Source organism: Salarias fasciatus, chromosome 5 (assembly GCF_902148845.1).
Source record: "Salarias fasciatus chromosome 5, fSalaFa1.1, whole genome shotgun sequence".
Taxonomy (NCBI): domain Eukaryota; kingdom Metazoa; phylum Chordata; class Actinopteri; order Blenniiformes; family Blenniidae; genus Salarias; species Salarias fasciatus.
Genome location: NC_043749.1, coordinates 12,333,185 through 12,894,256, shown reverse-complemented (window position 1 = coordinate 12,894,256; position 561,072 = coordinate 12,333,185). Strand labels below are relative to the sequence as shown.

Below are 561,072 nucleotides of genomic sequence, written 5' to 3'. Positions count from 1 at the left end.
ATCAGAGAACGCCCACTCTGCCTGAGAGCATGAGCTCTGAAATGAGAAATGGAGACTGAATGACTAATCCCTTCCCTCCACAGACCAAAAAAAAAAAAAAAAACTGACAAGCTGAAGTGGCCCAACAAACAGCAGAAGAGTCAACATTTTTATTTGTCCTGAAAAATATGGCATTGAAGTTATTTTTGTGATGAGAGTCATTGATTAGTTGCTCGACATTTTTCAGTCTGAGTCACTGACTTGAAGTTTTGTGAGAATATAGTACAGTATATGGCCACTGTGGTGTAGTGATTAACACAACTCATGGCAATAAAGGTTTCACACAGTCCACAGCATGCACTTCCGTGTGTTTGCTGTGTTTGACTTGGTGACCTGTCCATGGTGTACTCTGCCTGTGGCCCCTGGTCAGCTGGAATCAGCTCCTGAGTTTCACAAGATGAATGGATGGATAGACCAATGAATCTGACATTTTACAGCCTTGTTGTGGAGTCGTGAAAAAACAAAAAACAAATGATCGAACCATTTGATGTAAATGTCTAATAGAATTAATCAATATATATGTTCCTGAATGACTCAGCATGGTTTTGGTTACCCAAAACACCATGTGATGAGGCAGAATTGGACGGTTCTGAACTGATCTGAAGCCCTGATTTTATTCCACTTCAGTGAACTTTGAAGGATCCTAAAAGTGCGATTCTGCAAAATGGACTCCTGCATACTTTTGCAAGACTATGCATTAATGGAGGAGTGTCAGAAACTTCTTGCAGGCAGGTGCTTAAAGTTTCCAGAGAGATACGCAAGAATTATTTGCTGTCAAACATTTGACATTGTTGAAGAACGTGTATCCAATTTTTTGTTTTTCCCCAGCCTGGTTTATTTATAGAAATGCTCTGAACTTGAACCTCAATTTTCAGGCATGCTAATCGATTGGGCCGGACTGTATCTGAGCTTCAGCACACAACAAGCTCAAACTCGGTAATTGCACAGGGGCGATTGGTGTGACTGTGACTCACAACTGGTGACGCTCACGTTAAAGATGCGAAGACTCTGGAGACAGAGAGCCTGAACAGTTAATGAAAACCACAGCTGTGCCATTAATTGCAAGCTTCCATCAACACATCCTGACAGCTTTTGATTGGACTCAAAGGGCTTGTTTCCATCTGCGCGCTGGGCGTCACTGACACCAATTCCTGCTGTCGACGCTGATGATCGACGGCTGCTGCGCCAGGTTCACCGCTAGTTTGTGGATGACACGACAGTAGTGGGCCTCATCAAAAACAACCACGTCCAGGCCAACAGTGAGGAGGTGAAACATCTGGTGGACGGCCGAGACTTCACCCTGAACATGAGCGCAGACCCTTCCCACCCCCATCGTGGACTCTTCTCACTGCAGGCCTCTGGGAGGAGGATCTGCAGCCTACGGAGAGGAACAGCTGGGTTCAACAAAGGTTTCTTCCCACATGCCATCACACTGTTGAATCCATTATGATGTTCAGCCACTCCTCTCTCTCTCTCTCTCTCTCTCTCTCTCTCACACACACACACACACACACACACACACACACACACATACACATCATACACTTACTCAGGACTGCTCCACTAAGCACCTCCGTATCGCAGGGAAGCAGCATCCCAAAGTTGACAGTGCAATATTTTTTTTTTATTTTATGCATCTTTTACTCAAACATTTTTTATATTTATATTTTTCCATTTTTCAGTGTACTGTTTTTAGTATTTCTGCTCTCCCCGAGCCAAACCCTAAATAATGAGGCTGTGTCTGAGTGTGAATTGTGCTCTGTTCCCTGCAGAAACAATGACTTACGCAGTAGAATAATCAAACATCAGCGGGCTGTCTGATCCATCATGTTTTTAACATTATGTTCTGTTTTGCTATGCCTTTGCCCTTCTGAATCAGAGAAGAAACTGGAAAAGAAAACAAAATGAACGCCACGTTGTGCTTACTACTGTAAAAGAGACGGGATCCACCGTGACAGGAATTCAACAGCTTTTTGCAGTAGACGGGGTGATTGCTGATCAAACTGCCAAAGTTAGGATGGGAAGACAGTTAACACACCAGCTAAGCCACAATTCACCCTGGTCTCGTTCTGTATGATGTAATGTCCTTTTGCTGTCTCCCGTTTCTGAACTAAACCCCAAACAAGTCGTTGTAACTTTTAGATGATGTGCTGCTTAAATGTTTATTTTCTCTTTGAAACATTTTACAACTGAAATTCACAAGGCAGCTTGTATAACTTTGCATAATGTAGACGCAGGATGGATGGCAGGATGTAAACACCATCTGGACTTGTTGCGATGACAGATAATTTAATGCTGGTTGTCGACCTTCTTATATCCATCATCGGTACGCTGGGGAACACTCTATTAACTCATTAAAAAGCAAAACAGCAAACCAGCATTCTAATTTAACGTTTTCCAACATCCATGAAGGATATCAGGGAGTAGAAATGTGTTCTGTAGAGGACAACAGGGACAATGGTGGCACAGCTTAAAATGAATCATTAGAATGAAAACAGTTAAAACCATAAAATAAAACCTTCACTAAAAGAAATTAAATCTTTGCTTTGATACTTCTTTTTACTTATCCAGTGATCCAGTGTTGCCGCTGGGGCTCTCTGGACTACTCTCAATTGAGTGAAGCCATTTTTGTGTGAGTGTATAAAATGTGTAAAAGAGCAGAAAGGAAGCAAAAAGGAGAGTGGTATAGTAGAAGTGGGGGGGGGGGGGGGGGGGGGGGATGAACAGGGCGAAGTTCTTTGAGTTTGAACAAAGTGAGAGTGGCCTTTTGTGTGAGATGTTGGTCACAGACCAAGTACTACAAAGATCTTATACATTACAATAAAAATTTGCATATTCAGATCTCCTTATTTATGTCAACGTTTGCTTGTATAGTTGATTTGTCGAGTTCCACAAAATAAAATTCCTATCAATCTTATTTACACCAATAAAATGCAATCTAATCAAAGAAACTGGACTTTCTTTTTTCTGATTAAATTGCTTCCCAGAGGACAAAAGAAGTCTCTTCTCTGGACTTAAAATGAATTACACAGCAAGGGAAGACAGACCGTAAGAAATAACAACATGCAGAATATTTTATGTTGACCGTGTTTCATTTTGTGAGTTTACAAAGCCCTTACCTCAAGCAGCCCTGTTTTCTTCACTTCACTTCTTGGCTGTATAAGAGATAAATTTGCTCACGGCATGAGTGGAGGATTCTTTCAAGTATTTGGGTCAAAAACAAAACCTACCAACTGTGTGAGACGGAACAAAAGGAGTAGGGGGGATGAGAGGATAACAGGGCATACAAACAAAACTGCTTTAGAACACATGGACTTTCCCCACGTGAATCAATATTCAAGCCCTGATCTCCCCTGTTGAGCAATGAGGCCAAAGAGAAGAGGGAGCTGAAAGACGGATGATACAGAGGGAGGAGGGAGGGCTGTGAGATGTCGTGTGTAAAGAGGGAGATTCTCATTGGAGGCAGAGGGAGAGAGGATCGCTATGCACGTTTGGAAAAGTGGGGGGAAAAGGACACAAACAAAACAGCATCCTACACGCTGAAATCTTTGCCGTCCTGGTACACTTTGGACTGCAGGACTGCATATCAGATCTTTATTAAGGTAAGGCCGGCGCCAATAGGTGTGACAGTTTTCCTTTTCAGGGTGTTTAAAATGTAAAGACATGGGTGGAGCGTGTTTTCTATTTTTAGTTGTCGTCAGCAGGAAAACAGGTCTTATGCAAATAGTTTCCACTCCAAACTCCACTTCAGGATCAGGATGGTGCTGTCTATCTATCTATCTATCTATCTATCTATCTATCTATCTATCTATCTGTCTGTCTGTACTTGTTTGCAAATGCTTTCCAATTCCTTAATGCAAAAACCATTTTCAAAGAAGTTAAAGAACGATACACTTTTCTCATTTATCAGTTTGCCAGCGTCCTTTCACTGGATTGAAAATGCTCTGTGCACCGTGGTATTTTTTTTTTTTAATTTTTTTTTTTAGGTTAACATATAATGAAACAACGATCTGCTCCACAGCAGTGAATTTCTGCTGGAGACACACAGATAACTTGACAAAATGCACTTCTTTTATTGAAACAGCAAATAAGTCCTTTGCAGTCAGAAACAGAAGATACAGAGCAGTAGATCAGTGCCTACAATTCTGTTAGTGTTGAATTCAATATTCATTATTGTTGCTATTCCTTATTCAGAAAGAACGGATGAATAAACTCATGTTGTCTCTAATTGTTTTCACTGTCCTGTTTTTGTGCAGCCTCATTGGGAGGACAGCTCTGTCTCAGGCGGGATGATGTCCTCCAGGCTGAAGTGGCTGATTGTGATTCAGCTCCTGCTGAATGAGGGGGTCCTGTGTCAGGTCCCACCTCCTCCAGTGCCAGGGGAGCCTCTGCCTCCAGGAGCTCAAGTCTCTCAAGAGGATGAGGAGATGGCTCAACTGGATCATTCCTCAATTCCAGCATCCCAATTCCAGCCCCGTCTCTCACCCGAAGAAAAGTCCACTCAGCAGTCAGTGCTTGCACAAAATGATGAGAGAGTGGTATCCGCTCAAGTCATAACATCAGTTCTTTGGGCGAACCTTCAGGGGAAGATTCAGGATCGTCTCCAAATTCATGGAAATATCAGCTGTGAGGAGCTGCTGTCTGCCAGCACCGTGGACGACCCGCTGTCTTCTGCGTTCCCCCAGGAGCTGCTGGGTCTCTCTTTAGTGCCTGTGTTGGTGGCGATGGGCTGCCCAAAGGAGGCACAGACCCTGACCATGAAACTGTACGACCTCCTGGGAGTGGCGGACACAAATGAGCTACTGATGCAAGTGGAAGCTCTGATAGAGGGGAGGATGAGCAACTCTAATACAGAACCTCCGTCAACAGCTTCATTTTCAGAGAAAGATCAAGCGAGACAACACATGGAGGCAGTGATGTATAACATTCAGCAACTGGCAGGGATGGATGACAGCACGTCGAAGCAGGATGATCCCCACTGTGAGGGCTGGAGCAGGATGAATGGGACCATACTGATAGGAAGGGCTGTGGAAGGAGGCACAGGTGGACTGGAGGATGCAGTGAGTAGCTGTGAGAGGCTGGGAGTCCTGTGTGCCGGAGTGACCAGCACCGGGGCTCTAACTCCTGGGCTGTACGAGGCCGTGCTGAAGAAAGGCAGCCGCATCCTGCCGTCCGTCGCCACCGAGTCCGAGTGCTGGATCCGTCAATGCAGCGACGACGCTTGGACCGCCGCCACTTCGGGTGGACGGATGAAGCGCAGCGCCCAGCAGAGCTGCATTAATCAGAGCGAGCAGCGTGTGTACAACGTGGTGGAGTGGATCCCTGCAGTCAGCACTCTCTACAACCTCGGCACAGCTGTGTATTACGCCTCGGTCAACTGCTCAGAAACGGCCAAGGAGAGGGCCATTCTTAGCGCCGTCGACCTCGGAACAGACGCCCTCATGGTGGCTACAGGCGGGACGGCGGGAGTGGCAGGCTATGCTCTGGGGGCTGGGGTGAAGACAGGCGTCAAAGCTGGAGTCAGGTATCTGCTCAACTCCATGAAGGAGGAAGATGATGTGATGGTGAACCAAACCAGCTGGGAGCAAGGCATCCTCACCATCCAGTAGACTGACAAACCAACACACACCCTCTGAAGCTGTGACACCTAACTTACAGTAACCACTATTAAGTTAATATTGTTCTAACTGAAGTGCAAATTACAGGATGCATATTTCTCAGAGGACTATCACGCTCATGTTCTGAGATGAAAAAGGTTTTGGTCTATGGGACTTTGATTGATCAATTTCTTTGAGATGAATCCAATTCAGACAAATGAGAAAATATGACTTGGAATATTGTGACACCACATTTATGAGGACTTCTTTTTTTTAAATCTATAATCAATCTATCTGTAAATACTCGTAAAGATGGGTTTTTAATTCATGAAAGAGAATCTAAAAATTTGAGACGATTTAATGTTTATTATTTAATGTGGAAACAATCTCAATAATCCATAAGTTCAAACGGTGAGCTTCAAGTATTTGTTTAGCGATTATGTCTTTGTGTATATAATGCAGATGAACGACTCATCACACTGGGCAGCGCTGAAGAACTGGTCTCAGGAAAGTAAACATTCACTAAACATTTTGCTGCATCTCTTCCTACAATCAAACCTTTTGTCAGGTCAGAGTCTCATTCACAGCTCTGGTGCAATTGCAGGGAAAGTAGAGTGATGACTAACTGTAGCTGTTTTATCTATTTTTTCTCTTTAAATGGTAGTAAACTTTATATTAAAATTGTGTGCATGTAGCATTTGTCAGTGTGTTAGTTTTATTATCAAATCATGTCATTCAGAGGCAACTGCAGAGATCTCATGTCAAAATATGTTTTAATCTAATGTTCTATCCAGATTATAGAGGAAAGTCATGATGGGCACATTTTTAGGAGTCTACAACCAGCGTGTTATCAGCCAGTAAGAAACTGTCTCAATACAAAGACTTCAAGTAAAAACCAAATCGTTTCTGATGTTGCAGAATTGCTTACGTACATTACTGGTTGTTACAGTACTTCTTGGCAGTAAATCTTAAACCACTTCTTCTTCTCTGCTGATGTTCATACTGAAACGCAGTGTGTTGACCATCAGATGTCTGAAGACGTCTCCTTGAAGACGTCAGATCTCTCCTTTATCTGCAGACATATGTAGTATATTAAGATGAGTTTCTGTAAAACAGCAGTGGTTCAAAATCCCCAGAGTCAGGGACCAAACTATCCTCCTGGTTGATGATGAGGACGCTGTCAGTGTGGGAGTTCGCTCCAGATCCTGATCCTACAAATGCATCTTCCTTACAAATGAAGCACAAATTAAAAGGGAAATGAACAGACCTCCCCAATACATAAGATTTATTTTTGCCAAGAAGCACTGTTACATCTACCAAACGTAAATTTGCTTTTGTGCATAGATGTTATATGAAGCATCGTGAGCACCAATAAAACTGGAACATAGTCTATTTTCTGATGGAATCCAGACAGAAAGATTGTTGATGATTACCAGTGAAAAGTCATACTAAATCTTTCTCATCACAGTCCTTATAAACAAATAATATCAGGTTCATGGATGAATTGTTGCTTACTGACTGTTGGTCAAAAACTTTGTGAGTCAATTTTAAATAAAATGTTGACATTTTTCACCACCTTCAATTTCAGCATTGGTGTCCTTGCTCAAAGAGTTTGATTGATTCAACTTCATTCAGACTAAATAGTTAGTGTTCTACCACATTACTGTAATAACAAGGGCACATAAATACAAAATACAAATCCCACAGACAGCTTACATAATCAGCGAGTACTTGTTTTCTTTCTTGTTTTCGAGCATTTTTATCTGGAGATAAAGTAAAATTTAAAGTTTAAAGACAATATTCATTTATCACATCATCTGCAATTTTAGCATTTCAAATCTTCTGTTTATTAGGTATATCAGTATACCACTGAATTCATAATGAGACATTACTAAAAAAACTATGCTTGAGTGAAGGTTGACATCAGTGAACTGGCACACCGTGTATTTCAATTTAAAGGATTAAAGCATATATAAATGGTAGTATTTCCAGCATGTAGGAGAAAGCCTTTGATTTTGTTCCTGCTCGAGGCCCTGTGTGTCACCTCAACAACTCCTGGTATGACCCTATTATATGATAACCACACAATACAAGAATGTTTGTTAACCCTGAGATAGACCGGTGACTGGAGATTTGCCAGTTTCAAGTTTGTGAGTCCAATGACATTATGGTAATACATTTTACAGAGCAAGATATCTGCTGATTGTTGTGTTGGAAGCTGAGACCAACACTTTCAACAGAGCTGAGTGATTCATATCATGAAGATTAGAGAGCAGAAATACAATTCAGTCCAAGAACCTTGATCTCTACTGATGTTTACCAAACAGATACATTTGTACTTTTCTTTCTGAAGCCACAATCAGAGAACTTGTTTGTTTTGGCAAATGAACAACTGATAACATGTACTGCATCACCAAGCAGTCAGGCAAACTTCCACAAAAAAAATGAGTTGCAGTTTTTTTCAGTCACTTTGGTGCATTTCTTACATCACTATTAACATTTGCACAACAGTTAGTTCAACCTCCACCACATTTAGTCTCGCATCAGAGCAGGTGTTTTTCATTCCTTATAACAATTTGTAAATGCTTTTGGACATGCATCAGTTGCTTTCGTACGACTCTTGGCTGTTTTATGACATTATCATTTGCTTATGTCCTGACTTGTGAACAGTGATGGGAGTAACTGTACTAAAACAAATGTACTATTTTTAATAACAAGTAATCTAACTAATTAATTTTCCCAGTGTTAACGCCTTTACCGTTACTGACATTAACATGAGGCGCGGTTCCATTACCGTTTATTCACTGCGTTCAGCTTTGTTTTTCCTCCTCTGGAGTCCAGCTGAGCCCGGAGCATGAAGTTGTTGCTCGCTAAGCATCTGGCAGAGTAATGGCGGACAAAACGAAACCTAAGGATATCAGGCCAGCAGGCACGCGCATCATCTCAAAATTCTGGTGCCAGACCGGCACTGCAAGTTTGAAGTGACAATTTAGCGCTGTTAGAGGTACTTACAATGAATATATCAGGGCACACTGTACACCTCATTGAATATTTGTAACATATTTATGGTGGAAAATAAGTATTTCTAAAGTTGAAAAACTCCTTAATGCACCTTTAAAGTAATGAAATAGTTACTTTGCCTAGTAATTAGCTACTTTTGAAATATTTCAACTCAGTTACTAACTTGGTTACTTTTATTGAAGAAGTAAGCTAAATAGTCATGCAATGTGTCTGAAAGTCATTTCATTTTTTGAGTCATACAAAATGTTGAACTAGGTGTCAAACTCTGTCAAGCAGAGACCTGCAGAGGGTGTATTTACATTTCGAGGAGATACTCGAGTAAATATGTTCCAATATTTACGGCAACATTGTTTACTTGTTTACTGTCATAATGGGAACATAACAAAGCCATTTGACTATCTTGTTCATACCAGTGGTTTATACACAATGGTGTAAAGACATTTTACTCTGATGACATTGACACTTTCATTGACATGAAAACTTGTTTTGAGGAATGTGTTGTTTTCAGCAAGTGACATGCTTGGAATACATTTGATAAAGCCACTTCAAATTACACATGCACATTTAAATTTTAAAAAATGAATTTCAAAAATCTGCAGGGGTTTACGCCAAGATCATGCCTACTACCATTTGGCCAAGCATTGTGTGTAGAAGAGATGATAAGATTTCAAACAACCGTCTTGAAGGTCAAGATGACACCAAAGCTCAGGTGTCCAATTGTTCCAAAGTCAAAAAGAGCACTAATGTTTCTGACGTTGGTGAAGCGAGACATCTACTGGTGGAAGTAAAAAGTGACGGACCCAGTACTAAATATCTACTAACTGGGTGCAAAAATAAAGACATATCTGCTATAATAAAATCCATTTAATAAAATAATCAAATAAGATTTGCAATCAATTTTTTTTCTGAAAGACCAAGATAAGAAATTTCAAAAAATATTCACTGAAATAATTTGTCAAGTTCAGACTTCTTTATACTTTAATTAACGACAACATGTCATATTTTGCCCTCCTTCAAATCTCCTTTTGGATTTGTGACAAATGCATCAGCATTTCATAAACCTTAACACATACATCTCATATTTAACTCATACAGTCACGTGACTCATGTTAAATGTCTGTATGGGCGGCTGAATATCTTGACAGAATATTTTACAGACTACGCAATTTATCATAATACTTTCCGCGCCTGCATGGGTGATTTTCGGGGAGATACAACCTGTTTTGCGGTTTATAAATGCGTCACATGCATCCTTTGCCTCCATAACTTTCACAACGTCATTTCTTGGAAATTTTCGCAGTAACTGAGCCTTAAGTTTCGATTCTGCTCTGCACGCCCCGCAGTGATAATTGACAAAAACTTTAACCAATAGAAACCACGGCTCAGTCCTAAACTACACCAATCAGTCGCGCTCTGAAGAAACTGTGAGCCCTCTGTTGACATTTCGGTGCTACATCTGCCTTGACACGAGCGACTCTAGAGCCAAAATGGCGCCACGAAAGAAGCTGCTAAGATCGACTTGGGCGGGATAAATTGGGAGCCAATGAGTGAGACGTGGAACCGTAAAAAGGAGGAAATAACATGTACACGCCTGATTCTGCAGAAGGTTGTTTTGTTTCATCTCTGCGTAACACCGGTGGTCCTTAACAAGAGACGAAAGCTAGTTATGCACGGATAATTATTTGTTTGTCAGCTGACAGGATATTTCTGAAAACTTGGACGAAGGTCAGTAAATAATTTTAATTCTGCAACGAGCTCCGCCTGTCGTGTTTACTGTTATCAAAAAGGATAAAGTAGTGCATAGGTCGTGCGTTTGATCACAGTTTGTGGTATATTAGCAAGTCGTAAATATCTTATTATAAGTTCGTAGTTTGTAAGCAAATCGTTTCTCGTTTGTATCATTCAGGAGTTTGCACTTTGTTCCCCTCAGCCACATACGTGGACACATTTTATCTCAGTGCCAGCACTTTAGCGGAGTTCACTGATATTCATGGAAGATGTTTTAGCTCTCTGCACACATGTGATCAGTCACCCTGTTTTGGGCTGAAGCTTGGAAAATAAACCTGATAATATGAGCTTGTTTACACTTCCTGGGTGCTTTGCGCGATCTACCGCTGCGCAAATAATGGATATGTTCTTTGTGTAAAAGATCCGTCGATGGCTCTGCGCGTTTCAGCTGTACAAATAAGCGTGCGATGTTCCCTAAAAGGGATCAAGCTGATTTATACTCACGCAGCCTTACGCATGAAGGGACTGTCCCCCAACTATAGGAAGGAGTCATAATTGTACATTCATACTTGATGTTGTTATGTTTTTTACCCCATTCTAAATGGAATAATCATCAAAACAACACTGTCTATCTTTGATTTTCCAGCTGCAGGATGGCTCAGTGGGAAAGACTAAGGAATCTGTGTGATGGCAAACAGCAGCTCCATGAGCTCTATGACAGTGATGCTTTTCCCATGGATGTACGGCACTATTTATCAGCTTGGATAGAGAAGCAGGAGTGGTAAGAGACAGCAGTATTCCTATTACCTGATTCCACTGTATGTGACTATGCTCATTACTCACACTGCCTGGACCTTACTTGTGTTCTTCAGGCAGCGAGCAGCACGGGACCATGCCCTGGCAATGGTGCTGTTTCAGATCCTGCTGGAGAATCTGGATATTCAACACAGTCGCTTCGTCCAGGAGGAGTCTTTTTTGCTGCAACACAACATAAGACGTTATAAACAAAACTTTCAGGTTTGCTAAATACATTTTTTTTTTTTTGCTGTTGACTGAAAATGGTTATTGTCACTTTGTTAGGACTTTTTAATAACCGATCGTAACGCTTATGTGATCTGTTTTGTAGGAGAAGTATCAGGATGACCCCTGTGCATTGGCAAGCACAATCCAGTGTTATTTGAACAAAGAGAAAGAAATTCTGGATGATGAAGAAATGAGTGGAAAGGTTGGGACAACACATCATTAACTTATTGTGTGTAGCAAAACACACTGGGGTCAATATGAATAATATGATCATGTTGTTATGTTACATATATTTTTCCTGTTTTTGCGATTTAGTTATAAGTTCAATATTTTCAAAATCTGTATGTATGGTTTTGGGTATGATAACTTTGATAACGTTCATCTTTTTTTCTGTTTTGTTCTTCAGTCTTTCAGTGACAGTAGAGTTAAAGCACTGAGTGTGTGGACTAGAAAGTAAAGATGTCCCCACATGCAGACCCATTGTTTTTAACTGTATCTGTCATTCGGTTATTTCCTTTCTACAACGACAACACAAAGTATTCCATCTGAAAAAAATTGGATTTAATATCTTCTTGTGTTTCCTTTTCAGGTCCAACATCTGCGAGTGGAACAGGAACCCATGGACATGAGCAGTCAACAGGATCTCGATCGTAAAATAACAAGCCTCAGGAATGAAATGCAGGTACACGTAGTTTTGCTGTGTTATCACCCTGTTGTTTATAGATGAAAGATTTGAAGGTTCACTTATTTGTTTCCTCTTCGTCCTTTGGTGTGTAGCGTATGGAGCACACAATGATCTGTCTGGAGGAGCAGCAGGATGAGTTTGATTTTAAATATCAAATTCACAAGTTGGAGGGTGAGCGCACTGAAATCTTCTTGTTCTTTTTTTGCATGTCCTAACAGTTGTGGCTGATGACTAATAAATGGTCTGAGTCACAGCTACATGGTTCTTATGCTTTGTTATTTTTTTCATCGATGGAAACTGACATCTCACTGTGGAAACTGTCGTGCAGCTGTGGCTGACGAGGCCCTGAAGAAAGATCAAGTCAAAGTCCTCCAACAGCTTCTCACCAAACTAAACAACAACAAAAAAGTGTGACATCTTCATTAGTCTGAAATAACACATTGTTCACTAGAATTTGTGTTTTAAAAGCTTTTAATCTAACATTTGTCTTGTCACACTGCCTTTCAGAGCACATTGTCAGAGCTGAAGAAGCTTCTGGATCGCATTGAGGAGCTGATCAGCCTGCTGGTGAACCGGGAGTTGACAGATTGGCAGAGGAGGCAGCAGAAATCCTGCATCGGCGCTCCAGACAGCATCTGCCTGGACCAGCTGGAGAAATGGTATGCTGTGAAGAGATTTTTAGTGATCCCTCTCTGAATGAAATGCAAAGCTGGTGACGCAGAATGCATCCCGACAACACCTTAACTTCCTGAATCCTTTAAGTCAGGAATGTAAAACTGCCACAAATCAAGTTTGACCTCACCCAGCCTTTACCTCCATCTAATCTTTGAGTTCTTCCTCTTGCTTTACAGGTTCACCTGTGTGGCAGTGTGTCTGTTTCAGGTGCGAGAGTTTTTCAGTAAGCTGGAGGAGCTGGTAGAAAAAGTGTCCTATGACAACGAGCCTGTGAAAGTGCAAAAGCCCGCTCTGGAGAGGAGGGCTGACCAGCTTTTAAAAGACTTGCTCCAAAGGTCTTGATTTTATCACTCACGTTTCTCACTGGGACTGATTTCTTTTTTGAATTCACTGACATGGTTGTTTTTCCATATTCCGTCCAATAAAGCTCCTTTGTGGTTGAAAGTCAACCCTCGATGCCTCCGGCCAAAGGGCCGTTGGTTCTCCGGACAAATCTCCAGTTTTCTGTCAAGACCAGGTTGGTGTCTCAACTTTTTTGTCAAATATAAAGATATTTTACCGCTGTTTGTAAATTTTATTAAGTACTCTAAACTTTCAGTGAGTCTCAGTGTAGTTGTGTGTATCAGGCATTTAAGAGTTAAAAGAAAGAAGGAATCATTTGCTTCCAATTCCACAAAATTTCCTGATTTTTCAAATATTTCCACATCTTACTCTGTGCTTAATTTTCTTAGACTTCTGGTGAAGTTTCCCGAGCTCAATCACTCCATGAAAGTGGATGTATCGATGGACAGGTGAGAAAAAATAGTTTCCTTCATCTCAAAGCAAACCCATCTGCCTTCAGATACTCATTTTCAACAATCAGCAGATGAAGCTTTACACTCTTGTTATGGTTACTGACCTGCTTTTCTTATCTTTGAAATTAGGGAGGCTCCACGAGTCAAAGGGTTAGTATTGTTTCTGCTTTCATAACAAACTGTGTTTCAAGGACAGCTGTGCTGAACCTTTCAGATTTTTCACATACTTTTTGTAGATATCGGCGCTTTAATGTCCTGGGATCTACATCCAAAGCCTTGAACATGGCAGAGAGCCACAGCGGAGGCATGGTGGCAGACTTCAGACATCTGGTGAGTTAAAGTGGTTTGAAAGAGAGGAGTTATTGTGAAGACAACTCACACAATTAAAGCAGTACTTCACAGCTTTAGAGCAATTGTAATGGTCAATCCTGTCACATGTTGTTTAAGCACGTAAAACGGCCTTCAGAAGATATCTCGGGATAGCTAGATTTTAAAATAGCAATGAGTGTGACAAGTGACGCTGTCGTGCTTTGATAGTAATTCAATGATCTGTTTTTGCGTCCGCAGACTCTAAAGGAGCAGAAATCCGGAGTTAGTGGGAAAGTCATCAGTGACGTAAGTTCACTTTGGAAAGTGTTCATGCAAGTGATTTAACCTAGTCCCTCCAGGGCATAAAGATGTTAACCTCCGATCAATAATCTTTGTTCTGTTGGGTGTCAATAGATTTCTCTCAGTGTAACTGAGGAGCTCCACCTCATCTACTTCAACACCGTTTTTGAGCTGAAGGGCTTTTCGGTTGAGCTGCAGGTAGATTTATTGGCTCACTTCTTTATGAGTTCAGTCCAAGAGTACATCTATGTGAAAACACTTACTGCCTTATTAAAAGTTGTCTTTCTTGATGTAGGCCTCGTCTCTCCCAGTGGTCATCATTTCAAACTCCAGCCAGCAGCAAAGTGCCGGGGCATCTGTGCTCTGGTTCAACATGCTGAGTCAGAACCCCAAGGTGATACATTGCATTTGCTAACACACATACAATTTTGGACGTTGCACTAAAATTGCATTTTAGCAGAGTTATTCACCACCTAGTTAAATCTCATACATGTTTGATCATGTGTGTTATTTATTACAGGATGTTTTGTTCTTCGCAAACACTCCCGCCGCCCCATGGCCTCAGTTTGGAGAAATGTTAAGCTGGCAGTTTCTATCGGCCACTAAACGTGGCCTCGATGCTGCTCACCTGGAGATGATCGCACACAGGCTCTTTGGTAAATTTCTTCACCGCGGTCGTTCAGCTGCCTTTCAGGCTGTTTTTCATGCTGTCTGAAAGCTGAGTTGAATTGGGGTTTGTTTTTCTCAAATTTAAGGATAGTAGCACTAACTAGTACATCCAGACACGTCTTACTGGTTAATTATAGTAATTCCTATATTATAATTGCACATTTATTATTCAGTTTTTCATAATACATTTTATTTATAGGTGCCTATGGGGGTGGGGTGTTAACTAGACGGATGTTGATATTGATTCATCAGATTATGTTATAATTTCTCAACATACTGCAGTCTTATTCATTACTGATAAACACGTCCAGGCGCAGTGATTTAGACTGTTTTGTATTTTCACCTTGCCAGGGAAGCAGTCCAACTATGACACCTGCAAAGTGTCATGGTCAAAATTCAACAAGGTAAGAATCCTCATAAAACTGAATTCAAACAAAGCAGCTATAATAAAGGAAAATCATCATGTACCTTAAGTTTTATGTAGTTTATATTCCTTTCAGTTTTAATTGTATTTTTACTCTTAGAGGCTACAGCATAGCAGTAGATGTTTGCTTTGATGTTTCTTGATTCAAAATACAATAGGTTTGCATGAGTTAATCATGTGCATTGCAGGAAAGTGCTCCAGACACTTTCTATGTGTGGTTCGACGGCATCTTAGTTTTGGTGAAAACGTTCCTGGAAGACCTGTGGAGGGAAGGGTAAGTTTGTACAAACTTGAAGTCAAGGGCTCACACAGGGTGAAGAGTTGTCTAATTTTGTGCCACTGAATGTAGAAGTGACGCAGTGTGGCGTAATACTTAGTGGATGCATGATCCCAACAGGTTGAAAATGAACGCGCAGGACTGTTTTCAGTAATAATCGCGGCCGCTGTGAAACTGAATACTTCCTAAAATCTTCTGCAGAGCATTTTTAAATGCATCAATCGCAAATTTTATTATACAAATCAGTCACACTTTCGCCCTTTTCTCACACTAAGAATGACTTTCAGTCTACAGATGGCTATTTTAAGTGAAAATGTGCATCTATTCCAAATGAATAGTGATGATGAATTTTGATCGCCTATTTTAAATGTGCAACTGTATCAATGCTCACTGAAGGTTTGAACTGGATGCCATGTTTGTTCGTGGTTCTAGATTGAAAAGAAGTAAAAAGAATAATGATGCATACTCATCTCAACCAATCAGCACTTGTTCTTCAGAGTATGTTTATAAAAATGTTGTTTTCTTCACCTTTATAGCCTCATCATGGGTTTCGTGAGCAAAGGCAAAGAAAAGTCCCTCCTGAAGAAACAACAAAGAGGAACATTTTTGTTGCGCTTCAGTGAGAGTGTCATTGGAGGAATCACCTTTTCATGGGTGGAAATCACCATCACTGGTGGGATGTTTTTTTTATTGTGCAATGATTTAAAAATACACAAATATTGGTTTGACTTTGGTCAAATTAACCATTCTTATTCAACACCCCTGCTCTTTTTTAGGTGAGCCAGACGTGAAGACAGTCCAGCCCTTCACCAAAGTCGATCTCTCACAAATTCCCTTCCACGAAATCATCAGGAACTTCCAGATCTTAGAAGCTGATAATGTCCCGGAAAACCCTCTGCTTTACCTGTACCCAAACACTCCTAAAGATGAGGCTTTTGGAAAATACTACACAGAAAAGACTGGAGGTAATGTCAATGTGCTGTTACTGTTGGTCGAAAGGTAGAGCTGGATGTCATCTGCATAGCAGTGGAAGTGAATATTATATTTGACAAAAATATGACAAAGGGAAAGGAGGTAGATAACGGAGAGGATGGGGCCGAGGACAGAGCCCTGGGGGACGCCGGAGGAGGGGCGAGATGGCTGCGATCTGAAAGATTTCACTTGAACAAACAGTGGTACCAGCCTACGTGTGCGTTTAATAATTAAATGTGTGCCAGTCTATGGAGGAGAATGGAGTGGAAGATGGTGTCAAATGCTGCACTCAGATGGAGGAGTAGGAGGATGAGTCAGCTGCAACCAGGAGGTCAGCGGTGACTTTAATGAGGGCTGTTTCAGTGCTATGGTGAGGTCAGAAAACAAACTGAAAGAATTCATTTAGGTTGTTGGAGAGGCGAGAATGAATATGGGATGCGACCGTTTTGTTTTTTGTTTTTGTTTTCCAGAAGCGTAGACAGAAATGGTGCATTAGAAATGGAATGGAGGTTATTGAAGTTGTTGGGGTCTGAGCCAGGTTTATTTAGAACCAGAGTAACAAGAACAGACCTGAGAGATGGAGGAAGAAAAAGCAGAGGTGAGGGAGGAATAGATGATGGTGCTTATCAGAGGTGAGAGGGAGGAGGCACACCATTGAACCAAGGCTGTTGGTCGTGGGTCAAGCTGGCAGGGAGATGATTTACAATTCTGGGTGGGAGTGGAGAGAGAAATAGTTGCCAGTTGAGTAAAAATGGGGAGGAAAAGAATCTGATTGTCACAGGTTACAAGTGAGAATAAAGCGTGTGTGTTCCCATTGCAGCATTGGGTTTTACTGTGATTTAGCTGGAGATATAAGCTGCTGTGAATGTTGTCACAGCGCTTCCACACCTTTATTTAATACATGCAGTTTGTACCATTCTGGTTCACTCCTGCTTTTGTCTGTCTGGTCCAAAGGCCAAAGTCGTGTTTCCATGCCTGCTCAGCATAAAGACATGATGTGCACTATGTGTATCATGTTCTTTCACATAGATGTTTATGCATTATCCCACAGACTGACTGAAGCCCATTTCAATGAGATGTTTACTGTACACAGTTCCTGTCAGTTCCTGTGAGTTGTTGATATTTGAGCGTTTCTGAAGTTCCCTCACACACCACACCAGAGTGCGAGCGAAGCCGCACCGAGACCAGCCCTTCGTCAGGTCTCGGTGCAGCTGTTTTGATGTGCACTGGAGTGGGAGTGTTGTGTTCACACATATCCTGCACACCACAGAGGTGTGAAAGCACCAAACATCATGTTGTTTCTTTCAGACATTTGAAGTTAGTTGGATTTGTAGAGCAGGAATTGGCTATGAAAAGCCAACATTTAACGCCGTTCAATGTCTCCTCTCTTTCAGCTGACAGTCCTTACTTAAAATACATCAAAACCAAGCTGATGTTTGTTTCAAAGGAGTAAGTATGCTAATCATAAACGGCTTTCTCACCCGTGAAACAAAGTCTGCTATTGTAATACTACCAGACCTCAAATATACTCTCTCTTAAAGGTAGTGCACCCAAAAACCCCTTTTTATGAGCCACTGGTTTTAATTACTGCTTGTGATTGGTCATGTAGGAACACATTGGAGGCTTGGTCACCCATGTCCACTGACATGACACAGGGTGAAGGCCTGGAGCCAGAGAATGGCCCGTGTGGAGAGGCAGCTGGTGAGTCATGGCTCTCCTCGCTGTCCAATCCATCTAAAGACAGTGTCAAGCAAATTGTTCACCCCTAATCAAACAGCTCTGTCACTGTCTCAGCTGAAGCCTTATGGTGTGACAAATATAGTCGAAATTATGGTCGAATTACTAACTTGAATCTTGTGGGTTGGCTGCATGCTGCATGGCTTACCGAATATAAAATATGAAGGGTGTGATTGTTGCTTGGGTGAGACTCATCTGTTACTAACACATGTAACATTTTCATAGCATTTTGATTCAACTTGTTAACCCTTTCATAATTGCTCGGTGTAGCTCCTGAAAATCAGTCTGTGAATGAAAGAAAGGTCAAATGAATCAAGGTCATTGATTCAGTTTCTGATCATTTTGAAAAGGAGGGGGGGTTCTTTCAATTAAGACTATTTTGAGATTCCCCTTAATGATCAGAACATAATACGAGCCTCCAGTGTTCCACTGAGCTGTTCTCAGATGTCAGGAAAATGGAGGAGTTCAGATGTTTGACAGATGTGCTGTTTTGGATATAAACTAAACGTTTGAGGCTTTGGGAAATACGCTTAATCAAAGCATCACCTCTAAAATCTAACGGATTCTTATTTATAGTTTGCTATATCTATATCAAAATCTGTCATCAGTCTCTTGTTTGAGGTTGCATTAAAGTCTTGAGATGTGTTTAATAGAGAAACAGAGAAATATTTTCAACTATGAAGTGTGAAAGCATGAAGAAATTCCAAAATGAAACATTGAACTATACATTTAAGAAATACACTTCTCAAAAAAAATTAGAGGAACACTTCAAAAACACATCAGATCTAACCGGGGGTGAAAAATCATCTTGAATATCTTTCCTGATAATAAGTAGGTGATGTATTAGTAACAAAATGTTGCCACATAATTTGATAGAAATGAAAATGATCACCATAGGAGCAGGAGCAACCTGGCGGCATCGTATGGACCTAAACATAATGTCCCAGAGGTGTTCTGTTGGGTTCAGGTCAGGTGAACGTCGGGGCCAGTCGATGGTATCAATAGTAGGTTCTGACAAAGGGTCCAAGGACGTCATCCCCATGCCTAATCGCAGTCAGGGTGCCATCATCTAACCTGTAGAGGTCTGTGCGTCCTTCCAGGGATGTGCCTCCCCAGACCGTCACTGACCCACCACCAAACCGGTCATGCTGAATGATGTTGCAGGCAGCATAACGTTCTCCACGGCATCTCCAGACCCTTACACGTCTACATGTGCTCAGGTGGAACCTGCTCTCATCGGTGAAGAGCACAGGGCGCCAGTGGCATAGTTGCCAGTTCTGGTGGTCTACGGCAAAAGCCAATCGAGCTCTACGGTGTTGGGCAGTGAGCACAGGGCCCAATACAGGATGTCGGGCCCTCAGGCCACCCTCATGGAGCCTGTTTCTGATTGTTTGGTCAGAAACATTCACACCAGTGGCCTGCTGGAGGTCATTTTGTATGGCTCTGGCAGTGCTCATCCTGTTCCTCCTTGCACAAGGGAGCAGATATCGATCCTGCTGAGGGTTTAAGGACCTTCTACGGCCCTGTCCAGCTCTCCTGGAGTAACTACCTGTCTCCTGGAATCTCCTCCATGCTCTTGAGACTGTGCTGGGAGACACAGCACACCTTCTTGCAGCGTCACGTATTGATGTGGCATCCTGGAGGAGCTGGACTACTTGTGCAACTTCTGTCGCGTCCAGGTTTCGCACCATGGTATTCACAGAGATGTTGATTCAAGCCGAATGAAAAACTACAGCAGTAGAAAGTCAGTCAGTAAAAAATCAGCCAAAGGAGATAAGGAGGGAACCTGGAAACCCACTCCTGTTTTGGGGGCCGTCTCATTGTTGAACCTGTTGTTGATTTCATTAACAACAAAGCAGCTGAAACTGATTACAGTATCAACCCCCTCTGCTACTTAACCGACCAAATAGATATCCCAGAAGTTTCACTGATAGGTTGCTATACTCTGATTAAAAAGTGTTCCTCCAATGTTTTTGAGCAGCGTACAAATGTCTGGCCTTTCCTTCAGAGACAGTTTTATCAGAGCTCCAAATTGACTTTGTCAAGAGTTTGACAGAACTCTAATTTCATTTCTGCATGTTTTCTACAGCATCATGCTGTCCTTTGGGTGTTGGGGTGGCTGCAGGCCCATCACGGTTCTCACTTTCACGTCTTCAGTGAAATTGTTACCACCCATGACTGCAACAACATCAACTGTCCCTTTTTTTCTTTCTGCACTTTTAGATCAAAATGGACTTCCCGATCCTCTGGAAGCACCAGCGGAGACTTATCTCCTTGACCCCATGCTGAGCGGCTCCCCCCAAGAAGACGAGTTACTGGCGTTCATAGAGAACCCTCTCCTCTTCGATGGCACTGACATATTGCAAGATTTCAACAATGGAACAGGATGGAACTTCCTGCAGCAGCCACCCTGTGGGACTCATTTCCCATCTGAATATTCTGTGAATATATGACCAAACCACAGTACAGCATAGCTTCATTCTGAGCGACTTTACTTCATCAAAGTAGATGTTACTATTGTGTACATAGCAAATTTAGTACTACCACGATACTTGGCTTTTAATTCTGTTGTCCTCTGCAGTAGAGTAGTAGAAAAAAATGATCAAACATATTGTCACAACATTCATCAGTTCACATATGTGTTTTCATCTTTCAGTCACGAGATTTTTCATTCATATTGACACAAATAAGTAGTTTAGACTTTCGGATATATGTCGTTTTTGTTGTTTTATTGCAGTTTCAGACCTTAGTTTAACATCACACACGTGGTACAATGATGTCAGATTTGTTCAGCACATTACATAGACTGAACATAAATGCATAAGACTCCGTCATTACTTTCCCCAGCTATTCAGTTGTACAGAACTTCTGCTGTCTTCATCGTGTACTTTTGTACTCATGGAATCAAACTTAAATGGGGACATAACAGATTGTACATTTTGCCCATTGACAATAAAGTTTTTGATGTTGGTAATATAAATGCAGGTAATATTAGGTCATTAACTTTACACAGTGTCAATGTGTTTCACTTTACTGTATATAACTTGATTGGTGTGCTTTAGTTGAATTAAAAAAATGGAATAATTTGATTATTTTTGGTTTCCTGGTGAAGTGACAGTAACCATGATGCAAATCCTGGCTGGACTAAAGGAAATCTAAAGGATTTCAAACAGGACATGAGGAAACAAATAGATCATTCCAGACACAGTCAAGAGACAAAGAAATCAAAATCTTCCAATAAATCATAAATGCTCTGCTTTTGATATTCAACATCGATGTGATCAATAAGAATTTAATCATATTATCCTAATTATCCTGGAAATATTTAGTGTGGCAGCACAAGCGTTAAAAATCTTTATAACCCCATAATGGGTTTTTCAGAAAAGGCCTTCGCATACAGTGTGTGTCATCAGTCGAATCAGAGTCTTGGCTGTTAAGAAATATTGATCTAGACTAGCAAACAGTACGTTTTTTGGAATGTGCTTTCGTGAGATGCTCAAGGGAACAGTGGCATTCATGTAAAAAAACTCAGGATCTGTATTAATAGGTTTTCGTATATGGGCAATAAAGAAACCTCAGACCCCATCCACACACAGCAATAGTGTAATTTGAAAATATGCATCACAAAATGTAAATTGTTACATGACATAAACATATAGTAGCTTACCTACAAAGAATTCATGGCCAACAATGGAGAGAAAAATCATAAATCTACGTCATCACACGTGAAAACAACTTCGTCATCAATGATTTGAAGGTACTGTGGGCAGGATTCGGCGTCTCCGCCATCTTGCTTAGGGTTACCTAAGCAAGATGGCAATTTGACCCCTCGAAGATGGCGATTTGAAACCCAGCACAGCCAATCCTGTCCTGTTTTCTCTGACATTACGCCCTTACGCAAGTTAGGCCCCTCCCACCAGACCGTGTGATGAACGCCCCTCGACCAATCACGGTTAGAGCCTCATGGGCTCTTCTGATTGGCCAAAGATACCGGGAGCTGTCAAGATTCCTTTTCAGCTCAAAACAGAGACAGATGGAAACGCTGCGCCCACACGGTAGTGCAATTATGCTCCACTCCTAAATGATTATCAATGGATACTCTAACATTTAATCCAAAGAAAACACAGAAAAATTAGCATTGACTAGCAAAATCCTGCCTACAGCACCTTTAAGTGACTGGATACAAACAATAGTACATGTGCCATCTAGTGAGTCACAACTAGAAGAAACATCACACAGGATTAGTTTCCACGAATCAGAAAAGTCTGCAGCTAAAAGCGGGCCCAGCGGCAGGTGAAGGGTGAAGCGACCCTGCTGAGCAGCACAAAGTAGGCCTGTCGAAACTGTCGGTTCATGACGGCGTAGAGCACGGGGTTGATGCAGCTATTGAGCCAGGTGAGGTTTGCGCAGAACATGTGCAGTATTTGCGGAGCCCGGTTGTGTTTGTCGGCGATGTTGAGCAGCAGGAACGGCACGAAACAGAAAACAAAACACAGAAAAACAGCGAAGCACATGTGCGTCACATGCTTAATTTCACTGTCGTCTCTTTTACTGTCGGAGTGGGAGGAGGAAACTACAACGGGGGCCGGCGCGACTGAAACTACAGTATGAACAATATCAGCGGTCGGCGTGTTGACGGTTGATGAATGATGAATGGAAGCCGTATTGGCGCTACGGGTGGACTGGGGCATGTTCTCACAGGTACTCTCTTCATGCTGAGAGATTTCGGCCTGGCTGCTCAGCTCAGAGCTACTTGTCTTTGCCACGCCGCTGTCGTTGGCGCCTTCGGCTGAGCATGTCGGCTTCCTCCTGGACGACCGGCGACTGAGTCTATATCGGAGCAGAGCCTTCGAGGCAATGAGCACATGTCTGTAAATGAGCAGGTAGAACACGCCCACGCAGCTCAGACCAACAAAAAAGTAGAGAAACAGCACAATGGTGGAGTAAGGGCGGCCCTCGGTGCGGTGGAAGCTGCACGTGCACACCTGTGGCACAAACACGTAGACGGACCAGAGAGGAGCGAAACTGATCAGGCCCAGCGTCCACGAGGAAATCAAGAGTAAAATCAAACCGAGTTTAGAGAAGACCCTGACAAACACAGCCCTTCTGGCAACCAGGAGATACCTGCTCACCGCCACCAGACAGAGAGTGATAATAGAAACCGAGTTCGACAGGAAGAGGAGCAGACCAAAGACGGAGCACCAGAGCTGTCCGCCACGCCACCGGAGGTGCAGGTAGGCGTCGACGGAGGCGGGCTGCAGCACGGTGCAGTACAGGAGGTCGGCTACAGCCAGGTTGACGATGAGCGCATTGAAGCGGCTCCTCAAATGTGAGTCGAAGACGAAGGCCAGCACCGTCATGATGTTCCCCACCGTGCCGGTCACGGTGACGACGCACCCCCACAGCACGGCGAAGTACCGGTAGCTCTCGGCTGAAGGGCTGTAGCAGGAGAAGAGGTCCTCCTCTGTGTGGTTCGTTTGGTTCATCAGCATCCTGGCCCGATGGCGCGCTGCAGGTTTTACCTCTTTTTTTCTGTGAGACACACAGAAAGATCAGACCCACAGCTGAGCAGGTGAAAAGGGAAGTTAGAGACAGACTTCATAGTTCACCACTTCCTCATGAACACGATTCTTTCACTGCCTGAAACCTCAGTCTGTGGACTGAGGAGCTATTTAAATCATTTTTTTATTGTTTGTTTGTAAGATCGTTTCCTGTAGGATTAGAGTAGATTAATATATTTGTTTTGAGAGCTGATAAAATTTGAATATAATAGTCCAACAAGGTCTTTACTTATCATGATAGAGAGTAGCAGTTGGTTGAGGAAAAAACTGTAAAATTGTCTGTAAGTTTCTCCAGTATTCTCATATTTCACATTTTTGATTCAGTTTCAAAACCTTATCTTTCTGATTATGGCTATCTGTCAGGGAAGCATTATGCTACAGAACAAAAAGAAAAGATTTGCTCAGAAACACAATAACTAGTAAGTTAATATCCATATTTTCTCCCAGTTTAAAATGTAGGGTGATTTAAAGATCCTCTTATAAAGCAGAAATGTAATAAATATCTCACCTTCACAGATTTCTTCCAGCCTTTCTAGTTGAAGCGCTCCTGTGTCACCCTGTGTGGTTGTCTGGTTTTACTGACTGTTTCTCTTCCTGCTGATGTTACCAATATTAGCGTCCTCTTGGTTACCCAAGTGCTTTTTGCACAACACAGTTTTTTTCCCAAATATGTATGAACTCTTTTTTTTTCTCTCCAATATCAGAAATAGAAAGCCAGTCCTGTAGCCTTGGTGAAGCATATTTTAGTCTCATGTTTATACTGATATCTACTTTATGATAATCACTTCGAAGCAGAACTCTGATGTTCCTCAGCAGATGATTTTTAATGCTGTCGCCACATTTCTACAGTAATACCAAATATGCACAACAGATAAAATGCAGTAAAAATTCATCAGTGTGCGTTCATGTTTTCCAGGCTGTAAGTGTACAGACAGCTTTTCTTTGTTCCCCAGGCCCTGTGCTTCAGCTCCAGATGAGATAAATCACATTTTGCCTGGAATAATGCACTACATTTTAATAATTTCCCCCTAAAAGGGAGTACATAAAATCACTGGCTTCTCTGAGGGCATTCTTCTCCCTCATAATCCCTTTTTTGATTATCTATCATTGCTCCTATATTTGTATGATTGAGGAAATTAGTCTATTAAGTTGTAAATTTGTAAATTTTCATTACTTACTATATTTTCCCGTGCAACCGCATACTACCAATGTATCTTCCTTCCAGCAGGGACAACTAAAACAGCAATGCAGAAAACTTCAACGTGAAGCACATCTGTCTCAGTTTGAGACTTCCTGTTTCCATCACAAGAGTGAATATAGATCATTTTCTTATGCAAAGAAGCAAACCAACCACAAGCAAATATCCAGCAAGCACTGATTTAGCCTTTCATTTGGGGAAAAACATGAAGTTTAATGGCTAATTTATATGTCTAGTTGATACTGTTGATATTTTGATATTCCTGTTAATATAAGAGTTTCCACAGCTGGTTCTGTAGAGAGAGCTCTGCATGTTGGAACTGCAGCCTCGGTTAAAAAATAAAATCTTGGTCATTTTCAAGCCTGTTAATGTGATGTACATTTGAATGAAGAGTGCTAAAGTAGGACATTATTAAAACAAAGGGAAATGTATGAGGCTGTTGGAGTAACAGAAATGACTCCTCTGGGATAGTGTTCGATTAAATATGACATTGACTTATGATTTCAAAAAGTTTCTTATTAATCGGGCTGCATAAACTAGAAGGACATCAACAATTGAGCTCGGGTAGTTTTGGGGTTTTCATTAGTTTTTAAACAGTTTGAAATCTTTCCTCCCTAAAGTGAATCAAGCTGAAAAGTAAATTTGAAAAAATATGATTTGAATAAGTGTGAGTCAGCAAATATTAATAAATCTATAAATAATTTCACATTTAAAAAAAAAACGGTATGTTCATTTGAATTTCTCTGTCTCTCTTCTCTCTCTCTCTCTCACACACACACACACACACACACACACACACACACACACACACACACACACACACACACACACACACACACAGTGTCTGTCCAACCCCGACAGCACGTCTGACACTAAAAACAAGGTGACAGGGGAGCGCTCGCTGTCTGAATGCATCTTGTTGACCTAAATACCTCTTTTTCTTTGCTGACAGGATTAAAACAAAGAAACCAAACGTGGTCGAACGTTTTTTTCCTGCCACGGTCCTCCAGTTTCATGGTGTGAACATTATTTACTGAAACATCATATGAAGATAAATTAATAAACGTTTTTTGTTTTTTTTTTAACTTTGATGAACCAACAATTGGCTAAAAACAGCAAATGCAATATACGCATCACAAATATTGGTATTTCTGCATCGATCTGCTTTTCACTACTGCAGGCTACTTTAGGATCAAATCAATCAGACGCACGTTTTCAAATGCAGGATGCAATCCATCAGGAATCAGCTAGATAAGAACTAATTGGTTGTTGTGCTGCTTTAGTTTCATTCCTTGCTTTCATATGATCCTAAAGACTCCTTCCTTCTTTACTTACCTGTAATATCAGATCCTGATTGAAAAAAAACCCAAACAAACAAACAATACAAATTACAATTTTTTTACAACCATAAATTCACTTTAATGGTTTCATATATAATTAGGAAGCCCGAACATTTTCTCCAGTTTTAATAATCTACATTTACAATAAATTTTCAATACACTTCTCCTACATAACATTTAGTACATTTGTAGACATTTTCTTTTTTATTGCAGTCAACAAGTAAAGTTTTCAGAAGTGCTTAAAGTATTGCTACAGTTTCTGTTTCCTAAAGCTTCCCTCTAAGGTTTCACAAGTCGTTGTGACGGGTTTCACTGGTTTACTCTGGGTGATGTTGTAGGGTCGGAGTACACAAGGCAGAGCAGACAAACTAAACATTTTTTTTTAAATTCCACAACAGACCTAAAACACTATCAAAAATGTTTTTTTTTTTTTTATTTATTATTTTTTTTGTTTTGCATTGCATACAACTACTCATCTGTGTATGTGGTCCTTTTGTTTCCCCTCGATAGCGTGATGCTGGTGTCTTTCATCCCACGGTTTCCACGGTCTCTTACCGGACTGTGGAGAAATGTGGTCGTCTTCATGTGGAAATATTACCTGCAACTAAAGCCATGAGTTGGTTGCTGTCCTGCTGTGCTCACAGTGTTGAAATGCTTCCATTAAGACGCTGAGATATCTTTATTTAGCGCAGTGTGGTGCGAATGAAACAAAACCAGAGAGCGGTATTTTAAAAATGCAACAAGGATGCTTACATCGAGATTCTCATCAGAGAATTAAAGTTCTGTGCTTTGACTTTCTTCCCACTTGACTGCTGTTGTTGGTAATTCGGGTTCGATCCAGGCATTCAACAGGGAAACACCTTGATTGGTTTGCATCATAAAACATAGACTTATTTTCCACTTAAGAGTTTTCTCAAACCTTATTGTACTGTACACAGACGATGAGAACAAACACTGATAGCTGCATAGTGCACCAGTTCCCTCCTAGCTTTTCTTTTTCCCCCCACAACAACTCAGCATTTGACAGACCGTAAATGCGGTTGACGTGCACATCGCTTCAGCTTTAAGACGTAGAGTATTTTGCACACCATTTCCTTTTCCTCTTTGACTCCCTGTGTCTGAGTTAAATATTGACCGTATCTGCCTGCACTGAAAAAACCTGGACAGTCGTTCGGCGCTATGGTACCTACAAATTGCAGAAGTGATACGGACATGGGCGTCTTGGGTATTATTTCACTTCACAGGCCACAAATGCAGAACTTTTAGTGGTCCTCTCCACTAAACAGCAGCTAACACCAGAGGTAACTACGATATTTAACCCCCGTGGGCGTAGCTGATACGAGTGACGCCGTCATGAATCCTTGCAGAGATGAACATTGAGAACATAAAAGAGGTAGGGTTTTGAGATGAAGACACCGAGTCCGTTTCAGACTGATGCTCAAAGAAATCCGCGCTTTACGGAAACTTGTTTTTGCAAGTTCCTCTTCAAACAGACCTGCGAAGTCAGTCCACACAGAGTAAAGTGATGACGGGAAAACTGGAGAGGAAGGAAACATAACATTTCAACACAATGCACCATGAAGAGTCATACTTATGTTCAGTGTTTTCTACGATGACGAAACACCAGCTGGAGCCAGACCAGCTGATTTGGCTCTTGATGGCACATGGTTGCCAATCTCCAATTCACAGTGTGCTTCTTCCTGATTCGGCCTCGTTCTGTCACCATTAGTAAGGAGTGAAGAGGATTGGCCCGTGTGTGGTGCGGATGGGGCCCGGGGCCGGCCTCAGCAGGCTCAGGGGTGTTCCCTGTAGGAGGTGGTGGTGGTGGGGGTGCGGGTGGGAGGTCGGGCCCGGGGGACGGAGTGACAGCTGATTTGAGGAGGCCGCCGCCGCCATCGCGGCTGCAACAGCCAGAGGACTCGGTAAAAGTCCAGCCCCCAGAGTTTTTGGAAGTTCCTTTCGAGGAGACACGGAAAATCTTAGTGAATAACAAAGCTTCTTAATTCAACAGTAAACATGAATCATCTTCATTTTATGAAGCAGGATGTGAGAAAAACAAGCTGAAAATATACCATGAAGTCTGTGCGCTTCTTGTGCCGACTGAGCAGAGGGTTCGGTTTTCCTGCAACTCCATCCCGATGCCTCCGACTAGATATATGCTGCAATGAGAAAAATGGGAAAAGACAGATATTGGATGCTGAGGGAGCTTGAAAATGAATTCCCTTTGCTTATTTCTGTTTTTAGAGGTGTTGTTTTTTTTTTTCCACCTGTTTGAGTTGCAGCTCAGAGTTGACTCTGACATTGCAGATCTCACAGTGGAAGGTGCGTTCCTGAGTGTTGGGGTCAGAGGACATCTCCCCTCCCTGCTCAGAGCTGGGCTTCGGGACCAGGCGTGGATAAGCCTTGATCGGTCCCAGACCACTTCGAGCCTCGAGAATAGTTTTGTGTTTGGTACCTAAAAAACAAAGAGAAGATCCATGTTACAGTGGACGCCCTTAATAATGACTCTGACACATTATGAAGAACATTTTGGTGAAAAAAAATCAAAATACAGCAGTTTTCTCAAATATTTGTCCTCCTGTAGCTTATAATGTTTGGGGATGACAATGATGGAGTTGAGAAATCATTTAGTCAAGTGTGATCAATATTTTCTATTGATAGCAACAAAACAAGTTGACTTGATTTCCCCTTGTAAAGACATAAAATTCCTACTGAAACTAAGTTATCTTGATGCATCTAATAAAGATCTAATCTGAATCTTTTCTCGAGCATCTTACAGAGTTGAGTTTTTCAGGAATCCTGTCTAATCAGCTGAGCACAGTTCAACCAATTCAACCTATTTCTAATGCATTTAGCTTTTTTTGAAGTGGCCTGTTTGGAAAATTGAATTGAACTGATCTAAATCCCTCAAACAATTCTGAGAGGAAAGTGATTGACAAAAACAAAAATAAAACAAAAAAACAAAAAAACAAAAAACAACCCAACCACAACCACCAATTCAAGAGTTTATCTCGAAGGTGGTATCACTGCCTGTTCTCACACAGACTGTTTTCAGCTTTCAGTCATTTTTACCACTAAGGGGCAGTAAAACACCTGTTTCAGCTTTTCAAACTGTATTTGCAGAGCAACTGAAACATCCACTTCCACTGAGCCTTTGTGTTTTCTGAAGTTGCTTTAGAAAGTGTGCGCTGCATAATCTGAACACATCTTTGTCGCGGCAAAGCCGTGCAGCACTAACCTTTGTTATGTGCCTCCAGTTGAGAGAGGGAATTAACAGCTACTTTGCACAGAGAGCAGTACAGCAGTTTCTTGGCTTTCTCCTCCTCTGACTCTCCGGACGACGGGCTGGGCGCCGGGGACGGGGTGTCGGGGAGAGCGGCCGCCGACGGGTCCGCCGGCGGGGCGCCGAGGACGGCGGCGGGGGAGGGAGAGGACGGCAGAGGCGTGCTGCCGGAAGGCAAGAGCGGACACTCGGTGTCCGCTGAGCTCATCGAGGGGGTCGGAAGGCAGCTGGGGGTCAAAGGTAACTCTTTAGAGTTGGAGCAGGATTGAGCATCATCTGCGAATGGGAGAGATAGCGGAAAATCAACTTTTATTTTTCTAATCACAGAATTAACCCTGATCATTCAGATACAAAATGAAATAAAAATCATTGTTTGCATCCAGGATCTTTAAGGTGGTTGTTATAGATGATGATACTGTCAGAGCATTAAGAATGGTTTATTCGCTGCACATTTCAGTTACACAAACAGACTCACGGTTCAGTGTTTTGGAGACAACTTAGTACTCATGCATTTATGGATTAAGATGGATTAATCTTGTGTTTAGACCCAGATTATGATTTAAATTACGGTTAGGGTCAGGGTGAGAATAACACACTCTGTTGTGATGAATAAAGCTGGAGTTTAGGCCACAGGAATGACAAACAGAGACAGAGCCGAGAGCCTTCAGGAGACAGGTGATGCTCACCCTGGTAGTTATGATTGGGATCAGGCTCGGGGCTGGACGCCACGGGCCCCGGCGGGGAGGCGGGAGGCACGGGCTGCTGCTTGTCGCCATCTTGGAGACGGGTCGTCTTGGACGTCTCAATTCCCTTCACCCTTCGAGCGTGGCGGTTCCCCTTATAGTGGGCCTCTGCCTGGCTCTGGCAAGAGAACAGGAAGCATAACGTCATTTTCATTAATTCAGGTTATGGTTTGACTGTTTTGTTCATCACACTAACTCTCTTTGTTTTAACCTCTCAAAAAGATTCCTGGACCTCCGCTTCGGGAGCACTAACTCCATGAAAAACAGCTTTGGGTATTATGCAAAATCTCATCACTGAAGTCACAGCAAGTTAATTTTACTGTGCTGATATCACTAAAAAAAATCATCGATTTAATTTCTTCTACTCTTTCGCTTCGATAGTTTACAGCAGTTTAAGTTCATGGCCATTTATGACTGCTATTAAAAAAAAGAGCGCCACTGAATATGATGTGGTTAATCCGAGCTATATGTGCAGTTTTATTGACTGTAATATAGATTAATTATTAAGGAATTATGCATGAAATTCTCTGAAACACCTTATAATATTCAAGATACCGCTCAAGGCAACAGTACTGCAGTGTCAGAAATGAGACCGCTCAATAAAGCGTACTCATATGCGACGAGTTCAGTTCTATCCTCTTATCATTTTTGAGTTGTTACCATTATTTTTTTCCTCTGCAAATGAAACACCTGTGAAGAACATCCCTGCCTTCACATGAGTTGCAACATTATTCTTTCATTAAACTTTATGATCTTTCATTGTATTTATTAAGAATGACATTGGATAGAATGAAATATAGGATAAACTATATGTTGGAAGAAGCTCTGCTTGTGACCAGAAAGTTTTTTTTTTTTTTTTTTTTTGTGAAATATGGATCAGTGAGAGAAAATAAGAGATTAGAAATTGAATGAGGATTTTTTTTTTTTTGCTCTTCCTTTTTTCTTCCGAAATAAAAATCAAAATAAATGAATGTTTAATGGACACATTTCAGAAAATTGATCTGTTTGCATCAACTAGTTTAAGGTTTGTCTCTCGCTCACAGGTTCAGGTCGATCAGCTGTGCAAAGCTGCACTGTAAATAAATCATCAACAATGATAAAAATGCCATCAGCTGACAGCTTCGGACTGAAACACTAAAAAATTATTTGATTCTGTTTGATTTTCCCTGTTGAACAATCCAGCTTAAGACTGATCTCAGAACCACCGACACACACACACACACACACATCAGATACACTCAAGCAACAAATGTAAAAACGCATAAATGAGCAAATACATGTAAGAATACAGACTGTCCTTTCTTTCAAATTAAAGCACTTATAAAAAATGGCTTAAAATTTGAGAGTTTTTCCTGCACGCTGTGTTGTTATTGAATTACAGCAGTGTTCAGTAGATGGTCTGAGGGGACGGTGTGCTGATCAGGCTGTCGGGGAAGATTAGCCTCCAGAATATCGTCGTCTTCCTTCACCACTGGCGTGGTCACCGAAGCGGGTCGCTGAGCTGATGACGGTTATTGAGTGGTGGGATTAACGGAGAGCGAGGCGGCGGGCGGCGCGGCCACCACTGACAGTTGACAGTCAGCTGCTGAGAGCAAAGAAAGTTTCTGTCCGTCCGTGGGTGGGCACTTAAGAGGATCAGCTTGAAATTCAAGATATAGGAAACATGATGACATATGGAAATTTGAATAGGATCTTACTGTGGAGTGCATACAGTTTGGGCTTCTTATGTTTTTATTTTTTTATAATGTTACAGTTTATTTAGAGTAAAGCAAACAATGGAGGCATTCGTGAAATCAGGCTCATAGTTCTCCAGCTGTATTTTCAGCAATATCCAGTGGGTGGATTTACACTCAGTAATTAATAAGTCATTATTCCCCCCAACACATCTTGCATGCCTGCTTACGGAGGATTACCAGGACACAATGAATTAATTTATTCCAAAAATAACTTATCAAGTTAATGGCTGCACTTACCTGATTCTCACAGTTTGCATTTTTTCAGTCATATTAGAGATGTGCTGGTGTATAAACTGAACACATTACGCTTTTATATTCATATTAAAAAATTAAATCCTGCTAAAAGATTGTGAAGGACTCGGAAAAGTCAGTTTCATGAGATCAGTAATTGTTCCAGAACAACATGCTGATGGTTAAGCAGAGATATTTCTCAAGTTGAATAAGGTGGGGCTCAGAAACCATTAGCTTTAGATAATCACAAGCGAGCCTAATGTCTGGGAACGATTGTGGTCATGATTAGAAAGGTGTGCACTTGACACCAGCTCCATTCTAGCGCAGGAAAGTCTGTCACGCCGCACGATGCTATAAACCACCACGCGAACCTGCTCGCCCTTGCTTTCTGCCCCGCTACTCAAACGGCTCACTGCACTGGTATTTAACATTGGCACCGAGCGTAAATTATGAGATGCAGAGGTACCGGTCAGGGGGAATCAGTCACTCCACAAAATTATACGAGGCCATGTAAGCTCCTATTAATGCAGTAATACAAGCTGGTGTGTGTGACTCTATGTGCTCGGGCGAACGCCTTCTGGAACCAGATATGTTTGATTATGTCAATAATAAGGCCGCATGGGAGGCTTCCAAAGCACGTGACAGGTACATGTCGAGGGGTCTCTCAGGCAAAGGGACGGCCCGGACTAGTCCGGGATGCTTCTGTAAGCCGGAGGTATTAACTGCCAATGATAGTTACCCATATAGCCCTCATCCTGATTGGTGATGACAGAAAGGCAGATATAGCTCTGCCTGTGTAACTCTACTCTTCTGGCTGCGATACTCAAAGAGTACAAGTCGAGAAACAAATGACAGCAGAGAGATCAAATGGCTGAGGAATATCCAGCACTTTATCTTCCTCGTGTGCTGTCCCCATTTTTTCTTTTTTTTTTCACTTTTTGTATCCCAGTGATTTTTTTGGTTGCAAACGCTTTGATACATTCACTGTGTTAATGACCTTCAGTGTCAGGACTTAGGAAATCGATAGAGGGCATCATCAATTCAAAAAAAAAAAAAAAAAAAAAGCTTGGCAATGATCAGAGGTGGGGGTTTGACGCAGAAGTGAGAAAAGGTCAGAATTGATTTGGCCATCTCATCTTTAACGCTAAATGTAAATAACAGAAAATGAACTGTAATGAAATGTAAATTATGCTCAGCGAGGCAGGAGAAACAGACAGAGGAAAGCTACTAAAGAGCACATGGAGAGCAAGATTTGGATGAATGCAGAAGCAGAAATGGGATTTAAGGAGAAAATGAGAGCAAGTGAACATCCCTAAAATCCTTTCTCTCTCTAAGCAGGATGTGCTTTGATGTTTTATCTATAAGGCGACAAAGGCACAGAAAGCAGATAGAGCCGGTTCTCGCAGCCAAATCTACATTACGGGCGGCAGACAGGAAGAGGGGGTGGGAAGAGGCTGGAGAAGGGAGAAGAAGAAGAAGACATACAGTGCACCCCACCGAGGGAGAGGCAGAAACACGAAGACTGATGGGGGAAAATGAAAAGTTTCCAGAGAGCAGAGAGAGTAATGAAACACGGGTTTTTGTGGACCTCAGGAGAAGGAAAACAGAAAGAGAGAGAGAGAGAGAGAGAGAGAGAGAGAGAGAGAGAGAGAGAGAGAGCGAGAGCAAGAGAGAGAGAGAGAGAGCAAGCGAGAGAGAAGTGGCCACTGTGGTACAGCAGTGGTGACGATGGCTAATGCAGCATGGTGTGACGTCAACCTTGCAGCAGAGCAGAGCTGAACGGCGGCAGGCTAATCTGTCCTCTGTGGCTGGAAATGAATTGCGGTGTTATGGTTACAACATGTGGGACTTACAACGAAGTACCAGTGAGAAACGACTGCTGCTCGACGAACGCTATCGACCAATCTGCCTCCTCCGCCTTGTAAACGGGGAATCCCATTCAGCACCAAGGCATCTCTCAGACATCTACTTAGAGAAAATGTATTATTGATATACTTTTATTTACAATTACCATGAAAGGACCTCATTAAAAATAACATTTGTCTGCTTTTTCGCTGCAGCACAGTGCAGAGAGCGCCAGTAAGAGAAGTCCTGCACTGTAAGCAGAGTATTCCTTCATTATTAAAGAATGTCCGCCGCGCTTTAAGCTCGCCGTCTCTCAGGTTACTGTGGAAAGTGCCGTAGAGCTGCAGCAGAGCAGATGCACGCCGCCGCCGCTCACGAGAGGAACAGCAGGCCAGGGCAAACAGGTGGCTCGAGATTGGACATCTCGCCGCATAACGCGGACGTGCGAGCGCGGAGCCAAAAGGCATTTTCATTTGACGGCCCGCAGATGTTCAAAACGTTTATACGAAGAGGCAAAAGTAAATAAAAGTGCTTCCCACACGTGTGCCCCACGCTAATGTAGACGATGTGAGAACACGCAGGTCTGAGCAGGGGGAGATATAATTAAGCGGCCCCTTGCAGAGCGAACAGGGCAGTATTACACACGTTTCAGATGACTCCCCCTCGCTGACTGCCCCTCACACACCACTGCTTTTAGAGCGCAGATATTTCACACTTCTTCACTGGAATGCAGTCATATTTTTAGAAAGGTTTGTTTGATTTCTGCTCATGTTCAGAGGAGAGGTTGTGGTGGCAGGTCAGAAACAGCAGAACTGAAGAATCATTCAAATTCAATTTTTGCCACAGCTTTAGTTTTTTTTTGTGCTTGGAATTGAATACAAGAACTGGCAAAAAGTGTTCTTATAATTTACAAAAAAAAAAAGAATTCATTCATTTTCTGGAGTTGAAAGAAATCTAAAAAAAAATGTGTTTTCTGCACACACTTTGCATTTTTCTGCCTTTCAGTAACGCTGTCTTGACTTATGTTCGTCTCCTGCAATTTGAAAACACAGTCGTAACTGCTGCCTGCATTACTCTAACCCTTGCTCTGACCTTAACCCTCCCCTACCCCTAATTTGACCTTAAAATACCTTTTCTCAGTGAAGACTTGCTTTTCGCTCCCACTAATATGACAGGCCTCCGTTATATGGATGTATAAACAGATTTAAAACCACACAACAGCAATAAAAACACATCCACACACACACACTGTAAAAGGTCCAGTGCTAGACTCGTAACGTGTCAATCATGTCATCCAATAACGGCGTCTGGGATGCCCACATTATGAGTTATTTGCCTTTCGACTTCAGTTAATACTACTGGCTCTTTAACGGGGAACCCTCCAGTCATTCCTCTAAAGTTTCATCACTTCTCGCCTTTTTTATTTTGGTCCCTCCGCCTCACGCTGGCACCGCTGCGATCGAAATGCGCAAAATGTGTTTGATCAGCGTTATGGTAGCTTTGAGGACAAGCTGTGGTTGAGGCTTGCGCTTCGCACTAACCCTGTCACATATTACAACAGTCCATCAAACTCTAATCGGAGCGATTTAAAAACCGGCCTTGTTACCATTCCTCAGGTTCAGCTTCCCTGTCTGACACACAGTTTACGGTAACTGAAAAGAAACGGACAACTTTCAGACTGTTTCTTGCTGCGTATTCCTCTTCGTCTCGATGGAAACTCGTCCCACTCAGCGGTTTTTCAAAGCTTAGCAGGAACGTGTGAGTGAAACGGGCGGGAGCCGCTCCGCTCCCTTCGCCGCACTCTTCCATGTTGACAGGCTAAAATTGGAGCCGAGAAACTGTGAACCGAGTTTTCACCTGCTCCGGCTGTGCAGTCAGTCAGACAACCAGCGGACACCAAACTTTTCTGGCCCTGATTTAAGGGTATGCCGAAAACAGGTGCAGTTCTCTCGGCCTCTGGGAAATATCAGAACAATCTCAAAGCTACATCATGCAAGTTATCTTATGAGCAGCGGCCGTCTTAATTATTAACATGAACTGCTTAGCGGCGTCGCAGTAATTTGCGCTGGCAGCACTGCTAGCAAACTTCCTAAAATCAAATTAGGATTTTGTATGAGAGGTTAAAAAAAAAAATTCACAGTAGACGTGTGGATTATGATTGATTGTTTCTCCCTTCAGACCACATGGGCTTTTTAGTAGTTTTCTCTGTAAATGTAAACACAGAACCTTGCTTCAGGGCTGTGGTAAACATGCCAGAAGCACCTGTGAAATGTAAAAAAAAAAAAACTACAAAGCCATTCAGATGTTATCTGTCGGTCCTTTCACAACATATCACATTCTATAAAGGCGAACTGAAAATGACTTTTTTTTTTTTTTGCTTTCATACCTCTGAGTTGAAGCGTATCTGGCAAACATTGCAGGAGATGATCGGCCGCTTTGTCTTCACTATAGGTGGCCCGAAGGTGTGCGTCATCACAGCTTTCTGGACGGGGTCCATCTGAGGAGAGATAACCCAGAGGTCACATCAAAGATTCAGCTACACGGCGGGAATTCAGAAGGCCCTGTTCCCTTTGACTGCTGAGCACGGAAAGGTTCGGCAGAGCAAATGTGGCTTAGGGCTTAAGTGTTGGAGAAAAAGTGCAAGTGAATGGCAGAGGGAGTAGCTGAAGGGGGAAAGAGCTGAAAGATTAGAAAAAAAAAAGAGTGGAGGAGAGTGAATTGGAGAGGGAACGGTGATTGATGTGGACAGGAAGGTGTGTGTTTTTCTCAGCAGCAGCTGGTGCGCTGTCTGTGCCTGCTGCTGTTCAAATGCTTCAGCGCAGGCTTGGGTTAGAAGAGCCTAATTACAGAGGGTCTTTCTACAGGAGCATTGAGGCTGCGTGCTGCAAAACCACCGTTTTCATATCCTGATACACAGTGTTTCATGAAACAATGACACCTCTGTGCAATAATGAAATAGTCAGAAAATATGGAATGCATGAGAGCTTTGGTCTCTTTTCTCAAGATAATTTTTCAAACATTTGTCATTCATCCAAAATTACAGTGTGTTTCTGACAACACAGAGAAGCTCATGTTCCAAATATGAAGTGTGCCTGAGCCACTCTTGTCTGACTGGACGGCTGTACTACAAAAGTCCTTGGGGATTTCTGCTATGACTAGTATGTGGAAGCAAAAAGCTCTATTGTTCTGCTCCCTGGCAGGTTGAAAAAAAAAAAAAAAACAGTAAAACAGCATTGGTATAAGACTAATTTGTAAAAAAGACAATAACTGTTAATGAAATCAAAACCAGTGCAAAAAGATGCAGAATTAAATTTCATGACATTGCCAAAAAACATTGGCTTATATTTCGAGCAAATAAAGTTCCAAGTTGTACATTGTGTCGTCTGCTTATGAAATGTTTACTGCGTTCTTTTCAGACACCGCCACTCACACGCGCTCGCCGACCCTCGGCAGGGCTGAGGAGCCACGGCGCCGGGTGTTGCCCTCATTAGGCAGCCAGAATCACGATGTGGTTTTACTCAGCCTCTCATCTCCTGCTCAGGCCGGATAGACTTTGCCAAATGAGAGAGTGTTTACACTGTGTAGCTCCGAGCACCATGGGGAAATGGTATAATTGGTCTGAAAACTTAAACTCTGTGTGAATCCATTGTTAGATTTATTTATAGACTTTAACCTCATTTCTCCTCTATTTTTAAAGGTTTTTTTTCTTCCACCTCTAATTCGCCTCTCCGATCCACCGCTGTCTTGTTTGGCGGTATTCACGCGGGGACCTGCAACACCTCCACATTTGTTTACCTGTCTGTACGACTGTCTGTGTGCCAACACTATGTGAAGAAACTCAATCTGAGTAGAAACCCACCACTGCTTGTGTTCTGCATGTGATTATCTGTAATGTCTTCGTGTGAATGGGTGTTTCCAAACAGAGGAAAGCAAACCGAAGAGCTCTGTCTCATTGTCCTGTCGGTCACTGTTGGCTGCATATCACCACGTTGACGCCTTTTCTATCTTCATATTTATTCTCGTGCATTAGTCTCTGCTGTTCTGACCGTATTAATCTTTCAGTCAACTCTGATTACTGAAACTCTTCCCATGATCAGAGTTGACATTTCAGATGTTGCAACTAATGGAATAATTCCAAGACCGAACAGAATCTATTGAAACTGTTTTGTTGCAAGAAGAGAAGTTTCTGCATTTTGTAGGAATAATAACACTTCATCTGCGAACAGGCGTATCTTGTTGTTTGTATCGCTTTTATATTGCTGTTCTATCTGTAAAATGAAGACTGCAAAAAAGGGAGGGAGAGCACGGACACCCCTGCCTGGAGAGATCTGACTATTTGTTTTCACACAGGCACACAGTCACACAGGTGAGCGGAACAACGATCTGATCCAGGAGAGGTAATTATCCCTGAATTCAAATTTCTGTAGTGTAGTGAATATAAATTTCCAAAATACCCCGTTGAAAACTTTTTCAGCATCTAATGAGATAATAATGGACTTCTATTCATTACAGTTGCAGTGGTTTATCAGGTTACTCAATCGGCGTGTACTATTAATGGCGTGTTGGCCTTCAATGAATCTGCTTTGGCCAGCATGTACAGTATGGGGCGTTATTTTTTTACTGTTCAGTTCACTGGGGCTTCAAAGATTATTTCAAGGTCTGCATTAAAAAGGGTATTGTGTGACAGCTAGAGATGTTGAGATTAGTTTTAGGCTTGTTCCTGGAGTACAAAAGTGTATTAAACTCTGCTGAAAGAAATGCATCATGAAGCTTTCAGCCTTGAAAAGTGGCTCCTGTTTGTCGACTTTTCTGTTACGCTGTTTTATTGAAGAAGTCTTTACAAGATCCAATATTTAAGGCTTTCTGTCAGTCAGGTAGGGCTACTGTTGTGTTTAGATGGTGTTGAAAAAAATCAATGCAGCTATTCTGGCTTTTATTGGTCAAATTGAAGTACCAATAACTGTTCAATCAGTAGATTCCTCTGAGTCGATATGAAAAGAGTTAAATCATCTGCTCAACAGCAATCACAATTTCAGTGCCGGATGAAACTGGAGTTGGCGAGGCAGAGATGTCAGTCTCTATTGACTTGCGCAGCTTAAATTCACAACCTTTCAACAACAACAGTGTTTGACTGAATAATGAAAGCACATAAAACAGCAATTTATAGATTACTGTCAGTCTAGAAGGCAGCCATCATTATCTCTGGTAGTGTTAAACTGAAATGTGATTTAATTTCTTCTAAAAGCGGTTTATTACGTAGGTTTCACTTGGCTTCCCTCTGTGTTAAACAGGCATTTTGAAAAATGCTTTATGAAAAACACCATTACCAATAAAAAACAGATTGGCAGCCTTTTGCTGTCAAACCACACGTATAGTTTTTTCAGAAAGACAAGCTTGCTCAATTATAGATTTTACCAAAAGTCTCTTTAGACAGCTTAATGTGTTTAATGCATAGAGCTGGAAAGGTTCTGACAATCTTTGACAGGGCTAATATCCTTTCAAATGAGAATAAATTAAGGCTTTTCACAAACAAAGGCAATCTGTTTGGTTGATTTAAACCACAGGTGTCAAACTGGATTCCCGGAGGTCTGCAGCCCTGCGTGTTTTCCATGTCTCCTGCTTCAACACAGCTGATTGCAATGAGGCTCGTTATCAGGCTTTCTGCTGGACGCAGAGATGAATCTTCATGAGATTCAGGTGTGTCGAAGCAGGAGACATGGAAAACATGCAGGACGTCGGCCCTTCAGGACCACGTTTTCACTTTCGGTGTGAAACTGCAAATTGAACCTCGGAGATGCAACATGGCAGCTCAGTGGTGAGAATCGGTAACAGCAGACTATCTGTATATTCATATTAAACTTCTTTCTTCTAAGGTCAGTGTTAGGATGCTGTTTATTTTAACATTTACAAGCAACACCTGAAATCAGGGGAGCCATTGAAGTGACTCCTGCTTTGCAATGAGATATGTGACATGATACTTAAACACTGTCTCAACGTTGGGCCACTTGATGCAACAACCCAATTATCCTTTTTAATTAATTAATTTGTTTTTAAGGGATGTCTTTAAACTTGATGCTTGTGCACTCTCACTTCTCGCTCTTGAAGAGGAACAGTGAAGCCAAGTTCCTTGCTTATCGGTCAGTCTACACCCCCCCACTCAACGAGACTATGGAGAATTTGCGGATGCAGACAGCTCAAGTGAGCTTTCTCTATCACAAAGATTGATGAGCTCCACCATCCGAGGAAGGCCCCGAGCCCAGCTGCTCCTCCTTCACATTAAGAGGGCATCTGGTTTTCACTATGCACCATGAAGGAAGGACCCTCTGAGTTCAGTGCAGGATCTGCTGGAGAGATTTTATGTCCTGTTGGCCTGGAACTGTGTCCATCAGTGTTCATATGAAGCAGAGAATTTGATCTGTTTCTCAGAAAGAATTCAATCATTGACAAAAACAGCAACCTTATGAATGCAGTAACTTTGTTTTACTTTTGACCGTAAATTCAGAGCTAATTTGGTGGGATTTGCTTTGTACTGTGAATTGTTGAGATTTTAAACTTCACCTGAACAACGGGAGCAGAAGCTCTGTTTCTGAAAGTCCTCCACGGAGAAACAAACAGGATCATGACTGTATTTGAAACCGTAATCACAGTAATCAAGTGTTTTTGTCTGTTTGCCCTTCCCGACGTCCTCTGAGCCCCTGCAGCCTTCAAAAACAAATATTAGAAATAATGACTCGCACGGCGCAGCAATCTTCTATCGCCAGCTGACAGAGGAGTTTTAGACCTGTATAAATTTTTACTACGTGCGCTGACAGTGATTTAAGCTGAGGTGCTGTGGCATTAGTGGCAGCGCTTGTCCTCCGTGAAGGATGAATCATTAATATGCAGGGAGGTCATGTGGTTCGAGTACATGCTCATGAGCTGACCGACTGCGCGTGTGTATGTGTGTGTGCACGTGTGTGTGTGCGTTGCATGTGCTTTGTCACCGTATGCCCTTTACATGAAACCCAATCTAGAAATGAGAAAGGGGTTGAGAAAATGCTGACTCCAGAGAACGCGGCCTATGGCTCTTATACGATTGATTAGCTGTAATTCTATTTATTGCAGTAAACCGCTCGACCGGGCATTTTCTCAATTATGCTGAAACTCACAGTGGTGAATAAAAAGCAAACAGCTGTCACCTTATCATGCTGGATTATACCGGGTAAATCTCCATCAGTTCATTGCCTGTCTGCTTTCATGAGGCAAGTCTTCACGGCCACGACTGAATAGCGACTCGGTCTCCCATTGAAGAAAAAAAAACTAAATGATAAGAGGTCCCAGACAATTTGTGCACGGACATAAACTCATGCATATGGAGCGAACACTCACTGTGTTAAAGTTGTGGAAGAGGCCGATGCTGGCCGGGTGAGGCGACTCCAGAGGAAACTGGAGGAAAGGTTTCATGTCCAGCGGAGACGGGATGACAGGTGGGCTTCTGAGGAAGGCAGGGACCGGCCCTGGTCGGTTTACACTTCCTGTGGCGGGCGCACAAACAGGGAAATTAGAGCGTTAAACCTCCATAAATAATAACAACTCACACAGCTCATCTGTTGCCACAGCAGAAATAGAAACTTAGTTTATATAGAAACAAGTTCATGAAGGAATAATAAACAGGAATCTGCTGTTATGCTTTTGGTCAATTAAAAGATCAACGCTGTTGGGAGTAACTGCTCATTTTTTATTGAAAATTGTCAAATTAGTTCCAAATTTCATCTTGTTTCGGCAAAACTGAAATTAAAATTGATTCACAGAACACATGCTGCAATGCTAAACACTGAGATCAGTTTTGCTTTTGTACTGATTTGATTTCACAATTAAAATGAGATTCCATAAAATTTTTCACAGTAAACTTCTCAAAATCACATAAACACAGTAAAATTTGACCGTTTTGATCTGATTCCCATGCTACTTGTCAGCGCACTGACACGCCTGACTACACAGGGCAAATGAAACGAGAAAGTCATCTTCAAAGTACCTTCTGGAAAATTATTTATGTTTTATCAGAATAAAACTTGATAGTGTAAATATGAACTTTCACATAAACTCTATCCCAGTTAGATTTTTTTTACTGTGTGATTTCAGGCAGTTTTGTCTTGTTTATTATCTTCAAATTTTGTTTGAAAGTGTTAAAGATGTAAACTGTTATCTTTTTTTCATCAAAACATTTGCAATGTAATAAGAATTTTTGTTGCTGTTTATTTGTTCTTTACAGACTAAAATGACACCTTCCTATTGTAAAACCCCATCATAACAGTGTTTTTTTGTTTCTTTCCCCTGGCTCTAACTGTCTGTTTGCCCAGATAAAATTCAAACCTTTACTTTTTCAAATTGCAGATCCATTTAATGAAATATTCCATGACAGCATGTGAGTATTACACATGTGATAATGTTTTTTATTTTTATTATTCAGATCTGGGTGATCAAAATTTTCTCTTTTTCTTTTCATTTTCATTCACTACACTTAACTGAGGCAGTTGTGTATTTTCTAGGACTCTACTCAGCACAGTGAATAACAGAAAACACCTGAAAAGCGTGGCATCATTTTTTCATGCGACTGTAACCAATAGGAGCGTTTTCCAAGAAAATCACAAGTGGTATTTTCAAAATAAGCATCATATAAGAACAGACGCTCGCAACAAAAACAGGCTGTATTTCATGGAGGTCTTTTTTTTTTTCTTTAGTGTTTGCAAAAAAACGCAACTCTCTCCTTTCTCTAAATCCACACCTTCATCCCCTGCGTCATTCTCCAGCGCTGAGCCCAGCTCCCCACCCGCAGCCCAGCTCTCTCCGCTTTCCTTGCTCACTTTTCTCTCAGTAGTGGCTCAGCGGCGGTGAATGTCTGCACTTGAGGAGTATTCTGTGATGGGCAGGAGGGCTAAGCTCCTTAAGCCTTGCAGCTGGGGTGCTGCAGATATCTGTCTTTTCTCCATTTCTCCCTCTTGTCTCTCTCTCTCTCTCCAAGCAGTTCTTTTTTTTCATCCCCATTTCATGGTCCCTTATTTTGTCTGTCTGCCTCATCTGTACTTCCTCTCGCTCCAGCACCAGTCCTCTGAGCTGTTTTCTTCATCCTCACCGTCACCCGCTTTCTCTTTCCCTCTCGGTCTCTCCATTCCACTTCTGCTTTCCCACAGTCGTTCTCCTCTTCAGTGTAAAACCAGCAGGGTGCTCTTGGCTCAATCGGGCTATGCACAGAAAATTTGTATAATCTTTTATTCTGAGATTATATGCAGTCACCGTCCTTTATTGTGGCTGCTTTGTGACGTAACAGTTTTGTTCGATTTGAAAAGAAAAACCGGTCACTTGTCAGAATCGGAAGAAGAAAAGGCTATTTTGGTCACAGCAGAGGAGGATCCTTTCACTGACAGAAGGAGAGATGCAAAGAATGTGCTGTCAGGATCACAAATAGACGAGAGGAAAGTCTTTCCTCCTGGCATTCCTCTTCCTACTGCTTCTGTCCTTGGGAGGCTGAGCCAGCTGCAGCTCGGCTGCAGCCGCTGTCGGTTCTGCATGTGCACCTTAACATGAATGAGGAGCACTGAGAACACACACAGGCCAACTCAAGACACAGATCAACTGAACAATCCTTCAAAACATGGCTCTCATGGTGTGTGTATGCATGTGTGAGGGCAAACACATCTTGTTTAAGATCTGCAAGGTGCAAATGTTTTCATCCTCTTCTTGTGAATTCAGAGCATCAACTTTTGTTTTGTAACTATTACAATAAAATGATTCGGTCAGATTGAGGCTGTAATATTACAAAAGGAAAACTGAACTTGGGAATAAAACACTGTCAGCAGCTTAGCCTGTCCTGGCTGCTGGCCATGGCAGAGAAACATCGTCAGCAATGACTGCAACACTCTGGTGGAGGTTACAATGGAGTAGACGACAGTTTGATTTCTTACTGTATAACTTTTCCTCAAATGTATTTACCTGAAATGATCTCAGTCAGAATTTAGAGTCATGCAAAAACACCTTATGGTGGTTCTCAGGGTTATTTCTTTTGCGTTTCTCCTGGTACTGTTTCACGGTGACTTCCACTCAAGCATTCTCACCTCCAACTTGCCAATCACTAACTTTACTTACTGACTTGCTGCAGTGATAACAGAATTTTTGAGGGGAAAACATTAAATCTGGGCTTCCCATTTTAAAATGAAGACACATCTTGACTTCGTAATAGTAAACTTTAAATGTTCATGGCTCTCGCAATAGACACAGATTGTGCTTGGATGTGTAAACTGTCGATAAATCTAATTAATTGCTTTTTTTGGCACAAGAACCAGCAGCTCTTTTGTATATTTAGTTTGATGTTGATTTTTATGTACTGTCATTGAATTTGTTTTTAAAAACTGAGTTTTTAAAATCAACCTTTAACCCTCTGATATTTCATATTATTGCTCAAATAAAATGTTCATGTCTTCCTCCATCCAATATTTTGATGACAATAGTGGACACGCATCCTAGATGCAATTAAACATGGTTAATAACAACACAAATAGCGGGATAATATTGTCTTAGCTGTGTGGGTCTGCTGAGAGGCATCATCATTGTGTTTCCTCTTCATCTACTGAAGTGTATTCCTGACACGCTTCTGGTAAATCCGCAGCTCATTTTACGCTACATTACAATTTAAAGGTCAGCGCTCGTCTGCTATTATAAATCTCTATTTACAGTGCAGATAGTCGCAGCAGAGCGATGAATCCAAAGCTTCCACACGCTGTTTTCACTGTCATATCCGCCACCGTCCCACTGGATGTGGTGTGAGTGTTGCAGCATCATCCCCTGACCTCCCCTCCTCCGGACTGATTTACAATGACATCAGATAAGTGAATGCTACGACTCCTCAGCAGCAACCGCGCAGGGAGGGAGGGCATTGATCGGACACATTCTGAGGAGCGTTAAAGTGTTAAAGAGCTGCCAAAGTCCATAAATCCAGGCAGCACCATATACAGCATTTTACTGCCCCCTGCTTCTCTTTTTTTTTCAAATGCAAATGTTTGGGTGAGAAAAAGATCAATGTCTGTGTAATAGCTTATTGAATTTTTTGTGTAGATTGTGAGAGAGAGGTAGTTGGACAGAAATAAAGAGATGCACACAGGAGGCCGAGGGGGGAAAAAAAGGAGAAAGAAAACAGACAACCAGAAAGAGGCAGAATCTTATTGTCACACCACATTTCACAAACCCAGTCATGTGCACGCTCGCAGGCCTGCACACACCAATATGCTGTGACTAAGGCCTCGCAAATTGGCAATTCATTTAGCCAATTTAGGTTTAATGATCATAGAGGTAATGTCAATGTCAGGGACGACGCCAAAGCCGCTCTGTATTCCCGCCTGCCCCCTTTTTCGGGTTCGTTGATGGAACCGGGAGAAAGAAAAGGGACGGGAGACTGTGTGACATGCTGTCTCCCAGAATGAAATCTGATGCGGAGGCAGAGGAACACTGCAGGACCCCACGAGCGAGAGGGAGAGAAATGATAAAAGAAAGGCGGCCACCTTTAGTTCCAGGCCCATCAGGGACACATGCGAGAGGACGAGTTTGGCACACGATACGAGCCACAGCACATCTGCATCTAAATAGCCTGCTGTGCATTGATGAGTCCAAAATGAGCATCAATGGTGAATTAGCCAGCCTTTCCCGGCAGAAATCAGCTGATTGTCACCACTGCAGGGAGAAGCAGCGATGGTGGCAGCGCTTCTGTTCGCGAGAAAACCTCTGGATACACGGCGCTTTGGTTAGTCGCAATCAAATCAACGTGAGAGAGAGTTAAATCAAACATCTGGTGGCAGAAGGCAACATTATAAGTCAATGATTTAGCAGTGTGGGTCACAGTTTAGCACCTTATCTGTTAATTGCCACATTTTGGAAGAGATGACATTTTAATTTGTCTTTCTGCGAAATAAAACGCTTTAATGATTTGTTACATCAGCTCCCTCATGTGTGGTGCAAATGTAATGCAACCATGTTTGAGGCGCTTAATCTTCAAAGAACCATAGCGCAAACTTTGTGATGATTGCAGGGGGAAGATGGCTCTGTCTTAGTGTCGCATACTGCTACTGTGAAGGACCGAGCATGAAATCCAATTTACTGCAGCTCGGCTTACCCTCAAGTCAAAGGCAGCTATTTCAACCTATGCAGGGGACAGACGACGGTGCGCGCGCACACACACACGCACGCACGCAGATATTCACACACACACGTCTTTTTTTTGTATCAGTGAATGATGCTCTAAAAAGAGTAACTTGTAGGCTCGACCCTGATTAATGTCGCGTTGGTCTGTGTGAGATCCAGACAGAGAGGAAAGGACGCGAGAGGAGGGGAGCAGAGTGCTGCTGAAGGAGAACACATTTGATTTCTAGTCCGCACTTTGTTTTAATGATAGATGCTTTGCGCCCCAGTGGCCAGGCTTAAATGCCGCCTCCCCGAGAACTCTCAGAAGTCCTCTTTCACTGCAAACGTCTGGTGTATGTGTGTGTATGTGTGTGTGTGTGTGTGTGTGTGTGTGTGTGTGTGTCTGTTTTCAGCTGCTCTTGAGATTAGCCTGTCCTTCTGTAGCTCCACTCTCTGTTTTCATGCAGTATTTGTAATTAATTAAGACTTTAGTTTTCCCCTTCGTATTTTTCACTGCCATCAGCAATACTGAAATCATGATGTAACGATTCAGCAGGACTCTGTTTTGTTTGGAGTTTTTCTTACTGGAAATAATTCAATAAGAAAAAAAAAAATTCCACACTTTGACATTATCTGATTCAGCAAAACCAAAAAGAACAAGCAAAAAAGAAACAGGAATCCCTGATTAGCAGGGCAGTGCAGACGACATGTGAGAAGGAGCAGGGTAAGAATTAAAGACAGTGGCCTGAGTGGATGGAGTCGATTGAGCGAGGAAAAGAGGTCTGGATGAGGAGTGGGAGATGAGGTGGAAAGAGAGGGAGCGTCGGGGGAGGGGGAGGGAGCCGCATGTTTTGAGGTGAGTCCAAGGTGACCAGAGGAGGTAGAGAGCTGTTAACCTGCAGGTTAATGTACAGAACAAAGGCCATCTGCTTGCGGAGGCGGGCCGCTCCGAGCAGCTGGACCACAACACAACACACGCCTGGTGAAAGCGTGATGGCGGTCGGGTCAGCGCGGCCGCTTTAAGGGGTTAAACTTTGGCTGTCGCATGCAGAATGTTGTGCATGCATGAACAGTTTTGTGTTATTTTTCTGCTTTGCTTGTGGGTTCGCTTCATGCCACGTCTCGTACTTAGCAAAGCGACTGTCAGGTAGAGTTGCGTCACACTGCAACATATTTACTATTTGCTGTTTTCTGAGGTCAGCAGCACGTTAGGTGAGATAAAGCTTTGTGTTCAAAACGTTTGAGCAAATTAACAGCTTAAAGACCCGGGGACATGTCCACAAACATCTTCTTTGGGGTGACAGTAAATCCTAAAGGAACTATATTTCAGTGTCATGGGGATTTTTAGATTTAGGTTTTTGGTTTGCATTACAGCTGGCTTATTAAATGATTATTTACACTCATTAACATTTCAATCTATTTGAATATGACATATAAAGTGTCCAAATCAAGACATTTTCTTGCTCATGTTGCAATATTTGGATATAAAATTAGGTTTTTATACAAACACCCCCAAAATATAATATGTTAATGTTAAAAAGAATCCCCACAGAATTATGTAAGTTGATACTATTATGATATTACACAGCTTTGCCTTTATTAAAATGTAAATAATGCTGGTCATCTGTGCCAGCCAGCCTGTCCTTTAGCTCTGTACTTCTCCACCTCATGTTCTTAGGCTTGCCTGTCCATGTGTGACAGCTGGACTTCAGAGGCATTACATTTTTTTGACTGTTCATTTGTTCCTGGTCTCATTCTCTCAGACTATAATCCCTCAAAGCAAGTTCTTTGATGATGATAAAGAACTGAGCTGATTAGAGATTTGGTGGCCAGAGGTCAAAGATCAAGGTCACTGCATGCAGACATGGTGGGAATGTGGGTGGTATTCCTGGCTTGTATCTGTGCAGAAACCCCCATAACTTTGATTTTTTTTTTTTTTTTTTTTTTATGCTGTGGGAAGAAAACTCTCCAGTTAAAAAGCTGCTGTACTTTTTCTTGGTGAATATTAAAAAAGCAATAAATCCCAGAAGTTGCACTGAGCTACAGCAGAGCAGTTCACTTGGCTTAATAAATTCTAAAGTTTACCTTGAAGCTACATAAAAGGTGGTAAGGGGGGGGAGATTTTTAACATACAGTATACAGCCAATTAGCTGTTTTTTCAAATCCTGTGTTGTTGTGCGAATGCTAAAACTCTGCATCGTGAATCGTTTTGTTTCATGAGGAGATCTGTGAACATCTGCCCCTTTACAGCTCCTCGCTGGGGAGGTGTTGGAACATCCGGAATCGGCTGCCAACTTTCTACTGTCATCATGCTGCAGACATGATGTTGCACAGTTTGAGGCAGACAGAGGGCTCTGCGGCACACGGAGCAAAGTGACGGCCATTAGGAGATCCAGCATGTCAACATGACCCGCCGCCCAGCCCCCGTTATTATTCTTTCTTTCTTTTTCTTTTTTTTTTTTCAAACCATTTACACACCTGCTGGGAGGTGGAATAACACATGACCTGCAGAAACCTGAGAGTGTAAAGCACACAGGACACACAAAAGTACACAAAAGCTACCGCGTGCAGAAGATTGAGCACACACACATATTACAATAGAACCAAATATTCAGCCGGCAGACGCGTCATCCTTTTAAACAATAGAGGAAGCACAAAGGCAATGACTATTTGATTTTCACTGGAGAGGAAAATTGACAAAAGAACAAAAGGAGAATCGGGCATCTGTGTATGCATTCTTTTTTGCCCTAGACACTGAAATTACAGGCTATATTTTGGGAGCTCTTTGGAGTCCAAAGCACGGGCTGCGGCTTCATTCTATAGCTGCGGACTTGAAGCAACACGCAAGGGTTAGACAAGGTTAAGAGAGCTGAGTGGTTCAGCTGTGGTCTGCATAACCCCAGAACGATAAACAACAAACAACAAAGAGACTTCATGCTCAACCCGTGCGGCCTCCGGCCCCGTCTGGCATCATGGAAACCAGTAAATAACAGACACCAGTAAGAAAGGCCTTTCACGCTGATCGTCATGTTTCCTTCCAAAACTAAGAGGTTCCTTGATGTGGCACTGGCATCTCCAGGACACAGCAGCCCAGAAATATGATGTAAAAGTTGAACTGCGATATAAAATCAATATTGTGATCACTTACTGCCCTGTCAACACACCAACTGGAACCTTTCAGACTATTAGTCAGAAAAATACACAAAACTATTTCCGAAATCAATGGGACAGTATTGACTTCTGTCGCTGGAGGTGAACAAATAAAACTACCAATCATATTTTCAAAAATCCATTGGATTAATGATGGTTGATATTCTGCAGAATCGACCAATTAATAATTCCACCAACCCATGCCTCACACTTCACTCTTACAGGTATGTCAATATCCCACCATGCGTGCAGAGAGGAGCGACGAGTGATTCGCAGCGACGTCAGTAGACATTCCAGTCGATGTTATTTTCCGCCTTGACGCCCGACACAGCATGAGTTGCAACTGCTGAACCTCGCATACATTTTGATTTCTGTGATGCATGTAAAGTCGTTTTTCCCCCCCCCCCGTCTGTTTGTAGTTCACAAATAAATGTTGATAAATGTGGTTACATGAGTTCTCTATGAATAAAAAACATTGTTTTAAACATTTGATCAAATATTATACCGGTACAGTCTCTCTGCTGTACACAGCACGTATGTCGTTTACATTGAAATTAGTGTTGGTCTTCTCTCCTCTGCTTCCCAGGCTCAAGCTTGCCATGCAAACGAAATGTGTGTTAGTTTGTCCAACATACAGAGTGATGGGCGCATTTCTTCATTTTAAATGTCAATACTTTTCATCCTTCATTGCACTGCCTGAATTTAAAGGTCATGTTGTTTATCGGGGACAAAATGCACCTGTGATTCTTTTGGAGGACATTGATGAGTGGGGAAATTTGGCCTGTGTGTGTGTGTGTGTGTGTGTGTGTGTGTGTGTGTGAGATGGCTGCATGCCCACAAGACGAGAGATATGTGGTGTGTGCGTGTGTGTGTGCGTGTGTGTGTGACTGGTTGAGTGAACCGTTATATAGTGCTGAGTGAGGTCTTTGCGTCAGACTGGAGGAAGCCTTGGCTCACTTTTAAATAAATAAAAACCTCTAGGTCTGAAATATTCATCATAAAAAAAAAAATCACACAAGAGTTGCTAAACTGTGTTCCGCTCTGCTCTGCTTCAAGGAAAAGGAACCAGCGTTCATTGCTTTATTGCTTTTAGCCTCCTTATAATCTTTTGGTTTGTGTTTCACCTCCATTGAAATACATCAGATCTTGAGATGGAAATTGAGGATTTTCCCGGCAGTAAACAACAGGAAATGGGAGTCCTTCTTTACATGTCCCTTCATTTTTGTTGACACTGTCACCTTTCACAGATGATATTTCAGTATCAGGATTTATGCCTCTGTCCAAAAGTGAAACCAATACAGTTTATAAAATCCCACCGGCTCATGCGGTTGTGATCATGTGTCTGTGCGTTTGGTGTGTGAAGCATGCGGGGTCAAAGCCTCCCCACCAGGAAAGAGATTACCACGAGCTCACGCTCAAACCCAGATCACAGGAAGACTCGAGCGGGGCTAAGAGCAAGCAAACAAGAATAAAGTGGTCAGATATTCAGGTGGTGCACGCGCACGCTGAACAAGGTCATTGTGGTTTATCAGATTTGCTGGAAGAATTGAAGTTGGCATTCATTTTCAGTGAGCTGGCAGGATAAATTAGAGAAACAGAAAATAAAATGATCCAGGCTACGCAGGCATGACAATGTGAGGAGGATCAAATGCTTCAAAAAAAATTAAAAATATAATTGTTTTTTAAATGAAATTTTGAAAAATGTTGGATACTGGTGTTGATATCAAGATACTGAAACTCATTTTACACTACATGTTCTACATATTAATAAATCCCAGCTCAGATGATCAAAATATAAAATTTTATACATTTTCATAGAAAGGACAAAGAACATTGTCTGGCAAATGTTTCTGACATTATGTTCGACCAAAAAGAGCATCTAAGGGTTGGTCCTTCAGAATATTTTTATTTGACCTCTTTCGTCTTTGAAAATTTTGCCAACATTCAATTTCTCCTGGTATCTCGATAGACCTACAGCCCTTCTCTTTCAAGTGTATGTATAAAGAAAGGTGAACGTAAGACACTTATTTATCAGCAGGTTTCCGTAAAGCCATGGATTTCAGGAACAAACAAGAAACACTGAATTACAATTCTAAATTCCTGATTCAGCCTCATCATGTCGGAGTTTGTTAGTGAGGTCAAGGATTATATTCCATCCTGAAAGGTGAGCACATTAATATCTTAAACTGTGAGAAACTGAATATGAAAGATCTGACAAAGCCTCCAAGTCAGACTCCAATGGAGGAGTGGACTGACTGAGGGTATCGGGTTAGACTGGTCAAAATGAAACAGGCCTCATCAGGATAGATTGAGAATTTGGAGAAATGTATAAACTGCTTGAATAATAGAACGTGAAGGTTTTTTTTTTTTTTTTAATGTGTGTGTGTTACTGTGTGTGCAATCCTCACTCGATCATTCAGCGGCGATAAAAGGCAGTTAATCTCCTCTGCCTCTGTCCTTTTGTCCTCGCGTGAGTGTGTATGTGTGTGTGTGTGTTGCAGTTGGACTTCACTACGCAATGTTGACAATGTTCAATGCCACTGCCTCATATTTCCTACACAGCTCCTACAGAGTGGAGTACGAACGTCTACTACAAGCGTTGACCGTGAGACTAAAGTTCTCTCAGACACGCCGCACGGACTCGAACGAAAAGAGCCGCACCGTCCAGCAGATTTTCCAGGGAACCCCTTCGATCACGCATTTCAAAGCAGAGAGATCCTCTCCAATACAAATAAGTTGGCAACGGCAGCACATGCCTAAGAAAGTTTCTGCCACACATGGGTGCTATTCCTGGCAGAAGAGGGGGGATGAATGATGAAAGAAAGCAAATCATTGAAATCAATAACAGCAAAGAGGGCCCCTCTAACGCTGTCTTACCCAAGATCATCATGTATCCTTCCACTTCTTATTTCCCACGTTGTCTTCCCGCTTGACTCGTCTTCTCCTCGGTCGGCTATTGGTGCGAATCAGATCTTGAGTGCACACCTCTCAGGCTCGCCGGTGTCAGTGTGAAAAACACATCCAACATCACAGCCCTGACTTTGTGCCCCTAGGCTGTGCCTCCTCTCGCGCTCCGCTCCTCTCGTCCACCGCGCAAGACGCCGGTCCTCCCTCGGCTCGGCCAGCTGTTGCCGGTGGAAGACGCAACAGCAGCTCAGACTGCAACACAATATGCAGTCAGTCTGCTGCAATGGAGCCTGTAATTTATTCACGGTTATGTGTGCACTCCAGCAGGAGGAACACCAGAGAGATGGAGGCTTGCCTCACAGGAGGAACCTCTGCACTACAGTATGCGTCTCTCCCCCACTCCCTCCGTCTCTCGCTCATATTTTGGGGTTGGGTATAACCTAAAGGCACCTTGCATTTCCGAGCCGTGATTGGCCGGAGGTTGAGCCAATGAGGGCTGTCAGAGCCGAGCGTTCTCTCAGTGTGTTTGAATCAGGAGGCAGAGTGATAATGCCGCTGTCGATTCTGTTCTCCCTTTCTCTCCGTCACCCGCGCTCTGCTGTTTGCTATTGACCCTTTTTTTCCCCCAAGCCCATGTCCGTCCTTGTCTCCCTTTGTACAACATCTAATTTTTCTCTCTGACAACACCAGAAATATGTCTTCGGTACGCCGACGCCTGCCCTGACAATAACCTCATTCTGACTGATTTTTCTCATTCCTCCTCTTTCCTTCCGCTGTTCTCTCTGTGTGGCTTCGGGTGCATGAATAAGGCGACATGTGTGAAAAGTGCTGATCGGGGTCACACTGTTTTCCACCACAGACGACTGTGCGATGCGTAACAACACGACAGAGCGCCGCAGCGGAGACTGACAGCTCGGGAGACTCGACGAAGCATGGTGAGGAGGAGAGGCTCGACTGAGGTTAATGCAGACTGACTCGGGGATGAAAGAGTAAGGTGAGGAAATGTGGAGGATGTGGTGAAGCAGCAGGGTGAGGGATGATGATGACAGCTGTTTGACGGGCAGAGTCAAAGACTGCTGAATGAGCTCAAACACGACGCTTAACTGCATCCCCGCCTGCGCCAACATTTACCAGGATAATGTAGTCAAAGTTCAGCACGGTGCTAATGGACCCAAGAGGCTTCATCAAACGATTTCCCACAAGATCAGACAGTCCCACGACCTTTAGGCAATGTGAACTCGTTCAATTCTGCATAATTTCACCATCCTAACAAAAAAATAAATACTTACAGTGAATCTAATAAAGCCCGTGTGTGCGTTTGAGATTCTGTGAACTCTTGATAGGGTTTGTGTGTGCCTGTGTGTGAGTGTGTGTGATAAGGTTTCCTCATTAGCGGAGTCAGCCTGAATAATGCAGGCAGGTGTATTGTTGTGGCCAATGGGCCAGGTGCTAATGTGGCTGTCTGAGGGTGGAGGGTCAGACGCAGCATGACTTTAATGGATGTCACCATGGGAAAATGAAACTGGACCGCTGGGCTCATGTGACAAACCACCTTGTGTTTGTGTGTGTGTGTGTGTGTGTGTGTGTGTGTGTGTGAGTGTGTGTGCGCCCGTACACCTGGAGAGATTAATGGTGAGGTTTTAAACTCTTCATTTATCAAAAAGCTGATTGTCAAAACAAATGTGTTTGCAGGGCTGATACATGATACGGTTTGTTTCATCACGTTTTAAATAACTATTGCTTCTAATTATACCGATCATAATCTGGCAACATCCAGTAATTTAGGAGGAATTTGCAAGCTGAGAAGCGTTTAAAGGTTTTATTTTTTTTTCTGTTTGTGTTAGCAGTGTTAAGTAGTGGTCTACCACATTAGCTGACATTGGATTTCCATGGTATTTTTGAGCCACATATCTACCACATGATGTGACCCCCTGACTTTGGGGATCTCCTCACTCCCGCTCCGCAGCCAGGATGCTGTCAGCACCCCAAATGTAGGGTGTTGAATGTCTCATTTCTAAACTGCTGTGTGGATGGAGATGAAATGTAGCACTCAGGTCCATGTTCCGCAGCAGAATGAACTGTGGGAACTTTCAATGCTCAGACACTGAACTGAGATGGGCAGCATTACGCCTCTTTAACAGGAGCACTGTCATTTTACACATATCAACATGCTAATATTTGAGTTTTACTCATTGTCCACAGCCTCAAGGACCTCTGGCATCACAAAAAGTGGGATTGTTACACCTTAAAGGGATACTTCAACATTTTGGCAAATTGGCCCATTTAGCGCAATTCCTTAGTCATTTCGAACTGCATACTTACTCTTTTTGTGAGGGCGATCATTTATTCAGAGGTGAGTCGGGGAAGGTTTTCAGGACGGACACAATGGAAGTGGATGGTATTTTTGGTTCCCCTCGTCAAACTCATCAAATACACAATTCAACAACCCCAAAACACGTTATAATCCGCACATTCACTACGCTGTGAAACACCAACAAATAATATTGTAGCGTTACGACACTGAAGCAAATACTGGGAACTACTTTTTCTTTTGAAATCACTACGCCCAGACGCCATGTTTAGTAAGTAGTTCCGTCTTAGCAATCTTCGCATAAACAACTCAGTCTGGTAATTTTGCATTAATATTTCACATCGTAGTGAATGTGCGGATTATAACGTGTCCACCAAAGTGTTTTGGGGTTGTTGGATTTTGTATTTGATGAGTTTGACAAGGGGAACCAAAAATACCATTCACTTCCATTGTGTCCGTCCCGAAAACCTTCCCCGACTCACCTCTGGATAAACAACAGCTCGCCCTCACAAAAAAAGTAAGTATGCTGTTTGAAATTACTAAGGAATTGCGCTAAATGGGCCAATTTGCCAAAATGTTGAAGTATCCCTTTAATATGAATTCTGAATTGGGTAAGTGTGTATAAAAACACCCGAGTTTCAATCAAAATTCGCACAGGTTTTCCAGCTAAGATACACAGTGATGTGCTTCTCTATTGGATTTTAAAGGGGCTGTATCATGCTTTTTTAGCTACTCCAAGCCCTTGTATAGGCATTAACATGGTAATAGTTTATTTTTGGCGCTAAGGAAAAGTCATTTTGTGTGAAATAAAAGATTTTCTGGGGCCAATTCTAAAACCCGGATGAGAAGACGCTCTGTTTCACTGAAAATCTCACCTCTCCTCTCGTGGACTTTGACTGACAGCGTACTTCAGTCAATAAGCGCTTCAAAACAAATACGTCATCAAAATGTGTTAACTTCTCTGAGGGTTAGCTTTAGCTCTTTAGCTCTAGCTTCTCTACATGCAAAGACACGCGAAAACGTCTTTTCCTGTTAGAAACTCACCAAGCGCAGACTCTTGCTCTTGTTGTATTACTTGGTATTTTAGCTATAACTTTATTTATTGCAGCTTTCAGACGATGGTTAAAGTTTATCTCCGTAATCTCCGCTCCGCGCAGTGATGGCGTCACTTCTAGTTTAGCCACTGGAATTTGCCCCAAAAAAATTGAAAACAAAAAGCGGCAACGATGACTGGCTCGGACGTTTCACAACGAGGAGCATGCTGCTCCCAGTGACGTCACTAGAACAGACAGACGTTTTCACGGGTGTTGGGAGGGGCTGCCTCTCTGAGCAGGAGAAAAACAAGGAAAGCTCAAATACACACAGGCACGAAGGAAAAAAAAAACACTTTGGGGGTGTTTTTGATGAGTAAATAACTATATAACAAGGTTAAAACATACAAAAAGTGAATTTTACATGATACAGCCCCTTTAAAGTTGCACGTTAAGATTTTACGCCAAAGCTTTGTTACATTTTGCAAGACATGTAACTTTGTATCTGGTTGTAATTGTTATAAAGTTAGGACCTTACAGCTGGTCAAATCTCTCTGTATAATGAAATGCATTAAAAAGTCATCTAGATTTGTTTTTGAAAAATTTCTTATGGCAGGACATGAAAACTTTGAAGTTTTTTGCATTCAGAGCTTTACTGTGATCAATTTGTAATATGAAACCCCTGCAGCCTCCCCTTCATTCTGTCTACGTTCCTCCACAGGTAGTGAAATATCAACTTTTTCTGCCGCTCCTTTTGTCTTCCCCTTCGTTCCTGTCAGTCAGTCACTCATCTCCTTTGTGTTTTCATCCTCCCATCAGCCCTCAGTCCTTCTGGTCCGTTAGCAGTCCTCTACAGTATTTCCATTTGCCACTCTGCTACAGCAGCACCTGTGTCCAGACTCCAGGGTCCTGTCCGGCTCTCGTGTCCACGTGGATCATTTCATGATGCCGCTTCCCATCGCCAGAGTCTAATTGCTAATTCTCATATTCCTTCATGCAGCAATTTAATCTAAATGAGAATTAACTTCCTTCTTGTTGAGATGTTTTTAGATCGATGCAGATTTCAGTCCTGAACCGGACGCTTTGTATAAAGGATATTTTTTATTTGTAGAAGTGGGCTGCACATAAAAAAAAAAAAAAAAAAAATGTCAGTTTGAATCTGGAACTGGGGGCCTTTTTGTGTGAGGTTTGCATCTTCAAAAGAGGTTTTCTCTGAGTACTCTGTTTTCCTCCCACGATCCAAAAATATACATAATCGGTGTTTTGGTGCCTCTAAATTGCACATCGAAGTGAATGTAACGGTTAGTGGTTGTTTCTCTCTCTGTGTGTTTTGCTCTGCAGTGGAACGACGACCTGAACTAAAATCAGCTGAGGCTCCCGCATCAGTTGAATAAAACAGTATAGAAGAAGATGGACGGATGAGTCTGAATTCTCATGCCTTCACTTGTACCTGTATTTTTATGTTTATGTGTTTATCCATTAAAAAAAAAAAAAAAAAAAAGCTTTCAGTGATTTGCTAATAGACCAGATTGCTCATTTCTGCTTTACAGCTCTGTTGTGGCTTCATCCTTAGACGTCTAACAAACCTCATAACCAGGGTTTGGGCTGATACCTTACACTAACAAACACCATGTCCGCTATAAAGTTTGACATATCTCAAAAACAAACACAGCTATTGAGAATCCAATATATGACCATTTTGATCTTATTTCAAAACTGAACTAAACTTAAGTACTTCAAAAGTGCATGTAATAACTTTTATTGAGGAAATGTTAGAATGATAGTGGTGCAGCGAGCGTATGTATGTGTGTGCGTGTGTGTGTGTGGGTGTGTGTGTGTGTGTGAGAGACATTATGTGCGCGTGCCCTCTACCATTTTATCGTTCTCTCATACCGCCCCGGGAGGCCATAACTGTGTCGACAGGCTTGTTAAAGTCTAATTTTAGCCTTGATCGTTAGCGATGAGTCCTGAAGAGTCCTGCCGATGCTTAATGAAGTCTTCATTTGATGTGTGAGACTAATGAAATGACCCGGAGCATATGTTCAGTCAGCTGCGTACAGGTTAAAGCAGCAAACAGGCGGAGATGAAAAGGTGAAAGGCACTTCTATCATCCTAAACTTTTCTCTCATGGCTCCAGGATCATCTTCTTCAATGAAGCGATGCCTGCAGTCGTTAAATCAACCACTCTCTCATCAGAGTTTTCTCTGTACTGAATGGCCAGGTGCACTAAACTTATACCAAGTGGCAGTGTGTTTTTCAGCTGCAGTAGGATAAAGAAGCTGGAGCATGCAGCCAGGCGCATGTTTCCCGCTCCGCAGAGGTTAAAATAGTTGTTGCTAGAATGAAGGCGGAGAATGTCCAGCATTCATGTACATAAATACTCACACAATCACATACGCATGCAGAGAGTGCCTCGCCGCTTCACTGCAAGTGCAGAATTGTTAAAGAAATGCTATTAAAATCATTTTTATTACACAGGACTATTAAATAACATTCCCCAGTATCAAAACAAAAACACCAAACACTTTTCCAATGTTACTGGGACCTTTTCATGAATGTGGATTTGGTAAATGAGTCAAATTAAATAACACATAAAATTTTACTTACATCACTTGACAAAATTTACAACTGAGTGATGATTTTATGGTTTGGAAAAAAAAAAGTCTTTGGAAGTCAGTTGGCTTCTTTTCTGATCTCTGACGTTCCAAGACATAACAGTGAAGACAAATATTGGCTCTCACTTCCTCTCAGCAATAAGCAGTTTATCGGGTCTATTATAGAGCCTAGAAATGGTCTTTTTATGGTTTTCTTTGATTTCCAAATCTAATTTTGACCACTTCAGAACAGAAAAAGCCTCGTCTGATGGAGTCTATTGCTACTTGAAGGAGAAGTTGTGTCTATCCCCGAGCACACAGAGAAATAATTACACATGCATGTCTAATTATGGAATGACTTAAGAGTCCTGTACTGTTTCTTTAGACAGTGGGAGGAAGCTGGAACACCCAAAGAAAAGTAATGTGTAGTGAGAACATGCAAACTCCAGATGGAAAGGCCCAACAACCAGCCTTTCTGCGGGGAAGTAACAAACTATATGTTGAGCTGTCTGAAGCCACAACTGATGTTTTCCAGTGTTTTAATAGATAGGACACATTCTGTCTCTGATAGTGTCTTAAGGACAGAAGATATTGTAAGATATTATATTTCATTTCATTTCTCAATGTCAGCATTTGTCTATCATGTGAGAGCACCTTTTTTCCTGCTTTTTAATAACTTTGTTCATTTAACCCTAAAATTAAATTTTTGGAATGTAATAATTTCTTGTTATTTAAAATATAAACTCTCTTCTTAAAGGTCAATGAATCTTTCTGGGGTCATTTATTTATCTAAAGCTGGACACACCTTTCATTTCAAATTGAACAGAGCATCATCTCAATTTAAATGACTTGGTTGTTTTTGCTCATTCTGGAAACACATTTCAGGGGTTACACACGACTTGGCGACTTATGCTTTATTCAATGAGCATATTATTTAAATGTAAATACTTGTGAATATTTGTGTATTTATTACTACTTTATCAGTTTTGTTGATGTACACAATGTTTTCTGTTTTTTTTTGTTTTTTTTTTGTCAAAATGTTTCAATGCAGAGTGTTTCTTTTCCTCCCGTTCTCCAGCACCATGTCCCCACATCAGGCCACTGATACACGAGGAAAGCTGAGGGTCAGACCAGGTCTGAATGCAAAAGTCTCGTCTCTCACTGAGTGCTGATGTTTGCAAGAATCTGCCCCAACTTTCATCAAAGAGAGAAAGCTTCAAAGCACCATGTAACACTGTCACTCGCTCTTTAATTTCTGCTCGGGATATTGCAGTAATGAGGGGATCCCGGCTCATGCCGCGTCTCACTTCTCTTTAAAGTGATCAAAGGAGGAGAACTCAAAGTTGCGGTTGGTTTTTTGCGTTTGCTCGGGAGTTGACTGTGATCTTACCTGCGCCCCACATCGATCGCCTCTGTTCTTCACAGGTGCTCAAAGCGGCCCCGGGTCCTTTTGTTCAGCGCATAGAGTCCAGAGGTCAGTGTGCCATAAATTCACTGAGAGGTAAGAGCTGGACGGAGGAGTGCTCCTCCCGTTATGGCGGAGAAACAGGATAGAGCACGGAAACACCGGGTGCAGGCAGCCACGTGCCCAGTGGGAGGCTGCATCAGGCGGCAAGCATCTCTCCAGCAGCACCGGCTTCCACCTCTTTTACTCTCCTCTTTCCAGCGCGCCTTTAATCCCTCTGCGCCTTTCTGCAGTTTGTCCGTGTTTTCCCTTCATGCCGTCTCCTCTTTCCCGGGAGTGAAGGAAACAAGTGCGCAAGATTCCAGAGGCTAATTCTGCTTCTTAGGAGGGGGGAACCTAATATGTGAGGACAACTGTGGGAGAGCGAGAGAGAGAGAGAGAGAGAGAGAGAGAGAGAGAGAGAGAGAGAGAGAGAGAGAGAGAGAGAGAGAGAGAGAGAGAGGAGGGGAGACCCAGCGACGGATGGCAGATCAGAAGGATCTGAGTGTGCTGGCTGGTGGAGGAGGAGGAGGAAGAGGAGGAAGAGGAGGAGGAGGAGGAAGAGGAGGAGGGCAGCAAGTCACTGGAACTTGAAAGAAACTGTAAACATGGTGAAGCACAGGGAAATGCTACTGGTGACCTAAACAGATGGCTTGCTTGCAGATATGCTGTGCATTTTGATTTGTTTGATCTGCAAAATAACTTCCCACCATAACCCTGCAGGTTTCCCCCCCCTTCTCATTTGTTAAATGAAGGGTGACACTAGAACTGCATTAGAAAAAATATTCAGTCTTTCAAACAGCAGAGTTGTTGTTCAGGTAAGTATTTTGTTTAAAGAGTTGGGTAGTGTGTTGTTTGTTTATGGTGTGATCAGTTCTAAAAGAAGGTCGTGTGAGCCTCCATCTTTTAAATCAACTGTGTAATTTTGTTTTTTTTACAGATCGTGGTCTTGTGGTCAGTCTGGTCCAGGCACTGACTCTCTCTGAGGCCGAAAAGGTATTTATCAGTTTCATACATCTAATTTAATTATAAATGTTTCTAATAGAGTTAATATTCAATTTTGTTTTCCTCAAAACATTTTTAAAAAAGTGTAAACTTGATCCTTTAGTTAAAAGCCTACCTTGTTTACTTGTGAATAAGGACAAAGCATGTGAGCTCAACACTGCTTCCTACAGTGACCCAGAGGTACTGATCCTCTCCTTCGTGTTTTTTTTTTCATTAATGTCAAATCAAAAAGCTGAATTATGTTGTTGAAATCTATGAATTATTCTTTTCTTTGGAACGTAAGACTAGATTGTTTGAAAAACAATGAGAAGAGAAAATATCTCACTCAGTCAAAGGCTGAAAACTGCATCTCTTCACTATTAGATCAGAGAAAAGATTAAACTTGTGTGATATTTAAACAGCATAAATTAAAAAGAAGCAAAGACAAAATCCATGCAGATCAGGAATTGTCATATTGTACCTTTGTTCACTGTCCTGATGACCGCCTCGGCCCTGACCACACAACCCTGAATGATTTCATGGGAAACCATTTATTGTGCACCTGCATTAACAAGCGTCACCAAAGGCATTCCTGACGATGCCTGCCAGCTTAAACCGATGCTTTGAAGAGGAATTTGCTCTATTTTGCTCATGTGTAGAAGAAACTGATCTACCTGTGTGGATCAGACAGATCAGGGACTACTGACCTGACCACACTGCCTATCAGTATCATTAGAGGTATCTGATATACTTGCCTTTGACAGTCAGATGCAACTGTTTGTTTAAGAATAACAATAAAGTGAAGCAATAAAAAAAGAAACACCTGTGATGATCCACATTGTGCAGCTGGTCCACTTACCTGCTGCTATCTCATGTCCCTTTTCTATTAGATTAGTAAAAATCATATCTGACTGAAACATTTCTTCTTTTCGACCACATCCACTCCTGAGTTTAACATTTGTTCTCTGGCTATTAAACGGCTCGCTGTGTTTAGATGCTGATTGGGGTTGTCAGACTGCGTGTTTATCCATGAATTTCAGGAGAAAACATCTGTGTGCTGCTGGAAACAGTTCTGTTGAGAGCAAACCAACATAAACCGCAAGTTTGTGAGGCAGAAAATCACAGACTTTAGGCTAAAAAAACTAATGAGAGCTGAGAGAAACCACAGAGCTGAGCATTTTTTTCCCTCTATGCTTTTATTGTCAGTTTCTTTTTTTCCTTTGTGTTACAATTGCTGCAGAATGACGGACGATGACCTGTGATGAAACGTATGTCTGCTTTTTGATAAGAAGTTCTGCTCTCTTTTAGCTGTAGTTACTGGCTAACTGGGGCAGCGTCTAAATGAGAACGGACAGTTTTGCTTCTTTAACAGTATGCTCCTCACATCCCACTGTGGACAGCATCAAACACCAGAGTGTACATTTTGCAGTAGGTGGCCTGCTATAAAATGCTGATCCAGTGCAAATCCAAAACCCTCCCAGTCTCCCCAGTCACCCATCACCCCGTTCAATCTGTCACCAGGAAAAACACCCACAGTGACGAGCTGCAATAGCTGAGATGATGAAATTAAATGTGGATGACTGCGAGGTGAACACACCAGTACCAGTTTTATGAACATGATACTGCAGGACCCCCGAGTGGTACCACGTCGACTCCTCCATGCTGCCAGTTAAGGTGTAGAATCAGCTCAGATGACCTCGATGTGCTTGCAAGTGTCATTTCGAAAGAGGTAGGAGAGTATTAGGTGGAGGAGCAGGAGTCGGGGGCTGAGGTGAGACTGACGCATGGTGCAATGTCGAGTAAATGTCAGCCTAATTCTGATATGCTAAACGGTCAACCCTGCTCGGCTTCGTGCTCTGCGAGGCCTTCACACAATATGGAGAATAAACGTCGGGTGAAGTGCACTCTGTGAAAACAATATGAGGAGTTTAATGACATTCAGTGTGTGGAGTGCTCTTGTGTAAATGAGACAGGCTGTGTGAAAAACTCCAAGTGTTTAATGTGCGCTGTAAAAACAGTAATGGCACCATCCTGGCAGGCCTGGCAGGGTCCCACTGTGGCACTTGTGCAGAGATGCCTGTGTAAACTCACGTCCCGTCTTTAATTTAAAGCTGACGCCTTCACTTTTATTTCATTTGCATAAAGTGAGCACGGAAAAACAGATACGCCAACACCTTCTGGCCACATGCCACAGAGGGGTTAGGCTGAGGGACAGTGAGGAAGGACAGCGAACTGGAGCAGTAAGCACATTTCATCAGGGGATACAGTTACACACACACACACACACACACACACGCATACACATACGCACACTCCTCCTGGAACCATTCTCCGTCTACCATAAAATTTTTACAGGAACGCTCACCATTACATCCTGCAGAGTAATGCAGGATGTTGCGCTCGCCTCCCTGCCTGATCTATATATGGCTCATCAGTGTTTATGTACTTCTCCATTTCCCTCGATATGTGGAGCAGTTTATACTGACATAACAAATCCTTCAAATGGTAAACCAACGCACCGCCGGCCATAAAGGCGCAGTTACATATTTGAGACTCTCTGTTTTCATTCCTGCAAGTTGGCATTTATGTCTGAGAGTTGATTTATATTTATATTTCCGTCTTCAGAAAGTAGACCAGCAGCTTTACACTTGACTATTTAAACTGCAGGTGTTTATTATTAAAAAAGGTATTTTCTCCACATGCTCTAGTTTCCTTCTACAGTTCAGAAGCATATCCTTCAAGGTCAGTTGATAACTCTAAATTGGTTGTAGTTGTGGATGTGAGTGTGTCTGGCTGTCAGTAATCTAAATAATACAATTTTACATGTTGAGGTACAACTGTACTGCCACAGCTAGTTGGTATCAATACCTCCCATTTTTGTATGCTTTGGTGTTTCAAGAACCCTTTTTCATAAACAACTAGAGAATTTTATCACAAAATGAACAATATTTCAATCTCATTTTTAAAAACCTTATGTGACAAAAGTCTGTTCAGAAATGGAAAATGATATCATATCGCACAACTTAGTTATCAAAAATTTCTAAATAGAAAAAAATGTCTTCAAAAAGCTGCCACAATTCTGTTGCCCCATGCTACTTAACTCATGGATTTGCTTTTGACTCTAAGAACTTATCCATAAATCCTTGTTCAGCACTGCTTGATCCAATTCAGGAACAAACAAACAAAAACAAAGTTGGAATCAGTCACATCTGCGTAATTGTCCCATGAAGGGTAAACTTATTCATGAACTATTCCTTTCCTTTCTTACTTTTCAATGTGCTATATTATACGAGGTACCCATTCTTCTATCGTAGTACTTTAAGGCAACATCCCTTTAACTGGCAAGTAAATCTTTACAATTATTCTATTTCACGGAGATGCATGAAGTGGGAGAAATTATTAAAAATGTTATCTATTTTTTTCTGGCACCGTCGAAAATAAATGCCTTGAAGCAAACTTTGCTGTTTTAAGAAGTTCCCTCCTACATCTGAAGTACATCATTCACCCCATGATCTCTGAAGGGATCGACACATTAAATCAAAGTGCAGTTAATCAAACAGTCACATTCCGCTTTTTGTCCAATCAATTGATCCAGTTTTATTGTGTGTGTGTGTGTGTGTGTGTGTGTGTGTGTGTGTGTGTGTGTGTGTGTGTGTGTGTGTGTGTGTAATGTTTTTCTCTTCTTTCTTCCCACTCCTGTATGCCAGCGGTCCTGAAGTGCTCTGTCTGTTTTCATTCTTTCATTTTTCCACCTCAAGGATGAAAGCGTGGACCACATCTTTCCCATTAGCCTCTTGCACTCCAGTGCTGCCTTTGAAGATTTAATCAGTCAGATTTCCTTGATTAATCCTTTTTCATGTCCTTTCACGGTAAATAATTACAGACTCTGATAGGATCGCTGGCTGGATAAGGACAGCATGCAGATTTCTGATAGAGAGGAGTCCCCAGGTATCTTCATTAGCCTGATTATTCTGATTCAAACACACTCCATCAACCAGTTTACATGTAAATAGGTTAAGTCTATTCCCACTCCTCTCTCACTCTGTTGGCACGCTGTGTTTAACAGATGAGTGTCTGTTTCGTTTTGTCTGTTCCGTCACAGCCTGCATGCTGGAAGATGTGACAGACTTTTAGCAGAAGCACCGCAAAAAGCTCTGCTTGAACTAAAAAGCTTTGAGGCTTCCCAGCACATCATGTTTAACAACAGAGGGCCGAATCTCTTTGCGTCGTTCTCTGCAGACACAGCAAGCAGTGAGGGATCATGTCCTTCTGTTCCAGGCCTCAGTCAGACTCACACTGACTGCAGCTTGGTCAACATTGACACCTTGTGGCCAAATGTTCATCTCTAACTCGCCTGAAAAAAATCACTTCAACCACTAGGTGGCAGTATAAATATACTCCTCTGGGTTATTGTTTTAGTCTTTACTAATCTATCGCATGCCATTTAAAAATCGTACACAGGAAAGGATATCGTTTCTTTTCCTTAATCTGTTATGAATCTCAGATTATTTTTTTAAACGTGAGTGCTCTGTTGCTGCTGCGTAGCTGCTGACTGAAGTGTGGAGATGAAGAGCTGTTGCACTGACTGCCCCTCTCCCTCCAGGATTAGTGAATTAATTCAACCATTCAGACACTGAGCTCTGATCAGCTGCTTAATACTGTTTTATCCCAAATAACACAGCCTCCGTGTGCATATGATGTGTACGCCCTTGCAGAAGTACAAACTGTATCCACACACACACACACATACACACACACACACACACACACACACACACACACACACACACGTCAACATGAATATACAATAAACATCAATATATTTACTCTCTTGGAAGCTGCTTTAAAATAAATTTCCAATGTTTGTCTGTCTGTGATCCATCGGCCTTTAGAAATTTTTCTCAAAAAATGTAAAAACATATATAAAAATATTGAAGTTGCTTCAAAGAGAGATGCATAAAGTAAAAAAATAAACACCCATTTATTAACCAATCATATAAATGGTAACATTATTTGATTACGCTTGTGAAGTTTTACCCACAAATATGTGCCATTGAGATTAAAAGTCACAGGGGTCAAGGGTCAAAAAGGGTAAGGGTGAATGCAGTCTTTCTTTGTGTTGGGAGTAAAAGTGTCCTTTTCACAAGAAAAAATGTTTTCTCTGCTCCGCGGCCCTCGGTCTATCAGCTGTCCACCATCTATCATGCGGAGGAACATCCTCCATGTTCAGTGTCCGGTGTTCCACCCCGTGAAAGTCTGGATCTCCGACAAACAGAGAGGCGTCCTGCTTTTGATGTTTGTCCTGCTCCTCTAAAGTTAGTATCTCATGTTCTCTGTCAGTAGTGCAAATGCATTACAAGCGCACACACACAGGCTTATGCTAATCCCTGTGCAAACAAAGCGATATATTTCTGCCGGCACAGGTCAAGCGTGGGATGTTCATCGGCATGTTTATCAGGATTATGAGCGTTTCATCCATAATATAACCTCAGACATCATACTTACCACTCTCTGTTTGGCGAAGGAAGACAGTCAGAGAAAGGCAGGCAGATGATCAGCAAAGTGACGGTGCGACTAGTGACCATGATTCTCTCGGGCCATTCCCACCACTGACCCGTGACCCGCTGAGACCTTGTGACCTCTCCAGCTGACCTCTCAGTGGGTGGCCTTTGCACTGGCCAGCACGGGCACTGGATGAACAGAAGTGGCTGTTCAGACCACATCTCTCTTACTTTTTTGTTGTCATCTTCATCATTTTCTCACTTTGACAGTGCATTTCTGCTCTGGTCTTTTCTCTTGTTTTATTTCATCTTTTATTGTGTGGTATGTGGATTTAGAGACCACAAACAACAGAAGCGAACACATGAGTCTGAATGTGTGAGTGCTACGTTGTGACGGGAGTGGATGTCAGGACGGGATTATGCTGCCCGAGTGTCAGTGAGGAGGAAAGTCTGCACAGGGGGGACAGCCGAGTTAATCATAAATCTTTATCTTGCAATCCCGCCTCACTCAGTCGTCCTTCATTAAAAGATGGTCCGGGGATTAGTGTGGCTAAACCACGGGAATCTGGGGGAGAAAAATGAGGAACAAAGTACGAAGTAAACAAGGGCCGCTGCTGATGGCTATCTATCTATCTATCTATCTATCTATCTATCTATCTATCAACATGGATATTAAACATGGAGTCCAGTGACTTCACTGATTTTTTAAATATTTTATTGATATCTATTTTCCAAGAAAAAAAAAGCAAATAAAAAAATGACATCATGTACAAAATGTTTTCCTGAGAATCTTTGTTTTGGAGTCTTTGATCCTTCATCAAATGTTTTCCTTATCTATAAATTGCAACATTTTTCTTTATTCCTTTAAAACCTCCCCTGAAAATTTCAGCTACATCATGCTCAGACGTTCTTCTTTTACATAATGTGTTCCAAGTGCAAAACATGGACTATATAATGTAACAAAGGAAAACGGACAACAAGAAATGAACAACTATTCCAAGAAGGAAACGGATGTGATTTACTACAAATATATACAAATGACATGCCAGACACATGAGACCAAATACACTGAATTAAATAAAAGAATAAATAAAAATACTTTATGTACAACATCTGATGTTACCAAAGCTACAGTAGAAGTGCTTATCTTGTAGAACCAGGAGGATTGGTAAAAACGGCCAACACAGTTCTTCATCAGACCTGTCAGGACTTTACATTATTTGGTAAATAGTTTCAGAGAAAATGCAGATGAAGTTAAGTATTTTCTAAAATCCATTTTGAGCAGTGCTATTCTAGTGTGCAAATGCACCACACAAGTTTAAAACGAAAAACAACTCTAAAGCTCCTCTCCTAACCGTCTGAAAACTGACCCGCAAGCTTCATGCGACTCCAGCGTCACTCGGTGTTCGTGAGGGATCAAAGTCTAGACTGGATCCATCGGGCTGCATTGACAGCCGAGGCAGAATCGACTCTTCTGATCCTTCTTAGTCTCTGTAGACGGAGGTTATCTGCCGGGTCATGTGTGGGGGGTGATAGGAGTCATACGATCCCTCTAAGTGAACATCGTAGCTGGTGGGAGTCTGATACAGGACCGGGTTTGAGGGAGAGGAGGAGTAGTGGTGTGGAGGTGGGTAGTGGGGCGAAGGCTCCTGTTTAGGCACCAGGTTGCTGCTGATGCTCAGGGGGGGTGTCGGGGGGCTGTCGTACGGGGGGGTCCCAACGCCGCCAGCGTTGTACTCATTTGGCGAGTGATTCTCGTACGGCCCTCCTTTCATCGCTCTCAGGTGAAGCAGGTGAGCCGAGTCAAACGTGCCGTACGGCGGGCTGGGCAGGCCCGGGGAGGGGTAGCTCACCATCCCGCCCAGCGGGGTCGGAGGCAGCCGGGCTCCGTGTCGGTCTTCGGGCCTCATCCCCGCACAAGGAGCCGGTCCCAGCTGAAGGCAGCCGCTGACGAGGTTGGTCGTGGGCTGTGAGAGACCTTTGCACAGCGTCTCCATGAAAGCCCTGCTCTCTGTGGACAGGCCCCCCTCCAGAGCCTCGGACAGAGCGCAGATGTAGTTGCGGGCCAGTCGTAGTGTCTCAATCTTGGACAATTTCTGTGTTTTGGAGTGACATGGCATGATGCTGCGCAGGTTCTCCAGGGCATCGTTTAGACCGTGCATTCGTGAGCGCTCCCTTGCATTGGCCTTTATTCGCCTTGCACGGAAGCGCTCCTGCCGGGCCTTGGTCATCCGCTTTTTTTTGGGACCCCGTCGCTTGGATTCATTTTCATCCTCCTGATCCTCCTCGGCGTCGTCCTCGTCCTCCTCTGCATCCTCACTGCCCATCTCTCTGGCCTGCTGGCTCACTGTGCCTGCTCTGTAGCAGTGTGATGACCCCGATGCCTCCCCATCAGGCGAGCTCATGTCTCCATCCATCCACTGCAGGGGGCTGACGACCTCCTCACCTTCACCTTGTCTCACGTAGGGCTTAATCATCATAGTAATCTGTGAACAAAAGGATGTCTCTGTCACGACTCGGCTCCAACAAATGAGAAAAACTGTGTGCGCACACAGCGAGATCATGCAGTCATCGTCCTGTGATCTATGTGAGTGACCTTTGCATTTTGTTATTACTGGGGACAACAGGAAATAAACCTTGGTTTAACTCCCACTCTGGCTTGCTTTCAAATTGCAGAGAAATATTTTTGCAGTTCTAATCTGTACAATATTACATTACTGTAAATGAAAGATTTCCAGTTTCTTTCCACTGAGCCAGGAAGGTCAAAGAACATTTATTCAGACAGTTCCAGAGAATTGTACTTTAATATTTAAATGTTAAAGTTCAGCTTTATTTTTCTGTATTTGCTTGTATTTTTTCCCCCGAGTCTACTCACCAAACTAATCACTTAAAAATGCATATATTGTTTTGATAAAACGGTGTCACAACCTGACCAACTTAACCACCCATTCTTCTATTGACCCATCAAACATCAATTTTCTAGGCTCACTGTTCCAAAAAATGCAAACTTGGCAGAAAAATGCCTTGGCTCAGATTTGAGCCTGAGCCTTCTTCCTAAACAAACTACACCAACTTTGTTTAAAATAGTCACTTTTAGACTGCAACACAAAAGTCTTCTCATACTCTTACTTGGACAATTTTACTCTATTTATATATATTTCTGCACCACATTTTTTAATGGAAGGCTAATTGAATTCTACCCTTCAAACAGGAGATTTCACACAATCACTTGTGTAAAATTTTGTACTACATACGTTTTGCATTTCGTGACACATTTTGAACACGATGAAGTAAATGAAAGCCAGACGACAGCGGCCTCGGTAGTGAGCCGTCCTGGTTTCAGCACCGGACAGCTCCCACCTGCCCTCCGCAGCCACAGGTGCCAAAACTTCACATGAACACAATGGACGTTTTCTAACGTCCCTATGTGCGTTTCTTCATCTGTGTTACCCGTCCCCCCCCCCCCCCCCCCCCCCCCCCCCCCCCCCCCCCCCCCGCCCCGCGTTCTGTCGGGGTAATCCCAGTCGACTTGTGAACTGGTAATGCCCCGGCAAGATAAAGTCACTGACAGGACTTCAATCTGGGGCATCGCAGGATTTACTCCGTGGATGAAGCGACGACCATGGGATTAAATGAAAGATCAGTAGCCCAACAGAGGGCTGAGATTGAATTGAAATAGACATTTTCAGAGGCAGGAAATATTAAAAGTCTTGCCATGAATTGCGTGCTTGATGAAGTATAGTCGGATAAGCCATTTATACATATTTTTCATTAGATAAATTAATTTCCCGACGACTGCATAGTTGTTGAACATTATTAATTGCACCGACAAAATGTGTGTTTTCAATGCAGCAGCAGTGTGTTAATATTGGTCATGACTGATCACTGTGAATACACTGCAAACTAATTAACTAAGTAATTTCGAGTAGTAATTTGCTCTCCTTACTAAGTGTGAGTGCAGTCACTGCAGTACTTTGTAAAACATCTGTGAAGCACAGCAGACAATGCAAGAGTTTGTAAAAACATACCGAAGCGGATTCCTTTCCCCTGGAACTTGGATAGTATTTCTCTCTCTGTCTCTCTCAGCTGATCTCAGTCCGTCCACGCAGCGTGAAGCCCCGTGCCGTGTGCGTGTCCGTGCAGAGTCTCGGTGCCGGTCACTCCGCGGGGGCTCCCGGGTTTTAACCTCCACGCTCAGGCTCCGCCCACTCCCACCCACCTCCTATCGACGCGCGTGGCTGGCCCGTGGCTCAAGCTCCCAGTGTGTGTGTGTGTGTGTGTGTGTGTGTGTGTGTGTGTGTGTGTGTGTGTGTGTGTGTGTGTGTGTGTGTGTGTGTGTGTGTGTGTGTCACTGAAAACAGCCCAGACTAACAGCGGAGGCCCAGGCCTTTGTTGGCCGCCAAATCCGCGGCACGTTTGCATTGAGCGGTGGGGAGACGCGCTCAGCCGCCTGAGCCTAACTGTATGTGACAGCTTGAAGTTGCATGTGAGCAGGTGTTTGCTCCCCATCTCTTCTTCCAGCAATCCATCCCTTCGCGGTGGTGATGGACTGTTGAACAAGTTCATCTCTCCCGGGAGGCCGCTCTGACCAGAAGGGGTAAATTTGCCCTCATGAGGTGAGCACAGCTCTACTCTTCCTCCCCCCTGGTCTCTGCAGGATTCAGCCCAGGTCAGGGGTCTGCCACCCTCAGGACCGAAAGAGATGTTTTTGAAACGTTCCAACAATTAGTCTGTAGCTGCAAATGGGCAACCTTCAATAATGAAGATAAGACGGGTTGCATTTACGCCATTTCAGAACTTTAAGGAAAATACATTTTGTTGGTAGATTTTTGCTGTTTTGCTTATTTTCTTTTCTTTTAATCAGTCAGTCATTCAACTTTTATTTATAGAGCACCCTTCATCCAATAAAACTAGCGCAAAGTGCTTTATATACTTTGAAGGGAGCCCCTCCCATCCCCCACAGACATGCAGACCTCCTCTCAAACCTTTTTGGATTTTGTTTTTTTAAATGTTTCAGTGGTCTGAGCCATTTTAACCATTCCTCCAACTTTGCTACTTTAGCCATCACACATATTTATTTTAAAATCATTACCCTTTCAACATTCTTTAGCCTGGAGACAAGAGTCCTGTTGAAAAATAGTATGATGTGCGAAAAATAATAAAAACAACAAGCAAACTGGTTTATTTTGACATAATGTTTCATAAGTGAGTCACTCAAGAAGAGGAGCTTTTAGAGACAAATATGACTCCTGAGCTATGGGTTGAGCTCGTCTCAGTGCTGTGGCACCATAAACCCGTAGGAGATATTCAAATGTGACTTTATTAATTAGTTTCTTTTTCATCAGTTTTCCTCAAAAGGTGTTTGTTATTAATATTCATCTATTTTTTCAATTGCAGTATCAGGTTAGTCTTTATTAGCATATATAGTTTTCAACCATCATAACTGTTCCACTTTTGTGTTCGAACAAATTTTTTTCTTCTTTAAATCTGTTAAATCTTACTAAAAAAAGAAAAAGTGTAGAAAAAGAGCAGGATTACTATTGCAACAACACATCATCAGTAGGGTAAAACATAAATGAGATATTTCACAGTTTCATCCTCCACATTCTTCCATCCATTTCTTATGCTCTTTTTATCCCGTTCAGGGTTGTGGGGTGCTGAAGGCAGGATGCACCATGGACAGGTCTGCAGTCCATCACAGGGCAAACAGAGAGACTGATGACCACACACTCTCACTAACATCTAATGTAAACTTTGAGTCACTTTTAAAACCTCCAAACAGAGAGGCTGAATATTGAAATGGTTGAAAATCATATTCTTCACCCTCCTGCTTTTCTTGCAACTGTGTCCCTCTTTAAGCTCACTGGAGACCCCCAAGGCAGCTGCATAAAAAAAAAAAAACATATTGTTCTATTGAATGGTAAGGAATTACAATTTAGTAAATTGATTTTAATTTTCTAAATGTTTTATGCTGAATAAATTTACTTTGTTTATCCATTTCAAACAATAAAAAAAAAACATAAATGTTGGCCTATTCTAGGTTAAACTTAATTCAAACTTGACCCAGACAGACAAGGAGCTTCAATCCCACTACAAACTCATTTTAAATGTTAAGGAGAGAAACTAAAATAACTTGAAGAATTTCTTACATCTATTGATCATCTATACTGAAAACAGTGTACACTCTAGATGTTGTAACTATCACACATCAAAAACAAAGACAAGACACTTTCATACTCACAATCAACTCTTAGCCTCAGAATTACCTGGAGAAAATGCACAAACATGCAAACTCCACATCGAAAAGTCGTCAAAACATGCTCTGACTAACCAGAGATTTTTGGTAACGGTCCAAACTGCAGCACCTTTATGGATACCTGGAAAGTTTCAATGAAACACATTTACAATTTAAGCATCAAAAGATGTTCAAAATCTGTCCAGGCAAAATAACCGGATAAATAAATGAGTGAATAAACGTATTAGGTTTCCAAACGTCTCAATACGTGAGCGATTATGTCCTCATGACAACACACTGAGGTTATGGACCATCTTGGGAACAGAGGGGAAAAGCATGTATATGTGAGTGAGAAACAGGGAAACTGAAGGTAGGGCAGGCGACAGGGTAATAATCCTCAACAATGTGCTTCTCTCTTCTTCTTCATTCCCAAGCTGACCACCTAGGCCACTGCTCCTCCCCCTGCATCTTTTCCTGTCCTATTCCACACCTGCAGCCTGAGATGGGAATAGTGGAGCCTGGCCTCTCACATCCCCAGAGTGGAGCCAGCAGGGGAATACGGTGCTGCGGCCTCGTGTCCCCGTTGAGCTGATAATCACAACAGTGTTTGTGACAACAAAATAGAAAGCTGTTAATTCATTATGTAGAAGTGGAAATAATGATTTCATCAAAAAAAAGAAAAAAAAGCTACATTTGTAAACTAATGTATAGTTTCATTTTCAGTTTGACCTACTTAAAGCTTTTCCTCCAATCTTTATATTCCACAAGTGGTGCTCGAGTGTAATGCTGTATGTATGCCATGATGTCCCCTGATTCCTCTGTGCTGGCCTCGCATGACGAAGTCCTGCTGCAGATGGTCTTTGCTTAAATGCATCTCTTATTTTAACAGTCTGAGGCTCAGATGCTCGTCTATTCTCCACTGGGCGCTCGGCTCGCTCAGCATGTTCAGGTGCTCAGTCCCTTCCTCACCTTTTCTGGGTCTGTTTGAGAGGCAGCAAATTCGCTTGTTCTATGAAAATAAACGAAGGACAGATAAAACTTCACTCCAGTACACACACAAACATGACCTTCCTCTGAATCCCCAGTGTTTGTGTGTGTGACAGTGGGGGGAATGAGATGCAGTCCATCTGTCATACTGGAAGTCCTCTGAGAGATGCCGACACCGCAGAACGAGGAAGAGTGCGTATGTCAGTGTGAGTTCACTCTCCTGGGTGAGGATAGATCGTATGTACAGTGATCACAAAGTTTTCAAACATGTGCAGCGGATGAGGATCTACTGCGGCGATTGTCTGAGGTCACTTTATCAAGATTGCTTCTCTCGCTCTGTATCCACCTCAAAATGCAGACCGCTGGTAACGGCGATGACAATACGGTCATCAAATTGTTGGAAAAGCGTAGAAAAAGACGGCAGAGAATGAACGTTGCTCTGTATTTCATGGTCCCCCATCAACTTTAGAAAGGGCCGGCTTTTAAGCCAAACTTGAACCTCCCTCCAGCCCAGCTTCGACCCTGGGGAGACACGGGTGAAGTTGACCATGTGTCCCCCTGCTAACCATCTCATTGATGGACCCCGATACTGGGCGCAATTCAGGCCCCCCTTCTGCCTGAACCCCTAAACCCCCTTAACCCTTTCCTAAACCCTCAGTCGGCCCCCCGTTGTGCGTGCTCATTGGCTGACCGCCTTCAGGCGTCCCTTTTCCACGGGTCCATTGTCTGGCCCTATAAGCAGCTTTGTTTCTGCATGTGCAGCTGGGCTAGCTCGCTCAGCCATTAGCCGCAACACGCTAAAGGGAGAGCGGGATAATATAATTACAAAACAAAAGTCAGGTGGCTCACGAGATCTGCCAGGAGAAGCCCATTTGGGGGAGATGCGAGGACACGCTGGCGGGTGGCCAGCTATAATTTGATTATGAAGTTGTGTGAGTGACAAAAGAAACAATTGAATCTTTTTTTTTTCCCTTTTATTTGCCCCACTGTGATTTAATTTGATTCCACTGGGGCTTTTAAAAAAGAGGGCAGGGTGAAAAGAGAGAAGATTTACTCTTCTAATTTTTAGAGTCACCAGCTCAGAAAATGAAATGTGGTTGGACAAAAAAAGAAAAAAAAAAAAAAAAAAGCAAGAGAAATTCTTCCTTAGGCTAACTTTATTGTCGGCCTCATGTGAGGCCTAAATCAGACGAATTGCTGAAGGCTGGAGGTTTTTTTTTTCCCGTGAACTGACTGGTCTTGTGCTCTTATTTTGCATGAATGCACACAGCGCGGTGGACAATGGGATCAGTGGCAGATCCATCTCCTGTAATACTTTCTTTAAACAGGGCAGCAAGTGTGTCCCCCTGTTCTGTCGGCAGACCAGAATTTATCCTGTTAGTCACCCTAGATGAGTGAAAGAGTAAAATCAACCCCCATCCCAGCTGGACACACACACACACACACACACACGCACGCACACACACAGAGGGATGCACCCATTCACACAGGGGCACACACTTAACCCCACACTGGGGAGCTGCACACACACACGCAGCTTTATGGACAGCTGATAAGAACAGGTTTAGCTGGTGGCTACTGTTCAGAGCAGGTCAAGCAGAACAAGATCTGTTAATGTCTTTTTGTTTCCATAGTCCGTGCTGCAAAAGACGGCATTTTGTTTTGTTTTTATGTTTTTCATGTTTTGTTTTGCTGTTATATAAGACAATAAGCGATTGTGTCAAACGCGCACATGCTCTTACCACTGGAGGGTTAGTGTCAGTATTGTGCCCACTCGGGGTGTGTAAACGCCCATTTTTTTGCCCCATTAGGCACCGCTTGATGGTGCCCCTGGGAGAGCACATTCTCATGCTCTGTGAGACTGCTCAAGAAAGTTTTTGGAGGATTAATTAACAGCCTGACTCTCTATTTCAGTTTATACAATTAGAAGGTCAGAGTAAGCCTTTTCTATGCTGCGTCAAATAAAATAAATTGTCCATGTTGGGAAGTGTTATTACAGCAAGTAAGAATGAAAGGGAGAGCCGCGTTGTATTCATCATCTTTTTATTGTCATTTTTCCGATAAAAGCCTGACAATTTTAATCGTATCCGTGACTGAGATAGGTGTTTAAACTGAAGATCATTTCAGACACCCATGTCACTGGCAGACTGCTCATCGATTTGCTGATTATTTAGCAAACGGTTTCAGGGAGTTGCAGGATAAGCAGAGGCAATGTATTTCTTTCCATTACCATAGCTGGAATTATTCCAGGTGTAGGTTTGGATGGAGAGCGCCTGTCCTCCGATGCTCAGACGACACCTAAACAAAGTGCAGCGAAATTAGAAAGGGCAGGAGAAGACATTGAAAATCAAGAGCGCTCACTTACAGTTTTCCGGGCCGAGTGATGTAGCAGAGACTGTAGAGGGCGAAGTCAAACTCGGGGCTGCAGCCAATGATCGCAGAGCCGACCTGCTTGAAGTAACCGTCCCACATGAACTGCATGCCCAGGACGTCAGGGTACGAGGTCCACTGGAAACAGCAGAAAGCGATGAGACAAGAAAAATTAAGGAATTGCAGCTGCTGCTGCAAAATAGCTGGGTGCATTGAGATTTACTGGGTGTGCTTACGGGTCCATTAAAGCTGTGGCTGTAGTAGTTCAACTGTCCGCTCTTTTCAAGAAGATAGAACTGGATCCAGTTGTGGAAACCAGACACCTTTCCTGACTTGATCTCTCCTGTTTACAGAGAGTGGTTTCCCATAGTTAGCACAGAGAATGTTTGCAGGCGTACACGTGTGTTTAGAAGCTGCACAAACCTGCAAAGATGTGTTCGAAGCCGCTGGAGTCCTGCTTGCCGTTGTAGCGGGAATACAGTCCGAACCACATCATTTTCAGGTCATAAATGAAGTCACTTTCCGTTGAATAAACACCTTAAAATAAAGAATCTCCAGCAAATCAGCGTGAAATCAAACATGCTCTACTTGGCAGTGCTGAGTATAAGAACCTACTTACCCTTGGACTGGAGGAAAGAAAACAGCTCTCTGCCCACCTGAGTGTTGGACATGGTTTCCGTGAGGAACTTGTCCTGCTCAGAGAGCTGCTGAGAGCTGAAGTTCTCCGTCTGCCCGGTCATTCTGTTGTAGTTGTCCAGCACGGCCAGGAAAGCAGCATAGGTAGGCTTGGAAAAGAGCACGTTCTCATTCACGTAGGTGAACAAGCTGGAAGGATCAGAGAAAGCACACTCATTCAGATGAAGAAGAGGAGGAGAGTGTGAGAGAGAACTGTGGTCATGAAACAACTGTCTTCTCACGGTTGGGAAGAAAGATCCTTCTGGGAGCTGGTTTGAGAGTCAGACACCAAGGTCTGAGAGTTGATGGTCAGCTGTGAGGATGAAGCTTTGTTGTAGTCCAGAGAGTACAGTTTCTCAGAGACGGTCTTGATCTCAGCATCTGTGATGGTGGTGCTGCCTCCGCTGCTGCCTCCGCTGCTGCCTGTGGAAGATCAAACACATCCGCTCACAGACTTTCACTCTGCCTGTCTCTGACTGTGAGTCATTTACTCCTGGAAAGGTGAAATTACCACAGAGCAAAAAACTTAACAAGCACACTGAACATCTATCTTTTTCTATCTCACGCTCACTTTTAAAGATTATTGCTGAAGGAGCTTTTTTTTGTTTGTTTGTTTGTTTGTTTGTTTTTTTTGTTTAGTCCAGGGGAGAAAAGCCTGGACGGGTCATTGATCCATCACAGGATTAACACAAGCATGAACTGGTCAGTGGTCACACCTACTGCAAACTCAGCCATCATTAACCGAGCGCTCGTCTTTGGATTCAACCAGTTAGATGGAGTGCACAGGGAAAACATGCAGATGTCTTCCTCTGCCCCCTCCTAAGTTGCCATAATGTGTATGAAATAGGTACGATCGGTTTTTGAACTGTTCACTTTTTGTACTCTGTTAACAGTTTTCATTGGTAACACCAGCTTCTTGAAAGTTATTTTCATAAGTAAATAAATAACAAGAAAAGGCTCCATGAAATGAGGGTCGGTGGATGATAATATAATAGTGATGATGGAGGTTGGAGGCAGCAGGTGAAATTCAGCAAAGAGCAAACTCTTCCTCATGGTCCCTCTAGAACAGCACGATAGTGACCCCTGCTGGCCATACGGAGAAACAAAGCTTGTTGTTGAATAAGCTTTGAGCCAGTTAATCTTTGATCAATTCTTTAGTCATTCATAAATGTAATAATTCTTATAATTGTAAATTCTTACTTTTAAACGTATTATCGATTAAAAAAAAATTAAGTGCAGTTTTGCCTGAGGTGTTCCTGTATTACAGAGCAACACCTCATGTCTTTGTGTAATGGGTTAGATTGAACAGTGGCTGGTCAGCGACAGGCCACACGTCGTTAGACTTACTGTCGCACAGGGATGAATAGTCACTGCAGCAGTTGTTGTACTGAGAGCACAGGGAGTTACAGTGGCACTCGTTCTGAGAGTCGTACTGCTCGCCACACCTGCCCTGACAAGACGCTGAAGGTGATGGCGCTGGGAGAAACAAAAAAACAAAACTACATTTGTATGTTAAAATCTAGCTAATCTTTGTGTGGGGGGATTAATAAAGTATGCTATCAGTTTTGTTTTCGTTTTTGGAAATTGTTGGGTGGCTCTGAGTATCATTAGATACGTTTTCGTTAATTCTTGTAGTCCTTTTTTATTTCTTTTGCTGGTTCTTAAGTTTTTCGTCATGTTTTTTTATACTATTTTGTATTCCCTGTCTCCAAAATAATCTAAAATAGAACGCATGACAGTGGTGATGGAGGTTGGAGGCAGCAGGTGAAATTCTGTCAAGAGCAAACTCTTCCTCAAGGTCCCTCTAGAACAGCACGGTAGTGACCCCTGCTGGCCATACGGAGAAGCAAAGCTTGTTGTTCAATCGGCTTTTTCTTACAAATGGAGCCAGTTAATCTTTAATCTATTTTTTAGTAATTCATGCATTTAATAATTAATATGATTGCAAATTCTTACTTTTAAATGTATGAATGATAAATATATTTGAAGTGCACTTTTGCCTGATGTTTGGCTGTATTACATGGCAACGCCTCATCTTTGCATAAATGTGTAAAATGGGTTAGTTGGAACAATGGTCGAATTACAACTGCACTTGCTTGAATGTTTTCAGATCCCAAAAAAAAAACATTCAAACTCATTCTTTCAATATAGCCACAGGAACAGCAAAACAATTTGTTTGACTGCTCGGAGTGTTCAGCATGTGAAAGTGAACAGGTGCCATCGTGGGAAAAGCAGTTTAGAGAAATAACAACAAAGATAATATGGCTGATAGGGGTGAGAAACAGGGACAGGGTCAGCGACAGGGCACACATCGTTAGACTTACCGTCGCACAGGGATGAATAGTCACTGCAGCAGTTGTTGTACTGGGGACACAGGGAGTTACAATGGCACTCGTTCTGATTGTTGTACTGCTCGCCACACCTGCCCTGGCAAGATGTCGATGCTGGGAGAAACACAAGAACAAAACAAAGAAAACATACTTGTGATGACAGGAAAACACACATTTTTATTGAAATCTGTCTAATTTTTGTGTGGGGCTCAATAAAGTCAGGTTTGGGTTTTCTTGGAATTGTTGGGTGGCTCTATGTATTATTTGGCAGATGAGAAGCCTGGAATATATTGGAAAAACGAGGTGCAAATAGGATTTGGCTGTAGCCAGATACCTTTACATAATTATTGCAGTCCTTATTTATGTCTTCTGCTGGTTCTTAAGTTTTTCTTTGTTTTCTTAAAAAAAATGTTAACTATTTTATATTTTCTGTCTCCAAAATAATCTAAAATATAACTGAACACTGGAAGTAACATACAGTAAGTCTGACTACACACAACTGGCTATTGAAAAATTTGGATATTGTCTCATCATGAGATACAAATTGTCAGTTCAATAACTTAATAGTGATAATATGATAAAGAAATGCTTCAATAATCCAATAACATTAAATGCTGTTAACAGACTGATGTGACATTATGGAAACATTTTTTTTGACAAAGGTAACAAAATTCACACATTTGAATTCTACAAAGACTGATTGCAATATTAACAGTGATATAGAAAATATGAGTTTTAATCTTGTTGATGTCAAATCTTCCTTGAAGCAGTCATCACTGTTGGTGGGGTCAAGCTGTCCTGACATTACAGGAGTTCACAGGACATCATCAGACTCTGATAAGCAGACGTCTCCCAGAGGCCAGGAGCAGCGGAAGACGACAGAAGTCAAACAGCAAACATCATGTTTCACCTATCTGCTGTACATTTACGGTATATCTTATCCATCCAAAACAATCAAAATATGTGGGCTTTATTTCATTCATGTACATGTTCTTTGGTGTTATATATTTAATGTTAAGCTAAAGATTTGACTTTTTTACCTGTGCAAACTAAAACTGAGAGGAAATTATGGCACTTTTGAATTTGTATTTCCGTCACCTGTTTCCAATAGTCACAGAAACATGGGCGTGTGTGTGAATGAGAATGCAAGAAGAAAATGGTTTTACAGAGATTACTCAGTTCTGCTTCACAGAACACAAGTTCTTTCTGTTTTTGGAGATTAAACAATGTTGTTGTGACTTACCTTTACATTCAACAGCGTAGTCTGAGCAGCAGTCTCCGTAGCGCTCACACGCCGGGTTACACTGACAGCTGTAGCTGCTGTCTGTTCCATAACCACAGCGACCCCGACATGACTGCCCGTCTGCAAACCAACCCGACAGTTTTGTGTCTCAAACATGCATCAGTGTCTCAACATCTTGGCTGTACTTGGTTACTGTGAAATGAGTTGGTGTAAAGCAGAAAAAGGTTTCTTACTACTGGATCCCGGGAAGAAAAGGGCCACAGAAAGTGCTAGAAAAACAATGGTCTTCATCTTGATCCAGCAGCAACCTGAAAACAAGGAGAACAGACGGTTGCTGTGCTCCTCCTTTTATAGGAACCTTCACCGAACGCAAACTCCTCATGAACCCAACCCATAAGGCAGCGTGTCAGTCATTTAATCACAGTCCTATCTTTTGGCTCTTGAATATCAGACGTGAGAGGGTTCTGTCTCTGGTTGTGTTTGTTCACTTACCAAACAGCTATATTTAAAGTTCTCAAACACATGAGTTTCTACCACACTGAAACAAAGCGGGATACTTTTCTCTGTGAAATTGCACACCTGCTTCTCACACACACTTCTCACTTCAGCTTTTACAGCCCACACTGCTGCACTCCGGCCTCCATTGAGAGGCATCAGGATATTTATACAAACTTTTACAGACCTACTGCGTTTGAATGCACCATCTTTAACCACATCATGTCAGGTGGAGACATTGGAGTGTTCTTTATTTATATACCATGGTTTAAAAAGAATAATATATATTCTATTTGTTTAAATCTAAACATCACTCTTGAAGCCTGATGGTTTCTAAAGTGAACAGACTTCACACTAAGCTATTCAATATCTTTTTTTTCACCCTTTCTCATTCCCAGATGCTACATTTCACACTGTTTGGGAGATAACCCAGAGAGCCTCACATGCTTCGGTTTGTGTTGAGGTCACATGCTTGAAGGGACTGATAAATGTGATTAGGCAAAACTACAAAGCTATCTGAGGTTGGTACGAGAACGAACAAACATTTACTCTATTTTCAGGGGTCGAGCAGTAATTGGCACATTAGAAATATATCCAGGATTCTCTTGTTGAACTGGAGTTCTCTCTCAAACAGAAAGCATTATAAACTATCTTTGCTTTTTTCCGTGACATTTGTTGACTTGCTTCAGAAATTTTTATGGCTTTCAACAACAAATTACTGAATAAAGTCTTGTAATCATGAGATATTTTGGCTATGTACCTCACATGTATTGTTAACTCAGTGCTTTTTAATTGGTAAAGACTTCAAAGAATTTCCCTCTGAGAATAATAAAGTATTTATTTTCTATTCTACAGCATCTAAGCACCAGGTAGTACTGAACTATTTAAGAAATGGATGGAAGCATCTTTTTCAAAAATGAATCGGAAAACAGTTTTCATCTGTGGAAATATGAGCATTAATCTTTTAAATCCAAATATGCACAAATCAACAGGCGAATATACAGTATGAGCCTCTATCCAAAAATCACCAGATCAAACAGCGTTCCTCTTCACTGTTCCATATTAATCGGCAACATATTCACTAAGGACATGGATAACAATACTGTGAGTGTAATACTCATTCCCATCTGTCATTTTTTACAGTTTACAACAGCAGTTTCAACACTGAGATTTTTTTGTGAATTGTTATTATTGTTATTTCAAAGAAAAGCATAAAGCTGAAAAACCAACTTACTGAGTACTGAGGAAGCTATAAACACGTTTAAAGAGGACTTATCAGCACAAATAGTGAGATATAGATTAGAAAGAAAGTAATACTTATAAGGCTTATGGAGCATTTTTAAACATATTTATGTGACTATATGACAAAATATGACAAAACAATACACCTAAAAACATAGATACACTGAAAATACACAATGGATCACAAAGGAGTTTCAAAATGCTTGTAAAAAGGAACATATTTTCTAGAGACAATTTATAGAAAAACAAAATACGGAAGCAGAAACTAAATACAATAAAATATAAACATTAAAATAGGCAATGAGGGTTAGCATGTAAGAATGCTATTGTGGAATAATTAACAAATTTAATATGAAGAGAGTATGAGCTCGATCAAATAACAATATTATAATAGCACCTGCTTTGTTATTGTATCAGGCATATAGCAGAACACCCCTGTGGTCCTGGCCTCAGTGTCTGCTCCAACATGGGATGATGATCAATTTGTTGTAATGTTTTTATCTTCTCTAGCCAATCTTGATCAAAACTTAACTTATTGGGGGTAATTTTGGTTCATACAACATTTGATAGAACATCTAGGAGGCATACCATAATAATAAAATCTGCTGCTACCCTGAAATTTCCCACAGAACTACTGGGGTTGGTAGACCCTTGAAGAACCTGATTCAGGTAAAAAGAGTTTTCCTTGTTTGAGGCATCATAAAAAAAATATATATATATATATATATATATATATATATATATATATATATATATATATATATATATATATATATATATATATATATATATATATATATATATATATATTCTTTTTTTTTTTTTTTTTTTTCCCTATTGGATAACAAACTAAGAGGCAGCATTGCTACTTGTAAATGTAAATATCACTGAATAGTAATTTCATCACTTACAAACTCTGGAATTTGAACTCACAGTTGTTCTCTGAAATTAAATTTATAGATTTTTCCAGCAGAACTCCAAATTACCAGAAATGTCAGATGAAATCTGCATTTTAGATGCTACGTTACAAACACAAACCCTTCAGCTGAGTTATATAAAAATAGATTACAGTTACAGTCTCAATATGATTTGTTATCAGCAAGCAAATTTGAGATCCAGCTTTTACAAACAAAATAACGCTTCTTGGAACAAGGTGATAAACCTAGCAAATTATTAGCATACCAGACCCGAGCCGCAAGTGTGTCCAAACCTATACCTAAAATAACATCTAGGCTGGGTTTGTTACAACAGACCCCAGGGCAATTTGAAATACCTTTTCGATACTGTTTAACACTTAATTCATCTGAAATCTCCCACTGCAACTGGTCAGAACCTCATACCCATAACTTCAAGTAATCAGTGTCGTCTTTTATAATCTAAGAGCCTCAATAACAGTTAGCAAGGTCCAGGAAGATATTAATTCTTTAGAGAGCTCTGAATCTCCTGGGCAAGATGGATATATAACAGAGGTTTTCAAAACCTTTTTCAACATTGGTATTTAATGATGTGTTCACACACTGGTGACCACCTTCTACATTTTCAGAAGCATTAATTACTCTGTAGCTTAAGTTTAGAGGAATGAGGATCCCCTCATTGTAGCAGTTATGAACCCACTTCCCTCCTGAACATTGACTGGAGTGCTATCCACTCAGCTCCTGAAGGTCACACCAATGTTAATAAACCCCGACCAGACCGGCTGTCGTTTCTGCATCTCAGTCTTTCCACAATGCTAGAGGATTGTTAAACATCATCTGCACCTCTTCAGACTTTAACCCAGTTGAAATCATCCTACCTTTAGACGCCAAGAAGACATTTCTCTATGTGGAGTGGGGCTACCTGTTGTTGATTTGAGGAAAATCTGGTTTTAACTCCATGTTCTTATCATGGATCAAGATTGTTTACACTTCCCCCCTCATTAGTATACATATTAATGGCATAAAATCTAAGTCATTCTCGTTCGCCATGGCACCCATCAGGGACGCCCTCTCACCTTCTCTATTTCTTGATTTGGCCTCTTTCACAAATGATCTCTTTGTACAGTACCTTCTCCTGCACATCACTCTGTCATCTTCGCTTTATTCCTACCTGTCAGTTTGGATATTTTAGAACAATCCAGAAAGTTAATTAACCTACTCAAAAGTGAGTATCTTCAAGTGAACTTTTCTGCAGAGAGCCTCTATCCAGCCCTCTTCTCCTGTAAGAAAACGATCCAAGAATTAAAATACCTCGGTATTACTGTAACCAAATCACTCCACAAATGATTTGCACAAACATTTCCAAGCACTACACTAACACTGTAAATCGGATTGAGTATCGTCTACTATCCCTTTGTTAACCTCCTCACATGTTGTGTCATTGTCTATCTCTATCATCTGAGAGAGTAGCAGAGAACTCTATTCTTTGAGAATTGAATTTACTTCCTTCACTCCCGACCTAAACTGTCAACAGTTTATTGAAGCCTTTCATCTCTCCCATTCTGACCTAGCCCTTGACTCCTGGTCAAATAATTGTCTTAACATCCCTCATGACTCATATATTGATGGTATTTTATGGGGGGGGGGGGGGGGGGGGGGGAACCAACAACTTGGGATCACACCCTCTGATGTCCACCAATGGGAATGCAAATTTAATTCTACTGAGTCCAGACAGAACTGCAATAATAGATTTGAACTCTCACGGCTAATCGTAATTTGGTCCTTCTGCATGATATTTTTGATACATTTCCAACATTTTAAAATTGGTTTTGTTTGCTGGTGATGACAACAGTCATTTTTGTTAAGGGAGGGGTTTATCAGGAATAAATTATCTAAACAAAACTAAAATGTATCATATTTGGGAACTGTCTTATGGATGTTAAAGCAAAAATACACATATTACATTTCAATAGTCAGAAAGGCAAAATGCTTTCTGGACCACAGTTCACCCCACATTCTCTACTGGCCAACCAGATCACCATATTTGAAATTACTGTGCAGCAATCTGGGGCAATACTTACACAGTTACACTACACCACACTGTAACAACAACAACAGCTACAGAGATCACACAAATCCACTATTGTTACAGTAAAAAACATAAGAATGAACTGATCAGGTTCATTTTGTATGGTCATCTATAAAGCATCAGTAACTTATTGCAGGGAACATCCAGAAACTGTTTAAAAGGGTGGGGGGCATGAATTCAGGGAAGATGGAAATTTTAAACATAAATGTTCAGCACAGCTTTAAAAACCTTTGCTATCTTTATTTGTGAAGGGAAACAGTGGAACTGACAGTCAGAGGAGCTCAAGCAGAGTCCAACCATGAAGCAGTTCAAACAGAAGCAGGTTCGAGGAAGAAGGGTGGAATATTCTGTTCTGTTCTATTCTATTCTATTCTATTCTATTCTATTCTATTCTATTCTATTCTATACTATTCTATTCTATTCCATCCTTTCTAATCAGTAAAATTGATGATTTAAATCATCCAATAGCAAGAAAGAACGTGTAGAATTTCAAATTCTGTCAGAAAAACTACACAGGATTTTGTAATGAAGCTGGTTGAATCCCACGGTATCTGAGGCATGGGGAAATCGTCCTCCTGTCCTGCAGGGGGCGCTGCGCTTAACATGTAACCTTCCACAAACATTTTTGCCCCTGCTCGCCTTCCGTCCGCAGTGTGGATGTCAATGACATTCTGAACTTTCGTAAGTAAATTTTCCAGCAGCGTGCAGAGATGTCGCTAACATTTCTATTTAGAACTATTGGGAAGGATGTCGCAAAGGTGAGAATAATAAACTCAAGTTTTTGTCTGCGTTTAATCGAGGGTTGTAGTTTGTCTGATCGACATTTCTGATGTATTATCCAACCTTCCTCGAGTTTACTTCATTCATTCTTTCTCATTGTTTTCCTGAATTAATATGAATACGGGGTCACATTTGTCACGTTTTGTTGTCGTGTTAATTAGCATTAGCTTGTGCCGTGACAACGTTTTGACACGTCTGAAGCCAAGCTGACATTTCAAACGTGACTGATTGCGACCTGTCGTCTTCAGGTCAGCCTCAGCCAGCACGTACAGTCCTTCCACTCAGGATGCCAGCTCCTGGCAGCAGAGAAGTCCCTCTTGATGAAACTAAGGAAGAGCACCGGCTACACTTTCATCAACTGCAAGAAAGCCCTGGAGAAGTTTGACAATGACATAGCAAAGGTATCCTGCCCTCACAACAACGATATATAGGACTGCATTCCCACACCATGAGGTTTGACTTGAGAAAAAGTTATATACATCAATTAGAATTTTTTATTCCAATAATGATAATTCAGCATACACTAGAACATTGCAATGATCCAACCAGTGATGAGACCACCATGTTCATTTCTACCTGAAGAATATTGTCCCTTTACTCCATCAGAGCCTCTCAGAGCTTTGACAGATTTTGTATTGAATGTAGAACTGCCTTCTGTTTTTCACATCACAAGTTATTAGTTAACCTCTGTTGGTGATCCATAGGCAACAAAGGCGTTTTCCATACTGGTTGTTTGTTTTTAAATCAGCATAGCTGGTGACTCTTTTAAAGGTTTTGTACTAAATTTCAATTTGTTATTTACAATTTCCATATTCCACTTGCTGAAATTTATTTTTCAACAATGTGTGCTTTTGGAAATGTTTTTTTTAATGTACCACTGATTTAATCTTAGAGTGATTTCTTTTTCCATCTGCTGTTTCATTTCCAAAGCTCTTTGGTGCCCCCTGGGGAAGTCCCACACATTTTAAAACCAATGCTCTATTAGGTTCATAAGGTCCAGTCTAAGGTTTAGCACCATGTCAGCTCATGAACTTCACACAGACTCATTGCTGTCATTCATAAACAGCACTTCTAAATGTTCTACCCAACAGCAAAAGTTGTGCATTTAAAGTACTTTAGTATATAATTCTGTAGCTTTGCTGATGTAAGTTTGTCTTCACTAACAGGCAGAGAGCTGGCTCCACGAGCAGGCCCAGAAGGAGGGCTGGAACAAAGCAAACAAGCTGGAGGGTCGGAAAGCCAGAGAGGGTCTGATCGGCTTGTTTGTAGGAGATAGTGCTGCAGTCATGGTGGAGGTAAAGCCGTCTAAATTCATCTGCAGCATCATCATGTCATCTTTCATGCAGTTTACACTCAGTTGATCTGAGTTTCTTCATTGCCATCTGTTTTGTTGCAGGTGAACTGTGAGACAGACTTCGTCGCTCGGAATGAGAAGTTCCAAGAGCTGGTGAAGGACGTGACGTTCGCTGCATTGACTCACCATCGGAGTAAAACTCAGAGCAAGGCCGGATATGTGAAGGTGAAGACGCACACTGGGGATATCCGAGCATACTGTTATTATTTTCTTTGCTTTACTTTTCTCACTTGTTTCCATGTATGAAATACATGAATAAAGTATTTCTGATATGAGAAACATCAGAAGTTTTGCGCTCTGTGCTGGAGAGCAACAGATCAGTCACTGGGAGTTGATAGAAGCTGTTTTCGTGTCGGTGACAGGGAGTGCTTTTTCCTCGTTGCTGTCTTGAAGGTTTTTCTGCTTTTGTGTTTTAGAGTGTCCTCTCAGCAGATGACATGAACAAGCTTGAAATTGGGGAAGGAACTTCACTGGCTGATCGGGTGGCTCTGACAATAGGTGAGTACAGAAGGTTTCTTATTTTTCCTAATAAAAATTCTGTTACTTTGAAACCCTCACTTTTGGGTAGCAATTAGGTAAGTTACATATATTTCTTCTCCTAAACCACAGGTTTTTATGAATTTAACCATCTGTTGTTTAATTTAAGTCTTCATCTGAACTGCATTTCAGAGACATGCAGAGGATGTGAGCTGGTGATAAATGTAGAATGCAGAATCAGTGTTAATGACTCTTGTTCTTCATTGGATAGAATAACATTATGCTGGACCAATTAGATTATTGGTCCAGTTGACTTGACGTCAACATTTTGTGATGATTGATATTTTCTTACCTTATTAACTACGGTTCACAGGTCGCCTTGGTGAGAACATGTCAGTGAAGCGGGCCGTCATGGTGGGCATTCCTGCTGACTGGCGCATCGGTTCTTACGTGCACGGAGGCGTGGACGGCCAGGCGGACGTGGCCATGGGCCGGTACGGAGCCCTGGTCGTGTTTCAGGGTGGAAAGGAGGGAGAACAGGAAACCTTAGGTCGCAAACTGGGACAGCACATCGTGGGAGAGGCTCCCCTGTCTCTGGGTAACATGGACGACCTGCCCTGCGGTGAAAGTGAGACTCGTCTGCTGCCTCAGAGCTTCCTGGTTGACCCCAGCAGGACTGTGGCTGAGTTCCTCAGAGGCCAACAAGCCCGAGTGCTGGACTTTGTCCGATTCCAGTGCGGTGAGACTGTTCGTGATGAAGCTGAATGAAGACGTGAAACAATTGAGTCCAAATAGTTAGGATCTTTATTCAATGAGAAGCAATCGCAAATATTTGTTCATTATTTAAGATTAAGTCCCACTTTACCATCATGAATTTGAAAAGGATAAGTGGATGTAATAGAACTGGTGCCCGATTAAATTACAAAGCTCACAATTAAATGTTTTTTCTGAAACTATTTTTTTTCTTCAAGGTTGTCTTGATCTGTGTATTTGTCTGTCAATTACAAGTGTCACCTTTTCACCTGACGATACATTTACACAAGACACTTGAGGCCTTTCTAATTTATTTTCCTTTTTCAAATGCTGGGCGTACCATATGTAAAAAATGTTGCTTTTTTTTTCTCAACAATATAAGTCAGTCCAAAACAACAACACTTGTTAAATTAATTCACTTTACATTCTAATAAAGTCACCTAATATACTATGCAGGCAGGCTGTTGTTGGTTTGAAAGCACCTGTGGTGAAAAACCTAGCAGAGCTTCGCTATTGCTCAATGTGTGGTACATTTTTCAAAGATCCAAAGCACATTCTCTCACTAAATGACAAACTCCAAATGTGTATTAACTGATATATAAAGTTGGTCTTATATATTTTATTTCAAATGCAATTAATGTATGCAATTTCAAGAAACAAGAGGAAGAGGTAATCTTCAGCAAGTGGAACAGCGGACAAAAATACAAACAATAGCAACAGATTCTAAGATCATCATTACAGAGCATACACTAGCTGATTTGGTCTCTTACCATCTATTAATGGAGTATTCTGGATCCCAAACCTGATCTTCGAAATGTCTGTACTCTATCCTGTGCAGAACAAGTTTTATTTTTAATCTCTTTCATTGCTGAAAATTACATTTAAATTACATTAAACATTAACAGTTGTCCTTTAATCCCTGATATAAATTATCCGATGGTTTGACCAACTTCACATGTTAAAGAACAGTGAGCAGCAGAGAAGTGGCTGCTTCAGCTTTCATGCTTTTGATCCTGAACACTGAGTAGACGTTTTCAAGGGAGAGTTGAATGTGCGCAGTCTGACAATTGAGCTGCACAAATAATAGATCCTTCTCGAGTTTGGAGACATTCCATCTGTACAAAACTCTTACCGCTACATGCAAATTGGTATTATTAAAATGCACAGCACAATCTCAGAATCTTTGTGCAAATGGTGAATCCATTATTTGCATCATTATTACAATATATTGACAGGCTGCCCCATATTCTGGCCTGGAGTCAATAAACAAAAAGATCACAAGTTTCCCATCTTTCCTGTGGAGCAACGATTTAGGACTAGAATCGAGGCTTCTGATTGGTTCAGCTAGAAAACATGTCGGGAGTAATTTGGGGCTTCTCATTGGCTGTCGGTGCAGCGGTGTGGTGACATCAGGAATGTACCACACTGTCAATGGAATGTACCAAGTCGCGTGAGTGAGCCGCTGTCATCTCTGCACCGACATCCTCCGACGCCTTCAGCCGTCTGTCAAAAATGTCAAAAGTAAGCATGGTGAGTCATTAAATAACTCCACGGGGATGTGTTAAATATACTAATCTTGTAGGTTTTAAATTAAATTATTTATCTGCGTTATTTAAATGTCGTTTGGAATCGGTGAAATCCACTTAGCGCCTTGCTAGCGGTAGCTGCCTGCTGGCCTGCTTCACTCACTGCTGCAGCTTTGAGCTTTTCTCTGACCACTGTGCACCGAACCAGGATTAACTTCATGCTCTTCGTTTCTGTGCTTCGCCTCTCTTTTCCTGCTCTGTCTCGGCCAGTCGGACTTCTCGGAGGATCAGATCATGGGTGAGTTGGCTGTGATTTTGCAGGATGTCGGTGGCGACATTTAATATTAGTCACAAGCAGACATCCACGCTCCTCTAAGCAGTGTTTGTATGAAATAGCCTGATGGATTTTGACTCTGTAGCTCCAGAGTTTTCTCTGCAAACCGCTGGATTCCTGCAGGTAAATGAGTTTGAAGATGTGTGAAGTTCAGTGTGTTGGTTGAAGGCTTAATGCTTTAGATTCCAACATAAGTGACAGAGACCCTCACACTAACAGTGATAAGGTGATGGTGTGTTTGCATGCTGAACAAAACATGTACCACGTGACACTGTCTTGGATACACCTTGGTAGTACGTGGTTAGATCTAATTTTGTCTTTGGAACTGGCTTATTTCTTAGGAATATATATTCAATAAGGTGCTGGAAGTGTTAATCACTGTTTTTTGTCCGTCCTGTCATCACAGAGCGATGGTTAGTCAGCAGCACATTCATTGTGTCTCATGTCTCATTCCAGCATTTCCAAATGTGCTCTGTTGCTTTGAGATCCGGTGAGGTGGAGCCCTTTGGAGTACAATGAAGTCTTTGTCAAAAAAAACACGTCACATGGTGTGTTATCCTGCTGGGATTAGCGCTCAGAGGATAGGGACATTGTGCTGATGAAAAGATGCACATGGTCATAATTAATAGTCAGCTGGATCTTACATGAAAGGTACACCATTTGTAAAACTATGTCCAAACCTTTATCTCCACATTCCTTCAATCCACTACAGAGAAGTAGTTTTCACCTTATAGCACAAGATAATCTTGAGTCGTTGCTGGAGTTGTGCCTCAGTGTCAAAACACTACAGACCTGACTGCATGTGTTTTGATTGCTTTTCCCCACTTTGTAACCTCTAACATTAAAATCTTTTTTTGCTCTGTGCATGTTGTGTCGTAAGGAGAATTTCTTTTCTGTGAGCTGAATGTACTCCACAGCTGAACCGGATGTTTAATCTCCTGTCTTCACCTTTAGAGTTTAAAGAAGCCTTCCTCCTGTTCGACCGGACAGGCGAGGGAAAGATCACCTACAACCAGTGTGGCGACGTGATGCGCGCTCTGGGACAAAACCCAGTCAACGCCGAAGTGCTCAAAGTCCTCGGAAACCCAAAGTTAGAAGGTGCTCTCACGCTCACAAGTGACTGCAACAAAAAAATTTAACCCATATTATAAGTTTATTCATTTATTTTTATTAAAGATGTTGTGTTGTGGTCGGTTACCCCGCAGAAATGAACCACAAGATGCTGGACTTCGAGCAGTTCCTGCCCATGCTGCAGGCCATCGCTAAGAACAAGGACCAGGGCTCCTTCGAAGACATTGTCGAAGGCCTGCGTGTCTTCGACAAGGAGGGGAACGGCACGGTGATGGGAGCCGAGCTGCGTCACGTCCTCACCACTCTAGGCAAGGCTGCAGCATATGTTCCGTCAGAATTGACATTTTCTGAAATCCACACCACCGTGCCGCCCACCTGCCCCACGTCGTCTTCATCACCTCTCTTTTCCTTTTCCAGGTGAAAAGATGACAGAAGAGGAGGTGGAGACTCTTCTAGCTGGACACGAAGATGCCAACGGCTGCATCAACTATGAAGGCGAGTCAGTTTGCAGAAAAGAAACGGAACAGAATCAGGAGATCAAAGGCATTAAAATAAATGCTGCTGCTGTCAGAACAGATGCTTCTTTTCATGAAGATATAATTGAATTTGTCACAGAAGCAGCTCGGTGAATCAGCTGAATCCTGATCGTCTCTTTTTTTCCCTCTCTAGAACTCGTCCGGATGGTGATGAGCGGCTGAGAACATCAGAAACTACACTTCCCACTTTTCATTCCTAAATGTTTTTTTTCTATGTTTTCTTTCCTTTTCCTTCCATCCATGTCATCCTACCTCCGAAATGTATGTTTTGTCGCTGTAGATTTTTTTTTTTTAAGTGCCTTTTCTATCTAATGTGAAACCTGTCCGTCTCATCTTTCCCACATTATTTATCCTCACAGGCACAAGCAGCAGTATTATTCCACCGGTTATTTATCCTTCATCAAACCTGTTGACAATAGGCTTTTTTTTTTCTCTCTTCGAGGTAAAGAAGATAATGTGAAATGTTACATGAAAAAAGTACTGAATAAAAACCCGGGTTTACAAACTGTCAGCTGACTCTCAAATGTGTTTAATCATGCAGAACTGAACGTCGTCACTTTCCATGTTGTAAATGATTTCAAACTCATCAGATATTAGATAATAAAAAAAATGCATTACATGTGGAATTAAAATTTTGAAAATGAGAGCGTATTGTATTCACAATATGTCCATAAAATTCTGTGCGGACTAGAAAACATTTCCCATTTGTGAAAGTAAACTTTACAGTGGTATGAAACAGTTTGGGCACCTCTGATCATTTTCAGGATTTTCCTTTATTGATTGATTGTTTGGATCAGCAGTTTCAGTTAAATACATCATATAGCAGACAAACACAGTGATGTTTGAGAAGTGAAATGAAGTTTATAGGATTAACAGAAAGTGTGCAACAATTACTTAAATGTAGACAGGTGCATACATTTGGGCATCCTTGTTGTTTTATTGATTTGAGTACAGAGAGAATATAGGATATACTTTCTGTCAAAATGGTATGACGTCATATAAATTTAATCATCAAAAAAAAATACCTGAAAAATAAAAGTCCCGCCCCCAGCACCCCCCGCCCGCCCCCGCCCCCGCCCCCGCCATTCTTCCGGAATGAGGTCATGTCTGAGTAAAAGGCGGGAAATTTAAAAAAGGGGTTCTGTCTTTCCATAGGCGTAAGAGTGAGTCAAGATTTGCATTTGCTATATTGTAGATGTGTACTGGCTGCTCTGTAGTCTGCATGAATGTGTTGAACTTCCATCCAGAGAGCAGGGTTCTCTTTGAGTGGGAGTTCAGGGAGGTAAGAATCGCGGGCTTTTTTTTTTTTTTTGGAGGGAAAGTTTCATATGTCAGGCTGAGGGATGATGATGAGAACCAGATGTAGTAATGTAAATATCACGTGTCAGTGTCAGCAGAAAAAGAGCGGGAAAGTTAGCCTGTCACAAGGTTGCCATTGTATGTTGCGGGCTGAGGGATGATGATGAGAACCAGATGTAGTAATGTAAATATCACGTGTCAGTGTCAGCAGAAAAAGAGCGGGAAATTTAGTAAAACACAAGGTTGCCATTGTATGTTGCGGGCTGAGGGATGATGATGAGAACCAGATGTAGTAATGTAAATATCACGTGTCAGTGTCAGCAGAAAAAGAGCGGGAAATTTAGTAAAACACAAGGTTGCCATTGTATGTTGCGGGCTGAGGGATGATGAGAACCAGATGTAGTAATATGAGAAACAGATGTGAGACGGGGAAAGTGGGCGTGCATTGTACTGTACCGTATATAAAATGTTTCACATAAGTGTGATCATAGCAGTGGAATCGTTACTCGGCAGGGAAAAAACATGGAGAAAGATCTGTTGATGAAAAAGACGTGGCGTCTTGATGGTGGCCGGGCGTTGTTAGTCAAATTTAAGAGTGGTGGAGTATCGCCACACGTCGATCTATACAGCTATGAAACCACGCCTGAGGTCTATCATCTGAAAATCTACCCTAAAGAATTTAACGGTCTGAAGGATGCTATTGAAGAATATATTGATTATATTGAACGTGTTCACAGCGATGGGCGTGTACAACTGAGCTCTATGCGTGCAAGTATACCGACATGGACTGATCGTAAAGTTCGTCCTCTAGCCGGTACTTTCATGGTGGACTGTTCCAGATCTCACATCTGGTTACTGGTCCGATTTCGACATGATTTCCACCCTGAAGAAAGACCAAAGACGGTGATGGAGAAAGAGCGCTACTACCCAATTCAGCTGGCATTCAAGGTGACAGACTTCCCACAGCTGCGCGACCTCTTACAAGAAATGAAGAGTTTTTTCAACGAGGAAGAAAGGAAGCAAAAACAAATGCTGTTGGAAAAGAGATTGACAAGACAGTCTGGTGATCGCATTTCAGAGCTAACTTTCACTCGGCGCATCATGCTCAATTCGTGTATCGAATGCGATGGAGGCCCCGGGGAGGAGGCTGAAAATTGGGGTGGCTCTGTAGACCAGATTGATATGTTGGAGTAGAGAGAGCCCTTCTCTCTGACCTGCCCTCGCCCCTCCCCATGCCCCGCCCGCTTCCTGTACGAGTGAAATATATACTTGAACGCTTGAAGGGCAAATAGTCGGAGTGCTATACTCATACGCTGCACCATGTCAGATTTTTCAGTCAACGCAACGGACTCACCTGGACAAGATCTTCTCGATGAAGAACTTCTCAGCCTGCTGCCGGACCTTTCTCAAGAGTCTTCAGGAGATACTCGGGTGTATCAACCGATTTTCCGAGGATGTCGGGGGGTTGATTCGCCCCCTTACACGGAGTGTAAAACCGAAGAAGAAGAAGCGGAGATGCCGAACGATCGTGCTGAAGGATTCATAAGCTCGGCGTATGGTGGCACGTGTTCTGCAGACTCTCTCCACAAGGCGGGCGTTGCGGGGGATGTACCATGCGGTCCTCCACCGTACTGCTCATACTGGGGCGAGGAGTATAAGAGCTTTGAAGACCCACCTCCGGCTGGAGTCTACACCGGGCCCACTCTCTTCGCCCTCCCGCCGGGGACACCTCTCCCTCGCCCTGGTAAAGTCTACACTCCACCCACTCTCTTCAACTCGCTGCCAGGGACATCTCTGCCTCGGCCTGCTAGAGTGTACACCGGGCCCACTCTCTTCAACGGCATGCCTGGGTCACCTCTGCCACAGTCTCGATTGTCAACGAGTGGGGATTTCCTGGATATTGTAAAAGCTTGTGTGGCTACAGCGGTGAAAGCAGTTGTGGTACGCCATATGAAAAAAAACTGCTATGGCTGTCAAATACATCACCCGAGTCAAATTCAACACGCCTGTCTGTACCCTCCAGGTCGCGGATATTTTTATGCTCACTTTGAAGAGTTAGTAGTGGACTTGCTGTCCTGGGAATTTCTTCCGGCTCTCAAGCACACCCTGGAGAAAATCGGGTTGGATATCGTGGAGGCTAGAGTGGAAGGCGCAGCTGACGCTTTCCTTTATGATCTGAGGGAAGAAGATCACATTCTGGAAAAGGTTGAAGAGATCACTGCAGCTTACATCGCGGGAGATAAGAAGAGGGAAGATTTGTTGGAAGATTTCTACGATTTCTGGAAGCCTTAATCACCTGTGAAAAGAAACAAAGAAAAAATGGGCGGGTATTTTTTTAAACCGACTCCCAAAATTGTTGACGTTTCAGTTTTGAAGCATGCAATTGCTTATCGTGTCAATTGTGATAAAGTATACCAGGCAGAGGACCATGTCAATCCGGAAGATTTGTGGAGTTTTGAATGTGCGATGGCAATTGTGAGAGAGACAACGCTTTCAGTGGACTGGAAAAAACTGGTGTATGACGGCTCAAACTCAGATGGTTTTGAACAAACAATGTGTGGAATCATTCATGATGTTTGTATTGATCATTTCAACACTTGTCATTTATATGCCTTGTATGCCTTTGTAGTTGATGTAACAGCCTATAAACTGAGAAAGGGTGATATAATCGATGTGAATCATGTACTGAATGTAATACAGGCTTTAATTGTCAATGCCATACATAAGAATTGATGTCTTCTTTTAATCTGAATTACGTAAGCATGTAACCAATGAATAAACTCCAAACTCATAAAAATCAGACCGCTCTGACTTCTTCTGTTCACTAACAGATATGTCTTCAAGAAAGACAGACCAGGTATTCAAGAGAATATATTATGACCCTCGAAAAGCAGGATCATATGGTGGAGCCGAGAGCCTTCAAAAGGCTGTAGAAGAGCAGACGGGTAAAAAGCACGCAATTGCCAAAGTCGAGGATTGGCTGGCCGGGCAGGACGCTTACACATTGCACAAACCCTCTCGAAAAAAGTATGCTAGAAACCGTGTTTTCGCACCTCGTCCCCTGTATCAATTTCAGGCTGATCTTTGCGATATGACTGCGCTGTCTAAAGACAATGACAAGTTTAAATTTCTGCTTACCGTAATAGACATATTTTCAAAAAAAGCATACGCACGCCCGTTGAAGAACAAAACGGCGACTGAAGTTGCAACGGCTTTTGCTTCCATATTAGACGAGAGCGGTATACCGTCTAAAATTCAAACTGATGCGGGAAAAGAATTTTTTAACCGCGTCTTTGAAAAGCTGATGAAGAAACACAACATACGACACTTTGCAACCGGGAGTGAACTCAAAGCCTCCGTAGTAGAACGGTTTAACAAAACTTTGAAATCCAAAATGTGGCGGTATTTCACGGCAAAAAACACCCGGCGGTATATAGACGTACTCAGGGATTTGCTGGATAGCTATAATGACTCTTATCACACCAGCATAAAAATGAAACCGTCTGAAGTAACTCCGGCCAAGACAGCTGAGGTGTTTGAAAATTTATACGGGACGATGCCGCTGAACGTCAAGCCCACAGTGTTTAAATTCAAAGAGGGGGACATTGTGAGGATATCAAAATACCGCGGCGTATTCGATAAATCATATGAACAATCATTCTCCGATGAATATTTTATCGTGAATGAATGTATCCCTAGAGTACCACCGGTCTATAAATTAAGAGATATAAGAGGAGAAATTTTGAATGGGGCATTTTATGAGCCTGAACTGCAGAAAGTCAGAATCACGTCGGACACTCTTTTCCGTATAGAAAAAATTTTAGATAAGAAAATTAAAAATGGTCAGAAAATGGTTTTAGTCCGCTGGCATGGATGGCCCCGTCAGTTTGACTCGTGGCTGCCTGCTAAAGAGGTCGTTGAGCTTGGGAAGAGGAAAAAGGGGAAAGAGACGCAATCAAAATAATGGGCGAGTCTTTTTATGTGACACTCCCCTCCAACGCCTGTCACGATATTTTTCCGGACAACAACAGTTCGAATTTCACCATAACTTTATCACAACCCATAGAATTACAAGGATCTTATGAGGTGGCGCTAGCTGAGATAATGTACTGCAACACATGGAATAATGTTGACACTTCAGAAAACGGTTTCGAGATCATTGATCATCACCACCCGGAACAGCCTCCGCTTTATCTTAAGATTGTGACGGGGTCGTATGACTCTATCGAACTTGTAGTGAGGGAGCTGAATGCTATGTTAAAGACTACTAAAATTGATCTGGTGGTTTATTACAGTTCAATAAACAAAAGGATTTCTATATTGGCGACTGAGAGGTATTCTATAAAATTTTCACCACGGTTGTGCTACATACTTGGTTTCGAAGAAGGTGTATGGGTTCGACTGAGTGGAAAAACAAAGGGTAAATACCCCTGCGATATTAATGCAGGCCAGTATAATTTTTACGTCTACACAAATATCGTGGAAGCGCAGCATGTTGGAGACTACGCCGTCCCCCTTCTCAGAATCGTTAAAAAAGAAGGATCATACGGAGATGTTGTCATTCTTTCTTACAGCCACCCTCATTACATATCGGTGAACAAACAACGGATACAGGATATACAGATTGAATTGAAAACTGATTTGAACACTCCAATTCGATTCACCTACGGCAAGACCATATGCAAGCTACACTTTAGACCTGCATCAAAGTCTTTCATCTGAATTAGAAAGAAAATAAGTCAAAAAATGAATTCACAAAGATTTGTGAATTATTATGTGAACCAGGCTGGCGCAGGCTCATTGAGCGGGTTTGTCGGAGCTCCAGTCATCTATGGGCGTGGCCTAGGATCAGTGCTGAGCAGAGCCTTCAGATTTGTCCTACCCTTTCTTAAACAAGGAGTTAATATCGCTAAACCGCACTTGAAATCGGCTGCGAAGGGGATAGCAGCAGACGTCGTCGGGACCGTAACCAACCGCTTAATTAACCAAAACACTCAGAGTCAGGAAGGATCAGGACTGCCACGATTAGCACGTAGAAAAGGAAAAAGACCTGTGCGTGCATTATCGGACCTCGTACCTACAAAAAAGCGTAAAACCGTGCGCAAATTACAGAGAAAAGTTAAAAGTCAGCTGCGGCGTGGTGATATATTTTAAACATGTCTCTTACACACCGTCTCTCGACCGAGTGCACCAAATCGGAGCTCGACCTCTTTGCCCCACCGATGACTCAACTTTCTGTGGAACAAAACAATTATGTTGAGATTTTTCCCCTCAATTCAATAGCGGATCAAGAAGTGCTGGATTTCCTGATACCTGGAAGCGGGAATTTTTATTTAGACCTAAATTCAACACTGATCTACCTTCGACTGAAAATTACCAAAGCAGATGGAACGAATCTAGCTGATGGCGACGCCTGCGGAATAATCCAATACCCACTAAATACTATCTTCTCTCAGGTTGATGTGAGTCTGAACGACGTGCTCATTAGCTCGTCCTCTGCCACTCATCCTTACAGAGCCATGATTGAAACGCTTCTTAATTTTTCACAAGAAACGCTGGAGAGCCAGTTTTCTGGAGGACTTTGGTATAAAGACACTGGCGCCGACCTTGATTCAATTGCCATGACCCCCGACGCCCCTAACAAAGGGTTAGTTAAGCGTGCAAGCTTTATACATCGTTCACGCCCATTTGAACTAATTGGCCCGTTGCATACAGACATTTTTTTCTCCGAAAGACTCTTGCTAAACAATGTCGATGTGCGATTAAAACTTGTGAAAGCAAAAAGTGCTTTTACACTGATGTCTGCGGCAGGAGACGAGTTCAAGTTAAATATTTTAGGGGCAAGCCTTTTTGTGAAAAAGATTCAAGTCTCACCAGATGTCATGCTAGGCCATTCTGCCGCTCTCATGAAATCAAATGCCATTTACCCTATAAGCCGTGTAGTGGTGAAAAATTATAGCATTCCGGCACAGACTCGTGTATGCTCGCAAGATAATTTATACCTCGGCAGACTTCCGAAGTACCTGGTGGTGGGGCTAGTGGATCATCGGGCTTATGTCGGGGCAAGAGAGTTGAATCCTTTCAAGTTCCAACACGCTGATCTTGAATACCTAGCTTTAAGTGTAAATTCACGTTTTATCCCATCAAAGCCCTACCAACCGCGTTTTGATACACATCAGACTGTTCGAGAGTTTTACAATCTTTATCTGGGAAATAACAGACACATTAGAGACTCTCCATTGTGTATAGACCGCGAGAATTTTGAAAACGGATACAGCTTGTTTCTCTTCAATCTGACAAAGGATGGTGAAATAGACAGCGAAGCTCTATCACCGTCAGAACACGGTACCTGCCGCCTGGATTTACGCTTCCGAGTCGCTTTGCCCCGGACCATGACCTTGATCGTCTATGCGTGTTACGACGGTGTTATAGAAATAAACTCAAAGAGACAAGTTCTAATTGACTATTGAAACGAGTAAAATGAACAACCTGCAAATAGAATCTATTCTGAGACCTATCTTGGGCGAGTCGTTTGGAGGTGTTTTTGCGAGCGATTTATTACCGACCAAGATCGAGAAACGACCATGCTATCTGGTCGTTAACACCCACGATCACACCCGTGAGGGTGAACATTGGGTGGGTATGATCTTTGAAGACGGCGAAGAAGGAAGATCAAACTTCTTTGACAGCTACGGACATGAACCAGACTTTTTATTTTATCCGGAATTTTTTATAAATTTCCTATCCGCTAATTCTAGGGAGATACGCTACAACAAACTGCAAGTTCAAGATGATGATTCAGCCGCATGTGGAGCCCATGTGATATTTTTCCTCTGCCAGCGGTTTAAAGGACTTTCTTTTCAAGAAGTAATGAGACTGTATTCTGATCATTTGAAAAAGAATGATGTCTACGTGACAAAGTTTGTTAAGAAATGTGCTAAATGTGTGTCGGATGTGAAGACGGGTAAAACGTCTAATCAGAAAGCCTGTACTTTAAAACTATTTAAAGACTGTTATGAATGTTCGAAATGAATACTTTTCCTCACATATATTTCAATAAAGCATTTTATTGATTAAAAAAACCACTGTTGTGGCATACATTTTTTTAATGACTGAATTCCAACCATTCAGAAGGGATCGGGGTAGACAGTCGCCATTCAGACACTGTCGGGGAATAAAATTGTTTTACATTGCTTGACAATTTAGAAGTAGGCGTGCTGAAATCCATATCTAAAAGAGATGTTGACAACGTTGATTTTTTCCCCCGCTTTCTTTTACTCCGACGTATTTGCGGATCCGGCTCGCTCGAGGGCTCGAGCGGTCTTAGCCGCAATTGCTCACGCGCCTGCGTATTTGCAATCGTGGTTAAGGGTATATTTAACCTGGAAATAGTTTTTAAGAATTCATCCCATCCGCGGGGTATGGTTCGGGCGTGGAAGCGTCTGTTTGACAGAGTCTTCATTAAATCAAAAATGTGCGATCCTTTAATAGTCTTATCCTGGACAACGATCTCGCCTGAACGGTTCCATCTCAAAAGGTCTGAATTGCGGAGCTTCTCAAGGATAAATGTCGCATTCCTCCGATTGCGGGCTCCGATATTCTGTAAAATATCATCTTCAATACTATCACGAGGATTTTCCTCCTCTTCAACTCTTACATGACCTTCATCATTTCCACCTCCTTTCTCAGCGGACTCAGTAGGTAACTTCAAAACTATTTCAGAGTCTTGACTCGATCTTTTTTTGAGCAGGGAAAGATATTTTTCAAGTAGATTATTATAGTGTAGGCTTTTGCTGTAAGCGGTCCCCGGTTGCTCCAAAACTTGTTCCATTTTCTCTTCCAATTCATGCTGTGCCTTCTCTGCGATGTTTTCTGTACCTGTTTTTTTCTTGGTTAAACTCTCCAGTTGTTGCGGCGAAATCATGTACATTTTATTAAACGATGCCATGATGCGGCTGCGTCGTGTGCGGCTATATCTCTATCTTTGCCTATCTCCGTCCGGCAAGCAAACTGGTCAAGAATGGGACAGCGGCCCCTAATAATGGGAGGAGAAAACCACCAGTCTGAGTCAGCACCTTGCGCTTATGCTTCACTCCTGTTTTGCGGTTAGCAAAAAGCTTGATATACCTCTTCTGTTTATTCAATTTGCTGTATTGATCAGAGGTCAACGGGACGTTACCTTTCAACACGTTAAGTGCTATTTCACAGAGGGCCAGTATGAGATCATCCGGTCCCTGGCATAGAAAGATCCTTCTCTCTGAGGGTTTCAGAGCAAGCAAGGCTTTAAAAACAGGTAGATTTCTTTTAATCCGTTTAGACATTTTCGAATCACTTTTTATACTGGTAAACTACAGGCCACTGGTGAGGTAGTATCCCGCTTCTCAGCCGGTAATGTTCTGGACAGTCAGGTCTCAGATCGACGATTAAATACGAAAACGGCTCTTTTGTGGCGTCGTTAAAACTCTGGAGAAAATATTCTCTCTGCCCCGGGAACATCTGCTGAGCCAAAATTCTTATCTGTAACTTATCACGCGGAGATTTGAAGAGAATGATGTAATTTGTGTTCAAGCTAATCGTTCGGCTGTGCTTCCCCTGCTGAAATAAGTTTTGAACTAGAAAAATGACTGATAATTTTCTATGGTGTCTATACATGGTAAAAGCCTTCATTAATTCATCATGATTCACCCCGATATCCATACAGTCGTCAATCACCAACAGATTATGCTGGTTTGATGGAAAAATATTTTCATCCGTCAAAGAATCAGGAATTCCTTCAATAAATGTAATCTTTACATTTTTTGCCAATTCCTCATACATAGGTTGATAGGAGGAATATGACCAAATGACTCGATCAGGGAGTCTAGACAAAGTATGATCCATATTTTCAAGAAGCCGTTTGACAAAGAATGATTTACCACTCCCGCTTGCTCCTACAAGTAGAGCTGTAAAGGGCAGTTTGAAACGTGGGTCAAAATACACCTCTTCAGCCATGATCAACGTTCAGTCTTTTGATGAACTGAATACTTAAGTAATCCTGCTCGCTTATTTATCAGTGCAAATTAGTGGGAGGAAAAATGACGGGGTGTGAATAAAGAAGAAGAAGAAATATGATTTATTGATATACAAAATACATGTGGATAAACAATACAGGTGTTACAACATTCATGTGAATAAACCATACAGATATTTCATAATACATCGGATACAAAATATATGATGCAAGATACAAAATACATGTGAAAATACAGTGCTTACTAAGCATTATATGGGATAATAATACTTTCTCAAAAGAACTGTATAGAGAAGCCTCAGGTCATCCCATCATAAATCTATGCAGTTCTTTTGAGACAGAACACTGGGGGAGATGTTTTTAATAGCCAAACGGTAACGATTTTCCTGAAGGAAAAAGGCGTCTCTTGTCCCAGTCAATGCCAAAATTGATCACCCTCTCTTTATTAGTGAGCTCAAAGGTTTTCAGATTTCGTGTAATTTTATTGTAACGTGCAGAAATTTCACGACGAGACTCGCGGTCTTTGAGATATGGTTCTACCAGGGCTGTGAGACTGTCAAAGTTGAATTTTTTACAGTTTTCATAATTCTGTGTAATCCCCTTAGCACGTAAAGTCGCTTTACCGCGCTCTGTTACATAGGCGTAGGATTTCGGACCCGCTGCAGTCCATGATTTAATAGAGTCGCCGGGGTCTAATTCAGATGTCAAATCTCCTAGATAATTTCCAACTGGAGGGTGATACTGATCGCAAGGTCTCGAGACAAACACTATTGAATCGGTATCGCAATAAAAAACCCTTTCTTGGAGTAAATCTAGCTGCTTATACAACTCAAGACGTGCATAAGCAGTTGTGAAGGCGGCAATAAAAACATTCACATCGCCAGGGGGTGTGATACAGTTAGAAGTATACCGCCACTGGACCACTGCAACACTGTCATTAATGAACTGAAACTGTGAAATCACATATTTGCTGGAAAAGAGGAATTCAAAAAAGCGTTCGGATTTGTTCACCAGAGTTGTTGTAAGCTGATTGGATCTTTGTGCCAACTTTCCCCATAGTGAATTTAGTAACAGTTTTGCAATTTGTCTTTTAGCCGGGTTATGGGCAATTTTCTGAGGGTCAAGTGTAATACCCTGGTGCTCTTGGTATTCCTCGATGTAGGCACGTTGGCTTGCAGGGTCATCAGCCCCCGGAGGATAACCCGAGGCTTCCTGTTTTTGTTTAAGGAAGGTGTAAATGTAGTCTTTAAAGAGTTTGTTGGATTTTTCTTCAAAATGCCACACTTCATAAATTTCGCCCAGAACGTATCCTTTTTCCAGTGCCTCCATTAGCTCAACAGTCACCCATACACCACGTAATGATCTTTCTTCTTTGTCATGTTTGCATTCCGCAGTTTGATTGTTGGTGAGAGCACATAAACGGCATAATGTGAAAATAAGCTTCCCTTTATCGTTTCTGGTAGGAAGTACTGGGAAAAACAGTTTACGCGGTGGATAGACTTTAGCATGGATCAAGCCAAAGTAATTTTCAACTGCATCAAAATTGTTTCTGATTATTTTTGGATGTGAAAGCGGAAATGATCGACACGACATAATGTAGGGATAAAGTGAAGTGAAATCAAAATAGTTGATCACCTCATCACCCTCAGCAACATGACGCATCCGGACAGCGACGGTCCGCCCTCCGTATAAAGCTTCTCTAGGGTCTAGAGGAATTGGTTCTTGAAACCTCTCCAAGAAAGATTTAACACCAGGGTCTGTTTTTTTAATGAACTTCCAGTCGTGTTCCCACATTGTCACCACTGAACGAACATTGTATTCAGTTTTTAAACGCTCAGTTCTTTTTATTGTGTCTGAGTATAACTCGCTAAAACAATCACCTGTGAGGGGAGATTTATCGTGCGGGTTATAACAGGATCTACAGCCGTGGTAAAAGCATCCAAAAAAACTAAAGACATGTGTCTCGCCGTTTACCATCGCATGGCCGTCCACAAAATAGCGTCCGATTTTAACTTCTCCCCCATTCAATGCATGTTGAATTGAAATTCCACGTGAGAAAGCCTCATACTCCAACCACTGGATTGAAGCATGTGAGAAAGCCTTGAATGATGATTGGTAATTATCAGGAGAAGGTATCGCGACAGATTCAGGTTGTAAGAATAAGGTTTGAAAAACAGTCAATGCGGCTGAAGCAATTGTAACGTTCTCAAACGGATCACACTTTGTTGTTTGTATGAATTCGTCACGAAATTTCATTGCACCCTCTGCTAGGATTTGAACATCATTTTTACAATAATCTACTAACTCACGATCATAGTCAAATTCCTGATCTTTTATTGTCTCATACCAATGAAAGAAACTTTCTCGCTGTGTAGGATTCATTTCATCAACCCCATACATCGCAGGAGCAGGATATCTCCCCTTATACCCGACTTTTGAAAAATCTGTAAATTTGTGTGGAAAGTAACCTTTTTTGAGCTTAGTTTTACAGCCTAATGCCTTAGGGAAATCCCTGAGTGGAATGGGTATGAAGGAAAATGAATCAATAAATTTAAGGTGAAAGTCAGTATCCACAATCAGAATTATTTTACTCCCTTGAGCCACAACGAATGGTGATATACCCTGTTTCACAAATACATTTAAAATAATGTGGTGGTCAAAACCCTTCCCATAATGCGATATAAATGTTGTGTTTTGATATTGTTTTTTTCGATAATGCATGAGAAACATTAAAGCACAGTCAGACCCTTCCCAGATCCATTCCTCACCGTCTGACGATTGAGCTACAACAAGCACAGGGAGATGAGTACCGGTGGTTTGAGCGGTCTCAAAATCAAAAAATACCAGCTTCTTTTCATAAATCTTCTCCACAGGCGTCAGCTCTTTTACCCGCATATAGCAAATATGTGTTTCTTCAGCTTCTGCAGTAGAATTGGAGTTTTGATTCCCCGAGTCAACAGCTGATGCTCTTTCGTCACTCAATGACGGTAAAGTGGTTTTACTCTGTTTACAGATCGGACAGCGTTTAACAATGCATCTGTGGGGCTGAGGATTTTTAATCGAAACGTAGTAGACTAATTTACATTTTGGGCATTTTTTATTTATTTCACAATTGGAGACTGCTTTTTTAGCCTCTGGATACCATTTTAACTCGCGATGGCTCTCGAAACACTGAATATTCATGCAGAACCTATTACAACGCTCGCAGTAAGTTTTTTGAATTAAGCTTTCTTTGCAGTCGGTGTTGCAGATATTACAACTCCTTGCACATGAGTGTCTGTACCGCATATGATAGCCGGTGTGACAATGTTCGCAGAAAAAATTTACGCCTAAAAAGGCTCTCACGTTCTTGATTCCATAATAGTGGTTATTGTGTAGGAGGAGATAATATGTTTTTGGACGCGAAGGTGTTTGTGTTTGAAATGTAGACAAGTTTTTCACCCGGTTATTCTCAATATCATTCGCACGATAAAAAATAACAATTTTACAATTCAGCAACTGTTCAAATTGCTCTACATTGCTGAATGTCACGTCGTCATCAAGAGTCAGACCGGCCCTAATGTGAATGTCGCGCCCGACTGCCATAGCGTCATCATATGATAGCTCCGGGTTTTTCAGCCAAGCTAAATTTACAGCAAAGCATGTCTGATCGGGATTCAAAAGTACATATAAATGTTTAGCTTTTTTTCTGATAATTTCAGCCTCAAAGCACGATTCTATTTTCCTTTTACCACTCCCGCGTGGTGCTCTAACAAGGTTAACAGTTAGCTCCAAGGACCCATCAGTGAACACGGACATATTGCTCTGCACTAATCTATCTAAAAGATCTTGGAATTCAGAGAGCTCACCGACCCCATAGCGTACAATTGCACTAACATCATCTTGCAGACGATCGGCTCGTAAAGTTACTTGAATGATATCGTTTGGCTCTGCTTGAAGTCTTTGGATAATTTCTGAAATTCGACCATGTACTCCATTAGTCACATTCACATAAAAATCGTGAAAATTAGGAGTTGTAGATGGAGGTGGAAAGCGGAGCATGCAGCGAATCTCGAGGTTGTTAAAGCGCTCTCGCTGAGTGACATTGATGTTATCATTACTTGCAGTGCCTGTGTTTGACCAATTACTGCAGCCTGCAGCATCTCCAGAGAGTGAATCAACGTGTGCCTCAGTTTCCCTGTCCCCAATCTCTTCACCTCTCCCTTGTTGAAGAGCGCTCTCTGTAGCCAACGCTGATTCCACGCACAACCAGTCTGCAGGACTCCAAGCTTCACTCATTTGCGAATTTCCTTGTCTCTCAAAGCAGGTGAGTGCATCGCAGCATGAGCTGTCAGCAGGACTCCATATACTGTCTGACGTGGTGTCATCTACCCCTGCTGACTCACTATATCTGTAGGTCTCCAGAAGCTCCACGAGCTCATCTTCGCTTGGGAGAAAAACTCTACTACTTTGAGACGGATGGTGGGGGTGCGGTGTTGGCGAGCCGGGATGAGACGGACGATTAACACTTTCAATTACTGTTTCACCATTCAACTCGGAGATCGTGCGGAGGAGGTGTTGAGGGATTTCTAAGAGATTGTCACTTTCTGATTGATCCATTGTTTTTTTCCAATATTTTTAAAAGCTTCAGTTATTGATTTCAGCAAATGGTGATTTAGAGAAGTGGGGGCAGTCTCGGTAGCGGGGATCTCTGCCCGCGGGTGATAGCACGGCTGATAGCACTGACACCCAGCCCACGTGTTTGAGCACGATTGAGATTTTGTCTAAGACGCTGGTATATCTGTACGAGCATGCGTTCCTTTAACAGGAATGAATCATTTATGAATGTCTCAAACGCTTGTTCAATCACCGGCACTACATGGTTGAAGAAATCTGATTCAGCGTCTTCAAGGCGGGGGATTGTAAGGCTGCGGGTGGTGTGCCCTGTCATATCTTCATAGTCATTCTCTTGATTGAGGAAATAATTTCTCACTTCATCATCTTCCTCATTCCTCTCACCGCGCACATCTTCGCTCCGGTCTTCTGCAGAGGCTTGCTGTCCTCCTTCCTCTTCGCGGTCAACCCCAGATGCAACTCCTGAAGCCTCTTCCTCTCTTTCAGGATCGTTCAATCTTGATGGTGGAACAACCGCAATTCCTGGAACACGTAAAATTGGTGTTAATCAGTCGAACCATATCCACACAATTCACTGACTGCTGAAAAAAAAAAACATACTAAAATAGCTTACGATCAGCGCCAACAGTGTGTGGAGTCCAAAGAGAGCTGAATGCATGAGATGGCCCAGTACTCGGTGATGGTGGAGGGGCAGCTGGAGTCCAAAGAGAGCTGAATGCATGAGATGGCCCAGTACTCGGTGATGGTGGAGGGGCAGCTGGAGTCCAGAGAGAGCCGAATGCATGAGATGGCCCAGTACTCGGTGATGGTGGAGGGGTGGTGAGGTCAATGATGAGTTGGTCTAAAAATGGACAGAAAAAATGACAAGATATATTGATTTCAAACAGACTGTAAAGACAGTTATTTTAAAATATTATAAGAGACAGACAAAGGAAACGTCAACTCACCCTGATTTGAAGGCGATCTTTCCACTGTCAGACCCTCACTGTCTCCCAGTGTTACCCCTGATCTATAATGCCCAGAAAATAATTATTCCAACCCCATTATTCTAATATTACAAAAATTTAAGCTTCCAGTAGAAAATAATACATACATGCAGGTGCTCCCCATGATGTAGAGAAGTCAGTCTTCCTCGGAGGTTGGATGTGGTTCCCTGCTGGACGAAGATGCAGCAGTCTGAAGCTCCACAACCCAAGACTCTGATACCCCAAGCTCCAACAATGTGGTGCTCAGGTTCAAACCCCCAGAAATATATAGGCACGCTTGGCGGGGAAAATGGGAGGGGGTGCGGGATGTACCCCCACGGTCCCCACACACACACACACACACACACACACACACACACACACACACACACACACACACTCACACACACACACCAAATTCATATTTTTACTACATATGGTACTCATCAGGCTTCAGCCAGCAACACTGACAGACCATATTTGTCTCTCTGCAAAGGGATGGATGGATGGAGCCCCCAGGGGTCCACCCCAAGGGCGCCAGTCCCCTCATGGAATCTGTCTTACTATTAATCACGTTACACTCATGTGACATTGCATCCACGGACTCTCCATAAGTCAGGAGATAATATAAACATTACCACATCTGGTTGTCATTATCTCACACTCAGCAAACATTCAATAGGGGACTCTCACGCACTTTTTACTAAATTTCCCGCTCTTTTCCTCATGATCACACCCGTAGGGTACGAGCCCACTCAGAAAGGGGGCCTTAATGTAAACAGACATTGGTATGCATATTATTATTACTACATCTGGTTCTCATCAGCCTTCAGCCCGCAACATACAATGGCAACCTTGTGTTTTACTAAATTTCCCGCTCTTTTTCTGCTGACACTGACACGTGATATTTACATTACTACATCTGGTTCTCATCATCATCCCTCAGCCCGCAACATACAATGGCAACCTTGTGTTTTACTAAATTTCCCGCTCTTTTTCTGCTGACACTGACACGTGATATTTACATTACTACATCTGGTTCTCATCATCATCCCTCAGCCCGCAACATACAATGGCAACCTTGTGACAGGCTAACTTTCCCGCTCTTTTTCTGCTGACACTGACACGTGATATTTACATTACTACATCTGGTTCTCATCATCATCCCTCAGCCTGACATATGAAACTTTCCCTCCAAAAAAAAAAAAAAAGCCCGCGATTCTTACCTCCCTGAACTCCCACTCAAAGAGAACCCTGCTCTCTGGATGGAAGTTCAACACATTCATGCAGACTACAGAGCAGCCAGTACACATCTACAATATAGCAAATGCAAATCTTGACTCACTCTTACGCCTATGGAAAGACAGAACCCCTTTTTTAAATTTCCCGCCTTTTACTCAGACATGACCTCATTCCGGAAGAATGGCGGGGGCGGGGGCGGGGGCGGGCGGGGGGTGCTGGGGGCGGGACTTTTATTTTTCAGGTATTTTTTTTTGATGATTAAATTTATATGACGTCATACCATTTTGACAGAAAGTATATCCTATATTCTCTGAGTACCTTTAGCACTAATTATTGGAACACAAAGTTTGGTCAGCTCGTTGACCCTCGACCTACATACACAGGTGAAGCCAATCATGAGAGGGTATTTCAGGTGGCCAGTTGGAAGTTGTTCTCCTTTTTGCATCTCCTTTGAAGAGCAGCACCATGGGAGCCTCAAAACAACTCTCAAATGAGCTGAAGCTCGATACTTCAACACAACAACGAGCCGAAACACTGCTCAAACTCTACTAAGGCGTTCATGCAGAGGAACAACTACAACGTTCTGGAATGGCCATGTCAGTCCCCACGCCTGAATGTTATTGAAAATCTGTGGTGTGATTTAAAGCGGGCTGTCCCTGCTCAGAAAGCATCAAACCTGACTGAACTGGAGAGGTTCTGTAAAGAAGAAAGGTCAAAAATACCGTCAACCAGATGTATTTAACTGAAACTGCTGATCCGAACAACCAATGATTTCTAAAGGAAAATCTTGAAAATGATCGGGGTGCCCAAAGTTTTTCATACTTCTGTATATGTTCAATTGAACACAGAATGCCAATAGTCCACAAATTTAACTGATGTTGGTGACTATCAGCTCAATAAAAATGAATAAACCTATACATTAAGTTCAGCATGAGTTCAGTTGTTGAGTTTTCATGGATTTTCAGCATCGAAATGCCCAAAATTTTTAAAAAACATTTTGATATTGCTTTGCTCCATTTTGCAAATAGAAAAACATTTGATATATTCAAAAATACAATGTCGATCCTTCTTAATCAACTTTCATGATGAAGTCAATTTACAGCACTGAAACACTAAAAGATATTGCAGAATACCGTGTGCACATGCATATGAATTTAAATTAATGGATTGTGTTTTGAATGAACATTTTTAAATGAGAAGCTCTGAAGGAATTTCACTGTGTAAAAGCAGCTCTCAAGAGGACAAAGTTTAGAGACTCCTGGTCTGGAGGATGTAGGAACACCGAAAAAGGATTTAACAGTTGAATGAAAGCGATGTTTGATCCCCAGTCTTAATTGATGATGGATCCTCTGCGTAGATTCACCTTTCAAGAAATCACTCACTCCACACTCGCACTCCTCTTCACATCTTTTTTATTTTTTTCCCCCAAACATTTTGTAATTAAAACCTGTGTCGCGTCGATGTTCTCGTCTGTTTTAATACAAACTGCCGGAGTAGTTGTCTGCGCTAAAGTGATGATTTACTGAGGAAAAAATTGACGTCTACTGTATAATAACCAACTGCTGCTACCTTCAGCATAGTGAAAAACATACAGAAACTGAACGGACACTTATTTCATAGCACAAAATCCACACAATGTCATAATAACACAGATAAAAGAAGTCCATTTAGGCTCACTGCTGTGGTGAGGACTGCAATACTGGCTTGACAGACATTAAACTGTAAAGTTTCACCATCTGACTGGATTATATTTCATGACCTGCGGATGTGTCGTGTGCAGAACCAAGCTTTTTTTTTTCCTTTTTTTTTTTTTTTCTTTTAAGAGTTCTTCATACTCTTTGAGCACACAATAGATGGCACTGGGAAAAGAAAAGAAAAAAAAAACTGAACGGAAACATGGTTTTCAGCTGTGAGTGGCATGCGCTGATTTACACACACACACACACACACACACTCAGTCCCACGTGGGATGGATGCAGCACGGCTGGCCGAGTCATACACGACGGTGGAGAGGGTAAATACAGGCTACAAAGGTAAGAATATACAGTTACAATGTTTGACATATCAAAGAAAGGAGATGGAGAAATTCAAAGATAAAAATATAAAAATTGATAGGATAAAAATTGAGGATATTGTTGCAGATATTAAGGACACGATTCTTCATTTTGAGCTGTCTTTAAGGTGCTCCCTTGTCATTTCTTTAAGGTGAAATGCTCCGACCCGACACAAGCTGCTGAAAATCCTCTTCATTTCCCAAAGTAACCATAATAACAAAAACTCACGGAACAAACGTGAGATAAACATGATTATATAATAATAAAAAACATTTTGGTTTAGCATTTAACACATTTCAGAAAAAAAAACACATATGCGGTTGCAAACACTTAACACTTCTTTTTTTTTTTTTTTCCTCCCCCAGACTTTTTCACTGGCTGAATTTACATTCCTCACAAAACCTGCAGCCTGGACACTTTGAGTTCATCCACACTTTTTTTTAAAACACGAAGCTGCACGAAAAAAGGTGGGAAGTGAACCTAAAAGGAAAGCGAGGGTGAGGTCTTTTCAAGACTTCAAGCCGTCGGTACTTTCAAATAGTTTCCGTACTCTTTGAAGAGCGCAACAAGACGCGTTTGTAACAGAAAATCCAGTTTACAGTACATCTTCACAAACTGCATCCAAACTACTGATGGTTGTAATTTCAAACTGGCGTCCTTGGTTCCGACCGTTAACACATTAATTAACATTAACACTCTTTTCATTCATTGACTTTTAGACATGCGACCTTCGGGCCCGACCCTGTAGAGCGACCGTTTGTCCATGTTACACAAAACAATAACTCCAAAGCAGAATTCCCAATCAAGTTTCAAAAACCTTGAGGACCAAAAGTATTTAAGACAACAAAATGACAATATAAGTGCTCATGTTCAATTCTATGGATGCTTCAAGTCTTTCATAGAGACCTTGGGAAACATACTGAAAGTGCTTTTTCTTACATATATTTTCATTAGTACCTACAGAACGAGGGCGGAGGAGGAGGGGGAGGAGGAGGAGGGGCGGGGGGGGGGGGGGGGGGGTCATGAAGCACAACACTTCACAAGCTGCTGACTGACTGACTGCTGCAGGAAAATAAATGCAACAATTTCCAAAAACACTGAAAGAAAAAAAAACAACATAAAGATGAGTCTTTTCTCTTCCTCTCCCGGAGAGCCAGCATGTGGACGAGACCGTGGAAACCTTCTGGGTCTCCAACGTCAAGCTTTAGAACCATGGAGTGAGATGATGCTGTCCAGCCCACCACACGAAATCACTTCCAGTCTGTCTTCTGTCAAATTTAAAAAGGACTTCTTTTTCAACAGATAGTTGAGGTGAACGGATTCATGTGTTTTTGTTTTTTTTTCTCTTTCTCAATAGTCTTGTTGGAAAAAAAAAAAATTAAAACATTAAAAAAAAAATCTGTAAAATGTAAATGTAAAACGTGTTCTCTTCCTTCGGTTGATGACTTCTGGATGACACAGGCAGGATTCAAAGTGGTCGAGAGTCATTCAGGTTGTCAGGCAATTCATGTTTCTCTCACTGTGGAGGAGGGACCGGAGCGGAGGGGTGGAGCGTTTCCCCGGGCAACGGGGCGTTGGGCTCTGCCAGCGGGCGACACGAGAGAAGAGAGGGGTGAGAAAAAATCAAAGCGGAGCAGCTAAAACACTGACATCAGCCTGCAGGATCCGGCCTCCTGCTGGTTGAGCTCACCGTGAAGTGCGGGCGTGGCGCTGGAGCTGGAGTGAGTGGCGGGGGCCTGGCCGGCGGGGCAGGGGGGCGAGCTGTGAGCGCCGGCGGGCGGCTGGGTCTCCGGCGCCAGGGCCGAGGAGGCCGGCGGCGCGGGGCTCGGGGCCGGCTGCGGCGCCGGCGTGCTGGGAGCCTGCTGACTGGCGGCCGCCGCCTGGGCGGGCGGGCCCGACGCCGCCGGGTTGGAGTGGGGACCCCCCCCGGCCTGGCTGTGCTGCTGGTGCTGGATCTGCTGGAAGTGCTGCTGGCGGGCGCGCATCTCGGCGTACTTCAGCTGCTCCATGTGGAACGACTGGCGGTCGGCCAGCAGCTGCTGCCGCTGGTATTCCAGCTGCATGGACACAGGACGCATCGTGATTCATAACGCTTCAAACAGAAGACCTATCCGTTCCTATAAATCACAACATTTCCCATAATCCCTCACTCACAGCCTCTCGCTCTCTGTCCATGATGGTTTCCAGTTCCTCAAAGTGTCGCAGTTTAATCTCAAGCTTCTTCATTTGGGTCTCCACCAGCAGAGCCACCAGAGATTTGATCTTCCTCTCCTCGACAGCGGCCAGATGCTGCGGAGATATCAGGTGAGACAAATCTAAAAAAAACTGTCCCGGTGCTGAAAGACGGGCTGATCTGACGGGCTTCACCTTGGCTTTGACAGCAGCAGCCGCCAGAGCGGAGGCGGCGGCGGTGGCCAGGTTCCCCTCGCCCACATCACGCTCCACCTTCGCTTTCCTCTCTCCCTCGCTGTCTCCGTCTCTCTGTCCTTCTTCTGCCCCCTCCTTTCCATCCTTCTCTTTTTCCGCGTCACCTAAGAGAAGAAAAGGTTTGATTTGGTTTCCCCCCCCACCTTGGCTGAGTCTTTCTATTGCAAACATCGTATAAACAAGCCTTTCACACCCATCTCCGACTCTGTTTTGTCCGCCTCTCTCTCTCCTTCGGCTTCTCTTCCTCGTTCTTCCTCCTTCTTCCCGTTCTCTGTCTGCTTCTCCTCTTCCTCGACTGCTCCCTCTTTACTGTCCTGCTTGGTAAACGGATTTCATTCATTAATCTCACAACTCCAAACTCTAATCGTGACGATCAGATCAACGTACCTTGGTCTCTCTCTTGTCCTCCGTCGACTGGCTGTCACTCTTACTTTCATCACTGCTTTCATCTAAAGAGAAAAACCGTTCAGCGTCTTTAATCGACCTCCTGGAGCCACGTGTTGAGGGTGTATCCGTCATACCGGGCCTCTCGCCCTCCTCCAGGCCGGTGCCTGCGATGCCGCTGCCCTCCAGGCCGTACAGGGGGTCCTGGCGCCCGCTGACTCTCGCCGCCTCCTCCACACGGCGAACGTGAGCCTCCACGAGCGCCGCAGGAACCTCCTCCTTCATGCGGGAAAATTCCTCTGAGGGCAGAAACGAGTATTACCATCATCAATCTGCAAGCAACTCGGAAAACACAGATAAATCAAAACTGCAGCTCACCCAGAGCCGACTTTGCGGCGGCCGACGCCACTCGGGGGTCCACCACGGAGGCCAGGAAGGCCACGGTGCTCATGACGGGGTTCCCCGCCTGGCTGAACGGGATGGGCTGGTAGGCCAGGGGCCCGAGGGTGGAGGAGCCCTCCTCCAGGTACGGATCTTCGATGGGCAGCCGCAGGAAGTGCAGGATGCATTCGTCCTGCGTGCGGCTGCCCACGTGCTCAGACACCTTGTTCCAGTCGTCTTTGTACATCTCCAAACCCTGGAATGAACGAAAGCTGCGTTTTGTTTCTGCGTTTTGTAAATTATATTTTAATTCCATAAAGACGGACGGTACCTCGAGTAGTAGTAGTGTTTCTTGTTCTGTCCACTCCCGCATGGAGCTGGCTCCACTTTTGCTCTGCACAAACATGAATCAGCGTTTTGTTCATGAGATAAACAGCCGCCGTTACAGATTCCACACATCAAGAAATCATTGCTGGACTCCTGACCTTTGCAGAGCCGGTCTTCTTGTTGTACATGTCGGTCCGCAGGCCAAAGTTTTGCAGATCTGCCGGCTTGTCCTTCACTTTATCGGGGAACGACATCATCTGCTGAGTGGCCGGGGTCTGCGGGACCACACGGAGAGAGAGGGGCGCCGATTAAAAAAAACCACCTGCGAGGCCGGTTGGCGTGTCTGCGTCTGTGCGCGCGAGTTCGGCCGAGCGTACGGACCTGAGAGGCCTTGGGCTGCAGGGGCACGAGGCTGGACGGAGTGTCTGCCAGGACGTGGAAGTGGGAGGTGGGCGGGGGGCCCATCGGGGTGGGCCGGCTCTCCGAGTCCACCTGGTAGTTGATGAGTCCCCACTGCTCCAGAAACGCGTGAACTCTGCACGAGGAAACACGACAAGCATTCAAACAGAAACTCTGCTTCCGCTGGAAGAACCGGGAGAGCGCTGCTGCTACCTCATGATGGCGCACACGTCTCCTGCCAGGTTCCTGCGGCAGGCGGTGGAGGTCAGGTACTCCTGGGGGTTCAGGCGGTAGGTGTCAATCATGAAGTTCCTGTATGCTAGATAACTGGCAGGAAGAGGTGAATAAACACAGGAAGTATTAAAAACACTTCTATGTGATCGTTTTACGCGTTGCATCGACGTCGATCCGACACTCACATCTCTGGGGTTTTGGATTTGTTCTTCCCGTTGAAAAACTCTGGCAGAGCTCTGCGCTCGATGGCATGAACACTGCAGAGGAAACAGACAGCAGAGAAAATCTGCACTCATACGCTCACAAAAAAGCTTTTCTGCTCTTGAAGTCTCTACAAATTACACCGATTCCTGGAGGAGGACAAAAAAAAACAAAAAAACAAACAACCTTGACCTTGTCTTTCTGTTACCTGTTATAGTCGAACCAGGCGGCGTAACTGGGGATGATGATGTGGTGGGTTTGCTCCGTCACGTTGTCCTCATGAAGGTCTGAGCCTTTAACAGGCTCCCCCTTCACACTCGGAGAGCCTTCCTCCTCTTCCTGTTCAAACACACACACACACACACACACACACACACTGGAGTTCACACTCGCTTTCTCGCTGTCGCAATTCTGCTCCAGAGGCGTCTTGTGAACAACACAATACCTTTCCTGTGGTTTCCATGGACTCATCCTCTTGTTCGTCTGTGCAAAACACAGAAAATAACACATTTTACTAAATAAAATACATCCTTTATTAGAGAAACGCCTTTTAATATACTGCTCTCAAAGTAAACGATATATTTGTACATGCTGTTTATATGTCAGCGTGACGGTGCAGACACAGCTCGATAAACATTTTACGAAGCTCACCCATATCTGTGCCTCCCTTGACTGGGGTTGAATCAGCGTCCTTTTTGGTGTTATCTGTAGAAACATTTCAGAATGAAGTCAGCCAGTCATGTAAATAACACGACACATTGCTATAGAGTTCACATCGTCCAGGTTTATGCTGCTCTGCATACTTGTCTTGGCCGGGTTTCCCTCCTCAGACGCTGGAACAGGTGACGATTCATCCAGGTCCTTCGACGCGTCCTCCTGCTCCTCCTCCCTCTGGCCCCGTTTAGACTTGGTATACGGGGTCGTTGGCCTGTCAGCACACACACACACGTGTACACACACACACACATTAGTAACACAACCGTTGGGTTGAAAATGAGCAGCAGCATCATGAACTCAGCTCTTCCTGTACCCTTTCTTAGTGTTCTTCTTCTTGCTCTCCTGAGGAGGGGGGGTGGGGGATGGCGATGGGGAGCGCTTCCTCTTCTTGGCACTGCCGGGCTTTTTGTCCCGGCGCTCGTCGGGTGTGGTCACCTCGTCTGTCAGGGTCTTGGCAGAGATTCTCTTCCTCTTAGGACAGCCCTCTCCCACCTCGTAGTCCTCCTCATTCATCCACTCATTGTACTGATCCAGGTCTAAAATCCACTTTGCATGAACCTGACAAAGACAAGCATTTTTATAGATACTGCCAACAATTTAATTTGACCACCAGCAGAGTGATGTTCATTCTCTTATTTCACACGAACATCCTTCTTATCTGCATCCCTGAGAGGAAAATATAAAAGAAGCAATGATATCTAAATATAGAGCAACCGGCTAAGTTTAGTGGAAAACAGGAATGTTTGCTGTGAATTTGACGATCGATGTTCGAGACACTATGCTGCACAGACCACACAAAGAAACGGCCAGCAAAAAAGAACTAACAAGTACCTTCCTGGGCTTTTCGGGGCTCGGAGGATCCTCCACTGCAGCCTCAATTTCACTGGCTGGGATCCAGGTGTCATAACTACAGAGGTGAAAGGTCAAATCAGAGGGGGGAGGGAAGCAGGTTTTTGATTTTTTTTTAAATCAACAACAAGACAAAAGTGAGTCTGAATGAATGGATTCTCAACAAACTGTGAAAGACCCGTCAAGGAAGCAACAACATCAAATAAATTCAACTTTCACAACATGAAAGATGAAGTTTCCGTTTTCACTCCAGCGTAAAATGCCTCACGTGTTTCATTTTCCTTCAATTTGCTTCTTTTGTGTGTTTGAATGAAAACGCAGAACAGACCTGTCAGGAAAATATCCCCAGTGAAGCAGCACTTGTTTATCTCTCTTCATCACAGGACGGACCCACTCCTCTGGAGATGAACACACACACACACACACACACACAAAAGGTTTATATCAGCTGGAGTCTTGCTCACACAGCTGATTTTTCTGTGGACAGAACCTCACCTTCCTCCAGACTGGTGGGAATAGGCACAACGACATGAGAGCTGGCAGCTTTGTCCTCAGTCACGGAGCCCTGCAAGGTCAGCAGATGATTTAACAACGATGCAGCGGAGTTGAATAAGCAAGCAAGGCCGAGTAAGAGCGCTTGTAGTATTTATCTATTTATTGTTTAAAAATGAACACACCTGATGTCTTTTGATGATGTCTTTCAGTTTGCTGAGCAGTTTGGGCTCGATGTCGGAGCTCAGATAGATGACCGGCCTCGTCAGGCAGTTGTTCTAGAAGGAACGAAGTCCAGAGTGTCACGACACACATCTGGATAGAAATCTCAGCACTGAGGTTACGCCCACCTGCACTAAGGACTTCTCGATGGTCATGAACATTTCCACATTTCGGTCCATCCTCGACGGATTCTGGAAGTCAAACCTGCGCCTACCAGGAAATTAGACTGGAGTTACACACGAAACGGAAATATAGCCAAAGTCCAGCGGAGCCCTCAAACGTCCGGCCACAGGGTTTCATTATCACCAGTAAACAACCGAGAACCTACGGTCCGCCAGAAAGAAAGTCTTACCATCCTTGGTCACTCTTGAACTTGTAGGCAGCGGCCAGGATGTGGCAGAGCGCCCCTCCTGACTTGAAGTCCAGGAAACACTTCATCTGCAGGAGGAAAAGCACAACCGCCTTAGGAGAAATCACCGCTGTTACAAATGTCTGATCACTTCAAGTGGAGTTTCAGTGGAGGCAGTGCAACCTCAGTCCTCTTCAAATAACCTGGGAACCCGTTCATGCACACACACTCACACACCGGCGGCTACTATATAAGGTCAAGACAGGCCAAGATGGGAGTCTGAATACCAGTACTGAGTTTGGTATGTGTGTGTGTGATTCATGAAACGTGAACAACAAGGCAAGATCAGAAACTGACTAAAAATAAAGGAGATCATGTGTGATGTTTCAGATAGTTGGATGAATCTGAAATATTCCCAAAAATGTAACAAAATATTTTACAGGTCAGATTAAGTTAGTACCAAAAACACCAAATAGCACAATTCTGTTCTTTTTTAATAAAAGGAAACAGCTTAAAACTTTTTAAGCCATATTTCATTACTGTACTGTCCCACTACACTTATTCTTGTTGGGAAATGATAAATTCTAAGTTATTTAGAGCTCTTAATAAAACATTATGATCTTCAATATCAAAATGAAGAAATTAGATTAAATTATAATTATATTACAGGGAGACATTAAAATCTTCTCAGTCATTTAGTCTCAGTTATAAAACTGCCTGAATCACATCCACAAATGTCAGTCATGCAGCTTCATGGTTTTATTACAGTGGAATTCACTCCAACATGATCTACAACAGGGTCTTCCAATTTAAGCTCTAAATACAATCAAGATGGTGGCAAGAAAAGGTCAAAACATCCTCAATGGTGTTTGATTGAGATGTGCAGACAAATGCACTATATGTATAGTTTGATACCATATAGCTACAACCTCTTCTTCCACTTATCCCAGTAAATTGATCTACCTCTGCATGTACGCCCCATGCTGAGCTGCATGTTGTCTGTAAAATATTTGTGAAATAAGTTCAATAAGTAATTTCATGGTTGTTCTTTGGGAAAAACAAGCTTTTTAATTGACTTTTCTCAACAAATTGAGCTTTTATACAATGTTTCATATACATATCAGCAACATAAGTTTGGATTTCATTTAGTGCAGGCCTAGAATGGATATAAGTTGTACCACACAATACTTGTGTTTGATTGTTTGATTGTAAGTCATTTTTAACAGTATTGGTATCAAGAAGCCATTCCTCATGCTCATTGCTCCTCTGGGGAGATTTCTGGAACATAATAAACAGATATCAAATAAATTGTTGGTCCAAAAAGTCATTATTTTCAAAGGAAATACAATAAAAAAATGTTTAATTCAATTTAAACTGAACATTTCTCTCAAACACATTTTAAAATGTAATACATAATGAAAATGAATATCCGTTGTTAAATTAGCTCTTGTAGAAAAAGCATAAATGCAACAGATCCATTGATGAAGGGGTTTAATAAAAAGACATTTCACAGGCTCTCCAAGGACCCTCCAGAATTTAAAAGCCTGTTTTTAATGTTTTATGTCTGTTAATCTTATGAAGTAATATTAAAAATTATGATAGGGAGATAAAGTCCGTCCTCACTACACGTTAAAACGTTAATTAAGAGAGGTTTCTTTTTTCTTTTTTCAATTTCCAAGTACACACCAGGTGCTTAATGTACACTGAACCAATCAGACATAACATCTGTCCACATGTGCAGAGACTGAGTGGAGATCTACATACTGGCAGCTTGGTGAGTGGAGGGTTGCTGACATGCCGGCCGAACACCTCCTCCTGGAACTGCAGCAGCTGGACCACCAGGCTGGACAGGGACTTGTTGGTGGGGGGCTCGGCCTGGATGTACTGAGGAGACAGAGAGAGGAGCTGAATGAACTGACCGGCGCTGATGTGTTGTGGCTGCTGGAAAAGGCTGAAAGTTGAATTGCGTTGATTACTACAGAGAGAAAAGGACGCCGTGATCCATTAAGTGGAAATGGGATGGAATTTCTACTTATTAATTTAATTATTTTTTTATTTAATTAATTATCAAATCAAAGAGGGGAATGTGTATTTAGTGTGACTGAAGTGTGTAAACCCCCCGCACGCTGCTCCGTGTTATTTCGCCCCGGCCGAGGCATCAGTGAGCGCCGCGCGCCACAGAGTCAACATCTGGATCCGAGCTGCTGTGCCGCGAGCCCGTTAGCTAAGCGGCTAGCTAGCTGGCTGCGCCGCTCAGTCGCCCTTAAAACAACATTACACCCCCGCGTGTCACACTGGATGCTGCTTTGGGTTCGGTCTAGCTGCGGTGAGGTGCGGGGACACCGCGGGGAGCGGCCGCATCTGTTGCAGCTGTTGGCTCAGCATCCTTTTGTATCCCGGCTGAAGTGAATCAAACAGCTGGACGCGGAGCAGCGCCCTCCCTCCTCTCTTTGTCACTGCCTCTGCCCAAAGAGGCAGGAGCGGGGAACGCTCAGTGGGGTATGATTAGAAAACATGCGCTCGGTACCTTTTTGTAATTCTTTCCCAGCCAGACGCGGACATTATCAAACTGAGAAACGGTATCAGACGCTTCGAAATATTTTACATTCGGGCCGCCGTCTTTCTTCCGCACCGCCATCTTTGCCTGCAGACAACTAGTCGACGTTGGCTGCCACCCAGTGGCCGCAGTGCGCTACTGCAGCTGCAGGAGCTGTAATGACCGCTGGTGTCCAGCAGGGGGCGGAGTAGTGCAGCTCATGTTTTCTCTGCTTCCTTCAGCGTTATTTCATTACAGGACTGGATCAATCACTTCGAATACATGGACTCGTAAGTAGCATGTGAAAGATGGAGTGGTTAGAAGAAAGGCTTGTTTTAACTAATTAATGTACAACTGACTGATTTTAGAACTAAAACCTTGTCTTGGAAGATGACTTTTGTAAGATTAAATAGTGAATGTAAAATTTAGTGGAGTTTGAAGCCGACTAAAATGAGTAATGAAGCATAAACATGTCAAACTGCACTTTAACCCGTTTTGCCCCACTGGCAACAATTGTTGCCAAAGTTTATCACTGTTGTTTTTGACTCACAATAAAAAATCTCAAAGGTACTAATGCAACTTTTCCCACTTAAATGCTAGTAGACCACTTAGACAAAGGTTTTCATTTTTAAAAAATCATTTCCAAGTGCTTCCTGTCACATGACATCATCTGCTTCCTGCTCCTTCCGGCTGAAGACATGGCCGACGCAAATCTTCCTGGAAAGAGGTAATTTTCAAACATTTCTAATGATTTTCCAACAGCCATATTTATAATTATTTAATCATTGGAGTCTCTAGAGTAACCCTGAACCCAAAAATTGTACCTAGGATAAATATTTTTTTGTTCATGGGCTTATTTTTATGAGCGGCAACAAAAGTTGCCAATGGGCACATAGCTTGTCACTAACTACAGGAAAACACTGTCTGCAGGATTGCTCCTAATTTACTTATTTAAATTTGTAGAATGATGTACAGTGTCTCATTTTAGTCCTCTTAGAATACTCTTTCAAGCTAAATAAGTTCACAGGTGTTCAAGGCCTGTGTGTTTAGGATTTTTATATGTTATCATATATAATTTTGTTGCTAGCTAACATTAGCTTGTGTTTCACTGAAGTAAAAAATGTTGCTGTTGGATGATGTTGGAGGTGCACTTCTCTTGGCACACAAATACTTTTCATAGCCAATGCCCCCCCACCCCCACCCCTGGGGTAGGATGGATGTTATTTAGCAATATCACAGTCGAGTCTGTGATCTTTGACTAGAGGTCATCATCGCTACTGCTCTTCAGTCAACAAGAGCAACAGTGATGATATCCAGACCAACATCAAAAACTAAACTGTGATATTGCTTTTCCAGAATATTCTACATATGATGCTTTAGAAAGAATGATATTGATGATTCATCAATAAAATCAAATGTGAACTAAAACATGGCGCATTCTTACATCTGTCATGCTTGCTTTGTCATTTATTTAGGTCCTGGAAAAGCGGGCAGAAGGATCTCCTCTGCTTCCAGAGGCTGACAGCCCAGACCCTCCTCCATGGAACAAAACCAATTAGGCAGGGTAGAAGATCTTCAAAGGCATTGCTGATAACTGGTTTGATAGTTTCAACCACTGGGCCTTCAACAGCAGCAGGTGCAACTAGTGAGAGGCAAACGAGGCCTCATGAACCACTGTCCGTACTGTCTGAAGCCACTAGATAGTGCTGTATGTTCAAGAATTGTGTGAAAGCACACTTCATTATCAGTCCTTCAGCCTCCACTTTAAAACCAAGAGACTCGTGACCACAGAAAATGGAAACCACGGAAAGTGGTTCAGGAGGCCTGATTTACCCATCACTAGAAACGATGCAAGAACTGTGGCGGCGCACATCATTAGCATGTGGAAAGTGTGATGTTCCACGACATGTGGTGTGCTTCAAGAAGTACCACAATGAGTAGAACATGTATGAAAGATGATGGAATGTATGGCAAGAAATTTTATGTAGTATGTGTTTTTAGACGTTCTAAGAAAAAACTGTTTGCTGAGGTGTTGAGTGTAAAAAAATGAGAATAAAAAAAAACATTCCAAATTGTTTGTTGTTTGGAATTTTAGGCAGGGAGAACCTGAGGCTCCATCTTATTGTTATTGTTTATTCTGACTATATTATTATTTTGTTGTCATTGTCATTCCTGTATTATAGGTGACATTTGACATAGTGACAAGGTATGTGCCCACTGGCAACAATTGTTGCCAGTCATAAAAATGCAATTTTTAAAAAAAAAAAGAACAAAATGGAAATAATAAATACATAACTTGATTCAACTGGACTCAACTGATAAAATGATATGCCTTACAACTCTGAAAAAATTTTGGGCACAAATGGGTTAACTGCAATACAGGGTGTAATTCTGGCTACTCTTAGTAAAAGAGGGCAAATAGTGAAGACATACTTTTCAGCTCATTTAAACTTTTGGGTTGGGCTCCATTTTTGATTCTAATTATATACATATTACTGAAAGACATAAAATGAGTTTTGCCAGACAATTTTCAGAAGTAACAGCTGGATTGATGCAGCACATATTGCTGCTTGTGCATAGTGCTTGTTGCAAGGACAAATTATAAACTTGGAGGCAATATTCCTAATTATTCAGATGTCTTTCCGGAGCACAGGGATGTTCAGTATATTGCCAACATTGATGCCCCAACTGTTGATGTCCTCTCCTTCTTTCACAACTTATTGGTAGACAGCAGTCTACCAATCCTTTTTATGCTTAGATTACTTTTTGTTGAGTAACTCAGTGCTTCAGGACACCTCCGACACACAGATTCAGCCCATCACAATCAGTGACCACACACCTGTCACTCTGACAGTCACTAGTAAAACAGCCCCCCCACCAATCAGACACAGGACATTTAATGCATCACTGCTCAAGGGTCCGGTTTTCATCACATTCTTTAAAAAAAAAAAAACAGTGGACAATCGTAGAAACAAATGACCTGCCTGGCGTCTCTCCATTTGTCCTCTGGGAGACAGAGAAAGTAGAAAGTAGTGATGGGAGGCAAAGAAGGAAAAAAAAATGGAAACACAATTAGAAGCAAAAATCAAAGCCCCGGAGAAAGCTCATGCCGCCTCCCAGGAGGAGCACTTATTGATTAAGTTAAGAAAATTAAAAATGGACTTAGCTAAAATAATTGAGGGGAAAAAATGAATTTTAAGTGCAGAAATTATGCTTGGAAAACTTTGAAGATCAGAATAACTCGAGCAAATTCCTAGCCAATCAGTTGAAACAAAATAAAGAAAAATGTTCCTCAGTTAAAACTCTAAACAGTGAAGGCGTGTTTTGGAGCCTGGGGCCCCGTGTCCTTTCTCCTCCTGCAGGCTCCTCCTGGGCCGGGGCTGTGACCTTCTCCAGAATGATTCTCTGAAGCCTCTTCTGGGGTGCTGGGTGGGCACCCTGGTGGCGTGGTGCAGGTCCCCTGCTGTGAGCCTCCTTGCATCAAGTCCCAGTCATAGTCTGCAGACCTCTCTCTCTCTCTCTCTCTCTCTCTCTCTCTCTCTCTCTCTCTCTCTCTCTCTCTCTCTCTCTCTCTCTCTCTCTCTCTCTCTCTCAGAATACCTGAGGTGTGTTGATATGGCCTCTGGGTTCTTGGGCTCAGAGGAGGCGAAATGGAGAACCTTCCGATGAATTTTTTGAGGAAAGTAGGATGAAAAAAATTAATAGCAATTTAATTTTTAATCTGCTGTGAATGACCTCCTCCTCAATTAAATGGCCTTTTGCAACAGGGCAGAGTTAGTGTGCTGGAGAAATGACAAATATGAGATGACCAGTTTCTGATTCAGTGACAATAAGCGGTGATGCTGTATTTACCAAACACTCAGTTTTAATCATTTATGAGATTGTCCTGAGATCTCAGTGCTGCAGATCACCTCCTTCTCTTTTTGGGCAATGTGTCTCTACACAGTTTATCTCCTCCCCTCAAAGCAAAGTCATCCTCATCCTGATTGTGCACATGAGGGACTTTCTGTGTGGAGTTTGCACATTCTTGCTGTGCACACTTCAGTTTCCTTCCCCGGCCAACAACCATCCCTCTGTTGTGAACTGGTGGCTCTAAGGTGCCAGTATGTGAGCGTGTGTGACTGTCTGTCTCATGATCAACCAACACTCATTGTAGACTGTGAAGAAGATGGGTGGATTATTAGTTTTCTAGAGTAGGTCATTTTTTTCTGTTTGTTAATATTTTATTCATATTTTAATCTTCTTCCAATGCATTCAAACTCTGACTATAACTTCATAATCATACCCTGCCCGAGCCCGTAGTTAGCTATCTTTCAAATGATTTCCAAGTTATCAACCAAGAAAAAGACCATTTAAGTGAATTGTTCTTAATTTGTTTGCAATGATTTTAGTATTTTCAGGGCTGCCGTGAGGAGATTCCTGGCATTATCAAATGATCTGTATGTCTGTACAGTTTTGGGAGGAAAACAAGCTGGAGTCCTTCAATAAATGCAACAGCTGTGGCCCTGAAAACAAATTTAGAAGTTTCTCTATGGTTATGTGTGCATAGTTTATTCTCCTGCCGCCTTGAACTTTGAAATAAAAAAATGAGACACAAGATCCCATGATATGTACAAAATGAGGAGTGGCAGCTCATTTAAAAATGTACCTGCTCTAATGTTCTCTGTTAGAATTACAATATATTTGACATATGTCATCTCTTCATTGATTAAGTTTGAAATACTGCAATTAACTTGTATTCACTTGATCACAGATCTAACTGATCCACATTCCGCTCAAGATTCATTATTATATGAAAAAGCTCCAAAATAGCTCTGTTCCTGCAAAATTATTCAGTTTATGTCATAAATTTTTTTTTTTTTTTTTTATATAAAACATCCTGGATATGAATAAAATGACTTATATAACCTCAAACAATTCATCATATATTGGAGTTTCAGTGCATGAATATTAGCATTAGAGAGCTGCAGCATAGTTTTATTATCACGTACCTCATAAAAAGTGGATTCTGGAAAATACTTTGAATAAACAGACTTCTGTGGCAAAGGCACACGAAACTCAACAGACAAGAAAGTCCAGGAATAACCAAGTAAAATATAGATACTTTTCTATGTCTTCGACCTTTACCACTTGTCATGTAGTGAGAGACTTAAATTAGCCTTCATTATTAGAAAATCAGTGTTTCACTGCATGCGGAGTGCAGTATGGGGGTGTGTGTCTAACTGGAATTTCTTTGAAATAATTTTTTTTTAAAATCTTTTTCTTGTAGATATCATCCTTGTTACAGTAGAACCCTGATTTTCATTAGCTACTTTATGATCAGTGTTAACAGATTTAGTGTGTGTGTGTGTGTGTGTGTGTGTGTGTGTGTGTGTGTGTGTGTGTGTGTGTGGTGTGAATCTTACATGACCCGGACTAATTTGCGAAAATCCAGAGACAACATTGGGAAGAGTAGTGCTCCTTGAACTGGTATTCCTGTGGCTCTTGGTGTGTTTGTATTTGCTCATGAGCGTGTGTCTGCATATCTGTGTGTGTGTGTGTGTGTGTGTGTGTGTGTGTGTGTGTGTGTGTGTGTGTGTGTGTGTGTATGTGTGTGCGGTGCACCCGTCTGTGCTGAAGGGGAGAGAGTGAAGCCTATTGATTATTTTAATCCTCCTATTTGTGAGTCTGTGATCCTCTCGGTTCAAGTCTTCCACAGGGGGATTGCTAATGGGCCTGAACGCTCCTCTCCTCAGCCCTCTCTCCCTGTCCAATTAACTTAACGCTGGAATGTGCGAGCAGGGAGCAGTGGGACCCCCACACCCCCCCACCAAGTCCAGCATCTCCAAACCTCATGTCTGCACTACATTCAGCAAGAAAGTCCTCTTCCAGTATTATCTCTCACCTTTAATTAAAGAACCGACTTCTTGTTTTTATTCTTGGGAAGTGAGAACTCCTTCATGTTTCAGTGTTTCATTTTCCCCAAGGTGGCTTCGCTGTCGGTGGAAGAAGCAGCAGGTGAAGAGACATACCGTATAATCAGAGGAGCGTCTTCCAAACGGCTTGCTGTTGCTAAAATTCTGACACATCTCCAACATTTCAGTATTTTCCCATTAATATGTAAGCTCTCTCAAGTTGAATTTAAAAAAGAAAAAAAAAACATTTATTTAATCCCAAATCAAAGAGATGGAGCGAGTGTGAGCAAAGCCACTCTGTGCAATTGAACATTACACACATGTACAAGCTGTCCAGTGATACACACGTCACACACTTTCTGGGATGTGTGGGAAATGAAAACACAAACGGTCCTATAAATATCTGAGACAAGGATGCAGCGTAAAGCACAATAGTATGTTTAGGATAGAATTTCCTTATGATGATGATGATGATGATGATGATATGATATTAATGGTAACTCTAACACTGACACTGAACTCCACAGAGCTCCTGGCTGAGTGTCTCATTGCTGCTAAAAAAGAAAAAACAGGACTGAGCCTGTTGACGATGTGGAAAGTGAAGGAACAGGATGAGACGATGCGGCCCTTCAGATAGAATCAGCACCCCAGCGGCTGAGGACATTAATTTCAGGCTTTGTCACGAAGATGCCAAAAATCGTTTTCTACAGACCTGATTCCTTCACAAACCAGGGACAAACTGTATTTTAGCCAGTGATTCGTTTTTCAATTTGACTTCATCCTACTTCAGCTGAATCTCTGAATCTGACATAAAACAGACAAAGTTACCAGCAGGGAATAAAAACACTTCATGTTCTGTTTTCCTCTCACTCATTCACTTTTTTGTAGACTGTCAAAGTTTTCATGTTATTACAGTGTATTCAACTAAGCAGTCAGGTGGATTTTTTTTTTTGGAAACAGTGAAACGGTCTAGTGAGCTTATCTATTTTACACTGTAATCCATCAATCACGCAGGACAGACATGCTGCTGATATTTCAGGGCACAAATCTCAATAAAGAAAAAGGGATGAATGAGTCAGGGAGGCATGAAGGAGATTTATCTGAACACTTCTTCAGTTCCAGAGCTGGTGGAGTTCACTCTGCAGGATCAGGCCGAGGTGCTGCAGGTTAACAGTCAACACATTTAAGCCATTTTGCAAACAAGGGAGTGAATCGCTCCCTCTCAATCTCAGACAAATCTCCCAAGTGTATTTTTGACAGTGCTGAGAAGTAAATTGGTTCCAGCTAATGTCTTTTTTGACGCTTAATTCACTTTTCACTTTGTGCTCATTTGAATTTTTTGATGTATCTGCTACACAGGCCAATCAATATGTGTAATCTTAGTGCAAAGCTCACTATATTTGTTTGCTGACATTCTTCAAAAGCTGCATAACCTTAAGTGTTTTCATTGAGGAAGCTATAATTCATTTTCTTGCTTTGTCCATTTCAGAAATATCAGAGAATATCAGAGCCTGATTCTCCCTCCTCAGTAATGATGATTTTATTTTTTGATTTGATTGATTGATTTTATTTGATTTGATTTTTTTTTTAATTGCCTTTACTTGTAAAATTTGGGGATGATTGTGCATTTCAACTTGGCCAAGACAGTGTGGAGAAAAACAGCTGAAAGCTATAAGTATGACAGGGTAATCAAACAAAGAGCTGAATAAATCACCATGTAAACCATGTTCAATTAAAAAAAGATATGATTTCATTTGACTCAGCGACAGCAAAACAGTGATCCTCATTTCTTTTTTTTATTGTATTTTCCGATCTTCAAGGGCAGAGAAAAATCTATGTAGATTTCATACATAAAATACACACAACTCAGCTTGCAAAGTACAGTGACAGCGATGAGTCCATACTGCTCGCCAACGAGGTAACAGCGCCAGAAAACACACACAGTAGGACGCAGCGTGGCACACTCGAGGGAGGGATGTCTGTGTACAATATACAGCATCAAAAATGGAGTTTCAATCACGGCACATAAATGAAGAGTCGGTCAGAATAATTCACATCCAAACGACCGTCCGGGCACAGTCATGCTACCCAGCATTAAAGTCTCTGTCACACACTTCAACTGCATCAGAAGGCCAATATAAAGCTCTCTCTTAGCATGACACTAAATCTACAATAGATAGGAATCTCATATTGTGCCCTTTTTTTGGTAAAATAATAAGGAAACATTGCTAAATGCAATAATTTAGTTACATCGACATAGCTTTTAATTTTTGTGGATATAGAATTTGAATTACACAGTGTCATGCTTATGCTGTTTTGCTCCCACCAGACAGGATTAATCTTACTCTTAATTTCTGGGTCTTTTATTTACATAAGCGAGTTACATCTCATTAAATAGAAAGATTCACAGTCACTGTCTGCAGTTCGCTCCTGCATTTCATTAGATGAATATGCATTTACATTTAAAAGCGCTGCCCGTGTCGGGAAAGGAAAATCCCCGTTGGACTGCTTGCGAGTATCACATGGATCAGCTTCTTCGTGTCGCCTGGATTTCAACAAGAGAAATCATTTCATGCATAAAAAAAATCAAAATGTATCGATAGAATAAGGCACAGAGAACCTAATAGGTGTGGCACATGGCAGTAAAACGTCAACAGTCACCTGCATTTCAGAAACATGTTCGCACGGATACATTCACAGTAAAGTTGGCGAAATAATTGCACATTTTTGGAAATAGACTCAAAAGTTTCTGAGCAGCAACACCCTGCTCACATTGTCGCTGCTCTGCTGTGTGGAGGTAAGGAAATTGGTTGTGAACCTTGTTCTGACTCCTATTTTTAATTCATTAGAGAGAAACTAGTCAGTGCATCACGAGAAAACCTTCCAAGTGAGACTTCATGAAAATTGCAGAATATCCAGTTTAAATCAGTTCAACACCGTCCGGCATGCGAACCCTTTCCCGGCTGAAACAGATCCACAGCTCAAGCTTGCCGTCTCTTCATCTTCAGCAGGAGCGTAATTGAACATATTTCCTAAAGTGCTGCAATCATTTTAGAAAGACAGCACACCGCAGACGCGCTGTTTGTGTGTGAACAGGTGAAGCTGTAGCGGGACGCCTCGGCATAAATCTCAGTATTGATACACTGTGTGTGTTAAGGAACTGTTACCAACAACTCGACACACTTCTCACTGCTCTGCAGGAGTCAGAAACTGTGGGAGTCAAACAAACAGAGGTGAAACGCTTTCACAGGGCAAACACACACACACACACACACACACATACACATATACGCTCGCACACGGGCGTGGACGCAGGCGCACGGATTATGATCATGAAGTCGGCTGTATTATCGGCCGTGATCAATACACTCATGACTTTTCTTGTTTGGTGTCTTCGGCCGAATTGGAAATCCATCTCAGTGAATGCGAGAGCCTGCAGTCCGATACACAAGCATACATACACCCACGCACGCACGGATGCACACACACGCACACACGCACTTTGATTGAATGTCAACGTTCAGATATTATTTGAGTCGATTTGTGACTCGTGGCTGAAAACGGTCATCCCGTCTCAGAGCAACAACTGGAGAGCAATTACTGTGTGCACACCTGGTAGACTGTGTGTGAGTGTGTGTGTGTGTGTGTGTGTGTGTATCGACAGTGTGTGCGTGAAACGGGTGTGAATCGTGTTTTAGCCATGCTTGCGCATACTGTACATGGCACAGAGTAATGATTCACGAGTGTGTATATCAGAAGAGAATGTCTGATTCTATTTACAATATTATATTCATTTTTACACAAATTCTCAAACTCTATTGATTTAACTGTGTCAAGTTATGACGCGTCTGATTTACCGAACAACACTGGAGTAACAAACGCCATAAAGGAGCAGGAGTTAGATGAATAACGGAGAGGAGACTTTTTGCTTTTTGTGTGGAGAGGGAGTGAAAGGACGTGAGTATATTGTTAGTCGGGGTAGATGAGGAAGCCAGAAAAGGTGCTGTATTTGTTTGTGTTCCCGCCGTGTACTTTGCCCCCGTCGAGCTGGACACACACTTCGTCCCCGACGTCCAGGTGGAGGATGACGCTGTTGGAGGCGTAGTCATAGTTCTGATCTGCGTCCTGAGCGATGGCGCTGGCCCTCACCTGAGACGGGCAAGGAGAAAAGCATCAAGAAAAACATTACAGTGAAGGAGAAACATTCTGGAAGGTGACGAAGCAGACATCTTACACGTTTATACATGCTGGACAGTGAAGGAAGGGAAATCCCTAAATCCATATGAACAGCAGCTGCAGATAAACATCCGTCCCTTCATGGTGACACACTGCAGCAACTACTTCAGAAAATCATTTCAAACATTCTCTTTAAATCAATAATTTTAAGTAATGATTCCATCTGAGTAATAAATTAATTTGGCATAGTCAGACATTATTATCATAATTATTATTTAGAATAAATTTTCATCAAAGACAAAATGAGTATTATGAAAACTGGATACAAAAAAAACTAGTCAATAATGACATTTAAAAAGTCTATTAAAAGTATAAGAATCAACAGAGAAAGAATAAACTGTATTATTTCATTTTTCTTTTTTTTTTTCCTCGACTATTTTCTGCCAGAGCCCTGATGTCAACGCAAACAGAAAATGCAAGAATCTTATTAGAACTTTTCAAACAGCTTCAATGTACGAATGTGCTCATGGATTGACCGTGACCTTTAATGTTTACTGAAGACGATCAATTTTCACTGGTTACTTTTCAATATTAAATCATGAGGAACCAATTAATTTGTCTCACCTGCGCTTTTCTACAAATCACCGATCCCACAATCCTCTCTGCTTTTGAATCACCGCTCTGCTCTTACATCCCCAAAACACTCATCATCATCTGCAGCCGAGGCATGTTCACCAGCACCGCCATCTAAATGTTAATTACCAAGAAAATGATGAAAATATGGATTTGTGGTCCACCTGAAGAACGCTAATGGTGCTCAACTGTGTGTGCAAAAAGATTTTAGAGGAAAATAATTTTTTTAGATTAGAAAAAGGACAAAAAAAGATAATCTAAAACTGTATGGATTTAAAGATGGATGTGTATCTCACACAAAACCTCTATGTTCAGTTTATCTGGGCGTTCCTCGTTGCCATTTTTTTAAGTTGAGATCTTGGTGTAATGTTATCAGCAGTGATGCCTTCCTGCCCACTGGGTAGATAAATGAGATGTGCAGTGATCTTTGGCCTCGAGCCGCCGTCTGAGAGGACAACCTTTCTTCCAGTCGCTATCAATTTTTACCAGAAGATTGTTGTGCTGCCACACCTGATCCACCTGTTGCAAGGGGAAGTCTAATCCAGATTACAAGGACGGTTCAATATGTCACATGTTGTACACGCACAAACACAACCATAAACACACAACAGCTGGTTGTCAGTCAGTTTTTTGGGATGCTTCACTGTTTTGTCTACTTTGACAGGTCGAACATGTTGTGCATTTTTTTGGGTCGAAATGTTTTCAAAAGATGAACTTTGGCTGTCACTTTATGAAACACTATTTGATCACCTTATGCTATTCAACATTTTACAGAAGGCACCTGAACATTTCAAGAAACGGCAGAAAAAAAAAAAGGTTTTATTTTATGAGTAATGAGTAAGTGCTGCAACGTCCACGTATCTATTTTATTATTAACAAAGTGCACGGAAAGAAACAGCTGTATTTTGAATTCTAATTAGAGCACAACTCTAATATTAAGATCACTCCCATGATGCACTTTAAGTAAGACGTTGAACATTATTAAGATTATTTCAACCCCAAGTAATTGTTTTTTATTTATTTTTTTATTTTTTTTTATTTAAAACCAACACAGTCATATACAGGTGTCATTAAACAAGAGCTTTAAATATTTTATATGTAATATGGACTAATGAAACATCCGTCACACTTCTATCTGGACCCAGACAGTTTGATGTCTGGCGAGCAGAATGCCATCCACACAGCATTGGGTCTGTAATTGTATGAAAAGCAATTTAGAAGCAAATCACTACATGTGATGGCCGCTGCACACGTTTACGTAGCAAATAGCACTAATGCAGAACCACTTAGAGGAGATTCTGTGACATCTCTGCGCTTCACGATGATGATGAGCCCATATATGTTGCTAAATAAACTCAGCAGCAGTGTCATTAGCGCCAGAATGAAGTCCACCCCCCCTCCTGCAGCAGCCAGCATAATTACTACATGTAATGTAATGCATCTCCTTCCAGAAGATCAGTCCAGCGTCCTGGGATTTAGTTAAACACATTTCAATGTTGTAAAACAGCTTCCACGATGACAAAGAGGCATCTTTATTCATTAAGCTGCTAAATGTTTCTGTTATTTCATCCATGCTCAGTAAAATCCGACTCGTTTTCTCACTAAGTAACCAAATCCCCTCATAATAAATTGCGCCATCAGCAGGCAAGTAACAAACTACTCAAGCAGATAATCCATTTTATGTTGGAAAATAAAGTACACATGTGCATACATATTAATGAATGCAAATATCCTCACTCTATTCATGTCTACCCTTTGAGTCTGACTGAGGAGATGTTCCATCATCTTCCCTAATCAAACTTCTCTGATCCCTTGTGATCACAACGACAAATCACGTACGACAAAACTACTAATTTCTCCTCATCCTTCAACCAGTAAGGGCTTTTTTCCCCCCTATTCATAAATTAAACAATACATTTTCCTCTGAACCGGCATTTGGTTCATGTCGAGAAGGTGGACATTTTTATTCCCCACCTGAAGACAGAAATGAATCAATACATTTTCTTTGTTTTAATTCAACTCACATCACTCCATTAATTGTTGTCTCTCTCCACACCTCACGCCCCTTCCATCATCCCTCTTCCATTCGCAACGCCGTCCCATTCCTATCTCTTCATTCTGGACCCATCTATCCATCTTTTTTTGTCCGCACACCGGAATAAGATGCAGGTCACGCACACGTTTTCTCTCCCCCGCCATGGCAGAGTTGGCGGGAGCAAAGACTAAGTGTGTCCCTGTCCGGTCTAAATCGGATTGATTAACGACGTGCTGCTGTGGCAGGTCTCCTGAGAACCCCCCCCCGCCACCACCCGATCCCCAAACCCCCATCCCTCCCCACCCTCGCTGCTTTCTCCCAGCCCCGTGTAACGTCCCACACCCCACCCTACCTCCTGATGCATCAGGCCAGGCTACACATGGCTGTGGGCTACAGTAATTGGTAGTCAGACAGCCATGGCAGCACCCCACCTAATAGGTCCAACTCCCCAATAACTCCATACAATCACAATAAATGGGGGCACAGGATAGGCTACAGTGGTCAAATGGGCCCATGAAATACTAGCGGGAGGTCAGAATTAGATGCTCGCCCCCCCCCCCCCCACACACACACAGACACGTATTGTCCCGCTCTCGCTATACATCTCGATGAGAACAGCTCTCCTTCCCGTTACTTTTTATGAATCTCAAGTGAACACCTGAGGAAGGGGGAAAAAAATGCGGCATGTGAGGCAGTTTGTTACTTTATAGTGTTGGACTGCTTTTCTCTGAAGGGACTCAACAGCTCCCCTGAGGAGACCTAATAGGTTTCAGGAAAAATACAACAGTAAAGAGATTCTGACATCTTGTACATCCAACATCTGTCTACATGGTTAAACGGCAGAATTCCCCGGACGCTTCCCTCAGCTGAGCTGCAGGCTGACAGGCCGCTGTAACCAGCGATGGGTACTTCACACTGATGAGCACAGAAATCATCACGACCAGCCTCCGATGAAGAGAAAAACACTGATTATATCATGACAACTGTGCATGTTAAATTCTGCGGTATATTAGCGGGTATGGTGCTGCACAGCGGAGGAGTTGGAGCATCCCCACCTCCACCCAGGTCGGGGGTCTTTCTGTGTGGCGTTTTCTCCAGTCTAATTTAATGTACTGCTATAGAAGATGGGTTGATGAATGGAGTAGAGGAGATATGAACACTCATTTCTCTTTGATTCAAACTGTAATTAGCTAAGTAATTTGGGCAGTATGAATTCAAAACATTTGATCAGTATCTATACAGGTGAAAGGACTGTTGAGGTTTATCTTATTGAATATCGTTTAGACGAGAGACAATCTATGGCCTAGCACCTGGTTTATAAAGATCATCCCAGAATAATCCCCCTCCAGGCAAATCGTCGTAACACACACGTCCCACCCAAAAACAAAAAGGAGCGTGACACTCCAGTCACCCTTCAGTGTTGCTTATCTTTGGATTTCTTGGATTTTTAATGGAAAGGTGTCTAATAACAGGCCAGATTACTGAGATTGCAGCGTGAACTGCGGCTTACTTTCCCTGTTTGTAGATAAACTTCAGAGTAAGATTTTTTTTAGACTGCAAATTCCCTGAAGATACTGTGTGATTTTGGTTGAACTCACTTGCAATATCTTTGAACGACTTATAAAATCTGAGTTCCTACAGTGGGAGGGGTTTTACACTGTCAGTGCACAATCTGACTGCTGTTACAAACTCCAGCCATAATAAACTAATAGTAAAGAAGCAGAACACGAGGAAATACAGTGATGATCAAGGTGACTCTGGCCTCGCAGCAAAGCAACAGGATGTAGATTCCTGTTGGAGTAAAATCCTAGCTCACATCCACATGCTGTCTCCTTTTATACTTTCAAGTGTAAACCCTACCTGCACAACTGCTCAATTATTGTCACATACAGATGAAGAATATGAGTACTGATGTACATAATTAACTCCAATAAAGTGGAGAGTTATTATTGTGTTGTGTCACTTGCGATAAAAGACTCAGGCTTTCAAAATCACACGATTCTGTAGCAACTTTACTCCACTACCAGGCTTCCTTTAGCATGAACCCCAGGAACTGTGTGACCCAGGTGCAGCGCTGTATGCGGTTGATATGAAAACATACCACTTTTTCAAAAGCATTACCTTGAGTCAAGATTCAGTTCTGCAATGACCTTGGAAATGATTTTAAAAGCCCTCACATCACAGGCCACTCTTGAGGGAGCTGTACTTACATTCTGCACCAGGTCTTCAAGGGTTAAAGGATGTGCAGCGACAGTCTGGGTCCCTGATCCCTTCAGACATGTTCAGAAATGTCAATGTGTAACAGCCCCACTATTCTTGATAAATACAAAGAATAAATGAGCGTACCCTTGACACCCCTTCTCTCTGCCTGCAGTGCACCCTGGTACCCTGGGAGCGGTTCCAGTTGAGGCACGCTGAAAGAAAATACTATATAATTTGCTTTGGGTCAATCCTTAGTTTCAGTATTTTTTTTTTCTGCTAAGAAAGACACGTTTTATAGGACAGAACTGGACTAATAATCAGTCTAATAGCCAGAATAGTTTATAGTATTCAGACAGATCAGTTAAAAAACACACAAAATGCAAGTATAAGCAGTATTCTTTTCTATTTATCCAGTATAATCATCCCTCTCTAAACACTCCCAAGATAAAATTGTGCTTACTTGAATTACCCCCATTTAGTGAGTTCCAATAAAAGTTTGAGCAATTATATTCACACCACCTCATTGAAATGGCCTTTATAAACATGAGCGCCGGCTAATTATATTTGCCAGCCAATAGGACACAAGTTATTTATGGGTATTTTTATGGTTGACTTCCTCATGAGGCACGGAGGTTTACTTGGCCCCGACACACACAGTGAATATTGTGACATTTACTGTGTTTATGATTAATTCATTTTAAGACTGTCTCTCTATATATACAGTAGCCCAGTGGACACGTTTTATACATTTTATGCACATATTTACAAGAGTGTGGCATTTAACGTCTTATCGCAATCATCATTAATATTACTGACCTAATAAAATGCTATTAAAACCACGAATAAATGCCATCTGAGTCATACTCAGTGAAACCAAATAAGAAGGATGCATTAAAGTTAGGTGTGTATTGTTGATGAGATTAAGTAGTTTGTTTTTTGGAAATTTTAGAAGCGTTAAGTAACACACTGAAAATGTTTCCTTAAAACCAAAAACTGGAAACACCTAACTCCAATATTTAAAGCGCTGGAATCAAACTGTTCTTCATATCACGTTACTGGTGTTCCTTATGCGCCCCAGTGAAATGCTGAAAACATTGGTACGTCTCAACAGCGGGATTTTCACCAGCTCCAATTTGACTTATTTAGATGTTTTATTGTCTCCTTAAATGCAGTTTGCAACTGCAGCCGTGCTGTCCTCCTTCTGTGAGTCCACAAATGTGACGTTTCCTTGAAAAAAATAAGGCTGCAGGACTATAAACAATGGTGCAGCTAGCCAGACTCACGTCCAGATGGAGATCTGGAAGAGCCTATAAAACACTGTCAAATGAGGAATAAATGAAAATGAAACAAAATGGGGTTTTTTTTGGTTTTTTTTCAAGAAACGCAACATGACCAGTGTTCACACTGCTGCTTCAAGCTAAGCATCAAACAGTGTCAAACTCAGGTCACCACAATTCAGGACATCGAGGCTTCTCCTCAGTCTAGGCACAGTGCCAACAGTTCACCGAAACTCAGACGTAACTCAGCATTTTGATGTTGTGCTTTTCTTTCGCTCATGAGTAAAGTTCCTCCACAATACTTATGGAAACCTGATGTTACAGCAAGGAATATATGAGGTATCAGAAGCTAAATTGAGAATCTATCACAAAAATGAAGATTAATAGATATCCTCAGTCTGAACTTAGGAGTATTTTCACCCATTCATTACACTTGTCTTTTGTACATATGTGCTGTACAGTGTCAAACATGAGGCTAGGTGGCAGCTAAAAGGAATATGATCAGTGTTCCCAAATATTAATGAATGGCTATTAGCTATTATCAGTCCTAAAAGTCGCTTCAAGTTGCTAAATGATATCATCTTTACATAATTAGCATAACTAACTGTTGGTATGAAATTATAATGGACGATGTCAGAGACCAAAAAGTGAGAAGAAAGCTGGACAAAAAAAAGCTGGACATGTTTAAATTTATCTTCTTCAGTTAATTATGGCTTTGTTTTTTCATCTTGTGTCATTAAATGTTGCAATACTGAATTTAATCTCAACCTTGGAAGTAAATTCTTTTAGTATGACAATGAAGAAACATAAACATTTACATGTCCTGCCCTGTAGGCCACAGCTTAAAACACGTGCTATTCATTTGCAGTGTCGGTCTCCTCTCTATTGACAGCAGCTTCCACGGCTAAGAGAGCCACTGTCAGACCACTTCCTACCTCCAGAACACCACACAAGTCTCTAAAACACCACAAAAGTACCAAAATAAACAAATAAATAAATAAATAAGAAAGTACACTGAAAACAGTATCTAGATTTGTGGTGAGGGAATAAAGAATCTTGCCAGGTTTATCATGAAATTTACCAGTTTGACAACACTCATCAGCTATGCTACAGTTCCCTTTCTGTAACGTTAGCTTTATGTTAGCGATTAGAATGAGAATATTTACTGATGAGCAAACATCGATACGTATGCAATCCTTTTCTCTTACTGCTGCGGTATTTCCATCATAAATTAGATTAATTCAGGCTTTTTGCCAGAAGCTGATAGACTGAGTAAAGTCACTCGTGGGTCTGAAAATCCCAAAACTATAGATGTGGTTTGTTTCTTGATTTCTTCTTAATAAGCTTATCTAAAAAACAAATCAGTTTAACAATGAGATATTGGATTTTTCAAATATTTATTAGTTTCACTTGCTACTAAGCCATTAATACATACCTATATTTACAAAGATAAAGGTGTACATATCATATTATTATAGGTACTGCTTAAAAATGGTGTGTAATATTTATAATTTGGATTTCACAATTTGAATCAAATAAAAATGTGCGTAATCATAATGTGTTAAGTGCAACCTTCCACAAACAGCAGGGCTCACGCCTCCTCAAACACACACCAAACACACCAGAAAAAGCTTCCTAAAGTGACAGGATCGTGTGATGTGTTTTCCTGTAAAGACAATATTACTGTAGTACTAATTGCTGAAATAAAAAAATTCTCTGGATTTAATATCTAATTTATTTCAGATTATTTGAAGGTATCCATCGTTGTTTTACATATTACCCATAATCCCTTGCTTTTGAATCTGAATAGTGAGGTGTTTGACCACTGTAAGAGATATTTTAATTCCCAGAACCACGCTCACAGTGATCAGATGGGACAGTGTAATGAGTCTGCAGGTTCAGCTGTCAGTAACAATAAGAGTGAAACCTTGTTTTCTTAAAGTGAGCAGGAGGAACTGGGGCTTTGGGAGTGAAAACAAGAGGGAAAGGCAAATCAGGATTATTGTCAACAGTGGCGGAGATTGATAGCGACAAGGGAGTGAATTTCTGTCTGTTGGCCCAGCGCTGTTCTGACTTGATCTGCTGCTGTGGGGAAGAAGGGAGACCCAGAGGAGAATAGAGAAGATTACACTGCCTCCACTTGTCATTAGGAGGGTAACATTAAATGGGGAAGGAGATGATGGGAGTGGTGGTCAGATTAGAGCAAGAGAGAGAGAGAGTGAAATTATTCAATATCAGGGCAAAGTGTACAAGAAAGTCTACATTTCAGCCATGTGTCACTGATTTGTGTGACACATTTAATTGCTGAAAAACTGTGTATCATACATAAGACATTTGCCGCGTCTTTGTTTTGTTTGGATGTTCGTGTGTTGTTTTAGTGAAAACTGATGGGAGGAGTGCACGAGGTGAAGAGAAACTAAATTTGGATGAGGTCGCACAGGCGAGCGAGCAGCTGCGTGCACTTTAACAGTCTGAGCACAGAATCCAAGTGAAGGAAGCCAAAGTTGAGAGAGGCCTTGAGTGATGGCGGGAGGGAGGCTGTTGGATAACAAACTGATCAAGCATGCCGGTTTCAGAGGAGGAGGGGGGCATGAATGAGGTTGGGGAGGTGGTCTGCCCATGTAGTCTGTTATTTTTTTTCAGTTTTGTTTTGTTTCGCCGTGGCGCCTTGATCCTCTGGTAATAAAAGTGACAGGATTCATTCACTGTGATGTACAGACCTCTCAGAGCGGAGCGAGCGATTGAGACAGGGTCTCTTAAACTTACCTGAGGGACCTCTGAGGGTGAACTGGGAGGGAGGGGAAGGGCAAATGAAATGGCTTTTTTTTTTTTCTGTATAAGCAGCTGTGTTCTCGCAGGCTCTGTGCATGCGCCGTCAGTGGTATCCTGTTTCCATTATGCAGGTTGAGATGTAACCCTTCTCCTGCACTGCAGAGTCACACACTAATTGGCATACTAAATGCTAATATTTTGCCATGACACTCAAGACCCAAGGTGTCAAGATGTTGATTAGAAAGTCTCTAATTGGCTCTACACTGAAACCTTTGAGGGTAAGGAGAATGGTTTAATTGGGTATAAATGGGTCCTCTGTATGTTCTGTACAGAACAGTTTCAACAAAGCTTCAATTCTGAAGTTAAATTATATTATTTCTTCACAACATACTGTTTACTGTCTTGTTTCAGAGATGTTCAAAGGTAAACACATGAAAAAGAACACAGTGAGCGACTAATTATCCAACACTTGAGTCATGCAAAACCTGTCTGGCAGTACTGAAGACCAAATCCATCAAGTCCTCCAAACAATCAAACTCTGCTCTGTGAAGAGTTAATCACCTGGTTAACATTAGCTAAAACAAAAAACACCACTATCAAACACTGTGGCTCACCGCTGTTCATGAACAAAACTAAATACTGTTTTCTTGATGAGGAGGAATAATAATATAATAGGGAAGCAAAAGCGAGGGACAACAAAGGGCTGGCAAAACCCAGTAACAACCAGCCGTCTCCTTTTAGTCCTCAGGATATAATGGCCTCAGCCATTATAACAGAAACATATAGTCAAATAATGGCTGTGTGCACGAACATGCGCATAAATGTGCAAGGTTTCAGAGAAAAAACAAACAGGGCAAGCTGCAGGGTGTATGAGAGGATTCCTTGTGTTTGCACTACAAGAACTGCTGTCTGAAGGGACAGACTTTCATCCTTTACCACGAAATGTTTCCCATTATAATGTTCAGCCAGTGTGACACCGAAGCAATGCAACACACGGGAAATTAGTTTATGAATTATTCCGTCAAGACAGGCGCAACTGTCGGGGAGGGAAACAGCTCCAAATGTGCCAAAATAAAATACATTTAAAAGTGTCTAATGAAGCGCCACACAGGGCCCATATTGACACCTTGTCTGACTTTCTGTAATTAGGAGCTTCCTCCTCTCACACCTTCCGACTGGAGGCGAGCTGTTCTCTTCTTCTAATTGAATCCCGGCTTGTCATCATCATAACTTTTAAGTGGTTTAATTAATTATCAGATTAGCCTGTATATGTCAGTGGCTATCTAATGCATCTGTTGGGAGATGAATTCACAAAAAAAGCATGTTAAGCTGAACATTAATTTGATGCTTGAGCACCAAACTTAGTTTTGATTCATAGGTGAGTAAATCACTTAGATTTAAAAACGCCTTATGAAACAAGAATCAACAGTTCCAACCTTTTTGAGCCCCTATATGTATATTTTATGGCTTGCACACCTTTATTATGCCTTTAACCTGGAGATTAAATGTCGACTCTTAATTAATCTTTTGTCCAACCTTTACACCTTACATTGTGAAGGCTGAGCCACATGTGGGGGCTTTTTGACGGGCCTCGGTTTCACCACCATCCTCCAGCAAGGTCCCAGCAATCCCACTCCTATAACAAGGATACCGCGTGGAAAAAAAACCCCAAGATGCTGAAATGTTACTTTCACTCATCAAAACTACGAACTGACCAACTGACCAGACCAGACCCCCCCCCCCCCCACTGTTTCAGACCAGCTATAAATATTCATACTCCCACTCGGTGCTCATCACTGTAAAGGGCAAAGTACATATTGGTGGTGAATTATATATCCATTGAAAAGGTCATCTACCTCAACACCAATCCTTTGATGAGTTATGGGACACAGCGAAGGAGGAAGATTCCGTCCACTGAGTGCTTAATCTCTGCTGTAAACTCGCACGTCAGCCACACATTTTTATCAGCGAGCGTTCGAGACGATCTGCTGGGATAAAGCTTGACATGTCTAGTTTTTTTTTTTTTAAATCATCAGTCTGAATCCATGACTTTCTTTCTTATTTTGAACGGCTGTATTAACTTGATAACCTCTTTAGATCCTCCAGCGAGTCCTTGCCGCATACACACTCTCCTCTCTGTCCGCCTGTCTGTCCGTCAGCCTCCTCGTCCGTGTGCCGCCTGTCTCCGCTGTGATCTCTCCCCAGGATGCGGCTTGTTCTCAGCTGCCTTTGACAAGACATTGATCAACGCTGTGCATATCGGTCTGACAATCGTCGGAGACCTCTGCACACTCCTGCACGTACCTCTGCTCGTGCTGTGAAGCTCGCTTTAGACGGACTCGGCAGGCTGCGAGCAAAAACTTTTCAACGCTCTTTTCTCTCAGTTTAGGTGTATATGTAGTCTCGTTAATTTTTCCTCTTTACCCACGCTTGATTTTCCATTAGCTGTTAGATTTTTGATTCACATCTGATTCAAACAATAATGTGGGCTATAATCTAGAAACTACAATAAAGTGCATTTTCAGGTGTTCTCTAAAAATTAACAAGTATTATTTACTCGGCTTTTTACCAGATGTCCCTGCTGTCCCAACTGTGATTCAAACCCAGGACCCAAACTCAAAGTCAAAGCTTAACTTAGTGTGCCACTAAAGAATAATCCAATATATCTAAATGAGTTCAAAAGGCTTTTTTTTATTTACCTGTGGCATTTTAGCCTAGATTTTTTTTCCATTTATAGTCCCTAGCTCTTAACGTATCTACAATAATAATCAAATAGACTGACTTGCAGCATCAAAACTATTCAATATTTATTTAGCAATGTGTAAGTGTTTTCTGACCTGTTATTTTCAAGCAGGCATTACATTAATGTAGCATTATATAGTTGCTGTAACCTGAACAACAACAGTGCATGACGCTATAAAAGACATTTCGATTCATAGGAAAATGTCTTGGAATCGTATTGGTAAATGTAGGGAACTCTGTAATAATATAATGGATCTAACGGTTAATATTGTTTATCAACTCTGAATTAAGTCAATTTAAAGTGACGTAAACCTGACAGCGATTTAGGCCTTGATAGAACTTACACTGTTGTAAAGTGAAATCTAAAATATTTAACATCAGTGTCATTTAACAACACTTAGAAAGTTTTAGGTCACACTCACTGGCATATGCTACAGCTACACTTGTACCTCTGCCATAAATTCTGCCTGAACAGAGGTCATGAAAATATCTCTGACAGTTTGAGGCTAAGCGGAACATCATCGCCTTCAAAAATGGCAGGTTTATAGCAGACCTATTACTAGACAACATTAGGTTGGACATATATGCCTCATGGGGTGATTGATGAGTTTATGTTCGCCACATACTTTACAAACAGCCACATCTGATACAACTGAATGGAAATAGAAATTTCTAAATGCTAGTTTTTACTAAGAAACTACATTTTTAGTTAGAACAAGGTTGAAATGACCGACCCACTTCTTCCCTTCAAATTATCCAGGAATATTTAATAATTTCTAAGCTGAACGATTCAGGAGTGTGCAATTAATTTTCTGAAGGGGTAATATGAAAAACTAACATTACTGAGGAGGGCTAAGCCATGACTTCTACTAAGTTCAGCTCAATATGTGTATCTCCAACTGAGAAGCAAGTCGTTTTCCTGCTCTGCATCAGTCGAGCTTTGCATGTTTTTGAGTGAACTAAATGCAGTACAGTGGAAATAATAGATCAAAACTGGAGAAAAGCAGTTGCATTGCATCATATGCCCGCATTTCCATTCCTACTGGCAGAAGAATATCATTCTGTGGTGAACAAAATTAACTTCACACAAGGATAAAACCTGAGTGGAGGAACAACTAACTAAAGTGCTACTCAGCGTCTTTGCAGTCTCTCAGTCGGTAATGTCTGTACTAAAGTTTCCCCGTTGACCTGAGTGCTTCAGCTTGTCTATTCACACAAAACAGCAGCAAGTGCAATGAAACTGTGAGGGCAAGATCAGCACTGAATTGGGTTAAATAATTTAGTTGATGGAAAAGATAATTAATGGGGAAGGAGTCAATAGCCAGTGTGGATGGGAAATGTGTTTGCGCGAGCGTGTGTGTGAGTGTGTGTGTGTGTGTAAAGGAGGGGCACAGGTGAAGGGGAGAAGATCTCATCTAAAGGCTATGAAAGATTTAACAGCAGGAGAGGACAGGAATGACAATGTCTGTGAAGCCACGCAACAAGCCAGGTCCCCCAATTATATCTGGCATTTAACTGTCTGTCCTCTTTACTCTGCACCTTATGCGCATCCTGTCAAATCGATAAAATGAGAAATAACTGTCTTTATAGACTCGATCAGTCACATAAAACATGCACTACATAAAGGTGTATGTATTCAGGAGGTCTGTTAAATATATAGAAAGCTGAGCTACTGAGCGCGGTTTCATGTTACTTTACAATTGTTTCCACATGTGTATCAATAGTACAACTGCAAATATTTAATCCCGAATGTGATCATAGGACAAGTAACATATCTAACTTCTTCTATCACAACAAACAGGAAGTTTCATTTAGTTTCAGAAATGTCTAATACAATCTGTGTTATTGGATGCGCACAAAATAATTTCTACTTGTAATTTGTGATAATGACCTTTGAATTCATGCTCATTCCAAATGTGATGTGATAATGAATCACTGTTCTCCTAAATTCATATAAAATAAAACATTATTGCTGCCATTGTCTAAAGCAAAGAATTTTTTGCATGGTTGCAATATCTTGTGGTAATGCACTATTTGTCAGAAACTGAAATTATAAATTCATCACAAAAAGCACTCAGCTGAATAATCAATATTTACCATTATCATTAGTTGTTGGCTTAATGTCTAATTTGCCAGCCTGCAGAGAATACACTATGTATCATGTATTGAGGGAATGTAATCATTTACAAGCTCAATAAGAAAAAAAGATGTGTAATAATTACCAAACAAAAACCATTACTGCAATCTCTGTTTACACACACACAAAAAAAATTAAACATGCTTATGTATCCTAAATTACTGAGTTGTTTTAAGTTCATCTTTCATTGAATTTCACCAACTTTCAAAATGCATCACGTGACCTGGAACAGACCTGAGGAACACTGGAACTGATGTTTCAGGGCAGGTCCTGCACCAGAGAGGTCAAACTCAACTTCGTTCAGAGGCCACATGTACCCCAGGTTGATATTCATTAGGCAAAGCAATATTAAAATAACAAACAGCCAGATAATCAATGAATATTAATAAAAGCAGCAAAACAATAATCGAATAACCTAGAAGCAATTATATTATTTACCTTTGTTTTAGTGGAAAAAAACAGTTGAAATATGTTTTCATTCATTTCATTCATCATCAATTATGAACTTAAAAATTTAAAACAAAATACAAAAGCACTTCATTCTCACCTCATTGAACACAGTTCAGTTTGCAGCACAAACATTTTCAAAAACATTGCATTCCTTGTATTGAGTCCATGCGAATGACTTGTTGCTGCATGACTGCTGCTCATTTAGTCTCATGTTCTGTTATAACAGTGCACCCAAATTAGAAACAGTAGTCACTCTTTCAGGAAGCTTGGAGTTGACATCTTCGTTTAGCATGTTTAGGTTGCACACTGTGGATGAATCAGGCCCTCTGTTCTGGCCCACAGGCCATATCTGGGGTTTCCCTGTTGATGTTGATCACATTACAACAAACTGCAGAAAAATTAAAGCCAAAAAGATAAAATATACTGTATGTTCTTGTTGCTGCAATGGTAATTCCTACAGGTTTGCCTGAGGGCAGGCTCAGCCTCCCTGTGAAGCACAGACAAGTAATTAGAAGTAAAAGGTAACACAATAATCCTCACGTCTTTGTGCTGGACTCCACACACACCAACAGCACTGGTGTGGGGAGGGCTGGAGGTGCAGCCCATTGTACACAATCAAAATTTGACTCATGTTGGTAATTTGTCGTGTATTTCCATCTCTGAAAGGCGACTATCAAAAAAAAAGAAAAAAACAACAACAAACTATCCCTTTTCCTTTTCCTCAAACTGCCCATCTCAGTTACTTAACACGTTTTTGGGATGTAGATTCTGCTGATCATGTTTAAAACCAGCATCCTGAACACAGTGCTGGTCTGCTCAGTCGTACACAGCCGTCCGTTCATCTTCTGTGTAAATTATGTGAAACGAAGCTGTGATGCCATCAAATGCGCAGTCTGTAACAACACAAAGCATGTTTTTCTTCGTGTTCTTTTTCCTTCCTCTTTCCCTGTAATCCCCAGGACATCACTCTTCTGTTCTGCAGCACACGTCAGAATCGGAGCTCCTCAGCAGAGTGAGGGCTTAGTGCTTCAAGCTCGTCACGCTTCTCCAGATGGAAGCATCCAAGGCTTTTGCCAGGCGTTTGTACTTGTTTATTTATTAGTGTTAAAGTCAGAGTTCCTCGGAGGACAGTAGCCAGCTGTTGCATTTTGGCTTTGTTCCACTGAGACAAGGACAACTGTTATCTTCTTGATCGCTCAGCTCTCTCTCTCTCTCTGATTTCCAAGTAGCATACACAATTACAGGTTCTACTATGGAGTCGTTACAAATCCCACGACCGTTTGCATCAAGATTCCTTTCTTCATTAAGCCTTACAGTATGTCACAGACTTCTTTACTGAACAAAACTTAACATCATAGAAAACAGAACTAGAGCCACTTTACTGTAATTCTCCTCTCATCTTGACGCGTTTGTTCAGATGTTACTTTGTTTGAATCTTGACAACACTGTAAAGTTAGATGTGTGTTTTGCAAGAAATACTGTACGACCTTTGCAACTTTGCGAAAAAAACGTTTTTAAAAAACTCTTTAAAACTAAGTTAGAAGTGGACACATTTCATCAACGCTTGGTGCTTCATTCAAGTCCCCTGATAAAACCTTCACCTCATGTTTCAGTTCGGCTTTATGTTGAGTTTCAAAAGTTTTTTTTTTTTTTTTCCCTCCCAATGTTTGCAGACTGTAGTTAAGCCAAGTGTGTCGTTCTCACATGGAAGTGTATCATTTAATTTTGTTGGAGCTGGTGTTTGCTGTGATTGTTGCCTGCTGGAGTCGGCGGTGCTGGATTACCCGACTCCATTAGAAAACTTTCAGATGGGTTTTGTCGGTTTCGTGTTGCTGACAAGTTCAGTAAGACACTTCAGAATGGATCCGCATCAGAGCGCACTCACCTGTCCGTTCTTCTTCAGGTCTGCCCACATGCTCGTCCCGTCGCCTCCTCTCATCAGGACGTGGTAGGTGAAGTAGTAGATGCCGGGCAGAGGGCAGGTGAACTTGCCGGTGCTGGGCTCGTAGTAGTTTCCTACGTTGGTCACCACGTCATCAAACTTCAGTATCTCACTCCCTTCGTGCTGTTTCCGGAGGCCGGCGTAGAAGGCGATTTTGGGACTATAGAAGGAGGGGCCATAGCCGCCGGGTCCAGGCCCTGGTGGACCAGGGGGACCGGGCTTTCCAGGCTCTCCTGGGGGCCCTTTGGGACCTGGAGGACCAGGAAGTCCGGGGCTCCCTCTGAACCCCTGCTTGCCCCTGCGGTTTGAGAAGTCTGGGGGCTGCGGGGAGACGGACGTCAGCTCTCCCTGAGGGGGGGCGAAAGTGTCACACACCATCTTGCAGCTCCCGAGCATTTCGTAATGCGTGCCCCCTCCTCCCGACCCTCCCCCCTTGGTCGTGTGGACCAATAGGGGAATGGCCACGAGCAGGACCAGAACCATGGCCACGCCAACTCCAGCCCCGATCACACGCTTCTTGCGGCTGAGCCGAGACGCGGCCAGCGTGAGGAAGTCCTCCTCCCCCTTAGCTGGGATGGTTGTTCCGGCCAGGCTGAAGTCTGGGTGGGGAGTCGCTACAGAATCAAGGTGGAGGTAGAAAAGGTGTGGTTTTGTGGGACAGAGGAAATAAGCGGTGGGCTCTTCAAGGAAGTGAAAACTCTCTCACAGGCACAGGAATAAAAAAAAAATCTGACGTCAAGGGGAGAATGACAAGCATGTTTTAGCCATGTCTTGGTGTTCGGTGCGTTTGATTTATATCCTTTTATTTGTCGTCGTCCTTGTTTTATTTTGTTTTTTCAGAGTTCTCTCCCTATTTAAAGATAATGCACCATCTCAAATATTTCAAATGCGTTTACTGAGCGCGGACACAAAGATGTTGGATTTGAGGTCGAGTGCTTTGACTGTTAATCCAGCTCCAGTTTGCGGAAGCCCCAGTGAAATCCTTCAGGTGTTCAGGCCGAGAGCTGTCAGGTGGGGTCTACAGTATTCCCACTGGAGTTCATCTCACCCACCACATACGGGGAAGGGCGCTTTGCTTGTCTGTTCAGGAATGAAGAAAAGAAAAGAAAGAAACAGCTAAATCTCTGCTCTCTTCCTCCCCCCTCCTGCCCGCTTCAGCTTGGTTTTGAGATTCTCGCTTTTATTAGATTTATCTCAGAAATCTATTCTTCCTCTCAGCCGACAGATTTGCTGCAGCTCATGAAAGAAGGCGGACTCTTATGAGATGAGGAAACTTGTTTTAAAGGCAGCATGGGTACATTTGATCAGTGATTCACTTGTGATCTAGAACAAAATGCAGAAACACACACACACACACACACACACACACACACACACACAATAATAAATAAACAGCAAAAGCTAAATATGCCATAATATTCTTAAAAAGTTAAATATAGTAGACATTTTGGAAATTTAGCTGCTGGTGTTAAATTGTGGATTCAGTTCATAATACATACAAAATAGATTTTATTGTTAATTCTATACAATCCCCTGAATCAATTAAGAAGCTTTTTCAGCCTGCAAAAACTACAGACGATTAAAAAATAACAGGTTTAATGACTCCTTGTTAGTATTCTCACAGGCCAATGATTTACTAGTTAGTTTAAAAAAAAAAAAAAAAGTGGGTACGTGAATTAAAACCTGAATTAATTTTATTTGATAATTTAATTGAAACTGATTTAAAAAAAACGCACAGATTTGACCAATACAAACGAAAACTTTTAACAGGTAAATTGAGGAAAATGAAAAGCAGTCTTACCAATGCTTTTTTCCTCTCCCTGTCCTTCTTCTCGGAGTGTTTGTCACACACCGCCGCGGGCGAAGCGCCGCGGGGAAAGTGTGTCCAGGACCGGGCTGACGGAGCTCCTCCACCGGGCCGAGCCGAGCGTCTCTCCCCGGGAGTCACTCCAACTTCCGGCTCCGCATCCAGCGGCTCGACGAGGCGCCAGACCGCGGTCCGAGAAATGCTCCGGGCAGTCCGGACGGAGGAGGAAGAAAAAACAAAAAAAAAACAAAAAACAAAAAAACTTCGGAAAGCACTCTGATGGAAATAGAATTCAGGGTATCGGTCCTCAGAAAACACTCTCACGTGGCGCGTGGAGTTACTTTTACGGACTTCCGCGGCGGTAGAGATCCCGGTGAGCGGCCACTTTCCTCCCGGAGCAACAGTTCACTCACTTGTTGTTTTTTCTGCCTTCTCTCTCCTCAGCATCTTCCTACTACTCCTGCTCCCCCCGCCCTCCTGCTACACACACACACACACACACACACACACACACGCAGACACGCACACACACACGCACGCACGGTGACCTTTCTGAATAGTTTAATCGGAGGCTTTCTTTTCAAATATTGACAATTTATTTGGAGTCTACAACAGAAATAATATTCATTAGGATCTCTGATGGATTCAGACCTTCACACGTGTCAGTTACTGCTGTTGGAATCATCTGAGGTTGTTTTTTCTTTCTTTTGGTCATTATTCTGTAGAAATGAAGAGCATTTCGGGCAGTCCGGACAGCAGATCATTTGGGCTGCTCTGCTTATCCAAATAAAGATCTTCGAGTGGCGTAAGCTGCGGCTACTTGTTTGGGAGAGCAGCAGAGACTGAAGTGTGAGAACAAAACGTGGGTTACAGATGTGAGACTGAATCACATCATGCAGACAGGCGAAGTGAAAAGATAAAATGAAAGGGGGAGTGTGGTGTTCTCGGGGTTTGTTGTCAATGTCTGTGTTTTTGTAGCTTTCAGACCTCGTTAGAGATGAAAGATGTATCCCTGCTGACAACTGCCCTCCTCCACCTCCTCCTCTCCCTCCTCTTTCTCCTCATGGTCTCTCCTTGTTTTTTTTTTTTTTTTATTCCAGCTCCCTGATTTTACAGTTTTATCATTCATGAATTAATTATTTCTTAAATTGCTCATCTTTTCTGGGGGATTGTTGCTGCTAGTAAGAGAGGGTGGGTGATAACTTGAAAAGATCTGTTTCCGTCAGTCTGCGCTCATCGGTATCAGAGATGCACACCTCGAATTTAATGTGTTGTTCTTCATCCTACAGCAGATTTCAACGCTGGCCTGTGGGCATCCCCACACAAAAAGACGAGTGAAACCATTTAGCTATTCCCAGTCCTCGTGCACTTGTATGCACTGTCAGTTCTGCTCCTTATTTATTCATCTCCCAACTTTACTGAGCTGGAGAGTGTAGCAGATATTGAATATGGATCAATAGATCACTCCCCAGGATGCATACTGTCAGCCGACTGAGCCCTCAGGCAGATGCCAAGCCTCTGGTCACATTTGCATTTGGAGATAGAAAATAACTACTGCTTGTCAGACAGTGGGAAACCGAGAGGTCTCCACATTTTTTTTTCCTCCTAAATTGGGAAAGCGAGGGTATAGAAACCAGAGAACTTTGTCCATTTTTTTAATGTGAGATTTTACAATATGCTGTCTGCCCTTACTCACATCTTTGTGAGCGTGCCTTGGCGGGCTTCTTTATGTGCCTTTATGGCAGGTGCGGGAGCTACTATATGCATACATATGTGCACAGATACACATAGAATTTACATTTTGACTCTGACACACTCAGAGGCTCTCTGCATTTAAATTATTATTGCCAAGAAGGCAGGACAATTTAGAGAGAATGAGCTTTTTAGAGCCCCATAAAATATTAACTAAGCCGATGAATGTATAAGCTGTGGAGCGATAATATCTGTCCTGCCTCTTCTTTCCTGTGATGTATGGCATCGCGTTCTGGTCTGCTCAAGACCATCCTCTCCTGTGTTTAATTAACCTCCGACTGCATCGAGTTGAAAATATTTTTCAGTTGTTAATTGTCTAGCAGTGGAAATCAGTAGACCAAATCTCACTTTTTGATTTTTTTTTTTTCATTTTCCATCAAATACATGCTTCATCTTTTCTCTTTTACCGTTGACTCTCCTCCTGGCTTCTGACCTTCAAGTGTTGGAGGAGCAGAAATATGATTAATATAGGGGCTCCCCATAAGACTGTAAGCTCTGAAGACCAGGGGGTTACAGGATTAAGTTTAAGTTGGACATGGCCGTTGTTTGCTAACATATAGGTTCACTGACCCAAACTCAATAAGTCAGAGTGAATCCGGGAAGAAAAAAATTGAAGTCAAGCAGGAAGACATTACCTGTGTGTAATTACAGCTGTCCTGCTAAATGACTTGTACATTTTTCAATTTCTTTGAGAAAAACTAAAAACTGCTTAAATAAAATGATATAAATCTCTCTTTAAAAAAAAAATGCAACTATTAGAAGATATACTCTGTCCTCATTCTCAACAAAGAAAGACCTTTCACACAGGCAGGAAGAGAAAGTGACAGATGAAAGCTCTTCCTTTCAGGACGGACAGATCAGAGAGAAACATGCAACAGATGCCGTGCTGAGTGGACAGAAATAACTACACAACACATGAGGCAAAACCCAAGGACACCATCTGCACTCCAGTAAGGCGACAAGATAAGTCATTTCATTTGAAAACAAATTTCCAAAAGTTGAAGCCAAAGTTACACGAGAATGATCCAATAAGACACTGGTGCATTAAAAAAGAAATCAACTTTTTAGCTGCAAGGAAATGTCTCCTTAAAGCCAGCGACACAAAATCTGTTAAACTTGTTTCACATAATGACAGTTGGATATGTAATGGTGATCACCAATCTACAGTTATTTGAAAAATTATCTTTGTCATATTCTGCTCTCCAACAGTACTTCAGCAGCTTTGGGGGGGAAAAAAAACCCAGTTTGAATCTAGTTCTGTGGAGACAAATAGACTTTTCCTCGGGATTAATAAAAAAAAACTAGGCTGTGCATCTTGGAAGGACTCATTCCAGCTGATCCACTCTGGCCTCCCAGAGAGCAGCGCAGCCAGATAGATAAGGCTGGACACAGGTAATTTACCAGCAGGACGGTCACCCTGTCTGTTTAGAACAATCAGTAAAACCAATCAGGCCATGAGCAGAGAGTCAGCATGTGATCAGAGAGGATACCATGGTATTAACCAGCTCATTCAAGGTGGAGGTGCTATCAATACAGCGAGACACACGCGCACGCCAAGTAAGTGGCTTTGGAAAGGGCTTAACCTGACCTGCAATCTCACAGGTCAGATAGCGAGCGAGAAGAAGAGACCAAGAGGCAGAGCACGATGGGAAATGGCAAGTCGGTGAGGGTAATGGAAATGTTGGGGTCATAGCGTCACATCGGGAGCAGTTACATGTCGCTGTTGAGCGTGCATCTTGTATTTCTACACCGAGAAATCTGTAATTACAGTAAAAAAATAAATACTTTTTTTTTCTAACCTAATAGACCCTTAACAAAACCTGTTACACAAACCAAGAAGAACATGGAGATTGGTTTCGAGGTGGTGAAGATCCTGGTAATGTTATCTTACAAAACTAGCAAGCATCTTTTCTTTTTCAGTAATATAAAGAACAGCAAAATGAAAATGTCACTAATGCATACGTTGTGTTTCGATGGTGTTTGGCTGTGAGCTTTCTATATAAATGTATACTAGTCAGATTTAATTGGTCAAGAGTTAGCCTTTGGACAAATTTTTTCTTTTTTAAAAAAATGGTCTGCTGATTTTTTTCTTGTTAACACGTTGCACCATCACTTGGTTGGTGTTTGGCTTTTTGGATGAAAATGCTATTTAATTTAGGTTAATACTATTATGTACAGAGTTTATGAGAGCTTTGTTGAAATGTAAATTAGAGGTATTCTTTTATTGTTTTGAGGGGAAAACCATAATCTCTATACTGTGGACAGCAGAGCACAACCAGTGTTCTCCATAAATAAAATCTGATCAATTATTGACGTGCACTTTCACCAAAAACTCACACACAGACTTTATTAGTGTGTAACACCTGTTTCCTTCCTTTGTTTACCACTTGAGATGAAAAAAATCAATTGCTTATATATCAGCAATATCATCATTCCATTGATATAATTCATCACAGCTGGGATTGCAGAGTTTTTATTAATTCCAAACTCAATTACAAAACTGGTTATTGAAAATTACTTCTTGAAATTTACTTCTTGTCGCCCATCTTCAGCGATCAAGGCCCCAGCAATGGGCCGCAGACCACACTTTGATAATCGAAGAGTTTTGTCAGGTGGTTCCATGATGTTTACCTCTTTTATCACCTCATTTTATCCATGCTGTAACATTTATGTATAAATTCAACAACTAGACATCATTGCATTTTTTTTTCCAAAATCAATATGATGGCAACGTGCAGTTTTTTTGTAGTTTAAGTGATTCTTTGTGGACATTTCTGCGAAATGAGACCGTCTGTGTGAATCCCCGTGTCTTTAAAGCAGTAGTTTAATGGGGGCAGTTCAGGGGGAGGTTAAGAGCAGAATAATAAAAAGGTTGTGATCCAGGTTAAATGTTCAGCGTAGTGACAGTGGACACAGCGAACATTCCTCATAAGTGCACAAAAACATGGACCCCACTCTTCCCGTACATCCACCTCTGTCTGTGTGCAGATCTGATTATGGTCCTTGATTGCGAGTGACAGTGTGCAGATTGAGTTGCACAGCCGCTCTAATTCTCTCTATTAATGAGTTGCGCTCCACACTGCTGCCCCGGACCCCATCTATTAATCACAATTTGTCATCTGTCTAGCTCTCCACACCCGCTCCCATCCCTTCCCCCTCTCTCCCTCCTCCTCCTCCTCCTCCTCTTCCATCCAAACCACATTATCCATATTCCACCTGTCCCATTCTTCCCAAGTCCTGATTGAATCTCATACCTTTATCTTCTCCTCACTTACTTCCTCATAGATTACCAGTGCGGCACCGGCCTCTCAATCTACTATATTTCCATGCATTCACTCTCTTCTGTTTTCCGCCCCTCCTTTTCCCCTCTTCCCTCCATTCCTGCAGTTTCTACTTGCATCTCCATCTTTTGCTTTTGCCATCCTTTTCTCCCTCTTGCACTCGTGTCTTACTCTCCTTCCACAGCATGGTCAAGCATACTGAGTGGCTTTCCCCCCTGAAACCCACATTTTAATTCTGCCAGCACTCCAAGGTTAAGTAAGCCCTCTTACATTGGTAAATAAAGATTTATCACTCCAATTCATATCTGTATTGCTGCTTTTTTTTGTCACAGACACAATTAGCAAGGAGCCAAAAACTACTGAACAGCTTCTTCAAACAGTGATGTTATTTTGAGAAAAGTTTGTGGCTTTGGTAGATTTGAAAATTTGCCAAATGCATTGTGATGTTAGTGTCACTAACGATACAGCAGGATAGTCGTAGGGAGCTGAATGACGACCTGTTAGGACATACAGCAGGGACTAAGCGTGCTGTAGGAGTTCATTACTTGCGGCGCCGATGTGGATCCCCGCTGAGCAACTTGTGTCAGAAATCCTCCACCCAACGCTGAACATTAATTAAAGCTCTTGTCTGTCCCAACAACCTGCCGTTCCCACCAGGAAATCCATGTTCTGAACCTCTCCAGCATGAGAAACACACAGGGAGGCCACGCCAGGTGAGCAAAGCACACACACACACACACACACACACACATACGTGCAAACATTTTGAGTTAGTAATATTCTTCTAGATTTGTACATGCACAGAGTTTGGTTGGCGATCTCACCTCTTACAGGAGCAACAATGGGATTTTAGAGCCTTGCAGCCTAAAAAGATTTTTAATAGGCGGGGTACCTGTTCCTTGTGATTGCCATTCTGTTGAAAGTTAAATCAAGATGTAGCACTTGGTGGTAGAGTAGTAATCACTCCCTGCCCACAGCAAAAAAATTCTGTTTCTCACTTGGTGCTTTTTTAGAATGGAGTTTGAATTTTGTGAGATTTGCTAATCTGAATACACAACAGACAAGACAGGAGGTGGTGTCTCTGGTCTGTCTCTGTGTTAACACTGTGCAGACTGCCCTTAGCGCACACCACCTTTCATCCAGGCTCCACTGGGTTTGGTGACCCTGATTTGGATGAAGCAGTAAAAGCCTTCAATGAATGTAGTTATCCTCAATCTCTTACTTTATGCTGCATATTAAAAACATTATAAGATCAGTGTTGGTTTTTATTAGTCAGAATGATAATGTATAATTACCAGCTTGTAATGCTTTATGTGTTCCATGGCCTTAACTTAACCTTTCAGCAATTATTTATCATCTTTAATAAAATACTTTGGCTATGTAATAAAATCCCCAAAAGATAACCAAAGTTTGACCTTTTGGGGGAATCATAACTATTTCTACACAGGACCAGCTCACCCATCAGGAGCTGACTCAACATTCAACAGACCACAAAATCAAAGTGTATCTTCTAAAATTGCTCTAGAAGTCTTTACTCAGCACAGGCTCCTTTTTGCCTATTGAATATTTCGGAGTTTAAAAAAAAGAAAACGTTGAGAGGTTTGATTACTTTGTGTGATAGCAGACTCACTAAATCTGTTACGACTGTCACTGTTCTTCACCGAGTAATGACAGAAACCGTGGACTGATACGTCACATACTCTTGACTTATATAGCACATTTTCCCCGTCCCTGACTTAACATTCTTAAACCGCTTTACATAATTGGTCATTTTTACCTATTCACACGCTCACACTATTCATGAAGCAGCTGCCGTTCATGACAGCCACCCTCCAGTGGGGCGAATGGAATGTAACTTATAGTTTATGGTCTTTCAAAAGATCTTGATCTATCAAAGATTTGCATATCGGCACACATTTGTGGACTTTGCTGTCCTGAAGGGACACACAGAGCCTTTCAACCAGACGAAGGAAATATAGCATGCATTAAAAATGTTGTTCTTCTGCCTTTGTTTGCAGATAATGCATGTGTAGATCAGTTGACGTACAAAGTCTGAAAACTGTACGTTTATGATTGAGCTTGTTTGTATCTTTTTTGAAAAGGAACTGCAGATCTGCTTCACCTTCAGCAGGTGTTTCAGTAAAGTTCTACATCTCACACGATCATGACAAGCAACAGAAGAAGCTCAATCAAGCACACAAATCTGAAAACATGTAGCAAAGCGATGAAGAGGATATCACATGATTATTATATATCAGACATTGTGATCACACTAGTTGTGATATTATGTCCAATATTTAGTGCAGGGTGACTTTGGCTTATAGCATCCTGACCTCCCAGGTTATTTCAGATAAGCCGACTGCACACACAGTCCTGCACGCCTTCACTTCCAGGGTTATAGATTAACATTTGGACCAAGATTTCCTGAGCTGATAATATGGAATTTAATCTGATATTGGTTTATCAGAAACTGTGAGAAAAACCAGCCTACAGTCAGACATGTTCATCTAAACCCCCCCCCACCCCACTCGAATCAGTGTGTGTCTGTGTGTGCGCGCACTTGTATTTGTGTGTCACAATGAAATTAAAAATGGAATAATAATTGAAATAATAACAAAATAAAACAATTAGTGAAAAAATAAAATTAATATCTAAACAATCCACAATATGGGAGATAGGATGTCACAATGTCGACGTCTGTCAGCTGTCTTGGTACACTTTTTTTCTGTTTTTCATATTCTTTCTCTTCAGTGTGACCCACTGCCAAGTTTTCCCCCCCTACTTATTTTGCAAGCTTGGTTTTGCTGACATTGAACAAAAAAGTTGTAATATATTCTTAATGAATGATAGACTTTCTATGAAAATGCTTTAAATGAATAGTTTTGTGACATACATGAATTAAATGCTGACTCATTTATTTCTAAAGCAAAAAAAGTTATAATCTTTCAAATCAAGAGGGCATCGTGAGTGTGTAAAGCACTTTCAGGCAGCTGAAGATATGAAACTGTGCTGTATAAATAAAATCTCCAATTTATTTATAGGTTAAAGTCTGATGTTCCAATTTGAGTGCTTCCCAGTTGCTTTTAGTTAATAATAACCAATATTAAAGTAATCGGCACTATTTTAGGGGAAATTTCTGGATAATTTTTTGCTGTTAAAAACTAAAACACATGTTACACTATGTGATATATTGACAACACGATTTCTCACTGATGATGCCTTCGAGTTCAAAGAGGTTTTCTTTGCGTCATCATGGAAGCTCTGCCCTTGTCAACACCATATATACAGTATATATATATTGCAGTATATTACTGCAATATACTGATCATCGAGCAGCAGATCACAGTCTGTTGAAATGATGTGAGTGTGTGGTTACTTCCACAGCCTCATTTGAAAGCTCCGAGCACTAAATACCCAGCCTGGCCTGGGGCCTTTGTCTTTAACTTCTCACACTTCCTACTTCTAGTAGTTTACAAATACTTTTTTTATTTTTTTTCCTGTGGACCGTGAATCCAGCAAAATAAATCAGCTTGGTGGAGTTTAGTTCAGCACGGAGCAGGATGCGAGGCGAGGAAAAAAGAAAAAGGAATGGAACACAGCAACCCGTGACGAAGGACAGAAAGACAGCCGGGTTGGAAGAGTGCGCGAGGGATCATCCAGTAGGGATGACAGGGGCAACAGAGAGAGGAGAGAAAAGGAGGGAGAGATAGTGAAGCGAGACATCGATGACCTTCTTTTAGCTCTTAAACCATGCTGTTCATGCCATCGCATCACTCAGAGACAAGAACACCTCCTATACCCTGCTGCTGCGACATGAACATGACAGGGCTGTCTGATATACTGGACAATGCTCTGCTATGCACACAGCCGCTCACACACCCACACACACAATCTTCTCTCTGAGACTTTGTGTGATTATGTGTACAGTAAAATGTCAGATATTGTTATATTTCTAATTTAATCTCGCTTTATTAGAATGGTTCATGTAGATGCATCATATGACAGAGGACTCCCCAAACCGTTTTGAACCCTTATTCTCACTTTAATTGGCCTCTACGTACTATATATGCTTCACAGCAGCTAAACTATCAAATAAAACATGAATTGTTTAATTCCACATATGTCAGCGTATGAATAATCTTGTATTGCAATAATTGTCCACTTAATCAGAAATGTAATAAGCCTCACATCTTTTAGTTTCATGATTTAATGGTAAAAGCAACAACAGCAGTTGAAGAGTGCAAAAACAAACTGCTCTTATGTGTATTTACTGCTGCTTCAAATGGTGTCAATCATGACAACAAGTGTAACGAAGCAAGTGATGAACTGTGAAGGCTGCTGCATCAGGTAGATCACCACTAGTTGGATGGATCAATCACAGGACGTCCTCTTCATCTCTTCATCTCTAGAGTACAAAAGTGAAACTGATGTGACATATGGGTGCTGCCATGTTTGAATCGATGCAGAGTTTCTTCGGGAGAAGTGGTAAAACTACTGGAGCCATTCGAGAAGGGACAGAACATAAGCGCAGGAAAAACAACTCATGAAGATAGAGACAACCACACATGAAGCCACAGCTACGACAGAGACGCTATTTAATCAACATTAACTGAAAGAGAATCGCTGTGATCTTTCTGCTTCTACCACACTCTTTGGTAAGAAGCGTTAGATTGCTCAATAAAACATTAGAAAAACACAGGAAACCTATATGGGAAAATGAATATTATCAGTTTGATGATCTTCATCTGAAATGACAAAAACAGAAAATATGTCAGAAAATATGTTGAATAACGCAAACAGACGGACTGGTTTGCTTCATGTTCCAGCAAAAAGAAGACAACATGGAGCAAACCGTTATAAAAGAGCAAATATATAACTGGAAAATAAAATACAGAACTGGTCAGACATAGCAACAGTAACTAAGGAAGACAGGTCCTGAAAGATCTTTCATAAAAAAAGACGCAAGCTTTTAAAAAAAAAATGTTACCTCACCTCTTTTGTCTCTCTCTCTCACACACACACACACACCAAAATACACAAAAGATTATGACTCAGCAAAGTGTAAAACAGAGTGGATCACTCTATCAATTGATCCTGCTGTAATTATGATTAAACTGGACAGAGCCTCATTCAGACAAGCGCTTCGATAAGGTCTCGATCAGGATCGGCCCCACATGCCGGGTCTACCTGTTCATCCATCTTCCCTCGTTCGGTGTGAATGTGCAGTCGAACAGTGAAAAACCATCCATCTCATAATCTGCCTCCCTCACACTGATCTGTCCATCCGTGTCCTTAATCTGAACCCTCTACCTGTCTTTACTGCTGGGTAAACAAGGGCTCTGGACACAATTATTGTAACAAATCTCCCCCCTCCTGCACCCTCTCTGTTTTCTTCCCACACAGCCTCGCCCGTTCCCCCTCTTTTCAGGCTTTACCTCCAGCTCCTCTGTGCTGCTCTTGATCTGTCCACAAACCGCAAGTGCAGAGGCCTCATTTGTTTTTACGCCGTGGTTAACAACAGTTCATTTACCCGGCTGGATTCTTATGCAGGGCGCAGGAAATGTTTGCAGCCGCAGCTCTCACTAGTGAAGTTGTCTTGGACAGGAAAATGAACCATGTGTGTATAATTGCCCTGAAACGCAGAGAGGGAAGCGTTCAATTCAGAAAGGCTTTTTGGTCTCTGCAGCTGACAAACGCATTGCATCGCTGGTGAATTCTGAATATTGTCTGATGAGAGAGTTTACAGGATTTTAGCTGAGGCCTGGCGGTGTATTTGACTGATTGACTGATCATCCAAGTTTGAGAAATAGACACAACGGCTTAAAACCTCAGTAATAGAAGGATGGCCTTATTTCACAGGAGGAGAAGCACAATGTGTGGACACTTGAAGATAAAACAAAAAACAAAAAAAAAAAAAAAAAAAAAAAAAAAAAGCAAGAATCAAGATGTCTTATTTTCCTGTACCAGAACTTAACAGATACCTCTTCTCGTCTGGTCTCATCCTCACTTTATATCTAAGATGCAAAGTCCTGAAAAAAAGCTTTCCTTTGTCTTCCCAGTTTTAAAATGTTGCACCTCACCTCTCTAATAATCACTCGCACTGTTTTCCGTTCATACCTGACACCTAATTAGTAACCTTCTTGTACCCCTCCGCAGTCTCTGTCATTAACCCGGTTGGATATACACGTAATGCCGAACGGCAGCTTCATTTCTCCCATTTCATCTGCGTTTGTGTTTTATCTCGGCTTTTCCTGATACCCTGTGAGTAAATGCCTCCGGGGCATAGCTGACTGCTTGTTAAATCACAATGTGTTGTTTTCCATCTCTGCACAAATTAAACACTGAAGATGCAACATGTGGTTTTGGGGTTGTTTAAGGGGAAATTTGAAGGAGCTGAGTGGAATAACAAACCTGAAGTGAGTGAAGTAACTTTAATGTGAAACTCTAGACTCGACTTCAGCGGTGAACCCAAAAATGTCATGTGACTATATACATAGATTTTTGGTATAATCAGTACATGCTATATTGATTCTTATGACTTTTTCTAATTTTTGCAGAATGGTTGTAGATTTGATTTTGATCAATTAAGATAAGAAAGAACAGATTCGTAGTAAAAGTTTGTGCATTTCACCCATCAGGATGGTTTCCTTGCAGTCCAGTGTCCGTTACTACTTTAGGATTTTCATGTTTTATATTGGTTTTTCAAGAGTTGTTATTTGACAATAGCATGCCCAGAAGTGTATTTTCATTCTTTTACTCACTTTATTGTTTATAATGTTTTTATTGATTTATTCTGTGTGTTCGCTCTGTGTGGACCAATGCTATAAAGAATTTCCTGATTAATAAAGTATTTAAGAAGGGATCAAATTCAGGGCACAATATTACCTCAAAAAAAAAAAAAACAATGGAGAAGTGAATCAACAGCAGCTAGAACAAAAAGGCCCAAACAACACAGTTAGCAGTTTAATCCGTCATCCCCCCCTCCCATATTCAGCAATGGGTCCAATAATATACGTCTGGGATTTTCTCCCAAAAACACTTCTTTCCACTTCTAAAGGTTTTTCTTGAATATGAACATTGAGGGAGACGATAATCTATGAGGAAACGGTATGTTAAACTATCCCAGCATGTTTTGTGGAGGAAGAGAATCGACTGTTCGTCACATTTGGTCATTACAAAGTTCCTCCTTCTCAAAGATGAAAATATTTGATTGGTTTTCTCTTGTTTTTTTCTTGTCGATGGCACGTCTCCAATATTTTCAGGGCTTTGTGTTTACTCGATCAGCAAATTAATATAAAGAATAGTTGCTCTAAGCACTGAAATAGCAGTGAAACGCTGTCATTACCCTTGGAATTGAACATTTTGTTATTCTTTTCTTTAAGTGAAATGGTTGATTCACCTCATTTTTTCAATTTAATTTCTGATATTAACTTGCACTATCAAGGGTGAGTGTGAATCACCTAAAGTGTTTTAATAAAGAGGAAAATGATTAATATTAGCTTTGAAAATTGTAACTATCAATCCAGAAAAGTTTGTGTATTTCCATTAATTCACACGCCTGGTGTCTGGCTCAGCTCCAGACTTCTCCGTCACTGTTGTTCCTGGTGAGGCCCAGATAAAAAGCCTCTCATATGAAGGCCTTTACCGTCCCGAGGCTCGCTTTATCTAAGGCATGATCAGGAGCTGAATGATATGTGGAAAAAGCAAAGACAAGACAGCCATGGATTTTTAGAATATATTGGCGCTGCTTTGCTGGTGACTTATCATTGGCTGCATTCACAGCAAAGACAGTAAATCTCAGTTCACCAAACTCACTGCCTCTCTCCTTCTCTGTCCATTTATCTTCCCCTGTAACAGCCTTACAACGTTTCTTCTTGTCTCTTCTCTTCTCTTTTTGCCAGATTATGACTCTTCATGACAGCAGTCTAATTTAGGGAAATTGCCATATCATTAAGTCTTTAACCCTTCGTTTCTCTGACAGTCCGCCGCAGTATTTCAAAAATATTAATGGTGTATTATTTATCAACATGCTAGCGACATGCTCGCAGGCTGGAATTCAAATCGGTCTTTGCTCTGTGTGAGTGAAACGTGGTGCTGGGCGCAGTCAGACCTGAATAATTCATGGCAGCCCTGCCTTTGTCCATGTGTTTTAAATACTGGTTATAGACCAGGAAGCTATGAATCATTCATCAGAGACGATTAAAGTCTGCTGTTAATTAACCCTTATCCTCTTGCAGTAGTGCGGAGGGGGTCAGTGACTGATCCCTGCCCCGACCTCTCAGACCACCTGCTCACTCCCTCCATCCCTCACTCCTCAATTCAGCCATTTGTTCTGTTGATCGCTGAGGCAATCTGCCATTTCTTGCCTTTCCCTGCATAGGAACGGTTGATCCAACTGAGATGCCAGCAGTTTTTCCACCCTCATTTTGTATCGTCGGTAATATTGTCTCTTTTTCTTCGTACATAAGTGATATGACTTTCAAGAAAAGTGCTACATTGTTCGATATAAAAGATTCCGACTGTACTCAGTATGTTAAATCTGTGTATGTGTGTGCGCGCGTGTGAGTGTGTGTGTAATTGCCGTGACGAGACAAGATGTTGAGAGCTCAGCGGTGCATGTCGTCAGAGCGCTTGAACGCTCCACGGACGGCCCACAGAGAGGAGAATGAAGGAGAGACAGACGGGGAAGGAGGATGAGACAGAAAGTGGGGAGGAACAGCTATAAATGAATAAACAATGTTTATTGTTCCAATAACAAAGTCCCGCTCAGATTTATCACAGTGACTCCATGTCCGTCAGATGATGATTTTACACTGAGGCTGTTATAGTTTATTAGTTAATCATAGAGTAAAAACAGGACATGTTTGATCAGTGTGTTGATACCTGGAATGCATTTTGAAGCTATATTGGTGAATTCTTCCTAAATGTGTAAATGTGTATGATCGGTACGCCAGTGGCTCAAACTCTTTATATTCTTAAGACCTTATCAACAGTAGCTGTCAGATGTGCTGTAACTACATTGAACTAAAAGATTATTGAGATTAAACAATACATACCTTAAGTTCTAGTTATCATTTTTCAGGACTGATCCAGTGACAGAATTAAAGGCCTAAATGTGCAAGAGTTGCATTTCTAGTGGCTGAAAACAGACAAGCAGCATTCCATGAAACTAGGGTCAGATTTGAAGGTGCTGGAGGCAGGATTCAGCATCTCGGCCATCTTGCTTAGGGTTACCGAAGCAAGATGGCGATTTGACCCATCTAAGATGGTGATTTGAAACCCAGCACAGCCAATCCTATCCTGTTTTCTCTGACATCATGCCCTTACGCAAGTTAAGCCCCTCCCACAAGAACATGTGACGAATGCCCCTTGACCAATCATGGTTAGAGCCTCGGGGGCTCTTCTGATTGGTCAAAGATACCTGGAGCTGTCAAGATTCCTTTTCAGCTCAGAACACAGACAGATGGAAATGCTGCGCCCTTGTGGTACTGCAGTTATGCTACACTCCTAAAGGATTATCAATGGATACTCTAACATTTAATCCAAAGAAAACACAGAAAAATTAGCATTGACTAGCAAAATCCTGCCTACAGCACCTTTAACTGAAGAAAGCAGGTCTTCACTTGTATCTATAATATTTATGTCACAAATATGGGCGGCTAATAGCCGATTAGTCAACTTACTACTTAGAAATGGTAACAAGAGCGTCCCAACAGAGAATCAGGAAGCCAGAGAGAGAGAAGAAGCCCACCCAGTGTGGATGGTTTGATAAGCAGACTTAGGTTCAGGCAAGTGATGTAAATTTGAAGTTAAATATAAAACAATGTTATTCCATCTTCTTTGATTTCCTGTCAGAACATATTGAATCCAAAAAATTAGAGCCATAATCAATGACTGATGTATAGGATAATACCACAGCATATCTATCTATCTATCTATCTATCTATCTATCTATCCTTTATTTTGCATGCACCCTCTAACTTGTTTAGCATTTCTGTTTCATTTTAGCTGCCTTCATGTTTTCACCAAGCCAGAGATCTTCATAGGTCAAACGTCTTGTTTCCACAGGATCAGGAACTCCACCTTCAGGTTCAGGCACATCTTTAATAACAGACAAGAAAGGTTGTCTTATGGATGGTTGTAGTCAAAGACAGGTTTTAGAGATTTCATTAGATTCAATTAGATTAGAGGAGATACATCTTTATTGATCTCTTTTGGCAAAAAAAAAAAAAAAAAAAAAAAAAAAAAACCTCAAGGAAATTAAAACCAATTCATTACAACTGTGCAATTTGTTTCTGTTTTGTTTGTTTATATACCAAGGCCAAAATTGTCACACAAGAAGCTTCAGTCCAGCCTGCTGGATGACCCTGAAAAATATCAAAATACCAAACTAAGTATCGACGAGACGACTGGTCATTGCTTGGAATCTTGAAGACTCTTCATGTCTGAAGAGAAACACAGTGGCAGGAAGGATTCCAGATTTAAGCTGTTTCTTTCCTTTTTTTGGTTTTTCATTTTTTAATTCTTATTTTAAAATTCCATTAATATGATCTTTTTCAAAATGTACATCTATTTAAATTAGAAGGAAACAAATCAGAGGTGCTGGGCACAAACACATGCTGAATAGGATTTTACATTCAGCCGAATGTCATGTCACTGACCACAATAATCAGATTCAGGATTACTGTAATGGAGTCTCCGACGGTTGTATAATAGTGCACCAACATTCAAAGATGTTAAAAATAAGTCTCGTCATAAAGCCCACAACTGAAAGCATCAGTCACACTGATCCATATCACTGCTGTAATGTGACAATCCCCCGCTCATCTTAGACACTCCCGTCAGCTCATTTTGCGGCGGATTCATCTTTGAGAGAGACAGGGAGGGAGTAATGTCGAATGAGGGAGGAGAGAAGGGGAGGAGGCCTCTGAGGACCCTGTTGATTTCCGTCAAGTGAGCAGCATTTTAATTCCATGTGCCGGACCCAGCAGACTGCAAATGAACACACAGCCACACTCATATTTCTCTGTGCGCGTTCGTTCCGTCTCCCCGTGTCTTTTTTTTTGCACATTTTCCACGCGTTAGAAATGACACTACCTCCATCAGCGGGGCTGTTAGCCGAGCTTTCAGACTCCGCTCGACGCAACATCCTCTTTACAAAGACAAACCCTAGATGCGTTGGTGATTTTACAGACAGTATTTGGTTGACAGGGCCTGGCACTGACGGAGTGTGTGCGCCCGTGTGTTTGTGGGCGTGTGTTTGTGTGTGTGTGTGAGGCTGGTTGTGGTGGTGGAGTGACAGGCAGTGACGGTGGGTACACAGCGTAACCTTTAGAGTGGAGCCACAGGAGCATGACGGCCAGACTCCGAGGTAACAGGGAGGGAGACAGGGAGAGGTGTTGTGGGGGTTGCTGGGAGGAGAAGGAGAAAGTCGACAGGTAGGGGAGATAGAAACTTCAATGTATCGGTGTCATCTGCTCTTCTATCTGCTTGCTTTGCAGTGTCCCGGTGAAAGACTCCTCTGCAGCGTGTAACAAAAAGTTTGACCATTTCAGAGCTACTCCTATTAGATGTTTTTTTTTCTTTCTCACAGAGGTCTAACACACCTCTGAAACCCGCATTAAAGATGGATTGGTATTCTGTTTGAACACATTTATTCCCACGGTAGGCTTGTAGTCTGCTGTGTTGTACACTATAATGGCCTGTTGCACTGCTTGCAGTAGTTTATGCTGTTATCTATATGTCGCACAGGAGGAGGATTGCAGAGTTTGCACCGTTTTTATTCAAAAAAGAGAGGATCTCTTCGTGTCATTTTTACCTGTAGTACTGACAGTACAGGACAGGAACGGTTTCTGCTTATCAGGATAAGATCCATTGTGAGAACGCTGAGGTGAGCTGAACGTCACACTACCAAACCTTTCTCACCCTTTTTCTCACTGGTTATGCCTGTTTAGGTGGGAAAGTTTGCACTTCATCAATCTTATTGGCGTGTTGAGACTGGTGACCTTGAGTAATTTTTCTTGGAGTTGTTTGGCTCAGACGAGCCCTTGTTCATTCCAAAAAGCCGGTGTGGGCGTGCAGTTCTTTCAACAGAAATGTTGAAGTTGATTTTTATTCTTTTCATTCTCAGAAGGAGCTTTGATCATTTAGTGGTCAACATTTCGACTGTTGGCCGTCAAGATCAGTATTGACGAACGCTGAAAATGTATTCTTGGTCAGTGTAATGAAAATCTACACATTATTAAATGGCGGCGTGGCCAGTGGAATGAATTTTTCAATTATTAAGCTTCGTTGATATTTGTTGGTATTCAGTTGGTGGTGCACACACGTTTTGGTCTGCTGGAGTGTTGCAGCAGTTAATGAAGTCTGGTATTTTCTAATGCCAATGCTCCTGGTGGAGATTCACTTCTTTGGAGTCATGCAGATCGTGTCATAACACCAGTTCCCGAGACAAACAATTCATCAACTTGGAGAAGCAATATAGAATTAGTGAAAACCTTCAAGTGTCATTAATTTAACATGATGTTTTGTGCTCTTCACTTGGAAGAATACAAATGTCTCAGCTTGTTTTGCACACTGACTAATGCAGGCCTAGTTTTGGTACTTTAGAGGCACTGCTGAACCTGATTCTCTTTCTACACTCCACTGTTTTCTTATTTCAAGAGACCTCACAATATGAGAATTGCAGGACCTCTTTATGCATCTCTAAAATACATATTCGTGTACATTTTCACTTATGGCTGTGAGTTTGTTATTTGCTCATTCTCAACCTGAACATTGCCTTGGGACGGACTGCTTCCAAAAGATGCACTAATAAATGTTAGCATGCACTTTCATTCTCAGAACCTCCGGATTAACACAATCTCTGCATGCCGAAGCAACAGAACGAGAAAGACTGTGCTGTCATGTATCAGTGCACTCTACATAAATGTCTGCGAGCGCTAAAGATCTGTTGGAATTTCTTCTTTGCCGCCATGACTTAATTACGCAGAGAGACTTAATCACTCCTCTTGTCCAGCAGCACTGATGCTAATTAATTTCACTATACATACACTGCACTCAAAGACATTTGAGCTCACTCCATCTACATATGCAAGAGCATGGGGCCTATTTACACTTTACACATGCTCACGTGCACGCAATGATACGGCTGAGTGTCTCCCCTGCAACATTTTTCTCATTAGGATCTCAGCCCTGTCAATCGGGGCTTGGTGAATAATTTATAGATATTGGAGAGGAGATAGTTGATGCAAGATGTGCCTGTGCTCGTTTGTGTGTGTGTGTGTGTGTGTGTGTGTGTGTGTGTGTGTGTGTGTGTGTGTGTGTGTGTGTGTGTGTGTGTGTGTGCTCGTGTGTGTGTCCCTTGTGCGAGTTCCTAAGCTTTCTCAAGTCACAAGAGTTTTCCTGTCAATAGTTTCTCCATGCTCCCATTTATTCATCACACTGGCCTCATATAGGGACACACTCTCTGGCTCTCACATATATGTACACAGACACATGGCATGAAGCCATTAGTCATGCCATTTATATTTCTATTCTACTATTTTTTTTTTATTAGATGTTGTTTTTATAGGAAAGAGTTCACTGTTATTTAAGGATGACAAATACTGACTTATGGCATTGTTACAAATGGGTCTTGTGAACATTATATTAACCTAGATGTGTCATACACACCCTGTCCTCATGCAAATAATGTGAGAAATATTTAATTGTGTATGTATGTGTGATAAAAAATTACCAGTAGTTGCATTTTTTGCAAACTTTCATGATATTATTACGATATTATTAGTATGACATGCACCATTGTACCTATTGAGGACCTTAGAAAAACCTTGGCAAAACACAAAAACCAGCAATTAAATAAGGATTAAAGTCTTACTAATGGCAACTGAAAGTACTTAAGCAATATAAAAAGACCGCTACTTAAATAAGGATTAAATCCAGTATCTTCAGCACCAAAGTCCTGCAGTAAAACTGGCAGTGTGTTGGGATGACAGTCAAGTTAACAAAACAAATCTGACAATGAAGCAAATACTGACAAATTGTGTTTGATTAAATCAAATTTAAATCCCCTTCTCTCCCAGGTGACCTCCTACAATTTACCTGAGTCAGGGTGGTGGTCTGTGTGTGTCTGCAGGTGTGTGTTAATCTCGCAACAAAGCAAAAAGTCTGCAACAATGCTTTTAGAACAAAGTATCATACTGCAGGGTGAAAAGATAAACTGGAGGATGACACGACCTTGAAAGGTCAGGCTATAAGGATCCGATGGGGACTGTCAGAACAAACCGACCGGCATGCTGGGACAGTTGGGGACAATGGAAAAGTCAACGTGGATCAGTGACTATTGTGAGTCCACTGAAGTTAATCCTTGGGTTCCAGAGTCTTTACAAAGAAAGCTGAAGATTAAAAAGGACCTCATGTAAACTGGAAACCGGTTTTAACTTGATTGATTGAACTAGATCGGCATTCTTTTTTCACAATTTAAAAATTGAAAACAGTTCTATCAAGCGATAAATACATTTGTTTAGGTTAATAAACTTAATTATTTTAATCAATTTGCTCAAATGGTTTAAGTTATTGTAATTCGGGTGTTACAGTGAATTCATGCACATCGTCATACAGTACAGATTCCTGTGGACTCACAAAAAAAAGGCACAAACACAGACAAACCCAGCAACGCTCTCAGCTCGGACGTCGTCCTGTGACTATGACAAGCCCTGCTGTCTGCTTCGGTCCTCTCAGGCTTTGGGAGAGGATGAGGAGGAATGCTAAAGAAAGCAGGAGAAGCCAAGCATACAGTTCCTCTGTGGGGGGAGAGGGAGGTGGAGACTCGGAGCGAGGGAGGAGGGGTGGAGGCTGCTCACTACACCACACAACTCTCTTTCTCTCTTTCCCTTCCTCTCCGAGCATCTTCTCAGTCTACAGAGACCGCATGTGTGTCAGCCAAGCAGTGGAGCATCCCTTCTGTCTATTTTACCTATTTTTTTGTTGTTTACCCTGCTGCAGTCTCCTGTTTTCTCCGTTTTGTCGGTCTTATTTCGTATTTATTCGCAGCCAAATAAGGTTTTTCAATTATGAGGAGAGAAACCCATCCAGAAAGCAGAGAACTCAGTGTCATCAATAAATATATAAGAACATGCATTCTATTGAAGGAGGCCTTTGTTTTAAACTGCAAACCTTTTTTTTAGAAAGATGTATAGTAAAGTGTTATACAGACTGAGTGGTTCTAGTGAGGCAGCTTTACCCTGAGTGTGTTTCCTGTTAAACTTTGCCACAGCAGGTGTCAGCTGAAGAAGGAGGCTTGGGGGCGGAGACATAGGGGAAGAAGGCAATTACTGTTGTGGAGCGTTTTGTTTTGTTTGTGGAAGCTGCATTGTGTGGCCTTCAGCTAATGAGGCCCAGCAAGCTCGTTAATAATGAATTGGGGGGGAAAAAGGTGACACGCGGGACTGTGTGTGTGTGTGTGTGTGTGTGTGTGTGTGGGGGGGGGGGGGGGGGGGGGGGGGGGGGTCATCTCACCAGAGGGTGTTGACATGCTCTCTGATAGGCCTCGAGGCTGAATTTGCTGGTTGTCACTACGCTGTTTGATATTGATCACACACACACACACACACACACACACACACACACACACACACACACACACACACACACACACACACACTCAACAGTAATTTTCACTGTGGTCGAAATGAAAAGTAAATGAAAGGAAAGGTAACACAGTTGATTGTACCACATTGTTTCACTTTTCTCCCTCATATAAACGCGTCCTCTCTCTGTAACATGTCAGCGTTTTCAATGAATCACTATTCTCCTCCTGGTTTGAGCTGACCTGTAATTGTGTCCTTTTTTTAGAGGCTTTGTGTGCTTTTCCTCCTCGGGGTGGTGGTGTTCGTCTATTCCAGGCTGCAGTGAAGAGCAGAGGGATTTGAGCTGGATCTCATAGAGCCGACCACCGTGATAACACCCTTCACTGTTACACACTCACCAGCGCTGTGTTGACAATTCTGCCTGTGGGGGGGGGGGGGGCTTTGTGTGTGTGTGTGTGTGTGTGTGTGTGTGTGTGTGTGTGTGTGTGTGTGTGTCAGTAGGATACAAGAAGAGAGAGAGAGGAAGAGAGAATTATTACTCCCCTCACTTTGGTGTCCAAACGAAGCCCCTTAGATTGCTCCAGACTAACACCTCCCTGAGGAGCGAGGATCAGACAGTCTGCAAGAGGAATGAATTTCACTGTGTGTGCGCACGTGCGTGCGGGCGCGCGCGCGTGTGTGCTGGGATGGGGGTTGCGGGGCACAGCCCGTGTTAGGTTTAGACTACCGTGGACCAAAGGACCAAAGTCCACTGACAGCTTCTCCTCCATTACGTTTCCTCGCCTGTCTTTGCACTTTGCTCTTCTGTGTCGCTTTCCATCTTCATTGTGAATACAGTCTGATCCTTCCATTTCTCCTTTTAGTCTTTCAGCGCACCATCTGACTGTTAATAGCCTCTGTCAACGCCAGCAGTCTTTTCTCTGACTGTCCGCTATTTTCCCCCCCTCACCTTTTAAAGGTGAATACTTTAAGCATCCTGCTTTTGTCTATGCAGCTGTCTGTTTTTGACACTTTCTCCCAGTTTTCTTCGCAAGCCCTTTCTCCCGCCGTGTTTCTCTTCCGCTCACGGCAGCAGAGAGGGTGACCAAAATACACTCTTATTTTAAAAAAGCACACTTGTATGCTTCCCTCAAGCCATTCAGCTTTTCTCTCGTCTCATGTCTCCTTTCATTTCTCTCTCTTTCTTTCACTCGTTTGTATCCAGCAGTCGAGAGCAAGGACGTGAGCTGCATTCTCCCCCTAACTTAATTCATAAGTCTCTTCCCATCATCTTCATTCCTCGTCTCCGTCGCCTATGGATCGCACCGATACACGTCTCTGAGATCTTTTACACTTAAGATTGAGAATGTTTCTCATGCCGGGCTCTCGAGTCTCATGTATATCTCGTGTGTCTTGTCTTTGGTCACCTCGGTCGCTGCTGGGACCCCAACAGGATTATGTCATGTCAAACAGCTTTCACAGCCAAGAGGCTTCTTTCTCTCTCTCTCTCTCTCTCACTCTCTCTCTCTCTCTCTCTCTCTCTCTCTCTCTCTCTCTCTCTCTCTCTCCCTCAGGTGGGGTCGAAGTCGAGCCCACAATGCAGACCAGAAGCAGACCTTGTCTGTTCCCGTCCCCTCCTCCACTGGTCCCCTCTTGTGACGACTCAGGCAGCCCCCCCTGGTAACAAGACTGACCCCTTCAGTCAGCTCCCATCAGCCGGGTTGACAGCTGCCGATCAAGCGTCTGAGCGACGCTGACAGGGGGAAACATTGATGGACAGTCTGCGCGTGTATGTGTGTGTGTGTTTAAGGTCATCATTAATGTGTTCCAATATCTTAGCTTTCCGTTCTTTAATATCTTAGCTGCTCAAACTGAAATTTGTTCAGTGATTAAAGTGATGCTGTGCTGAATATAGCAGGGATTTAATAAAGGTTATAAATTTATTTGAATAAAATAACTTGTTTTCTATTTTCACACGGCCAAAATGCATTCTTAACCAAAACAGCTTTTATTTCATTAGTATAAAGTCACCGCCTGCAATTAAAGCATGATTGATTCACCCTGCCATTTAGCCCGGCATCAATAATGATAAAGAGAACACGAGCACAAGTGTTGTCTCTGGCCGGAATACTTTATCATCAATTTCTTTTAATTGTTAGTTCTTTGAAAACTTTGACTCCATATTTTACACCAAGGAAAAAGATATTTACACACAATCTGTGGGTTGTTTTTTTTTTTTTTTTTTTGTGCTTCTTTAACATTAAAGCGGGCATACCATGTGCCAGTCATTTCTCCGATTTCAGCCGTGGCGCCTATGCCGTGTTCAGCACAGCAAACATTTCCAGACCTTCAAATGTTTTGTAACTGGTGGTAAAAGCAGTGAAGATTTCTCATCTTGTGCTTTGTGTGGGTGCAAAAGGCACATCCATTGTTTACATTATTGTTCTCCGCTGGCACCAAACAGCTAATGACATTCAGATCAAACCCTCTATTTATGGCAGCCAGGATGGATTCCAAGCCAAGCTACGCAACTGTGTGGACAAAGTAATGACTGAACTATGTGACCCTGTAGTGTGAGGAAACGGTGGAAAATCAACAGTTTAAGAGAGATATTGGTTATACACTGTATTTAAACACACTGGGGTGGTTTAAATCCATTTAGTGCTCAATTTAGTGTTTGAGTTTATTTTTGCTATCTGATGTGATCACAATGAAAGTAATTCTAACAACAATGTTTCCTACCTTTGTCTGCAGCGATGCTTGTTTTACAAACTGATCAGACGTTTGCCATCCAGAATCTGAAATTTAACTAGCAAGAAGTACATTTTCAAATCCTGATCGTCTTGAAGTCAAATTAATCCTGTTTCCTCAATAACCGAAAGCGTGAATACAGTATAAAAACATGGAAATGAATTGTGGGTATTTAATAAAGGTTTTGAATTAGTTGTATCCTCAAAACAAAGCCAATAAAAATCCTATCCATGGACTGTTAGTTACACTAAACCATTTATTTTCCTTGAATGTTTTGTCACACTGTGAGGACTATTAGTAGTTGCATAATTTGCAAATTCATTCAATGAAATGAATTTTAAACGAACTGTTAGCTTTCCTGGATTGAAAAAAAAAACTTTATCACTGTTTTTTTAACACAAGCAACATTTCTTGGTCCTGTAAGCTGAACAATTCATCATGATGTGTAATGAAAATCTTATTATCTGATAGCAGTACAATTAAGACTGTGATTTATATGACTGCAAATTAACATATCAATAAGCTTTATAGGAAATGTCTCATTAATTAGTCATCCCTTAATTGGCCCTGAATGCCATTAGCACTCGTGTGCGCTAACCATGCGTTCATTAATAAGATTACTGTGCGACCGGAGCATGTCGGTCGAGATAAGATTAGTTTAACTGTCGTCTTTTCAGCTATCGCATGCCGCTACATGAGAGAGTGTGCATGCTGGATGTGTGTGTGTGTGTGTACATGTATTTATCACTGAGACATGTAGGACCTGAATTTATTTACTCTGTTACATTATGCACATAATAGCAAATTGATTTAAAGTAAGTCTGCCGGAAATGAAGGCAGGTAAATGCAATGTCCCTGTAACTTCTGAAAACAGAAGTGTGTGTGTGTGTGTGTGTGTGTGTGTGTGTGTGTGTGTGTGTGTGTGTGCGTGTGCAAGAAAAATATATGACATTCTTGCCCGTGCTGATGCACAGCTGATTCTGCTTTGACCAATGGCGCCTGGCATTGGGAGGTGGGGGAGCCTCTGGAGGTGCGGTGGGGGTTGAGGATGGGGTTTGAACCTCCCACTGGTGTTGATGAAGACGAATGAGCTAACAAGACATGACGGAATTGCTTTTGCAAAGAGGGGGGCCGAATGCCGCTCGGTGATATTGTGTTGAGGGCGGCTGAAGGGGCAGGTTGATTTATTGTCCCAGCAGCCGGATAGCCACCGTTTTACCTCCCCTCTCTACTTATTCAGCAAGACCCTTCAGTCTTTAATTAAAGCCCCCAGCCTCCTCCATTCTCCCCATCCATGTCCTTATTAGAACATACCACACATCATACATCCGTGCACGCAGAGGGCAACAATATATATGAGACAGAGCCCGAAGGAGGGGGGTGCTGGTCCCCAAAATGTCACGGCCATGTTGATTTTGCATTCAATTACCATCTTATGGTCAGGAAAACAAGGATGAGAGAGAGTAACAAAACAGGAGAAGTGAAGGTCAATAGAAGAACCTACCAAACAGGGAATAGGTGAAACGTATAGGAGACGGGGAGATGAACTGATTAAGATATGTACATAAAGGCAGTGTGGATAACAAATGCAGAAATGGAGCAATCCTCAGAGAGGGGAGGAGGGGTAAAGACATGTTAAATGGTGTGGGAGGTCTGAAGGTAAGGTGGGGCCCGGCGGCCAGACCTGATGAATTCCTAAAGCTCCTTTGGGGACTGGAAGAAAAACATAATGAGAAAATGCAGAAAAGGGAGGAAAAGTTATGCAGGGATGCTAGGAGAAAAAAAAAAAACGCCTAAGTTTAACCATCAACAAAATACCCTGATTGCATGACTGGTCATGAACAAATTGATATTTTGTCAAATTAATATATAAGTACATAACAAAAGACTCTCCTGCACCAACAAGTGGATGTATGGCGGTGGAGGTCTGCATTAGTGATTCTCCGCAGCAGAGAGGAGAGAGAGGAGAGGAAAGCGGTATGGAGGACTGAGGGGGGCAGATCACCCCGCACAATTTATCACTGCATTGCTATTCGCTTTCTGAAATATCAGCCTATTAAAACATTCATTGAGCTGATTAAACAGCAATAAAATCTAACAAAATTTCCACTGACACTTTCAGTGCATGATTTATTAGGCAAGGGCTTTGCATGTGCCTCTCCAATAAACACGGCAATGGGAAACATCAGATGCTGCTGCCACCTCTTGGCTGCTTGTGAACGAGGAGAAAGATCAGCTTGTTTTATTGGGGGCCAAGCAGCAACGGCAAATCTGTACCTGTCTGTGCGAGTGGATGTTCATTCACATCATTCTGACCATCGGTAAACACATATTTAACAACAGTTTAGTTTGTTATAAACGATCTGATGATAGATCACTGTCATCACCAGCGTGTTTTCATTTACTTGCAGCTGGCTGTATGAGACCAAAATGTTACGATCACAGTCACAAATGCGATGCTGTGAAAATAAAACAAAAAGCAGGATCACTTTGACAACAAATACACACATAAAGTCCCTTATCATGGTGCTTTTCTTTTAAGAGGAATCAATATTTTGTACTTATTCATGTTCATGAATTTTTACTAAAAGATATAAAATTCGGCCCTGTGAAATTGCATTAAAAGTAGAGCGGTTTGTCCCTCAATCGGAATGTCAAACATTCAATCCCTCAGATGTTGCCAAGCAGTGGACTAAAGTGACAAATATAACAGATCTGCAACAGACAATGATCCAAAACATCATCCATAACTAAAAAATGATCATTACATATCATTAACTATACCGGGACCCCAGATTGCCTCCAAAATAGGCCATGGACCCTCCATGTGATCTCTGAAAAAACACAGGAGGTTTCAATATAAAAGCAATAGATCCGGAGATAAGCGCGTTCGACATGGATGGATCACTACGATGGTGCACTCAAAAACATTTTTGTAAAGTTGAATGCCTCATCAGTTATTCAACTATGGCAGATTTTCTCATTGTTTCCCATTATTGATTTTTCTTTCCGTTTCTCAATACCTCAGCATGAAAATCCAGTTGCATATAACCATGTTGCTGTGTTTTTCAGTCCTGTCCTCTTTAACACGGGATGATTTAATCACATACAGTATATTGCAGACATTACCAGAATGTGAGGGTTAAGGTTGGAGCAATATCCAGTTCAGATTTCACTGCATTAGCTGAAGTGGAAGTGTTTTGTGTTGAACTGGTGCCGTATTGATCCATATGGTTTATTACAGACAGTGCGAGTGCTAACAGTGTCCGGCAAGACAGGGGAGGGGATTACCTGGAAATGGTCGTATTGATCGGGGCCCGCCTCAGGAGAGAGCTACATGTCACTCAACCCACCTGGGGCGCACAATTTTCCAAAGATAGTGCACATCCGACCAGAGCGCAACCCGCCACCCGGGACGTCTGTTTATGACAAGCGAGCTTTTGTCCTCAGTGATGGAGTGTGTGATTGTAGAGGTCAGTTTGATTGGGAATGGGAGGTTTTTAAAGACAGTCGAGACCTTCACGGGCGACACTAGCCGATTAATAACAATAAGGAGAGGATCGCTAATTAAGTGGTTTTTTTTAACTATCGTGAAGCGTGTGTGTGTGTGTGTGTGTGTGTGTGTGTGTGTGTGTGTGTGTGTGTGTGTGTGTGTCTGTGCGTGTGTGTGTGTGTGTGTCACAGTGTCCACGAGGGCCAAATTCCTGTTTAAACCCTCCTCGTTTCTGAAATGTGAAACTCAAGCCAACACACTGTGATGCTCATGAGACTTGGTGGACGATCAGGACGCACGACGCCGGCATGTTGTGAAGATTAGAGCTTGAGTTTTTTTATTGTGTCAGTGGACTACTCAAAATACATGCACTTGTGAATGTTGGCATGATCCGTGCGTGTGCCCGTGTGCTATCACATTGTTCGGCTGACTGCGTTTCACTTGTGTAATCTCAATTTGTTCCGGCATGAAAGTCATGCGAGTGTCACAGTCACGTTGCTGCATAGCTCGCTGTCTGCTGGCTGCAAACTGACCCACGTTGCCAGACCCCAGAGCACCAGCAAGGCTGGGTTTTGAGTCCCTTTTGAATACTCAGAAAGTTTAATAATTTATACTAAATTCAAGAAGGTTGGATAATAGAGAGAAATTATGTGGCCCTCCAAACACTTTGGCTCTGCCAAAAACACCACTATTACTACTTTCTGCTTTAAAACAAAATAATAATGAAGTGACTTTGCTCGCTCTTTCCTCGCTCTGTGGCACATCAGCCGAGCCTTCTCTGGTTTCAAACCCTCCTTTTGTCGCCACCTCCTCACCTGAACCAGTGTATGCTCTGAAAACTGACTGGTCAGATTAAGCAGATTGTTGACAGTGAATCATTATCCCATCATGGTCTGCTTCGATATGACAGGCATCCTTCTGCACTGACTTGCTTCGTGAGCAACCTTTTGGGGCGTTGCAACGTGCCGGACACTCTCTAGCACTCATAATTGCATTACTTGAATGTCAATGTCAAATGAGGCCCCCGGTGCAACGTGAGGCCCGACGCGGTGCCTGTGCTCTGTGTGGAGGAGCAGAAATGTCACTAAGGGTAAAGAAAAATACTGCGAATTTTTCTCCAACTTAGTTTTGTTTATATTGTCCAAATCGTCCAACGTAATGAATTTATATATAATCATCTTCTTATTGATCATTATGACTTATTTGTGTTCACTGAGAGTTCCTGTCTAATAATAACATTTAAACATATTTCTATAATTTTTCTATCACTATGAACATGCAGAATCTGCACATATTCTTGCTCCTGCTAAAAGCCACAATTGCAACAATCCACCTCTCAGTCAATCAGCCAGCTTTTCCTTGCAGCTATTGGTTGATGGAGGAATTGGGGGGGAGGGAGCTGATAGCTTCAAGGACACAGACTGGAGGCCTACAATACAGAGCAGGCTTAACATACTCTGGATATCTCTCCGTTGCCTGAGTTGACTTATCCAGACATTCGCAATTCTAATAAGAGGAACTGCGAAGCAGGCTATCAGCTCTGCAATTCAACACTTATTTTCTTATCTTGATCCGTGTAAGTTTAAACACAGTTTGCAGCATCTGACCAATAAAAAACCCTGCAGAGCAGGAGCAGACAATTACTCTCCACAAATATGAAGAATTCAAACATCATCTGGCTAAGAGCAGCACTGTTGATCTATGCAGATTGATCTCTGGTCCAGAACATAGCCTGCTCCGGAGCGATGTGTGGTGATCTACCTCAGTAAGAAGTTAGCCCTCTCCATAGTAAAGAACATCCAGAGTTAACCCTGAAGTTCCCCTGAATATCCTGCTTTGTAATCTAGGCCTCAGGTATTTTACTGTTTCACATTTATGGGCCTGTAGATGCTGAGTTCATGTCATTTTTTTCACTTGACAGAATTTTGTGAAGTTACATAACTATTAGGAGTTTTTTCTTCAAAATACAATCCCTAGACAAAAGTTTTCACATTTTAACTTTCACTCTGTGCGGGTGACATTAAAAATTAAAAATGTAATCTCGTGTCCTCGGCCCATCAGTGCTGCATTCACATTGTTGCATCTGATTACCCAGCATGCTTTAGCGATGAAGGCTTCTACTCCACAATGAAGACGTGATATCGAAGCTATTAATACCGATCAGAAGCGGAATGGTTCCTGAGGAGGAGAGGAGCTGCGGGGATGTTGGACCTGGACGTCCTCTCAGTCCAGTGGCTTCTCTGGGTCACGCTCGGGGTTAGTCTGCTGCTCTGGCTCAGGAGGAAGAGTCCAGGTGTGTATATGATGCAGGCATTTTTTTTTTATTTGCTATATTTGGCTCCATACTGTGCTGTTTTTAGGTTTTTACAGAGGATAATTTCGATATGATTCTCTTTGTCTTGTAATTTAGCATTTTTTCAAGTGTCACGTGTTCACAAGGTTGTAAATATTAAGGTGTAACACTTTCATTTTGTGAGGATGACTGTGCAGTTTCTCAGCAATGGCGGCACAAAGGGGGAGGGACCGAGTTTCACAGATAGCAGCTACAGTATCTATTTAAAGAGAGCCTCTTTGAGTTGCCTGTGACAGAAGAGATTCTGTTGTCGCTTTGAGTTTTTCCTTTTTCATTCTAGATCAAATTAATTACACTTCATTTTAATGACTGAGATCTACATTGTGCATTTATTTATTTTTTTTAAATCTTGTTTAAATTTGGTCACGCTTCAGTTGTTGCAGCTTCATTGACTGACTGAACAAACACAGGAAACCCCCAGACACATGAAAGCCTATACCCACATCCACTTGCAGTAGTTTGCTGCATTAATTACTCATCTGATTCATAATTCTGGACATGAATAACAGACTAACAAGACATAATGACTCTGGGAGTGGAAAAAGGCATTTATTAGAAATGGAAAATCTCTAGCAGTTTTGTCAAGGGGGGGTGTTGGAGGTTAACACTTCTGCACACAGCAAAGAAGCACAAATTGTTATGAGAATTATTGGATTTATGAGCAAGAGCCATCAATTTAGAAAAACCCAGTGGTCTTGTTGGTGTTGTATTGAGCTGGATAGGTCTGACCGACTAGACCCAGAGGATACCTTCTTCCTGATTAAAAAAAAAACAACAAAGCACAACACTTTTTCTCCCTTCTGCTTGAATTCACCTTCTACTAATCAGCCTGTATCAACCACTGATAGTTCCAGTGAAAGAGGGGATAAGGCCAGAGGGAGTAAAATAATCTGTCATGAACAGACAGAGGGTGTTACAACATGATCACAGACACTTTAAATAACAGTAAAGGAGTGACAACAACATTTTGAGGAATAAGAGCTGGAGCAGCTTGTCTATCGTGTGAGTAAAATGCCACCTTGCACTAAAAAGTGAGTTATGGAGGGTGCTGCTTTTTTTATGGTAACAACTGATGGTGTGGCTGTCCGGTTAAGTCCCATAGCTGAGGGTGGATCACGGTTTAACGTGGTGTCACTCTCCCTCCTCAGGCGCTGATGAACTCTCAGCATCTGAATGTCAGAGAGAGACTTCCTCCAGTTTGGCTTCAGCAGGACATGCTGGTAAGACGGACGCCAGTTTCAAAAGAGAAGGGGTGTGGCTGCAGTTGTGACTTTTATTGTTAAGCAGAACAGTTAAATAACCTGTTCCTGGTTTACTCGTTCCAAAACATTACTGACGTCCCCTCTCAAAGCGTAGAAAATAGCTCATTATCCTCCACCAAACGTTCTCTCAATGAAAATGTACGATTTTCTGTTGAGTTCATAATCTCACCAAAACTTCCTACAAAATCCAACAACAAAAAGTCTGGATAAATGACGAATTACAAGTGTTTTTAAGATACTGAATCTCCTTTCCCAACCAAAAATGTGAGCAAAAAAGTTTTTCTGACTTTAAGTAGCACTTTAAGTGATAGATAAAAGAGAGCATTTGAAAATGTGACTAAACACAGAGTAATCAGGTAGAACCAGCTGCTGTGCTAATAAAAGTCTTTCTAGTAATAATTTTCCTCTAGACTGATTAAAGTTCATAATTCATTCCAGTGCAGGAAACTCTTGAAATGAAGAAAAAAGTAAATAAAACGTGGTTTGTAAATAGCATTTTTTTTTTTTTAATCTTATGTTAGACAACTTGACTTATTACAATAAATTATTCCTACACTTGTTTGTATGTTATCCAACAATAAAATACAAAGGCAGATCTTATAAATGGGTTTGGGAATCGGAGGCGAGAGGGACTGAATTCTTTTAATAGGAACTTTGTGTGTGTGTGCGTGCATGTGAGCGTGCGTGCATGTGTGTGTGTGTGTGTGTTTCTAAAAATGTTAGCCCAGCTATGTGTGTCCACATGTCTGCCAAAAGGATAGTTAAGCTGTGCTCTTTTGCCACTGCTGCTACTTTCCCTTGCTGGCAGCCTGAGGTAGAGGTGAGCGGCTCCTTCTGCTCCTCGCAGTACAGTCAGTACTGTAGCAAGAATTCCCACATTCAAAACCTTTTTCTTTTTTTTCTCTTAGCCAACTTCAGCTCCAGGACCATGGCACAACCTCATCCTACTGACCCCACCAAGATGGGTGTGGGTCGGGCGATCGCCGTGCTGACGTCCGGCGGCGATGCCCAGGGTGAGTGGACCGTTTCCAGGAGGCACTGGAAGTGTGGCGTCGCCACAGGACTGTTTGTTTACTGGAGCGACTGGTATGATGAGTGTGTGTGTGAGGCTGATGCTTATGAAAAATAAGAAATTAAAAGTGTATTTTAAAATGTAAGGTGTAAAAAAAGTCTCAAGTCAAAATATTAGTATTTTAAAATACATATAGAATTAAAATATTTGAATTTTTATTACTTGTTTTTAAAAGAACAGACACATTTCAAAACTGGATGAACTTTTTAAAGATCTGAGAATTTGTGATCACTATATTTGTTTATAGGTTCATCTGCTTTGTATATTTGTTCTTCCAGTATGTGATTTATTTCTTCAAATCAGCGACAACTTTTGTTAGTTTTATCTAAAGAACAATTTTCTTCGCTATCTACTCATTAAAACAAGTTAAGTAAAGGAGTGGCATTAAGTACTTCAACCAGAATTGCTAGAAATGCAGTCTGAGACGCATGTCCCCCTGACCTTTAATTTGATGAGGAAGCTCTCCGCTGTGACCTTTGGAAGCAGTGGCATTGACCCCTCGTCCCCTGATGTGTGAGCTCCTGAGAAAGCGAGCCGGCTGCCAGGTGCTTTTTTCTGTCTGCTTGAACTTTTCAAAACTTCATGAAAAACATAAAAGAAAATTTTGAAATCAATTATACAGTTAAAATTAAAAAATTATTTTCACAACTTCATCATGCTTTAGTGCAGGTAATTTCCACATTTCTTTTTTTTTTTTTTTTTCGTATAAGTGTATCTGTTTTGGAGGCTAATTTTAGAAACATGACCTTTCCGTCATGTGTTTGTAAAGTGGTGGTGCAGAGTGAGAGGGCAGCCCGACTCTTCTTTTTTCTCCCCAGCTCCTTTACAGTGTAAGCTGAGATGCTTTTGGCACCCCTAAAGTTGCTCTTCCCGCATCTTGTCCTTTAAGTGACCCGCTGCAAGAAGAGCAGGCCGACACCCCGTCCTGCAAACCGAGCTTACCGCCTCACAGACAATCTCACTTGAATTACGAATGGAATTTTAATCATGTAAAATGTTTTTTGCACCATTGTATGTTGTTGTCATATGTCTTGTACCCGCGTTTGTCACCTCATCACTGTCTCAAAAAAAAAATAGCTCTTGTAATTTTAGCACTATGTGGTGTAACAACCGTGCAGTTCATGAATGCTGCTTGATGGTGCAGCCTCTCAAATTACCCCACTCCTGACGCCATGCTGCAATGGTTAATAATTATACACACGTTATCACCATGTGTACATTTGAAAAATATTACAAGGTGAAGAAAAAAGTCACAATGTTTCGTAATGACGCACACATGTACCCCCTTCAATGCAGGTATGAATGCGGCTGTGAGGGCCACAGTTCGAGTGGGTCTTTACACTGGAGCCAAAGTCTATTTTGTCCATGAGGTACGTCTTCCCGTGTTTGCTGAAGTTCTTTTTTTTTTTTTTTCCTAAAGAACAAGACTAAAACAGAAATATGCTTGTTGTCTTCCATAGTACATTTAGTTAACAAGTTAAGAAATGCAATTTATGCTCAAATAACAATAGAACCTGAAAGAAACACGCCACTTGATAAAATGAAAATGATTCAAAGCATGGGAGGGTGAGCCTTCCTCAATACGTAGATTTATTAAAAAAAAAAAAAAAAAGAAAAGAAAATCATATTTTGGAGCATTACAATCAGTCCCTGAATTAAATGTTTACCAAACCTGCAGTATAGCCACAAGATTCTCAAAATTTCTTCAGGTTTTTTTTTTCTTCACTTTCTCAAGTATTTTCTCCCAAACAAGCAATTGTTTTTGAACTGTGACTTTATCTAACCTACTGCCATGGTAAAAATATGCTTATATCCTTCAGTGCAAAGACGTTTTTAAGCAATGACCCTCTTTCAACGGGGTGATTGGAGTTGTTTTTGTTTGTTGACAGGGTTACCAGGGTCTGGTGGATGGAGGGGACAATATCCGCCCTGCCACTTGGGAAAGTGTATCTATGATGCTGCAGCTGGTGAGCACGAAAACACCAAAAGCAACAACATGTTTGTTTTCCTTCTTGTTTTCACCTGGCAATCACACCATCAAACTGTAATGCTGCAGTCCCCTCGGTCGGTGGTCATTCAAATGGCAAAGATCATAAATAGCTAAACCAAGAGAACCTCAGACACGGACGCTGAGGTTTCAGATAACCATAACCCCCCGCTTCATGTTTGATTTCCTCTGGCTCTTGTTTGGAAGTGAAACTTCCCCTCCTTGCCTGACAACAGGGCGGCACTGTGATTGGGAGCGCCCGCTGTCAGGACTTCCGGACCAAGGAAGGCCGCACTAAAGCCGCCTGCAACCTGGTCAAGCTGGGCATCACCAACCTGTGTGTGATCGGGGGTGACGGTAGCCTGACAGGTGCCAACCAGTTCAGAACGGAGTGGAGTGAACTGCTGGCAGATCTGGTGAAAGCTGGTGAGAGACAACCTCACTGATTCAAGCAGAATTCGAATACACGTGCTCTACTGAATCGGCAGGCCGGTGATGCTGTTTCCTTTAAATTGTTGTGTTTTTCATCTGTGCACAGGGAAGATCACCGCCGATGAAGCAAAAGCCTCCTCTCACCTAAATATTGTTGGCATGGTGGGCTCCATCGACAATGACTTCTGCGGCACCGATATGACCATCGGCACTGACTCAGCACTCCATCGCATCATAGAGATAGTTGACGCCATCACCACCACTGCTCAGAGGTACGCATATTGACACTCTGACCGTCATCTGTATGACTGATGGGCTGAGCAGGTGATGGATGACAAAGGGCTTGATATTGGGACTCTTAAGTGAACATGTTCTGTTTTGCAGCCACCAGAGGACTTTCATCCTGGAGGTGATGGGCAGGCACTGCGGGTGAGTGCAGCTTCTGTGAGAGTCTGCGGGAATAACAGTGCAGTTGTTTGTAAACTGAAAATAAATCAAATAAAGTCTTCTGGCACATTTTAGCTACCCACTTCCCACATGATGTCTATTGATACATATCAAATATCCATCCATGAGACTATTCCATCAAGCTGTTAATTTATTTCAATTCAAATGTAATGTTTAGGATATAAAATCTCACTATCAGACAAACTGTATTGTTCTACAGCTACCTGGCTCTGGTGACCGCTCTGGCCTGCGGTGCTGACTGGGTCTTCATCCCAGAGATGCCCCCAGATGAGGGATGGGAGGACCATCTCTGCAGACGCCTGACAGATGTAAGCATCCCACTCTACCTCACCACACTCATGTTTAGTTTGGCTTCATCTCATTCCATTGAAGACATGATTACTGGTCTTAAAGCTTCACTCTGTTGCTTGTAGCAAAGAGGCCGTGGCTCCCGTTTGAACATCATCATCGTGGCGGAGGGAGCTATGGACCGCAGTGGTAAACCTATCACTTGTGACACAGTAAAACAGGTCAGTGCTGTCCGGTATACGGGCTCATCAAGATTCACCTCGTTGTCCTGCAGACTGCTTAATATCTCTCTATCTGTCCAGCTGGTATCTAAGAGGCTGGGCTTCGACACTCGTACCACCATCTTGGGCCATGTTCAGAGAGGAGGAACACCCTCTGCCTTTGACAGAATTCTGGTAGTATCCTTTATGTAGTAACTTTTTTATTCATTGTACATAATCATCATCAGTTTCTTACTGTTATGGAAGTCATTGCTGGTGTAAAAAGCATCTCTCCTGCTGTAATTCAGGCCAGCAGGATGGGCGTGGAGGCTGTTATGGCTCTGCTGGAGGCCACACCAGACACTCCTGCCTGTGTGGTCAGCCTGTCTGGAAACATGGCCGTCAGGCTGCCGCTCATGGAGTGTGTACAAGTGGTGAGTCATCTCACAGCCACACACACACACACACACACACACACACACACACACATCTAGGTTCTTCATTATACACAGTTTGAATTAAGATGCCATTATTGATAGCAGTGTAAGCAAAACAAATGATACAAACATTTCCTCACACGTTGTGTTTTGTGTGTGTGTGTGTGTGTGTTTGTGTTTTTTTTTTTCATTTATCAGACTAAGGATGTAACGGTAGCCATGGCTGAGGGCCGTTATGAGGACGCAGTGAAGCTCAGGGGAAAGTGAGTTATCCATATTGGTCTTCATCATTTAAAATGGTTCATGTGCTGTGAGTAGTGTGATAGAACCTGAATGCCTGTACCGTGTTTCTGTTTGACATCAGGAGCTTCGAGAACAACTGGAACACTTACAAAATGCTGGCTCATGTGCATCCCCCAGACACCAAGGTCAGGAGCCACATTTCTGCCACTTTAATTCCATTAACTGCATCACAGTTATTTTACAACCTATTGAAAATGTTCATTTTTGATGCTTTTCTTCTTCATCAGAGTAACATCAACATTGCCATCCTGAACGTCGGAGCTCCATGCGCTGGAATGAATGCTGCTGTGCGTTCAGCTGTCAGGGCTGGACTCCTCCAGGGGCACCAAATGCTGGCCGTTCATGACGGCTTTGATGGCTTGGCCCATGGAATGGTAATCTGTTTACATGCATTTAACCAAACTTTTTTGGGGGTGGTTATTACCAGTATGTCTTTGCATTTATCAGCTTTAGCATGACACTGCATCGTCTATAGAATGTAACAGATACTGTGTTTCTGCACAGATTGAACCGATTGGATGGTCCGGAGTGGCAGGATGGACTGGAAAGGGTGGATCTATACTGGGAACAAAGAGGTGGGGCGTTAAATTAATTTAAAGAGGAGCAGTGATAAGGCTACATGTTGTGCATTGTCCAGTGTGTATAAACACTCATTAACATGTGTGTCCTTCCGATATGTTAGTTTGAGTTCTTCACACAAACTCCCACTATTTATACTTGCTTTGCAAATCATTCCAATATCAAAAGTTAGAGATCGCCAGAAAGACTCACACAAAGACAAATGATATAAACAGTATTTTTTGACAGCAGAGCGCATGAGTTCTGTCCATGTAAGACACAAGTAAATGTTTGATTATTCTTTTTGTTGAATTATATATTGATATTAAACTGTTTCAGATTACATTTTAGATGGTTATTTTGTCAAGTGTTGTCATGCATCTTAAAATGTAATAAAAGATGCTTTTACCTATTCTGAAGTTACTCCGAGGAGCAAAAAATGCCTCCCGTTAGAATTATTATAATGCTGACGATTCAAATGCTAAACATTGAAATCTATTGTTTTTTTTTTTTCTTTTTTCTTTTACGAAGAACCCTGCCAAAGGAGTTTATGGAGGAGATTAGTCTGAACATTGCCAAGTTCAATATTCATGCTCTGATCATTATCGGAGGCTTTGAGGTGAGGAAACGAACTTTTTTTTTTTTGGTTTTTTTTTCATATTCACAGCCTCATGATAATTGCTATAAGAGTCAGTCATTGCATGCTGCTTTGCTCCCACCAGGCATTCACAGGTGGTTTGCAGTTGGTGCAAGCAAGGGAGAAGTACGAGGAACTGTGTGTTCCACTCGTCGTTATCCCCGCCACTGTGTCCAACAATGTTCCGGGATCTGACTTTAGTGTTGGTACTGACACTGCCCTCAACACCATCACCATGGTAAAGTTATACTCTCAACCACTCAGACACACAAGACGATCCTGAAACTACCATACCTGATGCACATTTCACTATCGCATGTTTACCGTTTGCAGACATGTGACAGGATCAAGCAGTCTGCAGCTGGAACCAAGAGAAGAGTTTTCATTGTTGAGACTATGGGGGGATACTGCGGTTACCTGGCAACCATGGCCGGCCTGGCGTCCGGGGCTGATGCAGCCTACGTTTATGAAGACCCTTTCAACATTCATGATCTGGAGGTCTGTATGTCTTCTCATGAATGTGCAGTAAGGAGGAACTTATGGGATGTCAGACTTTAATAAGGGACGGCTGAATATTCGTATGTAATAGGCCGTGTCTTGCAGGTGAATGTGGAGCATCTGGTGGAAAAGATGAAGACTACAGTGAAGAGAGGACTCATTCTGAGGTTTGAAGGGATTATTTATTCAATCAATATCGCCAGTGTACCGTTCACAAAGACTTCATGTGTTTTTTGTATTATGTGTTTTTTCTTAAGGAATGAAAAATGCAATCCAAACTACACTACCGACTTCATCTTCAACCTCTACTCAGAAGAGGGCAAGGGTGTGTTTGACTGCAGGAAGAATGTCCTTGGACATATGCAGCAGGTGTGCTACCCATTTAGGCATTTATTGTTGGAGTTTTGCTTCGTTTTGTGCACTGAATCCTTAATTTGCCGCGCTTTTCAAGATCATAAAAGCATTATCAACTATTCTGCATTATCAGGGCGGAACACCCAGTCCTTTTGACAGGAATTTTGGTACAAAGATGGGGATAAAGTCTGTTCTTTGGTTGACTGACAAGCTGAAGGAGTGCTACAGGCATGGTGGGTATTTGCTTTTGAATTGTTAACTTGTGCGTTCCCGACCACCAATGCTTCCTGTGCTCATATGATCTTCTTTCTGCGTTAAAACTTCTAGGTCGCATCTTTGCCAACTCTCCGGATTCGGCCTGCGTGTTGGGCATGAGGAAAAGAGCTCTGGTGTTCCAGCCTCTTGCAGAACTTAAAGAAGTCACTGACTTTGAGTGAGACCCCATTACAGCTTTTCACTGCATTTATTTTTCATTAACTCTCATGAACAATATTCACAAAATCTGAAGGTTTTTATTGTACATTCATTTAAGCACTAAACCCTAAAGCTATACAAGATATCATTGTATTGAATTGTAAATGAAAAGTCTCACAAATTTAAGTTGTGTTGACGCAACTGTTTCATTGATACAATCAAAACAAAACCCAGTTGTAATATTTTTAGAACAATAATAATTATAACATTAATAATTGTATTGGATATTAGGCATATGTTTTTCTAAAACAGGAAATTTAGGTTTGAATCCAGTTTCACGCCACACAAAAAATATATATATTTCAAAAATAACCTGGCCTGTGCCACATGATGTTATCTCCTGTAATGTGAAGACTGTAGGTTCTTGAAACTATGGAGCCTGTTTGCCCCCTAGTGGTCTGTGAAATGACCAAATGCAGCTTCAATGCCAATATTTACATAAATCATTTTCCTGCATTGACTTTTAAAATTTGACCTTGTTGTCTGTACTTTCTTCTTCTCCCCTTTTACAGACATCGTCTTCCAAAGTCACAGTGGTGGATAAAGCTGAGAGACATTCTGAAAATCCTGGCCAAGTACAAGATCAGCCTGGATACCTCTGAAATGGCTTCGATGGAACATGTCATCAAGAAGAGAGGCGTCGTTTAACAGCCTTTGCTGTGATTATTCAGAACTGGGCATGGCCTGACTGTCTTAATTTGAAGCACTTTATAATATTTGCTTGAGGACAGTGCAATATGAATAAAGTAACTACTGGAGAAAAGAATTACAGTTCCTGACTGATTGCTCATGAAACAGACGTGTGTTATCCTTGACAATGTTTCCACTGGGATTTCAAATAAAAGCATATAATACGTTTTTCCATTACAGCTGCTGTACAACATTTAAAAATGATTTTGGCCTTTTGTATCACTCAAAGTGTCACTTTTTATTTCCATATTCAACTTTCAGGACCAGCTTCAAGCAGAGGGTTTAATTTTTAAATACAGATTAATGAAACTGATTTAAAAAGTAAAAAGTTTCATTACTTCATAATAACTGATTGCACTGCCGGCCAGTTTAATTTACAACAATAAATCTGCAGAATAATTTGACCCATTTGTTGACCCAAGAAAGAAAAAAGGTGGAAACATTTTTTTTTTAATATTCTGCAAATTCTCATGAGAAAACATTGCTGGCCATTTCTTAGTGTCATGTGGAACAGAGGAAATGTATTTTTCCAGATGGTAACTTTTTACAAGGGTCACCAGCTCCAGTCCTGGTGAACACCAGTCCTATATGATTTAACTCACTTCCTGCAGTTGCACACCTGATGACAATGAAGCTCAATACATCAATACATGGATTTATTAGGAGCTTGGTGAAGATGATAAGATTAGATTTAGGCGTGTTGAAGCAGGGAAAGAGCTCAAACATGCAGGAAAGGGCTCTTCAGGAGTTAGGTGACCCCTGCCAGCAGCACACTCCAAAAAACTCAAAATGTTGCCAGTCTTGTTTTTGAAAACAGAAATGTGTTATCCCACTTCAGTAATTCAGGAAAGATTTATTTCTATATTTAAAATTGATATTTCAAGGTCTCTTATCGAGTGAAATTTATTTGCTGAATGGACAGGCAATTTTACTAGTTTTAGCAGTAATTTTCCTAAATAGACTGTTAAATCCGATATTATATTTGGGCTACCCCTTTTTACAGTGCATGAAATCCGTGTATCATTCGTTCAATTGATATTCAATTTAGAATCAAAAAACAAAATATTGAAAAATGAGTCGTTTGTCCTTTTTTCGTTTTTAAAATGAAAACAAATAAATGAAAATTGGTTCGTTTTTCAATATCCTGTTTGTTAAGACAGATCAAATAAAGGAAAGTTGAAATACGGCCACAGAGCAGACTTTAATGTGATTTTTCAATTTCTTCGATCTCCGTGACCCGGAAGTTCTATCGTCTGTGTTTTGGTTTTTGCCGGCGGGAAACGTGGGCGGGTCACGTCAACCTGTAGTCCAGCACACACTACAGAAGGATCGGGCCGAATTTTGCCCCAATTTTCTCCTCCCTACCGAAGACAAGGTCTGGGAGTATACTAATGAGTTCGGGTCCGATCTTTTTGTAGTGTTCGGGGGGTTCAGAGAGATGTTTTCCGGTCGGAGCCTCTCGGGAGGCGTCGGAAGGGGAGATCGTAGATAATGAACATGTTTAATATTTCTGATCGCAAATCCTGTGGAGCGTGGAGCTCTGAGAGGCGCTGATCAGCTCCGAGTAGAGCTGTCCACTCCCTCGAAATAAAGCTCCCTGATTGGCTGGTGCTGCTGCTTAAAAAAATCCCCTCTCAGCTGTCAGAGATGGAGACATATGTGAAATATATTCACTATATGACAGTGAAAGAGAAAAGTCAGAACTCCTAAACTCAGCAGTGAAGAAAGTGAGGGGTTAATCCTCAATAACTGGATCGCTCCTGGATCAACTGGATTTCCTCCATTCAGACCCAAACTCAGATCTGCATCGCAAGTCCTACATTAACCATCACGGAAGAATGAGGAAAAAAATAAATGAAAAAAAAAAAACAACAACAACTTTAATATCCGTGCCTTCAGAGAGACGAGCGACGCATAATGAAATTTACCTAATCAAAGCTCAACGAGATTTTATTCTGGTGTAAACTATCCAATCTGGGGACAAAAAGAATGATTTAAGATATTTGGTGATTTAAAAAAGTAGCTTTGTCAGAGTCTGCTACTGCTCTTAAGCGATTAGGTAAATTTCATTATGCGTCGCTCGTCTCTCTGAAGGCAGGGAAAGTTGTTTTTTTTTTTCCATGATGGTTAATAGTGGACATGAATTCAAACATTGGGATTATTGCAGGACTGGCGATGCAGATGAATGAGCAGATCGGAGTTTGGGTCTGAATGGAGGAAATCCAGTTTATCCAGGAGCGATCCAGGTATTGAGGATTAACCCCTCACTTTCTTCACTGCTGAGTTTAGGAGTTCTGACTTTTCTCTTTCACTGTCATAATATGTCTCCATCTCTGACGGCTGAGAGGGGATTTTTTTTAAGCAGCAGCACCAGCCAATCAGGGAGCTTTATTTCGAGGGAGTGGACAGCTCTACTCGGAGCTGATCAGCGCCTCTCAGAGCTCCACACGCCACAGGATTTGCGATCAGAAATATTAAACATGTTCATTATTTACGATCTCCCCTTCCGACGCCTCCCGAGAGGCTCCGACCGGAAAACATCTCTCTGAACCCCCCGAACACTACACGAAGTTCAGACCCGAGATCATTATCATACTCCCGACAGTCGGACCTTGTCGGCTTCGGTCGGGAGGAGAAGATCGGGGCAAAATTCGGCCTGATCCTTCTGTAGTAGTGTATAGTAGTGTGTGCTGGCCTTAAACTGACCGACAGGGTCCCGTGACCCGCCCACCTTCCCGCCGACAAAAACCAAAACACAGACGATAGAACTTCCGGGTCACGGAGATCGAAGAAATTGAAAAATCACATTAAAGTCTGCTCTGTGGCCGTATTTCAACTTTCCTTTATTTGATCTGTCTTAACAAACGGGATATTGAAAAACGAACCAATTTTCATTTATTTGTTTTCATTTTAAAAACGAAAAAAGGAAAAACGACTCATTTTTCAATATTTTGTTTGTTGATTCTAAATTGAATATCAATTGAACGAATGATACACGGATTGCATGAACTCACCATTGGCCACTGAAACCTGTAAAGTAACAAAATTAAGAAAGAATTTGATTTCTTGTATAGATTATTTCAAAAAGCCATTGAAGATATTGTTTATCTTTTTTTTAATGAAATTCAATGTTTTCAGTATGAGTGATAAAGCTTTATTTTAGGTAAAATTCTTTTACAACACTGTGAAATAATTAACCTCTGGGATTAATGATGTATTTCTATTCTATTCTATTCTATTCTATTCTATTCTATTCTATTCTATTCTATTCTAGACCTGATAATAAAACTACAGCACCCATAAGCCTTTGCGTTTCCTTCCCCTCTGTGATTGGTCAACGGATATGTTTTAAAAAAACTGCGCGCGGCGTTTCGCTGTACGACTGAACACAAACGTGTCGATGTTTGTTCTTAAAGACGAAAGATTTCCCGTTCGTGTCCTGCAGCTCGCCTGGTTGTTCGTTAGATGAGGGTCGTTTGAGGTAAGTCGCAGTTTTAATGTCCGCTGACATGATGTGTTTCGTCGTCGCGAGGCTAACTGACAACAACACGAGTCAACCTCCGTGGTTCGTCCTCCTCAGCTGCCGACATGAAGTGTTTGAAAGTGGAGGAATACATCCAGCGGACTGCCTCTGTCAACGAAGCAGCGGCTTTGTTGCAGGAGCTGGAGGTGAGCGCAACCACATAGAGTAACTTTACACGTGAGGAGCTCAGCGGATGCAGACCGCGGTTACTAACCGCGCGTCCGTGTTGATAATATTCGATTGTTTGTGTTTTCTAGACATATGTGAGGAGTCGCCCCGGGTTTCAGTGTCGGACGCTGTGTGACAGAGTCATCAGAGCCTGTAACCACCAGCTCGGAGTTGCTTCCCTCCACTTCGACCACGTCAGTCAGCTGGTGAAGCTGGTTGAGATCTCCCTCCATGGCTTTGATCTGTGTGCAGCGCTGGCCGCCCAGAGCACTCCGCTGTACATGGAGAAGATCGTTTTTCATATCTTGAAGAAGCTCAGCTCCCTGGAGGTTCATGCTCTCTGCAGCCGTGTGGCAGAGCTTCTCTACAGCAGGCTCTCCGCAGGACAGCAGGTAAGGCCTCATTCCTCCACAAGATCTGGTTTCCATTTTCTGTCTGTCCAACACCCACGATGCAGAATTAACTTTAATGAGGTTTCTGTGGTCTGTAGGTTGAGGAGGACTACCATGTTCTTGTGCGGAACTGCTTTTCTGTGCTATGGAACAGACTAAACCCTGCCAAAGATGGGACGGTCCTGAACCTGCGGGACAAGCTCCACTATCAAATGCAAGCTTTGGGCTTCCTCTTGTTGTTGGACACAGACGGAGCATCTCAGCCTTCCCTTAAATCTCCTAAATATGCCGTTGATGCCATCACTGAATTTGAGAAAAACTGTGGAGAGGTGACAAAGGATGATGGCCACTTTCTCCTGCAGGAAATGCGCACAAGTTTTAATAGATGTTGGCCCAGCAGTCAGCGTGGGGAGGTGGATGAGTCCAAGCAGTTCAGACAGACATCAAATGTCTATGCTCTTTCTGAAATGGCTTTGACTGTTGTGAAGTTACTTTGTAAAGCAGGCCTCTACACTATGGCCTCCGCCTTCCTGAAGGAAATCCAGAGCAAGATCTCGGACTGCGATCGCTGCCGTTGTACGGCGTTGGTTCTCGGCAAATGGGGGGTAAAAATTCATTCAGCGGCAAAAGCTGGCAAAGAAGAAGGCCAGGCTTTGACTGAATGTGCCAGAGCCTTGAGGTCACTCCCAACTACACTAGAAGACAGAGAATCACATGCAGTCCTGGAAGGATGCAGTCTAGTGGTATGGGCTGTTGAAAGCGGCAACAACAAGGGCCAAAGTGGACCGGCGCTTCTGGCCCTGTTTTCTTTTCAGGAGGAACACCAGGAGTTAATACTGAAGATTTCAAACCAGGTTAGTTTGGCTGTTATTAAAGAATTAGACCTCTTCTTTGTTTTTAATTTCCACTTGACACTGAATTGTTTTTCAGAATTCAACATGCCAAGTTGAGGCCAGCAGGCTGCAGAAGATCCTCTGCTTCAGTGTTTACCAAGGCCTGGTATTTGCTTACGAGAGCATGATGGCTTCACAGGTTGGCACTACTGCGCAAGTCTCACAGTTGAAACCTGTTTCTGCATCTCTGATTGTTCCTTTTATCACGGAATGTCTTTTCTTGCACAAAGCTTGAGAACAGCGACACACTGGACCGAGTGCTGCTGTACTGCCAAGCCACGGCTGGACTGATGATGACCGAACTCCACAAGCTGCAGAGTGAAAATCTTTTGGTCAAAGCAGGTGAATACAACCTGCATCACTGCAGTCGTTCATTTGAGAGGTTTTCAGATATTTTTGCTTGCGTTTCAACCTGTGTAAAAATGTGCCTTTTAGTGGTCGCTGTGAGCAACTTGGCCTGCTGGTTGTACAACAATCGTCTCTATGACCAAGCATTCAGTCTGGTTGAGATCCTCTGCAGGGATCTAGTGAAGAATCGCCCAGGTTTTCTTTCTGTGGATCGGGTGAGTAAAGTTATTGTAAATTAATTCGATTTTTACAAACAGTTCAAGACATTCTTTATGAAAATAGTGCGAGGAAGCATTTTTCCACATTTCTGTTTGTGTAATAGTTAAATACACGTATTAGCAGAACACAGCTGCTGGTGTTTGCTGAAATTGTGAACCCAGATTATATTTGCACTGTTGTTCATATTGTGACCATCCAGCTGAGTCGACCCTTCATGCTGGCTGTGCAAACTTCCCGACGGGCTGGGAAGCTGGAGCAAGCTCTGGACTGGGTGATGCTGTGGCTGAGAGCTCTTGGGGACAAAGTCACAAGTCACATGGCCGAACCCGTCTCTTTCTGGGTGAAAACGAAAACTGATGCAGCCCGAAACCTGGAGGACATCCGACTCAGGTACAGATTAATTCAAACATTTGTTGTTCATGGTTATGCTGACATTTAAAGTTGAAACTGATCTGTGTTTGTCTTGTGCTGTCATGACTGCTGCAACAGGACGTTACGGGATGGCTTTGGTTCCAACGTCCCCGATGAGCAAGTGATGCTCTGTCTTCTGGAGGAGGAGTTGCACGCCTATAAGGAGGTGGCAGGTGACACTGCCCAAGAGCGCTACAACACCCTGTGTGACCTGTTGGACATTTGCCATGTGGAGAGTCCCCACACCCATCGGCGAGCGGTCTACCTCTGTGAAATGGCCCAAGTGGTCTGCTTCCAGGATTTCAGTGAACAGACGGATTGGTGAGAACTTTGATCCACATCAGCTTTAATTCATAATGAGCCTTGAATGACAGCCAGTGTTTTTAGTGTAATCGGATGTTTTCTTGAAAATATCACAACCTCTGTGGTTCTGCTGGTCTGACAGAAGAAAAAAAAAGCAGCTTGTGCACCGTGTGTTCATTATGTTGACTTGTGCCTACACACACAGCATGGCAGTCGATTTCACTCACGAAGCTTTACGGCTTCTTGATGAAGAAACGGAGACACCAGAGAACGCTGATCAGCTGACGGACGACAAAGCCCATGCGTCCCTGTGGCTTTATATCTGCTCCCTGGAGAAGAACCTACAGGAAGTAAGCTCTGTTTGATCAGCCAGCATGTCGTGTTCGTATACAGTGTCTGAGCTGCGGAGTTTCATCAGTTTGTTCATCACAGCCTTAGTTTTTAGAATTGAATTTTCCATTGCACGCTGGAAAATGTAAGGGCGATTAAATGGATGTAAAATGATGCCGTTTCAGTGTTGGAATTATTTATTTATTTTTCTCATCTTTCTTTTGTCAGACCATAGAGAAGGATCAGAAATGGAAAGAACTCCAGGAGCAGACGCAGTCTGTGGCTCACCTCGGGCAAAACAGTGATTTAGATTATGAGGATAAGCACAAGAACCAAGACAGCATGGCGATCTACGACGGCCTCAAATTCAACCTGGCTGCAGAGAACAGTAGGAAAAATCTATTTTCCTACTTAGCAATTTGAAAAGTGACCTTTTTTGGACTAGTTAAGATTATAGCATGTTTGAGACATCTTTCTGAAACTCTCCGTTTAAGAACTGTGTCAGCCTTTGGAGCGAGCCCTGGATGCTTGGGCCACTCTGTTTGAGAGATCAGCCAAGCCTTCGGTGAGGAATGCCAAGCAGACGTGTACCTCCATCTCTGTGACTGCTGCTCTGTTCAAACTCTTGGGAAAGGTAAGTTATTCATTACTTGGATAAAATTAGAAGAAAAAAAATGTAACGTTTGAACAATTGAAATAACTGAGTTACAGTGTTTTACCTTTTTTCAATCATTTTTGGCTCTCGGATGAGATTCAGCATATAATTCCAAATTGTACTTCCACAATTTACAGGCCGTTTTACAGTTCATTCCAGGATTGTGGCGCTCAGAACATTTCTATTCATCTAACAATGTTTTTCAAATCACTTCTCTTATTTAGCCTCTGAAGGCTTTGGAGGCTTACCGGCTTGTGATTGGATTTTCACGCCAGCTGGACGACGCTCAGACTTGCGCTCGTTCCCTGTGTCAATCAGCCAGCCTCCTCCTGGATTTGGGGTCCCCTGAAATGGCTCTGGTAATGCCGTTTTGTTAGGATAAAGGTTTCTGTCAGTAGTCTGTCTTGTTTGAGGAACTTGGTAAACGAACACAAGTCATCTTGCGATCTGCTGTTTCTAGGCCCAACTCGAAGAAGCAGATAAAGTTCTGTCCTCGGCCGAGGGACCGTCTTCCCTCTCGACGCTGATCGTCCTGCTGAAAGCTCAGTACTATTACAGCGTGGGACAGGTCTGGAACTCGTCTGCAGCGCTCTCCTGTTTTATTTAGGCCAGAACAGGTTTTTACGCGATCTGCCCTCTTCTGTTTGCCGACAGGTGCACCGTGGGGTGCCTCATCTGTGTGAGGTGCTGAGGAGTTTGAAGGAGCACAAACAGTCAAAGAGCTTGTACATGCTCCGTGCGAAGGCCCTCCAGACTTGCAGCGCCTTTCTCAATCTGGATACATCTCAGCTTCCTCCAGACCAGCGGAGCTGTATCACGGAGCACGGTAAGCATCAGCGTTTGGCCTCATGTAGCAACTCGCCTTATATTTTATTCTTCTTTTCACAATTGCGATTTTGCATGTCTCAGGTATACACACTCCAGACAGCGCCCTGCACGAGAGTTTGAAGCTTCTTTGCAGCCTGCTCGTCACCTTAGTGGGAAGGGGCCTGTATGGGACCGGTGGCAGTCCCTCAGACGTGCGCTTCGTCGATCAGGGTACGTTTGCTTCGGTAGTTTGCGGTGATGCTTTTTATGTTTCATAACCGTGGCTCACCTGCTGGCAGGGGACAACCTGGTGATGAAGTGGCAGCTGCTCTCAGAGCTGCTGAGCTGCTCTGTGAAGATGGTGGCCATGAGGAGCGCCTGTGGGGCCGTTCATGACGCACGGCTCCAGTGTCTGGAAGCCCTGAAACTGGCCATCAAGCTGCAGGCACTCAGCCAGTACGTACATTTTAACTGTATTGAGTATGATCGTAATGATCGGCTTTCTGGATGTACTTTATTGCAGTTAAATATGTAGCAGTGATCACATGACTGAATGCTTGCTAAGATAAGAAAGTTCATTTTGTGTGTTGGTTGTTTCAGGTGTGCAGAACTGCTGGTCATGAAAGCTGAGTTGGAGCTGATGCAAGGGGAGAAGGAAGAATGTCGGGCGGATTTAGAAACAGTCAGAAACCTCCTGGATATCAGTATAGGTCTGTTGATGTTCAGCTCCAAGTTGTCTTTTTGTTGTTTTTTGTGTAGTTTTTTTTCCATAGGTACAATAATCAAAATTTTAGGCCTGTGGTGAAGATGTTTCTCAAATTGGTGCTTAAATTTTTTGTTTATGGACCTGTAACGTGGGTTTTTATGGTACTCCAATTGGCTTGCACTTGTGTGTTTACTGGGGGGAAAAAAATGTCTTCTTGTCTTTTCCGTTTCCTTAGATTTTTCTGATCGTGTCGAAAAAGCAGATGTGAAAATCAAACCAAGGAAAGGTCGTCCAGCACGGAGACCTCAGTCGCCCCTTCCGACCACGGAGGATAATTTGAAGGACATCTTGAACGTCAGATGGCCTGCCATGGCGCCTGTCGTGAACGAGCAGGGCTGCTCTCCGCCTCTCAAAGCCCGGCCCCTCCGCTGGCTCTCCTCCCTTCGGCATAAAGCAGACTGTCCGTGCCCCTGCTGCTCTGAGCCGTCCCTGGGCCGCGCCACCGCTCGCTGGGCCGCCGCAGCGGCCGACCTCGTCCTTCAGCTGGATCCTAATCAAGCCAGCGTCGGTTCAGATCTTCACTGGGCGGCGTTATCCCGCTGCAAGAGCATTGCTACCAAACTTGGTGCGAATTTGTTGAAAGCTGATCCTCTCAGAAGCCTGGGAAAACTGGGCTTCACGCAGGACCTGGTGGGCAGTGTCTACCTCCGTATGGCCCTGGTTGGGCTGCAGCCAAGACGAGACAAATCGTGTGGTGTCTGGAAAATACTGGAAGCCGGCCTCGCGTTTGTTGATTCTTCACCCTCTCCTGCGCTCAGACCCGTGAAGGCGGGCCTGATGGCGACCAAAGCCATCGCCTCGCTGATGACCCTGGCTGCGAGACGGGGATGCGCCCCAGAGGAGGTCTTCTCAAACGCCTGGACCTGGAACGCACCGAAAGCATTGAAAGAACTGAACCCAAACCAGAAAACGGTACCAGCGGTGAAGAAATCAAAATATGCCAGTAAAAAGTCTGACCTGATGGACCAAAGCAAGGAGGTGAAGAAAACCAAGGCAGTGAAAACTTCCTCAACCAAAGAAACGGGTCTACTCCCTAAAACCCCCGTCGCATCTCGGACCACTCGTAAAGGGCGCGACTGCTTTGACTTCAACACCGCGGTTCCTACTCTGTTTTGCACGCCGGTGCAGAAGGTGAAAGGATCGTCCTCCGTGCAGAAAGTTCCAAAAACTGCCTCCAAGCTGCAGATTCACGTGGATGAAGAGCTGTCGCCACTTCAAGAGAAAATCAAACCTGTGCCCGCTGCCCCCAGAGCCATCAAGAAATCCCGTTTCAAAGTAAGTTTTGAAACTTTTTTTTGTTGCTTTTAACATAATGTTTGTATTTTAATGGAAAATGGCATTTTGATGCAGGTGGAATTCAGCGACGAAAGTGATTCCGAGGCTAAAACTCCATCAGTCTCCAAAGGAAAAGCAGACGCCCCCAAAAAGCGAGCGACTACTCGACGAGCTGTGAGCAACGTCAAGAAAAGCCTCGACCCGCCTCCAGAGAAGGCTCCGGCCAAGAGGCAGGCGAAGGCCAAAAAGACATCGGCGGCGCTTTTGGTGAACTCTTCAGAGGACGACGAGACTCTGGTTCTTCAGTCCACCTCATCAAGAAGAGGACGGAGCAGGAAGGCAAATGTCATGACAGACACAGACTCACAGGAGGAGCCGGACAAAATGAGAACTATTGAGGAGGAGACTGTTGAGGTCTTCGAGATGAGCATCGAGGAACTCAGGAATTCTGACACAGAGGAGACGGACAACCCGGCTTCTATTCATGATATGGGTATGCGTCTTAAAGCACACAGAACTTAAGGAAACCTACAGCTCAGTAGATGTGGTTAGACGTCTATGAAGAAATCACAGCAACAATTTATCACTTTTTAAAAAAAAAATTCTTGCTTTGCTGTCAGATTTCGAGGTGCTGCGCCGGGACATGTGTTGTGACCTGGAGAGAGACGGAGTGTGTGAACTGAAGAGCAGAGACCATCTCGGAGGAGAACCACAAACTCACCTCTCTCATTCAGACACCCTATCAGGTACGCCTGATGAGAGGATGTGTCGTAGTTGTTGACTGTAGAAGAGCAGCAGTGCTTTATCATCTACTTCCTTGATATCGACTAATAAAATATCACCAACATTGACCATTATTTATAGCATTGATATATGGATTTTGAAAGTCTGTATATTATCCTACGATTGTTTTGTGCTGATAACATATTACACCAGTTCTTGTTCTCCCTTTCCCAGACCTTCAGTTGCTGGACGACGTCCGGTCTCTGCTCCGCTCAGCCTGGCTGACACTGCAGCACTTTCCCTCTCCCGCTCTCTACCCGACCATCTGTGGGCTTCTGGCCTTGACCACGGGGCAGCAAGACCCCATGACCACGGCCATGCTGCATTCCCAGTCCCTGGGAGTCACGGGCCGACATCGCACGCTCAGGCATTTAGCCAGCAGTTTGAAGTAAGAGCACAAGCCTTTTTTTCTTTTCAAGTAAACTTCATCCACATCCTACAATACAAATCCATTTTTTGTTTGTTTCTCAACTTGTTTAACGGTTACATTTTCATCGTTTCAACAGAAAGCTGAAAAAGTCTCCCTCCGAGCTGGCAGAAAAAATGGACGCCTTGAGCCTGGACGAGCTCAAAACCGTGCCCGGGGCTTCAGCTGAACAAATGCTGTCTCAGATGGAGAGCATCTTTTCATTCTCAACTGCAGAGTCCGAGTCTTTCCCTCAGAAACACTGCCAAGACTTCGCTCAATCGATTCAGCGTCTGTCTCCAGGTGAACAGAGAGTCTGACTTGTGCTTGAGAAAAGCATGATCAGAAATCTTTCTGCATTTTGCTTATGTGATATAAGTCAATTTTTTTCCTTTTGTTTCTCTTTAACATCGCCGATGCAGGGTTGACAGTGTGTCTGATTTCTGTGGTCGGCGTGAAACCTGGAGAAATGGGTGACAGCATCATGCTGTCACGTCTTGAGAAGGGCTCTGCCCCCGTCACCGTCCACATCCCTACAGCTAAGGAGCAGGTGATCGTCCATACAGTGACACCAGGCCATTTGTAGCTTCAAAAATATGTGATGCGGCCCCCTTAAAATTTAGTGCGGCTTGTTCTTGGGCAGGGATCAATTTACCAGTAATGATACTGCAATTTGAAAAGAGAATGGATTTCAACACTGTTTATTTCTAAACGTGGGTGACTTAAAGCACCTCTGTAGCTGCAAAAGTGCACTTCATGGCTCAGTCACTTCATGGGTTAACTATACATGTAAGAACCTTTACTTTTTCTTTATGTAGCACCCCGTCACCTGGCTGGTGCAGGAGCTGGACTGTATCCTGGTGGAGCAAAAGGTCGTGAGCTGCATCTCTGAGAAGGCCAAGTGGTGGGACGGCCGCAGGGCTCTGGACTCCAGAGTCGAGGTGAGCAGAAGCGTTTCTTTGTGGCATCACAATACCTGCTTATTTGATTTAAATCAGGAAAAAGACAATTTGATTTTTAAAAGCAGGCAGCAGGAGATGAGGTTTTTTTGTCTCTCTCTCTCTCTCTCTTTCAGTACCTGTTGAAGTGGATGGAGAACATCCTTGGATGCTGGAAGAGCCTACTCCTTCCAGTGTCGTCAGATCCTGAGCTCTCCAAACAATCCCAGGGCCTTGGTAAAGCCCTGTCTGCCCGGGGAGTGACAGTCAGTGAGGACATGCTGAAGGTGAGTACTTGTTTGCATTAGCGACCTCGCTCAGTCAAAGTTATTTTTTGTTTGTTTGTTTCCATGTCATGGGAAGAAAGTGGGAAAAATCAGCCACACAACCATTAACAAGTAGCATCTGAATTATGTCTTCAGGCTGTGCTTTCTGCGTCTCCGGTGCTCAGTGAAGATGATCTTCAGAGATTTGCTCTTGGAGTTCATCCAGCGTGGGACAATGAGTGCAATCAGCTTCTTCACACAGCCGTTTCCAAACTGTCCGATCGAGAAGAGCCGAGGGGTCACGTGGTTCTCATCCTGGACAAGGTACGTGTGTCTCTGTCAGAAACGGCTGAAAATGATCACAAGTTTCTTAGTTTCTGTCCCGTGCTCATTGCAGTACCTTCAGAAGTTGCCGTGGGAGAGCACGTCTATCTTGAGGAGTTGCTCTGTGAGCCGAATGCCTTCTTTCAACTCGCTGCTTGGACTGAGAATCCAGGAGGTAAGAATCGGATTCATATCTGTTTGGACTTTCTTTAGTTCCCATGCTGTGCTCTAACGGCAATCTGTCTATGAATCTTCTGTTTCAGGCCGATTCTCAGTCTGTCCTGGAGAAAGGTGTCGATACAAGCAAGGTCTTTTACGTGTTGGACCCTGATGCCAATTTAGTTCACTCTCAGGACCGATTCAAGGAGTGGTTCTGCAGGTGAGGCCAGTTGCCATAAGTTTCGCTAAAGCTGCCCACGAGCCACTTCTGGCCTGTTTACCAAAAAACCTCTGCTCTCCTCACAGTCAACCCGGCTGGCAAGGTGTGTGTGGAGTTCCTCCTGATGCCAGTCAACTGGAAGAAGCTGTTGCAACCAAGGACCTCTACATGTGAGTCCTACAAGTGCTTGAGAACTCTGAACGCTTGGGAGTTAAATGGCCAAATCAAGTGATTCGTAAACTATGGTCTTTTCAACGTGAATTTTCAACTGAGCTACAACTTCCTCATAGAGGAAGTTAACGTTTAGAATTGAGCACATTTATTTACTGAGGTTGTCAGAATTGAGAGGTTCTTCATCCAGTCTGGTTCAGCCCTGGGATGACTCCAGGATGAGAAACTGATCAATGTGAAGAGCACAATTTGGAAAAAGTTTTCAGCTGTCTGAAGCGCTGAACAGTCTTTACTAGTGTAGTATAATTTCTCCATAAAATTATTGTCCAAGCTGGCAAAATCAAGCAAATAAAGTTTGTGTATATCCGCCAAACTTATAGTACTTTATATTCAACTGCAAGTCAACGAAGCTGGGGAACACATTTGCTGTCAAACTCAAAACCAACCAATATTTTCCATGAAATGATGATAAACTTTTTCAGGAATGACGGTTGTAAACAAGAAAAATATTATTTTGGGTTTTTTTTTTTTTTCCCCGACTTGATTATCTTATCTGGGTATATCAAATGTTGTAGGAAATAAACTCGGGCTCTGTGTCTGTCCATGCTGTAGTTATGTGGGCCACGGCGCCGGGGCTCGCTTCCTGGACAGCCAGACGATCCTGAAGCGGCGGATGAGAGCCGCTTCTCTGCTGTTCGGCTGCAGCAGCGCCGCTCTGGCAGTGCGTGGCAGCCAGGAAGGACAAGGCATCATCCTCAACTACCTGATAGCAGGCTGGTGAGAGATCAGACTTTATTCATTCATTCATCTGAAGCCAAATGACAGTCAATGCTGGAGTGAAAACATTTCTGTGTAGGAATTTTTTCCTTCTTACCGTGTTGATGTTGCAGATACACAGGTTTTATAGCTTCACATCTGAAATATATGTAATAAAAGAATTGTTTCGGCAGCCTTTGCTGTGTTTAGGATAAATGTTTGGACTGCATGTTTAATTGTGCCGTCCCTTAATCCGTCTTTTTTCTTCTTCTATTTTAGCCCCTTTGTTTTGGGAAACCTGTGGGATGTGACTGACCGGGACATTGATCGCTTCACTAAAGCCTTGCTGGACTCCTGGTTATCAGCCGGGTCTGGAGCGACGCTCCTGGAGCACATGGGTCCATCACGACAGGCGACGCACCTGAAGAACCTCATCGGCGCTGCGCCGGTGGTCTACGGCTTACCCATCCACCTGCAGTAGGACATGAAGACAAGAACTTTATGAAATGGACTGGATGCAGTCTTTTTAGAGTTTGAAGGTGAAAGAATCCAAATAAAATCTTTAATTTGTTGTATTTTTTTTTTTAATTTAAACCAGCATTTTAGGGTTTTGATGTTTCTAATGTTATGAATTTTAAACTTTTGAAGTCATTACTTTGGATTGAACAATCTTCAATAAAGTGTTTCTCAAATGAAATTGTGGATATAAGCTCACTGCCTAAATACGAACAGGATTATTATGTAGGTATAAAGTTAGCAAGTTTTTTTTAAGCAATGTAGTGTAGTATAGCTCCTCCTGTTAGGAATCAGCACAGCAGATCTTTTTGGTATGTTTATATTCAATGCAATTTTTTGTTCTGATTTCTAATTTTGATATTTAATTTTGCTGTTTGTCATAATCTACTTCTGTTCCCGAAGGGTAAGCTTCTCAGTTTGCCTGGAAATGAATGCTGCTGCTGCCTTAGACACATTAAACCCTAATAAATTGCATATAGAACTTGTAAATGGTAAATTGTTTCAAGCATTTACACCTCATGCTCACTTTTCTGCCCTTAATCCTACCAATTCTCTCCTAGAATTTAAAATGCTACCTGACTTTTCAAATTTTGCTAACAGAAAATTATTACCGTTAAAATTAAAAATAATGCTCATCTTTTCTGCAACAAATCTGGCTACAAGCTTTTTTTTCCCCCTTGCTGTTTTGTTGGCACTTTTTCTCCAAGTAATTTAGTAATAGGTGGTTTTGTAGTGTGGAAAATAGATAATTTATCACTTGGAAAAATTTTGTTCATAAATACTGATATTTTACAAAACGTTTAACTCATGACCAGTTTGTCTGGTTGGAAAAGTCATCAGGCAGAATAAAGTTGCCAATCACCCTAAACACATAGATCTGCTTTCACCACCGGAGATGAGGACGTCTTTCTAACTCCCACCAAAAAATGATCCTTGGTCTTCACCTCACTCCTGGCAAGATGCTGCCCCACCCAGCAACAGCCCAAGGCTCAAAGACAAACTGAAAAATCAGTTTTGTCATTTCATAAATCTTTCACGCAGATTGAGAAATTTTTCTGTATTTCAAGATTGCTAGGCAAAACTTGAGAGTCCTAACTCAAATCACAGCATAAAAAATATTTTCCAACTCGCCCTCTGTCACTGACTTCATTTATGGTACCATCTGCACTCTACAAACTTGATGCATTACTATGGTAAAAATCAGTGAGAACACCCTGGATAGTTGTCCTTGTCAAAGTTTATTTTTCTGTGTTCCGGTGATCTTTATAAGATGTAAAAGCAGCTTACTTCACTTTTACACTTCATACTATAGTAATGATTCATTGTAGCGATTATTGTTGTGCCATATGTGGCACCATGTATCATATTCTGCTACTGTTTGTGGCCATTAGTAAGAGGAAGTGGCAGTGTTTAGTGCTAATAACTAACGGACAATGTTATCTTCCTTTCTGTTGACCAAATCTGGTTGTCCTGTCCCTGTAGCACTGCTATATCTAATCATACACAGTAGTGTTTTGTGTTTCTTTTTTTTTTTTCAGATTTTGCTGAAAGTAATTTAAAAAAAAAATCTGAAATAAAAAAAAAAATGCATGATTGTAAGGAAGTGCAGGGAGAACATGCAGAGTCAATCAATTCTCCCAGGCCAGACTGCCTCACGTGGTTCCATTGTGACTGTAGTTCCCGGTTAGACCAGGCGGGGGCGCGCTTCTGGATAAAACCGCTCCGTGTGTTTGACCCGGAAGCGGCTCCACAGACGCTCTCTGCGGCCGATCACGCTTCCATCATGGCGGTGAACCTGACAGACCTCTCCCTGCCTCAGCTGGAAGGGCTGAAAACCCAACTGGACCAGGTAACCGGGGGTTTCACGGCTCCTCCGCTGTCAGGGCGGCTTCGGTCTGGCTGCAGATAATGCGGGAGGAAGCTGGAGGGTGGAGCGGGATGCAGCCGTCCTATCTGACGCTAACGGCGTAACTGCTGGCCTTTCTGTGGAGGCGCCACCCTCCTCCTGCCTCTCATGATAGGGTTAGTTGTCTCTGATTGACGAAGCTGCGGTTGTTTAATTGTGATTTAGGAACATCTCTGTGTGTGTGTGTGTGTGTGTGTGTGTGTGTGTGTGTGTGTGTGTGTGTGTGTGTGTGTGTGTGTGTGTGTGTGTTTTGTTTTCCCAGGAGGTTGAGTTCTTGACGTCTTCTATTGGTCAGCTCAAAGTTGCGCAGACCAAGTATGTGGAAGCAAAGGATAGTCTGAATGTCCTCAATAAAAACAACAAAGGTGTGTCGCATCTCATCTTATCCTAGTTTGTAAATTGATAATATCTATTTAGAGCTGTTCATTCTTTAGTGTACTTCATTTAGGACTGTATTCAAGCCTGTTTTACTGTAGCTTTTAGAATTTTATCTTGAAGCTGTTCAAGGCTTTGATATCTGTATTAAACAGTTATTTATACGCTCTGATGTGAATTTCAAGACGAGTGTGTTTTTCTCTGTGTCATTGTCTTACAATGTCCTCCTCTCTGTCCTCCATGCAGGGAAAGAATTGCTTGTGCCCCTTACCAGTTCTGTATCCTTTTTCTGCTGTCTATGACAAACAGGGTTGCAAATTATGGGAATGGTTTTAACTGGAAGCTAAATATAGTCAGGGATCATGAAGCTGACTAAAATAACCAGATTTCATGCAAGTACAGTAGATTATCTGTCAGCTTACTGTCAGACTATTGAAACCACGCCTCCTACATGCAATGTGCATTCCTCCATCACATGCATGGATAATTTCTAGAATCCTGGATCAAACATTTGAGCACAAGACTGTTGAAGCCACACATTTGAGTTTGTGGACTACACAAAGTGAAACAAGTTTTGATATTATGTGGTAATCAACAAATTTGGTGTGTTACTAATGCTTGGCTTACAAATATCCCATATAACTGTTAAGGGTGTTGAATTTAGTTGTTGCTGCGACGTGGACATGGACTAATCATCAATGTAGGGACAAATCATAACGTAGGAAGAATGTTTCTTGATTTCTACGGCAGCGGAACAATAAAGTTCCACGAGTATTATGTGACGTCGTGCAACGGCACCTGCAGGTATGAAAGAGAGCACGAGCGACATATTGAGTCTTCAGTATTGAAGGAAATGAAATAAGTAAGACACTGTACACTGTTCTGCCAAAATATCAAGAGGAAGTGAAAGCTGGTTCGGACACCGTGTTGAGGTGGACGTGGACGAGGCCCGGGAAAAGCACTTTGCCTTAAAGGGTTTAGCAAACAGTCCAGCAGCTTTGAGTAGCTTGAAGTGAAGATGTTTTTTTTATTTGCATGTTGGCTGGGACTTTTTTCACGTAATGTTTAGAATGGGATTTTGCTGGGATTTTTGGAGAATTTTCGAATGGGTTGGGATGAGTGATATTTAACTCAGCAGTCATGTTTTTTATGATGCCTTACTGTTAAATTACCCTCAATTCCCAGTTAGTTCCCATAAACCCCCAAGTGAAATTTCCAATTTGGAATATTTAAAAAATTCCCCAGCTTGACTTTTCCCATGGAAATTTACCAGGAATTTCCACCTTTTTGTGATCCTAATGACAAAGCTGTGCTGAGTGAAGCACTTCATGTGAAGCGATCTGTAGTTCTGTACGTCTGTCCTTAACAGTGCTCCTCCTCAGATGTATGTTCCCGGAACATTAAACGACGTGGAACATGTTTTGGTGGACGTGGGGACAGGTTACTATGTTGAAAAGGTAAATATATTTGATTCTGAAATGAGATGAGATCAAACAAACCTGTTTTTTTTTCTCTCTCTCCAGGTTTATGCTGACTTTTCTTGTGTTCTTGTTTGCTTTTGTGTTTGTCTCTATAGAACTTAGACGACTCAAAGGCGTTCTTCAAGCGTAAGATAGACTTTCTCACAAAGCAGATAGAAAAGATTCAGCCGGCGCTCCAGGAAAAACATGCTATGAAACAGGGTAAGTCTGCAGTTTCTTACTCCACTTTCAATTCCCTCTTTTCAGTTTTTGATCATATCAAGGAATTCCCCTCCCTTTTCTTCTTTTTTTTTTTGGTTTTTGTTTTTGTTTCAGGTTTCCTAGCAGTTAAGAATGTGTTTAATTGAAAGTAGCTGAGGCCTTGCAGGGTCTTGGTGAAAGAACCACATCAACACATTGGTTTGATAAACAAAGAGCTGCTTAAGCACTGTGAAATATTGACATTCAATACTGTAATCTATCCTTCATGCTCTTTGTCAAATTCATTCATCAGTATTTTGATTTTTAAACATTGTGGGAGTTTGAGAAAAAGTCATGTTCTGCTGATAAATCCTGCAGTACAGCCTACATGACTCGTGGTTATATTCCGATGCCAGCATGTCTAAATGGTTCATGTTTTATATATTTTAAAAATGTGGTCACTACGATGAGTTTATTTTCAATGTGGTACTCATTCAATCCATCTTCTGTCTTCCAGCTGTGGTTGAAGTAATGATCATGAAGAGCCAGCAGTTGCAACAGAGCCAACAGGGATCACAGACTGCTGCAGCCACAAAGGCTTAATGATTGGATCTTCACGATAAGATTTTAAATGTGTGTGTGTCAGAAAAACATCCATCAACTATTGTAGAGAAGTAATCTTAATGTGAAACTTTTGGTCTAAATTTGTGCTTCGACAAGAGAACAAATGAATTGTGTACTTGATTGTTCTAAGAGCATTTAATTTGACAAATAAAAACATCACTTTGGATTTTGAGATTATTTTGTTTGTGTGCGTATGGTTCAATGACTTCTTTTCAAATGCTGAAAACAGTATCACAATTTATTATTATTTTTTTAAATGACTTAAGTTAATTAAGTTGTCTGACCTGTTCTGTCTCTTCTGAGGTTAGTTACTAGGAGGAACAGGACCAGCTGGAACTGGAAGTTTTTCAAAGCCCAGCTGTGTATCGTACATCGTGCTCCAGAATTGAGTGCAGGTTTCTCTCTGCCAACATTTAAGTCATGAGACGCCTCACCTGAGTGCCGTCAGACAAGCTGGGAGTGGGTGTGTCTAAAAGCTCAGCAGCTCATAGTGTGAGCATGTAGTCATTCGTGTGCTCTCACAGTGTCAATAACGAGCTATTGTTCACATCCAACGTGTCAGTGAAAACATGAGTTCCCTTGTAAACAAACACGGTTCAACCAAAATGATTGGATCTTTCTTCATCTTTTGAGATTGAAATCCTTTCTTGATCAATGAGTTTAGCCTTTGTCTCATGACGGAGTTACTCCAAAAAGATAAACACAGTGCCTGAGCCTCTTTAACCTTTAACCACACTGACTCGCTTCTAATTATGGTCAGAGGTCATGTCCTCCTCGCTGTCAGTGAAGAGGTCATGAACTAAGGGTTGACTGGCTTGTCTAAATATACACAGCTGTACGTAAACATTTTAATAGATGTCATTTTGTCTGGGACGGTATAATCTATTTAAGGATGCATGATAGATTCAGTTTAACTCATAGTTTCACTGCTGATTAGCTCATTGTTTAGAGAACGTCACTTTAAAGATGATTAATAATGATCTTACAGAGCATCACCCATGGGCCGTGCAATTTTCTTTTCTTTGGTGGAAAACAGTACAGAACACAGGAAGGCCATGACAAACTTCACAGAACCCAGTGTTATTTAATTGATTTAAAGACAGCAAGCCTTCATTTTTTACTGTTTTACAATTACAGTCAGATGTATGTTGACCATTTCAATTTTTTATTCTTAGTTGGATTTTTGTACAGGTTTTTTTTCAATACATTTATACATGAAGTATCACAGTATGTGATCAGAGTAAGGTTGTCAAATATTTTTCGAGCAAGAAAATGTGAAATGAAAATTTTGCTGTATAGATCATAAAAACTTGTTTTTCACATATTTTAGAGGGCATTTCTTTAAATTAAAAAAAATACTTAAGGAGAAAGCATTGACGATTTTTTTTGACATTTTTTTCAACTGCATGACATCAACCACCACCACATGCTGCAAGACATGAGAGTCACTGAAAAAAAACTCCCACATATTTTCATTGGTGAGATGAATAATTTCTTATAAATACAGCAGTTTGATTTGGCAATTTTTAAATTCTGCTTGAGGCAACAATCTGTATTTTGAGTACTGCTCCATATTCAGGAACATAAAGAAAAATCAGTGAATAAAATTGTTTTCTAAGCTATTTCCAAGCTTGTGAACGACTGAACTTGACACGACACAAAAATCTTTTTGCAATAGTCATTACCACAGCCTGGCTAAAACATACAGCAAAGGAACATTTCATTTAATGAAACATTCTAATAAGTTTAGATTGTGCATTTTTATTGGGATAACCCATGGTTTAAAATTTCACAGTTTCCATATAAAGACATGGTACATCCAGAACAGATCACCAGTTCATCTTAAGCCAAACACTCACGTTTCCACCAAAGAGCAATTTAAGGTCAGTTGACCTCACATATATGAGGACATATATATGTGTGTATATGTATATATATATATATATATATATATATATATATATATATATATATATATATATATATATATATATATATATATATATATATGAGGACACACAAGGGGGAATTTTCTTGATTTTTTTTTTTATTGCTTAAATATATTACATGCACAGCTCAAAGAAAAAAAAGAAAAAAGTTCATTTGGTGTTTATTTGTCATTAAAAATGATGCTAATCTAGATATATCGTCAGTATGTCGTACAATAACTTCTTTCAGCGTCTTCCCTGCTTCCTCAGTCATGTCACTTCTTTTCCCTGGGGGAGAAAAAAAAAGGGCAAGTCATAGTTTTTTGATCTGAAAAGGTCGATTACAAGATCAAGGTGGATCTCAGGAGGGCACGGAGCGCACGTCCCCTCCTCCCCCTCCTCCTCCTCGGGGAGGTCAAACACACACACGTCGCTGTTGCCGGGGAGGCTGGGCGGGGGCGGAGTGCAGCCTGTCTGGACGGACAACGTTAACGCGGCGGCAGAAAGAGGACGCAGCTGTCACGCGCTGAGCGACCGCCGCGAGGAGGACCTTCGGCATGAAGAACTGAGCCGGGAACCCATTTCTTTCGAAAGCTACTTGTGTTCCAGAAAAAAACAGACAACTCGTCGTCAGTTGTCCAAGTTGGGTAAAGTTGTGCTCCGCCGGTTGGACGGGAGCACGCGGACGCTGTGTGTTGGGAGTAATCGTTCACGAGTTGCTGGGAGACGGTCGCCAAGCGCCGAGACCGAGGACGGACGGACGACCCTCAATAAGTTTTTTTGTTTTTAATAGTTGAGGCGTTTGCTTGAGTATACGGTCATCTCATAAAGTACTTCTCCCGAAGCAGAAGAGGACACGGATTTAACCAGCATGGTGAGTTCAGGGCCTGGGAGCGGGCACGCTAGCTAACAACCTGTTTGCGTCCTTGCACGGGCTCCACGCTCGCGCTATCCGAGGCTCGTCCACGCTGCCGCTGGTGTAACTTTACACTGTAACGTGCAATAGTACTCCGCGAGACTGGTTTTTATTACCCGCTCGTGTGTTCGTTGTTAGTTACATCAGACTGTCAGTCAAACTAGCTCACGTTAGCGGTGTGAAGTGAGACTGGTTCCAACTAGTCTGCTAGTAGGAAAACAAGCTAGTTAGCTCCAAGGTGGTGCTGCTAGTGAACATATGGTAGCGTTTGAACTAAAGCGAACCCCGCTGAACGCTGTGATTCTCAGTGTGTCTTATTTTTTGGACAGAGTCTCTTTCTCTCAAGTTACACACTATCTCAAATGTGTATTTTTACTGATAAATTTCACGTGTAGTTTCTGCGGCACGTGACGTGTGTTATATGGTCGCGGTTATACAACTGCAGCTAAATAGCTACCGAGGAGTTCCGTGATAAAGGTCACGCAACAGTGCCGCGAAGCGGCTGAGATCAGGGGTCGGCATGGGACTGATTTAATAATCGATTAGAAAACCCTCCGTGTTGTTTGGACTCAGTCGAAGTGAGCTATCGGAGAAGCCAGCGTTTGAGTCATCGATGCGTGTTTAAATTTCCAAGGCACAAAGTCGCCATGTGCTCGGTGTCCCCGCGCTCCAGAGAAGCTGCTCTGTAAACCCGCTGCTGCTGCTGTACGACCGAGATTTGTTGTTTTTTTTGACTGAGATGTTCAAGGACACCGTTTAACTGTGTGGTCACCATCATCGACCTTAATACAGTGTTACTTTAGCAAGGATGACGGGTCGAGAAGGCTCGCTGGAGTCACGCTGAAGCTCTGGTGGACCTGCGCCATGTAAGGTTACACGTGACTCATTTGAGAGGCGGGGAAACTGTGATGACCAAGCCAATGAGCACTCAGGTTGAGTGTGTTGCAAAAACACAAAGCTGGATTAGAGGATCATGTCCGTTATGCCTTCATTCATTGGATTGGCTGTAGTATATTTAGTCGGTGTTGGAACTGTGGCTTGTATTGTTATGTCTCGCTGCGTGTCGAAACTAGGAAAGTCGTGAATTTTCTATTGGCCTTGTCAAGGGTTCAAGGCTGAATTGTATAATTCTGTATGAAGGCCACACTGAGAAGTACTTTCCTGAGCAGCCAGATTGATAACCCCAGTTTGAACAATGCATCACTTGTTTTTTTTTTAATCTTGTCTTGACTTTGCTAACCTAAATAAATTTGTCCTTGTGACTCAGGTTTAACCCGTTTGCAATTCAATGCATTGCAACGCAACTCAATGTTGGTGAAATATTTTCAGAATGCTGCTATCCTTCTAAAGCTGCTCTGTTGAAGGTGACACAGTGGGTGTAGTATGCACCCAAAAGTAGTTTCCGCTAACAAATTCTGTGTGGGTTTTTTGTCTTTCTTTTTGAAGGTCACCACAAAGGGAGCAGGCCTGAACCCCAATGCCAAAGTGTGGCAGGAAATTCCTGCTCAACAGAATGACATCCCAGAGGGAACAGTGGATTCTCCGTGGTTGCAGACCTATCCCTCTTCTCCTGAGATGACTGAAGGTATGCACTAAAATGCATACAATGTTTACTTTGTGGTGTCGGAAACCTCCACAATTTAAGATTATTTAAAAAGAGGGTTTTAATCTCTTGTGTGGGTATCTCGCCAAAGAATGAGCAGATGGGGAGGGTTGTGACAAAAATGTATGTGTGACCCATTGTGCCACTCAGTACTGCCAGACATGGTAGATAACATTATTGAAAGTCATACCTCTGGGAGAGTGTCTACAATAAATACAAACGTGACAAAGCTTTCTTAAGCTGTTATGTAATTTTGCAGACATGACAGTTATTTCACAATCCATTCGTTATTGCTTTCCTTCTCTCTCCTAGGTTACACAGACCTTTCCCCATCAGGAGGGAAAGGATTTGACACGGAGTATCTGGATAGCACACTGGATTGCACGCCTGTAACTACAGGAATCGTGAATGGCATTGAACAGCCTGACTTGGGCTATTTGGTCTATGACTCTCAATGTGAATCCAGCATGGATGATGTGGCGAAGGAACAAACCGTGTCTGAAGAAACTTTGAGAGAGTCATTAAAGAAACAACTGGAGTTCTGCTTTTCAAGGTGATTTTTTTTTTTTTTTTTACACCGACACTGTTAAATGCAAAGTTACTCTATCTTATGCATTGGTATGTGAATGTGCAGCCACAAAAGCAGAGTAATAAATGACTCTGTGGTTTTATTTAATCTTTATGGACTGATTTGATTACAGATTGAACAGTATAGCTTAGATTGTGTCAAATATAAATATAATTTTCCATCAAGGTGTAGTTTTGGCATTAGAGTTCTATTTTTGGTTTTTACCAAAAATACCAATTGATTAAATTGACAGAATCCGGAAACGGACTGACCCAGTTAACCCTGTGACATTACCTTGACTCACTCTGGAGCATCTTTATTTTTGGCCTCAACTCATGTGTCACCATACAGCTGTCCAGTTATTTGTATTTGCAAAGATTTTTTATTTCAATTCAATGGGCCAATGTAATTAATGGAGCAATGCAATATATTCCAACGTTTCAGGCTGCAAATTTCATGCTATGGTTTTTATTGTTTTGCCTGTTGTGTCTGCTCAGCTTCTTTGTCAGAGAATTGCAAGCAAACATTTGAACGTTTGAAGTGTATAATCTTTCTAAATTAACTGGGATATGCTGAAGCACACTGCGCCCGGTTCTGGATGTAGTAGTATTGAAGACGAATGAGTGTGATCTTCAAAATACGTAAACACTGTGTTTTAAACGTTTGCAGAGAGAACCTATCAAAGGACCTCTACCTGATATCTCAGATGGATAGTGATCAGTTTGTTCCCATCTGGACCGTTGCCTGCATGGAGGACATCAAAGCTCTCACTACAGATATGGATCTCATTCTGGATGTAATGCGAGGTACCTGAATTCTTTTAATCAGAAATTACTGCAGAAGTGCATGAAGAGACAAGCACTTTATTTTCCTTCAGTGAAATCAGTTTGTCTCTGAAAATATTTATTGAAATGCATTAGCAGGATTTGATAATGTCCTTATTTCTGATTAAAGTAATTAAATGTTTAGAAATCTTCATTTTTTTCCCTTTTAACAGCCTCTCCAGTGTTTCAAGTTGATGAAGCTGGTGAGAAAGTTCGGCCAAACCACAGTCGCTGCATCATTATTCTCAGAGAAGTGCCTGAGACTACGCCGGTTGAGGTAAAGGCAACGTCATACTGCAGATTAAACACAGCCCTATGCCGCATCCACCTGTTTATCTCGGCAGTAAATCTGCCAAACAAGATACTGCTGTTTGGTTACACTAATAGGAACCTACTGACAAGTTGACAGTTGCTGAAATAAACTCATGTTGCTTTGAGTAAATTTGAGCTTTGTGCCGGCTCTTCCTTTAAACAGTGGCTTATTGTAGCTCTTTTACAACTTACTTTGAACCTGCATTGCTGTTCTCAAGCTGACATTTTGTCCGGAACAAATGTTACTTGTTGCTTGTTCCTCTTCTGACTGAGAAAAGTTCTTGAGGACACAGTGCCACACTTCAATGCTTATGGCTGTTAACAGACATTACAGCTCTTGTAGAGGTAGAAAAGAAGAGTACAGTGCTTTAAAGTGCATGCCCAAAAGCGTTTACATGTAAAGTAACAGTCTATGTACAGTTTTTGTTTGCTGTTCACCGACGCAGGAGTTTAATTCTTTGTTTTGCAAGCATCATAGAGTTTAGCCTTTAAGGCGGTGTTGCTATCTGCCTTCTCCTGAAGTCCTACTGCTATGTCTTCTCCATGTTCAAGACACGTTTAACTTTGGCTTATGTTTTACATTGCTATACTTTTAATTTTGCTAAAACTGAAACTGTGCAGTTTCTTCTGCCACTTGTGACTTTGAGCTCTGGTGCAGCCACACATGGTCAGTTCCATGCAAACAAGTTAGGCAAGGGTGCACAGCCAGTTTTTAAAAGTGGCATGCTGCTTTTACAATAGCATTTTTCCTCGTCATATGTCTGCACAACACTCGCCTAAATAATGGCATCCTTTTCTGTGTTCCTACTGAAAATTCTCAACAGAATAGCCCAGTTTGGTATCGCCGGTTCTGGCCTCTTTTTCCACTATGGAACAGCAGGCAGAGCAACAGATTAATGAGTAACAGTTCCCTGGAAGTTTAGCCTCAGGTCGGCCGCCTCTCTTCATAATGTGATATGCTCTGCAGTTCAGAAGAAGTTAGGCTGACATGACTTCAATTTCAACTATGAGATTTTTTTTTGGTGGGGGGGAGCGCAATTAGAAACTTATTTTAGAGAAAAAAAGCCTTAGCATATTCAAGTCTACAAGTTTGTATCACCTTATTGAATTTGTTCATTGCAAAAATGTATTAAAATTTTGTTTTTACTTTTACAGGAGGTAGAAGCTCTTTTCAAGAGTGACAACTGTCCCAAGGTTTTAAGTGCTGAATTTGCTCACAACAGCAACTGGTACATTACGTTTCAGTCGGATATGGATGCACTACAGGTACAGTCTTTCACGATTCATCAATTCCTGTTTAAGATGCCTTCAAAGGAGCAGCACTGAGTTTACACAAGTGTGAGCATGATTGATTTCTGTTTTTCACCCTCAGGCTTACCGGTACCTGAGAGAGGAAGTTAAGGTGTTCCAGGGGAAACCAATCATGGTGTGTATGCTTTATTTTACATTATTCAGCATACATCCAAGGTTTCCTTTTGTTTTGTTTTGTTCCCCCCGCCCCATTTGCCCCTGCAAAGCGCACTTATGTTTGTTGGTTTTGAGTTAGATCATAATCTAGAGCGTCGGTAAGCTCTGTCAACTTTAGATACACTTTCACCTGTTATGTCATTATTTAGGCCTGTCTGTTGGGTGAAGCCTTCACCTCAAGCAGTGACCTTTACGTTTGTGTGCAGAGACTCCACATCAATGTGAAACCCTAATTCTCTTTACTTTGAGTGTTTGTCCATTCAGTTTTAAATCCGAGCTGCTCAGCGTCGTCATTGCCTTTCTTGTCCCTATGTGGTATTTCACCTTTTGCAAGTTCCACATCGTATAAATCTTCTGTCAGCTGGACTTTGGTTTGACATTGCGCTCCTGATAAGCTCACAAGGCTGACGTGATAATGGTCCCATATAAGCCCCAGTGATGATCAGTATCGCGCTTGGAAGGACCCATATGCACTGTGCCTAGCTGGGAGGAACTTTTCACAATCTCTCTGTACAATTATCTCTGTTTCATTGCTGTATTCCTACTTTTCCCTCGTCCTCTTCTCCTCTCAACCCTCCCCCCCTCTCTCCTAGTTAGTGCAGTGTTTTATGGCCTAATGACCGTGAGATTATGAGATCTGAGGGGACATAAGGACAGAAGAGCTTCATTGCTGTTCACTGTTGACATGGTGGAAGCGTTGTATCACATATTCATGGTGGTTCTTTGTCATTTCTCCTTCAGGCCCGCATTAAGGCAATCAACACTTTCTTTGGAAAGAATGGCTTCCGCAGCGTGGACTCGGGCGTGTACAGTCAGCATAGCCAACCGCAGTCCCAGTATGGCTCTCCAGTCTACATGCAGCAGGTGTACAGTCCACAGCAGCAGTACCCCGTTTACCCAGTTGTGTCGCCCACCTGGAACCCTTCTGTCGTCCCTTACTTTGAAACGCCACTGGTGAGCACCCAAGTCAGTCACAGCCAACGCTGTCACAGCTGTGCTGTTCTTTGCCTCTGTTGTCTTCGGTCATCAGAGATGGACTTTTCTGCGGTGCACTGTGTAATTGTGTTTTTTTTTTTTTTGTTGTTTTTTTTTTGAAGGCACCTTTCCCCAACAGCGGATTCATGAATGGCTTTAACAGTCCTGGAAACTACAAAGCAAACTCCAGCTCAGTCGATATCCATCATCCTGCCAGCAGGAACCGGTAGGCGCGAGTTGTTTCATGAAATACAAAGCATGACTTAACTGATAAGTTTGATTGTCTTTTTAATTGAGAACGATACGAGTGTGTCAGGCATCTTCGTCATTGATACAGCTTTACTCCCCATATATAAGAAATATCAACCTCTCTGGTTTTTGTGGTGGAGTTGACCTTTAAGGTTGCCGTGTTTTCTTTTTTCACGCAGAAGCCTTATGAAGGGTTCCCCCCGGTCTGGAACTGCGGTTTCTTCTTCACCTCCAAGTGTCCTGATGAACGGCACGTCTGGCCCCATGAGTCCACAGACCATCCAGGCACGAGCAACGACGGGATCCACACCACAGCCACTGTGTCTGGCCTCCTTCGGCCTGAAAGACCCCCCTCCACTGATGGTCCTACCCAGTGGAGATTTGAGCGCTGCTGGGCGGGGCAGGTCGGTTAAATTGCATGGAGATGGATTTCATACAAAATGTTGAGTCAGTGCAATGTTGGTCTGAAACCGCTTGTGCTGTAAAAGCTAGAAATTCTTATTGTATAGATTTTGCTCAGTTGCTGTAAGTAATGAAATTTCATGTTTTGATGTGAGACTTTTTTGATATGGGTTTTGTGAATATAATCTAAATACAAATTTGTCTTTTTGAAGGAGAGGCAGCCATCGAGGAATGAGGAGGAGAAGAGAAGATGAGCGTATGACGGTCAGCACATTTCCTTTATTTTTCAATGTGAAGACTATTTTCTTCATCCAAGTTGTCTTTGGGGGGATAAAAGGTCTTTTCTCTTGCCATTTTTTTTTTTTTTAAGTGGGTGTCTGAAAATGTTTCCCCCAGAAACCTGCTGTAATGGAAGAAAAGGAACCAACGCCAAAGTTTGATCTGGCAGCATCCAATTTCCCTCCTCTGCCCGGCTCCGTTGTCAGCACGCCGGGTGAGACCACCCTGGAGGTGCGTCTCTCTGATGTTGTGCGAGGCTTAAAAGTGACGACCAAGGTGAGCATTTAGTCTCTTCAGGCCTCCGACGAAGGACAGTTGAAATCACCATGCAAGTCGATCTGTGTTTTTAGTATTTTAATGCAGTGACTTTTGTTTTTCCTCCCAGCCCGTGAGCCAAGAAGTTAACAGAAACATCTCAGTCAGTCCTGTAAACACACCTGATTCTGTCTCCCCACCTGCTACTGCGGCTCCACAAACAGCAGCTCCACCAGTATCAAGGTAACTCTCACCTCAAGCTGATTGAATCAGCGATGACAATAGAAATGTGCACCCAGAAAAAATGGACTTCACGCTTTCTTTTTCAGTGCGCCAGCAATAACAAAGGCGGAGGAGAAAACAGAACCTCCCTCTGTGCTGGCAGTCTCCAAGCCAGTAGAAGTTTCAACAGCTCCGGAACTGCCCTCCACTGAATGCAGCCAGGCCGTCGCTACAGAAGTAACTTCACCCTCGTCCCTGACTCCAACAACAGAATCGGTAAGCCCTGTCCTTTCCTTCAGCGCCACATCCGTTTATGTTGCTTTAAAGACACTATAAAGTCTGTAGATCCGTCATTTGTCTCCTGTACTAAAGCTGATACCAGGATGTCCATGTTTGACAAATTGTGTTCTTGATCCAGCATCTAATTTTTTATTTTTGCCTCATTTTGTCACCAGGGGCCAAGAAAGCTCAGCTATGCAGAGGTGTGCCAGAGGATGGCAAAAGACCCACTGCCAGCACAAGCCCCTCCCTCCTCCTCCTCCTCCTCCTCTCCCACTCCCTCAGCCAGCCAACCCCTGCAAGAACTCAAGGTCAACCGGGTCGACGACCCTCAACCCAACTCCAGAAAAAGTCTGGAGAAGCCCGGGGACAAACGCCCCCCTCGGCAGCCGCTGCGCCCCTTCAAAGGGGCCGCCGGCCAGGCCAGAGCCGCCGGAGCCGGGAACAAAATTCGGGAGCATCAGAGAGGACTGAACACAGGCAAACGCTTTTCCCCACAGCGGGGAGCCCGACGCACTGGCAAGGAACAAAACATTCCCCCAAGCTCACCAAATAACTAAAAACACAAACACATGAAGTGAAAGACAACTGTGAACTGTACATTGTAAATATATAAGATATGTGAATAAGAGATGAATTTATTTCCTTTGGCTAACTTTGTCAAAGAATCTTGTTGCAGACCTGAAATTATTCAGAAAGACTGTATATAGGTGATAATTAAAAAGAAAATGCATATAGTCTGGAAGTTAACAGGCTTTATAGTGAAAATATATTTTCCCTAAAGACATGTCACAATGACTTGCTCATGTAGTGACACCCCCCCCCCCCCCCCCTTCACAACGCGCTTAATATCAATGGTTTATACACGAGTGTTTGAGAGAAAGAAGGGAAAAGGAAGTCGTGCATCTCTATATCTAATCAAACTAGTAAACATGCAAAACGGCGAGTTACATTTGATTTCTTTAGAAAGCTTGTTTGCATGTGACCCTTCCTGGGTTTGTTTTTTTTTTTTTTTGTAGTTTATGAAAATCAAGTATATGAATTTATTTATAACGTGAAAAATGTTGACTTCATTGCAGAGTAATGAGTGGTTGCTAGTGGTGGTTTATAAAGAGGATATTTTTGACTATTTCTTTTGTGATTTTGAGACTCTTCTACAGATGATACTGCTGAAGTGTTTTTGTTTTTTGACATTTGCCAATACTTATTTGGTATTAGTTGTGTTGGGCTGTAGCTGTCTTTAGTTTAAGTCTGGATCAGCACTGCTAATATTTAAACAGGCACTGTAATTAAACTGTAGCCCATGTGCTTATGTGTCTTGTGTGATACTGAATGACTGACGATAGACAAATAACCAGATAAGGATTATCTTATGTTTGTCTGGTGTTTAACTTACTAAAACTCGGTTTTTAGTGTGGACTTTGTCCAAGTGATCCAGTTAACCATTTCACAGCAGCCTCCGGTGCACAGCTCACCTGCTTAGCCTAGATTAGCTTCAGGGACTTTATTACCAGGCAAGGTGACCTAAGAGTCATAGTCGTCTCGCTTCAGTGTTTAAATGTTGACGAGCAGTGCGGTTTCACTGGCAATCTAATCCTGCACATGTACTGCTAGTGGATGCTCTGAAGAACATGAGTTTTTGTTTTTGTTATTCCCCCAGCAAATGGGCCAACACTTGTGAAGACTAGTGTTTTGTTTAACTTGGTGACATTGGTTGCTAAAATTTATTTTGGTGGGAAGAAAAACTTCAGATGAATGTAGTATATTGATCTCAACCCACATTTTAGCTTAGTTTTTTTTTTTAAATTTTATTTTGTGTATATATACTGTTCTTTGTGTATATACTGATTTAGTTTGGAATCGTTTTTGACATTGTGGATTGTGTAGAGCAGCGCAACCATTTTCATTTTCTGCATCAATTATTTTCTTTGCATCAGTGTTTGTGATATTTCTTCAAATGCTCAAATGATTTCAGACATTCTTTTTTCTTACAAAAAAATGTGGATATGGATCTGTACTGTTCTCCCTCTAGAGTGAGAACAACACTTTGTTGGTGTGAATTGAAATGCACTATCCTTAAAATATCAAGGCTTTCAATTTTTGTAAAGTTTTTTTTCTCCCTCAACCAAGTTGTTAAAGATGTTGCATATGATGATTAGCTAAATGTAACGATGAATGAGCAGATGTTCCTTAGTTGGTTATTCTTTGTGTTTCCAGTCCTGTGCTTGTGCCCATTTACTGCACTGTACAGTATTTTCCGTTCTGTCATCACTAGTTCAGTTTTTAGTGTAAACTGTATGAAGGAGTATGATTCTGCTCGGACTGCATGGAATTACTGTCTCAGCCCAGGAATCCAGTGCCTTAACAGTGTTCAGTTTCAGAATTGAAAAGAAAAAAAAATGTCCAGGAGTACATAAATGTGTTGCAATCAAAAAGGCTTTCTGGGTTGTCAATTCTTAATCAGTTCACGACACATGGAGACACTAAATCCGCTCAGTGTCTGTGTTGTGATGGCCGCTGGGGCTGGACGGGGTGTAATACATGTGTGCATGCCTGTTGGCAATGTCTTCATTTTGTTAGCTTGCTGATACACTTCATTACAACCCTGTTAACAGAAGGTTCAACTTAACACACTGGTTTATTTTAATACTGGCTCAATGTATGAAAATAAAGGGGTATTTTTAACTGGTTGGTCTGATTGTTCTTTGTTTTAAAGTTTGTTTTTCTGTATATCTTCCTCTTTCCAACCCTCACTTCATTGTCATTTGCACAGCCAACAGGACAGTGTGAGTGCTGTGCCTTCATCATAAGAGAGGATTTATTGGGGATTTTCTTTCTTGACATCTGCTCAGTAAACATCCTGAAATAACCTTAAAGTGTTACATAACTGCTGGTGGTACACATTAACATTCGAACAATGAAGTGACTTCTTTAAAAAATAGAAAGATGAGACACTGAGATTATGATGGAGCTTTAGTAGTGGACCGTGTATTAAACTGTCAATACACACGACGAAGGTTCAAATTTTATCAATGAATTGCGCGTCGTGTTTACATTTACGCCCTTATCAATCCTGTTACGTAATACTTCACCAAGTCCCAAGTCTCGCGATGTTTGGTTAATGGAAGTGTCAAGAGTGTCAACAACGACCAGCAGAAGCAGCAGCAGCAGCAGCGTCCGGAGAAGGGAGGGGGGTCCAGAGGTAGTCGCTACGCCAGGTCAGGTTACTCATATTTGACTCATTGTGTGTGAGCCGTGCTGGAATTTGACGAACGTCCCGACAGTGTTGGTGAAGCGCGCGCTGCGCTCCGGCAGTCGGAGCTGACTGTGGTAGCCCGGCGGTTAGCATTAGCGCGCTAACGTCTGGGCTAACTTGGCGGTGCTGCTGCCAGTGTAAACTCACAAGGTTTGCTAACCGAGCCGATTAGCAGTTAGCATCGGCTGAGCTAGCTCAGCTGTGTGAAGCAGCCACTGGAATAAAATCGCTTTCCGAGGCGTGTCCGACTCTCCGAATTTCGACACGACTTTCTGTGGAGTGGGCCAGAAAATGTTCCGTGTAATGACACGTCTGCGGGGGTTTTGAATTCAATATTATGGTGAGAATTGTGGGGTGGTTGTCTCACATTAAGGCCCACCAGTGCCCAGTCAATGCTAGCCATTAAAGAACTGGTGCTCCAGGTAACCTGCCCGCAGTCTGTAACCCGAGATATGGATATATGCGCCGCGGCTCGACCTCCGCAGGGCTGGCTGGCAGCTAGCGCCAGACACAGGCTGGCATGTCTGCTGGGTGCAGGGTAGCTGGCTCTGGATCTGGCTCTGCTGCCTTCATTGTTGAACGATAGATAGTCAGCGATGTTTCCCGAAGGATTCCAGTTTATTCCTCCTCTCAGACCGTCGGCCTGTGTTCCTCCCAGTCATCTGTCACAGTCCCTGCATCCCCGGACATTTTTATGAATTGTGTACATTCCTGTGGCAGCATGTTCTCAACAGGTGCATGTTATTCCTGACATACTGTGTGTAGACTAATGATCCAAGTCTAACATCCCCACAAACGATAATATTATTAAGCAGCATAATTCTGTGGACTCTTGATGTACTAATGCTTGTCAGTATTTCTGAACTATAGACTGAATTTGCCAGCTTGTTATCATTTTCAATACACAGATGCTGAGGTGTGCTCATGGTTATTACATTACATTTTATGTGCCAAAGTTTCTCACGTTTTGTATTTTTGTGTGTATTCAATATAACTTCAGTTAAATTAACTCTTTTCTCTAAATGCTTCATAGTTTCTAAATTGACAAAGTTCCTCATACATTTTGACTGAAATCAGTTCATCATGGACAGTGTGTGATGTCTTATTGAATACATTTATCACTCCTGCCTACGCTTGCCTCATTCTTTGAATATTACTAGTTTACACTCAGTAACAAGATGATACTTTCAAGGATTATTTGTAAAGTCTCTGACTGTTGAAACTAGACGCCTCCAGGTTAGAGAAGGAATCGGGAATTCTCAGGTTCGAATCCCACAGTGCGTAGGTCACCACCATAGGTCACTGAGCAAAACCCTTGACCCCATCAGCTCCCCGGCGTGCCGTAATTTTTGCTGACCACTGCATCCTAGAAATAGGATGTATGAATGAGGGTGTGGAAAGAGAAACTCCCCAAGGGGATCAATAAAACATGGTTAGTTTAGTATTGAGCAATAGAAAACTGATACAATTGAATAAATCGTATGCTCTTCATTAATATTGTTTGTTTAGATTTCTATAGAAATTAGTAAAGTCAATAACAGTTTGACGTTGCTCTCCTTTGCAGAACATTTGTCGGACATGGGGGATGATCGACCCTTCGTATGCACTGCCCCTGGATGTGGGCAGGTATGCTTTCTTTACATCATTCAACATATTTTTACCAGCTTGCCACATTTGGACCAAATTCCTGGATCACTTTATAGATAAGCACAGTGAGATTACAAACAATACTGAAGCACAAACAGGACTACTATTAACTGCATATGATCTGTAAAGAAAGAAAACAGATGTATATCCCATCAGTAGTGTTTTTGTACCACGGGGATTCTGCTGATTCTCAGTCGTTTAACATGCACTACTTTTTTTTTGCTGTGTCATTTCTTTCAGAGATTCACAAATGAAGACCATCTGTCAGTCCACAAACACAAGCATGAAATGACATTAAAATTTGGTCCTGCCAGAACAGACTCTGTTATCATCGCAGGTAATTCCATTATTGTACATTGGTATTTGTTGGATGAGCAAAGTAATGAAATTGTCAGTAATCTAAAGATCTGTGCTGCCATGCATTATCTATTCCTGTTAGAGAGGCAGTGTTTCTGTCCTCCAACACTGATGACTAATGTAATATTATCTTCTTCTTTTTTTTTTCGGCTGCAGACCAGACACCCACACCCACACGTTTCCTGAAGAACTGTGAGGAGGTCGGTCTGTTTAATGAATTGGCCACTTCCTTTGAGCAGGAGTTTTGTAAAGCACAGGAAGAAGAGCAAAGGACGAAACACCCGGTGAGAAACGGGATAAATACTGAACGCGCATCCAGTGTTGAATAAAATTGCGTCTGAAAATAAAACCCATTTCACTGATGATTATCTGACAGTCCTTTTCATCTAACTTGTACTTTTGGTGTTGAAGGCCGTCCCTTTGCAAACACCTTCGGAAGTAAAAGATGAAGATGAGGGTCCTTTACAGGTGGATTCGTCCCCTCCGAACAGCCCCGATTCATCGTCCAGCATGTCGGACGACAGTGGAGACTCGAGGGTGAGAGGCAAGGTACGGCGATATGCCCCAAACTCTCAGCACAGACTAAATGTATTATTCCAGCATAAATTATTGACTTGTTGAATCTGTTCTCAGGAGATTCCCACAAAGCCTTTGGCCAGCTCGGCTCCCACTCCAACTATAGTCCGTCCAGGGTCTCTCCCCCTCCACCTGAGCAACGATGCACTACACCCGACTTTACCATCTCCAACGTCTGTCATCACACAAGCTCCGCCCTCCAACAGACAGCTGGGGTGAACAACAACCTTCTCCCGCTGCTCTCTGTCTTTAGCGTGTGTTGGCCTCCTGATAGCAGAACACAGTAAAAGCCAAGTAACCCCAAGTCATATGCTTTTAAACAATTGTATTTTTAAATGTTTATGAATCTCTATACATACTTAAGATTTTGAAAAATATTCATGGGAAACAAAATAACTTTGTCAGCGAGGTCGTCAGTTCATGAGTTTTGTTCGTAGGAATTTGATCGAGGAAAATGTTTTGTTAAACGTCTGTGTGAAACTTGTCAGCAGCTCGCCCAGCAGCCCGTACCCTCTGGTGAGACACCTCCCGAACGGACAGACGGTCCCGCTCCTGCCCAGTCCTGTGCAAATGACTTCAGTTATATCTGTGAGTCCTCCAACAAACTTCAATTCAGCTGTTTTTCAGCGTCTGTTTCTCATACGCTCGCGTTCTCCTTTCTCATTTTGCGTTTATTTATTTCAATCTGCAGCTTGCGAGGACGGTAAACACAGTGCCTAACATCCCTGGAATTCCAGGACCCCCTGTCGGAGGGGCAAGCAGTGGCTCATCCTCCCCGTCGGGGTATAGTCTTCACTCCGAGACGAAGATGGTGAGAAAACCCTCCTGCCAGTCAGCCTGTGGGGAATGTAACGCTGTAAGAGAGCCTTTAGTGATCAAAGCTGATCGGTTGGAAAAGGGCAAAGCCTGAGGATTGAACCAAGCCTGACTCCACCTGCATTTTGATTGATCGAGGACTGGATCAGAACATATATTTTTCCCATAAGGGGAATAATTACAGCGCATAGTCACCTGTGAACATCTTGGTAACAAATACACAGATTTCCTGAAGCTTATCTTGTCATGTTTGTGCACACACTTAGCAACTTTTGATATTATCAATTGATCGTTTTAGATTCCATTTGATCAAAGTTACCCATGCCAAATTTTGGATCAGTTGGTTCTGTGAAGGTTACTCTATTAGCACTGAGGAGTGTTGTTTGTGTGTCTCTGCATAGCGGCTGAAGGCAGCTCTAACTCATCAGGGGCCCGGAGCACAAGATGGAGCTGGCGGGGGTTCAGGATCCAACCCTGCTGTCCCCCAGCGGCAGGAACAGAGCCAGCAGCCCACTCAGAACTCTGACGCACCGTCACCTGCACAGCCACAGGTACGGCAACACACACCACACAGAACGGTGCAGAGGAACTGGAAAATAAACACAAAATCTGAGGGCTGCTTTAGATGAATTTGTTTTGATATATTATTATATTATTGAATCAGGTCCAATCTGTCTTTAAAATTTGTATTGTATTTTAAATTTTTAGAGGAAAAAAAAAAACCGAGACAGTCCTCCCTTCTGTCTGCAAGTCGCCCACTTCTGCTCCCTCCTCCTCCTCCTCCTCCAGGTGTCCCCCGCACAGCCGACGGGCGGCCGGAGGCGGCGGGCGTCAGAGATGGACCCCGACGAGAGGAGGCAGCGTTTCCTCGAGAGGAACCGGGCGGCTGCTTCCCGCTGCAGGCAGAAACGGAAGCTGTGGGTGAACTCTTTGGAAAAGAAGGCAGAAGATCTCGCCAGCATGAATGTCTCCCTGACGGTGAGTCGCCTCCAGGGACTGTAGAAGTGCTTCCCAAACAGAAGGGAATTCCTTTGAAAGGTTATTAGGTATGTCTTATGATGGGTGAAAGAAATAATGAAGTATTAATTTTTTGTGCTGCCGTCAGAATGAAGTGACCCTCCTGAGGAACGAGGTGGCGCAGCTGAAGCAGCTGCTCCTGGCCCATAAAGACTGTCCCGTCACCGTCATGCAGAAGAAGGCAGCTTTCTTAGGTAACGGCGTAACGTCACGAGCTGGCTGAACTCAATCATCTCCATCACCTCATCCATCTAATGTGTCGTTTTTCACTCGCTCACCTCTCTTAAGGGTGAATGTTTCTCTCTCTGTCTGTAGCTGCAGGAGGAGAGGAGGCCTCCAGGGACGCGCCCGCCGAGTCGATCGGCTCCCCGGCGGCGGTCATCCAGCACGGCCCGTCAACCCCGAACTCGGCCCCGAGCCCGGCGGCCACCATCAACGGGATGAGCGTCCGCGCCGCAGAGGTGGTGGCGATGTCGGTGTTGGCCGGCATGGGATCGGGCCAGCCTGGAGGGGTTGTCATGGCGACGCAGCCACAGTCAGCCCCAAGATGATGTGCGGACACAGGTAGACCGAATGAACTCGAGTGGAATTAGGAGGCCGGACTGGTGCAAAGTGTTTGATTTTTTGTTTGTTTTTTTTTGTTGTTGTTGTTTTTTTTGTTTTTGAGAAGAGGGAGTCGCCCTCAATCCCTCAGACGCCCTTCACCCTCACAGACACGGCACAGTGCCTCCGTCATCCCTCAACCCCCAACAGGCTCTCCTTCCCCAGAGGCTCTGTCACTCTGTCTGTAAATATGAAAAAAAAAAAAAAAATCCCGTTGTGGAACCGTGCTCTGCAGGGTTTGGCTCACTTCCTGTTCAATTCTAACGTCTGAGAGAAGTTTTAAATTTTAAGACAAAAATGATGATTAAAGAAAAGCTACCGTCAAAGTTTCAGCTCACGAAGCAGCTTCAGTCCAGCCTGTTCCCACTCACACGGGGCTCCTTTTGTTTTGTATCCAGGTTGACAATTTCACTGTTTGACATCCTGTGTTTTTTACGTGAGAAGACGTTTTTATTCCCGAACAAGTTGCAGATGTAATGTTTGACCGACACAGTGAAAGTCTTTGTGGGAGAGGAGTGTTTTTTTTTTTTTTTTTGCTAGCTGGTTGCAGAGCGAGGCCGCTGGGGGGGGGGGGAAGTTTTATCGCTTCTTTTGTTTACTTTCCAATGTTTTCTTTACCTTCACTGTGTGTCTTCTGTTTCTCTTTGAGTTAATTTTCCCTAAACACACCCGACGCTTTCCTCGTCACCACGAACCAAATTGTAGAATTGTGCACTGTTCAGCTTGTGATGGTGTGCCTGACGTTCCTTTTTCCCCACCATCTCTTCTCACCCATTCGGAATAGACGTCACTGCATAAATCTTATGTATCAAACCCTGTTGACTGCATGGATTATTTAAGAATACCACTGTTTGTGATGAACCATACTATTTCTCTCTTTTTTTTTTTTTATGTTCCTCTTCTGTTCTGTAACATCAAATTATTGATGCAAAACAAAAAAAAAAAAGTCCTTCTTATGTAAGGATTCTATCCTCAGTCCTAACGTAACACACTTGAGGTTAGTCGTTTAGAGGGTTAGCGGTTTAGAAGGCCTTGAAATGATAATCAAGCATAGACTTTAAATCCTGTACCCAGGCATTTCAGTTGAGGAAAAGAGTAGTGCAATATATTTTTCTAATAAGTATCAATGTTCTTGCATTTAGCTGACGTGTGTAGCCCAGCTGCTCGGAGGGGGTTTGGTCTATTTCATTTGAAAGCTAAAATTGTGAGGTGACCAAAGCAAATGTGAAGATGAGTATTGGTGAATGAATGGGGTCGACGATTGGTGAGCATTCGTAGCGAGTTACAGACGTCCTGGTCCTGGGTGCTTTCTGACGGTCGGCAGTCTTGTTATCATGAAGTATCCCTGATGCCTGTGTGAGGTGCTTGTTTTGAAAGCAGATTGTTTTATACAGCGTTGTACTTCCAAGACTATCAAGTTGTTTTTGCCCTTTTTGTCACTCAGTGTTTTTTTTTAATATATATATATATGACATGTTGTTTCAAGATGTTTTATTTTTCTCTGTGGGAATTTTAAATTTTTTTTTCTCCCCCCTTCATGATGATATGTCCCCTTAATTTGTCAAAGAGGATAGATGTCTTTAATGTGCTTATAAAGCTTGAACCACATGAAAAAATGTCTTGGAGATATCTGTAAGGAGGGAGTTCATCCAACACTCAGGCCTCAAGATGGGAGAAAAATTACTTGTGTATAGTCTAAACTAATAAATAAGTCGTCTCGGGCAAATAATGAAATAAATTAATAAAAATGTTCCTCAGTATGTGTGGCTGTGGTCTCATTTCATCCCCCACTCTTTATCATATGTTTATATTACTACTACTGGACTGGCTTCATCGCCTAATTGTCGTTTCTGGAACAAATGTCATATTAAAAAGACTTTGCTGAGCGACCTCTGGGGACGTTTTTACCGCATGGGCCAAGAAACAATCTGCACCCTGCAGCTGCAAATCGTCTCCACGCCTCGCCGGGTTAAAGAAGCCGCTCCAGTAACACCTGACTGCAGACTCTGGCTTTATTTTGAAGCTCTTTTGTCTTTTTTTTCCTTCTGCAATCCTACACTTGCATCGTTTGCTCCACCCATCCATCTTCTTCATCCTTCAGCCATCTCAGAGCCACGTTTCATTGGAGCTGATCTTGTGGGTGAAAGACCAGGGAGTCCCTCGCTCGGGTGAGAATGTTAACCCCTACACCCATGAGAATAAACAAAATAAATAGTTACAGTCTCAGCTTGATTTGCTTAATAGTGTGTCCAGAATTGCCTGCATATCGAAGTCATGCTGAAAAACTTCCAGAAGACAGTTTGCCGTGCTGATGATCCATAACACCTCCTCGACTTTGACTCCAGTTATTTGATCAAAGGGAAATACTGTCAAACACTGTCTTCAGGGACAAATACATCACTGTGTGATTATGATCTGAAAAGCATTAAAGTATCCCTGAGTGTTTAAATAAGTCATGGATGAAATCAGCCTCAAACTGAGCTGTAGGAAATCTCAACAGGACACAGAAAGAAATCAGCATAATAACCATGTTCATCATCAAATTTATGTTTTTATTCCACAGAATAATGTCTGATTATGTTTATTTTTCGATAAAATCTACATAGTTGTACCGAAGTAATTTGTGTTGGTAAAATGCGCAAATAGAAGATCCATTATTTGCGCAAATTGGTAGATCGCGCTGACGGGACCCTGCAGGGAGCTGATCCGGACAGCAGAGGGCGCAGAGAGCCCGCCTCGTTCCTCCATCCCTCCATCCCTCCATCCCTCCGTCCTGGTCACGTGACCGGCGGACTCCTCCGGCGGGTCGCTCACATCTCCCACAGTCATGGCGATGTCGGGGAGTCGTGAAGATGGAGTAAACACCGCCGCCGCCGCCGCCGCATCCTGATCCCGCCGCCGCCCCTTCGCCGAGCTTCATGCTGGGCCGCACCCGGCGCCGCTCACAGATATCTCGAGGATCCCGCAGGCTGCCGCGCTCGCCGCCATGGCCGACCGCGGCGTCGATCTGTCGGCTCTGCCGAAAGAGGTCAGGGACCAGCTGGCGGAGCTGGATCTGGAGCTGTCCGAAGGTAGGCTGCGGATGCGGGCCGCTTTTAGTGTCTGTTTATGGAGGTAAACATCCTCCGTGTGCAAAGTGTCGGGACTGCTGCAGTCCATCGGGACGCGACTGCCAGCGATCATATATCAACACACACTCAACACACACACACACACACACACACACACAAACACACACACTGACCTCTTTTCTGAGCTCCTAATTCTCCATCAGAACCCTGCTGACTTTATAAAAGCACACTGGGATTGTTCCATGTTAAAGGTAACATCACAAGCTTTAAAGCCAGCTAACAAGGTTTTCTATCAATCTTAATATACTTGTTTTGAATCACATTTCATATATATATATATATATATATATATATATATATATATATATATATATATATATATATATATATATATATGGCTTGTCACCACAGTAATGTCAGCATATACACTCCTGTCACAGAAAGTGGGTCAACTTTGCCATCCTGGAGGCCCTGTGTATGTGTATGTGTGTGTGTGTGTGTGTGTGTGTGTGTGTGTGTGTGTGTGTGTGTGTGTGTGTGCGTGTGTGTGTTCACTGAGTGATGCTGTGGTCCCTCCATCACTCTCTCGGAGCTCCAAACTGCAGCAGATCTCCATGAGGCTTGCTGTTTATGCGAATGAGGGGATCTGGAGCTGGCTGTTATGCAAGTCTCCTCCTCGTGCTGTGAATCACTGTGCAGAGACTTGATTGGTGCTGTGGGTTTCTCAGGTGCCCCGGGGGTGGATGAGTAATATTCTGTTTTCGTGCAGGGAGCCCAAAGTATGGGGAAAGTATCGGCTGCCGCACACAGATACTGGGATGTCTTTGTGTTGGAGGGCAGGTGAAACTCCACATCAGGACAGAAACTCTCCCAGGATTCCTCCCTAAACATTTTAGTGCCACTTTGGTAATAAACTGAATGAACTTCAACTTTTAGTTCAACAAAGCTACACCACTTGATGTTTGACGGTGTAGTTTCTGCCCCGACAGTAGGCATGCTGTTTGCGTGGTAATAGAGAGTGTGTTGTGGTTAATAATAGACTCTAACCAGCTGTGTGATAATGAGAGTGGTTAATGCACGATTGCATGTATGTTCAGCACAGTTGATGTTGGTTAGAGACATGAATTATGGGCAATGCTTGTGTGATCAAGGCTTTGTTTTTGCTACGGCGCAGTGATTGTGGCTGTTATTCTGTAGTTGAGCTTAGTAACAAAGGAACTAACTTTATATGAGGTGAAAACGCTGTAATAATAGTGACAATCTGAAATGAGTCCGGCCTTTGTGTCCAACCTTGTGTCGAAGGAGCCAAAACTGGTAGTTTGTTTTCATTTCACATTCAGTGGCTTCCATCGTACAACACAGGCATTGTGATTTGATGCATGGATAGAAAGTCTTTATATTGGGAAATCTATTTTCACAATCTGTCACAACATGGTATATTTAAGATAAATCATGTAATAATAAATCACCACAAATTCAGTAGGAAACACTTGATTCAATTCCACGGTGCATCACTGTGTCTTACAGCCCCGTATCTCTTCAGTACTGCACATGGCTACTTTTTCCATTAATGAATACAAGCAGTCATATGAATATGAACTGTTTTTAATTTAGAAAACAAAAAAAACAACAAAAAAACAGTTGTATTTATACCAGTAAAAATGCTAAAATGGAATCAATAAAGTGCGGTGAAAGAACTGCCAAAAATCAAGAAACGATGTTCACGATCATTCATACTGTGTAAATAGTCAGTAGCTCATGAAATAGATTATATGTAAATTGTCTTGTAAACATGAGTAAAATTAGAATAAAAAAATACTCAAAGTGCCCCAAGATACTACTTTACTAAAATAGTTTGTCACTTATTACATTCACTCCTATTACACAGCTCTCTCACTTTCTGTTAACAACTGTTTCAAAAAAGAAAAATCAAGTTTCATCACTTTTTATTTCCTTTGATCTATTTTAACTATTTTGCAGAAAGTAAACATCTTGTTTGTCAGCGGTCGGTGCTGCAGGCCTCGCCCTGCCTCTGGGGAACTTTCGTCTTGTCGTCGCTGCCAGACCGGAGTGATAAGAGACGGAGGGATGAACAAACTTTCAAGTTTAGCAAACCACTGAATTCATATTGTCGGCTGAATATCGACTCTTTGAATCATTTGATTATATTGGAAAATGTCACAGGCTCACAAGCAGCATTGTTTTTATCTAACACACAGATAAGAATGTATTTGTTAGAGTGATTAGTAAACAAAAAACAGCAACAAGTTGAGGAAGCAGCGAGCAGTCAACACATGCAGTGATCTGAACCCTGTTTTGTGCACATTTTGACTTTGTTTGCAGAGATGAAACAGCAGAAGGAACCGTTGATCCTCTGATACGCCCGCGTGCCAGGTTAGGATCAGGTGTGCAACAAAAGGCAAAGAGTCTGTGTGTGTGTGTGTGTGTGTGTGTGTGGGTGGGTTAACCAACACTTGGAGACCACACACATGCTAGTTATGCACTGCGCCTCTTGTCGTGTCTCTGTTACAGAATCACACAGACAACTTCAGCATAGTTGTGTGTAAACTGCTTCAAAGAAGGAACATTTTCCACACTCTTGTTCCAGATTCATGAAAAAAATACCCACATGATTCAAATGCTGCCATTTATCGTAAATATATTATGCTTTTATCTTTTATAGCTTCAGCATTTAAAGCTTAGAAAAGGAAAAATATCTTTCAAATTCAATTTCTATTCATCCGGGGACCTGGAGAGAACCCATGCATGCACAGGGAGAACATTCAAACTCATAATCCAGAGCTGTCCTCGCTGTGAAGCCACAGAGGGAACCACTACACCACCGCGCCGCCCCGCTGAAGTATCACGTTTTGCTTAATGGCACGGTGTCAGAGTTTTAGATTTGGGTCTGGTGAAAGGTTATAATTTGCTTTTCTGCGGTCGAACTCTCCGCTCAGCAGCTGAGGGGGACTTTTCCCGTTACCTGTGGCGGTTTGTGTGAGGTGACACCCCCTCCCTCCGAGGACCTCAGCATCATTTGGTAATTTTACCCCCGCTCGCAGTTATTGTCTGGATGAAACGGCGAGGAGCTGTCCAGATGCCCCGCGTCTGTCTCCAGTACTTCCAGTGGGATAAAGTGCATTCGCCGTCTGCTCGGCCACCGCCAGGCTGACGGTGCGGGGCGAGAGGCAGCTGGGCGCCCGGCGAGTCTCAAGCTTTCTCATGGATATCTTTTACATGGCAACAATCCTCCTATTGTCGTCCCCGAAGATGGGACTCCCCCTAGCAACCAGCAGAGAGAAACATGCATCAGCATTTCTGCTTCGCTCACAGAAATAGTCTTGAACTGCAGTGCGACTGTGTATTTGTGTGCAACTTTAGTCTGTATATGCGTGTGTGTGTGTGTGTGTGTGTGTGTGTGTGTGTGTGTGTGTGTGTGTGTGTGTGTGTGTGTGTGTGTGTGCTGGGGAATAAATGAGCTGCACAAACCCACATTAACCTCTGTGACTGTCCGGATACAAAGAAAACCTTTCAGGGGGTCCAAGACATGGTGACTGAGCCCAACTGGAATTCAGGACATTAAACCACTGCGGTTTAAGCTGGTCTGCTTTAGTGTGTGTGTGTGTGTGTGTTTGTGTGAATCATAATCTCTCCAGTATTGACATTGTTTGTATGAGCATGTGAGAGTGAGAGTGAAGAATGACCGCAGAAAGTTTGTGCAGATGTTTTTCACTCACGTGTTTCCACCAGAAACTTTAATCTGACATTTGCAGGGAGACTTTCTCAAATAAAATAATGTTTGATTGACTAAAGTTTTGGACACAGGTTGTTCACAGGTTTACATGCTCTTTTTTTCACCCCCTCATCTTTATTTTTGCACTCCTGTATTGGTTTCCTGTCTCAAACTTTCCAACTAAAACGCATTTATGACGACATAATCCTTCAGTGGCTCCAGAGTGTTGTAACTTTATTGTAACCGTTTGCTTCTTCAGCATTGTAATAATGATCCATTCGAAATGATACGTGACCATTAATGCATACCATCTGTGCGGCGTCTCTGCGTGCGCGCTTGTGACCGCAGATGCATCACTTGTCCATTAAGCGGATGGCGGCGGCGGCTCGGTGCACGGACTCATCCCTCTCCGCTCTGGAGTTTGCTTCCTGTCTCGGTTTCTGCTGTTTTATCTGATGAGTGGACGACGCGGGGATTTTTTTTTTTCTTCTTCTTCTTTTCGGAGCAGCATCCGCGGCCTGCTGTCGGTGCTGCAGAGGAAGGGCAGGTTTTCATGTCGACAGCCTGCTCGGCACTGAGAGAGCGAGGGAGGAGAAGCAGAGATTATAGTCGTGCCCGCGCCTTTCAATCTAGGTCACAGAGCATCAGGGGGCAACACGCCGGGCTCATTTAGCCCGTGAGTCACACTAGGCCAGCGCTGCTACTGGGGCTCTCTCTCTCTCTCTCTCTCTCTCTGCCAGCCTGACACCACCTCTGACTCCGTCAGTTTTTTTCTCACTGTTTTTTTTTTTTTTTTTTTCTCCTCCTCAAAGATAAATAAGATGCATTATTGAAGGATCCGGCTGGTGCTTGTCAGGGACGTTGTTCAGCTGTAGTAGGAGTGAATGATGCTCATGTTCGAGCATCGAGGTTTGAAGAAGAGAGTATAAAAGGCCAAAAAAAAAGGAAGATTCCACCATTTTTCTGGGGAAATGTTTATCTGACTCAATCATAATGATAGTATCTGGTTACTATAATAATTTCATCTTGTCTCGTTGTGCGTCCATCAGGGATTCCTCCTCAGGAAAATAGGAAGCTATGACCCTTTTGACTGGACAGGCTCATAGTGTGTGTGTGTGTGTGTGTGTGTGTGTGTGTGTGTGTGTGTGTGTGTGTGTGTGTGTGTGTGTGTGTGTGTGTGTGTGTGTGTGTGTGTGTGTGTGTGTGTGTGTGTGTGTGTGTGTGTATACACAGTATTAAGAGGGACAGGAAGGAAGCTGATTTAGCCTCTCTGTTTAAAAGCTCATCAGCTGCTGCAGAGGAGCTCTCCTCTGATCTTCGGCCCTCCAGGCGTCAGACTCGGCCTCACAGCCTGAACCGAGAGGCTGCTGCACTCCTGTCCAAAAAAAAAAACACATCAACAACAGGATTCATCTTTTTTTAGATATATGAATCAAGACTATTACATAAACCCTTATGCGTCTAATTTTACCGTGAACACAGACCCACACATGAGAAACACACACACACAAACCAGTGGATTAAAGCTTTATGCACAACATAAACTGAATAATTTAGATGAGAGTTGAGCGCACACACACACACACACTCACCTCCGCTGGCTCACTCTCAGGTTCGCGGTGGATCTCAGGTGACCGCGCCTCACGTCGCCGTCTCACAATCATCATCAAACTTGCCGCAGTCCTTTTTTTTTTTCCGGCTTCTGCAGATTGCGGCTGAAAGCGACGCGGCTCGCGGAGAAGCCGGAGTCGGGATGACGGCGGCCTGTAGCGGTCAGGTCACTGTGCTGTTCGCTGAATTATTAAAAAGTGCCAAGTGGAAGCAGCCTGCAGCACGTGCGCCGGACCGCTGAGCGCAGGGCCATTTAAACCCAGTTTGTCTCCAGTTCACATGGCGCTCTCTGCTTCGTGCTGAACTTTCCGTGCTACAACCTTTTCAGATTTTTAGATTTTAGCTGTGGGCGATGAATGAATGACATCCCTTCATGTTTCAGCTGCTTCCTGGTGATTCCACTGTGTCAGCAGCGGCTCTCGGCGGACGGCGCCGGCCTGGAACGTCTCCGTTTTGTTACAGATCACGTTCCTGGTTGCTATGGACACGGCCCATGTGGTGCCCCCACAGCCTGCCCCCAAACCACTGTTCACACACACACACACACGCACACATTTGTGCATTTTCCATAAACCCTCTCCAGATTAACAGCCATATGTTGAAGCTACACTTACAGCAACACAATCGAGCGCTGCGCTAAGCTGCTGAAGCCATTATGGAGAAAACACGAGGTCCGTGGAGTCCCGCTTGAAACCTCAGCGGCGGGCCGTCACAGGCTGAGAGTGAAGCGGTGGAGAAAGCGTCAGCGTTTTGGTTGGCCAGCCAAAGCAGTCCAGTGAGGGTGTGACAGACACGAGCATCAACCGGCGAAGTCAGGAAATATGTGAGCAGGACGTGTGTGTGTGATATGATTTTAAACTCACATGGCCTCGGTTTGAACATGAAAATCCCAAACAGATGTGCAGATATCACAGCCCTCGTCTCTCTACCAAAACCTGGTCCAGTGGAAATGTGCCTGAGCTTTGATCTCTGTTAGGATGGACAGGCTACATTTGGAATCTGTTGGAAATGCTATTTATTTCCATTGGCAGCTGTCCTCATAGTCTGTGTTTTGATATTATTTAAATGTGAAAATACAAAGTTGAGTTCTGTTAATGTTATGAAGGCTTCCTCAGGCTGACAGCTTGCTGCCCTTTAGCAGGTGACTGTCCGATCCATTGTGAGTGGAGAGCAGCTGGACTGTTACAAACACAAACTGTATTATGAACTGAATGCAGTTCAGTACACATGAAACACGCACATTTGCTGCCTTAATTGAGTGTTGATCAACTATCAGCTGTTGTAAACCTTTTCAACATGTTCGGTATGAAGAACTTTGGATAGCTTTTTGAGTATTTATGTACTATAATTGACTTCAGGATTGCTTTTCTGTCGTGTTTCTTGCAAATATTGGGAGTTGCATGTTTTGTTTAGAAAACGTGTTCTCTTATATGACTTTGTTTTCATGTCTAGGGTTTGTGATTTTCAGATTTTCAGTATATAATGATGAATGATGTGCCAGTAGTTCCCATACTGGATCCTGCTTCTGATTGGATCTGATTTTAATAGAAATGACGACCAGAGAATTGGTTGATTTATTTTCTTATTAGGAAGCGACTGAGCTGGTTTCAGGTAAACATTTGAGGATAGAGGACTGTTTGTTCTTAGTTTTTAATGAGAGATACCAGGGGCAAATGGACAGAATATTTAAAAATAATTTCTACACCATTTCAGTTTTATCATAGATAGATAGATACTTTATTAATCAAGTGTTCAGTAGCTACAATATTTCCACATTTGAAGACACACAGGGTTTACAGTGACTGAGGTGTGTAACACTGAACAATCACATTGCTCCTGTTGGTCTTTCACCCTTTGTTGATTGTAATCTGTACGAAGCAGGTACAGAGGATGAATGGCTCATTGAGGTTATATGACGAGGCTGGAACCAGGAGATCAGATAGGCCGCTCACAAATCCCCGGGTTCAATCCAATTATTTAAACCTAACTAATTAGGTTTCCTTAAGACGGCTCATTGAAAGAACACTGGAGAAGACAATGCATTCGTAGCCAGTAATGGTAGAAGTCTGTGAAATGAAGAGCAGGTTAGCCACAGCATGGAATTGTCTATTTATTTACAAATCAATTGTTTGATCATTACACCATTTTAAGGTTGAAATTTCACTTGAAAACATTTCAGGAGGTTTTCCTGCGGCTGTTGCGCAATACAGTGAGGGCTGCATGTGGAAGAGGGTTGTACACATGAGCATAACATGTCTTGATTTGACCTGATTTGTCTTGACTGGGGCATCTGCTCACCCCGCAGTTCACTGACAGGGACGTATAGGAGCCTTCAGCGTTACGGGCACGGTTTTCTACCATTTCGCCAACAAGTACGAGTCGAACCTGCCGTCAAACCTATTCTGTCCTGATCTGACTCGTTTTCCTCAGCGTGACGCCGCCATGGGATGTGTGGTCATTTTATCAACAGCCTGGTCTCAGAGTGTTGGAGTGTGGCGTGCCAGGTGTGTCTGCCGCGCCGCCGCGCCCTCCTCTTTCAGGCTGTTCGTTGCAGGTCGACCGAAACAGGAGGTGGGAAGGAGCCGCTGGCTGAGTCAGCTTCAGTTCAGTTACTCCACTTTGTAAGGCCCCATTATTCCTGGTATTGGTCTTTGTGTGTGTGTGTTGCGTGTGTGTGTGTGCGCTCAGAGAAACGTGATCCTCCATGTTAGCTGTTACCTGAGTTGGTCACACCCTACTTGTCAACAGGGAATTCTTGAAGATCTACAGTGTGTGTGTGTGTGTGCGTGCGTGTGTGTGTACACACGTGTTTTAGATTTTTATAGCATACCTTTCACTCACCAGTGAGTGACTGAAACTCCATTTCACTGTTAAAAAATGTTCACTAAAGGTGTCAAATGTAGTTTCATTTTAAGGAATGTGATCTTTAGTGAGAAAATTCTTTCTGATTTGACGTCTTCCTTCTCTATGTTGACACTTTTTTGACAATTTGATTGACAAAATTTACAAAAACATTTCATGAGAATCTGGGAAATATGTACAAACTGATGTAGAACACACTGCGCGTTCAGTAACATGAGCAGTCGCTAAACAGATTACCGTGTGTGCACGGCACGCATGTGTTTGCGGTGAGATTAGTTTACCAGGGAAAGTGAGTAACTCTATAATGCTGAATGTAGGTCACGTGGGCGCACCATCCTGCTCTTACATTAGAGGTCCTGTGTCGACACGCACTGTCAACGGTTGACTCCTTCAGGAGTTTTGCGGTTGTTCACAAACACAGTGTCAGGGCTGGAAAATACTCTGTTTATGTCTTAGTTGTATATCATCGGTAAAATCTCACTTTTCATACAGGATACAGTCATTAAAGTTACTTTGAAGAGCAAATTTAAGAGGATGATTCCTTTAGAATTTAAGACAGAGACCAGGTTTGCTTTTCATTTTTAATTTAATAACAGACTATTTGCAGCTTTGTCGTTTCAAAAGCACATCTCGTCTCGAGTGAGAGCAAAAGAACAAAGTCCGATAGATTGATAATAAGAATCATAAAATCCTTATCCGCTATTTGATCCTGACAACTTTTATGTGTATGACAGATTTGACCCTTGTAATCCACACATGAGGTGTAAAAAGCACCGCTGGTACACAGAGACAGAGACAAATGATGGTCCTCAGAAATTCAAAACGATATGCTTCACTTCAGGATAATGATGCCAATAAAACAACTGTAGTCAGGAGTTGGCAAACCTGTAGTTGGAGTGAAGGTGTGGCTTAAAGAAACTGACATATATATTAAAAGGGCCTACTTTTTTTTATGTTTCTGCACCTGCTTCTACACACCGTACTTCAAAATAAAAGGTGGTTAAACATACAAACCAAGCCAAACTGGAACATTTTGGAAAATAATCTGATTGTAGTTTTGTTTGTGTGAATGTAGTTTTGCAGCTAAAGTTTCGGGGCACCCTGGTGATCTCTGGCGTTCAGAATGAGTATTATTTACCGATCAATAATGGAATCAGCGGTGTGTTTGAGTGACACAGACAGCGAGGGATCTGTGAGCTGAGTGAGACGTTCAGCGGTCAGAGGAAGTTTGGGTGAAATGGCTGTTTATCATATCAAACTGTGCCAAACTCTTTCAGGCCTCAGGAATGTTCGCTCAGTAAATAAACAGCAAGCTCTCAATGAGAAAAAAAAAAACAAAAAACACTCCGATTTAATGGGCACAGGCAGAGGTGGCGCTGGGCCACATGTCCTTTTTAATTCCAGATCTTCCTTCTGTTTCAGTGTCATGGAAAAACGGACTTGTTTGGTTTTAATTGGCATTTTCTCCCCAGACCTTGTTGCGCTGGTCTGTCTTCTGGCAGATAACAGCTGGAAGCTTCCTGTTTTCAGTCATATTTTAACAAGTGTTGGTGTAATTTCTCGCGGTGAGCAGGTGTCGACACGAGTTTGAATCGTTTTTTGCCTGGTGAAAGCGGCGAGCGAGGAAGAGGCAGAGAAAAGAGAATAGAGGTCGCCGGCTAATTACCATTCTGACTGAGTCGCCTGTGGGGTGAGCGGTTTTAGTGAAATTCAAATAATCCCAGGCTGGAAAAGTGTGAGAGCGTTACAGGGCGGGGAGAAGGAGCCGCTTTGATGTTTCTGTCTGCACAGTGAGGAGAAAAGAGGCTGAAAGACGTGCTCAAACGGGACGGTTTACTGGTGACCTCCGCTCCGCCATTGGGGCGGATGTGACTGGGTCACTGTGGGAAAGTGGGTTATCCAGCGAGGCCCTCGCCTCTCAGCCGGGCTGTGCTTCGCCTCCCAAGCAGATTTCTCCGTGTGTTTGTGTGGTAATTTGGAAAGGAAGGATAATTATTTAACTCTCATCCCTTCTACCTTTTCTCCCCCCATCCATCCGTGTTGGATCTAACTGTCCATCGCCGTATTGTCTCCCTGGTTTCACTGACGCTCCTCTTAGAGGTTTAACCCTTCAGCTCCGGCAGCTGGACTCCGATAACAGACATAAAAACAGACGAATGTGAAATCATCCAGATGGAACAGTGATTACTTTGAGATTCATTTAATGCCACGGCGGACGGCCCCTCCCCCACCACCAACTCCATTCCCCTCTCTCTCTCTCTCTCTCTCTCTCTCTCTCTCTCTCTCTCTCTCTCTCTCTCTCTCTCTCTCTCTCTCTCTCTCTCTCTCTCTCTCTCTCTCTCTCTCCCCGAGTCTCTGTTTTTCTGCAGAGAAACTGCCTGTTCACATAAGCTAAAAATAAATCATGTGACTGAGCGCGGCCAACTGTACTGTTCATGCATTACTTATGGAAGTGTTTGCTTTTCTTCCATTTTCCCTCAGAAAAAAAAAAGAAAAGAAAAGAAAAGAGCCCCGGTCCCTGAGTAGATCCGGTGGCGGAGTGGACGCTCGGGCCATGGCGTCCGAACGCGCCTGTCGTTTATCTGTGTTGTTCTGGAGACTTCTGAGGCGCCGACGTCGTCGTGCTCATCGTGCTGAAGAACTGCGACAGATGTCAAAGATGTCACGATTCGCATTAAGATGACGAGCCAGCGTTTAAAAATGTAGGAGTTCAATCTGCCGCTTCAGCGTCGGCGTGACCAAGTTAATAAGTGAAACACTCACATCGAGCTGTTTGTTTACAGTTCTGTTCAACGGCGATGTGGCGGCGCCTCTCGTTCTGCTCATACAGGGTGAAACACAAGCAGCCCAGATGATTCTGTGTTATACATATCCAGATTAAGCCTTTCATTATTATTTTTTTTTTTTAGATAAAGAAGCCATTCTTTTTTAAGTCCATCACAGACCTCATACTAAAATCCCGCTTCTGCTTTGACCTACTCTCTAAACATTGTTGCTGTGCCAGAGAGGACAGATAGTAACATTTGTTGGTGTTCACAAACCTGCTTTTTCCAAGGTCTGTTTGAAGCCTTTCACTTTCCACTTTTACTCACAGCCTTACATTCCTCTGCAGATGAAATCAGCCTGAAGTTCAAGGCGTTGGACGTTGTATGTCCTGATGAGACATTGATCGCCTCGTGCGCCCCCCTGAACGCTCTGCAGCACGCTGCTCGGGTCAGAAACTGCGTGGAGGTTTTCAGCGGTTTGTGCCGCAGCAGCTTTTCTGTGAAACCACAACAGCAAGTTTTCTGTCTCCTCACGCGTCACTGGGTCCTGGACGCTCAGCCCAGTCGCTGGTTCACCGTTTGTCCTTCTTTGAACCATTTTTGTGGGGAACTAACTCGGTATTCGAATCATTTTTATCATGCTCACATTCCTGCTTGGTCTTTTCATTATTAATCAGTGTTTGAGTAAAACGCAGAAATTCAAACAGGAGTGAACTCAGCACAGGTTGATCATTTTTAACAGCTCATTTTATCTCTGCAGTGCTCTGCCTCCTTCCACCTGAGGCAGGTTGGTTCAGTCAGACACTGAGTTTAATTGAATTTCACAAAACGTGAGGAGGCCTCGTTCAGTTTGTCTTTTACCTTCAGCGAATATACCATGGCGTGCCGCGCTGGATTAAAACACAGCAATGGTGGATGAGTGATCACAGAGAAGGTCAACTGAAGTGTCACATGTTAACAGCTTCGTTGATTCAGAGAAGACATCTGACTCACACAGGTTCAATGAATTAAATAGCGGTTATCACAGCTGCTTATGGATGTGCTCAGTGACGGTTGTATGTAATAATTGCAAAAAATACTTAGTTTTTCAGTTTTTTTTTTGTAATTTCTTTCCAGAAAAGACACAAAAAAACTCTACCTTTTGAGTCACATGAGCATCTCATAGCTTCCTTAGTTCTACGTATCTGTCACAATGCCTGAAAGTCTCACTTGAAAACAGCCCCTTCCTCCCGGCTGTGTGTGTCAGCGGTCTCATTTGTAATCATGGATTAAAGCTCAGATTTTGAGGCGACGGTAGAGGAGTGACTGCTGCTCTTGGTGAGGTCCCAGGTGAAGTGAGTGTCGGCTCTCCTCGTGGATTTAAAATCGTGTCTTGAAACCTGCCAGATTTGCCCACAGAGGAGTTTGGCCTCGGGGCCGGCAGAGAGCTCGGCCGGCCTGTGTTTTCCTTGGTGGGGCGCAGGGAGATGCAGATGGACGAGCAGCGGGAGATTTAGAAAGGGGTGTCATTGCTCGACTCCGGTTTGATGGGAAACATGACTCGGGCCTCCGCCTCTTCTGTCACTTGAACGCAGCATCACTCACCTCGCAGCCTTGATCTTCATCTTTACTCTTGTCCTCTCCGTTTTATCTCCTCGTCTCCCACCTTCCTTGTTGCTCAGCGTTTGCAGATCTTTCTTTTTTTTTTTCCCTCCGTGTTTGAATCATCTCATCTCATGCCCACGCTTCCGTATGTTTCCACATTCAGCGTTGTTTTGTTTTTTTCCCCATCGCTGAGGCTGGAGCTGAGCCATATCTTTGATGCCCTCAGCCATCTCTGGAGAGTTCTGCCACACTGCATGCATCCATCTGTGTTTTTATTTTGATTCTTATTTTCTCCACTTGTCTCACTTCCTCTCTGTTGCTGTCTCTTCCTGTATCGCCCATCATGTTGTTAATTAGGTGACCACTGACTGCTCAGATAGAAATGTTTATTCACCAGGAGTGACTTTACTGGAGTGTTGTTGCAGTTTTAATGTTAACATTGAGATTTAATGTTTCTTTCGTTTGGCTTTCGTATTGAGTGTATTAGAAATACACAGCACTTTGTGTGTCATAAAATAACTATATTGCTCCTTTGGATCCATCTATGTGATAATGAATGGAGATAGAGATTAATGAGTTGCTCAATCTGTTGACTTTTTGTTCTCTTTTGGGAGTTCTTGAGAAAATGAATGATTTGATCTTACTTTACTTACTTGAATCTCGACAGATGTGTTACTCTTTACATGTTGTGAGCTGCTTTGTGCGTTCATGGTCTGTGCTGTAATAGATGACGTTGTGTTTTGTGTGTTATTTTTCCAGGAGACATCACACAGAAGGGCTATGAGAAGAAAAGGACCAAACTCCTGGCTCCTTACATAATCCAGGCTCCCGGTAAGGATTCGTCTCCTCCGATTTGCCGTGGGCGAAGGAGACCGTGCACTCCCCGTGTTTTCAAGAAAATGTCGCCTCATGTTTGAACACTCTCGTAACAGATGTACCATCTGTTTTCTCTGTTGCATTTCGAGGTCTGTGTCATGGAAATGATTAGGTTCATGGCGGTGCTCTGCTCACCACACACATTCTATCTTCATGCCTTTTAAATAAATTCATGAACACATTTCAAAATAAAAGTTTCCCTATGTTAACAAAAACAGTATTTATTAAAACATGTACATGCATGTGGTGTAAACTACATATCCAGTGCAGTCCAGGGCAGCAGACTGTTCAGTGCTCACTGCTGCCCCCTAGTGGCATCTCAACTAAACTCTTTTGTTTATTTGTTTTTTTCCCTTAGATAAATAAAATTAATACATATCTATGTGTAAACGTGAGCTACAAATATTACATATTATTACCACTAAATTAGAAACGAATGTTATTCGCAATAATTAAGAATATGCAATGTTGTGCTTTTTTGAATTTTCCCAGAATGCTGCAGTAACAAAATCAACAGACCTTGAGTGTGTGTTGAAAACATTGTGTTTCTGAAAGACAGTCACACACATCGATAAACTGTGTATTTGTGGATCCCAGAAACACATGCTGATGGTTGCGTTTCCCTGACAGCGCCGCCTCCTCAGAATGACGTCCGGCCTCCAGCCCCCAGCTCCTCCAGCCACGCCGCCCCTCCGTCCAGCTCGTCCCGGTACCGGGAGCGCCGCTCCCGCAGGACGCACCGCAGTGGAGGGACCAGAGACGACCGCTACCGATCGGGTCAGTGAAAGCGTCAGCCCTGCCTCACATGGAAGCAGCGCAGGGATTAACCCTCCATCAGCTTCACCTGTTGAGACAGCCTGGTGTTAAGCACTGGGATGTTTCAGAGGGACCAATTAGGAGGGTTTGTGGTGCGTGTGTGTGTGTGTGTATGTGTGTGTGTGTGCATTCATATGTGCATGCATCTCTGTGTGGGAAAAGCTTACGTGAGAAGAAAGGAGTGTTTAAGTTCATGCAGTGAATGAGTTTCGAACACAGAAAAACACACTTCTGTAAAAACATCCATATTTCCATTAAAATACACACAGTTGTGTGAGGGTGTCTGATTTATGTATGTAACTCAGGACAAGCAAAACCAAAAATACAAGTGTTATATATAAAACATTAAAAAAAATTCACTCAAATCTGAACTGCGTTTCATAAAAACATGATTATTCTTAAAGAAAAACACGCATTACCCTGATATGTAAAGCAGGTATTTGCATTCAGGCTGCTCCAAAGGTAGGCTTGAAACTCTTCAGTGAACATTCCTGGCAATGCACTCAATAATTTCAGACAAACACAAACAGAAAATACATTATTAATGAGAAGATACAACACTGCAATGAAAAACTGAAAACAAGAGGCTGGTTCATTGGCTTTTATGTCGAGTTAGCTGTTAGTTCCTTTGCCATTCAATCTGATTTACTTGTATGAATATATTGCAATATTCCTCATGATAATATTTATGTAATTATTTTATATTCAGCATCTTTCTAAATATTATAAGTATTTTGCAACATCAATGAAATCAAAATACAAACACAGATGAGAATTATGTTACAATATCACAGCAGGATAGGTAATACAAGAATTGAAAGGACTCAAAATAAATACGACTAAATTAAATTGACCAAAACTCACAAAAAAAACCCCAAAATCCAATCTAAACATCACACAGTTCCAAAACCTTCAAAAAATAAAAAAACTATTGAGGTTCCATTTAAATGCAGTAGAACATGTCAGGTACGTGAATCTGATGCAAGGCCTTGACAGTGATCAGTGAAACTATAATTAACTTCATATATTATGAACAGCCTTTTAGATTTGTAACTAATGATTATTTCAACAATTTAAATTATTTCATGCATTAAATCTGATTTTCAATAAGCGGGGTTATGGATTTGATCACATTTTTTTCTTTTAGTATGTAAGTTAAGTGAGTTCATTTGGAGTCAAACGCTGCTCGATCCTCCTCCCACCCCGCCGCAGCGCCGATCACCGTGGATCAACCCCCTCGTCCTCCCCAGACGTGTGTGAGGAGCCGGGCTCTCCTGCCGCTGCCGTGTGAGGGCGGACGGCGGCGCATTGTGAGCGAGGATGATTTATCTCCGAGCAGTCTGTTCAGCAGAATGCCGGTTATGTAATTGTGGTCCCTGCTGCTGCCGCCGCTGTGTAGCGAGCTGTGCTTAATGATTTATTTAAATGTGTTGATGTTTGAGCAGAAATTATGTCCCCATGAGTTAATAGATGTTATTTTCTAAGCGCTCGGTCGTTTGTCGAGCGTGTGTTTTGTTCCGCCGTCCACGTGGTGCTTCTTAATGCGCCTGTGGGTGTCGTCAAGTGAAAGTATCTGTAGGTCCGCGAGTGGGCTCACACGCAGCTTTGTTCTCTTCCCGTGGCTCCTTGTCTTAGTGGTGAAAACACTGTCATCTCCCGAGGATTTCATTTTGACTTTTCAACCTGTAAATTTGTCTTTAGATGTCGGATCCTAATGAAACAAAATAATGTTTTCACTTCGTGAACATTGAGGCAGCATCTTGGGGATGTTTTTTTATTGTGGGATATTTCTCTCGAACAATTCCGCAAACGGAAATGATCGTGTTTGTTTTTTCTTCTCATTTTTCCAATTAAACCTCCTACGGTCTGCCTCCTATTGTGTGACAAGACAAATTAGCTTAACTCGTGTTTCCAGATTATCCAACCCTAAAAATAGACATGATGATTTTAAAAGTGTTTTTTTATACACATGTTATTTATCCAACTCTTTCTATCGTGAACGTATAAAGTGGAGATCTCAATTCAGAGACGCTCTAATGTAGATAAACAGCAAATTTATTTGAAAAAAAACAAACCCCAAACTTTTAAATGGAATCAAATTGTGTGTTCTGTGTTGTCATTCTAATAAAACCCAGTGATGGGACAACTGACCATAGTCAACCTTACACTGAAGTCTCTTCAGAAATGCTTCCAAATTAAAATGATTTTATTCATGAAATGACGAATTGTGTATAATTTTGCTCATTCAACCCGACTTGCTCCCACCTTCCTTGTGATTGAGTGTGTGTGTGACAGTGTGAATGTGACTGCTGGTGAGTTGCTGCTGCTCTGTGACGGATGTTTCATCCTCACTCGCTGTGTGTTCGATGTGCCTGACTCATCGTGTTTCCTGCTCTGTGTTTGTGTAGACATCCACACCGAGGCCGTGCAAGCTGCCCTGGCTAAACACAAACAGGAGAAGATGGCGCTTCCCATGCCGACCAAGAGACGGTCGACCTACGTGCAGTCACCCATCAACACCCGGACACCGCCAGGTAGGGCAGGGAGACGTCAAACGACAATCCCGAAATTGGAAAGTCATCCTGAAGTATGCGGCGGCCTGTCCTCCTCAGACTCCTCGTCGGGCTCTGAAGACGAGTCCTCGGCGCGCAGGCAGTCGTCCGTCGCTGCCCCCCCGCCTTCTCACCTTCAGAGCCCTGAAACCTGGGCGAACCGCTCCGCCCAGGGCTCCTCCACCTCGTCCTCGGCCTCCTCCACCCTGTCCCACGGCGAGGCCAAACCCGGCCAGGGCCAGCCGCAGCCGCAGCCGCAGTACAAGCCGCAGTACCAGCCTCTGTATCAGCCTCACCACCAACCGCAGTACCAGCCTCAGCACCCGCCCCAGAATCCGCCCCAGCATCCGCCGCAGCACCCGAACCAGCACCCGCCTCAGCAGAGCCGCGCTGCGGCCGTGACCGACATGCTGGCTCAGAGTCGCATTGGTGAGAAAACTTGTTGATACCACATGTGATACTTGTTGCATGTGCCAGCTGCTGTAAGGAGTTTTGATTTTAATGAAATAAACTGTAAGAGCGGCACTGAAGCAGCCGTTCTTCATGTTACTGATGCTGATAAGCTTCCATTACCGCCGTCAGAGCCTTTATTCTGAAATAACGAAACATTACAAGGCTGATAAATCACCTTCTCATCTTGTTCTCCAACTCCTCAAAATACTCTCACATTACTCCGGTCCTTCAAGCTCTCCACTGGCTTCCGGTGCGGTTCCGAGTCCAGTACAAGATTCTGGTGTTTGTGTTTATGGCTACTAATGGGTATGCCCCCCCTTACATCTCAGAGCTGTTGCAAATTTATCAACCTGCCAGGACTCTACGCTCGTCAAGCCACACCTCCTTGGTTGTCCCCAGGGCGAGATATAGAAAGTTTGGTGACCGCTCTTTTGCTGTTCTTGGCCCGAAGCTCTGGAACTCTCTTCCTCTGGATTTAAAGTCTATCACTGCACTTAATGTTTTTAAATGTCATCTGAACACCCACCTTTTTCATTTAGCGTTTGATGTTTAGCCCCTTTTAGTACTTTGTGTCTTAAAGTGTTTTTACTTATTTATTTTGTTTTACTCTGTTAAGCGCCTTGTGCTCCGTTTGGTAGTTGGAAGGCGCTTTAGAAATAAAATTTGATTGATTGATTGATTGATTGTTCTCGCAGTTTGAAAGGTTTTAGATCCAACAGAACCAAAGTTCCAAGGTTTTTATGTATACTGTATTTCATCTGTTTTGTCCATTTTAGTCTGTGTTGCATTTCTCGTTTGCTTCAGCGGAATTGATATGCGTCTCGACTGAAATCCTCGTCTCAAGAGGTCTTTAGTCAGCTTGTTTTGCTGCAGAAGCTGTGACAGGCTTTTACCACCGTCAGCCTGAAGAGAAGCACAGGAACAAGTGTATTTTCTGATCTCGTTGCAGATTTGAAAAGCCAAATAATGCACAAATTCATGAATCTAAATTGAAATAAAAAAACACGAACTCATCTAAAATGACATGAAACGGCACTTATTTCACTTTAGAAATGTAAATTTGTTGAGGTTTTTGTGAAAAGATTGTTGTGTCTTCATCTCACTGGGGCTCAGTTTGGGCTGCGTGTGGCTCAGCTGAATTTTAAGGAGTTTGACACGTTTGACTCAAACGGACATAAATTATCACACCAGTCTGATCGGGCCTGCCAGGCTGCGAGCACACTGAAAACATTTGGCCCGCTGTTTCCTCCGCAGCCCCCTCGGAGAACAGCGCCCCCCCTCCAGACGTGACGGCCGTGGCTCCCCCGTCCAGAGGCCCGCGCGTCGACCTGCCCTCCAACGCCGTGGTGCGAGGGATGAGCCGCGGCCAGAGCCGCTCCAGTATGATGGAGACGGCGGACGGTAAAGTTTTCACACCGCGCACGTGTGTGTGTGTGTGTGTGTGTGTGTGCGTGTGTGTGTTTGCAAGGATCTGTGCCTGATTGTCATGTTTTCAATCAAGTGTGTGTTTCTCCACTCGTGAATTATTTCATTAACAAGACTTTGCTGCTTTCTTTTCTTCTCGATCTTTTCCCACTTTTTTTTGTTCCACACTCTTTATTTGACTGGCTGATAGCAAGAGGTAATTTGCAGAGTAAGGAAACTCTTTAATGTATAACGTCCCACAGCTTTTCTGTGTTTCCTGGTGTCCCCTTTCTCTCCCTACTGTCTCCAATGAATGATCACGGCCCAAAAAAAAAAAAAAAACCAAAACCCAGAACAACGTGCACACGCAAAGCGAATCCTCATGTGTGTCCCTGAACCGAAACAAATCCTTTCTCCCGGTTCTCACATTTTCCCTGTGTCGACGCCACCTGCCTATGCTGCTGCTTTTCATCCCTCAAACACTTCTGCAGTCAGATCAATCTGAGTCGTTACAGCCGATTTAGGTCATGATAGGATGAAAAACAGCAGACTATGAGATGGTAAGATGTTCGAAGAGGTCCAGTTCTGTCCCTGTGTGTCGGAGTCGCGGTGTTTGCGGCGGCGTTTTCATCCCCCCCCCCCCGGCTGCTCCTCTGCAGGAGTTCCTGTGAACAGCCGAGTGTCCACAAAGATCCAGCAGCTGCTCAACACCCTGAAGAGGCCCAAGAGGCCGCCGCTCAGCGAGTTCTTCACCGACGACTCGGAGGAGATCGTAGAAGGTACGCCGGCCCGTGCGGCGTTTCGTCCTGTGAAGCCCTTCAATCTGGCATTGGCAGTGAAAAAAACAGGATCCTGTTTAATCCTGTGAGATGAATTCATACATCGTTACGTTTTTCCGCAGTGCCTGAGCCAGACCCCAACACGCCCAAGCCGGAGGGCCGTCAGATCATCCCCGTGAAGGGAGAGCCTCTGGGCGTGGTCAGCAACTGGCCCCCGGCCCTGCAGGCAGCTCTGGCTCGCTGGGGGGCCACTCAGGGGAAGAGCCCCGCCCTCACGGCGCTCGACATCACGGGCAAGCCGCTCTACACGCTGACCTACGGTGAGGCGCAAGCGTAGAGGATTGAACTCACAATTCAGACCATAGAAATGAAAACTGGATGGTTTCATGTATTTCCTCCCGACACTGTTTTGTCTCAGGGAAGCTTTGGAGCCGCAGTGTCAAGCTGGCCTACACACTGCTCAACAAGCTGGGCACCAAGAACGAGCAGATCCTCAAACCTGGGGACAGGGTGAGAGAGAGCAAAACTCACATTTCTAAATATTGGTTTCCAGTTTATTATCAGCTTTCTGCCAATATAGAGAACTCATCAGCCTCAGCTCAACTTTGCTTTCAGTAGTAATCAGATGTTAGAGTGTAAACAACAGTAATTCTGCGCTGCTAGGTGGCGCTGGTGTACCCCAACAGTGACCCCGGGATGTTCTGGGTGGCGTTTTACGGCTGCCTCCTGGCTGAAGTCATCCCTGTACCCATCGAGGTCCCTCTGTCTCGGAAGGTATGAAACCCTTTCCAGGAACACACACACACTCTCTGATCATTCTATTGTACGAAGTGTGTTTTCCTGATGCATGTGTGTGTGGGATTTGTTCAGGATGCCGGCATCAGCCAGGTGGGCTTCCTGCTCGGCAGCTGTGGCGTCGGTCTGGCTCTGACCAGTGAGATCTGCTTAAAAGGTTTACCCAAGACCCCCACCGGGGAGATAATGCAGTACAAAGGTCAGCGAGTCTCTGTTGAGGGTGGAGAAGTTCAATTATCTTTTGTATGAGGTTGTATGATAACATTACCCCTCTGTCAGGCTGGCCTCGGCTAAAGTGGGTGATAACAGACTCCAAATACCTGACCAAGCCTTCCAAGGACTGGCAGCCTCACATCCCCACGGCGAACACCGATCCGGCGTACATAGAGGTAACACTGCGGCGCTCGCGGCTAATATCATATTACTTCACAGGTTTGGATGAAGCAGGGTTGAATTTGAGGGCATTTTTCACTTGAACTCGTATTCACACCCTCTTCTCCGTCCAGTATAAGGCGAGCAAAGAGGGCACAGTGGTGGGCGTGGCCGTGTCTAAAGTCGCCATGCTGACCCACTGCCAGGCTCTGACCCAGGCGTGCAACTACTGCGAGGGTGAGCGAGGCCGTTTACCCTGTTTACCGTCGCCTGGAGGTTCCTGCAGGAACACAGCTGAGGCCACTTCTCTCTGATTCTCTCTGATGCAGGAGAAACTTTGGTGAACGTCCTGGACTTTAAGAAGGAGATGGGTTTGTGGCACGGAGTTCTCACAGTGAGTCTTGAAACGTTAGGATAACTTGCTTTTATCCTATAATTTCTCAAGCCTGATATTGAACATTTGTGGTTGTTTTGCAGGCCGTCATGAACAGGATACACACCATCAGCGTTCCCTATGCCGTCATGAAGGCCTGTCCTCTCTCCTGGGTTCAGAGGGTTCACATCCATAAAGGTGGTTCTTGCTGACCTTTCGACTTGGCTTCTATTGACACATTTAAAGTACTTCAGTGTTTGATACATGATGGGTTCCTTCCTTGTGTTGCAGCTCGTGTGGCTCTGGTAAAGTGCCGCGATCTGCACTGGGCCATGATGGCCCATCGAGACCAGAGAGACACCAGCCTGGCTTCACTTCGGATGCTCATTGTAGCAGATGGTGCTAACCCCTGTGAGTACTGCGTGGTCCTCCAGCATGATGTGTCTTTAAAGATTACACGTATTCAACCGCCGGTGTCTGGCTGTCCAGGGTCGGTGTCCTCCTGCGATGCCTTCCTGAACGTCTTTCAGTCTCACGGGCTGAAGCCCGAGGTCATCTGTCCCTGCGCCACCTCTCCCGAGGCCATGACCGTCGCTATTCGCAGGTATTTTACTGAAAAGTTCCACCGAACTCCTTCACAAATGACTGAGAAGGGAAAAAAAAAAAAAAAAACATGGCGGTGCTGGTGCAGTTGGGTTGATGGAGGAGGCAAATGGCTCACACACGCCTGACGTCTGTGTGCAGGCCGGGAGTCCCGGGGGCGCCCCTCCCCGCCCGAGCCATCCTCTCCATGGGGGGTCTGAGTCACGGCGTCATCAGGGTCAACACGGAGGACAAGAACTCGGCCCTGACTGTGCAAGATGTGGGACACGTCATGCCTGGAGGTGAGACACATGGGTTGAAAAAAGAAAACATCAGAAACAAAATGGCATCAATTTGCTGCCGGGAAAGAATCGAGACTTTGACGCTTTGGTGCCAAAAAGCATGCAAGTCTCAGCTCTTTTAATACTATATTCAAAGTGGACCAACATGTTAAATGCAACTTCAGTGTCACTTTCCTCATTTTGTACGTTGCTGTTGTGTTTTTTCCAGCTCTGATGTGCATCGTTCGGCCTGACGGTCCGCCACAGCTGTGCAAAACAGACGAGATAGGAGAGATAATCATCAACTCCCGTGCTGGAGGCACCATGTACTACGGCCTCCCCGGACTCACCAAGAACACCTTCGAGGTGTGGAAGCAGAGGGAAACCCCTCGTATACGACACACACTACCTTCTTCCTCTAACCTCTTCTGTCTTTTGCCCGTGTCTGTGTTCAGGTCATCCCTGTCAACGCTAACGGAGTCCCCATCGGAGAGATCCCCTTCGTACGGTCGGGACTCCTGGGGTTCGTTGGCCCGGTGAGTCGGACCGTCTCTTCAGAGCGAGATCGACTCGCTCTCCTCTCACCTCCAGCATGGTGACCTTTCTGCATTGTGCCCCCTCCCCCTCCCTTACAGGGCAGTTTGATCTTTGTGGTGGGGAAGATCGAGGGTCTGCTGATGGTGAGCGGGCGGAGGCACAACGCCGACGACCTGGTGGCCACCGCCCTGGCCGTGGAGCCGGTCAAGACCGTGTACCGTGGAAGGTGAGGCCACTTCCTCTTTAAGCGTGAATCCTGATTTAATCACAGCAAATGTTCCAACAAACACGCAGCAGGCATGAAGCTGAACGTGAAGCTAGAAGCAGATGAGCGATTAACAAAAGAATAATGTGTGTTTGCTTGTGCTGGTCAGGATCGCTGTGTTTTCAGTCACCGTGTTCTACGATGAGAGGGTGGTGATCGTGGCAGAGCAGAGGCCCGACGCCAGCGAGGAAGACAGCTTCCAGTGGATGAGCCGAGTGCTGCAGGTAAATCACCTCCTCGTCCTCCTTCGTGTGTTTTTCATGCTTCCTATTAAAAGAATCTTTTATGCACTCATAAATATCATTAAATCTCAAATGAAATGTTTGTTTTCTCCTGCAGGCCATCGACAGCATCCACCAGGTGGGCCTCTACTGCCTGGCTCTGGTCCCGGCCAACACTCTACCCAAGACGCCGCTGGGGGGCATCCACATCTCCGACACCAAGCAGTTCTTCCTGGACGGCAGCCTGCACCCCTGTAACATCCTGATGTGCCCCCACACCTGTGTCACCAACCTGCCCAAGCCCCGCCAGAAGCAGCCAGGTGAGTCTGACACACACACACACACGCACACACGCTCGAAAGCGTTGACCAAACTATAACTCTGCGTTTCAGTCAGATAACTGTCATTATTAATATTTATATAAAATTTTACAACCAAATCGTGGTTTATTTTTATGGCTACAACATGTTGGTCAGGAGTGACTGAACTGAGTGTTTCCTCTGGCAGTCGGCGTGGGCCCTGCGTCGGTCATGGTGGGCAACCTGGTGGCAGGGAAGAGGATCGCCCAGGCGGCTGGGAGGGACCTCGGCATGATCGAGGACCAGGACCTCGTCCGAAAGGTAGTCAACGTTTCTGATAATCGGTTTGCAACTTTCGAGCCACTAACTGAACCTGATACCTTTTAAAGTGTATTCTCGGCGTGTGTGTTACGATGGTAGATAGTGAGATGTGATGATTGTCCCCTGCCGCTGTGGTCACAGCGGTAGAAGCTCAACTGGAGCTCAGTTTCATAGAAACCTGTGGACTCTCCTCTCTCTGTGCTCTCGTCTGTCCCTGGATTTAGCTCTGTATGTGGCCCACTGTGATGGTAAGAGCGACGGCCTGGCTGGCATGTTCCCCACACCCGTGTTGACTGTGATCATGCTGTAATCGCTGTATTGTGGTTTTAATTTATGTGCTTGTGCTACATTTCTATATAAGCAACATAAGTGCATGTTTTCAAGTTTAATTTTGTTAGTGATGCACTTCCTGCCTCCCTTGTTTATCTGCGGATGGACCTTTCACATTTTAAGTTATTGTCCATTACTTTAAGAGCTGGATTGGCTCATAGTGTGTTCCATCAGTTGCTTGCTTATTGGCAAACGGTAATTTATTCAAGACGGCTATTTATGAAAGTGCGCATCTCTAAGCAGAGCTTTTTTTTTATTATTCAGGTTTATTAGAGTTAAGATGTTCCATCAGCGTAACACATCTTCCTGTATTTGCCCCCCGTGGATGTGTTTGTAATAATGTTCGCTTCTTGGTGTTTTTAGTTCATGCTTCTACTTTTTTTTTTTTTGTCTATTTTAATAAACAGCATCAGTATTTGACAGAAGCTCTCCAGTGGAGGGCACAGACCGACCCCGACCACGTCCTCTACGTTCTCCTCAACGCAAAGGTACCTTCTGTTCTATTCTCTATTCTCTCACGCATTTCTAAAAGCAGTGAACGAGTGTCCAGATGTGCTTATCGGCGTTCTGTTCCTCCGTCTCGTCCGTCAGGGGGTAACAGTCGGCACGGCGACCTGCGTCCAGCTTCACAAGCGAGCAGAGAAGATAGCGGCGGCGCTCATGGAGAAAGGAAGCATCAACACCGGAGAGAACGTGGTGCTGCTCTACCCTCCGGGTGGGTTCACCGCCGCAAACACAGAAATCCACCCTGATGCTTCTCCTTCTCCTCTCATGCCGATCTCTGCCGCTCCGTGTTTTCTCAGGCATTGATTTGATCGCTGCCTTCTACGGATGTCTCTACGCTGGGTGTGTGCCCGTGAACGTCAGGCCTCCGCACCCTCAGAACCTGGCAGCCACGCTGCCCACTGTCCGCATGATCATTGATGTAAGCAGGAGCTCGTTTTTTCACAATATTGTCTGTTTGAATCTTTTTTTAAGAGGTTTTTCTGCAGGTTCTCATTCGGTCTTTGATTTATTCTTTGCAGCACATTTGATATTAATACTTTGACATGAAAATTTGCCGATATTACCTTGATATACTTTATAGCCGGCCCTCATATTCACATGATTGATGCTCGTGGTTCGTCACCAGGTCAGTAAAGCTGCTTGTATCCTGACGACGCAAAACCTCATGAGGACCCTGCGCTCCAAAGAGGCTGCTGCCTCTGTGAACATCAAAACCTGGCCGACCATCATCGACACAGGTAAGAATCCTGACCATATGTGACAGTGGTACTAACTTGTATTCACTGGCCAAATGTTTTCTGTCTGAAAATGTAAATGGTAGAATAAAAATCCTCTGTGCAGTTGCAGTTTTTTATATATTATTATGGAATTATTTAATGATCCAGACCTTTTCAGATCAAACTGTGCTGTGTAAAATGAACACTCCATGATATATGTTGAGGTCCAGTGCTGCACAGATACATTTTATTCCTCATCCTTTTTTTCAATACACCCTCTTGTGGTGCAAACATGTATTGCTGGATTAAACAGGCTGGGGCAGGTTGTAGTTAAAACCAGCAGCACATCGCAAACCAGGACTATGTCCTGATTTCAGGACTTTTTTGTCTAATTTTTCAGGTTATATTAAACATAAATAATATGTTTTGTACCTTTGAAATTCAAAGAAAACTGTCCTCTGAACTAAGTTCACTTTGTTTCCAGTTACTGAATTTATCAGGAGGCAAATTCAGAACAGTCCAAAAGGCTCATTAGCACTGAGGGGCAGTCAGCACAGTGTGTGTGTGTGTGTGTGTGTGTGTGTGTGTGTGTGTGTGTGTGTGTGTGTGTGTGTGTGTGTGTGTGTGTGTGTGTGTGTGTGTGTGTGTGTGTGTGTGTGTGTGTGTGTGTGTGTGTTTGTGTGTGTAATGATGCTGTATAAAGTGGACAGTTCTGTCGGAAACGCTCGTGTCATTTATTGTGAACTGTTTGGAAGAAGAAGTCCGCTATTTATTAGAACTGCCCAACAGTAAATTTGTCAGTGCTTTGGAAACTTGTCTCAACATGAGATAATGAGCAAAAAAAAAACCCATAAATTTATTTTTTGTGCAGTATTGTTGGTTATAATTCTGTAATGCTCTTGTTTCCTGTAAAACCTGCTCTGCTCTCATTTTCAGACGACCTTCCTCGCCGCCGACCTCCACAGATCTACAAGCCGCCCACAGCAGAGATGATCGCCTATCTGGACTTCAGTGTGTCCACTACAGGCATGCTGACCGGTGTCAAGGTGACACCCGCCAAGCTTTCCTGTTCCCAAAAAGCTCAAATCAGACATTAATTATAGAGAACTTAAACACTAACCTTAATTAAGCAATAATGAGGTTTTGGAAAACTTCGACTGGCAGCCATTTATGGCGAACTTGCCAGAAAATACATTCTGAATGTTTTCATTTTTTATCCAGATCTCTCACGCAGCGGTCAGCGCACTGTGTCGCTCCATAAAGCTTCAGTGCGAGCTGTACTCCTCCCGCCAAATCGCCATCTGCCTGGATCCATACTGCGGCCTGGGCTTCGTGCTGTGGTGCCTCGCAAGGTGCAGTAAACCGCCTGAAGTCTGCGTCTCCGGCCTTCTCCTGCTCTGCTGCACTGACCCCTTCTCCTCATCTCTGTGGCCTCGCAGTGTTTACTCAGGTCACCAGTCCATCCTGATTCCCCCCTTCGAGCTGGAGAGCTGCTTGTCTCTGTGGCTCAGCACGCTCAGCCAGTACCGCATCAGAGACACCTTCTGCTCCTACTCCGTCATGGAGCTCTGCACCAAAGGCCTGGGCACACAGACCGAGCTTCTTAAGGTGAGAACTCCGCGTACCGACAGAGAAGCATGAATCAGTGAGCCACGCGTTTGATCGCCGCTGTGTGTGTGTGTGTGTGTTGTGTGTGTGTGTGTGGGCGCGTTGCAGGCCCGCGGTGTGAACCTGTCGTGCGTGCGAAGCTGTGTGGTGATCGCGGAGGAACGCCCTCGCCTCGCCCTCTCACACTCCTTCTCCAAGCTGTTTAAGGACTTGGGGCTTTCGTCCAGAGCCGTCAGCACCGCGTTTGGCTCCAGGGTGAACCTGGCCGTGTGCCTGCAGGTACTCCCACTCGGCCTCTCTGAGAAACACTCTTGGGTTTATTCCTGCAGTGGGAGCCAGTAACGGCCGTTCTGTGTGTTGTAGGGCACCACCGGCCCGGACCCGTGCACTGTGTACGTGGACATGAAGTCTCTGCGTCACGACAGGTGAGAACACATCAGTCTTTGAACTCTGTGAGGTCTGATGAAGTCTAAACAAAACAGCCATCGATACCAGGCAGATGTATCACATCATAAACAGAACCAACATGTTGTATATATGCAGTAATTTGAGCGTTCATTTGGAATATTTTCACAAATTTTTTTTATCTGTGGTTTTGTTCGTTCAGAGTGAGGCTGGTGGAGAGAGGAGCCCCGCAGAGTCTTCCTCTAATGGAGTCAGGAAAGGTGGGAAACCTCAGACGTATTCACATCCAGTGTCTGAATTGTGTAGTTAAATATATTTTACTAGTTTATCCCGCAGTGTCTCTGGATTCAGGTTATTTGTGTGTTTCAGATCCTGCCAGGTGTTCGGGTGATCATCGTCAATCCAGAGACCAGAGGCCCACTCGGAGATTCTCACCTTGGAGAGGTGAAAGAGAGAACACAACAACAACACACACTCCTCCTCACAGTGGGACTCCAGCAAAACAAAAGCGTGTGTGTGTGTTCCTCTGTCTGTCAGATCTGGGTCAACAGCCCCCATAATGCCAGTGGCTACTACACCATCTACGGAGAGGAGAGTCTTCAGGCGGATCACTTCAACACCAAGCTCAGCTTCGGGGACCCGCAGACCTTATGGGCCAGAACCGGATACCTGGGCTTCGTGAAGAGGACCGAGCTGTTAGACGCTAGTGGAGGTGAATAAGCTCTTAAATCTATTGCGTCTCTTTTATCATTTGTTGTCCGACAGGAGGCCGATTAACTTTTCCCTTGACTTAATTTACATCCCCTGTGCTCCTGTGCCCAGACCGCCACGACGCTCTCTTTGTGGTGGGCTCGCTGGACGAGACTTTGGAGCTGCGAGGTTTGCGCTACCATCCCACCGACATCGAAACGTCGGTGTCACGAGCTCACCGAAGTATTGCTGAGAGGTGGGGGATGTTTCTAATATCTGAAGCAAATTACCTGACTCACCCAACACTTGTTCTTTGTAATATTCCACTTTTGACATCTCAGCTTACAGCAGATTATCAGCGGCCATTTTTTTTTTTAAAAAAAAAAGGATATAATTCAGATAAAGTGAGTGAATTTGTGGATATATACAGTTTTATAAAGTCAAAACTAACTACTCTTAACTACTCAGCTTCCACCTGTGTGACCCCTGACCTTTCACTCTGCCACCGCTAACCGGGTCTCTCTGTGGGACTCTGCGTCTCTCTCCTCTCCTCGCAGTGCTGTGTTTACATGGACCAACCTGCTGGTGGTGGTGTCGGAGCTGTGCGGCTCGGAGCAGGACGCGCTGGACCTGGTGCCTCTGATAACCAACGTGGTCCTGGAGGAGCACCACCTCATCGTGGGTGTGGTGGTGATCGTGGACCCGGGGGTGATACCCATCAACTCCAGGGGGGAGAAGCAGCGCATGCATCTGCGCGACTCCTTCCTGGCCGACCAGCTGGATCCCATCTATGTCGCTTACAACATGTGAGCGGCGCGAGGTTCTGTGGGCTTCGTGACATCGCCGTCCGCAGTCTTCTGCACATTCATCCAGCCTTGACTGAGGGAGTGAAGTTAAAAAGCATGAGCCACATGTACTAACACCGAGCCCTGTGTGACACCAGCATATCTTCGCCACTGCATGTCTGTGATTGGATCTGCCATGTTCGGAGTTGTTCACTGTGTTTTTATAGATAAGATGTTTAAAATGGGACAGATGTGAAATGCAATACCGCATATTGGAGAGAAAAGCAAAATCCCTGCTGCACTTTTTTGATAAAAGGGCAAAATAGCACCTATAACTGGACGACTTTGTAATAAATAGGATAATAAGGTCTTTGTGAAGGCCCCTGCTATTACACTATAACGACCACAAACACGTCACCTTGTCTGTCTGCACAGTTACAAACCTTAAATCAACAACTTGAAATATTTTTTATGAGCAGCTTTCAAACAAACGCACACAGATGCTTGTGCCCTGGTCTTTTTTTTTTTTTTTTTTTTTTTTTTACAACTTAGGGATGAACAGATGGCCTCAGTCGGCATGTCTTGCTTCGAAAGATAGTTTTTTTTCCCTTGATAATGACGCCAAAAAGATTTTCCTACCCTAATATAACATTTCCTGCCTTATAAAACTTCAGCCATACATTCCTATCTTATAATTTGTAATATATTTCCTAATTATGGCTGGTTATTCTGCATTGGGTTTGACTAGTGGTGGAAATCCTAACAGATACCCAAAGGGATCATAGTACTAAAGGAAAGAGGCCATATTCTGTACTGTACCTATGAGGGCCTCCTTGTATTTTCGATACTGTAACGTTAATGTATAGATGTTTTTATTTGTATAAATGTATAAAGGCTTGTCTCACCTTCTCCCAGTTGTTGGTTTCTGGATAGTGAACTGAGCTGGGAGATGATAACAGTAGCAGAGAGGAGATTGTAAATACGAATTTAACAGTTCTGAAAGTACTTTTGTGTTTGGGATAATATCTACATAGCGATGAATAAAGATAACTAATAAAAGCATTGTTAGTCAGGTTAGATGTAACGTTGCACTTTCTCAAAAAAAAAAATTCTATTTTATTATAACAATGAGGCATTATAACTAATGGTTCAGGAGCATATATGACGCTAAGTTTGATGAGCTTTGAGAGTTTATTTGGAGGGCTATCACTGTTAATACCAGAAACCTTTTCTATTGGCCACTATTAAAAAAAAAGTGTCGGTGGAGAAGGTTAAAACCAATACAACGACTGTTTTCAGGGGAGGTTATTTTGTTAAAAAATAAAAAGGAGGTCCACAGCTGTTCATCTATTCCATCACCACTGTACGTATGTCGTCTCGCGGAGCGATCATGACCCTCTCAGTTTTGTGTTATGTAACAGAGCAAGCGATGAAGAGTCTGGCCCTTTTTTCCTCTCGGCACTCAAAGTCTCAACTGTGTTTTTGTCTTTGTGCAACTCTGTAAATAATTCCTTTGAGCTCCAAAAGCTTTGTTGTTGGTATTGTAGTTAGTAGAGGCGAGGCATTGTGTATCTGGATTACTTTCTGTATTCAATCACTGGACTTCGACGCACTTGTGAATGCAAAGCTGAGCCACATTTGAAACATCTTCGACCGGCAAAGACAAATAATGTGTGAAAAAGAAAAGGGTAAAAACATTAGATTTGCATCAAGATGTATTTGTAGACTGTATTTGATTTCCTGAGATCTTGTGCTTTCCCTGTGCTCCTTGCCATAATGATTTGCTTCTTTGTACTGGATAATACTGTATTTCAGTGATGAACCCCTAATGTTCAACATGTAAATAGTTTATTGTTGTATTTAGACTTTTACAGTTCTCCCATTATAACATTCAGTCATGCCAAACACAGTTCCAGAAAGATCTTTTAACCATCCATGGTATGCAGGAATTATCATTGTTGAATTAATGCACTTTGCACTACTGGTACTTACAGTAGATAACTGCTGTGTGGACTTAAAATTCTCACTTTTAATGTTACATTAGAAGTGGGATTAATTTGACAGATCACTCAGATTGATATTTGGGTTTTTTCCCAGTGTCTATTCCACACTGAAAGAATACCAATAGCTCTTCATCTTAGCTTTAACATTGCATCCTACATTTGCAGCAGAATGTTTGCATGACTCAGCCGAGCACAGGAGGAAATTGGCTTGTGACACAGCTCATCTCAAGGCAGAAGCAGGTGAGATAAATATGTAAGAAACTGTATATTCAGGGAACAAAACTCATAACACAGGGAAGGACCGGGCGGTCCCTTGGTGCAATCTGTGAATAGTACCCGTAAAATGTAGGCACTTGTCAGAATGAATCTCCTTGTATTTACTGCAAAGCGAACAAGCATAAAGACGGGGGGACTGGCAACCGGTGTCCATCTGCCATCTGCCTGCTTTGCTTGGAAGTCTACAAGGGCTTCCTCTGGTTTCCACTCTTTTTCTCTGTCAAAACTCTTACACACTATGCAATCCCAACGACAGTGCAATTTAATTTCAAAGCTTGCACAGTCTGGACAAATAAACACGAGGCGTATACATTTTTGTAACAATTAAAACAGGACTGATCAAATTTAACCAGTAGTGTTCTTACAACTATTCATTTCTCTTGAGTTCTGTCATTATTTTGCGTATGCACTTTTAGTATGTTGTGTTTTAATTATTTGTTGAAAAGTAATCTAACTCTGAGAGGGTGTGGCCCACTGATAAATATCTGATGCTCAGAAGGCATTTTAACTCACATGGTTAAAAATAAATAAAAATCTAGGTGGTACACCCAGTCCAATTTTTTTTTTCACTTATTTTCTATTTTTGTTTGTTGTACTTTGTTTTATACTTTATGTATGAGTAATACAGAATAAACAAAGGCATTTAATCATTTCAGGTCTCTGCATATTTATTGACTTACTGTTAACACAGAACAGTGCACTGTACACAACACAGACCACAGGAACAGCAAATGATTCCAAACAATCAAGGTTTGGAAATAAACAGTCCAGGAAAGTGAAGTTCTTTTTTCTTTTATCAAACTTTTCCCACCAATCAGAACGCGTAATAGCCCGGTTGCGTCATGAGCTGTTCAATATAAGCTCCGCCCATTTCCTTTGGAGAAAAAGCGGTCAGCTCTTTTTTTTTTTAAACTGACATCTTTGTGTTTTTAGCTGTTAGCCACTGCTGCTAAGTAACTTTTCTCTGGCCGCTCCCCGACTGAAAGTTCATACACGAGTTGCACGAAGTCCACGCTGTGAACGGGAGCACTTGCGCGGCGTTTGGAAAGGTAAATAATGGCTGAGGCCAGCGTTAATTTTGCGCCCGTCCGCCCGTCCGCTCCGCTGTGGCGGTAATGGCGGCGGCAGCTCCTGCTCCGTCAACTCCTCGCCGCTTTACGAAAAGGGAAGGTGTAGTTAGCTTAATGGCTCCCCGTATCGCTGACGTCTATTGACGCGGTAACTTGCGTGCCAGTGACAGAGTTGCACATATTTGCTCATTGAGACAAAAGCTCGTCCGTCCCGTGAATCGGTGAAACGAAACTTGTCTCGCGCGCGGCTCAGAAACGGAGGGTTTTTTCGCGTTTTAAACGGGGTTTCGCCTCCAGTTTTACTGAACCTTTAACCAGCGTTCGAATTCGAACGGAGCGTTTTTCGTTCCAACTTCTGATCGACTCGTTTTGCAACAAGTAGCCGCGCACTGTTTAAATGTCGCACTTAAAACGATAACCGACAGAAATGAAACAGAATTCACTGTTTGCCGAGCAGTGTTTCGTAATTACACGTTAACGTTAGTTGTGTTGGCTAATGCGGCTGAACCAAAGAGGAAGTTGCCTCTTCGTTGCCATGTCCGTTTTAGACTTTTGAAGAAACAGTTGTTCGCTTGAATAATCTGTGATTTAATGGCGTTCATGTTTGACAGTGATCGCCATCAGTGGTTATTGATAATAAATAATCGGGAGGCCACAGCGGAGTTGATAATGCGGCCACAGGTTGTTAAACGCTGTGAAAAAATAAAAGATGGAGTTGAATTGTTTCTTCTGTTACTATGGAAAAAAAAACAGGCCACTGAGTCACCGGCTGTTTCTACTACCATGCACTCTGTTCTCAGATAGCCCAACAGAAACCCTGATTTCTCAGTACCACGAAAATCTTTATCAGAGTAGTGCTTACATAATTACATACTAAAAAACACAAGTCTCCAGTTGACCTGTCAGTACAGCTACATAATGTTATATGCAATCCTCAGACAAAAAATGTTCTTGTTGATTTTGTTCAAGTACCAGTTAACTTACAATTTTATTTAATTTGTATTTTCGGTATATGTCACTAGGTGACCTGACATTCCAGGACAAAGCATCTGAGTAGGCCACTGCTTTCACCTCGTATGAACTCAAAACGACACACGTCATTGCACATTGCAGTATGAATGAAATCACATGTACATTACTATGATCCTAATTATGTTCAATCTGATTAAGTATAATATTGTACAATTGAAAATGAAATATCAGTGTTGGTTTTCCAAAGTAACCAGAGCATGAGGAGCAGTGATAAAATGGCTTTGATGTCAACGTTTCAGGAATAAATGAAACATGAATTTAATTTTTATTCAATTTTTTGTTCACAAGGAACACTGAACACTACATAGTATTCTTTTAAATACACAAGACAGGGACAGTCTAAATGTGTATAAGTGTATTTCTTGTTCTTGTTGTATCAATTTGCTTTCAATAATATCAGAATTTTGTTGTTCTTTTCATGTTGACAGAACCTGAATTGTGTTTTAATGCTTAATAAACAGTACTTTGTCAATTTAATATTGATTTTTAACTTTTTAGATGTCACTTGGAGGTTCTTCTGTTGCGGTTGTACAACTGCCGGGGGGTCAGTTTCAGGTTCAAGGGGTGATCCAGTCTGCACAGTCATCAGTCATTCAGTCCCCACAAGTGCAGAGTGCCCAGGTGAGACCAGCTAGTTTTATTGGCACTATAGTTCTGACTGTTTAGCTATATATAACTGCTGAGAAAATTTAAAAAGTTGACTATTTTATAGTGCTGTCAATTTTAATCGCGATTAATCCATTGAGGTCTGCCAATTGGGTCAAAGAAAAGAACTAGAGGATAATAATAGTGTTTTTTCCTGACATTGGGACTGATTTATGAGGATTAGATTCTTCATTGCAATTAATCTCAACTTTAAAAAAGTTAATTGCTGACAGTTCTCCATGAATTAATCACGATTAATTGCGATCAGTGCGATTAAATTGCGATCAATGCGATTAAAACTGAAAGCACTACTATTTTATGATTTACTTGGTTTAATCTGTTCACTTTGTAAATTATAGCACCAGGGTAGCGACAGTGAAGATTCCCAGGACTCATCAGACAGTGGAACAACTACTCAAAAGACCAGAGAGATATTGGCAAGACGGCCTTCATACAGGTAACGGGAAATAAAACAAAAACAACACTGAAACCACAGAACAGTTTGTATTTCATTGACATGGCTGTAATAAATCATTTTTCACTCTGCAGGAAAATCCTAAATGAACTTTCATCTGAGGAAGTAACACACATTGAGGGAAAAGATAACAGCCCGTCATCCACAGGAGTGACGGGCGTCACAACCCCGATCTACCAGACCAGCACTGGCCAGTACAGTAAGAACAATTCATTCAATTGAAACTAAATAGAAACAGAACCAGTTGACTCTCGAAACTGAGAATGTGTTTGTAATAAATTCTTCGAACTTCTCCCTGCTCCTTTTTGAGCACAGTTCAAATAACACTGTACTACTACAACTATAAATGGACAATTGATGCTATTATTGTTGCTCAAATAAAGAGATTGATTGATTGATTGAATTCAAAAAGGGCAGCTATAATTGTTTTCTGCATGTGGATTATCATAGATAATATATGACTGTGTCCAGCACGTTTCAGTGTGTTAGTTTGTTGAGCCTATAGATATGCTCTAAATTATTAGCTTACATATTTAATGATTGATGGTGAAGAACATTTTTTGTTGTTTTTTTCTTGCATATCTAAAAATGTGTGTTCCGTCTCTGTGTTTGCTTTAGTTGCCATCTCTCCTTCTGGCGCATTCCAGCTGGCGACTCAAGGTTCTGAAGGCATTCAGGGTCTTCAGGCTGTCACCATGGCCAACTCTGGCGCAGGCCAACAAGGCGCCACTATCGTTCAGTATGCTCAGATGGCCGATGGCCAGCAGATACTGGTGCCCAGCAATCAGGTCGTAGTACAAGGTGAGTCGATTCATTTGACATGTTTTTTGTTGTTTTGTCTTATTTTTCTTCTTTGATAACAATTCAGCCACCGGTCTGCAATCGTGTACAGATGTGATCAGCTGCGATCAGCTGCATTACTGTCAGTAGCAATTATGATTAAGTTGCAAAGAGCAAAAACTGCACCACTTGGAGGTTTAATGGTTTGTATAAATACCCCGGATTTGATTCCAGGCTGTGGGCCTTTCTGTGTGGAGTTTGCATGTTTGGCCAAAGCGCTCCAGCTTCCTCACACAATCCAAAATCGTGTGTTAGCTCAGGGTAATTGGTGATTGATTGCGTGTAGCTGTTAATCTGACTCAGGTTCAAAAACAATAGTTGGTGTTGTATGTATCAGAAAGTTGTCCTTTGAAGTGATGTTAGTTACCTGCAGGTCTCATGACGCTTTTTTTTTTTTTTTTTTTTTTTTTTTGCCCATTACGCAGGTTCAGGAGGGGAGGTACAAACTTACCAGATCCGCACGGCGCCCACATCCGCCTCCCTGCCTCAGGCTGTACTGATGGCCTCTTCAGTGGGACTCAATCAGGGAAAGAGTGATGACCCGACACTCAAGAGAGAAATCAGGCTTGCAAAAAACAGGTATGATGAACACACTTCATTACTGAGCAAATTTTAATCTCCTAGTCCTTCTGGATGCCTATTTATCATATTCAGGTGGACCATCATACCGTCTGCATTGCTTGGTAAATATTTGCAGGGGATTCTGTGTATTGCATTTGAATGTTGTAGCTTTGAACATGTGTTTTGGGGAAAATGAGTGCATGTGAGTTTATATCAAAACACTGCCTGCATGGCTGGCGCTCTTCTTACATAATCACTGAGACAAAGTGCATGCTTTATGTGTCTTTCAGAGAGGCAGCCCGTGAGTGTCGAAGGAAGAAAAAGGAATACGTTAAATGCCTGGAAAACCGCGTAGCCGTCCTCGAGAACCAAAATAAAACTCTGATTGAAGAACTGAAGACATTGAAGGATCTGTACTGTGTTAAAACGGGATAGCCTGGCTGAATTAAGGCGGACGCTCGAGACATGTTGGCACAGTTCGGCCCTTTGGACATGACAGGGTTTCTGGGAACACTTCAATTCAGGCTGAATGTCTCCAGTTGTTGTTTATTTTTTAAACTCTGTTTGATAAACGTGACTTTTGGCAGACAGGTTTTCCTGTGTGCTCAATCAAAAACAAGAACCTTCAATTTGGCCATTTTCACCTGCTGTTTTTTAAATGCTAATACTATAACATTTATAGTTGTGTACATTTTTAATACTGGGAGGTTTGAAATTGTGAGCTTTAACACTGAGTCTCAGTTTATACATGTATTCCTTTCCTCCTTTTTTCCTTGTGTTTTTAAAGATGTTGCTGTTGGACTTGGTTAAAAACAAACTATTGCATTTGCAGAACTTTGCCTGTGTACCACACAGACACAATTTCTGTTGATTTTGCGAACCAGCAATTCCCTTCATTTCCCCACGAGGAGATGTTACATTTGTCATTCCTTATTTTTGTGCAATGGAACATAAAGGGTAAAAGAAATGATGAACTTGGGTTGTGGTTTGTTTCTCGGCAGTTACTTAGACAATCAGGGAAAAAAGCACAGTGTCCAGGTAATATTTATTGTGTACATCTTGGGAGGGGCGGGAGAGAAGAACAAACCGTGTTTGAAATGTTGCTGATTCTGTAAGTAAATAAATATATTTTCACGTGTATGTTTTTTTTCCTTTCTTTTTCTCGGGCATACCAATAATATTAAGACTTTTTGGTTTGGATATAGTTTGAAAATGTTGCCTCATGACATTTGTAACTGAAAAACAGAACTATATTACTGTTTATCCACAAAAAAATGTATCATCTTAGTGATGTTCAACCTCATCTGTAGCCATTACAATATGTCTGGGACAAAATATATACTTGCTGTCTAATATCTAACGGGTGCCATGATAAAGAGGTAATCAGTCTTTTATTTCAAGTGTTGATGACCGTAATGCTCATCATTACATATTAGTCATTTGATGGAGTAACCCATGATGTGTGGTCGTATCATCAAAGTGACTCCAGGAGCTTCGACGTGTCTCAGGTGCAGCTCCCTGAAGCCAGCCGCCTCGAGGTCCCTCCATGTTGCTCTGGTGATGGTGCATCCATCCCCGAGGTAGTACCACAGAGGCTCGAACACATACTGACAGAAGTATGTCCATGAGGAGGGGTCAGAAACAACGTGTTCCAGAAAGTAAAAGGCTCCACCCTGGAAGAGAGTGCCCAAGAAAAAAAAAAGTCATTAAATCTGTTTGAAATGGAACAACTGCAAGCTACTTCTCACAGCACTGATTTGACTCCACCAATAAGCCTGTATGTATGTGAAAAACCAATATCGGCTGTCCTGTATGTAAACAGTTATCTAATTTAAACACTCACATGGAAAACTCTTCTTCTTGAAAAACATGACCTCGCTTATATCCAGGTTAGTGAATTGCAGGCAGGGTGCAGCTTCAGACTGTCATGATGATTTGATATTTGTGTTCAGAAAGGCCCCTGTTTAGTTTGCTTCATTGGTGGATGGCACAGTCACTGACTGGTTAGCAATATCTCCTCACAGCGAGGTTCTACACCAGACCTGAAATGAGTTTGCATGTTTTTCCTGAGCTTGCATGAGATTCTTCTGAGGCCTTAGAAGACCTATATTGTTATTATGGCTAATAATTAACTTGGAAAGTGCCACAAACGGATTTGTGTGTCAGGGAAATAGCCTCGCTTTTATAGGAGTTTATTGCATTAATAATTCACTCTTCCTTCCTTTCCTTGAACATTATCAAGAGTGATAAGAGTTCCTGGTTCCCATGAAGCTAGTCTGGATAAAGAGAGCAAAACGATACGACAAGGCCTTCAATGCTGTGGCCCACTGGCCTCTGATGTGATGTCAAAAAATATGAACTAATTAAAACAAACAATTTAAAGGTGCTTTGTTGGTGTATATTGCAGGCTGGACCCACAATGAACAAGAATATAGTACCAGGACAGAGAAGCTGCGCCAAGCTGCCGCAAGGCTCACTGTCACCAACTTTAATATTTCCTACTGCACCTGAAGGCAGCAGGCGGAGACTCACGCACGCACCGTCTTGAGGACGCGCCGGGCCTCCTGCAGGACCTGCTGCACGCTGCGCACCGAGCACAGCACCAAGGTGCACACCACCACGTCCACGGACTCGTCCCGCAGCTGCCTCAGGTCCTCCCCGGACGCCTCCAGGAAGGCGTCGTAGGTCAGGTGCTTGTTGGCGGCCATGCTCCTCCGCAGGTACGGCTCGAAGTGCGGGTTGGGGTCGCTGCAGACCACCGTGCAGCCGTAGGGATAAAAGTTGAAGTTTGCCCCGCTCCCACAGCCGATCTCCAGGAGGCGAAGCGTGCCGTCGCTGTCTGCAAACCTGGCCACGTTTCGGAAGAGCTCTCTCTTCATTTTGTGCATTTTGTCGTTGTATGAAAACGTAATATTGTAGGCGAGCAAAGGAAAGAGGCGTTTATACATCCTGTACAAACCGACTCTCTCCAGCAGATATAAAGGCAAACTAACAGCCGAACTAATCAGTCTGCATATCATCATGAGGCCTCTCATCGTCCCTCCTCGCCTGTCTTCTTTGGCAAAACAACAAAAAAAGATATATATCCCAAGTCAGCCAGCGCGTCTTCAGAAGATCAAAAGATTACAGTCTGAGCTCCTGCCGTCAATGGCACACTGTGACCACACGGTGGCGCAAACACACTACTAATCCTGATGAAACCGGGCCCAAAGCAGCAGGATGAACCGTTTTAATGACATTAATCACAGCAATATGTCAGTTTGGACATCATACATGGCAAAAGTTAGTCCAACACAGAAAAGCACTGATCAACCCCAAGAGTTTAGTTCATTACAGTTTCTCAGTAAACAGGCTGGGGATGAAGCATGACCAGCAAACCAACAAAAATAATGTTTTTACCATATCAATATGTAAATTAGCTTTTTTTTTATACTAAAGGTTTTCTTGCAATTAAAACACAAAAAAACTTGTATTTAAGTGAGTGGTTCTCCATCTGTCACTGATGACTGTCACATGAAATAGATTTAATCCATTCTTCACATATCCACACACTGGTTGTGATGGAGGACTATTTCACAGCATAGCCCATGATGTGCGGCTTGATAAGTTGGATAAATGGTGCTTCGATGTGGCTCAGTTTGAGACTCGAGAATCCGGCTTCCTCCAGATATGTCCATGTCTCCCGGGTGATCATACACCCATCGCCAAAGTAGAACCATAGGGGCTGGAGAACATGCTGGAAGAAGTGCAACCAAGTGGAGGGGTCCGCAGTCACGTGCTCCATGAAAAAGAAGCCTCCACCCTGAAAGACAAGGATGAACAAAAATCAAGATGCGTCTCCAGTTAAAGCTAATGCACATTGTTTCCAATAAATGTACTGTCATCCCTGCTACACGCAGAATAGCTGAGTGAAAGTATTTCATGCTGTTTTGATCTCTGTCAAATGTATTATTAAAAATTCCTATGTATATCTGCTGTCATGTGGCAGACATATATACACACACACACACACACACACACACACACACACATATATATATATATAGACTGATGTTTTTGCATGTTTTGCAAGCACAAACGAAAAGTGATTTCTGTAGAGAAACACATCTGTGCACATCTGTGACAGAATGTAAATCCATTTCTATATATCTCATATACATTTAAAATGAAGTATGCAATCTGCAGTTGGATTTGACTTTTGTGACAGTCTAAACACTGTGGATTCAGGATTTCCAGTAGGTGACAGGCTGATTGTCTGTCAGTAGGCACTGAAATGGCGATCTTTGAGCTTAACTATTCTTAGAAAATAAACTTTTAGAACTATAGCGTGATAATAATTGTCTGAGAGGAACAATGTCCCCAATGTTTGATGCCCAGCTGCTGTAAACTTGTTTGTGCCTGTTATCAGACTTCCTGCTGGACTTGATGTTGACACAATGGACTGAGGGCACTGAGATATCTAGAACTTTATAACATTATCTCATATAACTCTGGCCTTACACATCCATCTAACCGACTGCGAACTTCTGCAAAAAAAAAAAAAAAGATCATGTTTGATTTTCACTTCATTTCGAGCTGAGGTGTATTAAAGACGAATACATAGTGATTGTGAAGGTTATTATTCTTCAGTGGCAAATCATTAATCCAGGAGTGTAGCACAGGGAACAGTGGCCTGGGTGACATGATGGTGTTGTTTTCTGCCTGGGGGAGACTCACTGGTCGCAGTATCCGGTGTGCCTCGCGCAGGGTCTGCTGCACGTCGTTCACCGTGCACAGCACCAGGGTGCAGACCACCGTGTCTACCGACTCGTCCTCAATCGCCCCCATGTCCTCCCCCGATGCCACGGCAAACTTCGCATACGTCAGGTGGCCGTTCTCCTCCATGCTTTTCTTCAGGTATTTCTGGAAGTGCGGGTTGGGGTCAGTGCAGATCACCCTGCTGCCCGCCGGGTAATACTGGAAATTAGTCCCGGAGCCGCAGCCGAACTCTAAGACTGAGAGTCGGCCGCCAGGTTTCTTGAACTCGGAGAGACTACGAAACAGCTCCTGCTTCTTCTCGTGCATTTTCTCGTTGTACTTCACTGACATCCGATATTGGCACACCGGGAAGATGCGTTTGTAAATTCCATACAGGCCGACAGCGTCCATCAAATGAAGCGGGATACATAATATGTTGGTGACTAAAGTCCAAAATTTGATGAAAACTGTCATTCTGGCAGCTCTGACAGATGCGTCTCAAAGTGCGTATTGACGCGGGTCAAGCTGTTTTTAAAGGAGGCGGAAACCGGACGTCGGACCCGGGCTTCAAAATAAAAGTCAGTAAGGATACTCACACCTGTCAGAGAGCAGCGTTCTGCTTCCTACGGCTCGTCGCGACCTTGAAGGAAAATAACATGCACTTTCTTTTTATTTCCCTTGTTTTTCCCAGGGTATTGTGTTTGAAATCCTGTTTCGTCCTGTAGTGTACTGCAGCGCGTGCGACATATATGAAAGGATACGTGACTAGTTGTTTACAAATGACGTCACTTCCTTCTGAAGCACTTGCGCGCTTCTTCAACAAGTGATGAAGTAGTTTCAGTCTGCGGTAAGCCGATGATCAGTATTTTTTAAAAAAGGGAGTTTACTTCATCGTGGGTATGCCTGTTTGTTCTCTTTCCTAATGGTGTCGGTTTGCGTTCATGCCTGATATGTTTTTGCCAAAAACAAAAAATAAGTTGAAAAACATAAAAACAAACAGCAAAAAAAAAAAAAATCCACTGTTTTATCCAATTTAGGCTTGTAGTGTACTGCAGTTTTCAAAAAATATTTTTAAGATAAATGTAATACCTCACCACACATACAGTAAAATTCAACAAAAAAAAAAAAAAAAAAAAAACAGGTTAGAGCAGTTTCATGGCTAGTTTCCCCACCTGGAATCACATTGCATGTGGTGGGTAGTAAAACCTGAACTTTGACATGCTTTAGTATTTTATTGTTTAACTTTGTCTTCAATAAATTAGTAAGGAGTGGTTTGCTTTTACTGGCTTTTGCAAATTAAGATTATTACCACAGAAAGTAACTTTGTGTTCATTTAAATGATCTGTTGTCAGTTCATATTTCATGTATTTGTGTTGTTGCTAAGCTGTCATAATTTGGGATTCATGGTTTCGCAACGAGAAAGCACAGCAACAATGCAGCTGATATAAACTGCTTTGTTAATAGTTCAGCCTAAAACTGAGCCAGAGCATCATGAAATGTTAAAAACCAACTAAAAAATTGCCATTTAGATGATGTTTCTGTTGAATTTATTGCTTCAATCTCTGCACTGGCTGACTGTGTGTCAAAGGATGAACTTCAAAATCTCACTTGTGGTCTTGGGCCTAAATGCATCTCAGATTTACTTATAGAACATGAACCATCCAGTCCCCTGAGGTCCTCAGGAAGTCAGAAGGAAACCAGGTGAAGCTGCTTTTAGTTCCATCTCCCTTCACCTGTGGATCAAACTTCCTGAACCCCTTTGTACCGCTAACACTCATTTTTTCTAAGTCGTGACTTAAAACATTTATTTTTTGCACAGGCATTAGAATAAACAATCGACTTTACTTATTTTGAAAACTGATTCTTGACATGGGTCTTGGAATCTCTTTTGTAGCTATGCAGTGATGCAGCTTTTGCCGCCCATGTAGAAACACATTATTTCTATGTTGGATTGTAGAGTGAGTCCGCTGTTAGGAAGGGCGCCCGGAGCCCACTATGATGTGTGAATTTCTCTGATGTAGCATTTGTGGGTGATTTGGGATGCCAAATCAATAGCAACATCAGAACAGCACAAAGTACACTATTCCAAATGAGTTTTCATTAGCTTTATAAAGATTTCTTCAGTATTTACTCTCCTGCTTTAATTGCCTTTGGTCTTTTAAATGCTCTTGTGTTTTATGATACAGTGGTGGTTTTGGAAGCCAAAATGTTCCCCAATATGGGATGGTGGTGGTTGTGAGAGTCCACGTGTTTCTTATTGTGGGCCTCTCGTTTGTTTAGTGGTCAGGGGCATTGGGAATCTGGAAATATCCACAATTAAATCTGGCTTAAGTGTGACAAGAGAAGACCATATAATACATCCCAACCCCATTCTGTTTTTTAGAACTGTAAGAGGGGTCTGACAAATGCTGATGAAAACTGATTAGCAACTGATGGAAAATTCCTAAAAGGTCACGAAAGTGTCACCTGAAAACAGATTTCAGAAACGAAGACAAAAAAACCTCTTATATAAAAGCAAACAAGACACAAGTGGTTAAACTTACATTCAATGAATGTGTTAATAAAACAGCTACACCTTACTCTGTAGTTGAATTTTCGCTAAACCGACATGAGTTCCACCTCACCTTGTGTGCTTTTATTCCCTTCTACGTTCTGTTACTCAGTCAGTAAAGAAGGAAGTATTGCAGGAGGCTTAGAGATTGACAGTTAACCTTTGTCCAGATTTTGGTTTCCTCGGGCTTCTGTGAAAACAGAAATAGACCATCAGCTCATTTAATTTTGAATGAATCTGGAGGAGTCCCCCTCATATGCTGTAAAGGTTGATTTAAAATCTAATGCCACCAGCAAACACCAAAGCTGTTGTTTTCCTCCAGCACAGAGTCATACTTTTTTATGCGCATGGTTTAGACAAGGTGGCCTAATAATTTGCTTTTCACGTAAAGCTGTAATTCCAAAGTATCCCACTAGATGGAGACATTGTTGAGTCTCAATCAAAACACATCACAAAAGTCTAAATCACTGTTCATAAATACAGTAGCAATGATAGTTGTTGTTTTTTTTCGGTTATTACATACAGCCCATGATCTTTAGCTACACACGTGATTCTTATTTGTCTGCTCATTGATTATTTTGTACACACTTCCTTACGTCAGCAGCATGCAGCAGTGTGCAGGTGGAGGAAAAGTTTGGATTTGGGAAAGATGTGGGCGTCCAGGATGTGTGATACCGCAGATTTTCTTTCTCATGTGATATATTGTAAAATACCCACACTCCCACAATACTTTGCGCAAGTCTTCAGTGATTGAAGTCCATGTGTGCACCTGCATCGAAATATAAACCAGTCAAAAAAACGCATGGCAATCTGTAGTTTTTGGCTGCAAGGTAGAGGGTAAAGTTGTGGGACCACTGCCTCCAGGTGGACAGCAGGAGGAGAGACACACCAGGAAAGTGTCAGACTTGTGATGAACTTATAACTTAGTGTGGAACTTGAATGCTTTGGTAAGTAATAGTACAAAAAGGCCTGAGGCATAGCCTGCATCTTACTGTAACATGTGAATGTAATTTTGCTAAATCCTCATAGTAATCTTAGAATGTCATGCAGGGTAGTCTGGAGCTGGGGTAGGTGTACAAGAGTGCTACTCAAGTCAACATAGGGATATTTTAATGACCATAATTAATGAGTTGTAAATACATAACCTTTTTGGGGATAAGTCACAATCAGGCTTTAATCAACTCTGATCAGGTAATTACCTAAGTTTCCAACTAAAACGTTGCACCAAGGGAAAATGTTGAGTTACTTTTAGAAAGTCTCTTGCCACAGTGGCTAGTAACAAGAAGTGTGTGTGTGTGTGTGTGTGTGTGTGTGTGTGTGTGTGTGTGTGTGTGTGTGTGTGCGCGCGCATGCGTGCATGCATTCTAATAATACATCCTATACATACAGCCTGATCATTTCCCTTTAGGTTATTACTGATTTGGAAGGAATGTGCATTTGTGGGATGAGCAGTAGAGCGGGGTATTTGCCAAACTTTCTCTGACACTGATAAGCAGTTTCCTTTGCTCTGTTATTTGGCATTTTAAAAATTGGATTTCATGATTTAAATATGAAAAAAATAAGACATTTTAACACACAAGCATTTTATGCATTGAACAAACAGAACCTCATGAAGTAAAGTATGCACAGTTACAGTGCTGTTACACTTTACTGCCTCATGATTTTGTGGGATGGCAATGCTACTTCTTAAGCAGGATTCGCCTCAAGTAAGTGAATATGGTTGTGTTGGTCACTCTGGTGCAAACAGTGCTCAATGGAATTGAGGTCAGGATTGCTGATCTGAATATGGGGGCACCAGATACTCAAAACAAGAGTCAAATGCAACAGAAAAGAAAATGTTTTTGGCATATTCAGTGAAAATTTGGCAAATCTTTCATTGGTATAGCCTACAAACTCAGCTCTGCTGCTCATCCTTTGGATGCATGCTCCTTACACATGTGACAAATGGTCTACAAGCAAAGGACTAACACACCAAACACAAGTTATTACTTTTAGGACTTAGTTTGGTCAGGTGTCTTTGGTCAAGAACAAACAATACATTTAAACAACTTGTCGGCATTATGTGATAAAAAGTATTCAAAAATTTAGAATTTAACTTTGTTATATGTTAAATGCATTTATCTTATAGTATAAAATAGGGTCAAAAGTGAGTTATTGGCTACAATACACTGTGTTTTCAAGGTTATACAAACTGTCGTTATGAAACTCACTGTCTTAAATATCTCTTGTAGAAATAATACCAGTTACATTCCTGTTTTCGTTCAACCAAAAAAAAAAAAAAATCAGGAATAAAAAATATAAATGTGGTGCCAATTGCAATACCAGCCCCGATCAGAATATAATTGATTCTTGCTACGTAAACAGTTTTTTTTTTAATGTTTGCAATGCTGCGGCGTCTCTTCTCCGCTACTGAAACTGAAGGCATTTTCCGACACTCCCTAACAATTTGCTGAGAGTCATCAATTATGCAGGGTAGCCGCACGCACTGGGAAGGAAGATAGCAGCAACAATATGGCGACAGCCGCAGTTACTCCCGACTCTTTTCTACATCTGCAGTTCCGTGACAGCGGCCCGGATTCCCGTTAATGCGAGAAAAAGTGAGTAGACAGCGTGTTTTGTGCTTTGTCCGCCGCGCTGGGCGGTGAGACGCAGCCCGGTCCCACTTTGTCGACTGACTGCATCCCAGTGCCGCAGAGCGGTCCCTCTCTCAGCATCTTTTCCTGGCGGCCGGTTGCATGGACGGATGTGTGCATGCGGGCCGCCGGGCAGAAGTCAGGGGGGTGGGGGAGAGAGAAATGCGCATTTTGACAGAGGGGGGTACAAGGAGGGATGTTTTTGCGATGCGCGGCGGTGGGAAGCGGGCAGACGGCGGGTTATTTGGGGAGTTGGCCTTGCTGCTGCTGCTGCTGCTGCTGCTGGCTGGGAGGAATGACATTTCCCTGTGTCAGAATGTGAAACGTACGCAGAAGTGAGATCACGTCAAACTTCTCGGAGTCGGAACTCGTCCGTGTGCCCCAAGCGCGTGAATAATGCGACGCTTGCAGGAAAGAAAAAAAAAAATTGGGAGCAATTTTTCTCTCAGCCATTTTTTTTTTTTTGTAATTGTGATAGTTTTATCTCTCCCCCCCCCCCCCCCCCCCCACTATCCCCACCCTCTACCTCTGTGCGCCCCCCCCCATGTAATCTCTTTGGAGACTGTATTGCGTGAGGCAGTAGGTGCGCCTTCAGTTTGTTAAACCTCAAAAAGGGATCGCAGCAGCAGCACCCCCCCCCTCCACCACCCTCCACCTCCCCCACCCCACAATGCAGTGTCCTTCATAAGAAACATAATTTCCTTTTATGTAAAGCGCCGGGCTCTCCGCTCAGCCTCCGGATCTGTGGCGTTCAGACATTATCTTCACGGGTGTGGTGTTGCATCAAGGCCATTTCACTTTCTCCCCTCTTGCTGTTAACACGTTCCCTTTTGCTTCGATGTGAAATCGGGCTGTGCTGACCTGACTGCTGTGTGTGTTGCTGTGAGTTCAGGCCAGGGATGAGTTGTCATGACTTGTGCATTCAACTGACCTACTAGGATTTGGAGCCTGTAGCAGCAATAAACCACACTGCAGTATTTTAGGCTCTGGTCCGGTGGAGGAGCGGCGCGCCTCCGTATCAAACAGAGGACTTTCCCGAACGCTGCACAGCTTTCCTCCCGGCCTGACACACAGATGTGGCACAAATAACGCACTCTGAGGCTTTAGGAGGTTTCATCTAAGGAACAAAGTTCTGCTGTGCAGTGGCCCATGTTTATATATATATATATATATATATATATATATATATATATATATATATATATATATATATATATATATATATATATATATATAAACCTGTTTTTTTTTTTTATCATCCTTCGTCTTGTCGTTTGAGTAAACACATACTAAGCTGCAGAATTATAACCCATCAAAATGTCCAGTGAGATCGCCTTAACTTTCCCTACAGTCGACTCATTTCAGCTTTCGGCTTCCGCATAAACGGGACAGCGGGAGGTTATTCGAGGCCCCCTTTCATGTTTTGGCAGCCTGCTTATTTCCCCACTCGTCCTGGACCCGGGCCCTGCGAGGGTGAACTGGGATGACACATTTTAATGACGGGCGGCGTGAAGACCTGGCTGCAGGAGATGAAGGCTGAAGTTCTGTGGAGACCCATGTGACTCTGATGACAGTGCCCCATACCCCCCCCCCCCCCCCCCCCCCCCCCTCCCCACCGGCACGGTGTTTCCGCGGTGTCCACGCAGCTCAGGCAGATGTCAGGTCATCGCCGGAGCGCACTGAGGAGGACTGTCTGAGGCTCACGGGAGTGCGCGCCCGCGGTGCGTTTGGATGCTCCGTTGCGCGCAGAGGACGCAGCGTCTCGGCAGTTGGTTACGTGCTGCTGGACGGGACAGAGGAAAGGCTTTCCTGCACAGCCTCTTCACTGTGTCGGCGTTGTTAGTTCTCCGTCTTCTTCATATTTTTATTTTTCTATTTTTTTCCTTTTTTCTTTTTTTTTTTTTTTTTTTAGTCAAAAGGGATGTAATTGAATCATGGAAACCGGAGACGCGCGCTTCTCGTGCCGGACTGTGTGCGCCAGGATGTATCTCCAGTGATCGTCTTTTATCAAGCTTAAAACGCCCGATTGTTGCATTTTATTTATTTTTTTCCTCACATGACTCAGAGGGCCAGTACTTTCTGGGAGCTCAAAGCCGCACAGATGTGCACGTCCTAGGCAGTTTTCTGTGATCGCTGCTGGTTTCCGGGCTCGCGCCGGCGCTATGGGCATGGTGTGAAGTGGTCATGCTATTGCATTCTCGTTTGAATCACCTTGACGGATCAATTGATGTAGCATTGGTGGAAGGAGACTTGGAGGTTGTGCCGAGGCTCGGTTACTTGGATCGGACTTTATTCACCTTCCTTTTTTTTTCTTCTGGAAGCGTCTGGGTTGTTGGATCTCTTTGAGTCAGTGGATTCCTCCTTCTGACTTTCTGATTTATTCACAGGTTTGTACTCTCGCCATTATTTCCCTGAATGTTGCGCATGCTGTCTTGAGGGAGCTGTGATCTGACTGTCCAATATGGTATATTAAACAGGACGACCAGAACCAGCTGAGGTGTGCAGTTTGTCTGTTAAGCCTGGACAGATGCAGCTGATAATAATTTTATAACCTTCCTCTTTAAGGAATGACTCAGATTCCCCAAGGGGCGAAGAATTTCTGCCAAGTCCAGCAAGATTACTGTGTGGCACATTTCAGCAGTTTAAAGCCTTATTTATTTAACAATGATTCATAGGTGGTGGATGACTTTTTGTTCACAGCAATCAAAAATATAATTATTGTCATCACAGAGTTACAAAATTCAAAACAAATATTTTTCTATCATCAACAGTTCTTATGTTTTCCTTCTGTATTCTCAAGCTTTTAATAAATGCCAAATCTTTTAAGCAATTTTTGTGACCAGAGGTCCATGGCTGTTCCCATGGGTGCAGATAGGCAGAGGTCCTGTTGCCCCCTTCCTTTTTTTTTTTGTTTTTGTTTTTTTTTCCTGGGGGTTGCCCCCTCAATATATAATTTCTGAAGCCTCACACACCCCAAATGATGCTGCTCTTGCTGGTTAAGCTCACTGTTGGACCCCAATGTAATCTGTAACCCCAAAAATAACAAAATGTACCAAACACCTGAAAAGATAAGCAGCAAGTGATGCATGTTGTGCAGCTTTGTCCAGTTTTATTCTGCAGCATCACCGCTGAATGTCTTCAAAATGTTTGGCTTTTTTTGTACACATTTAATGGAGACTATATATTATACCAAATATCCCAGTGCTGCAAATATAAACAAAGTAAGAGTTTTGTATGAGCTAATGTACAGGGAGTACTTGGGATTTCTGAGAGCTCAACCCTAGCTCATTGTTTCCATATCAAAACAATTAGCTGAAAGCTGCATAGTGCTGCAGACCTGGATGTTTATCGTGGTGGGATCAGCAGTGCTACCAAACACACTCACACCACAGGTTGTTGTTTTCTGCTCGGTAATAAACAACATGGAACTTGAAGGAAATGTCTGCTGATAGATCCGCGTGACAGAAGCACAAGTACACAGAATAGGTGTTGATACATATAGGAATAAATAAAGACTGGCGGTTATTAAAGAAGAATGTCATCTGTCGGCATCATTCCAAGAGGGGAGCGCTTGACGTGTGATGGCTGGGTTTCAGAGCTAAAGGGAATTTCTCCTCGTGTGTGCCGGGGGCCTGGGTTTCGATTTTAAGCAGAGAAGTCATTAATGTTCAGAGAGAAAGCAGAAATTATCCCTGCTGTTCTATGTTCCAAATGTTGCTTTGCTTGCAGAAGTAGTGAATTTCATCCCAGCGATGTTCACTAACTTTAAAGCAGAATGACATCAGAAAGTGTAGAATATCTATGTTTAGGATGACTGAGAAATGTAAACAGCCTTTCTGTCTTTGTTATTTAAGCTGGCACTCTCTTTGCTCTCGTGTCTTTTCTCACCCTTTCTTGCTTTATCACTCTGTATCTGTCTCTTTCGCTCAGAGCTGGATGTCTGGGATGGAAAACAAATAAGGAGGAAATAGCTGCAGGATGAAAACATGGCCGCACCCCTTCTTGCACCCCCAGGACCTGACAGCTTTAAGAAATTCACCCCAGAGTCGCTCGCTAATATCGAGAAGCGCATCAAGGAGGAGAAGAACAAGAAACCACCCAAGCCCAGATCGGACAGTAGTCACCGCGACACATCTGACGACAATGAACCCAAGCCCAACAGCGACCTGGAGGCTGGGAAGAGCCTGCCGTTCATCTACGGCGATATTCCTAACGGCATGGTGGCCACGCCGCTGGAGGATCTGGATCCTTTCTATCTGAACAAGAAAGTGAGTTGAACAAACACAGTGTTTTTGTCGTTAAGAAAGAAGAGAAAACTCGTCTGGTTTTTCACATATCACTCAGCTGTTGTGCAGGACTCTCCGATCATGGAGCCACTGCTCACTCTGTAAACACCCCACACGGTACAGATGGGTAATTTAATTATCACTGTTATGAGCAGGTTCAGATTTCAGCGTTGTTCCTGCAAAAATGAATCTTCATCAATTCAAAACTGATGTAAAGATTTCATAATAGTGTTTGACCTTGAGCCATTCAGCAGCTTTTTACCATTTTTATTGTCACAAATATCAGGCCTTGAAAAAGCCGTCCCTACAGAGAGATTATGAAAGTCCTGTGAGGTTTTTTTTTTTTTTTTTTTTTTTAAATATGATTACACCTGTAAAATGAAAGCACAGCTGAAGAAAGAAAGACACAGCTCTGCTCCTGCAACACTACAGGGCTGCTGTGGAAGCACTTCTCGGGCGTGATTAGTCTAATATGGGCTTCTGCAGTGTTGATTAATTCTTTATTTTAATGTATGATGTGGCAGATGGAGGTGGTGATGAATTTACCTTTTGTGTTTAAAGTCTCTCTGTGCAGCTGATAATTTACTTCTTTCATGACAAAACACTTTCACATGACGAACAGCACGGCAGGAGGGGGCAGAGTGTTTCAGTGGTGAGCTTCTGCCTTTAGTAAAGCAGCTGAGATTTAATTGACTGTAATTGTGCGACACTGGGCAGTCTGATGGGCCGGGAGAATTATTTCTGTCCACTCTGGCTTGTCGACTTTGACGACTGTGTCACTGCAGTGGTCGATGGGTCCCAAATGGCTTTCAGAACGGTTTTATTCAGCTGTTTTCTGAGGAGCACAAAACGTTTGTGGTTAATATGACGCTAAATCAAGACCTCAAATCAGACCAGGCCAGCAGTGTTTCATGTTAATCCGCCTCGCAGCACTTTTAATCACCTTGCAACCTCTCGAAAAGTTACTAATGCAGTGTAATGAAACCAATTGTGGAGTCAATTTGTGAAGTTTTAATGATAATTTGCTGAGTTTTAGTTGAGAAGTGCATTTTTTTTCAACTTACTGAATACAGAGTAAATGTGTCTAACCTACATACACTTTTTGTCAGCAGTAAGATTCCAGTAAGTATTACATGAAGCTTGACTAATATTTCAAGACTTCACCTTCACAGAAGTCTCATGTATACCCTGCAGTCCTCCAAGGTACCACTAGGGGCACTAATAGCTACATCACAGAAACACTGCATCACAGTACAGCATGATAACTCACTCTCTGAATATTGGTGAAGTGATATTTTGTACTTTAGGAGAAATAAGCACTTGCATGTTTGTAAAAGGAACAGCCACACTGTATATTCATCATAAAGGCCATAGATTAAATACATCTTCATTAAGCATTACCAATAAACCAAATTTGTCTCACAGTTGAAGAATCCATTCCAGAAATCTAAAATATCAAGACTTTTATTGTAAAAAAAAAAAAAGAAAATTGCAGCCCTGTAATAAATAAAAATAAAAAATAAAAAAAAGAGAGGAGGTGAATGGGGGCATAAGGTGGCAGGAGAGGACAGGAAGTGAAGAGTAAAGGGCAGGAGTGTGTGTGTGTAGTCCACTCAGCTGTGTAAAGGTGTGGAGTAGCCAGTCTCCGCTGTGGTCACTGTGATAATGTGTAACAGAATCTGTGGCCTCTGCACAAGCAAGAAGTCCAGTAAGCAAGACCGGCAATCTCAGCAAGCAGCACTCTCTGGCAGGGCGGATGGAACGATCAAGTGCATGTGCCTTTTGTGATCTATTGATCCACAGCCCTGGTTCAGCGGTGGCCACAGGAAAGCTTCCATTGTCTTCTTATCATCCTTTCCAACTTTACTTATGGCCCAAAGCCTGCTGCCCTCCCTCTCCCGAATAAAGGAAAATTTACTGTATTCAGGATATTGGATTCAAATATTTACCTTTTTAAAATATTATCTCTTATAGATCACAAATGACTGACTGACTTTAGGACAAAACTCAAAAACGACATAAACAACTTCATACACCTGAACGTAGAAATTAGATGAATACTGACTGGCACTTTTTTTTTAACTCAACAGTCCATGTTGGAGTATGAGTTAGATAATATTTGACATCTTCTGTCCATTGTTTGCTCAAAGAATCCAGCTGTCGCTGATTTCTGATAAATTCAAACAGACTAACTTTGAAAATGTTTTCAAAATGTTCAATAAGCGTGTTGGATGGTCATAATTTCGGCTGAAATAAGTGGAGATGTTGAGGAAACACACTTCTGTTGGACTGGAGAGGTGTTGAGAGTCGCTTCACTGGCATCACGCAGACGTTTTCCTTCATTTTTAACTCCATTGCTACAACCGTGACTGTGGTTCCTGGCTTCAACAAAAGGCGTTTTGAGGTTATCACGAGAAAAAGTAGAGGAGTGTAAGGCTGTTGTCCTGTGAGAGACGTATCATCTTCACTGTCTGTCCTCCACCTGCTCCGTGTGTGTTTTACAATCCACCGGTACAGATTATTGTTGCATTTCATTCGGCTCAGATCTGACTCCATCGCCGTTTCCGGTGTGGTGCGTCAGCTGTTGCACGCTTCTTTCTGTCGTCGGTGTGGGCGCTTCTCCCAAATCCATTAATGCATTTGTCCTTCTAGCACACCTGAGGAAGTGCTTCTGAAGACATTCACAGTTAGCGCCGGTTCCCCCTCCTCTGTCTGCGCCCTCACCTTCCCAGGCTGCTCGTCTCCTCTACTCGACCGACAGTCATCCAATCGCTCACCATTACACTGTATGTCGATGAGTGTGTTTCAGTCCGTGTCTGTGTGTGTGTGTGTGTGTGTTACCGTCAGCTCCAGGAAACCTGATCACAGCACTCATGCATAAAAGAGAGGAAGAGGGGCAGTGGTGAGGAAGAGAAATGCAGCGTTGCAGTTCTTGTTTTCCCCTGTGATGGGGAGAGGACTGCCTGGGCTTTTCAGATGTCTGATGTGATTAGGCAATGTTAAAGCTGCTGTAGTCATACAGGAACAGCAGGACTGGAAGCACAGAGGGCACACTCGTGTTTTCAGGCCTGATGAGTACAGGTTTGATAAATCACATTCAAATACAATGCTTTATGCTCTAATTAAAGTTATGATTCCACTCAAACGGGCAAAATGGAGAGGAAGGATTTACAAGCAAAACCCTCAGCTCCCTGAACGTGGCGTCCCTGTGAGTGTATCCGAACAGCAGTGTGTCACACACCAGTTGTTTCAACACACAAGTGGAGGTCACAGCTAAAACAGCAAAGGCTTCCGAAACGCAGCGTGCCGCTCTGCACACACCAAACACTGGTCTCTGCCCCTCCGCCTCTGTTCACTGCGCTCCTCTCTCCTCCGCTGCCTCCTCTTTGACGTCCTTCCTTTCAGGGTGTAGTAAATTAGAACGAGGGCCAGGCTTTAGTGCTCCGTCTGAGTCCTCAGTCTCTGATGACACAGCATCCTCTGGTACTGAAAGGAAGGGATGGGGTGTGTGTGTGTGTGTGTGTGTGTGTGTGTGTGTGTGTACAGACTCATCATTGTAGGAACAAGTTTAGGGTTCGACATGCAGTAATTATATCTGAATTTAGAGTTATTGCGATGTCTTTAGCGAGGTCAAAGTAATGAAAATACAGTTTCAGGGTGTGTGAGGGTGGAGTGTGCCATCACGTCTATCTAGTTTGATTTTAGGAATGAAATTAATTTGAAGAGTTGAAGGTCACGCTTTTTGTAACATAAGTTGAGTTAAACATCTTTTAATGTGACATCAATAGTAGGTACACAGGTTTATATGCATTTAATTTTGACTTTATTGCCTGTGAGTCTACTAAACTAAAACAGTAATTAAGTTGCTGATATTGAAATATGATGGTGAAGGTGTTTGAGAGGTTTGCGATGCCTTGTACAAAATGTCTGCATTTGTTGGCAAACAATACTGAAGATGTTTTTTTATAACTTGGACACTTTCAGTGCCAAGCACTGATTATATAACTGCCTGTAGTCCATGCTGGGACATGTATGTTTGCTACGTTACGCTACTGCCACTGAACAAACTGCTGTTTACCTGACAGCTTGGAGAAATGTAGGGTGTTTGATACACAGTGATGCAATTGAAGAAGGAGAATGTGAAAACTACATTTAGTCTTCTTTATTGATTCTTGTTTCTTACATAAACGATGTGGGCGAATGTGGCTCAGTTGTTAGAATAACTTATCTTTCAGCCTCATAGTTGGTGGTTTGTCAAAGTGTCCTTGGAAAAAAACAAAAAACCAAGTTGATACGATGGAAGATGAGCGCCTGGAATGGCAACCGTCGCCTTTGGTGTGTGTGAAAGTGACAAACAGTGAAATTGTGTAAATCAGGTCATCGAGTCACTTTTCACCAGCACTTTAACTACAATGTGATGATAAAATATAAATATACAGTTTTTGTTGTGAAGCAGTTAGCTGGTCTTTGTCTGATGGAGTGGTTAAGAAAAATACAACCCCCCATTCCTGTGATTTACCATATTTCCCTGCTTCCATCTTGGCCCTCTTTCTTCTGCTGTCCTCCTCTACACATCTCTCTCTCCGTTTCTCCCACTGCTGCATACCTACCCGCTCCCACTCCTCCTCCCTCCTCTGTCTACCCGTCCATCCCAGGTTTGGCTCTTTCCTCTCTGCAGCTCTTTGGCTTTCTGTTCTGCATCACTTGCTCTCCATCGCCTCATTTTTGTCTCTGTCTGGACCTCTCTCTCTCTCTCTCTCTCTCCCTCTCTCTCTCTCTCTCTCTCTCTCTCTCTCTCTCTCTCTCTCTCTCTCTCTCTCTCTCTCTCTCTTTCTCCTGTACCCCTGCAAGCCCCTCTTTATAAACCTGCTTCTCTATTCGCCCTCTTTTCACACTCACACACACACACACACACACACACACACACACACACACACACGCAGTCCTTGCAGCTGCATTCTGACTCCAGATTCTTGCATATGGCCCTTTTTTTTTTCCGACGCCTTGTGGACATTCAGGAACATTTCTGCAGCATTTGCTGCGATATGAAGGCCACTCTGCTGACTGTATAGATATGCATTTAGCAATGTAATTAAGATGTTAGGACAATATGTGTGTGTAGTCTGCCTTGAAGGACTGCACTTTAATTTGGTGACTCATACAGAGATTTTTTTTTTTTTTTTTTAAACTTGGCACCTTGTTTCATGGAAGCTAATTTAGGGGACACGTGTTTCTATGTTTACCAGTCATCCCATCAACCCAGTGTGTTATATGTTTGAGACTGTGCTCCCACTGGAGGGCTTTGTAATGAGCCAAATGATGGATGCAGTTCAGAGTCTGTGAATTGAGAAGTGTTCCTGATATTGTGGTCAGGCCCATTAACATACATGAGAGAGGCACAGTGTTAAAAACGGTGCAGTCCACCGCTAAACGAGCCACAGTCCAAAAATGCAATTGAGGTAAAACCTCAAAGGAAATCTCCAATAAAACTGATATTATTACCTTGATAAAGGCAGATTTTATATCACAGCTGCTGTACTGCATCGCAGTGGTTTGAACATGTGGCACTGGTCTTCATTCTTTTTGGCTCGTGAGCTAATTTCACATGTCAGGAGTGGTTGTTTTCATAGATGAACAGACGGACAGTTCCCCACCGAGTGTAGTTTGGTCTTCAAAATCTCAAAATAAGACCTTTGCTCTGTGCTCTCTGTAACTCATCCATGTTATGTGAGACAGTAAAACACAGTGAAGTCAGTAATTAGCTCATATATATCGGGCTCTGTTACATTTTTATTGCTTTGATACAAGACATTTGCACAGGGTTTTGCAGTTTGATATAAATTCTGTTGTGAAATCAGCCCTTGAGAATGAAGCTTCCATTGAGAAAAATCCTTCATTTAGCATTTCCAGTTTTGGTGATTCATTGATTATTGATTAATGTGGCAGATGATCAATTAAGGGAATTGCCTGACATTTGGATCCCTTGTTGCAATTATGCCAAGTTGCCAAGGATGCATCAGCAGCACATTTTCTGTCTCCGAGTCAACACGGTTTGTTGAGTTGCCAAAAGTCTTTTCTTACAACTTTGCGGGTGTTCATGGAAATCTGATTATTTTGTGTCTGGTGTTCAAAAAAATGAAGCAGTGTTTCTGAGGGAAGTTCTCAGAATCACAGTCAAATCTATAGGGCTTTTCTGTGGCAACATACTTTACATCGATTGGCCTCTGAAGCACAGCTATGCATGCGGGGCATAAGTAAACTGCTAATGAGATATTACTCACTTTACAACCTTTCCCTCCATCTCGGTGCCCTTTTCGCCTGCTCAGCACAACACTTCGTTTGACCTTTGAGGCAGATTTACCCAGACGGCATGACGGTAGATCCCATGACTCCCTGTTTTTTTTTTTTTTTTCTTTTCTTTTTTGTGCTCATATAACATTTTTTTTGTTGGTTTGTTTGTCATGTGACAGGGAAAATTAGGAGAGGATATTTTAGTTGGCATAGATGCTTTATATGCACAAAAGAGAAATAATGACGGTGGGGGGGGGGCTTGAAGGGAGAGGGGAGAGTCTTCTGATGCAGAGAATACATTTGTTAATGTTATTTTTTAGATTTCAGGGCACCATTCGTCTCTGGACATTTTGGGTCTTACCTGTGTGTGTGTGTGTGTGTGTGTGTGTGTGTGTGTGTGTTCACGTAGCTGCTGGTGTTGCTGGTGGGACACGCATACTAAAGACCAAATGTGTCATTTTTATTGTAGAATAAATTGCAGCCATTGGAAGTTCACTGAGGACATTGTGACTGTGATTCCATGTCTCAAATGTAATGCCATGGGGGTTTTTTTGGAGTCAGAGGTGATGTTTCTGTCAACAGTGATGGTTTAGTGCATATTTCATCAAGCCTTCTGTGAACATTGACGACAGAAAATGGTTTAATAAATGCACAATATGTGGTAAAGACAAAAAAACAACCCTTTGCAATGTGCCAATGTGCACGTTCACATCATTGCCCACAGACATCAGATAAGGCCCAACCAATACAGGTTCATCCAAAAAAAAAAAAAAAAAAAAGATTTTGGCATTTGTTTTACAGTAATAACATCTAAACTGAAAATCAAGCATTTTCTTAAATTTCTAGTGCTCTAGGTAAAAAAAATATTAAGCTAGTAAACTAGGATTATTTGACACTTTTATCCATAAAAAAATCCAAAATATATGAAAGTTTCACTTGAATATTTTTCTCATTAATATTCAGACTTTTCAGGATTCAGTACTTCATGTCTTGTCGTATTGTAAGATATCGAAACAGAAACTAATCTATGAGCAGGGCTCCAATAAGAGAAAAGCACAGACACAACCCGAAGACACATTAAATCTTTGAAGTCAAGTTAAGAACTAAAACTACAAAATAGATTAATCCATAAATATGAGCAGACGTGATTGAAAAAGTCACTTTACAGGGTTTTTGCACATCAGTGATGTTTACACAGTTACAAGCTTGAACACTGCATTGCGTTGTTTATTGAGATGCATTTTATTCGTCAGAGCATCCGGACACTAACATGGAGCGACCACACACAGGTACGCACAAACAACAAACACACTGCTGCTGCTGCTGCTGCTGCTGCTGCTGCTGCCTCACCCTGTGGCCCAGCCCCACTTGGCCCGGCGCTGTTTATGGGTGGGGAGTGGTTGTTGAGAGCCGAGAGTCAGCAGAAATGCCTCTGATCGATGACAGCATTTGCGGTTCCCTTCCAGTAAGAGCTTTAAACTTGGGAAAGAAGAGAGTCATTTAGCCACAGAGAGGGGCCGAGCTTCCCATGCGCCCGTCTGCCGCTCCGGGAGGCGGCTTCACGCTTTCTGCCAGGAGGAGCCGGGGACAGAGGCGCACCCTCAACCCACTTCCTGGGTGACGGCAGCGTGTCGTCTGTCGCTCTTCTGCACCCTCCTTCACACGTTTTATACGTTCCCCCCTTTTTTCAGATCCCGAGACAAAACCCTGCGAAGCTCCCTGTTCGCAGTGTGAAATGTTCTAAAAGGGTGAAGTGATAATAACACAGTGAACAGTCTTATCAGGATCTGTGCTGTGGCTCCAGGGAAAACCAATGCAGTAGTTTAGCCATAATTCAGAGGTGAACTCAGTCAGCACTTCCTTTTTTCTTTAAAAAAAAAAAAAAAAAGAAGACAATAACAACGTTGCGTCAATGTTTTTGGAGTGATACACTGAGTGATATGTGCCTCGCAGTGAATAGTTTGTCTAACCATCTTGCTATCTCTGTCTCTCTCCACAGACATTTATAGTCCTAAACAAAGGGAAAACAATCTTCCGCTTCAGTGCCACACCCTCCTTGTACATCTTAAGTCCTTTTAATCTACTTAGGCGAATAGCTATTAAGATTTTGATACATTCATATCCTTTCAAGTGATTCGTTTTCAGTGTTTTACTGTGACAGAAAAGCAGATGCAGTATGTTATTATATATCAGTGGTTTTCACAGCGTGGATGACTCTCCCCAACACGAGCTTGATGGTTTTTCATATAATAACATATTATTTTAGGGATCCAGGCAAGAAAAAAAAAAAACCTCTCAATTCTTCCTGCTTCTCCGCGCTTTGAAAACCACAAAAATAAATTGTAATTGACTTAAAGTTTTTCCTCCATATTGAATTTTCAGTTTATGTGTGTGGTGGTGTGGGTCAGCCATGTTGGATCTTTCCTTAACCTTTGAGTTCTCACGTTATTCAGCATGATCATCATGTGTACCATTTTGACCAACTGTATATTCATGACATTTAGTGACCCTCCGGAGTGGTCCAAACAAGTAGAGTAAGTATGCGTCTGCACTTCCTCTCCCACCTTGTATTTATATTCTCCATGCCTGAGCTGCTCCTCTTCATATGATTCTTCCTCCTCTTTTCCTCAAGGTATACCTTCACGGGTATCTACACATTTGAGTCGCTCACAAAAATTGTTGCCCGAGGTTTTGCTATCGACGACTTCACTTTCCTCAGAGACGCATGGAACTGGCTGGACTTCATGGTCATCTCAATGGCGTAAGTACACACATGTGCCGGTGCTTATGGAAAGGCAGAAAAAACAAAAACATAAACAAATACATGAATTACAAAATGTAAAAGAAAACCCAATTTCAATTAAAGTGCAAAACCAAAAGGGTTTTCACCTTATCAGTGAACTTAAATTGTGTATAAAAAGCACAATAATCATTGGATGAGAAACACTGCGGTCAGTGAGACATCAGGCTGAATTGTGCTCATTCAAGACATTTGTTGGATTTTTTAATGAAATTGAAGAGAACAATGTTGATGTCGAATGTAAAACATGTTTTTTGAATATTTCACTATCTTTAGAACTGGTATTCTACATTAAGAAGAGCATGAAGTTAAAATTGCATATACACTGTATGTCTTGACAAAGCTTTGGGGTTTTCTCATCATGTACTCAAAACATTTTTCTATGCTTTCATTTGACTAATTCTGCTCAGTTTAGATCAAATTCGGTTTGCTTGTAGCCCGAGCTGAATAGCACTGACTAAAACGACACCATCAGGGGTGTGATTTTCTTCGTCCTTATTCTTATTCTTAGTCCTTCCAGCCTCGGATACACTGTCTAAGCTTTCCCCAGCAGTGTCAGAGACCCATTATGTAGCTTTTAAAAATATCACGTGCCATATCCTGTGTCATGCGCTTGTCTGTGAACGCTGCAGAGTAGATAGATACCCTCCACACCCAGAAACCTTCCTCACACACAACCGGACAGCTGTGGCCCTGACCACCATGAGGTGGTTTAGTCCAGATTTAAGAATCTCATCAGCATAGGAGATTTGCTGAATTCTACAAACAGATTTCCTCCAGTTCTTCCAGTCCACATCACATCATGTTAATATTGTTTTTTTTTTTTTAAATATCAATAATGCAATAATCTATCATTCCTTCCTCTTTCCGAGGCGGCTGCTGAGTAACTGTATCTGATCCACCTTGCAGGTATATAACAGAGTTTGTAAACCTAGGCAATGTGTCAGCCCTGCGTACGTTCAGGGTTCTGAGGGCTTTGAAAACTATTTCAGTTATCCCAGGTAAGACGGTCGAGGTGTGTGTGCCGGCGGGGGGGGGGGGCGAGTCACTGGGTTGATGTTAGGTGTGGTTTTGTTCCTCTCCTCTTGCTCCTCCTTCCTTCTCTCCCCGCTGGTCGGACAGGTCTCCTCTCTCTCTCTCTCGCCATGGTGTTCCCCCCCTCTTGGTCTTCGATGGTGGTGCTGGTGTCTTGCTCTTGCGCAGACGTTCGTGCGTGTGTGTTGTTTCCTCTGTGTGCGTGTGCGTGTTGTGCATCATGGAGTTCTGTTCTGTGTGTCACCCTACCTTGTTACAGATACATAACAGAGTTTGTGGACCTTGGGAATGTCTCGGCGCTGAGAACGTTCAGGGTTCTCCGAGCATTGAAAACAATTTCTGTCATTCCAGGTGAGACTCCCATTTAAACACTAAGGCTGAGATTAGGTGATCTGTTAGCCGCCTTCATATATGTGTTTATTTATTTTCGTTTGTTTGTTTTTTTCTTCTAATGAAAAGGATTGGTTCAGATTTCTATTTGTTTTTGTTCTAATTTCGCTTCATGACAATCAAAAATGGTAGCAATACATTTTTGATAGGCTTAGCAGTCTACTGGTGGTCCTGATTAAACAGTTTGTACTCATTTAACATTTAGTATTTCTTAACAATAGGAAAAAACACTCTTTTTCATTGTGTTCAAGTGTTTCTAGATGCATCTGTAAATGTCCAAAACTCAGTGCTAACACAGAGGAAGAGGTAATACTGCTTTCACAAAGTTAATAGGTGAATAAATAAATAAATCAATAAATCAATACAAAAATCACTGTATGGGTAAAATCTTTACATACTTTTACCTAAATGTTGATTCATGTCCTCAGACTGCCAAGCCTAATTTGACGACACCAATGCTGCATGGAGCTTTTATACACGCTTTCTACAAGTTTGGCTTTATGAAGCTCTTCCTTTGATTATGTTTTGTTTTTCAGTTCAGTTCTAAGATTCATTCAGTTCAGATATAAGATTTGTCTTGAGTTTTTTTTTTTTTTTTTTGAAGAACTTTGTCCATCCTGAAGGTGAAATGAGGAAACAATTTTAAGAATTTGATAGACATAATTTAACAAAGCTATTTTATCAAACCACAGTCGTAAAGATAAAAGTAAAATCCTTCCGCACATGTATAGCTCAGTCAAAATTCTTACTAAACACAATGCCACATTTAGAGAATTCAGACATTTAGAAAAAAAAAAACCTTCACACAAAGAGTAGACAGTGCAGTGAGTAGTCCGCTCACTCTTCAACATATTAAAGCAGCCCGAGGCGTCACCGAACGCTGAAAGTGGGACAAAGGGGTGCCTGGGATGGAAACAGTTCTTCAGTTAATGCAAGGTCATCATCGCGCTTTAGACGTGCGATGCTGACACAGACGATTCAGCCTTCAGCCTTGGCGTTTAAATGACCTGCATGCCACCTCTCATCGACCCTATCCTCCTCCCGGCTGCGCTCTCTTTCTCCCCGTCACTTCCTGCGCTCGACTCAGCCCGGCCGTGTGTGACGTTCGAGGTTCTGCTGCTCTCGTTTGATTATTGGAAAACGGCTGTTAAGGGATGTTCCCATTGACAAACACAAGAAGCGAAATTCGGATTATCTCCCATTCTCCTGAATTCAGCCGCCGTGTCACTTGCTCCTCCTCAGAGGAAAATGCTTCCGATGACTCGGCTTTTATTCCATTTCATCTCTTCATGGTGGAGGTGTTGTGAAATTATGAGAGCTAAATGTCTTTCAAATGGAAGCATCCCTTACAGCTACTGTACTTATTCTGACATGAAGCACATTTTCACAAGCTGTTTTTTTTTTTTTTCAACAAAAAACTTTAATATTTCTCCAAACTTTGGTCACGTGTGTGGAATATGTTGCTGCTCTGAATCTGTCGTCAGTGTTTTCTGGTTCTCTGTGTCACAAACATTAACATGAGCTGGTACGCAGACTTGTCTTTTTCCAGTTTTTCCACTTTATTTTCAAGGCTAGATTTAGTTTCTAATGGAAATTCTTATTAAGATTCATTGAAACACAATAGAAACGTGTTATTTCAGTATTCCTGACACTAATGTAATCTGAAAAGACCAAGAAAAGTAAAGGATTAGTTACACCCAAATAACTGGCATTTTAAAAGAGAACAGAAGCAGAACAACATATTCTGCTGCGGTGACTTGAAATATTAAGTTCCCACAATAACACACACTGTGGGTCTACCTGTACCGGTAAGGTGCTGTGCTTGCATTATTTATGTGTGGATATCAGGGAATTCCATTTTCAGTGATCAAAATTTTTCACACTTTAAAACAGGAAATCTTTATTTTTCAAGTTTTTTTTTTTTTTTTTTTAATATGCAGTAGGCTCTGCTGTGATCCTGGTGCGGATTAGCTCGAGTAATACCGCAGGAAACACACACACACACACACACACACACACACACACACACACACACACACACACACACACACAAACACACACACAGGGAAAACATGCAAACTCAACACAAAAAGGCCCATCCAGTGTGTGAATCCCCGACCTTGTCACTGTGAGGCAGCAGCCAAACCACTGCTCCACTTCAGGCCCCTTTTCACAATTATGGTGATAAAATCCTTTTTTTTTTTTAATGAGTTTTTTTTTTTTGTCACTTTGCACAATTGAGAATCAAAATGTTAAACTGAAGACATTGAAGAAGGTAAAAATTACTAACAAAAATAACAAATCTGCACATTCTGTTCTCCACTTTTACTACTTCCAATTACTAAAAAAAAAAAAACAAAAACAAAAAAGATAATCCATTCTTAAGATAAAATTGTGATGCCACAAAGTTGATGATGGGTCTGATTTGATCGTGTGTGTGTGTGTGTGTGTGTGTGTGTGTGTGTGTGTGTGTGTGTGTGTGTGTGTGTGCGTGCGTGCGTGCGTGCGTGCGTGCGTGCGTGCGTGCGTGCGTGCGTGTGTGTGGAACAGGCCTGAAGACCATCGTGGGTGCTCTGATCCAGTCCGTGAAGAAGCTGTCGGACGTGATGATCCTGACCGTCTTCTGTCTCAGCGTCTTCGCTCTGATTGGACTGCAGCTCTTCATGGGCAACCTCCGGCAAAAGTGCGTGATCTGGCCAATCAACATGAGCGAACACTACCTGGCAAATGGCAGCAGGGGCTTCGACTGGGACGAGTACATCATGAATGACTGTGAGTGATGAACATCACAGGACGTGTCTGCGCTGTTAACAGTATGCAGCTTCTCAAAAATATTATATTTCAACAGTTTGCTGACTCAGAGTCCTAAAAACACACTGCCTTATTCACGTGAAGTGATTTTTTTTGTGACTTGTCTGATGGAGGTAACTGTTTTGTTTGTTTGTTTTTCTGTAGCCAACTTCTACTTCCTCCCTAATCAGCTTGATGCTCTGCTGTGTGGAAATAGTGGTGACTCAGGGTAAGTCAGCACTCCGTTCGCTAAATCCACGCCATAATATATCTGTACCGTGCTTTCAGCAGGTTTTTTTAGGGTCTCGTGTTGTTCTTAACATCTGGACCTGTGTTAGTGTTTGGGGGTATTTGAGCATCGGATGCTTTCACAAGGTGACTGAGACAATTCTGGTGAGTGGCCAAATAGTATCGATTGCAGATATTGAAACAGTAAACAAATGTTAAACTTCAGTAAAAGCTCAGCTGTACGTGAGTATAAAAAGTGGTATTGATCCAGACCTTTATTAGAGATTAAGTCCACAGCAAATCTGCAGTCAGAGTGCAGAAACCAGTCCAAGGTAAACCGAGGTTCAGGAGAACTACGGAGGAGCCGAAGACAGGGGACCTGTCCTATCAAGACAAAAAGATTCAAGGAGACTAAATGATCTCTCTATCCACAGCCATCTTAGCTGTAGCTCTCACTAACTTTCTTCCTCTGCACTTCCCTGACGGTGATAACACGCTGCACATCAGTGCAGCTTTTCAGACCTTTCCTGCGCTTCACTGATCAACTACTTATGTGTCCTCGATGCACAGTTTGACCTGCAACACTCCTCTGAGATGTTAAAGTTGCTGTCGTTCAGAGCATCTTCTCACTCCTACTTTCCACCACATTCTCTGGTGTTGCGCCGATCACAAGCGTAATCTTTTCTAAATGAATATGTCTCATCGCATCTGTGATCCACTGACCAAACGTCTGGGGCTGAGAGTCCTTCCGCTTGGTGAGGGTGAGTCTTCTGGTCCGGCAGAGAAGAGCTTGCAGTCATGTTTGAGTGCAGTTTGTTCAGAGAGTATTCCAAAGGAATTAGACCAGGTAGTGAAATTGGGGGAATTCGACACAACCTTAACTTGTACAACAGAGAGTCTGAGGCACTGTGACGAAGAAGAAATCCTCTTTAAAAGCTACTGGTTCTCTTCAGTCACCTTCTTATCTTTGTTTAGGTTCTTCTAAATAGATTCATTCAATATTTTGTACAGTTTATGTGTCTGATTTAACAGCCTGTTCTGTTAAAAGGGTGTTTTTTTGTGAAGCTTGTTTGGAGTGTGTTGGTACAATGGTGGTGTGATTTCTTCCCTGACTTCCAGACCACTTCACTTTCTCTCTATGTGGCTATTTTAAAACTTATGTGACACTAAATTAGCATTTATTCAATACAATGGTCACAAAGAAACAGAAAAACAATCTGCAATATCGGCATATTTTTAAAATTCAGATCGTGCTGGTGCTGTACGTATTAAATTGTGCATTCACACACACACACACACACACACACACACACACACACACACACACACACACACACACACACACACACACGCACACACTCGAAGCAGTCAAACATGTATTCATAATTGATGAGTCAGAATTGCTTCCTTTTGAAAAGGTTATGAAATATTCAAGTTAATCATATCAATATGCTACTGCTGAGACTGTACGCCAAGACATGGATGCACAAGGAAACAATGGAATAAAAACAATATTTTTCCGAGGTTGTGTTCATGGTCGCCACAGTGTCAGAATCTGGTAACAAAGACCAGCCGTACTTGAGGTGACACTTTTGTGTTGCTGCGGTTTCATTTCAGGCAATGTCCAGAAGGCTTCACGTGTATGAAAGCTGGAAGGAACCCCAACTATGGCTACACCAGTTTTGACAGCTTTGGGTGGGCTTTCCTCACACTGTTCCGCCTCATGACCCAAGACTTCTGGGAGAATCTCTACATGCTGGTAAAGTCATTCTTTTTATAACTATACAGGCTCTCTTTTTTTTTTTTTCGTCACTTTGATTTCCTAAAATGTTTCCTGAAATTGTCAGTTCCCATGACTGCATGGGCTTTTCCTTTCTCCTAATCCAGACATGCCCCACTACCACAGTCATAACAGCCTCACTTCATTTGGCAAATGGGCCACTCTGCTGTGTGTGTGTTTATGTGGGTGTGTGTGAGAGAAAACAAAACAGAGAGAGAGAAGGTACATAGTATAACGGGTGAGGTTTTCCCGGAAAAAGCCTTGGGTTAAATATAGACTAAAAACGTACGCGTGATCTGATGGGATTCTTAAAAAAGACACAATCTTTTTTTTTAAATGTGTCACACCTGTTCTGATGTGTCACTGTTTTCCTTCTTAGACTCTGCGAGCTGCAGGAAAGACCTACATGATCTTCTTCGTGCTGGTCATCTTCGTGGGCTCCTTCTACCTGGTGAATCTCATCCTGGCTGTGGTGGCCATGGCGTACGAGGAGCAGAACCAGGCCACCATCGAGGAGGCGGAGCAGAAGGAGGCCGAGTTCAAGGCCATGCTGGAGCAGCTCAAGAAGCAGCAGGAGGAGACGCAGGTTAGTCTCACACTCATATTTTCACCATTATCATTTTTTTTGTTTCATATCATGAAGTTATTCCTTGCCCTGTTTTTCTTTCCAGGCTGCCGCCATGGCGACGTCCGCCGGCACGGTGTCGGAGGCCGCGCTGGAGGACGAGCGGGACGGCCATCTGTCCCGCAGCTCCTCTGAGGTCTCCAAGCTGAGCTCCAAGAGCGCCAAAGAGCGTCGCAATCGCAAGAAGAAGTGGCGTCAGAAAGAGCAGGAGAAAGAAAAGGGAGACAGCGAGAAAGTGGTGAAATCGGAGTCGGACGACGGCAGCAAGAAGAGCACCATTCGTTTCCCTGGCAGTCGGTTGGGGAGGAAGACTTCTATCATGAATCAGGTGATATTTTCTGGAAAACCTGCAAAGTCTGTTATTGTTAATATGCTTATTGCATTTCCCTACTCTGTTTTTTGTCTGTCTTTGCTGATTCGTGTTCATCCTTATTGTTCTTTGATTTACGTTGTGTCGTAGGTCCCGCCTCTCTTTATTGCTCAAGCTCAATCTGAACGACTCCCTGACTAACCCTGGCTGTGATGGCTTCTCTGTCCCTCTCCAGTCGCTGCTCAGTATCCCGGGCTCACCCTTCATGTCCCGCCACAACAGCCGCAGCAGCATCTTCAGCTTCAAAGGCCGCTCCAAGGACATCGGCTCCGAGAACGAATTTGCGGACGACGAGCACAGTACAGTGGAGGAGAGCGAAGACCGCCGAGGCTCCCTGTTTATCCCTTACCGTCGCAACAGCTACAGCGGCTACAGCCAAGGCTCGTCCCGCATTCACCCGCTGGCGCCCCACTCTGGAGGGAAGAGGAACAGCACAGTGGACTGCAATGGCGTGGTGTCTCTCATCGGCCCTGGGCCCGGCAGACGGCTTCTGCCTGAGGTGAAAATAGATAAGGCAGCCACTGATGACAGTGTAAGGACGTCCGTGGGACACCAATACAGTTTAGGCATGATGGTGGTGATGGTGGTGGCGGCCCTGGTATCTGCAGCTTCTCCTTCACAACCTCTTCCCCCTTGGCTCTTGTCCTTCTTTTTCCTGAACCTCGATAACTCTCTTTCCCTTCTCTGAACTCCTGTATTCAGCTTTATTGTTTTTATCTCTCATCTCCAGCCTGATCTAATGGTCCCTTTCAACTGCTTTTCGTCTTTCCCTTTTTTTTTTTAACACATTTGAAAAAATACTAACCAGCTGACCATATCTAAAATATATGACCTTACCAGCATCATGATCAATAATTTGCTGGTGAATATTTGAGACTATTGCAATAATAACAGTAATATGTCTGCATCCTCATGTCAGCAAAGTCACTCTTATATAATGGCCATGAATGCATTTTACTTTAAAAAAATAGTCTATATGCTTTCTAGTTATTGTTGAAAACGTTACACATCGTCATCCCTCCTGTCTCTATCCCTGCTCGTATCGACCCCACTGTACCTCTCTGCCTCTCCTGTTCAGTTCCTGCGATCCCATCTATTTTCTATTTGTCTACTGTCTCCTCTGCCTCTTGAACAGCTGGATGGTGCAACAACAACCCGAAAACTGTTCACTCACAACGTTTCTCCTCATTCTAGCTGGCATGGTGGACCCTCCTTTTATCCTCAGCCGACTGACCCGCTTTTACCTCTCTGAAACTGTAGCATGACGGAGCAGCAAACAGTGTCTTGAGTTCCCCTCCGTTGTTAACGTGCATGCCATCGCATGCAGTTTTACTGTCTCAAAGGGATTGTAGTCATGCTCTGAAGATGTTAGAAGCTTTAATTTAAATTCTCAAATAATTTTTGTATTGATGGTCTCTTGCTAAAGTGAAAAATTCTGGAGAAAATTGATTCAAAAAGGCAAGAGAGGAAGGAAAAAAACACCTGCTCAAAAGGTTTTCTAAGAAATGGCAGTAATTATCATGAAAATGAGCTCTTTCACAAACATTAGAATAACTTTGAATCATTTTTAGATTTTATCTTCATCATTACTTCTGTTTTATATATATCTGTGAAATTGTAGCAAATATTGTTTTAAATACAACTATATATTCTATATACTAATAAAAAAAAATACTTTTGGAATATTATCACTATTATTAAAATATTTTCACCATATTCACATAGACGTTACTTGGAGTTGTCAATTTTCAATTCAACATTTAATAAGACTAGATGCTCGTCTGCTAAATCAAGGCGACTATTTGAGAATTTAAATCATGAGTTTGAAATTTTTAAAATGACATGTTGTGGGACATTCTTGAAGTAAACCAGATAGGCCATGTGAGTAAAGTGTTTCATTGACTACTGCGGATGTGTAAAGCTTCATGGAAGCTTTTGCATTCTCGGCAGTGTGTGTTTGAGTCAGTCGTCCGTCTGAGTGACGCTGCGTCTTTCTGTGAGCGCAGACGACGGACGTGGAGATGAAGAAGAAGCACGACTCTCTCATGGTGTCAGTGGATCAGCTCAACTCCTCCTTCAAAGGAAAAGAGCGGGCCAACAGTCAAATGAGCGTCGTCACCAACACACTGATAGAGGGTAAACAGACTGCTGTTCTCATTTTCCCTGTTAAAAGAGTTAAAACTGAAAAAAAAGAAAAAAAGTTAGTCGGAATCATGAATGAGTCGTGTTCCTTTGTTTCCTGGTCTCTCCCTGCAGAGTTGGAGGAGTCTCAGAGGAAATGCCCCCCATGCTGGTACAAGTTTTCCAACGTCGTCCTCATCTGGGAATGCTGCCCCCTTTGGCTCAAGTTCAAGCACATCGTCTACCTGATCGTCATGGACCCCTTTGTTGACCTTGCAATCACCATCTGCATTGTTTTAAACACCCTTTTCATGGCCATGGAGCACTACCCTATGACTGACGAATTTGAGGCTGTCCTGTCAGTGGGCAACTTGGTGAGAACCTGCAAACCTCCGTTTGTCCCCGTTTTTTTGATTTGTGTCATTTTTATTTTAACAAAGAGAAAAAAGAAAAAGCTTAAAGCCACATGCCTCATTATCTCAAGAGCTACAGAGGCACCACAGATTGCTCCTCCTACATGACCTCAAACCAATTCATCAATGCATCATTTGATATGTGCACTTAAGAAAGCACATGCATAGAGTATGCAGGAATCTGATGGGGTCTCATTAAAGATTTAGGTCCATTTCAATGTAGCCAGCAAGCCTGCTCCTCAAACTCCCATCACCCTCACTTAGTTCACACACCCTTCTTCCGCTGCAGCTCACCTCAACTGTACTCAGCTCTTTCTCTCTCTCTTTTTTTCCTACGTCAGTTTTTTTTTTTTTTTTGGTAGAATCTTTACGAACCAGCGTTGTAGCAGACATTCTGCTGCTCTGCCCTTGCTATCAGATATGACTGTAGCACAGCTGTCTGAGGGCAGCAGTGATGTTGGCTCAGTGCCAGTATGAAGACAGGAAGTGAGGTCGTAGGCGCTGGCAGTGCTGACTGACTGAAACAGGAATTGAACTCGGAGGAGTCTGCGTAGTGTGATGACTGGTGCAGTGTGAATCACTGGGTGTTCTCTGCAGCACTGATCGGGACACACGGGTGGCTGTTGGGGGTTCATACAGGAAACAGCACAGAGTACTACAAATCCACAGAACGTCTTTCTCTCTGACATTGCTGTGTGAGAGTCCTCAGTCTGCATCTCCCATGTCAGTTTTTTAATAGCATCACGTCACACAAAATGCAGTCCAAGCAAGCAGATTTCTTTCCTTTTCTACAGAATTTTGCCCTTTAGCTTTTGAGAGTGAGGAAGGGTTTGAACAACTGAAGGTGTTTATACTTGTGTTTTTGCTCTCACTCATATGCAGTTATTCTTGGAAGGCCGTCAGATGTAATCGCTACCATTAGTTGTGTATTTTTGATTAGTCTTTATATGGACTTTTTTTTTTCAACAAAATATATTTAGACCTAGTTTAGTAATTCCCAGCACTATTCTCTGTGGTTCTGCAGGTTTTCACAGGTATATTTGCTGGGGAGATGTTTGCTAAGCTGATTGCCATGGATCCCTACTACTACTTCCAGGAAGGCTGGAACTGCTTTGATGGCTTCATTGTGACTCTGAGTTTAGTTGAGTTGGGCCTGTCTAATGTGGAGGGTCTGTCCGTGCTCAGGTCTTTCCGATTGGTAAGTGACATGAAACTATTTTCAGCTGGTTCTCCTTCAAGAATTGAAAGCGTTTGATGCATGCCTGTCCCCTCTTTTTCTCCCGTAGTTAAGAGTGTTCAAACTGGCCAAGTCATGGCCCACCCTCAACATGCTGATCAAGATCATTGGTAACTCAGTGGGAGCCCTGGGTAATCTGACCCTGGTGCTGGCCATTATCGTCTTCATCTTCGCCGTGGTGGGCATGCAGCTGTTTGGCAAAAGCTACAAGGACTGTGTGTGCAAGATCGCTCTAGACTGCGAGCTGCCACGCTGGCACATGAACGACTTCTTCCACTCCTTCCTCATTGTGTTCAGAGTGTTGTGTGGAGAGTGGATAGAGACCATGTGGGACTGCATGGAGGTAGCGGGACAAAGCATGTGCCTGATCGTCTTCATGATGGTCATGGTCATCGGAAATCTGGTGGTAAGACGCAACACACCGTAGGTTCTGCTCAATATTAGCGCCTTACACTGGTTACCCAACGTAGGATCAAAGGTTAAAGCTTGTGGTGGGTTTCTCTCCAAGGTGCTGAACCTGTTTCTGGCTTTGCTGCTGAGCTCGTTCAGTGCAGACAATCTTGCCGCAACAGATGACGATGGTGAGCCCAACAACCTCCAGATTGCAGTGGTCCGCATAAAGAAAGGAATTGCCTGGTTCAAGACCAACATGCACACTCTTGTAGCCACAGTGCTCAAGAAGGTATATCATGACCAGTTCTTATGTTGCCCTATAACTTGATGACTTTCACATGAATTGATTTTACTCTATGATGCTATTTTTGTTGTCTAACAGCATTTTTGTCGTATTTCATCACTGAACAGCCTCCAATGGAAGATGAACAGAAACCATTGGATGAAATGTATGAAAAGAAGCTCAACTGCATTGCAAACCACACAGTTGACATCAACCGCGAACTGGACTACCCCAAAAATGGCAATGGCACCACCAGCGGCATTGGAAGCAGTGTGGGAAAGTACATGATCGATGAAGACTACATGTCTTTTATCCACAACCCCAACCTCACGGTTTGCGTGCCCATCGCTGTTGGCGAGTCGGACTTCGAAAACCTCAACACTGAAGACTTCAGCAGCGAGTCAGATGTGGAGAACAGCAAAGACGTGAGTAACCGTGACTGCTATATGCACGAGGATGGAAACGTGCGTGTAACTTTATGACTGGTGGACTAAATAATGGCTACAGAATCACTCATTTAAATCAGACTGAAGACAAAAGTTTGGTGAAGGATTTTGAAATCATCAAAATTCACAGCACATGCCACAGTTTTTTAATGTTATCCGTCATGACAGCGCTGTAGGACTAACACATCAGAATCGTTACCCTCATGGAAAAGTATAGGTGCATAGTTTGTTGAGAGTTAGTTGATACTGTGGTTTTGTTTTTGATGATATTGTGACATATCTGTGATAACTGGGCGAGAGAGTAATAACTGCAACAACATCACACAGAAACCATGAGGATCAGGCAATGCAACAGCCTCCTGTACATCGTGAGCATGGATGGTTAGGGCAGTATGCGTGCTTGCGGAGAGGTTTGCCGTATGGGTCACCTTGACCTGGTTTCTGGTAGGAAGCAGGAAGACAATGCAGCTGCATCACGATCGTACCTGCGCTGTGCTCGTATTCCACTGGGCTGCCTCAGCCAACCGCGCAGCGCTCTCCCCTGTACCACAGCTCGCCACAGGGCACACTGCAGGGAGACACAGAGAGGGCCGCCAGCAGCCAATCAGACGAGCAGGGATCCATCTGGCTGTTTGGTGAAGGAAAAAGAGAGGGGAGAGGAAGAGAGCGTGCATACGTTGCTTTGCTGACAATTTAAGATTCTAAAGTGCAGTATCATTCTCCAGTGGATTGCATTGGCCCAGTGTCTGCATGTGCATACTTTACTGAAATAAGGCTCTGTAAAGCTGGCGTTTTGCTTTTCTGCTGCGCCTGAGACTGACTGAAGAAATTACGTGATTTATTGGGAATTGTTAGCTTCAACAAGATGAAATTTCAGTGTTTAACAAGGAGTTTTAACCTCACAATTAATTAGCTTTGATAACATTTCACCAGCATTGAGATATTCAAATAAATATTTTTCCTCAGCTTATGAAATTTTTCCATGCAGTACAGACTCCGATCATCTACAGATGAAAAATCATTGTTAAATTTTCTTTTGGTGAATAATTGGATCCTCAATCTGTGAGGAATTTATATTCATGCAAGTTTAACCGTGGCTATTATTACTGCTACAATAAATCATCGTCCAGGTTTAATGACCTCCTTGTGCCTCTCATAATAATCCTGCAGAACAGACAGTAGTAGGGGGAAAACTAGCTGCATTACATGACTACAACATGAGTACCTCTAGTAATAAATCATGTTCTGGACATAAACCCCAAAGGGGTATGAATATAATGGCCATACTGGCACTGTGCCGCATGCGTACGGTCTGCTCCCAGCATCCCACTGCTGAACCTGAACGGCTGTGTTGGTCCTGTTTCTCCTAGCTGGATGACACCAGTTCATCTGAGGGAAGTACAATAGACATCAAGCCTGATGTGGAGGAGGTGGCAGTGGTGGAGGTTGTGGAGGAGTACATTGACCCAGAAGCCTGTTGGACAGACGGTAGGTGACCTTACGATCTTAATTAACACGATGCTAATTAAAACTGACCAGGACTTCATAAAACAGCGGTCATGGCGGTGTGCATCAGTCATTGTGCTTTTATTCGTCATTCAGAATGTGTGGCCAAATACAAATGCTGTGACGTGCCCATCACTCACGGCTGGGGGAAACACTGGTGGTTCCTGAGGAAGACCTGCTACCTGATAGTAGAACACAACTGGTTTGAAACGCTCATCATTTTCATGATTCTCCTCAGCAGTGGAGCTTTGGTAAGAACACAGACACAAGTTCCTGGACATTGATTTAGAATGAACTTGTATTTTTAAGCAGTTGTACAATAGTTGTTATCCTCATCGATCAGAGATACTGAGCTTCTAAAGCTCCTCAAAGTCTCGGGTGTATTTAAAGGTCTTTGGTCCAAAACAATGAATAGACACATACCGTTCGCCTCGAGGTTGTGAACATCGCTTCCTTCAAAGGATGTGAGCAAGCAGGATCCCGTCCTGCCTCTCTTCTGTTGGAGCTCACAATATGGCTGCTGCTAATGCAAAGCAAAGTGCTGTAATGCACTAACCTTTCAACCAGCACAATCTAGCTTAGGCTTGCAGCTTTCTGGATGGCCAAGGCCTCCTGCCAAATCAAAACACCTACGTATGTGCTGGAGAATAAACCAAGGCAATGAAGCACGTCTGCAGTCTGTATTAACATGGATCAAGTTCACTTTAACAAGTCATTATTACTTGCTGTGCGCACAGCCGACAGCATGATTGGATAATTATGTAAGTAAAAACGACTAATCCAGAGGATCCTGCACTGTTTGCAGTTTTTGTCCAAATTCAACTACAGTGAAGTAGTTTATTGTGGATTTTAATCATAATAAATTATATATATATAAAAAATGCTGTTAATGATGAATTTAACCTTGGTTGTGTGTTGCTTTTCTGCTGCTTTTAAGGCCTTTGAAGATGTGTACATAGAGCAAAGGAAGGTGACCAAAATCATTCTGGAGTATGCCGACCGGGTCTTCACCTACATCTTCATCCTGGAGATGTTGCTGAAATGGGTGGCCTACGGCTTCGTCAAGTACTTCACCAACGCCTGGTGTTGGTTGGACTTCTTCATTGTGGATGTAAGTTCACTTTGTTACTGTTTAGTCACATCAAAGTCGTCTGGTTAAAGTCACCATCATATTTTAGAACTGCAAACATTAGGAAAAATTGGGGTTTGAGACATTACTCCTTGGTCAACTTGAGCAGAAAATTTTTAGGAGTTACAGGTACAATTTTTTTAAAAAACATAAGTACAAAGTATGTTAAAGTATTATCAGAACCAATAAGCAGTGTGAACGGCTGAATTAAAGCTTCAGTGTCTGAGTACCAGTTGGCCATTTGTCCTGCAGATTTCATATTAGCAAAAATATTAATAATAATATTCAGCTGCAGGTCAAACTTGAATGTTTATTTTCTTGTCATCACATGACAAAGTTGACCAGATAGGTTAAAGTCTCAAAAACACGAACATGACATGTTCTTTGCTCCTGGAAATTAGAGAAGCCCACATTTGTTGCATTGTTGGGGGTCAGTTGATTTAGGCTTTTTTTTCTTCTTAATTTTCTTTTCTTATTTCTAAATGTAGACGTTGAGATTTTACATTTAATTTCTAGAAACATGGATTAGAGGGTGTGTCTCCTCACACTGTTCAATGTCTCTGTCATAGCTGTCCACTAGAAAATTTTGGGCCCCCTGACAGCAGCACAGCAGCATCCCTGACACAGTAAATATCTGTAAACTCTGGTACATTTCAGAGCTGCCGTCTAGCTCTGCCTACTGAGTCATTTTGTGTTTTCCCACCCGGCAGTAACTGTGGCTCACGTATGGTTTGTCCCTTTCTGTCATTTGTGCATGATGAGTATCTCACATGAATTTCTTCCCGCACCCCCTACAGAGAAAAACTATTTTTATGTTCGCGCCCATCAGTGCAAGATGACGTCATCGTTAAAAAAAAAAAAAAAAAAAAAAATCCATCGCTGTCCGTCAAGTTGAACATTTCTCTCGTCATTTCATGGTGGTCCTCAATGTGGTGTCGTCTCACGTGAAGAGGAAAAGTGTGTAAGAAAGTGATTAAAAAAATTTGAAGACTCAGAACTCAGAGAAGAAGACAGAACCCAGAGAAAAGTCTGGTGGCATTGAAAATAATGATGATGATGAGGAGGAGGAGGAGGACAATCAGTGAGCAGACAGTAATTCCTTTATGACGTTTCTGTTTTGTAGTTATGTTTGATTTTCCAAGTTAAACAGGATACCCTACTCGTGGGTCACTGGATCAGCTTTAATTCGTCTTTGGCTTCTGTGCGTAGCACCATAGTGCGGCTAAAAGCTACAAGACAATGATTTTCAAGCCAAATGCTCAAGCCTTTGACTTTTTCTCTGGATTTCTGGATTTTTCTTGCAGACTAGTTAAATTATGCTGGTATGTCATGTTTTTCAAGTTTTTTTAATGATATATTTTTTTCCGTGTTCTCTTTGCATTTGTGTAATTGATCATCACCCCTTGAACCTCCGTGTTCCACCAGTGGGTTCCCACCCTGTCTGTGGTTCAGTGTTGACATCCATACACGTGAAAGGTCTTATACACCGACCAGCCGTAACGTTACGACCACTGACAGGTGAATGGCTTTTGTACATTGAATTAAAATTTTTCCCTCTAAATCAACGTGTTATAAGTAGGAACAATGGCAGATTAGAGAACCTCCGAACACGTGTCGCTCCTATAAGCCCCTCCCAGTCTGCAGTGGTCAAAGTGGTCATGAAAGTTTACCGAAGAGGAAAAAGCAGTGAGCAGCTTGCCTGTTTGGTCAGATTCAAAAGACAACTTACTGTCAGTTCTGATAGGAAACTGTCAGAATACACAATGCATCATGGTAGTCCTGTTAGTCTCCGCTTAGCCACAATCCAGTCAGGTATTCACGTTGTTACAGCTGGTCGGTGTACTTTTATGTGATGACGGTGCACTAATGTTGTGTTAAGTCTTCAGAACTCGTCTTCGAATTTGTCCAAATACCCACACTTGCTGTGTTAGTCGAGCGCTGTTTGCGTGTGACACTTTTTCGACTCGTGTTGCCTCGTCCACAGCTCTCGACTGTACGTTTGGGAAAAGAAACAACCTTTGAACACAGGATTAGCCTGGGAGTCTCGCAAAGATCAAGAACTTTCCTCAGGGTACCACGATTATCCTGGAAATTTTCGCCATAGTTTCAGGTCTTTAGCTTCCCAACGGGACATGGTGTTCCCGGATATCAGGTGGTCAGCAAAAACGACTGGGATTCATCCTGTGAAGACAGTGGAAGCTGACGGGGACTATCTTTTTGGGGGGGGTAGTTTATACACTGTGAGGCGCAAAAGCACTGTGACAGTGTCACCGATCCTGCCGCAGATGGGAAATTATATTTACAAGTGTGCGTATTTGTGACTGAGTCTTCATGAAAATATATGCATGTCTGTGTGTCTGTGATACACAAAGTTTCATGTGACTATAGACATGATAAATACACGCAAATCTGCATTTTAATGACAACTGCTCTTCTGAATCCTATAAAGGGTAACTTTTGAGCTCATCTTTCATTATTTGTGTGTCTTTGTGTTTTGTTTTTGTTTGTTTTTTTCTGGAACCCATGCCACGTAGCTTTTTGAATTTGTTTTTACTTTGTTCCCCACAGAAAGTTCAAATTTATTCAATACAAGACAATTAGACACACCTTATGCTCTGAAACAAGCTGTTGTAGTTTCAGATTTTACTGCCCCTCCTCATCAAAGTTGAATCTCTTGCTGAAGCTGTTTCTGTATGAGGAAAACAGCAGCAGAAAAAGCTGAAGCGCTTCCTATAATAGCTGAAATGATTGTTTTGTCCTGATTTTGTAGGCCTGAATTAGTTCTGAACAGCACTTCGTAATCTGAGGCAGCAAGGATGGCCCATCATTATTCTCTCTCTCTCTTTAATGTCATATATAAGCTATGCAAAGACGGAAAAAGCTTTTCAGAAAAATTTAATGTTTCTGATCCTGCTAACAAACTCCAGTGGGTGCTTGTAATTTGACCCCTGCCTCATCCCGTCACATGTTGATCCGGTTTTTATTATGTGACACAAAGTTCAAGGCATAACAGTCTCTCTTCGATCGTAGTTCAGATAGCGATGGAAGCTGCTGAGCAACTAATTCTATAGATTTTTATATATAATTGGTTGTAAAGAAGTATTATATCACATGGTTTTGATCATGTGTCTATAAGATTAATAATAGTTTGTACATTGATGTTGAAAAAAAATGTGTCACCAAATAGTGGTATTCATCAAAAATGAAGTAAATTATGGTGTCAACATGAATCAAATATCAACCGATCAACCACATTCCATTGCTTATTGTTGAATTTCTGCCCATCAGATTAAACCCAACATTAAATCAAGTGATTAGAAAATTACAAATCCTCTTCTCAAAGAAGAAGCGTCAAATCAACAGTGATCTCCCTGCTTTTCCATGCGAGCTTGTCGGCTAACCCTGACCTGTGCTTTCTCTCACAGCAGGCGCCTATAACCTGTGTCTCTTTAAGTTAAGAGAGACATTGCACAGCTCTCGAGAGGGACTGAGGGCTCGGTGTTTGGGGGTCCAGGGTAAGGTTTGTGTGCTGTGGTGGGACTCCTACTTTCACAGGTTACGCTCTCTTCCAACCCTGAAAGTTGTCCTCAACCTTCTGCATTTTCTCTCCCCTCTTTAAGTAAACTGCCCTCTGGTGTGGAAACTGTACTGTTTTGTACCGTGTACTGTGTGTATATTATTGTGTCACATTGATTTAGTGTTTGTGAACACATCTCTCCTCTAATTTTTCCCTTTGTTTGACTCTCTTCTCTCCCTCTCACTGTGTCAACCACAAGTTTCTTTCCAGGTGTGCTCACTGTGCTGTTAAGCTGGTTTTCACGCTAGACTGGCTTGCCAAACTAAACCAAACACAAACATACGGAAAAAAAAAAAAACAAATTAAAATAAAAAAACAAATTTTGGTGCACGTTAATGATACTTTGTACATTGTAATCACCCCTGTTTAAACTGTATGTTACATAGCTCCTCATAGAAACATAGATCTGTACTTACCTGTATATCACCATTCAGCCATCAGTAAAGTATATACAGGGTCCACTTTTCAAAATATATTCCCTCTAACTATGTGGGTCCTCTCTTCCTTTGCCTCTGTCCCTCCCCCACCCCCCCTCTCCTTCTGTCCCTATCTGTGTAGGTGTCTATAGTCAGCCTTATAGCTAATGCGTTGGGCTTCTCCGATCTAGGCCCGATTAAATCACTCAGGACACTGAGGGCCTTGAGACCCCTCAGGGCCCTGTCACGTTTTGAAGGGATGAGGGTAAGACCTAAGATGCCAGGCAGCTGGTGCTTTTGCATGCAAATTAAATAAAAGCCTTGACGCATGCTAGAAATGGCAAAACGGCAAATTTAAAAAAAAAAAAAATGTACCGGAAGGGAGTTTCTAAGTTAATCCCTTTGATCTGCGAGCAGCTTTTTTTGCATGGAGATCATCTCAGATGGTCATGGCACATCTGATTTGATTGATCATACTTCATTTCATATATTTTAAATTCAGTTTTATATTAAGGCAATTAGCAATGATTTATTGAATTAAAATCTATCCAATGCCTCACGAAGGACTCAGCTCTAGCAGTAATTTTTCCCTGTATGACGCAACACAACACAATAATGATTCAGCACTATTTAGTAACCTGCTGAGAAAACAACCAGAGGTGGGAGTGAACCGTCACGAAATTGAACATCTGCGACGTCTGATTGATTTCCAGAGACCCCCAGGAGTCGTATAGTGTGTGAATGAATTGATATGGAGACCTGTAGTCACAGTGGATGGTTTTGTGGACTCGTAATTTACGGTTTGCATGCAAGTAACTATTCTGTGTACAGTTTCCACATCAATAGTTCTGATACGATGTGACCCCTGGAGGGCTCGGTACTGAGTGTGCTGCTCATATTCCTCAAAAAATGACGGGAGTTTGGTTTGGCCGCTGGTTGTTTCTTGGCAGAAAAATAGAAACCTCTGCTCGTTCCTAGACTCAGCATCCTCTGACTTTTGCTCTGCCTCAACTGTCCTGTTATCTGATCTTATCACAGTTTGGCTTTGGCATTGTCACACTGGAAGACCGACAAACTTCTGGTTGCATATCCCCCTCCCCCGCCATCCTTGCTCATCAGTGAATCTCACCACCATGATTTTCACGACCATCGTTTTGCAGTTACAGTATATTACTTCTCGCATAGATGCATTGTCTCTGTCTTGTAATATTTGATAAAATATTAGAGTTGAAATGAGAACACAAACAAATTTGACATTGGATGTTTGCCTGTATGTTTTTTTGTTTTGTTTTTTTTTTCATTTGCCTTTCTGTTCCCATGGTGCCTCTGTGTTTGGAAATGCACATTCATATGGTGTCCTCTCAAAGAGATTAATGTCCTTCTTTGAGTAGCATAATTTATGCGGTATTATTCAACTTCTATATGCCTGACTTCTAATACAGTGTTTTTTCATTGACGTTACATGCATGAACGTGTACATGTAGGATGATAAAGTGTAGCTGTTGTCACATTAACAGTTCAGTATGAAAATTGAAATCCTACATATTAAAATCTTGAAAGGCAAAATCTCTACAGAAATTATTTAAGTGGGAATATTTGATTCCGCTGGTCTTATCACGGCCCCTGGTCATTCAGTGCAGTCAACTTCAGCATGTGACGTGTGCATTTCTGTTTAACTCTGTGTCGGTTCTCTAATGTGTAAAGTTTCCCTGTCAGCTGGACTGTAGTGGCTGGATTACAGTTTGTTTCCTCGGTCTCGTCCTCAGGTTGTTGTGAACGCCCTGGTGGGTGCAATCCCCTCCATCATGAACGTGCTGCTGGTGTGTCTCATCTTCTGGCTCATCTTCAGCATCATGGGCGTCAATCTGTTTGCCGGAAAGTATGGTTACTGTTTCAATCAAACGTCCGAGGAGTACTTTCTCCCGGATGAAGTGAACAACAAAAGCGAGTGCTATGAGCTCATTAATGCAAACGTAAGTGGAGTCAGATGGAAGAATGTCAAGATCAATTTTGACAACGTGGGTGCAGGATACTTGGCTCTGCTGCAAGTGGTGAGACACTTTAATTCTCATTTGTTTCTTTCGACTTTGGTCAGATGTTCCTGTTTTCTATAACAGCTTGTGGCTTCACTTTCAGGCTACATTCAAAGGCTGGATGGACATTATGTATGCGGCAATAGATTCCAGAAAGGTGAGTATTGCAGTGGAGTGTTTCATTCACTTGAAACAGTCAAAGTCCAAAAAAAAAAAAAAAAAAAAAAACCCGCAATGAGAGAGGGTGTCCCTGGTTTGAGTCTGGACTTGAGAGCCTTTATCTGTGGAATTTGCGCTTTCCCCCTGCTTCCTCTCAAAGTTCAGAGAAATGATCGGTCACTACGCTGTTATGAAGCTCTGGTTGGTTCGATCGGGACCGTCAGCTCTTTTTTCTTCTTTTTGAGACTCTTTTGTCACTCATCTTCTTCTTGACAATACTACAGAGAAGCTGCAGAGTTCATGGCAGGCCAATTGGCTGCATAATCATGCACAGTCATACTACAGTCAGCAGAAGCAGCTCTGAGCAGTTCTGGCACTGTGTGCACGTGCATGCTGGAAAAGGAGATTGGTGCTCAGTGGTCCTGTGCGTTCTGTCACTTCTTTACAAGTTAAAACGTTTTAGCATTTTTACGTTTTCAGTGCAGTGACAGTTTTAGTCCATTGGTATGTGTGCAGTGGCTCCCGATGCTCTGATTTCTGAAGGTCACAGTCATCCAGCCACACTTCCTGTCAACATTTAATTAATCTGCTTTGATGCAGCACCCTGCAAAAAAATCCCTCCCCTTCCATAATGAGTCATAATGGCTTATAATGCTTTTTTTTCTGGATAACAGTCAGGTTACTGGTCTTCCCCGTGATTCCATCAGTGTAAACTTAGCCTGACTGAGGAAATCAAATGGTTTTTGAATCTGAGCGGTTGGCCGTGGTTGCTCATAGTAATTTCAAGGAATGTGCTAACTTTTTGCTTTATTTGATTTTCAGGTGGAAGACCAACCCCTGTATGAAGACAACTTGTACATGTACATCTACTTTGTCATCTTTATCATCTTCGGCTCCTTCTTCACCTTGAACCTGTTCATTGGTGTCATCATCGACAACTTCAATCAGCAAAAGAAAAAGATAAGATCTACTTTCCTTACTGTCGCCTTCTCGAAAACACAAGTTCGGCTCATGTCTTGCTTGTTAAAACACAACCATCCTTTTAAATTAGCAGTGGAGTAAGCGGTGTGACTTCTGTCAGATTGTAACCAAACTGTTTTTCTTCCTTCACTTTGGAGGTCAGGATATCTTCATGACAGAGGAGCAGAAGAAATACTACAACGCTATGAAGAAACTGGGCTCCAAGAAGCCACAGAAACCAATACCCAGGCCTCAGGTAAACCTTTCCCGCTCCCTTCAGCATCAAACAGTTGTGTAATTTTCAAACTTGCAGCAGAAATGATTGTAAAACATCCCTTCTTTTCGTTCTCTTATTTCCCCAGAACAAGATCCAGGGAATGGTGTTTGACTTTGTGACGCAGCAAGTGTTCGACATCTCCATCATGATGCTGATCTGCCTCAACATGGTCACCATGATGGTGGAGACAGACGACCAGTCAGAGGACACGGAGAATGTGCTTTACTGGGTCAACTTCATCTTCATCGTGGTCTTCACCGGCGAGTTTCTGCTGAAGCTCTTTGCGCTGCGTCATTATTACTTCACCAACGGCTGGAACATCTTCGACGTGGTGGTAGTCATCCTCTCCATTGTGGGCAAGTATCAACAATGGACTAAATGGCACGGCGGTGGCTGAGGATGTTCTTTTAATTTATTGTGTCAACAGACTTGTCCTCCTCCACATACTCAGACTTTCCAACTTTTCTGCTTTGCTAGTTTAGTTTCAAAGTTTAAATGTAGGATGAAGAGTTACTGTCTCTGATTTTACTAGCTGGCCGTCTGGTACAAGTGTTTCTTGAAGTCCCATTGGAGAGTTTCTCTTTACCCTAGCGCTATTTCTAGAGTAATTCCAGATTAAACATTAAGTGTTAGTAGTTATTGTCCATTAATATAGATTTTCTTTCAGTAGAAATCCAGAACAATCCATAATTTTATTGAATAATTAAATTAGAGTTTTGTCAAAAGAACCTGGGTGATGGATACATTTGGCCTTTATACTGTATTTATTTTTTTGTTAACACAAAGAGCAAACTGGAAAAAAAAACTCCCAACAGTTTAGTGGAGAGTGTTTCAGTGTTGCTGAGCAGACGTGTCTGTTTTTCTTTCTTTTTGACTTCAGGGATGTTCCTGGCCGACCTGATCGAGAAATACTTTGTGTCACCGACCCTCTTCAGAGTCATTCGTCTGGCGCGTATTGGTCGAATCCTGCGACTCATCAAGGGCGCCAAAGGCATCAGAACTCTGCTGTTTGCCCTCATGATGTCGCTGCCCGCCTTGTTCAACATTGGCCTGCTGCTCTTCCTGGTCATGTTCATTTTCTCCATCTTCGGCATGTCCAACTTCGGCTACGTGAAGCATGGGGCTGGAATCGACGACATGTATAACTTCGAGACCTTTGGAAACAGCATGATCATCCTGTTTATGATCACCACGTCGGCCGGCTGGGACGGACTGCTGCTGCCAATTCTCAACTACGACCCGGACTGCGATCCCCTTCTGGAGAACCCCGGCACCCCTGCCACGGGAGACTGCGGAAACCCGTCCGTGGGCATCTTCTTCTTCGTGATGTATATCATCATTTCTTTCCTAATTGTGGTCAACATGTACATTGCCATCATCCTGGAAAACTTCAGTGTGGCCACAGAGGAGAGCGCCGACCCGCTCAGTGAGGATGACTTTGAGACCTTTTATGAAATTTGGGAGAAGTTTGATCCGGACGCCTCCCAGTTCATCACCTATGCCAAGCTTTCTGACTTTGCTGACGCCCTGGAACACCCGCTCCGCGTCCCCAAGCCTAACACCATCGAGCTGATTGCAATGGACATGCCGATGGTGAGTGGAGACCGCATCCACTGCCTGGACATCCTGTTTGCCTTCACCAAGCGCGTGTTGGGCGACAGCGGTGAGCTGGACATGCTGCGGCAACAGATGGAGGAGCGTTTCGTGGCGGCCAATCCTTCCAAGGTCTCGTACGAGCCCATCACGACCACCCTGAGGCGCAAGCAGGAGGACGTGTCCGCCAGAATCATCCAGAGGGCCTACCGCTTCTACCTGGCGAGGCGGGGCTTCGTCTGTAAGCGCAAGCCGGCAAATAACAAAGTGGAGAATGATGACAACAATCAGGAGCAAGAAAAGAAGGAGGGCACTCCCTCAACTGCCTCCCTGCCTTCTTATGACAGTGTAACCAAGCCTGACAAGGAGAAGCAGGATGACAACAACGAGGGCAAGGGAGGAAGGAAAGAGAAAGGGCGAAACCAAAAAGACATCAGGGAATCTAAATGTTAGAGCGTTGGATTAATAATCACAGTAATAATAAAGATTATAATAATGCAACTTCAAGCAAAGCGAGAGGAAACTCACCCACACAGATGTACAGATTATTTCATTTGCAAGTCAGAAAAAAATAGTATTCAGTAATTTTGTTTACAGACTTCATTCTTATATTGATGCAGAGGGAAGCAGCTTGGTCTGTTGCGGCTTGAAGACTCTTGAACTATAGTCAAACCAAACATAATCAACATACTGTGTGACATCGTATCTAGACTACTGAGCTTAACAAGAGGACTCGAAGGCAGACGGGAAAATGTCTGTTGCTCACTTACCACTGGTCTATAGATGAGACGAGTATCTACACCAAGAGGTGGAACGAAAAAAATGAATCGAGAACAGGAAATCTGACGCCTGGATGCAAGTAACGGATTCCTATGGAAGGCAGTACTATGAGAGGAAAACAAGGAAGCTGCTTGATGCTGAAGAATTGTTCTTTTGATGCAGCCACCGAGTGTTTCTTTGTCGTTTAGTACTAAACTGTAAAAAGGAGCAAATGACACACTCACTCTATGAGCGAACAGAAGGATGACTGAGTGAAAGACACAAATACTAGTGTTTGAAGTACTTTTTTTGTTTCACTAAAGCTAGAAATTGTTTGAGCAGCAAAAATGCAAACATGAAAAAAAGAACAATACTCAACACTTTTCCCATGTCACTCAACTCTTCTACTCATTTTATCTTTGTTATACCCACATCAAAATGCTTTTTTTTTTACATGGGCTTTCACACCAAATTGGTTAAGGGTCTGTTTATTATGGGGTCAACTTGGGCCAAGGGCTTACATTTACTCAGAAAGATTTCCAAACAAATACATAAGTAATTGTGCTTGTTCAATGCATAGAAATGACTTGCATGATGGCATGTTTTGATCAGAAATCTTGCATGAATTATCATAGTCCACAAGACACTAATACTCAGACCACAGTGGTGGCTCGACTGTACAATCGAGACATTGTCGAAATTTGAAAGTTAAAGAGTAATTTGTTCAACAAAGATAAGCGATATGGGGTTGGTAATCTAAAATGGATAAAAAAAACTTTTTTTTGTTTGTTTTTTTTTTACTTATCTCTCAGCTCATTCCAAATGGCTATGTTTAAAATGATGCCTCTGTAGACAGAAGAAATGCCATCATTATGTATGAAGAATGTGGGTGAAATCCAAACAATAATTTGCTGCTCTGAAGTTTTTGAGTGTGTGATGTGTATAAACAGATGTCTGTTTGTATCACTGAACTGAATTGTTTGTTAATCGGGACTGGAATATTTCTCAAGGGCGCAAGACTTTGACGCTTTTATTTATGATTTGTCTGCACCTATGTAATACCCCATGCCATCTGCCTTTATTTTTGTGTGAGCGGGCACTTTTGGAAAGCTACCGTCAGTAGTTTGTGGGGATTTCACAGGTATGGCAAACTCCGTTCTATTTCTGATGTTTCTCTGGGGGTGGTTAGACCTTTCTGAAAGGGCTAAGGAGGGATTGGATTAGTGATCCAGTGTATGTGGTTTCATGTAGCTTACCTGTATGTGTATGTGTTTGTTTCTTTATCTTGTGTACTATTCCTGTTTAGGTGGATGTTGAGGATTTAGGTGTCGATTTATTCATTTACTTTATCACTGTTTTGATAGCCACATTAAGCCAAGAGGAATGTCGGCGGGGTGGGGGTGGGGGGGGGGGGGGGGGGGGGGGTCTTGCGCTGTAACATTATTTTTGGAGGGTGATTGGATCTTATTTTGAGGAGAAACAAAAAAATGATGAGTGGGTGATGAGAACATTGTGTGTGGAGAAGCCAAAGAGATCTGCCTTGTTATCCCTCGTTGCCCTTTGTCCGCGGAGTGGGATTGGGTGAAGTATGCCCGGCCCATTCTTGTTTTGTCACTGTCGTTATCAGACAGAGAGACCCTAGAAATGTATGCAATGCTTGAAAAATCCATCCCTTTTTCTCAGGAGATATTATAAATGTACTATTATGAGCTCTGCAACAAAATGCAAGTGAATGTGATGGGAGTATTTCTGAAGTCATGTGTTACTCTTTTGTTTTCGGCCACGTTGGCGGACGGTGACCCCGGCCGGCCGTCCCACGCCGACAGCCGCCTGGTCGGGGCCCAGCTTAGTGCTTCTTGCTTGTAGTGCTTAGAACTTTTAGGGCCAGAGGCTTTTCAGTCAAACAGCAACATTTAGTTCGCTCGTACGGCGGTGTTTCTATTGATATCAAATGACATCTGTGGTGAAAAGTCATTCTGGACTGTAGCCTGGTCTCAATTAATTTCACCAAACAAACTAATAGCGTTCACCCTGATAGCAGACACAGATGCAGGAAACACTGTGAGGAGATGTCATGGGAGTGAATTGGGATTCGTTGGTTGGAGCAGCACACTTAATTCTTCCCGAAGCAGAAGTGGGACACTGGGTGGATCGGCCCCACGTTTCAGTATTTACCAACAACAAGTGCTCTGAGCCTCTCATTTGCCATTTTTCTTCATCCTGCTCTTCTGCATAACAAATACCAAATAACTAACAGAGCACCAGATGCATTCTTACGGTACTGTGAGCCGAAGCACCACACCAGAGCTTTTGCACTTCCTGTTGTGCAGTGATGTCACTTCCTGTTTATGAATAACTCTCTCATCCGTTTTTCCACTTCCATGGTCCAGTTGCTGCATGAGATCTCCGAAAATCAGTGTGGGTGTTAACTTGAACCAAATAAAACTCTGAATGATGAGCATAAATGCTACTGCCGTCCATTTTCTCCCAGATGTCCATGGATACGTTCAATTCGTTTGACAGAAAGAAACTTTCAAAAAAAAAAAAAAAAAAGAGTCTATAATGGGGGAAAAAATATATAGATTCAGGCTAACTGGCACAAACTGCTAAAGCTAAGACTGGACTTTTTAAGAAACTATAAATAATGTAATATATTATTTTAACAGCATGTGTAGTTTTTTTGTAAATACAGGATTACTTAAAAAAAACTACAGCTATTAATCTAACACTAAATATTAATAACCATAAATAGAATGGCTTCCAGCTGACACCCCTTGTCACACTTGTTAGGCTGTGACGCATTTGTTAGATGGAGTAGCTTTTTGTTTTTGTTTTTTTCAGTCACTTTTCACACAAAAAGAGTGGAGTAAGCTAAAAAAAAAATGTATCAAGAAGCAAAAAATGTATTTAAAACTGTATAAACCAATACACACCTATACAGTACAATACTACATATATATATAAATATATATATATAAATATAGTACAATTTATATATATATAGTATATATATACAACATTGGAACAATACCTGTAACTCGACTCTCCCGTCCACTCCTTGCATTGAGGTGAAACCAGAACCACAGAGTGTTGCTGATCACGCTTCTTTCTTTGTGTGGTATGTTCAGAGTCTAACCCGAACTCTGGCCTGCCCGGGACTTCTGCATACTGGGTACCAACGTACAATGCATGGTGTTGTACTGGCTGCTTGCTGAGAATTGTGGAGCCTGCCTTGGTGAGAGGATTGCACTACCAGCATACCCTTTTGTACATGTGTGAAGATGTCTAGCGCGCCCCCCCCCCCCCAACTTTCCTCTACTGTACACACGCAGATATCCAGATGCAGACACACACACACACGGAACCTACATGCACATACACTCATAGCCTTTCAGCTGGCGCCTGCTGGTCAACCGGTGTGCCCCCCCCCCCCCCCCCCCCCCCGACCCCGTGCGCCCCCCCCCCCCCCCCCCCCCCCCCCCCCCCCCCCCCCACCAACAGCCACCGCTGACTTTTGTGACAACGTTTTTGCTTGTTGCAGCTCTAACTCTCCATGTTTCTCCCTCGACACGCCGCTGCTGTTTGGAGTTGAACTTTCCGTTGCTGTCACATTCAATATGATATATCTAATGATTTAAGAGTTAGTTGTCTTAACTGTCTGTGTGTTTGTTTATGGTGCAATATCTCTTAACGGCACGTGCCTTTTTAGCTTTCTATTTAGTCTGTCAATAAAATCAGCAATGAGGATCTCGACACCCGTGGGAGTGAATCCAAACGGCGCACGATAGAAACGATGTAATGAGTTCAAAAATAAACTTTAAAACTGAAAACTCACCACCTAGATTAGACTGTCTGGACTAACATCTTGTAGAGTCATGTAGTACAAGTGCTCTCTCTGTGTGTTCTGCTGACTGGCTCTCAGGCTGGGAGGAGAACAGCTTGCCTTCTGTTTTTTCCACTTCTGTTCATTTCCAAATGTTGGTTTACCGAACGGTATATGAGGCCAATCTTTTGTAGCATGACTGAGATAAAGTTGTTTTCTTTGAAAATAGTTTAACTGAGGAAAAAAAAAAAAAAAAAACAACGAAAAAAAAAAAACCTTTTGACTGTCGTTATCTCTTGCCACTAATACAGTCAGAAAGAGGACATGTGTTGCACAACCACATGGGACAATTTTAACGAGAATCAGTGAACGAATGTCTTCATTTGAGCACGAATCTATTTCCAAACAATAAAGCAGCCTTCCAGTTATTCCTTTGGCTGGTGTCGTTTTTGGATGCAAAACAAAACGGTCGTGGTTTGATCACACGGAACGATGTGAAGCAGTCAGCCGCTCAGATGCTGTGTAACAGACTCCCTCTGTCCGCCATGAGGCGTTTGCTTTGGTCGCTGCTCATTGACAAAAACGTGCAAATATGTGACGGAAAGTGAAACCTGCACATTACAGGGAGGGGACAGACACAGCGGCCCGAGACCGATAGTCTGCCGAGGTTTAGGCAGACAACACAGATCACTTACAGACACACCTAAATGTGCTTATTGCTGCTGGTGTAAATACAACATGCATGTGACTGCTGTCTGTCTCGGTGTGATTAGGTGTGTCATGGTGCAATAGTACCAAGATGGTGCGCGTGAGAGGGCATGTGTGTGTCTTTCCTCCCTCCCTCTGTGTTGGTGTGTATATGTGTGTGTGTGTGTGTGTGTGTGTGTGTGGCGCACTCAGTGAGGGAGGGATGGGGGTGGGGGTAAGCAGAGACAGCACTGCAGTGCAGATAGATGAATGCAGTGGCCTGGGCTGAGTCAGCAGCATGCTCCCAGTAGGCTCAGACTGTACAGTGCACTGTATCGCAGCTCCTCACCCACAGCAGGAGGAAGCACAGGGAGAGCAAGCTACTTCAGGAAGATGGAAAGCACATACGAACAGAGGAACACACAATGTAGATATACTTTTATATCCTCCTCCAGCAGTGCTGCCACTGTTTTGATTGAACTGCTCATTTTGTGCAGTTTCATCCTGTTTTCCAAAGCATATTCACAATGTGCTATTAAAAAATATAACATGTTTTTATTATTATTATTATTATTGCAGTTTTGATGTGATGTGCGTCATCTTACTGAAATATGTAAATATGTAACACTCTGTGACTTCTTCCATGTGAATAGCAGGACTTCGATGCAGAGGTGGGATGTGGATTAAGGTCGTTGGCGTGATCAGGTTGTGTGAGGTGGGAGCAGGTTTGTGAAGGAAAGACTGTGTGCGAGTGAGAGGGAGAGAGAGTGTTTCCGTGATGAAGTATCCGGTGAGGCGGTGGCTGCCTCTGTTCATACATGCTGCAGCTTTTCTAAATCTGTGTCACGAGATGACACACACTCGGTTCCGTCCCTGTATGCAAAGGAAGTGTTTGTCTCCACTTTAGGAGGTTTGTTTGTTACTTTTTTTTGTTCTCTTTTTAGACAGACTTTCTCACTGTGGAGACTATAATAACACCACTTCAGCCCAAAACGGAGAGAACATTGGACGGGTGTCTTCTCCGCCGGTGCTCTGGCCCTCTGTGTTGCCACTGCCCAGGATGTCATATTGCACAGTGCCTGCTTGCCCCATACAGATTCTGTTTCATCCTGAGGCAGTGTCTTGAACCACTGTCTTTATTGCTGGGAAGTCTCCAACAGACTTTGCTGAGAGCTTCAAATGACTTCTTACAGCTATCTAACGCCCTCTAGTGAGACTAAAGGGGAACAACTAAAAAGGCCACCCTAAACCACACATCAAATAAATAAATCGCATATTAACATATGGGGGAAAAAAAGGCAATGAACCAAACAACAAGTAAACAAACACCTGTCTGGAATGTGGAAGCAGGTGTAGTGACAGTTTGGAACAGGAACCCTGCTGTGAGGTTTCTTTTCTGCTGTGATAGCGCGTCTCTGGTGATGTTTTAATATTCATAACTGCTTGTAAGCGGAGCTCACAGGGCAAACACACAGACAGGCAATTTAAGATCAACAATTAACCTGACATACAGAATTTTGGACTGCGGGAGGAAACAAGCACACGTGGAGAACATGCAAACCTCTCACAGTTTGCATGTATTTGAGGCAAGTGCACCTAACCACTTGACCACATCAGTGCTTTTCCATTATTTAATAATACTGGGTTTTATTTCATCATTACATTTTTATTTTCTAGGTGAGATCACCTCGGCTTTTATTCCACAAATACTTATTTTTATTTATTTATTAGTTTATTTATTCATTTATTTTTTGATGTCCTGCAAGTGAAAATTGCTTTCCAGAAATACTTCGACATGGAGCTGAGCCTTGGAGCAGTTTTGTTTATTTTTTTCTTTTTTGTTGTACTTCCACGATGGGCCTGTAGGTGTCGCTGTAACGCTGGTTCTCTGCATCAGTGCTGCTGCTGAAGTGGCAGCTTCTTTCACTTTTTCTCCGGATGGAAGTTCCAAGTGGTTCTCTGCTTTGGAGGTCTCCTAATTTTTCAAGATCAGCCTTAACTGGATGAAAGTCATGATGTGGTTCAGTTGATGAAGTGAAAATGTGTTTATTAGCTAGGCAAAAAAATAAATTTCTTCTGTGTGCTCCACTTTCTTCCACAGCCAAAAATCAGCTATATGAGATTAATGTTGACATGAAAATTCTCAGCGTGAGTGTCTCACTTTCTGAAACTTCTGAATTCCTGTCTTCAGTCTTTTGTCTTCACCTTCGCAGTGAACATCACTCAACACCACACAAGTTTGTCTGCAGGTTTCATCTTTCTTGGATCTCTTCATTCCCACAATTTCCGCTTTGGCTCTTGTACACCTACATTTTTACATTTCCATTCCATGCACGAATCTCCACAGACGTCATTAGTTATCATGGGGATCCAGAACGAGATGTCACTGGTGACCTCTGATCTAATGTGAAGTGGAGTGATCCCTGCTGTGAAGCTTCTTACTGCTGTTAGACTGAATATCAGCACTCGCTGAATGTCTCTTGTACAAACATTCATGTCAGAGCTAACTGTGGCATAAATGTCAATTAAGTATCACTGATTTAGGTTTAGTCATGTAACTTCTGATCATATAATCAACGTAAAACTAATTCATCTGAAAGAAAGTTCTGGGTGTGGGAGATGTTTTTCTCATCTTAATGTAGCAGGATTAGTTGAAGTCAGGGAATAGCTTTTTATTCTTGAGTTGCAGACACTCACCAAATTTATTTGCACTTCCCTGAGAGTAATGGATCACTGGCAGACAGGCTTCAGGCCTGGTCCACGTGTTTTTTTTAAAATGAAGAACAAAGATACTGCAGCCAGTGTTATCTTATTTTCAAAGTGTTATTCAGTAAATGATAAGAACACTAAAACTTTCAAAATTTTTTCATTCGCACAAACAAATAAACAAAGTCAAAAACTGATTTTTCTTTTTTTTTTTTTCGGTATGATATCTTCATTTCAATGACACAACAATCTTTAGTGAGGTAGACTATCACAAGTCCAGAAATGGAAACGCGGCATGTGTAATGACAGGAAATAAATACTTCCATGTACAACGTCTTCAGATTGAGGTAGAAACGGTTACAGAGAATGTACGAGATACAACAGAGGTACAGCTGAAGAAAGAACAAGAAAACAAAGCCCAACTTTTCATCTGCAGCACAAATTCGACTTTCCTCACTGAGTCAGAGAAACACTGAGATTCAGCAAATACGAGCTGCAGAGAGTAAATAACTGTAGAGCACGTTATTCCTGTGACAATAAAGAGCATCCATGTGTTGTAGCTAAGCGCTTAAAAGTTTATCAAATGTACGGGCAAATACACCAATCGTTTTCTGAGATCACTTTTATTCTTTAGAATTATTTCTTTTCTGCATAAAGGGTTTTCTTCTTAAAGTCTTTCACATCTAGCCAAAATCGGAGTAAGCTAAGCATGTCAATCAAAATTCCTTTTTATTTCATCGTTTTTAATCACACTGAAATCTCATCCTGTTTTATCTTAAAAGGGACTTCCTTTGCTAAAATAAGAGCATGGCACAGTTTATGAACGGATGGCGAACGCGCCGCCACACTAATAGCGGTCAGCGTCTCCGTCTCGTGAAATCAGCAGTAAAGCGCTAAATTCAAGCCCGACGACTCACGACTGTCCCGGTGAGAGGTTTGCAGAACAGTGACTGGCAAACAGCGAGTCGAACCCCGAGACCACTTAGCCGATTGTTACAGAAGAGTATTTGTACGTCTTAAAAATGCCAAAATTAGTTCATGAGGAGTGCTTCATTTTGACAGTTTGCCCACAATCCCTCCCCCCGTTTTTTTCCCGACTGCTAACTACACTAACACTTAACACGTCATTCATCATTCACCAAAACCTAATAGGGAATTACATCTATACACAAGAAAATATGTTTCATATATCTAAAAACATCATCGATGTACATTATGGCATGTATTGTCCTTTTTTTAAAAAAAATATCTGAATTACATTCAACATTTCAGGCCTTGGTACAAAAACCTTAACGTTTTCCAGAGCTAAAAAGCCTTGTGGTTAGCGTTTGTGCGTTTGCATGCATGTACTGTATGCTATTGAAGGCCTTGTAAGTTCATTGTTTCCCTGAAGTGTCGGCCATGGCTCCGTTTCCCCACCTTGCTCCATAAAGCTCCCTAAAAAACACCCTAAGGTAATAACATACATTCTTAATTTTATCATTCTGAGGTAACAATCATTTTCCTGAGTATTTGGTAACACGACTTATAAATCATCCTTCTGAGAGGCAAAAGACAAATGCATATAAAAAAAAAAAGGAAATTGTGGTAGACAGGCAGGTAAATCTTCATAAAAACGTGTTTGTGTTGAGCGGAAACTGTCGGAGGCACTCAGAAGCATTTACCCTCAGTCTGAGCTGCACATCCAAACTGCGGTATTAAGCAGACTTTAAGCACCTTTAACTGCTCTGAGTGAATGCATGCTTTAGCTTTTTTTTTTTGTGGTTTATTTGGTGGCTGTTGATTTATGTAAATTCATTGTTTTGTAATAATTTAAATGCTAAAGACAAGGCATAAGAACAGCCAAGTATAGAACTTGGATATATTCTTGAGAAAAGATACCTGTCAGTTTTTTGGATCAGCAGAAATCTACAGAGCTGCTCACGTTATTTAACATTTGTTAATATGAAATATATTCCAACGTGATAAAAAAAAAAGTCTCAATTACTTCCCCAACTTGTTAATTGCATTAAGATGTAAAGAATCCTATTCTAAGGGGCGGCTCAATGCATACAGCCAAGTTAAAGTCTGATGAGCAGCTTGATATGCATAAAGTGGACAAAAAGAGGTTAGAAAGGTTGAGTGGAAGAGGCGGGGCTCCGGTGAAGAAGTTAGGCAAAATAGAGGCAAATAAAACTGAGGAGAAAAAAAAAAATCAAGCATAGGGAAAAAGGTCAAAGCAGGAAAACATTAATTTCTCAAGGCCAAGTGACGCACTGAGCCTCACAGTCGGCTGGGTCGCAGTGATTGTGCTGAAAGTTTTATGACAACCTTGCCATCGCAGTTATTGCTCTCTTCGCTTTTTTTTTTTTTTTTTTGGTCAGTAATTATTTTATCTCTGTTGAATGACAGAACATATTGCAGTCAAAGGCCTTTCACAAGCATCATGGCCACAAATAATTACACCAACTCCTAAAATAGCAATGTTGTAGTGCTGCTGCTGCTACTGTAGCAGGAAGGAAATAAATAGGATCCTGAGAGAAACAGACACTCATATATTCCGACTGTCTTAATTCTATCTATGTAGAGAATGCCTTGACCTTCCTCCTCACACTTACCGCAACCTTAAAGGGCAAAACTGGAAACCAACACCCCCTGTGAATCTTTGGAAAAACACTCGTAAAGAAAATCTTTAACATGCACAAGAGCGACCCGTCTCACGCCCTTGTGTGAAAATCTGACGTTTCATTGATGTACGTCCTCTCCGAGTCCGTTCGGGTTGATTTTAAGGAACGAGGGAATCCTCTCATACAGAATTTGGGGGCTGTCAGCGCCCCCCGGTGGGGTCCTCGGATCGTGTGTGCGCTGCCGGTATCTTCAGAGGAATTCTCTGCTGTGGGGGGAAGCTGTGCTCCCCTGGCACGCCCTCTCCTGCCAGGCCTGACGGCGGGCTGTAGTCCCCGGCGCCCCCGTACGGGGACGAGATGAGGGCCTTCCCGGATTTGTAGGCCTGCGGGTCTGAGGCCGAGCCGCTCATGTCGTAGCCGTTGCTGTGACTGTTGCCGTGCCCTTTGCTGTGGCCGTTGCCGTACTTTCTGTAGCGCGACCCCTCCACGTCCGCCCCCTCCTGCCCGTCCTCAGTCATCTCGAAGGCCTTGCGTTTCAGCGGCGCCCCCGCCTCCGAGGTCCCTCCGAGACTGTGGGACGGGTAGCTGTAACTGCCCCCCGCCATGGCGGGCCTCGGGGCCAGAGGAGTGGGAGCGCTGATCCCAGAGGGGAGGTAGGAAGCGCTGGGGTGGCTGTACCCCGAGGACAGGCTGGTCTGGGGGTAGCATCCGGGGGGGTAGTTATACACGGGAGTGCTGGTGCTGTAGCTGGGCACCAGGGTCGGCGCAGACTGCAAACTGTGCAGGGGGGCAGGCGGGAGGCCGGCGCTGGGCTGAGGGCAGTATCCTGAGGACAGGTAGGTGCTGTTATAGGTGGGAGGGTATTCCTGAGACGAGGGGGTGCTACAGGAGCCGGCTCCACTGTAGATGGGCTCAGAGGTCAAGTTACTGCTAACTACTGTTACACTTCCTGTGGCGGGGATCCCCACAGCGGCGGAGCCCACCTTGGTGCCAGCGAGCGCCTCCAGTCCAGGGTAACACTCCATGCCCTGACCCAGCGACCAGGGCTCGGACTCCGACTTCAGGAAAGTCCCGGGCTCTCCGTAGGCCCCCGCGGCGGGGCGGTCGTAAGACAGCTCCAGGCCCGAGTACTTCTCGGCATAGCGTTTGAGCAGGGAGGAAGCAGTGAGGGCTGATATGTCGTCACTGGCCCAGGGATAACCTGAGGGGGCGTAGCCGCGGCGGGCCGCCGTGGTGTACGGGTCGTGTTTGTGGGCAGACGGCGGCGAGGTGGTGGAGGTAACGTCCAGGTGCTGCTCGGGCCACTGAGATAAAGAGGCGGCGTGCTCCGGAGACCAGTGCATCTTCAACAGACCTGACAGAGACAAGACCGAAGACAATCAATCACACGTTCACAACAAAAACAATCACATCAAATGTGAAAATTCAAACTGACAGGACGGAAACTTAAGGCATCTTGACCCCTCTCATTTCCCCCCGATTTCCTGAAAACCTAATCTAAATATCTGATCTCATAATCACCTTGGAAAGCTGACGCTTTGCCAGAATCTTATCAATGCTTAGCCCATGCTCTCTTCCACAGTCCCATCCAGGCAGGACACAACTGCTCTAATCTTTATGTGAAGCTGCCAACATAGCCCCCAGCCTGGTCTCCACGGCGATAAGCCTCTATCAGCCTGCGCGCTGCCCTCTGCCTTTGCCTCCCTCACATTGGGGCCATTGTTGTCTCTCTGTGAGTCTCTTAGTCCACAAAACCACCCCCACCAGGCGTGTGATCTAATTCGGCCAAAACCTCAGGGGTCTGCTGGTCGGGAGGGGGGGTAGAAGGCGGGGTCACAGCTCGGGAGGGAGATCATAGTGGTTTTTCCTCCATATCACACTGAGACTACACCAAAGCATTTAGGAACACTTAATACAAATGTAGCCATTGATTAAAGCGGGCCGGAGAGTCAGATTGTTATGTGACATTTGCAGCTATACATGGATTTTTACACCATGTAATCCACTGGTTTAGTGGTTGACGGTTTGTCTTTTTGAACCAGCATTAGGCTGACATTCCAGGCATTGCAGAGTATTATTAAACTGTCCTGACCCCAGGCTCGGGCCAAAGGGGCTTCCCTGCAACAGCATTTGGCAGAGGAAGATGCTACTGTGAAGACTTCATCAGCATGAAATGACGATTACTGACCAACAATGTAACGCTGTATCTCCTTATAGTAAACATTTCTTTGAGTACAGACCAAATGTAGCGAGGCAGACCTCCCTGAGTGATAAAGCATCCCATTAATTTCCATTATTTCCATTAAGATATCATACAAACGGACAAATATGATGTGTGCTGGTTAAAAGGCAAGACACATTAGGAATCGTCCTTCTGTTTTGTTTTCCTGGAATTGTTTACAGCAAACCTTTTTTACTAAATACCTGGGTTTAATTGTTTTTCTGATTATCTAAGATTATCATGACTCCACCTATGTCTCTCAGTTTTGTTTAGTTTTCCAATTATATGAAGAGGCCCACAATGATGTTTGACAGTTGAACACCTTTTTAACTTTCTTCATGTTTTAGTTTTCACATTTTACAAATGAGACTATGCAGAACAAAAATGCTCACAGTAATTTCACATGAGACAAGTTTAATGCATGCCTTTTTTTTAATTTTGTTTTCTAATTTGTCAGATAGCATTGCAAAGTAATTGTCTAGCAAGGAAGAAATGCATTTTGGGGTCATTGTGGATGTTATTATAGATGTCTTCTCTTTGATAAATTGAGATTTTAATTTTTATGATAAATTTAAAAATGGAAATGTCTGACAACACTTTTTAAAAAACCGATCAACAGTCAGAAAGTTTTTCAGTTCATAATCAGATAAAACCAGAAGAACAGAACAAACCCATGATGAGTTAAAACACATCCGACAAAGGGAAGTAAAATAAAATTAAATAAAGCAGCAGTGGCAGGAATTTTCATTTATTCTATGTCATATATGCACACACATGTTTACTCATTCGCAAACGTGGATTACAGCAGGTCGTGTCACATGTCCACAAAGACCACCAGATGGGCCGCTAAACGGTCCACATGTTGATCCCTAAATTAAATGATCCTTCAGCCCAATAATCCCACTCATCCAATCCAGGGATCGTAGCGTTGCCGACCAGCTCAGGCAGGACCTTGGATCTGAAAATCCCTTTGCTCTAGGGAATTCTGTCTGGCTGCGGTGAGCATCCGGACCACATGGACATCGGAGGCATTTATCCCCATGCAAAGCACAACCGTCAGAACATGACGCTTGGCAGCGGGTGAAAAAAAAAGGAGTTATAGTCCTTTAAAGTTTAGTCAGAAACTAAATTAAACTGCACACAGGTGAGTTTGATTCATAGTATTTCTTAGTAATGATACAGATCAAAGTGGGTTTACTGGGTAGTGAAGGGTTGAGGGGGGCTCGAGCCAGAGTGCCTGCTGAGCGGTGGTCTCTATACAGATCAAAAAAAGACTTTGTCACTCAAGCTGAGGTCGCAGACCCTTAAACTCCTTCTGAAGAAGAAAACTGAACAAAAGCAGCACAAAGACATCATTTACAGGTATTTAGCAATGTTGTGTTATTTAGGTCATTTTGACTTTCTGTGGATAAAATGATCAGAACAAAGAGGCTCTCTGCTCGGTAAATAACAAAACTCACACAAATCAAGTACAAGTGTCTGAGGTATAAATGAGGATAGCAAGAGAACCGCTCTGTCTTCTATGAATCTGTCACTACAATACTCTGTTAGCTTATGTAACGACAAGAAATGTATCTGTCAATCTTTGAAAGTAACAGATAAACAAGCTGCAGTTGTGCTTTCAGTAATGATCCAACGTTTCTTAAAAGTTTGGGAAAACACAATAATCATTCATCGTCTGTCCTGGTGACTGATGACGACTGTCTCAAACTAAACAAAATCCAACCAAACCAGGATAAGAACAAGTATTATGCTCTCTCTTTAAGAATATGAAACATTATTATCAGATTTATTGCACCACCCAGCTCTCCCACACTGCCCACCTGACCGGGTGAACAAATGCACTCAGTTTTAAAGAGCGACAGATTCCTTTAAATCTCACGTGTGATAAACTTACGTCTTCATATACAATATTTTCTAAAACGAAGGGTTCTTCTCCTCTTCTGCCCTCGATGCATGCTTCCACCTGCAGCGGCACAACTCAACATGCAGGCAGTAAAGTAAACCGGTTGCTATGGAGACGCTCCCAGGTGAGGCAGGATGAGTCAGTCCATCAAGGTTACCTGGATTTTCTTTTTTTACGCAGGCTGCATATCTATGAAAACTGAGGTTGTGACCCAAATCCGCCCGACCGAGAGTATGTGTAGAACACGTGAAGTGAAAGCATCTGGTGAGGACGTTCAGCGCACAACTGAATACATAAAAAAAATAATCAGCCAGTTAATGAGGAATTCAGCAAACTGATGGAGAAAAAAAGTAACTTTATGTACAGTTTTGTTTGTTCCATTTCTTTTCAAGTTGAAGGAAAATCTGGCATGTCTAGTTTATATTATGTTTACACACACACACACACACACACACACACACACACACACACACACACACACACACAAATACAACCCTGTTTTGCTTCATAAATGTAACGGTAAACTTGATCTTAATTTAAAAAAAACAACAACTTGGAGTCTCTGCCTACCTTCACCTCCATGATGCTCAGGAGATTTGATTCCTCCTCTCGCCATCATCACTCCCTTCCTCCATTACTCAACTATTAATGACTGAACTAAATGTTCAGACATGAATGATTGAGCTCTGTAGACCTTAAGTTTAATGTGGACGGTCAATTCCAGCTAAATGTCTAAAACGCCCGTTTAATCAGATTTTAATACACAGTTCAGTGAAAATATATCATCCACCTTTCAATAAATATGCATATGCACCTCATCCTCCTCCACAGATGTGCCTGTGGGCCACCTGCGACCCACTGACCTGCAGAAATCATAGAGCATAGTTCTCTAGTCTGGTCTCTGCACAAGCAAACATGTTTTTCTGCTGGCTGAGGGATGTTTTTCAGCTTCTCTCTCGCCCTTTGACCTTTAGTAGCAGTCATCATTTGACCATGATAACCATTTTCTTACAGTTTACTTAAACATGTGCACAGAGAGTCCATTACTGCATCCACCAGAGTCCAAAGTTTGGTGAGGTACAAAATATTGCAGCGACTATATTTTTTAAAACATTAAAGTTGAACTCTCCGTGTCACAGAATAATTCATACTTACATGAAAGACCATGTTTAAACTTCATTTTGTTTGAAATGTTGCATTAAATTACTAATGTTCACATCTACAAAATACAACAACTTATGTATAAACAGATATTCAACAGGAAACACAAACATGTGCAGCTGTCTGCTGAAAGGTTTACACAATAATATAAAAAGAAAAAAAAAATAGAAATATGTGGAAACACGGCCACCTTTTGGCATTTCATGCAAGCAGACCTGCATTTCACAGATTGGTAAAAATGCACACTCAGTGCCATCAGCCCGGTACTCACTGGTCATACTGGCTGCTGCCATGAGCCAATCATTTGCCACTCCGTCTTCAATCTATTCCTCTTCAGCAGATGGCCGATAATCTCACCGAGACATTTCAGCGCCGTAATCTACCGAGTCTGGATTTCTCTCGGAAAGTGTGTGAAAACTGAACAAAGGGGGAAGTGACCGCTGCGAGATCAGAAGATGCAAGAGTGAACTGGAGGGTTTGGATATGCTGAGGGCCAGACTGGCCGAAGAAACCAGACTAATGATGGATTAGAGCACGTACGGCTTATGCGAGTGTCAGACCTCGGCGACAATCTGACAATCAGCGACCGGCATTAAAGAAGCGTCTCTGGTAAACCTTGTCCTTATCCTCAACATAAGCTTGCAACTTATTTGAGGAGTTTATTCCACAATAAAGCAACTGAATCCTTCCTTACCGAGGAATGAAACAGCGGGCAGGTACGAAGCTGCAGTTACAAAGCAGGGCTGGCTCAGTGTGCCTTGTGCTGGAGTTTCTGTTACTGTGGGACTTTTCTTTATGGCGTCTTTGCATATGGTTCTTTTTCCTGAGAAAATACTGAAACATGCAACAGATCAATGCAATATATTTTTAATGTCAGAACAGTAAGGTCTGAGATGATCCATCTTTTTTTCTATTAAGGTAGCTATTTCTTTTACACTGCGTATAGAATAACCACTTCCTTGAGGACTGAAATACAAATTAACCTTGTCATTTTGCATTCTGTTCACAGAATGTAAGTTACCGCGGTTGATTAAAACCTCATGCTGTTCGTAATGAGCTGCAGTATCCGACATCTGCGTTTGAGTGAAGATATTAAACGGCAGAGTTTGGGTGTAATGAGGGAGACTGTAACCCTAATCCAGCACTTCATGGTGTCTTGAGGTTTGGAAACACCCCTTCACTCCTGCCCATGCTTGGCTTACCATCAGAAAAGATAGAACCTAAGCCGGCTTGACGCTGTGGCGGCTTCACGTAATCATTGCGATTACCGTAATGTCGACCATCGCTTCCTCTGTGTCCAGCACCGGACGTCACTCAGAGGAAACAGAAACAGGAGCAGAAATAGAGGTCACAGTTTTAGAGGAGTCGGTGTACAGCAGCAGCAGCTGCGCTCAAAGCTGTGAGGTTTGCCACATTGTTGCTGCACTGTTCCTTCCTATCCCCACGTCGGCTTCAAATATTGAACGTCAAGCTCAAGACCCTGCACAATGTGTTTAAGGACATGTCTGAAACAATCAACTCAACTGAAGGCATCACGATTACATAACAGTTAGAAATTTCACTGATTCTTCATTTTACCAACAACAGTTTGTGTCTGTGTTTAAGTCTCACCTTCTTCCTGCAGATTGTATAATTTTAACATTTATTACTTGTGTAAATACATCTGAAATCCCCAGTAATGTGCAAGCATTTGGCACCACTTTTTTTTGTTAATTTACATATGTTAAGAATCATGTTCCTTAATTGTAAAGTAATTATGTTAGATACTCCGTGCCGTATGAGATGTCAGGAAGCTCCCAGGTTTTAATGGGGGTAAAAAGTGACCGTGTGTTTATGGTGTGTCTCGCTGCTTGAGTTGGAAAGCTGAGCTAGCGAAGCAGCATGTGATGAATGTGTTCTAAAAGTGTTCTGACAATGTAAATTAAAGGACGCATAACAGCAATCAGCTCAGTGCACGTTTCATTATTAACAGGAGAAATGTCCCTCACAGGCATTTTACACTAATGAAAATATATGTGTTCACATTCCCAACCCACTTATCCTCAATATGTTCCTCAGTAAAGACAAATACAACTCAAAATGGAGTATTTATTTTAATGACATATCGGTCTGTATTTTCGTTGACACTATAGCTGATATAACCAAATAACCAAATGTTTGCAAATCAAATCACTGCAATTAATGATTTAGCTGCTGTTTAGCTGGATTGATACAGAAATGTTATTAATAGCAAATGTCCCTTTTGCGATTTAAAACTGTGATGTCAATATTAATAGATTCTTAATGAAATGAAATCTCTTAAATATTGAAACATCAATGCTTGCTGCAATAAATTATCAGTTTGGAACAATAAACACTAGCAGATGATGAAACCATTAAAAGTCAAACTTTAACATGTGAAAATGTCAAAACTGATGGAAATTCAGCAGTTTAATACTTTGATCCATGTGTTTTTCTTGAAATGAAAGATGGAGTGTCTGAATATAAAAATTAATTCAGGACTATGCCGTCCACCGCTATTATGTAATAACATCAATACTACTTGAAGGTCAACTAAGGGGACACATATATGCAGCAGTGTGAAATCTGTCTTTGGCTGTCATATGTTTACTCTAAGAAACAAAGCACACATGTTTCCACACATTTATTTTTCTCAAGTCAGCCAATGCAGTTATGGACAAAAAGTCATGATGTGCAGATTTAAGGGGGAAAAAAAAACAACAACGACAGAAGTCATGGCCTGCAAGAGATTCTTTTTTCCCTCCATTTTCTTAAAATGTGCATTGTGTGTATGCTTATCAGTGTTGAATAAAGAATATTGTTCTTTTAAACAGCAGTCTCGTTGATCAGGTGAAGGCACAGACATCGCAGCTCGCTGAATATCCATCAACAACCTCCAATAAAACAGGCTTAGTGCTTTGACTTTTCTTTTGATTGTTGCCATTCATCATACTTTTGAGAATTCTGGCGCAAAATACTGTTGAAATAAGATTCTTCTCCTTCAAAGAAACCAATTTATGTAAATTATTGATGTTTTCTATGCATCAATGGAGACCAGTTTGACTCCTGGCCCGCAGCATGGTCAGTAAGAGTAATTAGGGGTTAATTAGATGGAAGTACATGTGGGGGAAGGGGCGGACTGGAATGGGATTTGGGGGGTGGTGAAACATCAGTGATGGTTGGCTGCTTGGATGGGCAGTGGAAACAAAAATCACCCTTCTGGAGCTGAAGGGCTTCTGTTAGCGCTTTTACTCCTCTCACAATAAACAAAGGCTTCCCCCGAAGACGGACACACACACACACACACACACACACACACACACACACACACTTGCACACGCTCGCTCACACACACAGAGGTTTGTGTGTCACAAGCTCACTCCTGTATTGTGTTTTTTTTATGAGGTGTTCAGCTTCAGCACAGGGTCTTTTTGGTCATCTATTGGATGAGTCAAGCTGCAGGAATCCCAAGAATCTAACCTGAGATCTATTTAGAAAGCACATATCCTCTCCATACGTCCAGCATACAGCCGTCCAGTCCGAGGTGAGCCTACCTACATTGTTGATAAATTGCCCTAAAGGCTGTTGGCAAACTAGTAGGTGATCTGTATGAGTGAAAATATGATCCGATCCACAGCCCTGCTAGGCTCAATAAACGTGTGGACAGGTGGAGCTTGCCAGGATTACGTTGCAGCACAACACATCCGTGTCACCCGGCGAGCTCTGTCCCACTTACAAATGAGGGTTCAACTGTTATGTAAGCAGTGGCCATAGTCTGAAACGCCGAGCGCAAAGTCAGTGTGCGAGGAGGAGAGGGCCCTCCCTCTGACTTTTATATCCCCTTCCCCCTTTTCTCCGGGGCTGCACAGTCCACAAGGCTGCTCGCTGCAGAGCCAAGCCAATACTGTAACACGTTCGATTCATGTTTTCTCCTTTACCTGCACATTATTTTATTCTCCAAAATCACAAAATGACCAGTCAGAAGGCAGCGTCAGGACCAGATACAGCTGCTCACATGATTTTACCCCTCAACAAAAGTCACTCACTTATTCACACCACTTTTGTTCATTACTTTTCTGCCATTTTCACTTTTCTTTCCCTCAGATTTTGTCCCACGCTCCTTCCTCTCTTCCTTAAGCCCTCTTCTTTCCATTGCAGCGGTAAAGACAGGAGTGTATGTCCCAGCCTGTGTGGTCAGTTTCACCCTTCCCCCACTCCTTTAGCTCACACACTCACATGTGGCAGAGGCTGGCCTGGCCCCCTCTTTGCTTATTGTGTCCACTCATATATCAGGCTGCAGCTGACCAGTCCCTCCTCATGTCTTCTCCATCTGTCCTTCACTTTGCCGTTTCCTTGCGTCTGACATTTTAACGCCGGCAGCGGCGCACATCTTCACTATAACAGCTAATGAGGATCGAAGGCGCGCTACAATTTGTTTAACAAGCTCTCTTGATTACCACAGAGGGCCTAATGTGTGTGTGTGTGTGTGTGTGTGTGTGAAGTTGATGTTTATGTGGCACACTATAAGGGACTAATGAGAGGCTCTTGACACTAGGTTACCAACGATCTGGCTCTCATTCACAGAATCGTTTCTCCCCGGTAACTGGCAACTAAAAAGCGCTGAAACTACTCATCACTCTCCTGCTGTCACACTATCATCATTACAGACAGAGGCCTTAATGAGGTGTAGCTGATTGCATGTTTACGTGGTTGTCTGTGGAGATTGATCACAAATTAGTCAATGTATGAAATCTGATTGAAGTTAAGCCCGAAATACCAGCGCACGAAAGTACTTAGTCAAACTTAATGTGGGAAGAAAACTAGCGCGATGCCGTGAGTCACTTTAAAGGAGGAATGTGACAGATGCATGTTACTAAAACTTCTGTCCGCTCAGACAACTCCCTCATTTTACTCAAGAGGACTTCAGGGCAAAAAGAAAAAAAAAAAGAAAAAGAAAAAGAAAAGCCTTCAGGAAACATGTTCTGTTTGTCCGAGCTTCTCTGTGGAGCTGCTCCAGAATGCTAAAAATATGTAGAAGTAAATCCCCGTTGCATTATTCCAATCAGGTTAGTGTTGTAATCCTGTTAAAGCTCGGGTAATCAATATCCCAGTCAGTCAATACAAGCATATTCAACAGCCTGAACAGGAATGTCATGATTTATACACATGGAAATAGAGACCTCCCTGATGATTGGTGGTGTTTTTTAAGATGTTACCTGCTTTTCACACCACGCAAACTGCAGGTGGAAAACATCTTTATCCAAATAGTGAATTTTTAAAAGAGTTTTCCAAAAACTGATCACTATATATTGAAACTGTTTGTTTATGTCTTGGTCAAAAGCCTCTCAGCACCAGGGTAGACACACACACGGCCTCTGTGTGAAATGTGTTTATTTTGCTCCAAAAACACGGCAGACAGTGGAGCGTTCGCTGCCGTCTGTGTAAACAGACTGTTACTATACTATATTCACATGGAGGGGCTGAAAAAACAGTGACTGAACACTTTCTGTGAAATTCCTCAATGCAAAGCCTGGAGACTCAGCTGTTAAAGCCATTAGCATATCTGTGTTCTCAACATGACTTCTCAAAGACACCCCCCCTCCTCTGCCCGCCCAGCGCTTCGTTTCCCTCTGCACAGCCACAGGAGCTGAGTCCTGGACAAAAGAAGAGCCACAAGAAGAATGTGTACAGGAAAACACTCAAGCTGAGCCGAGGTCACGGTGGTATTCATGTCTGGCTTTCCACAACCATCCCAACACTGGCGACGCAGAGTCACACGCCGGAGAAGCAGAAGACTTACTGTATGGGGTGACAGGACTGAGCATTCTGCAGCCCTGGCCCCCGGGCGAAGAGGAGGGGGACCGGGGTCCACTCGGTGCTAGTGGGCACCCAGCGGCATGCTGCGAGGCTTTCCCGGGTTACTGCTGCTGCTGCTGCTTCTCCTGCTGACGGGACGGCTAGTGGCGGCGGCCCCTCGACATTGCTCCATGGTTCATCTCACACTTCAACGCCGTTCTGACACACCGCCACCTGAAGAGTCAGAAGCCAGAGGACAACAAGCATGTGACAAGGTGGACTAGTCTGATAGTATGCAAGGAGGACCAGCCTGAAATGAGGTTTATAGAAATTAAAATTAAAGACAGGAACAGATTATAAGCTAAAAATACTCCATTATAAGAAAAAATGTGAAGTTTTTAAAAATACAATAATCCCATACACTGAACCATCTCCTTGCCATGTGTTAGTGTGGTTGTAGGTGCGTCTAATGAGCTGATAGATAGTGTTTGAATGCTGACAGGGGGGATTTAGCTCAGCACCTGACCATAAAACCGTCAGAGCAGCCAGGGTTTATTTTTTTAAAGGCAGTCGAGTTTCAACACAAAAACTATAAATCATAACTACAAAGAGGACTTTGTACACAGCGCGCCGGGGGACGCTCCTGTACGCGGAATAACAGAGGAGGGGAGGAAAAAAAAAGGAGATTGCGCGGATTGTAAAAGTCTCCACATGTTGACATATAGATGACAAAATCAATACGACTCTCGCGGATTAATTACGACGAGAATGAAAACGCAGGAAGAAAAAAACAAGAAACGTGAGTTCGCGAGACGCACACGCACTTATCAATGCTGAAGGAAAAAACAATTTCTGATTATTTAGTTATTTTTTTTCTCCCCTATAAGTAGATTAATCTACTTACCTGAGCATGCCTGGATCTGTGCGGCGAGTGTTTCAGTTTCTGGGCAAAAAAGTAATCCTCTATTCCACAGAGTACAGCAGGGGGGAGCCGATGGGAAACGCGTGTGCGGTTGACCTGCGTGGAGAGCGTGAATACGTGTGGTGTGCGCGCGTGTACATACGCATGTCTGTGCGCGAGGCTTGCGGGACCCTATCCTTTTCTCCTCCACTCCCTCGCTCGCCCTGCAGCTCTCTCTCTCTCTCTCTCTCTCTCTCTCTCTCTCTCTCTCTCTCTCTCTCTCTCTCTCTCTCTCTCTCCCTCTCTCTCTCCTGCTTAGTGACAACAGAGCGGCTGCAGGCCTCCCCTCCCCCAGCCGCGCCACCCATCTCCCTCTCTTTTGTTAAAACTATTTCAGCAGGAAGGGAGAGAGAGGGAAAAAGTGACCAATCATGCAGTGTCAGAAAAGAGCCCACTTCCCCTGCTGTGCCGAGTACATGAATCTCTTAATGCATGCACTCTTGTTTTTTTTTCTCTTTCTTATTTTTCACATGCATGTTTTTTTGTTTTTGTTTTTTTTGGACAGTGTTTCTTTGCAGACCTCCAACCCCAGGAAAGAGCATGTTGGGACACATGCACGTTAAAGAAAAAAAGAAAAAAAGAAGAAGAAAAAAAATCGGAATTTTTCCGAGTCCAGTTATTGTCAGTGACTTCTATTGATCGGATACATTGATCTTAGTATTGTTGAAAGGGCGGGGTTGAAGCCATGTCAATATTACCTAATTCCTGTGCTACCCCATCCCCCCACCTCTACACACACAAACATATGCACACACACACGCACACACACACACACACACACACACACACACACACACACACACACACACACACACACACACACACACACACACATACAAACTGGCTTTCGCACACAGGAGCCTCAGCATATGACCTCCACATTGGCCTCAAACCTCAAACCTGAGAATGGCTGAATTTCTTCACCTGTAACTTCTCACTGTTATTACATACATACACACATACATGTATAGATACATACATATATTCCTATTTGTAGTCATAAACTGACCCTCAGCTGTAGACCTGATTGAGTGTTTTGCTGTAGGCAGCTCACGCTGGTCCACTTTCTTTGCTGTAAACACTCATCGGTCCCTCCAGGAGACACTTCTGCTTTCTCTGCTTTCTCTGTGCACAACACCAGTTCCAGGGTCAAGCATACAAATACAGGCATGTTTAGAGGATCATATATGTAGCTTTTCCCCTATACAAAGTGTACAACGGTCACGACAGTGGAGATACCATCAGCAGAAAACAATCTGAGGACAGTGTGAAGTGAAATGTTGCAGTTATAAGACCTTGCATTGGGCGACTCAGAGGAGTAACAGCTAGTGCAGCGCTCAGCTCTTTCTCCCTTACCTGCTTTGCTGACAGACACTGAAAAAAAAGCCATGCTGTTATTCTGCAGGCGTGGAAACAATACAACTAAACAATTCAAAATGTGCTGCACGGGGCTGTTCTTTTCATCCCGGGCAAGGTGGGCTGTTTGATACATTCTCACAGCCGGAGTCGCAGCTCCCAGATCCAGTCTCTTATGGTACTGGGAACACCTCCTCTCACATTAATGCAGCACGATGAACGGGGTGCTGGGACATGTCGAGGGATGTGAGGCTTTTATTGACAGAGATAGAAAACCCTCTTTACTGTCCGGCTACTGAAACGTATACCGTAAAAAAATGACAAATGCAAACAGGAAGCTGGATTTCCATACACACACAAAGCGGGCCATGCTTGAAAATTGGACATGGTAACTCTAACCCGGCGCTGCTTTGGTCCTGTGGGTGGGATAGGTCACATGATAGCACCCCAGAGAAGCTCAGCTGTTTGCCACTCTAATTCTGTCTGAAGCAGCTGAGCACTGACCCACTGCTCCACTGAACTGTCCCAGTAATGATAATTGCGTGTGTGCGCGTGTGCGCGCGTGTGTGTGTGTGTGTGTGTGTGTGTGTGTGTGTGTGTGTGTGTGTGTGTGTGCGCGCATAAGACTGTGATGAAGGTTTGCTGATAGAGTTCATTATGATCGTCAGCTTCTACATTACGTTCAAAAGCCTCACTGCGCCGCTGTGTTTAAATCTTTTGGCACTCTACAGTCTGCCGTGATGTAGAGGGGAATCATGAGACACAGAGAACAAAACAGGAACAGGAAATCTATGGGAAAAAGAGCAGGAAATGAATGTATTGTGGGTATTGTCTCTCGCAGGCAGTGGCGGAGTCAGCACAACTCATTGTGGGGCTTGTGATGTTCTGTATTTTTCTCCTGGAAAAGAAAGTCTCAACCCAACAACAGATGTGACTGAAAACTCCGGGCCGCGCGGTCAGAGCCTGATAAGGCCGATCAGAAAGCCCTGCAGAGCACCGCCACGCTCCTTTATCAGGGACAGGACATTTCAGGCTCCTGTCAACACTGACTGTTTGAAGTTCTTTAAAAGTCGCTTGCTTGTTTCGTAGATATTGTCTTTTTTTTTAAACATTACTCACACATATTCAAAAAACGTGTACATTTATTAAGCATCACTTATCTCACTGCATGAAAAGTTCCAAATGTCAAAATGGTAAAATGTGTGTTAGCGAGGCCAGAGGACGAAAATGTAAATGTTGGATGTGGAAGGAAAATAAATCCAGGAGGCTCGTCGAAGCCGTGCCCCTCAGGAAATATGTAGCTTCTCTTTAAGGCTCGTTTTTAAAGATTCACTGTTGAGAATTTGAGAGCATGGAGAGAATTTGGAGGCGAGCACATGTTGCAGACTTGCAGCAAACACGATTCTATTAATAGTTCGAATGCGGATGTTCCTGTTTACTTTGAATTTGCATGAATGCTTGGGAATATATCGACTGCAGTCTGCCTCTGTATAAAAATCTATTAAAAGGAACACAATGTTAACTCCTTTGTCTCAATCAGATGCTCAACGTCAGTTAGAAGAATATCTGTCCTCAAAGTTAAACGTTATCGTGGACTTAACCATTACTGGTTGTAACAAACTTTTCCTGTTCAGTGATTGTCTCAAAAGTAAGAAAAGACACTAAACTCTGAATGATATCGATTGGCGCAGTGAGAGAACAGGAAAAACTAAAGCAGCACAAAGGATGATTTACAAGCATGTTGTTTTCTTTGCAATCTACAAAACAGTTGAAGCATCGCTCACACAGACACACAGACACACACACACACACACACACATACGTTTGAGTGGCTTATTGTTCACCAGCATAGAGGACACAATATTCAAGTCTGGTAATAGAGGTTAGATTAATTGCTGACAAATCTGTATTCAGCAGTTCCCTTTCTCTCTGCCTGACAGATTTATGACAGAGATTGATGAAGAGGAGGGACGAGCTGAGAGCCGCCTCTGTTCAGTGAGAAAGGAAGACAACAGCTCAGAGAGTCGAGGAGAAAGAGAGAAAAGGGAAGAAAAGACAAACAGGATCATTTTGGGCGAGTCTTACCCAAGATTGATAATTTTGAAATTGAGCTTTTGGAGGCGTGGCGCCACTCATATTTTACGAGACGCTGCATTCAATGGAAATTCCCGGGCTATAAAACCATGTTTCTTAGAAATCTGTTCAGTTAGGTTGAATTCTGACTTCTTATGAAACAGAAGATTCCCTTTAAGCTTAAAATATAAAGTAATATTTACATTTCACTCACAAGCATCAATCTTCTGATTCAACACAGTAAATAACTATAAAAATAACAGGCTATTTTTGTGAAATGCATGCATGCTAGATAATTTAGAAGTTTGATTATTCTGAAGCTTATTTTTGTTAAATTTAGAGCTTTGTTAAAACTGGAGCATCCTGGTTGAAATGCAGATTCTGATTAGCTGGAATTGAAGGTAAATAAATCTGATGGTTTTGACCAAATAACAACACTAAACACTCTGATCTGATGCAGGTCAGTAGATCAGCCTGATGCTGCTGAGTCCTGATTCAATGCCTGAGATATAAACCATCTCAAATACTCCTGTTGACCCCCCCCCCCCCCCCCCCCCACCCCCCCAGGGCCTGATGTCACGGCCAACAGCTCCTCTCATTGGTCGGCGCTGCAGCCCGCCAGCTGCTTGTAATCAGGAGCATTTGGAAGTCAGGATCACATGACACCCCCAAGGCACACATGCACACATAGGCGCACACATACAGGGCGCAATGCATCTTTAACCCCACACTCCTTCCCACAGGCTACTCCTTTGCAGTCAGGATCACCTCCAGATGTGCACATGGTGCTCTCACCTCAGGATAGAAGCTGGGGGAGGGGTTCAGCGCAGGAGGGAGAGGATGGAAACATGAGGTGGAGAGGAAGATACAACGCATTTTCTTGTTTTTTTTCCTTACTTACTGGTGTTTAACTTCTCTTTTTTTTTCGACATGAAGTAAATTTTACATTTGAATGAATGTTCAGGAGGAAAAGTCTTCACAGGCTGAATGAAAAGGGAAGAATTGCAACTCTGCTGCCTCCTAGTGAAACAACTCTTTAAATACATGAATCCACAGGAACACTCATGCAAATTTTGTGTTCTGACATTTTACATCTTATAAAAAAAACCCAAACACAACACACAAGTTATTTTCCATCTGAATCGTAATTATTTATTTTCATTTTTCCATAGTCAAAAATTAAATTACATATACATAGAAAACATGTAGAATAACTTCGATCATGTTGAATCATTCAGAGGTTGAAGAGACAAGGCATTGCTCTTCCTATGGCTCAGAGACTAAAGGATTAAGGTTACTGCAGTACATGTGCTCTTCTCCCTGAAAGCCCCCCCCTCGTCCCTCTTCCTCCGCTGTCACCTTGTCCTTGAAACAGAGACAGGTTTCGAGTAATGTCCGTTGAAAAGACGTAGCCTCGCACAGTGAACAGTTTTCACTTTTATCTATACGCAATAAAAACGAAGAGGCCAGGGAAACAGAAGTAAAAGAGTCGTACAATCATCCAAAATGAGACCCAGGAGTAACGCCTGTGACAGTGTACGTCTCATTACTGACACTGGATTTTAATATACGGTTAAAGGGTAGAAGAAGAAGAAAAAAAAAGAGAACAATACACTAGCAAATTATTCTATGACTGGCACACATGTACTGCACAGATATTTATACTCACATCCATTTAAGTTACCTCTTCTGGTATGGTGTATATCCTATCAACCTACAGTACATCAGAGGCATACTGCAGTATTCTTACCCTACATTCACGTTTACATTAACAGTTGAACATGAAGCTTATGTTATTGACACATGATGCTTTTCTGCAACGGCTAATAAATGAATTGTTCAGTTACAGCAGATTTACAGTCTTTAAATGCTGGATGTTTAACAGTGATTTTATAATTTGGTCAAGTCCTTTTCTTTTACAGTTCAATTTACACAGCGTCTACTCTGCACACATTCATGTGACGTTAAAATACATGTATGTACATAAACAATGGATTATATTTGAGCCATGCCATTCAGTCGTTCAGTGATGAGTCCTCAGATGCACAAAGACGACTCACATTCAGACGTCTGACCGGCTGAAAGCAGAATAATCATGACAGCAGACACACTGTACAAAACGCTCACATCTGTGGACGAGGTAATATTCATTACCAGAGGGGCGTGAGCTTCATCGCGCTCTTTGCTTGAAATTATTTTGAACAGAACACAACTCAGAGGGGGATAAAATTCTATAAATTACAAACAAAACATTCAAAAATTGATGTCTGCACAATGGTGACATTGTGTATAGTCTGTTTTTTCAAGTTGCATGGTTGGATTTCCTTCAATATTTAAAAAACAAAACAAAACATGTGTTTGAGGTTAATAGGTGGCTCTAAAGTTGCCTGCTTGGCTCTTGCAGGAATAAAGCAGTGCAGGAGTTGATGGTTGAATATTCAACTAAATGTCAGAGAAATAGTTGAATATACGTCTATTCACGGATTTTATTTATTGTTGTGGAATATTCTGTACATCAGTTAGATGTGTCTTAACTCAGGAGGCTGTGATCGGATTAAACATCCCCTCTACTTGTGCTGTCTTTCCACATCTTCTGTTCAGAGCACGAAACAGTTTCACTTTAAAATGTTGAAATCCCTGAATCAAGTTTGCACAAGACGTGTCTCTGTCTGACCAAAAATTTTCCATCTCAAGATACTTTAATAAACTGGCGAGTTCCACCTCTTAGGGTTTAATGAAATACACACCGATCTGTAGTGGAAACAGATTCGTAGAATAACTCCTGACCTCTCTCTGCACACTTCTTCGCTCACCGTGTAACAATAAGCTGCAACAGTATTAAATTATCATTCATTTCAAGAGTATTTGTTATATGGTGCATTCTCCAGCCTAAGTTTGCTTATTACAGTATATACACAACATATCTAAAAATAAATAAACTGTGATTTTCGTAAAGTAACTAAATAGCTCAATAAATCTCTTGAAAATAAAATATATAATAACATTCTTTATCTACAGAAAGTGCAGCTACAAATGAAGCATTGTATTTGAGGATCGTTCCTTTTCGCTCGGCAAGCTTTAAGGTGATACGAGTTTCATCAGTTACATCCAATCACAAGGAGCGATCATAAAGCAAACAGGGGAGCATAATACAGTCAAACCTTATTTATCCAGATTGAAATATCTCGACGGTCATAAACGACAGTCAGAAATGCCATCAGTAATTTGGCGTAATTTGGCTTTTTGGCACATCGAACAAAAGTGAGGTTTTTCACATGAAATGACAAATAATTATACAAAATAAACAAGGTGACATTTTGCAAAAAGATCTCTGCGAGTAAAAAAAAAAAAGTGTGTATCGTCAATTTTGTCTGGGTTGTGGGTAAATTATTGCTTTAAAGAAAATTCAGAACCCTTTGTCCTAAGAATAATATTCTTTACACCTTAAGACACACACACACACACACACACACACACACACACACACACACACACACACACACACACACACACACACACACACAGATAGACACAGACTGACACACATACACGCACGCACACACGCCGTTTTTCCCTGACCTAACATCGTCCAAAGTGCCTTGCAGGAGCATTCACGTATTTTCTGAGGTAAAGAAATAAGACACAATACAACACGTGACAAACATTCGGCATCACGACCTCCAGTCCTCAACAATCATTATTTTAGAGACAAACATTCATAATGGGCAACAGATTACACCTAAAAAAAAAAAAAAAAAAAAAAAAAGAAAAAAAATACCGTTGATGCCACCGAAATGGATCTTCTAACATTTAGATTTCAGTTTATATCATCACAAGAAACCGACATACTTCTATGGCCCAAACGGGTATGTCTGTGGATTACTGAAGCTACCGATCAATGAACCACAATCACCACTATTTTCAAGAAAGGAACGCTCAAGACTCACTGAATGAAACTAGATTCTAGTAGTTTGAGGGCTAATAACAGACAAACCTACACAGATTATTAAAAGGAACCTGGTTTGTTTGAGGAGCAGCGGTGGAGCTGCTGTACGAAGCCCAGCTACGGTGTGAGGATGAAAGCCGAGTGTTGCTTTGAGTCAAAGAGGTTGTTTTTGTTCTATGTGCATATATCTTTTTCTACCTTTGTGAGGACTGTATTTACTATATAATGCCAAGTACTCATATTTTAAATAAATTAAGATTTTCAGGACTCTATATTATCAATAGGATGAAAATTATGGCTGGAATGAAATGTCTGTATGACAAGATAATTATAAAAATAGGGGCTGGATGGAATGGCTTTTTCCCAGTAGGATTTTTCCTCATTCTAGAAAAGAAAAATGAGTGAGTAATAAAACATTAGAACTATATTTTTTAAATTTAAAGCATGACATTAGGTTCAGTGCAAAACCATCAGCATATAACGCGATATATATGCAACGACTATATGTAAAGACATTCCAGTTATTTCAATTTTAAAGTGCCTAATTAGAAAAAGTAGAGTTATTCTTTTTATTGCCATCTCAAAAAACATTAACATTAAAGGGGATATATTATGCTTTTTTCACTTTGTGAAGAGTTTTTTTTATAGTAGTATGTGCTGCCGTAGCCTCATTGTGACGTTCAAATTTGAAAACTGTTTCCTCGCTGTCTTGCTGCACCACATTTTGTGAAAATGAAACTGAAACTGAAGCTGAAACTGTCGAGTTTGAGTTGGGTCCGGTTATCCTGAAATAAGCAGATTTAACTCCTCCCCCTGCCTGTGCCCCCACCGCGCGTGTGTGTGTGTGTGTGTGTGTGTGTGTGTGTGTGTGTGTGTGTGTGTGTGTGTGTGTGTGTGTGTGTGTGTGTATGTGTGTGTGTGTGGGCGTGGACAGATGCGTTCATGTGCATCCCGGGAAGCGGGCTCAGAAACAGCCTGTTCTGAGGAGGGCTCCTCAGAGTGACTTTTTAAACCACTGAAATGGATGACTGGATGAATTTGGGGCGAACAAGCTTAAATACTATGTTTTTGGGCTTCTGCGACCTATATGACATGAATTCAAAATAGCATAATAAGTCCCCTTTAATATCTTACTGTATGTGCAAAGTCATTCAGGCTTAGCAGCGGGGCTCATCCTGTCACATGGTGACTGCAGGGGCGCATTCAAATTAGGAAAACTTTCCAGCCATTACTTTCTATTTTTCTAAAACTAACTCTGGCTGAAGGAAGATCTTTGGTAGATGATGCTTTAAAATCAAAACAAAAACAACAAGACGCTACATCCAAATGATTTTGATGTTTGGTGATTACTATTGAAGTAGAAATCATTTTCGTTGTGGCGGCCAGCAGCTGAGAGTGTATCCTCACTGCTTTATTTTCATTATCTACATTCAACTGAGCAACTCCAGGGTTTCATAAATATCTAATTAGCCAAGACTGTGTCACAAATCTCGTCAAATTAATTGTAAGCGAGCTGTTCCATAGAATCAGAATCCATGAAGTCAGTCAGTGGCGTAGTTGCAGTAATTTGTGAATTTGAGGATTCAAGCAGATGGCGTCTAAACCAGCTGTTGGCCTTGGGTTAAGAAAAATGAGGATACATATTACTACTGATGGGTGAGATTGGTGAAGTTGGGACTTGCTGCTTGAGATTCAAAGTTTGGATTAAATAAGCATCAAGCAATTTAAGCACTGCTTTTAATTTAAGGGCTTTGGTTTGTGTAATTACATATAACCTCACAAAGATAGAAGTGTGTGTATATGTGTGTGTGTGTGTCTGTGTGTGTCTGTGTGGAACTGGTAGAACAGCTGAAAGTTGAAACCTCCTGTTTCTGGTCACTGAAGAGGCTGATGGCGGAGCGGCCACATGTCACTGGAGCATCCTGTGGCCCAAAACTGCAGTCAGGTGATCCGGCTGAGTCTGCCGCAGCTGTCAATGTCCTTTACTCATCAATGAACGCAATCTCTTCAATCCTGCAGGTTAAACAAATCCAGAGTTATGACACCCGCAATTCCTTCAAATGCAAGATTTATCGATCACTACAAAGCACAGAAAAGCAAAGCAGCCACGCAATGTGTGGCAGGAATAGATCCAAATGGAAAGGGTGAGCGGGAGGGAGGGCGTGGCCTTGCCTTTTTAGCAGCCACAGGACGAATGTCCCTTTGATTGGAGTTGAGGGATTTCCAGACGGTGGTTTTAGACATTTCATCAGATATGTTAATATCAGAGGGATCACATCTGAGGATCAGGGAGACACAAAGCGGGTTCAGGTCAGAAAAGGGGCAGAGGCAGAGGTGGACTTCAGGGAGACTTTCCAGTGGGTTAGTATTTAAAATGGAAAAACACCAGGTGAAGGAAAAAAACCAACATGCATGTGGACAAAGGGGACAGAAGCTTTTCACCAGTGATCTCACCATCCCAACATCTGGCCTGTATTTGAAGCCTGTGTGCTTGTAAATGTGCACGTTCTCACCTGGGGTCGTGTGCTTTCAGGGATTGAGAGGGCTTGCTGCTGCAGCTCTCCATGGGAATCTGAACAGTTGTGTCCTCTTTTTTAGTGTTGAGCATGCCCTGCGATTCCTGCAAGACACGACCGTCAGCAAACAGGGTCAAACCGTGAACGCTGACTGACACTCAGAGACAAACTTTCCCTTCGGGATACCTCCTCCATCTTCTTGGAAGCATCATCAAGGTTTTTTTTCTTCCATTCAGGCATTAAGTCGTCCAGGTAGCTCAGTTCTCGCTTGGAGAAGCACAAATCCAGCAGCTTGCGGACGAAAACCAAAGCCAGCACCTGCGGCGACAGACGATTAAACACAATAATAATAAAGTAAAGGTCAAGTCCTAAGACGAACGCTTTGGGTGACTCACCATCATGGGAAAGACGATGGCAGCAGGCGACGTCTTAATGACCCAGAGCAGCACCAGACAGGTGAGCTGGGTGAGCGTGAACAGGTGCACCTTTCTCAAAGGAACATGTCGCAGGTAGATGAAGTCTGGCTGGTGCTTCGCCGGCATGCCGAAGAGTTTGAGGCGATCAAAGAACTGAGGAGCGATCGGGATGAGAGCAGGAGAGAGAGAGGGGGAAGAGATGAGAGCAGGTCCCAGTGACAGATGGCGGGAATGGTAATATAATGGAAACAATGATGAAGGACAAATTCAGTTGGATCTCTGGTCAATTAACCGTCAGGCCTCACTGAGCTGCAGCAGCATTAATTAGATCACGGGAGGGTAAAATACCAACAGCAGAAGAGAACAAACAAGGACAATTCATGTTTGGAAAGTTTTCAAAGCAACATATTTGAACATTTCAACAAAAATTATCAATCATCTCCATTTCTCCAAAGAAAAATACAAATAAAATGGAGGTTTTCCAATCAATAAGATCATTTCCATGGGCCACAGTGATAAATTCCACATTACCTGGATGCCTTTTAATGAAGATGCTCCCATGTAAAGAAAAACGCCATACAACACCGGCATGGGAATGAACTGAAGAAGGAAAAACACAAATAATAAATGTCAACTCTCACAAGCGTCATTACTCCATTATTAGTGCCATTTCTGAAGATATTTCTATAAAATGAAAAAAATAAGCAATATTTTATTTTTTAATTGATTTTTTTACATCCGTCATAACTAATATTTGTCAAAGTATCAGCTGTAGACAGATGTGCAAAAAATGTGTATTAATTGTTTTCTTCCTGCTTTCATGACTGAGCGTGACGGCCAGGCGGGGGCAGCATTGTGCAGCCTGTCAGACTAACCTGCAGGGCTCCCGTCATGAACACAGAGCAGCCCATGAGCAGAAAGATGACCAGGCCGGTGAGCCGCTGCTCTCGAATGCCGAGGAACCGCGGCTGCTCGCCCGGAGCCGAGCTCTCGGACTCCAGCTTCAGACTGTTGACATGAGAGATGGACAGAACGGTTGCTGCTACGAACCAGGGCAAGCCCATGATGGAGCACACGGCGAGCATCACCCCCACCATCAGCAGGTCCAGGTGGTACCCGCAGCCCTTCTGTAAAACCACACAAGAAGGTCAAACACAGCTGTGTAACCTCTGAGTGAAGCATGATTTGAACTTTAGGGGGGGTCGCTGTCTTGCCAATAGCTTGTGCTCTTTGCGGTTAATGATGACTGCAGTGATCTGCTGGTCCATAAATATGAGAATGGTGCAGAGGAGAGCGGGAATAGAGGCAGCCAGCACCGTCCACCACGGGTTGCGTCCTATTGGATTGATCAACCAACCGCGATCATCTCTGGTAGGCTGGAGTGGCAGAAATATTATGTAATAAAACTACAGGTTACTAACTGTGCTGGTACACGATGGTCAATAACATCGACAGCTTGCATTTTACATCCGTACCTGGAACTTGCTCGGCACCTTTAGCTTCTGGGAGGGCACTCCGATCACAAAGTCAATCAGGACCATAAACACAATGGTAAAGAACACCGCAAAGTCGCTGATCACGGACCGCACCTGTACACAAGATATAGCAGCAGTGGGATTCAGGACGGGGCGCGGCAGACCTCCGTTATTGCTTCTCACAATTTATGATGTAATCTGTTGGTAAACTCATTGATGACCTTGGTGGGGAAATAACGGCTCGTCTTGAACTGCTTGAGGAAGGCAGACATAAAGAACGTTGAGAAGAACAAGATGGTGGACCAGAACAGGACGTCTGGGGTGTAGGGGCCGTGGTGGCCGCATGCCGTCCCAACAAACTGCCCGTGCAGGCCGATACACTCCTGTTGAGATTCGCGGACGTTACGTTACAGTAAAACAACCTCTAACCATAAAAAACAAACGGCAAAACGATATAGAGCAACTATGGTTTGTAAAGTTAACCTCAGCAGCTAAAGGTCAACTGACAGACTGTCCTTGTCAGTGTTTGCAAACTTTTAACAGAGGTCAGCTGCTTCAGGAAAGGCAGAAGTTTGCCGGTCGATCATTAACAAGAGCAAACAATCTGGAGCCAAAGCTACATATGAAATCCAGGGAAAGTTATGTCAACATCAGCAGGAGTGTGTGAGTGTTTCCACACTGTGACAATACCTTGGCGGTCAGGTTGGCCCAAGGTACAGTGGAGGGTGTGACGTTTCTCTCAGTCCACAGTTCCCAAGTTTTATTGCTTGGTTTATCAGGCTCTGCACACCTGCAGCTGAAGACAGAAATACATCAGGGATGAGTGCCCCACCAGGTCATTTAAAGCCTGAATGTTTTTACTTCATGATGAGAAGCTCAGCTTTGGCTTCTAAGAAAGTAAAATATCAAGAAATGTTTGAAGAAGTCATGACTGTGTCGTCACTCACTAAGCCAGAGTGAGTTTGTCCAGGTCGCTGTGTGTGTTGAAGGGGTAGATCTCCCCCAGGTGGACCAGCTTCTCCAGAGCCTCGTAGATGAAGATGAGGCAGATGAGGGCGGCAAAAGCCTCTTCTGTGAAGCGGGTGATGTAGCAGACCAGAGAGCTGGCATCTGTGGCTACCAGCACCAGGCACAGCAGGGCTGTCCACAGGCCGATGCAGGTCCGCAGGGACAGGTAGGACAAGTCATAGTCCCTGAAAAAACATAGAAGAGGAGGGTAAAATTACATGAACGTAAACGTAAAAGTCATGACGATTAAAATGTATTGTTGAACATACTTGCAGAATTTGAAGAGGATTTTCTCAAATACCAGCACCGGACCTGTGCTGCCAAGAATGGTAAGAGGCTGACCAGCGAACAGCGAGTACGCCACTCCGGTCATAGACGCTCCCAGTAAGGACTCGATGGCGCTCTGCAAGATTTGGAGAAACAGTGTACTGTTTGATAGTCTGCGATATTAACGCAGCACGCTCTATGAGAGGGACATGTGTTCATGTGTTGGCGCTCTTACGATGCGTCCTTCTGTCGCCTCCCCAAGAAGCCCTCCGAAGGTGATGACAGGAGACATACAGGCACAGTAGAGGAAGAGGAACGACGCCACGCACTGGAGGCTCAGTCCATCTTTATAGTCACTCACGTAGTACGGCGCTTTCCGCTTGATGTCCAAGATCAGACCACCGAACAGCCTACGTGCAGCAGAGGAGTCATTTCCACTGTTACAGGACTTTCTTTTTGGCTCCGTGCCAGTTGAGTGTATTTGTTTTTTTTTTTTTTATGAGGACAACAGATAATCCTGTTTAAGAGCTCAGTCTTTGTGCTAATCTAACTGGCTCCTGCTGCACAGTCAGCAAATCAACGAGTCATGTCGATTAAACTCCTGGGAAAGGAACGAATAAGTGCACTGCCTATCGTCAAACTGTTCCTTTAAGGATTAAAGTAAGAAAAGGTAAGTATTTTCAAGATAAATTCAACATTTGATGAGATAAACACATAATTTTCTAATATTAAATTTTTAAAAACACAAAATTAAAATCTCATTTGCAACTCTTGATTAATGTTCAGTTTGTTATTAAATCAAATTATAAACCAGTTCTTCTGAACAGTAATAATTCAGTGTCAAATCAGATCATTTCCAGAAAACAGTTTGTGCTACATTTTTACAAGCTTTTCATGTTGTAACACTGAATTAATATAGGTTCGAGGCAAACTTTGACATCCATAAATGTGTGGCTCCTGAAATTTCTTGAGACATGCCCTTTGTTGGAGATAAATGTTCAATAAAATAAGTTTGAAATATAATATCAAAATGACGCAGAGTCCTGAAGACAGAGTTCCAGAATATCCTTTTTTTCACAATTCTCAGCAAACCTAAAACTTCAGAAACGTATTTGTAGGTTTGCAGTTGAATACATTAAATAGCACAGAACAACCTGAAACTTTGAATCATCTGACATGAAGAGTACAAACGAATCACTTTAGGAAGTTTTCTCAATTTGAAGCAGAAATGAATGAAGCAAATCCAAACTGTTCACTTGGTGTCTTCTCGTTACATTTTTAAGACTTTTCAATAATTCTTTAAAAACATTGAGCCTGTAGTGACTGAATAACGTCTTGCCTTCCAGTCCTCTGCAGCTCTGGCCCGTGGTGTTCGGCATGGAGCTCTTCATCCACCTGACAAGCTGTGCCATTCGGGACTCCTGGCATCTTCCTTTTCTCCTACAGACAGCCAGGAATAGATCCACGCCACAGAATATGCCCAACATTGAAGCACTTCTTATTAAAATTCAGATATGAAAAGTATATTTTTGTAGCGTTCTTGGTCGGTACCTGAGAGGGGACGTTCTTCGGGGGCTCAATGCGAATGGAAGGGTCCCATTCACCCGGCGGCAGCACGGTCACCTGGTCCAAGAACTCATCTATTCCCGCCAGCAGGTCACCTCTGTCCTTCGCCTTGTACGCCACATCATGGAAGATCTGGTCCAGACGTAATAATGACAGAGACAAACAACGGTAAGCCCCCGTAATCCAAACTCTGGCATTTCCTTATTCTGTGAGCCCGACTTTAATTAACGGAGCCTTTACCTCGTCCGTCATGATGGTTGCCATGGAGCGCCCAATTTCATGGTATTGCTGAGCCTTTCCGTCCGGGCCCAGAAGAATGAACAGGAATCTGAGGTTTGCGAGCAGAGGTCAGTTGTCTGAAGTTGCATGATTTGATTTTATAAATAGAGAACAGTTGACGTTTCGGCAGAAAAACGAGCCTACCTGGTGGGAATGGGGACCTCGGTGAGTCCGGTGAGCAGAACAGCAGGGGAGAGGCGCACAAAGGCCACAATCGGCCTCTCCAGAAAGTCCAGCTCTCCCACCAACACATTAGAAGCCTCTGCACCCTCTGGGATCTTCTTCATGAAGTGTAAGTCCACCTTCGGAGAGAAATGTGACATTATCAAAACACAAGAACATGTCATGGTGGGTTTTATTTAATCCTTGAAATGTCGACAGTCCAACATAGGGTGAACCCGGAGGCCATCAGTTGTGGTTACGTTTTGTCTTGCAGCAATAGTTGTTCTCTAAAGTCAATTACATCAGTGTAGTTCCCTGGCTGGCTCCTAGGTGGCAGTCTTTGACCTAGTTGTTGATGCAGATGTTTGCAGCAGACCAAGCATTGATTACTGACCTCAGCAGAGAACCTGTATCGAATGAATATTTGTGAAACCCCAGCGAAAAAAGTTGCGCTGCTGCTATCACAAACGTTTAGCGCCATCATACCTCCAAACACTCAGCTGTGGATTTGACTAAATATGTTCGTATTTAGGCTAACAAAGCCTTCTTTGTTGCGGAACCTGGTTCTGTACCTTACTGAGGTCCACTTGAGAGTTGTCCTGTCCAGAACCGTTCTTGGAAGGTTCAGCTGACAGCGGGGGGTGAGGAGTTGTGGCTGAACCTGGGGCATGATAAGGTGTGGTTGTGAGGAAATAAGCAGCCAGCATATGATGTGATATACGTAATAATATGTTGGTGTTAAAAAAGCACCTGTCAGATGGGGCTCAGACTGCTTTCGTGTGCCCTCTGCGATGGAGCGCACGATTGGAATCAGGTTCTTCTTCTTCTCATTCTGGTGGTGGTGTCTCTTCAGCAGAGCCTCTCGGACCCTCACTCTCACACTGTCGTCCAGCTCGTTGGACGCCTCCTGGTGGTCCAGTACCATGTCTGGAAAACAGCGGCGGTCATAGCTGAAATCTGACCATCACGTTGAATCTGTGGTTGGTCTCTGAATAAAAACACAACTACGAAGTAACTGAATACCTCAACAATGAAAGTGTGTTTTATTTCATCACCGAAATACTTGTTTAGGCTTGCAATGGCTGCTTTTGAATAAATATGCAACAATCTGGTGAGACATCTGTCGCTGGCACACTGCTGAGCAGAAGGTGTGTGTGTGTGAAAGCTTGGGTCAATATGTGTCCAGTGTGTCTGGTCATGAGGGACTGCAGAATAATCAGCATCTCCTGGTCTCTCCCAGACGTCCTGCACTCTCACCCTTCCCCGAGCAGTTTCCTGCTGACTCGTCACCGAATTTCAGCTTCTTCTGTTTCGTCCTTCGTTCTCCGACAGACAGTAGGAAACACACACATGCACGCTTGTGCACACACACACACACACACACACACACACACACACACACACACACACACACACACACACACACACACACACACACACACACACACACACACACACACACACACACACGTGCGCGTGCGCTCCGGTGCCTGAATATATTCTGATCACACTTCAAGGCCGCCGCTGATGTGCTGACCTCAGCGACTCTATAATCAGTCATGTTAATAGGGACAGTGACAAGAGAGGAGCGCACAGCATCCTCTAATTAAGCTGAAACTCACAAACGGTAGATTTTAAGTAGGCTGGGTTCACCCTTTAGCGACCCGGAATGGCTCAAGCTCCACTTAACGTGGGACCATAGCAACAGCTCTGCTCACCGCAGTGTGTCCTCTGACAGCCGGCCAGGAGGAACGAATGCCACAGAGAAAGCTTTTAATGAAACTGTAGATATTATGTTTATAGAGGAAGCGGCAAGATGTTGATGCAGTGAGCAGTGTCATCTGACAGGAAGTCAATTCTTTGTTTTAACCAGACTTACTGAGCCTTTCTGTCCATTTTCATATGTTAGAGTCAACATCAGGATCTTAATCTACACTTTTTAATTTTTTTAATATGGAAAATAGAAAAATCTATGTTAAAAACATGTATCATTTTCCTTCCATCTCATCATTATGCAGCACCTTTTGTTGGTACATAAAATCCCTATAACATATATTTACATATGTGGCTGCAATGTGGCAAAAAGTGAAAAAAGCTCAAGGGGTAACAATACTTTTGCAAAGTCACTGTATGTGTGAGTGAGTGAGTGAGTGAGTGTGTGTGTGTGTGTGTGTGTGTGTGTGTGTGTGTGTGTGTGTGTGTGGGAATGAGCAGGACTGCATATGAAAATAATTCATTGAGTGATTCAAATGCAGGACGTGGCAGCAGAGAGAGCAGAGTGCTGAACCACAGTACACAGGGTGTGTGTGCTTGTGTGTGCAAAAACGGGAACAAATCAGTCAGTCCTGATGACACTCGTGCGATGTGAACAATTTGCACTGAGTCGTGCACTGGCATCAAAATCGCAGGAACATCGGTGCATCGTCTGGATTGCGTATCTGTGGGGAATTCATATTTATTTTTTGTATTGTATTTTATCACAGCTAGGACAGATGCAGTTGTTATGTTACTAAAATAACTGTCGAGTACAGAGGGGACAGTATACATTTTACTTTTACAATGACACTATTACAAATATGATGGAAGAGTCTTTCTATTTCTGAGCTCTTCAGTGTCTGTGAGTCAGTGTGAGTTTCTGTGACGTCTCTTAGCTCTGAGCTGTTTGTGTGTTTCCTCTCTGAGGAGGATAAACTGATTTGTAATGGACATTCAGAAGCAATCTGGCCAAGATATAAGGTCTGCTTTGATGCGCTGAATGTAATATTCACTCAAGTGGCAAAAAACTTTTAGGCAGGAAGGGAAAAGAGGACAGGAAAATATATTGTAACATATTTCCCAGCGACATCTGCCTCCTTTTCCAATCGCATGAGCTTATATCATAGAACAAACAGTCCTCAAAAATGTTCAGCTGAAGATTTCTGTGTGTTCTCTGATGATAAATAGCTCCCTGGGTCTGAGATTATAACACACAATCTATCACTGAAATCCTCACCTGCAATCTCCTCGATGCAGTCGGCACGCATGTCAAGCAGCACGCTGCCATTGATTATGCAACTGCGGAGCTCGAACAGGCTGTGGAGGGAGAGCGTCGCCACGTAAGGCTTGCTCCACCTTTCACCACCGTCCTCCACGTCCTCCTCGAACTTCAGCCACCTGCAAGTAAAGGCACAGAGATCAGGCGAAGGTAAAAGCATCAGGGGGCGAATATAAAAGAACAGTGTTAAGCTTCACATGCAGTTTCACTTATTTTATCGAATTCTTCTTCTACATGATGAACAGTTTAAGCCTGTCAAAATAACATAGCCTATAAATAAACAGAGATCTGATATTTGTGCGACATGAATGAAAGAGCAGCTGTATTTCGGTGATTCATGCTTTCTGCCTGAGTGATCACAGAGAGAAAATATCCACTAAGCCTGAAATGTAGATACTATTTGCACATATCCTTCTCCGTAGCAGTACAAGTGGATCACTGGCAGACTGTCAGGAGCTTTAATGCCAAGCGCTGCAGCCAACAACTCCCGGAGGAGATCCTGACCTGGCTGTTTCCTTCCACTCAGCATCCTTGCCATCCTTCACACAGATCTCGTCCAGCTCGGTGAACAGCTCGTGGGCCACATGTTCAGCATCCTCCTCTGTTCCCAGGATGAACTGGACCCTCTGGGACGGCGTGTCTGAAGAAAGAGTGAGGATGTGAGCAAAAGGCCGCACACGTAAACCGTGTTACAGTCAAAGCACTTCTCCACTCACCGGCTGCACTTTCTGCTTTGATCGCATGGCTTTTAAGTGACTTTAAAACCAATCTACACACACATGCAACACGCTGAGTAGTTTGTGTTCGTTGTTAGCTAATTAGTGGCTTGTCAATTTTCGCCCAGAGGGCTCAAAGAGCATGTGTGAAGTGCTGACAGTATCGACGGGCTTGGTTTAACCACCGCTACTTCCTCCTCTCTGGGAAAATGAACGCACAAGTATGCATGCAAGTGTCAGCGATGCATTCCACAACTGATGAGCTGGGGAGTGAGATCAAACGAAGGGAGCGATGCTGCATTTGAGATGAAAAACTCTCCGCTACCGTGAGTGGAGGCGGTCGTGTCATTTTCCTCGCTTTGCTGCGTTGCGATGCTTCCTGCCCTCTTGTCTCGCTTGCGGTGGCGGGATCCATGGGTTTTGTGGTGACGGTGACTCTGCCTTGGCATCCGAACCCCGACAAACAGGGTCCTGTGGCCTGGGGAGAAAAAAAAAAACAAAAACAAAAAAAAACAAGATAAAGACAGTATTTTACTTTGAATGCAGTTTGAACACATTCCTCCTTGAATCCATCTTTATCCTGTTCAATGATGTGGGTCATTCAAACATGAATAATGTAATTATTTAATTTTAAAATACTTAAAAACAGTTTAACTGTCAGTCCAGAGATGGAGCTCTTGAAAATTACCGACTAAAAATCAAAAAGCAAAGACTGAATGAATTCAAGAGTTGTATTGAAGACGACTACAGCGATTCAGTATTTCCACCTAAAACACCTGAGTGACAGAACCTGAATGAGACATTCAGTACGATTTAAAGTGTTCAAAACAGTGTAAATAAAATCAGTGAGCCTGTGTTTTCAGGTTGTGATGCTTGTATATTATCTTAACAATAGAAATAGTAGTTGGAACTATAAACCATACTCTGGTGATCAATTTATCATGATGTCTTACTAAAGCGATCATATGGCTTAGCTGAAGAAAGCATCTTTAAACACTGGAAGGGAAAAATATTAGAGGAAAGCCAGGCAGTGATAAAGACCACTGTGATCTCTGGGTTCAGAGGATTAAAGTGAGAGTAAGACAAAACCATTAAACTGAGGTTTAAATGTTGGGCTGAAGCTCCACAGGGACAACTTGGTTTGTTAAATCATTTTCTCAACCACTGATATCTGGAAACCGTCAGATGAAAGTCTGAATGCAACAAATGCTGCAGCTAAAGTAATCTTTTAAATGGAATATCAAAGCAGAGACTTCTGACGTGAATAGCAATAATCAGATGACCTATAAATACAATGAAAATCAATGACAATTCATTTTTCAGTTGTTTCTATTATTATCGTTGCATCTCTGAGTAAATCATTATCATTAAGATGCACTGCAGCAGTTATGAGCCCAGCAGTACATACAAACCCACACTAATGATCATCTAATCTAATCAACACAACAGCCCTGTGCCTTCAACTGAATACACACACACACACACACACACACACACACACACACACACACACACCAACACACACACAAATTAGTACAAATCAAACAGTACAAAATATTCAGAAGGATTTCTGCTTTACCTCGCGGTGTATTATCACATTATATGCTGTCATAAAAAACACCAATCAGCCATAACATTACAGTCACTGATAACAGACACAGTCTCAAGGCATCTCCACTCATCACTGGGTGACATGTATTTAACAATTCAGGCAACATTTTGTCTTTAACTTCTGGGATGGAAGGTGAAAAACAAAACAACGTGCTTCTCTACAAGCACAGTTTTGAGCACTTTTCTGCAAAAGGTGAAGATCTCCGAGAGATTACTGGATGCATTTGAAGCTCAAATAAACTTTAGATACTATTTTTAATACTCGCAGCACATTCATATACTGAGAAGCCAAATAATTCAATCATTAAGAAGACTTCAGATAAAGACATTTATTTGAATCAGTCGCCATCGAATTACTGTAAAGAGTCTAGAGATTACCATAATGCAACCTGGTACCTTCTACATTTTTATGATGATGTGAGGAGAGCCTGTTTGATGACAGATTAAAAGAACAGTGACGATGAATTTAAGAAAATGCCCAAACTACATAAATTTGTTCACTCAAAAATGATGAACGCAATTATTCATCTCCAAGATACATTTTCTTTTGCAATATTTCAGGAATACTGGTGAATGAAATTCAGCTCAAATGTGAGTAATTGACCTTTTTTCTTGCATAATATTTTTTGGAAATTATCTCTTGTGCCAGTAAGAATACAGATGGGGGCAGATGTTTGTTATAATTACACAAAGTGTTGTTGGCTTCTCCTGCCATGCTTAGTAAACTCACGGGGGACTAGGCTTTTCAGTCATTTTGCCACAACAAATGGAGAATGATCTGCAACGGCAGAAACAGTGCAAACTATGCGATAAAACACTGTTTACAACAGCATACCGTGAAAATGAATCAGGCTTCCTGAAAGATTTTGACAGCTTGTGGCAGACTCTGATTCTTCTTCCCTGCTGCACAGTTTACTTACCTTCCAGCTCCTCTTTCTCATAGTGGATGTTCAGCACTGAGCTGGTTCCTCCTTGGTCCACCACCACCTCTTCATCTGACCTCTGATGGATGAACCACACAACAAATGCAAGAAGGTCACTGCCGGGGTCAGTGAGGATTCTTGTGGACGATAAACAGCCTTCATCTCCAGCAACAGTTGAGCCTCCGGACAAGTTTACCATGAAGCGCAATAATAGGTTAAAAACAGAAAATCTAAAAGGTCATTATCGTCACCAGAAGGGGCAGAGCCGAGCCACAAATAGACGAAACTGATCAAACCTTTTAGATGATCAGCATCAAATTCCAGACAGGCTATTCTGGGACTGTCTGCTGCCGAGACACACACGCATGCACACACACACACACACACACACCAGATCTAAACAGACTATGACTCAGTTCGACAATGTGTTAGGCCTGATGATCCACAGTGAAATCAAATCAAATTAGCGGGATCCCATCCGTCAGTCGTGCCGTAACACCGTCACACAGTGGCAGGATGTTTTCAGTGCTGCGCTCGGGTCGCCGTCTCACCTGCAGTGTCTGCCGTCTCCGGTCAGAGTCTGTGTGAGTGTGTCCTATGATAATGAGGTCAGGGTGCTGCAGGAGCCTCTAGACGCTGCCGCACAGCCGCGGCTCACTGAAACTCTCTTCAACTCTCTGCACCAGTTCATGCAAACAGTACATCTTTGATTTATATTTTCTGTTGCCTCCCACATGTGTTAAAGGGAATGAGTTTATATCACTGCAGCCGAGGAATGAATCAGCATCCGTATGAGAGCATAATAAATTTACGCTGAAGCTGCTTGTCAGGACAACACATTTCTAAATGCTATAAATAAATACCTGAGGTTGGAAACTGTATGAATGTCTGCGAGCAGCAACATATAGTTGCATATAGATGTTAACTAACCTTTAAGTGCAGATGGCCACAAGCATACTGGTAGATGCAGTTTTTCATAAAACAGATACTTCCACCCACTCTATCAGGTCACATGATCCTTGAGAATGTGTTTCTGAGAGGATGTAGAAGCCAGAACGTCAGAATAAGCATGATACATTCACCATTTATTGAAACTGACACCAAATCTAAAAAAAAACAAGTGTAGAAATAAATATCTATGAGGACAAAGGAGGATGAACGGACGGATTTTGCAGGAGATGATTCTCCTGCAGTGAAACACAGAGAGACAATGCAGCTATTTCTTTTCCTAATCAGAGAGCGGGTGAGAACATATTTCCTGTGATGTCTTGGTTTGATCGAAAATGATGCATCTAATAAGTAACGGCACCAAATGTCATTAATCCCCAGGAAATGTTTTATTGTGTTTGGGTGTCCATGAAGAGATGGATGTGGAAACAGTGACAACAAAGTAATTCATGTCTCTTTGGGGTTAAATTGAAACGCCAGTGCTGAAGATTGAGAACCTCTGTCACGTGGTCTTTGATTGTCACTGAACAGTCGAATATCCAGCAGCCTGTTCACAAAGCTGGAGCTGATGTTCTGCTACTGCATGACAAACAGGACAATAATAATCCTAATATGTCTCCTGAAGAGTCTTTTGGCAGAGTTTTAATAGCGGTGCAGAACAGAAAGTGTCTCGATCAGCGTGTGAGGTCGTGACCCCTCTTTATTATTTATTTCTGTTCTTAAAATACCATGCTTAACAGTCATACGACAGAGGAAGTCAAATGTTTCTGAACAAATTGATGTAATTGAGCGCTGACCCATTTTTCAGAAATAACTTCTCATGATTTTCTATAATTGTTTTTGTTCTTTTTTTCCTCGTTCAAATTCTCTCCCGTCACTTCAAGGTGATTCGGATGTTTGCTTTGACAAGAACATCCCAAGGTTAACCTGAACTTTCAATCTGACTGCCTCATACTAACTTCAAGCTTTTGCTATGATGCAGAGGTCACAAGAAAAAAGAATTTATTTGATGAACTATATTTATTTAGCGACGTTTCAGTCTGTGGAAAGGAAAGTGATCATGAAAACACATGTACAGTTCTATTTACACAGTGATTTTTAGGTAACTGCACATCAATTGTTTAAATGAAGTGTGACGCACTAAAAAGAATGCAAAGAAATATCGTATCCTCTTTCGAAATATTTTCAAAAGTCGTTACATTTTTCTACCTCACCAGAACTTCACAAGTGTAAATTTAAAAGCCATATCGCTCAATACACTAATATTATTTTCATGATGGAGCAATGATTGGACACTAATTTTCATGGGACATGATTAGTTGGAGCAATAAATAACTGTATTCACTGAATATCAGTGTGATAAACTGCTGATTTAAACTTTCCAAAAACTTCTGCACAGCAAGACGCTATGAAAATCCCTGTGTGTATTACCAAGAGATGAGTGTTTTGATCAAAGAGTGAGCAGTGATTCTTCTTACTTCTCCAGGGGTTTGACTGATAAAACACTGTGCTCAGTTTATTGACAAAATATAAAACCCTGCTATTAAAATGTCACTGGTCTCTGCTGGCAGATGTGATGAATGGGAATGATGCCAGAGTGTGTGTGTGTGTGTGTGTGTGTGTGTGTGTGTGTGTGTGTGTGTGTGTGTGTGTGTGTGTGTGTGTGTGTGTGTGCGCATCACCTCTGATTCAGACTATTTTTATATTTTCACTCAAGCCCAAAAGGGCTCCTACAATGGATCAAGTGAGCACTACTCACACAGAATTTTAATGAGTAAAGAAAAATAATTAAAATGGAGTAAAGTAACCAAATGTCTTGATATGGGGCAATATTTCTATCCAGAGAGATATGTTTATAATTTGCACAATTGTTGATAACAACTTTGCGATCCCAAGACGTCCACTTAATTCAGCGGTGCAGCTTCACAACCTCTCTGCCATATCAGAGCTCAGGGATTTATTTCCATTTTCATGACTGCACACTTTATTATCCCAAGACAATACCGCCCTTTTGAAAGTAAGGCTACTTAATTAAGGCGGCATGCTCAGACCAAACACTGAATGCCACCCGCGCCTTAATAATCCTGTTTATGCAGGACATAAAGCAATGGTTACAAAACAGGAAGGTCTCTTAGAGTGAATGTATGTGACAGGTGTTTTTCAGATTTTATGCCACACCACTCTGTTGAACATGACATTTACTCATCTATTGTGTAATGTGCTTGTGAAATAAGGTCCAGGTAACGTTCGAGCAGTGTTTGGTAAACAGAACGCAGCAGCATCGTTAGAAAACCTGAACCTGATAGTCCCTATGAAGACCACATACATCACTGGTATTGATCTATTTGATCATTTCAGATAAATTAATTCAAACTTGACCGCAGAAAAATTCATTAAACCCAAACAAGCTGTCTTTAACCGGCAGCTTTTATATGAATTGCGTTGCACCGCAGACAGTCTGAAGGTTCGATAAACAGAGAATTTAATTTGATGTTGGAAGCTGTCTACGTTTCATCTGATTGCATGTCTGGACGACTCAGACTGAGCGGTTCAATTCCAAGAAGACCTGTTCCTGCCATGAGATGCAACGTGCTCATAGCACCGAAACACATCGCTATAAAACAGGTCATCTTAATTACTAAGAACAAATATATTTTACAACTCCAGACAAATTTGACTTGGTGTCGAGGAGGTGAAGTGGTTTCTTTGAATCTGAATACAGCAGACCCCCGGTCTAAATGTTCAGAGAGACACACACGTTCAGATTCTCCACTGCCAATCAAACCTGTGCCTGCGCACAACAAATCCCCTCTGACAAACGTGACGAGTGGTAAAAGTCCTGCTTCACTGTTACAGGCCTCTGACTTGTTCTTCAGTTCACATCAGCGGAACAAAAAAAGACAATGAAATGAGTTCATGTCTCCTTTGGCTGAATCGTTTTGCACACTGATACTCCGTCACACACAGAGTGTTATCAGTCGCTCCGGCTGTGCTGCTGAATTAATGTGTGTGTGTGTGTGTGTGTGTGTGGCTGGAGGCAGTGAAGCAGCCACTCCTGTTAGAATATAAGGTTCACTAAACAAGTAGAAATGCAACAAGAGAGAATGGATGACAGAACAACTTTAAAAGCTCTTTGTCCTAGAAAACATGGTAATCTATCAGATCAGATCAATTAGTTTGAATCAATTTGTTCTAAACACAACAGGCATGCACTCACACACACACACACACACACACACACTCAGAAAAGAGGGAGAGAAATAGAGAGGCAAAGAGAGAAAACATGAATTAATGAAGCAAACAAAAGATAAAATGCAGATTCACATAAATAAAATAGTCTAGACACAAAACACACACACACTGTTCACTGAAGAAACTAAATTGTCCTTTTTAATAAAATCGTGTGTGAGATCAGATGACGCTGCTGTAAATTCACTCCGGTCCCGGGAGTCCTTGTCTTGACAACACGGCGTGACTCACGGCTCACAGCCATCCCAGCCACAGAACGCCAGCAGCGCCGTCTCTACGGCCATTTATCTGTTTTTTTAACACGTTAATGGTTACCTGTCATTCACATCTCACCTCCCTCGACTCACATCAAGTGCTTCAGCTAATCGAGGGCTCACATGGCACTGCCAAGTTCAGTTCAGCGTCCTGAGACCGAGCACATCTGTGACCCTCCACGTGCTCGTGTGCGTGATTTTTCCACTCACGGGGCGTATAATTCCTGAGCTGCTGCCTGTTTCTATCTCCTGGCAACCGTCCTTCTTTCTTCATTCCTGTCCTCCAGCTCAGTCGCAGTCACATTACCCAAGACGGGTTTTTGACTAAATAATTTTCCACACAGTTAAATGCCAGGGCGCCACGGCAGCGAGCGGCCCACTGCTTGATCCAAAATGGCTGCCTGTCCTTGAAGTTGTGTCCTTTAACAAGCATTTCACTGGTAACCAATTGTGGTAAATTCTCACTGGAGCTGCCTTATGGCAAAAAAAAGAGCACATAAATGTTTGACATCAGATGATTAAATCCTGTGAATTTGAGAGGCTGAGAAACACAAACACAAAACTGCAGCTTGGTTTTAGCACTGCTCCAAGCCCTAAATATGCAAATATGCTCTTTAACAGTCTGCAGTCAGAAAATGGAAAGATTTTCTGCCTGACTGACAGTATTCTGTTGATGAACAGTCTTCTGTATCGGCCCACAACAATACAGACCAATGGCAGCATCCTGTGCTTCTAATTTTGTTTTAAAGTCAACTTTCAAAATGATTGTTGACTGAGTGAGCACCCCGTCATTGGAAATATGTCATCTTGGACCTTTTAAAGTCATTAGGTCAATGCTTACCTATAACAAGCATTGTGAACAAGGCTTTAGAAACTAATGTGTTGAGAAAACAGCATTACCCACAGGTAACTGGTTACTGTTATGAAACAGTAGTGCAGTTAGTGAAGTTTCTGTGAGTTCATGACTTTTGTCAAACATAAAGCCGGTTGTGGAGCTGTTGTCTCTCTCACGTCTGCCTCAAACATGACTGATTCTCAGCCCATAAATTAAGATTAACTTATGTTGAATCTTATCTTATTGTGAATCAGTCGTCAGACTGAACCGCCCACTGATCCACACTATCTGCACACACTTAAGACATCCTAAATCATTCTACGTAACTACTTATTTTTTATGTTTAACTGTATGAAAAACCTATTATTCCACAGTAGAGTTCAAAAAGCACCAAACTTTTTCTATGAAAGACTTTTCTTTGTCAATAATCAGCATTTCAACCTCAGCAAATGATTGATGAGCATTCATATAATGCAAACTCATCACTTCATCTGGAGCTTTTGTCAGTTTCTCAGCCTAATCTGACACATATTCACAATCAGACAGCCTCGTCAAGTGTCTCAGCTTGTAATATCCCCGAAATAGAAAACCCTTTATCTCTTGCATAGGCTTGATAGCTACACTATGCTCTTTCTGGGAGTTCAGATTGTCCCAAAAAAAAGATGACAGATTCCACGGGCTTAACTGAACAGTGCAGACACACTGTGTCCTACTTAAGATGGTGACAAACCCCTCTTTTAATGTTTTAATCTTTTAAATAATACATGTTTTCTGAGTGAGTTTAGAGCTGATTGAGGATTCTGGCCATTTTTAAAATCCTTCACTTGGAATAAAATGCATTTTGGGCAAAATCAGGAGGGATTGTCAAAGTGAAATCATTGCAACTGTTGTCATCCTGAACAAGTAGAGCAGCAATAATTTGCATCCCCTCTCCTGGCTGAGAAGGGAGATCAATTTGATGCACTAAATGTTCTCTCTGTTTATCGGGACGCTGAGGGAACCGTGAATAGAGGCCGCTTTCTGCTGGCCTGAGATCCACAGAGACCCAGCACAGGGATGCGTGTGTTACTTGTATGAACACGTATTGTTGTGAACACAATCTCACAAGTAAAGATGGAAATCAGCAGTAAAGATAACAGCCCTGCGAGAGACTGACCGATAATGGTCCATCCGTGATTCAGCGGCAAGATGCAAGCTTTCAGCTCTGTCTTCACTGACCCAACACATCGCCACCACTGCTGTCCTCTCAGAGCGTCCCCACCTCTGTTCTAACAAATCCTTGGATTATTTTCATCTGCAGTCTACTATTTTTATCTGCCACACCTCCACCAGCCATCTCACTTCCTCCTCGTAGGCTGACCCTTGTCGGAGCACCCTGAACTGACAGCAGGGACACAGATCCCGACTTAGACAACTGGGCCTGTCACTTCCAGACCGAGCGTCGTGCCTGAGAGCTCGGCCTGGCACTGCCTCGGGCCGCCGCCGGCGCCGTTACTGTCTACCAATCGTACAGAAAGGCATATGTGGCAGTTCTCACTCAGCGCGGCGGTACGTATGAATGGCTGAAAGAAAAGAGGTGAATAAGTGAGAACGGGAAGGAGAGAGCTGGAAGAGACAGGATGAGAGGGAGGGCTGTTTTGACTGCCTCAGCCCACGGGCAGCATGAGTCATACACGTCTAATTCAATGCCACACATACAAGTCTCCTGCTCCGCAGCTCTGTTGTTTTAATGTCTTTTTATTAGAATTGCATCCTGTGATGGCTCTGTTTTTTTTTAACCATTCTATGTGCATGGAGTACACTCAAACTGGGGAATCATATTACTAATTAAATGAATACTGTTAACTATGAAAAAAAGATAATGTGCCTAATCATCCAGCTACACACACCATTATGACTTGGAGCTGTTGTGCTTTATTCATACCAATGCCAAAAGACTTCTCCAAAAATTCATATTTATTCATTTGTGTGGGCTACAGCTTGAAAAAATGTACAGTTTGACCAACTCCTGCATTCATCAGAGAAATGACTATGGAGCACTCTCACTAAGTGGACTCTGTGCCAACACACTAATTAAAATAAAAGCATGGGATAAATGCCAAATACGACTGTGGAAGACTGAAACAAGAAACTGTGACAATCGTGCATTTCAGGGAATTAAAGTTGGTGCAGATTTATGACATGAAGAGTAATAAAGTACTACAAAAGCCACACTTTAAACTACATTGTTATAATATCACTGATATATATACAGCTGTGGAAGTGACTAAAATGGATGAAATTAACAGTATCAAAGTAAAAAATGACTAAAAACGCTCTCAAACAATTGTTTTATTTCAGCTTCATTCCACTGACTGACTGTTGGCTTTTGGATCCATTTTTCAGTCTTTTTTTGCTGTTGAATCCCTTCGTGGCGTTACCCCGCCCTACCTGTCTGAACCGTTACACTCTTACAGACGAGCCTCTTCTCTCAGAGCTCAGCTGCTCCTGATGGAGCCTAAAACCAGGCTCAGCCTCAGAGGGGACCCTGCTTTTTTGGGTCACAGCTCATATGTGACAACTTGGCACCGCACATCAGACCTCCTGTTTTAAAAGAGGTATTGTGTGTGCTGCTTCTCCCTACATGTTCTCTGTCTTTGTTTCTGTTTCTTGAATTGAATTATATTTATTTGATTTCATTGATTTTTGAAGATATCTATGTTGTGTTCGGCACTTTGATTCCTTGTTTTCCTCCCTGTTTTAAAGCACTACAAATAAAGATGGAATTTCATTGGATTAAATGTAATATTTCACACTACAATATGTTTTATTTTTTTGGATGTCAGACACCAAAAGCTATGGTACTTTAAACTTATACTTTTAGAAGTGAGAAAGTGACTGTCGATAACTGTATGTTATTACATAAGTGATCACTGGGATCACACATGATACTCATGCTGCTCTCACAAGTCCTCTTGTCATCGTTGTGTGTGTGTGTGTGTGTGTGTGTGTGTGTGTGTGTGTGTGTGTGTGTGTGTGTGTGAGATGTTTGTCCCACTACTTATCGGTGCTACGAAGAGGTCAGTGGTCATAATGTTACGGCTGATTGACTACTCAGGCAAATGATCCGCAATTTTCCACCACCTGACACAAGCTGAAACCTCCACACAGCCCCTTCAGCAGGTTTCGGCGGGCTGGACTGAAGCACTCTGCGTGTTGATGGAGAAAGTCTCTTAGACTCTGGCAGATGCTGACAGAGGAAGAGTGTGGCTCTCTCCAGATTCCCTCTTTCATATCGACTCCCCAGCTCACCTCTGGCTTTTCTCCCACAACTCCTGCACTCAGACAGGATGCTGTAATAACATCAACATGATGCCATGGCTCTGAGAGTGGACTGCATCGAGGCCACAGAGCTATGATGGATTGTTTGCCATGAAAAGAAAAGAAAAAACAAGCCAGTTACTGCATGTTCAACAAAAAGCTGACATGAAGACTGATTTATTCGTGTTGCTGGTCTCCTATATTTCTACTTATGTAATAATCTGGACGAATATAAAGGCTTAGCACATCACCAGAGCATTGATCAGCCAATTCCCCCTTTTAAACCACACTTGAGCACTTAAGCTGTCCTCTTCCCGCCCCCAGCGATGGCTAATGAGAGGATGTGTGGTGGATCCTCGCTCTTCATAGAGAACCATGTGAGAATGGCGTCAAGGTCGTTTGAGGGTAAATGGGGAAATAACACGCCATCTAATGAAGATCCCGCTGAAAGCAAATCATCCAAACTCTCCTAATCTTGTTAGCGTTCCACACACTGACACGCACATGCGACTCCAGGACGCGCACTTGGGGGGGTTTAGTGATCGCTGTGGTATGTAGGCTGGCTGAACACGCGTCGATATGTGATCGATAACCCGCTGCACTCTCACAACACAGTGGCCATTACATTTCCAGGACGAACTCATTCATGGACGCATGGAGGAAAGCGACCAGAACCCAAAATCCCCCATTGCAGCGCGATGTAGCACGCTCCCCGGAATTAGTGCACGTGTTAGGCTCTCAGAATAACAACATCCTCTAAATGGAGCATCGTCCTGCAGGGAAGGAGACACATCCTGACATCCTGATGTTACAAAGAGTCCATTTACACCGCACAGGCAGCGCAAAAGAAAGAGAACAAGAAAGCAGGCTCGTTTAATGAGGTTTCACAGGAAACACGTCTGTCCTCGAGCTTCCCTGTTATGAAATTGATCCCTGAAGATGACACCATCCATCTTTTAGTTTCTTCACAGCTCACAGAACGTGTGAGCAGATGCTCCAGCTGTTGGAGCTGGTGTCCGGAGTGCCCTGTCCCCTCTCCACTGGGTTCGAGCTCCGCGCCGCGCAGGAAGCATTAACGGGACACTTTACCTGGTAACTCAGGATACTCTCGGGGTCGTTGGCGGGCGCGCTCATGGCCTCCGGGATAACCTGCTCGGTGCTCGCGGGGGGTTCAGGTGAGACTCCCTCTGAGTCGGTTCCTTCTCTCTCTCGGTGCGGGTTGGGGAAGAAGCGGTCACGAGCTGGCGGCTGCTCCTGTTTGTGCAGACATGCTGAGAGTTGACATCTCGACCAAGACCAGTGAAAACGGTGAGGGGGTCTAGTTTCCCCCCATCAGTGTGGGGATGAGCTCCGAGCCGCGCTTCCAGCTCTCCTCCCCTCCAAACCCTGCTGTGGGGAGCAGGATGCGGGCAGCATCACCGCGGATCAGCCAATCAGAGCGAGGCGGCGGAGGCGCGCACTGGCTGCGACGCACTGCTGCTACCCAAACACAATACCGCCGAGACGATAATAGACCCACAGAGCGCCTTCACTCTGCAAGGTCCTGTCTGCCAGCGGCTCGCTCTGCAGATAAAGTTCTCCTGTCATTCACTCTGTTACATTTCGTGTTCAGCTGAAAGTATAGTTCACTGTGCACGCAAACATCTTTGCAATTTTTCTAAGTATTCTTTACAATTACTGTTTGAAATGGTCAAAAGCAAAACTGTCCCAAATCCTTTAACCACTGAATATTGATTTATTTGTTGTATCTACATGGAATGTTTTTATTTTAGTGTCGGAAAAAGCAAAATCACAGATGATGCGCACGGAGCACTAAAAATTCCAATTTGTCCCTTTAATCTACTGTGAAATTGTTAATATTTAGTATTATTATGTACTGGTATGGGACTACCATGTCTTTGTTCTGCAAACTAATAATCATGTTTTCAAATGCTAGGTGAGCTGGAAAGGTCACATGTCGGATATTGCGATGACACATCAAGGAAAAACTCTAAGTGCAATGCTGTTTATCATTATATTGACTAAAGCGGACAATAGACATCAATGTTGGAAATTAAGCACAGGGATGTGACCGGTTGAGCCAGTTGCGCTAAGTGCAGCACATTAGACGGTCTCGGCTGCCACCCTGTGGGGAACTAGAGTATTGCGGGAAGCAGAATTTACAGCAATCCTTGAGTGGATATACATTTTAATTTAAAACACTTTTTATTCAATCACTTTTCTGTTGCGCACAATAAAATTGCTCTATCCACCACCGTCACTGCTCGGCCTGGGTTTATTGATGAGTCTGATCGGTCGGGTCGCTGCAGCTGCAGCATTTCATATTAAGCACGAGGCCCACATGTGGAGGCAGCCCTGCAGCTAAAGCACGAGACCAGTGATCCTATCGTCTGCGCATGGCTGAAAGTGGGAGCTCGGCGTCTCGTTCCTCCTGGATACTGCTGTTATGGCAACTTTAAACCTTATGTTGGAGCGTGCACGGTTGTTATGGGAACTGTCTGAGAGAGCGTGAAGGAAAACGGTGTTATGGCGAGTTTTGCATGACTGTCGAAACTTGTACCCCTGTGTGGGCATTGGAGAGTTGACAAGTCGAGAGTGCTCCATATTTCAAATACGTTTACTCTTATAAATTAAAAGAAATTGTATAGTAAGTCCTTTTTTTCAAATTTATCGGTGTTGAAACCTGGGGAAACTAAGTGGAAATTTGGGAAGCTTTGAATATTGTCAAAATGCCTCATTTTAGGAAATTATCTCTGCATATCTCTCTGTTTTTATGTTTTTAACTTTATTTTAGTCTCTATTATTTGACCAGTTTCTTATACATAAAAGAGCTCATCTTTCTGATGTCCTCGGATACACGCGCCTCCGCGAGGGGAACACATTTCTCTGATGCAGAATTTGTCATAACGCGGCGGTGTAAGCCGGACTGGCGGAGCGGGCGCGCGGGTCACCGGGGCAAAGTGTCAACATAAGGTTTGTATATTAATATTTCACAGAAAAAAGAACGACTCTGTTCTTGTTTGACATGCAAATCAGGATGGGTTTCTTGCACGCCTGTTCGCTAGCTGACACTGACAGACAGTTCGCTGCTCGTGTGTGTGCGCGCGCTTATGTTGATTTTTGAAAGTTTTGCGCATAAACCATAAAAAAGATATATCCTGTTGACTGACTTAAAGTACCCCGAGGGAAGAATTGTTGAGTTTTTGTCATGTAGAGTGAGATAATCTGTGAATTGACTGGTTCTGATCCTGGTCCAATACACCGAGACTCCTGTCAGGCTTTTATGTATTGCTGTGCGCGTTGTGCGCATGTCAGCTACACTATGGCAGCTTCAATCAGCATAAATTACAAAGCCTTCTTGACCCAGTTTACATCCTCTTTCAGTACCATAGACAAAGTATTTGTCACACGTGTCGCTATTTATAGTAAAGCTGTATTTTTCGTCTGCAGGAGCTATCACTTGGATAGCACATGTTTTATTTTACAGCCAGCTCCACGATGTAAAAATGAGAAGATTATTTATGCCTTCCATTAAACGTGTATAATTATATGTCATGATATTTTTGGAACATATTTTTGCTGTCATTCTAGCCAAGAGCACTGATCCTCTGATGAACTATATTAACAAATGCCAAGTAAGTAAATGAACTCCTGATTTTACAAATCAAGCATGAATCTCGTTATTACCTGATATTCACATTTAATTAAGTGCTGTTGCTGAAGTGTTGCAGTCCAGGGTTGCCCCGGTAGAGAGGAGGCTACACCACAATGTGCCAATTCTGCCAGCAATCAGACCAGACAGGCTGAAAATGGCCAAAATGCTGGTTGAGAGAGCAGTTAAGGTGATAAATGAAAACAAAAAAGCACTGTCACACTTCTGCATATTTGTCCTTTAAAATGATGTGTATTTCGATTTCCTGTCATCTTTCTCAGTTGAAAAAGGTATTTTCAGTGCAAGGTCCTTACCCTGTGATCCGCGCTGCCCTGTGGGCCAGAGGCTGGGTGGAGCGCCGGTCACCCCGTCCGCTGCAGAGGACGAATAACTGCCATGTAGATGAAGAGGAGGATGCTGAGGATGGGGGAGCTGGTAATTACATTTTTGGTTGAGGGGGTATTTTTTTCTTTGTTGTCGTTGTTGTTTAAGAAATAAATATCAATGACCTGATATGTGAATATTACAACATTTTTAGTCCATGTAGTGTTTGGGATACACTTCCCTGCACATACTGAAAGAAGCTTAATGTAAGGCCTGTTAGGTCAAACACAGATTTTGACAGTGTCAGAAGTTACTATATAATGTTTAGTTATTGAGATTGAAATGTGGGCTGCAATTTTCAGTGATCTACTTTTTGAGACTATAAAAGCAAAGCGTGTGGAGGGGATTAAAGCCTTTGTAACCCGAGCTTAAAGTTGAATAGACGCACTTCCTGTTGATGGATGACATAAGATGCGAGACCCTCACCCTTCATGCACACCCTCACAGAGACAGATCTCTTTTGTCTTACAGAGAGAGTGTTTGGGGGGAAAGAGGAGCCATTAGATGACATGTACGACCTCATGGTAAGATAATGTTTAAGGGAATCAACTAAAGTAACACAGATGTAGTGCATGGAGTGAAAATGAGTGCCTTGCTTTAATGTTTTCTTCTCAACTTATTTTAGTCTCGTCTGGTTCGGAATGAAACTCCGTATCTGTTTTGGACCACACGACGAGACGACATAGAGTATCGTAACTTACAGAACGAGCAGATGATCAATCACTATGCAAATTCAGGAACATTTACCACCAAGGTCTCCGCAGAATCTCTCATTTCTCACTGCTGTATGTCAACTTATGCTGTTTTTTTTGTTTTTTTTTAATGACATATTATCATCTGTGTTCCAGGTGGGACTTTGTGTGAATCTACGTAATCTTCAGTGGTTCGACACAGCGGATCCTGACACTTTCTTCCCACGATGCTACAGGCTTGGGGCAAAAGATGAAAAGCATGCATTCATAGGTCTGCTGTTTTTTTCTTTCAAACCGACAGACAGAAATGCCTGAGGAGGGACTGAGGTGTAAATGAAAATTGGGGAAATGAATGGAATGTGAGATGAAATGAGATTAAATTCAAATGCATGTGCAGATTTTCTCTTGTGTATGTAGATTTGATCCTTTCTGTTTTCGTTGCACATGAAGAGGATTTCAGGAGAACCGCCTGCACCAGCCTGTTGCAGTATGTGGTTGAGAAAAGAGACCGAGCAGAGCCCGAAGAGGAACAAAGTGCCAAAAACGGTGACTGGGAAAGTAAAAGTCATTCATGAGAGAAAGATTAAGGTAGAGTATGATGATAAAACATCGATCTTGATTCTGTTTGTAGGATTTCACAATTCACATCATCGACCGGTGGGTCCTGAGATCATTGACATGGCTTTACGGGTGTGTCAAGACTTCCTCAGTGGTTTGAATCATGCAGACATTGATGTGACTGCGGAAACTCCCCCCTCAGTGGACGAACAGCAGTGGGAAAATTTTCTGCAAAAATACTACAGGATTGTGCAGTAAGTACACACCACAGTGCAAATTCTAAAATATCTTTCGAAGCAAAAATATCTGATATTCGCATTCGGAGAATAATTAAAAAATAATTCCACTTGAAAACATGTTGTCGTTTTCAATGAAACGTTTGCAGTAAAGGCGCTCAGATCAGGGGCAGCAGTGCGTTTGTGGATTGTTGCAAAGCCATGCTGGCCAAACTGCGGGAGGTTTGTCCTCAGCTGGACACGGACGGCCTGAATAACATCTGGATCATCAAACCCGGTGCAAAGTCAAGAGGAAGAGGTGAGAAGAGGAAGAGGGATGTTGGTATCACTTCCCATTTTAATTTGCATTTATTATGCTTCATAAAACGCAAATGTGTATAATAATATTTGAAAACTTAGAACTGGTGGTGAATATATTGTGTCATCCATGTTTTGTTCTACTTCCTTGGTAACGTGACAACAGTTGCTTGCAGAAGAATACTAAATCATAGTTTGAAGATCAGGATAGATTACTCAAATGATCTTATTGAGAAAAGGTCAAGTTATTTTGCTCTGAATAAATTCTGCTGCAATGTCTTTTTTACTTTTGAATACAAAGCTGAAATGATCGAATTCTTTAGCTCATCTCAGTTGGGCATTATCCAGAAATATTGGCACTTTGTTTTGGGGTGAAAAAATTAATTTTCGTAGAGTTATTGTTACGAATAAAACATGATTGTCTTTTCAGTTTTTAGCGTTCGTTTCCTTTTTTAATTTGTTTGGTCAGGTCAGGCTGCTTCCATGACTGGATATGAAATGAAAAGAGCCCAGGATTTCTCATTCCTTAATCCATAAAACACGATTGTCGCTTTGCTTTGAAGGTTTAAAACAATGACTGATGAGCAAATAATACCTTATGCCAACCACCATTAATTCTACTTCATTAATCATTCGACATAAATAACTATAAACAACTATAATCTGTTTTAGAAAGCTTTACAAAAGCATTATAGTGGATTATTTTCCTTCCCTAAATGATATTGTCGTAGTAGTACACTGAAATCTTTGCTTGCTATGTTCTGGCTGCGCAGCAGTGGAGATCCAGCAGTGAAGACTATTGTTGTGCTATCAACTATGATATGCACTTTTAAAAGACAATTAAACTGGTTGGAATCTCCTTGTTCCTGCTTTTATTGATTTAAATTGTTAACTTAATTTGTAATGTGATTATTTTTGCTTTCTTTTTCACTGCTGCTGTGAACCAAACTGCCCCCGAGCCTTTAATCTAGATTTAATATTCAAAATAAATGTTTTAAATGCTTTAGATGCTCAAAATTGAAGTTCTGTTGTTTTTAAATGTCTGATTGTTCACATTGTGTATTATCCCTTTATTTTTTTAATTGTCCAAATTACTGATTTAATTTTTCTTTTTAACCTCGTTTTGATGTTAACTGTTTTCTTTCCCTCCTCACTAAAACTACATTCCTCATCAGGCATTATGTGCATGAATCGCCTGGAGGAGATTTTAGCGCTGGTGGACGCTGACAGAGCTGTGACAAAGGAGAGTAAGTGGGTGGTCCAGAAATACCTGGAATGTCCCTTCTTGGTCCACGGCACCAAGTTTGACGTCCGTCAGTGGTTCCTGGTCACGGACTGGAATCCTTTGACCGTCTGGTTCTACAAAGAGTGCTACCTGCGGTTCTCAACTCAGCCCTACTCAACACACACTCTGGACAGGTCAGTCAAACATCAAGACAATAAGAAAAGCATATTTAAAACTTGTCCTCGACATTCAAAATGATCCTGTTTTTGCAAGTAAGACTAAATAATTTCGCTTCATAATTCATCTGTTTCCCCCAGCTCTGTTCACCTGTGTAACAACTCCATCCAGAAGCACCTCCAGGCGTCTCGTGACCGTCACCCCGGCGTGCCCGAAGACAACATGTGGTCCTGCTCCCAGTTCTGGTCTTTCCTGCAGCAGCAGGGCCGTGAGTCAGAGTGGAAGTCCGTGGTGGTCCCTGGCATGCAGCAAGCCGTCGTCCATGCCCTGCAGACAGCCCAGGACCTGGTGGAGCCCCGGAAAGCCAGCTTCGAGCTCTATGGAGCTGATTTTATGTTAGGTAGAGATCTGAGGCCCTGGCTCCTGGAGATAAACGCCAGCCCGACCATGGCCTGCTCCACCCCTGTGACCGCCAAGCTCTGCCCTGCTGTGCAAGTGGACACTCTGAGAGTCGTGCTGGACCGTCGGGCTGATCCCACTGCTCACACTGGAGGCTTCCAGCTCATCTATAAACAGGTTTAACGACCTCAGTCAGTGTTGATTTTTAGATTATTGTTTCAGATGACACAACAATTATTCAGGTAGTCTTTTTTTTTCATTGTCACTTTATCTTGTTTCCAGGCTGCAGTTGAAGTTCCTCAGTATGTGGGAGTGAACCTGCTGGTGGAAGGAGCCCCTATAAGGCAACCTCGACCTCTGCTTCAGAGACAAACTGTTGTTCCTAACATACCTCTCAGTGCCCAGTCCGTCCCCGAGCGATCGTCTTCACAGAAGAGGAGACAGAAGTCGTCAGGTCAGAGGCCAGAAAAAGTCTCTGTTTCCCGCCTGTCAGGGAAGGATAACCACGAGAAGAAGACAACAACGGCTCCAAAGAGGGAAGACGAGATGAAAACAGAAATTCAGGACATCTGTGGTTACAGCAGGTCCCGTCGCAGCGCGACGTGTGAACACCCTGTGCTGGAGCGCACCAAGCCCCAGAGAAACGCTGCCTCCTGTCGGAGTGTCAACAGGTCAACACTGGTGCCAAGAACTCTTTCCTTCTCCCTCAGTCCTCCTCGCAGCCAGTCAGAGCAGAAACCTCAGTCCAAATGCAAACCCTTCCTTCCAACAACAACTTCAGGACCTCAACACAAGAAGAGATCCCGGACATTTCTCTCATTCCAGGGTCGCCTCCCAAGCCTGGACGTCTATCACTTGCAACCAAATATTGTGGCAGGAGCTGCAGTCCGTGGTGATTCTCATCCCGGCATTCACAAGCATCAGTCACTCCAACACAAACAGATGCAGAGGAGAATGAACAAGGGAACCATAAACAGAATGCAGGAGGATGAAGAGCAGCGAGAAGCGCAGAAGAGTCTGTAATCGCTGAGCCAATAAAGAACATGTGACTTGCATCCATCACTTGTTATGCACTGGATGTTTTGATTGAGTGGTTTACAGCTAGCCATCTATGCAGTCTGAAATGGATGTCAGCACTGCTGCTTTCCAGCAGGTGGCAGTAAGAGTTTTATGATGAGATCGTGTGTAAAGGCGAGTAATTTTCAGAAATCAGCCTCATTAGAACACAACATTTGCTAATTCCGAGGTTTTTAGCCTTTTCATAAACCTAAGGAGCACAAATGTCAGTGTTCAAGAAAAAAGATAGCAAAATAAGCTAAACTTTTTTAATAACTTTAGGGTCTGTGCACGTATGCCACTAGTCAAAACTTATAAATCATCCTCCCTTTGGATTTCTCACTCACACCCATGGATTTCTTTATACAATGGAAATCAAATTTTCTTCAGAAAGTTCTTCCAGTTGTGTTGAAGAGGTTCTCCTCTCTTCTGCAGTTCATGCCTCAAACCTTCCTAATTCTGTTCTGGCAGAGCTTGGAGTTATATTTTAGGTTCTGACTGTTTCTGCAGGATGAACCTCTGATCAGCTGGTTGTTGACCAGAGGGATGGACTGCCTGGCACTGCAGACAGCTGTGGCAGCTGTTTCGGTTCAGGGAGTGACCGACCCCGGATCCACCGACAGCCTCAGACATCACACTTCCTCCTCCATCTTTGACAGTTGAATTCACACACTGTGGAACCATCTTTTTGCCTATGCCGAACCGAAGCTTCCACATTTTGCTTCATAAGTCCATCATTCTCCCGGTCATCAACAGTTCAGTGTTGGTGATACTGATGTCTTCCTGTCTCCAAGTCTTCTCTGTGGTGAAGACTGAGACTTGCTGACTGTGACCATTACTCAGCCGTGCTTGAAGCTGCTGTCCTGCGAGCCGCCCATCAAACAAGCTGTGAACTCTCAGAAGCTGGTTTTCTGATTCTGTTGTGGCTTTGGGTCTGTCAGACCGCTTCCTGCCAGAGTTTCAGTTCCTGAGTGAATTTTGACGACAAAGGAAACTGCACAACTAATACCTTGACTTTGCAATTTCTCTGCAGGAAAGCCCTACAGTTCTAAGTGTTATGATGATCTGCCTCTCTTCTAGTTGCCTTTTTCTTCCCATTTCTTCTGCGACAGAAAACTTTCTGACGTACAACTCTGTTCAACACATGCTCACAGGGATGTGATACCACTGTGTGGTTGAGCACTGCTTTCTGTGGGGGGGGGGGGCTACTGTGAAGTCTTTCACTTTTGAGTAGCTTTGTACCTTCTCACATTATTTGTCGGACATGAACTGCAATAAATAACTGGAAAAATCTGGGTGTTTTAAAACTTTTGATCGGTAGTGTACACTTTATGCAATTTTTTTTTTTTTTTTTTAAGATCATTTACAGGGACTAATCACAATTTTAAAAAGCTCAAAACTCCCAAGCTTTCCAAGGTGAAAATAATAAGTTGACAAATCAAACAGTTGCTTCTTTTATTATCTAGATAAACAGAACAGTGAACAATGAAACAATGAAAGACGTGGCTGGTTTGAGGTGCAATAAAGCTCCTCCGGGACTCTGGAGGTATTATTTACAGATAAATGTTACAATTTTGAAGTAATGGGTATGTTAGGCCTCAAAATAGCGTGTCAAACAAATTCACACTACAGCTATAAAACATGCAGCTCCTCTTCAAATAGATTATTTAAAATCAGCTTCAGAGCTTCACTAGTTTAGAGGAAGCTAAACATTTTGGAGGCAGTTCACGGCCTAAGGCAAATTACTTTGCGCAAAGGAAATAGATGTGTACAACTACATCTCAAATGTGGACTTAGAGCATTTACTCCTGAGTCACACAGGAAGTGTTTTCCTTGAGGACGCTAATGAGAGGCAACGGATCCCGTTTGTCGACTCAGGAGTTAAACTGTTTACAGTCATGTGTCTGTTCTTGTGTTAGTGGGCACAGACGCTTCGCCAGCAGGAGCGCCGGGCTGCAGCTCTTCCATTACATAAGTGTTCCCTGTGACATGAATGCTTTGTTGATGAAAATGAACTACATCGGAACGGTTTCTGAATGGTTTTCACTCACACAACCAGCCAGACCAAGTTTCCACGGGAAAAATACTTTATTAATACACTTATTTAATGTATATCAACATTTATAGACAAAATATGTACATCAAACATCTTTCATGTAGGTCCCAAAATATAAAATCTCAAGTACCTCTTTCTATAGAAAACTAGTCTTCTGGTAAAACTTTTACATTCACTTCTCCCCTCTTACTCCTTTGACTCCAGTATTCATACATAGCACAGAGAAAAGAAAAAAAAAACATCTGAGATTTATCAGCTTTTCACAAGTAAAAGGCAACAGCAAGCACAAACACCGGGTTTGACTTGAGCAGAAACAGATGTTGAGTATGCAGATCAGGTCCCGCACAGTGCTACAGTATGTACACAGTTTCTGAGTACACAAAGTACATTAGCCACACTCTGGCCCTCTCCTGTCTCTGGGCGGACAGAGTGCAAGAACAGGTATCAAAAATAGAAATGTACAAGAAGTCTATCGACAATAATTACAGAAAATCCATCTCAACTGTCTGTCATTGAAGAAAAAGAAGGGAAAAAAAAAGACTTCTCATTCAGTGGTGGCCCGCCTCAGGCCCTTATCTGTACACAGTTGCGGAAATCCTTGCATCGTATGGTGCCGGTCTTCCTAGTGTCTGGTAAAAAGGGCGTTTTCAGTAATCTCAATGGTGAGCAAAGGACACAGGCAACAAACTTTGGGTGACATTACTGCTAACATTTGGTGCAAAGAGTTTTTCTAAAGTTACAAGATGGCTTTCCGTTATCACAACAGCTACAAGTGAGATGCGTCAGTGTCATCAGCATTTACACTTCAACAGCAGCATCTAGAACATTTCTTTCTTTACATTCAACCAGGTATGTGTGTGTGTGTATGTGCAAAGCAGGTCCAGGTTTTATGATACATTTGTACTGAGAAATACCACTGAGCGCTGAACATTCAACCAGAGCTTTGCATTCCCCTTCAAAATGGATAAATGTGCCCCCGCCTCTATTTCCGTAATCATTTCTGAGTCCTCTCTTTTGTTGTTTGACCTTCAGGCTGAGGAAAAGAGTGGATGGATGATTATGGAACAGCTCAGTCATGTCTTCTATACTACAATGGATTCTGCATCTGGGTAGTAGGACAGGACAATCCCTCTCCTCTTCTCCCGTCTCTCAGTCTTTGGTTTCCAGGTTGAGGGGTGGTACCTGCTTTAGCGCCTGTAGGAGGGCGGGAGAGTCCATGGGGGACTGGGAAATTCCCGGAGCCGGAGAGCCTCCTCTGGGAGACAACACCAGCGGAGGTGGAGGTGGTCGTTCGCCGGGCATGGCGGGCGTCGAGCCTCCCATCCCAGGGTAGAGCATAGGCACGGCCCCCGGGTACCAGCACTTCTCCAGCATGGGCAGGTAGGCTGCAGCAGACGGCGGAATGAGGTAGAAAGGCATGCAGAGCGGGTGTGGAGGAGGAGGGGGAGGAGGTGGATGGTTCGGGGACACGCTCATATAACTGCCGTAGCCGCTGGAGGACGACGAAGTCGACGACTCTCCGCCCGAAAACAGCTCGTCCTCCGACGACTCCACCCGGGGCCGCTTGTGGCGCAGCTCGTCGTCTTCCTGCTTGATGCCGGAGCTCTCCCTGTCGGACAGGGTCCGCTTCATCTGGCTCTCCTGCTCGTAATAGTCGGGACGTCCTTGCGGCGCCCTGGACTCGTGCTTCTCCAGCTCCCCGCCGTAGCCACTGTCTGTGTCGGTGTCGCTGCCGCTCTGCTCGCTGCTCGGCGGAGCGTACGCCCGCTGGATGACAGGAACACAGTTCCTCCCGTAGCCCTCGCTGGGCTTCGGGGGCAGACTGGGAGGCATCTCCTGATGAGGCTGGTGCTGGTGGTAGGCGGGGATCTCCTCGGGGCGCGGGCTGAGCGGGGTACGGGGCCGTATCGGGTTTGGCAGCACCTCTGCGGCTACTTTGTGAAGGTGACTGACGACATGGGACGGAGTGAAGTCTCCATCGGTCTCATGGTTGGCCAGATACTGAAGAATCTCCTTGGCACACATGTGGAAGCCAGAGCGAAACAACTCCTCTGACTTCTCCTGGCTGACAGGTGGCTGCTCTATAAACACATGGAAAAAAAAAATCAGTCAGAACCTTAACCTTAATCCAAATAAAGGTTAGATTAGTCTTATTTGTATCAACATAAATCCTAAATGTCCCTTATTTGTCTAAAATTTTGCATGGTCTTGACATTATCCTCTCATTTGCATAATTTGCATTGCACAATACCAGTGCTTATTTATGTTTACATGTGCATTTTTACACGTGCTCACCTATTTGCATGCCGTTCTGCAGAGCGAGGATCTTCTGCTGCTGTTGCTCCAGAAGAGAAGTGAGGGCTTTCACATGCTTGAGCGTGAGCTCGAGAACCACGGCCTTCTCCAGATGGCCCAGAGTCTGAAGGAAACGCTCTCAGTCAGTACATCCTCGCCTCTTGCATAACACAGTAACTTATAAGTGCAGCCCATGTAAACAGGATCAGTAACACATGATCAAATTCAGCAGCACGTCGTACAAAAACAGTGATTAAAGAAAGTTAAATCAACAATGTGATATAAAATATACATGGATTAGTAAACTGCAGAATTACTCGGTGCATGTATTTTGCTTTTTAAAAAAAAAAAAAAAAAAAAAAGCTATAAGCTATTCTCTATAAAAGCTATTCTCTTTAGTGTGGGCTGCTGACGCACTCAATTCAGATGCAGTGCCACTGAACAGCCACTAGATGGCGCCTGCCACACAAGACAGTGAATCCCCTCGTGCCTCCCAGCCGGAGGGTGAACTCACCGTGAGTTTCAGGTGTTCGGGTAATAAATCTTTCAGCTGCGCAATGCACTCGTTTATCCGATCGCGTCTTTTCTTCTCGATAAGCCTGTGAGGCAGCTTGTAGGTCTCCTACAGGACGACAGGAGAAAATAAGGGGACGTTAGGTGAGCTGATTTGGTTTGGAGCGCCTCATGATCCGAGGCAGCTCCACCGATAGGGAGGAATCCAGGAGTTATGTCACAGCAGAAATTAGGTCAACCATTTATGGCACTACAGAGCCGGTCTAAAGCCGCCCCGGTGCTTCACGCGGTTTCAGCCCCGCGATCATATCCCAACAAGTTGTGAATAATGAGAATTTTTAAAAAAACAAAACAAACCTTGCTCTCTTCTCCTCTCTTCATTCCTCGCCTCGGTTTATAAACATACATTGGGAAATCCATTCTGAAGAAAGACAAAGACAGAAGACGTTTAAGAAATGAGGTGATAGTTTTTAGCAGAGTGGACAGTTCAGAATAAGTTATGTAAGAAATTGGAAGTGGGGGTTAAAAAAAAAAAAAAAAAAGGAGAGTATGTTTGCAAAGTGAGACTTACCCCTGCACGTCTGGCAGGTCCGCCTGGTGTTTGGACAGAGGAGGTGGCTGCGCGCTCGGGATTCGCTCCATTCTTTGTACTCCAGTTGTCTCGAGCTACTTTTCCAATTCAGTCACAAGAAACTGCGCATTTATTTATTCGCGCGGTTTTAGATAGGAAAAAAAAAACGCTCAGAAAAAAAAATGCGCCAAACCTTCACAAAATATTACTGAATGAGCATGTCCAAACAGAAACCTACACGAAATAAATTTCTTGTTTTGAATGTGGAAATTGTTTTGAAAATTAGTCCTTCCGATCTCCCGCGACGCGGTTCCCACCGCAGAAGGAAGTCAACCCTCTTGACGGCGCGTTGGGAAAGTGGGGGAGGACGGAGAGACGACTTAAATAAACCCTCTGACTCTCCGCGCAGCCTGACCTACCTCTGTCACAGGAGGCTCACGTGTTAAGCGGCGCTGTATCCTCGCTGGAGGGACGGCCCACTCTGGACACATAAGGCGCGCCAGTGGGCGGGCGGGCGGCGTGCGTCATTCGGAGGGCGGCGCGCGGGCCGATCCCGTGTACCACCATGCTGAAGTGTATGGAAACAAGGCTGAGGACTGGCGCGGCGCGGCGCGGCGAGGCGAGGCGCGCGCGCGCGCGCGTAGAACGTGCTGGCAGCGCACCAGTGGCAGGAGTTCCTCCTCCGGCCCCGAGCTTATGCTTTAGCGGCGGTGCGGCCGGTGTGATGTGGAAATGCAACGCAACGGCTTTACGCAAATTACGCACAACGCTGGAGAAAAATACACAATAATAAATATGATCATCTAATAACACATCTCCAGTGCAGGGGTTGAGTTATGATTTATATTTATGTATATATAAATCAATTTTATTTATTTTTTAAAATAAAACTATAAAAATAACAGTCACATACTGTCATTGCATTTGTTATCATGTTTGATTCTGAACGTCCAAGGGACGTTGACAACATCCATTGAGTTGTTCTACATCCGCAGAGGTGTTTGTGTGTTTGTGTGTGTGTGTGTCATCCGTGCGGTCACGGTGTGAGAAACACGTGCACCTGCGCACGGACTCCTCGGCGAGGTCCGCGTTTGTTTTTCGGGAGGCGGCGCCGCCTGTCACGTTGATCTCCTCATGGCCCCGGGAGCCCGCGGCTCGTGCAGGGCGCCACCGAGCAGCAGCAGCAGCACACGGCGGCTGCACCTGTCTGCAGCCCGGCCGGCAGCAGCCACACACCGGGGGGGGGGGGGGGGGGGGGGGGTGAAGCCCACCTGCACTGCCTGCCACCTGCACAAGACTGGATTAACGTGGTTTCTAAAGACTCTCGTGCTCAAAAGCAGCACTAAATGCATCTTGTAAAGGTTTTGACAGTTATTGATTTCCCAGCTTCTCTGCATATTCTGGTGAACCAGTTGAGACTTTTGGACCGACATAAATGCAAGAATAAGCAACTTTTCCTGCCTTTTGAACTTGAGAGGCGCTTAGATGTTTTTTAATCAATTAAAGATTTAACAAGTTTGACAAAACACTAGTCACCTGGGAGAAATAAGACAAAAATACTATTTTTCACAAAGTTTTCAGCCCCAGCTAATGGGAATTCCATTACAGTGTGAAACAGCAGCTGTCAGTTGCCTTGTTGACCTTAAAAGCAGCACACTTGAGACTTTGGCTGGTTTGACGTATTAAAACAAAATCCTGATTTTATTGATGTTTAACTGTTGTGACTACTAACAAGTGTGAGTCTTTATTTCCATCTAAAACTCATAAAAGCTCACCTTCAATTCCCACAAATGAGATAATGATTCATGACCATAGCACAGGTCACAGTCACAGCTATAAATAGATAATATGTAAAAAAAAAAGGTGGAAACGACTGAAGAAAGAAAAGATAGGGAACATGTTAAAAGACTGCAAGTGGCAGTGAGGGGATGCAAGTTCTGTGATTTTCTATAGTAAAAGCTTAACTAGTTTGGTGGTAATTGTTGACTTATTTATTTTCTTTTTCTAAAAAAGGTGTCTTTCTGTATGCCGTTTGGAGAATGATTAAAGACGGGTCACAGTCCGTTACAGGGCACAGAAAAACGACCACACACACACTCAGATTTGCCATAATTATCAAGTTTAAAATGGAAAAAAAGTCTCAAAACATTCTAGCTTTATGTTATCAGTCCAGAGAAAAAAATCCTGTAAACTTTTCATTGATAGTCTTATTTTTGGGATACATCAAAATTGAAAATGTGTCTCGCTTCTTCTGATCATCCCCTCCACCTCCATACTGACGCACCAGCTGTGTATTTCACACACTTGTTTATTGAAATAGCTTCCAACAATGGAATGTACAATTCAGACACAAACCATGTATCAGGATAAACACATTATTTTGGTCAAGCAGCACTCCAAATCACACCAATTTCTTCCCTCTCTCTCTCTCTCTCTCACACACACACACACACACACACACACAGTCAAACACTCAAACAACCACCATCACGTAAATGTTTTACAAAGTGACTAACCGAAAACTGTATATATTACTTGTGCGCTACAGAAAATCTCAGTGCTCTGGACTAAATGGATGGACAAAGGATTGAATGATTCAGTGCAGACAAAATGAAAACTGGTACAAAGTTACTCCCAAAATGACTCAGGTTGTTCCTAAACTGTCCTGAAACACCAGATGGATACAGGGTGAAATAATTATGATTTTCTCTCCAATCATTTACTTTGTTTTACTTTAACAGAAGAGAAAGAATTTAATAGGTCACAGTTATTTATCTTGACACTGATTGAGCTCGTTTTTTTTTTTTTTTTTATCGGAAATGTCCTGGAACAAACAGGACTCAATCTGAGATAACAAAGAACTGAAAAGGATTGCAAAAACTTGCTAAAAAAAAGAGCAAAAATAACAATAATAATAATAACAATAATAATAATGATGGAGTTTTACAAAAATGGTGAAGACCTCTTCATAGTGTAGTTTAAATTCATATTTAAATAAAGGATAAATCTTTGAATCATTTCAAATATAAAAGTAAAGATAATTTCCCAAAAATAGTTTATCCTTACTTAAACATTGCATATCATAAAGCATTCCTATTGCTGTCAGATGAAAGCAGAGATATTAAATAATGTGTTGTAGGGTTCAAACAAACCTCCGAATCCACATGTGACCTGAGACTGCTGGTGCAACGCCGAGGGCTAAAGCCTCGGAGCAAGGCCACTTCCTCGGGAGCGGTGGCTGAACTTTGGCATGCTGGCAGAGTGGTCGAACGCAGGAGGCGTTCAGGCGGAGCGAAGCTGGAGTCAGTGTGTTCATTGAAAACTTACAGGACTGTCTCCTCATGTCCTGAGGCACTTGGTGCACACTCCACCCACACACACACACACACACACACACACACACACACACACACACACACACACACACACACACTTGACGACATAACTTTCACTTCACGTGGACACTGCCTGCCGGACGAAGGGACGTTCTGGGAGCATCTGCTGTCAGACGCCGACCCACCGGAGCTGGAAAGACGGACATGTTCCGTCATCTTAATGTCGAACATGTGGTACCCCCTTTAAGAAGGAGCGCAGGCACTGGTGGAAGCAGCCCCGGGGGGCCCTCAGGCAGGCTGCTGGGGGTTGATGTTCATATGAGGGGGGTGTCCCAGCAGTCCAATACGCTGTTTCTGTTTCCTCTGCTCTGTCATCTGCACAAAGGAACAAACCATGGAGGTTTTTATCTGTCTGACATGGACTCTTATGGTTCATCGGCCCCCTGTGGAGCTTTAGACACTAATCATGGTATCAAACAACAATTTTATTTCGTCCCTTTAATGTTTTGATTATATAAGGACACGATCATGCACATAAAAGATGACACATTCCTGCTTGGTGACAAAAGAGACAATCGCAGAATCACAGATATTAGCATCATACACTGCAAAATACACCATTAGTTCCACTGTAAAATGATAAAACAGTGGTTCTACTCCAGACTAAATCTTATTGTTCTGGACTGGTGAGCAGTGAGAATACTGAAACGAATGAGAACAAGCTTATCCAATAGAGTGAGTCGCACAAAAAAAGATTACTGGCCTAAAAAACAACTATATTTCCATGATAAACTTAATGAAAACTGGTCTGAACTAATTAGTCTGAGGACTTTGTGGATTTTCACGAGGAAAGAAAAACCCTTCTGCTGCTCTGTGAAAATATTGCAAAGAATAAACACGGGACACCAGCGTGCTACGGAACGGCGACGTGCACGACTCACCGCCGAGCCACGGCACATACCTGTTCTTTGAGTTCAGTCAGCTGTCCGGACAAGTTTGCAACCAGCCGCATGGTTGACTCCAGCTTCTCCTGCAGGTTCCTGATTTCGTTCTGCTCTCCCTCCGCGTCGCTGCTCACCAGCGACATGGCTCGCATCCGAGGGAACCAGTCCAGGTTGTGCTCCTGCGAAGAAAAACAAGGAGTCGGGGCAGCTCTGATAGAAACGTGAAGTATGACAATGCAGCCGTGTTTTAGGCCTGAACGCACAGATTGTGTATTTTCTTGCTGTAACTTCCTGTTTGTTTGCACGACTCATCGTGTGAGAAGAGCAACACTACAGGTAAACTCCGGTGTGAGCGAGTCGGTGCACGTTTGGAGGTGTGACTCGGCAACATAAAGCGATCAACTCTATCTGATCGTAACGTACAAAAACATGAAGAGCAGAACAGGAAAAATCCTGTTATAAAGAAAACACCCCCCTCCCCCGCCTCCCAGAGGAAGTGGATGTATGTGTTCAGGGTGTGTCTGTCACATTTGTTTACCTTGATCATCTCGGCCACGTAGCTCTCGGGCCCCGTGTATTCCGTGGAGTCTTTCACCTTCACCAGCACGATGAAGAACAGGTAGTGCCACATGTTGTGCTCCTCTTTGATGTGCTCCTCGAAAGTCACCGTCTTGTTGTCAAACTTGTCGCGCTCCAGACCTGCGACGGGGGCAGGAACACAACAAACACGAGAGCTTCGATAACGACGGTTTAGTTGAGCGATAAACTCGAACAACAAAAACGTCTGGAAGTGGCGGTGTGTATGCTTAAACACACATCCAGTTACTCAATGATGTGGAGACAATGGTTTGGGTGTTTTAAGGTATATTAGGGAGAACTAGAAATTTGTAGAAATCTGTGCAAGTTTAGTAAATTTTAGATGTCGCAATTGGTTGTATGATCTGATTGTAATGTCGTATCTTTACAACTACTATACAATCTTTATGTAATAAACATCCTTCAGTTTCCCACACGCTCACATGACTCAGCAGCAGGTTCTTCTATTCATCTTGGAAAATTCGTCTTAAAAAAATCTTTTTCTTCTTCTCTTGATGTAATCCCAAAGCAAATCCCTGATGTTGGAACTGGGCTTTGGGGAAGCTACGAAATCTTCGGTTTTTTGTGCATAAAAAATGTTTTTTCAAGACTCTGACGGTGTGTTTGTGGTTTGAAACTGGTGATCACACTGAATGATGAGACTCAACACAACGTGTCCGGACAATTACACCAGCACGGTGAAACATACGTGAGAGACAATTTCGACAACAGGAAGCAGACAGCAGATGTTTTAAAGCAAATTCAAAGTCACTCTTTCAGAATTCAGAGACTTGGGTGTTGAATTTTTCACCAACACGTTGTTGCGTCTGCTGTCGTTAAACACCGACAGCACAGCGTTTTGCCTTCAACCACAAACCAGTGACGGGAATTTAAAGTAATATTTGGTTGCTTAAAAAGACAAAACCTTTTCACTGAAAAGACTAGGAATTTTGACAGAATCAGACATGAACGTGACTAAGTATAATTTCCTGTGTGCATTCTGCGCATTTGTGTCATTATTAAATAATTCCCCTGCCTATGAAAAATCACGTGGCTGATGTTAAATGCTTGGAAGCTTTGGAACATTTTATTGAGAGTGCCTGAACACGTGTTTCCTGATTGCACAGTGTTCCTCGAAGCTTTTAGAGCTGGATTTAAAGAAGACGACCCACTCAAAGGCTCAAAGAGTGTAAATGTCGACATTTCAATATTACTTACATGAAAGGAGAGTTTAGAATCTACACTTCTCTTTTTAACAGCTCCCGTTCTGTAATTGCCACAGCGGATCGTCTGCTCCCTTTACCGTTAACACCAACCGTCCTCATGAATCTTCTGAGGTCTTGATCTTTTGATCTCGCCTGGAAACTCGATCTCCAGCGTCCTTTGTCTAATACGTCAACTAGAGAAGCAGACTCGGGGTCTGGGTTTGAATACCACAGCTGACTGGTCAACAGTGGGGGTTCCTGAGACAGAACTTTGACCCCTGTCAGCTCGATGGAGTGTTCCAATGTGGACGCGCCTTCACTTACAAGAAATAAGGTTGGTCAGTATTTGGGGAAAAATGAATTAATGATTAGTTAGTTTAGTTAGTTGAAAGGATTTCAACTTGGCCTCTTATCTGTGGTCAGTTTTCTTGAACGGAAGCTGGATGGAGAAAGCAATCTTCACCCAGCTGGCTTTCTATTAAATTCTGATGTTATATAACCTCTCTGTAAAAGCTGGAGGAGGACATGTTGCATTGGAAATGGGCAAAATACACTCAGCTACAGGTAAGAAAAATAAAAGTCATTCTTGTGCCGGAAATGCATGACGCAAATCATCCACTGGCTGCAGATGATGAAAAGCTGGAGAACTAATAGAAGACAGAGAGGAAGAGAGAGAGAGAGAGAGAGAGAGAGAGAGAGAGAGAGATATCAATGGTTTGTGGGTATCGGCTCCTAATCTTTGCATCTCCTGTTCTCCCGCGGTCCTTCTGGAAACCATAGAGACGGCAGCTCCTCCTGTGGCCTGGCCTTATTTAACATGAGTGAGTCAGAGCCGATGGCTGGCTGGGTGACATAATGCTGTTCCCGTTCCATATGCTTACCAGTTGTCCTGAATCCTGACCCGGCGTACGCACACCATGCTGCACATACAGCACGTACTGCTGAATTCATTTATACACACACACACGCACGCCGCATGCCGTGTGTTTATTTAGAGACGCACACACCGATCGGGTCATGGACGGATGATGCCGCGGGAAGGGGCAAGGGTCGGGTAGCTGTCGAAACGGCTCAAAACGTATGGCAAAGAAACGGTGCGAGTGAGTGGGTGAGAGGGAGAAAATGTCTGCGTGTCAGACAGACATGAATTATGGAGGCGAGCCGAGCAGTGGCAGGAAGCCCTCATGACTCAGCCTTCTTTGGAACAACAGCAAAGTGAAAATGGGGGAGGAGGAAGGAGAAGAAGGGGGGAGAGATGCAACAAGGTGAATACCTCTACAGACTTTACTCATCAGAAACTAGAAATTTTCTTCGAGGGGAATTTGGGATTAACGAAACGACTTTAGAGATGTTGTGGAAAAGCTCTGATGACGCACAGACCTTTCCTAAGAGCGCGCCGTCTCACCAGACTGGCAGGACGCTCTCACGGTTAGACAGTTCGTCATGATACGATCAGGATCGAAGCCTGGGAGAAAAGGCGCTACCTGAATTTAAAAAAAAAAATAAATAGTGATATTCATGCTTCAAATGGCATGCAGCGTCTTCCTGCTCGGAACTGGAGCCGATTGTTGTAATTAATGCTGCCCCACCGCTTAACTTTTTATTTTTATTTTCAACTGTTGAACCAGCGCAGTGATTTATCCACCAGTTTCCGGAAGGAATTGACACAGAAACAAAGCAGCTCGTCTGAGCGGCCTCACCGCAGATGAAGCAGGTCGTCTTCAGGACTTCTTCTTTCTTCTGCTTCTCACTCCTCAGGTCGGCAAAGGTGTCGATGATTACACCAAAGATGAGGTTGAGGACGATGATGATGACCATGAAGAAGAACAGCAGGTCATAAATGACTCTGGCTGCGAACAGAGGCTCCTGGACGAGACACAGGAGACAGGATCGTAGTTACATAAGGCAACGCTTTGAAAACGATCATCAGAGCAACCTGGTTCAGAAAACAGAGGACGATTAGAACTATATCTAAGAAGAGGGAAATAATGAGGGACCCTGTCCCATATGGAGGTGTGACCCAAAAGTCAAGCCTTCACATAAACAGCTGCTTCGAGTGACGCACCTTGTTTCAAATTTGTTTAACCTTGGCCCTCACGCCAGACGCTGGTTATGAGCCGGTCAGTATAACGAGGCCTCTCTCGGATACAGCGATCAGAGTCACTGACTCACTGGACAGCTCTGCTTCATCCTCACGTCAACAGACGTCACGAGCGCAGCACGGTTTTTTTTTCTTTTCTTCAGTGTTTTAACTTGGGCAGCAGCAGAGCTCTTTGGCTCAGACCTGCTTTCTGGTGTGAGTGTGTGAAGCGGCAGACGTTCACATCCTCTTTTGACATCATCACAGTTAAGTGTGAATTCAGTGGAAATCTATTTTGGGGTTAAATTCTCATATTGGGCGGAGGCAGCGCAGCTGTAAGGAAACATTGTGAAACCGCCGTGCTTTGGAAATGAAAACAAGTCGAGAGCGCGATGGGCTCGCAGCCAGCTCACATGACTTGCTCTGCAGCTGCGGGTGCTGCACTCCCTCAGACGGCCATATTAACACACAATCGTGCACATCAACATGCACACATCCACACAGAGACACACATACATATCAATGAGAGCTGTATGCACCTCTTTGGAGGGCTTACGGAGAACATCACCGACACCCCCTCCGCTCCTCAGGCCGTGACTCAGCACAGTCACGATACACATCAGCAAAGAGTCGCATGTCCGCTCCATGTCACCGTCCTCCTCAGCGTCGGTCACTAAATCTGAAACCACAGATAGAAAATGCACCGAAGAATCAGTAATAAACTCAAAAATACAGGAGTGTTTTTTTTTCTTCAATTATTAAATAAAAGGTTATAAAGTATATTTACTTCAATTAAACATGGAAAATTGTTGATTTAACTGGCATGACAAACCATAGGGCTTCAACTCAAACCATCATATAATACCAGTGATTCTTATACTGAATAGATTTATTCTTGATTGAAGTGGCTCAACCTCAAATGCCAGGATTACAGAAACATTAGTCCGAATACTTAAAATCTGCAGCCATTTCTGAAAACAACTTTATAATCCCCGATTCTGTGAACACTAAAAACACAGCCACTTATATAAAATGATTATATTTGTACTACGTACCAAACAACAAGAAATGAAAATAACACTTTTATTCTTCTCATATAAAGAATCAATGAAGTGCATTGAGAAAAGTGTTTTTTTTTTCATTTAAAAGTTTGTCTCATGTTTGAGACATAATGACTTAATGTGTTTACTAATAAAGAAGAGGATTTAGAAGGAGTCTAACAAACAACACTAGAAGTTAAAGCTTTTTAATACAGTCTAATGGTACGTAATGATTGGTATTGGAGGACGAGCCAGACATGTAGTCATGTGGGGAAGAATAGATATCCTCTGGCATTTTATCACCAATATCCTTGACTCAGTGGCAGAAACTTGAGATCTGTGTAAACGGGTGTTTACATGCCCGGATTGACAGAGTGGAGGCTGCTAGTCAAAGCTAAATTGTTTTTGTTTTAGATGGAGAGCTCAGCAGGAGCAAATGATTAACTTCTGTAAATGGGTCATCTGATCTGATAAGTTTCTGTCACAGTAACTTTTGAAAAAGGCCTGTCGAAAAACGATCTGTCGCATCTGAAAACCTCAAAATTAGACAGACTGGGCGACACAATTCCTTTCTATTAGGACTGATTTTTTTAACCATATTATTTATATTTCTTTTTAAGGGCTGACATTGAGTTGAAGGAGCCTCCTTATCTTCTCTGTTGATAACAATGAAAAAAAAATGTTCTGGCTTGTAGGTCATAGTTTGACTGTGTTTAGGATCAAGACTGTAAAAAAACCAAAGACAAAAGAGAGAAATGTGTTTATGTATAGGATGAATCTGTGTAAACCGTTTTAGTCTGAATGGCACCAAACGGCCCGGCTGTCCTGGGACACTCACAAACCTACATGAGGTAAGGTCACATGTGAATCACTCAGGTCAAGTGAAAGTCATGTGACGGTCAGAGGAGTCACATGAATCTGAGCAGAAAACTGCCAAACACAAAGAATCAGGACAAACTGAACGGGATGTCCCGTTTTCCCAATCATGCACAAATTGGTTCAGAGCATTTATCACTTCTCTTTTTAATGAACCACTGTTCATTCTGATATTTGAGTTTTACTGCAGTATTTTGTTTCGTGCTTTCAGCTCTAATCAATCCATTCAGGCTGATTTTCAGGTCCTGCATTTGTTTGTCATCTTCATCTTCTACTCAGAAGCCATATGGCAGTTTTATTATTGTACTACATGCAAGTAAGCAAATTACCCCAAACAAATCAAAACACATCTTAATTTTTTAAAAAAAGCTTGCTGTCAACACTCACGCAGGTTTCCTTGGAAAAAAACCAAATGTGACAAACACAATGGACGTATGAAAGCAGTAAATGATTGAAGACCTTTGGGTGTGGCTTGGCTAGTTTAATGGTTAGCACTGCTTCCTCACAGGCGCTCGTTTGTGGAGTTTGCCCGTCCTGTCCGTCTCTGCCTGCTGTTTCTAGAACATTCCGATTTATTCATGTGTTTCAGACACACCTATCAAATGAGCTGGTGACAGTAAGTTTGCTGTGTAGCAAGGGTGTGTGTGCGTGTGTGTGTGTGTGTGTGTGTGTGTGTGTTTGTGGCTGTGGTGTACTTGACCACCTCTGTATGATGTACCGTTTCATCCGATGCCAGGTAAGTGTAGAGAATGCAACAACATTTGGGACTACTCAGTTACCTTCCTGCAGGTCACTTATTGTGCAATTCTCCTCATTTTCTTCTCGACACGTTTTTGCAGTCAGGAACTCGTCGGCCAGACTGCCTCCATTTTCTACAAAGTAAAATGAAACAGTGGATTTGTTATTAAATAACTTTGAGAAGTAATCCTAACGATGAAAAGTACCATGGAAGTCTGGGAGACATCCAATTTTTGCCCAACAGTCTATGTTGGTTAAACGTTTTTAGAAATTGAAATATAACTCCAGCCTGTTCTCACTCATGGTTGTGTTTGGGATCCGATCCACCTCCAGGATGAAGTCGTCTTTGAAGAAGATGTAGCCCACAATGGAGAACAGGTAGACCAGAATGAGTGCGAGGACGGCGGTGAGCACGATGGAGCGTCCGTTACGAGTCACACTCTTGATGACATTCAGTAAAGTCTCTTCTCGGTACACCAGATCAAACAGCTTCAGGAACACAGCGAGGAACGCACCGTTAGGGAGCAGCCATTGATGAAAGGCAGGAAATGGTTTGCATGTTCTGTTCATGATGAGTAAACTAATCATTATCCTTTTGTGTTGGATTTCCTTTTCCCCCCTTAAATCTGGCACAAACTTTCTACTATATCCAAGAGATCACATCTGCATCTGAGCTACTTGGATCCATGTCAGCAAATAACTTTTGCGGTATTTTCAGAGGCATCAACAGGTTTGGAACAACAACACTTCTGCTCAGGAGCAGATAAAGGATCCTACTGGCCTTACATGGCCTTGAGTTCATCAAGAAGGAAAGCAAAGGCTACATGTCTTTAAAACAATGTTTCTACAGATGGTTTAGCTTCAATCTGCTGCTTCATATGATGCTATCAGCAGGCTATTTTAATCCTGGGGGTATGTACATGTTGAGTTCGCAGTAGCTGAGAATATGCCTGGTGTGTTTTCTCTCACCAACAGACTGTAGAAAAAGACGTGGCCAAACACCCCCAGACAGCAGATGATGAGGTAGATGAGATGGTAGAGGAACTCAAAGTCCATCACCATGGCTCTGTAGCCTCGGGTGAAGGTGCCACGATTACCAACAAAACTTATGAGGAAGATGATTTTATTACAAACCTGGAACACAAAATGTGACTCGCTTTAAAAACTTCAGTACAACAACATGAATCATTGAAATATTTTTGGTTGAGCTGTATATTTATGGATTTAGGGAAGATGTATGTTGGAGAGATCATCGCTGGTGAGATTTGTATCTCTGGTTGGTTGGATGGATGGATGGATGGACGGATGGATGGATGGATGGATGGATGGATGGATGGATGGAATCTGACAGAGCAGCTACATATATTTTAAAAATGTTGCAAAAGAAGCTTTTAGATAAGAACATGTGGTGATAGATGCTTCAGGCAACTAAGGTGTCATGATGACAGGAAAAGACGTTAATGTCACCTGAGACATTAAAAACAGTCATTTTGATACACGACAAATAAAACAATGCTTACATTAACAGGTGGATGTAAATGCAAACCTGTTAAAAAGTTAAAAGACAGAAATATTTATATCACATTTAAATGAAGAAGTAATAGGCATGTGAACCCAGAGAGTGGAGTGTAAGCAGGTTACTGTAACAGGTTCTACTGTATAATTTCTTGCTTTAACCTGATTTCACTTAATAACCTGCTTTCTTGTATTCATGTAAACAGTGAGAGTCTTAAGGGAGATTACTGCTTATTGAAGTCTTTGGTTGGTGTGTGTGTGTGTGTGTGTGTGTGTGTGTGTGTGTGTGTGTGTGTGTGTGTGTGTGTGTGTGTGTGTGTGTGTGTGCGCGCGCGCGCTGGGGGCTTAGAGGCATTTCTAGAAAGTCGCGGGTGAAGGGGGCAGTTTCACACTCTTTTCACACAGAGTCCAGTGACGCACTTCACAACACATAGTACAGCAAGTAGCTGCCAGGGAGAGCGGCAGGCCGGGGCGGGGGGGCGGGGGAAACCACAGGCAATCGGGGCAGGGGCATGCCAAGCTGGCATGAGCAACAGAGTTGAAAAGAGAAGTGGAACTGGAGTGCTGGAGGTTTTTCTCTGTTTTCAATCACGTAGTATTTCCTTTCTGGAATATTTTAATATTAGTGGTGGCCTGGAGGTTAGAGGAGAGGCTATAGAGGCTATTGAGTTCACAAGTTTGGATGCCACAGCTCATGTGTCACCACTGTAGGTCCCTGTGCAAGACCCCTGACCCCCATCACCACCTTTATTCAAGTGGGGGTGAGAGTGCAACCCAGCTGCAATGACAGGAGAGCAGTTTATCGTATGGTTAGCAAGGAATGACACAATTCACGCATGAACGCACCCACATTCACTCAATAAGCCTAAAAAAGCGTGTGTTTGGAGAGAAAACTCACAAAGAAGAAGGGAAAACCTAGAACTGACCCCATGCCATCTCCCAGTCTCCACTAAACCGCTGTTACTGGACGCTGGAGCAAAAATCAGTGTTTTTCAGTGAGACCACTCACATTGCAAGCACCCAAAAGGAAGAGCGTGGGCTCCAGACCCACGGAGAAGATGAGGCGGAGGATTGTGACAATGACCAGGGCGCGGATCCCCAGCGGCTGGGGCATGATGATGACGATGATCAGCGTTGCCAGGACACCCATCCACAGCAGTGCGGACAGATGGGAGTCCAGCATGCCTGCAGGACGCAAAAGGCACATTAACATAGCGACACTACACGTGCATAATACCATTCACTTTGATTTTGAAGAACTTGACAACGCTGAGCATATCTTGTTTAACTTAAAGGAAAAAAAAAAAAAAAAACTAACTCACTTCCCACTGGCAAGACTTTGAATTCAACAAGAGCGTCTTATGTAACACTGTAAAATGCATGACACAGTTTGTGTGTTCAGTGAGTTTTTGGTGTAAGTCCACCTGCTGCTCTACTTGATCCCAGGGTAAACCTGGATTAGTGTCTTTAGTCGGGCTTTTTCTCGTGGCGATGTGTCACTCGGGCTGAAAACCCTCGGCTCGGTCTGACCAGCCAAACAGCAAAGCCACGCCTAACCTGCTTCCTCTATCAATAAGCTCTCTTTTCTAACACTGTAGGTATGCTCGGAACTTCTAGTTAGAAATTAACCACCGAATGGATAAGTTGAGGTAGAAGAGCTATGAAAAAAAAAACAAAAAAAAAAAACAAGTATGTGGCGTTTGACAAGAGGAGCGCTGCAGAAATCGTAACCCACCTTCCCTCCCCTGCCATCCTTCCCTCCCTCCCTGCCTCCTTCTCACCTTCCTTGCGTCTAGTTTTCTTTCCCCCCTCCCAATCCCTCCGGAGATCACATGACAGGTGCCACTTACATAACCGCCATCTCTAAAAATACCTTAGCTGAAAGATTCATGAGGAATGAGCGGGGAGAAGCACGCACTTCCAGTGATGTGGCAGACTGAAAGATTCACTCACAAACTCCACACCGACACTTGCGCTCCCGTTTTCTGTTGGAGCGGACGACTGTGTTGCAGACATTTTTTTTTTTTCAAAATCAACAGTTGAGAAGGCTGCAGGTGTGCACTGTTTAGCTGTAAAAATTTGCAATGAGTGCGCGGCTTTAACCAAAGCTGTTCACAAAACGCAGTCAGTCATGCATGCCGGCAGAACACACTGACCTAGATCCCCGGCTCCTATAGCCCTCATTCTAAAGCCCCAAGCAAATGAGGGGAGGAGAGCAGAGGGAGGACAAGAGGATTGTGTGTGTGTGTGTGTCTGTGTGTGTGTGTGTGTGTGTCTCTGTGTGTGTGTGCGTGCAGAAGAGGCCAAAAGTCATAAAAGTGCCTGTTGAAGTGGGCCAAAGGTACAGTGGAGCCTCACGTGACGGAAGTCTTGCACACAGAAGAAGTTCCAGAGAAGAAGGAGGACTGAGTCAGACCTCACACATGCTGTGCTCTCGTTTTTGTGACAGATGTTAAGACCTGAGCTTAAGCATTTTGAAAAAAAAAAAAAAAAAAATCATTATTATCGATTATTCGGCAAGATACGTTGTTGATATCCAAAACAGTATTAGAGAGATGTCCTGTTTCTAAATGATTCGCTAAGCGAGCACAGGCGCCAGGCTTTAACCAAATTAAAATGCGCTGCTCGTGTGTTCGCTGTGGTTTCCGTGATACTGGAAGGCAAATATGAGCACAAGCTTTAAGACCATGAAGCGTCTCTGGGGCGTGCCGTAAACAAAAATAAAAGGCTTTTCAGGCCTTGTTCCTGATCCTGATCAGGTGATTAAAAGTCAGCGGATCAGGACACTGAGGCAAAAGGAGATCAGTGGGTCAGTGCTGATGCCTGGCAGAGGGAAGGAGAGCCATCACGGCAGCTACGTTCGCATTCGAGAGAGTCGTATGAAGTGCAATTGAACTTCAATTATAGAGCAGGATGATTTGAAAGCAGAGGGAGGGCCATTTCAAGTTGTCCGTGCTGCTTTGGACACCTATCATTAAAGAAAATACTGAGGCATTTGTCTCTATTCGTTCAGTGGCTTCACTATATAAGCAATGAAATGTAGTAACAGCAATTTAGATCATAACTCTGTTTGGGAGGGCATTTATGTAGTTATATAAAAGTCTGAATGCAAGATGAGCTTCAACTGAAACACTGATAGAAAAAAAATTCTTTATAGCACAATTATAGGAACCAAAAGCAGTTAATATTTCCTCCTTTAAAATGTGAAAACAATGCCATCTCTTCTAAATTCCTGAGCGTGTGTCACTGACCTCCATGCACCCCCTCCAGGGGGTAAAAGAAACAGACCAGCAGGTTCATGAGCACAGCCAGGTTGAAGGAAACGTTACTCCACACCGACATGTTTCTGGAGCACCAATAGAGCACCTGCTGGGCTGAAGAGCAGAGGCGAGACGCACAGTGAGAAAGACATTTGTTCTCTAATGACTTCAGGTTCTGCATCTATTTGATTATCCAAAGGGAAACAAGCTGGTTTCCTTTTTTTCTCAAAAGGCCAAACACTGAATGTAAGTGATACAATGTAGAAAAACTTAGAAAAAAATAACGAGGTGAGGTTTGAGCTTCAGTCTGTGAATTATTCTCATGAAGAGAACAGTTGTATAATCATCACAAAGCGGATTAAAAGAAAAGAAACAGTCACAAAAAACACCTGATTAATGTTCATAATAAAAAAATGGCACCAAAAATTAAATTAAGACAATTAAAAACATCTAAGATTGACCTACAATCTACATCTCGACTTTCATTTTTTTTTTGCACTCGGGTTTGATTTGAAGAGAGAAACCGAGAAATACCCCCTCCTCCGCGTGAGAGACAAAAATAAAGTTTTTGTGTGGGTTTGCAGTCTTGTATGTGACTGTGCGTGCAAGTCTGTCTGTGCGTCTGCTTCTGTGCCTCAACAAGCATAACTTGTGATTCATAAAGTTGCTGTACCAATGTTTCACGGCTGAATGGATGTGGAAAACCCCCGTCTGCTTTCTCAACAGTGGAAACGAGCACATACATAACATGATCGCACACAGGATGAAAAACTGCTGGCCATCGAGCTGATGATGCACATCCTCCCATCCATTTTCCGTACCAGCTTATTCTGTTCGGGCTCAAACCGAGTATGTGCTTGGAAAGTGTGGCCGCACTCTGAAAATCTGTCCCGATGTTAGTCTGACGGAATATTTAGATGATTCCCACTGGAGCCCGTCATTAGGCTGGAATTCAGTTTTATGTAACAACTGTGAGCATGAACTGCTACACACACACACACACACACACACTCACACATACACAGATACTGAGGCATACCTCTGAGTTTTTTCTGCCAGTTCATCTCATTAAAGAGGTCCTCTGCTCGCAGGAAGAAGTCATTAATCTTGCTGCCCTGCTCGTCCCTCTCGGTGGTGTAGTAGACCCGCAGCTTCGACTCGGAAGTCAGGAACTCGCAGATGTTGGGGACGGGGAACACTATCTCCTCCATGGTGCGGTCCTGTCGCACGATCTGTGCAGAGAGACACACAAGTCACTTCCTAGAGGTCTCCGCATGAGTGAAAATACGTGTACAAATGTACAGTGACAGTTTATTTTGTTAAGGTGAACGTTCTGCAACTAAATCTGTATATCATAACCTCGATCTGAGCGGTGTGTTTGGCGTAAAACTCCAAGGCCTCGTCTCCCTCCCCGCTGGCCCCGCCAGGCTTCAGCATCATGGACAGCTCCTTATTGTGACGCGCCAACTGCAGGAACCCACAGCCAACAAGGCAGTTTGGCACAAAAACATCACATTTGAGAAATTGTGAAAAAAAATATTTCACAACGTGCCTCGTGCAGCTCAGCAATCAACATGTGAATATTAAAAAACAGATTGTGGTAATAAAAAGAGGACCTGATGAGCTAAAATGTAGATGTTGTGTCCAACGTTTCTGGGTGAGGCAGCATCATGTTCCTCCTCTTCTTCGTTATCTTCTTCCTCTTTCGTGTCCTCAAACTCCACTTCTCCCTGCAGATATGCCTTCTTTATCACCTCCACCTGCACAGAAACGCACATCGGCAGACACACCTTTACAGTTCTTCTGAACATTATAACTTATCATTAATTTACGATATTAAGAAGACCTGAGGCTGAACATGTGCTGTGTGGAATGTGTTAAAACACGCTGATCAGCCGTTACATGATGGCATGGCATCACTTCAGCAGACAGTGGTCATACTGTTCTGGCTGATCGGCGTATTACACCAGTCTCTCACCAGCTCCTTAGGTCTCATGTTATACAGGATCCTCTCAGCATTTTCACTGTCGTGGCGGCTCTCCATGATGGCAAGCAACAGCTTGGATGCGTTGTTCTAAAGTTAAAAAAACAGAAGAGTGCAGTCCTGAGAAAGTTCCTATCCTGCATAAGTTTCTTCATCCAAGTCAAACACACATCCGTGGTGCTCCGGGAGAAAGCTCTCCGCTGCTATTTTTCTTGGCCGGTATGCACGAAAGCTTACTGAATGAATGTCCTGCTGTTACGCTTAAAGTCTGCTGGTTTCCTTTCACAGCAGGATGGAATATCACTGAGGCAGATTTTCTCTTTTGACGCAAGAAGTTAAGGCAATTCTCCAGTTTTTTAGCAAAAAGCCATCCGGCACTCTTCTTTTGACTTCTACTCCCCCGGTCAACCCACCTTGAGCTCCAACACGAGGTCCATCCGCTTCTTCCCAAGTGGGTTGATGTCATTGAGAATCAGTGCAATAATGATATCGATGCCGTTGGACTCATGCGTGGCGATGCAGTTCTGGAAAACGGATGACAAATAAACTGAGATTAAAAAAAGACTCATTAAGTCTGAACTCTTCTTTTTCATGCAGATGCTTTTGTACCTGGTTTTCATGGCAGGGGCCTTGACAGTACTCTGTTAGACTCTCCAGAGTCTGGTTGATGAGAGCAACGTTTTTCTCATTGATGTAGAGTCCCAGCAGACCCAGGCCTCCTGTGGTGCTCCCACAGATGCAGTCCAGGAACTGCAGCGTCTCGCACACAAGGTTGTAGTTGTTCTTATTGTTTTGACAACGGAGAAAATTCTGAGTAATTCGATGAGGAAAAAGAAAAAGAAAAGAAAAGAAAAGAAAAGAGAAAGGAGGTAAGTAGGTCGGAATCAGGAGGACACCGAAGCAGCGAAGACGATTTCCATGCAGGTGAGCGGTAAATCGTCTAGTTTGCATCACAAATGATCAGTTTTCGGATCTTCCTGTCACATAAAGAACTCTGTATGTAAAGTACACTCACGCCTTTTACACAACAAGAAGTCTACTGTCACGCAAGCATTTACGGAGCTTTTGTGGTGAACAGTGACCTCGTCTAAACCTCTTCATTAAAGCCTCTTGTAATCAGAAAAAAATATTTTATTCCTTCATGACTTCTTTGTTTACATGGACATCCACATGAATAAAAGCAAATTAATTAGTTCAATAACATAAAACACTTTGTTTTACTTATGGTTTCTACTATGCTTTTTTTTTTCCTCTGTAAAAGCTGAGAAGTCAAGTGACAAATAAACCTTTCATAACGCGCAGTGGGAAAAAAAAAGCACAAGGATCTTACCTAAGTTTTAATTAATAAAGCAGATAATGGGCAGCTTTTCTATTGCTGTAAATAGACATGCTATACAAACAGGTCAATATCATAAAATTAAAAAGCTAAATCTGATCGCACATAAAAAATAATGACACTCGTGGTGGGTCTCTTGAGTAATGAAACCAAAAGACTGACATTTAAGGTTGTCTGAAGGTTTCAGTGGAAAACAAAAGGATCCACACACAAGATGTCAAAACCAGTACTGCAGTGCGATCCACTCTGAAAGGCATCATAAAAGCAGCATCTGTTTCTTCGATCGGCCCACCTGAAGGTCACGGTTGTGATTCTCACAGAGGAGCTGGAGGAAGCGGAGGATAGGCTGCATGATCACAATCACAAAGCTCATCTCTCCCTCATCCTGGTTCTTGTCTCCAGAGCTGGGCTGGCCGTCCGCTGAGGTGAAGTGATCCTCCGGGTCGGCTTCACGCCGGTAAGAGTTGAAGGCTTTCTTGGTGGCGGACGAGGCCTCTAATAGCTGTTCTTTCACATCCTCTGTCATCACCACCGCCGAGTCTCTTGCTACAGAAACGAGAACACAAAACACATCATAGTGTAATCACAGCTTCTACCCTCATCAGTTTATGTATCTTTTTCTATTCTGAGTACAAATGAAGATAAGCAGCTAATTCAGATTTCCCCTTTTTGTTGCTCATACTGTATAAGTGACCTCTGACCTTTTTTGCGTGCTGGGACATCTTTGTCCTGGCTGTCGTCATCTCGCTTCCTGTTTCCCAGGTCACTTGTATTAACCGTCACGGTGGCTTTGATCTCCAGCTGGGCCGACTTCATGCGGTCATAAAAGACTCTGAAGAACTTTTCTGATTTCTTGTCTTCTGTCAGACGGCAAAAGAACGAGCGCTGTGCACCCGAGACAGGACAGATTAATTCTCTATATAAGTGACTCCGTTTTCTGTCCAAAGTCATGCCGTGGTACACTTTAGACATGGAAATAAAGTCTTATATTAATTTACTCACAGCTGTTAGACGTAATAAAAGATGCAATGGTGTAAAAAAAATGTAGCACGAATTTCCACAATTAATTTGATAATTGTCAAATTGCTTCAATCACACTCTCTTCCATTCAAACTGCAGGAGATATACAATGTTATGCAATTTTTGATGGAAGGATGAAGCTCATCAACCCACCCACAAAAAAACACCAAATGTCATTTTAAAGTCACCAGCTAACCTTCCAAGCATGTCTCTGAAAGGAAAGAAAACCTCCTATTCCTGGATTGAAACAAGTTATTACTGCTACAGGAAAGGAATCCACAGGCTCCAACCCCTATGTGCACGAATGAGACATGGCTGCCCATGAGCCTGTTGCTAGTTTATTTATTTCCCTTCCTGGAGCCCAATTTTAAAAAAAGATTTTGGAGTTTTTATTAAAAAAAAAAAACAATAAAATAATCAAAAAGTATCATTAGTCTGGATCATTGTCTCATAGTCTGGATCCCTTGGTATATATCTCAAAAAGATCCTGAGGAGACCTTCCCAAAACATTATATAACAGCAGAAAAACGAGTCTGGAATTAAGGTGCTGGGAGGGTTTAAACGCCGCAGTTATCGCTGCGGAATGGGGTCACGCATAATTAGAGCACATTCGAGCCTGCGAGCGCAATGTATACACCGTGTCCCAACCCACAGGGCTGTTGTTTTGATTATGTAAGAACTGTTACTTCTGCAGACTATGGAAAGGCTTCAACCAGCAGGAGCAGCCTCGCCACACTAACGGGGTGAAAAACGACACGAGAGGGAGAAGCCTGGCCTACTTACACAGATAGAGAGATGGAGACGGCAGAGAGTGGGTACGGATAAAAACTGGAGGCATCAGACAGATACCAGTGTGGGATATCAGTGAGGAAGAAGAAAAAAAAATGTTGATTGAGAGAGGGGAAACAAGAGCAAGAAGAGGGGAGGGCGGGAATGTTATCAGGCAGAATCTAGGCCAGTTCTGAAAGTTTGTTACATAACCATCTGTCTTTCCAGGTTAATGCAAAACTGGGCTACTGGAGGAAACAAATAAATGATAGTCACATGGAAAAGTTAAGCAAAAGGGACAAAACAAGTCTCGTCTCTTCTCCTCCCAGGACACCGTCTGACTTTGCACGCTTTAGAAGTTAACGTTCAGCACACTGCTGAACGTTTTCATTCAGAATTAGAAACTACAGCGAGCAAAAGAAACACCAAACAAGAGAGGAGAGGGAACTTATTAACTTAACGCAGCACAAAGCAGAGCGAACGGACTCTCAGATCTCTTCCAAAGAAACAATGACATAACTATGTGCTTGTGGCCCCAGGCAGATTCCAGAGTCTTCAGCCCCACCCCGGCCCTCCACCACTGAGCAGCAGCCAGCCTGCACGTACGCACTCTGCCAACGCTCAGGGATGAGGAGATAGCGCCATTCGGGAGGGGAAGGGACCGGGCCGCTGCCAAGCAAGGCCATCCAGCAATAAACAACTTGATGACAGAGCGGAGAGTGCAGAGAGGAGGATTAGTTGCACCACTGGCAGCCCGCTCACAACTCACGGCACGCCTGAGGAGGAAAGAGTGTGTGTGTGTCGGGGGGTGGGGGGCAGTAATGGTCATGCCTGTCTGTCTCTGCTCATGTAACCCTGTTCTCTATCAGCCCGCCTGACCTGAAGCCCGCAGGGGGAGGGTGAGCAGGGGTGAGGGAGGCAGGGTACAGAGGGTGAAGCAGGAGGCACCGGGCCAGGACAGCAGACATTGATCAGATCTGAGCAAACACACACACAGAGGAGCGAGCGCTCGCAATCTCCTCTCCTCTCACCATTACATAACACACACACACACACACACGTACAGTACAAGTACACACAGGCTGGAGAGCGCATACGCTAATACGCCCACTGACTTTTACACTTAGAAAACTAGGTCAGCTGTCTCTGGCGGAGGAGGCACATGCCAATTTTGAGAAGACACACCCACATGTCACACAAGCCCCGCAATACAGCGCTTTCTCCAAACTCCGAGACTGCCAACTTCATCCTTATGTAATCAAATTCACTTTCCACAGTCTATCCTTTCAATCATGCTTTGATACTCATGTCCACGACATCCCAGGTTGGACACGCGGGACTCAGTCTGGGGCTGAACAGGACCTGCCAACAGGTGAGCTGATGTGCATAAGCTGAGGAACTATAGCTCGCTGCAGGAGATATTGAATGGAGGTTTAAGTATTGGACATGTATGAATAATAATGATTCAAATGTAACAGTTTTAAAAACATTTACAGCCAGTTTCGAAGAACTGAGCTTCGTGAAATGAGTCACCGAAACAAGCTCGACGCCAAAACATAATGAGACGACTTCACAACAGAGACAAAAGAAAAAAACACCACCACCACCACAACACTTTCAATTTATGGATTCTTCAGAAGTGAAACCCTAAACCTTTAGAAAACACGCTGCTGGCGTTTCGATGCCCGCCCTTACACTCTCGTTCACAAAGTCTGCGCCGTTGCATCGCAAGACACCATCTGTGTTTTGATAGCACTCGAAAAGCAGGGACGAGAGCGGCATGATGAGGAAATGACGTGAAATGGATGAAGCAACACATGGTGGTCAAGGCGAGGTGGGAACAGAGTGACAGTAACGGAGGAGTATGGCGAGGAGACTGAAAAGAAGGTAGAGCATCTCAGGGGCTCCCTGTAGTGTTGAGTAAACACAGAGTGTCTGTATCTATGGAGACAAACCCTGAGTGGAATGAGACGGAGAGGAGCGGGGCGGACAGCGCTGAAAAACAAGGTCATAGCGCTCTCCCTCCTCTCCTTCCGTTCCGCCACTTGGCATCAACAAAGGGATGTTATGTAACAGCTATTTATACTCGCGCTCCCTTTTCCTCTCGCCCTCCCTCTCACGTCAGGCAGCACCACATGAAAACCAAATGGCGCCGCTGCTCTGCTCTCCCTCAAAGACCTCATCCTCCTCCTTTGTCTCGTCTTCATTTATTCACATTGTCTCTATCATACTTAAAAAAAAAAAAAAAAAAAAAAATCAACAGCATTTTTCTCATCATCACTCTCTCTGCTGAACACACACCTGCAAAACAAGGGCTTTGGAGGGAAACGGCACATCATGCTCTGTGGTTGCGCAGCAGATGGCCGCCGAGCGAAGTGCCACGAGTTGGCCTGTTCCGACATATTTACAGCTGTCAGAGAAATATCGCAGCTGTGTCAGGAAAGCCAGCATGCGACAGAAATAAAGAGTGATCAAGTGCCATCGAGTGCAGAAAGCCCTCCAAACGCCATCAATGTATCAACTTCAACACAACAGAGGAAGGAGTGTGTGTGTGTGCGTGTGTGTGAACATTCACTCAAGTTACTCTGCGCGGTTTATTTTCGCGCACTATGTAGGCCAAGAGTAAATAGTTAACTGTGTTACGTGAGAACAAGATATTCAAGACCGAACAGGTGTTAAGCTTGACGTGTCACTTGAAGAGGCTGACCAATAAAAAAAACAAAACTTGAATATAGAGCAGAAGTGGCAAAACCTGTTTGTGACGAGGATGACTCCATGTCTCCATGTCAAGATGGATGTGAAAATATGCAAATTGTAAAGGGGGCACTAAGCTTAAAGCACAGGCTTCACAAACTGTTTCTAATTAATGATTTGGGGGAAATTATTCTCTCATGTAAGAGCGATTTTTCAGTGTATTATTTCACAATTTCTGGCTCTGCGGGGCAGATTTCCCTGCAAGGAAATCTCCTTTTCTAGGGAAAACTTAAGAATGCAAGGGTAAGAGGAGCTCCAGTTTTTTTCCTCAATCCCCTCTGTGTTTTCTCGTCCCTCCGCCCTCTCTCCCCACTGCCCCAGTTCCGGAGGCCCAGCATGACCCACTTTAAACCGGCAAGAGAACGAGAGGGAGCGATGCCGGAATGTTTTGAAGGCTGAGACATTCCTCATTGTTCATTCACACAGGCGTTATGTAACGCAGACGGATCACGTGACGTAGCTCTGCAGCAGCCGTGGGAAGGCAAAGCATTATCTCCACCACAGTGGCTTCCTCGCTCTAATCTGATTATGCAAGCCTTTTGCTTACACAACCAGGCACAGACAGACAGATGGACGGATGGAGAGATCAGCAGACAGCGCCATAGACAAAGAGATATATAAAAAAAAAGACAGGTAGGGAGCGATAAGGGTTTATATGAATTCACTGCGTTGAATCAAAAAGGCGAATAAGATTCATTTATAAAATCTCATGTTACCTAAAGATGAATGAATATTAACAATCTGACTGCAACAGAAAAAAAAAAAATAGTGATCCATGAACTGCTGACAACAGTATCAGCCTGCTGGCTCCTCCAGATAAATGATCCAGTACGAGATATGAGTGGGAAAAGAGCTGCTTTGGTAATGTACATGTGCAGCTATGATGGCACACTGACCCACATACTGTAGATTGTCGAGTAATGAAAAGTTCCCAGCATGGCACAGTGGGGCATTTTCCCTGACAATACTGGATCGGATTTTCTATAGGCTCAATGTGGAACTGGTGAGTTTTTTGTGAACATAAAATTAAAAGAACATGGTGCAGATCAGCCACAGTGCAGCAGACAGCTGACGCACAAAAATCCACATCCATGTGTGTTTTGTAGTCTATGGACCTGTATGGTGGTGTTTCCGCCTTCCAGCAGGGCGATGGCCAAGAGGATGCTTTCCTGGAAGACTCGGTCACTGGTGGTGTTCATGATGAGATCGATAACCAGGTCCGAGGCTCCTTCTTTGTCCAGATGGCACTGTACTTCAGCCAGACTCATTTCCCCACGACTCAGTCCACCGGGCCCTACGAGTGCTGCCAGACGAGAACAGGACCACAGAACTAATGAGAAACACGAGGAACACCATTAATAAGCACTGTTTCAGCCTGTCTTCAGCCAGCCTGCCATTATATGACAGCAAACTTAAAATTAAAAAACGATTCAACTGATGAGCATTTTAATACTGTGAATCAAAACCATACATGTATGCTTGAGACGTATTAACTTTGAGGAGGTAATACAACTCAAAAATATGTAGATGGTTAATATTTGATGTGTTATGACATCCTCTCCATTTACTGCAGGTATTTCTGTTGTCCACAGTGCAACAGTAGACGATGAGGATGTCTATAGCTGACCCACACAAAAATTAATCATTATTCAGGAAAAAAAAGCCAGTAGTTGTGTACTAGTCAAAATCAGTTGAGATAAAGCTATGATGTTGATGGAGTTCGTAGCAAAACACAAATAAATAAAAATAGTATGTTTAAAAAAAGAAAAAAGAAACAGGATCGTAAACATGCTGCTTGATCTCAGCAGCCACACAGTAATAGCTGCTGGGATCTGAAAGGACCTGTAGAAGCATTGCATGATGAAATCAATCGAAAAATAATATTCACTGTAATTTATTTTTGGCTGCTTTATGAACATTGCAGTTTAATTTAATGATCATTACTTAATCATCATTTTTAAGACTTGAGGCAAATAAAATGCATTATGATCTGCATAATCTAGCTTTAAAGAATTAAGCACACAAATATTATGAGTAATCTTGGAGGTAATACATGAGAGTAGGAATCTTTCTAAGTAAAGTTAAATAATTTTTTAACGTATAAAACAGCAATCAGCCATAGTTCACAATGTTTCCTGTAACCATACATTTTGCATTCATTATCAGGGGAAAGCGCGATCCTTAATGACATGATTAAACAGATCGCGACTGACTGTTTCGACAGTCCCGCAGTGCGCAGCTGTACAGTCGTGTTATCCATTGTGTGCAAAGTCTCCCCTGAGGCCGCGGCTCCAGGCTACATATGGATTCATCAGACGAGCTCTTGTTTCTGCAACAGGTGCAAAGGCTGTTTTCACAGGAGGAAGCAGCCCGTCACCTAGCAACAGTAAAAAGTGGATCACAGAGGGTGGGGGTACGCTTCCTGTGGCCTGGACCATTGCCAGCATCTTGGTGCACATGGGGAAGATGGTGAACTGGGATGCAGGATTATTTTTTCCCCCTCCTCCATTTGTGTTGACTTAGAAGTGGATCCGTGCGAACATCTGGGGTGCTCATCACAACGGCGCTGCCACAGCAAGCGTGAAACCATGACGCCGTCACGCCCATGTTACGGTATTAGTGGCATTCCGGCAATGTAGACGCTCGTGGTTCTGGTTATGAGGTCAATGACAACAATAGATTCCCACGCATTGCTATTGACACTGGTGAAACGAGACTTTGGTCCATACTGACTCCACGCTGGATACAGGCTTGAAAGCAGAGGTCTCTTAACGTGAGTGTCCTATTGCACCACATTCCAGCTCCCTGGATGGAAAAGGCTCACTGAATACAGTGAAACCATTGTCACGCTCAAGAATTTGGCCGAACGATCCAAGGCCTGAGTAGAATGCAGCTGAAAGGTGCCAATAGAAGATAACTACATTGTGTCAACAAGAGGTGCACATGTTCAATAACGAAACACTTTTTTCACTTGTGTGAAATGACACGCAGATAGATACATGTTGTTTTTTTTGTTAAGGGACACATTTTCAGGATATACCTTAAATGCAATAAGTTCCAACCACTTCATTGGGTTTTCATATATTTTCTGACCAAAAACATGAACAGTTGTCACTAATAATATATTCGGTGATTGCATAGATGTCACACACGAAACTCATACCATTAACATGAAAACAGTGTTAGCTCCATAATATCAATGCAGATGAAAATCGCTCGTCTTCTAAAGGTTACATACCAAACAATATCTCCAATAGAAGGATAAACACTGCTAAGAGATGCATTGCTTCAGTGTTTTGGCTGTGGATTTTAACACAATGGCGCACATTATCAGGCCGTGATAACACCTTGCATGCTCAAAGGGCAGCTTGTGGTGCAGCCGGGGCTGATAAACTGCTCAGGGCCAGACAGATGCAGTCCCATCCTTACATAACACCGACAGATAGTTTGTGTAGTACAACTTCAGGGGCAGAAAAGATTTAACCTACAGGGGGAACTTTATCAAGACTTTGACCTCTGATAGCAGCCCTAGCCATTGCTGGCAGGAAAAACATCTGTCACTCCAGAATATGTTTTTGGCTTCTGGTTTATGGAAACATGGGACAGGATCAGCCCAAATTATATGCAAAACACACACGGTGTGTAGGGCCTCGCATTGCACTGGGGACATTGTACAAACGCAATACAGTTATATGATTTGTCAAATCAGTTCTCGATGTCTCAATCTTTTGGACAAGAGGGACTGAGTCCAGTCAGATAATCGGAGGTCAGAGCTGCACAAAACACTCGAATTCACTGTAAGCGAACAAAGTATAAACTGAGCTTCAATTGGATTAACGTTTGATTTCTAAGTAAATTTGAGAATATGGCTGAAAACACAAGGAATGTATTTCAATGTTTCATGAAACTGTTGATTTTATTACTTTAGTGACTGATAGCAAGAGTAAAGAAATTACTTTCCTTTATACAAAAAAATGTTTCTGCTGGTATGATTCAACACTCATATTTCTTGTATGAGCTGTGGTAAGGACCTGCAGAGGGGGCCTCCCAGGAAGCTTTGCTTGTGCCCCAAATAGCCCAGAGGTAGACCTCGACGGAGACAGACGTGTTTAAATTTGTATCGTCATGGGCGAGTGGTGCTAACTGAAACATTAATGCAGGAGAAACAAAACAAAAACAGACTTCTGCGCCTCTTGCATAAGCAGCAGTGGCCACGGTGCCCCCACCTGACTGGTTCTTGCCTGGTCCTACTGGACTGAGGGGGCCATTGCTGAATGACGTCAGGCTGTCCCTCCGCCCACTACTCCGGTGAAAGTTGCCATAGTAACGGTTCACCAGAATCTGTCTCAGCGCCTCGCCCTGCAAGAGAAGAAGAAAGGATGTAATGACGTGATGTCAGTGAGGGGCTGAGAGATTGTGTAACGAGGTAGCAGGCTTCCTCACTGATATATTGTGCATTTTGGCTCTCCGCACTGAAACACGCCGCCGCCGCCGCTGAAAACGAAGCCCGCCAACCAGACCTTGCAAGAGCATCTTAACTTTTCTAAGTGATTAGACGCTAACCAGCCACAACAATATGACCACTGACAGCTGAACTGAACAACACAGATCATCACTTTACTGTGGCACCTGTTAGCGGACGGAGCATATTGGGGAACCAGTGAGCCTCGAAGTTGATGTGTTAGAAACCGTGAAAAATGCGTCAGTATGAAGATCTGAGGGAGTCACATGATGATGTCAGAGCATCTCCATAACCGCAGGTCTTGCTGAATGTTCTCAATGCACTGACAGGGTCAAGGGCGGCCCAAGGTCAGGTGTGCATGTGGGAAGGACGAACTGGCGCTTGAAGTTCAAAACCAACGGACAGGCTACTGGAGCAACTAAATGATGGTTTTGATTAAATAAAGGTTTTGGAAACAACCTACATTGTCCATTATAAGTTGTTTCCAAAGACCAGTCAAGTCTGCCATGTGGAGACCCGGCAAAAAGGGCCACTGAAACATTAGTGATGAATCGTGTGGCAATGGAAGCTGTCAGCAGGTGCAGGACAAATCAACCTATTCCATGGAAGCACCACATCTCTATGACAGGAATTTAAAAGCTCTGCGCAACGAACACCTTATATGGCAGCAGCAGAACTCACATAATATTAATCAGGTGGTTGTAGTGTTACGGGCGACCGTGATATGTAATCTCAAAATTTCATGGAATCATTTCCGAGCGGCACCTTCAGTTATAGCTCCAAGTTTACGCCTTTCACCGCCCACCACGGCCGACCTTGTTATGGTTATCTCGGCGGCGGCGACCCTCCGTAGTGACAATGTGAGGTCCTGGTTTTCACTTATACGGACCCGGGGCCAGCCCTCCCACACTGTGACTCATCCGCTGTAGAGCTGGCAGCAGCACGACTTTGCTGTTGTTATGGCAACCGCAGCCCATAGCTACCTGTCAGACCTCCCATGGGATGAAGTGAAGGAAATGAAAGAGAAAGGGGTGTGTGTGTGTGTGTGTGTGTGTGTGTGTGTGTGTGTGTGTGTGTGTGTGTGTGTGTGCAAATCACTGTGAGCTGTGGGTGGTCCCTGATAGACGACAGAGGCATTATGTAAGCTCCGCTGCCATAGTTTTCCTCCAGGGGTCACGGCTGGTGTATGTAGGAGGTGTGAAGAACGCCGCTCTCCTTTTTTTTTGGCAGGAGTTTAATCAGCTGTATGCAGTGTGTGCGTTAGCAGGGTAGAATCAGTTGTAGTCCAAAGATTTTCCTTTTTCTGGATTACTGAGTCATGAGACAAAGACTGTGGCTTCCTGTCATGTCATCCAGCCTGGCGGTAATAAACTGGTTAATGATTTTCAGAAACGATAGTGGGAGGATGTTGACACTTTAGATTTCATCAAGTTGGATTATAGGCCAAGTTGAAAACCTAAATATTTATATAATATAGAGTTTCCCGGGTTTTATTTAGTTTCTCTGGATTTGTTAGACGTGTTTCTTATTATCTGAACCAAATCATTGTTAATTTTTTTTTTTTCTCATCAGCTTCCCTCCCTTTCTCTTCCTCTAAAATGGTGTTGTGTGTCTGATGACTCATCCTCCACTCAAGGGCACCCAATAGAATTATGAATGCAGCCCGACCGGATTCTCCTCTGCGCCAACAGCAGCGCTGGCTCAAACCGGAGGGCAGCGTACCGTCCTCAAGGTTTGCTACAAAAGCGATGATTGAATCTGGAAGTACCCCCCCCCACCACCACCATTATAAAAACAAAACAAATATTTCTCCTGCAGCTTGATCCCTCCTGAAACAAGCAAGGTGGCAGAGCGAGTGACATCTCGATGTGTGCATTCATTTTATATCTACACAGTCAATGAACCTGCAAAGTAATGTTCTCTGCTTGAGGAGAATAATTATATATTGATGAACTTCAATCGATACTGTTACTCCGAAGCACTAATATTGGTGCCAGACACTTTTATAGAAATGCCTGAGCCCAGTAGAGTCACTGCATTACATAAACACCACCGGAGAAAGAGCGGTATGTTTTCCTTGCTTCACTTAAACAATAGCTGTGACTGATTAGTTGGGTGTAACCTGAAGCAGAAAGGGGTGGGGGGGTCAGAAGCATAAGAAGAAATCAGGGCGATTTTTTTTCTTTAAAGATGCCGTATTTCTGTTTACAAATGCTTTTGCTGTTAGTTGGAATGCTTTTACCAGTACATACCCTTTTTTGGTCCTCCAACAGCTTCTCAGGCTGGTTCTGATCCAGCTGCTGGGTGCAGTGAGCAGTGTGAGCGCAGCGGTCCAACAGATACAAACACAGGGTTAGTATTCGTGCAGCACAGAGAAGGCAACTGTCAGGCTAATAACCGCGTCATGTTCCTATTCAGCCGCTTCAAGTGCGGAGTGCATGCAGACGTCTGCTTGGAGCGAGGTGCCATGCTTTTACTGCAAGGCCAGAAACCAGGGAAACGTTACAGCTGGAGAGGGCTCAGAGAGTGAGACAGGAGATGTGTGCAAGGCTAACTACTGACTATGACGTTGGATACTTTGAATACTTCTAGGCAGTGAATACGTAGCTGCGCACATATTTCAGGACACCGCATTCAATAAGTGGCTCTTTTCTCATTAGGAGGCGAAATGCAAAGTGTGAAACATTCGGATTGAGCAGGTGATGCGACCTTCTCATCTAGAAAAACGTCTAGTATGTAAGCTAGAGCAGCAGTGACACTGGGAGCCAGTCAAAAGCTTTTCCGTCAGTTTCGAAGACGTCTTGCTTTGGAGATCGTACCAGAACCCAGAACCTGTGGCCAAAACACAGATACACCCTGAAGCTGTTGTGACTTGCTGCATCGTCACAAAAGGCAATTCCTTTGTGATGCACATCATTTCCCGCTCACTGATGACAGACTCACCGCTCACATACCAGGTCATGCTAGTTGGAAATTTGTGTTCTACTTTTCCCTTCAGTTAGCAGTTTTTCCCTTTAGACTAAACACAGCTGAACGACTCTGGAAGTTTCTTCTGATGTTTACTGTTTCGGACCTTATAATCTTCTTTACTGATAACTTGAAGGACTAGCACTAGCCTACATGTCTGTATCTAACAGATTAAACTAAAATGTAACTTTTTAAAAACACATTTTTATTTATTTAATTTTTTTAACATCCACTACAAACAGAATGATCCTCTCTTCACCAAAACAACAGAAATTCAGATTAGGCAACGATTCGCAGCATAAAAACGTGGCACCTGCATGTACAGTGTGTGCTCACCACAGGAAAAACGAAACTGCTTAAACAGCGATGCTCCAGATACATTGTTATGTAAAAAGACACACTAGGAGGGGCAGGAGAGGGGGAAAAGAGAGGCAAGGGGCGATGAGGTTAGAGTTACATAATCACTCCAAAAGGAACCAGGCCACTAAACCAGCGACACACGGCTGCTTACAGTGGCCATCTGTCAATAAAATAAAACACAGAGGGCAACAATAAGAGGAGTGGAGACAGACAGGAAGGAAAAGAAGTGGAACAACAAACACAATATAAACAGAGTTATTTTTTTTTAAAGCCTTTTAACTTTTGATTTATCTTGATTGCGCTGCTCTGTTAAAGTGTAGCGTTAACAGTTAGCATAGTTCAACGCGCCTCCTCGGCTAAAAGACATGACTGAAGACCACATTTTGATATTATAAGTTGGGCAAAATTGAGATATTCAGTTGAAGAATATCAGAGGCAGTCAAAGTGAGAAGTTAACCATGTGAATGACACATAATGGTAGGCAAAGCGTCAACGTTTCCGAGGGAATATTTACCCAGCTAGCATGACGCTAAGAACCAAACATTAAAAAAAAAAATGCTTCCGATTAAAAACAAAAACAACCATCACAAGTGAAAAATCCTTGCAACAATAAAATTCAAGTCTCAAAGAAAGTGTAAGAGCCTTTTTTTAAAGAAGGTAACAGCAATGAAAGAGATGGAATTTGTTTGTTATTCTGTGTGTGGGTGGTGGGGTGAAAAAGCAGCATGAGACAGTCAAACATGGCAGACACACTGTGTGAAAGGTAAAAGGAAAACAGGATATACTCACAGCAATTCACGAGAAAACAAATGAAGGCTTTTCAGTACATCATTTTCAAAAGCTACTTGACTAAATCAATATATCAGTTCGGCAGGTGTCATCTTAATCATTGTACTGGATTGTCACTTTGGAGAGTGAAAGACTTCACACAGACAAAACAACTGATGTGATCTGAGCTGCAGACACTGTGGAGGGCGCAGGGTTCTGCAGCAGGTCGGGGGAGACGTGCTCGGGACTCACAAACTGTCTCACTGTCGCCACATCAAACCAAACAGAAACATGCTGATCAGATATAGATGCGAACATTTAATCACCACACACCACACCACAGAACAACCCCTCACAGCTGCCACATCCACCAGACTGGAATCTCCCCGGGGCAAACCCCGATCAGTCTAACTCCACCAGGTATAAACTGAGAGGAAAATAATCGCACACACACACACACACACACACACACACACACACAGGAAGTCTATTCTGTTTCTTTTGAAAGTGCACGATGATGCTGAGTGGGGCCTGAAACAGTGGCGCATGACATGAAAAGTGGGGTTTACCACTGCTTGTTGTGTGCAGACAGAGAGGCAGACTAAATTTAAAGGCTACACTCTGTCATTTCCATTGCTTCTGACCTATTTGTGGACCAAAACTGTGAAATGATTTCTTGACCAAGAAGGGGCAAAAGATGTACGGGTGAGCTAAAATGTGTTGTGGATTAAAAAAAAAAAAAAAAAAAGCATGATTCCAAAGAAAGATCGTTCCTCTCAGTCAATCCACTAACATGGTTTTGTTTAGCAGAAACAGGAAGGTGAAGAGAATGAAAAAGGAATCACTTTTTACTTGGAGGTTCTTGCATAACTGATTTTCCTGGACCACACACAGGAGGCCAGGTGAGGAGGGTGGCCTTTAAGTAAAAAAAATCCCAGCTCTGTGCATCCTGAACTCCTTTGGCTCTTATATAACTCCTCAGGCTTCAGTCAAAGAGCAGTGAATGCGACCGATAATCACCTCCCTGCCATTTGGAAAAAGGAGGTAGCGTTCACATTCCAGGTGGAGTCAAACATTCAAACACGGTGTTATCACCACTTTTGAATATTAAAAAAACTAAACTAAACTGAACAATATTGTGCACAATGCCAGAGTGTGAACCGGCAACATGTGACCCAGTTAAGCAACAATTCCTGTTAAACGAGCTCACATACTCGCCCATTTCCTCATAAATTACATGTTTGCTGTTCTGCTCCGCTTTACGATCTGCATACAACTGCATAAACTCAACCAGGCAAATTCATTAGGTTTCTGCGTGGTGCATGTGTGTTTGCATCCATATGAAGAAGTGCATGGGAGGAGGTGGGAAGTGTTTGCAGTAGTAAAACAATTGTGTCACAATTCAAAGGGGCCAAAAGAGGAAAATAGGTGAGAAGGGAAACGAGCGACATGCAGGTTTGCTTTCAACTGCTGCTCTCACCCCGGAGCTGCTGTTCATGTGCAGACAGGATATAAAGCTTATGATGAGGGGAAAAAAAAAAAAAAACCTCATGCAAATGTCTTCTCACTCACACCCCTTTCTTGCTTAAAACTCACATTTAGACACACAAACAGGTGTGCACAGAGACACACACACACACCAGCCGTGTGGGTAAACAGCTCCTCCACACTTTTATTGGCAATTACTGCTGAAGGTCACACATCAGCGGCAGGGCTGAGTTCCAGGAAAAAAAGCCTGGATCTTATGTAACCTCAGCCCAGAGTTGGCAGAGGCCCAGGAATCGTGCAGCTTGCAGGCAATGAAAACTAGGACACAGCCTCAATGACTGCCACAGCCCCTCACATCCATTATTAGGCACACCTCCCCGGGAAGAACACGGTGACAGCGCCCCCAAACGGCGCACGGCGGAGATGCAGGGGAGACACGCAGCAGAGAGGTGAACACAGACAAACACCTGCTGGAAATGAGGAAGATGCTTTTCCATTTACCACCATTGATGAGGATCTTCTGATTTTTTTGTTTTGTTTTTTTAGTGCCACATAAGGAGAGCAGTTCAGGGTGAACAGATACACGATGCCACCCTGCAGTCTTAACAGCATAATATAATAATTTTAAGGTATCTGAGCGGTTACAAGTAATGACGTTTCACAGTTAATTCAAGATGTATTGTGACTGGTTACTTCATGAGCTATACATAATTCATTTTCTATAAATTTGCTAGTTTTTTTGCTTTCTTTTGTAATATGTGATTTTCAGAAATATTTGCATCTCTCGAATAATTTGAAGGGGAAAAGGATTATTCTTATAATTTTACTCAAACCATGAAATTTCTCAAGATTTGCAATTTATTGTTATAAATATCTTACAATGTTTTGTTTCATTCCATGTATTTCCAGCTAATAAATCATGACAACTGAATGTAGAAATACCTGACGTCAAAAATAACTTTCCAGCAATTAACTGAACTGTATCCAAGTATTTCCTATTCCCATGCTTACAGGTTCTTGAAAAGTATTTTTTCATATATTTTCAACCAAGTCACAATCGAACATGCACGGTTATTTATCAACCAGACCTGCTGCTGAAATGCAGAGTAAACATGTCCTGGAATGACCACTTTCATCTAATAAACATTTTGATGAAAACTTGGCCACATCAGTGTCTGCCTTGGAGGACAGTGAGCAGACACCAACGCAGCGCTGGCAGCGGGCCCAGCCAGCAGTGACTCACCTCAGGAAGTTCGGATAACTACACTGCGTTGAGTAACACGCAGGCAGCCACGGCACACATCTCCCATCATCTCTCTAGCCCATAATTTTCAATTAATCTACACACAGTTTAATGGCAAACAATGCAGCAGGCGTCTAAACCCGAATTAGCGCACCACTGTTTATCACCAGCTGCGCCTGGAGCCCCCACACAGCCACTACAGCTGCTACAGCACCGCTACAGGTCTGCTAACGCGCCGCTACGCAGACGGAACAGACGGAAGCGCAGGGAGACACGGCCATGAATAGAAGAAAAAGGAGAGACAACCTTAGGCACATCCATCTCATCATCAAAGGCCCTGAGCTGAAAGAGAACATAAGGTTGGAAGGGTTAGATTACAACACAGGAAGGAGGAAGGTCAAGCAGAGGTCACTGAAACGGCACGACGCGTTAGTCGGGCGCTGCGGTCCTTCACGTCAGCAGCACAGAGGGGGCCGCGTCCGTCTGAGGATCTCTCCCAAAGTGTGCAGCGTTAGTGCAGAGTCACTGTGGCTGGAATACAGAGGGGTGACTTACGCCGTTATACAGAGAGGACGAGCCGGGGGGGCAGGCGGTGTGTGTGTGAGATGCAGTCAGTGGGAGGACGGTCACGTAAAGTCAAGTAACGCCATGTATCTCAATAAAGTGCTAATGCAGCCGCATCAGTATTTTCGCCACGTATCAGAGCTCATTGTCCGTCACGTCGTCCTGATGTTTTAGATCCAGCTGTTTCAACATGAAGCCACGTGTTTGAATCTGGTTTTCCTGATTCTTTACTGACATTTTAACTCATGATTACTGCGATGACTGTGTGCAGTAATATACCTAAAGAACATCTGCACACATCGCTGTGAGGTGAGGATGAACATTTTCGCGCCTCCCTTGGAGCTGGATGTATGATCATGGATCAAGCTGCTTTTCATTGCTAACAGTAGTTAAATAACACTCACATTCAGTTCTTTAGGGCGACTTATTCAAATGTTGCATCATGTTATCAGTGAAAGTAAACAAAGGCCCTCAAGAAAACTCCCTCATTTTGGCATTCTCTAACAAAACAAACACTAAAACAGTTGCAAATGCCATATTAATATGACACTGTGGATTTTTATGATCTTAACTAATATTGCCTCGTAATTGGTATATGTTATATACAGAAACCTGCATTTATCTTAACAAACCCACATACATTTCAGTGTTTTAATATAGAGTATATAGTTTACAAGTTGTTGGTTGTTGATATGTATACGATTGATATGTATAGACATGTATGTATAAGCCTGTATACAGATGGATGTATACATGAATAATAAATGCTATTTAAATCAATTACAACAACTTTTGTTATTTTATGGGTTTTTTTTGATGAATTGCAGATCAACCAACCAGTGGATTTGTGTCTGAGCTTGACAGAATCACCTACCTTCTCCCCATAACCTCTGTCCTTTGTCATCATCTCACGAAGTGTCTGCAGAACTTTAATGCAGAGTCTCTCCTCATTTTCCTCCAGCAGCTGCTTCGTATGTTTGATCAGTCTGCAAAGGGAGAACAGCTTTTAAGTCTAATTTCTAATGTGCCCAATTGTGAATTTGCCAGATATTCTTCTTGCTTACTTGCATATAAAGCCTCCACTCTCACACTTCTTGCGTGACTCGGTGTTTTCCGGGAAGAGCAGCTCGGGCCGATGAAGCACGTCCACCAGGACTGAAAGCTCAGCCTGGACCAGCGGACGCAGGCGATCCTCAAGAGCCGACACTATGTCCTACAGTTCACATCAAAATTTGCCATTAAAGCAAATATTAATCACCGAATATCAAATAAATAAACAAACTAAAGCACAGACAAGCACAAACTTTACCTGCAGCCTCTCAATGATGTTCCTGTAGTCTCGCGATGCCGTCACCACAGAGTCTCTTCGAGCAGCGTTGCGAGCAGAAAGCCTCCAGCTCATGGCTGTCTTCTGAACAATGTTGTTGGATTTCACAAACAGGTTGTTTACCTGGTTGTCCAGGTCCACGGGGATCGCTATCGCTCTGCCTTTAGCTGGTGTTTGCATAATGACATAAAAAAAAAAAAAAAAAAAAAAAAAAAAAAAAGCAGTGTAAGTGGCATCGGGATCAAGTTCAACTGACAAACACGCTGAATAGATAAATAGAGGGAGGTTGAAGGAGTATTAGATTTGTGAGTGTCACGAAAGATTTTAATCTTACCAACATCAGAGAGCACTTTGATGCAGCTCTCGACGGAGCCCTTCTGGACGGGGATCAGCCAGTTGCAGTGATAGACCCTGAACACTGCCTGCAGCAGCTGCACAAAGACAGGCTGCCGGGTCTGAGGATGTCAAGCAAGGAATAAAGACAGAGAGACATTAATTCACCTTGGTACCAAAATACAACTGTGGTCCCAGGAAAAAGCACCAAAGTCCCATCTGCAACTATGTGGACCACCACCACTGTGTTTTCACTCTCACACATACACACCACACACACACACACACACACACACACACACGGTACAGTCGGTGGTTTCTAACTTCCCGGACAACCACAAATCTCAAACATGAACTCATATCTCACCGAGTGAAAATCTGTCACATGTACTTTGACAGAGCACTCGCACACAAACATGAGAAACAACAAGCTACAGAAGTTCTTCTTATCTCCAACAACAAAAAAAAATAGATTAAAAAAAATGGAAACACCCAGGTTGATTTCACCACTGAATTCAATTTCAGTACCTTAAATATTTTTCCCAACAGAGAAGCCTGCAGCAAAGAAGACAAGCAGTGAAGAAATAAAACACAGATGAAGATGAGGAGTCTGAACAGGATGGTATCCGTATGGGAGACTGACGTACATGGCCACATTTAGATTGTTTTAATTTACAAATGAACCGATAAGATTATGAAACAACTGTATTGAATCAGATGAAGGAGTCATTTAAATGCATCACAGATGGTGAAAAGTGTGTATGTGTGTCTATATGTATATATATTTTTCATTATTAAATTAATGTATGAACAAATGATAGGTTAAGAATTTAACATCAGAGCACAAAAATAAGTTGACAAAGTGCTCTACATAAATGATTATCAAACTTTCTTCTAAAAACAAAGGGAACTACAAAGGAAATGATTAATCAGGACAACAGGATGCCAGCTATCACAGTCACAACTAATTGCTCCCAACTTAGTCATGGTCGGCAGAGCTAATCAGATGTTACAAACACGTCTGCGATGAACACACTCAAACGGGAAGAGGAGGGCATTCCTTCTGTGGAAAAGGACTCCCAGTGATGTCAAACAGTGAATTCAAATTCTCAGAAACTCTGAGGATTTTACCATCTAAGGAAGCGGCTCCCACGAACAGCACTTCACACACGACTGCAATCTGAAGAGTTTCAAAGGGCAACTAACAGATGCTTTACTGTAATTGTACTCACATTTGCTCTGATAGCCATCTAAAACACCGGAAGAATTGTACAGTGGACGTTAGCTCGTATTTACATGTCATGGTGAAGATGATGCAGCATACATAAAAGAAGTTAGGGTGCCATGTGATTTGCTCAGAGACAAATCATATGGCATTTTTACTTTCAGTACACTTGTAAACACACTTTTCAAAAGAAACTCTGCAGGAAGAATCTTCCAAACATCTTTGAAATTGAATTCTTTGTGGTTAAACTCCGGATAAAGCCGATCACATCCAGAACCCGTGGTCATTTTTAGCTCTTGATGATGACACTGGCTTCCTGTTTGGAGCAGGTGTCTCGACGCAGAGTAAATCTGCAGTCTACCAGATGTCTTCCTGATTGAACACTTGATGGATCTTTGGCATTTTTACAACCTCCTGTCCAAACGTTTGGGCAGCAGATTTAAGGCAGCTGTAGATCCTGCAGCAGGCGACGCCACATGGTTACCTGCAGGCTGGTGCTCTGGTCAGAAAAAGGAGAGCTGAAGAAGGTGGTCACGATGCTCATGACGGTCTCTGTCACGTAGCGCTCCAGAATCGTATCCGCGTGCTTACGGTCACTTGTGTTGTTGCACACCTGAAGACCAAAGAAAATTTATCCCAATTTTCATTTTAAATGTCTTCATTTCCAGAGTATACCAAATCCATGAGGCATTTTCTTACCCTGCAAATATCAACAAGGAAGTTCTCAAAGAGTTTCCACATGTGGTTGGAAGTGTAGATCTCCTTCATTTCAACCTCAGTGTCCACGTAGCAGTGGTTGAGAAAGTTGATATAAGCGATCTTCACCTTGAGCATTGATGTCAATGTGAAATCATGTTACCAGTCAATCACAACAACATACTATCCACCAAATATGTATTTCGAGGTTTATATTTATTGTTGGTTGATCAAGACAGGAGGCTGAAAAAGGCGATGCTTCTCTCACCTCTGGGATGCAGTCTTCATGGGTCACCACCCGCACGATGTCGTCCAGCGGCAACAAGGAGTTGCACTTGATCTCGGTGTAGACGTTCTTCCCCTCCGTGCAGACGGCCAGCAGCTCCACGAGGTGAATGTGGTACATCAGCGGGCTGTTCTCATCCATGCGGTCTCTCTCTGATCGCATCATCTGAACCAGAGTCTGGAAGGAGGCGCGGTCATTGTAAAAGACCAGAACGTCTTCACCGGCATTCACCAGCTGCAGGAGAAAGCAGACGCATCCTTAGATGATGAGACGAGGAGAGCGACGCAACACTGAAACATGCTTTAAAATAAAGTTTAAAAAAACCAGACAGGACCTCAGCCATGACAATGTCTTGACATTTTTTGATGAACTTGTTCTCTGCTTTGACAATGGTCTGCAGGAACTTGAGGTACTGGACGTTGCGGCCGTGCGTCTCGATGCAGTGGACGAAGTGCTGAACCACGCGCTCATTGATCTCACTGCACAGCTGGAAGTTATTCATGAAGATATGCTGCATCGTGACGGCTTCTAAGATCTGGAGGAGAGGAGAGAGAAAGCAGAGGCACAGAAGAAAATTGATGTTTAAGGTCAAAATTCCAGTCAAACTCTGGGCTTTGTGCAGAGCGGCTCACCCCTGGGTTAAGAAAGAGATTGATGTGTTTGTGCAGCAGGGCTTGGTTCTGTTGGTTTCCAGCGCAGAAATTCTGCAGAAACTGATGTGCAAGCTTCATGATGTCCTGCATGCGCAAATCTTCCCCCTGAGAACATGATGAGATGTACGTCAGTCCCTTTGAATACAGAAAAAAAACAGCATGGCAGTGAGGAAAATTTTAATTCGGAGTGATTGATACCTTTTCATAGGGGATCTGAAGGAGCTCCAGCACCACAGCATGAGCCCCCATGTTCCTCAACAGTCTCTGCTGCTGCTTCTTGCTCTTTCTACCTGACAGACCTTCTTGGACACACAACCTGCTGAGACGCAGCAGGATCTGCAAGAAATAGACATCAGGTCAAGGAAAAAAAAAAAAATTAGCAAAAGCTGTTTTTTTAGGGATATGAGAAAACTACAATTACAGGCAGATATGGATCATTAGACAGTTTGTACCTCCTTCACCACCCTGTAGTTGTAACTGCTTGTGCTCTCTGGTTTCTTTGGTTTGTCCGTGCCCCCCGACACCCCCTGCAGAAGAAAAAAAACTGTCACCTCACTGTGGTGGAGATACTTAGAGCAGGCTGTGCTTTCAGGGTTTCAGACTTTGCTTTCACTGAGATTTAACACACTCCACCTTTTTATGATCCGACTCAGAGGAGAGCCCCTCTGCCACGTCCATGCCCTCATCCGGCCCCTGCCTCTTGTACACCCACAGCTCAGACTTCTCCACAATAGAGCGTAGCTGGTCCAAGTCTGACTTTATTTGTTTGTAATTTTCCACGTCTTGGCTGGTGACCAGCAACTGGACCTGTTGAAACAGAAAGTGGAAGCAATACAGCGTGAGCAGCAGCCAAATAGGAAACATGTCCACAATGATGCCGATTATAACAAAGACAAGAGAAGAGGTGTCATAGGAGGATTAATTGTGATCGTAGGTGTGAATAGTGACTGTTAAAGTACCTGCTTGAATGCCTGCAGAACCTCCTGTCTTTGGCTGAAGTGCCTGAAGAGCAGATGCAGGGCTCTGGACACCAGAGGAGGATAATCATGCATGGTTAAGTGGAGCAGCACCCTCAGGAAAGTTCGGCCACCATGATCATCCAGGTCCAGTGGGGTGTTCTCTTCACTAAATACACACAGAGAGCACAAATATGAACACATCCCATTTTATTTACTATACAACTGTCTCCTATATTTAACTGGTGATTACCTTCCACCAAAAATCCCCTCAGCCTGCTCTTCGATGTGCTCAAAATCCAAAGCCCCTGCCAATGTAAAAAAGGTTATTTTTTAACAGAATGAAGATTTGTCTTCATTGAGTTAATATATGAATCTGACCTGGCATATTATTTGGTCCCTCGACTGCTCCAGTTACAGATAATTCACTCTGGGAATTACTTTCATCAAACTCTCTCTTAAAGATAGAGAGCAGGCAGGAGATCCTGTAGTCCAGCCGAACGTTGAGGATGAACTAGAACACGACATACGACAGATCAGTACAGCTGCGTGTGACAGGTTTGCTCAGTGGCTGAACTTTACCGCCAATTCATCACCTGCAGGATCTCAATAATCTTCAGCTTCGTGTCCATGACCAGGATGTCCTGTTTCTCGGGTTCGGTCTGGGTCTTGACTGTATCTCCGTCTGAGGCGTTGTTCAGAGTCGTGGGAAGGAAACCTCCTCCTCTGAGGACGACCTGCGACATCAGCTCTCCTACTCCATGAATGGACCTCATCACATTGCTGCCTGGAAGCACACACACACAAACACACACACACACACAGCTGATCAGTTTCACGCCTGTCGCGTCCGTCTCCTCCATTGACCACCCGGGGCTCGTACCTTTACTCTCATCTCCTTTTTCCAGCTTGTTGAAGGGAAAAATTGTGCTCACATGGACACAGTCAAGAATAGCCAGCAGGATCTTGGTCAGTCTCAACAGGTCGCTGAAGTTGTAGAAGCCGAAATAAATGAGATTCCTTGCAAGATTCACCACCTGAAGAGAGAAAAGAAGCCATTCAGTGCTGCAAGTGGAACTACTGGGTGTGAACGCACACCAAGAATATAGCAGATTTACCTCAAAGGTGAGTTTGTTTTTCTCTTTGTCTGCAAAAGGGAAGCTCTGACAGACCACATCCCTGAGGTAGTTCTCAACAAACTCCATAGTCTGCGAGAATCGCTCCTTAATTTCATCTTTGGATGTTCCGTCATTGTCGTAGCTACGAGAGGAGACGAAAAACACAAATGAGAGCACAAACCCAAAAAAACTGCAAGTACATTCATGTTTAATTTGCTCTCTTACTCATCAATGGCAATCTCTGAGGGGATTTCAGACCACAGCCGTGCGTATTTGACAGGCGTGACCTGCTCCTGAGGGTCGCGGTCCACATGCATGTGCAGCATCATGCGGCAGAAGGACGCCCGCAGGTCGTAGGGCAGGTCCTCGTCTGACATGCATCTCAAGATCAGATCAACGTCCAGCTGGCCGGAGATTTTGTTGATCGCCAGATATTGACGGTCCAAACACATTCTGGCAAACAGGTTGAGCTGGTATCTGAAGCGTAAACACAGACAAAGAGCAAAAACAGCCTCAAATCACCTTGAACTGGTGTGTGTCTTGACAATATCGTAATATAATACGTCACAGTGCCTACCTGTAGTAACTGATCACCTCCTGATCCTCCTTCTGGCCCTCTTTGGCGTCCTGTGCCAGCTCCCTGATGCTCTTGCTGCGGACCTCTTTAGTGCTGTCATTCCAGAACAACCAGACCTCCTCCTCATCCTCCTCAGACTCCACTGAGTTTTCTCCAAGCGGTGCTCCTTCAATCTCAAACCTCGACAGCACCAGTCTACAAAAACAACGGAGAATCAAAGAAAAATAAGGGGGAAAATGTTAAAGCATCCTTGTTATCATTGTGGCTTTCACCCTCAGATGACACTGAAATCAGGGAACAACTCAAATGCACAAAACCTAAATGACAGTATGTGCAGTGATTTTTGACAGAATGCTAAAGGAGAGGAGGAGGAAGTGGCTCACTTGGTTTCTATCAGGATGTCTCCGTTTGCTGGATCCAGCACTGCGTTGCAGATGAGCTCCTGCGTCACAGGGATGGACTTATTCATTGACACACATAAGTCGGACAGGTAGTCCAGGAACCTTGGCAGACACACACAAACACATACATAATGCGCTTAACTGAATAACACAGTGAGACAATAAACCTAACAATGCAGACAGTAAACCTTTATGAAATAGTGCAATAAAAATATCTAAAACAAAGTGCTTCACAGATAAAAAAAAAAAAAAGCAAATAAACTATGTTTAAATAAAACAACAGAAAACATAAAGACAAAGACTTTGGGCAAAAATAAAATATGCATGGTGAGATGATCTGTTTGCTAGTAAGACCTGGGGGCAGTACTGTTTTCAAAACTTGGCTCTCTTCAGTATGAGCCCAATGTGTCTGCAGACCAAACACCATGAAAGACTCAAGCGACCACCAGACTGTTTTGCATTATGTGACCCACACGTGGCGGCATCGAGGAAAAATCCAAAGTGTAAAATGCCAGGGGGAGGGGGGGGGGGGACAAATAAATAAAAAATGTAAGCAAACCTGGGCTCACGGTTCTTGCGCACCAGGCTGACAAACGTGTCGATCTCTGCAGCAGTGATGTGTTTCTCCAGCAGCTTGCGGTTGTTATGGAGCAGAGCCGTGATTGTGTCCTCTGCCAAGACATCATAGCCAATCTGTTTCTGCATGAAGCGAAACTGTTTGGCTATATACTCCTGCAAAACAGACACGCACGCTGAAGATAATAAAAGCAACACAAGGTGGAACAAACACCGAGTGAACGATGTGATTCACAATCATTTGTGTAGCGGCTTACGCAAATAACCTTCTTAAGGTGATATTGATTTACTTATTGAAGAATACAGGTTTCTTTTTTTTTATCTCCTTGAAGAAAAACACATTTCTAAAAACCTCAGTATTATCTCATTCAACAGAATTCAAACAACTGCACTTCTTAAAAAACAAAAAAACGTTATTTTTTTTACATGGCCTCATAATCAGGGGGCAATAGCTGCTGGGTTAATATGATCGATGTGATCTTGTCTCACATCTCCACTTCTGCTAAGTTGTTTTTACAGCAGGGAAGAATGAAAATCGTCATAGCAATTGAAGCTACTTCAGCAGATCAAACATCAGAAAGATCCCTTTCAAAATATTAGCGCAGCAGGAACTCCGCTCATGGAAATCATCCCTTCGGCTCCAAACTCACACAACACACACGCTTTGTCTTATGCTCGCAGAAATTTCTGGCTGTGATGCTGGACATCCTGGATTTTTACAGTAGCACTGGTAAAGGCTGTTGGACTGTAAAATAAACAACAGGTTGCCTGCAAGACGCGTTCATTTTGATAATAAGAAACAACCTTATGTAAAGCCCTAAACCATTGGTCCTGTTGTACCAGGGTGTGTTTGTGATTCGTCTTCTGTAGAGTTTCATTACATCCAGCTTTATAGAATGTGCTTAAATAAAGTAAATATCAGTTTTACACTCGAATTATTCCCTGACATCAAAAATTCAGTACAATTCTGCAAATAATACACAAATGTGCAGGTTTTTAGTTGTTCTACAGGATGTCTTTAGTTTCTGGACTTCAGATTGCACTATTAGAAAACGCAGCTGCAGGTATCTGTGCCTGAAGATTCTGAGGCCTGACAGGTTGTACCTGGTTCTTGCGGTAGTCCTGCTGAGAGTGGCGCAAAACCCTGTAACACAGGCGGCAGATGTGCCTGAAGGGGGCGTGGCGCTGGTCGGCCAGCTCCTCCAGCCGCAGCATGGGCCCGTCCCCGCTGTCGGTGAAGGGCGCCTGAAGCAGCTTGAAGATCTGAGTACAGGGAGGGCGGTGCGACAAACACAGCGAAACATGGATCAAAGCCAAGGGACAGGATGACACTGATAGCACGCCTGACATGTGCGACACTTTGACAGACGGTTACAAAGATCCGAGGAGGCGGTTAAGATCATTTCAGAGAGGTGCAAAAAGTTTCCAGACATCCGGAGTGTGATCACAACGTTCCATCAACTGAATTAAAACATTACCTGTTTGAGGATATTCTGTTCTCTCATGAGCTTCTGTCGCTCTCTGTTAGGTTTGTTAACCATTATTTCCAGAACATCCTGTCCGTTGTTGGGAATGTCAACCACAAAGAACACCAGATCCTCCAGAAGTTTGGTCACCGCCCTGACGGTAAACGCCAAAGTAAGAGAAAAAGCCTCAGCAAGGCTCTCTCTAATCCAGTGATGAACTGATGCACTTTTGGTCCACGAGGTGTTTCATACCTCCTCTCGTTCTGAGTGATGGTGCCTTTTTCCAGCTTTCCTGCTATGGAGGCCAGCACTTTACTGGCATCGTTGGCAAAGTCCAGGTCTCTCACTTCAGCCGGGGAAACCGGCACGATGGCAAAAGCTTCTTTGTCTTCTTTGAGAGCAGAGGTGCCAATCTGGGATGGGAGAAATACAATCGCGCCATCGTTAACAACTAAAGGAGATCTTATTTTTACCACAGCACTGAAAAAAAAAAAAAAAAAAAAGAACTCGATCTATGCATTTATTGTGAAAAACAAGGATTGCAATGGGTAAACTGAAACAAAGCACCTGCTTCACAAATGAAAATCATGCATCACACAAAGATTTCAAACACCTCAATAAACCTCATGAATACAAACAAAGTTTCGGCTCATCATCAGGTGTAAATTTGCTCTGGACATGCAGCCAAACGAAAAGAAGCAGCTTCTCACACGCAGCATGACAGGCTTCTCCTCCTCCTTGTCAATGGGCTGGTTGGTGCTGTGAACCCATGTGTTGGTGCACAAGTGCCTGAGGCGCACGTACGAGTTCCTGCAAAACACATTTTATTATTTGTTTATTAACATATAAACACTCCATATGTTCTCAGCTATAAAAGCATTCATTGATTTCATGGATAGGAATATAATCAAATATTTTTGAGAAATTGATAAAACATGAATGTAATTTATACAATAAAAAATAAATTCAAAAAGCTTTCATATCAACCTGCATGATGCTCCTGCCCACATACACACATGTAGATCATACCAAAAACAACTATGCTCTGATTCCCATGAATTATTAGTGGAAAGAGCCTGATTTGTACAGCGGAAGTGTATCTCTCCGCAGGCAGTGTCCTGCTGTTTATGGTGAGTAACAGGTAATGACAGAACCTCTTACACTGAAAACAATCATCACACACTTTTTATGCTTGTTTTGCAAACACTAGAGGATGATTTAATACACTCTGGAAGTTCCCCCGTGTATAATATGTCCGCGGTTTGGTCTTTCAAGGGAAAGATCAGGGGCGAAGCAATAACTTTCTTAATATCAACGCATTAATAAGGCGAGTCTGAAACTCTGTCCAGGTTTAAAGGTGGAGCTTTCGTACCTGGGCACCTGTGAGTCTCCCCCTCTTAACGTGGTCGGATCGAGCTCAAATATGGAGGAGATGTCATTTCCATCGGGCACTGAGACAAGTGTGTACATCACCTTGTCCTGCACATTTCTCAGCCGGGCTCGCAAAGCCTCTTGCTCTCCGTCCAGCTGAAGGAAAGAAAGACGAGTGCAAAAACGACTGAATGTTAATAAAAATGCTTCAGCTTCATGCAGAGGAGATGCCAAAGAAAGAGTTACAGCACAGCTGTGGAAATGTTTCTAGGAACTGAGTCAGGCTGCTGGTAATCAGATGAGTGGATGAAGCAATCTCTTTTCACAGACCCCATGCCTCCAAACTGAATAAACGCTCCTTTGTTTTGCAAAAGACATTTTCACAGTAAACTGCTGCTGTCTTGAGTCGATAAGTCCATTATGGTTGGCAGAACAGACGCAAGAAATTTAGAGTGATTTCTTGATTAGATGCTACTTGTGTCCTGCTTTCATTCAGCGTCTCCTACTTTGACACAAAAATATCTTAAAATTATTGGCCGTTTCTTTTGCTACTTCTTGCCATGATAATTACTTTCCTCTACTTTTCCATGTTATTTGCAGTATTAGAGGACTGGGCACAGGTGCAGGGTGGCTTTGAGCAGGATGTGTTGTCAAGGCCAGACCATGTGAGCAGCCTCAAGTTCAGCCAATGACCTGTGACACGTTTTTAAAGCTTTGAGGACAAATGTATTCACAGTAGAAGGCTGCCATCTGCAGGCCACAAGAAAAAATACAGAGAGGCCGCAACTATTTCACTGTATGGATGTTAACAGTTAGAAAATAACATTTGAACACTTAATATTTGATCTCTTCACCTACAAAACCTTAATGACATTGTACAAGGGGTCTTCACTATGAAACGACTTCCAAAATAAACATAACAAAGGTCAGAAACCATCATAATCTGCTTCTTAAACAGTATTTAACGTTGGATTTACTGTATAAAGGTGACGGCAGGACACCCTGAACCAGACACCAAAACATTCACATGACGACAACATAGAGAGACAGACAACCACAAACACTCACATTCACGCCAACACACCGCTTAGCACAACCGACTGACTTCAAATGCATGTTTTTAGACTTTTGGAGGAAACCTGAGTACCCAGTGAAAACCCAAGCATGCACAAGGGGAACGCGTAAACACGGCCCGGGTTTGAACCAACAACATTCCCTCTGTCATGCACCGAATCACATGGCATTTTGGAGAAGCGAAGACAAGATTTGCCAAATATCACAGAGTGCCGTTATGCTGCAGCCCAAAGCTTTCAACCAAACTGAAAGACAGAGACATTAAATCCCAGGGACATCAAGTAGTCTCAGAAGGGATTGAAAAATCATGACAATAAAATTCACAAAACATGATATCATTAATTCACAATTAAAAATTTTGTTTGAAAATGCCAGACACAGATGGGAAACCTAAGTCGTATGATATGAGATTAAACTACTGGACACAAACAGGTATCAGAGCACAGTGGTTATAAAGAGCAGTTCAGCAGGTTTCAACACCTAAAGGAAAAATACGATCAGGTTTAATTAAATTAATTGCTGGTCGGCTATTAGAATGCAAAGAAATCAAAATTACTTCCTCGTGTTGAACTGTGGAACAACAGTAAAATTCTAGAAGCTCAAAGATAGGGAGAGTTCTGTGGGAAGACTTTAAATCGCTTTGTTGATCACTCCATAAATTAAAAATAAAACACCTATCCACACTACAACCCTTGTGGAAAACATGTGGATAGGCAGCAGTAAGTCACAGATATTTTTAGGAGATGTTCAAACATCAAGTTTTTCTGAGACTCGACTCGTTGTGCTCTGAAATGGAGCTTGGATATGAAACACCCAAGACATTGACAGTGCGACACATGAAATGGACAAACTCACTTATATTATTAGACTACAAGAAGCCCATTATGAACAAAAATGGACCATTCATAAGAGACAGCAGCAATATGGACATCGCAAATGAATAACCAAAGAAGACTGGAGCTGCTGGAAGACTTCTGTAAGAGATGATGCAACGCTGTTTTTGAAATAACAAGGGACATATTTTTAAATATCTTTACTTTTTGTCTGTCTGCAAATGAAAAGAAAATGAAGAAAGTAAATGAATGCAGTTTTTGTTTAAAGGATATGTTTTCACACAGATTTCCTCCTCAGCCATACAGCATCACGGTGTAGTGTGGAACACAGACTCACCATGAAAATATAATTTCATTAAAACCACAAATCAATCAAATATTGCTTTGGCATTCCTGCCAGATGATCTTTAAAGATATAATGTGGCGACAAACTCACCATGACTGCTTATAATCACAGTTATCCACACACTTTCTGATAAACAGTTTGATTTCACCAACACACTCTAAGCTGATCTGAAAGATACTATTATCATTATTTCTACTGCATTGACATCATTTCAGCAAGGTAGGCTCAATAACCACCACACAAATATGAAGTGATGCTCCTCCTAAATGTTCCAGACGAGGCTTACTTACAGAAGAGCGGGACTCGAGACACTCCTCTTCATACTCTGGGTTCACCTACGGAAATACAAGCGCGTCTCAACAACTAATAGTCCAACCAAAAGCCACAAAGGTTTGGAATCCTGTCATATTCGATGATGGTTTAATACTATCGAGGCTTCTGCTTTCTCACTTTTTATTGAAGCTGCTGATCTAAACAAAAAGTGAATCTTTCCATTGTTTGAGTAAACCATGTTTTTTTCATCACAGCCAATAAAATTACAGTTAATTCTATGAATGTACAATATCCTGATAAACCAGTGTCCATGATGCTCGCTGCCGCTGGACTCACCTCTGCAGCCAGGTAGTGTCCGGTGGCCAGATGTTTGAACCTAAACAGGCTGTTCCAGTAGCCCGCCCCCCCTCGACATGGATCATGCTGCACAACCTGAACAGGATTCAGAATGTTCACTCCACAGCTGCAACAGGAGCACAGCTCACACTTTGCAAGAACCATGACAGCACAATCAGCAAAAACCGCCTCTAAAAATACATACCTCGATCTCCCAGAGAGCTTTGCTGCTGGTTGCCGAGGTAGCTGACTGCCGTCCAGTAGTGCGGAGGAAAACGTACTGCTTTTTTCTGTGATCATCACACGTGAGGAATTTCTCCTGCTCTGCGTGGAACAACCGAACCACATCACCCTGAGGAGACGCAGAGATCAGTCATTACTCTCTGGAAGAGCATCACCCTGAAAACACTAACTGGAAAAAAAAAAAAAAAAAAGTTATGAACCGTCGTCTGTTACGATTGTGTACTCACACTGGCTGTTGGAAACAACCGTAGAATCCTTTATTATGATCATAAGGCGCATTTAAAACATTTTAGCACAGGCAAAACCGTTCATGTTCTTTATTTTCAGTGTTCAGTCTCATTTGTGGGCATGTACAGTGGACTGGAAACACTAAGGTGGAGGAAAACAAAGTAACCAGCCCACTCAAATCTGATAAGGACCCTTACGCAACACATACCAGTTACAATATCTCACATTTTATTACAGTTTCTTCCCCTATATATTATGGAAGCCTGTGCACTCTGAGCTGAACCAACTGTCCCTGTGTTACAAGAATATTTTTAGATTCACATTTCACATATTTTGGATAATAATCTTATGTCTTTGTTGCATAAATACCAGGACAGCCGTTAAAAATGAAAAGCAGATCTGTTTGGTTGATAGCTGCTGGGAAACAAACCCCTTTTAGGATGATCTCCTGATTGTCGCTCCATTTCATAAACAGGACAATCTTCCAGCTGGTGTTACAGTTGACCGAATTCACCTGAAACACACAGACAGACATGACTGGAAGTCCAACTTCTGACAGCACTGTGGTATAAGCATAGCTAAAGGAAAAGTGCAATCGGTCTGCATGTATCACATAATACTTTTCTTGAAGATAAATGACTTTAAAAGTCAGTTTCAGGATAAAAGACACTTCTATAGTTAGATAGATATCACACAAATTTCACTAAATTCAAAACAAAGTCAAATGTGAAGACTTAACTGTTAGGACTGTATTACTGTAACTATTATTGTTATGAGAAAGAAACATTAGAGCTCTCTAAATGCCTTCAATACTCTGCATGTCTCTGCTGAGGATAGACATGTTTTAAAACTTGCAGCTATTAATTCATCAAACCTCGTTGCATCCTGGATTATCCACAAGCTGGTGTGTGCTGGCATGGAGAGGCTGACCAGCGTTCACTGGGTTCAAGACCACTTTATCCCCAATCACTACCTGCAATCACATTCAAAAGACAAACAGCATAATGAACGTACAGACACAAGGGTTAAGCAGCTGGTCATTTCAGATTAACAGTGTCAGGTGCTTTGATTGTACGTTGCCATCTTGAACCCCCCCAAAAAACCCCAAAACAAAACAAACAACAAACGAGATTCAGTGTCTTGCTCAGGGTCAGAGATAGAGGGATCGAACACACAACCTTCCGATTGAGAGACCACCGATCAAGCTAATAGCTAGCTCGTGGGATGTATTATCAATACATCCATAATGAATCCATAAAATATTAAGAGATGAAACATTTTCAATCACGACCATCTACACACACAGACACGGTCAAAATGGCCGAAGCCTAAAAGCATCATAGGCTTTGCAGAAAACACTTTAAAGGAAGCTCAATCTCTTAAAAAGGAAGGGGAAAAAAGACACAAGCATGTAAAAATCAGAGAGCATAAGTATCCAATTGCACATCATTATCACAGTCTTTTCTCAGCAGGCTGGGAGTTACTCCAATTAGCTTTTTGTCCAAGACCTGCTGCTTAGGCTCCTCGCCATCCCTACTTTGAGGAGAGCTTACTGCTGAAGCCCGGTCTCTACTTCGGTGCAGTTTGTTCTTGGGCAGCAGCCCACGACTTCCTGACGAAGAGCTGGCGCCAACGAGAGCTTTAAGATCAGTTAAACTGGATATTGGCCCGAGGCCATCCACGGATGAGAGGTGATTGGAGAGATGCTTCGCACACAGACTTACACAGCTTAAAAACACAGATCTGTGCCCTCAAGGTCTGCTTCAGGACTGCAAACAATTATTACTGATCGACCAGCCAATTCATACTTTCAATCAATAGGTCATTTCTTTAGCCGATAATTCCAAAAATAAAAAATAAAAAAGACAACATCCATATTGTCAAAAAATGTTTGATGTTAGTAAACCGTTTAAAACCCAAAGATTACTGAATTATGATCAAAAAAGAGCAGAAAATATTCACATTTGAAATCCTGCATCAAACACTGTTCTGCATTTTTGCTTAAAATGTTGTGAAAATGATCAAAATTGTTTAGTGATCACTATTTTATTAGTTGAGAAAATTATTAAGTCATTAAAATGCATTCAAAAATTACTTAAAAAAAATCACAGCACTACAAAAATCCCAAAATTTTAAAAACAATCCCGACAAGTTCCAATGTCTGCTTTGACTGATCTTTAAGTTCCACTATTCGCCACATCCAGAGATACACTGAAGACTCACACTGTCGCCAATGGAGCGGAGCTTGTAGAAGGGCTGTATGTAAAACCAGGAGCCCTCGTTCCCAGCCGTGTCCAGCATCACCCTCATGGCGTTCTTCTCCAACAGCGCCGGCAGCCGTTTGTTCACCGTCAGGTATTTGTTGCTCTTTAGGTGAAGGAGCTGAGCAGAAACAATCAACAAATAAAATGAGGCGAAATGATTGCGCGCGCTTATACAGAGAACCTGTGATTTCACAATTTGGTGTTGACTTTCTAAATACCAAGGAACTTATCTGAGGAACCAACCTGAATGACATTCCCGTACTGAATTACTGTTCCAAGCAGCTTTTTGTTCTCAGAGTCATTTTGCTTCTTCTCCAGGTCTGCTGCATGCTGGAACGCAAAAGGGTTACAGATAATAAACAACCAAACAAAATAAAATAATAATTAGAGCCACAACATGAACACACCTCAGGCAGACTAGTTAGTGTTAAAACAAAACAAACAAAAACTAATAAGACTGTAATAACCAAGTTATTAGCCAACACTGTCCACTTCAGCAGAGGGGCTGAACTAAAGTCAAGACTCTCATTGCCATGGAAACGCGAGCCCAGTGCTCTTTACCACTGCAGTCAAATAATGAACGACTTTTAATGGTTTTGCAGAAGGAAAGAAAGGAGTGCGTTGAGAAAAGCTTCAGAAATGTCTAAAGAAGGTCTTAAGGGGATTCTCCCTCAGCAAATAGTTGTAATATTCACAAAAAAAAAACCTTTCCTAAGACATGGTGTAACAACCCTCCAGTCTTCAACTCATGTAAAAAAAAAAATACACGTCATCAACAACTTCTGAAAATGTTTAACTTGGGACGCTCCGCTGCCTCCGGAGCCATGAAGACAGGACTGTGTGTGCTGCGTCGGTCTGTGGCGACGGCCGGGAGGGCAGCACGTTGTCACTTCACTCACATGGAGCTTGTTGAGCAGCACCGTGTCCGTGTTCCCTCCAGGCTTTGCTGCTTTCCAGAACTGCTTCTGAGCCGAGTAACGGTTCATGGGACACAGCCTGAACAGGCAGTCTGCACAAAGACAACACAAACAAAACAATGTGGATATTATATATTAGTGTATGCAAAAAAAAAAAAAAAAAAAAAAAAAAAAGAATGAACCTAAACCAAACAAATTCAACTTATTTTAGATTTATTTTTTCTTCTAAGTGAAACATACAAAGAGCATACGCTCACTGGGTTTTCATCCGCTCTGTAAATGCATGTATGCATGTTGTCTGTTTGCACTTCAAACACATATGAATAATTCCCCGGAAGGGAAATCAAAGGGCTTCGTCAGCCGGAGGGAGGAGCGATGGGGTCAGGAGAGCATGTGTGTGTTTTTGTGTGTTCATTGACACACAGGCTTGAGGTTACAGATTGTGGTTTGAAATAAAAGGATAAACAACGACACAGAAAACCTCTTCGTATCTGCATGTGGTCGGTGGGATTGTGAAACCCCGACGTCATTAGCAGAGTCTGGCTTTGCTCGTTTCCAGATATGATTTGTTCACTCTCAGCGGTCACTTTTATTTGCATGTGCTGAAAGAGTTCCTCTTCTTTCTGATGCGACTTCCTCTTTTATGACCGGCTGAACGTCTACTGCCACTGAACGGCAGCTGGCTTTCGGTTGGCGTGCACGGCTTCACTAGTCACTCCTCCCTCTGAGTCCTGGCTTTCCTCTGATTTCCCCTCTCATCAGATCGCGGCTTTCTGTTCTGAGATACTGAAACTAAGAAGAAGAAGAAGGAGAAAAAAAGAAGAACAATCTGTCCATCCTCCCCCCTTCTTCTTTCCCTCTCTTTCTCTCTCCTCCTGCTCTCGCTGCAGTAACATGACCAAATAAGGCCAGCTGTGAGAAGGGGAGTGGGATGATAGAAAGAGAGGAGAGAAGAGGGTGGGGACTCCCTTTTATCCCCCCCTTATATTCTGCCATCCCTCCTTCTGCTGACTGGATTCCTCCGACCATTTCACACACATTTCACTCCCTTGGAGTTAATGATCTTTATCTCCCTAATCTCCCCTCTGGTCACTCTCATCAGATCTAGTTCACTCTGCTCTGACCCAAAATACGCTCAAAAAAACATAGGAAAGGAAGTGAAAGAGAAATGAGGAAGGCAGGAAGTGAAGAAATGTCAAACAGAGTGAGCGCCGAGAGGTTAAGACGGTGGGGATTTGGAGCTATCAAATGCTGCCAGTGTGCACTCAACCGTTCTCTATATGTTTAGAAAGAAAGACAGTGGATCCCAAAGAGGGAGGGAGCTTCAAAGAATCACTGAGAAAATGTACACTTAGAGCTCCAGGTTATTTGTGCTTGGAAAACACCAGCGTGTAAAATAAGTGATGCAGGCAGCAGAGGATCAACCAGGAGGGAACATACAGTACGCCTTTGATCACAGTCAGCAGAGCGATGAATGTGCTGAAATGTGAGGTGAGAGTTTCCTCCTGGGTCAGTGCACAGGCGCTAGTTGTCGGACTGCTGCACAAAAAATTAAATTAAAACACTAACATTCCTGCAACTGACTTCATATGTTCACCAGTGCAGACTAAACATCACGCAGCTCTCAGGTATGTGTACAAAAGCATAAATAAAGACACTGAAACATCCCAGCTAAGTAACGCGGCGCATTCCTCTTCCAAGTAAAGCCCTGTTAAATCTGACTCTACTGGGAACAATTGATAAGACTTCAAAGAGCTGCATCCAGAGTCTCAACTCATCGGTTAATGGACTGGACTTATTAAGAGTTTGTTTTCAGCAGTCTCACCCAGTCACACACACTCACACAGCAGCGGAGATGCCATGCATACATGCCAAGCACCTTTCAGATAAAGAAAAGCAGCACATGATTCAAAAAGAGCCCCGCTCCTCACTTACTGCAACACACACACCTGCACACAGACACCAATACACACACACAAACAAACACAAGCACTCCATCAACCGGCCGAGCGCAGATAAACTAGATAAACGAGACTGATAAATTAGGCAGATCTAGAGGCTGCTTGTAAAAATGCCGATGTTCTGTGTGTAGCCCCCGGGTCCTCCGTCAGGCCGCTCCAGATCCGAACACTGCAGTAGTGAAAAGATGCCCCAAGGTCTGAGAGGGTTTGGATAAGAAAGATAAGAATGCCCAAGATAATTTAAACATTTAAAAAACAATGAGAGAACCTTCAGCTCGACTCTGAAACATGAGGAAACAAAGCAGGAGCTTTAATACTGCTGTAACGTGGGGCCGTATGGGTGCACAATATAATGGTATTGATATCAATAGCAGTCAATTTCGGTCATTTTTGGTCCGATATTAACAGTCCACATTCAGCGTTGCTTTTAATTGAGAAATGTTCAAAAAACAAGTTACAGTTCAGTGATTGATGTGAGTTGATATGACTTGTATTGGTGTGCACTTTGCAAAAAAAAAATGAAAAATTGACAATAAACAATAAATATATATATGTATGACTCTGGATATGTTCTTAGGATGATAATATTGCATTTTTATTACATTCTTAATGTAAAACTAAGCTTTCAGAGAGAGTTTTTTTTTTAAATCTGTGATCAATAATTAAAATGTCTGTTTTAATAAGCTGAATGTTTTTTAGCCAAAATCCCAAACTTTTCTTGAGACAAAAAAACATTTCCATATCAGTACATCAGCGCCATAACATAAGTTTTTATACTTGATCCTTTGTCTCAGAAATGTGCTTTGACCATAGATTTTTTTTTTACACAAATGAAAAAAATTCAATATAATTCACGCTATTGACAATTAATATATCTTTTTTTTAAGTTTTTTTTTTTTTCGAGAATGCATGATACATTATCTGGGCTATTTTTCAACTTTTACGAGTAGAAGGATTTGGTTTTTTTTTTGGTTTTTTTTACTTGAATACTCATTTCAGGGCTTCTTCCAGCTCTGTTCTCACGACAGGCACAGAAGACTCACTGAGTTTCCACCAGTCAAACCACCAAACACGTCTGCTGCGAGTCTCTGACAGCAACTGCTCCAGTGGTTGCAAAGGGTCAATACTAAACATATAAAGGGTGTCTGCAAGACAGTGTTGAGGAAATAACAGGTAAATGCATGATTGGTCAATGCACCACAAAAACAAAAAGCAAAACTGATGACTGTCAGTGCACACAATAAAAATATTGGCCAGAGGTTTCAAAACCAACCAATAATTCAATTTAGTACAAAAAAACCCCTCTCTTAGTAAATCAATACTGATTGCTAGAGTTATCTTCATTTCTCAACCTGCTATAAATAATGTTCATCATTAGGCTGCCAAAAGACTTTCTATTTGTTTCTGAGGACAGTGATTGATGGTTTGGCAGAGATGCGAACAAAGAGCCATTAAAATCACACTGCAGCTTCAACAGACTCCCAAACTGAGCTACCATCATAGAATATTCAAGTTACACTGCTCTGACAGCTGCACACGTCTTGATATTACATATACAGCAGATATAGAGCATCGCATCAAAGCTGGCTGAAGCCTGTAAATATCTGCAGTCACCCTGTATGAATGCAGTAAGTTATTCCAAAGTGTATGGATACAGGCTACAAGAGTGAAAGTGTGACGCTGGGAGGGCTCTGGTGTTTACATTAGAAGGAAATGTTGAGCATACCTCAGCAGTGACAGTATGACCCAGTGGACAAGGCTCATCTGGCCTTGTGCCCTTATAACATCCACTTAGTGGGATTATCTCTGCACAACTGATTCGCTCTCACATAGCTGAGTAGCCCCTCGATCGGGGAGGGACGGAGAAGTGTTTGCTCTCCAGCAGACTCTGGGCGGACTCAAATGAAGTGGCTCCCAGAGGAGCTGGGAGAAAAATTCAGATACGCCGGCCAAACTGTGTTTGCTAAGGCTCCCTTTTGGTGGTTTATTATTTCATGTTTGCAGCAGCTCAATGCGTCGAAGCTGCCCCGTTACGATTTAAACCTGCTGAGGTCTTCATGTCTGCTGTGCAAAAATGCACATAACTTAAGGAAATGATTCCCCTTCAGTAGCTCCATGATACCACCAAGAGATAACAAGAAAAACACAAAAACATGCCACAGGAGAATAGTGAAAATAAAGATTGCTATTTTAAACTGGGGTCCTCCAAACAAACAAGTGATGTTTACAGTTTTCTTGGTTCATACCAAAGCATAAAGTACGAAAAGCTATTTGGATTTACAATCTGGAACATCTTCTTCTAGAGGCATTATTATTGCCTCTCTAACATCCTATACATTTTATAGTGAGATATTTGAAGAGAACTACTTATTTTTAAAGTTATTGTGCACATTATGGTAAAAAGAAACTTCTGAAGTTTGTCATTTGACGTGTTTGGTCAGTTTGTAGAATTTTCAGTTTGTGCCACATTTAAACTTCAAGCCGATTTGAACGAAGCAGGACCACAATTTGTTTGAAATCATACGTCCGCTTGTTGAGCGCTCACCAGGGGTCACATGTCAGGGGTCACACTCCCTCAAACTGACCCCACGGACAAAGCTACGGCCGACCCGGCGAACGCGAGCGCCACTTCCTTCTGCACAGCTTTCTCTCTCTGTTATTAATTTATAGTCTCCAAGTTCAAGTTAACCCTGAAGCCATCGCAGGAAGTGAGTTTGTCAAACTGCTCCAGGAGTGCAGACATTGCACAACTATTTTCTCAGGCAGAGGATTAATCCTCACGACGAGTCAACTGAGCTTTGTGGGGAAAAACAGTGAATGTCCTGTAAAGGTAAAGCATTAATGTACTGACTGAGCTACATTTCCATTATATTACACTCTGCCTGACCTCCACCAGGTATCCTTGACTACATTACCTGATAGCACCTTCCATTTTCACCTGCAGTACAACATTATCCAAAAGCCTCTCAGTGTGACATTAAGGCCTCTTCTGGTCAGGAGCAGCTGCCACGGTGAAGGAGCCACCAGAGCACACGTCTGACACCTACACTGTTCCACAGGCAGGGAATAAAAACATTCTGCATATTTACAGCAGCCTCCTCCAGAGTGTTTGAATTTAGAAAAGGCCAATTCAAAAGGGCAGGAGCGAGACTCTCCCTTTGTAATTAGTTTAATAAGGGAGGAGGACAGAGGATTAAACGAGACAAATTGATTTTGAGAGCTTCCTGTCTCGGCGAGGCAGAGGCAGCTCCCTGCTTACAATCAAATTTGCTTCCAAAAATAGTAATGTGGACAGCTGTAATTTAATTTCACAAAATATGGCTTGATAAAGGAAAACTTAGATTCCCTCCACTGTAACAGACTGCAGATGCGTATATTCTGTTCAGTTTTTCAATCACCGCTGCAAAAGGAAACTAATGTGTTCAAAATGGGAACCATTACACATTTTAAAGGCAAGTAAACAATAAAGAGAGAAACACAGAGACAGAGAGAGAGAGAGAGAGAGAGAGAGAGAGCGAGAGAGAGAGAGCACGTCATCTTTCGTGGCAGAATCAGCGGTGTGTACTCTGTTTATCATACTGACTGCGGTTGTCGCCAGGGCCAGATACCATGTCCCGGGACAGCAGGGGCCCACTGAAGAGCTCGACTATAAAAGCCACAGCGGAGATCAAAGCCCTCTACTCCAGGACTGCAGTGCAATCTTCTTTACACTCTTGAGACAGCAGATATCGTCCCAAATGTAAAGTGGGAGCATGAGGACAAGGAACGACTCTTATCCAGCAGTACAAAGCCAAAATACAAGCCGCTGAAATGAACTGGATGAACATGGTAGACGCTGGACGACACCAGCGGGCCGCTTCACTCGGCACGGCAGCTCCCACAACACCAGCTCCGTCTTGATGTAAAGTGAATCGAGTTTTGTTTGAGATCATGATGTTTTAAAATGAACATATGTTTATTGCTTGAAAACTGAGGATTGTTTTAGTGTTTTGTTTTATTCAACTGTCAAATGGAAATCCAATAAAATATGTTAAAACGGCAGAAGAATCTTTCTTTTAATACTTTAAAGGATATTTTTTGTACATGGATCCTCGATTACACATCAATGATCTAATACTTTTGTGTTGCTTCACCGCTTAGCAGCAACAACGGCAAAGTTACATTTATGAACCAGACATGAACCATCAAAACAGTCAGAATAGTCTTTGAACAATGTGGAGGCGGGCCTCTCCGCAGGGATTGAAACCTCCAGCCTGAGAACTGTGGGTCATGAGTTCTACTTCCTGCAAGCGAGCTAAAAATAGTAGGTTCACGCAAAGAAACATCTCAAGACTTTTATTTAGAAATCAGCTTCTCCAGCATGTTTCTCAACAAACCAGCATTAGAGGTGAGTCTATCCTTTCCCTTCTACCTCGACAGATGTGTGTAAGCAAGCACACGCTTCTAATAAACAAATGCTTGAATGCATAAACATGGGCACACAAAATCACACACACACGGAGACAGTGACAAAGGCAGGCCTGTTTGAGGTAGAGTGGGATGAGATATTATGTCTGTCACCAAAGTAACACGACAACACACCCGGCAGTGTGTGCCACCGCCTGTTCAGTGCTCTGGGATTAAGAGGAGAGGTGACTCTTACCTCTGAACTTCTTCGGGGGGTTGTTGAGGTCTCCAGCGTCGGGCTGGACGACACAACGGTCATCCACCAAGCTGCAAATATTGACACATAATAACGCTGTTAATTTCATGGTACAGCGCACACACCTCTTCATCAGCCAGACTGAGCGAAGGCATATATATATATATAAATAAATAAATAAATATATATATATATATATATATATATATATATATATATATATATATATATATATATATATATATATATATATATATATATATATATATATATATATATAAAACAAGTGAATGAGTAGTTATGCTTCATGCAACATTCAGGATTATCCATCAGACTGTGACTTCAATGTTAAATGAAGGCATAAGAATTTTGAGGCTTTCTGACATTTCCAAACCAAAAGAACCTGACTTTTTTTTTTAAATTTTAATATGAACTAAGCATGGCATAGAGATGGTTGGTACAACAACATAAGAGATCGAGGTGACAACTCTCAGAGGGAGCAGCTAAAAGAAAACATATAAATGATGAATTCTCAGAAGAAATGTGTTGCAAAGCTCCTAAGCATTAAAGAGCAGACACACGTGTTCTTCACGGTTTTGTAGGCAGTACAATGACTTCTCAAATGACTAAAATGTGCAGAATTGAGACAGGAAATGATCATTAGCCGTATTGAAAAGCTCTCAAGTTGTGTAAAACTACTTGCAGTCTTTTAGTGAAACTGATATCTTTGGCCTTTTTAAGAACATCAGTTTAATGAAGATCAAGCGTCGCCTTTAGCAATACTTTTATGATCAAATTAAGCAACAGCATGCATTCACTGACTAATCAACATGATTGTAATGAATAAGTGAGACTTTTTTGCAGGCGTACACTTTTTTTATTTCATACGGGAGCCTTGCATCTCCATAATCACAGTGGGTTTGTGGGTAAATTGGTCTGGGTGTGGGTTAAACACTACAGAGGGCAAAAACAAAGTATTTCCAACAACGAAAATCCTCTGGGTATACAAATCTCTACTGATGTTTCCTGTTTTCACCAAAACCTTGCATAAAGTTGTGGCCTGTTTTCCCTCCCCCTCGACAACAAGAAGGAAATATTCTGGATTAGATGACCACTGGGCAGCCTGGAATTTCTGGTGACAAATTTAGCTTTTACTGGTTTAGAATAACACTTGTCTGGACACCGGCCAAATCCCACATCCACTTCTGGCCTTTTCCAGAAGAGTGTCTACAGTTGTCCAAATAGACCTATCTAGCGTTTTTCTTTTTTTTTTTTACCTCAAGGAACAAGATTGTGTAGCTGGATAAAAAAGCAAGAAAAGAATCGAGCCTGTTCCGAGGAAATAATAGGACTGTGGGGTCATGAGTACATGTGGAGGATGAACTCGCTCTAAGTGGTCAGTTAATAAAACAAGCGTATTGTTACACCTCTGAACCAAAAGGGTTCACAAAACAGCTCTTTTAAAATATTTTAAACCTTGTATTTGCTCAAAAACTTTCGTTTTGAGCTACTTAACAGGAAGGGAGTGTTCTTGATTGGTAAACTTGTCTATTTTCTCTCTTATTCATCATTCTCAAGCATCAAATTATCTGGAAAAAGCTGCTGAGTTGGCGTTTATGTGTGGAGAAGATGGTTTCAGTCCAAAACTGTCACTACAGTTTTGTAAATAAGTGTGCGGATCAGTGTCAGAGTGTGTCTGTGTGGGAAGAGCTTGAACCAGAGAAAGGCCACGGTGTCCGGACAGTGACTCAGGCTTTGCTGTGGTCATTCCATTTTTCATGAGCTGGTTGGGGTGGGGGGGGGCACAGGACTCTAAGCTGATGTCTGTGATACCGTTACCAACGGTACTCGCGACATACCTGTCCTTACGATCAATATCCTTAAAAGTGCATCATAATCTCACTTTAATTGTCTTATTTACATGCAGAACAAAGACGGAAAGTCCAATTCAGAAGCAGTGAATCATCACTGCATTGGCGATATTTTAGTCATATGTTAAGGGCCAGTGAATCACGCTCGAGGACCTTCAGCATCCCCGGCAGAAAGAGCAGCATCATTCACATGCACCGAGAAAGTCAGCCCCACATGTGTTAGATATGTGAAGCTGAGCTGAGGGAGGAATCTATTGCTGTGGCTGAGTGGGTGAATGAGTGGCATGTAAATTGGGTTTGATCATTACCATGAGAACCACCTCGATGTTTTGTTTTTTTTTTCCCTCTACCCTCCACACCCACTCCTCTGACACTCTCAGAAACACAAGCTCTATCAGTAACGGTGCATTTGCCGCCCCTACATTTCCTTTCCTCTGAGCGGAGGGGTCAGTCACAGATACTTCAAAGGCCTTCCAATGTTGTCATATATTTGTCTATTTTGATAAAGTACAGTTATCTCTCTTAATGTATTTAATGTTTTTTCTGTCACCCACAACAAGCGTATGTCTTTGCTGCATGGAAGTGGTTTGCCGGTGCTACTCAGTGTCATTTCAACTCTTGTAAATATTGCAGCAGGAGGGGAGTGTGAGGTGAGATCTCAGTGAGAGGACATACCCCAGGGTGCTGATGAAGCCATTGGTTGATCCTTCCGCATACAGGGAGCAGATGTCCCCGATGTGCAAGAAGCTAGACATCTTATCTGACATTTTAAATACAAGCTGGGGACCACCTTGAAAGGAGGAAAGAGGGGGTTACTGGTATCATATTGTTATTTATAGACAATTTATGATCACACAATTCAAAAACATGACAGTAATCTGCAATGAAAAAGTGAGAGTAATCATTTAAGTGTGGTACTTGCATCTCTTCAGTGAGGTTTAAGAGCGATCAAGTATTCATCCATTACTTTCATGTCATTTTACTCAACTTTAGGGCTGCATAAAGCCTCTCTGGGGGGGCTGGAGCTGACCCCAGTTGGCATTGAGCAAAGGCAGGGTACACCCTGGGCTGATCACCAGTCCATAACAGGGCAAACTCAGAGATCATCACACACATTCACACTCCTGAGAAGTTCCAAAACAAACAAACCCAGCTGTATTCCAAATGCATTTTTTAGGACTGCGAGAGGAAAGCAATGAAAACTAACGTACACAAAGAAAGAGTGGGTAAAGTCTACACAGAGAAGTCACTGATACTGTTCCTTAAACTTTTATGGGTAATTTCAGGAACATCCAGTTCTAATACTGACTATAGATGACATAATCTAAATGACATAAAACCAACACAAAAACAGGTGAAGACTTAACAAAAGCACTTAAAAAAAGATGCATGCTTTAAGAGCTGACACAAAGTGTATTCTCGTTTCTCTTCTCATTTGTAGACATTAAAATGAACTCATGCAGCATCCAGACAGCCAGAGCTGCACGGCTCCGTTAAGATGAGAACAAATGTGGAGGAGAGATTTCCCTGAGAGGTGGAGACTGAAACGATGCTGCTGTCTGTCTGCATGGATTTGCATAACGGACAGGGAAAAGAACATTTGGTTAGATGTTACTGTAAGTTGTTGGTGGAGAAGATTCATGGCTGAAGGCGGGGTGCTGCCAGCATTTTTCATGCACCTGCAACAGGTCATGGTCATTGAAGCAGATATGACAGGAGGGTCAATAAATCACACCGAAAAAAGAAAGAAAAGAAATAAAAAATGTTGTGAGGCTTTGATATTTAAGCCTTAAAACCAGCGTCAGGGACACAGAAGACAGAGATTATACGGCAAAAGTTCGCATGATTGCCTCGAGATTGTTTGTTTATCCCGCGATGAACACTTGAAACGGGTGAAAACACATCCAGGGTTAGCGGCAGTCTGCGCCTCAAAATCCGCCCGAAACGACCCCTGCCGGAGTCACACTCTCCGTTTCTGGACTTTTCTGGGTAAACGAGAACCCCGCGGGCTTCTGCCCGGAGCTGTGGGGCATTTTGTTTCCCATTTAAGGAGAACCGAGAGTGTTTGTGCGGCGCGCGGGGAAGAAGAAGATGAAGACAGAAGGAAGAGAGGATGGCAAACTGCAACTTTACCTCTGCCGCCGCCGCTGCGGGGGGAAAACGCTCAGATGTTCGGCTCTTTCTCTCGGCCAGAAGACAACATGACTCCCCCTTTCCTCCTCTCCTCCTCTCCGAGCCTGAGATCCGGCCGTCAGCGGCTGTAATAATCCAGTTTTTTGACAGCTCCTCAGCAGCTTTCCTCGGCTGTGCTCGCTGAAGGCGGCCAGCTCTCACTGGCGGAGCTGGCTCTCTGCCACCCCTGCTCCTCAAAACACCGCCGCGCTGCTGAGAGCTGGCAAATACTGTCCGAGCTGCCCCCCAAAAACAGTCCGAGTTATTACCCCCCGGGGCTGCATCAAGAAGTATGTGGAGTAGAAAAAAAGTCAGGAATTAACTGTTAAAAAAAAGCGAAAAAAGAAAAATGGGTTATGTTGAATAAACGGTGAATATTGTTTTTAAGTGAATTATGAAATTGAAATAAAACACACCCAAAATGTGTTTTGCACAAGCCCTTGTAGGAATATGAGTTTTATAACATCAGTCGAGATTTTTTTAAAACTCCCAAGAAGGAGAGCGTTTAAAGTGACGTCACTGCGCCCAGCTGACTGACCACGTGACTTTGCGGAAGTATGTGTCCCGGCAGCATGAGCGGGCGCTGACAGCTGTTCAATGTGTTTACAGACCAAAATGGTGTGCTTTTTTGCCCTTTTCGTCATCTTTGGGTGTGTGAACAAAGTGTGGTGCCTTCAGAGCTCCTGCGGGGCCGAGCGGGAGCCCGTCGCCCCGGAGGGAGCTGCAGGCTGCGGCTGTGACAGGCTGCAGAGAGTCGCTGCAGCCCAGGAGTCGGTGGAGGAGGGAACAGAGCCCCCAGATCCAGCAGATCCAGCTGCCAAATACTCCAAAGACTCCAATGGAGCGGTGCAGAGGGGTGATGCCAACGAACTTCTGAGTCCGGTATGTTCTGGGACCTGTGTGTGAAACTAAATGTGAAGAAAAGGGAAATGTGTGTGTGTCAATGATCAGGTTTACTGAGTTAAAGTTAGTGTTTTGTAGTTGTGATTATCAACTTTATTCAACAGCAAAATAAGGTCCAACTTTTCTCATTCTATTTATTATTCAAAGTCACGCTCATTCACATGGAACGTTAAACTTTGTACTGTACATCTCAGGGTACTTCTAAACAAAGGGCAAGTTGTTAAAGATTTCCTGAATAAATTAGAGCTGGTGGCTTTAGCCAGAGTGTTATTAAATATTCTTAGACGTGAACATAGTGCAGTCATTGACAGTGATTTACTATGGTAGGAACCTTGCATATCAGAACATGCCACATTTTTCTTTCCAGTTCTTCTCAGTTTTTTTCAACACTTGAAAAGGGATCCTTCACCCAGGATAGTGGCCCTCTTCGAACAGGACTGGACAATACTGGTTTATAACTAGGTTATCTCGTGTTCTTATAAAAACTTCTGTTTGTGATCCTGCAGCTTTCACATTTTCCTCAGAAGTAGTTTGAAATCCAAGTGGGTCAAAAACTTTGTAATCTGATTCTCCTCATGCCAACCTCTTCTATAGTTTATTGTACAAATAAAGATATCTAGACTTTGGCAAAATGTTTTAAATGTAATGGATAAATGAACCTTTGCTTTTTAAATAAGCCTCGTGTTGTGTAACAGTTCTGGGGGAAGCATTACAACTGATTCAAAAATAAATAAAGTGTTTATAATGTTAATGTTGATTCTGTTGATGATAACTCATCCTAGGAATGTATAGTGAAAAATATCAGAATGATTTTAGGTTGATGAAGCATCTAATATGTCATTTTGATCAATCGGTATGTTAATAATCAAGCTCAAAACAATTTGTGTTAACTTCCTTTATCTCCTCCATGCTACACTTCAGTGTCCATGGAAGTAAATTACAGTTTGTTCACAGATCATTGGGCCATTTTCATGAATAATGAATATACTTGTTCCTTTTTAGAGAAATATTGCAAATTGTCCCATCCTCCTTTGTGCTGTTCAAAGTGTGTCATCAGTAGAGAAACATCCAAGCTGCGTTTTCACAGTTGCCACAGTTGTTGTCATTGTGTTATTTATAGACTATACTCCCTTGATTCTGTACTGGATACAGCAGAGTGTGTCCCTTAACAAGCTTCACTAATCAGATTGGGATTTCTGGTGATGGTAAGAGGCAGGTAAGGTCACTGCCGGGGTTTGCCAATCCAGCACTGCGCTGAGGCATCTCAGACGGTATTAGATAACAGAATCAGTTAAGTGAAGGCGTCATAAATAAGCTTTTATATCGATATTAACATGGCTAAGCAACACTGACAATATAACTGTGAAAGTTTGACGTTCCACAAATAATAATGAATACAAATATTTAAGTAGCCAGCAATTATTTTGATAATCATCTTTTTCACATAAGAGCTGATTTGATCTTGTAACAATATCAAGATGCAGCCAGATGTCATGAAAGGTTATAGTTTATCACACATTAATCGTTTTGAAATGCATTCTTCTACAATACCATTGCATTCATGTAAAAAGAGTTGGTTTTAATTAATATCTCACAATGTTTTGTAAAATCTCCAGATTCAATGAGGTGAACCTAATTTAAATATCAAACGTATTCTTTTTGTCGGCACATTTAATACCTGCAGAATATCTGACTGCGATAAAAGCCTCTAAATCTCTCTGATCACATTTTTTTCACTTTTATCTTTTTTTACTTTGCTTCTTCTTTCTGACACTCTTTAACAACCTCCTCTGAGTTTGCAGAAGTTGGTTTTCAAAGGCTTTTAGATTAATTTATGGTAAGAGTTAGTGCTGGTCATTTTAAAACAATCCATCTTTCCCCTTATCATTAATCACTCGTGCTGCTGAATGTGATCTTTGTTCTTCATAATAAATCAAGAATCCATCTGATTATACAGAGGTGATTAATTTCATTTTATAGTAAATTACAATCTAAATTTTGTACTTGAAAATCAGCGCAGGCACACTGTGCTTGTTCATTTCTTACATTTGATGGACAGTTTGTCGATTTGTGAGATATGGAGTTAAAATGAGGATGGTTTACTGCAGATGGTGTACATTTCTGGAGGAGAGTTCCTGATGGGAACAAATGACCCAGGCATCCCTGCAGATGGCGAGGGTCCTCAGAGGCTGGTGCACGTGGACTCTTTCTACATGGATGTACAGGAAGTGACCAACCAACAGTTCCAGAGCTTCGTCAGTGCGACTGACTACGTTACAGAGGTATTCGATTGTTACAGTCATTTAAGATTAAATCACACCTTTATTGTCAGTTGCTACTTTAATCTGTGCTCATAATGTTCCTTTTTTTTTTTTGTATTTTTAGGCAGAGAAATTTGGAGACTCATTTGTATTTGAAGGCCTTTTAAGTGAACAAGTCAAAAATGAAATCACTCAAGCAGTAAGTATATTTCCTCAGGCAGCTCACCTGCACAGTTCACTTCCCTGCAGGACTGCAGGAGTCATGCAGCGAGATTCTGTGCATAAATTAATAGTTACGACATGCTTATGAATTTATGCATCACACAAAGTGACTTATAAATACAAACTCACACATCGAGGTTGCCATGGAAACCCGTGGTATTTGAAGCTCGAAAGATTTTCAGGTTTTTTGCTTTTCCAGTGATTTTGAAAGTATGTCACCCATACTAGCAAATGAAACCAGAAAAGCTTCTCTCAATCTGAAGAAATAGAGTGAATACTGTATGTGACTGCATTGTGTGACTGTTGGTCTCTCAGGTGTACATCCTGAAGCTTCAATCAGCTTTTATCCATTTTCATTACACATGCAAACGGCTGCAGAGCTGCTCTCTCTCTCTCAGCTCCCTACTTTCTTACTATTTTACTTAAATTGCATTTACTACAAGAGGAGTGCTTCATAAATCCTGAACTCAGTCCTTCTGACAACAACATGGTTTCGTTTTGTAGGGAACATTAACAGGAGCCTCAGCACCTGTGATGCATTGACAGCATTCAATACACATTATCTAGCCTTAATAAAACCTTCTGTGCTGTTATCTGTGTGTTTGGAGTTTATCTTAGCTGTTTTGATCCCTTTACTTGTTGTCATTTGTTCATAAATGTCTTTCTTTTAAAATTCTTAAACCTTATAGAGCCTGTAATTGTTTTTAAACGTGCATTTTTGTTTCCATTATGTTTTTTTGTTCTCGTATCTTATCTGATAGCCCCTGCGAACCCCTGAAAGTTTCATCTGTATTTACTGAGATGATTACGAAACCTTCAAAGAGTGTTGACAGCAGGTTGTAGGAGGAAAGGGGCCAAAGCAGGTCTTGCAGAGGTTATAGTGAGACTGTGGGAAGTTTCCTGCTTCATCTCAGCTGTCATGTGCAGCCTGATCACGTGACTGAGAACCAGCTGTGTAGCTTTGAGTGCAGAAGGACTGGGAATTACTACTGTTGCCACTCTACAAGATCTACCTGTGTGCAAAAAAACAATCAGCATGATGGGGCATTTTATTTTGTTTTAGGTGGCTGCTGCCCCCTGGTGGCTGCCAGTCAAAGGGGCCAACTGGAAGCATCCTGAGGGTCCAGACTCCAACATCACAGACAGGTAGATCAGTCCTACTGTACAGGGTGGGATAATAAAATCAGTAGTGTGTCTAAATGCCAAGGAAACCTTCCATTATCTTGTATTTGTTTTGTTGAATTTGAAAATATCTTTTGGAAAAAGCAAAAATTGATCGGTAATCTACTTCTTTTTTTTACTTGGTAGGATGGATCACCCTGTCCTCCATGTCTCCTGGGCGGACGCTGTTGCCTTCTGCTCCTGGGCTGACAAGAGGCTTCCTACAGAGGCAGAATGGGAATATGCCTGCAGGGGTGGCCTCAAAGACAGGTGAGACATTCCCTCATGAAGAGAAGCTAAAACATATCAATATGTGGAGGTATTTATAAAAGTCTGGATGTGTTACTTCTTCATGCAGACTTTACCCCTGGGGAAACAAGTTAAACCCTAAAGGTCAGCACTACGCCAACCTCTGGCAGGGGGACTTTCCCTCCCACAACTCTGCAGAGGATGGATTCATCAAATCTTCACCGGTATGAGCAGAGAGGAAAACACAAAGAGATGCCATCTTAGTTGTGAGTCTGTTAAAGGATGACTGGTTCATTGAGGCAACGCTATTAAAATCCTCAGGAAATGAGGAGTGCAAGAGATTGGAGTTCATTTTAGATTTTTGTCACACCTGGAGCTCATAGCTTCCGTTATATGATTTAATCTCTTTTGCTTAAGAGTGGTTCTAAAATGCAAATTTCATTTCCAATTACAGTGAGTTTTGAGTCACTCATAATATATTTAGCTGAAGTATTGAGGGGAATGTGTTTTCATCTTTCCGACCTTGTGAGATGAAAATATCCACACAAAGCCCTCCTTTGTGCCAGCAGTACGTTTTGCTCTCATTCGGTATTTTGCTCTAAACTGACGTTGTGTTTGTTTACACACGTATGCTGCAGGCTGATAAGATCCAAAGTTATGACCATGCAGAAAATCTAGGCTTCAAATACCACAGGGTCTCATGCATTTTGTGTGCTTGTTTCTTGTGATTTTTGTTTATTGGTTGTTGTGTTATTTGTGTGTGTGTGTGTGTGTGTGTGTGTGTGTGTGTGTGCGTGTGTGTGTGTGTGTGTGTGTGTGTGTTTATGATGAGCACAATGAACAACATGAGTCCAGTTATCACTATTAGGCTCATAATGTAGATTTCTCATACTATTTTTTTCTTTCATTCATTAAATTTCTCTTCTAGAATACATACAGCATGCAGTCTATGCAGCCCCGGATTAGGAAATAATATCATACCAATATAGCCAAAGGAGAGCTATCAGAACATGCTCGGTCATACAAGCCTTCATTTTGAAAAGAAATAACAGATGAATGCATTATTGTGATATCTCTGCCCCCATGCCCTGCAGGTGAAGTCCTTTCCTGCCAATAACTTTGGCCTGTACGACATGGTGGGAAACGCCTGGGAATGGACCTCAGACTGGTGGACTGTGCATCACACCGCAGAGCAGAAACACAACCCAGTAGGAGCGCAGAACCGAGACAGTGAAGCTTTTCTCCGATCACATCTGCCTTCCTTAAACACCGTCTCTCCGTCCTTTCAGACTGGTCCTCCTTCAGGCAAAGACAAAGTGAAGAAAGGAGGGTCATACATGTGCCACAAGGTAAAAACAACCGCTTCAATACCTTTAATGCTATATTCTAGTGTTAGATGAATATAAACATCTGAATTTAATTATTTAGATTGTAAAATATGGAGCTTAAAACATTGTGAAGATCCTACTGCCTTCAAATATTATAATAATCTCACAATTTGTTGCATTTCCAACCAGTTAAAGATCCATGATCCATGTCTTTAAGCACATAATCCCACATCAGTGTTATGTGTGGAGATGGGGGCAGCTTTCTCTTACTGTCCACCTGCCTTATAATAAACTGAAAACACCACCTCTCCTCTTCCGCCTTTTGTCCGTGCTCGTTCTGAGGTCCCGGCTGTTAGCGGTTGCCTCGTCACTTGTTCTCTGCCTCCACTAATATCCACCCACTGGTGACCATCTCTGCTCGCTTGCTCCAGCTTTTGTTTCCATGGGAATTACCGAAGTCAAAGCAAAATATGCTTTTTAGGCAGAGCTCTGTTTATTTCATACAATTTGAACGTGCAAGGATGCTGAGGACAACAAACACAAGTATAACCAGAATTCTGGCGGTTTCAGTGTGCTCTCACTTCAACACACCTGACTGTAAAGCCTGGCTTTCTGCAGAGCTTCTTCATGACACATTCATTGAATTCAGGCTTGTTGGAACAGGGGAACAGTGAAAACATGCAGGACTGCAGCCCTCCGGGACCAGGACTCCCCAGTCCTGCTTTCAAACATGAATAAATATGCTGCAATGCACTTTTTATCGATGGAAATAAAAACCTAGAATAACAGTAAATTTCCCTGTTCTTTTTTCTCTCCTCCACCAGTCTTACTGTTACAGGTACCGATGTGCAGCTCGAAGTCAAAACACTCCAGACAGCTCGGCCTCCAATCTCGGTTTTCGCTGCGTTTCTCAGGACCAACGATGACCCGACCTGCTCATCTTGAATACTGACTTTCTTAATCACACATTGATTTCCAAACCTAAAGTCTCAGGCAGAAGTGAGGGCATGGAAGAATTTTTGACTTTTTGCATTTGAGAGGAAAAAGTCCTCTTTTCTTCTTTGAGTAATTGTGGAATGTTTAAAATTCAGGTTTTGATATGTTACTGAGACGTTTCTGGTGAAATGAAGGGAAACATTCGTAGTCTGTTGTCGATGACAATGTTTTTGCACAGGTGGAAGAAGACCTGTCTGACTGCGAGGGGCTGCACAGTGGTGCAGTGGTTACCACTCACCACTGTGAAGAAAATGTCGGTTTGAATCTGGACTTGGTTGAATTTCTGTGTGGGGTTTGGTCGTGTGTGTGTGTATGGGTTTTCTGTGAGCAAGTGGTTTGCCCTCTGACGGAATAGCGTGTGTGTCTTCACTGGTCAGTGCGTTTATGTAATGACATCTGTTAATTTGTCTTATTTTTCAAAATAATAATTAAAAGAAATTATTTTTTGTGAATAAATCATAAATGAAACCAAACCGGTATAAGTTTTGGTCCTTGCATGTTGTGATATCTACCATCCGCCAGGGGGCAGCAGAGTTTGCGGTTATGGAGGCACATAAAACCAAAGTCCTTCCTTACCAGAGAGTGAGATTACAACTCTATCATGGACAACAAAACATGGATGGAAAAAAATATAAATCAAATATCTGCAAAAGAACCAAAACTTTATTTATTTTACTTCAACAGTACATATTGCATGTGAAAATAAACTAAGCATTAAGCAAAAAGGTCTAGCCAAACAAATTAATGAGGAATGACCAAAATTTTCTAGTGCAACTTAATAGTTAAAAAAAAAAAGATTTTCAGGTTTTTATTTCTAGCATTAAACATCACATTTACCAGCAAACTAAAATCCTATTCTCTTGCAGTATAAATGAGAGTTCAAAGGTATAGTTGATACAACATTACTGCACAGTTGCTAACATTCAGTAGACAGTTTAACAAGTCTAAACCCCGCTGTCAGCTTTTAAATTGAGTTCATACAAACTCCATTATCTATCAGTGCACAACAGATTAACTGTTTTACAAAACAGAGAAATAAACACTGCTTTCTACTAATGCTGCAAGAAGACCGTTCGTTCGGCCATATTGCTTTAAAATCAACCCAAAAGAAAGTGAGTCAAAAAAAATGCACCACAGAAAGAAAGCAAAGCAACTAAGACGACCTGGAGGCTAAATACAGCTGCCATTTCAGAGAGTCCGGAACAATAAAGAGATAGAAAGAATCAAAGGCGATACGCTATACTAATAAAAATCCTGCACTTGATCACTCTGCCTCTTATTAGCAAAGCTGAGAATACAAAAGAACATTTGCAACTTTACTTGACTTTTGCACCAAAATTGCAAAAGTGTGTCTTTTTGTGCTGCTTGAAGAGGCAGTCGGGCCTCCGTACTTAATCCTCACCACATGTAATAACTGCGCGTGGTGTCCACCGGGGAGGGTTTCCCCTCTGCGCCGCCATCTTTGTCCTTCTCGCCCTCTGCCTCCCACAGGTTAATGAGTGGAGGGTAGAGCTCATTAAGAGGGATGGACGAGGTCTTCAGCATGTATTTTTTCAAGGAGTGGTGGTAGTTTTTCCTCTTCCATCTGCGGGCCATGTAGACGCCAACGGTAGCCAGACTGAGGAAGGCCAGCATGGTGGACATTATGGCCAGCACGGCGGCGCTCGGGTGCTGGTCCGACAGGTCCAGGGCGAAGGTCGCGCTGCGTGTTGTCACGTTGACGCAAGACTTGTGCATCTGCAGGTGAACGTTGGAGACCGTGAGGCACACCTCGTACTCGGTGGCGGGCTGAAGGTGCGTGAGGTTGTACTCGTGAACGTCCACGGGGACGCGGGCGGTGTAGGTGATGTGCGGGTTGTCAATCTTCATGGTGGCCGAAGCCCACTTCAGGTTGGAGGACATGACGTTGGAGTTGACCTTCCAGGAGACCAGGATGGAGTGAGACTCGGTCTGCTTCACGTAGATTTTCATCACCTGGGCGCTGTCCAGCAGGGTGCCGTTGACGCGGATGGTGGCGACCCGTGTGTCGGCGCCTTCTGTGTTTTGGGCCACGCATGTGTAATGACCAGAGTCCTCCACCTGCACGTGTGACAGCCACAGGGTCCCGTCACCGCTCAGGTGGTAGCGCTCCGACGCAGTGTCTATCGTGATTTTAGTTCCCAGAGGAGTGACCCAGTATATTTCGGGCTCCGGCTCGGCCATCGCTCTGCAATCCAGGCTCGCGCTCATGCCCAGCTCCAGGTTCAGGTGGCTGGGGAAGGTGTCGTGAGAGATGAGGGGCAGACACTGCTCCGGGGACTCCAGTAGCTTCAACCCCCGGACACGCTGGCCCCTCAGCTCTGGCGGGGAAGTGCAGAGCATGGCCAGGGGCTCCATGAATCGCACCGTGGTCCTGTTGGAGCTCATCCACTGGAGGACGCAATCGCAACGCAGTGGGTTGCTGTGAAGGCTGATTTCTCGCAAATTAGGCAACACCTCCACCGTGTGCTGGTAGAGGGCGGTCAGGGCGTTGTTGTTGAGCATCAGGCTCTCCAGCGAAGGCATGTCTCGAAATGCCAACCTGTGGATGTAAGACAGTTTCGGGTTGTTGGTGGCCTCCAGTTTTGTCAGTTCAGGAAGGTTATCCAAAGCATAGCGATCAATGGCAGCTAACTCCATCATGTTGTTAATACCCAGTTCCTTGAGACGCAGCATATTTCTGAAGTCTCCTTCTTGAATTTTGTGAACCGGATTTTTATTTAAATCCAAGAATTTTAGATTAGGGACATTCTGAAGGGCGAGCTGAGGGATCCTGGCCAGTTTGTTGTCATAGAAAGAAATGCTCTCCAGATTATCTAGACCTACAAATGCATTTCCCGGAACGTCGGTGAGATCCATGCCGGCAAGGACGAGGCTCCTCAGCCTTCCCAGGGGCTTGAAGTTCATGTCAAGAAGGCCAATCACTGGGTTTTCCCCGATCATTAGGATCTCGAGGTTGGGTGTTTGCTCGAACCAGCGGCTGTCTATCACATGGAGCTTGTTTGAGTTGAGGTGCAGGCGCAGCAGGCTGTGCAGCCCTGCGAAGGCTCGGGGCGAGATGGAGCTGATCTGGTTGTGATTGATGTAGAGCTCCTGCAGGTTGGAGAGGTTCCCCAGGCAGTGGTCGGGCAGCTCCGTGATCTGGTTCTCCTCAAGATGCAGGGTGGTCAGGTGATTCATGCTCCGGAGCCCCACCGCTCCCACGGTGCTGAAGTTATTCTGGGATAGATCCAGCTCGGTCAGATTGAACAGCGCCTCCAGCTCTCCGCTGGTGCGAGAAATGGTGTTGCTCTGGAGCAGCAACACCTGGGTGTCCACCGACAGGTTGCTGGGGATATGCGTCAGCCTCAGGTCGTTGCAGTCCACTGTCGTGGCCTCCTTGTAGGTTGACTGGGGGGTGAACCAAGGGCGGATCTCGCAGACGCACAAACGAGGACATTGTTTGCAATGCACTGGCAAGGACGAGCACAGAAGCAGTCCCATGCACAGCCAAATTAAAGGAGGCCAAGGCTGGAAGCTGAGAGCCATGTTGTCTGCTCTGTCTGCTCACAGAAGGCTCGGATGAGTGGGCAGTGTCTGGGAGAAGAGGACGAGAAAATGGTTCATGAGTATTAGCCTTCGTGCTGCGCGCGGTTTAGCCGAAAGGGAAGTATTTGCAAAACGCAGACGAGGCAGGCATCTGGTCCAAACTTCACTCGCACACCTTCTCTCCACACCTTGAGCTGAAACCCTGAAGAGAAATAGAAAAACAACAGTTACAACATAAAACGTTTTTTTTTCTTCAATATATGAATAACATATAAAAAATGCACATTTAGAGAGAAAAAACTGACCGCTCAACAGGAAAAAGTGAGAAACTATATTTGATTTAGAAAATGAGGGAAGTGAAAGATTTCCATCGTGGCACATCAGAGATATTTTCGGGACTTGGGGACGTGTCGCGCGGAGTAGAACAAATCTGTCAGATTCATCTGGTGCACCTTCTATCATGCAGACATTTATTCCAGAGTTTTAATGAGGCCTCGCACAGCCAGGAACAGTTTGATAGGCAAAGGATTTGAGGAATGCATTTTTACATCGAAATAGACACTGAGACTAATCATGCACAGAAAATACTTTCCTGGGTTAAAAAAAAGAAAAAAAGAGTGAATATAAGGCTATGGGAGCTAACGGAGAAGGCAAACACTGAGGATGATGCACTGTATGATGGAGTTGATTTCAGCACTGCTGCGTTGACGCATCTGTCTCCTTGGAGATTACAGATGTTTTTTTTTTTCTTTTTGGGATGGCTAGATTATCTGCATACCAGCTTAGTATCAGTCATCCTCTTGAACCAGTGTTTGGGATGAGACGCAGTCAGCAGCTCAGGCTGTGAGTCCATTACACAACAGGCTTAATACAGATGCAGTATGTGCTCCTCACTGGTAATAATCACCCACTACTTTGATACAGACCCATGATGGGCAGAGGCATGGAAGGATTCATTCATTTTTCAAGGAGTTGGAGCTGTTTAATACCACTGAGGCAAACTGCATCAGACAGGCTGAGCTATCAAAGAATTTTTAATATTTTTTTGCATAGGTTCAAATTTTTTGATTTGACGTCACAATCCCCCACATATTTGCTGAAGCACATGAGTGATTCTTCTTTATTTTCTTCTTTTTTCCTAAAGTTACACTACAGCTTCAGTCTTGTGCAGTGAAAAACGCGTGTGCGTGCGTGCGTGCATCAGTCTTCGCGACCCAGACAGAAAGTCGGGTGGATTTTGTTTTGCCTCAAAACTGACAAGTCCCTCTGATATTACCACAAAATAGATACAGATTGTTTTTTTTCCTTTCCTTTCATGTGCTGTCATGCACTGCGATGTGTTGACACCCTCTCAGTGTTTCTCTTTCACATTTGCAAGTGCAATGAGACAAAGGCAGCCTGAGCAGCAACACAGCAGGAGCCTATTCCTTCTACAGATTTGACATAATGTGCACATAAATATAAGAATGGCTAAATGGAAAAAAGTAGCATTTACAAAAATGTACTTCAAGAGCAAATAAAAGTTCAGTACTGCAGTTTCAACTGTCTCTAATATTTATATACCTCTGAGAATGCATAAGTGCCTGGTATCAGGTGGCTGGTCTCTGCTCTGACCCGGTCACCGATGAACTGATCTCACTGACTCCCCAAGTGTGACTAAAACGAAAATTACTTTCAGAGGTTTATTTGAGAATGTGTGTGCCTGCCTTCTCTTTCCATGTGTTGCTGAATCTTAAACTGGACGAGACAGCCAGACGAATCGTTGCTTTCATGCTGAGGTCATAAAACTCAACACCTGGCGCGAGGTGTCTGGCGGCACTATGGGGGTCTGCATCCCAAGTACCTCACTGTGTGTGTGCGTGTTGACCTTCTTGACCTTTGCTGAACAAGTATGTACTTCTCATCATCAACCTATACAAATTCCTACTTGCAGGGGGAAAGAAAATTCTCCGAAAATGAGTTTTCATGACAAAGTCTTTACAGCCTGCTGCTCTGATCAGACTGAAGGGTATAAATCTAAATCATCTGTCAAAATCATGAATAATCTGCTTGATCTCCTGTGTTTTTGGCGTACATTGTGTCCTGGCTTAAAATGCAAACTCTACTAATCTTATGGACTGTATATGCTCTACACAGTGTCAGTGTATTTGCTAGATAGACATGAACTTGTTTGCTTCAGAACATTTTGTTAAGACTTTCACAATAAATTATGGGATATAACACAACAATCTCTGAAAGGTCATTGTATTTTTTTACTAGATGGGTTGCATTTTGATGGGGTTACACTTTCAAGAATTGTTGCTCTCAGTGATACATCCTCCGATTCAGAATAGCACTGTACCAATGGCGCACAAGAAGGCAGACCCCGAAAATCTCCTGTTAATCTCATTGCTAAGTCAGTGGAAAAGCAAACAGATTACGGGATACATAATTAAAAACGCATGCTTACAAGGGTACTGACTTGGGAACCCTCGTCTCATTCACAAAATATTCATTTGGCCACATCCCATCACCCCCTTACTTGACAGACTGATTTTGACATGCATGTGTATGCAGACTACCGGGAGGATGCAGAAAAATCCTTCAACAGCTTGGCATTATCCAGCTGACTGTCTGAGCCCAAGCCTCCAGCAGGAGGATTTACACTTTTTGCTCACCCAATCCTGCTGAGGTTTTATTCTCGGCACACATTGTGCATATATAACACTCTCACGTCCATCTCCAGCTACCACATATATTTACAGTAACTAACATTAAGAATGTGGCTCATATATACCTTTAGAAGATCAATGAGCCTGAGGATCAAAGCAAGACAACAAGATGTAATTGTGCAGCATAATAAGGTTGGCCTGCTTCATGTTAAAGCCCCATAGATGCATTTATAAGACAGGTTCACTGGACAGAGCAGGGAGCAAGATAATCAGAGCCAAGGGGTGGAGATAAACCTGTAGTCGGAGTTGGGATCATTTATCTCTGAATGTGTACACTGCATATCTTCTTTGAACAGTCGTTGACAGAGAGTTTTATTGAAGTGATTTAACTTCATTTGACTTTTTCATTGCCTGAGCGCTCAGACGTAATGCTGCTAATATCGCATGTCGCTGTGTGCCATGAGAGCGGCGGGTGGGCGCCTCACATAATAGCGCGCTCCTGTTTTTCCCATAGGAAGCAATGCTTTCACCCATCTGTTTCAGTGGCCCCTTTCACCGGGTGCAAAATGTAAGCACTGTTTCTGAATCAGCAGCCACGCAGGCTCAGAGACATGCCATCACCATGGCGACGGGTATGCCACCAGCATTTCTGTTTCATAACCAAATGAGAAGACATGAGAAGACAGCTATTAGTGCCATGGGGCACTAATGCCAGTGAGAACTGCAACTGGTGCAAGAAGGGGAGCCCGACATAAAACCACATGACAAAACAACGGAGCATATGTTCATGGAGATATTGCACTCACAGCATGACTTGTAAACACAGCCCTGTCTTACATGCACGAGCCTGCACGTTCATCCGTGCACACCTTACTGCAATAGCATGCTCACAGATATACAGTCTCCATCTGAATTCCCCAAGACAAATGGTTGCAAACCAGAGCGATTTGCTGAGATATTGAAAAGCTAAATAGTGGCGCCTGATGTTTTCTCCATGGCCTCACTGTGCCGGCCTGCCTGAGAGACATCCTCTTCCTGCTCCATTAGTATGCAAGCGTCTCACTTCACATCACAGAGGACTTTGGTGCAGCTGCTAATAGCAGAGGTGTAGCTGAGTAGGATAAGTATGCATGTCCACTCAGTCAGAAAGCAGAGGGAGAAGACGGAGAGCGGTGCATCAGTTGCAGTGCTGCAGGAGGAACCTGCGAGAATGAAACTGCAACGGGACTGACGGTACGAAGACAATTAGGTGTGATAAAGTATGCTGCATAGTTTGTCAGAGTTTTTTCATCGAGGTTTAAAGTCGCAGCATCAGAAAATATCTCTCTTTCTATTTACTGCAGATCCATATGGTAGCTTTACTCCCCTGTGGAACCAAAATGGATCTGACACAATTTTTCTCTCTCTCTCCTGTCTCTGTTTTTTCTTCACTTTTCCCCCCATCAGCCCTCCACTTCAGCTCCCTTCACAGTCTTTGAAAAGCCAAAATGCTGTCATTGCAGAGTCAATAAGTCACACTAACATCCCAAAGTCTCCAATGTCTGGTGAATTTCTTCATGAAACAGGAAAAAATATCACATGCAGGTTTGATTAACCGACAAATCACAGATATTACTAATCACTCATAAGAACACCTAAAAAACAGATCATAATAAATGTGCTCCTGTGATTTTTTTTTCTTCTCATATGTTTTGTTCATCTTAACAGTACCTTTAGCTCGGAAGATGTTCATTATAATAACATTAATTTATGAAAACCATATCAGTATGCGAGTGAGAGTATAATTATTCTCTTTGCAATTATGACAAAAAAACAAAGACAAAACTGCTGATAATATCAATAGACCGTTCAAGAGCCCATCATGTTTCCATGTTCCCCTTCACATCACATTTTCAATGGACAAAGGTCAAGCTGTTGCTCCTTGGCTCCCCTCCACTGCTATGGGAACCCAGCGCCAGCACATGCTGCAGAGCTAGCTCCATAGCACACAATGGCTCCACACCCAAACACACACAGACACACCAAGATGTGTCTTTGTTTCAGAATTTTCTCACACTCCTCAGCGGAGGAGATACGTCACCGAGCATTGTGGCTGCCGGGACTGGGGGAAGGTTCCACAGACTGACACGCTCCCGTATTATTGGTTCACTAGGTGACATCTGGATCAACTATTTCCTCCCATTTACAAGACAAAGTAACCGAGGCAAAGTTGCGAAGTTGCATTCAGGTGTAAAAGTATGAATTATTCAACCCTCGATGCTGTTCAGTGTCAGTGAAAAAAAGAACCTGTGAAATTGGGATATGTTGGCTTTAGTGATCTCCTCTGTGTTGCATGGCTTTAGTAACAGGTGCTCTGTAATGCAGCAGCTGAAACAACAGAGCCACTTGACAAAGGTGACCCCCACAATGCAGATTCCCACGGCTGTCTCAAACTTCTGAGTAGCTCGTCTGTCTTTCTCCTCTTTGTCTTCAGTCCAAACAACTGCCAATTTCCTGACTCTTGGACATGCAAATAGGTTTGATGAGGCAGATGAGCTGATGGCCACTGCTCAGCTGTTCCAGCTGCACTGTGCACTGGCCAGTGATACTGCAGTTTGTGTAAATATGACACTATTGTTAGTTCAGCCTGCCGGTACAGTGAAACGTCCAGGCTGTGGGCAGGAATGCAGCTTTACAATTTCAGGGTGATTTCATGTGCAATATTTTTCCACATCAGGCAGATCAAAAACATTTTTTTTCCCCACATGTCAACACTTATTTGGGAGCTAGATTAGTTTTGTGTTTTCTTTGTTTACCTCCTTTCTGCCAACCTCCCATCAATTGTCTATATTTGAAAGAGGTTCACAATATTAGAGTGCAGATTTCCTGCAGAGCTGCAAATCGCTCCTAAAATGCATTTTATTTGTAAGATAAATCAGAGCAAAATGCAAATCCTTTTCCTGTACAAATTATTTTCGTTCAAGCTACAATACAGCCCTCACGGTTAAAACACGAGCATCACTTATTGTTTCATCTTTGTTGATCAGCGCAGTTCAGAAAAACAGAAAATGATGACTTCATCCTGATCACTACAAACCGCCCTGTCCTGCCAGGAAAAAAAAAAAACAAAAAAAGAGGAAAAGATTTATACATTCCCAGATAATCCTTTGACATTAACGCACATGCACACACACACAGACACACACACACACACACACACACATCCAGCCGTCGCTCTCACCTATGAAGCTGTGGATCCTCCGTGCAGGCTGGCTGCTGGGCGATGCGCGAAGGAGGATCCTGCAAGATTCCAGTTCAGGAAACACAAACAACGGCGGGTTAGAATAGACGCGGGGACCGGCCGCGGTATCCGTCCTGCTCCGGCTGCTGATGGAAACACGCTGAACTGACAGAGAGGTGAGGAAGCAGCAGCAGCAGCAGCAGCAGCAGCAGCGCGCAGCTGCCGCGGTGCAGGTCGGTCAGCTGCGCTCCGAGCAGCAGGGCTGGTCACACCATCTGTCCTGCTCCCAGCAGCACCGGGACACTCCCGCAAAGTTAGGAAGGCACTGGCAGGCTGGACATTCCCAGATTCATTAGATCAGTTGTGCTGGTCTCGATAAAGAGTCGCTCACACTGAAGGGACTGTCAATAAAGTGCAGACAGCAAAACAAAGCGCGAGCGGATATATATGGGATCGCTTCATTATGTAATGCTGATAGGCTCTAATCTATTCATACCTTAATGAAACCCAGTAGTTATGCTCCAGCAGCTAAATTGGAGAAAAAAAATATATTTTCATTGGATTTGGTCAAATGAAAATAGATCCAATTTTCTATCACTTTATCACACTTAAATCCCACATCAGTGGATTCAGAGTAATATTCAAGACTTTTCTGTGTTTTAGGACAATTACTGAAAAAATTACTGTCACAAAATTGAATGCAGGTATAAGTACTATCATGTTCATCATTACATTACAACACTTAGTTTACTGGGTTTACAGAAGCTCACTCGATGCCATGTGTCCTCTACAAGTATATGTTTCATTGTGTTTGTGAATTATAAACTGAACTAAACATTCAGTAACTCATTTTGAAGCAGGCATTGCCATTACAGTTGATCTACTCATGCAGAGAAGAAACAATTTCTATTTTTGCAATATGCACTTTATAGCTGCTGGACGGGCTCTCGAAGGAATAAAACTCATACGGTGAGAGCAGATGATCAAGTGAAGTGGTGATCTGTCTGTGGTCTCTACCCTGCCTTCAGTCATCTGAGATTGGCTCCAGAGCCTGCAAAACTCAAATGGATTAATCACAACTATACACATGGATGGATGGGGTTGATGAATGAACTGGTGAAGTGCTCTGTGGTCAATACTAAAGGACATTTGTAATTATTAAATCTCACAAACAATAAATAAGCCTTTCCTATATGCCACTGGATAATAAGCTAACATGAAGCAGATCAGCTGAAATGCTGCTTCCAGGTTTTCCATCCAGTACCACAGTCAGTTGTATTACGTTACACTAAGAAATCACTATATTCATATCAGTTAAGTCATTTTCCAGACGTCTGGTAGAGGACAAAAGAAAAAAGGGCCTCAAAAGGACATTGAGCTCCTGCTTCCAGTATTACCTAATAATAATATAACTAATATGTATTTGTGTTGTTTGTAAAGGTGAAACAACTTTGTTGTATATTCATAATAATAAGTTCCTAAGACATGGATGGACACTGAGCCTTTATCATAACATTTAGTCTAGAGGACCAAAAGCATAAGTTTGGGAGGAGATCAAATCCATTTAACCCCTCCCTCACCCTGACTCCCTCACCCCATTTCCTCAGAAACTTAGATCGCATTTTCACCTTCCAACTTCCACAATAAACCTCCCCTCGTCGTCCCATGAGGACGCTCAGTCCCTACAGTGTGACAGCGTAAGCAGATTTAGGACCCCACAACATGGGTAATAAAACGACACACACATACACACACACACACTCCGACACACAAGGGAAGAGAATAGTGAAAAAAGAGGCCCCTCTTTTCTTTCAAAACTGTCACTTGTTTGGTTTCCTTCTCTCCTCTCCTCTCCTCCCCATCATCCTCGTCCTCCTCCTCCTCCTCATCATCCTCGTCGTCCTCCTCCTCCTCCTCTCGTCCTCTCCAAGGGGAGCAGTGAAAATGACAACGTTTCATCACTCTCTGTTTGAGCTGCTACTTTGGGAGCTGCCAAGGCGGTTCTTCATCCTCACTGTGGTGACAGAGGAGGGATGTGATCATCTCAGCTCAGTGACAGGGAAGCGCACCAGGCCGTTCATGCTGGGATTTAGCGGATATTTAAATGATACGTATGTTTACATTTTCCACACCAGTTTTAGAGTTTCCTGTCGTATTATCAGCTCGGCTTGTAGCGACTGTCTGGCAGGTCTTTATCTTGCTAATCTCCACATCACACTCGATGTGTTTATCTTTGTGGATTCCAGTTTTATCATTTAAAGTTTTACCATTTAGAGGATGAATCTCATAAGAATGAACTACGTTGAAACAGATAGTATATCTTGTCTCACCCTGATATGAAACCTGTAGAGGCGTATGCCGTATACAAGGCTCGCCATGCTGGCCTTTAGAGGAGGCAGAGTCAAAGAGTCACGCGCTGTCGCTGAGAAGAGAATGGCTAAAGAAAACCACAGGAGGTCACATTTCCTCTGAGACAAATGATTTCTTCATCGTGACATTTTCACAGTGATAATTATGAATCTTTTAGGATTGAGCCATGCAGAGAAAACGGACACAATGAATAACTGAAGAAAAAGCTACATAAAGTCCAGAGCTCACTTTCACATAGTTTTTATTAATAAATTGTTCAAACAAGGTTGCAAGTTGCATACACGTTGACAGCACTTTCATAGTCAAGCCACCCTGCATTTTGAAATATTTTACAAGTTTTCATCCAGAGAACTGTGAAAAACATGGTTAGCAGGCCACAGCATTAATTCAAAACCATGTCTGTGGATATAAGGACTTAATTCTTTCTATCCACACATTAACATAAGTGCTCTGCCTCCAAGTGCTTCACAGTCAAAGAGCTTCAAAGTTTGTTATTAAACTTCTGGAGAGAGAAACTTCTCTCACAAGAAACTTCAGTGAACACAAGACTGCATACACAGAAGGATGAGATGAACAACAATGGTTCAGTTTTGCAACCGGCTTGATTACTGATTTGGTGAATTTGGAAGCGTCCTCCTCCGATGCCTTCCTTGTTGTTGACAGGCAGAAATTTTAAAAAACCTGCATCCCCACAGCCGGCAGAAAATATGAGAGAGCACACACACTACCAGAGGAGGAGACAGGAACTGTCTCAGCATTTCTGCCAATAAGGGAGACCAAGACACTGATTGCAATTATTACAGGCAGGCTACATCATGAGTGCAAACAGACAGGTAAGCAAGGTAGAAGAGAAGCACAGAGGTAAGCAAGGAGCAGCTTTTATGCAGCGTTGAATGTTGACGCTTCCACATCAGCAGGTTCCTCTCAACTAGGCCAGGGTTGCCTTCAAGACAGTGGGAGGGGCGCAACAACACACATGACAACGAGACAAACAAGTAGGTGACATCTTCTGCACACTGTTAACTGGAATAAAGTTTTTTTTTGGGTTTAGCTATTTTAAGATTCTTGAGTTGAAATCGAGATCAAATATTTAACTGTTCGATCTAAAATTTGAAGATTTTTTTTTGTGGTTTACTACATTTTAATGCTTTAGGACAGACAGAGAAAACAGAGATAATAAAGAGAGTAACTTTAAAGACATGCACTGTTGTATGATTCCATTCAGTTGTGCTGCCAGACAATTGGAACTTGTCACAGACACTTTGCGATGTGCAAAAACAGCAAAGAGGGAAGTGCTCCTGTCGCTCCACCACCACCGAGACAGCTCAAAGTTTATTCAGCAGTCAATGTATGTGCGTGTGTGAGTGTGTGTGTTGCACCCGGCAAATCATAATTTCCCACCATTAACCTGCAGTGCTTGTGGTGTGGTTGCCATGGAAACACCTCCCTCCCAGGGAAGGCGATGCAGCATATCCACCGGTTTATTAGATCTCTGATCACACAGCTCCCTCCACATGACCATCTGGGAAACAAGCCACGGAGCAGCATATGCCCCCCATTTTACCTTTTGCAAGACTTCACATCATTTTTCCGCATTACACGCCACTCAGAGGAACACAAGGTGTCGGGTTTTCTCATCAGCGCTTGTTTTTCGGTCATGGAGGTGCAGAATGTAAAATGAGAAATACAGAGGGATGAGATGAAGGTTGAGAGAGTCTGAAATCCTCTCTGACACACACACACAAACACACACACACACACACAAGTAATTTGAATGAGCACTTACTATCATTCTAGCTTTACAAGAAATATTTGTCCTACTTTCTTAGATTGTTTCATGGGACCTGCATAAATTATTGTTCCTTTAAGAAAAAGCAACCGTTTTTTAAAGTAAAAATAATTAAAAAATGATCCATCCATCTCCCATAGGCAGCTAGCAAAGGCAGGTCCAACCAATGGACAGGTATTCCAGGTAGATAACCATGCACATTCACAGCTACAGTAGATTTAGCAACACCAACACCCAACATGCACGCCTTTCAGCTGCAGGAGGAAACTGCAGGACTTCCAAACTCCAAAAAAAGCCCTCAAGACTGGACTCAAAGGAGGGAGAATGCTCGCCACAGTGTTGACGTTCATAAATGTGTTTAATCTATGAATAACATGAGCAGATTGACGGTGTCGCCAGACATCACAGCAACAGATGTCCGCCTATAAACATTTAGCACCTTATCAACCTGTCTGCGGCGTAATGTCAATCACAGCCTTTTAACAAGAAGGAAAACACTGCTGGCAGGCTGCAGTTGCTGTTTCAGTGACACTCACAAACACACATGCAAGCTCAGAGTGTTTTGGTTTACTGGCACGACAGAAACATTTTTTTTTTTAATCTCTATTTCTTTTGACATCCTTCATACTTGGACATCCTTCACCTCGGCTGCTCACCAAAACAGAAACAGCGCACAATAGGGATCCCCTACCTTTTTTTTTTTTTAACATAACATATCCACAACAAACACGCTGTGAGTGATGATCGCTTGCAATGTCATTTGAAACACCCTCTCATTGTGCCAGATGGTGTTACAATCTGGAGAGAGTCTGTCATCAGGGCTACCTGCAAACAAAGAAAATGTTAACCAGTTAGCAAATGTTTGATTTTCATAGCAAGTGATTACTTGACTCATTTTTTTTTTTTAATTCAGAATGTATTTCTACTATAATAATCACAACAACAAACACTGCAGGATACGAAAAAGACTGAAAATGACTCAAATGGGCACAACCACCGTCACAATATCGCCTCGAAGTTCAGTCAGCACTTTTCACTTTCACTTCTTCACAAAAAAACTGAACAATATAAGCTCTTCTTTAAGATCTCTTAAGATTCACTAAATAAACAGACATATCGTATTTTCCAGAGTATAAGTCACACCCGAGTATAAGTCATTTATTACAAAAAATTCACTGACGAGAGGGTAAACGCATAGAAATTGCGCCATTGTATAAGTTGTCTTTTTCTGTGCCCTGATGTAACCACATGTTTGATAAGCCTCTGTACATGTCCGCTGTTCTTGAACCATTTGTGAATTTGTTCCTCGGCTCTCGATCTCCTGCTTTTAGCCCAAGATTATCCTTCCATGCTTTCTTCACCTCAGCAACAATCCCTGTCTTTTTCCTCACTCTCTCTCTACTTTATCAAACTCTGAATTCTGCTGCTTTGCTTTTGTTTACTGCAGAATATCTCATATTTGCTTAGCTCGAATTTTGTTGTGTAGCTTTTTTTTTAAAAGTGGGATTTAGCTACACAAGACAAAGATGGCAGTAATTGAGGTAGTGTAGCAGCATTATGTTGTCATACAGTGACATCCAGTGGTCCGACATGGCAAGAGCAGGTATGGTTCGAAATATAGATTTCTTTGAAATTTAGTTTGCAGAACCAAAAAAACAACAACAAAAAGCTGACTTATAGTCCTGGAAATACGGTATGCAGAACTTTTCCCATATCGTGTTTGTGTGTCAGGAATGCATCCCACACAGCTTGGTACTCTCGTCTCGCCATCGGATTTGAACCAGCTGTGAGGGACCCGTGCTAACCACTGCTCCACCGTACCGCACTGACTGTGTATGTCCAGCTGCTCTGCCAAAACTCAAGGTGAGTGCGAGTGTGAGCCGTCTCACTGGGATTGGTTGTAACAGCCACAGAGGTGATGAGGCCTCGACTCCGATTACACAGATCACATTAGATCAGCGTCCGCATTAGCGCCTGCTGCTTTGCAACCAATCACTGTCGTTTAACAACAAAATCAACAGATCCCGTCCAAATTGCTCCTGAGCAAAGCAATTTAACGGAGCCTCCTGGGGACTGACTCTCATTTGGGTTTGTCAAACACTGGACCTGCCGTTCTTAAGCCTGTGTGAGTATGTACATGACATGGCTTCTAGTTCATGCATGAATCAATTAATAAAAGTCATTACCTCAATAAATTCTCTTGGTTTTAAAAAGATAGAAGGATATCCACGCTAATCCTTTTTCGTATTCAGATTTTTTTTTTTTTTTGTTATTTCTCAATCAGCAAGAACATGAATAAGTTTTTCCCTCCTTTCTATGATTCTACAAAGACAGACAGTTAATATTTAATGGAGCTGTGGCATAAGCAGCTCTGTACGTCAGCGATGTCTCATAAAGGGGGAGAAGAAAAAGCTTTGGCTCCCACAAGTCGACTAATGGAGTTTGTTTTTAAACAGGAAAGGAAAGTGCCATTGTGTTTAAATATTGCCTAATTATTTTCCTTTCAGGCATTGTTCTTTCACAGCAGGATATAGCAATGCACATTTGAATGTCTACCACCAGTAATTATTATCAGTATGCTGAGATCACGAAACCACACATTTTGTTTTTTCTCCACACTCTGAATCTTTCCTAGTGGAGAATGAATTGTGGTTACTTTGCTTTTCAAGCGGACTATGGGTCAATTTAATGCGGCAGTAGTCTGCGTAGTTTGTACTGAAAATGCCCACAAAGTGACCTACAGCCCATATCCCACCGGGCCCCAGCTAATTGCAAACAGAATTGATTTTTTTTAAATCATCCTGAAGCATTGGGAGGGCTTTGAGACCCCATAATTATTTGATGAAATGGTGGGATGATGGAAATCTCAATTGTTTAACGTAAGCGTTGTGAGAATGCTTCTCAGTGATTGTGCATCCAAATACACTGCAAGTGTTATGCAGCTTCAGGTGAGATTTCACCCAAATTTCCAGAGAATCGATGGACTATTCTTGTAAAATTGGTCTGTTTTTGCAAAGTACCACTTTAGATTGATTCCAAATCTTGATATTGCACATATTTTTTAACATAGAAACTTCAGTTTGTAGCTGCAGGTGATTCCATAACTTTATCCCTTTGTTTGGCTGGCGTGGCTATAGGGATGTATATGGTTGTTTGGTTTTAGTTTTTCTTCATGATACATTTCCTAAAGGCATGGCACTTACATAACATACAGGAAAATTCTGATGATACAGACTGGAGTGCATCGTAGCAGCTACGTATCTCCTTTGGTTTATTGGAGATCGACGTTTTGCAGTTTATGAAATCCAAGCAACACTCTCCCACTGGGAGTTAAATTATGAGTCATAATTGCAGTCTGCAGTTGGCTTAAAATATTTATTGACCAAAGGCAACTTCTCACTTATCTTTGTGCATATTTACTTAGTTATTGGAAGTGCAGCTCCAAACAAAGCCGCGATGGTCACTCATGTCTTTTTTGAGCCGAAAACATCATGTAATGTTTATTTCTTGGCTGAGCCTGAAAAACTGATTTCTTGCTTAATAACCTTTATATCACTGTCATGTTGGACATTGAAGTCCAGCCTCGGAATTATTGAAAAGTATTGTTTAAAATCAGTCTATAATATTGCAGTATACATATAATACTATGAAACACTTCTATATTTGCCTCAAAAAGCTCAGTTGTATTAAAAAAAAAAACATGCTGGTCGGGTTTGAAGGTCTCAGCAGGTACAACAGAGGATCTGTGTCTGATTAGAGGAGGAAATATTGCCATTCAGCTCTTTTCGTGCTCACATTGAGTAAAGCAAATTCGGTCTCTCCCCATCCTCCATCCCTAACCCTCTTTACTCACCCCTCCCTCGCTGCAGCAGCTGAACAAAGACAACTGCTCTTTGTCGGCTATATGCTCTGTCTGAGACTTGGAGTCACAAAAAAGAAGAACGTGGGCCTTATTACTGATGCTTGTGGCAGAGATAGTAGCAGCTCTAATGTGGCTGCCAATGGGCCGTAGATACGACAGGCAGGAAATAATCCTAAATGAATTGTTAGGCCTTGTGCCCACTGGGTTTCTGTTTGGAGCGCAGAAATGCTTTTTTTTTTACAGGCCGTCAAAAGAGACAAAGCAGAGACGGCTGAAGTAGCTGTCTTGGTAAAAGGTGCTTTACCCAGCACCTTCTCCTGTTCAAAACACTGCAGCTTTTTGTTGTGCTGCTCAGGTTGCTCCAGCTTGAAAACATCTCACACTTTCAAAGAAAAACAGCACTTTTCCTGTCAGGATTGGATGAAATGTTGTCAGCGACACAGCACAAAGCATTTCATCCCTCTAGCCTGCCGCTGGGGTTTTTTTTTTTTTTTTCTTCTTTTCTTTTTTTCCCTACCTAGAAATAACATGCCCAGTGAGCACACGAATTTAGGTTAAATGGCAGGATGAGCTGTCCCACTTGGGAAGAGGCAAGGTGAATAAGTGATTAGGACCAGAGGGGGATTGGATTTGCATTAAGAAGAGAAGTGAAGGGAGTGATGGAATTTTCTATCCTCTACATCCAGTGTGCAGACGCCAATGGTATCCCTCTTTTGGGTATCCCTTCCCCCAATTCCATCTATTCTACCTCTCTTCTGTATAATGTAATTTTACCCAATTTAAGGCCGCTATTGACACATTTCACAGGAATTTCATTAAAACGGTTTAAAAAATTCCCAGTTAAGACACAGACAGCCGGAGCTGCTGGTGGTGGAGAGGCTGAGGGACGATCCCAAGCTTCAGACAATGCAGCCAACACACACCATTTAGCGGTCTGTTCTCTGAGGGCACTGTTTGGGCTGTGGGGGTGTGGGCTGAACTCTGCTGTATGTCTTTGTCTGCATGTTCTCTATTTCTTTGTCTTGATGAGTTTTCCTGCAGCGTCTTTGTTATATATATTTACATTACGCCATATCTGTTGGTGGGAGGACTGTGTGCATAATCACACTGATATTTGTATAATTATATTCATTTAAGTAGATGTCCGTGGGTTAACATCTCCCAGCTGTCAACTCTGCATAACTGGGATAATGTGAGAGTTCTTCAGAGTAAATCCAACGGGCTGATAAAGTCTCCTGGAGAATAGGATAATTTAGCTCCATTTCCTGGCCGACTGATAACAATAGATGGAGAGTTAAAGAGCGTGGGCAAAGTGGGCGTCTATCATCCCTCATAAATCAAGCTGATTCTGGAAGAAGAGCATCAGTGCTGCGAATTCAGTGGATGGAGAGTCTAAGGGACAGAAAAAAAACTTTCCCAGAAAGATTTTTTTTAGCTTTTCAACATTCCCCGCTAAGGAAATGCTGTTTTAATCACAAGGCAGACCCTATATCAGGTTGCCTTCAGATTCCATCACTGTTAAACACATCACACAAAAAACAGATGGCGCCTTAAAAAATCAACACATGGAGGCAGAATAAAATCATAAATATTTTGTGAAGCCATACAGTATGCACAGATTAAATATTCAGTGAGTTGACCTTTGCAGGTGATTTTAGCACAGCCTCCAACACGCCGTCAGCTTTGGGACTAATTGCTGCTGCAGGATACAGTTAATTAATCGGAATACATTTGGGAATTTCAAAAAGCACTTCATTAGCTTAAATCAATAAAGACTGCTCTTCAAAGGAGAGCTATGTTGGGAACTCTACCGAGCCTCATTACATTTGAATAATCAGGAAATATAGCTTTTGGTAAATAAACAATGTGGCTCTGCCTCTATGAGCCCGTCAGGGAGCGTCGCAGTGGTGACTGCGCCGCACTTCACCGTGACCCCCTGACCTTTGGAGTAGCCCAGTAACTTGTGAAGTACACATTTTAACTGTTCCCTGCAGATTACAGAACTGCCACATAAGCAACAGAGTGGCCCTCCACATAAAGTATGTTTTTTCATTCCTCTAAGCATTTGCCCCCTTAAGAGCTGTAGATCGCAATCGTATTTTATTGCTTTCTCCTCACTGTCTGCTGTGGACCATTGAGTGTTTTAGAGGTGAAGTTTTTGAAGAACTGTTCAGTGTACGCCTGTATTTGCTACTTAATAACCCTCCAATCTTCTTGGGAGGATAGCGCTAAGAGTGCTGGTTTATTCAACTCATAAATGCAACCATATAATAATCCTTTTTCTGTCAATATCGCCTTCTGCTGTGTTTTTTGTGCCATCCTGTAGTTCATGTCAGCTCCAATGGAAACTGGTTTCCAGACACATAAGGGTGCAATATTGTCCCAGTTCAGCCTGTTTGCCTACAGTCCCAGCACTCGCTAAGCGCCTGGTTTTAACAGCCAGATGTTCAGTTATAACACTCTCACAGCCTCTCGATACAGACGTAGGCTGCAGTGAATTTATCACAGGTTCCTCTCAGTTCTGACCTCCTGTCTGATTCCCCACCCCGCCTGCCATACCCCCTGTTATCCATCTCCACCTCTCCCACTGCTCTGGTTCTTGGCACTCATCACATTCGTACAAACACAGAATTTAAATATTAAAAAGCTGCTCGGATAAGAGGAGACACACACTCTGGGACAGTCGCGCTACCAGAGGCAGTGGCTGCTGGTTGACGCTGGGCTCGGCTGTGCTCAGCTGTGGTCAACCGGCGGTCACGTCATTAGGAAATTACATCAGGAGTCACGTAAGGTCACGGGTTTTGCTTCTAAAGTATAAATTCCTCTTGGAGCGAGCAGAGGAACAATACTGAACGAGGGCCTGCACAGTAGACTAAAAAATTAATGTTAGTTTTTTTTCCTCTCATTTAATCTGCTCTATTTAGCTTACATTAAGGGAGTTTTTAAACACTGGGGAGGAAACTGAACTGAGGCTTCCAATATCCAGCAGTGACGACTTTACTGCTGAGCAACTTCATGACGAATTAAAGATAGAGGGCGAAGCGTTACACAGAAAAGCTGAATATGAAGGAAACACATGACTGAAAATTGCCCCTCAGCGGCCACAGCTGAGAAGCGCTGGGTTCACATCGAGGTTATAATATCATCGGATTACTGCGCTATCATCCACCTCAGGCTACGGAGAGGGACATATTGGTTAATTTGACCAAGAGCCAAAGGCGATCCAGTCATGCACCCTGTGTACAATGAAGCCGGGACAATCACAGCCACACTGTCTGCGAGTGGCTTCTCACTTCCATCATGGAAATGAAGCAATGTGTTCAAGCACGTCTGGAGCTCCCCAGTGGAGAATATGCTTCCATTTGGTATTTAAATGGGTCAAACTGTGGTGATTTATTCATGCTCTGAGTCTTTAGAGCCACTCAGCCTGACAGGCAAGCCCGAGGCTTACCCTCTCTGAACATAAACGCACCCTGCTTCTGCCCTGTCCCGATCCACCTGTGTGTAAAATACAGACTTCTACTGAATGTACAGTGTGTGTGTTCATCATTTACAGTTGGCTTAAAATCAAGCTTTGTGCAGAACCAGCTGCTGGCCTCACGTCACCCTTCCTCGATCCCTGCATGGAAAGGTTTCCTGTTAAACGCGAAAACTAAAAAATTGTGCAGATTATGAATAAACCACTGCAAGATCATGACCCAAATTACTTTTGAATGTCTTTATTTCTTTATTTCTCTGGGCACGTCTCTTCTGGCTCATCCTCAAATCTGGGCTTTTTCCAATCTTCTCCTCCCGCTGAAAGAGAGGGTGATGGTGACCTTGCTGTTTTTGCTCCCTCCCTCTGGAGTCAGTTTCCTTGATTAGTTAGATTTGCTGACTTTTTAATGTGGTGTCTTCAACCCCAAGGCACCTTATCGATCTCCGTGCCTGTTTTATGGTTTATTTGCTCTTTGTCAGATCTTTTTTCTCAATATGCTGTCTTTTAAATTGCAGTTTCTTACACTGTACAGTCAGTATATGCATATATTTACTACGAATAGAGAATACTTTCCTTTTCAAAGGTGTGATATAAATATGTGTTTTTTAAATAGTGGTAAATGTAACTCTCCAATCTGATTAAAACATTTTTAAAATGTGGATGTGACTCCAGCCTGGCGTAAAAATCAAGAAGGATAGGTGGTGTGGAAGATGAATGGGTGGGGGTGGGGTGGGGGTGTGGGGGGGGGGGGGGGGGGTCAGGTCCATTGTCAATTTAGTGATTTCACAAAGCTCTGTCTAATTATATGCATTTATACTTATTTATTTCATATATATATATATACAGCGTGTATGAGCCTTTTGACCAGATGATATGTTACACTTGAACTCATTTCTCATGTTCTTCAAGACAAATGATTAAAATCATTAATATACCAAATAAATCAACAAGACCGGCACAGCTGTAATCCAATATGTTATTTTTACTGCAATGCATGATACTATAGCAACATACTTTTTCAGAATTTTGTGTTGAATAATACTTTTTCCCCATCTTATTTTTTTTGTACCAGGTTAAGTCTTTCCTCCATCAAGAAATAAAGAACAAAAACACAAGAACAATATAAAACTGCACCTTCTCAGATGACACCTCAGCTATAATGGAGCCATGCCTACATTTCATCCATCACCGGCTCTCACACAGAGCTGTCGGATGTGAAAGGCATCCAAAGCTTTTCCGCCCCCCTTTGAAATCCGCAGGGTGCTGCTTCTGCTTTCACTGACGCCGGGTCACCTGCGTCAGCGAGCAGCACAAAAGAATAGGTCTACTGTTCACCGCCCTCTTGAGACAAACATATACAGACCCACAATGACACACACACACACACACACACACACACACACACACACACACAGAGCAACGCTGTCACTTTTGGGAGGTGTAAATGAAGGGAAGAGAAGCAGAGGAGAGCAAGAGGGTGACCTGTGATTCGCCTTCGGTGAGATGGTTTACAAAGAGCTCCTCACAGGATAAGATCCTTATCAAGGTCACCAGACAGCGGGTTTGACTCTGTTTCTGTGACATCCATAAAGAGGTCGTCGTTCTTTGTATATATCCGAAGTGGTACATAAATCTGGCACAGCACATCATAACATATGATTTTATGAGCCTCTGTTTATAATGAACATCCTCCGTGTCACTACAGGTTAATGCATGCACGGGAGGCTGAACTGATGAGCGTATCCACCAGTTAAACAAATGTTTTTAGAACAAACACTATCCAGAAATACAATTTTGATTGTATGACTTCTTCTACTTAAAGAAATAAAGAATGAGCTGTTGATACAGGAAGAGAAAGTAGGAAATGTGGTCTCATCGATGCTGCAGATGCCTGGAGCAAGAGGCAGCCTACACTGTGTTTTTTAAGCCTGGGAAGTCCACAGTAATTACACTAATACGGCACCCTCTCAGCAGGCTCATTTGTTCCATTTCCAATAGAGGCGACCAGATGGTCCCCCGAGCCCGGCGGTCGTCCATATTCATGAGGCCGAGGCTGACCCCGCCACCTCTGGAGGGGCTGACCTCTAACCTGGACTCTTTAGGACATCAATAGGTTATGGAAGCATGTGAAGGGAGAGGCACACCAACCCCCACGACAAGCGCCCTGCCCCTCCGACCGAGGCATTTCGAGGTAGGTGAGCCTCCAACATGAGTTCCCATGCTCAGAGGAAGGAACATCTGTCCCAGTCGCGCTGAGTCCCGCCCACCAGGCAGGGCGTACCAAGAACCTGGACTCCAAACTCTCTACAGGATGTTGGGAACATTTGCAAGATTACATTTAAAGTGAGAGAAACCTGGTGACTGTAAATCAATTACATGCATGGGTGAAGAATGTCTTGTGTAAAAAATGCGATCAGCAGCCTGGAAGTTAATATTATCTTAATGTGTTTTTTCAGGTTTTCTTTGTCTTTCTTTCCCCTCTGCTATTTTTAATGAAACAATTTTATCTTTCGGTGCAAATGGGGGAGGGAGCGAGATGCTTATTAAAGAAAGAACAGAGCGAGAGTGTTCAGTAAATCAAAACTCCAGTGAGAAGTCTGACTCACCAAATGACGCATGTGCTGCTCTATTCTGCGAGTGAAAAACTGCTGGAATGAGAGCAGCTGTGAGTCTCGCAGAACTAGATTACACATCGCAGACTTTTCCATCAGTTGAATTAATAAAGATTTTGTGAGATTTTAATGAATTAGGTGCTTGCTTTGGGGGAAATGTAAAACTAAATGAAGATTGAGTGAACAAGTAAAATTTTGGATTGATACAAACCTTTAGAAAACCAACTTGGCAACACGGCATTGTGATGGTGATCTAACTGCAGAGGCTGTTAACATAAATCTTTTAGGGAAAAAAAAAAGCAGCTAAAGCTATTTATAACGACCAGGTTGGTTGCATGCAATCATGCTGCTGTCAATCATGTATTCATTCACTTCTCCATCGCTCTCGGAGAGCAAGTCCATGAAACTATAGTAACCTAATAGCTCCAGTCTCTCTCCATCGCAGATTTCCATTTTCCCTGTTCTGTATACTCTCCTCCCTAAAGCCAGGCTGCGAACGCGCTGAAGGATTTGTTCGGAACGTTTCACCTGCTTTCTTATAGTCTGACCTTTGTATGGAGTTGAACTCGCAGCATTCTTTTCTTCACCTGTTTTTTTTTGGGGGGGCGTTTTTCTGTGAACTGATTGAAATTGACTAATAGATTTGCAAAGGCCAAAAGCATTACTCATGGTGTGTTTACAGGTAGCTCACATGGATGATCAGGGAGTTTGTCTTCAGGGTATCATGGATTTTATTCTCTTTCGTCACCATCGGGTGTTTTTCTGTTCATGTGACAATCATTCAAATCATGTCGATATTTCTTCTCTTCACACGAAACGCCCAAACCTACAGGTATAGCTCACTGACATCATGACAACAGTCTGCAGGCGGACTGTAACGTTGAAGCCATGAGCTTGTTTCCTCGTGTTAATGCCGAGCGGCCCCCACTCTGAGGTGCACTACCGTTTCCTCTTTAAGCTTTTTTAATGGCTGCTGTTGATTTACCAAGAACCCCTATAGGTACTCATGGATTAGAAATAAATGTGTGTCTGATTTAGGTAGTTCTCAATATAAATCAGGCCACAGGACAAGAATGGATTGTTACATCCCAGTTACCTGGTTTGATTCGAGCCTTGGGAGCCTTTCTGTTTACAGTTTGCATGTTCCTGATCTTTTGGCCTTTTCCCGAAAGGTCAAAAACATTATTATTTGGGGAACTGGTTGCTGTAAATTGCTGTATATGTATCTAAGTACGTGGTCTGTTTGCCCTGTGTTCAGCTTTTTTTTTGTGCTTAGTAGAAACAGATCCAAAGTTACATAAAAAATTTAGTGTCCACTCAGTTCTGATTGGTACAAAGTGATACGATTAGATGTGTGTGCATATGGCACCACTGGACAGTAACCTCTGCTTTCTTTCCTTCAAGCGCTATGATGGCAGAAATATCAGCGCGCCGCTTCTTTATCACCGATTATATCTGGAACTGTTCGGCCACGGCAGTTTACAGGGGCTGTGTGCCGGTGGAGTGGGGATGAGCCGGAGTGAAGATAACACTGCACATCCATCTGACTAATTGGCTCTACACAGCAGACAGAGGGGGAAAAAAAAGAAACCCTCTGATTTATGGTACCTGGGAGTGCAGTTTCTTGCTTCAAAAATATCTATCCTTCTCTATCAGCCTGTGCTCAAGTCTGAATTTAGAGCCCATTTCCCAATTAAAAAAAATGAGTCCGCGATCTCATTTGGCATGTTCTGTGTGATGTTTCCAGTTAATATATGGCCTTGATAGAGACTTCTCTTTCTCCGGCTCATTGTTCGCTCTATTGTGAGCTGCCGTCTGTTCAGTGTGTATTGTCAAGCAGAAAAGCAACACAAATGCACCCCCGTGGCAAAGCCACCTTTGGCAAGCCAAAAAGCCTTCAGAGGAGCTTTGTATGAGAGACATTTATCCATATAAGCTGATTAGGTTCCCCCCCCCAGAGATGATCATGCTACAATTTATTTTGAGTGGCCACAAATTACTCCCCAATTATGTGCACAACAACCACTCATTAACTATTTAATCACAATTTGTGAAATCGGCAGGTTTTTTTTTACTGGAGACGCCGGTTGTTTTAGTGTCTCTTTTGCAGAAACGGGAGACCCTGGGGTGACGTCCCGCACAGAGCTGACACTCCGTCTGGTGACATAGGGTAGACAGCCATGTCTGGGCCTGTCACACTGCGCTGCCGCCGCGGATGCATGTCAAATATTTGCTCCACCACGCTTGTCTCAGGGATTCCTGCCACCGTCGAGACGGTCGTTGTCACTGGAGTTTCAAACAGTGACAGCAACACAGACTGTAGATTCTGATAGCGGCGGCACATATTTGACAACATCGACACAGAAGCTGATTTGTGATCTTAGCTGGTTTAATAGCTGTCTGTGTCAGAAGGAATGCATGAATCATAAAAAATCCTGCTTGCATTTTTATGATATTTAGGAGTTGTGGAAAGTCATACTTACATATATTCTTGAAAATACACTCAGCAAAAATACTTCTTTTCCTGCAGAGATATGTATGATGATATCTAAACCTAAATCTAAAAAGCTGGCTATGAGCAAAAGGCAATGTACAGCCAGCTCAGCTTATGGTCACACACACAAACTTTCATATTGAAACCAACGAACAATTTTAGAGTCACCATTTAGCCTCAAACGCTTTAAGACTGTGAATCCAGAGTGCCGAGGAAACTCTAGGGAGAACATTTAAAACCTGCAGAGAAAAAGTCCAAGTCTGGACTTGACCCACTGAGGGGCTGAGAGTGCTGACCACTGCACCACTGCGCGACCCCTTCAAAATACAACTTCCATCACGAATGACAAATTAATGCACGTTTCCATGGCATGAACCCAATAATTGTCATTGCACAAAAATCCATGTGTGATAGCAATTTTCATGTAAATCTAATGGAGATGGCATTAGCAACTATTTTTGTCATGTGCAGCGTAGTATTTATAACAAGACACCAATGTTTGAAATGCAAGTTTACCATTCATTTGCATTTTTTGTGAATTTTCTACATATCTTCGTATGTTTTCAAATTAAAGTACTATTTTGAAAATTAAAAAAAAAAAAAAAAATGAGCCAGCATGAACTTCAACCGGAGGATAAATCACTTTCCTCGTTTTCAACATCCTGGTGAGTGATACTCTCATGTGTATCTGTAAGAGAAATCTCCTTCCTCCTGAGGCAGGGATGTGTCCGTCATCTAATAAAGAGCCCTTGAACTGACTGTGACTCTCTGCTAATGCAATAACATGAAGGTGTCAATGCAGACGCTTCAGCTCTTACCAAGACTCATTTGGCTCCTGCGGGGATCAGCGGCTACACAGTCGATATCCCTCTGATGGCGATGGGAGGAACAATGTGACGTCCACATAATCACTGGAAGCCCCTGAATCATTACATGGAATGGAAGGCCCGGGGTAAATTGGGAGAAGCACAAGGTAAAAAGGTGGTAAATGATCCCTCGGCTGTAGGTACAGGAGACGCTGCATTAGCTCTGAAATGAAGCACTGAGACGTTTCTCTCTGAAAGAGCTGCTTTTTTTTTAATGTCAGAGTGGAGTTAAAGCTGAGGGAACTGTAAAGATCAGATCAATATGAAGCATTCGGCGCCTCTAATCTCCTGCTTCAGGACAGTCACACTATTAGATTAGCAAGAAATCTCGACCTCCGACCTCAAGCCAATATTTTCCATCGATGCATTTGCCATTTGACTGTCACGCCTCATTATGCTCTGGAGTTGGTTTAATCAGTTTAATAACAACAAAACCATTAAGGAAAATGCATGCGCTTGCCTCACATCGCAGTAATGCTATTAGTTTGTCATCATTCATTTTATTTTCGACTGAACCGGAGCTTAATCATTGCTGAGGCCTTCAGTGCGTCACTGCAGGATCACTGATGGTTTGTAAAGACAGTTGAAGAAGGATCTTTGCATCGTTCAAACACTGAAATCTAGGTGTGTTTTTAAAAAGTGAGCACCAGTCCCCGGAGGTGGTGTGAACCAGGCTGTCAATCATGCGGTTTCTCTGGGATGATTGATCGGTTCCACTCCGTGTCCTCAAGACCATCAGTCAGGAGGAGGAGGAGGAGGACTGGCCTTCATCAATATTAATTTATTCTTTTCTCATCTATATTCATATCCTCATTCATATTCATCACTGGTTGCACAGAGCAGATTAGGGAGCTTTGTGTGCATTTCTGCAGATCGTCGTTTGTAGTGACGAGGCCTCACCAACACTGATGCTTTCGTGTGTGTGTGTGTGTGTGTGTGTGTGTGTGTGTGTGTGTGTGTGTGTGTGTGTGTGTGTGTGTGTGTGTGTGTCACTGTTACTGTACCATTCATCCTGCCTGGTTTTTAACAGTTAAATGTTGTCATATCTCTTTCTAGACTCTTCTAAAACCTGCAGATTTTTCACAGTTACTTGTTTATCTTGTGTTTCAGCTTGTTGTAGCTTAGTCTTTAAAAAGTTAAACATTTCTGTCGACTCTGGTCTCGTCGTCTGGTTAATGTCTTGACACGTTTTCACTGTTGTCTGTCTCATTGTGGTTGTTGTGTTGGTCGTATCTGCATCATGTTTCATGTTGTGACAGGACATAATCCATATATCAATAATCCCATCGACTGTCCCCAGTGTGTGTGTTTCCCGATTCTTTGATTTTGATCCCCTCTGTCTCATCAGCCCTTCTTCTCCTGTCTGTTGTCAGTTTGCAGTTCGTGTTCCTTGCTAATTTACTGGAAAGCTTGTGAAGTGTGTTTGCCATAATGCTGAAGGAGTTTCCATTTTTCACCTTCTTTTGGCAAAATCAAAGTGCAAGTCCGAACACCTCTGCACAAACCTGCTCTTCTTTTTCTTTGAAACTCCCCTCATGCTGACGTGACAAACATGAACCGACAACTGGCAGCCGTCGTTTTGGGTTGTTACCATTCGAAGCAGGTGCAGCTTCCTTCCACTGTACCACTGCCAAGAAAACGATTATTGCAGCTGCAGATGCTACATGAGAAGTCCGGGATTATCAAGTAATCACAGTTCATGCTGCAGGAATTGCTAACGTTGAATTTCATGGAAAACAATCTAAAAAAAAAGTTTCCACACAATAAGGAAAGTATACATGTGCGAAAACGTTTTTATAGTGCTAATGAGAAATACTTTAATTATTATTGCTATAAAGGAAATCTGTTCCATAAAAACAATCCCCTGATTGTTTTGGGGTCAATCATTCACTCTCCGAGGGCATAACAGCACATTACTGTGTGGCAGTAAGCACCTTTGGTGGTTTATCTCCTGCCGTGATGATGGCTCCCGAAGGTGATTCAGATCCAACTGATGTGGAAGGTCTGTTGTTTTATTCCCCAGAGCTCTGTACCTCTGTGAGCGCGCCGATCGTTATTCCCAGCACAGATTCCCCAGCTATTCCCGGCCCCGATCAGACAAGACTGGACACACTCTCCGTCATCATTCATTATCACTCCCAGAGAATAATTCACTCAGCTGTCTGACGGTGATTAATAACACCACAGCCGAGCAGAGAGAGAGAGAAAAAAGATCTGGATTCTTTAAAGATCGTCCAATTAATTTCTCTTTTTCCAAAAAAAAAAAGTTCTTTTTTTTCCCCCCTTTGCTATTCTTTTGTTTAATTTATATCTCATCCTCATTTTCCTTTCTCTGCCTGATGCCTTTCTTAACAGCCTCTACTCTAATTTTCCCTCATTTCTTCAACCCATGCTGTTAATTTTCTTCCAATCAGGCTCTAATTGTCTTCTCACACCAAGAGGACAGCGGAGATAGAGCAGTCTATTGTGCAGACACATCAGCAGACGTGAATAATGGTGTTTAAAGCTTCCATAAATATGCCATTGTGATAACTTCTTGCTTTTTTTTTCTTATTTTGTTATTTTGGTAATAATCACCATAACAGTCACCAAGAAGACTAAGTGAGACATTTCGATCCCGTGTGAGAACACGTCATGTTTTAAAGTAGAACATGCCTTGTCTTTGTGTTCTTCCTTTTGTCTCTTTAATGTGTTGAAAATGAAAGTGCTTTATGTTTAACAGACAATATAATTAAATAAATAGCTGGCTATGTGTATTGTCTCTCCTTTATCCCAGCTGCAACATTTTGTGTGGATGTGCTGGAACTGCTGTAATAAGCAGTTTTGGGTTTTTTTTTTCCTCATCACACGCAGTCACAAAGCCCTTTGTTTCTTTGTTTCTCTTAGATTCAGCTGCAGAGCTGAATAGAGGAACTGATCACAGGTTAGAGAGGCCTGGCCTGAGCTGCACAGGACAGTGACTGTTCCTCTGAGGAGTTACGTCTCTAGACAGGCCTGCTTCAACTGACTGTTTATGGTAAAAAAAAAAAAAATAATGTTTTTTTGGCACATTAATTTGACAGTTATAGTTATCAAGGATTACTTTTTCATATATAAAAGGCTAAACTGCAATAATGTTGGATGTCTCACTCTGGTGTACTTATAAACATCGTAACTCAGGGCTATTTATTTTCAAGAAACATGAAAATCTGCGAAAAAGAGCTTTTTCTTTAACCTGCCCACTTTTCTTCCATCAGCTGTCAGCTGAGCTGCCCACTTGTGAATTTTAAATCCAGACATAAAACCTACTTCGTTTTACAACGTTAGATATGATGGGATTAGGCTGCCGCGTAGTCCACTTCGAGATGAGTTTAGGCAAACTGCTGCTCTACTGTAACCGGGGGACAATTTTCACAAACGCTCAGAGGATTGGGCCTGGAAGGCAGGAGGTTATGTGAGGTTTTCCTCATGCTGCAGGGTTCAGACGAGGAGTTTACAAAGCAGGACTTGAATCCACAGAATCCACGAGTGTATTATAACCACCACACCACTGTGCACGCCTTTTAATTGTAGCCTTCTTTCTTTCTCTCCGGGCTGAAGTTTCTCTCCAGGCACAGTGACGAGTCGGTCGCCCTGGTGGGCTCGTACCGTTGAGTTTTCAATGACTTCCTGCTGCAGTACGCCAGAATTTAATGAACGTGTAATCACGGAGATCCGCACCACTCCTGATAACGAGCTGCTCTCTATAATCAGGTGTACACGGGAACAAGACTATATTTGCAACATGCTTTGAATACAAAAGGTTCCTGCCTCTGCATCGCTCTGACCCACACAGCGCCCAGCTGGGTCGCCACAACTCAACAATACGCATTATTAGGACATCCTGATAAAGAGGGACGATTAAAAGTAACTTCTCCTTCTAATTAGTTTGTTATTTTGCTACTTTTCAAAGCGATAAATAGAAGCGAATTTGTTTGTCCATGTAGGCAAATGTATTGAGCCGCTAATTTTGCTGTGACCGGCCCAGTATTTCAGGTCAGGCAGCAGTGAGTTTTCAGTCAGAGACCTCTTCAGCTCCACTCTAATAAGAACCGCTGCAGGAGGCCGTTCCTGCCCAGCGCAGCAGCACAGCGTAACGGCTCCCCTCGGCGCCGGCGTGGGGAGATTCATTAGCAAAGAGGCCATTCACAACCTACATTATGATATATTTTAACTTTACGTCAATACATCCATGTGCGTTAAACAAAGTTTAATCAAATCCTTCACAAAACTGAACTAAATCTGCCGTAACAGTCAGATAAGCCAAACACTGAAATCGAGTACAAAAGTCAAATATGTTTTCTAGGGATTAACAGACTGATCTATCTATCTTTAAAAAAAAATAAATGTGTAAGTAGAGTCAGTGAAACACTGTTTGGGATAAACAGCAATCTGAATAAAGTTGCGTTGACTTTGCTGAGCAGGGTGTATTGTGGTGAAATGTGGAGGCAGAGATAAATCTTAACGTCTGAACAAGCAGGAAGCACAGAGACGGCTGCTGACTCATCCCTGCTCCGCTCCATAATACTTTAAAAAGGTTCTGTACCATCTGTGTGCTAAAACACGAGCTATTTATGTACAGCGATCAGGCAAAACTATACGCACGAATTGCACATGTATTCACCGAGAAGACTTCAACAGACGAACTAAGTTTCTCTGCATATTTATCAACATCAAGTCCACGTGAGGAGCAGTAGTTCTGCATCTTTACAACTTTGCCAATCGACTTATAGCTCTGTTTCTTCAGCTTTGCATCACTGCAATACACAACACAGCATAGATCTGTTTAAGTCAACAGCAGTAAATAATATGTTTGAATATTCATTTAAAACAAAGGGGCCTGCTGAGTGGAAACAAGCATAAACAGTTGATATTTTAAAATGCCAAAGAAGAAAAGACATTCATTGAATTATGCGCTCTATTTAGCTTGCTTGTACCTTCTTTTCCTTTCCTCCCACAACGTTTCTGCGGTAATTCAGAAACAACACTGGAAATGTAAATCCGTATAAAATCCACTCTCAGATGCTTTCCTCAAGCCAACAATACACACACACACACACACACACACACTCAAACTGTTTCTGCTTGCTCAGCTTGTTTTGCTGTGTACCCCCCCACCCCCTTACAGGCCTTGTTTTCTCTGCAACAGGAAGCATCTGATTAAAAACATAATCAGCAGGATGGAAGGCCCCGTGCCTCCTAATCAAACCATGATGGGAGTTTACCCTGTATTATCTCTGACTGGGATTTAATGAGACTTTAGCAAGCATTAGCTCAAAGTGAAATTTAATAGCAGCGTCCAGGGGGCATTTGTGATCCCATCTGTGTCTCTTTGCCAGGTCTGACTCAGAAAAAAAAAAAAGGTGAGGCGAGACTTGTCTGGAGCTCCAGATCGGGCTCGGAAACATCTCTGGAACAGATGTTGGACCTCTGGTTGCTGTTGGGCCCAGGACGACTTTCCATCTGGTGGCTTTGCCCTTGACTGTTTGTTTGGTGCACGGAGAGCAGGGTTTCTGTCCTTTAATGACGGTAACAGGCTCTGGTTTAAACCCCCTTTGGCAGCGTGCTTCACCTCACTGAGATGTCCTTGAACAAAACTGAATCCTGGCTGTAAAGTACAGGCACCCAAAGTTTTTCTTTGCCGTTAACTCTGTTTTGTTGTTGACTGGACTGGATGGTTGACATATGAAGAAACAAGACATTCCGGCTATTTAACAGTTTATTCATTGAATAAACAGGAGGCTAGTAGCATGTGGAAGAACCATGTTCAGCCACAACCGCCTGGCACCTCCTCCTCATCAGCTTGGTCACACGCTGCTGTGGGACGGCGTGCCAGTCCTCAGCCAGCCAATGTGCTCGTGCTGATTACTCTGGCATGAACAGCTGATCCCACAAGTGTTCAATGAGGTGGAGGTCGGGACTGCTGACAGCCTGAAATCCTGGGACCGGAGAGACACGCTTCAATTTTTCCAAGTTTTGATGCCTTTTTTTTTTTATTAAATTCAGCAGATTGTTGTAATTATCTTCATGAAATGTTTCAACTTCAAGTGTAGAGAGAAACAGGCAAAGCAATTCTTAAATAACTATCTTTTCTTTTGCGCCAAGAGTACAAATTTTTTCATTTAAGCGAAAAATAAAAATGACAGACAAATATGCATCTCACTATATTTGAATGATTTTCTTTACGGCTGCACTGAAGCAAGACACGGTTCAGGTTGCGCCCCTATAGCTTGCGCAGTAAACACATGGCACGCAGCATGCGGCGGGCTGTGCAGCACGTTGTTAGCGGCGGATATTGAAGGAAATAAGGCCACATGCTGAAGACATGTGACAAAAACGACCGCTGAAGTTAAAGAGCCCGGCAGTGAGCGCCGGCGCCTCGCTGCTCTGGTCAAGAGCTGTGGTGGAAAAAATTGATGAATAATTGATTTTACTCTAATGGGTGCATTTGTATTGCGTACGGCGCGCTGTGTAGTCGCTGTGTACTTGTTGATACGCACCGTTCAGCACATATGCATTGCATAACGTGGTCACTGTTTTCTAGAGAACATCTTTTGCAATTCTGGGACTTGACTGTCAGTTAAAGATCAAGCAATGTGGTAAATTCACAGATGAACAGCCTCGCATGTGTTTCCTACGATATTTCCAGGGAATCCTGTCAAGCGCTGCGAGAGACAGAAAAGTCTTCACCTCGTGGTGTCAGCTTGCCCATAGGTTCACCGCCAGCATTATTCCAGCAAACCTAATTAACAGGATCACCTCATCACCAGCAAAGCTTGAACACAAGACAGGCCGCTATGAGGGGAGTGTGAGTTTATTAATATTTATGGCTTTATTCAGTAGTGAACAGAAAAAAAAAAAATGAACAGAATTAGCAAGTCTAATGCTTTGCACTGCAAGAGGAGAAAATTGATACAGTGTGCACTATCCAAATCATCAGCAGCGCGCTGCCATCAGGGTTGATTTTAGGCCTGATTTAGAGCTGTGATTTGCTGTATTTACTTTGTGCATTGCTGCACATTCAGAATGGGACGTGCCTTACGAAGCTGTATAAACCGCAGATGGTGAGGGCATCGGCATGATGGCACTTGGTCTCTTACTCTCCTTATCCTCCCGCCTCGTTCTCCATTCTACAAACTTTTAATGAGTCTGTGTACGACAGTGATTAGATTTAATGAGGTGCCAGCAACCTTGGATTGACTCGGCTCAGATGCAACACACCCGCTAATTTGAGATGCGCCACAGCCAGACCACGGACCTCGTGACGGAGGCTCCCTGTGTGTGAATGCAACATGAGATCTGTGTATTTCTTCAACTCTGAGCTCTCTGTAAGTGGCAGGAATATCAAACTTTGACTTGGAAACTTGAAAATCTGAGATCTTTGTGAATTATACACTGGACAGGACCAATGAGGGAAAGACAATATTTCACATACATCACACATATTGAACCAATTAATTCTACTTTTTTGTATTATTGTGCTTGACTGTGTCTCATTTAGTGCAGCATGTTGTTCTCTATGCCTGCCAAGGAAACACACTTGTTATGAGGCAGAAGTGCTACACCGCTATGCACCCAAAACACAGATTTACACCTCTGGTCATGGTGCCCTATAGCTTCTTCTTCTTCTTCTTCTTTTTTATCTCGCAGACTGTCACTATCACCAAATTGCTTTCAAGAGAGTGTCTGAGTCAAAGTCCTTGCCACACTGCGTATTCAGACTCAACACTTTGCACTTGACAGATCAGAGCCTGTCGGTGCACGGGGCCGACACGCCAAGTGCCGCCCTTCCACCAGTAATGAGCTACTTGAGCAAATCAGCTCCAAGTTCATGTTTTCAATGGGATCCACACTCACACTCACACACACACACACACACACACACACACACACACAACGTACAGCCAGTGTCTTCCCCGTCCTTGATCTGGGTCACACTCTCAGCAGCTGAGAAGAGCTCTTAATACTAGTGTGTGTGTGAGTGTGTGCTCTCACCGTGTGTGTGCCGGTGTGTGTCTGCAGCATGAGAATGAAGGCACCGGTAATGTGGATCCCCTGTTGAGAAATTCATCTGGTATATAATGCTGTGACAAGCTGCAGGGACGGAAGCATCAGGAATAATAAATAGCAACGCAATGAATGATGTCGCAATGAAATTAATCCCCTAGAAAAATATATATACTTTCCACTTTTATTGTTTCCTACAGCGTAATACAGTTTTTTCATTACACCCCCCACCTCTCTCAGGTACATATCCACAGAGTGTGTTTCTCAGGTGGGTAGAAGTAAAACCAGAAAAGCATAAAAAGTGCTCTATAAACTTTTTAGATTTAACATTTACTGTGTTCCATTAAAACCAATAAACCCCAAAAAATGAAGAACAAAACCTTAATGACGAAACTGCTGGATTTAATGATCAATAAACGTGTGTGCTATATGGAGAATGAGTGCCTTTTTACGGCAGCCCCGACAACATAAAAAGACAAGAGCATAAAAACTTGACTGGGATTCTCTTTCTTTACCGCCATTCTGAGGCAGGTTTTGAATTTGATTTTGAATCCAGTAGTTAAACAAAGTTGTAAGTTTTTTCATCCACTGTCATGTCAAACACCAACACTCACACTTTTGGCTTTATTCTACACGGTATCCCTCCCCCACATGGACAGACTAGTGACACATTTATTCCAGACACTCGTGACTCACACACACAGTGAGTTTTTATCAGCTTAATGATTACCTAACTTTTACTTGGGAACAGGAGGCTGGTTGACATTTGGGTTTGTTAGTAAAAATATATAAGAGCCGGACTGGATCTGTTGTTCGGTTTGAATTTTCAAAGTGACAAGAGGTAATATTGAAATGTAAAAACCTGAGGTTCCTTTAAAGGAGCATTCTGTGTGGAATTAATTAAACAGTGATTTACAAATCCAAAAAACTAACATGTAGAAACAGCATCTGTGGCTGTAAGCTGAAATTGATGTTCTGCTCTAGCCTGCTAGATTATAACAGCCTGTTATGTAACAGCTTCAGGAATCTATATGATGAATTCAGTCTGTTCTCAGTCAAACAACAGCTGGGTGGCTGGCTAACGAAAAACAGAACTACAAAACAATGATAAAAAAATGTTTTTTGATGATTATGCTTTCATGCTACTAATTTAAAAAAATCCTCTGATTAAACTTTGAGGATCATTACAGCTGTGGCCAAGTGTCCTTTCTTTCTCAACTTTGTCCATGTGTGACCGTTTCCTCTTTGCCTGCTGATGGACTCGTGTCCTGATCAGTCTTCTGCATTTCTACTCAAATTCAAGCATATTCGTATTTGCTTTGATATGCATTTTAACATCACTGCCAGCAGTTTTCAGTCTTCTTTCAGCCTCCAGTGTTGAGGATGAAGGTTACAGGATGATGTTTGGCTACGAGGCTAGGCGGAAAATATGTATTCAGAAGGACAGCATAATGTCAAGTAGATAGATCTTCATTCCGACTAAAGACTACACCAAATGATTCCCCTCATTAATCCAGTCCGTTGGTGCAGATTGAATACACACTCCTGACACTTAATGGCATGATTGTTCTTTTTTTTTTCCCCCTTCTGTCAAATGAGCAAACCCTCATCTCAATCCTCTCTTCTCCAGACCAGTCGTCTATCTCTCCCTGACTCATTCCCCTGAAATGGAAACCATTCCTCTTTATTCCCCCAGCAGAACCTTCGCGGGCCGAAACAGATGAGATGGCGTTGAGATATGAAGCTGCGGTCCTCAGCAGGCACACAGACAGAGGATGACATTGAGCTTATGCGTGGAAATATTTTCAGCGAAGTGCGCTTCACTACTGCGCCGTAACTGACTCGGAATTCTTCTAATGCCACGGAAACTGAAAATGGTTGTAAATGAGATCATCAACAGATCTTCACAGAGACAGAATCGTCTGAAAAGCCAAACAAAAAGCCCCGCTGCCGGGCGTCCTTGCCGCCATGCCCTTGCAGGAGCAGTCAGACCGACTGATTAATGATACAGGAGTGAGAAACACACACAAAGGCAAGCAGGTACTTTGGGAATCAATTCATCACACTTTATTTTGTGTGACCCCGGCTGATGTAGTGGCAAGAGAGCAGCACAATACACTCTCAGCACAAATGCAGAGGTGTAGTATAGAGTGTACACACACACACACACACACACACACAGAGAGAGCAGCCACGAACAGATGATGAAGTTCACTGCAAAGATCTCAAAACAATCATTTCAGCCAGGATTTTTATTGCAACGGGTGTACAGCTGAGGGAAGCCTGATGCGTGTGTGTGTGTGTGTGTGTGTGTGTGTGTGTGTGTGTGTGTGTGTGTGTGATATTAGAATGTTCTTCCATTTAATGTGAATGGGGTTGAATCTGATCAGGCTACAAACAGGATGAAGGACAGGTTGGGACGATCCCAAACGCCCAGAATGCTTCATTAAGGCCGTCTCTAATCCATCTCCCTGAAGACCTGCAGGTGCTTGTTGAACTGGTCAGCAGATTCTTTCGCAGTAAGAAGTTGCTTTTCACACCACTGAACCAGAGCCTGCTGCAGCATTTGCACACGAGCCTTCTGGAAATGTCCAATCTAGCAGAGACACAGTCATATGAATGTAAAAACATGCGCTGAATGTAAAGCCAGACTGTGCAGAACGCTGAGATGTTACCTCTTGCTTTGCCACTCCAGAAATGTGTTCAAACTCTGTCTGTGTTGCTTGCTTCACTTCTTCCATCTTATCAATACAGAAAGCATGAGATGATCAATATGTACTGAAGCTTCATCAAAGGTGAATGAACAGATTATTCTAGAATCTACTGAGTTGTCACCATGGTACATGGAGCTCACAGCAGTAGTGTGTTAGTGACACCTGCTGGTGAGGAAGACACATCTTGTAAAAACATGGGTTCACACTCACAGCAGTCTTCTTGGCAGGTTTGGCCTTCTCTGCGTTTCTTCTCGCGTTCTCCAGCTCCACCAGCTTACAGGTTCTCCTGAAGAGCATTTCCTGCCACCAACACAGCCATCACAGATCACATGAACTCAGAGTTTAGAGCAGGGGTGACAAACATGCGGCCTGTTGGGGCAAAACAGCCCTCCAGGGTAGCAAAACAAAAGAATTTATCAGTTTAACCTCACATGATGGTGAACAGTGGTGACCATTCACTGTGAAAGAAGCTTTTTTTCTCATAATGTCATTTTCTTCAGCTGTGAAAAGTTAATGTTTTGTGTATATAACTAGTTTAAGATATTTTATATATTTCTAATAAGTCAGTGTTCTTGGTTATTCAGTTATTTGAACTATGTTTATCATTTTATCTCGTACAAGATCAGCATAAATTGATGATGGAGGTTTGAAAAAAAAAAACAACCAAACAAACCCCAAAAAAAATAAAAATAAAGAAACACCTTTTCTGCCTCCTGGAAACGACACTCCAAGTCCAGGCCCACTCCGAGGGTGATCACATCGTTCTCTGCAACACTCGCCATGTTTTTCTGCCCACACACACACACACACACACAGACACATCATTAGGCGAAGCAGCAATGTGTTGCTGAGTTTGTTTCTTTATAGAAACAACTTACCTTCATAGACTCAAAGACCTCTGACAATTTCACACAAATCCTGTGAAGGCAAATAAAACATACAGTCAGTGTCTTTACATGTTGGAGTATTCATTTATTGTTGTTTTTTCTTCTTGCTTCCTTCCTTCTTCCTCACCTGGTGAAGGCCTGTTTGTCAGGATCGTCTCCTGATTCCACACAGAGGTGCAGAGCAGTGGAGAAGTGACCACAGGCCACGGCTATTTCTGCAAACAACGATAATGATAACAGTGGCTGATATCTGTCATTCCAGGCATAAACAAAACTATGAAAAAGTGGAGCGGTTTCCTTACTTTCCTCGGTAAGCACCACATCTAGAAATTTCTGCAGGAAAGGAGAAAGAATTGACACAGTGTTGGAGTGTGTGAATGGGACAGAGAATTGAACCAGCAGACGGGCCTCACCTCGGCGGCGGTCTTCGTGCAGCCTGTTAGGGTCAGATTCTGATCTCGAGCATTCTGAAAGAACTCGTCCACGTCCTGCAGAAACAAATCTGAAATCCTCACCGCCGTGCGTTTTCAAACAGAGCGGGTCGGTGTGGAGGAGCGCGCAGCGTACCTTATGGCTCTCTTTCCTCATCTCTTCCACAGCTTGACTCAGTCGGTTGAAAATATTTTTACCCTTTTTGTGAGTGCCTGGAGGCTTCACACAGAGACAAAGAGAAAAAATAACTATTATTCTTTAATTTCATGGAAGATAGGATCCATTGTGCCTACTTGTCCTTCAGTAAAACATTAAATCTGAGAGTAGAACTCATACACTCAGGGAGAACATGCAAACTCCACACAGAAAGGCCCGGCCTGAACTTCAACCCACGACCTTTCTGGGACTTAAGTGTGCGAACCACTACACCACTGTGAGGCCCACAGTCAACATATTAAAGGTCACTAGCTCATGTTCAGTCACATGAACTCTCAGCTGAATATATGGTGGTGAAAGTTTAACCATGCGCTGCCTTTCTCTCTCATAAAAATAAGGAATCACATTACAGCCTGTTGTAACATGAAAGCTTTTTCTATTTGCTGGTCCTGATCCCTTAAAGTGGAGCTTTTATCATAAGGCAATGGGCTGACTTACGTCTGAGTTGGTCAGGAAGACCTCCACAGCCTTGTTTTTGCTGAGTATGCTGTGCGCAGCGACCTGACAGAGGAAGGTCTCCAGGGCTTTACAGTACGGCCGAAAGTCTCCTAAAGCAAGGAAACCTGCAGGAGAGCCATCAATAGGTCAATCATACCACTCCACATCCCGTTACGCACTATTTTATTTATCTAAAGATGTGCTTACCAAGCTGCTTCATCGCTTTGGCAGAGGTGTTTACTTGAAATTTTGCAGGAAGTGGAGGGAACTTCAAAAAAAAGAGAAGTTTGTTTTTTTACTCTACAATTTTTACAAAATTAAACTTAGAAACTCAAAATGATATTTTATTAAATATTTGCATAATTCAACTACATTCAGTTTAATTTTATTCTTATTGTATGACAACACTTCACATCCAAATATTTCACCAAGAAAAATGCACCAGTGGTACTCAGAGCATTGACAGCAGTGGAATGCAGTCACATATTTTATTACACACAATGAGCGCTATGCCAGAGATAACTCCTCTTTACACAGCTGTCATTCCAGTAAGTAAGATACTGCAAATGCGTCCTCATAGTATATTGTTTCTCTCTAATGCACTGGAACCGACTTCCTGATTAAAAAGAAAAGGAGGATGTCAGAAGGGGAAATCAGGAAGGACATTGTAAGACAGAAATCCTTTTCCAAAACGTGGACAGAACTAATTGTTCACTGGATATACTGATTTGGGATCTCTTCGGTCTGTGGTTGAACTCATATTTTATCTTTTAAAGTATTGAAAAAGGGAATTTTCACAGTTAGATACACTGTAATCCTGGAAAAACTCAACACTTCTGAAACTTTTTTTTTTTATTTTAAATCCAGCAAATATAAAAAGAAGCACTGACTATGACTCCCTGAATGCCAGGCACGTCCTGCTGGGAGAACAGGTGCTGCTGCAGCCAGTCAAAGTCATCGTAGGTCCGGTGCACATGGTACTCCCCAGTGCCAGACAGCTGGAACAGACATCACAACAACACGCTGTACCTGGAGCACTTCACTTCAGACGGATCAACAGGTCACCTCAGAAAGCTGCAATCTCACCTTCTGGGATACAATCAGAAACGTAAATGTGTCCCCATCTCTCAGAACCTCCGTTATTTTGATGTTATGACAATGGACGCTCAGTGCAGAGCCCACTTCTTTCTCTTCCTCCTGCACATCAAAACATGTGGCAATCATTGTTTTTAGTGAAGGCCGAGATGAAATTCTCATGCAAACTAAATGTAAAACTGAGAAAGAAAAGCTGCAGTCAGTCCACACTGTAACCATGAATGTTTCCTCTTGAGTCCAAAGCCGTCACATGACACTCAGAAGTTTTCAAAGCAAGTTTTTCTCCAAAAGCAAAACTTACCATCATTGTCAAGCTGGCAAACAAACGTTTCCAGTCTCGTCTTTGTAACTTTAAGTTTCTTCAAATGTCCTTTAAGCTTAAAAAAAAGGGCGTAAAGCTGCAAAGATCCTTTGTCTGTTGGCTCCAGGGAACTCACTCTCCAAATGCTGAGAAGGCACAGGATATCCTCTGGGTCAAAGTGCAACAATGGTCCTGAGAGGAATGGAGTAAAACTGAGCCAAATCTAAAGTGCTGGCGCAGAGAAATACACGAGTAAATGGTCTGTTAGTCAGTAACTGGGGATCTGTGGCACACCCACACAGGAAAACAAGACGTTTTTTTCAGTTATCTGGTCGCAGGCCTCTCAACCTCTTTCACAGCCAGTTATCTCAAACAAAACAAGGCAAAAACACTTTGTCAGAGTTTTTGATTAACCCAGAGACTTTATTACCATCAGCATATATGAAATCATAACAGTTGAAGGAAGGGGGGAAAAAAAAACTCCCCCATAGTCAATAAAAGTATATTTCGTCATTGTCATCAAAGTGAAACCTGAAGTCAACGTCGTCAAAACGGAAGTGCGTGTGTTGATCGTCCTCATCCTGATGGAAGCTCCAGTGGAAGTGTGTTTCCTCCCCGTCATAAACGTCGAAGACGTCAGAGAAGAAGTAGAAGTGTTCATGGTCATCTTCTGGGTCAACAGAAGCCTGGTTGTTCAGGAAGGCTTCATGGCCCATGAGGTCGTACTGCCTCCGTTTGTCACTGTTCGAGAGCACTTTGTAGGCTGGGAGGAGCAAAGAGAAAGACGTTAATGAGATGATTAGACGTCTGGACACGTTTCACTGCTCATGTCTCTAACAAACATGACTTCTTTTGTCATTTTAATTATTGAGAAGACGTTATTCTAAAAATCATAGTGTACAGCTTTCCAAGATGCACACACACACACAGCCCAAAACACATGCATCAAAGGCTGATGGGTGACATCAGGATCCAGAGAAAAAGACCCTCAACCTGTGGTTCCAGGACCTATCTTGTATTACATGAATGAATATTTCTTGAAAATGAAATTCTTTGAAAACATCCTGTAGTATTGAAATAGCATAAAACTAAAATCTATGTTGGTAAAAACACTTTGTATAGGAAAAATTTGGATTATCTGTAACCTTGTTGAGAGACATATTTTTCTGGTGGCTATGTGGGTAACTATTTTCACGTGCAGCATTTGACAGAGATAAAAAGATTAGTGTAATGGCATCATGCCAGGCTCAGCCATCTCTAAGTACCGAACCACGGTGTGGGTTGAGGTTGGTGAAAATGATCAATAAAGAATTTCTTGTTATTAGAGAGTTCAACGTGTTTATCAGGAAGGACTCAGAGGAAAAAGTTTTAGGCCCTCTGGACTAGACTATAAAAGAAGTTTGCCAGTTTTTACCTTCTGCAATCTCTCTGAACGTCCTCTCTGCATCTGTGCCCTTGTTCTTATCTGGGTGGTACTTCACGGCCAGTTTTCGGAAAGCCTTTTTTATCTGCTGGTCTGTCGCCGTTGACTCGACATGCAGAGTTTCATAGTAATCTCTGGTGGCCTCCGAGGCCGCTGGCGGGCTGTGGGCCAGGCAGAGCAGCAGGAGCACACAGCCTCTCAGCAGGTGGGACGCACTGCGGACCCCCATCACCTCACTCCTCAGGGACTCCGGCAAACAGGCAGTTTTTCTGGAAGTTCAGTCACCCTGTAGTCTGACAGCTCGTCTTCTAACAAATATAACTGGTTCCCACGTCAGCTGAATTACAGACACAGGTTTGCCTGTTTGTCCTCCTAACCACACCTACGTCAATGGGACTATGCACAAAAAATGTGAAAAGGAGCAGATCAAATATAAGATTGTTAAAAGAGCAAACCATGTCTTTTTTTATCACAGCAACAGCAGACATTTCACAGCTTTCAAATTTGAAATATTGACAGTTTTGTGTATGTTTTTTTAACTGACATGTGTACACATGTTGGCATTGGGATTAATTCAGTTCCAGTCACCTGTCCAGGGTGTACCCTGCTCATTCCTTTAAGTTTGCTGAGATCAATGTTGGGCAAGTTGCTTTTAAAGAAGCAATTAGTTATAGTAATGAGTTACTTCTTCAAAAAACTAACCGAGTTAATAACTGAGTATAGTATTCTAAAACTAATTACGAAGCAAAGTAACTATTGCATTACTTTAAAAAAATGTGTTTAAATATATCAAAGAATTTGGATCCCTTCTTTATGGAACTTTAAGATGCATGTTCAATTATTTATCATAAAACTGAATATATGATTAATAAAATGAATGGACACTTGACGTCATTTAGAGCGTTTCGATTGAGGACTTGCAACAATGTATCAGGTTTAAGTGACGTCATCACTTAATTTGGTGTAAATATGCAAATGAGTTGCTATGCAAATTAGATGATGACTTTATTTAGAAGGTTCCTGACTGAGGAGTTAAACAAAAAAAAATACAAAACATAATAATTTTGACCAGTCGGTGGCAGTAATGCGCTGAATCGTTACATGTGAAGCATTAATTGATCCAGAGAAGAAGAATGACGTCAGTATTCTTCTTCGTTGGTTTAAGCTTGATGTGAAGAAATGTAGTAAACAGCGGAGCTTCATCAAAGGAGTCAACAAAAACAAGGTGATCGATCCCAACACAAAACAAGCCCGGCTGCCGTGGCCGCAGACGTACCCGCAAGTCGTAGAAAATCGTTTTTGCTCGGTCGGTCACTGGTTTGCCTCTTGCTCTGGTGTATTTTGGTAAGAGAACTTTAGCATGTAGCCCGTGCTAGCTGTCCTGTTAGCTATTCTTCCACCACAGCGGCATTTTTCTGTTCGGTTTAATGTGTCCTCTCGCAGACAACCTTTGTATTTATCCGAGGTGCGATCATGTGTTTCTTCTCATTATATTTACATCTGCTGGTACTTTTTAACTCATAACATCAACAAGATCCGCGATGCCTTTCATTTACGATACTCACTCACGTGTTTACATCTCGAGCTCTGCTCAAATCAGCATTTCTCCTCTCCCTTATCTTAGATTACTTTGTTAATGATATGTAGATATTCTGCGCCTACCTGTCTCATGGTGCGTCTGTTTGTGTTTTGCAGGTGGTTGGGCAGCAGGTTGAATTTCTCCAAGGACAAAAACAATCCATGCTTTCCTGACCCCTGTATGTGAATGTTTGCCGGATCACGTCGACCCTCCTCTCATACACATGAGTGCAATTTTCTCCTTGAGCTGGGCCGAGCGCCATGCCTGACCGGGACAGTTCCTACCTGTCCGGTGGTGGTGGGAGCGGTGGTGGTCTGGGCGAGGAAGGAGGACCTGGGTCTGGTTTGACAGGGGGCTCTGCAGAGGGCAGGGGAGGCTCTGGAGGAAGTGTCGGAGGAAGCATCTCTGTCTCGGGGGCCATGGGTGGAGGAGGGGCGCTTGGGAACGGCAACGGCTGTGGGAATGGTGGAGGAGGGGGACAAGGTGCAGGACCCCCGTTGGACGGTGTCTGCAGGGACTTCATACGTAACGTCTGCAAGAGGGGGAAGCGCTGCCGCTTCAGGCACCCAGATGTCAACGAGGTGCCGGACTTGGGGGTGCAAAAGAACGAGTTCATCTTCTGTCACGACCATCAAAATAAGGAGTGCATGCGCTCCAATTGCCGCTTTGTCCACGGCTCTAAGGAGGATGAGGACCATTACAAGAAAACTGGACAGTTACCTCTTAGGCTGAGAGGGAACGTAGCAGCAAGACTGGGCCTGTCCCCCACGGATCTCCCCCACAGCCGTGGGGAGGTTCCTATCTGCCGAGACTTCCTCAAAGGAGAGTGTCAGAGGGGCAACAAATGCAAATTCCGCCATGTGAAAAAGGACTATGAATATGACCCTTCTAGGGTTGGAATAGGTGTTGGCATGGGGCCTGGTGCCAGCGGGTTAGTGAATGCTGCCGGGGGGATTGGTGGAGGAGGATCAGGTACTTGTGGAGGAATGCAGGGACTCGTGGGAGGTGGAGGCGGAAGCGCCGTCATGGGGACAGGCTGCCCCAGCTTGGGTGGGTGCAGGGATCCAGGTATGTCAGGAGTCGGGGGAGTAGGCGGAGGGGGTATTGGCGGTTGTCTGTCCATAAGTTCTTCAGGGCAGCGACGTTACGACAGGAGCACGTGCTCGGTGTACGACCCACTTCTGGAGAGCGGGCTGTTCGATCCCGGCTCCCTGGAGGCGTCCATGGACCACACAGCTCTGCAGATGAAGCGGCGGCGGTTGGAGGGGCTTCGTCTGACTGACGGAACCTCAAGCGGACACTATGAGCTGGGAGTTCAAGCCGCCTTGGCCAATCGTCCTCTGGAGTACAGATTCCTCGAGGAAGAAAATTCCCTGTTGAGGAAGAGAGTGGAAGAGTTGAAGAAGCAGGTTAGGACTAAAACGATTCCACAGCTGAACTGGCTAACCACCTACTGTATACACATTTATCTCACTACATATAGTGGGGTGGTTGCTCACAAATGCGTAATTACAAACAAATTGTCTTTCTTTCTTAAAATTTAATCTTAAAAAGAGTGTACATTCAATTTGTCTGTGATTTTTTTAGCATTAATTTTGATACATATAAATATAATGTACATCTTTGGGGAATTTTTTCTTTGATCTGATCAAAGATTGCCCTGAAATTATTCCTATTAAATAGATATTTCACCCCAGAAATGTAACATTTTGAATATCAGAGGCTCTCTGTTTTAAATGGAGTATTTATTGCAGGTATTGTTTTTAAATTGTGTGTAATTGAAGCTATTTGTCCACTGGTGTTGTTTAACCTCTACCTTTTCCCCCTCCATATAAAGCAGACTTTAATAAGTTAGTGAATCAATCTTTAATTGAAACTTCATCTGCTCTATAACTATGGAATATCTTCACAAACTGTTCAATCACCTCATCATGTTTGCTTTTTCAGTTGTTTTGAAATTCAGCAAAAATTACAATTCAGTGACGGGGAACAATCTGATGCATTCAGATCCAGTCCGCCCTACAATGGTGCTCAAATTCATGCTAACATTTCAAAATAAATGTTTTGCATAAATGCACCTTTTCAGTAATCTACAGCACCTATTTTTGTGACTCTAAAAAATGTAGATTTTTGAGGAAAACAAAAAGAAATGTCTAATGTTCGAAACAATTTAAAGGGGCCTCAGTCAAATGTAAAGTTGTCCAGACCAGAACTGGTGACTAATTAATTTATCAATCTGCTTATTTTTGACAAATTCCAATCGCACAGAACTCCAACCTTCTCTCCCATGGCTCCGGTCAGCCCAGTTTATAGAGGCGATAACCACCAGAATAACATCTGTTATTAAGACGAATGTTGGAATCTTTTCAACTCCAAGGCAGTGTGTCCTTCACACAGTGTCCCTTGGAACTCAAAGTCAAAATATTCCATATTTTCATGGAAACAGTTTTCCCTTCATCATACAGCCCTATGCAGGAACATCATATCAGTAAAGAAGAATAACTTAACGTCCTGAAAGAATCCCTGAAGCAAACCCACATCTGTTCAGGAGTTTACCAAACACCCCCACACTGCTGCTGCTTTCTGAGGATCAAAACTACAGATTTACAGCTTCTTACTTTCACTGATGAATAAAAACTTTTCATGAAGAAAACAGAATCCCCATCTGTAGCTGGAATTGGCTGCCTGAGTTGTGAATTTATGAAAATGTCCAAATATGAATGATGAATTTGCTTTGACTGGAACAGTACTATCATGCAGGGGTCTGATAGATCTGTGGAAAATAAAGTGACTAACCAATGTTTTAAGAAAAACATAGAATTTATAAAATGTTTGTCACTATTGATTGCTGCAAAAACTTGCTTGTTGTGTTGTGGTAATCATTCGCGATGTCGTTTCTTTCTCAGGTTTCCAATCTCATTGCGACGAACGAAGTCCTGCTGGAGCAGAACGCTCAGTTTCGGAGCCAGGCGAAGGTGATGACGCTCTCCTCCACTCCTGCGCCCACCGAGCAGACTCTGGCGCCCCCTGTGGGCTCAGTGAGCTCCTACAACCACAGCATTGCCCAGACCCACACCACCCTGAGCAGCGCGGGACTCCAGCCCCGACCCGTCACCCAGCAGGACCTGGTGGCTCCCACCGGGGCCCCCGCGGCCCCTCCCACTAACGCGGCCCCGCCCACAGCCCCCCCACCGCACCTCAACCCCGAGATCACTCCTCTGTCGGCGGCCCTGGCCCAGACCATCGCCCAGGGGATGGCCCCCCCGGTGTCCATGGCGCCCGTGGCCGTGTCCGTGGCCCCGGTGGCGGTGTCCATGACGCAGCCTCTGCCGGGCATCACCATGAGCCACGCCACCACGCCCATGGTGTCCTACCCCATCGCCAGTCAGAGCATGAGGATCACCACTTTGCCACACTGAATGAGTTCAGACTGTCGGTCAGTCTCATGTGTGACTCTTGAATCCCTCATGTGGGTTTTTTTAAACAGACGTTGTGCTGCGTGTGAGTCGGTCACCACACCAATGACAGCACTGAGCTACAGACTGTTTCCACCAGAGGGCAGCCTCAGTAGTGGCTTCTCCTTGCACTTCTGGTTTGTGCTGTCACAGTAAGTTTTTTTCTACAGATTGCCCAGTTTATGAACAGTCTGTAAATCCAAGAAGAATTCTGTTTATTTGTGTGTTTGTTTGTTTTTTCAATGTCGGTGTTCAAACAATTTCTGAGACTGTTGTTCTGTTCACGATGTGGGAAAATGAAGACATTGGAAATCAGTTTGTGGTTTAGTTGTTGCTTCAGTGTAAATTACCTTTGGTACTTTGCACCTTCAAAGAAAAAAAATCACTTTATCAAGCCTGTCTCTGTACTTTTTTGCTCATTAATGCAGCTAAATGTGCACAAATAATATTGAACATGTTTTTTTTTTTTTTATCACTGAACACACATTGTAGAGTGAATTAGCAGCAGAGAGATCAGTATGTTGTTGACTGCGCAGTTTTCAAACATCTTGGAGAAGTGTGAATCTTAATATAAACCCACCCACTGGATTATGTTTCAATCTCAAGGCTGTGTGGGGCTCACACTGTCACCATCAGCACATGCTCCTCTCTGTAACTTCAGATTTGGGATTATTTTCCTGAGTTGCAGAATAAATTGGAGCCAATGAGACCATACTGACATAATGTATAACACACCTTAAACAACACTCCTCCAGAACACATTTTGCTTGGGCTATTTGGGAGGAGTCACACTGTGCAAACTTAAACATAATCTGTGTTTCTTCTGCAGCCTTATATCCGTGTAGCTGTGCAAACAGTGGAGCTGATCCACCGGGAGTCTCTGCCGGATTCAGGGATGGAGGAAAAATGTCCAGTCTGCTCTTCTAAAACAAACTGCAGCAGGACGCAGTGTTTTCCTCCATTGTAGCAGAGCTCAGGGTTCCACTGGGGCCAAAAAACACTCCCTGTGAGCGCCGCGCCAGGGAAAGAAAAAAAAAATCTCAGTAAAATTGTGTAACGTTAAAACTACTTCCACTAATGAGATGTTTGACGCAGCGGGGAGAGACTGGAGGATGATTTCTCTTTTTTTGCTCCAGTGGGCGTGTTTTCATCCGGCTAACGGGACTGGGCTGAGGGGCAAGACGACTGGCGGACTCCTCTCCTGAACCAGTGGGGGGGTTTTTTTTTGGTTTTATTTTCGTTCAGTGCGTCGATTATCGGTACGTTTTGTAAGCGCGAGATGCGGTGAGACGCGGTACGGACACGGCTCAGGTACGCCTCGCGCGCTGGACGTGCACTGCTAGAAGTTAACCGTGAAGAAGAGAACACACCCGTAGTTCAGAGCTGAGTATCTATCCGGGGAAGGTTGACGCCATGCAGGACGAAAAGTCGGATCCGAGCGAGCCGAAGGCAGGAGAGGCGGAGAAGAAGGCAGCGAGCAGCGGGGAGGCGCAGCCCGCGCAGCCCGCACCGCCCGCACCGCCCGCACAGTCCGCAGCGCCCCGGGGCATCAGCGCCGTGGCCGTGCTCTGGACCTTCGGCAAATGCCTGGGCGCCCTGCTCCCCGTCTACCTGGCCGGTTATTACCGGGTCAGCACCAGCCTGCTGGTGTTCGGGATGATGGTGTACACCGGGTGGAAACACGCCCGAGAGGCCAAGGAGGCGCGGCTCAAGTCGGCCATCCAGCTGCTGAGCAGCGAGGAGGAGCAGGCGTTCTCCAGAGGCTCCAGGATCAAGCGAGATCTCCCTGCGTGGGTAAGATAAGGGGCGACCGCACGGCTGAATGCCCCCCCTGCTGCTGTCGTCTCTATTCAGGCCTATTTTGACCTTGAATAACCCCGAGCTGCATCCACCCAGCGTCCTGCAGTGAGCCATACTGGACAACCTCAACAGGATGTCACGGAGATTATTCCCATCCCAACTCAGCCTTTATTTGCTTCAATAAAATATTCTATCTTACACTGTTCTATAATATACTCTTTATAAACTACTCGGTGAAGCACGTGCGTTTTTCTGCAGTTTTGCTTTGCTTTATCCCTCCAACATTTCCACATGCACATTTATAAAAGTTACTTTCTGCATATGCATGAGTTTTCAAAGCGCACAAATAAGTGCTTTAATGCAAAGGAGCAACTAGTAAAACACTAAAAGGTTCAAGGAGGTGCAAACTTGCCAACGTTGGCCGGAAAATGAGTAAGAAGAATAGTTATGCAAAAAAAGAAATCCTCAAAGTGAAAGCAGGTAAAATGGAAATGCTGCAGCCCACATTGGAGTGTTTTGACTCAGAACACCGGGCCACACCCAAATCAGCTTCCTGTGGGTTCCTCTTTCCCTGAGTAATTTCAGAGGTTGCATGCATAACTAGACTGTTCCTGGCAAAACAGGGACGCCACCATATTGTGCACATGTTTGAAAAGGTTTTCCTAGATATGACCATGGATAAGGCTTTGCAATAAGCACTTAAATTGCAATCCTAGGTAACACTTTACTTTAAGCACCCGGTATGACACATTATAAGTAGTTATAAACACTCATACATGATCACAATGCTTTATAACTCACTATACAGCACTATACAGCATAGGATTAGGGTTAGGGTTAGGGTTAGGTCCTGGTATTGTGATCATCTGTGAATGTTTATAACTATAGCTACACGTGTTATAATGGCATTATAATGCTTTATAAATGTACTTGTGTTATACAGGGGGCTTCAAATAAAGTGTTACCCAATCCTATTATCTCACATGAAAAATTGATGAGAAACTGATTTTATAAGCATTTACTTTTACGATATCAGCCATGTTATTGATGGATCTAAGGCTGCATCATTTCCGTGTGTTGTGTGTTTATAATGCCTTATACACTTTAAGACAATGTGTCTGCATTGTGTTTGTTTCCTTCAGGTCAACTTCCCAGAGGTAGAGAAGGTTGAATGGCTGAATAAGGTAAACTTTGCTTCCATTCTTCATTGTATGACTATCCGTTCCCGTTCTAACTCAACAAACAAACATTTGTCTATTCATTATCCCAGCTGTTGTGGTGATGGACACTTGTTGGTGTGTGCGAAGTTAGCAGCTGGTGTTAGCAGATAGATGGCCGTGGCTGCTGCTGCTGCCATGTTCCAGAAAGGCCCCGCCTCCAGAAGGGCTGCCACTACTGCAGAGAGCAGGCCCAGTGCCAATCAACGCTCTCAACATTTCCATTTCATTACAGGCTGACAGGAAGGAGGAGGAGCTGCTTGGGCTCACAAAACTAAATAAAACTGCAGCTGTGGTCCCTCCCCGTCTTCCTTTGCTCCTGCAGCTCAGAGAAGCTAAACCACTAATATGGACACACAGACATAAAAGTCCTCATACTTGCAGGGCCACATGATGTGAGCGTCACAGAGCAGACAAAGGAGAGTTTGAGATTGGGTACTCAAAGTGCGGTCAGCAGATATCCTCGTTCTTCAGGCTTCAGCAGCCACAGAAGCAGACAGCTGATGACTCACTCCTCACCAATGCTCTGGGCTTTTTCTTTTTTTTACAGTCACAGAAAGGCACAAACAGACAAGGCCTCTACTTTAAGATTCTTTTCCAGTGTGATTTGATCGATGGCCAAACTAATGTATGAAGCAGCCACGCTGCACTGTAGAAAGTGGGACGCTGCTACACGAGTAGCACAGACTTCATGTGTGTGTCCGACAGCATGCAAAGACCCAAATAAGACCAACAGCTGCGGGGGCTCAACTGGCTCCAGCTGTCTCTGTCGTTCCTTTGTTTTCCCTGAACGAAACCAAGGCGTCTGACAGAGAGCTTTGTTACCATGTTGCTGAAACATTAACTTCAAGCGGCCGTTTTTTGTGGCAATCTTGAAAGGGAAACATTGAATGTTATTTTTATTACACATGAAAGCATCTAAACCCATGTCCATGCCTGACTCACCAGGTCTTGCAGCAGGTGTGGCCCTTTGTTGGCCAGTACCTGGAGAAGCTCCTGGTGGAAACGATCGCTCCATCCATCAGAGCCTCCAGCTCCCACCTCCAGACCCTCAGCTTCACCAAGGTGGACATGGGAGACAAGGTGATGGCAGATAGTAAAGCTGCACCGTGACGTCACTGTGATTGTCCTCATAGTTAACAGCCGTATTTCACATCGTTCCAATAAATGAAGTTTTGTGTGTGTTTCAGGCCATGAAGGTTGTCGGGATCAAGGCTCACACAGAGAACGACAAAGGACAGGTCCTGCTCGACCTCTATATCAGGTGGCTTTTTAGCTTCTGCTTTTGTTAGTTATACATTTTAACTTTTAGAAATCCTTCATTATCAGTAATATTTCCATTTGTGCATCCTCAGCTATGTTGGCAATGTAGAAATCAATGTTGAAGTGAAGAGGTACTTCTGTAAAGCCGGAGTCAAAGGAATACAGGTGTGTTCTCTCATCTGGCTCTAAAACCCTTGTGTTGCCAAATTATGCAACGGCATTTATTGCAAACGACCATAACTAGAAGGAGTGTTCGGTTTGAGATTAACTACGGCTTTATCTTAAGCAATAATTTCACAGACGTGCTCTCGTCTCTCTGTCATCAGCTGCACGGAATGATGCGGGTGATCCTGGAGCCTCTGATTGGAGACGTGCCCATCGTGGGTGCAGTCACCATGTTTTTCATCCGTCGGCCTGTACGTTCTTGCACTCACTCTTGATTTGTTCTTTCTTCTCGGTGCACCATCAACCCCCCCATCAGTGTACAGCTGTGTGCTAATGACTTCTCATCGACCCTGATTGATTTTACTGGACATATTTCCTGCCTTCTCTCTTCCCAGAAACTGGACATCAATTGGACAGGACTGACTAATCTGTTGGACATCCCTGGCTTGAAGTGAGGATGATAAACAATAAACATAAACCCTGTTGCTCTGTTACTGAAGGGGTTTCAATGTACATCCTGTGTCCTGTGTGTTTTGCAGTGTCATGTCAGACAGCATGATTATGGACGCCATTGCCTCCTTCTTGGTTCTTCCCAACCGCCTGGTGGTCCCCTTGGTTCCTGGCTTGCATGTCGCCCACCTTCGCTCTCCCTTGCCGAGGGTAGAAACCTTCATATGCACCAGCAGACCCAGACTGATAATCACACCCCATATGAGGAAACAGTGGTGTCTTACCCCGTCTTTCTTTGTCAGGGTGTTGTGCGTATTCATCTCCTGGAAGCGCAGAGCCTGGCAGCTAAGGACAGCTACGTGAAAGGGGTCATGGCTGGCCTGTCTGACCCCTATGCCATACTGAGGGTGGGCCCTCAGACCTTCACCTCTCGGCATGTGGATAACACAGACTCTCCCAAGTGGGCGGAGGTGTACGAGGTGAGGCAAAGGGAGGCGCCTTTGAAAGCTGGAGGCTTGTGCCATACCTCCACACAGTGATTGAGTCTGTTTTCCATTGAGGCATTCAAATCCATCATTTCACTTCCTATAATACTGAAGGAATCAAAGAGCTCCGCCTCCCTTCATCAGCCTGCGACCAGCTTCCATACACGACTCTGTGTCAGTCCTCATGTCCTTATGTGTGTCCTGTACATCAGGTTATAGTCCATGAAGTGCCTGGTCAAGAGTTGGAGGTGGAGGTATATGACAAAGACCCAGACCAGGATGATTTCCTGGGCAGGTACAGACGCATAATTCACGTCTCTGTTGAATGTCCCGATTTCACTTTCCACCGTTCATTTGTCACTTTTCACAAACAAAGGGAAGAGTTACAGTGCTGGTCGTGTTTTCTGTCCTTTTGTTTTCAGTACTATATTTACTCCGCTGTATCTGTTAGTAATTTTGTTTCGTTTCCTTCCTCTCTCAGGACCAAACTGGATTTGGGCATTGTGAAGAAATCCATCGTTGTTGACGATGTAAGTGAATCATTCTAGTTATGTTTAGCACTTTGTGCATTACCTTTTAAGTCAAAGTCATGTGCTTTATTGCATCAATGTTGACAAAAAAATTCCACTTTGTTCATGGAACGATGCCATATGATTGCACGCTTTTGTGGAATGACTTCTGCTGCATGACTGCTCCTTTAAACTGTGGAATTTTGTCCAAAACTGGATGAAATCCAACATTTTCCTCACTATAGTTTTCTGAAACTGATTGAAGCGATTAATGTTGATCAACTTTATTCATACAGTACATCCCAGAAACAAGATTTTCCAGGGAACATAACGCTTTTCAGAGCAGTGGCATCACTGAATACTTATCTGTGTGTCTCCTCAAAAGATATTCAGGGAATGTAGGTCACCCACGTTTTGGAGGGACTCCAAGTCTGGTTCATAATTAGTGTTGTCTTTTGCATTTAAAAATGAACTTGGACTTAAAAAATGTGCTCTGACCTTCTGGCTGAGATCTGAAAAAACAAACAATAAGTTAAACAAAAGTATGTAATGAAAGTAAAACAGCTATTCTATCTTTCCACTGAGATTCTTCACATTTTCCATTCTTTTTTGAGTTATGAAAATCAAACGTTTGCACACACAATGGCACTTCTTTTGGTGTATATTTCTATGCAAACCACAACATAAATTACAAGTGATGAAAAGAAAAAATAAAAGAGTAGTAAAAAAAGTAGTCTGAAGAACAATTTTTACATACTGAGTCACTTTTCCTGTGCTTGTTGCTCACTTCCTCACATGCTATATTGCTCATTTTTCTCTCTTTCTAGTGGTTCACCTTGAAAGACACCCCCACTGGACGGGTTCATTTCAGACTGGAGTGGTTGGCCTTGCTGCCTAATACTGATCGACTGGAGCAGGTTTGATCATCTCATTTGAACTTTCAATACATTTCTCAGAGTTTTTAAAATTATTATGTATTTTATGCAGCATTTGGCAGTGTCCATAGCACTTAAAAAAATGATTATTATTTATTCATGTATTGATCTATGCCTAGATCCTGAAGAGGAATGAGAGCGTCACAAGCAAGACGGCCGATCCGCCGTCTTCAGCCATCTTGGTGGTATATCTGGATAAGGCTGAGGCACTTCCTGTGAGTCAAATACCTCTACCCTCTCTGCCCGCAGTCGTGCTTCGCTCGGAGCTGCTTCCTGCGTGTGGTTAAGCTGGGGCAGAACTGCAACTGCCAACTGTCTCACATACCACATATTTGTGCCTTCAGTCCCCGACCTCAATCACTGTGAACGCGTGCGGCTAACTTTATCTGGGGCTTCTGAACGCGCACGCCGCTCTGCCAGCTTCGGCTGCCATGGTGCAGTGAAAGCAGAACGGCGGGGGACTGACTCCACAAAGTCAACTGTCTCTGTAGATTAATAGTTCCTCGTTTGCCTCGTGGTCGTTGTGGTACTTCTTGCCAGTTATTTGTGTGTTGCTATGGTAACCGCATACACACTATTATTCATGTCAGCCACGTGTTTCTAGGAAAGCAGATAAGTCTATTTATTTCCCTGCTCCTGGTTACAAAATGTCCCCGTTCACACGCCTCACCGTGTCTTTCAGATGAAGAAGGGGAACAAAGAGCCCAATCCCATGGTGCAGTTGTCTGTGCAGGACATCACAAGAGAGAGCAAGGTATATCTGCTGGAAGAGGGAGAAATCTTCCCCTCAGATTGTCTTTCATTGATTTCTTTTTTCACATGGGGCTGGGTTGTTTTTATTTTTAGACCTGTTACACAACCGTCAATCCAGAGTGGGAGGACGCTTTTACCTTTTTCATCCAAGACCCGAACAAACAGGACATAGATATTCAGGTATCGGCTTTTAATAACAACGCTGCAGAACAAACAGACCTCGGTGGGCTGCTTATTTGAAAATGCTGTAATCCTCCATTAGGTGAAAGACGCGGACCGCGTCCAGTCGCTGGGCAGTCTGACCATCCCTCTGTCCCGTCTGCTGTCCAACTCTAACCTGTCTCTGGACCAGTGGTTCCAGCTGGAAAACTCTGGACCAGCCAGCCGCATCTACATCAACGCTGTTCTCAGGGTGAATGGCAGCACAGTTCATTCACTGTTCCCACACTGCAGTGTGCCATGTTTGGAAATAATATGAACAATCAGCCACACTGTCTTCAGCTATTAGTTGCATCATGGACATTCTAGTTCTGTTCTATTCAGTTTTATGTATTTTTCATTTACTGATAACAGCATAGGCATCTCGTGTCTTCATTATTTATTACTCACTGTAGACTTATATTATGGTATAACCAGGTTACAATTGTTTTATATATCTTCATTTCCTTGAGTGTCTTTCAAATTTTTTTACACTCCCAACAAAGGTTCTGTGGTTGGATGAGGAACATATTGTATCAGATGCGTCATCTAATCTGGCAGCTGGGTCGTCCGCACAGCTGCCGCAGAAGGCGTCTCCTCATCCGAGCTTTGCTACAGAGGTATTGGTCGCTGATGCGCTCATTTGTTTTTAATCTAAAACAAATAAAAAAGTCTTAATCATTTGCATTCATTTGGTTTTTTAATTTGAATCTTGATCATTTTCCAGGGTCTGCTTAGAATCCACTTGCTGGCAGGTCAGAACCTTGTTCCTAAAGATAACCTGATGGGAGGCATGGTGAAGGGGAAGAGCGACCCCTATGTGAAGATTAATATCGGGGGTGAAACATTCACAAGCCACGTGCGCAAGGCCAACCTCAACCCCACTTGGAACGAGATGTATGAGGTAAAGAAAAATGACTGTTGACTCTATAATTTGAGGTTGCAGGTGTTTTTGATTGGACTGTAATGAAGTGATGAAGACTCTCGCCACAAAGCCAGATCTTGGTTCTTGGTTTCCTTTCTTTGTGGAGTTTGCATGTTCTTCTTGTGCATGCGTGGCTATTTTCTCACAGTCCCAAACCCTTTTTTTAGGTCATTTGGTGATTTTAAATTGCCAGTAGGTGTGAATATAAATATGTGAGTGTCTGTCTCTTGTCTCTCTTTGTTGGTGAGTTGTCCAGAGTGGACACTGCCTCGGTCTGTAGTTATCTCGGTTCAGCTCCAGTTTCTGCAGCTTTAAGTTAGATGAAGTGGATTAAAGATGGATGGATGGATAAATGTGTGGCTTTTCCCTTCAGGTGATATTAACCCAACTTCCAGGCCAGGAGCTCCATGTGGAGGTGTTCGATAAAGACATGGACATGAAGGATGATTTCATGGGCAGGTAATTATTTGTGAGTGAATGAAATGATTTTCTGAAAAGATTTTGCACCCTGACGTTATATTTATTTCTGTACAGGATGAAGATCAGTCTGAAGGACATCATTGATTCTCAGTACACCGATCAGGTGATCAGTAGCTTTCCTTTATTGTCGTTTTTAAAATGGCTTACTCAAACATGTATGTGTGGCTGTGTTTCTTGTTGGGAATGCAGCAACATTAAAATGCTTTTGTCCTTTTTATTTATTTTTTTTTCAGTGGTACACTCTCAATGATGTGAAATCAGGCCGACTTCACCTGGTCCTGGAGTGGGTCCCAACGGTCTCAGAATCAGACCGACTAGACCAGGTCTGTGTTCTCACATTAGATTGAATAATAACGTTCACTTTGAGCTGGATTTTTTTTTTTTTTGTTATTAATCAGTTTTTCTTGTGTCTTCAGGTTCTTCAGTTCTACTCCAAACAGTCTTTTCAAAACAAGACGGTTCCCTCTGCAGGCCTGTTGTTTGTGTACGTGGAGCAGGCAGACGGCGTCCCAGTGAGTCTCTTAATTCCGCTGTGAACATAATGTGATTACAAGTTAGGCAGAGGAAAGATTAGCACTTAACTTTTGAATCTGCCTGTTTGCTTCCACAGGTGAAGAAGAGTGGAAAAGAGCCCAAAGTGGGAGCTGAGATCATCCTTGGAGATATGTCTCGTAAAACCACAGTGAGTGTTCTGATCCATCAAGAATTGAATAATAAATATGACACATCATCCTTTCACTAACACTGGCTTCATCTCTTCTTCAGGTGTGTGATCGAACGACTTCGCCCAAGTGGAACGAGGCATTCTGCTTCCTGGTTTCTGATCCCAGAGAAGATATTCTTATCATCAAGGTGAAAGTGAAATACAGTCAGAGTTAAATAGAAGAACGTGCCTTATAAATGGAAAAAGACTACCAAACAACTTTAATTTGGTTTTTGTTGTTAAATTTGGCTGCTAATGAACAGCCATTCACACTAAAGGAGAACATGCAAACTCCACGCAGAAAGGCCCCACAGGCCTGGACTCAAAGGCAAGAGTAGTAACAACAGAACCACAGGGCAGCCTCGTCACTAGTTTATAAAATTTTCCCTATGCACACATAGGTAGAACATGGAAACTGCACTAAGAAGGGCTTTTAATTAGAACTTTGCTGTAATCAGATATTTTACAACAAACATTCCTCCACTGACAGTCAAATTTCTGTTTGTCCAGCTGTCCCACAGCTGGACTCTGCCCATGGGTTCCTTGATAGTTCCCATTAAAGAGCTGCTGTCTGAACCAGAGCTGGTCCTGGACCAGTGGTTTCATCTGGACGGAGCTTCACCCGAGAGCCAGATTTTGATGAGGGCTGAACTCAAGGTAGGAGACGTCACTGCATGTGAATTGTCCATGTTTACACTATCTGCACACACGGTTGTTTAGAAGTGAGTGAACCGATGTATGTTACACTTTGTCTGTTTAGCCTCAGATCTGTTTTATTTCAGTGACGCTTAGTTCTGGGAATTGCTGGAGCAGCATTAATACTAGTTCCTTCCTTAAGGACTGTCATGATCATGTACATGGTGCAACAGTAGTCATATAAATCTAATTACAGATGCTGATTCCCAGCAAGTGCCCTGGTGGCGCTGATAAGTCTAAGGTCTCTTCAATATCCGATCCTTCCTCTGCTCCGCGGAAACAGGAGACAGACTCGGAGCTGAGGTGAGGCTCATGTTCTGCAGTATTTCATATCTCTTGGAATTGGACTTGTATTGTATTGATTGTATTTCCAGGTCCAGTTCAGTGGACACTCCTCCTGTAGAGACTATTGTCCCTTCAGTGTCGTTGAATGAAGATGCGAATGTGAAGGAAACGGCTGCTGATGTGGCCGAAGAGGAAGTGGAGGAACCACCGAGCCCTGCCGTATCGCTTCCTCCTCATACTTCTCCTGACCTAAACTTTGCCAGTGAGGTAAGGTTACAGAAGAGCAGCGTGAAATAGTAAACGTGATTGACCAAGTAGAAATCTTTCATAGTTACATGTCCATTTCTGTAGGGGCTGCTGAGAATCGTCCTTTTGGAGGCCCAGAATCTGGTTGCCAAAGATAATAAGATGGGCGGTATGATGAAGGGAAAGAGCGACCCCTACGCCAAACTCAAAGTCGGAGAGGTCATGTTTAAGAGCAGCGTGATCAAGGAGAACCTGAACCCAGTCTGGAATGAGATGTATGAGGTAAAAAGAGCAGTTTGTGGAGGTGAAATATTCAATGCTGTAGTGAATTTACTGAATCTTTCTTTATCCCCCCACAGGTGGTGCTCCAGCCTCAGTCAGGGCAGGAGGTGGAAGTGGAGCTGTTTGATAAAGACATGGATCAGGATGATTTTCTTGGCAGGTGAGGACGGATGGGAGGGTTCAACACCTGCCAGACCCCGCATGTCTTTAGCCACAGTTTCCATAGAGCGGGATTTTTAGACATATCACCTCACTAATTTAAAGAAAAACTGAATGAATCAATGAACGACCGAACAAGCTCCATGTTAAATAAATTGTATATATAAAATATAATTGATGTAGTTTATTTCTTTATTGTGCTTTACAGGTTCAAAGTCAGTGTGGCAGATGTTATCCACTCCCAGTACACAGACCAGGTGGGAATTCTGTGCAGATCATATCTGATAATGTGTTCCTGTGGTGTGAAAAGCTGTGAGTGACTGGGCGAACCCCTCTGTTTCAGTGGTATTCGCTTCATGATGTGAAGTCTGGTCGTGTCCGTCTCATCCTGGAGTGGGTTCCTGTGGTATCACACAGTGACCCTCTGGACCAGGTTAGTGAGGCTTAGATCATCTCTTAATGGTTCTTTTCTCATTATATGAATTCTAATAAGATTTATATTGCGTAAGTCTTGGCCATCGGCACTATTTAGAACATCATCTGCCTCCGTCATCGTCCTAATCAGTGATGAGTCGCTGTGATCTGTTGTTCATTTGTTTCTCTGCTGCAGGTAATGCAGCTCAGTGCTCTCCAGTCCTACAAGAATAAAGCTGTTCCCTCCACTGCTCTGCTGTTTTTGTATCTGGACAGAGCGCACTCACTGCCTGTGAGTACCTTGTAATTATGAATGCGATGAAACACCATAATTAGTTTGCAGTCTCAGGCTTAAAGTCACCTCAGAGTCAGGAAGGAAGCTGTTGATTCAAATACTGTCTGCTGACATAAAGTGGAAACTACTTCCTACATAAGACAACAGTCACTGTTTTAAATACAATGACCTGAACTGACTTTTCCATTTGTTTAGCTGATGATGAGTTTCTAACCATAATTCCAAAAAGTGAGAACAAACTGTCAGTGTGATGTTCTGCGTTTCTGTGTCTAGTTTAAGAAAAGTGGGAAGGAGCCCAAGGCCGCAGCTGAGATTGTTTTTGGCAACACAACCTATAAAACCAAGGTATGGTGTGGGTAAGAAACATGGAGAAAACACACATCTTCTACACTCATTTTATCTTGATGGAATACCCGAGGGCCTCAGCAGGTCCCAGATAATACCATCAAAATGTAGAGTTCCTATTGAATGAGTCTCCAGTCCATCACAGGTATAACACATGTTGATCCCTACATCGTCAATTTAGAGTCACTAATTTAGAAGCTCACCTTTAAAGATTAAGATTAAGAGAGAATGACTAATTTAAACTTTTCCCATAGTTTCATCTCACAAGTCTCGAGACATTCTGAAGGCAAATTTTTTTCGACAAAATCTGAAATAACCAACCTGTTGTTTTTTTGGGGGGTTTTTTTGGCCAAATAAAAATGGGCCAAGTGCAATCTAGAGACTAAATCTGGATTAATGTTGGCAGAACCTTCTTTCTTCCCTGGCGGCACAATTTCCTCAGTCTTCAGTGTGTGTGTTTTCACGCTTATGCGAATGATGCTTATGCCATGAATTTAATGTTAATTTTGCTATTTTGTGAGCAAAGTGTGAAAATAGCTTCTGGTACTGTCATGGCTGCACACAGTGATACATTATGTTATTCCTACTGTTCTTACACAAACAGTTCTGCTCTAACTCCTGGAAATAAGACATAAAATAAGAAGAGAATGTCTGCTTCAGAATTTTTATGAAGCTGTTTTAGCAACTGAATCACATCTTTTTATTGAAAACTCTGACAAAGAAAATAAAAGCTGTTCAGTTGAAATATTAACTTTGACTCCCCCCAGTGGTGGAACGTAAAACAAACAACAGAAAGACTAAATGAATAAAGTAAATGAACAGACCCTTTTCCATACTGTTACAAATACTAGTTGAAATTATTTAGTGATATGCAATATTTTTGCTGTTGATTCTAACTCCTCGTCTATTTTTCCAGGTCTGCGATCGCTCCAGATCGCCTCAGTGGAACGAGTCCTTCTACTTTCTGGTTCGTGACCCAAGAGAGGAGATGATCATACTGAAGGTAAACAAATCGCCTCAAAGTGCTGATGATCAATATTTTCCGCATACTGCTACACAGTAAATGTCTGGCGTCCCCTGCAGCTGTCCAGCGCGTGGGACCAGCCGATGGGATCGCTGGTGCTTCCTGTGAGAGAGCTGCTGTCTGAGCCGCAGCTCGTGGTGGATCAGTGGAAGCATCTGGACGGAGCGTTGCCTGAAAGTGAGATTCTCCTGAGGGCCGAACTCAAGGTATGCAAATGTATCCACACTGGAGATCAGGGCCAGTACGACAGACATAAAACTTATCATAAATGCTGTCTTTGACAGATTCTCAACTCAAGGATGACTGAGGTCCCTCAGCCGTCTGCTTCAAAGACTGAAGAGAAAATTATTCCGTCTGAGGAGACGTTCAGAGCGGCTGAGGAGGAGGAAAACAGCTCAGAGCTGCCGACACACGAGTGAGTCATGAATATGTTGTACCTGAGAGTGTAGTTTTAATACAAACAGCATGAATACCAAATGAAGCAGAAACAGGGCGGAAATATCATTATATTTAATTATGCTTGTTTACTCAGAGTTGAGTGAATGCTAAGATAATGCAGCTCTATTGCAGTTCAGTCTGGCTGTCATGTTTTGTAAGATCATCGTGTGTTATCAGGTTAGCGGCATCAGAAGATCCTGTCTCAGGAAGTGATGCGTCTGCTGAACCGGCCGCTGCTCTCGAGACACTCCCCGCTGCTGCCGTGAGTCACACCGCATGCCGGTCAGCTGCTATTATGGCTTAATGCTCTGTTTCCATCTTGGTGATCTGAGGTTGTTTCTGCAGCAGGAGGAAGAGCCACAAAATGTAGATCAGTATCCCTCACAGCAGCGCACAGCTGGTAAAGGAGCCTTCGAACCTCAGAAAATACACACAGAGAGGTGAGAACCGCATCAACAAGACGACCGCTGCAGGGCTTTATTACCAACAAGTAACATAACAATACTGTGACTTTTTTTCTTGTGTGTGTGTGTAGTGCTGGTGTAGACTCTCTTGCTCACACCACAGTGACAGGTCTTCCCACTGCAGACGTCACAGAGAGCCCCAGACCGCCACAGACGACCCCGACTCCGGACTTCGGTGAAGAGGTGGGTTTGGTTCTGCAGAGTTAAAAACAGTGTCGCGGTTGACTTGGGTTTGAATTCACTGTTTGAATTCAAACTGTTGAACATTCATAAAAATAAACCCGATCATTTATTTCACTTTTAGTCAGTCGCAACAGTGAATTAAAATTTTATTAGACGATTAAGCAAATAAAAATCAAGTATTTTTTCCTCCATTTGCTTTGAGGATTTAAAAATACCGTAAGTGCTGCAGGTTTTCAGCTTGTTTCCAATAACCAAAAGCACATTTTTTTCCAGTCATGTCCTTCTTCCTCTCATTTTAAAATGTCATGTGAAATTCTGCCCGCAGCTCATGCTGCTATTTTTAGTGGATCTGATGAGAAGTTTATTGAATGCCTGAAAGGTCCCCATGTTGTAAAAGAAGGACTCGATTCACTTCATTCATAATAAAACTGGACATGTGTCTGTGTCTGGTTTGACAATTAAACTCAGCCGACGATAAAACAAGCATAACAAAGTCTCAGAAATCTGCTTTATTTTTTTGTACCTTCAAGAAAGAAACAACTGTTTGACAAATTATCCATCCAGTCATGCTGGCTCTCACTGGTGTGTATAATTCACTATGCAGGTGTCTAAAAGAACTACAGTATTTGTCAAAAAGTTCAAGATTTTGAAGTTAGTTCACACAGTTTATTTTATTTTGTGGGTTGTCACTGTGTCCACTAATCAAAGGTTTTATATTTATCATAATGACCTGTTTTCCACTGTTATCAGCAGCGAGACAAGCAGAGCTTGAAATGTTTGTATCCTGTTGCTGCTGACAGGATGTGGCTCACATGCGTCACATAACCAAAACCTTAAGACCAAGTGTGATACCTAGAAAATGATGAACAAGAGGAATCAAGGTTTTTTTTTTTGTTACATTTATTCAGGCATAAATTCTTCTGCTGGATGCTGCTGTCTTTCCAGATGAACCCATGAATAAAAGATGATGCATCTCAGATGCATTTAATGATAATACTGGATCCTGCTACACATTCTAACTATAACATTAATAATAAACAGCATAAAGCATTGATAGTCTGTTTTTTTTATGTGTCATTGCGCTGGTCCTCCTGTAGGGGGTGCTGAGGATTCACCTCCTGGAGGCCCAGAGTCTGGTGGCAAAAGACAACCTGATGGGAGGAATGGTGAAGGGCAAGAGTGACCCTTATGTCAAGATCAACGTGGGAGGGGTTTCATTCAAGAGTCACGTGATCAAAGAGAATCTGAACCCGACATGGAACGAAATGTATGAGGTATGCAGTTTCAGAATAAAGGAACACATGTTTCCTGATATTCAACACTTCAAACTCTTTTATTGTGAAAAATACGAAAAGCAACTGTGAAATTTGTTTTTTTCTTTTTGCTGTTTTGAACAGGTTGTTTTACGTGAGAACAGCGTCCAGGACATCAATTTTGAAGCATTCGATAAGGATTTAGACTCCGATGACTTTTTAGGAAGGTGTGTATAAAGTATATGTGAATGTCCTGCAGGGTGTTTCTGGTATTAAAGAAACATCTCTGACGAACCAAAGGAATCAATGTAAAACAATCCTTTTAATGCTTCATAAATTGGTCATTTAGTGGCATTTTTTGCCTCAACTTAAAATAAAATAAAGAAAGTAATGATTTTATTCAAGTCAATAAAATATACAGCTTGAATTCACATTTATTATCTATTCATTCCTGTTAATTTTTCATTTCTGTTGGACGATAGAAATGTGGATTATTGTTGAATTAAAACTGAACTATACAGAGACATCTCCAAATAAATTACAGTGGCATTTAAAATTTGTTTCATCAGTAATTTATGCAATCATAAAATATAGATTAAAAAGCTTCAGATTCTAAAAAAAATAACTTCAATTGATTTGGTCATTAGCAATAAAAAAATGAAAAAAGTAAAATACTTTGAAATACTTTATTTTCAATGTTCACTTATAATTCAAATAAGAAAAAAAATTGTTAGAATTTAAAATATGAAATAATAAATTCAGCATTTAAATAATTTTTACTGTTTGAATTAATTAAAAAAATCAACCTGCACAATGTATGTATTGTAATTTTTGGGATGTATCTGTATTTTCATTCAGTAGAATTTAATGAGAAATATAATCTATTGACTGTCATTGATATGAAGTCAGCATTAAATAGTTGTAATCCTTTAATTGGGACAGTGTGCCACATGAATAAGATTCTTTAACCAGTTTCTTCGTCTGTTTACAGGCTCAACATTAAGCTGAAGGAGGTCGTCAGGTCGCAGTACACAAATCAGGTTAGTCATTAACCGGGAAGTCCAAAGTCTCACCTTGTGATTTCTGAACTCTGAACTGTGCCACTTGTTTTTATTATGAATAACTGTTGCTGCTCCCATCGCAGTGGTACACTTTGAATGACGTGAAATCTGGCCGTGTTCACTTGATCCTGGAGTGGGTTCCGAAAGTGTCTCGCTCAGACAGACTCGATCAGGTGGGCCCCGATGTTGCAGCCTTAAGTTATTTCATGCACGTCACATGCAGCCTCTTTTCCAAAGCTGTATGGTCACATTCCAACATGGAACATTACCTGAGTCGCTGTGCTTCATGCCACAGGTGCTGCAGCTGCAGTCTCTCCAGTCTTTTCAGAATAAAACACTCCCCTCTGCAGCTTTGTTCTTTGTCTACATTCAGGCAGCACACGCTTTACCTGTGAGTTACCTCCACTTTATTCACATTTACTGACACGGCCTGCAAAGTACTGAACCATGCAGCTGAAATATCTGCCTCTTTCCTGGACAGCTGAAGAAGAGTGGAAAAGAACCCAAAGCCGGAGCTGAACTAGTTCTGGGTGAAACAACTTACAAAACCAAAGTGAGACTCCTAATGTCACTCCTTTCTCAGTGGTGAAGGGCTTTTTGATAGCAAGAGCCATACCATGTGTTCTATCATGCCTTCTCAGCTGTGCGACCGCAGCACCAGTCCTGAGTGGAACGAGTCTTTCTACTTCCTCGTCCATGATCCTAAACGTCAGATGCTCGTGGTGAAGGCAAGACATTTTTTATTTTTTTCTAGCAGTTATCCTTCATGAATCTCTTATGATATATGCTCGCCCTCTTTTGCCTGGCAGCTGTCCAGCGGCTGGGACCAGCCGATGGGGTCTCTGGTGGTTCCTGTCTGGGAGCTGCTCACAGCGCCGCAGCTGGTCCTGGATCAGTGGTTTCATCTGGACGGAGCCTCGCCTGAAAGTCAGCTTCTGCTGAGGGCTGAACTCAAGGTGATTACATGTGACGGGCAAGAAGGACGGTCAGGGGCTTTAGCTCTTCGCCTTCAGCTTGGTGGCGCTCACTCCTCACTCTGGATGGTTGTCAACAGATTCTGGATTCCAAAATGGCCGATCTGATTGAATCAGGAGCTCTGCCCTGTGCGGCCTCTGGATCAGGAAACGGCCAGGTGAAGCTGTCTCTATCGCACGCCGCGCAAGAGAGAAAGCTCACCGTCATCGTTCATGCCTGCAGGTGTGTGTGGATGCCAAGTAAAACTGTCAAGTGAAACACAAAGAAGTGTGTGTGTGTGTGTGTGTGTGTGTGTGTGTGTGTGTGTGTGTGTGTGTGTGTCTGTGTCTGTGTGTGTGTGTGTGTGGTAAAAATGTCAGTTTGATGTCTTTAAGTTAAATGTACAATGCAAGGATGTGATTGATGACAGCAGGAATAAACTGGCATTACATACATTGCAAATGGACCTGTAAATAAATAATACCTATAGCAGAGCTGTCCAGGTTATTGATCATGTGATCATGACTCATTGATAAGTTTCGTGTTACAGTTCTAGTTGTACTTTGCTCGCCACTGCTGGATTAGTTGATGAATAACACTGTCGGTGATAATGACATGTTCCTTTGTTAGTAAACAAGAGTTTAGTGAAATAGAGACAACAGCTGATGCTTCAGTGATTATAACTCTTCCTCGTTTCATTGAAGTAATGCATTCTTGTTGGTTTTAAAACGTTGCTTTGAAGTAGAGAGTACCGGGGTAATGCGAGTTCTGTTACGAGTTAGACTTGTTTTTTTCTATTTTTAAAATGAGCTTTTTGTGTTTTCACGCAGAGGCCTGTTGTCTCAAAGTAAAGACGGAGTGGACAGCTACGTCTCCATCATGCTGCTGCCAGACAAAAGCAAGGCCACCAAGAGGAAAACCGCTGTGAAGAAAAGAGATCTCAACCCAGAGTACAATGAAAGGTTCGGTTCTGAATCTTCAGTTCTGTGCAGGTTTCAGTGTCTCTGACGGTCTCTGGTGCTCATTTCCTTGTCGTATTTATTATCTTTAAAGATTTGAGTATGATTTGCCTGCGGAGGAGGTCAGATTCAGGCGCCTGAGTGTATCGGTGAAGAACAACTCCGCCTCCTTCAGAAGCCGCGACGTGATTGGACAGGTTAGTTCCTCACAGTGATTTTGGGAGATTATATTTTCACCTGAAAATAAACTGAGGACTCAGAGCTGCGGCCTATAGAGACGCTGACTTGATGCTGTTGCTGCTCAGGTGCAGATCGAGTTGGGGGAGATGAACCTGACCTCTGGAGTCACAGAATGGTGAGTGGACGTTCAGATGTGGAAAAAAATTAAGAGTATTACACGAATGGTACATGTGGGCCTGAGATATTTCTGATTTTTCAGGTTTACTCATACATTTTTTTTCTTTGTTTCAGGTTCACTCTGAGAGATGAAGCTGAATAATCCTTCGGTTTGCAGAGGGCCTGTGATGGAAATGTGGTCTCTCAACTTGCCGCCGCCGCCGCTGCTGCTCACACAGATGCCTTCTCCTTTCCACTTGTTTGTATCGTGGTGCCACTGTTCCAGCCTTACCTGCATCCACGCAGCTCTCTGTATCAGCACGCCCCGTAGAAGCAGATTGCACTGTTCTATGTATCTTTGCACCTCATTGCGATCACCAAAGAAAGTATCAGAGTAGAGAAGGACAAAGGCGACTGCTGACTGAAGGTTGCTTCTGAGGACAATTTACAGCAAGTTAATGATAAACAGACCAAGAAAGTATGAAGTTTGTTTAAATCTTGGGTTTATTGCTTTGTTTTCATCTACGTGTTTCCAGAAAGTTTTTAGTATGAAGGCATGTTGTTTTGGAGGGCAGTAACATGTTTTACATTCTGTTTTTTAAATTCCTTTTTTTCCCATGAATTTATGGCCATATCAGTATTTAGGATTGTGTTTTACAAAAGTCTTTTAGCACAAGGCTCATGTGTTTCATAGCAGGTTAACATGTAGGTGTTTGACAGTGCCTTTGAAAGACAGAAATTTTTTTTGTTCTTTTTTTATGGTGAAGACGTTGTTCCACCTCATCTCTGGTATGTTTAATTTTGTGTATACTTGTCAAGATTGGAGAGCAGATTGGATAATGTTTGCTGAAAAATGTCTACAAAAATAAACCGATTTTGCACATCTCAGGAATTGTGTCTTTCAAGTCTTTCAGTTCACTTAATTTATGATTCTTTTTTTTTTGGGGCACTTTTTTGTGTCCATGTTGACACTACGTTTCTTTACATTCAAATCATTTTCTTTGTTGGTGTCAGTCAGCTAATGTATCAAACCACCAAAATGGACATTTATAAAAAGATCATCTTTAATTTATTCATTTCTAGTTGAAGTATAGTGTGTACTCTGCCCCCGCCCATCATGAGCTGGGATCGTCTCCAACGCCCTGCTTTGGTGAACAGGAAGCAGAATTCAGCAATGCAGTGCTCATAGATTTCTCCTCATCTCGAGAAGGTCGTGTTTGCATGTTCTCCCTGTGTGTCCATGTGTTCCTCTATGAATTGGAGACCCGGAAATTGCACCCTGCCTTTACTGGCTCAAGTGCCCCTTGAACCTTGAACAGGATGAAGATGCAACATGTGTCCAGATTTGTGTTTCAAAACTTGTATGTTGTTACTTGTAATAATGCATAAGCAAATTAAGTTTATAAACTCAATATGGTTAGAATAGATGTTGTTTACTACATTATGGATACTCGTGCAGCGTTAGCTTGTTGGAAAAAAAAACAAAACAGGTTTCCAAGACCGGTTTTGGCCCACGGACCTCATGTTTGACAGCCCTGGGTTGTGAGGAGTGGCTGCAGCCGGTTTAACTCGACTCCCTCCCTTTACTTTCGCTTTCACTTATCAGGAAGCAGCCTGCAGCGGACGGTAAGTAAAATGCGCCACAGAGGCTTTCCCACATTTACATTTACTTGTTTAAATAGTGACAAACTCTGCAGAATGAGGCGTTACAGGCGGTGTTGAGAAGTCGTGGTGGCGTTGATTGAAGTCAGAGCAAATGAAGGCGCGTGAGCGCCGTCACGTAAACCTGCTTCAGTCGACCCTGCTCCGTGTTCCTGATATGATAGTTTCTCTATAGTCGGAGATTAAACAGCGTTTTGCTCTTTTTGTCGAAGGAAGAAGTTTCAAAATGTCAGAAAAGGACCAAGTGGAGGAAATGGAAGTGAGTAATATTATGAAATTTAACCCTCACCGTGTTCTTTAATCTGTAAATGTCAACATTTCCATGTGAATTTTTTTTTTATCTGTACGTCAAAGTTGTTACTTTCATGTCTTATTCAGGTAGATCATCCGTCTCACGACGGCTCTGCTGGGGTGAGTGTGACATGATTAATCTACCAGATTACTCAGGTTTTATGGGCGGGCCTTGTTCCAGCAGGCCTCTCTGGGTTTCTGGAAAGAGAAAGTGAACTGAGGCTAAAATAACAACAGTCTTCGGTCACGGAGAAGGGGTGGGATTTAATAAATGATTCTATAATGCATTATTATATATATGTATTATTTTATAAATATTATTAAATATTTATTGACTGGTGATATATCGTTTAGCTGGTTAATGTGAACTAGTATTTTAATTTTGTACATTTTTTAAATTACATTTTAAAAAAGAAAGAAGATAATTACGCTTACTGAAACCACTGATCTGATGAGCATTTGTAGTGATCTTATGTGGGATTCTGACCAAACCTGCAAATCTTTAATCCCAAATCCATTTCCCTAACCCCTAGGCCTTTTGATCTTTTTTTTTTTTTTTTTTTTTTTTTTGGGACCAATTGTCAGGGTTTACATTTTTTTTAACCATTTAGTGGTCACTGTTAAGTTTTTTTTAAATGCAAAACATGGTCTTATTTGGATTTATTTATTTTTTTGCTCCACTTATCAAACATCCAGGTAAATCTGTACAGATGGCAGTGAAAGCAAATGGGTGTGTTCATGCTGGAGGAAACTATTCTCATTCGAGGGTTTTCTACTTTTTCAAACTTAGTCAAAATTAACTTTTTAAAAGTTTGAAAAAAAAGACAGCAAGCACTTGATTCATATTTCACTTGAAATACTTGATACATCACAACAACTGAAGATGAATTTTGTCTTTCAGCTTGAGAGAAAACAGACAATGTCTCAATCCCAGAGTAGTTCTTCTAAAATGCAGAATAGAAATGAAAATACTTTATTGTAGCATCATTGTTTACCAGATTATTGAAAGAGGTTTTTTTTATATCAGTCCTGGTTCCAGCAGGCCTCTCTGTGTTTCTGTAAAGAGTAAAAGAAAGTGAAAGCATGAAACTGAAGTTGAATTATTTGAGGTGTTTCAAAAGAGTTTGTCTGCAATTTAACAGTATTCTGACGCTGTCAAAGCTTTTCTGTTTGTTTGTTTGTTTGCTTGCTTGTGATTAAAGCAGTGTGTTCATTGTGGCAGGATGTGTTTGCTTCAAGAAATGACAAACCTGTGGAACAGCCACATGAACGACCAGAGCCACAGATCTGAGTGTTTTTATTTTTCTCTGTGTTCAGTTTCCTCCATGTGACTCGTGTAGGTTCCAGCGTCAACACTGATATGACCTTGGACGTGTCCTCCTCTGCATCCGATTCTTTATAGTTAATAAACTATTCAACATTGCAATGTACTATCTCGGGGCGTTTTTTAAATGTAAATTCCCAGTTCATTGGACCAACAACAACATGCTCTATTTTCATGTGTGATCTTCGCCCCTCCCCTTTGGGAGCCTATCTGCTGATGCTAAACAAGTCCAAACATACCGTAATTTTTTTCACCCTGACAGCTCAAGCACATAAAGTCCAATGCATAAAGCATATTTTATGAACAGGCAAAGCACATACAGAAGCAGTGAAGTTGGAGATTAAAACAAGACTAAGGAAATTAAAAAACACATAACGCTGTAAATATCACAGCAATTAATTGACCACAATAAATGTGATAATGTGACCCCTAGTAATAATATCATCTTGAGTGTCTTTTACAGTGAAAGACAAACTGAAATATTTTATTTATCATACCAGCATTGTATTTCTAAAGCAAGAGAACTGAGTGATGCAGATTTTCACTCCCATGTTTTCATGTTGGGTTTATTTTGGTTGCAGGATGGAGATGAGGTGTGGCTCACTCTCTCTTTGATCTGGTCGAACTCTGAAAAACCTCAGAAACTGGAGAAAAGTGTTGAACAGGTTCTCCAGTCTTGGTTCAACAAATTCGAAAAAAAGGCAGACTGCTCAGTGGAGAAGATCTTTAAAGATGGAAGAGTTCTGGTAAAGCTTAAACCAGATCCAGGTGCTGTACGGCTTCTTTTTTACTTCACGTGTTGCTATCGGCTCATTTACCAGTCACTCCAATTCATTGTGGTACCTTTGTAAAACATTTTTCTTCTCTTTTCTTTTGTCTTTGTTTCCTTCTGAAGGTGTGTCTCAGCTCCAGAAGCTGTATGGAGAAACTCTGACAGTCAAGAAAAGTGAAGATACTGTAACCATCTCATCTATTTGCCTGAAACCATCAACTCTGAATGATCCATCAGAAGATGCTCCAGTGAGTCTTTGTTCATCGTCAGAAGCTCAAGTATGTACTGGACAGTAAATGATTTAAAATGAATTAAAATTCAAGCATTTTGATAAACTTGATAATACCGGTGCTATTTTTATTCTTCAGCAAGGACAAAATCCACCAGGAGTCCAGGGACTCCCGGCAGTCCAGGGGCAACCAGGAGCCCAGGCTCAACCAGGAGCCCAAGGTCCACTGGCAGTCCAGGGGCAACCAGGAGCCCAAGGTCCACTGGCAGTCCAGGGGCAACCAGGAGCCCAAGGTCCACTGGCAGTCCAAGGGCAACCAGGAGCAGAGAGTAGTTCTGTTTGTGCTGCAGCAGAAAACGAGAATCATTGTGTCCTTCCTGTGAGTCAGTACTGGTATTTGAACCAGGTTTACAGCAAGGAAGTTGACCAAATAATGAGAAGAAACGGAGCCACATTTTCAGAAAACTTGACGGTGTCATTTGAAGCAGTGGATCAAGATGGAGACCCACAAAAAGCTCTCTCCGAGTTTATAAACCTTGTCCAGTCATTAGACTTCAGTAACTCAGTTCCTGTCAATTATGTAGATACAGATCAGTTGAGCGAGGCAGTCAACATCATCAAGAAAAAAGAACAAAAGCTCTTGCTCTCTTTATCCTCTGAAAAAGCCTTTGCATTAGGGCCCAGTGAGAGCTGTGCGGCTATAAGTGAATGCTTAAAAGCAGAGCCTCAAACAAACACACCCATTACTGATGCCGACAATGACAGAATGCCTTCAGACCCATCACTGACGATTAAGATGACCATCACAGACCCTCTTGTTGATGAAGGTCTAAACATGGAGGAGAGCTACTGGAAGATGATGACTGCTGCTTACAGTGACAGAATAGAAGACATTAAAGCAAAGTTCAGTGTGGATTTCAAAGAAAGAGACACTGCTCAGGGGAAAGTCATTGTTAGACCTTGCTACAACAACACTGGAGGAAACATCTCCATGGAGAGCCACGCCGTGAGAGCTCTTCTTCGTCTGTACCAGAAGACTGCTACGTCACCCATGAACTCCAACCAAGCCTGGATGAAGAACATGAATGGTGGAAGCGAGTTTAAAAAGAGCACAGATGGTTTTGAGATGGTTGGTGGATCTGCCAATCGCTCCCACATCACTGAATCAGCTGCAGGAGAGGGAGCAGCAGCAGCAGACAGCAAAGAGGAAGATTACTGTCCTATATGCAGGGACACGTTTACAAAGAAGACACAGCTGAAGTGCAAACATGAATTTTGTGAGGAATGTCTGCAACAGGCAGAGAAAAGCATGGGGCCTGTCTGTCCTGTCTGCAGAGAGGTCTTTGGTAAGATTGAAGGAAACCAGCCAAAAGGAACCATGAAATGGATAAAATCTCCTCAATCCCTCCCTGGATTCCCAGGCTGTGGCACTATTGAGATCACCTATTGTATTCCTGATGGAAGACAGACGGTAAAATTCCTTATTAGATTGCATGTTTGTTTATTTGGATGGTGTTTTAATCCCTCAGATTTCTGTTACCTTTGTTTACAGGAGAAACACCCCAACCCTGGACAGCCCTACTATGGCTTTATGAGAACTGCATATCTCCCAGACAACAAAGAGGGCTTAGAAGTGCTGCATCTGCTAAAACGAGCATTTGACCAGAAGCTCATTTTCACTGTTGGAACATCCAGAACGACTGGAGCAGACAACCAAGTGACCTGGAACGACATTCACCACAAGACAACGCGTTTAGGAGGACCGGCAGGGTACAGAACAAGATCTCATTTCTGTTCTAGTTGTTTTGAGAGTGCTTGACTTTGTATTAATTTTATCCTGATACATGTCTTTTTCCACAGCTTTGGCTATCCTGACCCTGATTACTTGAGCAGAGTGAAAGAGGAGTTGAAAGAAAAAGGCATCAAGTAGAGACTTTGAGAGAAAGTCCATTTGAGCTTCACATCCAAGAAACCCAAACATATACAAAATATATGTTGGTTTGTGTTTATGTTTTAAATGATGGATGCAATAATTTATCAATCAGGTGTGTCAAACATACAGCTGTGCAAAGTGTAAAAATCATATCAAAATAGTATTTTGAAAAAATGACTTATTTTGAATGTGTATGTTGAAGGCTACAGAAATCATGTGTCATTATTTGTGGCCTCATTTTAAATCACTCGTTTTTCTTTTGGAAATTCTGAACTTTAGGTTTTTAGAAAAGCTATTTGTATGAAATTGTCCTACATTTGGAGTGGTGGTTATTTTAAAACTATTGTACTGTTATTGTTGCTTTCAAGATGGAATTAGCCTGTATGTGGCCACTGAACAAATGAGTTTGAAGCCTTTGTTTTGAGTGTCTGATATGATCAATAAGGGTTCACTGCAAGCTTGTTGACGCATAATTACATATGAAATGTAATCTCTATTTTTTTTTCCCAGTGCACAACAGTATGAGAATGACATTTGCATCTGTAAACTGCAGGAGATGTGCTGTCTTAATAAAGGATGTTGATCAACCCTTGCTGGCTCACCAGTATTTCATCTATAGAAGGATTTCTTTTGTACAATAAAAAGATTTGTGCAGAAGAGCAAGATTGCGCAGACATTTGGTCATCAGTCATCACATGCTCACACACACGGTGTCTTTAGTGTGATAAACTAATGCAGTCAACAGAAATTTTAATCCTGATTGACCATCTGAATGAAAAAAAGTTGTACTTCTTTTGAATATTTTTTACTTCAAAGTCCACATAATGAGCTTTTGAATATTTCAGACTTTAGTGTAGCTGAATCCATCCATATTTTTTCATGCTTTATCTAACTTGGCCACTTACAGACTTTCTCACAAAGTGTTGTTGGATTTTGTGCAAAGTACCAATTAATTTAAATACAATCCTAAGTTGTGCTGATATTTTTATGAATTTCATGAACTCTTTTTTTTCAATTTCATTTTGAACACATTTATGCATCAGACTAGACTAGAAACTAAAGACATAAACAAAAACAAGAAAAGAAACAACAACCAGGGATCAAATTAGTTTGTTTTTTCCATGTCCAACATGGAGTTGGTGGAAGTGGGAACTCATCAAGTCACACTCCTTCACTTCGTCAACTTACCTGCTTCCAAATAATTGTATTAATAATACTAATAAGCACAACATTAAACAAAACAACTGTAGTATCCTGACACTTGTGCTTCTACCTGGATGGAGCTGTAGGTGTGTGTGTGTGTGTGTGTGTGTGTGTGTGTGTGTGTGTGTGTGTGTGTGTGTGTGTGTTCTTGTATTTCTATCCTTGTCGGGGCCAAATGTCCCCACAAGGATAGCAAAACGTGGAACGACGTGCCTTGTGGGAACCTTTTTCCGGTCCTAAGTAGGAGAAACAGTGTTTTCTTGACCATGTTGTTGTTACTGAAAAAAGTAAAAGTGCAAAAACATTTCTTTAGGGTTAGGCTTTGTTGTGGTGTGGGTTAGGGTTAGGGTAAGGGTCAGGGTTAGGGGCTAGACATGAATGGGAGTCAATGGACGGTCCCCACAAGGATAGAAATACAAGACTGCGTGTGTGTGTGTGTGTGTGTGTGTATGTTTTACCTGGCAGGAAGAAATGTGAGATCCTGTCAGTTGTCTCTCTGGCTGTGCTTCATGCTGTGTGCCAGTGAAAACCAACTCAACCTTATTTTTCGTGTCCTGCATCTTCCTTGAGTTTTCCCACGGTCACAAAGTTATAACAATCAATAAAACATTGAAACAATATTAATAAAAGAGAATGAAAAGGTAAAAAATAAAATGTGAAAAAAGGAAGATTAAAAAAGAGTTTTCCGTGATTTTTAAGCATTTATATTCTCTTTGAAATATCATTTATTTATCCCTCTTCTTAAACTGCTTGTACATTGTTTCAATTTATCATTCAAACGATTCCATATTTTCACCCTGGAAACAGGAACAAAAAAGCTTTTCCTTGTACCAGTAGTTATTTCGTTTATATTTTCACTTTTTAAAAAAAAATCGCTTAATTTGTATTTTCTATCTCCTTATGGAAACATCCCCTGAATATTTCGTGGATTATTTTTAGCTTCGAACAAGATTTGCGCTGTTTGATATTCTATTTGATCAGGGAACTTTAACAGTATTGACTGCAGAAACAATGAACGTGTGTGATCCCTATAAGGCACTCTGTTAATGACCAGAACTGCTCTTTTTTTAAGTTTGAATATCGATTGAAGATAGCTCCTGAAACTTTTACTCCAAACCTCAGCACAATATGTTACATTCTGAGAAACTAGAAAACCATATAGAATGTGAAGTGAGTTATTATCAAGAACCTGTTTTGCTTTGTTTGGTATTGCAATTGCTTTTAAGATTTTAGAATGTAGATGTCTTATGTGAGATTTCTAGTTTAGCTTTTCATCAATTACCACTCCAAGAAATTTGGTTTCTGTTACCTTTTCCATGTCCACCAAATCAATTTGTACCTTTGTGTAATTTTTCTGCCATTATCAGATGATTTTTGTTTTACACAGATTTAATGGTGCTTTAATGGTGAATAAAGCGGTTCAAGATGAGACGGAAAAGAAAGTCAGGGTGGAAGATGTGAAAGATTTTTTTATCATCTCAAGACATCTTATACTCTGCATAAACCGGCTAGGGTATTTTCCAAGGAATAGAGTTTTTGTTACAAGACCTCTCAAACAATTTCAGGCAGACCTTTGCGATATGCGGGCATTAGCCGACGAAAATGATGGGTATAGTTATTTACTCACTGTCATAGATGTTTTTACGAAATTAGCGTACGTGTGAGCTTTGAGAAAGAAGACTGTGACTGAGGTGGTGTCTGCCTTTGAATCCGTCTTTCGCAAGAGCCAGACGCCTAAAAAACTACAGATTGATGCGGGAAGAGAATTTTTCAACAAAAGTTTTGAGATTCTGATGAGGAAACACAACATCATACATTTTGCCACAGCCAGTGATCTAAAAGCCTGCGTGGTTGAAAGATTTAACCGAACGTTAAAGACGAGAATTTTACTGCTAAGAACACGCGTCGATACGTGGAAGTCCTGCCAGACTTAGTAAAAAGCTATAATAACACTCACCACAGCAGTGTAAAAATGCGCCCGGTTGATGTGACTAAGGGCCTTCAAGTGTTTCGCAACCTGTTTGCTACGCCAACACCACGAGACAAGAGAGAAACAAAAATAAAGGCAGGATTTAAGGTGGACGATGTTGTCAGAATATCCAAGTTGCGAGGGGCCTTCAATAAAAAATACGAACAGAGTTTCACGGACGAAGTATTTACGGTGTCAGAATGCATTCCGTGTACTCCGACAGTATACAAACTCAAAGATTATGACGCCGAAGTAATCGAAGGTTCATTCTAAGAGCTGGAGCTGCAGAAAGTGAAAAAAAAAAGACTCATTAACATTTTTTTTCCAATCATACGATTTTCAAACAGTCTGGGTTAGATATTACATTTTCTACAAACAGATACGTCTGGGTGTCTGTAGCACTTCAGATGGTTATATGACCTTTCTAAAGCTCTCCAGAGGTGAACCTAAAAATTATGATCCAAAAAAAAAACTCAGGTTTCATCTCAACATATAAAGCAAATAATCAAAAGTGTTACTATTTGTGACCTGAAGATAACCAAATCTACTCCAAACTTAAAATTTGAAGTTACTTACTTACTTACTTACTTACTTAATGCTCCTGCGTTGGGCTGGTGTCCCGTCCCGTTGCGTAGAGCCGACCAGAGAAACCAGGTTTTTCCAGTACAGGCGATCTTGTGCCTGCAGGTCTGCGTCCTTCACGGTTACTCCGTGTTGTTGGAGGTCGTCCGCAATAATGTCAAGCCATCGAGTGCGGGGCTTGCCTCGTGGTCGTCTCCAGCCTGCGGCCTTTGGATCAAACTTCAGGATGGCTTTTGTCGGGTGGTCAAGGGGGAGACGGAGAACATGGCCGAACCAGCGGATGCGGCGTTGTGCAGCCAGGCAGGAGGCTCTGGGCTGGTTTGTGCGGGCTCTAAGCGCTTTGTTGGATATTCGCTGTGGCCACCTAATGTTCTCGATGGTTCTGAGAGCCCTGCTGTCAAAGCCATCTATTCTTGTGGCCAGGGTCTTATTTAGGGGCCATGTTTCAGAGCCATATAACAGAATGGAGAGTACGGTGGTGTTGTAGATTTGGAGCTTCGTCTTGCGTGAGATGGCTTGATGTCGCCAGAGTGGTTTCCAGAGAGACTGCAGGGCAGAGGCTGCCAGGGCTCTCCTGCGGAGAATCTCTGGTTTAAGATCCCCGTTATCTGTCACTGTGGATCCCAGGTACACAAAGTTCTTCACAAGCTCAACAGAGCCGTTACCAAGCGGGATAGGAGGTGGGTCTGGTCCCTCACCGACATGCATGAACTTTGTCTTAGTCCAGCTCACATGGAGACCAAGCTTTTCTGCCTCTTCACTGTATACACTCAGAGAGTCCCTCAGCTGACTGTAGGAAGTGCTGAGCAGGATGGTGTCGTCGGCGTACTCCAGATCAGTCAGTTGGTAGTTGCCAAAGGACACTCCGGGTACCCGCTCACAGACCCTGTGCATCAGGTGGTCGATGATGCAGTTAAACAGGTCTGGAGCAGCTACACAGCCCTGGCGGACACCACTGGAGATGGAAAACCAGTCGGAGTCACGACCGTTGACACGGACACAGCTCTGTGCGTTGCTGTAGAGCAGCTTGAAGAGAGTGATGATCTTCGGGGGTGCGCCAAGGGTTTGTAGGATACTCCACAATGATGAGTGGTGGACTGTATCGAATGCAGCCTTGAGGTCTAGGGATCCTACGTAGAGATGGTGGTCTCGCCGGAATTCATAGACCTTCTCTCAAAACTTTGAAACATGTAATGTCCTATGTGTTAAGCATCGTGAAATTCTCTGATATTTCCCAATTAACATGGTCACTGTAAAACCTTCACATCCACCCAAATTCTAATATATAGATCTAAAAATAAAACTCAAAAGGAGGGAAGGTTTTTAAAAAGTGTATAAAGTACAAGAAAAGGTATAAATGAATAGTAAAATCATTCAAAGACAGTCTCATTCTAAAATATTCAAAATAAAGCCACACAAACTTAATCAGGTGGCGTAGACACAGCCTTCAATAAAATCAGAATAACTGGTTAACATTTTTTTACAAACTCAAATTAAATTTTCTGTATAAGAGACAATAATGATGTTGTCGTTGTACGCCTCAATCGAGTCAGCAGGTAATGTCAGCTTTAAAAGCTGCTGTGTCACAGCTGCAGCGTAGACAGTTGGACTGTCCCAAAAAAAAAAAACAAACAAAAAAAACAAATAAAAACAAACAAACAACGTTAATCTTGTAAAACAACATTGTTGGTCACAGATGGTGAAACTAAACAAATCCGGTGTATTCCTGTGTACAGCAGAACACAAATCCACAACTGTGTACCATTTCGCTCTGGCTGCTATTGATACTATAATAGCATTAAAGAGGCTGTATCATGCTTTTTTAGCTAGTCCAAACCCTAGAAATGGTATTAACATGGTAATGGTTTATTTTTGGCGCTAAGGAAAGGTCATTTTGTGTGAAATAAAAGATTTTCTGGGGCTAATTCTGAAACCAGGCAGAGAAAACGCTCTGTTTCACTGAAAATCCCGCCTCTCCCCCTGTGGATGTTGACTGACAGCGTACTTCAACCAATCAGCGCTTCAAAACAAATACGCTAGCTAGCTTTAGCTCTAGCTTCTCCACATGCAAACACACGCGAAAACGTCTTTTCCTGTGAGAAACTCACCAAGCGCAGACCCTTCAGACTCTTGCTCTTGCTTGACTGTTGCTTTCAGACGATGGTCAAAGTTTATCTCCGTAATCGGAGTTACAAAAAGCAGCAACGCTGATTGCCGAGGGCCTGCGGGAGGGGGGCTCAGGGGAGCCATCTTCACCTTGTGACGTCAAACAGAGAAACAGAGCGTTTTCACGGGTGCGGGAGGAGCTGCCTCTCTGAGCAGCACAACATCGAGGAAAGCTCAAACGAAGCAGGCACGAAGTAAAGAAACGCTTTGGGGGTGTTTTTGGTGAGTACATAACTATATAACAAGGTTAAAACATACAAAAAGTAAATTTTACAGGATACAGCCCCTTTAACATCTGGTACAACCCGAGTTAAAGGAATGATGCTGTTATTTATTTATTTATTTTTTTTCTTTCTCAGATCCGGTGGAAATTTGTACTTCTGTGTTCCTGGTTTCAAAATGGGATTTATTGGGGTGTTGTTTGGAGACACACATGGCACTCCTCGTTTCAGCATTGACTGAACCAGTGGTCTGATCCCCATTTCTTTTTTCCTTTGATAAGAGATACTGTTTAACACAAACAGGATATTTCGCATAGTTAATTGTTACTTGATAAGGTTCCATAGCCAGCAATCTTACATGATTTGCGATTACAGATTTTTTGTACTCCTTTCTAACAAATCCACAGATGCAAATAATAAACATTACCAAAGAACAAAATAATGGAAACCCCTTGTAAGAGCAGCATTTATATAAAACAAAGAAAGAACAAAATAAAGTGCTTAGTTTAAGAAATAAATACAAACATCAGCTTTACATACCTTCTCCTGTAGCAATTTCTTTTCTGAACAGTCTCAACCAGTTGCACAAGAAACAGAATATCAACTCAATATACATTTTCTCACTCTTTTTTCTACTTTGACAGACAGTAATGCGCACAGCTTTACACACTCCGTACTGCAGTTTGTGCCACTGTTTTAGGTGGTGTAAAGATTTGTTGTGCTTCCACCCTTGCCTGTATCTTGTTTATAGCACTCCCTACATATAACGTGACTCTGTTGCTCGTCTCATACTTTAAAGGTCTAATACACGATTTTCTCGAAAAGACGAAGCCCCAAGTCTGTTACTCACTTTTTGAACAACGCGCATGCGCCAGACCGTCCGCCCGGCTCTCCTGCTTCTCCCAGGAAACGAGGAAGTGTACGAGCGCGATCTCCTCTTCTCCGCCGTGCACGGCTCTGTTTACAGTTTCTGCGATCCGCCTCGCTCATAAATAAAGCTTTTTTTCCGAAACAGTTACAGTTTCATTATGTCAGACTCGCCGTCGGTAAGTACTAGCTCAGAAGCTCACCGGCTACATAAACACTCTGAATGCGCATGCGCAAAAGGGAGAAGCTGATTGGGCGCAAACACGTAGAACCGCCTTACGAAAGCAGCTCGTCAGAATGATTGACAAACGGACCCACCAATTATTTAGGTGATCCACCCGGAAATCAAAATGTTGTATTACACCTTTAAAACTGAACCATCTCCGAATTACTGAGCCACTGTTTTTGTCTTTTACTGAATGGGATTTTTACTGGTTTGTTGTTTGGAGACACACATGGCACTCCTTGTTTCAGCAATGGTTGAACCACTGGTCTGATCCCCATTTCTTTTTTCCTTTGGTCAGGGATACTGTTTAACATAACAGGATATTTCGCATAGTTAACTGTTGCTTGATAAGGTTCCATACCCAGCAGTCCTACATGATTTGCGTGCAGTGTCCACAATTTAGATGGAACAAATGCTAAAACTGACGGAGGTTGTAAACAACACATCCAGCTGAATGAACTTCTTCTTTCGTTGTATTTTGCAGGATTTTAATGGAAAAAAAATGTGAAGTGTCCTCATCATACGACCAAACAATAACATTTTAGCTGATATCTTCATCATCTGGTTGTCTATGAAGAAACTGGTAACAAATGTCAAGCATTTTAGTCGCTGTCCTAATGATCATTTGTAACTGCACAGATGAATGGTTCAACATTTCCGTGCACATTTTTTAATAATAACATCAGTCCCTCTGGAGAGACAAACAGTATTTGTGGACTTTCTACTAATTCATCCTTCTTCACTACTTTGTCTGAGAATGGTTTATCTACTGGTCTCATCTGCAATATTCTTAATGCCACAGCTGCTTCACAGGATGCTAATGTTCTGATTCCCTCTATTGTGAACAGTCAACTCACATCATCAACATTTAGCAAAACAGAGGCTGCTTTTTGCCAAACAGTGAAATATTGTCCTACCATCTGATGTATTTTTAGGATGTTTTACTGTTAGCTTTACTGGAGCACAAATTCTATATAATCTTAATTTTGATAGCATATCTTTTCCTAATATTGAAAACATTTCGAAATCACAAACACATGTTGAAATTTCCAGCCATCTATCTCAACTGGTAACAGTTTTGACAGCGGTTCTCTTTGTGGGACACCAGAAATGCTGACAGTTTGAACAGTGTCATTACTTAATGGACCGTATATCTCCTGTTGACGAATACAAGAGAAAAAATGCACCTACATTTATGAGAAACTTTATTGGTTTCCCTTAAACAAATCTTTGGTATTTCTACCAGTGTATTTGAAACTTGTGCCTGAACAGCCATCATTATAATTTTTATTTGATCACTGTCAGCGTCCCGATACTGTCGGCCTCTTCATTGTGTTGAAGTTTTTTTCTCCACAGAAATGAAACTGGTCTCTGTTCTGGTGTAATGTTTGTCTTTGGTACTTGTTGAGTTTGGCCTTGATTCAACACTTGTGGCACTCCAGTGGGTCTAGCTACTTTAGCTTCATCTCTTTTTTTCCTTTGCTCACAGTCTCTGATAATGGCATGCATCATTGAGGTTTCTTCCCCCTTGCCAGTTTTTGATCATTAGTATTATTATAATAACCTCCGCCCCTAACTCGCCATTGATTTGGTCTCATCCTGTCTCGTCCTCATCCTCTGAAACCTGGTTGTGTTGATACAAACGGTCTATACTCTCCCAGAGTTGTGTACTGTACAGCTTGAATCTTAGCTTTTTTTTTTTATTTGCAAACAATCCAGATGCATCTAATTCTCTAGTCCTTTTCCGTAATTCCACAGGACTCAATGAAAACACGTCTGGGGCTGCTAATTTTTTTAAAGTATAAGCATCCTGTGTTCCCAGTCCATTAATGATCATTGAGACAAAGAAATGACCGGCTTCATCTGCCACTTTTAATTTTACCGTTTCTTTCCAACATTTAAGAAATCTTTCTGCATATTCGAAAACCTGTTCATCAGTCCGTTTCTTACAGTTAAGTACTCGTGTTATCACATCTGCTAAAGTAAGAGGCTTTTCCATAACTTTGTCATCAAAAATCAACAATGAGGCAGTCATTTGTCCTTCATCCTGTAAATTTCTCTTCTTATTGTATTCTACGATCTCATCGATCTTCTCGATAAGCTGTTGCATTTCCTCATCCATGATTGATTTCACCAATGTAACAACATTATCCTTTCTATCACATCACTACATTGCTCTCTGATAGCAACTCCATACTTTTTTTTCTGCCAAAACCATGTTGTCCGTATTTACAGTTTTACCTTGTCATTCAATTATTTTCACTCTTTTAAATTCAGCTGCCAAATACTCACGTACACAAGTCCTCTTCTACATCTGAACGTCTTTCACATCCCCCATGCACCTGTGCTCAGCTTCATGTTTTGTGTGATGCCAGGGAGAGATTGTACTGTCTTTACAGCATTCGCCATTCGGATAGGTATATTCTGGGTCCCATGTATAAGACTAAGTAAGTACCCATTTTTGTTTTCAAAGTGACAGCAAGAGTGTGTCCACAGAGGTCCAAGAGCTCTTGCACTATCTGCTTTCATGACACATCTGCTAAACTGACGTGATCATTTTCTGAGATGCACCGCACAAGAGTGCCAAAACTTCCATCAACAAAATCTACATCTACATTAATGTTTTCTGGTCAGCATGGCTCGAACACCCTCAGCAACCTGCAGAGAGTCTGGGAGCTCATTTCTGCCTCCTTTAACTGGTGTTTGTTCCAGTCTGAGGATCTTTTTCTCAAAATCATCTGCATCAAACAGTTTCACATTTGAAACAGTTGTGAAAAAAAAGTCATTTGAATGCAAATAAAGGTCTCCCGTACTGTCTCTTTCAGCCCTTGTATTTGAATAACCAGTCAGTGTTCTTAAGTCTTAGAGATCCACAGATTTGGATAATCCTCACTCAAAAAAAAAAAAAAAAAATGACGTCCATCAAAGAAAATAAAACTTGGGTACCCAAAGAAAATACTATAGAGCTCTATAGGAAATAAAAAACATGATACTCAAGTGGCAAATGTGATGAGCTGGATGTTTGATCAGTCCTGGGACCACGAGGTAACGGCTTGGCTCCGATCCCTCACGCCACTAGCAGGAAGACAGAAATGATGATCAATTTGAACAGCAAGACGGCTCGTGGAGGCTCACAACCGCTCAGGCATTTGCTATCACCACGCATATGGAATGAAATCCCAAGCTCACCCGCTCTAGGATCACTATGGCGTTATATCTGTGCCACAATTCCGACGCGAGCAAAAGATGAAGTACGCGAGCGCACCTACAATTTTATGCGCTCGCTCGACCCGCCTCTCTCTCGCTCTCTCAATCTGCCTCCTGCGCTCGCTCGAAGAGCCCTGTGCGCTCGCTCCACGGTGTGCGGTGTTAGAATTCTGCCACGCTGATTGGTTGCTGCTGCTCCAATCAGATTTTAGCATTCCGGAAGTACGTCTAGAACCAACGAAGAAGAAGAAGAGAACGTAAATAAACAGCAAACCTTTTGATTTCGACAACAGACAACGGAAAGTTTACCACCACAGCCACAAGTAAGTAGTTTGTTTCATTATTTTATTACGCTACCACATTGTGATAAACTTAATCAAATAGCGGTTTTTTGGTAAGCTTGTGTGTCTTTACATTTTGAATTACATTAGCTGTCCAATGCTAAGTTAGCCTATCCGTGTCAACGAGACAAACACATGCCAACACGTTTATAATGTAAAGTAAGTAAATCTGTCCCAAAATAACAAATCAACTCCCAAAGCATCATATAAATTGTTTGGTATTGTAAGGATAAAATTCAGCATTCAGCATTTCTTAGTCTTCAAGGTTTTGAGCAATTCTGTGAGTGTGTGTGGATGTGTGTGGAATACTATAGCCTTTATTTATCTCACCATGGAGAAATTTACCATTACAGAGGCTCAAAGAACACACAGGGGCAAAACAGTGCGGGATTGTGTAAGGAATAAGAATAAGTAATAGTGCAAATCTTAATAAGAATAATAATAGGATAATATAATATTGATCTAAAAGGAGGAAATACCTAACTTTAAATACAACATAAATCTAAAATATAGCAGGAGCTTTAATATATATACTAATATGTAGAGTATGTTTTAGTGCAACTGAATGTGTGTATGATGAAGTGACTATGATTTATTATGGGAGTTAAAAGGTGACCATGATTGCAAGACAGTATGTCCAGGGTTATTGCTCATATTTGATATGGTAGAGTCTATGTAAATTGTAGTTAATGTAATGACCTGCTTTGTGAGATTGACTTTTTTTAAATGTCTTTCTTTTTTTTTTAATCTTTCCACTCCAGGACATCCATCAGACCTGTTTCCCCCAGACACAACTGACTGGTTGCCGTTAGTGGATCTGGGCCACAACAAGGTCCCAGCACCACCTCCAGCAGCCCAGGCCCGTGATGAACGTGCTAGAAGCCGCAACAAAAGGAGGAAAGATTCAGAAGCTGCTGAGAGTTTGGTGGCTTTACAGAACATGTCATGAAGTGACTGTGTGACCAGTGGTTGTGAACCACTGGAGGAGCAGACCTATAAGCTGCAGCCAGAAGAGGATGGAACTGATCAGGAGTGTCAGGCCTGATCTCACTGGCATCCTGGTCACTGGCATGCAGGATGAGATCAACTCTCTCACTGCAGAGAATTTAGAATGAAAAAACAAACTGACAGCTACTGAAATTGGAGAAGAAACATTAAAGATGATGACGAGAATGTTCGTTTTTATACAGGGCTACCAACATATGCCATATTGATGATGATGATGACGATGATGATGATGACAAAATTGTGCACCTGTGCTGTGCACTGATGAACATCAGTGACACCGTTGTGCCTTTTGACTAAACTGTAAATGTTTCTGTGCAGTATTAAAGAACAGCTGTATTCTTTTTCATGAAAACTTAGGACTCCATGCTACTGCTTTTTAACGTTTTGTCGTAACATGTTTCACATGACTTGTATTTGAGCTGCCAAATAAAAATATGCCCTTCCGTTTAGTCGGTTACCAATTGAATGATAAATGCAAAGAAACAGTTCCACTCGAAAAACAGCTTTATTTGGTATCATCAGATTCACGGACAGTTAAGAGGTAAGAACCAGTTACATTGGACACATATATTGTAGGTTCCTGAATAATGAAGCCCAAGCTTGACACTCCTATCTCCTCCTGAAATCCACACATGAAATACAAAAAACTCCACAGAATCCTCTTGATTCACTCAAACTGTTTAAACTTCAAAGTCGTGTTACAAAAACATTACGTCCAGAAAAATAAATGAAATAACAAAGGTAATATCCAGAGATACAAAGAAAAAGAGAGAGGTAAAAAAAAAAAAAAAAAAACTGGCTCCACTCCACTTGCCCAACTGTCTGTCTGATGCAGGACAGCCACACACAAAACGAAACTTAATTTTTTAAACAGGCAATTAAATATGCAAACTTCCAGAAAACCTCAGTTTACTCCATAACACCCAACAAACCTGATCCATATGGATTTTTAACCTTAACTTATTACACATATTTTCAAAAGTAATTACCACAACATGAACTGTACCTAATCATCTGTGAATATTTTAACCTGTAAATAATCACTTCGCATCTCAAACACAAATAAGCATTTAAATATGAAATGACAATTTTCACATTGATAAACTCAAACTGTTTTTAAGTTCCTACATATATGTTGGTATGGATTTTGTCACAATCCTTTCAGTATATGTAAAAATTTTTCAGCAAGCTGAGTAGACACCAAAACACACCTCCAGCATTTATGTAAAAACAAACAAGAAAAGGTCAGATAACTTCAAAATAACACATATTTACTACCGCAACTTGAGTCACATCTCATTCTTCGTTGGCTCTGGACATACTTCCGGAATGCTAAAATCTGATTGGAGCCGCAGCAACCAATCAGCGTGGCAGAATTCTAACGCCGCACACCGTGGAGCGAGCGCACAGGGCTCTTCGAGCGAGCGCAGGAGGCAGATTGAGAGAGCGAGAGAGAGGCGGGTCGAGCGAGCGCACAAAATTGTAGGTGCGCTCGCGTTCTTCATCTTTTGCTCGCCTCGGAATTGTGGCACAAATATAACGCCATAGGGATCACCACCCTATGGCCGTAAGGCAGATGTTATTGTCGTGACTCTTAAAGAGACAGTGCATGCTGTGTAGAGAAACACCAGGTTACATAAACACATAACGTTCTGCTTCTTGTTGACGAAAGAAGTTTCAAAATGTCAGACTTTTACGACGTGGAGCCAATGGAAGTGAGTAATATTCTGTAATTTAACCCTTACACAGTGTTAATCCATGATATCTGTAACCTGGAAACTTTAACGTTAAATGCTCTTCCTGGTCTGTGTAACGAGGTCAGAGCTGTTATTTTTATGTCTTGCTCAGTGTGATGAGGTAGTGTCTGAATCTCAGGACAGTCCTGCTGAGGTAAATGTGACATAATTAATCAACCAGATTATTCCGTGCAGTTTTTTCAAGCAGGACTTGTTCCAGCAGGCCTCTGAGTTTCTGGAAAGCAAAACAAATATGGAATTGAAGGAAGTGAAATGAACCAAGCAAAACAAAACAAAAAGAAAAATCTTTATTCATGGAGAACAGGTGGAATTTAATAAATTATACATCTTCCCACTTGTGTCCTTGGGCAAGACACTTCACCCACGTTGCCTAGTATGAAAGTTGTGAGAGTGAGTGGTTGGTGGTGGTCGGAGGGGCCGATGTCGCAGATTGGCAGCCTCGCTTCCGTCAGTCTGCCCCAGGGCAGCTGTGGCTACAGTAGCAGCTTACCACCACCCAGTATGGTGTGATCATGAATGAATAATGAATAATGCAATGTAAAAGCGTCTTTGAGCGTTCTGAAAAGCGCTATATAAAACCAATGCATTATTGTTATTGTTATTATTATTATTATTATTATTATTATTATTATTATTATTACTTGTTTTTTGACATAAGACCAGATTCTTTTATTCTGCTATTATTTATTGTTATGCTATGTGGAGAGGGTGCAGGGAGGCAGGCACTAATGGTGTTCAAAAGAAAAGTTATTTTCATGTCCTTAAAAAATCAAAAATTAAAAAGTCACAAACAAGGGAGGGGTATGCCATGGGCTAGGGAGCAAAGTCAAAAGACTCAGAACTGCTGAGGCAGAATGCAGAGATTTGGGCAGACTCAGGAGCACAGAGGGTAAGGTAAGGTAAGGTAAGGTGCTTTATTGTCATGGAGGGCACGCACACAGAACACAGAACGCAGCTCACAAGGAACACAGAACTCCTGGACTCACATAGGAGCACAGGCATACAGACTGCACACAGAAGACAAGCCAGAAGATAAGACTATCCAAAAAACCAGAGCACAGACTGATAGTCCCTTCTGAACCTGAGTTCAAGTGACCAAGTGTCACCAAGTGACTACAATCAGACAGTCAGGCATAGGTGAAACACGTCAGGGCAGGGAACAGCAGTCAGACATGAGGGGAGTGAGCCACAGAGCTTGAAACAAGAGACAAACACCACAAAAAAAAAAAAAAAACAGGACAAAACTCAACCGTGACATTTATTGACTGTTTGATGAGATGTATTTTGGTTGATTAATATGAACTATGTATATTTATCCCTCCAGTTATGTTCATTTGTCAGGAACAGCAATACTGTTCCTGTGTCAAATTGACCCAGCCCATGCTTAACTTATCCAGAAGATCCAAAATACAAAAGGAAATCCCAATGATATTTAGTAAAATAAGTGTTTCTTACCTGTCAGAAGAAATTGTAAAATTAAGAAAGTTCACTTATTTTTCCTAAAGAAAATACATGTTCAAGCTTGTTTTAATGTTTTACCACTTGATTACTTTGAAACAACAACATATTAAATACTTTGACATGTACTGCCTAAATGGGCAGCAACCTCTGAATGCCATCAATATCACTGTTCACCCACAGTGATATTGGGTCCTGGGTTGTACAGTAGTGGAAGTTACTCCACCCACTGTTCCCACACAGCCAACTTGTCTTTCTATTATCAAATTAAATTATTTTGGAGACCATGTGAAACGTAACCGGAGACATAGTGGCAAGACTGGCTGTTGATTCATCCTCTGACTTGAGCCTTATTCGCACTGGACTATAATTACCAAGGGACCTCTGGTGATTTGTTATAATTACAGAGGATGTCTGTGTTTTTAGGCCTGTCCGAATGCACCATTGTTAGTAATTTGCGGAATAATAATTCCTCTGCAAGTTACTTAGAATAGTTCGCCATACACCCATGTCCTGAGATGATACTGGCCCAGTCCGAATCTGCACTTCAGAGATTTAATGTGTTTAGGAGGATTTTTTTTTTAAATGTACATCTTTGTTTGTTTGTTTTTTTCTTTTTTGTTGACTTTATGGCCACACACCGTGCCACTTTAACAAAATATGGGAGTGGGGCGATGGTGGGTGCTAGAACACCCGCGTGAACCACGGATATCGCCACCAATTTCTCAGAATTCTAGGGTGATCGGATTGTGTAGTATTGTGTAGGCTGCGATGGGAATTATTTTGGAAGATATTGATCTGAATGACACGCAGAACCAGTAGCCAAATAGACAACGCCCCCCAGCTCCAGCTCCGCTGCGCACCAGTGATCGGCGCACAGACAGACGTGACTAAAGCTTATATTTGCATGTCTTTGTGCATTTGCAAACTTCAGTTTCAGAGTTATGGTGCACGTAAATGAAAAATATGTCCTGTCGCTTGGAAGTGTCATTTTTCATGCCATTTACACGCCCCCCCCCCCCCCCCCCCCCCCCCCCCCCTCCCCCCGGCTGTTTATCTGCTCTTTTATTACAGATTATATATAGAAAACAAAAGCTACATTGTTGGTTTATTATGATTTAGTATGAAGAGTTTTACATTTATGTGCATCATTACTCCAAAGCACAAATGTGCAGCAGCACAAAGAAACTCACAAATAAACTTCCTCTCCTCTGTCTGTGGGCCGTGGCAGTGGAGCACGGTGTTCACAGCAAAACGGAGAAAAAGGTATTTAATCATGTCTATACAATGGAAATTGTAATACAACAAGATTATGACCAGAATTTGTCCCTTAAATGCGTCTTTCGGAAATGGAGACATCCGAGATGGACGCACAAATCAAGCCCTATACGCACTGGATTACAATTACCTGGGTACCTCTGGGGGACACCAAAGATATCGCCACCATTCTCTCATAGTCATGCATTTGTGTAGTGGCTTAAAGGCTGTGGTAGACATGATTTTGTTCCCCGCTGTGCACCTGAGCTGTGAGGAATCAGCCCACAGACAGAGATGACGAGCTTATATCTGTGATTCTTAGCCTCCTAATGCAGAGTGCCTGCATTTTTATCATTGTCAATTTATCTTGTCTTTTTTTTTTTACTCCCCAAGCTGTTTATCTGCTATGTTATTGCAAATTAGAAGAATAGAATAGAATAGCCTTTACTGTCACTGCATGGGGGGGTGCAAGAGGACAGGAGAGACTAGAGACAACATAAAGGACAAAACAGAAATTATTTATAGAAAAACAAGTATAAGAAGTATATACATTGTTGGTTTATTATTTCATATTAAGAGATCTTTTTTCTCTGTTTCTGAGTGGCCAGTTCACATTTGATCAATAAGTAATCTACATACGTCTCACACACACACAATCAAGTCACGAAGTTCGTGGTCTTCCAAGGTATCCAGGTTGGATAACTATTCTCATTCGAGGCTTTTCTGTTTATTTAGACTTAATGATAATGCGCTCTTTGAGAGGTTGAAAAAAATACATCACCTATAGTAAAAGACAGCAAGCAGATGATTCCTATTTCACTTGAAAAGCAGTCAGACCATCGATTTGAAAGGTCTGTGTTTGTTACAGGTCACATGTTTGTTTTTCTCAAGCTGCAAAATGGAAGTCATCTCAAGATGTAGAAACACATCAATCTGCATATATATATATATATATATATATATATATATATATATATATATATATATATATATATATATATATATATATATATATATATATATATATGTAAAAACAGTGCCTCAATCCCAGAGTAGTCCTACTGAAATGTAGAATAGAAATGAAAGTAGTTTTTTGTGGCATCATTATCTAAAGAGTACTTCATAGCAGTCCTGGTTCCAGCAGGCCTCTCTGCGTTTCTGTAAAGAGTAAGAGAATGTGAAAGCATGAAACTGAAGTTTGTTGGATTACTTGTGGAGATTCAAAAGTGCAATTTAACATTATTCTAACTCCATCAAGGCCTTTCTGTTTTTTGCTTGTGATTGAAGCAGTGTGTTCATTGTGGCAGGATGTGTTTGCTTCAAGACTTGACAGACCTGTTGAACAGCCACATGAACGACATGAGCCACATGTTTTTATTTTTTCTCTGTGTTCAGTTTCTTTTTTCTCTTTGTCAAAAGCCTCCATGTGACTTGTTTAGGTTCCAATGTCAACATTGATATGACCTTGGACATGTTCTCTTCTGCATCTGGTTCTTCTTTATAGTTAATAAACTACTCAATACTATAACATTTAGTAAATAATACTGTCTTCAGTTTCTTTTACAGTGAAAGACAAACTGAAATGTTTTATTTATCATTCCAGCATTGTGTTGTTAAAGCAGGAGAACTGAGTGATGCAGATTGTCACTCCCATGTTTTCATGTTGGGTTTATTTTGGTTGCAGGATGGAGATGAGGTGTGGCTCACTCTCTCTTTGATCTGGTCGAACTCTGAAAAACCTCAGAAACTGGAGAAAAGTATTGAACAGGTTCTCCAGTCTTGGTTCAACAAATGCGATAAAAAGGCAGACTGCTCAGTGGAGAAGATCTTCAAAGATGGAAGAGTTCTGTTAAAGCTTAAACCAAATCCAGGTGCTGTACGGCTTCTTTTTCACTTCAAGTGTTGCTATCGGCTCATTTACCAGTCACTCCAATTCATTCTGGTACCTTTGTAAAACGTTTCTCTTCTCTTTTGTCTTTGTTTCCTTCTGAAGGTGTGTCTCAGCTGAAGAAACTGTCTGGAGAAACTCTGACAGTCAAGAGAAGTAAAGATACTGTAACCATCTCATCCATTTGCCTGACAACATCACCACTGAATGATCCATCAGAAGATGCTCCAGTGAGTCTTTGTTCATTGTCAGAAGCTCAAGTATGTACTGGACAGTAAATGATTTAAAATGAATTAAAATTCAAGCATTTTGATCAACTTGATGATACCGGTACTATTTTTATCCTTCAGCAAGGACAAAATCCACCAGGAGTCCAGGGACTCCCGGCAGTCCAGTGGCAACCAGGAGCCCAGGGGCAACCAGGAGCCCAAGGTCCACTGGCAGTCCAGGGGCAACCAGGAGCCCAAGGTCCACTGGCAGTCCAGGGGCAACCAGGAGCCTGGTGGCAACCAGACGCCCAGGGGCACCCAGGAGCAGAGAGTAGTTCTGCTTGTACTGCAGCAGAAAGCAAGAATCATTGTGTCCTTCCTGTGAGTCAGTACTGGTATTTGAACCAGCTTTACAGCAAGGAACTTGATCAGATAATGAGAAGAAATGGAGCCACATTTTCAGAAAACTTGACGGTGTCATTTGAAGCGGTGGATCAAGATGGAGACCCACAGAAAGCTCTCTCTGAGTTTGTAAACCTTGTCCAGTCATTAGACTTAGGTAACTCAGTTGTTCCTCTCAAGTATGTAGATCCAGATCAGTGGAGCGAGGTGCTGAACATCATCAAGAAAAAAGAAAGAAAGCTCTTGCTCTCTTTATCCACTGAAAAAGTCACTGCATTAGGGCCCAGTGAGAGCTGTGAGGCTGTAAGTGAATGCTTAAATGCATAGCCTCAAACACACACACCCATTTCTGACAGTGACAATGAGAGAGCACCTTAAGACAAGGGGTGTGTTGAGACACTCAGCTCATGAGAGATGATTTCCACTTTACCTTTAACAAAGCTAAAATGACATAATATGACTGGAAAAAGGACTTTTTTTATTTATCAGTGTGACGAACAGGCCGTTCGTCATGTGGGACATGCACGGCACTTCGCACACAGACGCTTTTTCTTTCATTCACTTTGCACTTTGTAATGCACACAGCACTTTAAAGAAGCAAATTTGCACATAAAGAAGGAATTTGCACAACGACTGTCTTTTTAAATTATTTATTTATTTATTTATTGGAACCTGTTTGTCTGTGGGTCTGGTTGGGCATGGTGGCGGACCTGCAAGACAAACATATGACAAATGAAATTGGGAATGTGCAATACATGTGCCTGGTTTTAATTGGCTTTTCTTTTAGGTGTTGGCATGCATGCAGTGAGTATGGAGAAGGTGTTGGGTGTGTGAGTGTGGTGAAGTGTGTGTGATTTTACTCACCTTCTGCTCTTGTGTACAGGAGTGGTGTCCGGCCAAAAGATTCCCCAGGGGACGATGTGATGGAAATTTTTGATGTAGCTGTCTTTGTATGTGTGATGCATGTGATGGTTATCAACTTTAAGTAGACTTCCCCAGCATACAGTCCCCTGGGATCCTCACACAACTGTAAACGAGAAGGGGGTTTCTTTCCTGTTTGTCTTGTTACATTTTAAACAGATGTGTCTCCCCCTGACCGGGCGTAATCTCCAAAACGTATCTATGGTCTGTATGCTATTCTTCTCTGATGCATCGGCACCCACAGGGGGCTGAAGTGGGTTGGGTTGTTGTAGTTTCTGTTCCTTTGTCACTTAATATGTTAAATATGTGTTCTTCCTGACTGAGGGCAGACTCTAAGACATGCTAATGTGGGAGAGAGTATAAATACTAGCCTGTATCTCAGAACTGCAGAACTCACCCTGACTGAGGACAGTGGTGGCTTCTCTCCTGTTGCAAATGGAATAAAAGGAATCAATAAGGAACTCATCGTTGGTGCATTTATTAGTAGAATTTCCACAACAACGGACACCACTAAAGAAGGCTCCGGGCTGGACCAAGAGTGGAAATGGGTGGGGGGGGGGGGGGGGGGGGGGGGGGGGGGGGGGTTTCACGGATTTTAGATATGGTTTAGGATTTCGTGTATTTATTTGGGGTCATTAGTTTGGTTTATTCTTAAGTATGAGTTTTGTTTTCTTTAGGTTATTATAGGTTATTATTATGAGTTTGTAGTGGAGGATTTTAACAGTTTTAGAGACCTAATATTATGTTTTACACCTCTTGGAGTTTTATGGTTTTACCCTGTTAGACTGAGGGTATTTAAGGGCCTGAAGGGGGCTCAGTGGAAAAGTGCTGCTGCGTGCTGGTCAGGGGACAGTGGGGGTGTTGTCTGCGCGGGGGTGGGGTGGGAGAAGAGTGGTGAGGAGGAGTTCAACTTTGTGACGTACTTAGGTTTGAAGAGTTTCAAACGAGCCGTTTTCTACCCGAAGGGAGGGGCTGCTGGAAAGAGCAGCAGACTGAAAGAGATTTCTCAGACATGCGTGGAAGAAGGCAAATAACCTTTTGGGGGTGGTTTTTAAGGGAATTCAACTTTGGGGCATGCTAAAAACCTTAAAAAAGTGGATTTTGCATGATATAGGTCCTTTAATAAAGAAGCCGACCTGCATGCAGTACTTGTCTTCACCATTGAAGCGTGGGGCGCTATGCCTTAAGCGTCACTTAAAGCAGACATATTCCCTCCAAGGCACGCGCATCCCCCCCAATAAGTGAGCCCCCCCGACAGCCGCGGTATAGTTCGCACACTGCTTTCACTTCTGTGACAGACCTTCTCCTCCCTCCTGACAGAGTCTGCTCTCTCCGTCCACCAGCTTTTCTCTGAGTTTCTTCAGACGGAGTTGCAGCCTGTTCGCTTCACAGACTCACTTTTCAAAGTTAGCGTCTGTCATGGTTTGTTTGCTGTGGCGCTCTAGCGCATGCGTGTACCGGCGCGACGTGCGCATATGCGCAACGCGGTTACAAAATCTGTCCTGCGCGCGGACGTCCGTGGACAGAAATTCATGACATTACGTCCCAGGGACCAATGCGCCACGCGGACATGTGAAGCATGGACGAAGCTGCTAGCAGTAGCAATCATGGCTGCAGGTGCAGCTGCACATGCTAGCGGCAGAACGTAAACACACACCATCCGGCCGTGAGGAGGGGGAAAAAAAAAACCAAACTTTGGTCCGTGAACTCACCCGTGCACAGTCCTGTACCGAACCGAACGGCCCGTACCGAAACGGTTCAATACAAATACATGTATTGTTACACCCCTAGTGCACGATAATATCCACAGACGGTCAGAGTTTGGCGAGTTTCACTATTTGCTCCAGGAGCTGCGCCAGGATGAGTCCCCACTCCCTGATCTACGTCACCATAGACACGCTGTGATTGGTTTGCTGCAAAATCGCGACGCGTCAAAGTTCAGATTTCCCAACTTCAGCGTCGGATGCAAAATCACGCCGCGTCGCGTCAACGCCCCGCGTCACGTCAACGCCCCAACGCGCCGCAAAAACGCGTCTGACACGTCGCGACAACGGGTCACAACGCACCGCGTCTCATCGCGGCTGGAACGCGTGTTCCCATTTGTTTTCAATTGTCTTTTGACGCAAAATCGCGGAAAGCACTTGGCGGTGTGAACGCAACTTAAGGCTTTCGACACTGTCTGCCAGGAGGGACTCTGGAAGATCATGGCCAGGTTTGTTTGCCCTGCAAAGTTCATTTCCCTGGTCAGGCAGTTCCACGACGGCATGCTAGCGAGCGTACAGCATGATAGAGAGCACTCAGAGCCCTTCCCTGTCACAAACGGCGTGAAACAAGGATGTGTCCTTGCTCCGACACTCTTCAATATGACGTTCTCGGCCATGCTGACGGACGCTTTTCGTGAGGGTGACATTGGAGTCAACTTCATATTCCGAACTGATGGAAAGCTGTTCCAACCTACGGAGACTGCAGTCAACAACTAAAGTCCAGGACGACATCACCCGTGACTCTTTTTGCTGACGACTGCTCTCTGAACGCTAGTACCCAGTCTGCAGGAAAGCATCGACCGGTTCGCCAAAGCCTGTGACGACTTCGGTCTGATGATAAGTACAAAGAAGACCGAAGTGAGGCACCAGCCAGCTCCTGCAGTTCCCTACACAGAGCCAACCATCACAGTCAATGGCGAGAAGCTGACAGAGGCAGACAAGTATGTTTACCTTGGCAGCACGCTGTCACGAACCGTCAGCATCGATGAGGAGGTCTCGTACAGGATTGCCAGGGCCAGCTCGGCTTTTGGCAGACTCGGCGACAGAGTTTGGGAGAGAAGAGGAATCAGCCTTCAGACCAAGCTAAAGGTGACCCGTGCAGTTGTTCTGCCCTCTCTACTGTACGCCTGTGAAACATGGACAGTGTACAGCCGGCATGCCAGACAGCTGAACTCCTTCCATATGCGATGCCCCCGTAACCTGCTGCACATCAAATGGCAGGACAAAGTGCCAGACACAGAGGTACTCCAGAGAGGCCAGATGGAGAGCGTTCACGCGATGCTCAGGCGCTCCCAGCTCAGATGGGCAGGGTATGTTTATCGTATGCCCGACGAGCGTCTGCCAAAGAGACTGCTGTACGGTGAACTGAAAGAAGGCAAGCGCTCCCAAGGAGGTCAGAGGAAGCGCTACAAGGACACCCTGAAAGCTTCCCTGAAGTGCTGCATTATCAACCCTGACACCTGGGAAGCAACGGCACAAGACCATTGTGCATAGCGCACCGTGGTCAGCTCTGGTGTGTCAGACTACGAGAACAGAGGCGTGTGGAGGAACAGGAGCAGAAACGCCAGCAACGCAAATGCAGAGCGAGTACCACTTCTCAGCCTGGCTCACCCCAGCACTTGCGTGTCCACATTGTGCCAGACTTTTTCGAGCGAGGATCGGACTGATCAGCCATCTTCGTACTCACAAGACCCAGTGATTTGAGAAGTTGTGGTCGTCTTCGCCAGCAAAGGACAAACATCACTTCACATCACTGCAGCAGCAAGACTTGCGCAAAGCAGCAGTGAAGCCACCAAGCAGCCAGTCCCTGAGGGAGGAGAAGGCAGTGCTGCACCAGTGTCAGTTGTTTGAAGCTATTTCCATGAACAGGTAAAGGTGGAAAATATAAATCACACTTTTTTCTTTAAATTTAGGAGTTTCTCTCGTATCAAAATTACATCATGAAAATGAAATCTCTCACCCCTGTGAGTAGGTGGCTGGAGCAGTGACCACCAGAAACCCCACAGCAGATGCCGTCATGGAGATGCAGGCTTATCTGGAGGAGCATCTTCTTCCTACTGTGGCAACGATGGGATGGAAAATTAAATAAAGATATATTAATGAACCCGACAACGCCACCCTGGGAATTTCACCCAGGGAATTATTCAAAGTGCGAAGGCACACTGGTTCGTTGCCCGGAAGAACGGCTTGAAACGTGGTTGCACTGATATGATACAAATTTTATTAACGAATTGGTTTAAAAAAAACAGTCATACCATAAAAGCCAGGGGGGAGGGGAAAGGGAGAATTTACCCTGGCTGAGGCCTAGTGGGTGGGCCCGGGTTCGTGAGGTGGAGGGACCATCCAAAAGAAAAATAAATCAATCTAAATCACCCAACCAGTGGCACACACAAAAAAATACTCCGACCACCAGGAACACGCGAAGAAAATAGAGGGACGCCACCACCGGGTCACCAACACCGCCACCACCAGCCTCCAGCCACTGCAAAAAGGGGAAGGGAATAAAACAGTGGGGTTGCAATCAAAAAAAAAAAAGCAAATTAACAAAAAATACACATAACACAACCCACACGATCACACACTCATTGACTCATTCATACTAAAGGTGGGGGCAGAGAGCCCCGGTTTAAGACTGTGCCCCGGCCTGCACAAGGCAATGGGGGATTTGGCTCCGTCGTAGCTGCTGCACCGTCATCAGATCTCCTCGGCGGTACAGGCAGACGGCGTTATGCAGTTGGGGGTACCAGCAAAGCAGCTCAACCCCAGCAGCTGGAGACAATCAGCTGGAGACAAAGCAGCAGCGACACCACCAGCCGATCACAGCGACACCTGGATCAATGAAATAATACTATTTGGCGAATTCATGCCGATGAGCTGCAACTAAACACATGCATACCTGAGATTACAGCAGATGCACACGCGCACACTCAGAAGAGGGAGGGAGAGAGGACTCCAGCCACCAACGCTTTACCTGTGACCACACTAGCATCAGCCACCTGTGGTAGCATCTACTACACTGTGAAGAGAGGACACCTACCAAAGGTGAACAATGCAGCGAAGAAACACATGGAGCGCCGAACTGCATACAAACAGTTGCCTGCAAACGAGCACCCATGCTGTAAGCACAATGAGGGAAATAAAGCAGCCAGCAAGCTGAAGCAGCGTGCAGCCGTACCTCTCAGTCGGGCAGCCTCTGACCTGGATGCGACCTGCCAAGACCAGCAGAAGTGCAAAAGGATGATTGCTGGGAGGAGGGCTGCTTTATACTGGGCCACCTTGCCAGGTGGCCAATCAGTAACACCCTGCACCAGAGCACACACCTCTCTGCTGCTGCATGAGGTGGTCAATCAGCAGCACTCTGCACAGAACACACACACCTCTCTACTGCTACACTACAAATGAAGATCCCCTGATGTGGTGGAAAAGCTGGGAGCTTGCATACCCCAGCCTGACCAAAGTCATGGTGAGGAAGCTCTGTGTTGTGGCAACGTTGGTTCCATCCGAAAGAGTCTTCTCCAAGGCAGGGCAAATATTATCAGAGAAAAGAAGTTCCCTCAAGCCAGCAAAAGTTCAGTCACTTATTTTCCTGAATTCAAATTTGCCAAAGTGAAAGATTGAAAGGAGGCAGAATCCATAATGGATGCAACAGCTTCATTATTTCAGGGATGTCCTTAACTGAGTTCACACTTATGTTTACACTTATTACATTGTTCCGATTGTTTTACAAGTTTGCACTGACATCTTCATCATGTTCAAGTTTTAATTCCAGTTCATTTATATTTTTATATACACTTTATTCTTATTTATGTTCCTTCTGTATAACAAAACTATTCTTGTGTAGTTTACATAGTTCTTATTGATGTTTATATTCTTCCAAATATTTTAAGATTTTGCACTGACATTTTCATTGGGTCATTTTTTTATTCTAGTTTTATTTATCTTTTTGATAGATACTTTATATTTATTTTCTTTCTGTATTACAAAAATATTCTAGTGTGGTTTACATTTTTCTGCTTGTTCTACAGTGTTGCACTGACATTTTCATCATGTCCTAATTTTAAATCGTTTCATTTATTTTTTCTTAGACACTATCCTTATTTATTATTTTCTTTCTGTTTTGCAAAAATAGTGTGTATTTTACACACTATTATTTATTTTGCTCTTGTTTCCAATGTTGTGATTGCTCTGCAATTTTGCAATTTCTATTCCAATAAGTTATGTACACTGTATGTATATATTGTTAAAATGTACTTGTGTTGGAAATTTTACAGTAAAGTTTTTTTTGCATGGAAGTTATCTGTAGCCTGTGTAGTTTTTATGGTGCCATAAACTGTTTTAAAATAGGGGAAATTTAAACTGGTAATCTAGCCTGGGGTTTTGGCACCACCTTATGGAATATTTACAATGAAAACACCAGCCAAATGAAAGTTTAATCAATATTCAAGTATAATTACTACAATATACTAGTGGCATGTGTAATTTTGAACTATTCTGATATACACTGTGTGTTATAACCGCTAAAACATTTTTTTCAAATGAAAAATTAGTTACTCTGGAAAAACTCAAACTCTTACCAAGTCTTTTAGTCCTCTTTTTAGTGAAAATGTCTCAATCTCATGGATTTAAGATTAATTCACTTAAAAAGTATAATATAATATTTATAATATTTAATCAAGTAAACAGTCATTTCAGCAGTTAAAAGAGGTATACCTCTGTTTGACTTCAAAAATATAACAATTTAAAGATGTAACAAAGAGCCCGTCTTTTGAACGGCTCTTTGAAAGGAACGACTCTGGAGGAGCCGGCTCCCGTCAAAGAGCCAGAAATCCCAGCTCTGCTTGCTACGAGCACAAGGTGCCTGATAATGTTTTGCAGCTTTTTGGCACTTCAGCTGCTTATTCATTTAAGTCAGCTCCCTCAGTTGCTGAACCTGCCATAGACAGCCTGGACCAAAATGAAGATGACCCACTCTTTCTGTGAGCCAGCACAGTGTACGTGTGTGGAGGGGGGTCTGGAAAAAAAACCCCCAACGAAACTGAATTAGGGCCAGACAAGTTACCATAATTTTTTTTTCTATTGTACTGTATTGTATTTCTGGTCCATTTAGTTTGGCAGTGTTAAAAGTTAAAGACCATCTATAAAAAATAGTTAAAAATGTTATAGTTCCGCCGATGTTCATGTTTTACCGTGTTTTACTTGTTGTAGACTCTTAAGTGGAACATAATGTTAGAAACTAAACCAAACTTAAGAAAAAACAAAAAACAAAACAAACAAACAAGCAAAAAAAAAACCTAGGTAACTCTGCTAAAGTGTCTCTTTTTGGTCACGTTGCCAATCCCAAGCCCGGCTAAAGGAAGAGGATTGCAGGTAGAGCTAGAAATTTCAACCCACTTAACAGTCTTGATTAAATTTAATATTCTAGCATTTAACATTACAGGACAAGATTGATTTATATGAAGCCGGGATAAAGTAAGCGCACAACTTCAAATATCAAAATGTGTGTCTTTAAAGCAACACTGAGGAACTTTCAGTTTTCTTTGATTTTGGCGGCGCCAGTGGGCAAAAGCGGTAGTGTTTTGCCTGGACGAATACTACAGTTCCCATGAGGACTAGCGCGTGGCATAAATGAAAGGCATAAAGGGCAGCCTAATTTCACCAGGAGGAAAGTTCTTTGTGGACAAGAGGAGGCCAACAATGTCTTCATAGAGTTTCATGTCAGCAGCCATGGCACACGCTGTGGGCAAAACCAAACCAGAGAGGCCATCTCTCAGAGGTTTTACTGGCCTGGAATGTCTGAGGACATTCATCAGTGGGTCAGTATGAGCATATGCTTCACTGTCTTTCCAATAATCTGTGAAGTTAAAACATTTTTTGATTTGTGGAGGGCACAGAGATGGGTATAAGGAGAGTAATTTTTATGGTTTCGTTGGTTTTTTTCAGGTTGCCCAGTGACCTGAATGCCAGGCCAATAGTGTTATGATAAAACAGAAAGTGGAATACCAACCCATTAAAGTAAGAATTAAATTGAATTTTTATATTATCTTCTTCTTTTAGACAAAAAAAATACATTAATAGGAGAAAATAACTATTTTCTGGAAATATGATACATGTCTAATGAGTTATATTGTATGTGTTGCAGGTCACTACACCATCTGAACTTGTGGGTATGGATCTAATAGGCGAACTGAGGACCACTCAAAGTGGAAACCAATACAGATGTGTGCTGATTGATTAATTAACAAAGTGGCCCCAGGATTATGCCCTAAATCCAAGAACGCACAGGAGGAGGTCAGTCAGTGCTTACTGAAGTTCTTCTATCAGTTCAAAACACCAAAACGGACAGTGACGGACCAAGGCCGGGAGTTTGTTATTGAAGTATATCTGAAAAGGTAAAAACATTTATCATCCACAAAAATTAGCTAATTATGTAACTTACAAGGCAGTACCAAACTAAAGCAGGATTAGCAAATAGGTGTTTCTACCACAAGTGTTTTCTTTGAATTATTTTCTGTTTCCAGTAGTTGTGATTGAATTATGATATAAAGTCAATATCTTTTTTAGAAGGATCCATATTCAAATATCTTGGTGGTGGAACAAGAGAAAAATGAAAGCCGTGGTAAGTGAAAATCGATTGTTTTAAATAACAGTTTATTGAGTTTTACATGGACTTTATTTGCTTTATTATGTACTCAATTCTGTGTAAAAAATATTATTTAAGAATAGACAGATTTCTTTATCAAAATACATGGATGGTTCCTGCTTCTAAGATGGACATAAAAATAAGAGCTGAAACTATCAAACACAGGGTCTCTGTGGTTTTTGACGGTTTCGTGGTTTACAGAACAACAGCTTCATCATAAACTCCGCTATCAATTACGAATCACAAAATACACATACATTAAAATGTGAGAATACGCCCTTCAGCTTCTTTGAATATTTTTTTTGTGATCCCTCAATTTTAATGTGAAAATGTTCTCTGTAAGACAACTGTAACTATTGACCGTGAAAATAATTTATTTGTGTGATCCCAACGCTGATTACTTTTTTTTTCTGTGAAGTAACTGCTGGATGTACTGTATTCTGTATTGACCACCCCAGACATCTGCAGGATAATTCAAATATGGCGATACAGCAGTACATCATATGGAGTTTTATACTGTATATTTATCATTACAATCTCTTTATCAGAACTTTGTTTTTTATAAGCTTCATATGTGCTTTTCAGCTTTATTCTTGATCTATTTTTAACCACAAGAAATTTAATGTAAATTTTTTTTAATCAACACGAGCCTCATCCAGCTGAAAGTGCTTTTTTTTATTTTATCATGTCCTAAAAGTACTTCTTCTTTTTATTATTATTATTATTGACAGTTAATTTTGTCAAACCCAGCCTTTAACTTTTTTGCAGTTCTGCAGTAATCCTCAAAAGCTTTTAAAGAATTAAACTCTTAGAAAACAAAAAGCATATACTATTTTTTTGTGTTTCCCTCAAACAGGCCCTTCATCGTCCCACACTGCAGCCGAGTCATCCTATGATGATGTTATAAGACTTTGCTACTCAAAAAACAAGAAAAACACAAATGAGAAAAAGTGGTTGGAGACACTAAGTTGTCTTTTTTTTTCTTTTAAGTTCTGAACAATATTTTAATTTAATTTTTTATTTGGATGTTTGCACTTTTTCAAAATTTATTTTGAGGATCCTGCTTATAAACAAATAGCTTTACTTCATTATGTATAATATTCTTATTTGTTTTGTTTTTCATTTATATTCATGTTTAACTGTGCTCCTTTATACTTACTATTTATATTTATTTTGCTGCAGTGTTTTTATTTTTTCTATTTATATTTGTATTCATGCTTATCTTTTTTTTTGTTTTAAATAAAAATGTCTTTTTACAGTTATTACTTTGTTCATCGTGTTTCTGCTGAGTAGTCAGAGTCTGTTCTTTCTATTTCTTGATATTCTGAGTGATTGCCTCCTGTCAAATTTATATATGTTGCTTTTTTACAATAAAGTTCCTAAAACAAAACTAATTCTTACTCAGGGAGTCATGGTGACTGTTTTTTTGGACGGGTCAAATTTGTATATGTTGCTTTTTTTTTTTTTTTACAATAAAGTTCCTTAAACAAAACTATTTTTTACTCAGGGAGTCATGGTGACTGTTTTTTGGACTTGGTAAGAAACCTGAGCACCCAGAGGAAACCCACAGACAGACGAGGAGAACACATTCAGGCCCCTGCTTGTAACAGGGATGGTTTTGGACCCTGGGGAGTCCCCACAGACAGAACACCAGCAGCTCCCAATTCAGCACTGCTTACAGCATCTATGCACAAACAGAGAGAGAGAGAGAGCTGCTGCCGCTCTGTCTGCCGACCCCCCAGGGTCCAAAACTTGCTGAAGCCCTTCAGAAAAAAACTGCAACCTGTTCCATACTACAAGTTCCTGGTCCCATTTCAAGTTCAAGTATTACGTACATATCCCAAAAATATATACTCTTCTCTATCTCTAAGGATGACATATTCCCAGCAAAAGTTTGCTGTTGCTCTCACAATCCTTCCAGTAACTCTACAGACAGATCTGCAGCACGACCTCACCATAGGAAAAAAACCCTGAATACATCCAGCTCCACATGTGACACAAGAACCAACAGACTCCTCAGTAGCACAATCATCTTCGTGTGTCACTGAGGAATCAACCTGCTCTACTTCGTTTCTGGATAAACAGACTCTTCCATCACCTATTTTCTGCATTTCATTACTATTCCCTTGTTCATCTTTCATTTGCTGAGCGGCTCCAGGCCTCAAGTGCTTGTTGAGCTGCCAGACCTTTCCTAAATCTCATCAACTAATTGCTTTATTTGTTCAAACTTAACAGCCTCAAACGTTTTCTCGCTAAAAAAAAGCCCGCAAGAACTTAAAACCCACAAAAAAGCAGACGGAGCCAAAAATAAACCCAGTGCTACAGGCAGGCCAACACAACAACCCCCTCCAAAAAACATGGTTACTGACTTGGAAAACAATTTAGAAAACAACATACTAACAATCTGTTTTGTGCTCTGAACGCTCGTCTAGTCTGAGGAGAACTGATTGAGTCTGACAAAACGAACCGCTCTGGGTGACAGGCTTTCAGCTTTTCAGAATGGCTGATGATGTCATCAGATGAATGTTGCCTAGCAACACATGCGCTTGGCAGGCGCAGACCACGCTGATTGGCTGTGTAGCTTCTGTCAGACTCCCCCTGGTTGTTATTTTTTTTTAATTAAAGAACATAATTAAATAAACTAAAATAAACAATCAAGAAAAGAATACAAGCAAAAAAAATAAGAATTACAAACGAAACAACGAAAAAAGTGCAGCAAATTCTTTCTGTTCATTTGATTCCACACTTTGGTGAGAAATGCTTTAAGTTATGGTCCTAAAACTGCCCTCAACTGCAAAATAAAATAATTTTAAACATGCTCAACAGAATGTGATTAATGACGATTAACTACAGAGATGCTGAGAATAATTGTGGTTTAATATATGTCATCTTTTGACAAGTCTCAATTACAAGGTTTACAAAGAATAAACAGCTGAAGTGTTAACATGAATTTTGTGAAGAATGTCTGGAACAGGCAGAGGAAAGCGTGGGGCCCGTTTGTAACTGTCTGCAGAGAGGTGTTTGGTATAACTGAAGGAAACCAGCCGGTGCAGACACTAGATCAGCGATCATATTCTCAATGGAAGACAGACGGTACAAAACTTAATTTATTAGATTGCATGTCTGTTTATTTAGACTGTGTTTTTATCCTTGAGATTTCCGTTACCACTGGTCTTATTGTGATACACCCCAACCCTGGACAGCCCCATATAGCATTAGAACTGCATAGCTCCCAAAGAGGGTTGTGTCATTTGCAGGCTGGAGTCCAGTGACAAAAATAGGTGTTTATTTGATGCAACAAACCCAGAAGGGGTTATCCAAAACAAGGTCACAGATCAAAATCATCAGAGCAGAACAGGCAGACAGATACAGGAGGATTCAGATCCCCAAATCAACAACAACAGGCACCTCAAACACACACGGAACATCACAGACAACCAAACTCTGACGCCCTGGGGAGACGAACCCAAATAGACTGGGACGGAGAGAGGAAACCAGACATGGTTGGTTAACGGGGTAGAAACATGACACGGGGTAGAAGGCAACAGGTGAAGGACATCAGACAAACGACAGGGAACCGGGGAGGGACATGGACAGCAGGAGGATGGGAGACACACAACTAAACACAAACAACAGGAGAGGCTGAAGGACACAGACACATTCACACAGAGACAGACTCATGTAGGAGACTGAACCGTGACCTTCATTATTATTTGTGCCAACATTTTAAATCACTCAATTTCCTTTAGAAATTTTGACCTTTTAGGTTAAGCTATTTGTATTAAATTATCCTACATTTGGAGTGGTGGTTATTTTAAAATTATTGCACTGTTATTGTTGCTTTCAAGATGGAATTGGCCTTCATGTAGCCACTGAACAAATGAGTTTGAAACCTTTGTTTTGAGTGTCTGATGTGATCAGTAAGGGTCGCTGCAAGTTTGTTTATGGACAGATAAAACTACTCATGAAAGATAATCTCTATTTTTTTTTTTTTCATTGAACAACATCAGAATGACATCTGAGTCTGTCCACTGCAGGAGATCTGGTGTCTTCTGCTTAAAAGTCAGAGTATTGTGAAGTGGCTTCTGGCTTCTAGCTACAGGTTTGGCAATATTTTAGATTTTTATGTAGTTGAACCCATCCATCTTTTAACCTGCTTTATCCAACTTGATCACCTGGGGAGTTTCTCAAAGTGTTGCAGTATTCTGTGCAAAGCACCAGCTAATCTCACACCTGAATCTCATGAAGCTCCATCACCAGGTTCAGCAGAAAGCCCGATGACGACGCTCATCACAATCAGCTGCGTTGAAGAAAACATTGCAGGGAACCAGGAGCCTTCTGTATGTGAGGCAGCGGCTCTGCTCCACTGCCACACCGTAACATCCACTGCATGGAGCATCAGTCCACTCAGATTCATCACCGTTTATTGTCAACAAAAGACAGTGGTTTGTTTTCTGTACAATTTTCAAAATGTTTATTTATAACAATATCTGTTATTTAGTTTGTAAAGTACTCCAGCAAAAATTAAACATTATTCTCTTTCCAGAAGAAAGTCTGAGCCTCCATGCATTGTGTACTATAAAAGCTATGTGTCATTTTTCATTTAAAAAAAAAACCAAACTAATCAAAAAAGAAATGCACATATGATTCTGCAAAAAAAAATGTACTTTACGTAAAATGATTGTACTTCTCTCTCAATTAAAGACGAAACATATACAACAGCTTAAAATAACACTCGCTGACAGGTAAGCAAAATAAAAACTTGTTATTGTAGTTACATTGAAGACTCGTGTTACTTTTCACATGCATTAAGATATGGCTGACACATTTCTGACAGAAGCAGCATTTTGGGACAGAGGCTGAGCGTAAGGACGTGTCAGAGCAACCGGAACCGGCAGCATTAGCAGCAGCAGGGCACAGACGAAAAAAAACAAGAGTCCGTAAAGAGCTCCAGGAGAGAACGGAAACGCTAAGGACCAAATCAACATAATGCACTTAAGACTGAGCCAATACAAAACTGTCGACATACAGACTTTGATCCTCTAAAAGGCAGAAAGACATATTTACTCACAAAGCCAGGCATTATCTGGTTTCTGCAGATTTCAAAAAAAAAAGGACGGGAGAAGTGAAAGAAAGGAAAGAAATAAAATAAAAAGAGCCAGCAAAATCTTTTCCTTCGTCACATTGTACCATGAATTGCAGCCTACTGTTTCCCTCTGGAGGAAGACCCTTATGGCCGTCACCTTTACATCTGTAGCCTCACTTCGTCTGGAATGTTCAACCCCAAAAACACCAACTTTCTCTCGTTCCAACTTCACGCTCACACACCAGCGGGCCTTTTCGTCCGCTCACATCAGCGACGCACGTTACGTGATTAAAAAAACAAAACTCTGCTTTACATCTCACGGTGTAAAGCCCACAGCATTACACTGTACCGAGAAATGTGATATTCTGTGCAAGGAAGACAACACAATCATTTCATGAACATTGTTCTCTGAGAAAAAAAAAAAAAAAAAGGAATAAAAATGTGGAAATACTGTAGTTGCCATCTGGTATTGACATTTTACATGTGCTGTACACAAACGGTGCTATCGCGAACCGGTCTCACATAAACCTTGCTGTGAAACTCAGCAAGACAAACAGATACACCAATTCAGAAAACTTTGAGTTTTGCCTTTCCCGCTCAAAGTCAACACAAACAACAAACAGTTGGCACTGGTGAAATGGAACAATGTCTTTTTCTTCTCTATACAATTCATACAAAAATAAAAAATTAAAATTGCTCCAATGATAGCATCTTTTCTTCTGATTTTCTTGTTTCCATTTCATTTTGCACAGAGGTAGTGGCTATTTGGGTAAAGGGTAAGGGACAAAGTGTAAATTAAAAATCTCTCATAGAAAATGTTATTTGTTTTTGACCAGAGGAATCTCAAAAGAACAAAATATAATACTGCAATCACATACAAAAGTAGTCCTTCATTTTTGTACATTTTATACAGTGTTCACACTTTTTATCAATTTTCTCTCACACTTTTTATCGATTTTTTTTCCTTTTTTTTTTTTTTTTAAAGTTTAGTTTTACTTCAAAAGGCAAGAAGACGTGTGTGTTTGGAGTAGCGAGATCCGGGCCGACGGGCCGACGGCCTACGCCAGCGGGTCCACCAGGGGCTCCTCGTCTCCACGTGAAAGCAGCTCCTTCTTCTCGTCCGTGCTCGCCAGCGAGTTGCGGCTGTTGTGGGCGCCCATGTACAGGGTGGCGTACACGGGGTTCGTGAAGTTGGTCGGCTGGAAGGAGGTCAAATGAAAAAAGTTACATAAGTCGCAGGTTTCAGTCTCTGGTCGATCCCTGATTCTGTCCTCTCTTTACCTTGTCTGGGTCGAGAGTGAAGTCTGCGTCCAGCAGCTCGCCGGCGTCGTCAGTCGGGCTCACCCTCGTAGATCTTGTAAGCGGGGTTTCCGATCTCTACATTCATTGCCCCGTTGGTCATCCTCTGGTGCTGGAAGCCCTTGGCCCTACGTGAGACAGGAAAAAAAGCCGCGATTGACGTCTGTTTCTCTCTCGGGAGCGACGGAGACCGGACAGCGTGAGCAGGAACACGACCACATCACAGAGGAGAGGAAGACGCCTTGCATGAGTCTCACCACCATCGACACCAAGCTAGAGCACAGGCACCGACACAGACCCAGCATTCATGGAGCCCAGGCCAGATCCAGACTACATCCTCTGAGGGACTTTGTAGATATCTGCATCGCCTATCTGCATCTGAGTCAATGCTGGAGTTTTCAAGCGGCATTTTCCAATCTGACCTTGGAAGAATGCTGTTGGACTCTCCACCTCTCGGCACGAGAGCCACAGATCACAACACGGTACAGTATGGCACAATACGATGGACGACAGCATGGGGGGGGGGTCTACAGCTAACAGCAGACAGATCTATTCAGTGCATCCTTTCAATAGATCTGCCCTGGAGTTGCTCTGAGGAGGGAAACTGAGGAGGACGGATACGGTGGACTCCAGCTCCCATGAACATCAGAGAAATGGAGCGACATTCATCACAGGACCAAACACTGCACGGCAGTCAAGACTTATGGTTAAGGGAACGACAGATAATTAAAAAAAAAAAAAGGATCATCAGAATGCGGAGAGGGTAAATGGAGAATAAGTGTAATCCTAGGCAGCTGTTACCGCAAGCGTCTGGAGCCGGTTTTGCTGAGCCGGCTAGACCTGAGGAGCAGAGGAGAGGGTCAAAGTCCAGCCCCAAGAAATGAAAGAAAGACTTAAAAAGTGAGAAAAAAAAAAGAAAGAGGGGGGAAGAGTAACAAAAACAGGAAGTGGATTTCTCTGCCTCATGTCGTGAACGGTGCAGTGTGTCGCTGCGACTCACCCTCTCATTCTCCTCTTATACCAGAACAGAGCGCCTGCAGCCAGGAGGACCAGGAGCAGCAGCAGCAGCACCGGGATCACGATGGAGGCTGTGCCTGTGAACGTGGAAGCATGTCCGGATTACAACAGCCAGAGAAAAATAACATTTACAGGTGAGTATTGACGCGTCCACTCACGTCCGCCTGAACTTTGGTTGTCGCCTCCGCTGGCCACAGACTCGCAGCGATGTCCTGCCCAGCCAGGAGAACATCTAGACATAAGAGAAAAAAAGAGACATTTGTACAAAGTGAAACAACTCACATCGGCTTTGTGTTAATAAGTATAACTGCACTCTGATGTTTACCTGCACTCTGGGAGGCGAGTGAGCGGGTTTAAGGAGCACTGGCCATTTGCACAGTACTCGTTTGTGTCACAGCTGTAACAGCTGGGCTGGATTCTGCCATTTGTGCAACTATGGAGAAAAAAAAGCAATAAAATACGTGCAGCAATGAGAATGATAAGTCTGCGATCTTGATGGGAAGTCAGTCACGTGTCTGCAGGCGGTCTTACCGACAGGTGAAGCCCCCGGTGGACATGAAGTTGTCTCTGGGGATACACTCGCCGTCGCGGCAGTAGTGACACTTATCAATTTCACACGTGCTTCCCGTGTACTGGTGCTGGCAGCGACACAGCTTGGAGCCGTCCTCGCTCTGGAGGCACGTTCCTTTGTTCAGGCAGTAGTTCTCGCAGCTTCCTGGTCACACAAACACAAGCGAACGCCTCATTGAACGACCACGTCGTTATCGGATCCGGAAAGCAGGTCTGGTTTCCAGGCCGGGCCTCTAATTGGTCCCGCTGAGCCTTCCTGCATTTTTTCAACTGGTGGGATCAATAGCGGGAGCACTCACTGTATTGACACCGGTCGCCGAGGAAGTCAGAGTGACAGCGGCAGGTCGGCTGGTTTCCAGGGCTCACGGTGCAGTTGCCTTCGTTCTTGCAGTAGTTCTTACAAGTGTGCAGGTTACAGTTAGGCCCGGTAAAACCGGCCAGGCAGCGGCAAGTGGGAGAGCCTGCGGAAGGAAAGACATAACAGGATGAAGCATGGAAGTATTAAAAAAAGAAGAAGGAAAATGATAATATCATAGGGAATAAAATACATAGGAAATATGTAAGTGTGTGTTAGCAAGAGGCGAGTCATAGAGTCATGTCAACAGACACAATCAGGCGTCTTTCAGTGAAACTCACCCGTTGGCGAAGGTGTGCATGTGCCTCCGTTCTTGCAGTAGTCCCTGCACTGATCAATCTCGCATCGGTCTCCTCCATAATTGGGCTGGCAGCGGCACTTTGGCTGCTTGTGGGCGTTTAGGAAACAGCTGCCGCCGTTCATACACTGGACCAGGCAGGGGCCGCTGGGAGGAGCTGCGGACCATAAAAAAAAAAAAAACCCTCGGTCATAAAGAGAGCCGTGAATGCGGCGAAGCGGTGCGAGCGCTTCGGCCCACTCACAGACGGGAGACAGCGTCGGAGTCGGCAGCTCCACACACGTCCCGTTGTCCAGCGTCCGTCCGTTGGGACACGTGCAGACGGGTCCGCTGGGGCTCAGCAGGCAGAGCCATTCACATTTCTTTCTGTCGCAGGGATTCGTCACTAACAGAGGGAACAATGAGGAAGGGTCACTCATCAGTTCTGAATGTTTATCATTTCACTGCATGTCCAGAGTTCCATCCTTTATTCCTAAACTCACTCTCAGGCTGTTTGTATCGGTGGTGCAGGACGATATCTGTGGCGTGGTTCATGCCGGTCGTCAGGTTCTCGATGGGCCCTTTGCCAAACTTATTGACTCGGAAGACGTAGTTATTCATGTAGGTGACGCCGTAGATGAAGTCCTCAAAGACGTCGATGCTGAAGGGGTGACTGAGCTCTGCGTGGAAACAAGAGCGCACAAACAACCATGCTCAGGCCGTGCCTCTCACAAATCTGACTGTTATTATTGATAATGGCGGCCACGAGCGACTCAACTGTTCTTGATGCTGTTCGCGGCCACGACCGCGTCGCTGCCGTTCAGCCTCACGCTGCAGATCAGGGACAGCTTGGCATCCGCCCAGTACAGACGCTCGTTGAAATAATCCACAGCCAGGCCTGCACGGGGAGAGAGCAGCGTTGGAAAAAGACGACTCACGCTTTGCCGCACATCAGAAGAAAAATGCTTTACCGGTTGGCCACTGGATGTTTTCCTCCACCAGCGTCTCCCTCATGGTTCCGTCCATGGCAGCTGTTTCAATCTTTGGGTGGTTGCCCCAGTCCGCCCAGTACATTTTCCTAATAAATGAAGAGCAAAAAGCTTCATTCATCACAGCTGCTACAACAAATTACACCCAAATTTCCATCAGTTCCGTTTCATGGCGCCGATTTCTCTCCGGAGAGCCGCTCACCCTCTCTGGGGATCTACGACGATGGCGTACGGCTCGTCGATCATGCCGGAGATCAGGGTTTTGCGGTGGCGTCCTCCGCTCAGCTGGGCCACCTCGATCACGTCCCTGCCAGAGTCGGTCCAGTACAGATTACCCGCCACCCAGTCCACGGCGATGCCCCGGGGCATCTTCAGATCGGGAATCTACAGAGCGACATGTGTACAATTCAGACCGCTTAGAAAAAAGCAAACGATCAAAGCAAAAGCCACACACACACACACACACACACACACACCTCGAGGTTAACGACCCTGAAGTCACCCTGGGGGCGTTCCCGCTCACTGTTCGGGGAGGAGGCGGAAGACGGCAGGTCGTAGGAGGAAATGCGTCCCGTGTGCCAGTTGGTCCAGTACATGCGGTTCGTCTTCACGTGCAGATCCATGGCGTCGATGCGCACGTTGGCATCGCCCTGGAATACCTGCTCGTAGCGCCAGTTCGGCATCGACGGGTCCAGGCTGCGGATTTCGTTGTCGTCCGCGATGTAGAGCACCTGCCGCTGAGCTGGGGGCGCGCGAGAAACGACGTCAGTGACGGAACACGCGCGCAAACACACACGTTGCCCTGTCGATACTCACTGTCAGCCTTGCAGGTGTCGTTGATCCTGGTGAAATACTTGTGGCAGCTGCACTTGTAGGACCCCTTAGTGTTGTTGCAGATGTGAGAACACAATCCGAACTGGGCACACTCGTTTTTATCTGCAGGAGAAACAGAGAAGCGGCGCACGTCACGCAGTGTCAGGGGTTTGCTGGGACTTCCCGGCCGCGTCGTGACATTAAAAGGCCAGATCGAAGCGCACCTTCACATCTGTTGAGCCCAGTGGACTGGAAGCCGGGCTTGCAGGAGCAGAAGGAGTCGGTGCCGTTCACCACGCAGTGCGCCTCGTCGCCGTCGCCGCACACCGTCCGGTTGCTGCGGCAGTCGTTCAGCACCGTGTCTGCGGGCGACGCAACAGCAATCATGCGGCCACACCGGGAGGGCGAGCGGGGTCACGGAGTCACAGCCCGGCGGCACAACGCACCTTTCTTGTTGCAGTTGATTTCATCAGAGCCGTAGTCCTCGCAGTCGTTGAAGTAGTTGCAGCGCAGATTGAAGCTGATGCAACGTCCATTGGAGCACTGGAATTTATCCTTCTGGCAGACGGGTGTCGAGGGAGGCACTTCAGGATATGAAAAGGAGCCACAGAGAGAGTTATTTCATTTTTCATGTTGTCAAACTGAAAAAAGTAATTTAAATGTTTCACTCAGGCTTGAAACAATCCGCAAACTAAGAGCTTGTGAAATTTGCTTCCTGTTGCTCGTCCTTCATGCTTCAGCAAGCAGACTCACGGCAGTTGAGCTCGTCGCTCCCGTCGCCGCAGTTGTCCACGCCGTCACAGCGTCTCGACAGATGCAGGCACACGCGGTCGTTATGGCAACGGAACTGCCTCATGGGTGGACACTGGAATTTCACTGGGAGATCATACAGGAGAGGTGTTCTTGAAGCTTTTTTTTTTGTATTACTGCCCTCTGATGTTCTCTTCACAGGTGAAAGGAATCAAATCTCACCACACTCTTCCGGGTTCTCGTCAGAGTTGTCTCCGCAGTCGTCTTCGCCGTCACACTTCCAGCCCAGCGGTTTACACAGAGTGTTGTTGCACTGGAATTCATCCAGGGGGCAGTGTCTACCCACTGGAGGAGGGCGGACAGAGAGATGACAGGAGCTGACACAGACGCTCTCCATGAAACATTCCTGTGCTCCAATTCATAAAAAACCCGCAGGAGGTAAATTCACTGTGTGTGTGTGTCTTACAGCCGCTGTCGCACTTCTCCTCGTCGCTGCCATCCAAGCAGTCGGGATCTTCATCGCAGCGCCACCGGATGGGGATGCAGTGGCCGTTTTTGCACTGGAACTGATCGCTGTCACACTTCACGTCGCAGCCGTTCTGACGCCAGACACAGGAGCTCTTACACCATCGGCCAGAACGTCTCATTTCAAAGGAGAAACACTTTCAGGAAAAAGCTCGAGCGATACCTCGTCCGAACCGTCGGCACAGTCGTGGTCTCCGTCACACTTCCAGCGCCCGGCTATGCAGCGGCCATTTGTGCAGGCAAACTCGCTCTCCGAACACTGACGGGGCACTGAGGACAGAGTGGGGGAGCGCTTAGAGAGGCGAGGGAAGATGGAAGAACAGGGAAAAGAGGCGAGGAGCAAGGAGAAGAATCAAGGAATGGGGAGAGAAGCGGGCGATAGAGCACACAGAAACAAAGAAAGGTGCTCTGAGCCAGACGTACACAGACAAAGACTGAGAAATCATAGGACTGGTTGGACTCGGTGGACACAGAGGTGGGAATGGAGCACTCGGTGTGGCGGAGGAGGCAGAGGAGCGGGTGGAGTTTAGAAAGAAAACAGGAAAAAAGAG

General features: G+C 42.8%; 34 protein-coding genes and 2 long non-coding RNA genes across 61 annotated transcripts in view; 19 read left to right on the top strand and 17 right to left on the bottom strand.

Annotated features, from left to right (window-relative positions):
- Nucleotides 1-3,619: 3,619 nt before the first annotated feature.
- Nucleotides 3,620-5,690, top strand: apof (apolipoprotein F). The gene is made up of 2 exons (XM_030091841.1): nt 3,620-3,641; nt 4,296-5,690. The coding sequence occupies exon 2, from the start codon at nt 4,329-4,331 to the stop codon at nt 5,646-5,648; it is 1,320 nt and encodes a 439-aa protein (XP_029947701.1). The 5' UTR covers nt 3,620-3,641; nt 4,296-4,328; the 3' UTR covers nt 5,649-5,690.
- A 4,534-nt stretch (nt 5,691-10,224) lies between these two features.
- stat2 (signal transducer and activator of transcription 2) lies at nt 10,225-21,339 on the top strand. Of its 2 annotated transcripts, XM_030091779.1 has the most exons (24): nt 10,225-10,382; nt 11,032-11,166; nt 11,258-11,402; nt 11,512-11,610; nt 11,998-12,090; nt 12,186-12,264; nt 12,422-12,501; nt 12,601-12,752; nt 12,945-13,103; nt 13,196-13,285; nt 13,500-13,559; nt 13,692-13,712; nt 13,799-13,892; nt 14,130-14,177; nt 14,286-14,369; nt 14,467-14,565; nt 14,692-14,827; nt 15,192-15,244; nt 15,453-15,538; nt 16,078-16,214; nt 16,318-16,506; nt 17,908-17,962; nt 18,123-18,214; nt 20,474-21,339. In XM_030091779.1, exons 2-24 carry the CDS (start codon nt 11,039-11,041, stop codon nt 20,701-20,703), a joined length of 2,409 nt encoding a protein of 802 aa, XP_029947639.1. In that variant the 5' UTR covers nt 10,225-10,382; nt 11,032-11,038; the 3' UTR covers nt 20,704-21,339. The 2 variants fall into 2 exon arrangements, with proteins under 2 accessions (XP_029947639.1, XP_029947640.1); XM_030091780.1 differs by lacking the exon at nt 18,123-18,214 and having other exon boundaries at nt 20,474-20,612.
- A 1,093-nt stretch (nt 21,340-22,432) lies between these two features.
- On the bottom strand, nt 22,433-25,022 carry gpr84 (G protein-coupled receptor 84). The gene is made up of 2 exons (XM_030092194.1): nt 24,990-25,022; nt 22,433-23,782 (listed from the first exon to the last, which is right to left on the bottom strand). Exon 2 carries the CDS (start codon nt 23,740-23,742, stop codon nt 22,522-22,524), a length of 1,221 nt encoding a protein of 406 aa, XP_029948054.1. The 5' UTR covers nt 23,743-23,782; nt 24,990-25,022; the 3' UTR covers nt 22,433-22,521.
- Nucleotides 25,023-26,403: 1,381 nt separating this feature from the next.
- LOC115388877 (zinc finger protein 385A-like) lies at nt 26,404-59,820 on the bottom strand. 2 transcript variants are annotated; one of them, XM_030092186.1, is made up of 8 exons: nt 59,718-59,820; nt 41,556-41,701; nt 36,574-36,684; nt 30,319-30,493; nt 29,588-29,908; nt 28,617-28,804; nt 28,422-28,508; nt 26,404-28,305 (listed from the first exon to the last, which is right to left on the bottom strand). In XM_030092186.1, exons 1-8 carry the CDS (start codon nt 59,728-59,730, stop codon nt 28,075-28,077), a joined length of 1,272 nt encoding a protein of 423 aa, XP_029948046.1. In that variant the 5' UTR covers nt 59,731-59,820; the 3' UTR covers nt 26,404-28,074. The 2 variants fall into 2 exon arrangements, with proteins under 2 accessions (XP_029948046.1, XP_029948045.1); XM_030092185.1 differs by lacking the exon at nt 59,718-59,820 and adding an exon at nt 52,362-52,903.
- Nucleotides 59,821-67,732: 7,912 nt separating this feature from the next.
- LOC115388824 (neurogenic differentiation factor 4-like) lies at nt 67,733-68,741 on the bottom strand. The gene has a single exon (XM_030092112.1). It carries the CDS (start codon nt 68,734-68,736, stop codon nt 67,741-67,743), a length of 996 nt encoding a protein of 331 aa, XP_029947972.1. The 5' UTR covers nt 68,737-68,741; the 3' UTR covers nt 67,733-67,740.
- Nucleotides 68,742-75,544: 6,803 nt separating this feature from the next.
- Nucleotides 75,545-80,530, bottom strand: endou (endonuclease, polyU-specific). The gene is made up of 9 exons (XM_030092217.1): nt 80,330-80,530; nt 80,097-80,216; nt 78,848-78,967; nt 76,766-76,946; nt 76,468-76,673; nt 76,272-76,385; nt 76,085-76,191; nt 75,844-75,986; nt 75,545-75,776 (listed from the first exon to the last, which is right to left on the bottom strand). Exons 1-9 carry the CDS (start codon nt 80,385-80,387, stop codon nt 75,662-75,664), a joined length of 1,164 nt encoding a protein of 387 aa, XP_029948077.1. The 5' UTR covers nt 80,388-80,530; the 3' UTR covers nt 75,545-75,661.
- Nucleotides 80,531-85,468: 4,938 nt separating this feature from the next.
- On the top strand, nt 85,469-88,491 carry tsfm (Ts translation elongation factor, mitochondrial). The gene is made up of 6 exons (XM_030091854.1): nt 85,469-85,594; nt 85,865-86,017; nt 86,783-86,911; nt 87,013-87,135; nt 87,387-87,468; nt 87,821-88,491. Exons 1-6 carry the CDS (start codon nt 85,547-85,549, stop codon nt 88,213-88,215), a joined length of 930 nt encoding a protein of 309 aa, XP_029947714.1. The 5' UTR covers nt 85,469-85,546; the 3' UTR covers nt 88,216-88,491.
- Nucleotides 88,492-89,628: 1,137 nt separating this feature from the next.
- On the top strand, nt 89,629-92,178 carry myl6 (myosin, light chain 6, alkali, smooth muscle and non-muscle). 2 transcript variants are annotated; one of them, XM_030092315.1, is made up of 6 exons: nt 89,629-89,730; nt 89,997-90,024; nt 91,015-91,158; nt 91,266-91,439; nt 91,549-91,626; nt 91,801-92,178. In XM_030092315.1, the coding sequence occupies exons 1-6, from the start codon at nt 89,713-89,715 to the stop codon at nt 91,827-91,829; spliced, it is 471 nt and encodes a 156-aa protein (XP_029948175.1). In that variant the 5' UTR covers nt 89,629-89,712; the 3' UTR covers nt 91,830-92,178. The 2 variants fall into 2 exon arrangements, with proteins under 2 accessions (XP_029948175.1, XP_029948177.1); XM_030092317.1 differs by having other exon boundaries at nt 89,681-89,721.
- An 18,087-nt stretch (nt 92,179-110,265) lies between these two features.
- Nucleotides 110,266-120,482, bottom strand: smarcc2 (SWI/SNF related BAF chromatin remodeling complex subunit C2). Of its 3 annotated transcripts, none has more exons than XM_030091189.1 (26): nt 120,361-120,482; nt 119,598-119,717; nt 117,837-117,922; nt 117,613-117,694; nt 117,448-117,540; nt 117,266-117,335; nt 117,099-117,168; nt 116,753-116,828; nt 116,235-116,479; nt 116,008-116,132; nt 115,856-115,909; nt 115,650-115,687; nt 115,413-115,543; nt 115,189-115,260; nt 114,983-115,096; nt 114,752-114,905; nt 114,529-114,645; nt 114,375-114,437; nt 114,041-114,299; nt 113,800-113,961; nt 113,666-113,727; nt 113,472-113,592; nt 113,219-113,382; nt 113,006-113,140; nt 112,542-112,908; nt 110,266-112,432 (listed from the first exon to the last, which is right to left on the bottom strand). In XM_030091189.1, the coding sequence occupies exons 1-26, from the start codon at nt 120,469-120,471 to the stop codon at nt 112,368-112,370; spliced, it is 3,156 nt and encodes a 1,051-aa protein (XP_029947049.1). In that variant the 5' UTR covers nt 120,472-120,482; the 3' UTR covers nt 110,266-112,367. The 3 variants fall into 3 exon arrangements, with proteins under 3 accessions (XP_029947049.1, XP_029947051.1, XP_029947048.1); XM_030091191.1 differs by having other exon boundaries at nt 117,613-117,688; XM_030091188.1 differs by having other exon boundaries at nt 113,666-113,961.
- Nucleotides 120,483-130,146: 9,664 nt separating this feature from the next.
- On the bottom strand, nt 130,147-147,323 carry c1ql4b (complement component 1, q subcomponent-like 4b). The gene is made up of 2 exons (XM_030091192.1): nt 146,573-147,323; nt 130,147-130,412 (listed from the first exon to the last, which is right to left on the bottom strand). Exons 1-2 carry the CDS (start codon nt 147,110-147,112, stop codon nt 130,233-130,235), a joined length of 720 nt encoding a protein of 239 aa, XP_029947052.1. The 5' UTR covers nt 147,113-147,323; the 3' UTR covers nt 130,147-130,232.
- Nucleotides 147,324-177,453: 30,130 nt separating this feature from the next.
- pfkmb (phosphofructokinase, muscle b) lies at nt 177,454-187,365 on the top strand. The gene is made up of 24 exons (XM_030092198.1): nt 177,454-177,575; nt 178,784-178,855; nt 179,806-179,910; nt 181,266-181,339; nt 181,859-181,936; nt 182,193-182,382; nt 182,495-182,660; nt 182,773-182,817; nt 183,056-183,164; nt 183,270-183,365; nt 183,447-183,539; nt 183,653-183,778; nt 183,980-184,044; nt 184,146-184,209; nt 184,312-184,458; nt 184,589-184,659; nt 185,174-185,261; nt 185,365-185,517; nt 185,613-185,777; nt 185,883-185,944; nt 186,035-186,146; nt 186,265-186,364; nt 186,459-186,564; nt 187,118-187,365. The coding sequence occupies exons 1-24, from the start codon at nt 177,485-177,487 to the stop codon at nt 187,251-187,253; spliced, it is 2,514 nt and encodes an 837-aa protein (XP_029948058.1). The 5' UTR covers nt 177,454-177,484; the 3' UTR covers nt 187,254-187,365.
- A 3,280-nt stretch (nt 187,366-190,645) lies between these two features.
- espl1 (extra spindle pole bodies like 1, separase) lies at nt 190,646-202,001 on the top strand. Its single transcript, XM_030092197.1, has 32 exons — nt 190,646-190,776; nt 190,876-190,964; nt 191,076-191,378; nt 191,477-192,232; nt 192,309-192,410; nt 192,502-192,613; nt 192,707-192,834; nt 193,038-193,228; nt 193,328-193,570; nt 193,758-193,902; nt 194,111-194,270; nt 194,377-194,516; nt 194,762-194,896; nt 194,998-195,105; nt 195,192-195,363; nt 195,447-195,575; nt 195,644-195,800; nt 195,945-196,054; nt 196,286-197,385; nt 197,461-197,878; nt 198,006-198,131; nt 198,343-198,556; nt 198,675-198,877; nt 198,997-199,124; nt 199,393-199,515; nt 199,650-199,799; nt 199,935-200,102; nt 200,176-200,277; nt 200,366-200,481; nt 200,568-200,651; nt 201,265-201,429; nt 201,688-202,001. The coding sequence occupies exons 2-32, from the start codon at nt 190,884-190,886 to the stop codon at nt 201,887-201,889; spliced, it is 6,471 nt and encodes a 2,156-aa protein (XP_029948057.1). The 5' UTR covers nt 190,646-190,776; nt 190,876-190,883; the 3' UTR covers nt 201,890-202,001.
- A 1,657-nt stretch (nt 202,002-203,658) lies between these two features.
- pfdn5 (prefoldin 5) lies at nt 203,659-206,656 on the top strand. Its single transcript, XM_030091974.1, has 6 exons — nt 203,659-203,773; nt 204,093-204,195; nt 204,452-204,483; nt 205,588-205,662; nt 205,782-205,887; nt 206,384-206,656. The coding sequence occupies exons 1-6, from the start codon at nt 203,708-203,710 to the stop codon at nt 206,467-206,469; spliced, it is 468 nt and encodes a 155-aa protein (XP_029947834.1). The 5' UTR covers nt 203,659-203,707; the 3' UTR covers nt 206,470-206,656.
- A 2,254-nt stretch (nt 206,657-208,910) lies between these two features.
- larp4ab (La ribonucleoprotein 4Ab) lies at nt 208,911-219,187 on the top strand. Its single transcript, XM_030092302.1, has 15 exons — nt 208,911-209,292; nt 210,781-210,919; nt 211,250-211,490; nt 212,175-212,311; nt 212,503-212,606; nt 213,797-213,907; nt 214,014-214,067; nt 214,850-215,062; nt 215,206-215,309; nt 215,512-215,736; nt 215,947-215,998; nt 216,131-216,289; nt 216,399-216,511; nt 216,598-216,766; nt 216,946-219,187. Exons 1-15 carry the CDS (start codon nt 209,290-209,292, stop codon nt 217,327-217,329), a joined length of 2,208 nt encoding a protein of 735 aa, XP_029948162.1. The 5' UTR covers nt 208,911-209,289; the 3' UTR covers nt 217,330-219,187.
- A 711-nt stretch (nt 219,188-219,898) lies between these two features.
- atf7b (activating transcription factor 7b) lies at nt 219,899-233,089 on the top strand. Of its 6 annotated transcripts, XR_003931440.1 has the most exons (13): nt 219,899-219,987; nt 221,590-221,651; nt 221,913-222,009; nt 222,186-222,313; nt 222,441-222,578; nt 222,663-222,820; nt 223,094-223,193; nt 223,297-223,416; nt 223,823-223,972; nt 224,211-224,399; nt 224,527-224,632; nt 224,754-225,087; nt 233,079-233,089. XR_003931440.1 is itself a non-coding variant. In XM_030090785.1 (12 exons), the coding sequence occupies exons 2-12, from the start codon at nt 221,604-221,606 to the stop codon at nt 224,987-224,989; spliced, it is 1,455 nt and encodes a 484-aa protein (XP_029946645.1). In that variant the 5' UTR covers nt 219,899-219,987; nt 221,590-221,603; the 3' UTR covers nt 224,990-226,801. The 6 variants fall into 6 exon arrangements, 5 of the variants coding, with proteins under 5 accessions (XP_029946645.1, XP_029946644.1, XP_029946642.1 ...); XM_030090785.1 differs by lacking the exon at nt 233,079-233,089 and having other exon boundaries at nt 222,441-222,566; nt 223,097-223,193; nt 224,754-226,801; XM_030090784.1 differs by lacking the exon at nt 233,079-233,089 and having other exon boundaries at nt 222,441-222,566; nt 224,754-226,801.
- dip2bb (disco-interacting protein 2 homolog Bb) lies at nt 227,842-257,905 on the top strand. 5 transcript variants are annotated; one of them, XM_030090777.1, is made up of 40 exons: nt 227,842-228,112; nt 241,427-241,498; nt 242,174-242,320; nt 244,768-244,893; nt 244,972-245,340; nt 246,619-246,765; nt 246,980-246,985; nt 247,428-247,547; nt 247,670-247,867; nt 247,966-248,057; nt 248,211-248,321; nt 248,418-248,541; nt 248,622-248,731; nt 248,849-248,951; nt 249,044-249,108; nt 249,192-249,285; nt 249,379-249,498; nt 249,577-249,691; nt 249,832-249,971; nt 250,180-250,316; nt 250,406-250,486; nt 250,586-250,713; nt 250,862-250,976; nt 251,092-251,293; nt 251,481-251,593; nt 251,818-251,841; nt 252,331-252,411; nt 252,515-252,638; nt 252,727-252,848; nt 253,056-253,167; nt 254,083-254,192; nt 254,368-254,498; nt 254,586-254,754; nt 254,863-255,033; nt 255,118-255,179; nt 255,362-255,419; nt 255,529-255,603; nt 255,697-255,871; nt 255,982-256,105; nt 256,407-257,905. In XM_030090777.1, the coding sequence occupies exons 1-40, from the start codon at nt 228,028-228,030 to the stop codon at nt 256,657-256,659; spliced, it is 4,911 nt and encodes a 1,636-aa protein (XP_029946637.1). In that variant the 5' UTR covers nt 227,842-228,027; the 3' UTR covers nt 256,660-257,905. The 5 variants fall into 5 exon arrangements, with proteins under 5 accessions (XP_029946637.1, XP_029946636.1, XP_029946638.1 ...); XM_030090776.1 differs by having other exon boundaries at nt 246,980-246,997; XM_030090778.1 differs by lacking the exon at nt 246,980-246,985.
- A 1,908-nt stretch (nt 257,906-259,813) lies between these two features.
- atf1 (activating transcription factor 1) lies at nt 259,814-264,676 on the top strand. The gene is made up of 7 exons (XM_030092559.1): nt 259,814-259,962; nt 261,514-261,636; nt 262,020-262,117; nt 262,210-262,334; nt 262,754-262,936; nt 263,401-263,554; nt 263,827-264,676. The coding sequence occupies exons 2-7, from the start codon at nt 261,514-261,516 to the stop codon at nt 263,969-263,971; spliced, it is 828 nt and encodes a 275-aa protein (XP_029948419.1). The 5' UTR covers nt 259,814-259,962; the 3' UTR covers nt 263,972-264,676.
- Nucleotides 264,677-264,919: 243 nt separating this feature from the next.
- LOC115389246 (methyltransferase-like protein 7A) lies at nt 264,920-266,571 on the bottom strand. The gene is made up of 2 exons (XM_030092730.1): nt 266,077-266,571; nt 264,920-265,209 (listed from the first exon to the last, which is right to left on the bottom strand). The coding sequence occupies exons 1-2, from the start codon at nt 266,569-266,571 to the stop codon at nt 264,973-264,975; spliced, it is 732 nt and encodes a 243-aa protein (XP_029948590.1). The 3' UTR covers nt 264,920-264,972.
- Nucleotides 266,572-266,750: 179 nt separating this feature from the next.
- LOC115389247 (methyltransferase-like protein 7A) lies at nt 266,751-268,801 on the bottom strand. Its single transcript, XM_030092732.1, has 2 exons — nt 268,253-268,801; nt 266,751-267,338 (listed from the first exon to the last, which is right to left on the bottom strand). Exons 1-2 carry the CDS (start codon nt 268,745-268,747, stop codon nt 267,105-267,107), a joined length of 729 nt encoding a protein of 242 aa, XP_029948592.1. The 5' UTR covers nt 268,748-268,801; the 3' UTR covers nt 266,751-267,104.
- A 4,478-nt stretch (nt 268,802-273,279) lies between these two features.
- Nucleotides 273,280-311,710, top strand: scn8ab (sodium channel, voltage gated, type VIII, alpha subunit b). The gene is made up of 28 exons (XM_030091690.1): nt 273,280-273,421; nt 277,388-277,725; nt 286,034-286,152; nt 286,479-286,568; nt 286,667-286,795; nt 288,129-288,220; nt 290,810-291,031; nt 291,215-291,278; nt 292,895-293,036; nt 293,437-293,643; nt 293,729-294,010; nt 294,228-294,551; nt 296,059-296,188; nt 296,309-296,547; nt 297,611-297,784; nt 297,873-298,229; nt 298,332-298,505; nt 298,628-298,924; nt 300,316-300,433; nt 300,548-300,702; nt 301,389-301,562; nt 305,716-305,838; nt 307,340-307,624; nt 307,710-307,763; nt 308,588-308,725; nt 308,877-308,981; nt 309,088-309,358; nt 309,883-311,710. Exons 2-28 carry the CDS (start codon nt 277,444-277,446, stop codon nt 311,046-311,048), a joined length of 5,913 nt encoding a protein of 1,970 aa, XP_029947550.1. The 5' UTR covers nt 273,280-273,421; nt 277,388-277,443; the 3' UTR covers nt 311,049-311,710.
- On the bottom strand, nt 298,568-320,476 carry LOC115388533 (uncharacterized). The gene is made up of 3 exons (XR_003931482.1): nt 319,550-320,476; nt 303,605-303,615; nt 298,568-298,578 (listed from the first exon to the last, which is right to left on the bottom strand). It is a non-coding gene; the product is annotated as an uncharacterized LOC115388533 (long non-coding RNA).
- Nucleotides 320,477-320,549: 73 nt separating this feature from the next.
- LOC115388531 (fidgetin-like) lies at nt 320,550-333,323 on the bottom strand. The gene is made up of 3 exons (XM_030091693.1): nt 333,165-333,323; nt 332,265-332,494; nt 320,550-322,530 (listed from the first exon to the last, which is right to left on the bottom strand). Exons 2-3 carry the CDS (start codon nt 332,287-332,289, stop codon nt 321,377-321,379), a joined length of 1,179 nt encoding a protein of 392 aa, XP_029947553.1. The 5' UTR covers nt 332,290-332,494; nt 333,165-333,323; the 3' UTR covers nt 320,550-321,376.
- A 9,157-nt stretch (nt 333,324-342,480) lies between these two features.
- Nucleotides 342,481-364,348, bottom strand: slc4a8 (solute carrier family 4 member 8). The gene is made up of 25 exons (XM_030091692.1): nt 364,245-364,348; nt 354,567-354,648; nt 352,361-352,513; nt 351,824-351,959; nt 351,278-351,438; nt 349,036-349,212; nt 348,858-348,946; nt 348,268-348,425; nt 348,085-348,172; nt 347,830-347,976; nt 347,618-347,718; nt 346,514-346,688; nt 346,281-346,414; nt 345,951-346,196; nt 345,694-345,799; nt 345,225-345,386; nt 345,004-345,117; nt 344,743-344,904; nt 344,404-344,655; nt 344,060-344,128; nt 343,508-343,681; nt 343,299-343,430; nt 343,110-343,216; nt 342,769-342,874; nt 342,481-342,609 (listed from the first exon to the last, which is right to left on the bottom strand). Exons 1-25 carry the CDS (start codon nt 364,287-364,289, stop codon nt 342,604-342,606), a joined length of 3,282 nt encoding a protein of 1,093 aa, XP_029947552.1. The 5' UTR covers nt 364,290-364,348; the 3' UTR covers nt 342,481-342,603.
- On the top strand, nt 352,899-364,594 carry LOC115388532 (uncharacterized). The gene is made up of 3 exons (XR_003931481.1): nt 352,899-352,910; nt 359,702-359,707; nt 364,511-364,594. It is a non-coding gene; the product is annotated as an uncharacterized LOC115388532 (long non-coding RNA).
- Nucleotides 364,595-367,700: 3,106 nt separating this feature from the next.
- ttll3 (tubulin tyrosine ligase-like family, member 3) lies at nt 367,701-371,798 on the top strand. Its single transcript, XM_030091006.1, has 9 exons — nt 367,701-367,715; nt 367,817-367,945; nt 368,040-368,154; nt 368,334-368,429; nt 368,515-368,695; nt 368,827-368,975; nt 370,150-370,393; nt 370,517-370,952; nt 371,058-371,798. The coding sequence occupies exons 1-9, from the start codon at nt 367,701-367,703 to the stop codon at nt 371,796-371,798; spliced, it is 2,106 nt and encodes a 701-aa protein (XP_029946866.1).
- Nucleotides 371,799-373,886: 2,088 nt separating this feature from the next.
- LOC115388660 (class E basic helix-loop-helix protein 40-like) lies at nt 373,887-377,697 on the bottom strand. The gene is made up of 5 exons (XM_030091885.1): nt 377,267-377,697; nt 377,053-377,116; nt 376,697-376,804; nt 376,183-376,306; nt 373,887-375,968 (listed from the first exon to the last, which is right to left on the bottom strand). The coding sequence occupies exons 1-5, from the start codon at nt 377,335-377,337 to the stop codon at nt 375,037-375,039; spliced, it is 1,299 nt and encodes a 432-aa protein (XP_029947745.1). The 5' UTR covers nt 377,338-377,697; the 3' UTR covers nt 373,887-375,036.
- Nucleotides 377,698-379,558: 1,861 nt separating this feature from the next.
- LOC115387885 (inositol 1,4,5-trisphosphate receptor type 1) lies at nt 379,559-440,833 on the bottom strand. 6 transcript variants are annotated; one of them, XM_030090774.1, is made up of 60 exons: nt 440,656-440,832; nt 439,198-439,312; nt 436,652-436,722; nt 430,031-430,140; nt 429,375-429,461; nt 429,091-429,249; nt 427,742-427,840; nt 427,298-427,381; nt 426,602-426,748; nt 426,397-426,492; nt 426,078-426,122; nt 423,536-423,690; nt 422,874-422,973; nt 422,416-422,576; nt 422,176-422,317; nt 421,802-421,960; nt 420,681-420,853; nt 420,104-420,223; nt 419,721-419,915; nt 419,369-419,620; nt 419,144-419,285; nt 418,909-419,062; nt 418,622-418,812; nt 418,407-418,539; nt 418,279-418,333; nt 418,029-418,194; nt 417,703-417,876; nt 417,522-417,596; nt 417,268-417,405; nt 417,049-417,174; nt 416,751-416,951; nt 416,399-416,650; nt 416,134-416,259; nt 415,919-416,047; nt 414,211-414,331; nt 413,859-414,043; nt 413,614-413,762; nt 413,424-413,535; nt 412,292-412,327; nt 407,412-407,459; nt 404,924-405,056; nt 401,813-402,000; nt 396,857-397,040; nt 396,448-396,701; nt 395,429-395,629; nt 395,233-395,343; nt 394,814-394,909; nt 394,452-394,595; nt 394,195-394,302; nt 393,875-394,067; nt 392,827-392,949; nt 390,585-390,760; nt 389,030-389,194; nt 388,360-388,549; nt 388,102-388,194; nt 385,946-386,085; nt 385,027-385,192; nt 382,084-382,244; nt 381,563-381,724; nt 379,559-380,976 (listed from the first exon to the last, which is right to left on the bottom strand). In XM_030090774.1, the coding sequence occupies exons 2-60, from the start codon at nt 439,287-439,289 to the stop codon at nt 380,890-380,892; spliced, it is 8,235 nt and encodes a 2,744-aa protein (XP_029946634.1). In that variant the 5' UTR covers nt 439,290-439,312; nt 440,656-440,832; the 3' UTR covers nt 379,559-380,889. The 6 variants fall into 6 exon arrangements, with proteins under 6 accessions (XP_029946634.1, XP_029946631.1, XP_029946630.1 ...); XM_030090771.1 differs by having other exon boundaries at nt 407,412-407,456; nt 418,622-419,062; nt 440,656-440,833; XM_030090770.1 differs by having other exon boundaries at nt 418,622-419,062.
- Nucleotides 440,834-441,255: 422 nt separating this feature from the next.
- Nucleotides 441,256-448,281, top strand: sumf1 (sulfatase modifying factor 1). Of its 2 annotated transcripts, XM_030091857.1 has the most exons (9): nt 441,256-441,576; nt 443,706-443,879; nt 443,983-444,057; nt 445,144-445,226; nt 445,389-445,511; nt 445,600-445,714; nt 446,585-446,698; nt 446,780-446,839; nt 447,643-448,281. In XM_030091857.1, exons 1-9 carry the CDS (start codon nt 441,292-441,294, stop codon nt 447,742-447,744), a joined length of 1,131 nt encoding a protein of 376 aa, XP_029947717.1. In that variant the 5' UTR covers nt 441,256-441,291; the 3' UTR covers nt 447,745-448,281. The 2 variants fall into 2 exon arrangements, with proteins under 2 accessions (XP_029947717.1, XP_029947716.1); XM_030091856.1 differs by having other exon boundaries at nt 446,585-446,839.
- A 180-nt stretch (nt 448,282-448,461) lies between these two features.
- On the bottom strand, nt 448,462-451,518 carry LOC115388686 (leucine-rich repeat neuronal protein 1-like). The gene has a single exon (XM_030091930.1). The coding sequence runs from the start codon at nt 451,358-451,360 to the stop codon at nt 449,213-449,215; it is 2,148 nt and encodes a 715-aa protein (XP_029947790.1). The 5' UTR covers nt 451,361-451,518; the 3' UTR covers nt 448,462-449,212.
- A 33,296-nt stretch (nt 451,519-484,814) lies between these two features.
- On the bottom strand, nt 484,815-488,922 carry LOC115389078 (sorting nexin-6-like). Its single transcript, XM_030092467.1, has 14 exons — nt 488,811-488,922; nt 488,501-488,611; nt 488,305-488,412; nt 487,622-487,682; nt 487,415-487,539; nt 486,896-486,979; nt 486,742-486,816; nt 486,631-486,661; nt 486,456-486,543; nt 486,320-486,359; nt 486,143-486,229; nt 485,652-485,741; nt 485,403-485,468; nt 484,815-485,323 (listed from the first exon to the last, which is right to left on the bottom strand). Exons 1-14 carry the CDS (start codon nt 488,814-488,816, stop codon nt 485,186-485,188), a joined length of 1,110 nt encoding a protein of 369 aa, XP_029948327.1. The 5' UTR covers nt 488,817-488,922; the 3' UTR covers nt 484,815-485,185.
- LOC115389079 (dnaJ homolog subfamily B member 9-like) lies at nt 488,897-490,525 on the bottom strand. 2 transcript variants are annotated; one of them, XM_030092469.1, is made up of 3 exons: nt 490,225-490,525; nt 489,342-489,573; nt 488,897-489,002 (listed from the first exon to the last, which is right to left on the bottom strand). In XM_030092469.1, the coding sequence occupies exons 1-3, from the start codon at nt 490,460-490,462 to the stop codon at nt 488,984-488,986; spliced, it is 489 nt and encodes a 162-aa protein (XP_029948329.1). In that variant the 5' UTR covers nt 490,463-490,525; the 3' UTR covers nt 488,897-488,983. The 2 variants fall into 2 exon arrangements, with proteins under 2 accessions (XP_029948329.1, XP_029948328.1); XM_030092468.1 differs by lacking the exon at nt 488,897-489,002 and having other exon boundaries at nt 489,255-489,573.
- Nucleotides 490,526-491,394: 869 nt separating this feature from the next.
- LOC115389077 (zinc finger CCCH domain-containing protein 10-like) lies at nt 491,395-495,655 on the top strand. 2 transcript variants are annotated; one of them, XM_030092466.1, is made up of 3 exons: nt 491,395-491,458; nt 491,929-493,221; nt 494,719-495,655. In XM_030092466.1, exons 2-3 carry the CDS (start codon nt 492,073-492,075, stop codon nt 495,229-495,231), a joined length of 1,662 nt encoding a protein of 553 aa, XP_029948326.1. In that variant the 5' UTR covers nt 491,395-491,458; nt 491,929-492,072; the 3' UTR covers nt 495,232-495,655. The 2 variants fall into 2 exon arrangements, with proteins under 2 accessions (XP_029948326.1, XP_029948325.1); XM_030092465.1 differs by having other exon boundaries at nt 491,404-491,577.
- Nucleotides 495,656-496,497: 842 nt separating this feature from the next.
- On the top strand, nt 496,498-515,432 carry LOC115387897 (extended synaptotagmin-1-like). The gene is made up of 52 exons (XM_030090793.1): nt 496,498-497,061; nt 498,210-498,251; nt 499,233-499,367; nt 499,475-499,548; nt 499,640-499,712; nt 499,874-499,963; nt 500,108-500,163; nt 500,252-500,372; nt 500,465-500,641; nt 500,860-500,942; nt 501,129-501,177; nt 501,984-502,073; nt 502,211-502,306; nt 502,774-502,845; nt 502,938-503,024; nt 503,107-503,256; nt 503,549-503,662; nt 503,770-503,946; nt 504,341-504,426; nt 504,502-504,550; nt 504,681-504,770; nt 504,864-504,959; nt 505,058-505,129; nt 505,213-505,299; nt 505,661-505,807; nt 506,043-506,149; nt 506,221-506,398; nt 506,483-506,659; nt 506,737-506,819; nt 507,027-507,075; nt 507,162-507,251; nt 507,429-507,524; nt 507,801-507,872; nt 508,789-508,875; nt 508,956-509,102; nt 509,181-509,311; nt 509,512-509,596; nt 509,680-509,774; nt 509,870-509,981; nt 511,079-511,255; nt 511,379-511,461; nt 512,226-512,274; nt 512,379-512,468; nt 512,591-512,686; nt 512,777-512,848; nt 512,937-513,023; nt 513,105-513,251; nt 513,350-513,492; nt 514,080-514,211; nt 514,303-514,405; nt 514,514-514,563; nt 514,680-515,432. The coding sequence occupies exons 1-52, from the start codon at nt 496,681-496,683 to the stop codon at nt 514,705-514,707; spliced, it is 5,460 nt and encodes a 1,819-aa protein (XP_029946653.1). The 5' UTR covers nt 496,498-496,680; the 3' UTR covers nt 514,708-515,432.
- A 696-nt stretch (nt 515,433-516,128) lies between these two features.
- On the top strand, nt 516,129-521,344 carry LOC115387899 (uncharacterized). Its single transcript, XM_030090796.1, has 8 exons — nt 516,129-516,170; nt 516,419-516,465; nt 516,585-516,617; nt 518,403-518,589; nt 518,717-518,841; nt 518,962-520,293; nt 520,375-520,592; nt 520,683-521,344. Exons 2-8 carry the CDS (start codon nt 516,433-516,435, stop codon nt 520,750-520,752), a joined length of 1,998 nt encoding a protein of 665 aa, XP_029946656.1. The 5' UTR covers nt 516,129-516,170; nt 516,419-516,432; the 3' UTR covers nt 520,753-521,344.
- Nucleotides 521,345-534,052: 12,708 nt separating this feature from the next.
- On the top strand, nt 534,053-540,892 carry LOC115387902 (uncharacterized). Of its 4 annotated transcripts, none has more exons than XM_030090802.1 (5): nt 534,053-534,260; nt 538,702-538,888; nt 539,011-539,165; nt 539,256-539,337; nt 539,374-540,892. In XM_030090802.1, exons 1-5 carry the CDS (start codon nt 534,228-534,230, stop codon nt 539,841-539,843), a joined length of 927 nt encoding a protein of 308 aa, XP_029946662.1. In that variant the 5' UTR covers nt 534,053-534,227; the 3' UTR covers nt 539,844-540,892. The 4 variants fall into 4 exon arrangements, with proteins under 4 accessions (XP_029946662.1, XP_029946663.1, XP_029946660.1 ...); XM_030090803.1 differs by having other exon boundaries at nt 534,055-534,260; nt 539,011-539,135; XM_030090800.1 differs by having other exon boundaries at nt 534,056-534,260; nt 539,256-540,892.
- A 12,407-nt stretch (nt 540,893-553,299) lies between these two features.
- Nucleotides 553,300-561,072, bottom strand: part of LOC115387906 (low-density lipoprotein receptor-related protein 1-like) — an 80,184-nt gene continuing 72,411 nt past the window's right edge. The window contains 23 exon segments of the mRNA XM_030090809.1: nt 553,300-555,125; nt 555,208-555,258; nt 555,260-555,353; nt 556,027-556,065; nt 556,226-556,319; nt 556,401-556,474; nt 556,568-556,675; nt 556,774-556,957; nt 557,112-557,273; nt 557,449-557,622; nt 557,710-557,850; nt 557,948-558,124; nt 558,223-558,342; nt 558,416-558,522; nt 558,636-558,817; nt 558,910-559,175; nt 559,250-559,369; nt 559,471-559,608; nt 559,693-559,830; nt 560,000-560,122; nt 560,219-560,341; nt 560,463-560,595; nt 560,685-560,791. Of these exon segments, the coding sequence (XP_029946669.1) occupies nt 554,985-555,125; nt 555,208-555,258; nt 555,260-555,353; nt 556,027-556,065; nt 556,226-556,319; nt 556,401-556,474; nt 556,568-556,675; nt 556,774-556,957; nt 557,112-557,273; nt 557,449-557,622; nt 557,710-557,850; nt 557,948-558,124; nt 558,223-558,342; nt 558,416-558,522; nt 558,636-558,817; nt 558,910-559,175; nt 559,250-559,369; nt 559,471-559,608; nt 559,693-559,830; nt 560,000-560,122; nt 560,219-560,341; nt 560,463-560,595; nt 560,685-560,791 (2,996 nt within the window). The 3' untranslated portion in view covers nt 553,300-554,984.

Coding starts and splice junctions, on each gene's coding strand:
- apof (XM_030091841.1), top strand. CDS start 4,329: ATGATGTCCTCCAGGCTGAAGTGGCTGATTGTGATTCAGCTCCTGCTG.
- stat2 (XM_030091779.1), top strand. CDS start 11,039: ATGGCTCAGTGGGAAAGACTAAGGAATCTGTGTGATGGCAAACAGCAG. Junction 11,167..11,257: donor TGGATAGAGAAGCAGGAGTG/GTAAGAGACAGC, acceptor TGTGTTCTTCAG/GCAGCGAGCAGCACGGGACC. Junction 13,286..13,499: donor CAGTTTTCTGTCAAGACCAG/GTTGGTGTCTCA, acceptor TAATTTTCTTAG/ACTTCTGGTGAAGTTTCCCG.
- gpr84 (XM_030092194.1), bottom strand. CDS start 23,742: ATGCTGATGAACCAAACGAACCACACAGAGGAGGACCTCTTCTCCTGC.
- LOC115388877 (XM_030092186.1), bottom strand. Junction 36,685..41,555: donor TCTTCCACAACTTTAACACA/GTGAGTGTTCGC, acceptor ATCTCTCCTCAG/ATGGACCCCGTCCAGAAAGC. Junction 28,306..28,421: donor AGAAGCGCACAGACTTCATG/GTATATTTTCAG, acceptor TCTCCTCGAAAG/GAACTTCCAAAAACTCTGGG.
- LOC115388824 (XM_030092112.1), bottom strand. CDS start 68,736: ATGATGATTAAGCCCTACGTGAGACAAGGTGAAGGTGAGGAGGTCGTC.
- endou (XM_030092217.1), bottom strand. CDS start 80,387: ATGAAGACCATTGTTTTTCTAGCACTTTCTGTGGCCCTTTTCTTCCCG. Junction 80,217..80,329: donor TTTCTTCCCGGGATCCAGTA/GTAAGAAACCTT, acceptor GTTGGTTTGCAG/ACGGGCAGTCATGTCGGGGT. Junction 76,386..76,467: donor TTCTTTCCTCCAGTCCAAGG/GTAAGTAGGTTC, acceptor CTTTATTTTAAG/GTGTTTATTCAACGGAAAGT.
- tsfm (XM_030091854.1), top strand. CDS start 85,547: ATGTCGCTAACATTTCTATTTAGAACTATTGGGAAGGATGTCGCAAAG. Junction 86,018..86,782: donor TTGACAATGACATAGCAAAG/GTATCCTGCCCT, acceptor CTTCACTAACAG/GCAGAGAGCTGGCTCCACGA. Junction 87,136..87,386: donor GCAAGGCCGGATATGTGAAG/GTGAAGACGCAC, acceptor TTTGTGTTTTAG/AGTGTCCTCTCAGCAGATGA.
- myl6 (XM_030092315.1), top strand. Junction 91,159..91,265: donor CGGAAACCCAAAGTTAGAAG/GTGCTCTCACGC, acceptor GTTACCCCGCAG/AAATGAACCACAAGATGCTG. Junction 91,627..91,800: donor CGGCTGCATCAACTATGAAG/GCGAGTCAGTTT, acceptor TTCCCTCTCTAG/AACTCGTCCGGATGGTGATG.
- smarcc2 (XM_030091188.1), bottom strand. CDS start 120,471: ATGGCGGTGCGGAAGAAAGACGGCGGCCCGAATGTAAAATATTTCGAA. Junction 115,544..115,649: donor CCATGGAAACCACAGGAAAG/GTATTGTGTTGT, acceptor GTGTTTGAACAG/GAAGAGGAGGAAGGCTCTCC. Junction 114,646..114,751: donor TGCAGCCCAAGGCCTCTCAG/GTCCGTACGCTC, acceptor GTGGTCCCGCAG/ACCCCGGCCACTCAGCAGAT.
- c1ql4b (XM_030091192.1), bottom strand. CDS start 147,112: ATGGTTCTGGTCCTGCTCGTGGCCATTCCCCTATTGGTCCACACGACC. Junction 130,413..146,572: donor ACCTGAAGAAGAACGGACAG/GTGAGTGCGCTC, acceptor TGCCCGTCTCAG/GTGAGGGCCAGCGCCATCGC.
- pfkmb (XM_030092198.1), top strand. CDS start 177,485: ATGTTGGACCTGGACGTCCTCTCAGTCCAGTGGCTTCTCTGGGTCACG. Junction 182,661..182,772: donor ATCACCACCACTGCTCAGAG/GTACGCATATTG, acceptor TCTGTTTTGCAG/CCACCAGAGGACTTTCATCC. Junction 184,210..184,311: donor TGCATCCCCCAGACACCAAG/GTCAGGAGCCAC, acceptor CTTCTTCATCAG/AGTAACATCAACATTGCCAT.
- espl1 (XM_030092197.1), top strand. CDS start 190,884: ATGAAGTGTTTGAAAGTGGAGGAATACATCCAGCGGACTGCCTCTGTC. Junction 199,125..199,392: donor TCCCTACAGCTAAGGAGCAG/GTGATCGTCCAT, acceptor TTCTTTATGTAG/CACCCCGTCACCTGGCTGGT. Junction 200,482..200,567: donor TTCAAGGAGTGGTTCTGCAG/GTGAGGCCAGTT, acceptor CTCTCCTCACAG/TCAACCCGGCTGGCAAGGTG.
- pfdn5 (XM_030091974.1), top strand. CDS start 203,708: ATGGCGGTGAACCTGACAGACCTCTCCCTGCCTCAGCTGGAAGGGCTG. Junction 203,774..204,092: donor TGAAAACCCAACTGGACCAG/GTAACCGGGGGT, acceptor TTGTTTTCCCAG/GAGGTTGAGTTCTTGACGTC. Junction 204,196..204,451: donor CCTCAATAAAAACAACAAAG/GTGTGTCGCATC, acceptor TCCTCCATGCAG/GGAAAGAATTGCTTGTGCCC.
- larp4ab (XM_030092302.1), top strand. Junction 216,512..216,597: donor GCAGCTCCACCAGTATCAAG/GTAACTCTCACC, acceptor TTTCTTTTTCAG/TGCGCCAGCAATAACAAAGG. Junction 216,767..216,945: donor TGACTCCAACAACAGAATCG/GTAAGCCCTGTC, acceptor TTTTGTCACCAG/GGGCCAAGAAAGCTCAGCTA.
- atf7b (XM_030090781.1), top strand. CDS start 221,604: ATGGGGGATGATCGACCCTTCGTATGCACTGCCCCTGGATGTGGGCAG. Junction 221,652..221,912: donor CTGCCCCTGGATGTGGGCAG/GTATGCTTTCTT, acceptor CATTTCTTTCAG/AGATTCACAAATGAAGACCA. Junction 223,973..224,210: donor CGTCACCTGCACAGCCACAG/GTACGGCAACAC, acceptor CTCCTCCTCCAG/GTGTCCCCCGCACAGCCGAC.
- dip2bb (XM_030090776.1), top strand. CDS start 228,028: ATGGCCGACCGCGGCGTCGATCTGTCGGCTCTGCCGAAAGAGGTCAGG. Junction 249,972..250,179: donor GGGACACGTCATGCCTGGAG/GTGAGACACATG, acceptor TGTTTTTTCCAG/CTCTGATGTGCATCGTTCGG. Junction 250,487..250,585: donor TCCTGGGGTTCGTTGGCCCG/GTGAGTCGGACC, acceptor CCTCCCTTACAG/GGCAGTTTGATCTTTGTGGT.
- atf1 (XM_030092559.1), top strand. CDS start 261,514: ATGTCACTTGGAGGTTCTTCTGTTGCGGTTGTACAACTGCCGGGGGGT. Junction 261,637..262,019: donor CACAAGTGCAGAGTGCCCAG/GTGAGACCAGCT, acceptor TGTAAATTATAG/CACCAGGGTAGCGACAGTGA. Junction 262,118..262,209: donor GCAAGACGGCCTTCATACAG/GTAACGGGAAAT, acceptor TTCACTCTGCAG/GAAAATCCTAAATGAACTTT.
- LOC115389246 (XM_030092730.1), bottom strand. CDS start 266,571: ATGAGAGGCCTCATGATGATATGCAGACTGATTAGTTCGGCTGTTAGT. Junction 265,210..266,076: donor CCCGGCGCGTCCTCAAGACG/GTGCGTGCGTGA, acceptor ACTCTCTTCCAG/GGTGGAGCCTTTTACTTTCT.
- LOC115389247 (XM_030092732.1), bottom strand. CDS start 268,747: ATGACAGTTTTCATCAAATTTTGGACTTTAGTCACCAACATATTATGT. Junction 267,339..268,252: donor CACACCGGATACTGCGACCA/GTGAGTCTCCCC, acceptor CTTGTCTTTCAG/GGTGGAGGCTTCTTTTTCAT.
- scn8ab (XM_030091690.1), top strand. CDS start 277,444: ATGGCCGCACCCCTTCTTGCACCCCCAGGACCTGACAGCTTTAAGAAA. Junction 293,037..293,436: donor GGGAGAATCTCTACATGCTG/GTAAAGTCATTC, acceptor TTTCCTTCTTAG/ACTCTGCGAGCTGCAGGAAA. Junction 296,548..297,610: donor TCCTGTCAGTGGGCAACTTG/GTGAGAACCTGC, acceptor GTGGTTCTGCAG/GTTTTCACAGGTATATTTGC.
- LOC115388531 (XM_030091693.1), bottom strand. CDS start 332,289: ATGCTCAGTCCTGTCACCCCATACA. Junction 322,531..332,264: donor CAGTCCTGTCACCCCATACA/GTAAGTCTTCTG, acceptor TGTCTCTGTCAG/GTCTGTTGAAGATGCACTGG.
- slc4a8 (XM_030091692.1), bottom strand. CDS start 364,289: ATGAGCGCGCCCGCCAACGACCCCGAGAGTATCCTGAGTTACCAG. Junction 348,947..349,035: donor GTCTGAGCCCCATCTGACAG/GTGCTTTTTTAA, acceptor ATCATGCCCCAG/GTTCAGCCACAACTCCTCAC. Junction 343,217..343,298: donor CTTCCAAGAAGATGGAGGAG/GTATCCCGAAGG, acceptor CGTGTCTTGCAG/GAATCGCAGGGCATGCTCAA.
- ttll3 (XM_030091006.1), top strand. Junction 367,946..368,039: donor CAGGAACATTTACCACCAAG/GTCTCCGCAGAA, acceptor TCTGTGTTCCAG/GTGGGACTTTGTGTGAATCT. Junction 370,953..371,057: donor TCCAGCTCATCTATAAACAG/GTTTAACGACCT, acceptor TCTTGTTTCCAG/GCTGCAGTTGAAGTTCCTCA.
- LOC115388660 (XM_030091885.1), bottom strand. CDS start 377,337: ATGGAGCGAATCCCGAGCGCGCAGCCACCTCCTCTGTCCAAACACCAG. Junction 377,117..377,266: donor GACCTGCCAGACGTGCAGGG/GTAAGTCTCACT, acceptor GTCTTTCTTCAG/AATGGATTTCCCAATGTATG. Junction 376,805..377,052: donor AGAGAGGAGAAGAGAGCAAG/GTTTGTTTTGTT, acceptor GTCGTCCTGTAG/GAGACCTACAAGCTGCCTCA.
- LOC115387885 (XM_030090770.1), bottom strand. CDS start 439,289: ATGTCAGATAAGATGTCTAGCTTCTTGCACATCGGGGACATCTGCTCC. Junction 429,462..430,030: donor TGCTGCTCAACAAGCTCCAT/GTGAGTGAAGTG, acceptor TTTGCGTTCCAG/CATGCAGCAGACCTGGAGAA. Junction 421,961..422,175: donor AACAGAATATCCTCAAACAG/GTAATGTTTTAA, acceptor CCCTGTACTCAG/ATCTTCAAGCTGCTTCAGGC.
- sumf1 (XM_030091856.1), top strand. CDS start 441,292: ATGTGTTTACAGACCAAAATGGTGTGCTTTTTTGCCCTTTTCGTCATC. Junction 445,227..445,388: donor GACTCCAACATCACAGACAG/GTAGATCAGTCC, acceptor TTTACTTGGTAG/GATGGATCACCCTGTCCTCC. Junction 445,715..446,584: donor GATTCATCAAATCTTCACCG/GTATGAGCAGAG, acceptor CATGCCCTGCAG/GTGAAGTCCTTTCCTGCCAA.
- LOC115388686 (XM_030091930.1), bottom strand. CDS start 451,360: ATGGCTCTCAGCTTCCAGCCTTGGCCTCCTTTAATTTGGCTGTGCATG.
- LOC115389078 (XM_030092467.1), bottom strand. Junction 486,662..486,741: donor GCACGAAGACCGCCGCCGAG/GTGAGGCCCGTC, acceptor CCTTTCCTGCAG/AAATTTCTAGATGTGGTGCT. Junction 485,469..485,651: donor AACCTGCCAAGAAGACTGCT/GTGAGTGTGAAC, acceptor TGTATTGATAAG/ATGGAAGAAGTGAAGCAAGC.
- LOC115389079 (XM_030092468.1), bottom strand. CDS start 490,462: ATGGGGGTCCGCAGTGCGTCCCACCTGCTGAGAGGCTGTGTGCTCCTG. Junction 489,574..490,224: donor GTTCAGAGAGATTGCAGAAG/GTAAAAACTGGC, acceptor TGCTCCTCCCAG/CCTACAAAGTGCTCTCGAAC.
- LOC115389077 (XM_030092466.1), top strand. CDS start 492,073: ATGCCTGACCGGGACAGTTCCTACCTGTCCGGTGGTGGTGGGAGCGGT. Junction 493,222..494,718: donor TGGAAGAGTTGAAGAAGCAG/GTTAGGACTAAA, acceptor TTTCTTTCTCAG/GTTTCCAATCTCATTGCGAC.
- LOC115387897 (XM_030090793.1), top strand. CDS start 496,681: ATGCAGGACGAAAAGTCGGATCCGAGCGAGCCGAAGGCAGGAGAGGCG. Junction 503,025..503,106: donor AACAGGACATAGATATTCAG/GTATCGGCTTTT, acceptor ATCCTCCATTAG/GTGAAAGACGCGGACCGCGT. Junction 511,256..511,378: donor CATGGAACGAAATGTATGAG/GTATGCAGTTTC, acceptor TGTTTTGAACAG/GTTGTTTTACGTGAGAACAG.
- LOC115387899 (XM_030090796.1), top strand. CDS start 516,433: ATGTCAGAAAAGGACCAAGTGGAGGAAATGGAA. Junction 518,590..518,716: donor AAAGCTTAAACCAGATCCAG/GTGCTGTACGGC, acceptor TTCCTTCTGAAG/GTGTGTCTCAGCTCCAGAAG. Junction 520,593..520,682: donor CGTTTAGGAGGACCGGCAGG/GTACAGAACAAG, acceptor CTTTTTCCACAG/CTTTGGCTATCCTGACCCTG.
- LOC115387902 (XM_030090800.1), top strand. CDS start 534,228: ATGTCAGACTTTTACGACGTGGAGCCAATGGAA. Junction 538,889..539,010: donor AAAGCTTAAACCAAATCCAG/GTGCTGTACGGC, acceptor TTCCTTCTGAAG/GTGTGTCTCAGCTGAAGAAA. Junction 539,166..539,255: donor GTTCATTGTCAGAAGCTCAA/GTATGTACTGGA, acceptor TTTATCCTTCAG/CAAGGACAAAATCCACCAGG.